The sequence below is a fragment of the Hemitrygon akajei genome, chromosome 21 (genome assembly GCF_048418815.1).
Source record: "Hemitrygon akajei chromosome 21, sHemAka1.3, whole genome shotgun sequence".
Lineage (NCBI taxonomy): Eukaryota > Metazoa > Chordata > Chondrichthyes > Myliobatiformes > Dasyatidae > Hemitrygon > Hemitrygon akajei.
The window spans coordinates 12,578,650-13,155,365 of NC_133144.1; the positions used below are offsets into that span (position 1 = coordinate 12,578,650).

The 576,716-nt window shown below is 42.7% G+C and overlaps 1 protein-coding gene across 1 annotated transcript; it reads left to right on the forward strand.

Moving 5' to 3' along the window:
• Positions 1 to 41,769: 41,769 nt before the first annotated feature.
• On the forward strand, positions 41,770 to 431,321 carry vps13c (vacuolar protein sorting 13 homolog C). Its single transcript, XM_073024838.1, is given in 87 exon segments — positions 41,770 to 41,939; positions 50,537 to 50,580; positions 70,310 to 70,352; positions 82,437 to 82,532; positions 83,450 to 83,551; positions 88,990 to 89,052; positions 94,271 to 94,330; positions 99,884 to 99,899; positions 107,293 to 107,351; positions 107,354 to 107,385; positions 107,566 to 107,625; positions 112,403 to 112,462; positions 114,794 to 114,874; positions 121,682 to 121,739; positions 127,801 to 127,928; positions 132,352 to 132,458; positions 132,769 to 132,940; positions 135,165 to 135,227; positions 135,843 to 135,972; positions 141,761 to 141,855; positions 143,491 to 143,633; positions 148,960 to 149,152; positions 155,143 to 155,257; positions 155,391 to 155,527; positions 156,692 to 156,821; positions 158,943 to 159,060; positions 159,735 to 159,870; positions 162,587 to 162,665; positions 166,711 to 166,880; positions 173,101 to 173,254; positions 178,698 to 178,777; positions 179,318 to 179,377; positions 188,254 to 188,419; positions 190,491 to 190,598; positions 193,033 to 193,136; positions 193,729 to 193,896; positions 198,480 to 198,784; positions 207,327 to 207,474; positions 207,897 to 208,008; positions 212,353 to 212,498; positions 214,000 to 214,156; positions 219,324 to 219,403; positions 220,587 to 220,646; positions 225,430 to 225,586; positions 226,815 to 226,928; positions 227,757 to 227,860; positions 232,795 to 232,962; positions 237,650 to 237,954; positions 240,517 to 240,664; positions 242,211 to 242,358; positions 244,337 to 244,470; positions 246,059 to 246,228; positions 247,470 to 247,702; positions 248,830 to 249,062; positions 260,942 to 261,034; positions 264,141 to 264,506; positions 272,107 to 272,196; positions 273,101 to 273,256; positions 275,705 to 275,969; positions 285,581 to 285,741; positions 286,281 to 286,402; positions 293,527 to 293,824; positions 294,272 to 294,655; positions 306,060 to 306,164; positions 312,114 to 312,278; positions 313,065 to 313,193; positions 315,822 to 315,955; positions 325,726 to 325,852; positions 331,102 to 331,337; positions 337,592 to 337,736; positions 338,527 to 338,661; positions 343,193 to 343,274; positions 343,357 to 343,426; positions 344,197 to 344,308; positions 347,292 to 347,405; positions 348,653 to 348,792; positions 358,245 to 358,326; positions 362,139 to 362,252; positions 362,346 to 362,421; positions 362,580 to 362,747; positions 368,391 to 368,432; positions 372,564 to 372,687; positions 381,813 to 381,927; positions 406,034 to 406,125; positions 422,393 to 422,513; positions 423,877 to 423,960; positions 430,914 to 431,321. Coding segments are annotated over 87 exon segments (11,289 nt in total). The 5' UTR covers positions 41,770 to 41,839; the 3' UTR covers positions 431,004 to 431,321.
• Positions 431,322 to 576,716: the final 145,395 nt, after the last annotated feature.

Genomic DNA, 576,716 nt, shown 5'->3' on the forward strand with positions numbered 1-576,716 from the left:
GACCGCTAGATATTCCAGGTCAGATGAAATGGATCGAGAAAGAACTGAGCACCATGTTAGCATACCACACCTCCTCTACCTTTAAAACGTGTAGTTGTCCAGCCCTTTTCAGCGGGTGATGAAGTCTTGGGCTGCATTTCTGCATCTGAGATGGCAGGCGGTGAGCCATGTTTCCATGAAGCTAAGTACACAGCAGTCCCTCTGGTACTGCAATCTTGTTCTGAGGTCTTCAATTTCATTTTCAAGAGACTGTACATTCCCCAGCAGGTTAGTCAAGAGTGGAAATCTAGTGGCTCTGCATTTCAAACATATGGGCCAACATTCCAGAGAAAGATTTACCAGCCCCTGCTTATAACTCAAATTCCAGTAATTTGAATCTTCCTGCACCATTTCCCTCTTAATGATACATTTCCTACAGATGGGTGACTATAACTGTGCACAATACTCTAGATCGTTCCTTGGAATTGGGAACTATCAAGATACACATTTTCTCATTGTACAACTACTTCATTTCCACCCCACCTGCAGATTTGACTGTTTTCTTGGTTCAGTCATCTCCTCTGGGTGCCTGGTTAGTCTCATACTGCACTGTTGGAGGTGAGTTCAGCTGAGTGAGATTTTACATCTTCCTGATGTAACGCTTATTGGACACAGCTCCTCATTTCAAATACAGTCGCAGTTCAAGCTGATACCTGAGAGAAGGTTATAGAACGTAGAACAAACCAGTCAATCGACAACGTACTGTCAAACTAAATAAGCAGTAATTACCAAACTAGTCCCTTATGACTATATGTCGGTATCCCTCCATTCTCTGCACATTCATATCCAAGAGCTTAAACTCCTCTGTCGTATTTAGCTACAATATCACTCCTGGAGCACAATCAGGCACCCGCTGCTCTCTGTATAAAATAAACCTGAAACTCCCACTCTCACCTTAAATACAGGCCCTCGAATATGAGACATTCCACCCGAGGAGAGAGAGATCTCCTATCAATTCTGCTTCAGCTTCCTATAATCTTGCAAACTTCTATCAGGTCTGCCCTCAGCCTCTGCTCCAGAGAGAGGTGTAAAACAAGCCAGTCCAACCTCTCTTTATAGCACGTGCCTTGAATCCAGGCAGTGTGCTGGAACAACTCTTCTGCGCGCTCTCGGAAGCCTCGGCGTCCTTTCAAAACCCAGACGACCAGGATGAAATGCAAACATTCAGATGTGGCTCACCAGTGTTTGATAAATCTGTAACAGGAGGTTGTACAGGTGTGGGGAGGGGGAGAGGACATATAGGGGTTACACAGATCCAAGGGAGGGAGAGGAGTTACATAGATCAGGAAGGGGTGGGGGGAATGACACAGATCGGGGAAGGGGAAGGGGGTGTTCAAAGATTTGGGCAGGGATTGTACACATTGGGGACAGTGTGAGGGAATTATATAGACTTGGGGAAGGAGGCTCTACAAATCATTGGAAGGAGGGATTATACAGATTGAGGGGGGAAGGACATAATTGGGTGGGGTTCTGGGAGTTACACAGATCAGTGGGCGAGGGGGAGGTTATGGACATTGGGTGGGGCTCAGGGGTTACACAGATCAGTGGGAGAGGGGGAGGTTATGGACATCGTCTGGGGGTCAGGGGTTACACAGATCAGTGAAGGTTATAGAGATGTTTGGGAGGGAAGGGATTGGTTACACAGACTGGATAGTGATGGTTGTTGGAAATATAGAGACTGGGTTCAGAGAGGATTGAAGGGTCTGTGGGGGAGGATGCTGAAGGTGAGGGGACCGGGGGGGGGGGGGGTTGAAGGTGTTCACATTGAGTTTAAGGACAGCACTTTCAGCAGCTGCTCATGAACGGAGGGACCCAGAAGGAGCCCTGACCTCACACTCGAGGAGTCACAACTCCAACAGGGCTGAGCAGATCAAGGGATTGTGAAAAATCCATTAAGGAAGAGTCAACTCCCTGATGGTTTCACTGAAGCTCTCCCTGCATTTGGACTCATAGCTCTTGGAATGGAATCAGAGGTTAATGCTTTTCACTGGAGCTCGTGCAGCTGAGGTGCCTTTTTCTGCATCCATCACAGCGTCTGGGGATTGCAAAAGGGACGGCTCTCGTTCTGTTTTCACCCCAACGGTGTTCAGCTACAAGCTTGCCGGGAAGTATTTCCAACTTTAAGGGGAGTGCTTGGAACGGAAAGCCACACACAGGGCAAACATACAGTTCTGGTCATCATTTGTACTTGTAAAATTATGAAAAAAATCTTTTTTGTGATCATTTATTTATTAATCCGAATAGAACAAATTGGGTGTTGTTCAAGTAGGGAAGAAGAACAGGGCCTGACATGTTTCCCCTTGGACTTTGTGGGAGGCAAATTCAGAAATTGCAGGGGTCCTGGCTGAGGCATTTAAAACATCCTCAGCTATGGGTGAGATGTTGGAGGACAGGAGGACAGCTAATGTTGTTCCACTGTTCAAGAAATCCTCGAAGAATAAGTTGGAAAATTATAAGCCGGCGAGTCTGACGTCAGTGATGTGTAAATTATCTGGAAGGCGCAGTTATGTGCATCCTAAGAAGTATTCTAAAGGGAAGATGACACAACTGTGGCTGACAAGGGAAGTCAAAGATGGTATAAAACGGAAAGCATATAATATAACAACTATTAGTGAGAAATTAGGGGATTGGGAACCTTTTAAAAATGAACAGAGGGCAACTAAAGGAGGGAAAAGATTAAGTACTGTATGAGTATAGAAGATATGTATATAAGATGTAAGCTAGCCAAAAATACAAATGGGAATAACAAAAAATTCAGATATATAAAGAGTAAAAGAGAGGTGAGAGTGGATATTGGACCGCTGGAAAATGAGGCTGGAAAGTAGTAATGGGGGACAAAGAACAGGCAAACAAACTTAATAAGTATTTTGCATCTGTTTTCACTGTGGAAGACACTAGCAGTGTGCCAGAAATTTGAGAGTGTCAGGGGCAGAAGAGACTGTAATTGCTATTACTGAGGACAAGGTGCTTGGGAAGCTGAACGGTCTGAAGGTAGATAAGTCACCTGGATCAGATGAAATACACCTCAGGGTTTGGAAAAAGGCAGCTGAAGAGATTGTGGAAACATTGGTAATGATCTTTCAAGAATCACTAGACTCTGAATCACTGGAATAGTTCTGGAGGATTGAAAAATTGCAAATGTTATTCCACTCTTTAAGAAAAGAGGGAGGCAGATGAAAGGAAATTACAGGCCTGTTAGCCTAACATCAGTGATTGGGAAGATGTTGAGTCCATTATTAAGGATGAGGTTTCAGGATACTTGGAGGCACGTGATAAAAAGGCTGTTCTTTGAGTAAATAACAAGCAGATAGACAAGGCGAATCAGTGGATGTTGTTTACTTCGATTTTCAGAAGTTCTTTGACAAGGTGCTGCAGATGCGGCTGCTAAACAAGATAAGGTTCTGTTGTATTACAGGAAAGATATGGGCATGAGTAGCAGATGGACTGACTGCCAGGAGGCAAAGAATGGGAATAAAGGGGAACTTTTCTTGGTGGTGTTCTGCAGGGATCAGTTATATGTCAATGATTTGGATGACAGAATTGATGGCTTTGTGGCCAAGTTTGCAGACGATATGAAGGTAGGTGGACGGGCAGGTAGTGTTGGGGAAGCAGGGAATCTGAAGAAGGAATTGGACAGATTGGGAGAAAGGGCAAAGAAATAGCAAATGGAACACAGTGTAGGGAATGTACTATGTAGAAGGAATAAAAGCATAGCCTATTTTCCAAACAGGGATAGATTTTTTTTTAAAACATAGAGGTGCAAAGGGACTTGGGAGCCCTTGTGCAGGAGTCCCTAAAGGTTAACTTGCAGGTTGAGTCATTGGTAAGGAAGGCATATGTAATGTTAGCATTCATTTCGAGAGCTTCACGCTGAAGCTTTATAAGGCTGCTCTTGGAGTATTGTGAGCAGTTTTGGGCCCTTTATGTGCTGGCATTGGGGAGGGTCCAGAGGAGGTCCAAAAGAATGATTCTTGGAATGAAAGAGTTAACATGTGAGGATTGTTTGATGGCTCTGGGCCTGTACTTGCTGTGGTTTAGAAAAATGAGGCAGGATCTCATTGAAACCCATGGAATATTGAGAGGCCTCGGTAGAGTGGATATGGGGAGGATGTTTCCTATAGTGGGTGAATCTAGGAATAGAGGGCACAGCCTCTGAATACAGCAATGTCCATTTAGAACAGAGATAAGGTAGAAGTTCATTAGCCAGAGGGTGGTGATTCTGTGGAATTCGTTGCCACAGACAGCTGTGGAAACCAAATCATCGGATATATTTAAAGGAAAGGTGGATAGATTCTTGATTAGTTAAGGCATCAAAGGTTATGGGGAGAAGAATGGGGTTGAAAGGGACAATAAATCAGCCATTCTGGAATGGCAGAACAGACCTCATGGGCCAAATGGCCTAATTCTGCTCATATGCCTTACAGTCTCGTAGAATGAATATATAAGTACTTGGATAGACAGGGCCTGATTAGCAATAGTGAATATGGTCTGTGCAAGATTGACAGTATCTAACCAATCTCTTTTAAAGAGTGTACCAGGAAAGTTGATGAAGGAAAAGCAGTGGATGTGGTCTACCTTGACTTTAGCAAGGCTTTTGACATGTCCCACATGGGACACTGGTCGAGAACGTTCAGTCACTTGGCATTCAGGATGAGATAGCAAACTGGATTCACAGGAGAAGACAGAAAGAGGTAGTAGATGGTTGTTTTTCTAACTGGAGTCTTGTGACTAGTGGAGTGTTGTATGGATGGGCACTGAGTCCGCTGTTGTAAGCTATATCAAAGATCAGTATGATAATGTGGTAAACTGGATCAGCAAATTTGTAGATAACACCAAGTTAAGGGTTAGTGGACAACAAGGAAGGCTATCAAGGCTCATAGGAAATCTGGACCATCTGGAAAGATGGGCTGAAAATGACATTGATTTTAATGCAAGCAGACAGTGTGAGATGTTGTGTTTTAGGAGGACAAATCAGGGTAGGGCTCTGAGAAATGTGGTAGAATAGTGGCGTCTGGGAACACAGATCCATAATTTCTGGAAAGTAGCATCAAAGAGAGCTTTTAGCACACTGGCCTTCATAAATCAAGGCACTGAGTGCAGGACTTGGGATGTTAGATTGAAAGCATACAGAAAAAGCATCCACACGAATGTGTCTGGGACTTGACCTGAGTTATGGGGAAAGGCTGAATACATTAGGACTTACTCCCTCGCATTAGGAGAATGAGGGGGAGGTTTGAAAGAGGTATACAAAATTATGAGGGGTATAGAGGCAGTTAATGCAAACCGGGTTTCTCCTCTTGAGGTTGGGTGAAACTGGAACTGCAGGTCAAAGGTTAAAGATGAAAGGTGAAATACTTAAGAGAACCTAAAGAGGATCTTCGTCACTCAGAGAGTGATGTGAGCATGAAACGAGCTGCCAGAGAAAATGGTGGGTGTGGGTTCAATTTCAGCATTTAAGTAGAAATGTGGATAAGTACATGGACGGGAGGGGTAGGCTGCGTATGGTTCAGGTGGGCAAAACAACAGTTCAGCGTGGACTAGATGGGCCGAAGAGCCTGATTCTGTGCTGTAGTGCTCCATGCCTTTGTGACTTTGTTCATATTTCGGAATCCAGCATCTGGAATTTTTGAAGTTAATGACATGGGAAGTCTTTACTCGATGAACAGTCCGGCAGTGGCCAGCAGAGTGGCTGGCTGCTTGTTTACATTTGGGTACAACTCTCTGTAATCGCCACCCACTCCCATCACATGACACCCGCTGTTTCCACTCAGCGCGACCTGTGCTTCCAGGAAAGATCTCGCAAGCATACGAGCACGCTTGTTGCACTGTCTAGGGAAGACATGCACTCCAGTAAGCACTGGTTTGTTAGTGATAAACTCCACTGCTACTTCCTTCTTGGACACTCTTTCTCCATCTTCTTCTCAGGCACTCCCTCAGGAGTGAGGGTCAGCATGGATACGGTGGGCTGAAGGGCCTGACTGTACAGTTCTGTGAATCATTTCATTTGCGGAGCTGAGAGAATACCACACACCAAGTGATGCTGAATTTTAGATAATACAAGAGACAGGACGTTTGGCCCTCACCTCTGCTCTGCCTTTCTAACCCTCGCCCTAACCTCATCATGGTTAACTCATCCTTTCCAAATCTTTTGCTTTCATTCTCCAGCCCAAATGGGGAGGGAAAGGCTCCTTTGGAATGGTAGAAAGAGAAGAAGAGAAGTGTCTGTCTCTGTCCAGCAGGATGTGGACCAACCACTTTCATTGATTTCAGATAGTCAGATTTTTCTAGAATTTCATTTCTTATTTCTAATTCCCTGCTCCCACCTCATTTTCCTTCGTGATTTCAGGCAGTGATCCTGCTGTTTAACCTCATCTATGTCTTTACCTGACCTAAAATACCACCTGTAGCCTTCAGTCTCGTCCTTTGCATCTTCAGTCCCTCCTGATTCCACTGAGCACACACACACACCTGTTGCATCCAGCTCTTCGTCAGCATCTCAATACTTCGCAGTTTCCGCATTAAAGCTGAGCCTCTCTGAGTGCTCGTCAGCGGCGTCGTGTGTCACCGCTCTCTCAGGCGGTAATTCTGAGGACAGACACAGGGTGGCGCTGCGCAGCAGGAGATGGGCTGTAACCCTCATGTCTTCACCATCTGGCTGCCCGCAGGTGGTGACTGCACTCACCAGGGACGGGCATTGCTGTTTTGTGCCAGAGCCCATCAACTTCAGTCCCCCCCCCCCCCCCACCACCCCATCCTGCTCCATAAAACCGTGCCTCCCGCATCACAAGATGTATCATTTCAACATTGATAGACACTGGCTCCTGATTATTATGTCCCGATGAAGGGTGCTGGCCCGAAACATCAACCGGATACTCTTTTCCATAGATGCTGCCTGATCTGCTGAGTTCCTCCAGCATCTTGAGTGTGTTGCTTGGGTTTCCAGCAACTGCAGACTTTCCCATGTTCATATGGTAAATTGTCCTGGGATTAGGCTGGTGTTAAATAGGAGGCTTGCTGGGTATTGTGGCTTGTTGGGTCGAAAGGGCCTGTTCCCTGAGCACTGTATCACTAAACAAGGAATTAAATAAATAAATAAAATCCAGGCTCCTGCATCTCCTCCTTGATGGAAGCAATGAGAAGAGGGCATGTTCTGGATGATGGTGGTCCTTAATGATAGATGCCGCCTTTTTGAAGCATTGCCAATTGAAGATGTCCTCGCGGCTGGGGAGGTTAGTGTCCATGATGAAGCTGGCTGAAACTGAACTTTCTGCAGCTTTTTCTGATCCTGTACGGTGGTCCCTCCATGACAGATGGTGGTGCAATCGGTTAGATTGCTCTCCACCATGCACCTGTTGAAATTTGTGAAAGCCTTTGGTGACATACCATCTCCTCAAACGCCTAATGATAGGTACTGTCGTGCCTTCTCTGTAATTGCATCAATATGTTGGACCCAGGATAGAGGCTCGAAGATGTTGATACTCAGGAAATTGAAACTGCTCACCCTGTAGGGGTGAACCTATCTAATGTTGAAAGGCCTCGACAGGGTTGATGTGGAGAGGATGTTTCCTGTGGCAGCGGAGCCTAAGATCAGAGGATTAGAATAGAGAGATGCTGTTTTAAACAGAGATAAGGAGGTATTTCTTGAGCCAGACAGTGGTGAATCAGTGGAATTTGTCGCCACAGGCGGCCGTGGAGGGCAAGTCGTTGTGTATATTTAAGGCAAAGGTTGATAGATTCTTGATTAGTCAGGGCATGAAGGGATTTGAGGAGAAGGCAGGAGATTGGGGCTGAGAGGAAAAATGGATCAGCCATGATGAAATGGCAGAGCTGACTCCAGGGCCAACTGGCCCAATTCTTCTCCTATATCGCATGGTTTTATAGTAATCGAAGGCAGTTCACCTTGCACTTTTAGAAACCTGTTGTGATTGCCACTCTTTCTGAATCACTAACTGTAGCAGTGAGAATCTGAAGGTGCCCTTGAACGCTCCCGCCGGTGGGTTGGCACAGGTTTTCAGTGCCTTAGCAAGTACATCATCGAACCTGACGCATTGCAAGGGTTCACCCTCTTGAAAGAAGTTTCGACTTCTTTCAAGCCTGTGAGGCAGTGATCGCAAGGTCACCGGATGCTGCAGGGGGTTCTTACAGCTGTAGTTTTACTTTCCATTTCAATGCATGCATTGAGCACATCTGGGAGTGAGGCATCACAGCCATTCGTGATGTCAGGTTTTGCCTTGTAGGAAGTAAATTTTTTTTATTAAACAAAATATACTTTATTCAAAAATAAAATTATATACAATAAACCATTCAATGACTTTCAATCCTTTACAACTGTTCCCATTACGGCCTTTGCACCCACGTGGCACTCTGTTATTCCATGTTTACATTCCCTTGTGGAGGGGTATACACCCCCTTGTAGGAATTACCTACAAACTCCACCAGAGCTGATGAGCACCCGATTCTGTTTCTAACTTCATATGGAATTGTATTTTTGCTCTTAAAATAGCCTTCCATTTGTCATACCTGGTCCTCTTGTATAGTTCTGGATCACCAGGCATGAAAGCCACAGATCTAGCCCTCAGCAGACTGTGAATCCCCTGGTTCGTCCATCGCTCTTGGTTCCAGTATTAGGTAAACCTGTACACCTCCTCATTAATGCAAATATTTAATTAGCTAATCATGCAACTCAGTGCATAAAAGCATGCAAACATGAGTTGTTCAAATCAAACAGCAGAATGGGGAAGAAATGCGAGCAAAGTGACCTTGACCGTGGAATAATTATTGGTACAGACGGTGGGGGGTGGGGTGGTTGAGTATCAAGGTTCAAAGTTGAAAGAAAAAGTTTATTATCAAAGTACATACACGTCATCATATACAACCCTGAGAATCTTTCTCGGCGGACGTACTGAGCAAATCTATAGGACAGTAACTGTGCAAATGCAAATATAACTAAATATCAATAAATAATGGGCATGAAATAACAAGATAAAGAGTCCTTAAAATGAGACCATCAGTTGTGGGAACACCAAAAGTAGCATGAGTGTAGTTATCCCCTTTTGTTCAAGAGTCTGATGGTTGAGGAGAAGTGGTAGAGCAAGATAATTGGGAGAAATGTGCATAATTCACAACCACCAACATTGAGTTGGGGTTTCGCTGTGAGAAGCTGGTCTGACGTGATGATGTTATTCCATAAAAGGTTTTTAGCGTGCTCTTGTAGGTTTTGGAGTTCAATAAAAGGTGTTATGGGTTTTGTTTAATATAAAACGCCTCACTTCATTTTATTTGCTCCTGGACGAATTTGGAGTTATTGAATATGTAAATGTTCTTGAACCTGGTGGTGTGAGTCCTGAGGTACTTGTACCTTCTACCTGAGAAAAGGGCAGGGCCTGGGTGGTGATGATCTTTGATGATGGATGCTGCTTTTCTACGGCGATGTTTCATGTAGTTGTGCTCAATGGTTGGGAGGGTTTTACCCGTGATGTACTGGGCCAAATCCACTACCTCTTGTAGGATTTTCCGCTCAAAGGCATTGGTGTTCCCATACCAGGCCGTGTTGCAGTATGTTGGAGTATCTCAGAGACTGCTGTTCTACTAGGATGTTCACCCCCAGAGTCTCTAGAGTTTACAGAGAACAGGCTGAGAAACAAAACACATCCAGTGAGTGACAACGCCTTGCTAATGAGGGGGTCAGAGGAGAATGGCCAGACTGGTTCAAGCTGACAGAGAGTAACTGAAATAACCACGCATAACAACAGTGCTGTGTAGAAGAGCATCTCTGAATGCACAACACATTGAACCATGAAGTGGAGGGGCGACAGCAGTGGAAAATCACAAACATACACTCAGTAGCTGCTTTATTAGATAGTTGGTGTACTTAATAAAGTGGCTGTTGAGTGTCTATTTTACATCATTCTCTACAGGGTTCATTATTCAAAGTTCATTTATCACTTTACTTTATTGTCACCAAACAATTGATACTAGAGCGTACAATCATCACAGTGATATTTGATACTACGCTTTGCGCTCCCTGAAGTACAAATCAAAATAAATATAATAAAAAATTTAAATTATAAATCATAATTAGAAAATAGAAAAGGGAAAGTAAGGTAGTGCAAGTCAGGTCCAGATATTTGGAAGGTACGGCCCAGATCCCGGTCAGGATCTGTTCAGCAGTCTTATCACAGCTGGAAAGAAGCTGTTCCCAAATCTGGCCGTATGAACCTTCAAGCTCCTGAACCTTCTCCCGGAGGGAAGAGGGACAAAAAGTGTGTTGGCTGGGTGGGTCGTGTCCTTGATTATCCTGGCAGCACTGCTCCAACAGCATGCGGTGTAAAGTGAGTCCAAGGATGGAAGATTGGTTTGTGTGATGTGCTGGGCTAGGTTCACGATCTTCTGCAGCTTCTTCCGGTCTTGGACAGGACAATTTCCATTCCAGGTTGTGATGCACCCTAGAAGAATGCTTTCTACGGTGCACCTATAAAAATTAGTGAGGGTTTTAGGGGACAGGCCAAATTTCTTCAGCTTTTTCAGGAAGTAAAGGTGCTGGTGGGCCTTCTTGGTAGTGGACTCTGCTTGGTTAGACCAAGTCAGGTCATTTGTGATATTCACCCCGAGGAACTTAAAGCTTTTGACCTGTTCCACCTGTGCACCACCGATGTAGATGGGGTCGTGCGGTCCGCTACTCCTTCTGAAGTCAACAACCAATTCCTTCGTCTTGCTGACGTTGAGGGATAGGTTATTGTCTTCACACCATGCCACCAGATTCTTAATTTCCTCTCTGTACTCAGACTCATCATTACCCAAGATGCGGCCTACAATTGTGGTGTCATCAGCAAACATATATATTGAGTTCGATGGAAACTTGGCTACACAATCATGGGTGTACAGTGAGTACAGCAGGGGGCTGAGTACACAGCCTTGTGGGGCACCGGTGTTCAGAGTGATTGTAGAGGAGAGCTTGTCCCCTATTTTTACAGCCTGGGTCCTGTCTGTGAGGAAGTTGAAGATCCAGCTGCAGATCTGAGTGCTGAGACCCAGGTTCCGGAGCTTAGGAATCAGTTTATTCGGAATGATGGTATTAAAGGCAGAGCTGTAGTCGATGAAATGGAGCCTTACATATGCGTCTTTATTCTCCAGGTGTTCTAAGGAGGAATGTAGTGCCAGAGAGATGGCATCTGCCGTTGACCTGTTGCTCTGGTAGGTGAATTGTAAAGCGTTGAGGTTGACCGATAGGTTATGGTCGTTCCATATTAGCGAAGTATGTATACATTATACAACCTTGAGACTCATCTCCTAAAGGGCAGCTGCAAAACACAGAAACCCATGTATATAAAAAAAAGACTGTCCCATAAGAAGGAGCCCATACGAGAAATGAAGACTGTCAAACATCCAATGTGCAGAGAAAGCAGAGAGCGTTCTGAACTGAAGCCTGCAGGAGAGTCCCAGTGTTCAGCGCAGAGCCGGGCAAACTTTATGGAGCAGCGATCTGTACCGGCCTGTCCCTCACCTCGGGTCCCGACACCCTGACCTTTTCAATCTGGCTTGGTCCCTAAATTGACGTCCAAACATCAGGCTCAATCTCCTCGATATGCCAGGACCCCGCCGCCTCGATTCGACCTGAAGCTGACTTTCTGATTCAATCTCCATCCAATCATCTAGTTCAGTCAAATTGGTGCACTCTGGGATCTGAACCCCACCGCCTCAATTCGGCTTGTAGCTGACCTTTCCAATCTGGCCCTGCGCTTGAACCTCCATCGAAACACCGAGTTCAGTCGAATCTGTATGCTCTGGTGCCTGAACCTTGCCACCTTGATTCAGCCTTCGGCACGGTGCTTAAAATGATCGAACCTCGGGTCTTCCTTCCTCTCGATGAGGGGCCCGAGGCTCACCTTACCTTAGTTCTGCCATGTCAAATTGCTTTCAAGTCCAAAGCAAAGTTACAGACTATTACTTGTGATGATTGTGTAACTCTGGGTTCGGCCAGCAGCTTAATATAGGGGAAGACAGCCCTCGGCCCAGCCAAACTTAAGAAATCTTGTTTGGGTGCGCAATGTTACAAATCAGTACCACGAAATAACAAACAGTACACAATATGTGATTAAATGATTGAGCTTTACAATTCTTAATTTGACTATATGGTTAGTAAAGAAAACAAAAAAAAGAAAAGGGCCCATTCTCATGAAACCGTCTAATGCAGTGGTCCCCAACCACTGGGCCGCAAAGCATGTGCTACTGGGCCATGAGGAAACGATATGAGTCAGCTGCGCTTTGCGGCCCGGTGGTTGGGGACCACTGGTCTAATGCGCAACACTGGAGCTCATGGTTCAGTCCACTGGTTCCCCGTCGACTTCTTCTGAGTGTAGCCAACCCTTGGACCCTCGCTCCAAGTCCACCCTGTCCAGCAGTCTACCAACTCTCTCCATTCACGTCTTCTTTCCTCATACCTCTCCAGCAAAAGACTGCAAAATCCCTGTTCCCAGACCCACAAGAAAGAACAACATCCCTGAATAACACACACAAAATGCTGGTGGAACACAGCAGGCCAGGCAGCATCTATAGGGAGAAGCACTGTGCTTGTCCTTATAGATGCTGCCTGGCCTGCTGTGTTCCACCAGCATTTTGTGTGTGTTGCTTGAATTTCCAGCATCTGCAGATTTCCTCGTGTTTACTTTTGAAACATCCCTGAATAGCCCACATTCCAAAGCCCAGTTATCTCTAGACATAATCCAACCATTGCTGCTACAGAGAAATCATTACATTAGCAGTGAAACCTTACAGCGCGTTACACTCTCCCTCCCACCAAATTTAGTCATGTCCTCATGACGTTGAGATAATTCACCAACCCTTCCTGCAAATCACAAAGTCCAATCCAGGTGTAAAAGTCAGCGACATAGCTCCCAAACACAGTGGGGGTCACACTCTGTTCCCCTGGTGCTATGTAGGTCAGCCTATCCGGTGGTCTCCTCATTCTCTGAGACCTCTGCACCCCCTTCAGGTTCAGACACCACTGGGGATACTTCCGGTCTACCTGGTGAGGCCTCCCCTGACCTATCACTCATGCCCGTTGGCAACTCGGACCCCTCGGTCCTGTGGCCAAGCCCCGCTTCATCCCTTGCAGGGTCCTGCTGCAACCCAGGCTGTCCACAGATACCCCCACCTCCCCACCGACTTCACCTGACTCAGCAGAAGGGGGCCAGGAGTCTCTTCCTCAATCAATGGGGAGTCAGCAAAAGGCAGCATATACCACATATCCAGCTCCTCATCCTCCGAATCAGTACCCCTCTCAGGGGTGGGGGCCGGCCTAACCTCTCCTGCCGTGGGCCCTGCAGTCGCCCTGCGTTTCCACAGAGTCCTCTTACTAGGTGTGGGCTCCAAGTTGTGCTCTGGGTCTACCTGCACCTCTTGTCGCAGGGGCAGCAGGTCATTCTGATGGGGAATCTTGACAGGCCCATTCCCATCCTCTGGTTTCACCCGGAAAACTGGTAGGTTTGGCATCTGACTCTCCATCACGTAGGGTGTGGCCGCCCAGTGGTCAGCCAATTCCTCATGAGGACCCGGTCTCCCGGCAGGAGTTGAGAGAACCTCACTTTTTGATCATACCTCCTCTTATTTCTTTGACTCTGCTTGGCAGCTGCGACCCCAACTAATTCATAAGCATTTTTTAGCTCTCTTCTCATGTCAGACCCATACTTCAGTTAAGACTTCGGTAGTAAGTCACCCTTGTCAGTCCCAAAACACAGGTTAACGGGCAACCTCGCCTTGCGCCCAAACATCAGATAGTATGGCGAGTACCCGGTAGCTTTGTTTCAGGTACAGTTGTAACAGTGAACCAGCTATGCAATACGTTGACTCCACCTGCTCTTCTTGCTGATCTCCAGGGTCCTGAGCATGTCTAGCAAGGTCCAATTAAACCTCTCAGGCTGGGGATCGCCCTGCGGGTGATAGGACGTGGTCCTTGGCTTCTCGACTCCAAGCTTGCCCAGTAACTCACTGATGAGTCTGCTCTCGAAGTCCCGTCCATGATCACTATGTATCTGCCTGGGAAGGCCATAATAAATGAAATACTTCTCCCATAACACTTCGGCCACCGTGGATGCCCTCTGGTCCTTGGTATGAAAGCCTGAGCATATCTGGTGTAGTGGTCTGTGATGACTAAGACGTTCATTGTATTGCTGGCATCGGGTTCTATTGACAGGAAATCCATACGCACCAGGTCCAGGGGCCCCGCACTCTACAGGTGGGACAAGGGAGCTGCCCGCGTAGGCAGTGTCTTCCACCATATGCAGCGAATGCACAACTTGCAGTATTCTTTGACCTCCGACTTCATTCGGGGCCAGTAAAACTGGTCTCTGAGCAATCCATTGGTCTTTTCAACCCCAAATGTCCAGAATCATCAGGAAGTGACTTCACCGCCATCCTGCGATACTTCTCCGGCAGAACCAGCTGGCAACGCCGAGGTCGGTCCGGGGTGACGTGACCCGGCATGGGATCTGGTTCTTCAACTCCAACTGGGGCCATTCTCTCAGTAATAGAGGCACAGCCACGTGTTTCGTCTTCTCTGTCTGAGCCATGTCTCCCTTTTCGACCGCTGACCAAATGATAACGATGCCCAGGTCGTCTCGCTGAACAGCTGCCACTTCCCCAGAACTCAATTCCAGCAGCTGATTTGTCTTCACAGCAGTCAGGTTACAGTAGACGTGGGAAATGGTATTATAAGAAGCTCCCAATTGATCCGCCGCTCGCTCCTGCCCCTCCTTTCCTTCTGCCTTCACGGTGATGGCAAACTGACACAGGGCCTTCACCCCTGGGGCAGGAACACTCTCCCACTCCTCATCCCTGTTCAGTCCCTCATGTACCCGTTGGGGCAAAGTATCAGCACCAATGTTCCGGCTTCCCGGCCAGTACTTCAGACTGAAATCATAGGCAGACAACACCGCCAATCACTGATGGTCTGTGGCATCCAGTTTCACCGAGGTCAGGATATAAGTCAGGGGGTTGTTGTCTGTTTTCACCTCACACTTGGCCCTGTAGAAGTAGTCACTCAGTTTATCCACCACCACCCATTTCAATGCCAGAAAGTCCAACTTGTGCATGGGATAGTTTTTCTCAGAGGGTGACAGACCCCGGTTGACAAACACAACGGGTCTCAACCCAGTGCCCTGATCCTGATACAGGACGCCCCCTAAGCCCTCTCGGCTGATCCGGCAATTGGGGATCCAGAAAAGCCAGCACTGGTGCCTGGGTCAGCAGCTCCTTCAGCGACTGAAAGGCCTCTTCACATTTTGCATCCCACCTCGGCCCAAAGGGCTCCGACAGATGAAGATACTCTCCACACTGCTGTCCTTCTCACCCTCCCGTTCTTCCTCAAGCACAGAGGCTGATTCACTTCCGCGTAGCCTTTCACAAACCTCCGACAGTAACCACAGAAGCCGAGGAACGAGCGCAGAGCCCTCACGGTCTGGGGTCTTGGCCAAGTGGTCACCGCCTCCATCTTAGCTGGATCGGTAGCTACTCCATTCCATGAGAGTATGTGTCCGACATAGCTAACAGACGTTTTGTAGAACTGGCACTTGTCCAGGGAAAGTTTTAACCCTTCAGCTGTCAGGTGACTGAGCACCTTCAGCAGCCTCGCTTCCTGTTCTTCCAAGGTGCATCCAAACACTACGAAGCCATCCAGATACACAAATACCTCAAGCAAGTTCATGTCCCCCATCGTCTTCTCCATGACCCGCTGGAAGGTTGCAGGGGCTCCCGATATGCCCTGGGGCATCACTTCAAACTGGAAAAAATCCCAGGGAACATATAAATGCCGTCTTCTCTTTGTCGGCCTCACTTATGGGGATCAGGTAATATCCACTCCTCAAATCCAGCACACTGAACTACTTCACACCACCCAGGCAGGCCAGTGCGTCTTCAACCCTCAGGACCCCATACTGGTCAGGGACGGTGCGCCTGTTCAGAGTCCTATAGTCCACACACATCCGTACCTTCCCATTCTTCTTTTGGGCATTGGGGATGCATAGGGGCTTCAGGACTCGGTGATGATCCCAGCTTCCTTTGACTTACACAAATGCTGCTGCACGCCTTCCACGTCTGCAGGGGCCAGTCGCCACAACCACTCTCTAAACGGGGTGTCCTCGGTCACCTGGATAGTGGGATGAGTGCTCTTGGAACAACGCACATCAAACTCGTCAGTGGAAAAGACACCTTCCAGCTTCAACATCTTCTCTACCGACCTTCCAACCCGCAGGAGTCCCTGAAGTTGAATGACTCAGTGGTCAACTTTCCCCCCTTTTTCCTATAGTTTCTCCCCGACTTGTCTCACAGGGATACTAGACATTGCCGTCACTGGGAACAGATGCGCCAGGGGCATTTCCCCCCTTGAAGGTGACCTCCCTCTTTGTAGTGTTCCTAACAATCACTGCCATCCTGCTCATCAGTACAACCGATGGCTTCTGCAATTCGGGCCTCACCAGTACCCCAGCAGGAAATCCCATCTCCCCCTCATGGTCTTCTGGAGCGTCCACTAAGAGGGCCTCACCCTCAGGCAGTCCGAGAAATATGGGGGTCCCCATCACTCTCACTACTTCCCCCGGGCCGTATCACCATTGGCTTCGACTGGGTGAACCACACAGTCCCTCGTCTAAATTCGTTATCCAGCCCAATGCAGCCACCCACTTCCTCAAAAGCAGCTTGAAACACCGGGTACACAGAGAGTGTTCCCAGAAAGCTCTTGCCAGCCTTCTCCTTGCAGGCCCCCATGAGCCTCCTCACAAGAGGGGTGTTGGTCCCCACCAGAACCGAAACATGGCCCTTCTCAGTAGGGTCCGGACAAACCAACACTAATGTACCAAGGACCTCAGACACTCCCACATCAGCCTCCAAGAACTCCAACTACTCCGACAGATAACTATCGTACGGATAATCGCTAGCACTAAGACCCCAGATCTCCACTGCGCTGAATGGGATCAAGGGTAAATGCTTCAGATACCAGTTGTAAATTGAACGGTACAACAATGTGACCTGCGACCTGGTGTCGCGTATGGCTTTAGCATAAATACCCTCTATCCTTAGCAACACACTGGAGCATGGACCCACTAAGCCTTCAGGAATTGGGCCTTTCGCTTTTGGAGGTTCCTTGGTACATTGCTGGGAACGTGTTCCCCCAGAGACACCAGGCTGTTCCCTCACTGGGTCTCCTCTAAGTTTTCCCAACGACTCTCCCTATTGAGGTACCTCGGGGTACATTTTCCTTCTGGCGTGACACCTGCTGCCAACAGCCCTCTGCGTTGTTCGTCCCTTTGGAGAATCTGCCCCCCCCATCAGCTCCATTATATGGGGGGGCACACCCTCTGGTAACAGCCGACATATCTCCATTCTCAACCCAGCCACAATCTCCTCTACCGCTCTCTGGGGCCGGCTATCTATGGTCACTTCACCGCAGGGGACCACTACCGAGGACTGTACCCTGCTGACTGAGTCCTCCCACGCATCCACCGCGTTCTCCTCTTCCCGTACCTCGCTGATCAGCTCAACAAAAGATGGAGGGGGGCACGTCTTACGAGACTGTCGGAGACCCCAAGCAATCAGGTCCTGGGACTGGGTGCCCCTGGCTATCTGGTCCATTCTTAACTGATCCACCTCAGCTTTTTGAATGACTCCTCTGCGCTGCGAGCAATTTAGCTGCTTCTCTAGCCAAAAAATAAAAGCAGGAAGCTTCTCCCTCTTCTCCCGACGCATGTTCTGAAACCTTCTGTTTCATTGTTCCTTCCATTGTTCATGTTCCATTCGGCTTCCTGTTGGGCCAAAAGCTTTGCCCAGTGCTTGCACGTACTCGACAGCTGCCACAGTCTGATGGCTCCCACAACGTCAGCAGCCCACCCAGTCAAACTCTCAACTAACCTCTGCTGCTTTACATCACCAGAGTACTGCCATGCATCTCTGCCCAAGCCTCAAACTCCTCCTCCCCTTTAGGGGTGGGCATTATTCCAGAGAATAGGTGAGACTACCATAGCTGGGACTTTGAACCTGGGCATTTTTCCATTCATTCGCCAGAGAAGTCAGGGCGGAAACTAACTCAGAATTCTCACTCTTCACCAGGGGACGTGGACTAATTGGACATTCCAGATCCGACCACTCCTTCCCCTCACCCCTCTGAAATGGTAGAACCCTGTCTCTGAAATCTCCGCCCCCAGCTACTGCTACGTCTGCGCTGGTCTGCGTTAAAACGAGAGCTGCCCCCGCCATTTTAGCAAACCCCCGCCCTGCAACCACAACTTTAACAGTACTTAACAGGTGAATTAACAATTCATCAGGAGTAGGAATATCTACCCTACTGGTTCATTGCTCAGGGTAATCAACAGCATCCAATGATTAGAAGTATGACTACCAATTTTGGTGTTGTCTGTCAACCACAAACTTAATAACCATTATGACAACATTGACTTCCAAATCATAATATGTATGACAATCAACAGAGAACCTAGAACTTACCGCTGGTCACTGGCTTCCAATCTGATAAATAACCCTCCACTACTAACCTTTGAATATCCACACTGAGGCAATTTTGTATCCATTTGGTCAGCTCACCCTGGATCCCATGTGATCTAATCTTCCAGACTAACCTATCATACTTGTCAATGACCTTTGCTAAAGTCTATTTTAGACATTATCCACTGACCTTTCTTTGTCAATCCTCTTGGTCACCTCTTCAAAAAACTCAATCAAACTAATGAGGTACACAAAGTCATGCTGACGATCCTGAATCTGTCCTTGCCTTTCCAGATACAAATGGACCCTGCCCTTTAGAATCCCCTCCAGTATCTGTCCCACCGCAGATGTTAGGCTCTCTGCTCTGTAATTCGCTGGCTTGTTCTTGCAACCATTTTTAACTAAAAACAAAACTTTAGCCACCCTTCAATCTTTGAATACCTTGCCCATGGCTAAAGGTGATGCAGATATCTCTGCCAGAACCCTGCAAATTTCAACCCAAGCTCTGGGACACTTGAATGAAATGTGGTTAAGCCACAGCTGGAATATAATATGCAGTGCTGGTCACAACACCATAGAAACACGCTGTAGATTGTCGTGTAGAAGGTGCAATTGGGATTTGCCAGGATGGACCATCTCCAGCTTTGAGTAGAGACTGGAGGGACTTGATTTCTTTTCCTGAGTGTGGAGAAGATTGAAATAGGATATAGAAGAAGAATTAAGCAGCTATTTAGCTCATTGATTCTGCTCAATCATTCCCTCTTGGCTGATTTATTATCCCTATCAACTCCATTCCCTGCCTTCTCCTTGCAAGCTTTGAAACTCTTATCAAGAACATATCAAACACTGCATTAATTATCCTCAATGACTCGGCCTCCACAGCCATCTGTTGTATTTCACATACCACATTCTGGCTGAATAAATTCCCTCATCACTGTTTTACAGCCTGAACCCACAACACCTCCTCACTACTCAGAAAGGCACAGCAGCATCTGCACTTTCTGAGGAGATTCAGGAATGCAAGGCTCCCCGTCCCCAATCTAACGACTTTCTACAGGAGCACAGTCGAGGATGCCCTGTCTGGCTGATTCAGCTGGTACGGAAGATGCAAGGCATCAGACCACGAGACCCTACAGAGGACAGTAGAAACCACTAGAAGGATCATCTGGGTCTTCCTCTCCCTTACTTGTGATACTTACTGTGAGTGTTGAAGGTGAGTAGCCCAAAGCATTGTTGTGGGCCCTACCACCCATCAGATAACAATAAACGTGAACTTGAACTTAGAGGATGTTCTTGTATTCTGAGGCTGTGCTCTTTGGTCTTAAATTCCCCTACCATAGGATGTATCCTCTCCACATCTCTTCAATATTCGATAGGTTTCAATGAGATCCCCCCCCACCCAACCCTCATTCTTCTAAACTCCAGCGAGTACAGGCACAGGGCCGTCAAACGCTCTTCATACGTTAAAACCTTCATTCCGCAGATGGCCTCGTTTCAGTACAGCAAGACCCCAACACTGTAAACATCTGCTAATGGTCAACCAAGTCCTGCAGTTTTTTTAAAGGGCTCAACTAATTCAAAGGACAACCCTATGTTCCTAAAGCTCAGAGATGCACAAGTGGATATGCATTGAACTGCAGTAGGGTGAGATCATGTCCTCCGCCACTGACACTCTTGCTAGGCTCGTCTTTTAACAAACTCTTTTAAAAACAAATGACTGATAATCTGAAGGTCAGTTTTTACCTCTGTATAGTCCATGAAGACTGTAAGATACTGCCTCCTGAGATGTTTTAGTGTAAATACTACTTTATTACTATTCTTCCAAGATCAATGCTGAATTAGTGATCAGTTTTTCTGTTGCATCTCAGCTACTTGATCATCTTCAGCACTCAACATGGTTGCATACACAATATCCCTGTCTGACACTAATACTGTAAAGCCCAAGTGTTCCAAAATTACTTTGTACATTTATCTTGTACAGTGGATAACTAGACTGGAATATTGAAGGAAGTTACATTAACAATTTTTCTATGCAATCATAAGCAACACGAGTGAATCAGCAGATGCTGGAAATAAATAAAAAACACAAAATGCTGGCAGAACTCAGCAGGCAGTAATAACGACGTGTTACTTCATGTTACTTCACTCCTGATGAAGGGTTTCGGCTCGAAACGTCGTTATTACCTCCTCCCATAGATGCTGTCTGGCCTGCTGAGTTCTGCCAGCATTTTGTGTTTTTTATTTTTTCTATGCAATCATGTTTTTTTGAAACTATTTTCTAATTTATTAAAATTTTTGCTACCTAAAAGAAACCCTTCATTCCCCAGATCAGTCTAATTAGCCTCCTCTGGACCCTCTCTAATACCAGCATATCCTTTCTAGATAAGAGAACCAAAACTGCTCACAATACTCCAAGAGCGGACGGACCAATGACTTATAAAGCCTCAGCATTAATTATATCCTTGCTTTTATATTCTAGTCCTCTCATAATAAATGCTAACATTGCATTTGCCTGCCTTACCACCAATTCAATCTGCAAGTTAACCTTAAGGGAATCCTGCACATGGAATCCTAAGTCCCTTTGCACTGCACCTCTGATTTTTGAGTTTGCTCCCATTTTTAAAAATTGTCTACACTTCCTACAGAAGTGCACAACCATGCACGTTCCTACGTGGTATTCCATCTGCCACTTCTTTGCACATTCTTCTAATCTGTCTAAGACTGTCTGCAGACTCCCTGCTTCAGCAACACTATCTGCCCACTCCACCTATCTTCGTATCGCCCACAAACTTAGCCACAAAGACATCAAATACATCATCCCAAACATTGACATATAATTATAAAAAGTAGCAAACCCATCACTAGTCACCAGCAGCAAATTGGAAAATGCTTCTGTTATTCCCACTATTTCCCTCCTGCCAGTCGAATAGCTTTCCTGTAATCGCTTATTTATTATTATTATAGTTTTATTTTTTCTCAGCTCAAAACCTGAGGTACGGGCATAGCCAAGCACACTCATTTCTCAATTGCTAGGAACTTTCGGACTAATCTAGTGGTGTTTAGTATTGTGGCTTTCTGAAGATTTTCATAAATACTGCTGTGTAGGCCTAATTGTTTAATGCTATTGTGTAGTACCTGTGGAATTATACTAGTTGTAGATATTACTGTTGGGACAATGATCAAATTCCATAGATTTTCAATTTTCTTTTTTAATTCAGCATATGTCTGGTGCTTTTCACTTATTGCTATATGTGTTTGGAATGGCTACATCTCATCTATGAAATAAGTCATTCTTGCTTGTTTACTCTGTACTATTATATCCGGATGGTTATTATGGATTGTCCTATATGTAATAACCGATCGGTCGTAATACGATTTGTGTAACTCTGACTCTAAAAGTGGATCAGGTGTGTATTTATAGTCAGCTACAGTTTCTTTTATCAGTTGATTTTTCAATCAAGATGTTGGTGAATGACGTTTGCCTCTTGATTGTGCCTGTGTAAGTAATCAGTTTGAGTTAAACTGCTACAGGATCCTGTAATGTGTTAGGTTGTTTCTGGTTTTCCATGGCATTTTTGCATTTATTGTCTTGAATTTGTTGGTCTTTTATTATGTATTTTATGAAAATTTAGTGTTAACCATCTGGTCCTGTATTGCCTCAAGGAACTCTTGTGTTTCTGGGAAATGATCTCCAACTATGAGCCAGGTGTTGCTTCCTTGATGACATCTCATCTACTCAGACCATGGGAATGTCTTCCATGGAGGGCCATGCTCTTCCACTGGTTAACTTTTCCTTCAATAATGATAATGTCTTCAGTGTTCTGGGTTGTGCGCTCATTTAAGTTTAGTGATGTATACTTCTTATCAGAATTGTATATGCTCACATGGATTGCTGAATCCTGCTTTCGCTGATGAAAATATATTGTTAAAAGCTTTATCTGACAGTTGTGCAAATTCTTTATGTCTCTTATTCCTCTTCCTCCTTCTGTCCCAGGTAGTGGTTATCTAAACACATTCCAGTATACATAGTGTTATCTAAAATTTGTCATTTCGAGTCTTACTTTTATTTGTAAATTTTCTAGATCTGTTTCAGACCAAGATATTATGCCAAAAGAATATATTAATATGGACATAACAAAAGTGTTTATTGCCTTTGTTATAATTTTACAATTGAGCTCTGTTTGGCAAATTTTCTTAAGCTTCGAAGTAAATTCTGTTGAGTTTCCCATTTATCAGAATATGCTCTATTTTCTTTCCTTGTTGATAACCCAACTTCATATTTATCCATCAGTTGTATTGTATCCTGCTGCTCTGTTTTGTATTCTACTAGATCTATTGCACCTTTCTTTACGCTTAATGTTCTGCACTTACCTGGACCAAAGTTCATGTTCATATCTTTTCAAAATAGTTCTCCTATTTGAGTTAATTGCTTCAGCTTTACTGATGAAGGAGTGTATAATTTCAAATCATCCATGTATAGAAGGTGTGTCAAGGTATCATTCGTTGCATTGTTTCTGATTTGTTACCAATCTTTGTACGATTCAGTAATCTAGAGAGCAGGTTTAAAGCTAGACAAAACCACAGTGGGCTCAGGAAAGTGCCTTGATTTATTTTGATAACAGTGCCTGTTCTTTTTTAGATTGCTAATAGATAGGGTGATTATAGTACACCAATGTTACATCATATGTAAAAGGAATTTCAACACAATAATAATATTATTATTATTTCTTCTTTCTTTTTATATTTGCGGTTTGTTGTCTTTTGCACAATGATTGTCTGCCCTGTTGGTGCAGTCTTTCATTGTTTCTATCATGGTTATTGGATTTATCCCTCCATGACTTGGATCAGCACGTTGGCATGGTGGGGAGGCTTGAGGCAAGGACTCCATCAGGAGATGCCAACTCAGGGCCACCCACGTTGGAACAGCTGCGGACGAGATGCCAGATGAAGATTGATCGATCGAACCCCGGCTCCCGAACGGACAGATCTGTGTCTTCCCCTCCTGGACCACACTTCAATTAGAAGTGTGAATGCCATACTAAACAACAACAACTTTGGATTTATTGAGTATACCAGCAAGAAAATTAATCTCAATATTGTATATGGTGACATATATGTACTTTGATAATAAATTTACTCTGAACTTTCCAAACCACGGGCTCTTATCTTGATTACTAGCCTCACATGTCACACCTTGTCAAAGGCCTTCTGAAAATCTAGCTAAACAACATCCACTGACTCTTTTTTTACTATTCTGCCTGTTATTTCTTAAAGAAATCTAATAGATTTGTCAGGCAAGATTTCTCCTGACCTTGGCTTATTTTATCATGTGCTTCCAAGTACACCGAACCATCATTCTTAATAATAAGATTCTAACCTCTGTACTGAAGTCAGGCTAACTGGCCTATAGTATCACACAAAATGCTGGTGGAACACAGCAGGCCAGGCAGCATCTACAAGAAACACTGTTGACGTTTCGGGCTAAGAACCTTCGTCAGGACCTTCTCCTTATAGATGCTGCCTGGCCTGCTGTGTTACACCAGCATTTTGTGTGTTGTTGTTTGAATTCCCAGCATCTGCAGATTTCCTTGTGTTGGCCTATAGTATCCTGTCTTTGCCTCCTGCCCTTCTTGAATAGTGGAGTAACATTTGCAATGTTCAAGTCCTCCGGAACCATTCCAGAATCTAGTGATTCTTGAACGATCATTACCAATGCCTCCTCAATCTCATTACCTACCTCTTTCAGAACTCTAGGGCTCAGTCCATCTGGTCCAGGTGACTTCTCTACCTTCAGACTTTCAGCTTCCCAAGTACCTTCTCCTTAGTAATAGCAACTACACTCACTTCTGCCCCCAGACACCCTCGAATTTCTGGCATACTGCTTGTGTCTTCCACAGTGAAGACTGACACAAAATACTTATATGCCATTTCTTTGTCCTCTATTAATACCACCAGCATCATTTCCCAATGGTCTGATACCCACTCTCTCCTCTCTTTTAACCTTTATACATTAAATATGGAAAAAGCTTTTGGAATCTTCCTTTTTATCATTGGATTGCTTACCTTCATATTACCATAGTTTCTCTTCTTAGTCCTTTTTTAGTTGCATTTTGTTGGTTTTTAAAAGCTTCCCAATACACCAGTTAAACACTAACTTTTGCTATATTATTCCCTCCTTTTGCTTTTATACTATCTTTGACTTCCCTTGTCAGCCACAGTTGCTTGTCCTTCCTTTATAATACTTCTTCTTGGGATGATTAATTCAGCACCATCCCAATTGTTCCCCAAAACTCTAGCCATTGCTGTTCTGCCATCATTCCTGCTAGTGTCCTCTTCCAGTCAAGTTCTCTATCATTGCTACACCTGTCCCTACACCTCCTCTCTTACCACTGTTCAGGGCCCCAAATAGTCCTTCCAGGTGAGGCAACACTTCACTTGTGAGTCTGTTGGGGTCATCTATTGCATCCGGTGCTCCCAGTGCAGCCTCCTCTACATTGGCGAGATCCGACGCAGATTGGGGGACCGCTTTGTCGAGCACCTCCACTCTGTCCACCACAACAGACGGATCTTCCAGTTGCCACCCACTTCAACTCTGCTTCACATTCCCATTCGGATATGTGCATACATGGTCTCCTCTACTACCATGATGAGGCCAAACTCTGGTTGAAGGACCAACACCTCATATACTGTCTGGGTAGTCTCTAGCCCCTTGGTATGAACATTGAATTCTCCAACTTCCGGTAATTCCCTCCCTCTCCCTTCCCCCATCCCAGTTTCACTCTGCCTCCTCCTCCAGCTGCCTATCACCTCTCTCACGATTCCGCCTTCTTCTACTACCCATAGTGCTTTCCCCTTACATTCCTTCTTCATCTTCCCTGCCCTTCCCCTCCCCCACCCCTTGATCTTTCCTCTGATTGGTTTTTCACCTGGCACCTTCCACCCTCCCCCCACCTTCTTTATAGGGCCCCTGCCCCCTCCCCCTTCAGTCCTGTCGAAGAGTCTCATCCCGAAATGTTGATTGCTCATTTCCACGGATCCTGCCCGACCTGCTGAGTTCCTCCAGCTTGTTGTACGTGTTGCTTTGACCACAGCATCTGCAGTGTACTTTGTGTTTAAAGTTCTCTATCATGCCTCTGTATTATATTTACTCCACTGTATTACTGATACATCTGATTTTAGCATCTCCTTTTCAAACTGCAGGGTGAATTTCACCATATTATGATAACTTACTCTTAATGGTTTCTTTACCTTAAGCTCCCTAATCAAATCTAATTGATTACACAACACCAAATCCAGCATTGCCTTTTCCCTAATGGGCTCAACCATGAACTGCTCTAAAAAGCCATCTTGTATGCATTCTACAAATTCCATCTTTTAGGATCCAGCACAAACTCATTTTCCCAATCAATCTGCATATTGAAATCACCCATGGCTATCATAATATTACCCTTTCTTGATGCCTTTTCTATCTCCCTTTGTAATTTGTAGCCCACATTCTGATAACTGTTCTGGAGGCCTGAATATCACTCCCATCAGGGTCTTTTTACCCTTGCAGTTTCTTAACTCTACCCACAAGGATTCTACATCTTCAAATCCTGTGTCACCTCTTTCTAAAGATTTGATTTCATTATTTTTATCAACAGAGCTACCCTGCCCCGTCTACCAACCTGCCTGATGTTTCAATACAATATGTATTTTGCATGTTAAGCTCCTAACTCTGATATTCTTTTGGCCATGACTCAGTGATGCCCACATACCTGTGAATTTCTAACTGTGCTGGAAGAGGGGGAGATCCTCCATTGGTTGGAGTTGACCATGGATGTTGCATCCTAGGTATCGACATTCAGTTGAAACACAAGCTTGGACAGTACAATATGGAGAGCAGGCTCCCCCTCAGCTGATGAATCCAAAGGAACGTCAGAGACTGATACACTTTGGCACCAACAGCATCGCAGGAGATGCCAGTCAGCATTGAACTGCCTTTGGGACTCCAGCTCTGGAGTTTTCCCCGGGGTTTACTCCCAAAGCCTTCCCCATGAGTGGATATAGCTCCAAGACAGCGATAGCTTTGAGATCCGAGTCTTCCTTCTCCCATTTTCTCTTTCAAAGTGTGCTGACTATTGGGAGGTCTATAAGATAATTCCATTAAGTGGTCATTCCCTTCTTATTCTTCAGTTCCACCCATTTAGCCTCAGTAGACAAGCGCTTCAGCCTGTCCTATCTGAACACTACCCTGACTAGTAATGCTACCCCTCCCCATTTACTACCTCCCCCACTACCACATCTAAAACAACAGAACCCCAGAATACTGATCTGTCAGTCCTGCCCCTCCTACAACCAAGTCTCACTAATGGCTACAATATCATAATTCCACGTGTTGATCCATGCCCTGAGCTCATCTGCCTTTCCTACTCCTTGCATCGAAGAATACGCAGCTCAGAACGTTATTCCCACCATGCTCAACCTTTGGATCCCTGTCTTTGTACGTAGGATTAACAACCGCTCCACTCTCAGCTCTGGTGCTCTGGTTTCCTTCCCCCTGCATCTCTAGTTTCAGCAGGGAATGCCATGCATGAGGATCACTGGACCCAGGTCACTGCCCTGAGGAAGTTCTACTGTTACATCTTGGGGCTGTGATGTTTGATCTCCAGAACCATTTGCTTTTCTGTGTGATATAAAGACAGCCGACCCTGATCTTCTTGGGCACTGGTGTGATTGATGAGTTAAGCACCATGATGAGTATACCACCATACTTGGGCTGATGTAGCATGTTGCCAGAAGATGCTTGGTCACCTCTTGTCCTCCCTCCTTCCCTCCTCACCACGCGGTCTGTGGTACTTCCTGCCACCAGCAGCAGAGGTGATGTAACAGTGAACTTACTGTATCGGAAAACTAGATAACTAAATTCATGTCCCACTACTGTGACTGTGGATTTAGATCCAGGGACTCATTTCCAAATCCATTAGTAATGAACCAGTGGATTGTGTAAGAACTCCTCTTGGCTTTGTGAAATCTCGTCGGAGATAGCCTAGCAAGCTGCTCAGCTCAAGGGAAATTAGACATGGGGATACAAATGGCGGCTTTGTTGCTGATGTCCATGTCCTGGGGAACGAATACAGAGAGAGGAAGCCTCCTCATTCAGAGGTTCCACCTCATCAGGATCCTCCTCTGCCCAGGTTACCCCTCCTCAATACATTCCTCCCCCTCACTATGCTCAACCCCCTTCCCAACTCACCTCAACAGGCTCTCCCTCCTTTACAGCAACACATACAACACACTGGAGGAACTCAGCAGGTCGGTCAGCATCCGTGGAAATGAGCAGTCAACGTTTCGGGCCGAGACCCTTCAGCAGGACTAAAGAGGGAGGGGGCAGGGGTCCTTTAAAGAAGGTGGGGGGAGGGTGGGAAGGAGAAGGCTGGTGGGTGTCAGGTTAAAAACCAATCAGAGGAAAGATCAAGGGTGGGGGAGGGGAAGGGCAGGAAAGGTGAAGAAGGAATGTAAGGTGAAAGCACTGTGTAGTAGAAGAAGGCAGAATCATGAGAGAGGTGATAGGCAGCTGGAGGAGGAGGCAGAGTGAAACTGGGATGGGGGAAGGGAGGGGGAGGGAATTAACTGAAAGTTGGAGAATTCACTGTTCATGCCAAGGGGCTGGAGACGACCCAGGCGGTATATGAGGTTATGCTCCTCCAACCTGAGTTTGGCCTCATCATGGCGGTAGAGTTGTGGAGGGAGGGAGAGAAGGGGGGGGGGGGGAAGAGAAGGAGGGGGGGAGAGAAAGAGAGGGGGGAGAGAAGGAGAGGGGGAGGGGAGAGATATGATTTGTTTTCCAAGTAAGCCAATGCCGTCAATCTTCCCACGTTGTCCTCCGAGGTGCTGTTAAAGTCACCGACTGTGACTACACTAAGGGTACCATCTTCACGCAGTAAAGCTATCAACCCAGGTAAGGGTTAAACACACCAATAGCTTTCCACCAGTCACCCCCTTTCCACACTGCGAGCAAAACCCGCCCTTTTCATGGGCACTCAAAGCTCATCCAGTGTCTGTTTCTTCTCTGTCTCTGTGTGTCTTCTGTGTCTGTCTGAAAAGCCAGCTGACCTTGTATATATCCCAAATATACTGAACATCAGCTGTCAATTATATAGCTCGGCCCTTCCATCACCATAGCGACTCACGAGCTGCTCAGCGCTCTCTCTCTCTGAATCAGTGGCACACACTCTCTCTCTTTTTAAAGGCACAGTCCATAATGAATAAACCCTAGGATCTCGTCACAGAATGAATGGAGTTAAATACTATCACAATGAAATAATTAGCCAACACTTGCATATTCACGAGTGTAATTGACGAATCTGATGCGCTGCCGAATCTGTGGTTCTGACAGGGCCCCCCTCTCTATGAGCAGCTCCTGAGGCGCCACAGACCTGTGTCCGCTGGAAGTCCTGAACGAGGGACTTGTCCAAGATGTCCTTCAGTGATGTGAGATTCAAAATTAAGATGTGCGTTTCTGAAAGAGGTCTGGGTTAAAGTCAAAGGACAAATGTGATTTAATTATGTCCGGGGACAAATGTGATTTAATTATGTCTGGGTTAAAGTCTGTAAACAAATGTGATTTAATTATGAACGCAGAAGCCCTGACAAGATTAACTGTTTGTGGAATCATTGAAGTCCTGAGATATGGACTATTGTTTTACAGAAATGTGTAAAAAAACAACTCCAAATATGGAATGGGAACACACTGTGTACCTCCCGAGTCAGGGAGGGGAGGGGTAAGGAAGAAGGATAAAACCTGCTGCCCTGTAAGGTTCAGGGTTCCCTTCTCTGAGGGGGCCCAGCTCTGCAGAACTGTTAATAAACTTTGTTTCCTTGAATTTGTCTTGAAGCTATTATTCGGGAGCGTGGCTCGTTTCTGACAAGTGATGCTGGTAGATAAGTACCATGATGTGCACTGCCAATAATTGGAGCCAAAGACTTTCATGTAGAGACAGAAACAAGAGCTTAGATAGAGGTAGCTGGACCAAGTGACACTGTGAGACAAATCATTCTCAAAATGAGGACCCTCGATTGGAGCTAATCCGGCATCTACTTCAAGAATAAAACTGACAGAGACACTGAATTTATCAAAGTAAACTTAAACAGAAAGCACCAGGAAACTGCATTACAAAGAGCGAGTCGCTCGAGAAAAACAGGAAACTCAAAAACCATTAAACAATTAACCAATTCAGATGCTCTAAAAAACCTCAGATCCAAAAGCTCTGATGTTGTGCACAGGCCTGAAGTACGACAGGACCCCCTCCATATAGCTGGCTCCTGATGGCCCAGGAGGACCTGAAAACTTGAGAGACCTGGGGATCTTGAAAGAGAAAGACTTAGGAACCTCTACAGCCTGAGAGACGGGGGGATCCTGAGGGGCCTGGGAACCCCAACAGACAGAGAGACCTGGGGAACCCTGTGGGGCCTGGAACCCCAACAGCCTGAGAGACAGGGGGATCCTGAGGGGCCTGGGAACCCCAACAGACAGAGAGACCTGGGGAACCCTGCGGGGCCTGGAACCCCAACAGACTGAGAGATGGGTGGATCCTGAGGGGCCTGGAACCCCAACAGACTGAGAGACCTGGGGAACCCTGCAGGGCCTGGGAACCCCAACAGACTGAGAGACGGGGGGATCCTGAGGGGCCTGGGAACCCCAACAGACAGAGAGACCTGGGGAACCCTGTGGGGCCTGGAACCCCAACAGCCTGAGAGACAGGGGGATCCTGAGGGGCCTGGGAACCCCAACAGACAGAGAGACCTGGGGAACCCTGCGGGGCCTGGAACCCCAACAGACTGAGAGATGGGTGGATCCTGAGGGGCCTGGAACCCCAACAGACTGAGAGACCTGGGGAACCCTGCAGGGCCTGGGAACCCCAACAGACTGAGAGACCTGGGGAACCCTGTGGAGCCTGGAACCTCAACAGACTGAGAGACGGGGGGATCCTGAGGGGCCTGGGAACCCCAACAGACTGAGTGACCAGGGGATCCTGAGACACCTGGAACCTCAACTGACTGAGAGACCTGGGGAACCCTGTGGGGCCTGGGAACCCCAACAGACTGAGAGACTGAGGATTTCTGAGGGGCTTGGGAACCCCAACAGACAGATCAAGAAAGCCCGGGCGGGGCCGAGAGGGAGGCTTGGGAGTGCGAGATAGGGGAGGACATTGAAAAACCCTAAACACATTAAGCCTTGGAAACGATCAGGAAAAGAAAACCCTGGGAACATCGAGAAAGGTCCTTGGGAAACCTAGAAACCATGAAACTTGAAAGCTAGAGAATGAATCTTTTCAATTCTTCTTCACAGCGTTTTATCTCTCACAATTTTTCCAGAGACAGTTAGGATATTGATGCACCATCAATAACTCTCCGAGACGTGGGGCGAGATATAGGCTTTTATTGGCTGGAAGAAAGAACAAGCAGCAATTGACCACCATGCTACATCCTGGAGACTGAGGGCAGGGCTCAGGCCTCAATCGCCTTTATACAGGGGTCTGTGGGCGGAGCCACAGGAGCAGTCAGCGGGGGGGGGGGGGTCAGTGGGAGGAGCCACAGGAGCAGTCAGCAGGGGTCTGTGGGAGGAGCCACAGGAGGAGTCAGCAGGGGTCTGTGGGAGGAGCCACAGGAGCAGTCAGCAGGGGGGGCGTGTCCAGACAGGTATATGTAGTTCACCACAGATATACTCTCAATTTTACAGAGCAAGACAGCATAGACAGGTTTCTTTCATCGCTAAGCTAGTTGGTTCTCTGTAGATCTGTTTAATTTGCTACATGAAAGTTCAATTTTCCCAGTCTGTACCATTATCTTTCATCAAGGGGTTAAAAATACTCTTGATTGGGTTACTTTACTTGTGTCTTTAAACACTCCGGTCAGGAATTAGCTTTTGAAGTAGGGCCCTTCCAGAATTTACACTATTGACTTGAAGATGATTTGTTGAGTTAATTGATAAGCTTGCTTGAGGCGCTCATTTGTTACAGTGACCTGAGTATTGGGACCACAAAGCTGGGAACCTGAGTACTTGTGACTTAAACAGCTTGGAATGGATACCAGAGAAACTCAATGTAGACTAGAGTAACTCGGAATTTAGACTTGGTACTCTTGGAATGTAGAGTCAGGATATGCACTCGGAATAAAGGCACTGTCTCCTCAAGCCACCAATGTCAAAATGTCACTGTTCAAACTTTGCTGGGTCTATTAGTTGGCAAGATCCTTGTGTCACACTGCAAACAGAAACAAGAGTTCATACATAGGAATTCCAATGGAACATCGTTGCGTCGACAAATCACTGACCAATGAATTTCATGCCCAAGGTCAGCTGCTCTCTCTCCTCTGGGTCCATTTCTGTGTGGTTGAGACTTGCTGACACATTCGGTTCAGATATAGCCCAAGTGTGGAATGAGCGACACTGAAGCAGGTCGATAGATCACAGAATTTAATGCAAAGAGTGTTAAAGGGAAAGAAAACAATAAACGCTAGGCCAAACAGGGCCGTTAACTAAAAGTCTCAAATGGAAAACGAAGCCTACACTGCGGCTGAAAAGCACAACTAAGAATTAAACGAATACCGCGGGTCTTCAGATTCAGTTGGCTCAACAGTCCAATTTTTCAGGCAAGGCGGAATGCAGGCAGCGAAGAGTTGCTGTGTCTGTGTCCAAGTCTCGACAAAGACTGTGATGGAATGAATGGAGTTAAATACTATCACAATGCGATAATAATTAGCTGACACGTGCATATTCACGAGCGCAATCGCCGAATCTGATGTGCTGCCGAATCCGTGGTTGTGACATAAATAGGTTTATTATTGTCATGTGTACTGAGGTACAGTGAAATACTTGGCTTGCAGACTGTTCAACCAGATCAATTCATTTCAATGGTGCATTGAGACAGCAGAAGGTAAATTGTAACAGAATGTAAAAGAACGCTACCTTAGAGACATAGAATTTAGATTTCAAAGAGTAGAACTATTATAATAGAAGTAATGAATAGATCTGGCGAGAGCCGCTTGCAACGAGCTGCCATGCTCCAGCACTATCATGCATGAATGGTTAGACCACACTTGAAGAACTGTGTACCACATCACAGGACGGATATGACAGTGCAGATGAGATTCAGCCAGGCATTGCCTGAAAGGGAGGGAAAAAGTTATAAGAAGGGATTGGATAGGATGGGTTTATCCTCATTGGAATGTATGGAGGCTGAGGCGTGACTGTGGAGAGATGTATAATATTATGAGGGTTATAGATAGGAGAGAGAATCAGAGTTTTTTTCCCGGGGTAGAAAAGTCTAGAGCTAGAGGAAATGGGTTTAAGGTGAGAAGGGAGAAATTTAATGGAGATCTGAGAGGAAAGTCTTTCACTCTGAGGGCGGAGGTTTTTGGGAAAGAGCTGCCAGAAGAGATGGGAGAGGCAGGTACAAATTATAATTTTTAAAAGACATTTGGATTGATCCTTGAATAGAAATAGCATTGAGGGACAGGAGGCAAAAGCTGGCAAATGGGATTAGCCTAGATAGGCATTACAGTTGGAATGGATGAGAAGGGCTAATTTTTGTGATGTAGGATTCTATATGTAACCCCCTGGGTCGCCTCAGGCTCGCTCAGCTCGTTCTCGTCTGGGGGAGCAGCCTTCGGCCCCGAGAAACTGGGTAATCAGCTGGTGTGGATGCTGTGTGATGTCCCCGCCTCGCCCAAAAACAGACAGTACACCATATGCGATTAAATGAGTACAATTTATAAATATTACTATAACTAAGTGATTAATAACGATACAGTATATATGAAGGAAAAGAAAATAAAGAAAAGGCGCCAAACTTATCAAAGTCCAAACCACTTCATGCACAACTGTTGGAGCTCAATTACCGAAGTCTTCTGGCCACCATTCGATCCCCTCCGAACTCCTCGACTCGCAGCTCAGGACCACCCGAAGTGGTCAACCAAACACATCTATCTTCGTCTCCTCTCCTCGGAGTACCTCCTGGCCTTGGACCCCCGCTTGGGGTCCGTTCCTCGCCCAGTTTACAGCATCGCGTCCTCTCTCTCTCACTCCCTCGTGCCAATCTCCCCAAAAGCCCACCAACAATAGCTTACAGACTCAGAAGAAAGAACAACATTAATCCCAATTGGTTAACAAGGGAGTACAATTCTCGTTATCAGTAAATTTTAACCCAAACAAGCTTCCAGCACTCTCTCGCAAGAAAGAAGCAGTCCTAGTTTTAACAAAACAAAGAAGCCCTTTTGATTAAAATATGCAGTAACAAAGAAAAAGAAGAAACCCCCTTTACATTCTCCCCCCACCAAATAAAAGTCATGTCTTCATGACTATTAAAAAACTCGCTGCCTTTCCTGCCAACACACCCTAACCCAAACACAAACAGACACATCTCCCCCCCACACAGTAAACCTCACACCCTGCATAGGCCAACTTATCTGGGAGTTCCCTAACCCTCTGAGACCTCCGTACACCCTCACCCAAACCCTTCAGGCTCGGACACAACTGGGGATACCTCGGGCCCGCTACCAACTCCTCTCTCAACCTCTCACTCATGCCCCCTACTGCACACAACTAACCCTCCCCACTGCACTTGACTCAGTGGGAGAAGGGCCAAAGGTCTCTTCCTCAATCGAGGGAAAGTCAGCAAAAGGCAGCATGTACCACACATCCAGATCACTCTCTCCAGTCCCTCCGTCTTCATTTCAAACTTGATTCCGTAGAGACAGTCACTCACGAGCTGCGACCTTTGCCAGCCCTGGCACGTGTCCAGAAAACACTTTAACTCTGACCAATAACCGTCATCTGAATAATCACCGGCACTGGTACCCCAAATCTCCAATGCCCTCAAGTGTAAATGCTTCCACTAACAGTTGTAAAACGAACTGTACAGCAACTTGACCTGCGCCCCGGTGTCGAGGATGGGCCTCCTCTAAGTTTCCCGACACCTCTCAAATCAACTGGACTATTAAAGTGCTGGATCTGAGGAGTGGATGTTACTTGCGGTGCCAGGGGGATCTGTTAAGGGGATCAGCTCAGTAATAACAGGTAACATGGATTGAAAAGTCTGTTCCTGTGCTGTACTGTTCTGCGTTCGAATCAACATGGAAAATAATACTGCTGTGATATAACTGGCTCTCCCTGACAGTAGCACTGTCATCTACTTCCTGTTTCATAATCACAAGAGTTAACAGAGTTTGAGTACTGCACCAAACCCATACTGCAGATTATCACAGTCTTTGTCTTTTGGCATTGGAGGCAAGAAGGGGAGTCCAGCCAAGGAGCTCATCAGAAAGACATCCTCAGGACAGCACCATTTTACAGGTTTAAGTCATGGAGTCTCAGCGTTAAATAGCATGAAACAGATCCTTAGGCCCACCTCGTCCTTGTTGCCCTTCAAGTACTCATGTTCCCCAATTCCAAATGCCAGCCCTTGGTGCACACCTTTCTCTACCTTAGTGATTCAGGTGATCATCCAGATACTTAAAGTAAGTTTCTACCTCCTTCTCACGCAGTAATCTTCTGGATGAAAAAATACTTCCTCAGATACCCTTTAAACCTTTTATTCCTTACTCTAAATCTATGGCCTAATCTCAAATAATAATGAGGCAGCCTACAGAGAGGAAGTCATCACCCTGACACAGTGGTGTCAAGAAAACAACCTCTCCCTCATCGTTGCAAAAACAAAGGAGCTGGTTGTGGACTACAGGAGGAATGGAGACAGGCTAACCCCTATTGACGTCGATGGATCTGGGGTTGAGAGGGTGAACAGCTTTAAATTCCTTGGCAGAAACATCATCGAGGATCTCACGTAGTCTGTACGTACTGGCTGTGTGCTGAAAAAAGCACAACTGCACCGCTTTCACCTCAGACGGCTGAAGAAGTTTGGTATAGCCCAAATCCTAAGAACTTTCTACAGGGGCACGATTGAGAGCATCCTGACTGGCTGCATCACTGACTAGTATGGGAACTGTACTTCCCTCAATCACAGGACTCTGCAGAGAGTGGTGCGGACAGCCCAGCTCATCTATAAATGTGAACTTCCCAATATTCAGGACATTTACAAAGACAGGTGTGTAAAAAGGCCCCAAATGATCATTGGAGACCCGAGTCACCCCCAACCACAATCTATTCCATGTATTACCATCCAGGAAACGGTACCGCAACATGAAAGGTGGGTCTAATAGGCTCTGGGACAGCTTCTTCCACCAAGCTTAATTCATGCTGACACAACTGTATTTCTATGTTACATTGGCTATCCTGTTGTACATAATATTTATTATAAGTTACTATAAATTGCACATTTAGACAGAGACGTAACATAGAGATTTTTACTCCTCATGAAAATGAAGGATGCAAGTAATAAAGCCAATTCAATTCAATTCCCTCCAGATACCTCCGAGATCGTGAGAAGCTTACCCCTCACCTGCCTCTCATAATTTCTCACAATTTATCAGTTTCCCCCTCGGTCTTTACCGCTCCAACGACAGCAAAACCCATCTGTCTTGTCTTCCCTCATTACCCTATCCTAGACAACATCCCAGTGAAACACACACAAAATGCTGGAGGAACTCAGCAGGTCAGGCAGCAGCTATGGAAATGAATTAACATTTGAGGTTTTGGGCTGAGTCTCTTCATCAGAACTGATTAAGAAGATGGGTGGGAGAAGAGGAAAGAGGCTAGAAGGTGAAAGGTGAAGCCAGGTGGTGGGGGGGGAGAAATGAAGTAAGAAGCTGGGAGGTGATAGGTGGAAAAGGCAAAGGACTGAAGAAGAAGGAATTTGATAGGAGGAGAGAGGGAAGGAGGAGGGGCACCACAGAAAGATGATAGGCAAGTGAGGAGAAGAGGTAAGAGGCCAGAGTGAGGAATAGAAGAGGAGGGAAGGGGAGGTGGAAAAAGACTACCAGAAGGAGAAATTGATGTTCATGGCATCAAGTTGGAGGCTACCTAGATGGAATATGAGGTGTTCTTCCTCCAACTTGAGATTGGCCTCATTGTGGCACAAGAGGAAGCCATTGACTGACATGTCAGAATGGGAAGAGGGATAGGAGTTAAAATTGTTGGCCACCAGGAAATTCTGTTTCATGTATAGGAAGTGGAGGTGCTCGACAAAGCAGTAGCCCTATCTACACTGAGCCTCACCAATGTAGAGGAGGCTCCATTGGGAGCACCAGATACAGTGACAACCCCAACAGATTCATAGGTGAAGTGTTGTCTCACCTGTAGGGATGTTTGGGGCCCTGAATGGAGGTGAAGAATGAGGTGAACGGGAGCTGTAGTACTTCTGTAGCTTGGAGGGATATGTGCCAAGAGGGGGATTAGAGGAGAGGGACAAATCGACATGGGAATCATGGAGGGAGTGATTCTTGCCGTAAACAGAGAGTGAAGCTCGTTGAAGATAATGGAAGTTGCAGAGAATGATGTGTTGGATGAGGAGGCTCATGGGTAGTAGGTGAGGACAAGAGGAACTATCACTACTAAGGTGGCACGAGGATAGGGTGAGCGTGGATGTACAGGAAATGGAGGCGGTGCGGGTGAGGGCAGCATCAATAGCAGAGGGAAGGAAGCCCTGTTCTTTGAAGAAGGAGGACATCTCTGATGTCCTGGAAAGGAAAGCCTCACCCTGCAAACAGATGTGGTGGAGATGAAGGAACTGAGAAAAGGGAATAGCATTTTTGCAGGGGACGGGGTGGGAAGTGATATAATTAAGATCGCCGTGGGATAATTCCCATACAGTAAAGACCAAAATTGCACATGATATTCTAGGTGAGGTCTTGACAAAGTTTAATAACTTCCCTGCTCATCGATTCTGTATTTTGGCTAATGAACACTGGTATTCTGTACATCTTCATTAATACCTGATCTACCTATGCTGAAACTTTAGGAACTGTTGGACTTGGACTTTGTTCCTTAATAGTCCCTCAGGCCCCACCATTCATTGAGTATATCCTACCCTTGTTAGACACCCTAAATGCACCTTTTCACATTCGCCAACCTCTAGAATGTACTTGTTAAGAGGGTCATGATGTGACAATGACATTTTCCAATTGTAGCTGACATTACAAAGCATGTATTTATAACTGGAGTTTCTTCTTGACAGTACCGTGATTAAACTTCAACTGTTCCTTCAACCATGATCTTCGCTTCACCATAGAGTCAGACATCATGGAAACAGGCCTTGACCACTCCAACCTATCTACATTCATCCCATCTTCCAGCACTTGTTCCAGAGCTGTCAATACCCGCATGATCTAAGAGCAAATTTCGACACTTCTTAAACGCTGTCAGTGAAGCAGCTTCCACCTCTCAGGGTAGTAGATGTGGTCTACAGTACTTGGACCTCAGTAAGGCCTTTGATAAGTTCCTCTTTCAATATTTTTATTAGCTTCTGCATAGAGGAATACAGAGTACAAGAAGATATATATGTCAAAAGAAAATAAAATAGCACCAAATACATTGTATTAAAACTACAGTTACAATCACAAAACTCTGTATTCATAAAAGTTAAATTAAATTGTAATATTGAAATATAATAATTTTGTTATACAGAAAAAAATCTAAACCCACTACCAAAGTCAGAGCTGTTAAGAAATGCTAGAAAAATGGTGACAAAACCCTTATCATATAATAAAATATATTATTAGCCACCATCTGTACTTTTACAATAAATCAAAGGTTTTGAAAATAACTCAGAAATGGTCCCCACAATGTATAGAAGTCTTGGCTAGATTCAAAAACGGAACAATGGACCTTCTCTAAATTTAAACATGACATAACATTCCGTAACCATTGAGCATGAGTAGGCAGAACGACATCCTTCCATTTAAGCAAGAGCACCCTCCTAGCTATAAGAGAAGTAAAAGCCAAAATAAAGTCTTTTCCTCCAATAATACCAAATAATGCGGTCAAAGGGTTAGGCTTAAAATTTACCTTGAAAAGTACCGAGAAAGTCTGGAATACTTCCTTCCAGTATCTTTCAAGGCTTGGACATGTCCAAAACATGTGAATTAATGAAACTTCTCCATTATTACATCCATCACAGAAAGGAGATATATCCGAATAAAAACGAGATAGCTTATCTTTAGACGTGTGAGCCCTATGAACCACTTAAAATTGTAAGAGGGAATGACGGGTACATAACAATGAAGTGTTAACCAATTTAAAAATTTCATTCCAAGTTTCCTCAGAAATTTAAGTCTGTAAATCTTGTTCCCAAAGAGTTTTAATTTTGTCTGTAGGAGCATTTCTCATTCCTAGCAACATCCCATAAGCAGAGGGTGATAGTGGAAATTTGTTTCTCAGACTGGAACCCCAAGACTAGTGCTGTGCCTTGTGGGCTGGTGCTGTGACTATTGTTGTTTGTCATCTATATCAATAATTTGTATAAGAATGTACAAGCAGACTTTGTAAGTTTGCTGATGATAGTGAAATACGTTGGTACTATCAAAGATAGTGAAAAGGTTATCAAGAATTATAGCCGATCTTGACCAGCTTTGCAAGTGGACTGAGGAATGGCAAATAAAGTTTCACCCAGTATTGCATTTTGGAGTCAGATCAAAGTATGTATTTCACAGTGAATGGTAGGGCTCTGGGCAGAGTTGTAAAACAGAAGGACCTTAGAGGTCAACTATATTACTTTTTGAAAGTGGAGTCACAATTAGACAGGGTGGCGAAGAAGGCGTTTGGTACCCAAGGCTGAGTAAGTCAGAGGAATCAATACCCAAATCAGAAGGTTACGTGGTTAGGTTGTGGTTGTACAAGACACTGGTGAGGCTGCACTTGGAATATTGCATTCAGTTTTAGTCACTCCTCCATAGGAAAGATATTATAAACTGAAATGAGGGCAGCAAATATTTACAAGGATGTTGCCAGGATTTGAAGGACTGAATTATTGGGAGAGGCGGGACAGGACAGGAGCATAGGAGACTGAAAGGTGAACCTGTAGAGGTATGTAGAATCATGGGGGGCTTAGATAATGTGATTGCACTCGGTCTTTTTCCTGGGATGGGTAATCAAGAACTAGAGGGCAGACATTCAAGGTGGGATGGAAAGATTTACTAGGACTCTGAGTGGCAACTTTTTCACTCAATGTGGTCTGTAAGTATGAAGAGCTGTCAGAGCAAGTGGTTAATGACTTTAAAGGACAGGTACTGTACATGGATAGGAGAGGTCTAGAGGATATGGGACTTGCTTGAATATATATTTTATTTGACATGGAGCAGTTTCCAAGATGTGTGACTTCATAACTTCCTTGGGAAGAGTAGGCAGGCTCTGTGCATTCTGTTCCTACCTTTGGAAGTGTAAGCAGGGTCTGTGCACTTTCTGGTGTGAATAGCAGCTGTGCACACTGGAGAGTTCACATTATGTCAGCTTCATAGAATGCAAATAGTGCCACCCTGAGAGAGTGAGAGAACACTATATACCTTTTGGTGCCAGCATTAAGATGTGTGAGTAAAGTCTGTATTACTAATGTTGCTCCTCATGGGGAAAAGTGAGCAAGACGTGTGCATTGAATGAGCAGCCAGGAGTATGAACAATTAATGTGCACAACACTCCACCAAGAAATACCAGCAGATTCTGTGAGTAACCCTGTCCATGCTTGCACAGTATTCACACAGGTTGCCATCACTGTGTTGGTGCTACATCATGTGAGCTTTACCTTCTGTTTGTTTGGGTTATGGAAATCCATCCTTACAGAATTCACACATCACTCCCCAAAGATTTAGACTCAGAGATTTGTGTGAAACAGAAACAAGCAACACAATTGTTTTTTCGACCGGTATTTCTCAATGTAGGTTTGTATTGCATGTAATTGTGATATGGGCAATTCCCGGGACTGCAACACCCCTCTCAAAATGCAGGGGCCTGTTAAATGGTGTTGTGAGCCGGGGTTGTGCACACCATGTCACTCCCAGATAGTTTGAACAGATTTTCAGTGCTGTGAGCAGGGGCTTCACACAATGTGCCACCCTTTGCATCCTGAAGGTTCTCAACATTAACATCAACCATTCCTTTCCCTCCACAGACACTGCCTGATGCAGAGTAATTCCAGCAGTTTATGTCTTTCTTCAGATTCCAGCATCTGCACTCCCTTGTGTCTCCAATGTGCACACTGGAGAGTGTGGCAGAGTGCAAACTGTTGTGAATAGTGGATATACACACTGGGCCAGGCAGAGTGCAAACTGTTGTGAATAGTGGCGATGCACACTGGGCCAGGCAGAGTGCAAACTGTTGTGAATAGTGGCGATGCACACTGGGCCAGGCAGAGTGCAAACTGTTGTGAATAGTGGCGATGCACACTGGGCCAGGCAGAGTGCAAACTGTTGTGAATAGTGGCGATGCACACTGGGCCAGGCCGGTAACGTGTGCAGAAACAGTGCGCTCTCTGTTGTGTGCTTACCTTGTCAGGTAGGTAAGTGATATGACAGCCCGGGAGCTTTGTGAGGCCGGCGGTGTCGGGCTCGCGGACAGGAGGACGAGCGCCTCCGTGACGGGCGCGCGGACAGCGAGGGCGGGCGACTCCGGGACGGGCGCGCGGACAGCGAGGGCGGGCGACCCTGGGACGGGCGCGCGGACAGGAGGACGAGCGACTCTGGGACGGGCGCGCGGACAGGAGGACGAGCGACTCCGGGACGGGCGCGCGGACAGCGAGGGCGGGCGACTCCGGGACAGGCGCGCGGACAGCGAGGGCGGGCGACTCCGGGACGGGCGCGCGGACAGCGAGGGCGGGCGACTCCGGGACGGGCGCGCGGACAGCGAGGGCGGGCGACCCTGGGACGGGCGCGCGGACAGGAGGACGAGCGACTCTGGGACGGGCGCGCGGACAGGAGGACGAGCGACTCCGGGACGGGCGCGCGGACAGCGAGGGCGGGCGACTCCGGGACAGGCGCGCGGACAGCGAGGGCGGGCGACTCCGGGACGGGCGCGCGGACAGGAGGACGAGCGCCTCCGTGACGGGCGCGCGGACGGCGAGGGCGGGCGACTCCGGGACGGGCGCGCGGACGGCGAGGGCGGGCGACTCCGGGACGGGCGCGCGGACGGCGAGGGCGGGCGACTCCGGGACGGGCGCGCGGACGGCGAGGGCGGGCGACTCCGGGACGGGCGCGCGGACACGGGTGTGAGCATCTCGCGGCGCGCGGACGGCGAGGGCGGGCGACTCCGGGACGGGCGCGCGGACACGGGTGTGAGCATCTCGCGGCGCGCGGACGGCGAGGGCGGGCGACTCCGGGACGGGCGCGCGGACACGGGTGTGAGCATCTCGCGGCGCGCGGACTCTTGCTGCGTCACGGTACGGCGGCAGCAGCGATGGTGTTTGAGTCGCTGGTGGCCGACTTGCTGAACCGCTTCTTGGGAGATTATGTGAAGAATCTGGACAAGTCCCAGCTGAAGCTCGGAATCTGGGGAGGTAAGGACCCCGTCCACACCACATCCTGGGTGGCGACGGCCCTGGATTCCCTCAGCAGGCCTTGTCACCCCATACCGGGGCTCAGTCTGGGAGACGGGGGCGGCGGAGGGGACAGGTTGCTGGGAGAGGGTAATGTGCGGGTCCAGGGCTGAAACTGGGGGTGGGGGGTGTGGTTGCAACAGTCTCATGGTGGTGGGAGTGACTAGAGGATTGTGAGGTTGACAGATCATAAGACTATAAGAAATGGCAACAGAATTGGGCCTTTTGACCCGTCAAGTTTGCTCAACTTTTCCATTATGGCTCATTTATTATCCCTCTCAACCCAATTCTCCCCCTTACCTGTGACTCACTGATTAATTAGGAACCTATGAACCTCCGTCTTAACCCAGTGACTTGGTCTCAACATCCACAAATTCACCACCCTCTGGCTAAAGAAATTCCTCCTCATCCCTGTTTTAAACAGACGTACCTCGATTCTGAGGCTGCGCCCTCTGGTCCTGGACTCTCCCACCATAGGAAACATTCTCTCCACATCCACTTTATCCAGACTTTTCAATATTGGATAGGTTTCAGTGAGATTCCTCCACCCCTCCCACTCGTCTAAGCTCTATCTAGTGCAGGCCCAGAGCCAACAAAAGCTTCTTATATTAACAAAAGTGCTATAAATTCAGAGTAAACATTGAACAGGATGGGAACAGGATCTTCAGCTCATTATATTATGCAAAACTAATTATAAATGCTTAATTAATCCCTTCTTTCTGACAATGTCCATATTCCTCCATTTATTTGTCCATCCAAGAACCTCTGGAAGCCTCATTTTGTCTGACACCACTACCACCTTTAGTAAGGTACTCTAGACATCCAAAGTTCAAAGTAAATGTATTAGTGAAGTATCTCTATGTTGCTGTATGCTATTTTGAGATTTGTTTTCTTGTGGGCATTCACAGGAAAATAAAAACTCAACAGAATGTTGAAAATGACACAAACATACATTGACAAACAACCAGGGTGCAAAAGAAGACATTGTGCAATCAATAAATAAATAAATAAATGAGAACATGAGTTGTAGGGTCCTTGTGCAATCAGTTCAGAGTTAATGTGAGTGAAGTTATCCAGGTTGGCTCAGGAGCCTAATGATCACACTTTTCCTGAACTTGGTGATGTGGGACCTAAGGCACCTGTATCTCCTGTCTGTTGCTAGTAGCAAGAAGAGTGCATGGCCTGGATGGTGGGATCCTCGATGATGGATGCTGCTTTTTTTGTGCCATCGATCTATGTAAATGTGCTCAGTATTAGAGAGGACTTTGCCTTTAGATAGATAGATAGATAGATACTTTATTCATCCCCATGGGGAAATTCAACTTTTTTTCCAATGTCCCATACACTTGTTGTAGCAAAACTAATTACATACAATACTTAACTCAGTAAAAAATATGATATGCATCTAAATCACTATCTCAAAAAGCATTAATAATAGCTTTTAAAAAGTTCTTAAGTCCTGGCGGTTGAATTGTAAAGCCTAATGGCATTGGGGAGTATTGACCTCTTCATCCTGTCTGAGGAGCATTGCATCGATAGTAACCTGTCGCTGAAACTGCTTCTCTGTCTCTGGATGGTGCTATGTAGAGGATGTTCAGAGTTTTCCATAATTGACCGTAGCCTACTCAGCGCCCTTCGCTCAGCTACCGATGTTAAACTCTCCAGTACTTTGCCCACGACAGAGCCCGCCTTCCTTACCAGCTTATTAAGACGTGAGGCGTCCCTCTTCTTAATGCTTCCTCCCCAACACGCCACCACAAAGAAGAGGACTTTCCCATTCTTGGGTGTTGGTATTTCCATACCAGGCCATGACGCAACCAGTTAGGATATACTTCACTGTGCATCGATAGAAGTCTACCAGAGATTTAGGTGACATGCTGAATCTATACAGACTTCTAAAAAAAGTAGAGGTGTTGTTGTGCTTTCTTTGTGATTATCTGATGGAACAGCAAGGAATTTAAAGTTACTGACTCACTCCATCTCTGATTCTTTAATGAGGACTAGTTCATGGACCTTCAGCTTTCTCCTCCTCTGGTTGATGATCAGCCATTTGGTTTTGCTGATGTTGAGTGAGAGGTTGTTGTCGTACCATTCAACCACATTTTCACCCTCTTATATGCTGATTTGTCACCATCTTGGCTTCGGCCGACAACGATAGGATAATCAGCAAACACTGGAGCTGTACTTAGCCATACAATCATTGATACATATAAAGCGAGTACAGTAAGGGCTACCTCCATTTTCTGTTTAAAAAAAAATCCTGCCGAGCACATCCCCTCTGAACTTATCCCTGTCACTTCAATTGCATGCTCTCTTGTGTTTGACATTTCAACTCTGGGGATAGCAATATATACTGTCTGTCCATCCCTTTCATAATCTTATAAGCCCTATCTCCTCAGCCTCTCTTGCTCCAGAGAAAACGACCAAAGTTTGTTCAATCTCTAATCCAGTCTTTTGCACTCTCCCTCATCTCCACATCTTTCGTTGGGATGGCGGTTAAGCTGTTACAGTTTATACCTTTATTCCTTCTACCAGAGAGCATGATCATAGAATTTCTTATGCTGTATTCCATCTGCCACTTCTTTGCCCATTCTCCCAATCTGTCTAAGTTCCTTTGCAGACTCCCTGTAACCTCAACACCACCTGCCTGTTCATATTGCTCATATTGTCTCCAAACTTGACCACAAAGCCATCAATTCCATCATCCAAATCATTGACCTATAACGTGAAATGAAGCGATCCCAACACCGACCCCTGCGGAACATCACTAGTCAGCCTGAAAAGGCCCCCTTTATTCCCACACTTTGCTTCTTGCCAGTCAGCCAGTCTTCAATCCATGCTAGTATCATTCCTGTAATACCATGGGCTCTTACTTTGTTAAGCAGCTTCATGTACCTTGTCTGAAAATCCAAGCATACAACATCCACTGACTCTCTTTTGTCTATTCTGTTATATCCTCAAAGCGTTCCAACAGATTTGTCAGGTAAGGCTTCCCCTTAGGGAAACCATACTGACTTTGGTGTATTTTATATGGGCCACTAAGTCACCTCATCTTGAATAATGGACTCCGATATCTTCCCTTGATACCTTGATATCTTCCGATATCAAGACAGGCTAATTTGTGTATAATTTCCTTTATTCACTTCCAGTCCTGAACCATTCCAGAATCTAGTGAACCTTGAAAGATCATTACTAACGCCTCCACAATCTCTTCACCTACCTTTTTCAGAACCCTGGGGTATAGTCCATCTGGTTCAAAACTTCCAGCTTCCCAGGCACCTTCTCGGTAATGGCAACTTCACTCATTACTACTCCCTGACACTCTTGAATTTCTGGCATACTATCATGTCTTCCACAGTGAAGCCTAACAAAAATACTTATCGTTTGTTTGCCTTTTTTCTGTTTCCCGTTACTAATTTGTTCTGCTGTTCAAGAGAGGCTCTGAAAGTAAACCAGGAAATTATAAGCTGGTGAGCCTGACATCAGTAGTGGATGTTGTCTTCATGGACTTTAACAAAGCATTTGACCCGGTCCTGCATGGGAGGTTGGTCTGGTCAGGAAGGGTCAGTCGTGTGGCGTGCATGATGAGGTAAATTGGATTAGGTATTAGTTTTATGGGAGAAGCCAGAAAGTGGTAGCAGATGGTTGCCTCTCTGACTGGAGGTCTGTGACTAGAGGTGTGTTGCAGGAATCAGTGCTAGGTCTGTTGTTGATTGTCGTCTGTATCAATGATCTGGATTACAATGAGGTTAACTGGATCAGCAAGTTTGATGACGCCAAGGTAGGGGTTGTGGTGAACAGCGAGAAAGACTGACAAAGCTTGCAGTGGGATCTGGAAAAATGGGCTGAAAAATAGCAGATGAAACTTGTTACTTAAAGCACCCCACAAGTGCGAGGTGCTATACTTTGGCAGGACCAAACGGGGTAGCCTTACACAGTGAAGAGTAGTGCACTGAGGAGTGCTGTAGAACAAAGGGATCTGGGAATAAAGGTCCATAATTCATTCAAAATGGTGACACAGGTACATAGGGTTGCAAGGAAGCTTTTGGCACATTGGCAAGACCCTTAACAGTGTTGATGAGCTGAGGGATCTTGGGGTCCAACTTCATAGCTCCCTGTAAGTGGCTACACTGGTTGATAGGGTGGTTAAGAAGGCATATTGCATGTTTGCTTTTATTAATTGAGGCAATGAGTTCAGAAGTGAGGAAGTTATGTTGCAGCTTTATTAAACTCTAGTTAGGCATGCAGTTCTAGTCACTTAATTAGAGGAAGGATGTTGAGGCTATGGAGAGGGTGCAGAAGGAGATTTACCAGGTTGTTGCCTGGTTTAGAGGGCATGTGTTATTATGAGAGTTTGGACAACCTTGGGTTGTTTTGTCTGGAGTGGCGGAAGCTGAGGGGAGATCTGATGGTGGTTTATAAGATTTTGAGAGGCACAGATAGAATAGATCAGGGTTTCTCACCTGGGGTTCTGCGAGAGATTGTGATAAAAAAAACATTGTTTTTTTGAACTTCATGCAACGCTCAACGCTAGAGCTTGCAGTGATAGACAATGACTGAGCAACCCTGTTAGCAATCTCGTTAGAGGTCTCTTAGGCTAGTATGGCAGTGCGCAGTTGGTCCATTCTCAGTTTTTGACGTAAGTTAGAGGAGGGTGTTGATAATTGATGAGCACTGTATTTCACAGAGGGCAGGACAGTGGGATGGTGAGTGTAAAGTGTGTATTTTGAGCATTGAATGGACTGGCTGAACTTGGGCTGTGACGTCAGTCTCTCCTCCCGAGTTGCCTCCCCCAACTTCCCTTCGCGCCGCTGACTGACTTAAGGGAGTGAACAAACTACTAGTGTAGAAAATTGGATGGAAATTTTCATTCTAAAGATGGTGCAGTTTGGCGATTTTTGAAGAGTAGACGTGGGATGGAAGAGGAGGATTGTAGGCCTAGGCCTACGGACAATTCTGATAAGGTTAACAATGAACAGTTACAATCTTTTGAGTCATTCAACTGTACTAGTGCAACAAGGGACACAAAAAGCCCATCTTTATAATGAAAGCTACTTATCAATGGGCTTTACATGGACTGGTGATCCAAGTTGTCCTATTCCGTTGTGCCTCATCTGTGGCAAACAATTTACAAATGTAGCAATGGCTCCAGCAAAATTGAAAAGATTCATAGCTGCAGATCACAGCCAAATTACATGTAAAAGTGCTGAGTATTTTAAATGACTATTGGAATCTTAAAGCAAACAGGTTAAAGCTTTTGAAAATAAAGTCACAGTCAGCAAAAGGGCTCAGGATGCAAGTTATTTAGTAGCTTTAAGACCAGTTAACTTGAGAATGTTTTAAAAATAACTGAAAACCTGGACAAAGAGCACACCAATCTCCTACTGCATACAGAAATCCAGCGGCTTAGCAGAGGGAAGAGTTCTCAACAGAGTGTTTGAGCCGAGAAGTGAATTGCAAGAGTACTTTCAAGAAACTAGTAGGCGAGATTTTGGTGAGTGATTTGAGGATGAAGATTGGCTGCAGAAGCTAGCCTACTTAACAGACATTTTCCATCATATGAACCAGATGAACAAGTCTCTGCAAGGCAATGGAGAAAATGTTTTGACTTCAAGTGACAAGATTCTTGGATTTAAAGGGAAACTGAATCTCCGGAAAAAAATAATTTTGCAAAAGGAACTCTTGAAATGTTTCTACTGGTACTTGGACTTGAGAGTGGGGAAGGATATTGGAAAGTCTCAAATCTTATTGAAAACTATTTGGAAGAGCTGTAGAGCAAAACGGAACAGTATTTTTCCTCCCTTTCAACACAAGTGTATGATTGGGTGAGGGACCCTTTCTCCGAATCTTCTGCTTAGCCTGAGAACTTGACTTTGAGAGAAGAAGAAGAACTTAGTTAGCTGCACTCTGATCATGCACTCAGGATGAGATTTACTGACCTGCTCATGGACAAGTTCTGGATTTCTGTGAAAGAAGAGTATCCTGCCACTCATAGGAAAGCAATGGTTATTTTGCTGCAGTTTTCAACATCTTACATGTGTGAGCAAACTTTTTCTTGAAGAATAGAAATAGTCTCATTTCAGCTGAAGGTGAAATCTGTGTGTGCTTTTCTCAATTTTGACGCAGAATTGAGAAATTTATTGTGTTTATCTTATGAGTTTTTAAAATTTTTGAAAGGTATGAAAGAGATTAATTTCAAGAAAGATAAACTAAGCTTAACTATCTGTTTTCAAGAAAGGTTGGCTAAAAATGTACTCAAAAGAACATTGACAATTATTCTAGATATAGTAAGTATTATGCAGGGGTTCAGTTGTATGTTATAAATCGTTGCCTGTTTCATGCTTTAAAACAAGCTCACACTTAAATAAACTTCAAAAGAACAACCTCAATCACTATTTCAAGTGACCACTTTATTAGGTACAGCTGCTTGTTAATGCAAATATCTAATTAGTCAGTATTGTGACAACAACTCAGTACATAAAAGCATGCAGACATGGTCAAAAGGTTCAGTTGTTGTTCAGATCAAACAGTAGAATGAGGAAAAATGTGACCTAAATGACTTTGTAGAATGATTGTTGGTGCCAGACAGGGTGGTTTGGGTATCTTAGAAACTGCTGATCTCCTGGGGTCTTTGAGCAGAACAGTCTATAGACTAGGGGTTCACAACCATTTTTTTAATCTCATGGGGCCAATACCACTCTCTGTATATTCTAGAGCAAGGGTTCCTAACCTGGGGTCCATGGGCCCCTTGCTTTATTGGAGCACTATTTATAGAATTTCGAGTTAGAAACAGATAACTAAATGTTATCCACTTCTTAAAACTTTACTGAAATTAATTAAGTCATAGTGAACATTCACCCCATATCCACTTACTTTGTTCCCTTAGTGCAGGGGTGTCAAACTCATTTTAGGTCACGGGCCGGATTGAGCAAAATGCAGCTTCATGCGGGCCGGATCAGTCGGACGCGTGCGAACGCAGCTTTCATTGCCTCTGTTTTTTCAGCCTGCTCTCATGTGTCTCAGTCTCTGCTATAACTACAAAGTGTTTCACTTTATAAATTCTGTTTCTTATGAGGAAGACTGCCGAGCAAGACTGCCGAATAAACACTAAAAACCCTGAAAACCTGGTACCTGAATAAACTCAGCATTAGCCATATCATACGCCATAGGTGCTTCGATTACTGGGGCCAGCTTTAATAGTAATTAGATATTATCTCACGGGCCAAAGATAATTCCACCGCGGGCCAGATTTGGCCCGCGGGCCTTGAGTTTGACATATATGCTTTAGTGTGTGCAAAGGTCTGTTGATCTAAACTTTGATCTGTAGGCAGTTGGGAAGTACAAAACTGCAATTCTCCAAGTAGCAAAATTTCCCTTTCCTTCAGCACTAAATGCTGGTCTTCTTATCTTGACACCGTGTCTCCGGGATCTTATGTTCTTCATCCTCTCCATATTTAATATTAAATCACTTGCAGTTGTCTTCATGTTAAAACAAAATCAAATATATTTTATCCATTCATGACTGCCATCTTCTGGCCCACATTTTAAACCTGCTATCAAAGCTTTGGAGATCTGTACTCTTACAGCTTTCTATTGTAAGTGAGCTGTATACATTGCTGAGTTTAAAAATATGATTCATGATATTGATTATAGTTGGCTGAGGTCCACTTGTGTTCCTTGTGGCACAAGTGTAATATCAGTTTGTCGATCTGTTTATTCCTATTGGGCTCCAAAGCTCTAGTCTTTTACTCATGCCAGCGCATTATCTTCACCCTTTTTATGTAAAAATTGCAGAGCATTGGATCAAATGATTTTAAGAGATACAGAAGGACTGTAGTTGGTATGGTTTATTCTCATTGGAACAGAGGAGACTGAGGGGTGACCATATAAAAATGTATCAACTTGTGTAATAGAAAAGATATTTCCCAGGGCAGGAGTTTAGAACTAGAGGGCACAGGTTTGATGTGAGGAGGTAAATTTAAGAGATGTTAAGGAGTATGTTTTTCCCGCATTGTTGTGGTTATCTGGAATGCGATGCTAAAGGACATGGTGGGTACAAGTTACAATGTTGAAGAAGCATTTGGACGAGTACTTGGATAAGAAAGGAGTTGAGGAATATGGGCCTAATGCAGACAAATGGAATTAGTGTAAATAGGCAACACAGTTGGTGAGAATGAGCTAAACTGCAAGGATCTGTTTCTCTGCTGTAAGATTCTATTAATTGAATAGTTACGCAGACGACTACTGAAGTCAATAACCACAACGATGAACACAGAAATGCAGAACAGAAAGTCTTTGAAAAGCTCAGCAGATGAGATCACATTATGGAAAGAGAATCAAATTTTAATACTTCAGATTGAAGTTCTTTCATTCGATTGTACTTTTGCTGCATATTCAAAATAGTAAAAGCCATTTTATTAATCTGTTGCTCCTGAACTTGTATTTGTATGTTTCTTTGAAATTAAATTAATTTGCAGTTATGGGAGAGAATTGCTAGATGTTTATTATGTAATTGCACAGTCCATGATACCTTGTTAATGACTGTTATTTTGTTTCAGGAAATGTGGTACTTGAGAAGCTGCAGATCAAAGAGAATGCACTGGTAAGTATTTAATTAGGTGGTACAGACTTTGACTTAACTTTTTTTGTTTGAGGAATGCTTTCTTTTCCAGAGCATGCAGCGAGATTCCCAGTACTTGTTCATTTCAGGTTTATGGTATTGAGTAGAAAGTCGGTGACTGTACACATTGCCTGGTGTTCTTAATTGTTCAGAAGGGCTGCTGAATGAGAGGTATTGACTGACTGAATGGCTAGCACCTTTTTCCCAGGCTGGCAGTGGCTAATTCAAGACGACATCATTTTAAGGTGATTGGAGAAAAATTTTGGGGGGACGTCAGAAGTAGGTTTTTTTATATATGTAACTGTGTGGAACACGCTACTATTGGAGTATAAAAGTTGCATTGTTTGCTGTGTAACCAAAACTATGTAGTCAGCTTTGAACTTGCTATTTGCTATGCATGTATCCAATTTAGTAAGAGAATGAAATCTTAAGAATGTAGAACATAATGGTGTGTTAATGAGAGGTAGCTAAGAGATGTAGATTAGAACATGATTAAGTCAATGGGTAGAAACAATAGTGGCGGATGTACTTGTGATACGCAACTGTAGACCGATTGGATATGCTAATGTAACTAAACCAGGAGATTGCTATAAAAAATGCTACGTGCAAGGATCGGTGGGCAATCAGCGACTAGCTCAATGACTGTCTCAGCTTTGATTTGCAAATTAAAGTTTAACCCTTCTTGAAGAATCTTCTGCGTCTCTTGGTCGTTTGTGGGACACGAGAAACCATGACACTACCAGGTGTAGTTGTAGAGGCAGGTTTCATAGGGACATTTAAGACATTTTTGGGTAGATGCATGGATGAAAGGAAAATGAAGGGCTACGTTAGAAGCAAAAGTTTAGATTGTACTTGGAGTAAGTTAAAAGATCAGCACAACATTGTGGACTGAAGGGCCTGTACTGTGCTGAACTATTATGTGTTCTGCGAATGTCTAAAATCAACATTGATATATGTATTTCTTGCATCATGAATTAATGCATATGTATCTGTGACAGTGAATATCAGAAAGACCAAAGCTGTTATATTCTTTGTTCCCCAGAAATTGATTCCATTTCTCTTTTAGATGGTTGGCCAGATTTGACCCCAAGCTCAGCATCAGGCAGTGTGTCTTGCCATTACTAACATCTTGTTTTTCGGTACTAAACATCAGCTGACTGCCTCTGTCACAGCTCATCTGCTCTGTAACACATACTTTTGTCATAAAACAAGCATGAGAAAATCCGCTGATGCTGGAAATCTAAGCAATACAGTCCTGATGAAGGGTCTCGGTCCAAAACATCGACCGTTTACTTTCATCCATAGATGCTGTCTGGCTTGCTGAGTTTCTCCAGCATTTTATGTGTGATACTTTTGTTATGTGCAGACTTAACCATAGCAATGCATTTCTGGCAGGCCTCTCTTGTTTTTCTCTCGATAAGCTTGAGGGCATCCAAGTTTTGTTCTCTTTGTCCTATGATTAAATCCCATTATCTGTATTCGCATTCTGTTGGCTCTGGGTTAAGCAATGCCATGATTTTAAAATCCTCTTCATTGTTTTCAAATCTCTCCCATTCACAAGGATCTTGCTCATCCTTTGAATTTTATAGCTGGGCTTTAGTTGGCATTCAATGTTCAGCTTAATACTTAATGACCTCTAAGTTTTAAATTATTTTAAAGTACTTCCTGAGCTCTGGCTCTTTGATTGAATTGTTGATGCTCAATCCTAATTTCTCTTGCAGTTTGGGGTGGATTTCAGGTGATATTACTCTTTTAAATTGCTTTGGGGCCTTTTATTTATTCAAGATGCTCTATAAATAGAAGTTATGAAGTCAGATATAACTGTGCTTACTCAAGATGAAAATAAAATTCATGATTGTTAAGTATATAAAGGCCAAGCATTCAGAGGACACACCACAATTAACAGTGCAGTGATGTTGCCTCCTTGCATGGTGATGAAACGCTTACAAGTAAATTGCCAAGATCGGGGAACAACTTAACCCTACCAAAATTCATAGTGTTGTTCCTTGCTTAGGTAAAATAGTGAAAGTCTAGTGTTTGTGTATGTGTGTGTACGTGTGTTTTTGGTTTGATATGTTTTGTCCTCAATTATTTTGATAGCTGACTGTGCAGCATACAAGGTAAATATATTGTTGAGGGATTTGATAATTTATTTTCCTTTGGTCAGTTGAGTTGTTCCTGTGTGGTCTAAGCAAAACATAATGGTGATCACCATATAGTCAAAGAAAATAAAAGTTTGGATAGGAAAGTGAATCTATAAAATTTGGCTATCATTTTATGTGCAGTAGAGAGCTGGGCATAGTTTGAAATTTGCAGCTATAGACAGTCACAGTGGTAATTAGCAACTTGTATTTGACGTGTTTCAATTCATACATAGTTAAGACAATGTGACTTACAGTGCAATAATAATTTCTGTTAGTATTCATATTTGATTGGTATGATCATAGCTGCAGGATATTCAATTGATGTCAAATTGGGTTTTACTTTTATCTTGCTCTGTGTCAGAAACGAGCCACGCTCCCGAATAATGGCTTCAAGACAAATTCAAGGAAACAAAGTTTATTAACAGTTCTGCAGAGCTGGGCCTCCTCAGAGAAGGGAACCCTGAACCTTACAGGGCAGCAGGTTTTATCCTTCTTCCTTACCACCCCCCTCCCTGACTCGGGAGGTACATAGTGTTTTCCCATTCCATATTTGGAGTTTTTTTTTACACGTTTCTGTAAAACAATAGTCCATATCTCAGGACTTCAATGATTCCACAAACAGTTAATCTTGTCAGGGCTTCTGCATTCATAATTAAATCACATTTGTTTACAGACTTTAACCCAGACATAATTAAATCACATTTGTCCCCGGACATAATTAAATCACCTTTGTCCTTTGACCTTAACCCAGACCTCTTTCAGAAACGCACATCTTAATTTTGAATCTTACAATACCACCCTTTTTCTTTTTAAGATGTGCGTTTCAGCTAGCATTTCTCTCACTCCCAGGGGGCCCACCACCCTTCCTCCCCGTGAGGGTCAACTTTCTTCTTTAATAGCATAATCTTTAGCTCGTTTGTCCCATGTTGGGGTATGGCTACTGCCTGGAGCTGGAATATACTGCGCCTGATCAGTGTTCGTATACAAGGAATCCCACACGGCAAAAGTAAGAGAATCATTAGACCCCCGCCTGCTACTAGGAGAGCGGTACGCCACCAGCTCCCTCCTAGTAGCCCATCTAGCCAACTCATGTTCCCCAGGGATCTCCAGGTTTGTACTGGCACGTGGGCCAGCTTCTGAAATTTGTCAGATATTTTTAACACGGCCTTTCCACTGTCGTCTATCTTAAGGCAACAGTTTGTAAGATTGAACTTCCCACATACCCCGCCTTCAGAGGCCAATAGGTAATCCACAGCCAGCCTGTTCTGGTATATTGCTGTTCGCATCTGGCTCTGCTGTTTTGCCAACAGCTCCAATGCCAGTGCCGCTTGATTGGTTATCACTTCCACCACCGCCTGCAGTCTAATAATTCGGTTTAACATGTAGACAGGAGTGTGATACCCCCACGACCCATCCTGGGCCCAGGTCGCTGGCCCATAGTATTCAATGATGCCAGCCGGTGGCCACTCATCACCCCACTCGCCCACCTTTATCTCCCGTGTTTCTCTCCTTAATGAATCAAACAGCTTAATTCCCAGCTTCTGGTCACCCTCCTGAGGCAGGAGGAAGAACTCCGGTCTTATGAGACCCAGGAAACAAACATGTCACGACTGCTCTCTTCTAGCGGGCAACTCCAGAAGGCGTCTTTTAGATCTATTACACTGAACCATTCATGGTCAGGGGAGATCTTACTCATCAGCGTGTAAGGGTTGGGCACTACCGGGTATCGGGTTTGGACTACTGCATTTAGACCCCGCAGGTCTTGTACCATCCGATAAGTCCCATCTGGCTTGCGCACCGGGAGTATTGGGGTATTATACGGTGACATACATTCCTCCAGTAGTCTGTCAGCGATTAGTCCTTCAATCACCGGCTGCAGCCCTTTTCTTCCCTCCATCGCGATGGGATACTGCTTCCTCCTCACTGGGCGACCGTCCGGTAGCAAGGTGATCTGTAAAGGGCTGATGTTCAATCCTCCCCTGTTTCCCTCTCTATACCATACCTTGGGCTCTATTTTCTGATCGTCCTCTTTTTTTAATGCGAATAATTTTACTATTATTTCTCCATTGCTTGGCACGGTTCCAATACCCAATTGAACTTGCAGATCCCTTCCTAATAGATTAAACCCCGCCGAGGGTAGCAGGAGAAGGTCTCGCCTCGTTGCCCTATCTTCATATCCGACTTCCACATTGTCCACAATGGGCACTTGTATTGTCTTTCCTCCGATACCGGATACCCCCATTACTTTTGTTCCTGTCCGGGCGCCGGGGGGTATCTGGATTACGCTAGATCTTTCGGCACCCGAATCTACCATAAAAGTTGTATCTGACCCTTGGGGACCTAATTTCAGATTTACCAGGGGTTCCTGTCGATAGTTTCTTTTCCCCAAGGGTAGGAACCCCCGACCCCCCTAGTCTTCGTCTTCCATCATGGCATACGAGCGCACTTCCCGTCGGTATTTGGGGCACTCGCGCCTGAAGTGTCCCTCCTCGTTGCAGTGAAAACATCTAGAGGTTCTCTTGGGTTCCCTACTTCGGTCTTGGCTACCGCTTCGTCCCGGCCAGGGTTCTCTTCTTTCTCTTTTGTCTGCGGTCACCTGTTGGACCGTCTGGACCATTATCCTGACTGCTTTCTTTTGTTTCTCCTCGTCTCTTCTAACAAAGACCATCTGTGCCTCACGGAGTAATTCACTCAAGGGCTTGCTATTCCAATCTTCTATTTTCTCCAACTTTTTCCTAATGTCTGGCCAGGCTTTAGACACAAACTCCACTCGTATTAACTGTTGTCCCACCTCTGTCTCTGGGTCTACCCCGTCATATTGTTGCATATTTTTCCGAATCCTATCCAGGAAATCGGTCGGGGTCTCATCGGGGTTCTGGTGGTTCCCGAAGGCTTTGGTGAAATTGTGTCCTTTGGGGACCGTCTGCCTTATCCCCTTTATTAGGAATTCTCGCATATCCCTCATATTTTTCCGGCCCCCCTCCGTTTGCTTATCCCAGCCTGGGTCCACAAGAGGGAATTTCTGTTGTGGCTCTGCTTCGTTTGGCCTTTCCTTTTCCCACGTTACTATGGCCGCCTGTCTTATCATTTGTCTTTCTTGGGTGGAAAACAAGGTTCCCATAATTGAGTACATTTCATCCCAGGTATAAATGTTGGGTCCTAGGAATTGATCCAACTGTTCGGCCAGGCCCATGGGGTCTTCTAATAGGCTTTTCATTTCCTTTTTAAATGTCAGGGGAACATTAACAAATGTCAGGGGAACATTAACATACCCCGTCCCTCCAATTGCTCCTCCCATAGGCACTTCTCTCAGAGGATATAGTCTGGCGGTCTGTTCGACTTCCTCTTTGTGATTTTTAGCTGTTTGTGACCTGGTTTGCACCCTCCTAGCTTCTACACCCCGCGGTTTTGCACGCTCCATTCCCTCTTCACCCTGGTCTGCATTTTCTCCAGCTGCAGCTGCCGATTCATTTTCACTTTCCCTTGCCTCAAGGTCATCGATTTGCGGAGCGGTAGGGGGCACCTATGGGGGCGGCAGGTGGTTGAGCACCTCCCATGTATTCTTTTTCTGTCCCCCTTCATTTATCATTTTCAATTTATAACTATTTGTCGTTGGTAACCAGCATAGGGCATAATCACTTTCTTCGGGTTTAACGTTAGGTTTTGAATTCACGTACAGATTAAGGGCTTGTTGTACCCAATCCTCGCTAGACCCGAATTTAGGCCACCACACAGCCGACCCTTGGATCGGCTGGCGGGACCAGAATTCACAGTACTGTATCATCCTTCTCTTTGACTTCCCTTTTCGCCTCCCGTAATCCCAATTTTCTAGCATCCGTCCCAACGGACTATCAGGGGGTACCCCGGGGTATTTTTCATCGTTGGCGCCTGGATTTCCTTTTTTCCTTTTCTCTCTTAGACCCCTTATTCCCCATCTCGAGGACTTGCTCGGTTCCAGTCCACCCGCAGGCACCCCGTAATTCCACAATTCTCGTGCACTACGTCTCTGCAGGAATTTAATTTGAATGTGACCCACCTAGCTCGGTCACTCCTGTCCAATTCCGGAACCTGTATTCCAGCGATCGCCCAGGAATTCACCTGCAGGCACCCCACAGTTCCACAATTCTCGTGTACTACGTCTCTACAGGAAGAATCACCTGCAGGAACCCCGCAGCTCCACGATTCTCGTGTACTACGTCTCTACAGGAGGATCCACCTGCAGGAACCCCGCAGCTCCACGATTCTTGTGTACTACGTCTCTACAGGAATTCAATTTCTTACCTGGGTCCTGTGCACAGAAATTACTCGATCGCTCACTGTCTCAACTGCCTCGACAACCCCTCTTTGTTTCCTTGAGTCCGCCGGATATCACTCGCTCAAGCCGCGCGGGGCGACGAGCAAGGAATCAGGGACTGCCGAACTCGGCAGGGTGCACCTTCTCCGATGTCCTTCCTTGCCCCCCTCACGGCTGGAGTGTGGATCCCGGACGAGCACCCCAAGTTGTCAGAAATGAGCCACGCTCCCGAATAATGGCTTCAAGACAAATTTAAAGAAACAAAGTTTATTAACAGTTCTGCAGAGCTGGGCCCCCTCAGAGAAGGGAACCCTGAACCTTACAGGGCAGCAGGTTTTATCCTTCTTCCTTACCACCCCCCTCCCTGACTCGGGAGGTACACAGTGTTTTCCCATTCCATATTTGGAGTTTTTTTACACGTTTCTATAAAACAATAGTCCATATCTCAGGACTTCAATGATTCCACAAACAGTTAATCTTGTCAGGGCTTCTGCATTCATAATTAAATCACATTTGTTTACAGACTTTAACCCAGACATAATTAAATCACATTTGTCCCTGGACATAATTAAATCACCTTTGTCCTTTGACCTTAACCCAGACCTCTTTCAGAAACGCACATCTTAATTTTGAATCTCTGTATCAAAAATCTTTGGAAAGATGTGACATTAAAAAGTGCAGAAGAGATTAACCTGGAATAGAGGGCTGTATTATGAGGGGAGATTAGATAGTCAGGGATTCTCACTGGAGTTTAGGAGGCTGAGGGATCAATTTATAAAAGGTAAAGAGATCCCTCCCCCCACCAACCATTGAGCACATCTACATGAATTGCTGTCGCAGGAAAGCAGCATTCATTAAGTGCCTCCGCTATCCAGTCCATGCTTGCTTCTCGCTGCTGCTATCAGGAAGAAGGTACACAAGCCTCATAATCAACACCACCAGGTTCAGCAACAGTTAATACTCCTCAACTATGAGAGTCCTGAACCAGAGGGGATAATTTCCCTCAACTTCACCTCCCCCATCACTGAACTGTTCCCACAACCTATGGACTTAATGTAAAGGACTCTTCATCTTATGTTCTTGATACTTATTGCTTATTTACTTATTTGTTATTTTTAGTTTACTTTTGTATTTGCAGTTTGATATCATTTGCACATTGGTTGTTTGTCCTGTTGAGTGCGGTCTTTCATTGATTCTATTTTGTATCTTGTATTTACTGTGGATTGCTCAGAAGAAGATGAACCTCAGTGTTGTATAGTATATGTACGTTAATAATTAATTTACTTTGAAATTTGAGGTTCACAAAATTATGAAGGACATATAGTTAGAATATGTTTACCCAGAGCAGGGAATCTAGAACCAGATGGCACAGGTTTAAGGTTAGAAGGAAGAAATGTAAAGGAGCTATAAGGAGCGAGTTTTTTTTTTACATGAAATTGTGGTGAAGCAGATGTAATTACACTATTTAAAAGGCATTCTTGAATAGGAAATGCATAGAAGATTCAGGCCTAATTTGGCAAATAGGGTTTGTGTTGATGATTATCAAGGTCATCATGGATGAATTGGCTGAAGAGTTTATTTCTGTGCTGTATCACTCTTTTTGTGACTTCAAAAAAATACGTAGATTGCTTTTCTTTAAATAAATTGTTGGATAATTGATAGGGGATGTTGATACAGTCATGGTCTCTTAATACCAACTGGAAAACTAGAGTCATAGAGTAGCAGCTCGGAAACATTCCCTTCAGCCCAACTTGTCCATGTTGGTCATGGTACCCACCAAGCTTTTCCCATTTTCCTGTTATGGACAATATCATAGAACATACTGTAGGACATCACCGCATAGCACAAGGCCTCTGGCCCATGATGTGGTGCTGACATTTTAACTTACTCTGAGAAATGTCCTACATGGTTCTCCATTTTTTCTATCATCCATATGCCTATCTCAGAATTTCTTAATTGCATCTAATGTATCTGCCTGTACCACCACCTCTGGCTGGTAGTCTCTGTGTGAAGAACCTAACCTCTTACATCCTCCCTATACTTTTCTCCAATCACCATAAAATTATGCCCCTTGTCTGACTGCCCTGGGAAAAATATTTGGTTAACCACTATGTTTGGCTCTTACCATCTTGTCTACCTCTCATCCTCATTCACTCCAAAGATAACAGGCTGAGCTCACTCAATCTCTCTTTATAAGATATACCCTTCAGTCCAGGCAACTTCCTGGTAAATCTCCACTCTACATCCTTCCTATAATGAGGTGATCAAGACTGAACAGATATTCCAAGTATGGTCTAATCAGGGTTTTACAGAGCTGCAATATTATTTCGTGGCTTTTGAACTCAAACCCCCTACTAATGAAGGTCAACAAACCATATGCCTTCTGAACAACTTTATCAACTTGGGTGGTAGCATTGAAGATCTATAGATGTGGACCCAAGATCCCTCTGTTTCTCTATACTGCCAAGAATCCTGCCATTTACCCTGTATTCTACCTTCAAATTCGCCCTTCCAGAATGAATCACTTTACCCTTTTCCAGATTGATCTCCATCTGCCACTTTTATGCTTAGCTCTGCATCCTTTCTATGTCCCATTGCAACCTACAACAACTTTCCACAACCTTCATGTTATCTCTCTAAAGCCTTCCTGTTTATTTACATGTTTAAAAATAATCTGCTTTTCTCATGGGTTTTACATAATCTACCAAAATTAAATTTCATATAAATTAACAGGTGTTCAGAAAATGTGCCTTGCAGAGTTGATAACACTTATTTGAGAGAATTGTAAGTTAATATGATAAACTTATGCTTGACAGAGCTAGATTCAGGTCACTAGGAACATTCATCTGCAGCCAGAAGTATTTTGTGTTAACACTGTTGATAACAAATGTATTCTGGCTAGCTCAGGACTTTATGTGGTGGAGTGTATAAATACTAGATTATTATTTTTGATATTAATGGGTGTCATCTGAAAAATTGCAAGTAGGATTTGGAGAATTTAGATATATCTCACAGAACAACTCAGCTTTTTACTCCTTCCTGAATGATGATAAAATGTTGGAGTTTCTCAGCAGATCAAAGGGGCAGTTGGATTGATGGATTTTTAAAAATGAATTTGTAAGATTGATTTTATTTCCCCTTTCGTTGATGCTGAATGACCCGCTGAGCAATTTTTTTTTAGGTAGAAACAGGAAGTGCGGGGTGTGGGAACTATGAGGGTCTCGGCCCGAAACGTCGACAGTGCTTCTCCTTATAGATGCTGCCTGGCCTGCTGTGTTCCACCAGCATTTAGTGTGTGTTGTTCACTGAGCAGTTTAACAGCTTTCGCTTTAGAGTCCTGTGGCAGGATGGCAGGAAAGCAGGCCATTTAGTCTACCACATCCATGCCAGCCAGTGGACAATGTATCAATCCCATCTTCCTGCACTTGACCCATGGCCTTCTAGTTTGGGCAATTCAGATGCTTGTATAGACACCCATTGAATGTTGTCAGCTGTTCTTCTTCCAGTACTTTCTCCAGCTGTTGATTTTAGGCCATCACCTTGCACTGGGTAAGGAAAGTCCCCCTGTAAATCTCTTGCTCCTTACCTTAAATCTATGTTCTTTGATGATATCTTCTCTAATTTGGGAGAAGCTTCCTGCAGTCCACCCAGGAAAATAGAACCAATTTAGGGAAACACTTGGACTGGCATGGGTGAATTAGGCTGGAGAGTATGCTTCTGCATTGTATTATGCAGATAATGCTCATGTTGAAAGTAAGGCCCCTTAGGGACAACAGAAGCACTTTATGTGTAGTAGGTGGTGAATTAATGGAACTGGGAGAGGGAGAGAGAAAGAAAATAGACAATGGGGTGAAGTGGTGTGCTGAGTGGGTGGTACAGGAAAGGAAACAAAGTTTGGAGGACCAGAGTTAGATCAGGAAGGTGGGGGGGGGGGTGTGTGGTGTGGTGTGAAAGCAGAAGAAAACATACCAGAAGTGAGGGTTAAATAAAACTGGAAAATTCTGCGTGAGTAACATTGGAGTTTAGACTATCCAGGTGGAATATAAAGTGTTCCCTGCTTTTCATTGGGCCTCACCCTGGCAGTGGAAGAGGCTGAGGATGGGTGGGTCTGTCTGGGGATTGGAAGGGGAATTGAATAGCAAGCAGTTGGGAAGTCAGGATGACCATTGTGGTGCTCTTGTCTGTGGTTCATCAACTGATGTAGAGGAGGCTATATCAGGAGCAGCAGATGATGCAGACAAGATTGGAGAAGGTGCATGTGATTCTTCTCCTCACCTGGAAAGGCCTTTCAGGTCCCTGGATGGCGGTGAGGGAAGAGGTATAATAGCAAGTGTTATACCTCTTATATTTGCAGGGGAAAGTTCCAGGGTTCAGGATATGTGGAGAAGGATGAGTGGACCAGTGAGTCATGGACAGAGTGGTCCCCGCGGAAGGTATAAATGGGTAGGTAGGAAATGATGTGGTCAGTGGTGAGATCTAATATTAGATGATGATAAATTGATAATATTTGCCTTCCCACTAACTCTAATCCTTATCTTGACGGCAACTTCCAATCCGTTGGTCTTTAGTTCTCTGAAGACAAAGGAGAGTCAGTGGATGTTGCTTATTTAGATTTTCAGAAGGCCTTAGTTAAAACGCCACAGGCTGTTAAAGGCTTCTAAACAAGGAAAGATGCTGGCATGGACAGAAGATTGGCTTAGCTGAGAGGAGCCAAAGAATGGGAATAAAGGGGCCTTTTCTGGTTGACTCAACCAGATGATGATCTAGGTGTTTGAATTGAGCACCTTGTGGATTATGGATGATATAAAGTTAGGTGGAAGGGCATGTATTGTTGAGGAATTAAGGCATCTGAGAAAGACTTGGGCAGTTGAGAATAGGTAAAGAAATGGCAGATAGAATACAGTGTAGGAAATCTAGGTCATGCATTTTGGTAGAAGAAATAAAGACATAGACTATTTTCTAAACAAGGAGGGAATTCAGAAGTTGGAGGTGCAAAGAAATTTGTGAATCCTAGTGCAGAATTGCCTGAAGTTTAACTTGCAGGTTGAATCAGTAGTAAGGAAGACATATGCAATGTTAGCATGCATTTTGAGAGGACTAGAATATAAAATACTAGAAAACGAGTGCCACAGTGGCGAAGTGATTAACGTTAGATCTCGGGGTGACAGAATTCAGAGTTCAATTCTGACGTCTTCTGTAAGAAGTTTGTACGTTCATCCAGTAAGCATGTGTGTTTCTTCCAGATGCTCCAGTTTCCTCCCATAGTCCAAAGGTTTTGAGGTTAATTGGCCATTGTAAATTATCCTGTGATTACACTAAGGATAAATAGTTGGGTTACTGGGTATCATGGCTCATAGAGCCAGAAGGGTCTGTTATGCACTGTATCTGTAAATAAAAATAAATAAATAAAAACAAGAATGCAATGCTGAGGCTTTAAAGGTATTGGTCAGACTATATTTGGAGCATTATGAGAGGTTTGGATTCCATATCGAAGAATGGATGTGCTGGCATTGGAGAGAATCTGGGGGGCTTTATGAGAATGATCTGTTAAATAAAAGGGTTAATGTTTGAGGAATGTTTCATGGTTCTGGGTTTGTACTTGTTGGAGTTCAGAAGAATGAGGGGTGATCTCATTGAAACCTATCGAATATTGGAAGATCTGAATAGAGAAGATGCTTCCAGTAGTAGGAGAAACTAGGACCAGAGGGCACAGCCTCAGAATAGGTGGATGTCCCTTTTGGACAGAAGTGAGGAGGAATTTCTTTAGCCAGAGTGTGGTGAATCTGGAATTCATTGGCATAGACAGCTGTGGAGATCAAGTCATTGGGTATTTTAAAGTGGAGGTTGATAGGTTCTTGATGAGTATACATGTCAAAGGTTAGAGGGAGGAGGCAGAAGAGTGGGGTTGAGAGGAAAAATAAATCAGCCACAATAGAATGCTGGAGCGGAGTCTATGGCCAGAATGGCCTAATTATGTTCTTATGGATTACATCTGGAAAGATCGAAGGGAGCAAACCCAGAGGAAGACCTCGGCTTATGTACATCAAAAGCCTAGCCAGGTGGCTACACATCGAGGAAATGGAAGTCATCCAAAGAACAATGGATAGATCTGTACAACATGCTGGAGGAACTCAGCAGATCAGGCAGCATCCGTGGAAATGAAGTCAATGTTTCGGGCCGAGACCCTTCGTTAGGACTGAAGAGGGAGGGGGCTGGGGCCCTATAAAGAAGGTGGGGGGAGGGTGGGAAGGAGAAGGTAGGTGCCATGTGAAAAACCAATAAGAGGAAAGATCAAGGGGTGGGGGAGGGGATAGGCAGGAAAGGTGAAGAAGGAATGTAAAGGGAAAGCACTATGTGTAGTAGAAGAAGGCAGAATCATGAGAGAGGTGATGGGCAGCTGGAGGAGGCGGCAGAGTGAAACTGGGATGGGGGAAGGGAGAGGGAGGGAATTACCAGAAGTTGGAGAATTCAGTTTTCATGCCAAGGGGCTGGAGACTACCCAGATGGTATATGAGGCTCTATAATCAGGTAGACAGACTGGATCAATGAATGGATGAGTTATCCCAATGCTTAGGAGTGATGAAACACATGAGAGTAAGGCTACGTCCACACTAGACGGGGTAAATCTGTAACCGAAGCTTTTTCTCTTCATTTTGACCCTCCGTCTGCACTGAAACGGCATTTTCCTCCCCCGAAAACGGAGCTTTTCTAAAACACCTTCCAGAGTGTGTAAATTTGAAAATGCCGCTTGGGCAGGAGTAGTGTGGACAGGGTAATCAGTGATTTCTAGAAACGCTGTCATGATGTGCCGGAACAGATGGTGGCATTTCATTACTTTCCTGAACACAACCCCCCACACAACCTAACAATTTCAGAACAGACGGCAACAAGACTGAAACCAGAAGAGTTAGAAATGTACTCACCAAATACTTTGACCCATAACTTACTGAATAAATAAGTATACTCACTTTGCCCTGTTTTCTGTCCTTGCTTGTATGAAGGTGGTTTACCTATTTATGCAAGTACTTCTCTGACGATAGATGTGTAACAGTCTACTGTAACATTGTATGGAAATACAAGATAACACTGATGCAGACATGTTTTATACATTTAACAAGGTGCTTTATTAATGCAACAGAGTTAGTCAGTTTTTCAATGTTCGTCGTCAGCCGGGTCATACTGTCCGTGAACTCCCTGTCAATTGCCTCCATACTCTCTGGCATTTGTTTTTTTTTAGTTTTAAGTCCTCCTGTGCGAGAGCCAACAGCTGTCTGTTGTTTGGCAATGCTCTTTTAAGTTTTTCTAGTCTGTAACTGCACAAACGCACACTTTTACTGCGAGATTCAACACCAACCATGTTGCTTGTTTTCTGAGGATGTGTCCTGTGCATACCCAGTAGGAAGAGATTAACCCAAATACCCGTTTTAATGTGGGCTGGAGGTATTTTCAAAAACGCTTGGTGTGGATGCCTATCGTTTTTACAAGAAATCAGCGTTTTCAAAATTATCTGCTCTAGTGTGGACGTAGCCTAAATCAGTGTCAAGGAAGGCAAATGCAATGCTAGCATTCATTTCAAGAGGACTAGAGTATAAAGTCAAGGATATAATCCAGAGGCTTTAATAAGGCACTGATGAGGCCTCACTTGCAGTGTTGTGAGCAGTCTTGGATCCCTTATCTAAGAAAAGATGTGCTGGCATTGAAGAAGGTCCAGAGGAGATTTTTGAGAATGAATTTGGGAATGAAAGGGTTAACATATGAGGAGCATTTGATGGCTCTCCGCCTGTACTCGCTGGAGTTTAGAGAATGAAAACTATCGAATATTGAAAGATCTGGATAGAGTGGATGTAGGGAGGATGTTTATAATAGCGGGTGAGTCTAGGACCAGAGAGCACAGCCTCAAAATAGAGGGATGTCCATTTGGAACAGAAATGAAGAGGATTTTCTTTAAAAGTAAGCCAAGATATTAGGCCTGTGAGCCTGACATCAGTTGTGGGAAAGTTATTGGAGGGTATTTATAAGGGACTAGATATATGAGTATTTTGTTAGACATGGACTGATTAGGGATAATCAGCATGGCTTTGTCTGTAGTAGATTGACTAACCAATCCTGTAGAGTTACTAAGAAAATTGATGAAGGCAAGGTAGTGGATGCTATCTACGTGGACTTCAACAAGGCATTTGACAAGGTCCCACATGGGAGGTTGGTCAGGAAAGTTCATTTGTTTGGCATTCAAGAAGATGCATTAAATTAGATTAGAGATTGACTTTGTGGGAGAAGCCAAAGAGTGATAATAGCTGGCTGCCTCTCTAATTGGAGGCCTGTGACTAATGGAGTGCTGCAGGGATGGGTGCTGGGTCCTTTGTTGTTTGTTGTCTGCTTCAGTGATCTGGATAATAATGTGGTCAATTGGACCAGCAAATTTGCGGATGAACCAAGATCGGTGGGGGGGGGGGGGGGGATGTGTGTGTAGTGGACACTGAGGAAGGCTATTATGGCTTGCAGAGGAAGCTGCATTAGATGGAAAAATGAGCTGAAAAATGGCAGATGGAATTTAAATCAGACTATTGTGAGGCGTTACACTTCAGTAGAACCGATCAGGGTAGGTCTTGTACAGTGAAAGGTAGGGCACTGAGGAATGTGGTAGAACAAAGGGATCTGGGAATTCAAAGAAAGTGGCAGCACATGTAGATAAAGTTGTAAAGAAAGCTTTTGGCACATTGGTCTTCATAAATCAGTGTATTGAGTGCAGGAGATGGGATATTATATTGAAGTTGTATAAGACATTGGTAAAGCCTAATTTGGAGTATTGTGTGCAGTTTTGGTCACCTACCTACAGGAAAGATGTAAATAAGGTTGAAAGTACACAAGAAAATTTACAAGGATGTTGCTGGATCTGGAGGACCTGAGTTATAAGGAAAGATTGAGTAGGTTAGGACATAAACCCTTGGAACATAGAAGATTGAGGGGAAATTTGATCGAGGTATACAAAATTATGAGGGGTATAGATACGGTAAATGCAAGCAGACTTTTTTCATTGAATTTGGTTGGGACTACAACTTGAGGTCATGGCTAAGGGTAAAAGGTAAAAAGTTTAAGTGGAATATAAGGAGAAACCTTCACTCAGAGGGTTATGAGTGTGGAACAAGCTGCAAGCACAAGTGATGCATGTAAGCTCGATTTCAACACTTAAGAGGCTTGGAGAGCTACATGGATGGTAGAAGTATGAAGGGCTATAGTCTCAGTGCTGGTTAATGGGAGTAGGCAGTTTAAATGGTTTAGCATGGTGTAGAAGGGCTGAAGGGCCTGTTTCTGCGCTGTATTTTTTCTGTGACTCTATGACTATAAATCAGCCATGATGGAATGGCAGAGCAGACTCAAGGGCTGAAGAACCTAATTCTACTCCCATATCTTATGGTCTTATCAGAAATAATATATTTGAAGATTGACAAATTGGTCAAAGAAGAGATCTGAGAAAGATGGCGGGACTTCGGGTATGAATTCCAGGGCTTAATTGGTGAAGAGCCAGTGAAGTAGATAAAAGAACAAAGACGCTGAAAGTGTAGGGTTACGATTAACCATGCAGATTCCTAATATAACCGTGATGAATATATGGAAGTACCGTAGATTCCGGACTACAGAGCGCACCTGATTATTAGCCGCTGGCTCTAATTTTAGAAATAAAATCAATTTTTTAATTGTAAAGGCCGCACCGGATTTTAGGCCACACCGCTACTTTTAAATATACATACGTATCGGTAACACAAATTACGTTGCATATACTTTTTTACTGAACAGCACGAACAACATTCCAATATCTCCTAGCGACTGGTAAAAATATATATATTGCAGCCTACCAGGAAAAGTTATTGATCGACTTTAACTTAAAAGCAGCGTTTTCGATCGGGTCTAATCGGGTCTGACGCTTGCGCAATGCGCTCGGGTCTAATCGGGGCTGACGCTTGCGCATTGCGATCGGGTCTAATCGGGTCTGACGCTTGCGCAATGCGCTCGGGTCTAATCGGGTCTGACACGCTTGCGCAATGCGATCGGGTCTAATCGGGTCTGACGCTTGCGCAATGCGCTCGGGTCTAATCGGGTCTGACGCTTGCGCAATGCGCTCGGGTCTAATCGGGTCTGACACGCTTGCGCAATGCGATCGGGTCTAATCGGGTCTGACGCTTGCGCAATGCGCTCGGGTCTAATCGGGTCTGACACGCTTGCGCAATGCGATCGGGTCTAATCGGGTCTGACGCTTGCGCAATGCGCTCGGGTCTAATCGGGTCTGACGCTTGCGCAATGCGCTCGGGTCTAATCGGGTCTGACGCTTGCGCATTGCGATCGGGTCTAATCGGGTCTGACGCTTGCGCAATGCGCTCGGGTCTAATCGGGTCTGACACGCTTGCGCAATGCGATCGGGTCTAATCGGGTCTGACGCTTGCGCAATGCGCTCGGGTCTAATCGGGTCTGACGCTTGCGCAATGCGCTCGGGTCTAATCGGGTCTGACGCTTGCGCATTGCGATCGGGTCTAATCGGGTCTGACGCTTGCGCAATGCGCTCGGGTCTAATCGGGTCTGACGCTTGCGCATTGCGATCGGGTCTAATCGGGTCTGACGCGCTCGGGTCTTGCTTCGAGTATTTTCCATGTTGATGAGGGTGAGTACAAATGACTGATTTACAATAATTTAATTGTGAAAGTGCGCTTGATTTATCGTACAATTTCATTGGACCTCTGTGAACTACTCATCAATTTTATTGGTCTACTGTTACGAGGCAAAATGTTTACGAGGCGGCATGAAAAAAAAAACCATGTATTAGCCGCTCTGGATTATTGGCCGCAGAGTTCAAAGCTGTTCAAAATGTGGGAAAAAAGTAGCGGCTTATAATCCGGAATCTACGGTAAATAAATTAATGAACAGTCTGGATAGAGAGAATAGAATGACACTGCCTTTGGTGGAGGGTTGAAGGGCTGGAGGTCATAGGTATAAAATGAAGGGGAAGAGAAGTAATAGTCATTGAGAATAAGTTTTTGAACATATTGAAATCTGGAATTCATATCCTACAGATATGGTAGAGGCTGGTTCTATTGTGGCTTTCAAGGGGGAACTGGTAATTGGTAATATAGTCACATGTACTGAGATAATAGTGAAAAACTTTTGTTTTACATGCCAGCCATACAGACTATTTCATCAATAGTTCAGTAGTTTGATTTATCAGAGAAATGTATGCAATTCTTTTTCTTCACAAATATCCACAAAAACAGAAGAGTGCCCCAAAGAATGAATAACTGTAAAAATGTTAGAACCTCGAAGTGCCCCCCACTCCCCTTTGCACGCACAAGCAGCAACAAAGCAGTGACCCTCCCCCACCCCCACCCACTTCAGCAAGAATGCATCAGCAACCTCCACCCACCAAGCATGCAATAGCAAAGCCCCCAGTAAAGGCCACGATCAGCAGTACAACACAAACTAATCGCTCACCGGACAATTTGACATGCCGCAGGTTCTCACTCACCCTAAAGGGAAAAAAAAGGTGACCCCCTTTCACAGTGAGATGGGAGACATAACAAAACAACTTGCTGATTTACAATTCTAAAAGTCATCTGCACTGCTATTTTTCTGAGTTCTGAGACTCAAAACTAGGCAACCCAGCTCTCATCTACCAAATGAGAGAAAGAGACCGTAGCAACAGCTGATCCAGTGTTTCTGATGTTCCGTTCTCTCCTGCGGCACTTCAGTCAGCAGTACCATCTTAGAATCAGTCCATCTACAGGACCACAGAACCTTGGAACCCTAAAGGTGCACTCATCTTCTAGGCCGTGTCCCGGGGTTATAGAAAAGCAGCTGGTCATGAACCCCTGAGAGTGGGCCCCACCACTGCAAAGAACTGAAGTCTGAGTGTAACTCCAGGTTAGAGTCTTCAATAGAACCCCATCCACCCTGAAAGGGAAAAGGAGAGATATCAAAGGTGGAATATCAGCTGTTTTCATGGATGAATGAAAAGAAGTTGCAACTTATTGCCATTATGATTCGGGCTCTGCCTGCGAGTCATATCAGTACATCGAGGTTGTACAAGGGAAAAGCAATTGTACAAAGTAGAAGATAGTGTTACAGTTACAAAGTACAATGAAGACTGGCAATAAGATGCAAGGTCATAACAAGGTGGATTGTGAGTTCAGGTATCTATCTAAATGTACTGGAGAACCATTCAATAGTCTTATAATAGATAATAGAAGTTGTCCTTAGTGGTACATGAATTTAAGCTTTTATATCTTCTGTGAAATGAGAGAGGAAGAACGTGTCCAGGGTGGGATGGTTTTAAACTTACGTTGGCCATTTTTCCCAAGGCATTGGGAACTCTCCATGGAAGGAGGCTGGTTTCTGCAATGTGCTGAACTGCGCCCGTAACTTTCTGTAGTTCTTACAGTCTTGGGTAAAGCAGTTGCCATACCAAGCCTTGATGCTTTTGGATAGAGTGTTTTCTAATGTGCATATATAAAAATTGATGAGGGTCAACAGGGACATGCTGAAATTTCCTTAGCCTCCAGAGGAAGTAGAAATATTAGTGTACTCCCTTGGCCATGGTAACAATGTGGCTGGACCAACTTGCGGGTGATATTTACGCCTTGGAACTTGAAGCTCTCAACCAGCTCCACTCTAGCTTCATTGACATTGAAGTTATTGACCAGCTGTTTTGTTGGTGTTGAGGGAAGGATAGCTGTTATGACACCATATCACTCATCTCTCTTGTCTTCTTTCTGTACTCTGACTCATCATTATTTGGGATTTGACCCAAGATATGTCGTCTGTAAACTTGTAAAGGGAATTATAACAGAATGTGGCCTCACAGTTGTGCGTATGTAGGGTGTTGAGGGCACAGCCTTGTTCAGCGCCATTGTTGAGGATAATCATGATATTACTGCCTATTCTTAAAGATTGCAGTCCATGGGTCAGAAAGACAAGGATCCTGTTGCAAAGCAAGGCACTGAGCCTCAGGTTTAGGATTGGGAGTAAAATTGGTGAAAATACAAGTTGAAACAACTGACTTGTTCTGGTTGGTTCTGGTTCAGTGACTCGTTGAGCGAGTTTATGATTAAGAATGTGAGTTGGTGTAATGACACGGCTGGGAGGGTGAGGGTTATGTACTTTATGAAATATTCTTTTCCTCTCTGTTAAGGCAGTTTCATGCATTTAATATTTCTGTTGATTTGTGAATTTGTATTGTGTACTTCACCAAAACTAATGTTTTATTTCCTCATTTTTAATTCCCAAACAGAATGATTTTGATGTACCTTTTAAAATCAAGGCTGGACAAATAGGTATGTAATGGTGCAGTTCAGTTGTACAAATTTACTTTCTTCCAACCATGACTTTTTGAGTTAGGAATATTAATCGCATAATAAAGTTGGAGTTCAAAAGGTAAGTGGCTAATCCCAGGGTTTGCCGTTCTGCTAGGTATTTGATCTAATGCCAATACAAAATATAATTTTTTATATTGTCAAGGAAATTAATTTCAAATTGCTTTACTGGACTTGAATGACATTGCATCTTGTGCTTTTAATTAACATTGCTTGATATGAGAGAAAAGGAGATAAAGATGCATGAGATTAACAGTGACCTTGTATCTTGGATTCAGAACAGGCATGCCCATAAAAGATAAAGAGTAGGGGTGGAAGGGTGTTATTCTGCTGGAAGTCTGCGACCAGTGGTGTTCTGAAAGTATCGGTGCTGGGACCTCTGTACTTTGTGATGCATTAAAATAACTCAGATGGAAATATAAATGGATGTGTTATAAATTTGCAAATGACACAAAGATTGGTAAAGTTGTTGACAGTGTAGAACAGGTGTTCTCAGCCTAGGTTCCACAGACCTCTTGGTTAATGGTAGGGGTCTATGGCATTACAAAGATTGGGAATCTCTGGTGTAGATGGCTGTCAAAGAATGCAACAGAATGTAGATCAGTTGAAGGTACTGGTGGAGAAATGGAACTGCAGAAGGATCTTGGGTTCAAGTAAGTGTTACCTCTGGATACATTGAATGAATTCTGCCCTTTCTAATCACTTCACAATATGGCTGTCTCAATCAATATTAAAGAAGTTGAAATCACCTTCTGTTACAACTCTATTATTCCAACACCTATCTTCAATAGAAATAGATACAGCGTAAAAGAGGTTCTTCAGCCCACTGCTTCATTGATGATCATTAACCACCTTTTACACTAATCCTGAACTAGTACCATTATATTCTGCCCAGATCTCCAAAACCTTTCCCAGATTAAAGCAGCGCTTACATGCTAGGGGCAGTCTACACCAGCTAATTAACCTACCAATCTGTATGTCTTTGGGAGATGGGTGGAAATTGGAGCACGTGAGTGAAACCATGGAGAACATGCAAACTCTACACTGACAGAGGACAGGATTAAACTTGGGTCTCTGGTGTTGTAAGGCAACTGCTTTACCAGCTGCTCCACCATCCCTTCCCTCATTATCTTCTTAAGCAGTCTTTCAGTAAAGAGGATAACTTGTTTCCACTCTACTTATGAGTTCTGAGCAACAAAAATCTGTTAGAGGAACTCAGCATGTCAAGCAACACCTGTAGGGAAGAAAGTGTTGTCAATGTTTCAGGTTGAAACCCTACATCATGTGGTTTCTGAGATTACTGTTGAAGCCAGTGTGGGATCCACAAACTCCACTTCCTTTTGGGGCAGGAGATTTTGGTGGTATAGATGGGTGGATAGTTTATGAGATGTTGGTGTGCTATCTCTCTTTGACCTTAGTTTTCAGGGGTTCCCAGAGATACTAGAGCTGCTCAGAAAGTTCCAAGACGCTCCTTTATTTTGAGTAGTCACAGATGTGGCAATATTCCAATTTTTTAATTTTTTAAAGGAGACTTTTTAAGCCTCTTCCTCTGAAAATATATTCCAATGGTGGTGCAACATTAAAGTACTAATATGTCTCTTTTCTTAATTCCATGTTGATGTTCTTGATCATTTGATTTTCTGTTCTCTCTGCTACTCTTTGGCAGGACTGAAGGGTTTTGGCCCGAAATGTCGACTGTACTTTTTTCCATAGGTGCTACCTGGCTTGCTGAGTTCCTTCAGCACTTTGTGTGTGTTGCTTGGATTTCCAGCATCTGCAGATTTTCTCTTGTTTGTGACCTCATCAACCACAACTGTTTTTCCTTTCTTTACATATAATTGTTTAAATCTTTGTTAGTGATGTAAGTGAGTTGAGAAATGGCATGTGGCATTCAACTTGGACAAATACAAGATGTTGCACCTTGGGAAGTCAAACTAGGGCAAGGCCCCACAGTAAATAGCAGGATACAGTGGAGTATTGCAGAACCTAGAGATCAGGGATCAGATGCGAATAGCTCCCCGAAATTGGCCTCATGGGCAGACAGGGTATCCCTACATATTTGTTCTTCTAATTCTCACTGGCTTTTGGAAAGCCTATACAGGTTTTCCCTGCTATCCGAAAGTAGAGCATTCCTATGAAACCTTTCGTAAGCCGAAATGGCGTAAAGCGAAGAAGCAGTTGCCGTTAATTTATATGGGGAAAAGTTTTTGAGCATTCCCAGACCCAAAAAATAACCTACCAAATCATATCAAATAACACATAAAACCTAAAATACCAGTAACATATAGTAAAAATAGGAATGATATGATAAGTACACAGCCTATATAAAGTAGAAGTTATGTATGTACAGTGTAGTTTCACTTACCAGAATTGGGAAGTGAATGGATGCTGACTGAAAGAGACCACTTTGCTAATAGCAGAACCAATAGTAACATTGGCAGCTTTTAAGATTCTTTCTCTCTGCGTGTAAATAGTACGAATGGTGGATGCAGGCAAGTTCAACGCATGCACAATGTCTTTATTTCATTCACTACGATCAAAACGCTTAATTACGTCCAACTTTACGCTAAGTGTAACACCCTTACAAGCTCTGTTAGCCTTTTCTGATACCTTAGGACACATCTTCCTAACGGATGTACAAAATAAATTGAGATAAAGCACAGACGCTCACCGACACAGTTCAAAGCTATGGTGGCTTGATGCTGAATGTAGTTCCCGGGGAAGGGGCTTGGTGGTGCCACTGTCGCTGCTCAGGGTGCGCGCTGCCTCTATAACGGCTTGCTGCAGAACAAATGCTCAATGCTATTTTTGCTTTTCGCTTTTTTTCGTAAAAGCAAAAATCCTCTTCGGATTTCTTCTGGTTAGCGAAAACAGGTACTAATGTAGGTCTTTCGTAAAAGTGAAGTGGCGTAAAGCGAACTTTCAAAAAGCGGGGGATACCTGTAGTATAATCTCATTGAACTGATTATCACCTTATTCTTAAACTCTACCCAAAAAGCTTCACTAGACCTTCCCCCAGGAATATCCTCTATAAGTATTGCATGTGTCTTCCTTAATTAATAGAGCAGTCTCCCCTCCTTTCTTACCTCTAACTCTATTATGCCCATTGCATATGTACCCTGCAACATTGAGCTGCCAGTCATGCTCATCCCTCAACGAGATGTCAGATGTATCTGTATTACAGTGGAATAAATGGAATTGTAGAGACACAACAGAGGAGCTGGCCAAAGTTGATTGAAAGGGAACACTAGCAGGGATGATGGCAGAACAGCAATGGCTGGAGTTCATGGGAGCAATTTGAAAGGTGCAAAATAGATACATTCCAAAGAAGCAGAAATGTTCTAAAGGGAGGATGATATAGCGGTGGCTGATGAGGAGGCAAAAAGACCGTAAAAGCAGAAGAGAGGGCATATGATAGAGCAAAGATTAGTGGGAAATTAGAGGGCAGCTTTTAGAAACCAACAGAAGGCACCTAAAAAGCCATAAGAAGGGAAAAGATGAAATATGAAGGTAAGCTAGCCAATTATATCAAAAAGGATACCAAAGATATTTCAGTTATACAAAGAATAAAATTGAGGCGAGAGTAGATAATTGGACCACTGGGAAATGATGTTGGACAGGTAGTAATAGAAATCACAAGAAAATAGCGGACAAACTGAACAAGTGTTTTGCTTCCATCTTCACTGTGGAAGACACTTAACGGTATGCTGGAAGCTTGGGACTGTCAGGGAGCAGAAGTGAGTGCAATTGCTATTATTAAAAGGTACTAGGGAAGCTGAAAGGTCTGAAGGTGGGTAAGTGACCAGGGTTCTGAAAGAGGTGGCTAGGGAGATTATGGAACCATTGGTAATGGTTTTTCAAGAATCACAAGATTCTGGCATGCTTCCAGAGCATTGGAAAATTGCAAATGTCACTCCACTCTTCAAGAAGGGAGGGAGGCAGAAGAAACAAAATCACAGGCTAGTCAGCCTGACCTCAGTGATTGGGAGGATTTTAGAGTCAATTATTTAGGATGAGGTCTCAGACTGCTTGGAGGCATATGATAAAATAGGCCGTAGTCAAGGGAAGATCTTGTCTGACAAATCTATTGGAATTCTTAAATTGAATTGACTTTATTTCTTACATCCTTTACATATGAGTAAAAATGCGCAATGTGCAAATTATTACAATTTATAATAGTTTGTACAGTACGATATACATGTTGGCATGAATTAATCAGTTTGATGGCCTGGTGGAAGAAACTGTCCCAGACCCTGTTGCTCCTGCCTTCAATGCTATGGTACCATTTCCTGGATGGTGGCAGCTGGAGCAGTTTGTGGTTAAGGTGACTTGGGTCCTCAATGACCTTTCAGGCCCATTTTATGCACCTTTCATTGTAAATGTTCTGAATAGGGGAAAGTTCATGTCCACAGATGCGCTGAGCTGTCCGCACCACTCTCTGCAGAGCCTGCAATTGAGGGAAGTACAGTTCCCATACCAGACAGTGATGCAGCCAGTCAGGATGCTCTCAATTGTGCCCTGTAGAAAGTTCTTGGGATTTGGGGACTCATGCCAAACTTCTTCATCCGTTTGAGATGAAAGTGGTGCCGTTGTGCTTTTTTCCAGCACACAGCTGGTATGTACAGACTAAGTGTGGTCCTCGGTGAAATGCATACCGAGGAACTTGAAGCTGTTCACCCTCTCAACTCCAGATCCATTGAAGGCAATAGGGGCTAGTCTGTCTCTGTTCCTCCTGTAGTGCACAACAGCTCCTTTGTTTTGGCAACATTGAGGGAGAGGTTATTTTCTTGACACCACTGTGTCAGGGTGATGACTTCTTCTCTGTAGGCTGCCTTGTTATTATTTGAGATAGACAATAGACAATAGGTGCAGAAGTAGACCACTCGGCCCTTCGAGCCTGCACTGCCATTTTGAGATCATGGCTGATCAATTACTATCAATACCCGGTTCCTGCCTTGTCCCCATATCCCTTGATTCCCCTATCCATAAGATATCTATCTAGCTCCTTCTTGAAAGCATCCAGAGAATTGGCCTCCACTACCTTCTGAGGAAGTGCATTCCAGACCCCCACAACTCTCTGGGAGAAGAAGTTTTTCCTTAACTCTGTCCTAAATGACCTACCCCTTATTCTCAAACCACACCCTCTGGTACTGGACTCTCCCAGCATCTGGAACATATTTCCTGCCTCTATCTTGTCCAATCCCTTAATAATCTTATATGTTTCAGTCAGATCCCCTCTCAATCTCCTTAATTCCAGCGTGTACAAGCCCAGTCTCTCTGACCTCTCTGCGTAAGACAGTCCAGACATCCCAGGAATTAACCTCGTGAATCTACGCTGCACTTCCTCTATAGCCAGGATGTCCTTCCTTAACCCTGGAGACCAAAACTGTACACAATACTCCAGGTGTGGTCTCACCAGGGCTCTGTACAAATGCAAGAGGATTTCCTTGCTCTTGTACTCAATTCCCTTTGTAATAAAGGCCAACATTCCATTAGCCTTCTTCACTGCCTGCTGCACTTGCTCATTCACCTTAAGTGACTGATGAACAAGGACTCCTAGATCTCTTTGTATTTCTCCCTTACCTAACTCTACACCGTTCAGATAATAATCTGCTTTCCTGTTCTTACTTCCAAAGCGGATAACCTCACACTTATTCACATTAAACGTCATCTGCCAAGTATGTGTCCACTCACCCAGCCTATCCAAGTCACCCTGAATTCTCCTAACATCCTCATCACATGTCACACTGCCACCCGACTTAGTATCATCAGCAAATTTGCTGATGTTATTCTCAATGCCTTCATCTAAATCGTTGACGTAAATTGTAAACAGCTGTGGTCCCAATACCGAGCCCTGTGGCACCCCACTAGTCACCACCTGCCATTCCGAGAAACATCCATTCACCGCTACCCTTTGCTTTCTATCTGCCAACCAGTTTTCTATCCATGTCAATGTCTTCCCCCCGATGCCATGAGCTTTGATTTTACCCACCAATCTCCTATGTGGGACTTTATCAAATGCCTTCTGAAAATCGAGGTACACTACATCCACTGGATCTCCCCCGTCTAACTTCCTGGTTACATCCTCAAAAAACTCCAACAGATTAGTCAAGCATGATTTACCCTTGGTAAATCCATGCTGGCTCGGCCCAATCCTATCACTGCTATCTAGATATGCCACTATTTCATCCTTAATAATGGACTCTAGCACCTTCCCCACCACCGATGTCAGGCTGACAGGTCGATAGTTCTCTGTTTTCTCCCTCCTTTCTTAAAAAGTGGGATAACATTAGCCATTCTCCAATCCTCAGGAACTGATCCTGAATCTAAGGAACATTGGAAAATGATTACCAATGCATCAGCAATTTCCAGGGCCACCTCCTTTAGTACCCTAGGATGCAGACCATCTGGACCTGGGGATTTGTCAGCCTTCAGTCCCATCAGTCTACTCATCACTGTTTCCTTCCTAATGTCAATCTGTTTCATTTCCTCTGTTACCCTATGTCCTTGGCCCATCCATACATCTGGGAGATTGCTTGTGTCTTCCTTAGTGAAAACAGATCTAAAGTACTCATTAAATCCTTCTGCCATTTCTCTGTTTCCCATAACAATTTCACCCAATTTATTCTTCAAGGGCCCAACATTGTTCTTAACTATCTTCTTTCTCTTCACATACCTAAAAAAGCTTTTGCTATCTTCCTTTATATTCCTGGCTAGCTTGCGTTTGTACCTAATTTTTTTCTCCCCGTATTGCCTTTTTAGTTAAGTTCTGTTGTTCCTTAAAAACTTCCCAATCATCTGTCCTCCCACTCACCTTAGCTCTGTCATACTTCCTTTTTTTTTAATGCTATGCAATCTCTGACTTCCTTTGTCAACCACTGTGGCCCCTTTCCCGCCTTTGAATCCTTCCTTCTCTGGGGGATGAACTGATTTTGCACCTTGTGCATTATTCCCAAGAATACCTGCCATTGCTGTTCCACTGTCTTTTCTGCTAGGATATCTGTCCAGTCAACTTTGGCCAGCTCCTCCCTCATGGCTCCATAGTTTCCCCTGTTCAACTGCAACACTGACACCCCTGAGCTGCCCTTATCCTTCTCAAATTGCAGATAAAAACTTATCATATTATGATCACTACCTCCTAATGGCTCCTTTACTGCAAGATTGCTTATCAAATCCTGTTCATTACATAACACTAAATCCAGAATAGTCTTGTCCCTGGTCGGCTCTCGTACAAGCTGTTCCAAGAATGTATCCCGTAGGCACTCTACAAACTCCCTATCCTGGGGTCCAGCACCAACCTGATTCTCCCAGTTCACCTGCATGTTGAAATCCCCCATAACTACTGCGACATTACCTTTGCCACATGCCAATGTTAACTCCCTATTCAACTTGCACCCAATATCCATGCTACTGTTTGGTGGCCTGTAGACAACACCCATTTGGGTCCTTTTGCCCTTACTGTTCCTCAGTTCTATCCACACAGACTCTACTTCTCCTGACCCCATGTCCCCCCTTGCAAAGGACTGAATCTCATTCCTCACCAACAGGGCCACCCCACCCCCTATGCCCACATTTCTGTCCCTACGATAGCACGTATACCCTTGTACATTAATTTCCCAGGTCTGATCTCCCTGCAGCCATGTCTCCGTTATCCCAACAACATCATAGTTACCCATTCGCACCTGAGCTTCATGCTCATCTGCCTTATTTCTGACACCGTGCATTCAGATATAGAATTTTTAGCCCATTTCTCCTCTCTCTGTTTGAATCGCTGCCTATTGTGCTTAACCCAGCTCCCCGAGCTCCCATCGGGCTATACGCCCCTAGAATTTTGTTGTCCTTCCTAAATTTACTTATTCTTTCAACACATTTAACTCCATGTTCCGTCAGACCATCCCTCTGTACATGTGTCCTCCTTATCACTTGTTCCGCCTCACCTTTCTCTACTACACACTTAATATTCTGGAACAGTGTAGTCCCCACCTGTCCTTTATTCTTCCTCTCGCTATCCTCTCTCACATTCTGGATCCCCGCCCCCTGCAAATTTAGTTTAAACCCCCCCCCTCCCCCCCCCCCAAGAAGCACTAGCAAACTTCCCTGCAAGAATGTTAGTACCGCTCCAGGCCAATCAGTGTAGTACTGTCAGCAAATTTAATTAGCAGGTTGGAGCTGTGGGTGGTGACACCATCATGGGTATACAGAGTGTAAAGGAGGGGGCTTGGGACACAGTCCTGATGAGCTCTTGTGTTAAGGGGCAGAGGTGAGGGAGCCCAGTCTTACCATCTGCCAGTGATCTGACAGCTCCATAAGGCAGGGTGAAGGTCGAGGTCTCTGAGTTTCTTGTCAAGCCTGGTGGGAATTGTGGTGTTGAATGCTGAACTGTAGTCCAAGAACAGCATTCTCACATAAGCATCCATCCTCTCCAAGTGTGTAGAGCTGTGGCTATTGCGTCATCTGTCAATCGGTTGTGTCGGTAGGTGAATTGTAGGGGGTTGATAGCATGCTGCAGAGGTAGTCCTTGACCAGCTTCTCAAAGCATTTGCTTATTATTGAAGTGAGTGTGACAGGATGGCAGTCATTGAGGAAATAAGAAGCAGGATAGAGAAAGGAAAATCAGTAAATGTTGTGTACTTGGATTTTCAGAAGACCTTTGGCAAGATGCCACACATGAAGCTGTGAACACGATGAGAGCCCATGGTATTACAGGAAAGATACAAGCATAGTAGAGCATTGGCTGATTGGCGGGAGGCAAAGAGTGGGAATAAAGGGAACTGGTGGTGACCAGTGATGTTCCGCAGGGGTCAGTGTTAGGACCACTTCTTTTCATGGTATACGTGAAAGATTTGGATGACTGAATTGATGGCTTTGTGGCCAAGTTTGCAGATGATACGGAGTTAGGTAGAGGGGCAGATAGTGTTGAGGAAGAAGAGAGGCTTCAGGAGGACTTAGACAGATTGGGAGAATGGGGAAATAGTGGCAGATTGAATACAGTGTCGGGAAGTGCATTGTTATGCACTTTGTTAGAAGAAACAAAAGCATTGACTATTTTCTAAATGGGCAGAAAAATCAAAACTCATAGGTGCAAAGGGACTTGAGAGTCCTTGTGCAGGATTCTCTAAAGGTTAACTTGTAGGTTGAGGCAGTGGTAAGGAAGCCTAATGTACTGTTAAGTATTAATTTCGAGAGGACTAGTATGCATAAGCAAGGATGTAATAGAATATAAAAATCTACAGCACATTACAGGCTCTTCGGCTCACAATGTTGTGCCAACCACATAACCTACTCTAGAAACTGCCTAGAATTTCCTCACTGCATAACCCCCTATTTTTCTAAGCTCCATGTACCTATCTAAGACCCTATTGCATCTGCCTCTTGTGCTGAGGCTTTTTCAGGCACTGATGAGGACTCAAGAGTGTTGTGAGCAGTTTTGGGCCCCTATCTTAGAAAGGATGTGCTGGCATTGAAGAGGGTTCAGATGGGGTTCACAAGAACGATCCCGGGAATGAAAGCATTAACATATGAGGAGCATCTGATAACTCTGGGCCTGGACTCTCTGGATTTCAAAGAATCTCATTGAAACCTTTTGAATGTTGAAAGGAAGAGTGGATGTGGTGAGGAATGTTTCCTTTCACTGGGAGAGTCTAGGACCAGAGGGCACAGCCTCAGAATAGAGGGACATCCATTTAGAATGGAGATGAGGTATTTCTTTGGCCAGCAGGTGTTGAACCTTTTCGAATTTGTTGTGACAGGCGGCTGCGAAGGCTAGGTCATTGGGTGTATTTAAGGCGGAGGCTGTTAGGTTCTTGATTAATCAGGGCTTGGAAATTTATGGGGAAAAAAGAATGGGATTGAGAGGGAAAGTGGACCAGCCATAATGAAATAGAGCAGGCTTGATTGGCCGAATGTCCTCATTCTGCTCCTATCTCTTGTGATCCACCTTGTTTCTGTAATAGTTAAATTATCCCAGTCCCATGTATTTATCTTTTGCCTAAGTTCATCTGTCTTAATTGTCAAGATTCTTGCAGTAAAATAAATGTAGCTTATGTTACGTATTCAGACAACAATAAATATATGTGAGTTAGGCAAGGGTTTTTATAACAAATAACACGTTTATTAAACACTGAAAACAAACCCCCCAAAAGTAAACAAACACTAACGTAACCGGAAATCAGCTGCTGTGCGGCAGCTTAACAGTTCTTAAAGCGATGCAGCTCAAACAGTTCTTAAAACGATGTTGCAAAAACAGTTCTTTAAAATGGTATTGCCAAAAGTTCAAAATGCTCACAGTCCATTTAAAAGGAGAGACTTTTTAAGGCGGTTTAAATTCTCTTCCATGTCGTTTTTCTTCAGTTTCCAAAGTCGAACTCTTCCCATGAAGAATTTTATGAAACGTAACGGCTTAAAGGCACTGAACTTTCCTTTATCACCATTCTCAAATCCTTTCTGGTCATCCCAGGGATTAACACGAGAATAGTCAACGAAATCCTTCCGAATAAGGATCAAACAAGGTCGAACCCGTTTCACCGTCGAAATTCGATTCTCCTCGATCTTTAACTCCTGAACTCCGATCTTCACTCTCCACCGATTCTTAACCAACAGTATTGTAAAGAAACTGCTGGCAATGACCTTTTAAACTTTAGGCATTAGATAAAACTTCATTTTTCAACTAAACTGCGTCATAACATTAAATCACGCAGTGGCATGAAGTCAACATGGCAAATCCAGCTACGAACTGCCCCTCCTCACAGGGAGGGGTCCTCCTCTTATACCCTGTAAAAAAAAAACCTGTCACATGATCTCTACTGGCGGGAAAATGACGTCACTCCACCATCACAAGACCATTACCTCACGTCCAGTATAACTTCAACCCCAGTCACTCTTGCTTCTGTCTGTCCTGCCTACTGGATTTGCTTATTTCAGCTTCAATATTTGACACACGACTACTTTGGTCTCATCCGCTACTAGACTAGTTTAAAAACTCCTGTGTAGCTTGAGCAAGCCTTCCCACCAGGATATGGTCCCTCCTCCAGTTCAGATTCAGCCCATCTGTATTGTCTTGGTCACCACTGCCCCAGTAGTTCAAGAACATGAAATGCTCTTGTACCAGTTGCATCGCCACATATTCATCTATCATATCTTTCTATCGCTACCCTCATTACAGTGTAACACAGGGAGATTTTCAGACATATAACCTTTGAGGAGGAATTTCTTTTGCTAGATGGTGGTGAATCTGTGGAATTAATGCCACAGACAAGGTGGAGGCCAAATCACTGTGTTTATTTAAAGTGTTGGTGAATAGATCCTTGATCAGTAAGGACGTCAGATGTTATGGGGAGAAGGGAGGAGAATGGGGTTGAGAGGAAAAATAAATCAACTGTGATGGAGCAGACTCGAAGGGCAGAACAGCCTGAATGCTCTTAGGTCTTTTGACCTTGAAGTCCTGCTTTTTAACTTTATGATTTTTTTCCCTGTATTCATTTCTTTTTCTACCAATGGTGTTATTCCAATATGTGCAACAACTTTTGGTTGCAAATTGTCATGTTAATTTTTTAGTGTGCTAATTGCAAGTGTTGATAGAGTTCTTGAAAAATAAAAATGTTGATTTGTTCTTAATGAACAACATGCTATCTTGTGCATGGCTTCAGAGTTTGGATCCTTCATTACTAGCCTACCCCCTAGCTTTGTTGGGTAAATACTTGAGCTCCTACTCCAGTGTTGGGCTGGTTTGAATGCCTCCTTACCACAAACCCCTGCAAGAATAGAGTCAGGGTTCAATACTCCATCTTATCCCTCTGTCTTGATGGCAGGTGCTGCCTTTGGTTATCTGCACTGACATGCAATCTCCTGGACTGACTTGTGTTACAATTTAATCAGGATGTCCACGGGTCTTGTATGAGGAAGCTAAAAGTCAAGCTTAACTTGTAAATTTTTTGAAGTGTTGAATTGCCATAATCACTTGAAGGCTTAATTTATATATAATCAGATCAAGTGTTATGCATATCTTGTGCTTTGTTTCTGGGTAACTCTTGCATTTTTCACTTCTAGACAAACTTACTTTGAAAATCCCATGGAAGAATCTGTACAGTGAGGCAGTGGTAGCTACATTGGATGGTTTGCATCTTCTGATTGTTCCAGAGGGAAGTAAGTCATATTGAATGTTCTTTTACTTCTCAAATTGAAATATTGTTAACCCTTTTTTGCAATATGGAATAATTGAAATGAGATCTGAAGAAAGTGCGTCACTGTCCCTTGTGAATAATGGAGTCAAAATATTTGGTGAGCTTGATTAAGGGTATATATTACATTGTGGTTGGTGTGGTTCATGCAGTTTTCTAGCAGTTGGCACAGGTCCACTGTGCCTCTTGATTGATGAAATCCACACTGATTCAGGGTAAGACCTGAACAGGTTGGCAACATTTAGCAGCTTAGACAGCATATATGGAAAGGGAAGCAGTTAATGTTTCATGTTTGATGGCCTTTATTGGAACATGCTGAGCATTTCTGTCATTTTATGTTTTTTATTTCTATTTTCCAGCAACTGTTGCTTATTATTTGATTTACATTTAATGTGATTTGGGGAGAGGTTTATCAGTCACTGGGCAGAGGTGTCTGAGACATTGACTTTCTTTGATACAGGTAGCAGAGATACTCCTTTACTGAACCAGAGGTTTGGTTTAGACGCTTTGCCTTGTGACTTGCATGCAAAGTTTAGTATCACATTATTTCTCTGCTCTTATAACTTATTGGTGGTCACATTTTTTTGAGAAAATACTTCTTGTGTTTTTTTTGCATGGATTGTATTTTGTCACGAAGGTCAGTATTCTTGTGCCTATGATGGAGCTGGCTGTCTATAACCCCCTGAAGCCTCTTGCATCTGCACACAATGTCTGGCCAGAACATTTTCAGCATTTGCTGTTTTTTTTTTCCAGACAAGGTTAAGGGTTGATGTATTTGTGCAGACTGCTGTGTTACTTGGTTTTACATGCTTAGGCCAAGATAAAGGTTTTGACAGAGGCAAACATATGTTTAGAAATTTAATTCTGTTACTGTTCTTCAAGGTATTCAATATGATGCAGAAAAGGAACAGAAACAATTGCAGGAAAATAAGCAAAAAGAACTTCTGCGAATTGAAGAAGCCTTGGAAAAAGCAGCAAAAAAAGGTATGTTTGGCAAAATCTTATAGTTTTCTGTTTTTCTAACTATATATAAATGTAATTTTCACTTTTGAATTCAAGATTTTGAGTTTCAGTCTAAAGAAAATTGTTCTTAAGTATATTGGGTTAGTGTTTGGTTAAACGTACAAAACCAACAAATAACCCAAACTGATACTGTTGTGTTCTTAGACTGGATGTAATTCGGAAAAGAAAATATTTCACCATGGTGTAACTAAGGGAATTGTGATGAGTACTTTGCAACAGTATGTTCAATTAACAGATTTGAAATTCCATATTTATATTTACCTTGGACATAGACAAGTACAGCACAAGAACAGACACCTTTATCCCACAATGTTGTGCCAAACCAATGAAATTAGTAATCAAGTGGCTAACTAAACTAATCTATTCTGCCTACAGAATATCCATCTCCTTATTTTTTCCTCACATTATATTTTAAATGTCTCTTAAAAGTCTGAAATGTTTCTGCCTCGACCACCAACCCAGGCAGCGCATTCCAGGCACCCACTACTCTCTGTATTTAAAACACAAACTTGCCCTTCTCATCTCCTTTGAAATTACTCCTCACCTTAAAAGCATGCCCTCTGGTATTAGACAGTTTTACCCTGGGGAAAAGATACTGTCTGTCTACTCTAACGATGCCTCTCATAATCTTTTAAACCTCTGTCAGACTCCCTTCAGCTTCCACTGCTCCAGAGAAAACAACTCAAGTTTGTCCATGTCTACATCTTCTGGTTTAACATGATGTTACCAAAGGCATGCGACAGCTTACTGCTAGTTTGAAAGCAAAAAAAAATTATTAAACACATTTCCAATAACACGTATTTTTGAAGTAAATTGTGGTAAACTATCACCACAAATAATGAAGAGGAGTGCGAAGGTGAAGCGAATTTGAGAGCTGTTCCGTGCTGGTGTGCTGTAAAATTGATGCACTTGGAATTGGAGCCATGCAGAGAGGAGAAGCTGAGACATAGGAGATCTGATGCCCATCCAACTAACCTGGGTGGTGGATCTCTCTAAGTGCTGACCTGATTTGGAGAGGTCAAGAATGGCTTCTTCGGTAGCAAAATCTAGGCCCAAAGCGAATCACAGGGTGACATGTTCTAGGCTAATGTGTGGCACGATCTGCTGCTCGGATAATTTAAATACCAGATAGACTGGAAAGGCAGGGTGTCAAGACTTGGACGAGATTGGATTGCTCTAAGTGCCAAGCTGATCTGGAGAGTTTGAGAATGGCTTCTTTGGCAGCGAAATCAAGGCCTAAAGCTGGGCGGTATATTCGAGGCCTGGAGCTATTTGCTGCAGTGGAGACCATGGTCCTAATGTGAGGTATGATCTGCCGTTTGGATGATTTAAATGCCAGATCAGATAGTCTGGGGGCTCCTTTCTCTGCAATGCTGAGGCTGTGAGACTGCCCTCGGTTGCTGTGCTTTGTGCTGCAAATTTTGCAATGATTTGCCACACAAATATGATGAAGTGAATACCAAGGCTTTTGGTCTACTCCGGGCTGATCCAGGGATTTGGATCTAAGGACTAAATTTGGTTTGGGATGCTGTTGTTGTTTCTCACTTCTATTGTTTGCAGGATTTGTGTTTTCCCCCCCTCGTCCTCTGTGCATTGGGGGGGGTTGGTCTTTTTTTATTGGGTTCTTGCTTTGTGGTTCCCCTGTAAGCAGACAAATCTCAAGCTTTTATAATTGATCCATTCTTTGATAATAATTTTACTTTGAATCTTGAATCTTTGAATTCATAACCCATTATATTCTTTGCTAGTTTTATGCTATCCACAACACCGCCAATCTTCATATCATCTGCAACTTACTAACCCACCCATTTACATTTTCATCCTGGTCATTTATATATGGCACAAACAGCAGAGGTCCCAGTGCAGATCACTGCGGAACACCATTACTGACAGACCTCCAGCTGGAATAAGGCACTTTGACACCTCTCGTATTTTCTATGGGCAAGCCAGTTCTAAATCCAAATGGCTAATTCATCAGGGATCCCATGCATCATAATGTTCTGGGTGAGCCTTCCATCAGGGACCTTGTCAAGTCTCTGTTGGTAAAAAATGAAAACATATCCTTAGTGACACAGGATTGGAAGATGTAGAATCCTTGTAGGTAGAGTTAAGAAACTGCAAGGGTAAAAAGACCCTGATGGGAGTTATGCACAGACCTCTGAATCCTAACCAGTTCTGAATCAATGCCCAATTTACCATGGGTCCCATGCATCTTAATTCATTATGTCCCATCTGAGTGCAGCTGTGATATTATCCCTGATTAGTAGAGCGACTCTTTCTCCCCACCCTCCTATTTTCTTAGTATTTTCTGTTCAAGTAGCCGATAGTCACAACAGATACGTTAGACTGACCCTTCTGAACATTGGAAAGATGGCATTTACCCACTACATGCCGCCTTTTCAACACTGGGATCCCCTGCTTGCACGATCCGTGGGAGACTCATCTCTTAGACTGCCACTACCTTGGAAGAAACGCTTGAGGCGAGGGAAAAGCACTAGCATCCTGGTGAGGCTGAGATAGCGTGCAAATTAACTGCCACTCCCTAGCATTCTCCTGACTTCTTTTCAGTCCCTGGATAACAAGCTTTGTGAACTGAGAGCCAGAATCTCATATAAGCAGGAAACAAAGGAATGGAACGTTTTGTGCTTCGTGGAGACTTGACTGACGAAGGAGATACTGGATCATGCCATCGAGCCCTCTGGGTTCTCCCTGTTCCGGGCGGACAGATCGATAAACCTCACTGGGAAGAGTAAAGGAGGAGGGGCATGCTTCTTGGTCAACTATGCTTGGTGCAATCCCCAGAAGGTGCATGCACTTCAATCCTTTTGTTCCCCAGACCTGGAATACCTGGTGCTGCTGTGCAGACCCTACTGCTGCCTAGGGAGTTCATGGCGGTTATCATCAAAGTGGTGAACATTTCGCCGCAGGCTGAATCTGGTTCTCAAAAGAATTGTACGAGACCATCAACACACTGGAGACTGCACACCCAGAGGCTGCCTTCATCGTTGCCGGTGACTTTAATCGAGGTCACTGACGGAATTCTCTCCGAAGTTTTGTCAGCACATCAGGTGAGCACTTGTGGAGATAATGCACTTGACCACTGCTACACTCACTTCTGCAATGCTTACAAAGCTTTCTTTCGACCAGCTTTTGGAAAAGCAGATCACTCTTTGATCCTGCTTCTGCCGACATACGGGCAGAAGCTGAAGCAAGAGGCGGCCATAGTTAAAACCATCCACTGTTGGTATGACCAGTCGGCCTCCGTGCTGCAGGACTGCTTCTTTGACGTCATCTGGAATGTCTTCCATGATGAGGATGTCTCCAAGTTTACTGATGGATTCACGTGCTTCATCCGGGAGTGCATCGATGATGTTGTCCCCCCAGAAGTCGGTCAGTGTCTTCCCAAACCAGAAACCCTGGATCATTAGTTCTGTACGAGCAGCACTTACTGCATGACATAGAGCTTACGTCGTTGGCGATCAACTAGGGCTCAAGAAAACCAGCTACGATCTATGCAAAGCTGTCAAGGCTGTGAAGCAACAATTTAGAGAGAAGATTGAGTCAAGATTCACAACGAATAGCACCCGTGACTTGTGGCGAGGGCTGCATACCATCACAGATTTCAAAGCCAAACGTTGTGGTGCCGCCAGCATCACAGCCTCTCTCCCAGATGAGCTCAAGCGCTTCTACGCTAGGTTCGATGTTGCTAACTCTGAGCCTCCGAGGAAAGCCACCGCTACAACCTGTAACCTGGTCATCTCTGAGGCTGAGGTATGGGCCCCCAAATCCTAAGAACTTTCTACAGGGGCACAATTGAGAGCATCCTGACTGGCTGCATCACTGCCTGGTATGGGAACTGTACCTCCCTTAATCACAGGACTCTGCAGAGAGTGGTGCTGACAGCCCAGCACATCTGTATTTGTGAACTTCCCATGATTCAGGACATTTACAAGGACAGGTGTGTAAAAAGGGCCCATAGGATCACTGGGGACCCAAGTCATCCTAATCACAATCTACTCCAGCCGCTGCCATCCGGGAAGCGGTACCGCAGCATAAAAGCTTTGGACAGCTTCTTCCACCAGGTCATCAGACTGATGAACTCATGCTGATTTGAGTGTACTTTATATTACACTGACTGTTCTATTTATTATAAATTATTACTATGATTGCACATTGCACATTTAGATGGAGAGGTAAAGATTTTTACTCCTCATGTATGTGAAGGATATAAGAAATAAAGTCAATTCAGTTCAATTCCCATTACCTCTTTTTATCTTTTCTACAATGTCTACACCCTGGGACATTAAGCACCCATTCCAGTCCCTTTCTCAGCTAAGTTTCTGTCTTGGCCACAGCATCATATTTCCATGTACTGATCCATCCTTAAAGTTAAATCTCCTTTACCCATAGTACTCTGAGCAAAGTGAATCATGACTCAGTGTTGGTCTTGATGCTTGAATGCTGTCTGCAATGGTGAAAGTAAAATAGATGCTCAGGACTTACTGATTTACGTAGTTGCAAATGTTAGTTTTATAATTCATAATTGCTGACTAACTTATTTAATGTAACAAACGTGTATACATTCCCCCAAGATGTTTATGTTGAAGCAGTTTCATTGTGTTGGTTTTGAAGGTGATTTTCAGAGCCCTACCAGGTGCACCATTGGGGTCTGTCGCCTTTTCACGCTCAAAGTCACCGATCACTTTTCTTCCCCATTCTGTTGTTTGATCTGAACAACCAAACCTCTTATGCTGCCACGTGATTGGTTGATTATATATTTGCATTAATGAATTGCTGTACAAGTGTACCTAATAAGGCGGTCACCAAGTGTACAATAACATGGAATTGCTATGCTTCATAATTTAATTTCTTAACTGTTCAGCATGATTTATTAGCCATGTTTTACATTATTTTTAGGAAATTTGCTTTAATATGTAAAGCACTATTCAATTCTGTTTTAAATCTTCTTTGTTTTATTCATCATGAACAGAGGGTTACTGTTTCTTGTATAGGAGGCACACGGAACAGTTAAGCACAAAGCCACCACGTATTTCTGCTATTTGTTTTGGTCCTTCTTTTACTTACAGATGGTAAGAATTCATGGTTATCTGTGAACCTGTTGGTCAGGTGATTGGTTGGTAATAGGAGCTAATGAACAATATTGGATATATTTTGAGCCAACTGTATTATCCTCCTCAGGCCAAGTACAGTTAATTCAATATCTGCAGGAAGTTAATTAAATCATAGTGGAAAATGTCTATCCTGCTGATTGAGTTTTTAAATATTGATGCTGCATGGTGCTTCAAAGTGTTGCAATATTCAACTGTTCAGACTTGAAAATCTGCTGCAAATGTCTTCACACATATTGTTCATTGTTAATGCTGCATCCTTGGATGAAGGTGCTTCTTCAGGAGAATTCTTGTTTTCCCTGGAAAGCTACGTTTACAAGGATATCAAACCTGGTAGGTTCTTTAATTCTTGACTTTGTTCTAATATAGTCAGAATAAAAAGATAAAAATTTCTGAGTCCATGTGCTTATAATTCTTAAAATGTAATTATCATGATCAACAAATAATATAAAATTTATTCTTGTTTTAACTCATGTTAAGGGGATAAGAAATTGAAGGTAAGCTAGTTTAGATAATTGTGTAAAATTCTGATTAAGCTACCTCTAGATTACTGTGCTGTTTTTGCAGGTGTGCAGGGTCTGCTGTGTTACAGTGAGTTGAACTTTGAGGAAAGGTTGCATGAACTGGACTTAGGAAAGCTGGAATAGAGATGGTTAAAGGTCATTTAAATTCACCTTTTTGGCACCTTAAAAGGAATTCTGAGTGTGTAAAGTTTGTTTGGTTTAAAATTGGATACAAAGAAATATAATGTTTAAACTCAGACCTAGGAGAGAGGTTGGGATACAGTGCTTCCTGTAAAGGGTGGAAGAAATTCGTAGTATTACGTGTTAGCCCAATTAGTACCTCTGTATCTTTTTGTGAACCAAGGTTATTAAGATACGAACATGCATCAAGGTAGCTGGATGGAGTGTTGAATCTGGCTGTGATCTCATTGAATAGTGGTACAGGCTTAAAGAGCTAACTATCTGTTCCAGTGTTCACAGGAAGGCATATAGCACTGTATTGAAAGGAAATTTGACGTGTGGATGATATATGGTTTGATGCAAGGATTGGTGTGATTTCTGGGTGTAGAAGAAAGGGAGATGAAAGTGTCTGGTGCATTAGTCAAGTCAAGTCACTTTTTATTGTCATTTCGACCATAATTGCTGGTACAGTACACAGTAAAAACGAGACAACATTTTTCAGGACCATGGTGTTACATGAAACAGTGCAAAATTAAACAGTGCAAAAACTAGACTGAACTACATAAAAAAAAACAACACAGAAAAAAAAAACTACTCTAGACTACAGACCAACCCAGGACTGCATAAAGTGCACAAACCAGTGCAGGCATTACAATAAATAATAAAAAGGACAATAGGGCAGTAAGTTGTGTCAGTCCAGGCTTTGGGTATTGAGGAGTCTGATAGCTTGGGGGAAGAAGCTGTTACATAGTGTGGTCGTGAGGGCCCGAATGCTTCGGTGCTTTTTCCCAGATGGCAGGAGGGAGAAGAGTTTGTATGCGGGGTGCGTGGGGTCTTCATAATGCTGTTTGCTTTTGGGATGCAGCGTGTAGTGTAAATGTCTGTAATGGTGGGAAGAGAGACCCCGAATATCTTCTCAGCTGACCTCACTATCTGCTGCAGGGTCTTGCAATCTGAGATGGTGCAATTTCCGAACCAGGCAGTGATGCAGCTGCTCAGGACGCTCTCAATACAACCCCTGTAGAATGTGATGAGGATGGGGGGTGGGAGATGGACTTTCCTCAGACTTTGCAGAAAGTAGAGATGCTGCTGGGCTTTCTTTGCTATGAAGCTGGTGTTGAGGGACCAGGGGAGATTCTCTGCCAGGTGAACACCAAGAAATTTGGTGCTCTTAACGATCTCTACCGAGGAGCCGTTGATGTTCAGCGGGGAGTGGTCGCTCCATTGAAGATGATACAGGGCACTTGGTAGTGAAACTAGTCTGAAAGTCAATGTATTTGACTGAACGGAAATGCAGGATGTGTGTGGAAAAGAAATAATGAATGTAATGAAGCAAATGTGAAACAAAGAAATACGTTGAACAGAGAATATAGATGCAAAATTCTGTGGACATAGGGAATTTTGAACATGATGTTGCATTTAAACACAAGGCAGGAACAAAGTTATTTTGAGACCACAATAGAATTTCTGGAAGTTTTTCAAAGGATTCATAGGATGTCTATCAAAACAACAATGGTCCCTATACTCATCCCTGTGTTTTCTATTTCCAAGCCAATTTTAAATCCCAGTCTCAATGGATCCCATGTGCCTTAATCTTCTGGATCGGACTACCTTGCTGAATACTTCACGAAAGTTCATGTGGGCAACATCCACCCCCCCCCCACCCTCAATCATCCATCTTTATTAGGTCCTCCCTAATCCCACAATCCAGCACGCCCTTCTCTTGATGAGCTTATCTACTCATTTGGTTTCTTCCCAATTTTCTTTATCCTACCTTTTTGTTTTTAAATTATGAATGAAATGACGAGGGATTCTTCTTAATTATTTGTTTTTCCAGAGTCCAGCATCTATCATTTGCTGCTCCGGATTCCAGAATCTGCAGTCTCTTATGTCTCTCTGTGTTCTTAATCCTACTCACCAAGAACACTTGATGGCCCCCATTAACTCTCCTGATTTTCCATTTAAGTATTTTCCTACTTCCTTTATCTTCCTCAATGTCCCTATTCAATTTTAGATTTCTTTTCCTTGTATATGCTTCCTTTTTCTTTTTGATTAACTTTGCAACATCTCATTACGCAATGTTCCAAATTCTACCTTTCCTTCCAATGAGAACATTTTGGTTGTTATTTCTGATCAGTTTGCCTTTAAATAACTCCCACGTGTCAGATTTGGACCTACACAATCAGTAGCTTTGCCCAATCTACTTTCCTCAGCTCCTGCCTGATATTGTAGTAATTAGCATGTTTCTCCAGAGGATCAGTCTTGCCCTTGCCATAACTATCTGAAAAAATGGAGTTATTATCACCGATCCCATTGAAATTCCAAATACATGGCCATCCTCATTTCCCAATGGCACTTCCCTGTTTGGTCTGTCTACACACTGTCAACAAACCTGAGATACATTTAACCAATTCTGCTCATTTGGCACTAAGGAAATCCCAGTCATTATTGGGGAAAATTAAGGTCACCACACTACAACTACTCCATTGCTTTCTTATCTTTCCATAACCTACCTAAATATCTGTTCTTGTTTCCCATGGACTATTGGAATGGAGGAGTTACCCCATGATAATGATTTCATCTTTCATATTCCTGAACTCTGAATATATTACCTCATAAGACAAGCCTTCTAGGAAAGTTCAGCTATGTCATTTTTCCTGTTCAGGTGTGTCCACCCAAGCATATACTTGGGTAAGAAAATCTCAATGGTAAATGCTGATGAGTGGTTTCATGGTGAATAGTACCACAGGGATACATTTTCTATCTAGTCCATCCCGATGATGGTGATCACCCAGCTAATGCCAATTTCCTGCATTTGGCCCATATCCTTCTAGGCTCTGCCTCTCCATGTACTTATCCAAGTGCTTCTTATGACACTATTGGATCCTTTTTTGGTTTGGTTATCTCTACTCTGGGGGAAAAAGACATATTATTCATGTTAACTATATCACGCATTATTTTAAACACTTCTTTCGGATTGACTTTTGTTCTTTAAAATTTCAAAGGATGTATGAAATGAGAGGGAAAGGAAAGAAGTGTAAACCTTTCTGGCGTAATAAAAGACATTGAAGGGACAAGTTTGTGCCTGAATGTTGAATGTAAGTGAGCTGCTCAAGGCAAAATTGAAGGGAGTTTTATGTATTGTAGATGCCCAATAAAGGCCAACATTAAAAGCAATGATCCTGGTTTGTGCTTGTATTAGAGTTTATCAAAGGAACTTTCAGTTGAAGGAATGTGTTGTGGCTACACTTGCTCAAGTAGTTAATGGCAACTGGTGAAAGTGGTATGGTGTGTGTATAGATCAATTGAAAAATGTGGAGGCAAGTTGTCGCTGTGTCTGATCCTGCTGCATTGTAATTGTTATAGATTCTAAAAATTAAGAAGTAATGAAAAGCTTGATGAAATGAAACTGCTGTAGATTCTGAATTATTTTAAAACGAGTCCCATTATTGTTTGACATGTAATGATAGCACAACAGACATTAAGGCTTGCTACTTTGCTGCTTTGGCCTTCATTGCCACCTGGCTCTGTGTGTGTCTCTGATTTTTACAACCCATTAAAATACAATTAACCGCCATTAGGTTTCTCTCTTGCTCTGCTTTCAAACCTCCTATATTCCAACTTAAGAAAACTTGCCATAAACTCTGACAATTAGATTTGTGCAGTAAATTTTACGTGTTCTTGTGGTCATTCTTTGTTTATTGAATTTATGATCCCTTGTTTGCACATTTTACCATATCCGCAGTACCTTTTGACCTTCATTTTCAAAAATATGCTGTATGTTCTCTGATGATGTGAATGCTGCTCTACGCATTGTTGTACGGTGCAAACAAAACACAATTTGAAGTTTGTTAATGAACTGAAGTGCTTTATATTTTAAGAGTTTCAAACTTCAGTTGGCCATTATCATGTAAAGCAGATTGGTGAATTTCAATCTCTATATGCCTGACTCGTCCAGAAATGAGTCCATGAATTGTATTCAAAGGATAGAAGTTAGGGTTACAGGCTTGACTAAATTGCGTTATAAGTGCAGTTGCATAATTGGGATATCAGAAGTAAGATGGAATAAGCAAGACTGCTTTATGAAATTGAAAAGAGAATACTCAAAGCAACAAACAATCTTCTGGAAGAACTCAGCGGGGCAAGCAACATCTATGGAAAGAAAAAAATTGTCAGTATTTTAGTTTAATATTCTGTATCACAACTGAGTTGATCTGCTGAGTTCTTCCATGACATGAGAATGATAGAGTTTGATTAATCTTTAGTGATGAGACTGAACATTACCTTAACTAAATATATTTTGAAGTAAAATTACAGGAAAAATTAGGATTTACCTTTCACGTTTTACCCATTCATTATATACTCATTCAACAATGCTAATACAAAACAATGCACTTCCTAGATTTTTTCTGTTTGTGTTTTGCAGTTGAAGTTTGTAACCTTATGGGTGTTTAACATGATTGGATATTGTACGCAGCGAGTTATTAAATTAAGCAAACTTACCTAAAGTGTTATGAGTATGAGCCAAATTGTAGGAAAAGGTTTGACAAGAAGCATACTGGAGAAACTGAAGCTGTTGTAGAGGAAATGCAGTTTTGCTTTAAAGTGAACAGGACTTCTCTAAGTACCTTATTTTATTTTGAATGCAAAATTGTACCAGCTTACCGAAAGGGTTTATTGATATTCGGTATGTTAAATAATTAATACTGTACTTGCTCCACTGTTTTCCTTGGCACTTTTTTGCTTTTTCTTCAGACATAAAATTCTGCTAACTAGTATTTCTAACATTCTTGAGTCACTGTAGTCAGGTCACTGTCCTTACTAACATCTCTATATCCTCTTTCCTGTTCATTTTGCTTGCTTGCAAGGACGCAAACATAAAAAATCCAAAAAGTATTTTAAGAAATCAGCAAAAGGACGTTCCAAAGGTATGTGAGAAGTTTTAATGTTGTACCTTCAAAATTATTCTTAATTAAATTTGCTGTTAGTAAGAATTGCTGGCATCCTGCATAATTTAAAAAAATAATGGTGGGTACAGAAAATATAATTTAGTTGACTTATTTAGAGTCAAGTCTTGTAAAATTATCCCTTGCCTTTAATGCATTTGATGCAGATCGTGTGAGAGACTGGCAACATGTTAAGTAATTACAATGTAGTACTGCTGATTTGCAGGTCCAGCGACCTGGGTTAAAAACTCATTTCTGGTGCTGTCTCTGTGGAGTGTGCACATTCTCTGTGTGATTGCATGGGTCTGCCCTGGATTCCCTAATTTCCTCTTGCAGCCCAAAGATACATTGGTTTGGAGGATGTTAGACTATGATAAAATAAACCTGGAACTGGGGAATGGTGGGGCATGTCAGAGAACAATAGGTTACATGGAAATAAGTGGGGAAATAGGATTACTCTGAAGCTCAGTGTAAACCTGATAGGTTTTGGGGAGAACTGGATAACTAATTTGTTGTCTTGAGAACATGATGCATCTTTTTTAAAAATACAAAAATAAACTAGATGATCACATAATTGTTGAGAATGAATTTGGAAAGAATTTAGTGGATTGTAAACCAGGGAACAATTGAGGGAGAGGCTCATATGACTTCAATGAATTTGTTAGGGACAGGCTTTGGTGACTGTAGTAAAGGAAGTTATATATCCTTCTCCAGTGAGTTTTGTGTGGAGGTGTAACTCTGTTAAAAGATGGGATTGGTGTAGATGTTGCAATTGTTTACTTGAAACTTGGATTGCAGAAGAGTAAACACAGTACTCAAAATTAATTCTCCTTGGAGTAAGTGATGTATATGACATGAAATAAATGACACAAAACAATTTCCATTTGTATTCAGTAACATTATCAGGATCAGTGTGGAATTGACAAATAATTTGAAACATTTCGGCACATGGATGGTTATTGGAATGCAGAAGCAGTGCATATTTTCATATCAGTGTCAGGATCAAGTTCAATATCGCTGGCTATGGCGTGAAATTTGTTGTTTTGTGGCAGCAGTACATTGCAATGCATTGTTTTAAAAGAACTATAAATTACAGTAAGAAAAATACCTATCATTCAATTAGTAGTGCAAAAAGTAGTACATGGTTTCATTGCCCATTCAGTAATCTGATTGCAGAGGGGAAGAAGCTGTTCCTAAAATGTAGAGTGTTGGTCTTCAGGCTCCTATACCACCTCCTTTATGGTAGCAATGAGAAGAGGGTATGTTACGTGAATATCCTAGAGTATTCACTCTTTTGACCTAATTGAGGAAAGATTTCAGAATTTTTAGGTTTTGAGAGGTTTTTTTGATATTCATCAAGAAATTCCATTAATTTATTTGCATGTATGCTCAATATTCGATCGTACCTGATTTATTATCCCTCTCAACACCAATCTCCAACCTTCTCCCTGTAACCTTTGATGCTTGCTGCTGATAATGTAAATTTCTGATCCCTCAGTGTTGATTCAAAGACTGATAACTCCACAAGAGCATATTCTCTGTTGTTTCTGCTTGTGATGAAATTCAAATTGAACAATGCAGTATTCTATAGCTTGTGTGCAATCCTCAGTTGACTGAGAAATTTTCAAACACTGACATGTCCATTCAAGTATTTATTGTTGTTTACTGAGTAAAGGAGTTTTATTTGAATTTTTTCCCATTTATCCAGTTTTCCTCTGACTGCTACTGTATTTTATTCAATTTAACTTGCAGACTGTAGTATTTGACTTGAGCAAAGACTTCAAAGCAAAGAATCATATAATAAACTTCAAATTGTCTGTTCCATAATATATTGCTCCTTGGAGGATAAGTGACTATTAATTTAAAACAGAGATGCGTAGAAATGTCTTCCCTCAAAGATTAATGAACATTAGACATGTTTAAATTGAAGATAGATAAATATTTGAAAGACCAAGGAATTGAGGGCCATGAGAAATTGGCACAGAAAGCCATGATATAGGAATAGAATTAGGCCATTTGGCCTTCGAATCTACTCTGCCATTCAATCATGGCTGATTTATTATTCTTCTCAACTCTAATCTCCTGCATTTTCCCCGTAACCTTTGATGTCCTTGCTAATCAAGAGTCTATCAACTTCTATTTTAAATAAGCCCAGCTGTCTGTGGCAATGAATTCCACCAGGTCATCACCCTCTGGCAAAAGAAATTCCTCCTGAACTCTCTTCAAAAGGACATATTCTGAAGCCGTGCCCTCTGGTCCTAGACTCCCCACTTTGGAAACATCTCTCAACATCCACTGTTATCTTGGCCCTCCAATATTCGATATTCCAAGATCCCTCCTCATTTCCAGTATCATTCTCTTGAGCTTCCTCTCCAATGCCAGCACATCCTTTCTTAAATAAGGGCCCCAAGACTGCTCATAATAATCCAAATGCAGCCTTGTGAAGTCTCAGCATTACATTCTAGCTTTTATATTCTAGCCTGCTTGAAATGAATGCTAACATTGCATTTGCTTTCCTAATTATCAACTTAACCTGTAAGTTAATGTTCAGGGAATTCTGCACTCAGACTTGCAAGTCCCCTTGCTTCTCTGATTTTTGAATTTTCTTAGTAAAATTACTTAGTAAATAAACACCTTTATTCCTTCTGCTAAAGTGCATACCTATACACTTCCCTACACTGTGTTGCATCTGCCATTTCTTTGCCCATTCTCCTAATTTGTCCACATCCTCCTGCAGACTCTCTGTTTATTCAACATGATCTACGCCGTCACCTATCTTTGTATCGTCTGCAAACCTGGACACAAAGAGATCACTTCTATCATCCGGAAAATTGGCCTATAACATGAAAAGAGTGGACCCAAAACCGACCCCCGTGGAACCACTCGTCACCGGCAGTCAGCCAGAAAAGGCCCCCTTTATTCCCTCTCTTTGTCTCCTGTCAGTCAGCCAATCTCCAGTCCCTGCTAGTATCTTTACTTTTCAGGCTTTCTGAAAATCCAAGTAAACATCCTTGGTTTATCTTGCTTGTTATTTCCTCAAAAATTGCCAACAGATTCGTCAGGCAAGATCTCCCCTTAAGGAAACCATGCTGACCTTGACCTATTTTATCATGTGCCTCCAAGTATCCTGAAGCCTCTTCCCTAATAATGGACTCTTAACATCTCGCTAACCACTGAAGTCAGGTTTACTGGCCTCTAATTTTCTGTATTTTGCCTCCCTCCCTTCTTAAAGAGTGGAGTGACATTTGCAGTTTGTAAGTCCTTCAGAACCCATTCCAGAATGTAATGATTCTTGAAAGATCACCACTAATGCCCCTATAATCTCTTCAACTACCTCTTTCAGGAACTTGGGGTCTAGTCCATCTGATCCTGGAATAGGAGTTGAGGTCAGCAATGATCAGCCATGATCATATTGAATGGTGGGGTAGGCTTAGGGAACCTGGTGGCCTATTCCTGCTGCAGTTTCTTCTGGTCCAAGAAATTTCCTTCTGTATAGAACACAGAACAATACAGCATAGGATCAGTTCCTTTAGCCCACAATGTTGTATGGAATTAATTAACCTAGTAATGAAATGTACAGCTAAACTAATCCTTCCTGTCTACACAGTGTCCATATCCCTTCATTCTCTACACATTCATGTGCTTATTAAAGAGCTTTTTAATTGCCCTTAACATATTTGCTTCTACTGCCACCCTGGCCGTATATTCCAGGCAGACACCATTCACTCTGTAAATTAAAAAACTTGCTCCACATATCTTTGGATTTATCCACTTTTTTCTTAAATGAAAGGCCAATAGTATTAGACACTTTGACCCTGGTAAAAGATAACATCTGTCTATCCATGCCTTTAATCTTATCAATTTCGATCTGGTTTCCACTTGACCTCCATCACTCCGGAGAAGATAACCCACTTTGATCCAGCCTCTCCTTATAGCACATGCCATTGAATCCTGAGTTCTATAAAGCTGCAACATAACTTCCCAACTCTTGAGCTCATTGCCTCGACTAATAAAGGCAAGCATTCCATATGCCTTCTCTATCACACTATCAACCTGTGTAGCTGTTTCCAGGGAGCTGTGGACTTATACCCTAGGTCATATATGTCAAACTCAAGGCCCGCGGGCCAAATCCGGCCCGCGGTGGAATTATTTTTGGCCAGCGAGATAATATCTAATTACTATTAAAGCTGGCCCCAGTAATCGAAGCACCTATGGCGTATGATATGACTAATGCTGAGTTTATTCAGGTACCAGGTTTTCAGGGTTTTTAGTGTTTATTCGGCAGTCTTGCTCGGCAGTCTTCTTCATAAGAAACGGAATTTGTAAAGTGAAACACTTTGTAGTTATAGCAGAGACTGAGACACATGAGAGCAGGCTGAAAAAACGGAGGCAACGAAAGCTGCGTTCGCACGCGTCCGACTGATCCGGCCCGCATGAAGCTCCATTTTGCTCAATCCGGCCCGTGACCTAAAATGAGTTTGACACCCCTGCCCTAGGTCATTCTGAACATCATTGTTGTTAATGGGTCTTGCCACTAACAGTGTATTATTGCTTCACATTTGATTTCCCAAGGTACAACATTCCATTTGCTATATTGGTCAGTACAGGTGTATACCACTGTACCCTTCGGCAATCTTCAGTACTAACCATAACATCACCAATCTTTATATTGTCTGCAAATTTACTAACCTATCCACTCAGTCCATTTATATATGTCACAAACAGCAGAGGTCCAAGTCATGACCTCCAGCTTGAAGAAGTCCCATTGACCACTGCCCCATCTTTGATGGGCAGTCCAGTTCTGAATCCAAACAGCTAAGACACCATGGATCCTATGCATCTTAACTTTCTGCGTGATCTGCCCTCATCCCCTCCCACTTGAGTTTCTCAGTAACCTGGAGTATATCCCATCTGGCACAGGGGACGTATCCACCTTTATACTCTTTAAGAGACTCAATACTACCTCCTTCTTTATTTTAAAATGCCTCAGCATATTAGCAAGCTCCACACTGATCTCACAATCCTCCAAATCTTCCATGATGCCAAGTACTCATTTAGGACCTCGCCACATCCTCCACCTCCAAGCGTGTGTTCCTCCTTTATCCTTGAATGATCCTACTCTCTCTAGTTATCCTCTTGCTCTTGTATGTGTAGAATGCCTTGGGATTCTCTTTAACCCTACTTGCCAGGGATGATTTAAGCTGACCCACAACACCTTATTAGTCAAGAAGCACAACAGTGTCAACACTTTCTTAGGAGATTGAGGCATGCAAGGCTCCCTACCCCCATTCTAACAACTTTTTACAGGATCATCATCGGAGAGTGTCCAGTCTGGCTGCATTATGGTGTAGTACGGGAAGCTGCAAGGCATCTGACTGCAACATCCCTACAGTGGATAGTAAAAGCAGCTGAGAGGATCACCAGAGTCACTCTCCCCATATTGAAACATTTACCAGAAGTGTTGTGTAGAAGGGGCTTGAAGCATTGTTGAGGATCTCTACCATCCATCCCACAAATTTGATCCACTACCATCAGGAAAGGAGATGCAGGAGCTTCAGGACTTGGACTGCCAGACTGGGTAACAGTTTCTTGCCCCAGGCTGTGAGACTAATGAATACCCTGCCACCACCAAGGTCTCATCTCTAGGACAGCAAGCTACTTACTGTTTGCTGTTTACTATTTACTGCTTACCTCTGTTATGCACTACATTTTGAATTACCGTAGATTCCGGATTATAAGCCGCTACTTTTTCCCACGCTTTGAACACTGCAGCCTTTACTACGGTGCGGCTAATGCATGTTTTTTTTTCATGCCGCCAAAAACATTTTGCCTCGTAACAGTAGACCAATAAAATTGATGAGTAGTTCACAGAGGTCCAATGAAATTGTACGATAAATCAAGCGCACTTTCACAATTAAATTATTGTAAATCAGTCATTTGTACTCACCCTCATCAACATGGAAAACACTCGAAGAAAAGCATTGTGCTGCCTTTATGGCAGTTATTTAGTTTATAATATTTTCGCTTAGTAATTCATTTGTTAGTATTTTCTAGTTAAAGTTAGAGGTGTTTTAAGTATATTTGTTTTCTGTACTACATCCCGGGATGCTATGACGTCACATCCGGTTTCGCAGCGTCTTGTGGGGAAAATACCGGTTTGTGATAAACGGAAAGGAGGGGGCGAGCGCATTAGACCCGCGCGAGAACGCTGCACGCATATGATGCAGCTTTTAAGTTAAAGGCGATCAATAACTTTCCTGGTAGGCTGCAGTATATATTTTTTTACCAGTCGTTAGGAGATATTGGAATGTTGTTCGTGCACTGTTCAGTAAAAAAGTATACGCAACGTAATTTGTGTGTTACTGATACGTATGTATATTTAAAGTAGCCGTGTTACAGGCATGGTTCGAGAAAAAGCATTTGCAATATGTATTTGTTTATGTTACCATACGGATTTAATTAAAAGTTAAAAAATCCTCACGTGTAATATCTTTCTGTGTAAATATCTCATATTACAACGTGGGACACCTGCGGCTTAAAATCCGGTGCGGCTTGTACAAGTACAAAATTGATTTTCTTTCTAAAATTAGAGCCTGCGGCTTTAATCAGGTGCGCTCTGTAGTCCGAATCTACGGTATATGACATTAAAGTTAATGTCATTTGTTGCAATACTTTATGTGGTGTGCGTGATACATATATATGTATGTCCAGAGAAACATTGTTTGGTTGTATATACAGTATGTACAGTCAGATGGCAAACTTGAACTTTTTAGTTGACTAAATTTGCCATGTCTCTCAATATTCTAGGTTTCCTTACCTTACCATCCTTGACCTTTCTCTTACCAGAACATACTTATCCCGCAGTATGTACCGTTGGTCTTTAATCACCCTCCATATGTCAATTGTGGACTCTCCCTAGTTCCTGCCTAACACTATGCCCTGCTCCAATTTAATACTCTCCAACACGATCCATACTTATCTAGAGCTATTTTCAGACATAAGGAGTTGTGGAAACTGTTCCGTAATAGTTCTCCAACTGGTCAGTCATCTGGCCAGGCTAATTTCCCAACTCCAGGTCCAGTATGACCCCTCTTCTTGTTGCACTATCTACATATGGATTGAAGAAACCTAACAAATTCTACATCTTACAAATTCTGTCCCATGTAAACCTCTTGCACGAAGGAGGTCTCATTATATATTGGGGAAGTTGAAGTCACCCAGGAAGACAACCTTGTTGTTATTTTTATGCGTTTCTCCTAATATGTCTGCATTTATTTTCCTCATTATCCTAGTGGCTACTGGAGGTTGGTGGTCTGCAGTATAATTCCATCAGAGTGACTTCATCTTTCTTGCTTTGATTTCTACCATGTAGATTTAGTGGATAGCACTTCATTATGTCTCGTCTGAATGCAGTTGTGATGTTGTCCCACACCCTCTCACTTTCCCTTTTATCCCCCTCTCTATCTTTTATAAAACATTGAAACCGTGGAACATTAAGCATCCAGTCCTTTCTTTTTTCAACAAAGTCTCTGCACTGGCCGTAACATCATAGTTCCATGTACTTATTCATGGAGTTTCATCACCCTAACCTCCAGTCGTCTGAGCAATAAAATGAACACTCTTCAACCATTCCCAATGTTTGAGTCTATTACATTGTTCTTACCTGTTCTTCCCTACAGACTGCTGGCCATGACATCTACCTTCATCTCAATCCCTCCAGTTTCTGACCTGGTGCTCCAGTTGCCATCTCCCTGCCAAATTAGTTTAAATCCATAGGTCATACTTATCCTCCAAATCATTTTTGCCAATTTGGTGAATGTCAAAGGCCTTTGTGATTATTGTGTTATTTTGCTGCAGTTCTTTGGGTTTCTTGATAAACACTTCAATACTAAAGTCAGTTTTTCTCACCTGCACTGCAGCATTGCTTTCAACTTTATCTACAGCTCTCAGGGCTCCTGATGTGGCCTCCTCTACCTCAGTGAGACCAAGTACAGACTGGGTGATTGTTTCGCAGAATGTCTACACTTAGTTTGCAATAGCCATTCCAAGCTCCCAGTTGGATACCATTTAAACTCCCTGTCCATCTTCAGTTTTCCCTACTGCTAGGATGAAGCCCAACACAATCTTGAGGAACAACACACACAAAATGCTGGTGGAACACAGCAGGCTAGGCAGCATCTATAAGGAGAAGCACCTCAGAGCCTAGAGGAACACCACCTCATATTCTGCCTGGGTGGGTTGCCTTCTCTTTCCCAGTCAGCCCCATCACTTCACTCCCCCTCCCCCCTTCCCCTTCTGAATCTGTCCTGGTCCTCCCATTTTCATTCTTGTTCCCTTATACACTCCCTTCAACTATCTTTGTCACTGCTCCCTCCTGGTTCCATCCTCCCACTACACACACACAGTTCACTCACAGGTTACCCCCCTCCCCATCTTGTTCTGGTAACAAATATTGTTCACCTCTGCTCTAATATTCCCATTCTCACCTCCTTTACTTATCATAATCTAGCCAGCACTGGTAGTCCTTGTCTCCAACCTCCACCTCCCCTCCCCCTACTTTGCTCCATCTGTATCTCTCTTTCCTCTCTCTCTTTGTCTGCTTTCTTCTGTCACTCATGTCACTTAAAGTCTTCCCTTCTCGACCTGACACAACCTGCCTGTTATGTTACACTCTGCCTTCGCCTTAGACCTCGAAACCCTTTCTCACCACTTAGCTTTTTCTTGTTATACTGGCCATCTTCCAGTTCTGTGCAGGGTGTTTTTAAAAAAAAATCTCTCTCTCCCTCTCTCCCTCCCTCCCTCTCTCCCTCCCTCCCTCTCTCCTCTCTCCCTCTCTCCCTCTCTCCCTCTCTCCCTCTCCCCCTCTCCCCCTCCCCTCTCCCCTCTCCCCTCTCCCCTCTCCCCCTCTCTCCCCCCTCCCCTCCCCTCTCCCCCTCCTCTCTCTCCCCCCCCTCTCTCCCCTCTCCCCCTCTCCCCCTCTCCCCCCTCTCCCCCCCTCTCCCCCCTCTCACCCCCTCTCTCCCCCTCTCTCCCCCTCTCTCCCCCTCTCTCCCCCTCTCTCCCCCCTCTCTCCCCCTCTCTCCCCCTCTCTCCCCCTCTCTCCCCTCTCTCTCCCCTCTCTCTCCCCCCTCTCTCCCCCCTCTCTCTCCCCCTCTCTCTCCCCCCTCTCTCCCCCACTCTCTCCCCCTCTCTCTTCACCCCTCTCTCTCCCCCCCTCTCTCTCCCCCTCTCTCTCCCCCTCTCCCCCCCCCTCCCCTCTCCCCTCTCCCCCTCTCTCCCCTCCTCCCCCTCTCTCCCCTCTCCCCCTCTCTCCCCCTCTCCCCTCCCTCTCCCCCTCTCTCTCTCCCCCCCTCTCTCTCTCCCCTCTCCCCCTCTCTCCCCCTCTCCCCCCTCTCCCCCCTCTCCTCTCCCCTCTCTCCCCCTCTCTCCCCCTCTCTCCCCCTCTCTCCCCCTCTCTCCCCCTCTCTCCCCCCTCTCTCTCCCCCTCTCTCTCCCCCTCTCTCCACCCCTCTCTCTCCCCCTCTCTTCCCCCCTCTCCCCTCTCCCCTCTCTCCCCCTCTCTCCCCCCTCTCTCCCCCTCTCTCCCCTTCCCTCTCCCCCCTCTCTCTCCCCCTCTCCACCACCCCTCTCTCTCCCCCTCTCTCTCCCCTCTCTCCCCCTCTCTCTCCCCCTCTCTCTCCCCCCCTCTCTCCCCCTCTCTCTCCCCCTCTCTCTCTCCCCCTCCCCCTCTCCTCTCCCCTCTCCCCTCTCTCTCCCCCTCTCCCCTCTCTCTCTCCCCCCCTCCCCCATCTCTCTCCCCCTCTCTCCCCCTCTCTCCCCCTCTCTCCCCCCTCTCTCCCCCTCCTCTCCCCCTCTCTCCCCCCTCTCTCCCCCCTCTCCCCTCTCTCCCCCCTCTCCCCCCTCTCTCCCCCCTCTCTCCCCCCCTCTCTCCCCCCCTCTCTCCCCCCTCTCTCCCCTCTCCCCCTCTCCCCCTCCCCCTCTCTCCCCCCTCTCTCTCCCCCCCTCTCTCCCCCTCTCTCTCCCCCCTCTCTCCCCCCCTCTCCTCTCCCCCTCTCCTCCCCTCTCCCCCTCTCCCCCTCCCCCTCTCTCCCCCCTCTCCCCCTCTCTCTCCCCCCTCTCTCCCCCTCTCTCTCCCCCCTCTCTCTCCCCCCTCTCTCTCCCCCCTCTCTCTCCCCCCCTCTCTCTCCCCCTCTCTCTCCCCCCTCTCTCTCCCCCTCTCTCTCCCCCCTCTCTCTCCCCCCTCTCTCTCCCCCCTCTCTCTCCCCCTCTCTCTCCCCCCCTCTCTCTCCCCCCTCTCCTCCCTCTCCTCCCTCTCTCCCCTCTCTCCCCTCTCTCCCCATCTCTCCCCATCTCTCCCCATCTCTCCCCATCTCTCCCCATCTCTCCCCCTCTCTCTCCCCCCTCTCTCTCCCCCCTCTCTCTCCCCCCTCTCTCTCCCCCTCTCTCTCCCCCCTCTCTCTCCCCCCTCTCTCTCCCCCTCTCTCTCCCCCTCTCTCTCCCCCTCTCTCTCCCCCTCTCTCTCCCCCTCTCTCTCCCCCCTCTCTCTCCCCCCTCTCTCTCCCCCCCTCTCTCTCCCCCCTCTCTCCTCCCCCCTCTCTCCTCCCCCTCTCTCCTCCCCCTCTCCCTCCCCCCTCTCTCCTCCCCCCTCTCTCCTCCCCCCTCTCTCCTCCCCCCTCTCTCCCTCCCCCCTCTCTCCTCCCCCCTCTCTCCTCCCCCCTCTCTCCTCCCCCCTCTCTCCTCCCCCCTCTCTCCTCCCCCCTCTCTCCTCCCCCTCTCTCCCCCTCCCTCTCTCCCCCTCCCTCTCCCTCCCTCCTCTGTGCACCCAAATGTTGTGATTGTAAATGTACATTTCAATTTGAATCCACTAGTCTGATTTGTTACTACCAAACTTGCTCACACTTTGCCAAAATACTCCTTTGTACAAAAAAAATTCAAATAATTTGCCATCTGACTATTCAGAAATCTCACTGGTTTGGCATCTAGCTCACCAGGTCAAGGGTTCCCAAACTTTTTAATGCCATTAAGCAAGGGATCTGTGGACCAAAGGTTGGAACCCCCCCTGCCCCAGATGATTTTGAACATTCCACTAACCAAAGCCCCATTTCCCACACTTGCTGCCAACTTGTCCCATTTCCTGTGGCCATGCTCTCTTTAGGCTTGCCAGATTCTCTGAACTGTTACTATGTAACATTAAAAAACATGAGATAAAGGTGCATTGGAGTATTATTAAAATAACAGCAGATTGGAAAGATATGGAGGAATGCAGGCCAAATACAGCCAAATGGGATTAGTATAGACAAGCATCACGATTGGCAGGGATGAAGTGTGCTGAAAATGCCCATTTCTCTACTGTATAATTCTGTAATTCTTATAGATTTTCCTGATAGTACCATAAATTTCTTCATAAACACTTTATGGTTGCTAATGATTGTAAACGTTGCACATCAAATTTTGATTCCAATGGTTTTCAGTGGTTCTATTTAATATCAGAGAATGTATACAATATACAATCTGAAATTCTCACTCTCCACAGACATCCTCTAAACAGAAAACTCCAAAGTATGAATGACAGATTATAATGTAAGAACCCCAAACCCGCTGCCCCTCCCATATGCAAGCAGCAGTAAACAGCATCAATCTTCCCCCTCCCCCACTTATTCCAGCATAAAACATCATTCCCACCACCCACCATGCAAACAACAGCAAAGCCCCCAAAGAGGACACCATGGTCTACAGTACATCAAAAGATGCATTTTAAGTGCCTTTTAAGCCTCTTTATTAATCTAATAGTTTTAAACACTCATCTGCTACCCTGTATTAAGATTTTTCAATTTTGAGCTTTTGTCAGACCTATAATCTTATATAGCAGGGCTGGAATCATGTACATTTGAGTTTTTAATCAGCACGGGTTTGACTGAGTTCATATTCATACAGATACATTCAATTTAGTAAATAGCATGGGTGAATTGTGATAAGACCGCAGTTGTATTGAGCAGCTACTTTTGCATGTAACTTGTTTTATTATTATGTTTATTTCTTTAAAAAAACTGACAAGCCTGCTGCTGATCATGGACAAAAATACTTCTCATTGTACTGGAATCTATTCTAATATCTGTGGTAAATGATAATAAATTACAAGCCAGTATGATAGATGGTGTAGCAGTTGTGATTAAAAGATGTGGCAGACTTTTACACATGTATTAGCAAGTATTTCACACTGGTAATGTTATGTTATTAATGTGTTTGGATAATGTTCAACAGAGAAAACACTTTCTTGTTACAAATATTGGAGGGGCATCTTAAAATATTGATAAATCTATTGTCAAAGTGCATTACTTTTCAATATGATGTCTAACCAGAGTTATTAAATTACACCTATATGTGGTAGTGAGTTTAAATCAATTACAACAATATCAACATCAAGTGTTAAGGAAAAAGTGTTTTCTTACCAAGCAGAAAATCTTCAGACTTTACACAGGTTGCAACTCAGATTCCATTACTGAGAAGCTTGTTGATGAAAACAGCATGAGTATTAACAACATTGGTTGGCTGCTTGTTAACATTGCTCTGCTTAGATGCTGCTGCATTGGCCATTGAAAAATGAGGCAGTGCCACTCAGCAACAGGGGCAGGTAATGAATGCTCAGAGCTGCAAGGTGTGAGAGTGCATTGTCACTTTTATCCTCATAGCTTGCACTCAGACTGCGGAAGGATGAGAGTTTGCAAGTTTCAGCATTGGGGTTAGAATTTGAGCTAGAAGAACAGTTGCTCTTCAGTCTGCTCTCAATGTGGTGGAATGGTTCAACAGAACACCTTGTGATTTGTCAGCTACTCCGTTCAAACAGAAATATCCAGTGCAACGCTCTCAGGATTCTCTATCTGTTCAATAATTTACTCTGAAAGTTACACTTTTTATTTTATTCTTTTAAGGTAAAGCAAAAGAAGAAAAAAGGATAGTTTTGGAGAAAAGCTGGCAACACAGATTATTAAAAATCTACAAATCAAATAACAAGCATTCATATCAGATATGAAGATGCTGTAAGTAGATTCGCACATTTGCATAGAAGGTTTATGTGTTTTTAAGAATTTTATCAGTTTGTGCTTTCAAGCACTGAGAATAGCTATTGTGGGCTGATGGGCTGTTTCACTGAAAGTCCGAGACAATTCTTGAAAAGGAAAAGTTGTTGAATTTTGTTGTAACAGTTCTTTATTTTGCAGATTACAGATTCCTCAAGGCCCATGTCCGTTGGTATTACCTTACGGGAGCTTAGTTTACAGGTACTGTAATTCCAAATAGTCAAAGCTCTCTATTTTTACAGCTTAGCATGGTTCATGAAGCTTTCTTAAGGCTATTATAGCCAGGGGAGATAGTGGGGCTAAGTTCTCATAACCTATTAAATGTTCCCAAAGGTGTGCCTCTCAAGTAGCCTCTGACAACCAAGTCCATAGTCCAAGTCCACTGACAGGAGAAGGGGCAGAGGCAGGTTACTGGTGTCTAAAAACCAGTTACTTCGGGCAGATGGGACTCATCAGCTGTGGTTGGCAGCTCATCGAGGAGAAGGAAAACTGATCTCGAACCTCTGCTGAATTGGGTCTATACCCACTCATGGGGGAAGGCTTCGAGAATAATTATGGAGAAAAAAATCTGGAGAAGGCAGTTCAGTGTTGAGTTCAACTCCAGTGAAGCCACTAGAGCAAAACTGTATTGGTCTCTGCTGTTCCTTTTGTTACGAACCCCATAACTGGGTCACTTACCAGCAAAGATAGAGAGGTCTGCTGAAGTCTGATGGTACTATTTTTAAACGTTTTTATTTATAAAGGGGCACAAAAGTAAGGTTAAGACAAACATTCAGATAATCTACGTCGTCAATACTCAATCTAAAGCGCGGGTATAGTAATAATCATCAATAAGAAGTGGCTCTATCGTTTTGTCTAGGGGTAAAAAATATTGTCTGATGGAAATATAAAAGTCTCACCAGTTCATGCAGGCTTTTAGCCATTTGGGGACCGCTGGGTTTCACTTGTTGGAGAGAGAGAGATTTTTGGTGAGAAAAACTTGCCAGTCTTTTGGGCGCAACCCGTTGAATCGGGAACGTGGGTTCCCCGTTGTCAGTTCGAAGTCCTTTTCGGTGTTATCAGCCACCCTTTCCCCAGGCAAGGGGAAACGAACCACACGTGGCTTCCGAATAGCTTCCCGTTATCACGGGAGCGATGAGCGATGGTGTCTCCTTCTGGTGCGTCGCTAGGGTACTGCCTCCTGCAGCCCCTTTTTATCTTGACTTGCGGAGTCGTAGATGTCAATCAAGGTGGGGTGATACAATCCCCACCCCACATTGCCCGAGGGTGTCCACGTAGCATGATAGCTGGCACGTAGCATAGAGTCGCAATCCACAAAGGTGTCTCCAAGAAACAATGGTCAAAATCCGTTGCGTGGTCTTTCTGAGGATTCTCTCTCATTTCCTGGGTCCAAGACCCGAATTAATAGCGATCTTGCGATTCTCAGGAAGGAGGGGGCTGGGATCATAACACTTTGGATTCTTAGCTGTGTGGATAGGGGAAGCCTACTGCATGGGCAACAACTTGCTCTTCATATAATACTGCCTCGCTTGCATATCGTGTAGACAGCTGGGATGTAACATCCATTTTCAACCCCGACCCCCAGAGTGTTCATGGAAATGTTGTGTAAAAAGCAGAATACACAAACAGTTTGAGGAACTCAGTAGGCCAGGCAGCATCTATGGAAAAGAGTAAACGGTTGTTGTTTCAGGCTGAGACCCTCACCTCCTCGTTTCCATTCTAAATGGATGTCCCTCAATTCTGAGGCAGTGTCTTCTGGTTCTAAAATCCCCACTATAGGAATCATCCTCTCCGAATACACTCTATCTAGCCCTTTCAACATTTGATAGGTTTCATTGAGATCCCCCTCATTCTTCTGAATTCCAGCAGGGTACAGGCTTAGAGCTATCACAAGCTCCTCGTATGATAACCCTTTCATTCCCAGAATCATTCTTGTGAACCTCCTCTGAACTCTCTTCAATGTTAGCACATCCTTTCTTAGATAATGGGCTCAAAACTACTCACGGTGCTCCAAGTGAGGCTTCACCAGTGTCTTTTAAAACCTCAGCATTACATCATTGCTTTATATTCAAGTCCTCTTGAAATGCTAACATTGCATTTGGTTTCCTCACCACCAACTCAACCTGCAAGTTAATCTTCAGGGAATATTGCATGAGGACTCCCAAGTCCCTTTGCAACTCTGATTTTTAAATTTCCTTCCCACTTAGAAAACAGTCTACACTTTTATTCCTTTTACCATGCACTTCTTGTCACTGTATTCCATCTTCCACTTCTTTCCCCATTCTCTTAATCTGTATTTTCTGTAACCTCCCTCCTCCTTCAACACTACTTGCTCCTCCACTGATCTTTGTATTCTCCATAAATTTGACCACAAAGCAATCACTTCTGTCGTCCAAATCGTTGATATACCACATAAAAAGAAGTGGTCCCAGCACTGACCTGAGTGGAACACCATCAGTCACCGGCAGCCAAATTAGGAAAGGCTGGATCCTTTTATTCCCACTCTTTGCCTCCTGCCAATCAGACAATGCTGTATCCATGCTAGTATCTTTCCTCTAATATCATGGGCTTTTACCTTGCTAAGAAAACTCATGTGTGGCACCTTGTCAAAGACCTTCTAAAAATCTAAGTTCACAACATCCATCGATTCTCCTTTGTTAATCCTGCTTGTTATTTAGAGTCATAGAAAAGTACAGCTCAGAAGCAGGCCCTTCAGCCTATCTAGTCTGTGCTAAACCATTTAAAATGTCTACAACCATCGACCTGCACTGGGACCATAGCTCTCCATAACCCTACTATCCATGTGCCTATCCAAACTTAAATGTTGAAAACAAGCTTGCATGCATCACTTGTGCTGGCAGCACATTCCACACTCTCAACACCCTCTGAATGAAGTTTCCCCTTATGTTCCCCTTAAACTTTTCACCTTTGACCCCTAACCCATGACCTTTAGTTGTAGTTCCACCCAATCTCAGTTGAAAAAGCCTGCTTGCATTTACCCTATCTATACCCCTCATAATTTTGTATAGCTCTATCAAATTTCCTTTCAATCTTCTACATTTCAGGGAATAAAGTCCTAATCTATTCAATTCTTCCATATAGCTTAGGTCCTCCAGACCCAACAATATCCTTATAAATTTTCTCTGTACTCTTTAACCTTGCTAACATCTTTCCTGTAGGTAGGTGACCAAAACTGCACACAATACTCTAAATTAGGCCTCACCAATGTCTTATACAACTTCAATATAATATCCCATCTCCTGTCCTCAATACTTTGATCTACAAAGGCCAATGTGCCAAAAGCTTTCTTTATGATCCTATCTGCCTGTGCTATCGCTTTCTCCAAACCAGGGTGTAAAACACAGTAGTACACAAACACGCATAACACACGATAACTTATAAAGGTTAAGGAAACCATGCTGACTTTGATATATTTTATCATGTGCCTCCAAGTACCCTGAAATTGCCTTATTAACAATTAACTCCAAAATCTTCCCAACCACTGAGGTTACGCTAACTGGCCTATAATTTCCTTTCTTTTGCTTTCTCCTTCTTGAAGAGTGGAGTGACATTTAATGTCTGAATAAAAATGAAAGTGCACTATTTAGATGAATTACAGTCGGCCCTCCTTATCCGCGGGTTCAGCATGCGCGGTTTCAATCAACCGCGGATTGGGAAAACCTGGAAGTTTTCTCTCCAGCACTTGTTGATTGAGCATGTACAGATGTTTTTTCCTCGTCATTATTCCCTAAACAATACAGTATAACAACTATTTACATAGCATTTACATTGTATTAGATATTGTAAGTAATCTAGAGATGATTTAAAGTATACAGAAGGATGTGCATGGGAATCGAGAAAAAAACCAGAAGTTCTCTAAGTCGGAACAGGTACATTCGGTATTATTTAGCGTCAGTTAGTCAAACGTTTGTCTTAGTATTTTGTATATATTTTACCTTTCTATGCATATAAAACACATAAGAAATGTGTGTATTTCAATAACATAATTAAACCACTGCGTTGCTTAGTAATAATTATAGCTTTCATCGGGGCAGGGCTTTCACATGCTGCATTATTCTCACTTTATCCTTTAAAATTGTTCCGATCATTGACCGACTGTAGCCCAATGCTTTTCCAATAACCAGTGGCATTTCACCTCTTTCTGATTGCTTTATTATTTCCACTTTATTTTCAATCGTGATCATTTTCCGTCAATGGAACAGTGTGGGCGGCGAGTCCCGAGCTCCGCGCACTGAGACAGGTTGAATAAGATCCGGAGCTCTGCTGGGTCCTAAAGTCCAACGCATTGAGACAGGTTAAATAAGGGACTTGAGCATCCGTATTTTTTGTTATCCGCGGGGGGTCCCGGAACCAATTCCCCCCCCCCCGGTTGAGGAGGGCTGACTGTAATTAATTTTGTCCAATAATATTTTACTTTCTTTCTCATCTGTTTTCGGGATCAAAATACTTAAATTGCCTTTATGTTGGATATTTTACTATAAATTACCAATTTTGTAACACTTCAAGAAGATTTCAGTTGATTCCACAATGGTCAACCATTTATGATCGACAAAATAGAATTGAAAATAGCTAGTTTCCTCATCACTTTTCCAATATTTAGTTGCTTTGATTTTAGCTAGAAATATATAACGGTAGATAGAATGCATTTTGGTGTCCATCAGTAACAGAATAAGCTATTTTTGTAAAACACTGAAAATCTGAAACATGGGTTATATGAAACAATCACAAAATTAATCTTCTCCCCTTAAAAATAGATACCTAACATTATTTTAAGCCAAGTATTACTTGCAGTGTAACCAGAGTGGAATTCTGAACACAGCATGTTACCTAATGCATGATATAGATTTGTATACAAAGTACTGTCAATCAGAATGCTAGAAACAAAAAAAACTATTAATAAAGATATAAATTTTGGTAAAATAATACATTCTCATTTATTAATTGGTTATATTTCTAGACTGCTGATGAAAATTGGGCACCATGTATACTAAGCGACGCCACAAAAATCATCTACAAGGTATTTGACTGTCATAAGTTGTAAGCCTGATGTACCTTGCTAACTTAATTATGGGACTTCAATAGATGTATACTTGAGACATACAATGTTATAAGACATGTTTTGAAAGTGAAGACATCATAATAATGGAGCAATACTGTTTGAATATGGAGATGACTACTGTACCAAATAGGATATAATTGGGGTTGTCTTTTTTTCTCTGGAAGAGATAGAACAGAAAATCTACAGCACATTACAGACCCTTTGGCCCACAATGTTGTGCTGACTAAGTAACCTACTCTAGAAGCTGCCTAGAATTTCCCTACTTGCATAGCCTTCTATTTTACTTAGCTCCGTGTACCTATCTCAGAGTCCCTTAAAAGACCCTATTGTATCCACCTCTACCACCTTGGCTGGCAGTGCATTCCACGCACCTACCACTGTCTGCATTTCAATATCAAGTTCAAAATTGTGTGAGAGCAATGTTGCAAATTGTTTCCACTGCTGGATGAATTACTGACAAGTATTGTCTCAGATCATCACTCTAAATGTTTTTCTGCAAATAGTCAACACTTCTATCAGGCTGCTTCCCAAAAGCCCCGAAACTGCAGTTATTAAGCCTCTTTAAAAAAAAGAACAGCCTAGATCTTTCAGTAATTAATAACTACAGGTCCATATCAAATTTACCATGTTTAAGTAAAATAATTGAAAAGGTTGTTTATCAGCAACTTAACAGCTTTTTGGCACTGAGCAACTGTGGATGTTTGATTTTGACCACACCGTAGCACTGAGACTGCTCTGGTCAAGGTTTTAAATGACATCCGCTTAAACCATGATGATGGTGAAGTGTCAGTTTTGGTTCTACTGGATCTTAGTGTTGCTTTTGACACAGTTGATCATTACATATTACTGGACAGATTTGAAAACTGGGTGGGACTTTCTGATACAGTCCTAAAGTGGTTTAAATAGTATTTACAGGGCAGGGACTATTTTGTATTGATTGGTAGCTGCATAGAACAAGAATGATATGCAGTGTGCCTCAAGGGTCCATACTAGAGCCTCTTCTGTTTAATGTATACTTGCTCCCTCTAGCTCAAATTATGGTAAATAACAAATTAGCTTGCCATACTTGTGCAGATAACACTCATTTCTATAGCAGGGTCATGAAGTGATTATGGACCCATAATTTGCAAAAATTTCCTCCAGTTAAACAAAGAGAAAACTGAAATAATTGTTTTTGGTGCCAACAAAGAATGAATAAAAGTTATGCCTCGCTTAGAATCCTACCGCATTAAGACAATAACAAAGTCAGCCTACTAGCATCTTAAAATGTAGTGACAGTTGAAGGGCTTGTGTCTCAGCAAGATCTATACAGGCTCGTCCAGGCATTTATTTTTAGTAGGCTTGACTACTGTAATGGCGTTTTCACAGGTCTTTGTAAAAAAAAAGCCTCGGACAGTTGCAGCTCATTCAGAATGCTGCTGCTAGAGTCCTCACTAAGACCAAGAAAGTAGAAAACATCACTCGAGTTCTCAGATCACTGATCTCAGATCATTACACTGGCTTCCTGTTCATCAGAGGATTGACTTTAAAATATTATTACTAGTTATTACTGGTTTATAAAGCACTGAGTGGTTTTGGGCCAAAATACATCTCTTGAGCTCCCAGGTCATCTGATGTGGGTCTGCTTACCATCCCCAGGGTTTAATAAACTAAACATGGTGAAGCAGCTTTTAGTTACTCTGCTCCACATTCTAGAATAACTTCCAGATGATCTGAAGTGTGCCCCAACTTTAAGTTCTTTTAATTGAAGCTTAAAACTTTTTGCTGTAGCTCTTAATTAGAATCTCCTGCACTGTAACTTTTATTTCTTAATTTTATGTGTAATTTTATTCTCTTTATATTGTTTGAAATTTGATGTTTGAATTTTAAATCTCGTTCTATATAAAGCACTTTGAACTGCCTTGTGTTTGAAAAGTGCTATACAAATGAAATTGCCTTTCCTTGCCTTGAAAAGCGAATGAAACGTTTGAGGGCATGCTCTGAAAGTGTGAGGAACTTGTGTAATTCTAAATATCTTAATGAAAAAAATAACAAAAAGTGAAAAAAAACTCGGAGGTCTGAATTAAAAATACAAACACTGAAAACATTTAGTAGATTAGGAACCATCCATCTAAAGAGTAAAAAAAAGTTAACAAAGATAAAAGCTCTTTTGTCAGAATATAGATTACTATGTCATCTGAGAATTTTTTTGTGTTTCAACGTTGAATACTTGAAATTGTAAATTTGAAGTTTGTTTCCTTTATGAAATATATTTTCCCTTTGTGAAATATTTTTTTTTCTCTTCTTCAGCTTGTCCGCTTAGATTGTCTTTGTGCCTACTGGAATGTAAACAGTGTGTTATTTTACCAAGTTGCAAGAGAAGAAATTTTGGTATGTTCTTTATACTTTTACACAGGAACTAGCTATAAAGTTGGGGAAAGTGGGAAATGATGGTGATAGTACTGTGGCTCTCCATATTATAGACAACTTACAGAAATCTGATGACTGAAATTCTCCCATACATTTTAAAAATAATTTTCAAGCATGTATTAAAAATAATAAATTGTTTCATGGTGCGTGAAGGTCAGCCTCTGAGATCAGTGGGAGAATTTAAAAAGCAAACAGATTAACAGAGCGGGCGATGGAGTAGTGGGAGACAGAGTAGGAAGGCTTTGGCTCGAGAGCAGAGGCTGAGGACGAGCTTGCTCCCAGTGAGGTACGGCCAGGTAAGCTCCTTTAATAACTCTAATTAACTTAAGAGTAGGTAATGGAGGTAGCAATTAGGGCAGTCGAGTGCTCGGTTTGCAGTATGTGGGAAGTCAGACCAAGCACAATTGTCCCTGATGACTACATCTGCAAAAGGTTCATCCAGCTGCAGCTCCTGACAAACCGAGTTAGGTAACTGAAGCTGGATGAACTTCGGATCATTCGGGAGGCAGAGGCAGAAATAAGCAGGAGTTACAGGGAGATGGTCACCCCTAAGAGTCAGGAAACAGTTAACTGGGTGACTGTCAGGAGAGGGAAGGGGAAAGGGAATAGACAGAATGAGCAGAGCACTCCTGTGGCCATTCCCATCAATAATAAGTATACAGTTTTGGATACTGTTGGTGGGGACGACCTACCAGGGACAAGTTGCGTCTGGCACTGAGACTGGACCCTCAGTTCAGAAGGGAAGGAAGGAAAAGAGGAGAGCAGTAGTGATAGGGGATTCAATAGTTTGGGGGACAGATAGGAGGTTCTGTGGAAGAGATCGAGAATTCCGGATGGTCTGTTGCCTCCTTGGTGCTAGGGTCCACGATATCTCGGATCAATTTCTCAGTATTCTCAAGAGAGAGAGGGTGAACAGCCAGATGTTGTGGTCCATGTCGGGACCAATGATGTGGATAGGAAGAAGGAGGAGGCCCTGAAAAGAAGAGAATTTAGGGAGTTAGGTGCATGGTTGAAGGGCAGGACCTCCAGGGTTGCAATCTTAGGATAGCTACCCGTGCCACGTGCTAGTGAGGCCAGAAATAGGAAGATAATGCAGCTAAATACGTGGCTAAGGAGTTGGTGCAGGAGGGAGGGCTTCATGTTTCTGGACAATTGGGCCTTGTTCCAGGGAAGGTGGGACCTGTTCCAACGGGATGGGTTGCACCTGAACTGGAGGGGGACTAACATCCTTACGGGAAGGTTTGCTAGTGCTGCTCCGGGGGGTTTAAACTAGATTTGCAGGGGGAGGGGAACCAGTGTGTTAGAGCAGATAGGTGGAGGACAATAAAGGTCATGCGAGAGGTGCAAGTATAGTGCATGGAGTAAAGCCAGATCTAGCATATAAAGAGGCATTGAGGAAAGAGAAACAGAATTAAGGGTGTAAAGGTAGTAAGGTAGAAGGGCTAAAGTGTGTGTACTTCAATGCAAGAAGCATCAGGAACAAAGGTGATGAACTGAGAGCTTGGATACATATTTGGAATTATGATGTAGTGGCCATTACAGAGACTTGGCTGGCACCAGGGCAGGAATGGATTCTCAATATTCCTGGATTTTAGTGCTTTAAAAGGGATAGAGAGGGGGTAAAAGGGGGAGGAGGGGTGGCATTACTGGTCAGGGATACTATTACAGCTACAGAAAGGGTGGGTAATGTAGCAGGATCCTCTTTTGAGTCAGTATGGGTAGAAGTCAGGAACAGGAAGGGAGCAGTTACTCTATTGGGAGTAACAGAGTCGACTGTACTTCCTAAGAAGGTTGGCGTCATTCAATGTCTGTAGTGAGATGCTGAAGATGTTCTATAGGTCAGTTGTGGAGAGTGCCCTCTTCTTTGTGGTGGCGTGTTGGGGAGGAAGCATTAAGAAGAGGGACGCCTCACGTCTTAATAAGCTGGTAAGGAAGGCGGGCTCTGTCGTGGGCAAAGTACTGGAGAGTTTAACATCGGTAGCTGAGCGAAGGGCACTGAGTAGGCTACGGTCAATTATGGATAACTCTGAACATCCTCTACATAGCACCATCCAGAGACAGAGAAGCAGTTTCAGTGACAGGTTACTATCGATGCAATGCTCCTCAGACAGGATGAAGAGGTCAATACTCCCCAATGCCATTAGGCTTTACAATTCTACCGCCAGGACTTAAGAACTTTTTAAAAGCTATTATTAATGCTTTTTGAGATAGTGATTTAGATGTATATCATATTTTTTACTGAGTTAAGTATTGTATGTAATTAGTTTTGCTACAACAAGTGTATGGGACATTGGAAAAAAGTTGAATTTCCCCATGGGGATGAATAAAGTATCTATCTATCTATCTATCTATTGGGCCCCTGGTAGCAGCAGGGATACCAAGGAGCAGATTAGGAGGCAGATTTTGGAAAGGTGCAAAAATAACAGGGTTGTTATCATGGGTGACTTTAACTTCCCTAATATTGATTGGCACCTGATTAGTTCCAATGGTTTAGATGGGGAAGAGTTTGTCAAGTGCGTCCAGGATGGATTCCTGTCACAGTATGTTGATAGGCTGACTAAGGGGAATGCCATACTAGATCTAGTATTAGGTAACGAACCGGGTCAGGTCACAGATCTCTCAGTGGGTCAGCATCTGGGGGACAGTGACCACTGCTCCCTGGCCTTTAACATTATCATGGAAAAGGATAGAATCAGAGAGGACAGGAAATTTTTTAATTGGGAAAGGGCAAATTATGAGGCTATAAGGCTAGAACTTGCGGGTGTGAATTGGGATGATGTTTTTGCAGGGAAATGTACAATGGACATGTGGTTGATGTTTAGGGATCTCTTGCAGGATGTTAGGGATAAATTTGTCCCGGTGAGGAAGATAAAGAATGGTAGGATGAAGGAACCATGGGTGACAAGTGGGATGGAGAAGCTAGTCAGATGGAAGAAGGCAGCATTCGTGAGGTTTAGGAAGCAAGGATGAGATGAGTCTATTGAGGAATATAGGGTAGCAAGAAAGGAGCTTAAGAAGGGGCTGAGGAGAGCAAGAAGGGGGCATGAGAAGGCCTTGGCGAGTAGGGTAAAGGAAAACCCCAAGGTATTCTTCAATTATGTGAAGAACAAAAGGATGACAGGAGTGAAGGTAGGACCGATTAGAGATAAAAGTGGGAAGATGTCCCTGGAGGCTGTGGAAGTGAGTGAGGTCCTCAATGAATACTTCTCTTAGGTATTCACCAATGAGAGGGAACTTAATGACGGTGAAGGCAATATGAGTGAGGTTGATGTTCTGGAGCATGTTGATATTAAGGTAGAAGAGGTGTTAGAGTTGTTAAAATACATTAGGATGGATAAGTCCCTGGGGCCTGATGGAATATTCCCCAGGCTGCTCCACGAGGCGAGGGAAGAGATTACTGAGCCTCTGGCTAGGATCTTTATGTCCTCATTGTCCATGGGAATGGTACCGGAGGATTGGAGGGAGGTGAATGTTGTCCCCTTGTTTAAAAAAAAACCATTAGGTGTTCAACCCCGAGCCATGCGTCATACAAAAAGCTTCTAAAGATAAACATCAAACTGCCTGCAAAAAAAATAACAAAATTTACAATTAGGTCGTGGAGGAAATCTATAAATTAACTCAAATGGTAGTAATGAGCAAATGAATCCCATCTCTTCTCAAAATCAAACATAGGTTCAAAGGTTCGACCTCTAATTTTCTCCAAACTAAGACATAACATCATTTGAGAGAACCATTGTGACAGAGTGGGAGCTGACGTATCCTTCCACTTCAACAGAATGGCCCTTCTAGCTATCAATGTAACAAACGCAACAACGTTGGTCAGACAAAGAAATACCACGGATATTTTGAGCACAGTTAATTTGTTAGGTTGTAAATTAATTTTAAGTGCTTTAGAAATTGTAGATACAACTGACTTCCAAAACTTCCAGTATAGAACAAGACCAAAATGTGTCAGTATAGCTGTCTCAGTTTTACATCTATCACAATAACTATCAACATTAGGAAAGATTTTAGACAATCTCTCCTTTGTCAAATAGTAACGATGTACAATTTTAAATTGAATCAATTAATGACTAGCACAAATCGAAGGAGAGTTAACCAACTTCAAGATCCGCATCCAGTCCTCCGTCGTAAAAGTCAAATTAAGTTCTTTTTCCCAATCTTGTTTAATCTTACAGAAAGGGTGCTTATCCCGTTGTAATAATAAATTATAAATCTTCCAATGGAACCCTTCATCAAAGGGTAGAGGAAGATGTTAAAGAGCACTGGTGCTAGCACACACCCCTGCCTCACCTCTGTGCATGTAAGGAAAGACTCGGACTCTTGTCCTCCTATGGTCACCCGAGCAGTCATCCCATCGTGGGAATGGCGGAGGATGTTAACAAATTTATTGGGACAACCAAACCTGAGGAGGACATCCCATAAGAGCTTTCTTTGCACAGTGTCGAATGCTTTGGAGCCGCATTAAACAGGCATCAGCTGCCTTTGGGAGACTTAAGCGTAGAGTCTTTCAGAACAGGAGCCTTCATCCCTCCACAAAGGTCACCGTATTCCAAGTGGTCTGTGTCACCACCCTCTTTTATTGCTGTGAAGCTTGGGTAACCAACAGCTGTCACATCAAGTTCTTGAAGTGCTTCCACATAAGCTGCCTTCAGTGCATCCTGGGAGTTAACCTGACATGAGCGGGTGCCTCACACAAATACTTTTATTCGTTATAGTATGTCCCCTAATCCAGGCTACGTCCTGGTAAACCTCTTCTGCACTCTGCAGAGCCTCGACATCCTTCCTAGAATGGGGCGACCAGAACTGTTTGCAGTACTCCAGATGTGGCCTAAATAAAGTTTTATAAATCTGCGACATAACTTCCTGATTGTTGAACTCAAGGCCTTGACTAATGAAGGGCAAGCATTCCATATGCATTCTTAATCATCCTATCAACCTGTGTAGCCACTTTCAGGAAGCTATGAACTTGGTCCTCAAAATTCCTTTGCTCATCAACGCTGTTAAGGGTCTTGCCCTTAATAGTGTACTCTGTCTTTACATTTGACCTATGAAGGTGCAACCTTCCCGTTTGGTCAGGTTAAACTTCATTTCTCATTTCTCTGCCCACATCTGCAACTGATGTACAGTATGACTGTATTCATTGCCAGTCATGCACACTATCTACACTACCAATCTGCATATCATCTGCAAAATTACTAACCCACCCATCTACAAATTCTGCCCCTTCTAAACTTCTTACGCTAATAAGGTGCAATTTATATTAGTGAAGTTGAAATCCTCCATGGCAATAGTCCTATTGTTTTTACACCTTTCCTTAAGCTGCCTGTATATCTGTTCCTCAGTACCCTGGAGGCTATTGGGAAGTTCTGTAGTCTCATCAAAATGATTGCACCTTCCTAGTTTTGAGTTTAAATCATGGGACATTAAGAACTCATTTTTGCCCTTCTCTTAACCGAGTCTCTGTAATGGCCACAAAATCATAATTCCATGTACTGATTCATGTTCTACTTTAATCACTTTTACCATAATGCTCTTAGCATTAAAATATAAACACTTCAAATTATCTATCTTACCATATCTGTTACTTTGCTCCTGCCTGTTTTTACTAGCATTGACATCTACCATCCTCTCAATCCTCCATTTTCTGACCTGGTGCTCTGGTGCTCCTTGGTAAGCTAGTGATAGGAATAAATTCTTCTCGGGCTTCCTGCCAGGTACAGGTATTGATAACAACTGACGTTTCGATGACAAGCTCTGCCATCTTCATTGGGGAGTTTGTTATCAAAATGTCAGTGATAATTGAAACCTAACCTGGCTGGAACCCTGAGAAGAGTTTATTCATCATATACACCAGGAAAGCTCTAGATCCTTTTTTAGTAATAGAGACTTAATTTAATAGGAACTTCGGAGGCAAATCTTTTCACCCAGAGGGTGGTCCAGATATGGAATGAGCTGGTATAGGAAGAGATTGAGGCAGATACATTAACAACATTTAAAATATCCTTGGACAGGGACATGGATAGGAAAGGGATATAGGCCATGTTGGCACTGGGGACTGACTGACGTGAACATCTTGGTCAGCATGGACCAGCTTGGCTGAGGGTCTGTTTCAATGCTGCGTGACTTTATAAGGTGGAACAGCTCATGTTCAGTGGAAGTTAAGTTGGAAAACTTGTTTCAGTTTTGTTTCAGGTTGCACTCTGGCTTTGTCCATTGCTTCCAACGTGGATCATGCACACCAATGATTATAACGTATTGCCTTTTCATACAGTAAGCATAGGGGTCATTAGAGTCACAAGAAACCAATAGTATGCCAGTGTAATTCATTTGGATGACAAAAGCAATCTGATAAAGATAGGGACTTCTGGTTGTTCTTCCAGATTAGAATGTATCTATCTCCTCATTCTTTGAGGTACCCATATACTGCTCATTATGTTTCAGTTAGTGCAGTAGGGTCAAATTGCTAAATTCACTGACTGCAGTAGCAATATGATGTTCAAGGTATTTACTGGCTGTCCCGATGAGCCAGTCTGTGAGCATTATTTTCAGCACAGGAAGATGAATTGGGATATAGGATGGGGAAACAGATAAGTTACGATGTGAACATGGCAGAAGGGGGTCAATGTTCAGTATCAAAGATAGTTGGCATTTACCAGAGTATATCACAATTTTATTTTAATTATTTGAACATTTTTAGGAAAATATATTGATCATAAGTAATGCATACTTGTGTTCTATTAGTGTTTGTACTCTTGATTTTGACAGGTGCATCTGAAAGAGGGAATAGCTTCAAGTTCTTATGAACCAAAAGACCATCACTATAGTAAGTATGATTGAAACTGTTATGCCAAATCATTTGTTATGTCTTTGTAATTAAAGATGCCAAGAGTGATTTTTTTTAAACTGTTTTCTTTGAGGCTGGACCTCCTGTTATTTAAAATGTTTTTTACATATGTGGAGAAAATTTCAGTCTTTAAAATTGTTCAGTGAATATGAGTCCCAGAATCGATCAAGTGGGCCTATTTGTTGCCCATCTCTATGTTCTATGAGAAGGTGGTGGTGAAATATTTTCTGAACTGCTGATGTTTCTTTCCAGAAAGTAGAAGTGTTATTTAAAATCAAGTGTCAGATGCTAACTCTAGGAGAAGAATGAGGCAATTTAATCAGTACCAACTTAACAGTTGAATGCCCAAATGGGTAGAATTGAGATCATGTTATTATTACCTTACACAAATATTCGGGAAAGACATGACAGTAGTAAAGATACTGTTACAAAGCTTGAAATATATTCAGACTGTCGAAATTGGGATAGTGTAATACAGAGCAGAGATCTATTGGAAATGTTTTGCAATCATGAATGGCTTTATTAAAGTAAGTGTTAAACTTCCTGGTTTCAAAATGCTTGGTTAGCAGGGGTACAGTTTTGGGTGACTGACAAAAGAGCCAGATATGAGAATATATCTTTTTTAGAACAAAAGACATAGAGCAGTACAGCACCATACAGGCCTTTCAACCCACAATGTTGTACTGGGCTTTTAACCTATTCTAAGATACCTTCAACCCTTTGTTCCTTCATAGCCTTCCATTTAAAAAAAATCCATGTGTCTATCTAAGAGTTTCTTAAATGCCCCTAACATATCGGTCTCTACCACCAGCTCTGGCAGAGCATTCCATGAACTCACCACTCTCTGCGTAAAAATCTGCTCATCAACCACCTTAAAATAGCCATTTCAACCTGAGGAAAAAAGTTTTTGGCTATCCACAAATTATGCCTCTTATTATTTTGTACTCTTCTATCAAGTCACCTCTCACCCTTTTCGCCAAAAGGGAAAAGCCTTTTCTCATGAGACAGAATCCCTAATCTAGGTAGCATCCTGGTAGGTCTCCTCTGCACCCTCTCTTAAGCTTCCACATCCTTCCTATAATGAGATGATCAGAATTGAACACAATCTCCCAAGTGTGGCTGCAACGTTATCTCTTGGCTTCTGCCATAACCCTGCATTCTGCCTTTAAATTTGACCTTCCAAAGTGAATAACTTTTCACTTTTCCAGTTTGAACTCCACCTGCCACTTCTCAGCTCAGCTCTGCATCCTGTACAGGTGTAACCTATGACAGCCTTTTACTCTATCTATAATCTCCTGCAACTTTCATATCCTCTGCAAATCACCCTTCTGCTCTCGTCAATGTTATTTGTAAATATCACAAGGAATAGGGGTCACACACAAATGCTGGTGGAATGCAGCAGGCCAGGCAGCATCTATAGGAAGAAACACAGTCGACATTTCGGGCCGAGACCCTTCGTCAGGACTAACTGAAAGAAAAATAGGAAGAGATTTGAAAGTAGGAGGGAGAGGGGGAAATCTGAAATGATAGGAGAAGACCGGAGTGAGTGGGCTGAAACTAAGAGCTGGAAAGGTGATTGGCAAAAGGGATACAGAGCTGGAGAAGGGAAAGGATCATGGGACAGGAGGCCTAGAGAGAAAGAAAGGGGGAGGGGAGCACGAGAGGAAGATGGAGAACGGGCAAAGAGTGATTGTGAGAGGGGCAGAGAGAGAATCAGAAGGAGGGGGGAATAGATAAATAAGGGATCGGATAAAAAGGGGGGGAAGGGGCATTAACAGAAGTTAGAGAAATCAATGTTCATACCATCAGGTTGGAGGCTACCCAGATGGAATATAAGGTGTTGTTACTCCAACCTGAGTGTGGCTTCATCTTGACAGTAGAGGAGGCCATGGATAGATATATCAGAATGGGAATAGGATGTTGAATTAAAATGTGTGGCCATTGGGAGATACTACTTTCTCTGGCGGACAGAGTGTAGGTGTTCAGCGAAACGGTCTCCCAGTCTGCGTCGGGTCTCACCAATATATAAAAGGCCGCATCGGGAGCTCCGGACGCAGTATACCACACCAGCTGACTCACAGGTGAAGTGTCGCCTCACCTGGAAGGACTATCTGGGGCCCTGAATGGCGGTGAGGGAGGAAGTGTAAGGGCAGGTGTAGCACTTGTTCCACTTACAAGGATAAGTGCCAGGAGGGAGATCGGTGGGAAGGGATGGGGGGGGGGGCGGGGTAACAAATGGACAAGGGAATCACATAGGGAGCGATCTCTGCGGAAAGCAGAAAGGTGGGGGAGGGAAAGATGTACTTGGTAGTGGGATCCCATTGGAGGTGGCGGAAGTTACGGAGAATTATATGTTGGACCCGGAGGCTGGTGGGGTGGTAGGTGAGGGCAAGAGGCACCCTATCCCGAGTGGGGTACTGAGGTAGGTTCTGGTACTCAGGGGTTCTGAGCAAATCCTTGCAGAACAGTTCTGATCACTGACCTCCAGGTAGAATGCATTCTATCTACAGCTATCCTCCACATAGCCATTTCTTTGGATGCCATGCCTCCTGACTTTCTTAATGAGCATACCATGGGGAACTGTAACACACAGCTTACAAAATTCATTTCCGCCACATCAGTAGTCTAGCTTCATCAGTGTGCTTTGTCATATCCATAAAGAACTCAATTAGACTTGTGCGGCATGATCTGCCCCTCACAAAACAATGCTGACTATCCCTAACTTCCTGACTATTCCTGACTTTCCCTCGGGATCAATAAAATATGTCTGTCTGTCTGTCTAATCAGACCATGCTTCTGTAAATGCTCGTAAATCTTGCCTGTAAGAATCTTCTCCAATGATTTGTCCACCAATGAAGTAAGACTCACTGGTCTATAATTCCCAGGGTTATCCCTACTCCTTTTCGTGTACAAAGGAATGACATTTGCTACTCCCCAATCACCAGTGGCCAGTGAGATTGCAAAGATTATTGCCAAAGATATAGCAGTCCCTTCCCTCAAGTCCTTTAGAAGCATGGAGTGGATCCTGTCTGAGCCCGCTGACTTCTTTATCCTAATGCTTTTCATAAGTTCCAGCACATCCTTTTTCTTAAACATTGACATTTTCTAGCATATCAGCCTGTTTTACACTCTCTTCACAAAAGTGAATTCTGCCCTCCCATACCTCTTCTGACTTCAGGCACGTTTCCTTATTTAACCCTGATTGGCCTTATCCTCACTTTAGTCATCCCCCTGTTCTCTACATACAGTATGTGTAGAACACCTTGGGGTTTTTCTTAATCCTACTTGCCAAGGTCTTCTCAAGCCCCCTCCAAGCTCTCCTAAGTCTATTCTTCAATTCTTTCCTGGCTACCTTGTAACTCTCTAGAACTCTATCTGATCTTTGCTTTCTAACCTTAAGTAAGCTCTTCCACATTTCTTCATCCTACCATCTTTTCAATGCCTCAATAGAATAAAGCTATTGAGAACACTTTGTAAGTGCTCCTTAAACAACCTCTACATATCTGTGTAACAGCTTTCCCAATTTATGCTCCCAAGTCCTGCCTAATAGCATCAGAATTCCCCCTCCCTCAATTAAATATTTTTCCAGAGCAGCATACACAATGCTGAAGGAACTCTGTAGGTAAGGCAGCATCTATGAAGAGGAATAAAGAGCCGACATTTTGGGCTACTACCCTTCAAATGCTTTCTTATACCATCTGCTCCAAGGTTATGGTAAAGTTCAGGGAGTTGTCACTGTCTCTGAAATGCTCGCCCACCCAGAGATCTGACACCTGACCTGGTTCATTTCCTAGTACCATATCCAGTCAACCTGTCCACATATTGCATCAGTAATCCTTCCTAGGCACACCTAACAAATTCCTCCTCATTTAAACTGTTAACAAGGGATAACCCCCAACAATAACGATCATTTAGATACAGAGTTTGCTGACAAGAACCTTTATGAGCATAGCTAACAAACACATGAATTTACACAGCTAAATGCCTGTGTGCACACTCACTCGGTTTCCCTGATTCTCCATGAATAATTAACGAAGAGAAAAAGTAATACTTGCGAAAAGTATCTGCTGGCTAGGCATTCTTCCTGATCCCGATGTGGGGGGGGGGGGGGGGGTCATCCAATCTGTAATGGTTTGTCTTCACAGAGTTGTCGCTGCTTTGCATTTGAAGTCCCTCGTTTTTATACTCTTTCCTGGTCAGTTCATATGTTGTTAGCTCTGGCCTATCTGGCTAACTGTCATTGGCTGTGGTCCAAGCCAGCATCATTTTATTGCCCTCCTCACAGACAACAACTTGTAATTAAGTTCTACTTGCTTTGAAGCAGAACAGACCAGCTAGTTACTATGCTCAGGTTACTCAGGTCAGACACAGACTCCCATGCTCATAAAACTGTTTGTTCTATTTTTACCAAAGAACGCGTCACAAATAACTTCTTATTTGGAAATAATCAGTAGTTTAGCAGATTATCTGGAGCATCATTGTGTTCACTCTGATATAGTTATTCCTGAGTGAAACCAGTTCATAGACATTTCACAAAATGGAGGTTACAAAACAGCTTCACAAAATGCTAGCTTCCATTACTTTAAGCACACGTTAAGAGCACTTCCATTGCCCCTGCGTCATTCCTGTTCACTGATTTGTGGATTGTAGTTCTTTCTGACCAACAAAACCTTTTGCAATAAGGAGGTGACTGTCATAGAAACATAGAAAGCTTACAGCATGATTCAGGCCCTTCAGCCCACATAGATGGAGTTTCAGGTTGCGATCCTTCAGGATTTACCCCCTCCAATGAATCCCACATCACTGCAGTTTGCCTCTTCTCCTCCCTTTCCCTTCTGAGCCATTGACCCAGACTCAGTATCCAGGTGTTGTTGTTGAGGAGAATGGCCTTAAGGGTACTCTGCACTGGCTGCCTATTCGCTTTGCATCTCCTACTGATCACCCAGTTACATGTGTCCTGTGCTTTGGGTGTAACTAACCTGTATGTCATGTCGATCAACCCCTCCCTCAGCCTCCCGAATGATCTGGAGTTCATCCAGTTCCAGCTCCCAATTCTTTAACGTGATCTGAAAGAAGCTGCAGCTGGATGAACTTCTTGCAGGTGTAGTCGTCATGGATGCTGGACGGCTCCCTGCTTTCGCACATCCTGTAAGAGGAGCATTCCCCAATCCTGGCTGGCATCCCCACTGCTTTAACTGTGCAATAAGAAAGAAAGAATGAAAATTTTAAATGAAAAAGATCTATCTGCAGCCTTCGCCTTTCCTTGCCAAAGTCTCTGCAAGCCAGTGCTTGAAATCTCACACTGGCCTTCTCTCTCAATGGGCGCTTCCCTCTCTTGTACCTCCCTTGATATCTTTTCTAAAACATCAGAACCCTGGAATGTTAAGCATCCAGACCTGTCCCTCTCACAATCATAGTTCCATGTACTAATCTATGCTCCAAGTTGATTGCCTTTACTCCTTACATTCCTAGCATTAAAATAAGTACACTTCCACCTGTCTGTTCCATAATGTCTATTAACATGTTCCTGTCTATCCGTCCATACAAATGTACAGGTAATGATATCTACATTCCTCTTAATCTTTTTACTTTCTAACTTGGTACTCTGGTTCACATCCAGAATGGAGTGAGTGACCAGAACTACACACAATACTCTAGCTGTGGCACAATCAGTGTTTTATAAAGTGTACCATAACCTCCCTCCTGTAATATTCTGAGCTCTAGTTAATGAAGGCAAGTATGTCCTTTGTTGTCTTAACCAGCATATGCTGCCCCCTTCATTGTTCCTCTATACTCTATAGGGCCCAACCATTCACGACATGTGTCCTATCCTTATTAGTTTGCTTAAGTGAATCACCTCATACTTAATGATTAAATTCCACCTCCCACTGTTCATCTCACTAACTGATCGATAACATCCCGTCTCAAAGTCTGTCCTCCTTACTATTGAATGAACTGGCAATTTTCATGAGAAGTGTGAATGTTGCTCTGGTGCTCTGCTTTCAGTAATGCTAAATTTTTAATAGAATTCACCATTCAGTTTTTAGACCAATATCAGCATCTGCCAAACTTTGCATCAATCCTTCTGCTGAAACTGAACTGAATTCACCCAAAATAAATTTGGACATGGAAGTTCAGAGCATTGACATAGAAATGACTAAGCCTCAGGTGAGATTGTATTCAATATCGTTTTTTGTATTTTGATTATTCGAAACTTTTGATTTTTATTTAAAATTTACTGCTTTATGGTTAAATTCCAAGAAAAATAAACTTACACTTGGTGGTCAAAATAGTATTTTCTCCAGGTACTTAACAAATGAATTTGTGCAAAATGAAGCAAGGTAAGGAACTGTGATAATACTACATTAATGTAACAATTGCTACTGAAGTTATTGAAACTGTAAATTTGGATCATTTGATTATGCTGGATGAGGAAAGGATCCACAGATGTTGAATCTTTTTTTAAATTCTTCTTTTGCTGCTAAAACCCGCTTCCAATTCTTTGGGAAGCATAGAGCCATGCAGCACAGAAATAGGCTTTGGCCAACCACGTCCATGACCTTTTTGCACACCTACATTCAAGTTCAATTTTATTGTCATTCAACCACACACATATATACCACCAAATGAAACAACATTCCTCCGGAGCAAGGTGTCCAACACAGTGCATATAACTCACACACAACACAAACAGTAACTTGTAAAAGTATTCAGCCCCCAACCCTTTGTTACAACCAAGGATTTTGATCAATTTAACTGAGAATTTTTATTTGTGAATTACATACTTCTTTCTCCCTCCACAGTAGACCCCAAAACAGGGAAAATAGTAAAGCGTGAAAAATTATAATTTGAAAACTGAAAAGTCAGCATTTCAAATGTGTTCATCACCCTTTGCTCAGTACTTAGTTGAACCACCTATCGTAGCTATAACAGCCAGTATTCTCTGTTAGCTTTGCACAATCTGATGGAGCAAGATTTGCCCATTCCTCCTTGCAAAATTGCTCAAGCTTTGTCAGGTTAGTTGGGTGTGGAGATGGACAGCAATCTTAAGGTCTTGCCAGACTGGGCCACTCAAGGACATTGATTGAAGCCACTCCATGGTTGCTCTGGCAGTGTGCTTTGTGTCGACGTCCTGCTAAAAGTCAAACTTCATCCCCAGTTTAAGCTTTCTGGCAGAGGTTAGCAGGTTTTTAACCAGGATCTCTCTGTATTTAGCAGCATTCATTTTCTCATCAATCCTTATCAGATAGCCAGTTGCTGCTGCTGAAAAGCATCCCCATATGCTGTCTCCACCATATTCCACCATACTTGGGGATGATGTTACCTGGCTGATGCACGGTATTAAATTTATGCCACACACACTGCTTAGTGTTGAGGCCAAAAAGTTTCACTTTAGTCTCATTTGACCATAAGACCTTCTTTCACGTCTTTACAGTATCTTCTAAGTGACACTTTGCAAAGTCTTTTGCAGGCAAGGAAGTTTTTTTTTAGGCAGGGTTTCTTCCTTGGCACTCTTCCATAAATACCCTTTTTTTTGTGCAAGACTTTAGGTGGAGCCATTAACTTCATCTCCTGTAGCAGCTTACTCAAAGTGACTGTTGATGTTACAGCAACCTCTCTTACCAGTCCCATTCTTCTCTAGTGACTAAGTTTAGAGGGGCAGTCTCCTCTTTTTCATGATGAACTTCACTGAGCTCCAAGGTGTATTCAGTGCCTTTGAGATGGTCTTTTACCCTTCCCCAGATTCATGCTTCTCTGTTATAATTTCCCTGACTTGAATGTTCATTTATCTTCGTTTTGGTTTAGTCTGTTGAACATCTACCATACTGTTAGATCTTATAAAGATAGGGGGGTATTTATTCTTATGAATTCATTGAAAATAAGTGATACTCCAATTTCCTATATCAACAAATTGGGTGAGTTGATAAGGTAATATACAGTATTGCACCTGAGGAATGTTGGTGTGGTAATTAGAGGGGATGAGTTCTTTTTCAGCCTCACAATTTTAGTTTTTAATTTTTAGTAAATTGTTGATAGGTTTTGGAATTTTTCTTTTGATTTGACAGGATGTACAATATTTTGTAGATTAGCTTAAAAATCTTACTGCAGTATATTTTAAATTTAGAAAATGAGATAGTAAAATGTGAAAATAGTTGTGGGGGCTGAATTGTTTTTCAAGGCACTGTAAAGTAATATTACCACAAATAAATTAACAAATAATAAGGTGCATTTACGACACATTTGCTCCCATTAGTATTGTATCAAAAGATAGATTATATCTAAATGGAGAGACTGCAAATAACTGAAGCTCAGTGAGATTTGAGTCCTTCAGTGCATGAATCACAAGTTATCAAAGAGGTCCAATAAGTAGTTGAAAAGACAAAGAGCTCTTATTGCAAAAGGGTTGGGGTTAATGAATAGGAAGGTTTGGTTACCGAGCTCCAGATTGTTAGAGAGGACAAACCTGAAATACTCGTACATTTTTTCATCCCCTGACCTCATATTATGGTATTGGAGGCGTATCAAAGATTCATTAGGCTAATTCCTGGAATGAGAGTTCTGTGCTATCAAGAGAATCTATGCATTTTGGGTCTGCATTCCTTAGAATTTAGGAAAAAAAAGAAGGGTTACTTTATTTAAACATTTAGGATTCTAAGAGAGTTTACAAGGCGGATGTTGAAATTTCATTATTGAGAAAGTCACAAACAAGGAAACAGATATAAAATAAGGGTCTTGCCATTTAAAACTGAGGAATGTAGAAATTTCATCTCTCAAGAGTGTAATGGGTCTCTGGAATTGCCTGAAGGTGCAGGAGTCCAGATATTTAGAAATATTTAAGACAGGGCTGGTTAACAATTGTTAAAGTTGACAAATTGAAGTTATGGCAAAGAATAGTTAAGATCAGTGTAGGTCAGGCATGAACATGGTCAGTAGGTGGGTGATCTCTTTTTTTTTAAAGTGTGGTATGTCTTCAAACAGTTCATAATTCTCAGTTTTGAGTGTTCAGTCAAATACAAGAAGTTAAATGTGACAAATAGTATGTCTCAATTTTCATTGCATGAAGTAGCATTTATCCAATTCTATTTTTAAGACTTTAGAGTTAGTCTTCAGTGCCTCATCTGTACAGCTGTTTCAGAAGTGCATAGCTTCTGCAATAACCTCATTTCCCATTTTCGTAATTTGGTTGTGTGTCCATGGGTTTTATCCAATATTATTGTCCTAATCACACCTTGAATATCATTCAAAGCTTTAAATATAGATTGACCCATTCCATGTTATTGAAAAACACAAAAAATTCTGCAGATGCTGGAAATCCCAAAGCAGCACACACAAAATACCGGAGAATCTCAGCAGGTCAGGCAGCATCTAGGGAAAATTAATACACACTCAACATTTCAGGCTGAGACCACTCCTCTGGACTCCATGTTAATGAAGTCCTGATAATTGATTCTTTTCATATAAAACAACATTTAAATATGTTTTTAATTTTCAGTTCTTTTGAACTTCTGACATCAATTGCTAGCTTTAGAGGGAGCATTGTGTTCAGTTTCTCTATTTATTTATTGATTGATTGAGGCAAAGAGCAGAATAGGCTCTATAGCCTTTTGAGCCACGCTGTCCAGCGACCTCTGATTTAATCCTAGCCTAATCACAGTCCAATTTACAATGATCAATTAACATAACTTTAGACTGTAGGAGGAAACCAGAGAACCTGGAGGAAACCCACACAGTCATGTGGAGAATGTATAAACTCCTTACAGGTAACGGTGGGAATTGAAATCGGGTTGCCTGTACTGTAAAGAGTTGTGCTAACGACTATGCTAACGTGCATCCCACTTTTCAAGTATTCTCACTTTCCTTTGGCTGCTCAAAATCCATTGATGAGCTGCTTTTGGTGCAGAATTGGCAACGATTTGTAAAGGTCTGAATAGCTGTAAAGTATTTGTGAAATCCAACATCGCACATTAGGCCCTGTGACCAGTTTGAGATGTAATGTTAAAAATAAATACTAGCAGATGCAGTGAATTACTTTCAATGAGAGCTTAGAATAAAGTAAAATTGATGTAAGCAGGCTAATTTTCAAAACATATGCTGATATAGTGCAATTGGCACAGTAGTATGTCCACTGCTTTGTGAACAAGCCCTCAGCACAAGCCAATGGTTATAAGATTCTGGGTCTGTAACTTCCTTCATTTTACCCATACCCTATAGTAAGACTTTTCTTTGAATGTTGTGTTTTAAATGGTTTAATTATTACTCTGAGCATTGATGGTAAATAAGCTTATAATTTAGTTATTCCTCACATAGAGGGAAATGGAGTAGGGGGTGGAGGCTGAAATGGCACATTAACACATAACTCAGTATGTTGAGTTAAATAGTCCACATTTTTATTGGAGATGTGTTTATTATTAAGACTGTAGTCAACATCTTTTAGACATCTAAACTGGAAAAGATTGTGCAGTTCAATTTGAATATTGATTTGTGGTGGTCATGCTTAAAATGTGGAAATTAAACCCTGTCCTGTAGCTCAGCAGTACATATAAAATTTTGATGTGATTAAATGTGAACTGACAACTGTGTTTATTTCCAGTATCTGAGCATTATTGATCTGTTGGAATCTGTGAACTATATGGTCAGAAATGTCCCGTATAGAAAATACAGGCCAAATGTACCACTTCATACAAATGCCAGTAAATGGTAAGTTATTTAAATTGCGTTGTTTCTCTGAAGCTTCTTGGTTTGTCCATTTGACTTTGCCTTTTGACATATACTACTATACAAAAGTCTTAGGCATATATATAGCTAAGTTGCCCAAGACATTTGCACAGTACTGCAGTAATTTTATGTATTGACCTGTACTGTGGCTTGTTCACCAATTTATACTCTGTTCCTCAATATTCCCTTAGTGTTTTAACATCGGTGTGTCAATTACTTTTTATTCAGGCATTTTAATTTTACTACGATGAACCTTAACTTACCTTGAAGTAAAGAACCTTCTCTACCTTAGGTGGAAATATGCAGTCACAGGTATTTTGGAAGTACATCTCCGGAGAAAATACCGTATATGGTCCTGGGACCACATCAAGCACCATAGGCAAAATTTGAAATCTTACAAAATGGCTTATAAAAGCAAACTGACGCAGTCTAAACCTTCTGAAGAATTATTGAAACAACTTCAGGTAATTTTTAAATGCAATTTGAGGTAATGAAATTCCAATTAAATAATTAATTGTGATTTATAACTTAAACATGAAAATCATAAATTATGTATTGGTGAGTTAATGTATTTTAGTGGCTGGTTTCTTCTGAACTGCACAGTATTATCACATGTTTAACAAGAGATGAGCACCAATGGTGCAGAAATAATTATATAAAAAAAGAAAATGTTGGAAATACTAAGCAAGATGGGCAGCATCTGTGGAGACATAAAATGAGCTAATGTTTCAGGTCAATGACCTTCCATCAGAACTGGGAAAAGGAAACTATTTTAAATTGTAGAGGAGGAGTAGATGTCAGGAGCAACTGAGTGGGATTCAAGGAGGTGGACCTGGTTCAGGGATTGAAGTGAAGAAGTCTTAATTAAAGAATCATCAAATCATACAGCAAAGAAAGGGACCCTTTGGCCACCTCATCCATGATGACTGTGATGTGTACATTAGTCCCATTTGTCACCACTAGGCCCACATATATCTGTTCGTTTCCTACTCTTTTAAACATTTAAACATCTGCTTTCTGGCAGCTCATTCCAGATAATCACCACTTACTGTTTAGAAAAAACTTATCCCATCAATCTGCTTTAACTTTCTCCCCTCTCTATTTAGATTAGTGCTCATTAATTTTAGGTTTCCTTGCTCTAGGAAAAAGTCTGTCTGCCTATCCTATTTATGATCCTCTTAATTTTATAAACTTCTAGTAGACACCTCATCAGTGTCCTAATTTCCAAAGAAAATAAGCCTTGCTTTTCCATTCTCATACAACTACAACCCTCTATTCCAGGCAATATCCTGCTGAACCCCTTCTGCAATCACTTTTGCTACCAGATCCTTCCTGTAGTGTGGCGACCAGAACTGTTCAGAATACTCCAAACTCTGGTTTCGTCAGTGTTTTGTGCAACTTCAAAATGATGTCCCAGCTCCTGCATTCAGCTTTGGTATGTGTAGGCAAGCATGCCACATGTCTTTTTATGGAGAGAGGTTGAGCAATTGAGACCTTTTTCCATTGAAGTGTAGGAGTATGAAAATCTTAGAGGTATATAAAATTATGAGCGATGTAGATAGGGTCAAGCGAGGAGCCTTTTTCCCAGGAGGGGAATTAGGATGCAGAGGTCATAGGTTTAAGGTGAAGGGGCAACTTTTTTACTTAGGGAATGATCAGATTGAGCTGGCAGAGGAAGTGGTTGAGGCAGGTATATTAATAGCATTTAAAAGGTATTTGGACAGGTACATGCATAGCAAAAGTTTAGAGGGATATGGGCTAAATGTGGACAAATGGAGCTAGCTTAGATGAGAAGCTATTTTTGGTAATCTTGGACCAGTTGGGCTGAAGCTCTGGTTTCCATGCTGTATGACTTTGTCCTCTTCACTACCCTATCCTTCTGTCTTGAGTGCTCTCAGTGACAGATCTTTCACAGCCAAATCAGGTGAACAATTCCAGACTTTCAACACTCTGGGTGAATTGCAGCAAATCTCTCTGAAAGTGGTGTAAGTAGAGGATGAGTGAGGATAAACATATAAGAAGGAAGACAAAATTGGGAGTCTGAAATACAAAACAGCAGTACTGGAAATGTGAAACAATAACGAATCAAGAACATGATGGCATTTATTCATCAGTAGTTTGTTCACAGTTTCCTGTTTGGATTTCACCTAACCTTTGCCACAGCCTTGGTTCACATGTGGACCAAAATACTGAATTCCAGAGTGAATGAGAGTGTCTGCCTTTGATAAAAAGGTGGCATTTGACCAAGCCTGACATCAAGGGGCCCTGCTAAAACAGATGTCAATGGGCATTGAGCAAAAAGTGCTCCAGTTTTTTTGAAAGATGATGGTTACTCTTCCATATCTTAGGAGTCACTGTAGGCTTTACTGCTGCTTTAAAAATGGTATTTTTTGGGATAAATGTTGTTCAGATTATTAAAGACACTTCCTTATTTTGTGGCTGAGTTCAGTGTACAATATTCAATTACAGCTACAAATATTGCACATCTTATGTTTCTTACATTTATTGTCCGGTATTTTTTATGCAAGATTAATAAAGGCAACTAAAACTAAAGACAAAGACTCAGGAATTTATCTGAGCCCCCAACTGCTGTAAAGGGGTTGAAAGTGCAGGATGGAGAAGATGAATAACTTAAAAGTGGAACTGCTTTCAATTTTCGGTATTCATCATTTTGTTGAATCGTTACAGGACCTGGAGAAGACTCTGGATACTTTCAACATAACATTAGCCAGACAACAGGCACATGTAGAGGTAATTCTGAACCTAGGTTTTTATGGAAGTATTCTATTCATTGGTATCCATCATAGCACTATCCTGTACTATACTGATTTGTTATACCACTTTTGGTTTTTGAGGTTGAATGTTGCACAGGTAGACCAATGCTTTATTAGCTGCTGTGCTAGAACCTGGTGCAATCCCTGCCTTCCAGTGGTGTACTCCATTCTGAATCACCCCTTCTGTGGAGAGCTGCCTGTGAAGGGTGATATTGGATGGATTGGGGTGAGCAGTATGGTTTCCCATTGCTGCAATATTGGATTCAAAGCTGCACCCTTGGTATACAGTGAGAATGGGTCATTGTTAGAGAGTGGTAGAACCTCCTCTATCTGTTGACAGACGGCCCAGGCAGACTTACTTATTGTTTGTCGGATGAGGTAGGATCTGCTGTCTTTGGTTGCATAACTTCCCAGTATGGGCAACAGGAAGAATGGAGTTGCCAGCTTCCAAGCCCAGTAATATTGTCAGTAACATACCTATGATAATTAATTTCAGCAGAGATTCCTCTGGTAGCCTAATTTCTGGAAATCATCCTGTGTGCTAAGCAAGGTACCAGTTGAACATAAACTATTAATGCTGTTTTATTCTCAGGTGATTCGATCAGGCCATAAGATGCTGGGCAAGAAGGCGAAAGAGAAGCAGAGCAGAGGCTGGTTTGGTGGTCTTTGGGGAAGAAAAGAATCCAAGAAGAGTGAAGATGAAGATAAATCTGTCCCAGAAAGTTAGTAAAACATTAATCATTTTTTAATAATCAACAGGAGGAGCAGCAACTGTGGAGCTATAGTTAACATTTTGAATTGTTTACCATAATTGGAATGAGGATAAGTTAGATAATGAAACCTTTCGATCTGGAGAGCAAATAAGATGCCTGTGAAAAATGGACACCTGGAGTTTTTGAATGATACAGCTCAGAGGCTGGTGAAGCCTTGATAATGACTGTTGAAGGAAAAGTAAAGAGAGGATGATAAATGAGGAGAGGATGGGCACAGTGCTGGAACTGAGAGATTTCAGCTGCTGGGAAACGGAATTGAAATTGGTTTATTGATTGTCACAAGTCCCAAGTTAAAGTGAAAAGCTTGTCTTGCATTCTGTTCATACAGATCAAAACATTACTAAGTATATTAAAACAGCACAGAATAAAACAGTACAGAATGCAGAATAAATTGCAACAGCTACAGAGAAGGTGCAGTGCAGTTGGATGCTAAGGCACAAGATCATTGTACTAAGCAATCATTCAGTAATTATGACAGATGAGATTGGAGGTACATGCTTTGAAGCTTTTGTATCTTCTGTCTCAGAAATTTTATCACTGACAGGAATGAACTTTCTGATGAGGCATTATATGTAGAGAAGAAAAACTGAACTGGCATGTCTTGGAAATACTAGCTAAAGAACACCAGAGTGATTTCGAGTTCCGTTTTAAGAGTTTGTTAATGTGATATCATGAAGAGTCTGCAGCAGTTTCCGCTGTTACCAGAGCTCTGGTTTTTTTGGTTATATAGTGCTCATATTTATAAAGCAAGACAAACAGCTTTTGCATAACTTAGTTTAGCATCCCACAGTCAGTATATGATCAGTTGTTGAAAAGATATGTCATTTGTCTCTCAGTGTGAGTCCAGCAGTCCTCTTTATTCCCTGTTATCAGAACTCACAATTTACTCCCAGACGCATTCTCCCTCCTGGTCCCAGAGGCTTAATATCCTGTTTATTTTAATTCCTGGTGCTGTGCTTATCATTAAAGGTTATTCTCGATTTGCATCAATTGTCTTAAGTCCATCTGCTCCAGAATGGTCAAGTATCTCATCGTACACTAGTTTTAACCATTATTACCACATGGCATAACATGTTGATGATCTTTTATCAGAATCGTCCAGTTGTGACATAGCTGTATCTGATAATGTTGTAGTCATTGTTGAGTTTGAGGGTTATAAAATTGTCTAGTGGGTATGAGGGGTTATATTCTTTAACATTAAACTGGGATTTGGAACAGTACAAGAAGTGAAGGTAAAAGATTAGAAATGGGATTAAAGTGGAGTCAACTGCAAGCTCAGTGTCACCCTTGTAGATTGAACAGAGGTAACCAGTAAGGCAGACCTGTGTTTAGTTCATCTGATGCAGAGGAGATGACATCATAAATTACTGAATGCAGGACATGAATAGAAGTAAGTAGAAATCAATTGCAGCTTCATCTGAAGACATGTTTACTGTGTGGTGTGAAGGGAAATGTCAAAGGCTGTGGTAGGTGTGCTGGAGAGACTTGGGTTCATCTCGGTATTCAAATGCCTCCTTTGTGGGTTTGTATGTTACACTGTGGCGACCCACTTCCTAGCGCACTCGAACCGGCTCACAAATAGCCAGCGCACCGGCATAAAGGCCAGTCCCAAAAGGACGCCAAATCTGCTTCACCAACAAAGGGAAAAGCCTGCGCGGGTCTGTGAATATGTGCCCCCTACAGCATCCGCGCGCGGGACAGGACTGTGAATACGTGCCCCCTACAGCATCCGCGCACGGGACAGGACTGTGAATACATGCCCCCTACAGCATCCGTGCCCGGGGAGGGCGGGATCAGGGAGGCTTTAAAGCGAGGTTGCGAAGTTCGAATAAAATCTTTTTTTAACTGCAGTTTACTGACTCAGTGTCGTTATTTCAGTGCTGCGTGTAGCACACTGCTACAACACCATATTAAAAATGGATTGGTGGGTTAATTGGGGACATAATTTCCCCTTAATACAGGTAAATGTAAATTTCATTCAAAGCAATAAAAGGGTAGTTTAAAATAGAGAGTGGAATGGGACTGTTGGGAGTCAATGTGTGGAATGATTTTAATGTGGAATGGTTGTAATAGCTAACTAAGACTTTTATCTCCAAGGTTGGCATGCATTAGTATAGTGGTAATTGGTGGAACAAGAAGTCATGGAAGGAAGAGTTCTTTTAAAATTTTGTGAAAGGGAAAGCCCCAAAAGTCATTGGAGCAGAATTAGGCCATTTGGCCCATAGAGTCTGCTGCACCATTCCATCAGTACTGATTTTTCACCCCTATCAACCCCACTCTCCTGTTGTCTTCCCATAAACCTTGGATGGTCTTACTCATCCAGAACCTGTCAACCTCCGCTTTAAATATACCGAATGACTTGGCCTCCACGGCTGTCTCTGGCAATAAATTCCACAGATTCACCACCCTCTGGCTAAAGATTTTCCTTTTCATCTCTATTCTAAAGGGACACGAAGGTGTAAAGGAGATTCGCTAGGTCGTTGCTTGAAATAGAGGATTTGAGGGACTGAGGTTTTGTTTTCTCTAGAGCAGTGGTGATTGGAGTGCACCCGATGGAGCTATACAAAATCTTAACTGAGTTTAGATAAGGGTCAGAGCAACATCTGTATAGAAAAAGGCCATTTGATCCACTGTACCCATGGTGACCAATGGGCATCCAACTTTATTAATCCCATCTACCAGCACTTGACTCATAGCCTTCTATGTCCAGGTTTTTCCAACTATGCATCTAGATTCTTCAGCGCTGATAGCAATTCTGTTTCCACCACTCTTGGGCTGTGTATTCCAAGTAGTTGGAACTCTGGGTAAAATGAGTCTCCAAAATGGGAGATAGTAAAACATCTCCTCATAATGGGCATGCCTAGACCCAGTGGACGTGGTTTAAGATGAGGAGATTTGAGGAAAAGTATCTTCAACTAGAGGGCGATTAGAATCTGGAATTTAAAGTGGTAGAGGAAGGTACTCTCACCATATTTAAAAACTTTTGAGCTGGGTAATTGAGTTGTCAAGGGATAGGAGGGTATGGGGCATGAGCTAGAATAAACGGGTGCTTGATATAGCATGGATGTGGTGTGCTGAAGGGCTCTTCTGTGGGCTGTATGGCTCCATTTGCCGAGGTTACTGCTGCAGGAATTGTGATGGAAACTTAGTAGATGCTGGAGGGGTGTAAGCGCATGTGGTAGAGAAGCACTGCTGTCCCATACAAAGCCTTAGATTCCTTTAATATCCAGCAATCTCTTTATAGAATTATACAACACAAGAAGTAAATCCTTTTTGTCCACCTCATTCATGCTAGTTTTGATGTCCATCAATGCTAAACACATTTGTCTGTATCAAGCCTCTGTTCCTCTTCTCCTTTCCTATCCAGATACTTGTCAGATGCTATTTAAATGTTGTAATTGTATCTGCTTTCACTGCCTCCTCTGACAGCTCATTCTACATAATCACCACCAGTCATGCCGAATAAAAAACTGTTCCACAGACCTCCTTTAAATTCCTCCCTTCTCACCAGAGACCTCTGCCCTGGGGGGAAAAAGCAAATGTGTCCACGCATCCTTTATCACCATCATAATTGTATAAACCTCAGTAAGGTTATTCATCTGTCTCCTAAATTCCATGGTAAACAAACCCAGGCTGTTCAATTCCCCTTATAATTACATTCCAGGCAATATCCTGATGAATCTCTTCTGTTGCTATTGTATGCTTTCATTACAGCACAGTACAGTACAGGGCTTTCGGCCCAGAATATTGTGCTGACCTTTTAATCAACTCTAAGATCAATGTAGATGTCATTGGTTAAGGGTGAAAGGTGAAATATTTAAGGGGGAATGAAGGTGAAATTTTTAATTCAGAGGGTGGTGCGAGTGTGAAACTAGCTGCTAGCGGCAGTGGTGGTTGCAGGTTTGATTTCAGCATTTAAGAGAAGTTTGGATAAGTACATGGATGAGTTGGATATGATCTAGGTACAGGTCGATAGGACTAGGCAAAATGGTTTGCTATGGACTAGATGAGCCAGAGGGCCTGTTGCTGTGCTGTAGTGCTCTATGACTCTTTGAAAAGCAATAGATGACTGTTGTACCTGCCATATTCAAAAAAGAATCTACTCCTGTTAGCCGCTTTAAAACATCTTCCTGTCATATTAAACAAACACCTTATTGTTTTTGATGCACATAGGAGAATGCTTTGGAGTATCCACCCTCTCTATACCTATCATAATTTTCTATGCTGCTCGCTCCTCAGTCTCCAAGGAAATCAAACCCTGTCCATTTTCTTTCCATAATGTATTTAAGAAACACTTGGATAAGTTTATGGAGTGTCAGAGCGTAGAGGGATATGGGTTGAACACAGGAAATTTGGACAATGGTCAATATGGACTGGTTGGACCTAAAAACCTATATTCATACTATATTGCTGTAAGACCACAGACCTCTAATGCAGGAAACATTCTGGTGAATCTCCTGTACACTCTCTATTGTAATCATATCCTTCCTGTAGGCAACCAGAACCGCACACAATACCACAAGCCCAGCACAACCCGTTTTTAGTAAAGTTGCAACCTGACATTCAATTCAGTGCCCTGTTATCAGAAGACAAGTATGTCATGTTGTCTTTACCACCCTATCGATCTGTGTTGCCACTTTCAGGGTACTGTGGATTTAGACCCCTTTTTCTCTCTATTCATCAATATTCCTTAGTGCCCTACATTTAAATATTGTCATACGTTATGGAAATTGACCCTTTGGCCCATGCTGACCAAGATTCACAGTTGCCACATGTGATCGGTTTCCCTCTAAACCTTTATTATCTAAGTATCTGTCCAAATACCTTTCTAAATGTTGTCAATGTACATACCTCAACTACTTCCTGTAGCAACTTATTTTCAAAACTGACAAACCTCTCTCTGGGTGAATAAGCTGCACATCATGTTTTATTAATGTCCTGTCCTCTCACCTTTGAGCTTTGAGTCGATCTGTGCACTGCTATAAAATTGCACCTCATTCTCCCTTGCTCCAATGAAAAGGGAAGTCCAGTGTGCTAATACTTTGTTCCCAAAAAATAAACCAAGTCCTACAATTAGATTTTCTGTACCTGCAGAATAGCTTGATTTATTCTGGTTTCTTGGCACTGCTTACAGGGATGGGAGACTTGTTTGAGGTGTGGTGAGGGAATGGGGAATTTAGTGAGTGGGCTGAGTCCTACTGCCCTAAAAAGAACACACTTCTTTCCAGCGTGCTGTAATGGCCTCCTCTATTATTGATTCTATTTCTCTGTTACTGAGGACATTTGGTGTACTAATCAAGATACTGGTGTGATTTGTGGTAAACCAGAGAAAATGTATGCAAACACAGTCAATTGTTAGACAGTGATCTGATGATAGTAGGATAGGAATAATATTTTTATAGATCTGGTTTTGTGTTTGTCTATTTCCTCAACCCCTCACCTATTCAACTTGCTCTCCTCAAAGGAATTTCAAAATCTACCTCCACACCATGTGTTGTTCTGTGTTCTGAGTGGTGTCAGATGGTGCACCTTGGATATTGAAGATGCTGTTCAACTGCAATTTGCTGTTTACTTCAAATATTAACTCATTGATTAATATTTATGTTCTGTACACTCTTGGGTTAAATAAAATTTTTGACTGTCTAGTTATAAGCAGGTTTTTAATTTTAGGATTTTTAGTTTTTGTTAAACCCAATGGGAATGGCTCAGAATTTGCTAACATATGCTTATTGACTAGGTATTAATGACCTCTTGACAACTGAAGAAAAGTCCAAGCTGTACACTGCCATTGGATACAGCGAGAGTTCCCACAACTTGATATTGCCCAAAGAGGTGTGTCTTTTGATTTCTAATAGTTGGTTAGACTTTTTATATTTATTATATTTGCAAATGCTACAAACATTGGTGAAATTGTGAATAATGAAGGAAGTTGTCAAAGGATTCAGCAGGATATAGATCAGTTGGAAATGTGGGCGGGGAAATGGCAGATGGAGTTAAATCCAGACAAGTGTGAGGTATTGCATTTGGGAGATCAAGTATGAAGTATTCATAAAATAGTGGTACACTCAGGAGCATTGATGTATGGAGGGATCTTGGATTGCAAGACCTTAGCTTGCTGAAAGTGGTAACACATATAGATAGGGTGTAAAAGAAGGCGTATAGCATGCTTGCATTCATTGAGGGAGATTGGAGGTGTGTTTACCCAAGTAAACTTAATGTGCAAGGATTTATTTTGTACTTTCTGTGAGCTGCTGAAATCCACTTTGTGCTCTCTATGAAATGTGTTGCAAATGGCTTGATTAACTATTTTAGATTCATAAAGCATGGAATTAGGCCCTTTGCCCCAGCTGGTCCATGCTGACTAATATTCTATTCAAGCTGTTCAATTCTGACAAGCTATTTAAGCTTGTCCTATTTGTTAGTATTTGGTCAATACCCTTCTAAACATTCCTTATCCATTTGCCTGTACAAATTTCTTTCAGATCTTCAACTACTTTCTCTGACAGCTGGTTCCATATACACAGCATCCTTTGTGTGAAAAGGTTCCTTTTAAATCTTTATCCTCTCACTTTAAACCTATGCCCTCTATTTTTTGATTCCTTTTCCCTGGTAAAAATATTGTGTGAATTCACCTTATCGATGCCCCTTATAATTTTGTACACCTTTGTAATGTCATCCCTCAGTTTCCTCTGCTCCAACGAAAAGAGTTCTAGAATCCACAAATTTTCCTTATAACACAGTCCCTCAAATCCAGGCAATATTTTAGTAAATCTTCTGTGCACTTTTAGAGCTCAATGATGCCCTACCTATAACACGTTGGTGAAAACAATACTTCAAGTAGTCTCACTAAAGACTTGCATTAATGCAAGATAACATCTCAGCTCTTGTACTCGGTGCTGTGAAGGATGAAGGCCAGAGTACCAAATGCCTTTTCCTCTATCTACCTGTGATACCACTTTCAGGGAAGTATGTATGTGTACTTCTCGGTCCTTCTGTTCTACAAGACTCCCCATTCACATTGAAAGACCTACCCTTGTTTAGTTCTTGTTTAGCTCTTCAATACACTGTTTGCCATTCCTTGGCTCATTTACCCAGGTGATCAAGATCTCCCTGGAATTTTTGAACCACCTCACTGTCTGAGACACCATCAATGTTAGTAATTCCTTGTTGAGAATTACAAACCTATAAAATCAAGCCATTGATTGGAACGGGTATAAAATAAATAAAAAGACAATTGTATTTTAAATGAGGCAGTGGGGTGAGGGAGAGGAGGATGTTTTACTTTTAAGTGAAACAATTTTAGTGTGTAGTTGTGCAGAGAGCCTTTTTCTAAAATTGGCTTATGTACTTAAATCAGTAATGAATTCTGGTGTCTTTGTTGAGAATTATTTTTGCTTTGCTCCAAGAAAGGAAATTTTTGAGTTAGAATTTTAAGTGTGCTCACTTTTTGTGGTAAATATCTTGCAGTATGTTGCACATGTTATAAGCTTCAAGTTGGTCACTACCTCCATCACCATCCGAGAGGAACCAAATGTACCTGAAATAATTAACGTGCAAGTTATTGATCTGAGTGCGAGTATATTTCAGCGTCCTGGAGCCAAAGGTCTCAAGTAAGAGTTTTCTTTTTTTTTTCCTGTTTTAGGTGGAATGCACAAAATGCTGAGGGTGGATGTGTTTGGTTAAAGTTTGGTTAAATTTCATTGAAGAGCTGGATCCTTATGTCCTGATTTGATGACTTTTGCTTCATCAATAGAGCATTAAGAGACATTCTAGCAATTTTAATGAAATATCAATATTCCCATTGGGATTATGTTACTCAGCTGCAATTTGATTATGACGACAGAGGGGTATGCAACAAAGCTTCAGAGGAATATGGCTAAGTACAGCGAATGGAAAGGAATGCAGCCAGTGGGAGGAATGTGAGGCAGTTTGATGCATCGAACAGAATAGCACAGTGTTTGTTCAGCAATTGGTAGCGTTCAAAGGGACCTAAGTGTGCATGTACACCTATCACTAAAGGTCAATAAGTAGGTACAGCTGATGATTAGTTTGGGAAATAATATGTCAGTGTTATAATGAGAGTGTTTGACTTACCGGAGTAAAGAAGTCTACTTACAATGCATAGGGCTTTGATGAGGTTGCATGTGGAATACTTTTGCCTTTTTACCCTATAAGTAATGTACTTGCTGTAAAGTGTACAGCCCAGCCTCAGTAGACTGGTTCTAAATGTGATGGATTTGCTGCATGAAGAAAGAGTAAGAAGATTAATAATGATTCTCTAGCATTTAGAATGAGTGAAGGTCATATCAAATCTTCGACAGTTATTCAAGGGTTAGATGTAGGGAGATTCCTTGCTTTGACTGAGGAATCAAGGCCTACAGCACAGCTTGAGAAAAGGGAATAAACCATTTAGGACTGAGAAAATGAAACGTTTCTTTATCTCTAAACTTTACTGTTCTATGAGCTCTATGATGGGCTGAAATGGCCTTCTATGCATAAGGGAACATATGGGTAATTAAGAGTATTTAGTGGTAGTGCTGGAAAATGTCTCTGAGGTAGCTGAATGCTAAATAAATGTCAACGAATGGCAACACTAAACTAATCCCCTCTGCCTATACAATGCCCATATCCTTCACTTTTGCTCAAATTCATGTGCTTATCTAAACATCTCTCGAAAGTCTAATGTATCTGCCTCCATCCCAGGCAGTGCATTCCAGGTACCTGCCACTGTCTGTGATTTTAAAAACACACTTGCCCCTCACATCTCCTTGGAAGTGACCCCTCTCACATTAAATGCATGCCCTCTGGTTTTAGACTTTTCAACCCTAGGGAAAGTATACAGTCAGTCTATGCTGTCTGTGTCTCGCATAAACCTCCATCAGATTTCCCCTCAGCCTCTGCCACTCTGGAGAATAGATCCAAGTATGTCCAAGCTCTCTTTATAGCACATGCTGTCTAATCCTGGCAGCTCCTGGTAAACCTCTTCTGCACCTTCTCCAAAGCCTCAACATCCTTCCTATAGTGGGGCAACCAGTACTGTATACAATACTCCAGATGCAGCCTAACTAGAGTTTTATAAATCTGCAGCGTAACTTCCTGACTGTTGAGCTCAGTGCCTTGAATAATAAAGGCAAGCATGCCATATGCCTTGTTAACCATCCTATCAACCTGTGTAGCCACTTTCACACAGCTATGAACTTGGACCCCAAGCTCCCCCTGCTCCTAAACACTTGTTTAGGGTCTTGCCCTGAACAATGTACTGTCTCTTTACATTTGACCTACCAAGGTGTAGCACTTCCCACTTCACTGGGTTGAACTCCCATCTGCTATTTCTGCAACTGATCTATATCCCATTGTATTCTTTGCCAGTCTTCTGTGCTATCTACAACACCACCATTCTTCATATCAGCTGCAGACTTACTAACTCCAGCCATCTGCATTTTCATGTAGGTCATTTATACACATTACAAACAGCAGAGATCCTACTACAAATCTCCGCAAAACACCACTAATGGCAGCATTCCAGCTAGAGTAAGTCCCTTCTACCACCATCCTCTGTCTTCTATGGGCAAGCCAACTCTGACTCCAAATGATCAATTCATCATTGATCCCATGCAGCTTAATCTTCTGGATGAGCCTCCCATGAATGACCATGGTTTTTAGCCTTACTGAAATCCATGTAGACAACATCTACAGCTCTACCTTCATCGTTCACTCTTGTCACTTCATCAAAAAAACTCAAATCAAGTTAGTAAGACATGACTTGTCCCACACAAAGACATGCTCTCTGTCCCTAATTAGGCCATGGTTTTCCAAATGCTCATGTCCTATCCCTAAGAATTCTCTCCAGTAACTATCCTACAACTGACATGAGATTCACCGGTCTATAGTTTCCAGGTTTATCCCTGGTTCCCATCTTGAAAATTAGAACAACATTAGCTACTAGCTAGTCTTCGGGGACCTTGCCTGTGGCTAGAGAGGACACAATGATATTAATCAAGGCCCCGAAAATCTCTTCAGTTGCATCTCCCGGTAGCCTAGGGTATAGCCCATTAGGTTTCTACCTTAATGGTCTTAAAAGAACCCATGCTACCTCCTCCTTTACTTCGAAATGCCCTAGCTTATTAATACTCTTGGCACCAATCTTCCTATCCCCCAGGTCCTTCTCCTCAGTAAATACCGATTTATATTCTTTTCTGGCTTCTTTTAGTCCTCAAAGGCTCTGTTTGATTTTAGCTTCCTAATCTTTACATACTTTTTCTTCTTGATGAAATTCATCACCTTCCTCATTATCCAAGGTTTTCTTACCTTGTCATCATTGTCCGTCCTTCTGTCTGGAACATACATGTCCTGTGCCCTCCACGTGTGGGATGTGGACTTGCCCAAAAACAACTGATCCCAATAATTCTTTTTGTATTTCTGCCAGTACGACGTGATACCAGTCCAAAACCATCTTAAGTTGGCCAAGAGCTTCAGCGGCAAAACAACATCAATCTGATGCATTCCTAAGAAACTCATCCTTCTGTAAGCTGTTGAGGTCATTGCAAAATCCTTAAAGCAAATTGAACAGGAGGAGCCTATTAGTATTTTGGTAACAGGGAATGGTGTTGGTGAAAATCTCCTGCAAAGCTATCTGTTAGTGCATGAATGTATACTGACAGAGACAGCTGTCATCACAACAATGCTTTCCTCAAAACTGTTATTTATGAGGGTCGGGTGCTGGATGAGTAAAGATGGGTAACTGATAATCCAAAGCTCTGTTCTCTCTGAGCTGCATAGGTGCATGGCCGTGCAGTAACTGAAATGCTCCCTGGCACATAGCCTCTGTTGTCACACAGCTGGAATTAGGTGCAGCTAGAAAAAGTTTATGATACGTGAAAGGTTTTCTTTGTTACACTGTGTTTCATTATATCCTTCAACTAATAAATAAAATAAAAAGTATTTGGTTTTTGAATTATCATTTTAAATATTCATAGTATGCATATTAGGTCAAAAAAATTTAAATGCCATGCAGTTTTCAAGTTATGTAAAAATTTTCTGCTCAGAGATGGTTGGTCTGCAAAGCTGTAAGAAAAAATTAGAGGGAACGTTAGTCTGTGCTTTATGCCATGAAGACTCCTTGAGTACATAAATATCAATTTTTTTGAGAAGCTTGTTAAATTCTAAACAATTGGTTGTATTTGGATGGTATTTATAAACAATATTGACTAACAATTAACATGCTGAAGAGCTGGAATTTTTGTAGTATTTTAGAATCCTAAGGGTTGTCAGTTGTTGGCTGGCCATTTAGAGTAATCGAATCATAGAAAACTACAGCACAGAAACAGACCCATCCAGTCCGTGCCGTAACATTTAAACTGCCTACTTCCATCGACCTGCACCCAGACCATAGCCCTCCGTATCCCTCCCATCTATGTACTGATCCAAACTTCTCAAACTTTGAAATCAAACTTAATTCCACCACATGCACTAGCAGTTTGTTTCACACTCTCACCACCCTCTGAGTGAAAAAGTTTGCCCTCACATTCTCCTTAAACATTTTGCCTTTGGCCCATGACCTCTAGTTGTAGTCTCACCCAACATCAGGTGGAATAAACCAGCTTGCCTTTATCCTATAAATTTTAATACCTCTATAAATTCTTCCCTCAGTCTTCTGCATTCTGGGGAATAAAGTTCTAACCTGTTCAATCCTTCCTTATAGCTCAGGTCCAAGTCCCAGCAGCATCTTTATAAATTTTCTCTGTACTCTTTCAATCTTATTTGCATCTATCCTGTAGGTTGATGACCAGAACTGCACACAATACTCTAAATTAGGCCTCACCAAAGTTTTATACAACTTAAACATAACATCCCAACTCCTGTACACAATACTTTGAACTAACAAGGCCAAGGAGCTAAAAACTTAATGACCCTCTCAAGCGGTGATGCCATTTTCAGTGAATTATGGACCTGTACTCCCAGATCCCTTTGTTCTACTGCACTCCTCAGTGCCTTACCACTCACTGTGTAAGACATGTCCTGGTTGGCCCTCCCAAAGTGCAATACCTCACACTTGCCTGCATTAAGTTTCATCTGCCATTTCTCAGCCTATTTTTCCAGCTCATCCAGATCCCGTTGCAAGCTTTGATCATCTTCCTCGCTCTCCACTGCACTCAATCTTGGTGTCATCTGCAAATTTGCTGATCAATTTAACCACATTATCATCCAGATCTTTGATATAGATGACAAACAACAAAGGACCCAGCACCAATCCCTGTGGCACTCCTCTTGTCACAGGCCACGAGTCAAAGAGGCAACCATCTACTACCACTGTCTGGCTTCTCCCACAAACCCAATGTCTAATCCAATGCTAAGTGAATGAATATTCTTGACCAACCTCCCATGCGGGACCTTGTTAAATTCCTTGCTGAAGTTCTTGTAGACAACATCCTCTGCCTTGCTTTCTTCAACTTTCTTGGTAACATCCTTGAAAAACTCTTAAGATTGGTTAGACATGACCTACCACAGACAAAACCATGCTGATGACTATTGCTAATCAGTCTCTGTCTATCCAAATACTCATATATCCAGTCTCTTAGAATGCCTTCCAATAGCTTTCCCAGTATTGATGTCATGCTCACTGGCCTGTAATTTCCTCGTTTATTCTTAGAGCCTTTCTTAAGCAGACAATTTTAGCTATCTTCAATCCTCTGGTACCTCACCTGTTTCCGAAAGAGTAGAAAAACTAGGAATTGTTAAGTAGTTGAAACTGTCATATTTCCTCGTTGGCCGTTTTCAGCTAAGCCTGTACTCTTCCCCTCCCTCGAATAGTTCTAATTAATAATTTATTTCTAACCTTGATCATTGTGTATTTATAACTTGTGCGTACAATTTTGTGTAGGATGTGATGTTGCAAGCTTCAAAAAAAGCAGTTTCATTGCCCTTTTTGTTTTGCAGAGTGGAGACCAGACTGCAGCACTGGTATGTTACAGGTTTGAAACAACAGGATACAGTTCCCTCTCTCTTGGCTTCTCTTGGAGGCACAGATTCCTCTTTGCTCAATGTCTGTTTTGAAATTAATCCGGAGGGAAGCAAGGCAGATCAGCGTTTAAGTGTTCAGTCTCAACCTGTGGAGCTTATTTATGATGCTGTAAGTCTAGATCTTTTTGCAGAATATTGGTAATATTTTTCTTGTGAAGTACTGTTATAGAATCATAGAACATGACAGCACCAAAAGGCCCTTCAACCCATCTAGTATGTGCCAAACTATTTTTCTGCCGAGTCTTGTCGACCTACACCTGAACCATAGCCCTCCATTCCCCTCCCATCCATGTACTTAACTAAATTTCTCTTAAATGCTGAAATTGATCCCACATCCATCACATCCACTGAAAACTTGTTCCACTCTCTCACCACCCTCTGTGTGAAAAAGTTCCTGCTCATGTTCCTCATAAACATTTCATCTTTCACTCTTAACCTATGACCTCTAGTCCTAGTCTCACCCATTCTCAGTGATAACAAGTCCTATTATTTATACCCCTCAATTTTGTATACCTCTATCAAATCTCCCCCTCATTCTCTAATGCTCCAGGGAATAAAGTCTTAACCTATTCAACTTTTCACAAAAGCCCAGATTCTCAAATCCTGGCAGAAATTGTGAATTTCTCTGTACTCTTTCGACCTTATTGATATCTTTCCACTAGGTAAGTGACCAGAATTGCACAAATAATCCAAATTAAGTCTCACCAGCATCTTGTACAACGTCAACAAAACATCCCAACTCATGTACTCAGTGCTTTGATTTGCAAAGGCCAGTGTGTAAGAAACTCTCTTTATGACCCTATCTATCTCTGATGCTGCTTTCAAGGAATTCTGGTTCTGTCTTCCCAATTCTGTCCTACCTTACTCCTCAGTGCCCTGTTGCTCACTGTGTAAGAATCTAGTTGGTTGGTCCTCCCAAAGTGCAACACCTTTCACAGCATGGGAGTACCAGTCAACATCTGGAAAGTTAAAATCATCCACTATCATAACCTTATTTTTATTACATCTGTCTGCTATCTACTTACACATTTGTTCCTTTCAATCCCACTGTCTATTGTGTGGTCTATAATATAACCCCTTTAACATGATCATCCCTTTTTATTACTCAGTTCCACCATGTATCCTCAGTAGATGAGCCCTTTAGTCGGTCCTGTCTGAGCACAACAGTTTTCCTGAATAGTAATCCCATCTGTCCCCCTTTAATCCCTCCCGCTCTATCATCTTTAAAGCAAGGAACCCTGGAACACTGATCTACCGTTCCTTCTCCTCCTGCAACCAAGTCTCATTAATGCCTACAGTATCATTATTCCCACATGCTGATCCATGCCTTAAGCTCATCCGCATTGCCTAAAATACTCATTACAATGAAATAGAGGCAACTCAAAACATTATTCACACTATCGTAAACATTTCAATTCCTGCCTCTGAATGTAGAATTAACAACATCTTTACCCACAACAACTTCATCATCTGTCCTGGCACTCTGTTTCCCATTCCCTGCAACTCAAGTTTAAATCCCCCAGAGCAGCTCCAGCCCAGGTATAGTGCAATCTGTCTTTATCTGTTCAGGTCACATCATCCCTGGAAGGGAGCACAGTGAAGGCCTCCTCCTGCACCATCTTCTTAGCTTCATATTCAATTGTATTATCTTCCTATCTCTGGCCTTCATAGTACATGGTACAGGTAGGAATTCTAAGATCACAATCCTGGAGGTCCTGTCTTGTAACTTATGACTCCATGAATTCACTTTGAAGGCCCCATCACCCTTTTTGTTAATGTTATTGATACTGGTGTGGACCACAACCTCTGGCTGCTCATCCTCCCCCTTAAGAATGCTATGGACTGGATCCAAAATGTCCCTGATCCTGCCACTTTGGAGGTGATATACCATCTGGGAATCTCATTTTGTCCACAACACCTCCTGTCTGATCTCCTAACTAATGAATCCCCTATCACAACTGTTCATCTCTTCTCCCCCACCTCCATTCTGAACCTCAGAGACCTGACCACTGTGACTTTCCTCTGCTAGGTCATCCCCTCACCCTCACAACTGTATCCAAAACAATATTCTTGCTATTGAGGGGAATGCCCACAGAGTACCCTGCAATGGCTGCATATCCCCTTTCCCTCTCATGATGGTCATCCAGTTAAATGTGTCCTGCGCTCGCACTCTGGGAGTTGCTATATAGCCTGTTAATCACTCCTTTAGCCTCTCAAATGATCTGGAGTTCGTTCATCCAGCTCCAGCTCTAGTTCCCTAATGCGATCTGTAAGAAGCTGCAGCTGGATGTACTTGCAGGTCTAGTTGTCAGGGACTCTGGGGTCTTCCTGTCTTCCCACATCCTGCAAGAGGAGAATATCCCAACTGGTCCTACTTGCTTTTTCAAAACTCATGCTCAAAATCCACAAGTCAACAGCTCTTTGTATCTCTAACCTGCCAAATCTCTTCTTGTATTCACTGACCTAAACTGCTCAGGAAATAAGATATGATTGAATTCTAAGGCTGATGTAAGCTCATAGGCATAATGATTTCCTTCTGTGATGTTACAGTTCAATTAAAACAACAAATGCCCTTTAACTAATTCAGTTACTGCAGATACTAACCTCACCTGGGTCTCTTCTTTAATGCATGTCCCAGTTCTGAGATACCAACATTGCATTCGCTTTATCACAAATCGCTCTTATCAGTGGTGTTCTTGTTGTTTTAGATGTGACAGAGCGGGAGGGATTAAAGGAGGAGGGATGGCACACAGGGACCAGGCTGACATCTAGTGACCACAGTGCCCTTATTTCAAAATAAATATGCAAAACAATAGGGCTGGTCTGCAGGTTCAGATTCTAAATTGGAGAAAGGCCAATTTTGATGGTATCAGAAATGACCAGGAAAGTGTGGATTGGGGGCAGGCTGTTTTCTGGCAAAGGTGTACAAGTGGGAGGCCTTCAAAATCGCAGTTTTACAAGAGTACAATGCTTGTATGTGCCTGTTAGAATGAAAGGTTAAAATAACAGATTTAGGGAAACTTGGTTTTCAAGAGATATTGAGGCCTGGTTAAGAACAAAAAGGATTTGTATTACAGGTAGAAACAAATGAGGTGCTTATGAAGTATGAGAAATGTAAGAGAACACTTCAGAAAGAAATCAGAAGGGCTAAAAAGAAGGCGTGAGGTTCCTGTAGTAGAAAACTGGAGGAGAATCCAAAGGGATTCTATAGATATGTAAAGTACAAAAGGATTGCAAGGGACAAAATTTGTCCTCTGGAAGATCAGAATCGTAATCTATGCCTGGAGCCAAAAGAGATGGGGGAGATCTTAAATGGATTTTTTGTATTTGTATTTACATGGGAGAGGGATACAGTCTATAGAAGCAAGGCAAAGCAGCACCAAGGTCATGGACCCAATGCAGATTACAGAGGAGGATGGTTTTGCTATCTTGAGGCAAATTAGGGGGGATAAATCCCAAGGGTCTGATAAGGTGTTCTCTTGGACCCTGTGGAGGGCAAGTTCAGAAATTGCAGTGGCCCTAGCACAGATATTTAGATCATCCTTAGCGACAGTTGAGGTACCGGAGGATTGGATGATAGCCCATGTTGTTTTACTGTTGAAGAAGGCTCTAAAAATAAGCCAGGAAATTAAAGGCCAGTGATCCTGACATCAGTAATGGGGAAGTTATTGGAAGGTTTTCTAAGAGACTGGATATGTGAGTACTTGGATTGACAGGGATTGTTTAGGGATAGTCAGCAAGGCTTTGTGCATGGTAGGTCATGTCTAACCAGTCTTATAAAGATTTTTGAGGAAGTTACTTGGGATCGGTGCTGGGTCCTTAGTTGATTGTCATCTGTTTCAGTGATCTGGATGACAGTGTGGTGAACTGGATCAGCAAATTTGCAGTTCACACCAAGATTGGAGGTGTAATGTATAGTGAGGATGGCCATCTTGGCTTGCAGTGGGATCTGGACCAGCTGGAAAATTGGGCCGAAAAGTGGCAGATTGAGTTTAATGCAGACAAGTAAGACTGACCAGGGTAGGTATTACAAGGTGAATGATAGGGCAGTGAGGAGCACTGTAAAACAAAAGGGTCTGGGAATACAGGTCCATAATTCATTGAAAGTGGCAGCACAGATAGATAAGGTCATGAAGAAAAACTTTTGACATATTTGCCTCATGGATCAAAGTATTGAGTACAGGAGATGGGATGTTCCGTTAAAATAGTGTGAGATGTTGGTGAGGCCCAATTTGGAGTACTGTGTGCAGTTTTGGTCACCTACCTACAGGAAAGATGTAGAGGTTTAAGGAGTATCGAGAAAATTTACAAGGGTGTTGCTGGGACTGGAGGACCTGAGTTTTAAGGAAAGATTGAAAAGGTTATGACTTTATTCCTTGGGACATGAAAGATTGAGGGAAGATTTGATGCAAGTATGATTATGAGGGGTATGATAGGACACATGCAAACTAAGTTTCTCCACTGAGGTTAGGTGGGACTACAACTGGAAGTTCACAGTGAAAGGTGAAAAGTTTAAGGGGAAAATGAGGGGAAACTCCTTCACTCAGAGGATCATGAGAGTGTGTAACAAGCTGCCAGCGGAAGTGGTGCGTGCCAGCTAGATTTCAACGTTAAAGTTTGGTATGTGGATGGTAAGGGATATGGAGAGCTATGGTCCTGTTGTAGGTTCATAGGACTTTGCTGATTAAATGGTTTGGCATGGACTAGATAGGCCAAAGGGCCTGTTTCTGTGCTGTACTTTTCTGTAATTCTGTGACAATGCAACGTGTCTGTTCGTGCCTTTTCACTTTGGACCTTTGCTGTTTAATTGTACTTCTGGTTTTATCCATCCTCCCCACAGGTTTATTCAGAAGTGCAGATTTAATTCCATTCATGTTTCATTCTATGAATTCATTATTTCTGCTCAGTGTGTCATTGTGTTATTTTAGATATATGATTGTGCAGAAATGTGATAAGCTAAGGTCTGTATCAAATGATACACAACATGCTGGATTTTTTTTCTTAATCATACTCAGAAAAAGTACCGTAATTGCTTTAATCATCACACATTGAAAGAAAGAATCTGCATTTGTTTGGAGAGATTATGAAGAATAGAACAGGAATAATCCCAATTTTAAAAGTTGACTTGAAAAAAGTGTTATGTTGTCTCTGAGCTATTGTTCCTTGAGCAGGGAGTAGGAGTAAACTTCACAAAGTTTAATAAAGTATTAAATGATAAAGGCAAAGTGACCCTGATAATTATTTCTGATAATTAGTCCTGATGAAGGGTCTCGGCCTGAAACGTCGACAGTGCTTCTCCTTATAGATGCTGCCTGGCTTGCTGTGTTCTACTAGCATTTTGTGTGTGTTGTTGTCTGATAATTATTTTGTTAGTTCAGGTGATGGGTGCAGTTTTAAACATGAAAAGTAAATCAAAATTAACTTTGATGCTGAGAGTTTTAGCCAGAGGATTGTATCTACTTTGGAGAGACTTGATAGTCTGGAATTGTTTTCCCTGGAGTGAAGGTGACCCAATAGAGACTAATGAAATCATGAGGGCCATAGGAAAGATAGATTGTCACAGTCTTTTTCTGGGGATAGGGGTATGTAAAACTAGAGGCATAGCTTAAGTTGACCGGGGAAAGATCTAACCGGTTTTTCACACAGAGGATGTGGATACCTGATACTAGTTGATGTGGAAGTGGTAGAGTTAGGTGCAATTACAAGGCATATAGGTCAAAGGCAGGCAAATGGGACTGGTTTAGGAAGACATCTGTTTATGCAGATTTTATTTGCCTGTGTTTGGCTGATATGCCCCTAAACTTCCACTATTCATGTATCTATCCAAGTAGCTTTTAAGGATTGTGATTGATGTACATGTGACAAATAAAGATAATCTATCTAATATAATATATTATAATCTGTACTTGCCTCTGTTACCTTTGGCAGTTAGTTTCATATATTCACTACATTCTGTGGGGAAGATTTGTCCTCAGATACCGTTAAAATTTTTCACATTAAACATTTTCTTTTATCTAATGTTGATCCCTTAAGTTCACTTTGAAACTGTGTTTTTCTAAACTGCTCAAATTATTACAATTCAGCTTTCTTCTTTTGCAGCAAACGATAAACAGTTTGGTAGAGTTTTTCCAGACCAGCAGAGGGGTTGATCTTGAACAGCTGACTTCAGCTACTTTGCTGAAACTGGAAGAATTCAAAGAAAAGACTGCAACAGGTAAATGTTTAAAATGTATTAAAATACAAACAAAATTAAATCACACACACATGTGCTTCTGACTTGTTTTGGAAGAAATGCCTTTGTTTTCTGTTTTAATAATTGCTGTTTGCTAAAAAAAATATTTTCCTAGGTCTGTCGTACATTATTGAAACTCACAAAACCTTTGATATCCAAATCAATTTGAAACCATCCTATCTTGTGGTTCCCCAGACGGGGTTCTACAGTATAAGTTCCAGCCTATTGATTGTGGACTTCGGAAATTTACAGGTACGTTCTTTGTAGAGAATTGTTCATCTTTTTTTGATATGCTGATTTGGTAGTTCAGCTGCATTGAACTATTTGTCTTTGAGACTGGAATTTTAATCCATAACTCCCTGAAAGTGGCCATGCAAGTAGATATAGTGATAAAGAAGATGCATGATATATTTATATAAGAGTAAGGAAGTCATGTCGCAGCTTTATAAAACTTCAGTTAGGCAGCACTTGGAGTATTGTGTGAGTTCTGGTTCCCACTTTCTACGAAGGATGTTGAAGTTTTGGAAAAGGCGAAGATGTTTACTAGCTTGCTACCTGGATTACACGGTATAGGCTGTAACTTGGTAAAATCGCTACAGGGTTGTTTTTTTCTCGCGTGTTAGAGACTGAAGGAAGACAGGATAAAAGAGGCATGAATAGGGTAGCAAATAAGAATAGTTTCCCTTTGTTAGAAATGCCAAATACTCAAAGACATCCATTTGAGGTGAAAGAGGCTGAGATTGAGAGAGATGTGACTGGCAAGTTTTTTTTTACACAGAGAGTGGTGGAAGCAGTGGTGGAGGTGTTTCTTAGATAGGCATATAGAAACGCAGAGAACAGAGGGATATTGGGCCATGTGCGGGCTGAAAGGATTGGTTTAACCAGGCGTCATTAATTAGTTCAGTATAGCATTGTCCAAATTACAGTGGGGAAGGAAGTTAAAATTGACAAATAAGTAATCGTGATTGTGCTAGAAGGCTGGGCTGTTCAATAGAGTACTCATCCATTCTGTGATTGGTGGCTGCAATACAGACAAGTTCTCATTGTGAACAATTGATTTGCTAAATTACCTAAATTTTAAAAAAAACCTTTTTTTCTGGAGAGGGAATGTGAAGAGCATTTGGTACATTTGCTGTCTTTCCATTAAGATCTTCTGCATGTCTAATCTCTTGGAGTTTGAATGAAGTTTATTGACTTGAAGTGTTCACTCTGCAAATCGTAGCTGTTTTTACCATTTTCTGATAATTTTTTTTAATTCATTTCCTAAATCTCATCAAAGACTGTTCAAATTGCTTCAGTTTGAGTTTGACCCTTCACTTCTGAGCCAGGAATAACAGCCAGCTATTTTGTGGTCTGCACTGAAAGCTTGAACCTAAATTTTGTTAATACATCATTTATATTTTTCTCTCTTCTCAGTTTAACAGTGCTGACCAAAATGATCAGAAAACAGCATCTCTCTCTTTATCCTTGGAGGAAATCTTGGAACGAGCCTATGAAAAGTTTATTGTGGAGCTTAGAAGTGTTCAACTTTTGTTCAGTAAACCAGGTATGGTTTTTTTAAAATTTTAAATGAACTGGGCACTTCCTTTCCTTTTCAGTGTCCAACTGGAGTTCTTGACACTACAGAGTAGTTTTATCACATCAGTGAATACTGTTGGATGCTTTCACCAGCTATGATATAGTGGTAGCATTCACTACTTTGTCGGTTCAGTTTCAGTTTATTGTCATTTAGAAACCACAAATGCACTGCAGTTAAAAAATGAGACAACGTTCTCCAGAATGGTATCACAAAAGCACACGACAAAACAGACTACACCAGAAAATCCACATAATGTTTGGTAATCCCTAAGTCCAGAGTCCAGAGAGGCTGCTGCGTATTAATATTGCGCTACCATCTTAGTGCGTTCCCCGGAAAGGAGCTCCAAACCCACCAGACAAAACAAGACTACCTAGACATACCGAGTCAAGAGACCAACACTACCACCCAACAAACCAAAAACTAAAGCTACAAGACCTACAAAACCACATAGTTACATATAGTTATAGTTAACATATAGTTGCAACAGTGCAGACAATACTATAATTGATAAAAAAAAACCATGGGCACAGTAAAAAATAGTCCAAAGGTGTTAAAAGACTAAGTTTGAAAGAAACCACCACACAGTTTCCACAAGTCCTCAGGGTCCCAATAGACTCGTCATCCCACGCAGGTGGCAGAAGGGAGTACCCTCGCTATGGACTTCCATGGTGCCGGACTCAGCCTCGCAGATGCAGCACACAATGAAAGCTCCGTTGGATCCAGCCTCGCAGACGCAGCACACAGTGAAAGCACCCTGACCGCAGTGCCCCGACCGAGTCTGTCGAACCTCCGAGCCTCTGACCATCCCCTCCGGCACAGCCTCTCTGAGCATCATCCTCTGCCAAGTGCACAAATTCATGTTCTGAAATCCCTTACTGGAGATTTATATACTAGATCCAGATTGGGAGTCTGTCTAGCTTGTGGCACTAAGGAGAGAACTGCAGTTTTTGGAGTGCTTCAGATATGATGTCAAGTCCCTTTTAAGTAAATGTAGTAAGTCCAAAACATTAGTTGGAAAAAAGAGCTTGTGAATTCTCCCCTGTATTGCTCAGCTAATATACTTAATGATTGTTAGGTCAATGATTGGAATTTAACTGCCACAGATCAGCTTTTGTTTCCAATATCACTGCACTTCTATGAAATATTTTATTGACCGGTAAGTATTTATGGGATTTCCTGAGACTGTAAAAGATGCTATATATACATGTCATACAGTGAACTATGCAGAGTGGTTTCTTCAGAGGTAGGAACTTTCCTGAAATTTGTAGACAAGAAGTGTTAGCATGCAAAGATTGAGGGATATTAATGCAGTATCAGTGAGCATCAAAAAGTAACATTCCAGTTCTTGTTGTCCATCTCTTGGAGTTGAGTTATTCAGAAATTGAGAAATTTTTGTTGAAAAGAAAAATAATTAGATGTAGAAGGATTGTATTGTATTACTTTTCTATTACTATGTATTGCATTGTACAGCTGTTGCAAAGACAATAATTTTCATGACATATGCTGGTGATATTAAACCTGATTCTGATTCTGGATAAAAAGACTATTATGTACATAGCACTTTTTAACAACCTTTAAGTTCCAAAGTTCTTTACAATCAATGAAGTACTTTGGAAATGTTTTAATGTAGAAGAAGTACATAATCAAGATTTCTTTATAGTGAAATTAGAGTGCATTATACCTAATTGTCAGCATTATAATTTTAAAAAAGCCAATTGGGGAAAAAAAGGATGATTATCACATGCACATCGACACATCAAAACATACATTGAGCTACGTCATTTGCATCAAGTCAGCAAAGATTGCGCTGGGCAGCCTGCAAGTGTCACCAGGCTTCTGATGGTAAAGAAGTATGCCCACGACTTACTTACCTTAAGTGCACGTGTTTTGAATGTGGGAGGAAGCCAGAGAAAACCCATGTGGTCACAGGGAGAACCTAAAAGCTCCTTTTCAACTGTGGTGGAAATTGAACTCCGATCAGTGATTTCTAGCATTATAAAGTGATGCGGTAAATTTTGTGCTATGCTCATTATCTAAATTACTATTTTAGGTATTAGTATTTATACGATTTTACTTCAACTTGTTCAGGTCAAGATTGGAAGTCTGCTCGCAAACAGTACTCCTCCTCTCAGCATATATTGCAACCTTTAGATGTCAAGATGCAGCTTTCGAGAGCTATCGTGGAGAAGGATAGTAGGATACCCAAGTATGTTCATTATACAATGCAATGTAATTTTATTTTGGTTAGTATGTGAAATTAAAGATATTAACAATCCAATGTATGTTTACATAATGGTTTTTCTGTAACTCTTGACATATTTTTAGCAGTAGCTCCATTGGGACCTAAATGCCAGTGCTGCTGAATGGTGATTGCACAGATCTAATGAGGCATATCTAGATTTGCATCTTTAGCCTTATTTAAAATTTGCAATAACATTGTATTTTGAGCATGGAAATATTTTAATAAAAGCACTCATTCATGCACTTACAATGAAATAGCATCTGTGATACTTAGCTGCTAAAATCATAATAAAATAACCCTCAGTGACTCTTGAATTTCATGATGCAATACCTCTATCATAAGTATTGGGCTTAACGTGGCTCAGTTGGTAGCACCTGTGTCAAAGGGTTGTGGGTTCAAGTCCCAACTTGGAGCATGAAAATATCAGTGAAACTCTGGTATAACACTGAGGCAGTGCTGGAGGTGTTGCTTGAGGGCAGAAGTGTGGATGGTTGTTCTGAAGGTGACTTCAAATTCCACTGGCAGCTGAGAAATTTGAATTCAAGTAACCAGATTATTTGGGAATATATAATAGGCCATAGAAGCAGTGACTTTGAACATCCTGGATTGTTGCACTGAAATGTTTTGTTTTGTTTTAGGTTTAAAATATCGGGTGAACTCCCTTTGCTGCACGTCAAAATAACTGATGAAAAGTTGAGAAATGTTTGTGAACTCGCTGATAGTATTCCCCTTCCTCCAAGTTTGTCAACCTCCAGCTCACCTGTCAGGCCAAAGGTCAGTGTAATGTTTGGTACTTTCCTGTGTACTGCATTAGTACTTGCCTCTGACTGCAGTGTTGTGTTGGCAGACCACTTACATTTCAAATGGCACGTCTCTTCTAATTAAATTCTTCAGTAAGCAGGACGCTTGCTTGTCTTCAGACTGTTGATTGCAGTTCTGTTCATTGCGAAATCTTAGTAGTTGCCAGTGACAAATGTTTCCCATGTATGATGAAAACTGAAAATGCTGCAGGTACTCACCATGTCGGGCGACATCTGTGGGAAGAAAAACAGAGCTACTGTTTGTATGCTACTCATTGTATATGGTTTTGTGGCTAGGCAAGCAGTCATTGTTCAGGTCATTGTCATTGTTAACAGTGCATTCAGTGGCTTTGGGCAAACCAGTGTAATTGTGATGCACAGGACAAAATTTCAAAGTGAGTCAGAATCAGGTTTAATATCACTGGCATATGTTGTGAAATTTGTAGCCATTTTGTTCCCATATGCACACATACATACATATTGGGAAGCATTAGAGAGACATTTTGTAAAGATCAATAAACCAATTGTTTAGAATCAAATGACCCACGCTAACCCTCACCCCTGGCACTCCTCCTCTGCCACAGTCCCACATCCCTCGTGTGGAGCTCCACCCTCGCCATCCCAGCATCCTTTGCTCCCACCAGAATTACAAGCACGCTTTCTGCTCCACATTGACAAATACAATTCTGTGCAAAGGTCTTAAGGCACCCTAGCTATATGTAAGTGCCTAAGACTTCTGTACGATATTGTATTAAAAAATTATATAAGTACTGAAAAAACACACATGAAAAATAGTGAAGTAGTGTACATGGGTTCACTGTCCATTCAGAAATCTGATGGCAAGTATGTTCCTAAAATGTTGAGTGTCTTCTGGCTCACGTACCTCCTTCTTGATGGTAGCAATGAGAGGAGGGCCTGTCCTGGGTGATGGGGGTCCTTCATAATGGATGGAGTCTTTTTGAGGCATCGTCTTTTGAAGATGTCCTTGATGCTGGGGAGGCTCGTGTTCGTGATGGAGCTGGCTGAGTTTACAACTTTATGCAGTTTTCCCCAATCCTGTGCAGTGGCCCCTCTGTACCAGACTTTGGTGCAACCAATTAAGGATGCTCTCCATGGTACAACTGTAGAAATTTGCTAGTGTCTTTGGTAACATATCATGTCTCCTCAAACTCCTAATGAAATGTAATGACTATTGTGTCTTCTGTGTAATTGCATCAATATGTTAGGCCCCGCATAGATCTTCAAGGATGTTGACACCCAGGAATTTGAAACTTTTCACCCTTTCCATTTCTGATCTCTCAATGAGGAATGGTGTGTGTTCCCTTGACTTTCCTTTCATGAAGTTTGCAATCAATTCTTTGGTCTTATTGATACTGGGTGCAAGCTTGTGGTTGTGACACCATTTAACCAGGTGATCTGTCTTACACCGTCTGGTCACCATTTGAAATTCTGCCAAAGATGGTTGTGTCTTGGCAGATTTATAGATGGTATTTGAGCTGTGCCTAGCCCCACTGTCATGGGTGTGGAGAGTAGAGCAGTGGGTTAAGCACGCATCCTTGAGGAGTGCCAGTGTTGAATGTCAGCAAGGGGGAGATGGTATTTCTGATCCTGTTGTAGAGGGAGGTACAGAGGCTCAGGTATTGGAGTACTGAGAGTATGATGGTGTTGAACTATTCTGAACTATAATCAACAAACAGCAGTCTGACAGAGGTTTTACTATTGCCCAGGTGATCCAGGGTCAAGAGGCAAGCTAGTGAGATTGCATCCACAGTAGACTTATTGTGGCCATAGGAAAATTGCAGTGTGTCCAGGTCCTTGCTTAGGCAGGAGTTGATTCTGTCCATGACCAACCTCTCAAAGTACACCATCATAGTAGATATGAGTGCAACTGGCCAATTGTCATTGTGACAGCTCACCCTACTCTTTTTGGGCACTGATATGATTGTTGCCCTTTTGTGAGCAATTAAACCAGTTTACAGTAAACCATTAACTTTTAGGATTTACCCCCCCTGACATTATTACTGATTTTAAGTCAAGACCAAGTAACACTGAATTTGTCACATTCTGTACATATTACCTTTGTTTATGCCCCACATATTGATCATGATGTAGCATGGCGTCTTTGGTCAATTAGCCTCCCCATGTACTCATGATAAATTGAAAATGCAGGTTATGATAAAGGAACTGTGGGCCAGTTTGGTTCTCGTTTGACAATTTAAATGTGGAATGTGTGTCATTTGGTAATCTGTGTTAATTGTGTTAATTCTTGTTTTCCTATTGTCTATCTTTTCAGAGCTATATCAAGCAATAGTTTATTTTACTCAATATTACTTTATATCCACAGGTGCTGCCTAACCTTCTACCTTCAACTCTTCCTGTGTTTGTAAATCAGATTTTCAGCCTCTATAGTTTATTGCTATTTGAATGCACATTAACAGTTGTTTAATGAGATACTTTATATTTAAAAAATGTCAGTATTTTTTAAAAATGTGTTCTAGTGTAAATGAGTACTGGTGATCTTTTCACTCTGCATCATAGAATCAGGAAATCTGGTCTAACAAGAATTGTGATGATCTGAATTTTGGAACTGTTGTTGCATTTGGTCAGTTATTAGTGCAGGTGTTTAAAAATACGGTTGTGCATCAATCGGAACTGCTTTTAACTAAATATATCTTTTTTATGTTTGGTAGATGTTACATGTCAGACCAATAAGAATGTTTGACCCTGGTCTAGTAGCAATTGGTTCATCAGCATCATTGGAAGATTCAAGTAAGTGTCTAGCATCTATTTTGAAATACGATGATCATATTAAAGCTGCGTAATAGATCTGTTGATCATTGTTTCGTAAAGTAATGCAGTAAGTGCCCTTGAAAACTAAATTTTAGCTTAAGTATTATTTTCTCTAAATGATGCAGATTGATTGCAACATTGTTAGTGTATGTTGGTACTAAGTTTTTTTCCAGTTCTGTGAAATAATTGGTGGTATGAAATGATGTCCATTTTGTTTTTAATGCCTTAAATTTGTTCAATAAATTTTGTTTTCTCCCACAAAAAACAAAATTTTCTAAAACAAATTTAAGACAGAAGAGCAGTAAAATTAGCTAACCTTTTACAGTATTTTGCATCAATAGGTGGGAAAACTGGGAGGATCACTAAATTTGGTCTTGTTACCAATATGACAGAATCATAGTTTCTTCAAAAGCATACAAATGCTACATTGGGGAAATAAGTCTTAACCATTCCAAAGCCAAACAGAGATCGTGACAACTTGTACAGTATTGGTCTCATTATTTAAGGAAGGAAGTGGTTCAGTGAAAGCTTTCTAGTCTTAATATCTAGATTGGGTTCCCTTATAAGGAAACATTGGGCAAACTAAGCCTTTATTTGCTGGAGTTTGAAAGAATGAGAATGAACATGATTCAGGCAACACACACAAAATGCTGGAGGAACTTAGCAGGCCAGGCTGCAGCTACGGAAAAGAGTATAGTCGGAGTTTTGGGCCGAGACCCTCCATCAGGACTGGAGAAAAAAAGATGAGGGATCAGAGTTAGAAGGTGGGTGGAAGAGAGGAAGAAACACAAGGTGACAGGTGAAACCTGAAGGGGGGTGTGAAGTAAAGAGATGGGAAGTTGATTGGTGAAAGAGGTACAGGGCTGGAAAGGGGGAATCTGATAGAAGGGGGAGAGGACAGAAGGTCATGGAAGAAAGAAAAGGTGGAGGAGCACCAGAGGGAGGCAAGTAAGGAGATAAGGTGAGAGAGGGAAAAGGGAATGGTGAAGGGGGAGAGTGGCATTACTGGAAGTTTGAGAAATCTATGTTAATGCCTTCAGGATGGGGGCTGCCCAGATGGAATATCAGGTGCTGCTCTTTCAGTCTGAGTGTGGCCTCATTGACAGTAGAGGAGGCCATGGACTGACATGTCAGAATGGGAAGTGGAATTAAAATGTGTGTTGTTACTGGGAGATCCTGCTTTTTCTGGCAGACTAACAATCTAAATCAGGTCTCGCCAATATACAGAAGACCACAATGGGAGCACCTGGTACACTGTGTGACCCCCAACAGACTCACAAGTGAAGTGCGGCCTCACCTCGAAGGACCGTTTGGGGCCTGAATGGTAGTGAGGTAGGAGGTGTAGGGGCAGGTGTAGCATTTGTTCTGCTTGCAAGGCTAAGTGCCAGGAGGGAGATCAGTGGGGAAGGACGAATGGACAAAGTAGTTGCATAGGGAGCAGGAAGCAGAAAGTGGAAGGGGGGGGGGTGGAATGGGGGGGAAGGGAAAGATGTGTTTGGTGATGGGATCCTGTTAGAGATGGTGGGAGTTAAGGAGAATTATGTGCTGGACGCAGAGGCTGGTGGGGTGGTAGGTGAGGACAAGATGAACCCTATCCCTGGTGCGGTGGCGGGAGGATGGGGTGAGAGCAGAGGTGTGTGAAATTGAAGGGATGTGGTTGAGGGCAGCATTTATGGTGGAGGAAGAGAGCCCCTTTCTTTGAAGAAGGAGGACGTATTCTTCATTCTGGAATGAAAGGTCTCGTCCTAAGAGCAGATGCAGTGGAGATGGAGGAATTGAGAAAGGGATGGCGTTTTTACTAGTAACAGGGTGGGATAGTCCAGATATCTGTGAGAGTCAGTGGGTTAATAATGGGCATCAGGTAAGCTGTCTCCAGAGATAGAGACAGAGGGATCAAGAATGGTGAGGGAGATGTTGGAAATGGACCAGGTAGATTGAGGGCAGGCTGGAGTTGGAGGTAAAGTTGATGAAGTTGACGAGTTCCATATGGGTACAGGAAGCAGCACCAATGTAGTCATCAATGTAGCGTTGGAAAAGTTGGGGAGTGACACCAATGTAGGCTTGGATGTGGGAAAAGTTAGGGGGTGTTGAACATGATTGCAATGTGTGAGGTCCTGAAGAGTCTTGACAGAGTGGATGTGGAGAGAAAGTTTATTCTTATTGGAGAATTTAGAGTTGTGAGTCACTATTTATAAACACAGGGCTACCCATTTAAGATAGAGACAAGGTGAAATCTTTTTCTTTGAGAGTCAAGACATTGGAAAACTTTCTTTAAGAACCATAAGTTTATTGGCTTCAAGATGGAAAAGGATCACAGGTTAGGGTCCCAAACTGGAACAAAGTTAATTTTGGGGGAATTAGGATCTAAAAGGGGTTGATTAGGTGAGCCAGTTTGAAGGAAAGGAACAAATGGCAAGTGGAAGGCTTTTAAGAAGTTTCTAAGAGCAGCATATCCGTGTTCAGGGGAAGAGTAAACCTGACAAGTTTGGAGAACTTTGGCTAATGGGAGAAACAAAAGGAGAGCATCCATTAGTCGTAGACAACCGGGATCGAGCAAATCCCATGAGGACTATAAAAATATGAGGAATACTCTTAAAAGGGAAATTAGAAGGATAAAGAAAGGGTATGAGCTGGATCTTGCAGGTAGAGTTAGCATGGCTTTGTGTGTGGGAAGTCATACTTGACGGACGTTTAGTTTTTTTGAAAAGATGACTGAAAAAGGATAGACGGTAGGGCAATGTATGTAATCTAATTGGACTTTAGCAAGGTCTTCTACATGTTCCCGCATGGTTGGCTGGACTGGAAGATAAGGTTCCATAGAATCAGAAAGAGCTGGTTAGGGGGATACAAAATTGTCTTGGAGTTAGGAAACAGAGAGTGGTGGTTGAAAGTTGTTTTTTGGAATGGAGACTAGTGACTAATGTTGTGCTGCTGGGGCTGGTGTTGGGGTCCTTATAATACATTATTTATGTAAATGATTTGGATATGAATGCACAAGGCTTGATTAGTAAGTTTGTGAGTGACACAGAATTACAAGGGGATCTTGATCATTTATGGAAATGAGCCAAGGAGTGGCAAATGGATTTCAATACAGATAAGTATGAAGTGATGCATTTTGGAAAGTTAAATCTGACTAGGATGTGTACTATGACCGGTAGGACACTGGAGAGTGTGGTGGAACAGAGGGATTTAGTTAATTGAAAACTTTCACAGAATGGTGAAAAAGACAATTAGAATGCTGGCCTTCATTAATCAGGACACTAAATATAGGAGATGGGACATTCTGTCGCACTTGTAGAAGTTGTTGCTGAGACCACATTTGGAGTTTTGTGAACAGTTTCGGTGAGTACGGTATGTAATGATATAGCCTCCATCACCCCCAATTGCTGAAAATTCCATAGATTCTTTAACCTCTCAGTAAAGAAGTATCTATGCATCTTGGTTTTAAATAACGTTTTGCAGCTATGCCTGCTTGTTCATGACTCTGCCATAAGTGAAAATATCTCAACATCCACTCTGTCAGATCCCCCATCGTCTGATCAGTAAGCCATTGCTGTTCGCTCAGTTCAACAGTGAGTTCAGCAGCAGAGGGAGCAAGCTGAGGCAAGAATGGTTGATAGCAGAAGTTTTCCTTGGAACCAGTGCCATCAGTCAACACAGTTTAGCCCAGAATAAAGCAAAACTTTTTTTTTTGTGTACTAAGTATCTCTGCAGAGAAAGTGATTGTAATATTTCTTAATTGTCTTGCACAATGGCTGTATGTCAAGTGAATAGAAGAAATAAATATTAATTGTTTTCTTGCCATGCTGGATTTTGAAGTAAGAACACATTCATATTGGTTGGAGTGAAGCAATAGGTCTGGTGGCTACTTTACTGATTCCATATTTAGAGCGTTCAATAATATGTATTTCTGTCAAGTCCTAGAAGCAGTATTACTGATGTATTTTGTTTGTTGTCAGTCAAGTCTCTTTGTTGCATTTGTAGTATTCTGTTGGCTTTTACTTATTATCTTGGTAATTCTTAGGTTCACTTGAATCTGGAGAAGAGTTCTGTGATGCAGTGGAAGAAGTTGACCTGCCAATGAACGTTGCTGTGGCAGCTGGTGATGCAGTGCTTTCAGAAAATCAGAAAGAAGATCATGAAACTCCAAATGAGGAGCTCACAGATCTCCAGCTGAAGTTTGAGGTTAAGGAGGTATAAGTCATTTTCTGAATGTTTCTTATTGACTTGAGTTCTCTATAACTCCCTTTGTTTTAAAATTAGATTTTTATGCTAAATTGATGGATTGATCTTGGTGAATGGTTTCTATTTCAGAAGTTTGGATTGTCTTGTTATAAGACTTGTCCACCAAAGGGTACTTTGGACTGCCATATTCATGCCAATCTTTGTGCCCATCTATACAATACTAAGACTCTCATGCTCTGTCTGTCTGTGACCTCCAATTAGCGCAAATGGTGCATTACAGCAGCACTACTTTTGGCTAAATCGACTTAAAATGCGCTAACTTACAGAATGCAGGCAAAATACAGGGTTATAAATTAGTATAAAATTGTTCATTTGCCAAAATCAACTGCCCTTCCTTGACCCGAGAGCCGATCTGCCATCATTGAAATCATGTGCATGGCCAGCCTCACCTTTGAGTGATCGGGCAATTTTTGCAGTGAATAGAGAAGACGAAATCACACAGTATTTGACAGGCAGATATATCGGGCCCTCTGAAGCTGCCGGATCAATACTTGGATTTCCAATTCACTAGAGGGAACCAGCCATTGTTCGCCTTCAAGTGCACCTTCCCCAACAGCATCAGGTATTCTTTTGAGATAATGCTGCTGTGCAACTGAATAATGATATGGCAAGAACCACTTCATGATCTTTGCACTCGCGATCCATTTGCAAGAACCATGTACTATGCAGGTATTCCCAGATTCTACACTTGGGATGGGAAAGAAGGAGAATGGGGAAAAGAGTGGAGGAGTACTCCGGGATTTTTGAAGCAAATGGTCTGGGTTGAGTGTATACAGTTTCTCCACGAAGTGGTGACCTCTACTGTTTGAGACTTCTTCATCACATGAAGGGACCAGTATCTTTTGAATCATTGAAAACACATGATGGAGATATCCTTCCATCATTCAAAGACGTCTGCAGAGAGAGAGGATTGTTGCAAGCTGACGATCATTGGCAGCAAACTATGGAAGAAGCAGATAGAGCAACATTGCCCAGAGCAATGAGAGATGTGTTTGTTGTCTTGCTAACAAACACTGAAATCAACAATCCACAGCAATTATGGAACCGGTTCAAGAATGCAATGTCTGAAGATTTCTTACAAATGGAGAGGAGAACTATCAATGATCCTAATATCATGATCAATGAGAGGCATCATGAACAAGCTCTTCTGTGTTTCCAAGAGAAACTTGAGAACTTGGACAAAACACTTGAAGAATATCACTTGCCAACACCAAAAAATGGTGCAGTTACTCAAAGTGCTGGCAATCTGGAATTATTGCGTGAACTGCAATACAACAGAGATGAACAGCATGAATTTGTTTCACAGAAGGAGCCCCTATTGAATAATGAGCAAAGAGAAGTATATGAATATCAATGCGACTGCTTGGAAAGGAATCTCTCTTCAGTGATTTTCATTGATGCACCAAGAGGAACGGGCAAGATATTTATCATCAACTTGATCTTTGCTAAAGTTAGGGGAGATGGAGGTATTGATATTGCTGTAGCATCATCAGGAATTGCAGCAACATTGATGCCTGGTGGTAGGACAGCGCATTCAAGATTCAAAATAGCCCTCAAAGTCAATGAAGATGCCCTTTGTAACATTGATTAAAAACACCAATACTGCCAAATTTACTCCAAAATGCGAAGCTTATTGTCTGGGATGAGTGCCCTATGATTAGGAGGGAGAGCTTCGAAGCCATGGACTGGAGTCTTCTTGATGTATGCAGCAAGAATGAGGCCTTTGGGGGTATTTTAACCATTTGCTGTGGCGATTTCTGTCAGCTTCTACCAATTGTGAAACGTGGAAATGATGCTGATGTGGAGAATTCATTCATAAAAAAGTCCTACTTATGGAGAAGCTTCATCAAGTTTCAATTGAAGAGAAACATGCGATTGAGGGAGAAGGACGATATTCTGAGTTCTTATTGGATGTTGGAGAAGACAAGATCGAGAAAAATGAAAACGATGAATTTGAATTACCTGAAGATATGATTCTGCCAGCAAAAACTATGGAAGAATGGATTGATTTCAACTACCCGATATTCGACAATCCTGTAGAACTGTTCTCGAGGAATTCTATCTTGGTTTCTCTCAGTGAAAAATAAACTTCACATGCATTAGATGCTTCCCTGGAATCATGAAAGAATGCTGTTCCTTCAATGCCGTAAGTGAAGGAGCTAACGCCAGTCTTTTTCCAACAGAATTCCTTGATTCGGTCGAATTCTCTGGTTTGCCGCCACATAAACTGGAATTGAAGAGGGAATCTCCCATCATTTCAATGAGGAATTTGGATCCACCAAGGCTTTGCAGTGGAAAGCGAATGATGGTTGAAGAACTGCATGACAATCTCATCGTAGCAATGATAAATTTTGGTGCGTTCAATAATGATATTGTCATTATCAGAAGGGGATGTCCCTCTTCAGTGGAGCCAGTTCCCGATACAGTCATGCTTTGCTATGACTGTACATGAGATGCAAGGCCAAACCAAGGAGAATGTGTTGATTTATCTGGAGAAACTGGTATTCCAGCATGGTCAGCTGTATGTGGCTTTAAACTGGGGAAAAAGAAATGAAAATGTTAGAGTATTCTTGAAGGGTGGCAGATCAACCAGAAATGTTGTTATCAAAAGTGTCCTTCGTTAAACGAGGAGGAGCTATACTTGTCTTGCTACGTGTGTTTATTCTTTAATAAACTGCGTTTTTCTTCTTTAATTTCCGAAGCACATCACATCAGACTGCACTACCTTTATCTCAAAGGGTGCCCCAATGGGTCACCCAGTTGTCTAGTTTACACTAAACCCATTTCACCTTATTTGCAGCTTCTTGATTTCTCTATGTTAATCTTCCTTCTTGTTCCCAGCTTATAGGTCAGAAATAAAGATTGTAGATATTGTAATGAAGTTGACCATGCTTGAGTATGTAATTTAGCAAATTGTAATGGTCTTTTGTCAAAAGCCTGTCAAGGTGGACAGCTGAAAGCATAGATTCAGTGTATGTGATGATTTCATGAATTTCATTTGTGGGTGTTAGTCTGCGTGAGGTGACAATAAAACATGTGGCTTAGGCTGACAGTTCACAAAACATAACACTAGATCACAGTAGCAGCTTTTTGGCCTACGATATCTGCGCTGAACACAATGCTGAATTGGACCAAATCTCTTCTGCCTGCACATGATCCATACCCACACCCCCCATGCCCTGCATATTCATGTGATGAGAAGGAATCTCTTTAGCAGAGGTTGGTGGATCTGGAGTTCATTGTAATTGATGATTGTGAAGGCCAAGTCTTTGAGTATATTTAGAGCAGACGTTTAGAAGTTCTTGATTAGTCAGGGCGTCAAAAGGTTACAGGGAGAAGCAGGGGAATGGGATTGAGAGGAAAAATAAATCACCCATGATCTAATGACGGAGCAGACTCGATGGGCCAAATGCTCCTTTGTCTTATGGTTATCAATGTCTATCTAACAGCCCCATTAAGTGCCACTATCATTTCTGTTTCCATCACTATTCCTGGCAATGCATTCTAGGGACCCAGCAGAATCTGTAAAAATAAACATGCCCCGAGCAGCTTCAAACCTACATGCATGTTCTCTAGTATCTGACATTTCTGTCCTGAAAGAAAGATTCTTGAATCCTTTCAGCTCTCATGTATGCCTCTCATAATCTTATAACTTCTGTTAGGTTTCCCCTCAGCCTCTGCTGCTTCTGAGAAATCAATCCAAGTTTGTCCAACTCTCCTTATATTTCATATTCTCTAACCCAGGCAACATCTTGGTAAGCATTTTCTGCATCCTTTTCTACATCCTTCATGTAATGAGGATAATAGCACACAATACTAAGTGTAGCTTCATGGAAGTTTTACTTAGCTGCAACATGTCTTCCTTCCTCTTTTACTCAGTGTCCCAACCCAGCTATCTATTTGCTTGACCACTGTCAGGAACAATGGACTAGACTCGAAGGTCCTTCTGTACATTAATTCTGTTGAGGGTCTTGCCATTTTCTTTCTCATTACAGTTGACCTCCCAGAGTGCAGCACCTCATATTTGCCTGGGTGTATCTCCATCTGCCAGTTCTCTGCTCATATCCATGGGTGCCAAGGTAGCATAACAGTTAGTGTAACACTATTATAGCTGGGCGCATTGGAGTTCAATTCCAGCATCCTCTGTAAATATTCACTCTATATCCTCTCTATGGAATGCATTGGTTTTCCCCAGGTGCTCAGGTTTCCTTCTACAGTCAAAAGATGTACCTGGTAGGTTAATTGGTCATTGTAAATTGTCCCTTGATTAAGTTAGAGTTAAGTTGGGGTTGTTGGGGTTGCTGGGTGGTATGGCTCGAAGGGCCAGAAGTGCCTACTCTGCACTCTCTCTGCATAAATAAATATCAGTAACTTCTGTATCCTTTGACAACCTATGTTCACAATTACACCCATCTCCACTGATACAGTGCATGAGTAATTAGTGTTGCATTCATGATTAGCAGTTAGACTTGAATTTCAAATGTGATGAATGAATCACATGGGAACTCCAAGTTAATTTTGCAAGTATTATGTCCCTCATAGTGTCGTTTCTTTTATTGCCTTCTATTAACACCATCCACTGTATAATTTTTTTACATGTTAACTTCACAAATTCAAATCATAAATGAGGAAAAGACTTTCAAGTCAATGATATTTGATATAGTCAATGATATTCAAGATTTTCAAGGAATCTTTTATGTCAATGCTATTTTGTCAGAACTTGAAAAATGAGAAAACAGAAACAGAATCAGGTTTATTATCACTGGCATGTGTTGTAAAATTTGTTAAGTTTGCAGCAGCAGTACAATGACCTGTACGATAACATAGAAAGAAAAAAGGTAAGTTTGTTACAGTAAGAATATATTAAATAGATTGATTAAAAATAATACAAAACAGAAATAATATATTTTTAAAAAAGTGAGATAGTGTTCATGGGTTCAATGACCAATTTGGAATCGGATGGCAGAGGGGAAGAGGCTGTTCCTTAATTGCTGTGTGTGTGCCTTCAGGCTTTTGTACCTCCTTCCTGATGGTAACAATGAGAAAAGGACATGTCCTGGGTAATGGGGGGAGGGGGTCCTTAATAACGGTTGCCGCCTTTCTGAGGCACCACTCCTTGAAGATGTCTTGGACATCTTGAGGCTAGTACCCAAGATGGAGCTGACTAATTTTACAACTTGCTCTAGGTTCTCTCCTGTGCACCCCCACCAGACAGTGATGCAACCTGTCAGAATGTTCTCCATAGCACATGTATAGAAGTTTTTGAGTGTTTTAGGTAACACTCTTAGTGAAATATAGCTGCTGTCTTGTCTTCTTTATAGCTAAATCAATATGTTGGGATTGGATTAGATCCTCAGAGGTCTTGACACCCAGGATCTTGAAATTGCTCACTTTCTCTACTTCTGATCCCTCTATGAGGATTGGTTTCCTGAAGTCCACAATCAGCTCTTTCATCTTACTGACACTGAGTATACTCAGTTGTTGCTGCAACACCTCTCAACTAGCTGGTATATCTCATTCCTGTATCTCCTCTCATCTCCATTTGAGATTCTACCAAAAATTGTTGTATCATCAGCAAATTTATAGATGGTATTTGTGCTGTACCTAGCTATACAGTCATGGGTATAGAGGGAGTAGAAGCACACACTCCTGAAGTGTGCCAGTGTTGTTTTTTCAGTGAGAAGGAGATAATATTACCAATCCACACAGATTGTGGTCTTCTGTTTAGATGTGATGCAGAGGGGAATAAAGCCTGTCTGTGCAGGGTGAAGACCAGGGTTGTTCAGATGACCCTCATGTTTTCAGTGCCATCTAGTTGGTCGGTTACCATGCACAATTGCAGAATTGCAGGACACAGCTTGCAGGCAAACACACTTATATTCTCTCTTTTCAAGTTCTGAAGGAAGATTATTGTCCTGAAAAGTTAGCTCCCTTTCTTTCATAAGACATTCATTACCAGGCCTGCTCAGTATCTACAATGCATTCTGTTTTTAATACAGATTTCCAGTATTTGCAATTCCTTGATTTTAAATTACTTTGCAATATCCATCTATTGCTGGAAAGGTTCTTTGAGCTATCAGGTAGATTTAAAGACTGCATCTAATGTACAATATGAGTAATTTGTATTCAGATAATCACTAACAAACAATCCTTTAACTTATGCTTGCAGGTTGTTGTCGAACTTGCAAGGCAGGAAAGCCTAAAGGATCCCTTGCTTGTTTTCAGTGTGTCTCAGTTGGGTACTGAGGTGAATGTTAGAACATTTGATGTAATATCCACATCATATCTGAAAAAAATCAATTTTGATTATTGTGAAGTTCCTTGTAAGTATTTGTCTCTTTAGATATTTGCAAATGGTCAATACAGGGTATTAATTATTCATACTGCTTTTTGTTTTCAGTCTTAATTGATTGCTAAGGATTGGTTCCAAATGAAGATTGAGGTCTGGTTTTATGTGGGAGATCAAGGGGAAGGAAAATCTGACTGTCATGTTGACAGACAGACAGACACACTTTATTGATCCCGAGGGAAATTGGGTTTCGTTACAGCTGCACCAACCAAGAATAGTGAGGAAATACAGCAACATAAAACCATAAATAATTAAATAATAGTAAATTAATCATGCCAAGTGGAAATAAGTCCAGGACCAGCCTATTGGCTCAGGGTGTCTGACACTCCGAGGGAGGAGTTGTAAAGTTTGATGGCCACAGGTAGGAATGACTTCCTATGACGCTCAGTGTTACATCTCGGTGGAATGAGTCTCTGGCTGAATATACTCCTGTGCCTAACCAGTACATTATGGAGTGGATGGGAGTCATTGTCCAAGATGGCATGCAACTTGGACAGCATCCTCTTTTCAGACACCACCGTCAGAGAGTCCATTTCCACCCCCACAACATCACTGGTCTTACGAATGAGTTTGTTGATTATGTTGGTGTCTGCTATCCTCAGCTTGCTGCCCCAGCACACAACAGCAAACATGATAGCACTGGCCACCACAGCCTTGTAGAACATCCTCAGTATCGTCCGGCAGATGTTAAAGGACCTCAGTCTCCTCAGGAAATAGAGTCGGCTCTGACCCTTCTTGTAGACAGCCTCAGTGTTCTTTGACCAGTCCAGTTTATTGTCAATTCGTATCCCCAGGTATTTGTAATCCTCCACTATGTCCACACTGACCCCTTGGATGGAAACAGGGGTCACCGGTGCCTTAGCCCTCCTCAGGTCCACCACCAGCTCCTTAGTCTTTTTCACATTAAGCTGCAGATGATTCTGCTCGCACCATGTGACAAAGTTTCCCACCGTAGCCCTGTACTCAGCCTTATCTCCCTTGCTGATGCATCCAACTATGGCAGAGTCATCAGAAAACTTCTGAAGATGGCAAGACTTTGTATGACTTTTGAGTGATGTGTCAGAACAGCATTGCCAGTGGACAAAATTTTGAGGAATAAAGAAGAATTTATACATTTCACAACCTGCTTTTCTGTAGACTTGAGTCATGTTTTCCTTGGATTCTTTCTTTTCTTTCTTTTTCCTTCATACTAGTGATTGGCATAATGGATATGGAACCCTACATAGCATATCTTGCTCTTGTGGCATGTGGGGGGATCAGGGGCACATCCAATATCTCCAGTGATGCCTGCAGTTGTTGTCTGAGCATGGAGTAATGGAGTTGCAGCTGGATTGTTATGGAGTATCCAGGATGTGGAAAATTTTGGAGCTAGTATGTTTTTGCAGATACATTAATGCATAGATAGTACAGTTTCATTAAGGGCAGTTCTTACTTGACAAATCTGTAAAAATTAGACAAAGGAGTCAGTGGCAATGTGCCACACGCGAGTCTGCTAAACAAGATAAGAGCTCTTGGTATTGATGACGAGGGGTACTGGCATGGCTACACTGACTGACAGTGGGGATAAAAGGATCCTTTTCAAGATGGCTGCCAGTGACCAGTCAAGTTCCACAGGCCTATAGATTTTCACTTTATACATTAATGAACAGGAACTGATGGCATTGTGGCCAAGTTTGTAAATGATACCAAGATAGGTGGAGGAACATGTGTTGTCATGGAGGCAGAGAATCTGCAGGACTTGGATGGCTTAGCAACATGGGCAAAGAAATAGTAGACAGAGGGTTATGCACTTTAGAGGGAAGAATAAAGGTATAGACTATATTCTCAATTAGTAGAGAAGTGGGTGAAAACTCATAAGGGGGCTTGGGAAACAGTGCAGAATTCCTGTAAGGTTAATTTGCTGGTTGAATTGGTAGTAAGGAACTCAAATGCAATGCTAGCATTCATTTCAAGAAGGCTATAAAACAATGATATAAAGCTGAGTCTTTAGGGGACATTGGTGAGATTGCGTTTGGAATATTGTGAGCAATTTTTGGCCCTGTATCCCTGGCTCTGGAGAAGTTCAGTGCAGATTTTCAAGAATGATCCTGGAAATGACTGGCTTAATGTATGAGGGTCATTTGGTGGTTTTGAGCCTGTATTTGATGTTCAGACGGATGAGCAAGGATATTTTGAAGCTTACTGAATATTGAAAGGGCTAGATAGAGTGGACATGGAGACTATGTTTCCATTAGTTTTGGAGAGTCTAGATCCAAGTGTACAGTCTCAAAATAAAGCTTTGTCCCTTTAGAAACAAAACCTACAGCACAATACAGGCTCTTCGGCCCACAATGCAGTGTCGAACATGTACTTAAGAAATTACCTAGGGTTACCCATAGCCCTCTATTTCTCTAAGATCCATGTACCTATCCAGGAGTCTCTTAAAAGACCCTATCACATCCGACTCTACCACCATCGCCGGCAACCCATTCCATGCACTTATCACTCTCTGCATAAAAAAAAACTTACCCCTGACATCTCCACTGTACCTACTTCCAAGCACCTTAAAACTGTGCCCTCTCATGTTAGCCATTTCAGCCCTGGGAAGAGGCCTCTGACTGTCCACATGATCAATGCTTCTCATCATCTTATACACTTTACGTCATCATCTTAGAACTGAGATGAGGTGGAATTTCTTCAGTCAGACAGTGGTGGATCTGTGTAATTCATTGCCACAGAAGGCTGTAAAGGCCAAGTCATTGGGTATACGTAACGCAGAGATTGAATGGTTCTTGATTGGTAAAGAGTTTAACAATCCTCTAGGGAGAAAACAGTGGAATGGGGTTGAAAGCATGATTGAATGGCGTAGCAGGCTTGATGGGCTGTTTCTGTGCTGTAGTGTTCTATGATTCTATGGCAGGTTGATGACATGAGGTAGTTTAGCATGGACTAGATGGGCTGAAGGGCCTGATTCTATGCCGTAGTGTTCTATAACTCTGTGATTCTAATGGCCTAATTCTGCTGTTATATCTGAAGGTCTTTATGATTTAGTGAGTTGGTCACATTTCAGGTACAGAATGTACTTGACCAGTAGCAAAGGCACTAAGGGCAGGCAGGTGTGTAGGAGTCTGTTGTAAACTTGAAGGGGGAGGGAAGACAGCAGTAACAGCTCTTTTTTGTGACACCTTTGATGGTTTTGTTGTACATAAGGGAAAGACCAGCACTGGGTAAGTGATTTTGGTTTCATGCATTCTTCCTTGAGTTTTTACGGCAGTTGGCATGCACACTGTTGTATTACTGCCAATTTCATGCTTTCTGTTGTGAGGGAGGTAGGGGTAGCTAAGTATTTATATGACCACAAATGAGACTCCTGAATTGCATGTTGCCTCCCTGTTGTTTGGGCCAAGGATGCAAGAGGGAAGGTGGTCGTGCCATGTGTTGGTATGAGTAACGTTGGTAGGGATGAGGTCCTATAGCATAAGTTTAGGGAGCTCAGCATTTAAGTAGCAGGTGCTCAAACCTATAATCTCTCGACATTATAGGTTTTAAGGTTTTTGGTGCCACAAGCTAGTGAGTTGAGGAATAGAAAGGGAGGTCAGATGGATGCATGGTTGAAGGCATTGTGCAGAGGGATAAGCTTTTGGTTCCTGGATCTTTGATGCTTTGGTGCTTCTATCTCTCTCTACAAAGGAGCCGTGTATGTGCAATGAGAAGTGGTCAGTCTGCACCTTTCAAAAGTCCACAGTCATCTTTTTTTGGTCTCGTCCACATTGAGACTCAAGTTGTTATGCTCACATCACTCTCCTCTCTTTACGCCATCTCGCAGTCATTGTTGATGAGGCCAACCACTGTTGTGTCATCAGCAAACTTTATGATTTGGTTTGAACTGGATCTAGTAATGCAGTCATGCATCAGCAGTGGGCTGAGCACACTGCCCTGGGAAGTGCCGGTGCTCAGCATGATGGAGCTAGAGATGCTTTTGCCAACTCGGACTGACTCGCCTTTCAGTCAAGAAGTCCAGGATCCAGTTACAGAGACAGGTGTTGAGACCCAACAAGGACAGTTTACCCACCAGCTTCTGAGGGATGATTGTATTAAAAATCTAGTTGCAGCTGATACACAGTATCCTGGCACCATTTTCCAGGTGGGATAGGAAGAATTGGAATGCTGAGGCTAACACATCATCAGTTGAATGATTACAGTGATAAGCTAACTGGAAGGGGTCCAATGTATCAGGAAGATGGGATTTAATATGATCCGTAACCAGCTGGTCAGTGCATTTCATTATTGTTGAGGTTAGTTCCACTAGACAGTAATCGTTGAGGCAGTTTACTGTTGCCCCCCCCCCCCCCCCCCCCCCCCCCCCCACTCTGGGCACTGGGATGATGACGGTCATCTTGAAGCCTGAGAGGTCAATGTTCTAGAGAGGTGTTGAAGATATCTGTTAGGAACTCAGTTAATTTGGCTGCATAGTCACTTAGCACATGATCAGGTTCGTTATCAGGCCCTACAGCTTTATGTGTGTTGACTCTGGCTCAATCAGCTGTGGCCACACAAAGTGTCTGCTCTTTGGGTAGGTGGGGTGGAGAGTAAGGGGGGGGGGGTCCTTCCTCACCTGCACATTTTTCTGTGCATCAAACCAAGTGCAAGAAACATTCATCTTAGGAAGAGAAATGGCACTGTCATTGACATGCAGGGTGGACTTGTGGTCCATGAGGGAATGATTGTCCTGCCACATGCACCTCATGTCTCTGGTATCATAGAAATGGCAGTATATTCTCTGTGAATTCAGTTTTGCCTTCCTGATGGTGTGGGAAAGTGCAGCTTTTGTGGACCTGAGAGCTGTCTTATCCCCCAATCTGAAGGCAGCATCCCGATCTCTCAGTCTTGCCCAGACCTCTGTTGTCAGGTCATTGCTTCTGATTATCCTTCACACAGATATGTAACATCCTCAATGCAATTCTCTGTTTAGCCAGTCACAGATCTCGCATATTCATCGTGTTAATTTGATCATCCCAGGTTGCCATGTTAACAACTTAATACCTTTCAATGCCACAGTTGGTTTCCCTTCTACTCTTTTTAAAAGTATCATCTAAATTTATCATGTCACTTTGATAATGGTGGATAGATCTGTTTGGTTTATTGTATAATATGGGTGGTCAAATGCTGTGGAATTATTAAGGGAAAGATTGCCATCAGCAATTTCCATGTTGATTCCATTGTGCATGATTATCAACAAAAGTGGAACTCCCTAAATCCATGTGTTGTGCTTAACTTGTAGATGCTGGAAATAATATGTTTTGTAGGCAGTTCTCAATTGTTCGGAGAAATAAATTGGTTTTAGAATTCTCCACTGGTTTTCCTTACTTTAATATTTTAAACTGATCTTTTAAATGAAAACCCATTAAAATTACACGTCATGTCTTTGTGTTCCTCAGATGACCAAAATCAGAAGCTTCATTTGATCTGTTGTGAAGATACAGCAGGTTCTGATCTCCTGAAAGTGGAATACATTAAGGTTAGATGTTAATCTTCCATCAAAGTATCTTCCTTAAGATAAAATAGTGCGGACAGCAGAACTGTATGTGGTCTTCCAGCTGTGGCCTAAATGTATGATATAGGGATACCAGCTCTTAAATTTGGTAATTATCTAGTATCACCATTATCTAGTATTACCATTGTATCTACCTGTATATTTACCTTCAGAGATCACTGAACTCTGAAACCAAACTCACTTTCTTCTCAATACTCTGCAGAAATCTGTTGTTCATTGTGTGTGTCCTACCTTATCACTTCTGCCAAAATGCTTGTACTTCATACTTCAATTCATATTTAATCTGTATCAAATTCCATTCTTAATTAACGAGTCCAGATGCAACTCCAGACTTCGAGTGAAATGGTAATTTTTTTCAAATAACGGAACTTTGTGGTAGTGGTTCACCAATAAATGCTTGTCTTGCCATTGAGACTCTCGTGTGGTGAATAAGCATCAAACAGTATTTGTTGATAACTTTTATCTTGAATTGAAGCTAAATTTAACAAATGTTTATTGTTGCAGATTGATAAACGTAGTCCACATTTTAAAATGAATCCTGACGCTACCGAACAGACACTTAAGGTAAGTCTTTATTATCTTTATACTCAATACCCTACAGATGTTTTTCAAGATAACTTCATATCTTGAAAAACACCTAGAAAGTATTTGAGAAGCCAAATGAAGAATGTCAAGTTAGTTGAAATGCTTAGAAATGCAGTTTTATTTAGGAAGAAGTAGAATATGTAAATCAATGATTAATTTATAGGGAAATAAAATTTAGATGCAATGAAACTATTGAAGAATAGTATGACATTAAGATTAAAAATAATACAATAAATTTGCATTTCCTTAAAATGCACACATTTATACAGTACACCTTTTTGTCAGAGTGATAGAGAGGTACAGTGCAGAAACTGGCTCTTTGGCCCATCTGGTCTGTGCCAAACCATTTAAACTGCCTACTTCCATTAAGTTGTACTGGGACCATATCCCTGCATACCTTTACCATCCATGTACCAATCCAAACCTGACAAATATTGAAATGGAGATTGTAAGCATCACTTGTGCTGGCACCTTATTCCATACTCACCAACCCTTGAATGAAGAAACTTCCCTTCACGTTTCCCTTAAACTTTTCACCTTTCACCCTTAACCCATGATCTCTGGGTTGTAGTCCCATCCAGCCTCAGTAGAAAGAGTCTTGCTGCATTTCCTTATCTATACCCCTCATAATTTGCATACCATTATCAAATCTCCTCTCAAACTTCTATGTTCTAAGGAATAAAGTCCTAACCTATTCAATCTTTCCTTATAACTCAGGTCCTCCAGACTTGGCAACATCCTTATACATTTTCTCTGTACTTTTTCAATCCTATTTACATCTTTCCTGTAGGTAGGTGATCAAAACTGCACACAGTACTCCAAATTAGGCCTCACCAATGTCTTATACAACTTCAACATAACATCCATCTCCTGTACTCAATGCTTTGAGTTGTGAAGGCCATGTTGCCAAAAGCTTTCTTTATGATACTATCTACTTAATTTCAATGAACTAGGGACCTGTATTCCCAGATCTTTTTGTTCTACCACACTCCTCAGTGCTCTACCTTTCACTATGTAAGACCTACCCTGGTTGGTCCTACTGAAGTGCAACACCTTGCATTGTTTTCAGTAAATTCCATCTGCCATTTTTCACTCCCATATTTCCAGCTGATGCAGCTCCCCTTGCAAGCCATGATAACCTTCCTTGCTGTCCACTCCACCCCCAGTCTTGGTGTCATCCAGAAATTTCCAGATCCAGTTTACCAGTTTTGGTTGATCGAGTTTTGTGCCCAATATTCTAAAGTCAACCAAATTAGAAAATTGGCTCGTTATTGTCATATGTACTGAGGTGTAGTGAAAAATTTCTCTTGTATATTGTTCATATAGATCAGTACATTGTAAAACAACAACTGAATGCAGAATAAAGGTTTACAGAACAGAGAAAATGCATTGCAGGTGCACAGTAAGGTGCAAAGTCACAACAAGGTAGACTGTGAGGTCAAGAGTCTACCTTAATGTACTAAAGGAACATTCAGTAGTTTTGTATATAGCAGGATAGAAGCCGTCCTTGAGCCTGATGATACGTGCTTTCAGGCTTTCTTAATGAAGGGGGGAGAAGAGAATATGTCTTTTGTGGGTGGAATTGTTGATTTTTGGAGGCAGTGGTGAGTGTCCATGGAGAGAAGGTTGGTTTCTATAAGAGCTGAGCTGTATCCATAGCTCTCTGCAGTTTCTTGTGGTCATGGGAAGACCGGTTGTCAAACCAAACTTTGGATAGGATGCTCTCTATAATGCATCAGTAAAAATCGGTGAGGCTCAAAGGGGACATGCCAAATTTGTTTAGTCTCCAGAGGAAGTAAAGGTGCTGGGCCAGTTCAGGTTTACTCTTAGGAACTTGAAGCTCTCAACCCTGTTGACCTCAGTAGCATTAATTGAACAGGTTAGAATTTTATTCCCTAGAACGTAAAAGATTGAGGGGAGATTTGATAGAAGTATACAAAATTATAAGGGATATTGATAGGGTAAATGTGAGCAGACTTTTTCCACTGAGGTTGGGTATGTCTATGGCTAGAGGTCATGGCTTAAGGGTGAAAGGTGAAATGTTTACGGGAACATGAGGGGAAACTTCACTCAGGGTGGTGAGAGTGTGGAATGAGCTGCCAGTGCAAGTGGTGGATGTGATTTCAATTTCAATGTTTAATAGAAGTTTGGATAGGTACATGAACATGAGGGGTATGGAAGGGCTATGGTTTGGGTGCAGGTGAATGTGTCTGGTCAGTTCAAATGGTTTGGCATAGCCTAGATAGTCTGAAGGATCTGTTTCTGTGATATAGTTTTCCACTTTGGGAACATCGGATTGTCCTCTTTCGTACTTGGTCCTCAACACAATTGCTGATAAAGTCTGTGACTCTGGTGACATTCTCATCTAAACTGAGTTGTAGGCCTTTGAACATGGACCAGTCTGCTGACTTAGTAAGTCATGTAGAATCTCATCTATTTCCTCAGACCATCACTGTATGACTTTCTGTACTGGATCCTCATGCTTTATCTTGTATGTAGGGAGAAGGAGCACAACCCAGTCATCTGATGTACCGAAGTGTGGGTGGGGTTGGGGGGGGGGGTGTCAGTGGTACGGTAGGTGTTTTTGATGGTTGTGTAGCAATGGTCAAGAGTGTTTGAGCATCTGTGGGACAGGACACATACTGGTAGTATTTCAACCACTGCCACTAAAGCTAATTCTGATTTTGAGATTAATTTGACCAATTTCAGATAATCTTTTATAATTGTGTGCTGTACAGTATAATGTAAAAGGGCAAATTTAACTAGTTTATATGTATAGCATATTTGGAGCAGGAGCTCACTTTGAAAGTCCCTAGTTTAAATTTGGAGATCAAACTTTGGTCTGGTGTTTGTCATTTTATTTTCTCTTCCTTACACATCACCACCTATTTCAAATTAATTGGGTCACTGAGATTGTATCAGATGTTGTAAAACTAGTTGTTCATGTAAAATTTTGTGACGTAGGCTGCAGAAACTGGTTTAGAAACATAGAAAACCTATTGCACAATACAGGCCCTTTGGCCCACTAAGTTGTGCCGAACATGTTCCCTACTTTAGAAATTACTAGGGTTACCCATAGCCCTCTATTTTTCTAAGCTCCATGTACCTATCCAAAAGTCTCTTAAAAGACCCTATTGTATCTGCCTCCACCACCATTGCCCATTCCATGCACTTACCATTCACTGCGTAAAAAAACTTAGCCCTGCACATCTCCTCTGTCAGTCAAGCAAGCTGTTGCATACCAGATTATGTTCTCTTTAGAGTTTGCTCAGCATTAATTAGCACCAGGTGAACATTGGAGCTCCCTTTTAATGCTATTTTCGTAATGCATTTATTATGATTAAAAGAATAAATTTTACCTAGATAAATTGGTGCAGACACGTATTGGTCTTTGAAGGAAAGCATTGTTATACTACTTGCATTGTTTAAATGCTATCTTTTAATCATACTCACAGAGCATGTTTGTACATCCAGTAGTTGAAGTAGAAACTTGTCCTTATTCTTTTGTTAAATACAGCCACTTAAATCTCAAAGAGTAAGGCAAAGGGACAACCAATTTCTATGATCCTGAATATTGCCAAAGTTGAAAAAGTTGTTTCATAAACTAATCATGCAGTAGTTTTTAGGGAATAATGTGTAGTGGTATTGCAGAATTAGGCCATTTAGCCCATTCCGTCTTCTCAGTCCCAGTCTCTTCCCTACTCCCCAAAACATTTTATGCCCTGACTGATCAAGAATCTATCAACCTCTGCCCAATGATTTGGCTTCCACAGGCACTTGTGGCATCAAATTCCACAGGTTCACCACCCTCTGTCTAAAGAAATTCCTCCTTGTCTCTGTTTCAAATGGATGGCCTTCTATTCTGAGGCTGTGCCCTCTGGTCCTAGACTCACCTACCAAATGAAACATCCTCTCCACTTCCTTTATTCCCTCTCTGCCTTCTGTCAATCAGCCAATGCTCTATCTATGCTGGTATCTTTCCTGCATACAATGGGCTCGTAACTTGTTAAGCAACCTCATGTGGTACCTTGTCAAGGGCCTTCTGAACATCCAAGTACACAGCATCTACTGATTCTACCTTGACTATTCTGCTTTTTATTTCTTAAAAGAATTCCAACAGATTTGTCAGGCAAGGTTTTCCCTGAAGGAAACTATGCTAACTTGGGCCTATTTTATCACATGCCTTCAAGTACCCTGAAACCACATCCTTAAGAATTGACTCCAACGTCTTCCCCACAATAGAGATCAGACTTAACGAGCCCATAATTTCTGTTCTTCTACCTCTTCTTGAAGAGTAGAGTGACATTTGCAATTTTCCAGTCTTCCGGGACCATTCCAGGATCTAGTGATTCTTGAAAGATCATTACTAATGCCTCCACAATCTCTTTAGCCATCTCTTTCAGAACCCCAGGGTGTAGACCATCTAGTCCAAGTGATTTATCTACCTTCAGACCATTCAGTTTCCAAGGCAAATTTTCCTTAGTAATGGCAGCTTCACTCAATTCTGTCCCTGACACTGGAACTTTTGGCATACTGCTAATGTCTTCCACAGTGAAGACTGATGTAAAATAATTATTCAGTTCAGCTGTTATCTCCTCTCCAGCGTCATTTTCCAGTGGCCCAATATCTACTCCTCCCTCTCTTTTACTTTTTATATATATCTGAAGAAACTATTGGTATCTTTTTTAATATTATTGGTAAGCTTACCTTCATATTCCATCTTTTCCCTCTTTATGACTTTTTTAGTTGCCTTCTGTTGGTTTTTAAAAGCTTCCTAATCCTCTAACTTCCCACTAATTTTTGTTCTATTTAATGCCCTCTCTTTGGCTTTTATGTTGACTTTGATGTCCATTGTCAGCCATAGTTGAGTCATTGTACCTTTGATCCTTTGGGATGTATCTATCCTGCACCTTTTGAATTGCTCCCAGAAATTCCAGCCATTGCTGCTCTGCCGTCATCCCTTCGAATGTCCCCTTGCAAACAACTTTGACCAGCTTCTCTCTCATGCCTCTGTAATTCCCTTTACTCTACTGATACATCTAATTTTAGCTTCTTTCTCTGAAATTGCAGGGTGAATTCTGTCATATAATGATTCCTGGCCTCTAAGAGTTTCTTTCTTTCTTTCTTTTTTTAAAATTTTTTTTATTAGTTTTTCAAAACATTTTACAAAATTAAAAACCCCAAATCCCAGTGGGGAGCATTAATACAGTGCAAGATTACGCATACAATAACAATATGCTACAAACGAAGAGAATTTAACAAAAAAGCACCTAAATTAAAGACAAGTGAGCTTAGTGTCCTCCCCAATCCCCACAACACAAGAAAAAAACAACAACTCCAGACCAACCACCACACAATATAGAGAGTATAAGTCAGGACAGTCAAACTCCCAGACTGTGAATACACTTAGTAACAGAGGATAATAATGCCTACTACCAGAAAAAAAAGGGAGCTGAAAGCAAGGGACCGAAAAGAAGAAAAAAAAAGAAAGAAAAAAAAACCCTAGTCAAGAGGAAGGTTATGAAAGTACTCGATAAAAGGTCAGAGTTTCTTTACCTCAAGCTCACTAATTGGTTATGGTTCATTGAGTAGAGAGTCCAGAATAGCTGATCCCCCGGTGGGCTCAACAGCAAACAGCTCTCTTGCAGTTTCTTAGCCCTACCTACAAGGATTCTACACTTTGCGACGCTTTATCACCTCATTTTCAGAATTTGATTCTAAGGATCCCCTGTTTTTATCTAACTCCTCTATTAGGGCTGGTTTACCAGAGGGGAATACAATGTGCTAGTGCATAATCTTCAAACTTCTCACTCTATATCAGAGACCCCATGAATTCTAACAACATCATGCCAAGCATGGATGAGCATACATCTGACTGTTGTAGTATGTTGGGGCTTGGTTTTGGGGATGTTTGGCTGAGTGAGGGAGCTGATGTTGGTTCATTTATCCTTGTGTATTTGGAAGATTTTGCAGATTCAGCTTTGGTGATAATTTCCAGTACCTTGTAGATTGTTCAGCTCTCAGAACTGCTAAACAGGGCTAAGGTCACTGCTACTTTGATTGAGTTTTGTGCCAGGTCCAAAATCTTTATATTAAAATGCCCTTCTCTGAAGTCAGCCTGAAGGTCTACTGGGGCTTTGAATGTGGTGGTGAACTTCATTATTGATGTTTATCTTTGTTGAGCTGTGGCTTCCGAGTTATTAGAAATGGTCCATGTTTTCCAGGAGCTTATCATGAGTCTTTACTGTGGAAGGGTAATATAGTGCAGCTGGAACAGGTTGTTGGAGGACCTTGATCTTGTGGATTTGGTGAACAAGTCAATGCTTGGAGCTCAATCTCGGTGCACACGCAAATCTGAATCACGTTTATTATCAGTGGACTATATTGTGAAATTAGTGGTTTTCTTACAGCAGTATAGTGCAAAATAAATTGTGTGAAAAAGAATTAGCGAGATACTTTTCACAGATTCATGGACCACTCAGAGATTTGTTGGCAGAGGAATAGTTGTTCCTAAAATTTTGAGTTTGGATCTTTGGACTTCTGTACCTCATCCCCGATGGTAGTAACAAAAAGAGGACATGTCCTTATGTTAATGGATGCCATCTTCTTGAGGGGCAGCCTTTTAAAGATGTCATTGATAGTGGGGAGGGTTGTGCCTGTGATGGAGTTGGCTGAGTCTGTAAACCTCTGCAGCCTCTTTTAATCCTACATATTGAAGCCTCCATACCAGGTGGTTATGCAGCCAATAAGAATGCTGTCATACATATTTTTGTAGAAATTTGCTAGACTGTTTGGTGATATGCCAAATCTTTTCAAACTCTTAATGAAGTACAGCCATTGCTGTGCCTTCTTTGTGATCGGCCCAGGATAGATCCTCTGAGATGCTGACACCCAGAAAATAAACGTTGTTCACTCTTTCCACTGCTGACCCCTTAATTAGATCTGGTGTGTGTTCCCCGACTTCCCCTTCCTGAAGTCTAGAATAAATGGCTTGGCCTTCCTGACGTTGAGTTATTGTTGTGTCACCACTCAACCAGCTGAACTACCTCACTCCTGTACGAGATTCTGCCAACAATATTGGTGTCAATGGTGAATTTATAGATGTCATTTATTCAGTGCCTAGCCAAACAGTCTTAGAATGAGTTGAGTAGTGAGCTAAGCATGCATTCTTGAGGTGCACCTTTGTTGGTTGTCAATAAGTAATTACTGATCTACACCAACTGTGGTCTCCCAATGTGGAAGTCAGGGACTCAGATGCAGAGGAAGGTACAGAAGTCCAGGTATTCTGTGTCTATCTCTATACTGTAGCTCAAATTCTAAAGTCCTTGCTTCTGGAGTGTAGTTGGCAAGGAGTTCTTTAGTTTTGAAGATTAGCTCCAGTCCCATGGGAAGTTTGTTGGTGGTGAAGTACAGAAAGTTTCAGCAAAGTAGTGAGGCAATGATGTTGTCATTTATGTGGGCAGCTTTATTTGAGAAGGGTCTTCCAAGGTTTTTATTGATTGATGGGGAAGAAGGTAATGTAGGAATAGCAGACTGTCCTGCTTAAGAAATTGCAGGCAACCCCACATTGCAGAGGGAGTCAAGTTTATGCAAAACTATGCTTAATTGTGATTTTCTGTTACGTGAAGCTGTGTTATCTGTTTGTGCTTCAAGAGAACGAGTTGAAGCAACACGTTTTGTATATTTACTTTTTGTTGAATAAATTTTGTAGGGGAGTATTTTTATTCTGCACCTTAGGGTGTTGGAGAAGAAAGAATTTCTGCTGCCTAAACTGCTGAAACACCATTTAAAAAAATTGTAGTCATTAGCAGAATAATGAGGAGTGAGACCAGTGGTTGTTCTCCACTGAGATGTTTTTAGTTTTGTTTGAATGAGTATAGGTAGTCCCTGAGTTACGAACCTCTGACTTATGGACAACTCGTACTTACGACCCATGGAAGGAAGCGTCCGCCATTTTAAGTTGTTGCCGTTGACACTGTGTAGAGCGCTTAACTTTGTATTTGGCTTAAATTTTTCTAGTAAGATTCACCCTGACCTGGCCCCCCCCCCCCCCATTCCGGTCGGCTGGTGGCGCAGTGAGATCAGCGCCGGGCTCGAGAACAGAGGTTCCCAAGTTCGATCCATTGACTCCCATACCATCCGTGCCGGGTTGATGTGGAGCTCGCAACTCGACCTTGTAAAAGAAAACACTGCCACCTCCAGTTTAAATTCCCACGCGGAATATTGTGGAGGATCAAATGCCCAAACCCAGCACAGCCCCCACTTGTCCCATTTAGCCTGTCTCAGTGCGGTGGTCCTTAGGACCCAGCGGACTTCGGGACCCGCTGCTGGCAGTGTTTCTGTTCCATTGACGGGAAGCGATCGCGATTGAAAATAAAGTGGAAATAGGTGAAACGCCAGCGGTCATTGGAAAAGTGTTAGGCTACAGTCAGTCAACTATCGGAACAATTTTAAAGGATAACGGATAAAGTGTGAATAATGGAGCGTGTGAAAGGCCCTGCCCTGATGGAAGCTACAATTATTACTAAGCAACGCAGTGTTTTATTTATTGGAATATATATGTTTCTTTAGTGTTTTAAATGCATAGAAAGGTAAAGTATATACTATATACTAAGACAAACGTTTGACTAACTGACGCTAAATAATACCGGATGTACTTGTTCCGACTTATGTACAAATCTGACTTAAAGATGGACTCCGGAACGGAACTCGTACGTAACCCGGAGACAGCCTGTATCAGGAAGATATTTGATGAACTACAAGAATTACAAAAGGAATTTGACAACAGAGGCAGCAGTAATTATCTGCTATAATTATTGAGAAAATAAAATAGATCTTTTTGTTTTAATTTCCAGGTCACAGTTTCTTCACTTAATTTTCTGTTGCATGCAAAAGCCTTGCTTTCAACCATCAATTTCCTGACAGCTGTTATCCCATCAAGAGACGTGGCTTCTACTGATAAAGACCATGAAACAAAGATGCAGAATCAGGGGCAGGATAGTGGAGATGCCGCCAAAACAGGTAAAGGATATTTTCAGTGCCTGATATTTTATTAGTAACTGCTATTTATCATTCCTGATCAGGATCAACGTTAGCATTTTTTGTGAGGGACAGATAAAACATCAACTGTCTATTCATTTCCATAGAAGCCGCCTGACCTGCTAAGTTCCTCCAGCATTTGGAGTGTGTTTCTTTGGATTTCCATCATCTGCAGTCTTTCACGTGTTTATGTTTGTGTTCATTTCTTTTTGTTTTGTTTACCCTTCAGCTGGTTGAGATGCCAGTGCTCAAAGTGTGGGAAGCTGAGCCGAGAAAGCAAATTTACAAGCCTATATACATATTATTAAGAGTTGCACTAATTTTGTATAAATATTCATATTCATTGAACAATAGCACATTACACATGCCCTTTGGCCCAACCAGTCCGATCCCACCATGTTGTCCATCCATCTAATCCCAATTTCCTGCGTTTAACTCATATCTCACTAAACTCTGCCACTCTGTGCACCTGTCCTGGTACTTCTAAAATGATACTACTGAATCTGCTTTAACTACTTCCACTGTCAGGTTGTTCCATATACTTACCACTCTTTGCATGAAATATTTGCCCCTTAAGTCCCTTTTAAATAATTCCCCTCTCACCATAAAATGATGCGCTACAGGTTTGGACTCCCCTACCCTGGGAAAAAGATTGCTACCATGTACATTATCTATGCTCTTCTTGATTTTATTAAACTTTAGAAGATCACCCTCATTCTCCTGTACTCTAAAGAATAAGGATCTAGCTTGGACAAGCTTTCTGTAATATCCATGCCCTCTTTCTGGCAACATACTTGTAAATCTTTTCCTCGTTCATTCCACTTTAACCATGTCATTCCTATAACAGGATAACTGCAACTGTACAGAGTACTAGAAGTGTGACCTTAGTGATGACTTGTATACAACATATTTTATCAGCTCCTGTACTCTGCCCTGACTGATGAATGCTAGGTGCCAAGTGCACTTGTACTCCTGGGTTCCCTTGTTCCATTACATGCCCTAGTGTTCGAGCATCTGCAGTGGAAGTCCTTCGCTGGTTTAACTTCCCAAAATGCATATTCATATTTATCTAGAATTTTGAATCTTGAAATCCATTTGCCACTCCAACCCAATTCCCTAAGTGAGCAATCTACATTAACCTTCTTCGTTATCAACAGTATCCTAATTTTGTGTTATCTGCAGACTAACTGAATGAAGCCTTCTGCAATTGTATCCATTTGTTTATGAAGGAACAAATGACAATTGGCTCGACTCCGACCCTTGAGATACACTGATTCTGAGAAAGAACTTCCAGTCACCTCTGCTTCCAATCTGTGAACCAATTTTAAATGAAATTCAGTTCTGTTAGCTAAGGGAGATAATCCCTGACTTTTATAGTTTATTTCATCCCTTTTTGTGTTTTCAAAATATATTGAGCAAAATGCTTGAGCAGCTTGACTGTTCATTTCCTCCCATAGATGGTGCCTGACCTGCTGAGTACCTCCTGCATTTTGTGTGTGTTGCTCAAGATTTCTTGCATCTGCAGAATCTCTTGTTTCTCAAAAGGTATTGTTTGTTAGCAGAGAACCTCCAGGAGTGCTGTTGCTTTCCAAGATGCTTTCTGCCTGGCTTAGTTTGGGATCTAATGTACCCTGTTAGACAACTATTGTGTTATTTTTGCCTCCTGAAGCGACCTTGATACAAATGGAAATAGTCATTAGAGTACTTTTCGTATTCCATATTTCTAAGGGGGCAAAAAGTATTGATCCTTCAGTGAATCCTGATTTTGGTGTATGGTGTCTTTATCTGTGAGTTTTTTTTATACTCCCCATATAACAGATTCTAGAATTGAGTAAAAAAAATGCATGTAAATAATAGACAAATCTATTGTGGTTAGTGTGAAAGATCTTAAAGTCATATTTTGATTAGGAGGGTATTCTCCCAGTGTTTTTAAACATTTTAAAATAAAGAATCTAAACAGTTCACCTGTTTCAGAGCAAAATATATTTATCATCTTGTATTATTTTGGATATAGCTATTTAAATCATCTGCATGTTTTGAATTCTTTTGGCAGTTTTGAAAAGCTCAAAGGAAATAGATTTCAAGATGTTTGCCAAGATGGATGCGTTTAATGTAGTTGTGTGTGATGAGATATGCAATATTGCAGACATTCGAGTACAAGGTAAGATGTAGCCCTTTTGTATTAGAGTCATAGATGAAATTAGTGCATAAGTAGACCCTTCAGCCCATCAAGCTGATTCTGACCATCAGCTACCAATTTATATCCATAGAAACATAGAAAACCTACAGCACAATACAGACCCTTCGCCCAATTACCATATCAGCCATTCTAAAGCGAAACAACAGCGAGAGAAACATTTAACAGACAAAGAAACATTCCTACTCGTAACAAACCAAAGAAGCCCTTTTTAGTAACATACACAGGACATTGTACACCTCTTAAAAGATCCTATCGTATTTGCTTCCACCACCATTGCCAGTAGCCCATTCCACGCACTCACCACTCTCTGAGTGAAAACTTACCCCTGACATCTCCTCTGTACCTACTCCCCAGCAACTTAAACCCGTGTCCTCTTGTGGCAACCATTTCAGCCTTGAGAAAAAGCATCTGACTATCCACACGATCAATGTCTCTCATCATCTTATACACTTCTATATACTCATCCACATTCTCATCAATTCCCACACAGTTTTGCACTAAGCTATACGCCAAGGACAACTTATGGTGACTAATTAACCTATCAACCTAGATGTGGTAGGAAACTGGAGCACCAGAGGAACTCCATTTGGTCATGAGGAGCATGCAGACTTTGCTTGTACAATACCTAAGGTTAGGATTGAGCTTGGGTCTCTGGTGCTACAAGGCAGCAGATTTTCACTGTGCCTCCCTTATCGAGATGGAAGATTATTTAGAACAAAATCTTCCACGTCATTGGTTGTATGATAGAATATACACTCTGCTCTGGCCCAATTTCATTCCTCTAAATTCAATGAATTTCAGATACAATGTTCACCTACATTGCTCTGTCACTGATACTGTGCTGTTGACTAGGATGAACTTTTAAAACAAGGAAAATTGCCACAACTCAACTGTATTTATAATTTTTCTGTTTTACAAGTTACCAACCAGAAATAGAACTAAGGTAGTTGGCATTTATAATCAAAAGTATAATATGTCAAATCATGTGAGGTTGATGAAAAAGTTTATTTGGATTAACTTGCATTTCTCCCTCACTAAAAGCTCTGGGAATTAAACTGAAAGTGAGTATAATGAGTTGCATACTGTTGAACCCACTGCTCTGGATCTTGTGAACAATAAAACTAAAAGTGAGGATTGGCTACTGTTGCAGTAATTAAGACATCTGTAAGTAATGGCGTGAAGAGGTTGATTAAAGAGTGACATAAGACTCCTATATATCTGTAGGTAATAGAATGGGCTGCACAAAGTCAACAGGCCATATGTTACTGGCGAAGTTCATAAAGCAGAATGAATGGCACAGTGAGGCATGGGCTTGGGCTGGTAGAGATTTACTGTCAATATTTAAATATAGCTGTATCCTCGGACTTCAGATACAACTCGGAGTCCTGCCACTTGCAGAAGTTTTCAGATGATTTGGCAGTTGTGGCTGTATCAGCCGGGGTGAAGAGTGGTGGAAAACTTGGTTGAGTGGTGTGGCTGAATTACCTGCACATCAACATCACTAAGACAAAGGAGTTGGTGGTGGACTTCAGGAAGGTGAAAACACTTTGCATTCCCATCTCCATCAAGGGAACAGATGTGGAAGTCATCCGGGACTACAAGTACCCATGAACTCACCTGGACGACAGACTGGACTGAAAATACAGGGACTCTGTACGAGAAGGATAGCCGATTATACTTCCTGTGAAGGCTCTGGTCATTTAACATCTGCAGATGTTCTACAACTCAGTGGTGGCCTGCTCGGGCAGCAGTATGAGAGCAGCTGATGCCAAGAAGATTGATAAGCCTGTCAGGAAGGGTGGTTCTGCTCTTGAGGTGGAATTGGAATTGGATTCCCTAGTACTTGTGTCTGAGAGGAGGATGCTGCAGAAGCTACGGAGCATTATGGACAATCCCTCTCATGCTCCCCCCCCCCCCCCCCATGACATACTGAACAAACAGAGGAGTATCTTTAGTAACAGACAGATTTCACTGAGGTGCACAACTGAACACCACAGGAGATCCTTTCTCCCTGTGGCTAGAAGACTCTATGACTCCTCCTCCTCTTCAAGTATACAAGTATCTGGTTTCATTCCACATCTGTATTTTGCACTATTACCTTTTAATGCACATTTTGTATTTTCTTCTGTACCTCAATGCTTACATTTTATATTTTAATGTCTATATTTCTGCTGAGCAACCTTGCAACAATAATTTTCTTTGGGATAAATAAAGTTTTATCTTATCTTTGACCAGGTTACAAACCAGTGATGTAATGACAGTCTGTACAGGTTATTCTCATGATGCTCAATGCTGTATTAACAATATGCCATTGAAAGCTTTGAAATGTGTTTAAGCAGTCTATGTACATCTTCACTTTTTGCCTCATTACTGAATGCTTTCCATAACTGTACAGGTTTGGATGCATCCATTTCAGTGAAGTCAAAGCAGACAGAATTCTTTGCCAGACTTAGAGATATTATTGCTATTGATGTTGATTCAAAGACACTACATAAAAAGGTATTTTTTTTTACATTTATTCATGGTGTTTCTTTTGGTTATTGGATTTTACATCACCTGAATATCATATGTATATCTGGAATTGTATTTGATTAAACACACTTGCTGTGGTGCAATGTTCATTTCCTTGCACTGCACTATAGAGGCACAAAAGAATAAAAGCTGTACTTGTTTTTTACAATAACAGTCTTTCAGAATGGATGACCCTCAAATTGCAGATTCCATAATTGATTGGGATGAAGGAATGTGGATTTGAGGCTAAATTCAGGGCAAATGAGAAGTTTAGGTATTGGGCAGTGTGAGCCTGGAATTTGTCATCAGTGCTTATGAATAAAGCAGAGACAATGTCTATATTTGAAGTTAGGTAACTAGGCAGGTAAATAAACTAGGAATAATGGATTTTGAATTTGTATTGATGTCATTGAAGCCATTTCTTTGGTTGTTGTGTGAGTAAACTGGCCCATTTTGTAATTCTGTTCCTTAAGTGTAGTGATGGGGCAAATTGCAATATCAGGAGAAATGAGTTAGTTATTTAGTACTTAATCTGAAATAACAATATCTCAAATCAACCATTGCTCCTTTTAATTCCTAGGCTGTTTCCATTGTTGGAAATGAAGTGTTCAGCTTAAATGTAACGCTGTATCCGAATGCTATTGATGATGAAAACTATGCTGATATGTCAAAAGTGGACGGAAAAATCACTTTAAGAGTTGGCTGTATTCAGATTATATATCTGCAAAAATTCCTCATGACACTGCTGGTAAGTCTAGTCTGTTCAAAGATGCACAAAGGGTGGTTATTTGGACACTTGTGTATGCTCCTCCACGTCTGACCTTCAGCATTTTCCTGCAGCATCCCTACATCTCTCTATAGCTTTGCTATCTTGAAATTTATAATTTATTCAAACTCAGTAACTGAGCCTTCATGGACATCTGAGGTGGAGAATTAAAAAAAAAATCCCTATGTTTAATTAAATTTTAATTGTAATTTAGTGTAAGTTATTAAAAATGATTTCTTTCTTCATCACAGCATAATTTACTGTTTCTAAAATTTCAGCAAAAAATCTTAATATTCAAAATGCCTTTTTAATACTTTAATTTGCAAACTTGTTAGCCATACCTTGTACATTCTCATTTAAATTATTTATATAAATGACAAGCAACAATGGGCCCTGCACTGATCCCTGCTGTGCACTGGTCAGTCTGAAAAACAACCTTCCACCATCACCCTCAGCTTCCTCCCATCCAGCCAATTAGCCATGCATTCATAGAAACATAGAAAACCTACAGCACAATACAGGCCCTTCGGCCTACAAAATTGTGCCGAACATGTCCCTATCTTAGAAATTACTAGGGTTACCTGTAGCCCTCTATTTTACTAAGCTCCATGTACCTATCTAAAAGTCTCTTAAAAGACCCTATCGTATCTACCTCCACCACCATTGCTGGTAGCCCATTGCACGTTCTCACCATTCTCTGAGTAAAAAACTTAATCTCCTCTGTACCTACTCCCCAACACCTTAAACCTGTGTCCTCTTGTGGCAACCTTTTCAGCCCTGGGAAAAAGCCTCTGACTATCCACACGATCAATGCCTCTCATCATCTTACACTCCTCTATCAGGTCACCTCTCACCCTCCGTCACTCCAAGGAGAAAAGGCCGAGTTCACTCAACCTATTCTCATAAGGCATGTTCCCCAATCCAGGCAACATCCTTGTAAATCTCCTCTGTACCCTTTCTATGGCTTCCACATCCTTCCTGTAGTGAGGCGACCAGAACTGAGCACAGTACTCCAAGTGGGGTCTGACCAGGGTCCTATATAGCTGCAACATTACCTCTTGGCTCCTAAATTCAATTGCACGATTGATGAAGGCCAATAGACCATACGCCTTCTTAACCACAGAGTCAACCTGCGCAGCTGCTTTGAGCGTCCTATGGACTCAGACCCCAAGATCCCCCTGATCTTCCACACTGCCAAGAGTCTTACCATTAATACTATATTCTGCCATCATATTTGACCTACCAAAATGAGCCACTTCACACTTATCTGGGTTGAACATCTGCCATTTCTCAGCCCAGTTTTGCATCCTGTCAATGTCCCTCTGTAACTTCTGACAGCCCTCCACACTTTTCACAACACCTCCAACCTTTGTATCATTAGCAAACTTACCATCCCTCCACTTCCTCATCCAGGTCATTTATAAAAATTATGAAGAGTAAGGGTCCCTGAGGCACCCCACTGGTGACTGACCTCCATGCAGAATATGACCCGTCTACAACCACTCTTTGCCTTCTGTGGGCAAGCCAGTTCTGGATCCACAAAGCAATATCCCCTTGGATCCCATGCCTCTACTTTCTCAATAAGCCTTGCATGGGGTACCTTATCAAATGGCTTGCTGAAATCTATATACACTACATCTACTGCTCTTCCTTCATCAATGTGTTTAGTCACATCCTCAAAAAATTCAAACAGGCTCCTAAGGCACGACCTGCCCTTGACAAAGCCATGCTGACTACTCCTAATCATATTATACCTCTCCAAATGTTCATAAATCCTGCCTCTCAGAATCTTCTCCATCAACTTAGCAACCACTGAGGTAAGACTCACTGGTCTATAATTCCCTGGACTATCTCTACTTGCTTTCTTGAATAAAGGAACAACATTCGCAACCCTCCAGTCCTCCAGAACCTCTCCCATCCCTATTGATGATGCAAAGATCACCGCCAGAAGCTCAGTAATCTCCTCCTCACCTCCCACAGTAGCCTGGGCTACATCTCATCCGGTCCCGGTGACTTATCCAACTTGATGCTTTCCTAAAGCTCCTGCATATCCTCTTTCTTAGTATCTACATGCTCAAGCTTTTCAGTCTGCTGCAAGTCATCACTGCAATCATCAAGATCCTTTTCCATAGTGAATACTGAAGTAAAGTATTCATTACCTTTGCTGTTTCCTCCAGTTCCATACACACTTTCTCACTGTCACACTTGATAGGTCCTATATTCCTTCACACCTGATCCTCTTGCTGTTCACATACTTGTAGAATGCCTTGGGGTTTTCCTTAATCCTGCCTACCAAGGCCTTCTCATGGCCCCTCCTGGCTCTCCTAATTTCCTTCTTAAGCTCCTTCCTATTAGCCTTATGATTTTTTAGATCTCTAAAATTACCTAGCTCTCTGAACCTTTTGTAAGCTTTTCTTTTCTTCTTGACTAGATTTATTACAGCCTTTGTATACTACAGTTCCTGTACCCTACCATAACTTCCCTGTCTCATTGGAACGTACCTATACAGAACTTCACACAAGTATCCCCTGAATATTTGCCATATATTTTCTGTACTTTTCCCTGAGAACATCTGCTTCCAATTTAAGCCTCCAGTTTCTTGACGATAGCCTCATAATTCCCCTTACTCCAATTAAACACTTCTAACTTGTCTTTTCCTATCTCTTTCTCCAATGCTATTGTAAAGGAGATAGAATTATGATCACTATCTCCAAAATGTTCTCCCATTGAGAGATTTGACACCTGACCAGGTTCATTTCCCAATACCAAATCAAGTACAGCCTCAACTCTTGTAGGCTCATCCTTCCTGAACACACCTAACAAACTCCACCCCATCTAAACCCCTTGCTCTAGGGAGATGCCAATCGATATTTGGGAAATTAATATCTCCCATCAGGACAACTCTGTTATTATTACACCTTTCCAGGATCTGGTTCCCTATCTGCTCCTTGATATCCCTGTTACTATCGGGTGGCCTATAAAAAAATCACCCAGTAAAGTTATCGACTCCTTCCTGTTCCTAACCTCCGCCCATAGAGACTCCGTAGACAATCCCTCCATGGCGCCACCTTTTCTGCAGCCATGAAACTATCTCTGATCAACAGTGCCACACCCGCAACTTTTTTGCCTCCCTCCCTGTCCTTTCTGAAACATCTAAAACCAGGCACTTGAAGTAACCATTCCTGTCCCTGAGACATCCAAGTGTCTGTAATGGCCACCACATCATAGCTCCACGTACTGATCCAAGCTCTAAGTTCATCTGCTTTGTTCACAACACTCCTTGTGTTAAAATATATTATTTATTCAAATGGATAAATGATTTGACCTTGTCTACTGTGCTGAATATTTGGTAGGAGAAAGTGTGAAAAGATAATTATTATGGATTCAAAGTACATTTATTATTATCGAAGTATGTATGCAGTATACAACCCTGAGATTCGTCTTCCCGCAGGCAGCCATGAAACAAAGAAACACCATGGAACCTCGTTCAAAGAAAACATCAAACACCCAATGCACTAAAAATAGCAAATTGTGCAAGCAGCAAAAAACGAGCTAATAACACTTAAAATATCAAACATCAAACCGCTGAGACCTTGAAACATTCTAGAAATATTTAGTTGAGTTCATTTCAATTTAGCGCTGTGTTTTTGTTGGCTGCAGAGGCAGTCTGTGTTGAAGCGCCCTGATCAAAATCGTGTAAAATAACTATTTAAAACGAGTAACCAGAAACACGTAAGATGAACTGCAGAGTCCTCTAAAAACATGTCCAATCCAAGAGTCATGCCAATCAAATCTTGCACAAGCCCCAAGAATCCTGCACCTTCATCTGACAGCAGTGAGCGTAAGGGAGTGGAGGACCGGTCAAACGCAGACAGACGGTGCTGAACACTCACTCACCTTCTGATCTTGTCCTCGTTGATTTCAGTCTTGCTTGATGCTTTTTTCAGTGAGATTGGCCAGTAATGGAGCTGATCATGAGTTCGCACTCCACCATTAGGCCACACACTCTGTTCTGAACCTTGCTTTCAACCACACCAAATTCCCCCTAATGGTAACTAATTCATTTCAAATTGGACAGTGTTGATCCCATTGAGCACATAATCAAGATTTGCTTGACTTACAGTGCTGCATTGTCTAATTTAGGATCCAATGGCAAAGAATACTCCTCTGCCTGTTGAGTTTATGTGAAAGAACATAAGATCATATTTTGAGTAGGAGTGAATTCTCCCATGTAAAACACAAAATGCCAGAGGGACTCAGCAGTTCAGGCAGCATCTACACAGGGGAAAAAAGCAATCAATGTTTCCAGCTGAGACTTCATCAGGACTTCCTCTTATCAACATCTTTGTTTTATAAAGTAATTTGAACAGGTTTTGTGCCAAATCTAAATTAAAGTAGAAAGATTCAGTTTATGGAGAGGTGCATAACATTAATAGCTGGTTGAAAATGTCAAAGCTCACTCAATTTAAATTTATTATGAGGAAAATATGTTTTTAATGTGCTCATCTGGAACTGAAAAGTGATTGTAATACAGACATATCATTTCTTGATGTATTTCCTTTTAGAACTACCTTGACAACTTCCAAGCAGCAAAGCAACCATTAAGTGCAGCCACAGCACAGGCAGCAGAAAAAGCCGCCTCCACTGTGAAGGATTTAGCCCAGAAGAGTTTTAGGCTGGCAATGGACATTAATTTGAAAGCCCCAGTTATCATCATTCCTGAATCTTCCATCTCTATGAATGCCTTGGTTGCAGATTTGGGGTTGATCACTGTTCAGAATAGATTCACTCTGATTCCAGGCAAAGAATTCTCTGTACCACCAGTCTTAGATGTCATGGATATCAACCTAACACAACTAAAACTTTCAAGGTTAGTTTTGACATTTTTATCTTGCTCCTTAAAATGTTTCGCAGATTCAAATAATTTGAGATCAAATTTTCTTAAAATATATTTCAGTCCATGTAGGAATATTTTGGTATTCCTTAGTGTTTTCATACAATTGTGTGCAGTATTTTGTGTATATTTGGCGTGACTTTATACATGAAATGCAATTGAATTGTTGTACAAATTTAATCTTTTGCTACTCTGTAGCTGCAGATCAGATTCAGTTTACTGTCATTTATAAACCACAAATACAATGCAGTTAAAAAATGAGACAACGTTCTCCGGAATGATATCACGAAAAAGCAAAAAACAGATCACACAAGAAAAACTACATAACGTTTGGTAATCCCCAATCCAGTGTCCGGAGAGGCTGCTGCATATTGATATTGTCTTAGCACGTTCCCCGGAAAGGAACTACAAACCCATCAGACAAAACTAAAGCTACAAGACCTACACAAAACCACATAGTTACATATAGATATAGTTAACATATAGTTTCAACAGTGCAGACAATACCATAATTGATAAAAGACTGACAAAGGCCACATAATTATAACACATAGTTTCAACAGTGCAAAGCAATACCGTAATCTGATAAAGAGCAGTTCATGGCACGGTTTAAAAGATTAATTATAACCTAAAAATAAAATGGCTGTAAAGACTGGATGGTAATAAATCCGAATCAGATTTATTAACACCGGCATGTGTCGCAAAATCTGTTAACTTAGCAGCAGCAGTTCAATATGATACATAATATAGAAGAAAATAATAATAATAAATAAATAAGTAGATCAGTTACAGTATATGTATATTGTATAGATTAAAAACATGCAAAACCAGAAAAAATGGATGTTAAAAAAGTGAGTTAGCATTCATGGGTTCAATGTCCATTTAGGAGTCAGATGGCAGAGGGAAAGAAGCTGTTCCTGAATCACTGAGTGTGTGCCTTCAGGCTTCCATACCTCGTACCTGATGGTGACAGTGAGAAAAGGGCATGCCCTGGGTGTTAGGGGTCTTTAATAATCGACGCTGCCTTTCTGAGACACCGCTCCTTGAAGATGTCCTGGGTACTTTATAGGCTAGTACCCAAGATGGAGCCGACTAAATTTACAACCCCCGCAGCTTCTTTCGGTCCTGTGTAGTAGCCCACTCCCCTTCCCCCCCCCCCGCCCCATACCAGACAGTGATGCAGCCTGTCAGAATGTTGTCCATGGTACATCTATAGAAGTTTTTGAGTTTTTTTTGTGAAGTACAATCACTGTCTTGCCTTCTTTATAGCTGCATTATAAAGCAGTCTTTATAATGCTAGTGTTTGTACACATAGTTTTGTGATCATTTTTCTTGTTAAAAGAGGATATAATTTGCAGTGGTGAATTGCTCCCAGAATGATCTATTTGTAAGTGTGATTGTAATAAGATCAAGTGTAGCTATAATGTGCGATGACAAACTTATCAATTCACTACTCAGTTGTCATTATCAAGACCGAACCACACAGGTCTGCAGCAGAAGGGTGTTGGAAATTCCAACCCTCACTGCTGTCAGCAGTGGGAAGGGACGGTCATTTGACTAATTGTTGCATTTGCCGATTGTGCCTTTTTTAAAAGGCATTCCTCAATCCTCACTCCCCCCCCACCCACTGCCACTCTAGCTCCCTTCATTATAGAATATGGTTATTAAAGTGTAACAAGTTTAAATGAGACCAAAATTTGTTTTCATGGATTAGGATCTGAAGAATTGAAGTGTAAAGCAATATGAAATAAGCACAAACAGCTGGCAAAGCTGACCAACCCATATTACTTGTTTTTAAATAGAACTTGACTCCAATATATCTTTTATATATCTCCTATTGTACATGTAATGTGTAATGTTACTCAAGCTATTATGAAATGTTGCAGAATAAAATGAAAATGCAGTGCCTGTCGTGACCAGAATAATGTGCTGACACTTTGAAACTAACCAGGCCTTGTATAAAACTTAAAATCCCATTTAACTTTTTTGTGTTGCTGTTAAACATGTGACCAAGCTAACTGAATTGTTTGATGCTTTTCTATCCACAGCACAGAAACTTTGCCCATATTTTTGTGATTCCGATTATGCTTGCAAAATGTGTTATGAAGATGGTGCCTGTGAACCACAGTGACATGCTGCTGCCTGCTTCCAAAACTTCTAAATATATCTTTTTTGAATTGCTCGCACTGCACTCTGCAGAGTGTAATTCTCCTTTAAGCAGCATACTTTTGAACAGTCTTAATGAACTAGAGATTTCATGATCTTCTTGAAGACTTGATGGACTTGACTCTCAAGCATGCAGTCTTCCCCAACTAGAAGCCCTGGATGAACCATGAGATCCACAATCTGCTGAGGACCGGATCAGTGGCATTCAAGACTGGCAACCAAGTAAGGTACAAGACATTCAGGTATGATCTCCGAAAGCCATCTCACAGGCGAAATGGCAGTTCTGGGCTAATCTTCAATCGCTGAAGAATGCTCGATAGCTGTGGTAGGGTTTGAATGTTATTACCTCTTACAAAGTGAAACCAAGTGACATACTGTAGGCGACAGCAAGGCTTCACTTCCAGATGAGCTCAATGCCTTCTATGTTTGCTTTGACTGTCAAAACATGGAGAAGCACTTCTTGAACTCCTGCAGCCCCCAATGACCCTGTGATTTCAGTCTCCGTGGCTGACATGAGAGCATCCCTCAGGGGGTGAACCCACAGAAACCATCCGGCCCAGATGGGCTACCTGGCCGAGCACTAAAGACCTGTGCTGATTGACTGGCTGGTGTGTTCATTGATATCTTTAATCTCTCACTTTAGCAAAGTACCCACCTGCTTCAAGTAGCTTTTAATTATACTGCTGTGTAAGAAAATTGTGGCAGCCTATCTCAGTGACTATCGTCCAGCAGCACTTACATATACTGTGATGAAATACTTTGAGAGGATGGTGATGAATCATATCAGCTCCTGCCTGAGAAGTGACTGGGATCCGCTCTAATTTGCCTATCGACACAATAGGTCCACAGCAGATTCCGTCCGATTGGCTCTTCACTCAACCTTGGAACATCTGGACAGCAAAGATGCATACATCAGGATGCTCTTTTTCGACTACAGTGTGATGTTCAATACTAACAATAAGCTTCAAGACTTTGGCTTCAATAGCTCCTGTGCAACTGGATCTTGATTTCCTCACTTGCAGATTCCATTCAGTTTGGAATGGCAGCAACATCTCCACAATCTCTATCAGCACAGGTGCACCACAAGGCTGTGTGCTTAGCCTCTTGATGTACTTGCGACTGTGTGGCTAAGAACAGCTCGAATGCCATATTTAAGTTTGCTGATGACACCACTGTCATTGGCCAGATCAAAGGTGGTGACTTATCAGCATATAGAAGGGACATTGAAAAACTGACTCGGTGCCATAACAACAACCCCTCTTTTGCTCATTGTCAACAGGACTAAGGAGCTGATTATTGACTTCAGCAGGAGAAAACGAGCGCCATGAGCTGGTCCTCATTGGGGGATCAGAGGTGGAGAGGGTCAGCAACTTTCAATTCCTCGGTGTTATCATTTCAGGGGACCTTTCCTGGACCTGGCATGTAAATGCAATTATGAAGTGCAAGTAGTGCCTCTAATTGGAAGTTTACTAAGATTTGGCATGTCATCTGAAAATTTGACTAACTTCTATAGGTGTGTGGTAGAGAGTATACTGATTGGATGCATCACAGCCAGGTATGGAAACATAAATGCTCTTGAATGGAAGGTCCTACCAAAAGGTGTGGATATGGCCCAGTCATTCACAGGTGAAGCTCTCTGCACCATTGAGCACGTCTACTGTACATGGAGCATTGTCGCAGGAAATCAGCATCCATCATCCGGGATCCCCACCAACCAGGTCATACTCTGTTCTTGCTGCTGCCATTAGAAAGAAGGTAAAGGAGCTTCAGGACTCATACCACCAGGTTTGGGAGCAATTGTTACCCATCAACCATCAAGCTCTGGAACCAGTGGGAATAACTTCACTCAACTTCATTCAAGTTCATTCGGCCTATCACTAAACTGTTCCCACTCCCTATGGACTCACTTTCAAGAATTCTTCATCTCATGTTCTTGATGTTTATTGATTAGTTACTTATTAATATTTCTTTTCTATTCTTTGGTATTTGCAGTTTGATGTTTGTCCAGCTTCTTGGGTGCAATCTTTCATTGATTCTATTATGTATGTTGAATTTACTGTGATTGCCTGCAAAAAAACAAATCTCAGGGTTTATATATGGTGACATGTATGTACTTTGATAATAACTTTATTTCAACTTTAAGATTGGAATTACCAAAGAGAGATTAGAAAGTGAAGGTGGCCAATGGAAATGAGAAAAGGCAGGTGCAGAAAATGAAATTAAGTAACGATTTTTGTTCAGTTTTATTAACTTACAGTGCAGCAAAAAATGTAATTTAGAAATAATAAGAAATAGTATGCATCTATATGTGTTCTGAGCCAAAACCTAGTAGATTATCAGACTAGAAGGTACATGGAGCATTGTAAAACAGAAGAGCTGATTGTGAGCTTCAGGTAAGTTGAAGGAACATATACAGTGGCATGCAAAAGTGTGGGCACCCTGGTCAAAATTGCTGATACTGTGAATAGTTAAGTGAGTAGAAGATGAACTGATCTCCAAAAGTCATGAAGTTAAAGATGAAACATTCTTTTCAACATTTTAAGCAAGATTAGTGTATTATTTTTGTTTTGAACAATTTTACAGTGGGGGAAAAAGGAAAAGAGCACCGTGCAAAAGTTTGGGCACCCCAAGAGATTTGAGCTCTCAGATAACTTTTACCAAGGTCTCAGACCTTAATTAGCTTGTTAGGGCTATGGCTTGTTCACAGTCATCATTAGGAAAGGCCAGGTGATGCAAATTTCAAAGCTTTATAAATACCCTGACTCCTCAAACCTTGTCCCAACCATCAGCAACCATGGGCTCCTCTAAGCAGCTGCCTAGCACTCTGAAAATTAAAATAAATGATGCCCACAAAGCAGGAGAAGGCTAAAAGAAGATAGCAAAGCGTTTTCAGGTAGCTGTTTCCTCAGTTCATAATGTAATTAAGAAATGGCAGTTAACAGGAATGGTGGATGTCAAGTTGAAGTCTGGAAGACCAAGAAAACTTTATGAGAGAACTGCTCGTAGGATTGCTAGAAAGGCAAATCAAAATCCCCGTTTGACTGCAAAAGACCTTCAGGAAGATTTAGCAGACTGGAGTGGTGTTGCACTGTTTCACTGTGCCACGACACCTGCACAAATATGACCTTCATGGAACAGTCATCAGAAGAAAACCTTTCCTGTGTCCTCACCACAAAATTCAGCCTCAGAAGTTTGCAAACAAGCCTGATGCATTTTGGAAATAAGTCCTATGGACTGATGAAGTTAAAATAGAACTTTATGGCCACAGTGAGCAAAGGTATGTTTGAAGAAAAAAGGGTGCAGAATTTCATGAAAAGAACACCTCTCCAACTGTTAAGCACGACAGTGAATCAATCATGCTTTGGGCTTGTGTTGCAGCCAGTGGCACGGGGAACATTTCACTGGTAGAGGGAAGAATTAATTCAATTAAATACCAGCAAATTTTGGAAGCAAGCATCACACCGTCTGTAAAAAAAAAGCTGAAGATGAAAAGAGGATGGCTTCTACAACAGGATAATGACCCTAAACACACCTCAAAATCCACAATGGACTACTCAAGTTGAAGGTTTTGCCATGGCCCTCACAGTCCGCTGACCTAAACATCATCGAAAATCTGTGGATAGACCTTAAGAGAGCAGTGCATACAAGACGGACCAAGAATCTCACAGAACTAGAAGCCTTTTGCAAGGAAGAATGGGCGAAAATCACCCAAACAAGAATTGAAAGACTCTTAGCTGGCTACAGAAAGTGTTTACAAGCTGTGATACTCGCCAAAGGGGGTGTTACTAAGTACTGACCCAGCAGGGTGCCCAAACCTTTGCTTCAGACCCCTTTCCTTTTTTGTTATTTTGAAACTGTAAAAGATGGAAATAAAAAAGTAATCTTGCTTAAAGTATTAAAGAAATGTGTCATTTTTAACTTTATGCCGTTTGGAAATCAGGTAATCTTTTACTATTCACAGTAACAGAAATTTTGACCAGGGGTGTCCAAACTTTTGCATGCCATGGTACCAATCCTCATAGAAGGATCTGTAGTGGAGAGAGTGAGCAGTTTCAAGTTCCTGGGTGTCAAGATTTCTGAGGACCTAAGCAGGTCTCAGTGTATCGAAAACACAAAGTACACTGCAGATACTGTGGTCAAAGCAACACGTACAACACGCTGGAGGAACTCAGCAGGTCGGGCAGCATCTATAGAAGCGAGCAGTCAACTTTTTGGGCCAAGACCTTTCATCAGGACTGAAGAGGGAGGGGTTAGGGGCCCTATAAGGAAGGTGGGGGAGGGTGGGAAGGAGAAGGCTAGTAGGTGCCAGGTGAAAAACCAATCAGAGGAAAGATCAAGGGGTGGGGGAGGGGAAGTAGAGAGGGGATAGGCAGGAAAGGTGAAGAAGGAATGTAAGGGGAAAGCACTTTGTGTAGTAGAAGAAGGCAGAATCATGAGAGAGGTGATAGGCAGCTGGAGGAGGAGGCAGAGTGAAACTGGGTTGGGGGAAGGGAGAGGGAGGGGATTACTCACAACACTTCACTTGTGAGTCTGTTGGAGTCATCTATTGCATCCGGTGCTCCCAGTGCAGCCTCCTCTACATTGGCGAGATCTGACGTAGATTTGGGGACCGCTTTGTCGAGCAGCTCCGCTCTGTCCACCACAACAGACGGATCTTCCAGTTGCCACCCACTTCAACTCTGCTTCACATTCCCATTCGGATATGTGCATACATGGCCTCTTCTATGTCATGATGAGGCCAAACTCAGGTTGGTGGAACAACACCTCATATACCATCTGGGTTGTCTCCAGCCCCTTGGCATGAGCACTGAATTCTCCAACTTCCGGTAATTCCCTCCCTCTCCCTTCCCCATCCCAGTTTCACTTAGCCTCCTGCTCCAGCTGCCTATCACCTCGCTCATGATTCTGCTTTCTTCTACTACACATAGTGCTTTCCCCTTACATTCCTTCTTCACCTTTCCTGCCTATCCCCTCCCTGCTTCCCCTCCCCTACCCCTTGATCTTTCCTCTTATTGATTTATTACCTGGCACCTACCAGCCTTCTCTTTCTCACCCTCCCCTCACCTTTTTAGGACCCCTGCCCCCTCCCTCTTCAGTCCTGAAGGAAAGTCTCTGCCAGAAACATTGACTGCTCGTTTGCACGGATGCTGCCCAACCTGCTGAGTTCCTCCAGCTTGTTGTATGTGTTGCTCAGTGTATCAATGCAGCTGTAAAGAAGGCAAGACAGTGACTGTTCGTCATTAGGAGTTTGAAGAAATTTGGTATGTCATCAAAAACGTGTACAGATGTACCATGGAGAGTGTTCTGACGGGCTGCATCACCGTCTAGTATTGGGGGGGGGGTGTGGTGAACTACTGCACAGGACTGAAAGAAGCTGCAGAGGGTCGTAAATTTAGTCTGCTCCATTTTGGGTACTAGCCTACAAAGTACCCAGGACATCTTCAAAGAGTGGTGTCTCAGAAAGGCAGCATTCATTATTAAGGACCCCCAGCACCCAGGGCATACCTTTTTCTCATTGTTGCCATCAGGTAGTGGGTAAAAAAGCCTAAAGGCACACACTGAGTGATTCAGGAATAATTTCTTCCGCTCTGCCATCGGACTCATAAATGGACATTGAACCCGTGAACACTACCTCACTTTTTAAATATATATTTCTGTTTTTGCCCTGTTTTAAATCTAAACAATATGTATATGTGTGCTGTTATTTATTTATTTACTTATTCTTCTATATTATGTATTGCATTGAATTGCTGCTTCTAAGTTAACAAGTTTCAAGACACATGTTGGTGATAATAAACCTGATTCTGATTATGCAGAAAGCTCTTCAATGTTTGCTACTAGATAAGAGAGCTAATGATATGCTGACTGAGGTATTCTGTAGCAATCTAGCCATTGTAAATGTGTTAGCGTTGACCACCCTGTCCCCAATATTCAAGCCCGAGACTGATTTTGTGACTACCTCTGTTATCTTCCCCTCTACCCTACCCAACCCAAACGCATCCTATTGACTGGAGATCTTCCCCGCTCCATCAGCAAACCACATCTGCCAAAGGATTTGCTGGAGATTGGATTATTACCAACAAGCTTAGCATTGACAAAGGTCAGGAAATTCCTCACTCACACCAGTCTGGTGTGATGAGGAGCCAGTTTTCTGGTTAATGGATAGTTTGGACAGTGGCTGACTCAGTGATTGATGGGTGCTGCAACTGTCCAGCAGTATCACCTATGTGCTGGTTGGTTAATAATATATTCTGAACATCAAACTAATTTCTCATGAATGATGTGAAAGGCAGCGGACTGTTTGAAAATGCCAGTGTTACACAAGAGTTTCTGATTGACATTTTTCCATCAGGACCGTGTTGCAGACCAGTCCATCTCAGGCTGACGTTGAAATATTGCAGCCCATCAACCTTCAGCTTGTAGTACAGAGGAATCTGGCAGCAGACTGGTATCACAATATCCCAAGTGTAGAAATCAAAGGAGACTTGAAAACTGTTAATGTGAGTAACATCGAGTTATATGGGTATTTTCATTATGTTTTCATTTAAAGGTCTTCATGTAAGTTAGGGCATAGACATAGTGCTTTGAATAAGGTTAGTGCCAAATGACAGTCTTCGTTGATTGTGTACTTGGATTACATATTACAAAATATGCAATGCAGAGAGGAAATGTTGTCAGGATATCCTCTCACAAATTACTAATCTTACCTGATGTTTATTGCTTTGAAAATATGACTCTGTTTGTGCTGTTCTCCCCATCACGTTTTTCCCTTCTATATGCTGTGCAAGCAGTGCTTAACTGGGAGAGCAAGATAAAAATCTGCCTACGAAACATCGCTAGTGTGCTTGTTCTTGTTAATGATTCTATTTCTGAAACTTTTTCCTCTGAAGTCCTGAAATTTTAACTTCTTGTTCTGTTTCAGGTTATCCTCGGTGAAGAAGACCTAACTGTTCTGATGAAAGTCATTGAGCAGAACCTCAGTGAAGGCAGCCAAAAACCAAGTTCACCCAAGGCACTGAAGGATGAAATAAAAAGTAATATTAGCATAATGTTGTTTGTACTAATTCACTTGTGAAACCCTGAACTTTTGCAATTGGGATAAAAAGCCAGTGAATTATGAAAAAACATCTGCGTTGTTTCAGGAAAGTCCGGTGACACTTTTGTTCCCCCCCCAGTATGTTCTTAGGTGTGTTGGTTGTTAATGCACGTGACTCATTTCACTGCATATTTCCTTTCAGCCCACAATGATGTTCTGAACCATCTAAAAAGTAAATCAAAACCCTCCAAAAAATGAATCTCTCCTACCTACATATCCCTCCATCTTCCTCACATTCATGTGTCTATCTAAATGCCTCTTAAAAATCTCTAACGTGTTTGCCTCTACCACAATACCAGGAAATGCATTTCGGGCATCCACAACTCTCTGAGTAAAAAATGTACCTCTCACATCCTCTTTGAACCTACCCCCTTTTACTGTCAATGCATGCTCTCTAATAGGAACTATTAGATATCTCTACCCTGGGTAAAAAATACTCGCTGTCTGCTCTATCTGTGCCCCTCAAATTTTATAAACCTCTATCAAGTCAAGTCACCTTTATTGTCATTTCGACCATAACTGCTAGTACAGTGCATAGTAAAAATGAGACAACGTTTTTCAGGGCCATGGTGTTACATGACACAGTATATAAAAAACTAGACTGAACTACGTAATAAAAAACCAACACAGAGAAAGCTACACTAGACTACAGACCTACACAGGACTGCATAAAGTGCACAAAAACAGTGCAGGCATTTACAATAAATAATAAACAGGACAGTAGGGCAAGTTGTCAGTTCAGGCTTCGGGTATTGAGGAGTCTGACAGCTTGGGGGAAGAAACTGTTACATAGTCTGGTCGTGAGAGCCCGAATGCTTCGGAGCCTTTTCCCAGACGGCAGGAGGGAGAAGAGATATGTATGAGGGGTGCAGATCTCCCCTCAGCTTTCGACGCTTCAGAGAAAACAACCCAAGTTTATCCAGCCTCCCGTGGAAGCACACGTCCTGGTAAACCTCTTCTGCACCCTCTCCAAAGCCTAAATATCCTTCCTATAGTGGGGTGACCAGAACTGTATGCAACACTCCAGATGTTGTCTAACATGTTTTATAAAATTGCGACATAACATCTTGACTTTTGAGCACAATGCCTCAACTAATGAAAGCAAGCATTCCATAAGCCTTCTTACCACCCTATCGACCTCTGTTGCCACTTTCAAGGAGCTATGAACTTGGACCTCAAGATCTCTCTGCTCAGAATACTGTTAAGAGTCTTGCCCTTATCAGTGTACTTTCTACTCGCATTTGCCCTACCAAGGTGCAATACTTCATATTTATATGGGTTTCTTTTCCCATATCTGCAATAGATATATATACCTCCACTGCCCTACCTTCATCAATCTCAAACATCACCTTGTTAGAAACAAGGTTTGCAGGTTCAGCAGGGTACCAAGAAGGCACATGGAATCTTGGCCTTCATTGCTAGAGGGATTGAACTTAACAGCACGGAGATTATGCTGCAACTGTACAGGGTACTGGTGGGGCCACACCTGGAGTACTGTGTGTAGTTTTGATCTCCTTACTTGAAGAAGGATATATTGGCTTTGGAGGCAGTGCAGAGGAGGTTCACCAGGTTGATTTCAGAGATGAGGGAGTTAGACTATGAAGGGAGCTTGAGTCGCCTGGGACTGTACTTACTGGAATTCAGAAGAATGAGAGGAGATCTTATAGAAACATAAAATTATGAAAGGGGTAGATAAGATAGAGGCAGGAAGAGTTGGGTGTGTAGATTTAAGATTGAGATGAGGAGGAACTGCTTTTCCCAAAGAGTGGTAAATCTGGAATTCTCTGCCCAATGAAGTAGTGGAGGCTACCTCAGTAAATATACTTGTGACAAGGTTGGATAGAGTTTTGCATAGTAGGGGAATTAAGGGTTATGAGGAAAAGGCAGGTAAGTGGAGATGAGTTCATGGCCAGATCAGCCTTAATCTTATTGAATGGCAGAGCAGGCTCAACAGGCCAGATGGCCTACTCCTGCACCTATTTCTTATGTTCTTATGAAAAACTCAATCAAGTTGGTAAGACAAACACAGGCAGTTGGGACTAAATCTCTGGGCAACAGAGTCAGCATGGATGATTCCATGCTGTATGACTTTACGATTCTATGTCTGTAATTGCCTACGGTAATTTGTTTGTTTGAGTCCACAACCATGTAAGTAAATGTGTAATGTGTTTAATTGAGCTTTTTAACACTGTATCTACCTGTGCATGAGATTCATTGCCACCTTTTTTTTCAGAAGTTTTGCTTTTTAGGGAATTCTTTGCCTTTTTTTTTACTTTTGGAGACTCAGATGCTCACAGGAACATGCCAAGCCTGATGTACTTTACGAAAGATATCAACTCAGGTTGTATACTGCTGTGCCAGGATACAGGTTCAGGTCTCTGCCTTCCTCACTGCTGTCCTGGGAATCCAGCATGAATCCCTGTCCATCAGTGCTTGCCCAGAAATGAATCGCTCCACAAATTGATGTGGAAAGGCTGCCTGTGAGGATTGATGTTATAATTGCCACTTTTTTCAGATGTTACGCTTTTAGGGAATTCTTAGTTTTTTTTTGAAAACTTTTTTTTATTGCATTTTTAAGTGATTACAAAGTATGGAAAAAAAATGTATATATCCCTTCCCCCCTCCCCTTAACCCCTCCCCCCTAACTTCCCTATAAAAAAAAGAGAAAGTAAGAAAGAAAAAAAAAGAAAGAGTGCCTGGTTGTTGGAAGATCTCCACATGCTCCATGGAGTTCTTAATAACTTTAGTATATATATTTATTTCTTTCCCCAAGTAACAAATTGTTTCATCTTCAGAGCACATATATATTTAGTCCTGTCTTTTGTAAATAAGGGCACCAAATTTTCAGAAATGTTTCATATTTATTTCTTAAATTATAAGTATTTTTTTCTAATGGAATACAGCCATAAATTTCTTTCTTCCAATAATCTATACTTAAATATGTATCCGATTTCCAAGTAACTGCAATAGCCTTTTTGGCTACTGCCAGTGCAATTTTTATGAATTCTTTCTGGTATTTATTTAGTTTGAGTTTCGGTTTTATCCCTTCAATATCACCTAGTAAGAGTAATATTGGATTATGAGGAAGTTGTATTCCTGTAATTTGTTCCAGTAAAAGTCTTAAATTTGTCCAAAAAGGTTGAATTTTAGAACAAGACCATGTAGAATGTAAAAAAGTACCAGTTTCTTGGTTACATCGGAAACACTGATCAGATAAACTTGAATTTAATTTATTTATTTTTTGTGGTGTAATATATAATTGATGTAGAAAATTATATTGCACTAATCTTAACGGAACATTTATTGTATTTGTCATACTATCAAGACATAGTCTTGACCAATTTGTTTCTTCAATTTTAATATTCAAATCACTTTCCCATTTTTGTCTTGACTTATGGACTCCTTGTTTAATTGCCTGTTTTTGAATCAAATTATACATACAAGATATAAATTTTTTAATATTTCCTTTTTGAATTAAAATTTCTATTTCATTAGATTTCGGCAATAACATTGTTTGACCTAATTTTTCTCTTATATAAGCCCTTAGTTGAAAGTAACAAAATAACTTTATATTTATTCTTTAATTGATCAAATGACATTAATATACCTCCTTCAAAACAATCTCCTATGTATCTAATCCCTTTTTGAATCCAATTATATAAAAGTTGATTGTCCATTGTAAAAGGAATAAGTCTATTTTGAATTAAAGATCTCTTTGCTAATAAAGATTTTTTTGTCTCATCATCAACATTTATCTTATTCCATAAGTCAATCAAATGTTTTAGTATAGGAGATTCTTTCTTTTCCCGTATCCATTTAGATTCCCATTTATATATAAAATCTTCTGATACGTTTTCTCCTATTTTATCTAGATCTATTCTAATCCATGCCGGTTTATCTTTCTCGAAAAAAGATGCAATAAATCTAAGTTGATTTGCTTTATAATAATTCTTAAAATTTGGAAGTTGTAACCCTCCTAGATCAAATTTCCATGTCAATTTTTCCAACGATATTCTTGACATCTTACCTTCCCAGAGAAAGTTTTTTTTTAAAGATGCATTTAGAGATGTTAGTAGTAATCCCTAGCAGGGGTTAAAATTTGCATTAGTGAAATTTGTGGTTTTGATTGTCCAGAAAGAGAAATTAAACACTTCAAAAACACAGTTTGCCTTTCTTGCAACAAATAAAACATTCTTGTATCTTTGCTGTATTGGTAAACTGGACTTCAATATTGTTGTTGAATTTAATTTTAATAATAGTTTGTGCATTGATGATTAAACAGGAATAAGTAAAGATCCCATTGAGACAGCTAAATTGGGCAAGATCGTGGGAAGTAGTAACTCAACAGCAGATCAACTCATGGAAATTATGAAAGGAAGCGTGCCAAATGATGTTATTAAAGTTCAGCTGAACTTTGAAATTAAAGAGGTGAGTTGTGGTTTCTGAGTTTGAAAACTAAAACCTTTAAGAGAAGCCTTACAGAATTGATTTTATTAATGTTGCCTAATAGTTTCAACTCCTACCTGAGCACGCTGCTAAACGTTTCTTGAAATGGGAAGTTCTCTTCGGAGCAAGCTGTGTAAAAGAGAGCATATAAAAAAACTAAATTAATTATTCACTGTTTATTTTGATCCTTTTGCTTTTGGAGAAAATAAGCAAGCAGAACTTTTACTGAACCAAATTGCAGAGGACCAACAACACAATTTGCAGTGCTGTTTTGTGAAATAAGTTGTGCAGAATGAATGATGGTACCCTTTGTTGTCAGAAGCTCCAAATTCTTAGTTCAATCTTGCGTAGACTGCAGTGAGCAAAGTTGAACAAAAATATCAAGAAATACCTCGACAACATTGACAATAAGGTGAAACTATGGCAGAATTCAGAGCAGGTGACTGCATGCCTGGAGAGTGGAGAATGTTGATCTAAGTTATTGTCAGTGTTGGCTTTGACCATATGTACAGTCGTTCTCCAGTTCAGAACTCTTAACTGTTTCTAACTCAACAATTCAATAGCCAGGACATGGAGCTGCCTTGTTTCACTGCGACTAAAGCTGAGGTTTGAAAACCATTTGGATTGATTGTGGCAGGTGAAGAGCAGAAGAGTTTTGTTGACATCCTTGCCATTATTTAATCTCAAATACCCATAATGCAGATAATCTCATTGCTGCTTTGGAACGTTGCATTTAAATTAGTTGCTTTTTTTTTCTACAAAAGTGATATATAACACTTCAAAATTAATTTTGTTCAGTATAAAAGACTTTGAGATATTCTGAAGGCAAATGCAACCATCACATTGCACACTACAAGCACACAGCAACATACCATAAGCAACATTGAGATGCTTGCCTGGTGTAACTATTTGACAGGGTGTAAGGAAAGTTGTTTCTTTGAAATTATACCCATACTTTAACCTGAACTCGAGGCAATTAACATGGTTTTGGGACAAAATGCTACCTCCAACAATATTGGATTCTGTTGCAACCACATAAAATGATCAGCCTTAATTCTGCTGTGGAATGGGTGCAAAGGGAAACCTGGCATCATGTGGTTTCACTTCAGGATCCTGTGCTTTCCAATGAAATATTAGTCATTATCAATTTTACAAAGTTATTCACATATAAGTTAATGCTTCATTTTTTAGTCATTTCCATCATCTGTCATTTCTGTTGTTACAACTATCATTTAGTTGTGCTTTCCTGCTGTCTGCCATCTTATCAGTAACATTTTCATTGATTGGGAGAGCCACAGTTCAATCCTGTGGTGGGAATGTAGGACAAAATCTACAAAGATTAATTTTTGAATTGTGATTAATCATTGATTTAATACCACAAATGAATTCTGTGCTACATCACAATAGAATGATAATAGAAGTAAAAACAAAACACTATTCATCTATTGTTTAGAAGAGTAATTGGTTTTTGTTATGATTTCAGGTCAAAGTAAAATTAACAAAAAAAATTAACAAGCATCAAAATCCATTTCTCGTGTTTCATGTGGCTCAATTGGGAACTGAAACCAAAATGAGAAACTATGATTTGAGTGCAACAGCGTACCTGAAGAAAATTGGTTTGAACTGCTGTGAATTTACAGGTAGGATGAATGCCTGAGAGAATCACAATAAAAGTAAAATGAAGTGTGTGAAAAGGTCTTCTCCTCGTCCAGGCATTTTGATGTGCTAACTTCACCATCTCACCACTCAGTTCTTCTGAGCACCCCTGTTGTGCTTCAAATACCCACTGAACTTCGTCAAAATGTGCATCAGTCTCAGTGCTTCTGATATTGATACTTATCCAGCCTGCACACTAGTTTTACCATCTGTGTCCATTGTATTACATAATCAAAAAGTATACAATGCTTTTTTCCTGTTAACATCAATTCTCCACATTCTCTACTATTTCCTGTAAACCTTTAAGTTTAATCTGAATACATTAGAATGAGAATTAGAAACACATCAAGGTTATGTCTGATCACCTACCTCAGTACCAGTTTCCAGCATTATCCATGTAACCTTAGATATTAGTTCTGAATTGACTCAAAACGAGAATCCTTTAAGTATCTAGAACAGTAAATCGATTAATTTAAGTTATCCATGTAGCCCTAGACCTAGATACCCATGGCCTTTAATATCCATAAGTATTTCCCTCTTAAATGCATGAGATATTCAGGTTAATCCTTTTTATTTTGTCAGTAAGAATTTTTTCCTTAATCTATTAAAATGCTCATGATGATTAAACCTTTAATTTTTGGCTGTGAATTTCAGCATTGAACTTCATTAGTCTTATAATTAAATTGGTTTTGTATTGAATATGGTAACATCTAATACTGCCACTAGTTACTGTTTACACCTACTTATTAGTTCAGGTGCATTAACACCAATTATCCTCATTTTGAATTGAACTTGCAGTCTTGCTGATGTCTGTTCATGTATTTCTCTTACTGTGGAGACAAACTGACTCCATTATAAGCTTTGCCTCATAGGTATTGTTACGTACCCCGTAACTGGGTCACTTACCAACAAAGATAGAGAGGTCCGTTGAAGTCTGATGGTACTATTTTTAACAGTATTTATTGATAAAAATACACAAAAATAATATCAATGCAAACATACAGATAATATGCATCGTCAATACTAAATCTAAAAGCGTGGGTATAATAATAATCAATAAGAAATAGCTCTATCGTTGTCTAGGGGATAATGTATTGTCCGATGGAAATATAAAAGTCACTTTAGTTCATTTAGGCTGCAGCCTTTGGTTGGAGTCAAGAGAGAGACGGATTTTTGTTTTAGAACTTGCCCGTTTTCCTTTTTATGATGTCGATCCTTCGAAATGTCGTCGGTGTCCTTTTCCTTTTAGCTAAGCCGTCTTCTGTGGTCAGTCCCACCAATTCCGAGGCAAATGGAAAAGGACGCACGTGGGCTTTCCACCGGCTTTCGCTATTACGCTGTCACGGGATTTCTAGCGTTTCTCCTGGTGCGTCTCCTGACCTGAATTAATAGCGATCTTGCGATTCTCAAAAAGGAGGGGGCTACTTTGTACCCTTCGGCCCCTCAGAGTTGGGGCACAGGCGTAACAGTATGCTTAACGTACAGTACATTATTGAACAATGTGTCACAGTATTTCTCATTATAAATATTTAACAAGTGTGTATTGAACTATATATTGTTTGAAGAGCCTTTGTGCTTCCATAAAATTCTCGAAGAAAAAGCGTATCTTTCTTGCAGCATTATTGTTGAATTGTTGCATGTTTCATTTTTAAAATTGAATCGTCTCCCCATGAGCAGCAATGGATGCAGGGGTGATGTTTCTTTTAGCTGGGAGTGTAGGGTCTGGGGTTTCAGAAAAAGGGGGATGCTGTTTGATTCAGAGAACACTGGAGGACTGTGGAGACAGTGTTGTAATCATTCCAAGCATAGTTGTTATGTAGAAGGATATGAGGAGAGTGCAGGAATTGGCATTGAGGCAAAAGATCAGCTATAATCGTAATGGGTCAAAGGGTTGTGTGGGCTATGCCTGCTCCTGTTTCTTATGCCATTACTTGTTTAGAAGGAATCAAATCCCTTCCTGCGGCAGTTCTGAAATTAATGCAAATATTGATGTGTTTTCCTCCACATGAACCAGAGTCATCCTTGCTTGGGTTTACTGCTGATGAATTCCTTCATGCCCTGAGTAGCTTGCCTGAAAATATCTGTTTTTGTTCAAACTAAAATCTGCCTTTGTGTAGAAAATAATCTTTGAGTGTTGAGCGTTCATTAAGTAGTCAAGGCTCATGGTTGAGGCCTTGGTGTCAGTGTGTCCAGAAATTGGAGGCCCAAGTTCAGGCCAGGGTTTGGAAATTGTAAGCACGGAAGTCCTGATGTTGGAGGCTTGTCTGTGTGTGTAATTGGGTGGGTGGGACGAAGCATCAGTGGACAGAGCTCTTGTTCTGTTTAGTTGATGTTGTATTGTTTTGCTGAAAATTGTGGGTGTGCAACGTTGACAATGGATTGTGTGGTGACTCTTGCAGACTACCTGCAGCACACCCTTAGGTGTGGTGTTCGTTAACCCAAATGATGCATTTCACTGTATTCTTCAATGTACAAGTGATAAATAACTTGATCTGTATCTGAAAAGAATTGATTTATTGTTCTGGATACTTAAAGGGTTCCCTTTTGTTTGGGTTAATTCAGAATGCAGAAAATGATCCATTCTAAATATTTTTCAGTGCAGAATAAACTTTTAAATTGTAACAGCAAAATTAACTAAATAATACTGAGAGTCAGAAACAATTCACTATGTTTTTTCCAGGACTTGGAATTTAACCGTTTTGTAGGATAAATAATTCTTGTTTAATTTAGATATACAGTGGCATGCAAAAGTTTGTTTATCCCTGGTCAAAATTTCTGTTACTGTGAATAATAAAAGATGACCTGATCTCCAAAAGGCATAAAGTTAAAGATGACACATTTCTTTAATATTTTAAGCAAGATTACTTTTTTATTTCCATCTTTTACAGTTTCAAAATAACAAAAAAGGAAAAGGGCCTGAAGCAAAAGTTTGGGCACCCTGCTTGGTCAGTACTTAGTAACACCCCCTTTGGCAAGTATCACAGCTTGTAAACACTTTCTGTAGCCAGCTAAGAGTTTTTCAATTCTTGTTTGGGTGATTTTTGCCCATTCTTCCTTGTAAAAGGCTTCTAGTTCTGTGAGATTCTTGGGCCGTCTTGCATGCACTGTTCTTTTAAGGTCTATCCACAGATTTTTGGTGATGTTTAGGTCGGGGGACTGTGAGGGCCATGGTAAAACCTTCAGCTTGCGCCTCTTGAGATAGTCCATTGTGGATCTTGAGGTGTGTCATTATCCTGTTGTAGAAGCCATCCCCTTTTCATCTTCAGCTTTTTTTTTACAGACGGTGTGATGTTTGCTTCCAAAATTTGCTGGTATTTAACTGAATTAATTCTTCCCTCTACCAGTGAAATGTTCCCCGTGCCACTGGCTGCAACACAAGCCCAAAGCATGATCGATTCACTGCTGTGCTTAACAGTTGGAGAGGTGTTCTTTTCATGAAATTCTGCACCCTTTTTTCTCCAAACATACCTTTGCTCACTGCGGCCAAAAAGTTCTTTTTTAACTTCATCAGGCTACAGGACTAGTTTCTAAAATGTATCAGGCTTGTTTAGATGTTTGTGCAGGTGTCGCTGCACAGTAGAGCAGTGCACCACCACTCCAGAGTCTGCTAAATCTTCCTGAAGGGTCTTTTGCAGTCAAACGAGGGGTTTTGATTCGCCTTTCTAGCAATCCTATGAGCAGTTCTCTCAGAAAGTTTTCTTGGTCTTCCAGACCTCAACTTGACCTCCACCGTTCCTGTTAACTGCCATTTCTTAATTACATTAGGAACTGAGGAAGCGGCTACCTGAAAATGCTTTGCTATCTTCTTTTAGCCTTCTACTGCTTTGTGGGCATCATTTATTTTAATTTTCAGAGTGCTAGGCAGCTGCTTAGAGGAGCCCATGGCTGCTGATGGTTGGGACAAGATTTGAGGAGTCAGGGTATTTATAAAGTTTTGAAATTTGCATCACCGGGCTTTTCCTAACGATGACTGTGAACAAGCCATAGCCCTAACAAGCTAATTAAGGTCTGAGACCTTGGTAAAAGTTATCTGAGAGCTCAAATCTCTTGGGGTGTCCAAACTTTTGTATGGTGCTCCTTTCCTTTTTTTCCCACTCTAAAATTGTACAAAACCAAAATAATACACTAATCTTGCTTAAAACGTTGAAAAGAATGTCTCATCTTTAACTTTATGACTTTTGGAAATCAGTTCATCTTCTACTCAACTATTCACAGTAACAGAAATTTTGACGAGGGGTGCCTAAACTTTTGCATGCCACTGTATGTATTCCACAAAGTTAAGGCTTTTAAAGTGAAGTTTAATCCTTTGTGCTTTCACCTCATTTGAGTTTTGTCTACCTCCAACATTTCTCTTCCTGGAAGCAGATGTTGGAAACACCACTGGTGTCCCATCAAGCACTATGCTTCAGAGTGCTGATTTTTTACTGTTTGTTTATTGCTGGAGACCCAGATGTTCACAGGAACATACTCAGCTTCATGTACTTTATAGAGGGCATCATACAGGAACCCGGCATGAATCCCTGACCACTGGCGTTTGCCCAGAAATGAATCACCCCACAAGTTGATGTGAAAAGCTGCCTGTGTTGTACTAATATAATTAATATATATATAAAAAATTATATATATTATATATATATAAATGATTTAGACGAGGGAATTAAATGCAGTTATCTCCAAGTTTGCGGATGACACGAAGCTGGGCGGCGGTGTTAGCTGTGAGGAGGATGCTAATAGGATGCAGGGTGACTTGGATAGGTTAGGTGAGTGGGCAAACTCATGGCAGATGAAATTTAATGTGGATAAATGTAAGGTTATCCACTTTGGTGGCAAGAACAGGAAAACAGATTATTATCGGAATGGTGGCCGATTGGTGTTATTGTACACCAGTCATTGAAAGTGGGCATGCAGGTACAGGAGGTATTGAAACCCTGGCAAAATTTCAGTGCTCCAGTGATGTTGGTTGAACTTGTTTAAAAGAAAGCTGTACTGTTTAAGAATCAGTGTTTTAATATTTTTGACTATTTTATGTTGATAAATTTTATTAGATTTCTATGCAATTGCCTAGCTTTATTCTCATTGTTTGAATTACTTCCACACATGAAATCTAGCCAGATGTTCTCAGAATAATGCCTGATGCTTATTTTGTTGCAGATTCAAATAACAAACCACTTAATTTGATCAGTTCTTCAGACAAAACTGGAGCGGATCTTCTAAAAGTGCAATATATCAAGGTAGTGGTTCATACACGATAGTGTTTTTATACATGGTAGCTAACTGCAGTAAGAAAATGCATTTTGGTTAAAAGCAGCCGGTAATATTGGTGACAATTAATTTTTACTCTTAACAATGTCTGAGTGAACCTAACTACTTCAAGTAATGCTTGAAAGCAGAAAATACTGGAGATACCGAGCAGGCTGGACATCAACTGTGAAAAGATTGTTGGCTTTACATCAGAGTTGGAAAATTGAAAAATAAAGCCTGTTTTAATTTTAAGAGAAAGGATCAGTGAAAGGAATGTTTGTGATTGGATGGAGGCCAAAATTGCCCTGGTGATGCCATCTTAGATATGGTGAAGAATGCTTGTTAATAACATTTGATATGTTGGAGGAAAATAAGGAAGGGATTAGAGAGTAAAGGGAGATGAAAAACAATACTGTAGCCATGTGGTGCTGAAACCAGTTTTGCTGGAGATCTGAAGTGAAAGAGAATGGTGGGAATACTCAGCAAATCAGGTTACGTCTTGAACAGAATAAAACTGGGCTTCTGAAACAGGGCTGTAATCTCCCACCAGACCTTGTCAGTTCTGACACAAACAGGAAAGGCTGATTATCTGAAATTGTTGTCCCCAGTGTTGCAGGATTCCTAGTTGAAGATTAAGAGTTGTTCTTTGAGATTAAATTAAACATTGCTGACAGACAAAAGCAGAGGTCGCATTGCGATGAAGAATTAATGTGTATCCGGGCACATCTGATTTGATGTCCATCCCATTACAGACATTCTCTTTATTCTGTCCATTCATCTCCCCCATGCAAATTATATGTGTTCATTAATTCTGTTGTAAATTTAAGAACGTGCTTCTCTTTCTTTAGAAGCTGTTTGACCTGCTGAGCAGCTTCACCATTTTCTCCTTATTACAGATCTCTGGCACTTACAGTTTAAAAAAAAAACTTACTGATGTATAATCCTTTCAAAAAATATCCCAAAAATATGTCAGCATCGATAGACATTTTTCAGTTAAGTTCTCCCAGGCTGTAAATTGTGGCAAAGGATACACATGAAGAAAAGTGTGTAAATTATAAGGTTTGAAGAATGGTGAGCAAATAAACAAGTGAATAGGACTAGTTACTAGAACTGTCTGTATATTTTTAAATTTTAACATTATAACTTTGTGATCAGTGATATTTTTAATTACAGGCAGATCGAAATGGACCACATTTCAAAACCACTTATGATAGTACTGAGCAAAAGATGACGGTAAGTACAGGATATTCAAAGTGGATTGAATGTGAAACTTTTTATTGCTTTTCCTCTCGAAGACTCTTCCCAAGTTTCCACAGATGCTGGCAGATTTGCTGGATTTTTCCAGCATTTTTTTCAGATTCCTAGCAACTTCTATAATAAACTACAAGGAGTTGTGCATTTTTTAGTTCCAATGTGTTTCAGTTCTCTCTCTAATCACTGGGATCATACATAATGTTACCTGCATGGTTTTGATTTCCTTCCTATTATAGACATCCTCAGTTTTCTCTACCCCTTCCCCTGTCTTCAACTTACAACATACTGCTTTTATGATATGTTTGCCTGCATTTCACTGCTTCTTCCACCAGATATTCATTATATAACATAATTTATTAACGAAGAGCCAATAAACAAATATGTCCGAATGAGGGTCTTAGCCCAAAACATCGACTGTATATATTCATTTTCATAGAATCTGCCTGCCCTGTTGAGTTCCTTCAGCATTTTTTGTCTGTTGCTCTGGATTTCCAGCATCTGCAGAATACCTTGTGTTTAAAATAATATAGATGCTGGTAAATGGAAGATTGGCAACCATATTGCCTTGTGTAAGGAGATTGTGAGTTCAAGTCCTACCCCATTTCTGTAGATCCAAGCAAGCACATTATTTCTGAAATGCAATAACTTAGTTCCATCAGTTTAAGGATGGATGTAAAAGTGTCAATGGAATTATTTAGAAGAATTGCAAGAGAACAGCAAATTTGAGTCATAAAGTTACCGCAATATTAATTAAAGAGTTCAGTATTGCAATAGGCTGTGGGGCATGCTCGGGAGATTTTCAAATGAAGCCATACGTGTGGAGCATGGAAAGAAAAAGGGGTGATCACTTTAGGGCGTTCTACAAGTCTCTGAACAGTCAGTGGGAAATTGAGTAAATAAATCACAGAGATTTGTGAAATTAGGCTGAAAGTAATAATGAATTTCAACATCTCAACATTATGTGGATTGCCATAGCAAGAAATATGTAGGCAAGGGGAAGCAGAACTTTTATACTGTGTTTCGGTGTGCTTTATATGAGCCAGTACATAGATAGTCCAAGAGAAGGGACAGTACTGGACCTAAAGTTTGAGAAAAGAGCTGGATAATTAGTGATAGGCTGCATTTGGATATTGTGTACAGTACTGGCCACTACACAGAGACTGCAGAGAAGACTCAGTAGGGTATTGCCTGGTTTAAGTTGAGGGGAAGGAGATTTAAATGGGAGAGTTTAAAACTGAGGGATATCAACATCGGTTTGTTAACTGAGATCCTCTAACTAATTAGATGGAATTTTTTTTTGTAAGAGGTAACTAAGTATATCAATGATACAATAATCCAAGGTTACTTTCTTTCACTATATGTTACAGAATTACTTAAAACATTCATGTAGAAGTGTTTGACAAGTCATTATTGTTATGGAATATTATCACTTTCTTAAGTTGGTTCATTAAAGCTCAGACAATTATATGTACTTTTCTTTGGGCAATTTGATTGTCATGAAGTGAGCTGGCAAAGTTGGCTTAAAAATGTTGAAAATTCTCAGCAAGCCATGTGAAGAGAGAGAAAATTAGTGGCTTTTCAACTGAAATGAAAAAAAGTTAGAATTCAAATATATTTAAATTTCAGTGAGTGCGAAGGGTTGAAGAGAACAAAATAATGTCTTAATAGTCAAAGGATATTGACCCACAGTGTGCTGAAGTTTGTTAATTGCAGTTAATCTGTCTGGAGGAAATGCGGATAGATGATTGAGGACAGAGGAGTTTTGAACTATAAGGTATAGAACTCTCTTGTTTCTGGAAATGTACAATGAAGGAGGATGCTGAGAATATTCATTGGGTGAGGCAGTTTCAGTACAAAACAAAAACATGTTAGGGTGGATGGAGAATGCCTGTGCATAGCTTTGTTTAATGTAGGGAAGCTGATGTACCACACAGTCCTTGACAGGTCTGGGTCAACATCCAGTGGCATGGAGTGCAAGATGACTGGGGACCTTTCACTGCTGCAGCCTTCCTCTACCTTCACTGCCATTATAATGTGTCATCACCTTCTGCCAGTTCCACCGTTGAGGATTTTGTTGGATTTCTCTTTGTTTGGAACCTCCCCCTTGATTTTACTGCCATGGCTAACCCTACCAGGAGCTAAGCACCAGTTAGCATTGCTCTTGGGATCTCAGGACCTCACAAGCATCTCCACCATGACAAGGTAACAATCCTTGGAGAAGGCATCAGATCTAATTAGTTGGAAATGAGATGCTGTTCCTTGATCTTACATTAGGCTACATGGAACAGAGTAAGAGGGCAAAGTGAGTCAGGTGAAAGTAGGCTGGAGAATTACATTGCCAGGTATCTAGAAACTAAAAAGTTAAACAGAGGAATCCTGCAAAGCAGCCACCCATTCTGCATTTGGCTTTTCTAGTGTAAAAGATCTTACTTGTGAGCACCGAATGCATACATTAAATTGGAAGCAGTGCAAATATACTAATGATTGATGTGAAAGGAATATTTGGGAGTGGTAAGAATTTCAAAGTACCTTTATGTCACCATTTTCTACCCTGAGATTCATTTTGCAAGCATTCACAACAGAACAAAGAAATACAGTAGAATCAATGAAAAACTACGCACAAAGACTGACAAACAACTAATGTGTGCAAGAAGACAATCTGCAATTACAAAATATACAATAATGAAAAATTCTAAATGTATATTACTGAGAACATGATGTGTAGGGTTCTTGAAAGTAAGTCCATAGTTCAAGTTTATTTGTCATTTGACCTCCCATGAATACCTGTGAATGCAGCCAAATGAAACAGTGTTACTCCAGGGCCAAGATGCAAAATATAGTACAAACAGTTATACACAGAGAACAGGATGCTGCCTTTAGATCAGGGGATAAGGTGGTGTCCTCTCGTGCTGGACAACCTATGTCTGCTTCAGCACCTCCATCGAGTGGTTTGGGAGCAGCTAGTGTAAGTGGAGGGATGAGCCAGAGAGTGATAGAGGGAGTGGTCCATTTGGAGCTATGAAAGTCTAGGAGGAGTTGTGTTGGGAGTTGGTCACAATTGGATTGGACCTGGAGACAAGGAAAACCCTATCTGTGTTCTGAGTGCAAGATCATAGGCAAGAGCAAAATGCAGGAAATGTAACTGATGCAGTTGAGAATACTGTTACCAGCTTTTACAAAGAACTGCCTTCTTTGTAGATGCTCTTTTTTTAAAAAGTCATACAACTTAAAATAGTGTGGCTTTGAATTTTTTTATTGTTCACTAATTTATTGTATCTTTCCCCAATATTTTTGTTATCGTTTGTTAGATTACAAAAGTTTATTAAACTTCTGGTGAGCACTAAGTTTTGCAACATAGGATTTTTTTTTCTTACCTTTTTGATGCATCCTTAAATTTTACTTTTCTTGAGCTTTACACTGAAATCATTAATTGGTCCCACCTCTCTGCATAATGTCAGATCTGAACTACCCTGTGCCCTGGTTTTAAGAAACCAATTCAAGTATACACTTTTGAACTGGTACTTCATAGATATCAAATCGAATGGTCTTACCTGTATGATAATTATAATGGACCATAATTATTGTACTACTTTTTTAAAAGTTTTAGTTGCTACTTGATTCATATTCTGTCCTACTGTTAGGCAGCCGAAGTACGACTACTATTAAGGATGCTAACGTGTTTCTTCTTTCCAACACACTGCTTCAATGTGTTGCCGATATCATTCTTCGTCACTGGAGTGAGCGTATCCATTTTCCTTTCTTCCACAATATTCAGACATATTACCACCATTAACTTTACAACCATTTGTCAGCCACAGCTATCAGATCGAACCATTTATTTCTGTTGAAGTTATTAAACTTATGTATCTTGTAAGAAATGCTGTGTGCCATCAAATATGGATCCTTAATTTTATTATTTTTCCTTACTCTTGACTCTACATGCTGGTGCCTTCCTGATGCCCTTGGATTGTGTTGTTACTTTCTTTTTATTTGCTAAATACCCCTTCACCTTAGCTTCTGCCTTCTGTTTCCTGCTTGGATTTTCTCCTTTCTTATTCTACCCTCAGGTTCTCTTTCCACCCCCCCCCCCCACCCCCCCACCCACCAAACTGGCTAATTGAAACCTTTGGCTTCCTTTGTGCTGTAAGGAAATACAATCAGTCTATGCTGGCTGTCAGAGGAATTCCACCGATCCAATCACTGCAATCTGTTTTCTCATAATTTCTCCATGATATTCCTTCCACTTATGCTACTAAGGGCAACTTATTGTTGCTAAATAACCTAACAATCAGCAGATATTTGGAATGTGGGAGGAAACTGGTGCACCTGGGAGTAATCCATACTACCTGTGTAGTGTTTGCATGGAAGTCAGAATTGAACCTGAGGTGCTGGAGCTGAGACGGAGTCACTGAGACAAGTATTTAATGCTAGAATTCTACAACAGGTCAGCAGTTTTAAATATCTGTTGCCATACTGTTGCTTCAGATGTGGAGCATTTAGTTCTATAATTTTTCCTTACTCTGACTCCATATGTTTTCAGGCTCAAGAAGCATTTCTAGGCCTCATGTCAATTCTAAACCCATGATTAAATGTGAAGAATTTTTAATGCGAACAGAAGCAATTTACTTTTCCCATGTTACCTTGACTCTGTTTTTAAAGCATCTGTTCACAAATGTTTACTCTTAATTTCTCATTTGCACTATAGTGAAGTTGTGCATTGAGTGGGATTGACTAAAATTTTTTTTTTGAATTTTGACATTAGATTGCTTTCTCTTCTCTTGACCTGATCCTGCACTCACAAGCTTTGCTTTCAACGATGAACTTCATGGCAGCTGTGTTCCCATCAAAAAATATTGCAAAAGGTCACGAAGCAAAGATGAGCACAGAAGCTCACACAAAGGAAACTTTGACAAAAACAGGTAGGTTATTAACAAGGAAAAGCTAATTTTGTTTGTATGGAATTTTCAGTTTACCTTTTGCTCTGGCCTTGAATTGTTTTGCCCTTTTACTGTGAACTATGAGGTCTTCCCTTTTGTGGGATTATGATATGTACAGTAACAGTTTTACTTGGCAGTACAGTGATTCATAAGCAGAATTGCATTTGCAGTCAGTTCCCATTCAGTTACTTCTTGTGCCCAACTTTATGATGTGCCATTTCAATTATTTTTAGAATAAAATATTAGTAAAATGTACTTCATTGGTGACCTATGTTATACATTGAGGCAAAATTTGTATGGCTATTCCCTTTCTCATCAAACAAATGGATGCCAAACAAATGTGCATGTGGTGAAATTGGGATGGGAGCTGCACTCAAGCTGCACAGCTTGAGTTATCTGATGTTCCATTTAATGTATATTCAAGGAAGTGTCTTAAAAAATATTTCTTCAGTCTATCATTGCCCACTACTATGGTACCTACAGGCAAGGGATTGCTGGTGTTTTTCTGAGTGTGTGAGAATGAGAAATGTGTCTTCCACTTCTGTACTTGGTAGAGTTCCTTTCACTACCAGCCATTCATCATCCAATGATGTTGATACCCACAATTCTGTGTGCTGAAAATGACTGTGAACTCAAACTTGACATTTTCATAGATTGATGTTCTGCACAGTTTACAGTATGTCTGGTGGTCATAATGTTACTGCAATCTCAATTTTGTAAAACATTTAGAAACAAATTTTTATCTTTGTTATCAATGTTATAGTTGTCACTGCAGAGGATGCAGCCATTCGGCCCAACAACTGCATGGCAGCTCTCTGCAGAGCAGCCTAGTCAGTCCTAAACCTGTTTCATCCTGGAAGCCTAGTAAGTTTATTTTTCAAATCGTTGAGTGTCTTTGCATTAATGAACCTCCTGGGCAATGAGTTTCCAGGTGATCATCATTTGCATTAAGAAAACAGCTTCACCTATTTAACCTTGAGGCCACAATGCCTTATTCAAACCATTCTTTTAAGTGTTCTCTTAAAACACTCAAGAACCTGCTGCACTTGCTAAACTTGGTGACCAGAGCTGAAAGCAAACCTGTAGTTGTGGCTAACCCAACTGTCAGTTACGTGCAGTATAAACAAAATTTGTAATTTGGATATCAGTATTTGATTTTCTTAGCTGTGTCTTTTCAGATTATTAACCAAAACAAAATTTTTCTATCCAGTACCTGTAGATGCAGCATTTGATATATTTGACTTGAAATTTTCTGCTGAGCTGGGGGCATTGAACATATTTGTCTGTGATGACAAGTCCAGCATTGCTGACATCAAAATACAAGGTAAACAAAGCCAAGTTAAGCTTTTGATCCCAAGACAAAGCACTATATAAAAAATGATTTCATTGATGCTCCCCTCAAGCATTCATTTGAAGAAATCTTTAAAGCAAGTATTTAAGTGCTCGATGCCTCACACATTTATAAGTTACTCCATTTTTGTCACTCAGAGGGGGAGACCTAGGGTTTTTGGAGATAGAAAATCCTGAGGACACCTGAAGAATTCTTGGTAAAGGTTGTTTGTTAGTTACTTCATCTCCTGCATTCTTTCTGTCTGTAGATCACAATTGTTTTGCTAAATCTTGGCCTATGGATGTTTTCAACCTTGAGTTTTAATGGAATTCCAGAGAAAATTGTCGGTTAACCAGTAAGGTTAATGGGAAGACTATGTTCTAAGTGTTCTCTCAAGAATGGACTGCGTTAAATTTCCCTCTTCCCAACTCCTGTCAGTTTTACATTTCTTAGAGGATCATGATGTTTTCATAGCTAGTGTTGGAAATTGCTGAGAAGAATCAGTTTGTCCCTGTTGCAGCTTGGATCAGAGTTTCAAGAAGGTTGAAGTAGAATAAAATCTCATTGCATTGATGAAAGGTGCTATGCCACAAATATGGCATGTATCAAATGCAAGTAGATGACTATTCTGGAGAAACTTATGTTTGCAAGAAAGCACAAGTACCAAATTGCACTGCACTGTCATGTTAACTCAGAGTTAGCTAAGTAATTGCTGGTTGTGGAGCCAGATTTGATTGCCAAAAGATTTCTTTCTATTACATAATTCTATAGTTTGTCCCAAAACAAATGATTGCCACAATTTGTTCTCAAAAAATGTTGCAGGTATGGATGCATCTGTAACCATGCAGTCAGAACGGACAGAAGTTTTTGCCAGACTGAAAGATGTTATTTTAACAGATGTTGGCCCAAGGACTCTTCATAAAAAGGTGAGATGTAATGATGTAGTTCCAGAATGCTGGCTAAAGGGGACTGAGTTAGTGGTTATAATGCATACAGATTAAATACATCTTTTTCTTTGATTATTTGCAGAAAGTTGCTCAGTTATTTTGCTTGCCAGCCAAAGTTTTCATGCAGGCCATCTTTAACCAATTAGTAGCATCACGATGAATGAAAATCAAACTCAGTTTTAGTATCACTTGCATATGTTGTGAAATCTGTTGTTTTGCAGCAGCAGTACAATGCAATACATAATAAAAGCTATTAATGACACTGAGAAGCATATATAAAAATAATTAAATTAAGTAAGTAGTGCAAAAAGAGGGGAAAATACTAAAGTGATGTTCATGGGTTCATTGTCCATTCAGAAATCTGATGACAGATGGGAAGAAGTTGTACCTGAAATGTTGAACATGTGGCTTCAGACTCCTGTACCACCTCCTTGATGGTAGCAATGAGAAGAGGACATTACCTAGGTGATAGTGGTCCTTAATGATTAATGCCACCTTTTTTAAGATATCGCTTTTTGAAGGTGTCCTGGATACTGGGGAATCTAGTACCCATGATAGAGCTGGCCGAGCTTACAACCTTTTGCAACTTTTTCCAATCTTGAGTAGTGAGCCCTCCTTAACAGCTGGTGATGCAAGCAGTTAGAATGCTCTCCATGATACATCTGTAGAAATTTGCAAGTGTCTTTGGTGATATACCAATTCTGTTCAAACTGCTAATGAAATATAGTCACTGGTGTGCTTTCTTTGTAATTGCATCAATATGATGAACTCAGGATAGATCTTCAGAGATGCTGACACCTAGGATCTTGATACTGTTCACCCTTTCCACTGCTGATCCCTTGATGAAGACCGGTGTGTGTTCCATTGACTTCCCCTTCCTAAAGACCACAATCACTTCCTTGGTCTTACTGATGTTGAGTGCAAGATACCATGCCACCCGCTGATCTATCTTATGCCTGCTGGTCATCATCTGAAATTCTGCGAACAATAGTTGCATTGTTGGCAAATTTATTGATGGTATTGAGCTCTGCCCAGCCACACAGACGTGGGTGTAGAGAAGGTAGAGTAGTGAGTTAAATATGTATCTTTGAGATGCGCCATTGTTGATTAACAGTGACGAGGAGATTATTATTTCCCATCTGCACAGACTGTGGTCTCTTGAACAGGAAGTGAAGGATGCAGTTACAAAGGGAGGTACAGAGTCCCAGGGTTTGGAGCTTGTTGATTTTTAGAACTGAGTGGATGATTGTGTTGAACGCTGACCTGTTATTAATAAACAGCAACCTGACGTAGGTAGTCCTGACGAAGGGTCTTGGCCCGAAACGTTGACAGTGCTTCTCCCTATAGATGCTGCCAGGCCTGCTGTGTTCCACCAGCATTTTGTGTGTGTTGCCTGATGTAGGTACTACTATCGTCCAAGAGATCCAAGGCTAAGCGAGGGCCAGTGAGATTGCAACCATTGTTGACTTACTGTGGCGATAGGCAATTTGCAGTGTGTCTAGGTCCTTGCTTGGGTAGGAGTTGATTCTAGCCTTGGCCAACTCTCAAAGAACTTCATCACGCAATAGATGTGAGTGCCTTTGGACGATATTATTGAGGCAGCTCACCTGGCTCTTCTTGGGCACTAGTAGGATTGCTGCCCTTTTGAAGCAGGTGGGAACCTCTGACTGCAGCACTGAGAGAGTGAAAATGTCACGTGAGCCACTTATCTTGGAAGGTTATGAGCCAAACTGTTGCGTCATTCGTGTTCTGCAGCTTCCATACTACAATTCTGAATCCACTACTTTATGGCCTGCTGAGGGGCATATGTCGCACTGGGGCCTGGAGTCTAATGTGAGGAAATGGCTTAAGTTCAGTCCCCATTCCTTCAGTAGGGAATACTGGCTGGGTGGTTAGGAGGTAAGAAGAAATCTTTCTTTTCCGTGGTATGTTTTGATAGGTGTCAACTAATTTAAATAATTTCTGTTTGAAGTATTAAATTTTCTGTAAGTTGTTCGAATTGTCTTTGAATTACAGTTCCTGCTTTGATGGGGGATGGAGTGGTTTGCATCCTATCCAAGGTTGACAGTATTGGGATGTTAGATTGAGGCTGTTTGAGAGCTCTTAGATCTTTTGGCCTCTGAGATTTTAAAGTTCAAAATAAATTTATTTTTGAAGTACGTATATACGTACGTATACTACCCTGAGATTCATTTTCTTGCAGGCGTTCACATTAGAACAAAGAAATACAATAGAATCAGTGAACAGCTACACACAAAGACTGACAAACAACCAATGTGTAAAAGAAGACAACCTGTGCAAATACAATAAAAATAATATTGAGAACATGAGTTGTAGAGTCCTTGAAAGTGAGTCTGTAGGTTGTGGAGTCAGTTTAGACTTGAGATGAATGAAGTTATCCACTCTGGTTCAGGAGCATGATGGTTGAAGGGTAATAACCAGTTTTGAAACCTGGTGGTGTTGGGACCTAAGACTACTACCCCTCCTTTCCAATGGCAGCAGCAAGCAGACAGCATTGCTGGATGGTGGGATTCTTTGATGATGGATGCTGCTTTCTTGTGGTAGCACCCCTTGTAGATGTTCTTAGTGGTAGGGAGGGCTTTTCCTGTGATGGACTGGGCTGTATCCACCTCTTTTTTTATATAGGCTTTTCTGTTCTTGGGCATGGGTGTTTCTATTCTAGGCTGTGATGCAACCAGTCAGGATACTCTCCACTGCATCTATATAAATAAAGTTTTAGATGACAAATTTGCCAAAACTTCTAAGAAAGTAGAGGCACTGTTGTGCCTTGTTTGTAACAGTACTTATATGCTGTTCCCAGGTTGGATCCTCTGATATGATAACGCTAAGAAATTTAAAGTTACAGACTCACTCCACCACCAATTCCCTAATGAGGGCTGGCTCATGGATCTCCAGTTTCTTTCTCCTGTTGCCAATAATCAGCACTTTGTTTTTGCTGACATTGAAAGAGAAGTTATCATTGTGGCACCATTCAAACACATTTTCAATGCATGTTTATTATATGTGTAATTAGTTCACTAAACATTGCCAGATGCCGTCCCCGTGTATCTTCTACATCAGGCCCAGGTAATTGTTGGATGTTGTTTGGCATCGCTAGATGGTAACCTAGATTCAGCCCAAACTGATCCAGCAGGTTGTCTTTTTGCATAGCTGTGCACTGTGGTAAAGATGAGCTTGTTAACTGTTGAAAAGGAAGCTGAGAGTTGATTACTTTGCGATGAGATAGTAGTTGCATGAATAAGCATAATAGATCTTCTTCGTCAATAGATATCTGTGCCCAAGTTGGCTTTTTATGATAATCTTGCAAATTCAAGATCACTTTTTCTGGTATCTGCCTTCTATATCTTTGCTATTATTTTTAATGTTCTTAGATTAATTAGATTTGAGCTGGTGTTCCTGAACAGTTAGTGCAGGACTCAGACAGGTGGTGAATAAAGCGTATGGCATGCTTACCTTTATCAGATTGAGTATTGAGTGCAGAAGTTAGGATGTCATGTCACAGCTGTATGTGCTGTTGGAATATTGTATGCATTTCAGGTCACCATACTGTAGGAAAGATGTGATTATGTTTGAGAGATTGCAGGAAAGATTCACAATGCTGGACTGGAGTTACAAGAAGAGATTCGATAGTCTGGCACTGTGTTCCCTGCAGTGAAGCAGGCTCAGGAGTGACCTAAGGTGGATGAGATGAATTATTCTTATTATGTATTCTCAAGGTAGAAAAGTAAACGTAGAGGGCATAGATTTAAGGTGAGAGGACAAAAATATAGAAGGGAAAAGAGGGATAATGTTTTCACACAAAGGGCGGTGGGTATGTGGAATAAACTGCCAGAGGAAGTGGTAGAGGCAGGTGTAATTACAACAACGAAGAGCTATTTGGACAAGTACATGGCAAGGAAAGGTTTTGAGGGATATGGGCCAAACACATACATGTGGAACTATTTTAGGTTGGCACCAATTGGAATGGGCAAGTTTGGCCAAAAGGCCTATTTCTGTGCTGTATAATTCTGTGACCCTTCTCCTGGTTGAACAATGTGATCAATATGGTAACAGAATCTGATGTCACTACATGTTGCCAAATGCCATTCTGTTATTATTCATCAGGGTCAATAATAATTCCATATGTTCGTTTGAGCTTTTTGAGGAATAATCTTAAATCGCTCTGTAATTTTTCTTATTATGTATGTGTAGTGGAGAAGTGCATTAATCATATGTGTGTAAGGATGCGGGTTTGAACCATGATTGTGTGTAAATCTGGTAAGGTTTGAGAGATTTTCCAGTGCATGGGCGACGGACAAGGGACCCAACCATTTGATGCCGTACAAATCATGGTTTTCTACAAATCACATTGTCATTGTTAGGTGAGAGCATTGCAAGACTGATAATGTCATTCTCTCTGAATTTGAATCACAGCACAGCATGCCTTTCTTGCACAGTTGCCAGACAGGCTTCAGTTTTGAGGGTAAAGAGCTCAACACTGGAAGATGAAAGCTAGCTGACCTAAGACATTAACTGTTTTTCTCTCTCCACAGATACTGCCTGGATCTGATTTATATTTCCATTATTTTGGATTTTATTTCAGGTTTCCAATATCTGCAGTCTTTTTTGCTTTTCAATACCCATAACTTGCCAATTGTACCGGGGTTGTGGGAAATAGATTGTAGTCTTAATTCTTTAACTGTGAAAGAATGTCTGTAAGAAGAGGACAGACTTTTCATCTTGTTAAGTCTATATAATTTTCTCAAGGTTTATAATTTGGACTGTATTGCATATAATTCCTGGTTTACTTGTTGCCCACCAATTTTAAATGTTTAATAAGTGAATTGAGTTTATGAAGTTGTTCAATATGAATTCACACAGATAAGAAGAATAAGCTTATACCATTATTTTAGGTTGTGTCCATCATTGGAGATGAAGTCTTCAGCTTCAGGATAGTTTTGTGCAGTAAAGCTACAGAAGGAGAGGCCTATCTTGATATGTCAAATGTAGATGGGGAAGTCACTTTGCAACTGGGTTGCATCCAGCTGGTGTACCTGCACAAATTCTTTAAGTCATTGATGGTAAGTACAGTGTTTGGACATGGTAAGTATAAACATTTTGTGTGAAATGCATCTGTGCTAATTTAGAGATGTGTTTTATAAAACTATTCGTTGACATAATTTCTTCTTTAAAATGTAAATGTTATTTGTGTTTTATATGCAACATGCCTTCAAAGCTGCTTTTTGCATTTGTCTGTTTTGCCACAATACACATAATCATATATCTATTCTTAGGACTATAGGAATTTCCCCAGTAAATTAGAGAATTGAGCAATAAATTTTCAGCATTATCCCTTTTCTTTGTTGATACGTACAAACAAATTTCTTTTCAAATTCAGATAACTGTGAAATAATTCTGTTCCATTTAACCAAGAACTTTAGCCCAATTTTTAATGACTTACTCTCTCTTTCTGCATGTGCTGCCAAATCTTCAGAAATAAAACTTCCTTGGAAGCCTTGGACACATACATCCTTCAGCATTGCTTTCTAAGTGTTTCTGAGTATCTTGTAAATAATTAAACAATCAAAGAAAAACAGATTTCTTGCTTGTATACCCCCAGTCAAATGAATGAGTGTGCGGATACGAAGTGTTAATCTAGCAGAGAGCAGCCAGGATCAATCTCTACGTTTTGAATGTATGTCTTTGAGTGGATGTGCAGAAAGTTATCAACCCCCACCGATGACCCATTCTCCCGTCTCCAACCCTCCTCCTTCTCATGGACTCCCCGCCCAGGACTTCTACCCGCCCTGGATCTGTTCATCTCTAATTGCCATCGGGACATTAACCGTCTCGACTTCACCACCCCTTGCTCCAATTCCAACCTTACCCTCTCTGAACGCTCTGCTCTCCATTCCCTCCGCAACAATTCCAACCTTACCATCAAACCCGCTGATAAGGGGGGTGCTGTTGTCGTCTGGCGCACTGACCTGTACATAGCGGAGGCACCACGATAACTCGCTGACACCTCCTCTTATCTACCCATGGACAATGACCCCACTAGGGAGCACCAGTCCATTGTCTCCCAAACCATTTCTGATCTCATCAGCTCGGGAGATCTCCCATGCATGGCCACCAAACTTATAGTTCCCACACCCCGCACTTCCCATTTCTACCTCCTACCTAAGATTCACAAACCTGCCTGTCCAGGCAGACCCATTGTCTCTGCTTGCTCCTGCCTCACTGAATTCATTTCTGCCTATCTCGACTCTGTTTTATCTCCCCTTGTTCAATCCCTTCCCACCTATGTCCGTGATACTTCCCATGCTTTACATCTTTTCAAAGATTTCAAGTTCCCTGGCCCCCACCGCCTTATTTTCACCATGGACGTCCAGTCCCTATATACCTCTATCCCCCACCAGGAAGGTCTCCAAGCTCTCCGTTTCTTCCTGGATTCCAGACCCAGCCGGTCACCTTCTACCACCACTCTTCTCCACCTTGCGGAATTAGTCCTCACCCTTAACAATTTCTCCTTTGGCTCCTCCCGCTTCCTCCAAACTAAAGGTGTAGCCATGGGCACCCACATGGGTCCTAGCTATGCTTGCCTTTTTGTCGGCTATGTGGAGCAATCTATGTTCCAAGCCTACACTGGTATCTGTCCTCTTCTTGCGTTATATCAACGACTGCATCGGCGCTGCTTCCTGCACACATATTTAGCTCGTCGACTTCATTAACTTTGCCTCCAACTTTCACCCCGCCCTCAAATTCACCTGGTCTATTTCTGACATCTCCCTCCCCTTTCTAGATCTCTCTGTTTCTATCTCTGGAGACAGCCTATCCACCGACGTCTACTACAAACCTACTAACTCCCACAGCTACCTAGACTATTCCTCCTCCCACCCTGTCTCCTGCAAAAATGCTATCCCTTTCTCACAATTCCTTCGCCGCATCAGCTCTCAGGATGAGGCCTTTCATTCTAGGACAAAGGAGATGTCTTCCTTTTTTAAAGAAAGGGGCTTCCCTTCGTCCACTATCAACTCTGCCCTCCATCACGTCTCCCGTATTTCACGCACCTCTGCCGTCACCCCCATCCCCCCCGCCAGCCCACCAGGGATAGAGTCCCCCTGGTCCTCACCTATCACCCTACCAGCCTACAGATCCAACGTATAATCCTCCGTAACTTCCGCCACCTCCTACGTGATCCCACCACCAGCCACATCTTCCCCTCCCCCCCCCACTCTCGGCTTTCCGCAGGGATCGCTCCCTACGCGACTCCCTTGTCCATTCATCCTCCCCGCCATCCCTCCCCACCGACCTCCCTCCGGGCACTCATCCCTGCAAACGGAAGAAGTGCTACACCTGCCCTCACACTTCTTCCCTCACCACCATCCCAGGCCCCAGACAGTCCTTTCAGGTGAGGCACCACTTCACCTGCGAGTCAACTGGGGTGATATACTGTATCCGGAGCTCCCAATGTGGCCATTTATACATTGGGGAGACCCACCGCAGACTGGGAGACCGTTTCACCGAACACCGGTGCTCAGTCCTCCAGCAGTGGCGGGATCTCCCTGTGGCCACACACTTCAATTCCACAGACCACTCCCACTCCAACATGTCTGTCCATGGCCTCCTCTACCATCAAGATGAGGCCACACGCAGGTCAATGGAGCAATACCTTATCTTCTGCCTAGGTATCCTCCTACCTGCCAGCATGAACATCCAACTCACAGATCTCCGTCGATACCCCTGTCCCCCCTTATCCCCATCCCTATCTATTATTTTAGTCTGGTTCTCTTTCTCTCTCTTCCCCCCCCTCACTATAATCTCCCCCCAGCCCTACCTTTTTTTCTCTTTTATTTTCCATAATTCTCCACCTTTCCCCAGCCCATTTCCCTCCAGCCTATCACTTCCCAGCTCTCTACTTCATCCCTCCCCCTCCCCCCTCCCCCCACTTCTTATCCCTTCTCCACCATCCCATGTTACTTCACTCCTGAAGAAGGGTTTCAGCCCGAAACGTCGTCACTACCTCCTCCCATAGATGCTGTCTGGCCTGCTGAGTTCTGCCAGCATTTTGTGTTTTTATTTATTTCCAGCATCTGCAGATTCACTCGTGTGCCTTTGATATTTTTAATGCTTTTTGACTGCCCCATGCTGCATCTTCTGTTTATCCCAGTAGGAACATATCCACATGTTGCTCCCTTCATCTTAACCTCCATTATGTTCACACCATTTCACTGGCCTCCATTGGCCTCTGGTTCAGGCACATTTTGAAACCACATGCATATTGGTCTTGTGTTCACAATGCTTCTAATTGTTTTAACCCTTATATCTGGGACCATCTTCAGGCTGGTATCTTTCAAAGAACTTTGTGTTTCTTACTAATTACCATCTCTACAGCTTCTTCTGGCAGCTTGTTCCATATGCCCACCACCCTCTGAGTGAAATGTTTCCCTTCATGTCCCCTTTCCCTTAAACCTATGCCCTCTAGTAGTCTACACTCCCCTACCCTTGGGAAAATAAACTGATCATTCACCCCAGTCTATGCCCCTCATGATTTGTATCACACTATAAGTCTGTACTTATATCTCAGGTTCTTCAGTCTTGGTAACATCCTGGTGAATCTTTTCTGTGCCCTTTCCAGCTAATGGACATCCTTCCTTCTGGATTCTCTGGACTGGTGGTCTGGAGGTGGTCTATTTACAGTAGAGGCCTGTCTTTGTGTGTGAGAGGGGATGCGTGGATGGAAGAATGGGAAAGGGGCTTGCTTTGTTGTTTTGTCTTGTTTGGTTCTGTTATTGTTGCTGTTTGTATTGTTCTGCTGATCATTGTGGGCCTGCTTTGTTGGTGCGTGAATGTGTGGTGCCACTTGCAGGCTGCCCCCAGTACCACCTTGGGTGTGTTGGTTGTTAACACTAATTCCACATTTCACTGTATTTTTCTGTATAATGTGATAAATAAATCTGAATCCTTTATAGTAACCAGAATCGCACACATTTCTAAGCTATGATCTCACTAACACCATGTACAGTGTAACATGAGGTCCCAACTCCCATACTCAGTGCTCTATCCAATGAAGGTAATCATTCTAGATGAATTCTTTACCACCTACCTTAATTGTGTCACTACTCCTGTTTTCAGCCGTATCCCCATGTAACATATAGGATCATACACTTAATGTTATGTAAATGTGTGCTTGTGTAGTACATAAAATTTAGAAAAAAATAACTAAAATACAATCATTTTAGTGTTTATAAAAAAAATTAGATATTACAGTACTGTATGTAACTTTGGAAACTCTGAAGCTATTGAAAGCCCAGATACATCCAGTATGAGATCAAGTAAAAGGAAAAGGCAAATAGATTTACCAGAACAAAATGCTTGGTGCAAGTATTGATTTGAATTTATTATCGAAATACCAATCAGCAGAATGGTCATGTCCCGTGCAGCAAAACTCTTAACGTTACATATTGGCCAACAATCAATTCTTAACCTGTATTCCAACTAGTTTGTCAAATTTCCTCGTTTCTTCTGTAGAAAGTTTTGTTTCTAGGTCTCCCTTTCAGAACCAAGCAAATGTAGACATGACCAAGATAATGAGGTTTTCAGCAGCAGTAAGTGCTGAATTTTGGTTATTCAATGTATGATTGCACAAGATTTTGAGAGTACATGTTAAAACCAGGCTTTTCTCTTATTCACAGTTTTAATTGTTTACAAACCAGTGAGGTATTTCTGTAGCTCTTGTATAATTTAAACATGTTTTATGTTCAACAGAACTTCTTTGACACCTTCCAAGCAGCAGAAGTTGCATTAGGTGCAGCTACAGTGCAAGCTGCAGAAAAAGCAGCCTCCAGCGTTAAGGATTTTGCTCAGAAGAGTTTCCGACTGGCAATGGACATTAATTTGAAAGCCCCGGTTATTATTATTCCTGAGTCCTCAGTTTCTCTCAATGCTTTGGTGGCAGATTTGGGTTTGATAACAGTACGGAATAAATTTACCTTGATTTCTGCAGCAGAGTGTACTCTGCCTCCTGTTGTGGACATCATGGAGGTTCAGCTAACACAGTTGAAGCTTTCAAGGTACAATAAGTTTTGAGTTGTGGTTGTAATCTAACTTCCAAGGGAAATCAGAATCAGGTTTATTATCACTGTCTTATGTGATTTTTTTTTATGGCAGCTGTGCAGCACAATGACATAAAATTACTCTAAATTACAAAATGAATAGTGTGAAAAATAATGAGGTAGTGTTCATGGCTTCATGGACTGTATAGAAATATAATGATGAAGTGGATAAAGCTGTTCCCGATTCATTGAGTGCAGGTCCTTAGGCTTTCTGAATTAATTACTTTCCCATTAATTTGTGGTTTCTGTCATTCTTGTGAAGTTCCTGTGAATTCTAACTTCCTAATCTGCTCCTTCCCTTTATTACTTTGCATTGTTCCTTATCATACTTCCTGGCTTATTTGGAAGAAATGTCTGAACACAAATAATAATCTAATGGTGGTTGTACTTCGTGGGTTAAATTGGCCTGTTTCAGTGTATTTATTTATGTATGTTATCCTATCTGTGCAACCCCACGTAGTCTGTTTATGCTTCTCCAAGAATCAACAGAGGTGAGGAGTTTCAATCATTAGTGTACTTGAAAATTAAAACCGCACTTTGTCTGCTTTTCCAATAATATTGAACAAGTGTAACACTATTAGGACAAGTGTTTTCCTTCAATGGCACCCCTTCCACAATCTGCACCAGTAAACTTTTTTTTACCATAATGTAAGGTGAGGATTTGAGCTGCATGGGAAAATCTTCAGTTTTCTCTAATTTGCACACTTCCCTAACCTGAAAATGTAACATGACTGGGTCTAAATCATTGAGTGATCTACCAGTCAGCATTGCAGAATTACCTTCAGCAAAAGGACTACGATAGTTCAAGAAACGTCACCCCAATATTTCCCCAAGAGCAATTAGGCCTTACCAGCAACACCTAGTGTCAGAAAGTTGAAGAAATAAAATAAAATTTAAAATGCTGGTATAAATTACTAGCATGAACAGAAAAATTGGCTGACTGGCAGAAGGCAAAGAGGGAGAATAAAGGAGGTTTTCTTTCTCTTTTTGCCTGCTGGTGACTAGGGCTGTTCCACAGGGGTCAGTGTTAGGTTTGTTACTTTTTACATTATATAATAATAATCTGCATGACAGAATTGATGGCCTTGTGGCCATGTTTGTGGATGATTTACAGATAGGTGAAGGAGCAGGTCATATGGAGAAGGCAGTGAGTCTGCAAAAGGGATTGGACAGATTAGGAGAATGGGCAAAGAAGTGGCAAATAGAGTATAGTGCAGGGAAGTATATGGTCATGCAATTTAGTAGAAGGTATAAAGACATAGACCATTTTCTAAACGGAGCAAATTCAAAAATGGGGGTACAAAGGGATTTGGGAGTCCACCTGCAGAATTCCCTACAGGTTAATTTGCAGTTTAAATTCATGATAAGTAACAGAAATGCAATGCTAGCATTCATTTCAATAGGACAAGAACATAAAAACAAGGATGTAATGCTGACCACATGTAAAGTATTGTGAGCCCTTTTGGACCCCATATCTAAGAAAGGATGTGTTATTCAAGAGTGTCCAGAGGAGGTTTATGAGAATGATCCCAGATGAAAGGATTAATGTATGAGGAGTTTGGTGGCTCTGGGCCTGTACTTATTGTAGTTTAGAAGAACGGGGATGGGGTGGAAATCTCATTGACACCTATCAAATACACTGGACAACAAAGATTTTGCTTTCTGAATACTTTTGGGTGTATCTTATGGATTTTGGGCTGGTGATCATGAAATCACCAAGAAATTTCTCTGTCATGCATCATTTATTTGAAGGTGCCTAAATTTTAAAAAAAACCTGGTATTTTGTCTTTAACTTGCTCTCTGTATTCTTGTCATTCTCCATTAAGGATGTTAAGGGTGAGTGGTGGAAAAGATTTTGATGTAAGATTTAAATCATTCAATAAAACATTCAGTAATGCTTTTGTGTACATGGGAGCAGAGCCTGGCATGAAGATGGGGTTTTTTAACTGTCAGATATGGCATGTAAGCCACAGTAATTTGAAGGGAAAGCTATGACTGTTTTTAATTCTTGAATTGCATTGTGTAGCATTGGGGTTGCATTAACATAGGAGATAAAAGCAGCAATGGAAACTTGGCTCTGACAGCCTTCTCCCATATTCACTTTAGTCACACCTAATCTCTTATCTCAGCATCATTCCCTTTCACTAACTCTCTCCATTTCCTGTTAGCCCTAAAATCAGCAATTGTTTTTTTCTCAAACTGATGCAGGTATATTGGAGGTACAAGAGCTTATGAATGCAGATGCAAGTAAATATTATTTATCCTTATGAAGAAATATAGCTGCAGATGTATAAGCATTCAGCTTTAAAAGCACAGATAATTCAAGGCACAATTTTTATATAAAAATGTTTAAAAGCACATTAAAATTTCTTGATTTTAATGCAATATACTGTATCTACATGTTTTTATTCATTTCCTGCAATGGTTTTTCCCCATTTTCTGTCACAGTTGATGAGTGAATTTTGTTTTCAATTCTGTTGTAGTTTCTTGATTTCTCTATATTTTATTTCTGAATGACAGAACTATTCTCCAGGAAGACTCGAAACAGCCTGATCTTCAGATCTTGAAGCCTGTGAACTTGCTCCTGACAATAAAACGAAACTTGGCTGTAGCATGGTATCAGCAAATCCCTGGCATAGAAATTAATGGAAATCTAAAAACTATGAGTGTGAGTATATTTTTCCAAGTCTCCAAATAAGCAAGTGCAGTACATTTTATATAGTGATATCCATAATAATTCTGCTATGAAAACCAACAAATTTGTATTGAGAATAGAAATACAGAATACCAAAAGGAGAACCATTACCTGATTATGATGCTGAAGCCTAAGTAGAGCTGTGTAACACTACCTTGTGGAGAAGGTTGGTTGATTCTAATCTTGAGATCAACACCAATGATTTGCATGTGAAGAACAGAAGAGACAGGAGCAGTAGTAGGCCCGCTATGCCTACTTCACCATTCAATAGTGTTCCATTATGGATTCAGCTCCACTTTACCACCTGATGTCAGAACCCTTGATTCTGCAGGAGGATAAAATTTAACGTTGATCTTGAAAATACCCTTGGCCATTTACACTGTTAAGCACTATCTGAATGTTTTGTTTCACTCTCTTGAACTTCACTGAGTAAAGGTACAGCCAGTTCTACCATTTGTCATGCAGGAACAATCCAATAAACAGTCTGTGAACTGCTGCTAGTGAAAGGGAAACTTTCTATTTACCTTCTAAGTACTTGCTGTACATAAATGCAAACTGTTCTGTGAATAAAAAGCACTTTCTTATTTTTGTGTCTAGCTTTATGGCTTCATTGGAAGAGCCTTAGAAGGAATCTTCCCAGTGTACTGCCCTGATCAATATTGTGATGCCTCTCCTTTTTTTTTACCTTTCCCTCTATCGCATTTGAAATTTCTGTATGGTGGAACATTAGTCCCCTCCTTTCAACCTCATTTCCGTAGTTTGTAAATAGCAGTAAGGCCCTGGTACTTATCACAGTTTTCCAATTGGGAGATAACCCACTTATCCAGTCTCTGATGCGCCAATACTCTAATGATGTTATGATGTGAGCTTTTATAGCAGCTTTCATCTCTCATCTTCTCAAAAAAAAAAAGATAATAGAAGTGTAGAATGAATATGGCATACAAGGAGGTCATTTTACTGATTCCATGCTAGCTTTCTATCAGAGTAACTCACTAGTTCCACTTCCTAGCCCATTTTCATATTCATGCTCATTTTTACTTCTCATATAATTATCCACTTTCCTTTTAGAAGCCACACTGGCACTTGCCAGCAGCAAGTCAACAGATAATGCATTCCAGTCTCTGTAAACATAAAAGTTTTTCTTCATCTATCTTCTAGAAGATAATACAGAAAAAGGTTACAGAAAGTTAATAGGCAAAGGCAGCAAGGAAGGCCTGTTTTCTAAAGTTCTCTCATTCTACCCTTACTTGGTTAAGTTATATTAGATGGATATCAATTCCTGTACTAAAGTAATTGTATTTAATTGTAAATAAAAGATGCCGAGGTGTAAATGAAGTTTGCAGAACATGTTAGGAATGAAAAATGCCACTTCTCCTCATTTGCCCTTTTGACTGTAGTTACTGATAACAAGTATAATTAAAAGCTTTCTGTTGATAGAAAGTTAATGATGATAAGCATCCTCCCAAAAAAGGATGTAAAACGAGATTAAAAAGTTGATTCTTATGTGCCCTGACCACAGGTTGCAGTTAGTCAGGATGATCTGACGCTCTTGATGAAAATTCTGCTAGAAAACCTTGGAGAGGTTTCAGACGATCACCCTGCTGCAAAGGAAAGCTTGAATAAAATACCAGAGAAAAAAATTGTCTCTCCAACCATTCTCTGTGAAGGTACTTAATCATTTGAATCTAATATATTTAATATTCATTTTATAACTTTTCTGTTTTGATTAACCTAAAGCAGGTTGACAAGTTGCTTTAGTTAATCCATGTTGATCTCTATTGTACCGAGTATATCGCATTGCATCTGTTCAAATTCACATCTCATGCAACTGAATTTTTAACATTGGCTGTTCACCATGGGAGTTCTGTCTTCATTTTGTTGTATCCGAAATGGCTACACAGGCTGGTGAGTGGTCATTTGAATAAGGTTGTGAAGAATGTATATGGCATGCTTGACTTCATAGGTATAGAATATAAAATTTGGAGCATTACATTATTACTTTACAGAACACTGGTTAGACTAATGGAGACACAGGAAACAGCAGGTGCTTATTAGACCACAAATGGCATAAAATATGTTCTAACAAATTCCACAGAATTACACAAATCCACAGAGGGTTATGCAGCTGGCTTCATCGTGGGCACAACCCTCCTGCCATCAGGGACACCTTCAGGAGACATTGCCTCAAAAAGGCAGCATCCATCACTAAGAACCCTCACTATCTAGGACACACCCTCTTCATATAGTGACCATTGGCGAGCTGAAGACCCACACACTGATATCCCTCTGATATCAGATTTCTGACAGTCCATGATCACTACCTAATTATTAATTATTTTTTGGATTTTGTTTATTTTTGTAATTATAGATTTTATGTCTTGCACTGTCCTGCTGCTGCAAAACAACAAATGTCATATGTTAGTGATGATACATCTGATCTGATTCAATTCTTTTCCACCACAGAAAAGGAAGGATATGGTTTGCTGGAGAGTGCAGAGGAGATTCATCAGGATGATCCCTGGTTTGGAGGGCTTTAGTTAAAGAGAGAGGTTAGGTCTTATTTTGCTTAGAGCAAAGGAGACAACAGTAGAATATAAGATTATGAGTGGTATAGGGGGTAGTCAAAAGGCTTTTTCAATAGTACAGGTATCACAAGAGTACAAAGGTTTAAGATGAGAAGGAGACATTTTAAAGGGATTTGGTGGAGTAACTTTTGCACAGAAAATGGATGATATCTGGAATGTGCTGTCCGAATTACCATATTTAAGAGAGATATAAATAGGCAAGACATAGTGAATGTGGATCTAATTCAGGCAAATGGGATTAGGGTGGATGAACAAAGAGATTGGCGTGGACTTGATAGGTCAAATGGTAAAACTCTCTGACTTTGTATCTCTTGGAAATACCAAATTATTCAGTGTGGAGAAATACTGTAAAGTATAATAGATCTAATTACAAAGTACCTTGTAAAACACACCTGGCCCTCTTGGCGATGCTACCTGGCTCCACTCCCAATTCCCTCAGTGTGCACCATGGTCATCTCTCTGGATTCAACTCCCGGTCTTCTCTTGATTCCTTAACTGTTCACCTATGCTAACAGCAGTTAACCTGGCACACATTTTGAATGTGAGGAGAAACCAGACCACTCGCCAGACACCCACAAAGTCATGATGGCTACATTCAAAGTTGGCAGGACGAACCTAATGTTAGGCTGGAACATTGGCAACAGCACTAACTGTTACACTATTGTGCCAGCTTAAGCATTACTTAATCTGAATTTTAATACAAGTTCCACAGTCTGCAGCCTACTTTGTTAAGCTGGATTATGGGTCCTATCCTTTCTTTAGTCTAACGATATTTGCTGCCTTTTCCTGGGTGTGATTCGTGACCAGTCTCCAGGTGGTTCTGGTTCAATTGTCTTAGGTTGTTGTATGAATAGAGTATTATGCTGTTAAAAAACACTTTCAAGAGTAGCATATGCTATAATTACACTATAATTAACTGAAGCGAAATGTTTTGGCCATAATAAGTGTAAAGTTAGATTAGTTTTGATACTTCTGATACAAAGCTCTCATGTGCATTGTGAATTGTTATAATAGCTTCATTTCATGTTGCCACTGAGAATGTTTTGTATTTTGTGTGCAGCCAGTCCACAAGGGAATATAGATGATGTGTGCTGTGCAGAATTAGAGGTTAAACCCAATCCATTTGAGACATTGAAGTTTGACTTCAAGTTTGAAGCCCTTTCGATTGTGTTATACACAGAAGATCTCAAACAGGTATGCTTATTTTTTGAGAGTTGAAACTTTTTTTTTATAGTTCCCAGATTTACCAAATTGCCCAAGCAAGACGTATTTCTACAGGACTAGTAATGGTGTTTTGAAATGAGATAAGGAAGATTGGAAGGGCATCTCATTAATTGCTTCACATTTTTCTGATCTAGTTTAGTCATTCTTGGCATTCAGCTGATCTGTGCAGTCGGCTTATCCCTACTCAATATGACTACTTATCTTGACCAAACTGTTTCATATTTACTGAAGAATCCTTGGCAGCAGAAACATTTACTGTGGATGGAATGTTCTTTTTAAACTACCTTCATGCCGTGAACCAGATAATGACAGTTAGACCTCAGAAGACCACATCAATGAACATATTTTGCAAGGATTCTTGGACCCACTGCAAACATAGTGACCTAACTTATTTAGCTCCTAAATGTTGTTGTTACTTTTGTCTCTAGTGCTCTGTAGATTTCTTTAATAACATCAGGAAACATTCAGAACTCTGTACTAGTTAGTTTATGTTGTTATGAGCATTCATATTTATTTATTTATTGAGATGCAGCACGGAACAGGCTCTTCCAGCCCAGTGAGCCATGCTGCCCCGCAACCTACCTATTTAACCCTAGTTTAATCACGGGGCAATTTACAATTAAACTACTAACTGGTATGTCTTTGGACTGTAGGAGGAAACCCACACATTTCACGTGGAATACAAATAAACTCCTGACAGACAGCAACACACACAAAATGCTGGTCGAACGCAGCAGGTCGGTAAGCATCTATAGGGAGGAGCGCTGTCGACGTTTCGGGACAAGACCCTTCATCAGGACTTTGTCAGGTCCTGATGAAGGGTCTCGGCCCGAAATGTCGACAGCGCTGCTCCCTATAGATGCTGCCTGACCTGCTGTGTTCCACCAGCGTTTTCTGTGTGTTGCTTGAATTTCCAGCATCTGCAGATTTCCTCGTGTTTGTCCTGACAGACAGCACCCGAATTGAACTCTGAACTCTGATGCCCTGAGCTGTAATAGCATTGTGCTAACTGCTATGTTACTGTGGTGACCCTGAGATTAATCACACTTTGTAAGAAGCAGTAATTTTCGTAGCCACAGCTTTGGTTCTCCCTCTAAATAATTCAATGAATGTTTATTTTCAAGAATTATATCTAAATGTACTTCTGACTGTGTTTTAATTGTCTATACCATACCATCTTGTGTAACAGTTTTGATAAGGCCTCTCCCCCCTCCAGAATCCTGGTGTTTTCTTAGCACCTTTCTATCATTCTTGCCCTTACCTATCCCACCCCTCCACCTTTGCTGTCCTCAATCTTTAATTTTCCTATCCCTTTCCAGCACACTTTTCATTTCCTCTTTATTCCTTTTTCAGTGATATGTTCTCTATGTCCCTTTGCTGTGTAACACATTTAGCACTTCAATATCTCTTCTTATGTCTATTAATTTCGTACAGCTCGCACCTTTGTGTAGATTGAGACTTGCAGTGTCACTGACGTGAATATTTTGTTATAACACCATTGTACTGAGCTGGGTATGCTGAATTCTCAATGAGTTTGTGAATATCTTGCATGATATAGGCCACTGGATTGGTGAAACGCCTGGAAAGTTCACAGCTGGGCGAGTTCAGGCTGCATCTCACTACTGCCTCAGGAAAGATGATCTCAGATGGGACAGTGCTGTTTGATGTAAAGTTTACAACATGTACACTGGATGATCTAAGACCGGGGATTGAGAAGGTTACACAGAGGTCAGAATTAATTTTCTTGTTTATTGTCTAATCATGCCCCAGCTTTGTTATTCTCTGACTACTTGCCCATATCAGTATTTTGCTCCACTTTCTGAGGTCCTCTAACCTGAGAAGTGAGGTTAATTAATGGCTAACCTGAACTCATTAGTTCTGTAAATGGTGGTTTATGTGTAATTACATGATGCAATAATGTTAATATACTTTAGTATGAAACGCAAGCGGATGTCTTTATGGCTGAAATGGTTAAACATAAAATAAGCAGTTTTTTAGTGCACATGTGCACAAAACTTTGAGCTTGCTGCCTTATTTTCAGATTGGACCAGAAGGCTTAGGAAATAACAAATAGGATAGACAAATGAGAATCAGTGGATGTTGTGTACTTAGATTTTCATAATGCCTTTGACAAGGTGCCACCCATGAGGCTGCTTAACAAGCTACAAACCCATGGTATTAAAAAAAATCTAGCATGGATAAAGCAGTGGCTGATTAGCAGGAGGCAAAGAGTGAGAATAAAGGGAGCCTTCACTGGTTGGCTGCTGGTGACTAGTGGTGTTCCACAGGGGGTCAGTGTTGGGACCGCTTTTTAAAGATGTGTCAATAATTTGAATGATGGAACTTAACATTGAGATTGATAGGATCTTGATTAGTTGTGGTGTGAATGGGGTTGAAAGGGAAAATGGGTCAGTTATGATCAAATGTGGAGGAGACACTATGGGCCAAATGACTTAATTCTGCTCCTGTGTCTTACGATCCAAGACTGAGTCAAAATTGTTGACAGAACTTGCAGATAATTTAATCATGACTGCAAGGTTCAGGCTTTGAAACCTAAAGGGGGTTTAATTCAAAGGGTTGAGGTCGACTTTAGCGTTTAGTAATCTTGGCCTCTGCCTGAGTCAAACAAATTCCTCCTCTACATAGGTATCCAGTTCCTCCAGCCTCCCTGAGGATTCTTTCATGAACTGACTTCCTCCATAATCTCTGTAATGGCAGAGAAACATGAAGGAAGGCGTCCTTGCTTTGCATGCTGTTCATTGACTTAATATATGCCAGACTTTCTGAAGGCCGTGTTTCTAGTCTACAAGTTGCATTAAGCCATGATTTGGTAATCATTGATTCTTATTGCCACCTACAATTATAAGTGCCTTTGGTCATAAATAGATTGTTATATATGTGTGTGAGGCATCTATTAATGTCTTACTGTGATTTGAAATGTTTACAAATTATTGGAATGTTCCTTGCAGAATGATTGAAAAAAAGCAAGGTTCTGAGGAAAAGGTTATGATCGAGTTGCAGTACAATCAGCAGAATGATGAGATCTCGATTGTCATTGTATTGGAATATCTGTATGTCTGTGCCAGTGTGGAATTCCTGTTGGATGTAGCGGATTTCTTCATCAAGGCTATTCCTGATAAGAAAACTGATAAATCTGTCCAACTATATCCAAAACAGAGTGGAAAGGCTCCTTCCAGCAGTGGTTAGTATAACTTTCTTCATGTATGAAGTACAAATAATTTTACCCAATCAGAATAAATTTCTGAAAATATAGCATATTGGAGAGCTGGCCTTCTGAGTTGTATGTTTTAAGGGAAAAGTATTAAAAATTATTGGTAGCCTATTTTTTAGCATTCAGCCTTTTTTGGGGAAATAATTTAATCATAGATAACATTCTTAGAGAAGTTGTGTTGAGTAATTAATAAAGGAACCTTTGTTTTTGAGGCAGAGAAGGAAGCCAGATGTATGTCCATCATTATTAGTAGCCATGAGCAACAGAATGTGTTTCTTTGAGTCCTAGAATTATCTGTACTTGTAGCACAGAATGAAGATAACTTGGCCTGTGATGTCCGCACTAATCCTAAATTAATCCCATATTTTAGTTCCAACCATGCCCTTACTAATCCCCTCCAGACTTTACCGGTCATCAACTCTGACAGCAATTTGCAGCATTAGTTAACTTGCCAACTCACACTCGAGCATCTGGAGGAAACACATACGGTCACAAGGAGAACATGCAAACTCCACACAGACAGAACTAGAGATCAGAATTGAATTTGGCTCTGTGGTACTGTAAGACTGTGGCTCAACCAGTTGCACTACACCGTAAAAATGTATCTTCTCTAAGGAATTGGGTGGAGGTAAGCTTTGAACAGTTGAGATATAATGTTGGGGCAGAGTGAAAATAAGCTCCTCCACTTGGGATTTAACTCAAGCATATTCTTTGTTGACATTATATCCAAATTAAACTTAAGGCATGAAACATCAATCTAAAATCTTATTTATCAAATAGTATAATATCTCATCATTTCAGGTTGTTTATCATTGTAATCTCTCATGGGAATGTTGTAAATTAGAGTGAATTGTGTGCAAGTGATTTGAAGCTTAATTTCCTTTGAAAGTCAGGTATCAAGTCTTTTTTTGTTTAAGAGATTTGTTTTTCCTTGTTTGCTCAGTGAGTGTGACACATGGAGCTAAATTTACAAAGGAAAATTACAGTCAACACAATGAACATCATTGATCTAAGGAAACATTGCAGATTGTTTTGTGCGCCCATTTGGGTTCTTTCATTGTTTGCAATGAGTCTTAACATTTATTATTTTGTTCCAGCAATGGACACTCCAGAACAAAGAATCAATGTGAAAGCAATGCTGATGAATCCTGAAGTTGTGTTTGTGGCAAATCTATCAAAAGCTGATGCCCCTGCACTTGTTGCTTCTTTCCTGTGTGACTTCTCGTTCATCCGTCAAAAACAGTCTCAAAGGATGATTGCATTGGTCAGTGACTTAAAGGTTCTGGCATGTCCATTCCTTCAGGAAAAGAGAGGAACAAACATAACTACGGTACGAACAAGGTCTTTTGGAAAAGACATATTCTGCTTGGAGTGCTGTGTGTATTTCTGGTCACAACACTGAAGGAAACATGTATTTGTTCTGCAGAGGGTTCAGAGATGTTGGCTGGATTGGAGGGCTTTAGTTATGGGGTGAGATTGGATAGTCTGAGGTTGTTTCTCCTGGAGCGATAGAGGCTGAGGGCTGACAGTAAGAATTCAAGTCAAGTCAAGTCAAGTCAAGTCACTTTTATTGTCATTTCGACCATAACTGCTGGTACAGTACATGGTAAAAATGAGACAACGTTTTATCAGGACCATGATGTTACATGACACAGTACAAAAACTAGACTGAACTACGTAAAAAACAACGCAGTAAAAAACTAGACTACAGACCTACCCAGGACTGCATAAAGTGTACAAAATAGTGCAGGCATTACAATAAATAATAAACAAGACAATAGGCCAGTAAGTTGTCAGTCCAGGCTCTGGGTATTGAGGAGTCTGATAGCTTGGGGGAAGAAACTGTTACATAGTCTGGTCGTGAGAAGGGATGTCTTTGCTTCGGTGCCTTTTCCCAGACAGCAGGAGGGAGAAGAGTTTGTATGAGGGGTGCATGGGGTCCTTCATAATGCTGTTTGCTTTGCAGATGCAGCGTGTAGTGTTAATGTGCATAATGGCGGGAAGAGAGACCCCGATGATCTTCTCAGCTGACCTCACTATCTGCTGCAGGGCCTTGCAATCTGAGATGGTATAATTTCCAAACCAGGCAGTGATGCAACTGCTCAGGATACTCTCAATACAACCCCTGTAGAATGTGATGAAGATGGGGGGTGGGAGATGGACTTTCCTCAGCCTTCGCAGAAAGTAGAGACGCTGCTGGGCTTTCTTTGCTATGGAGCTGGTGTTGAGGGACCAGGTGAGATTCTCCGCCAGGTGAACACCAAGAAATTTGGTGCTCTTAATGATCTCTACCGAGGAGCCGTTGATGTTCAGCGGGGAGTGGTCGCTCCGTGCCCTCCTGAAGTCACCAACAATCTCTTTTGTTTTGTTCATATTCAAAGACAGGTTGTCAGCTCTGCACCAGTCCATTTGCTGCTGCACCTCCTCTCTGTAAGCTGACTTGTCGTTCTTGCTGATGAGTTATACCACGGTCATGTCATCGGTGAACTTGATGATGTGGTTCGAGCTGTGTGTTGCAGAACAGTCATGGGTCAGCGGAGTGAACAGCAGTGGACTGAGCACACAGCCCTGGGGGGCCCCCGTGCTCAGTGTAATGGTGTTGGAGATGCTGCTCCCGATCCAGACTGACTGAGGTCTCCCAGTCAGGAAGTCTAGGATCCAGTTGCAGAGGGAGGTGTTCAGGCCCAGTAGGCTCCGCTTTCCAATCAGTTTCTGAGGGATGATTGTGTTGAATGCTGAGCTGAAGTCTATGAACAGCATCCGAACGTATGTGTCTTTTTTGTCCAGGTGGGTTAGGGCCAGGTGGAGGGTGGTGGCAATGGCGTCATCTGTTGAGCGGTTGGGATGGTACGCAAACTGCAGGGGGTCCAGTGAGGGGGGCAGCAGGGTCTTGATATGCCTCATTACAAGCCTCTTGAAATACTTCATGATGATGGATGTGAGTGCAACGGGACGGTAGTCATTTAGGCAGAACACTGAAGACTTCTTCGGCATGGGGACAATGGTGGCGGCCTTGAAGCACGTTGGAACGGTGGTGCTGCTCAGGTAGATGTTGAAGATGTCAGTGAGAACATCTGCTAGCTGGTCTGCACATCCTCTGAGCACTCTACCAGGAATGTTGCCTGGTCCAGCAGCCTTCTGTGGGTTGATCCTGCACGGGGTTCTTCTCACATCGACCACGGTGAGACACAGCATCTGGTCATTTGGAGGAGGGGTGGACTTTCTCGCCACCACGTCATTTTCTGCCTCAAAACGGGCATAGAAGTTATTCAGCGCATATGGGAGGGAGGCATCACCGGCACAGTCAGGTGGTGATGTCCTGTAATTGGTGATGTCCTGGATGCCCTTCCACGTGCGCTGCGTGTCGCCGCTGTCCTGGAAGTGGCTGTGGATTCGCTGGGCGTGTGCGCTTTTTGCCCCTCTGATGGCCCGGGACTGTTTGTCCCTTGTTGTTGATATTTAGAGATGTTGATGCTTAAAGTTTTTGCCTATCAGGGATGACAGGTAGAATGTGGGCAAACAGAATTAGTGTTGGTGGCCAAAGGGCCAGTCTGTGACACTTGGGGATCTGTAGTTATAATGGAATGGAGTATTTGCATATTGATTGCTACATTTGCTTTAGCATACATTGATAGTTGTGCTTGTGACTTGTCAGTTAGACCTTACAAGAAGAACTTACTGCATTTGTCTGTCTCTTGTTTCTTGTGACCATGAAACAAACTTTGTTACTTGAGTCTGTGCTCTGCAGGAAAGATGTACAAGACTACTTGCCAGAGCCATTTGGGATATTATCAAAAGACTTAGGAGCATCCTTTTAGTAATATATTTGTGTGAACTGGTACAGGATTTGACAGTGCAAACAGAAAAGTTTTTTTGGAGAGCCCAAAACAAGGGGCTACAATTATGAACATCTCCAACAAATCCATTAACACTTTCAGGAGAAACTCCTTTATGCAGAGTGTTCATCAAATACACATGGAGTGGTTCAGATGGCAAATGGCATACTTTTCAATTGAAAATTATGTAGAAGCTGTAATAGAGCATTCGCCTCCTTGTGTTTCCTCCACTGTTCATTAAAATGATGGTTGATCTTTTACCTCGTACTGTTTTCTTGTATTAACCCCATATCTCTAGATTCACTTCTGTCTTGAAAGCATTCAGTACTGAGCCTTCTTTGCATATTGGGATAGAGAATTCCAAAATCTAATTATCCTTTGGATGGAAAAAATATCACCTTGCGTTAGTGCTGAATGGCTTAGCCTTTTCACTTTTAGCTTGTAACTCTGTTCCAGACATCTTGGCCAGGATAAGCCTGCACCTGCCCTGTCAAACCCATTAAGAATTTTGTACATTTCAAAGTGATTGCTTCCCATTTTTCCAAGAGTGTAAGGATATTATCCCAGTGTGTTCTCTCTTCATGACAAACCTGCCATCTCAAAAACAAGATGAATGTAGTCTTCAGGATTGAGGATGTCTTGCTTTTCTTTTGGTTCTTTGTGGGATCTACTGATTCAGGCAAAGATTAGATAGCTACTTGTCACAGAAGGTAAATGGACGAGTAGAATGAGAACTAGTGCTTCTGGTTTTTTTTCTGGGATTGCAAATGCTTCTTAAGAGAACCAGAGTTCACCTTCCATAATGCTCTCCTCCATTTTGATTGTCCAAGGTTAGGGGTTCCCACAAGTTAGTGAGATGGTTAATTTTTTTTCAAGGAGGTTTAGATAACATCCTTGAAGACTTTTTTCCCAACTTCTTGGTAATCTTGCTGTAACAGTACTTCAGAATGTAGTGTCAGGCATGTGGACACTGTACTCCCTCTGGAGAGGGCTAAACATAATTCGAGCAACAAGCCAAAGACTGGCGTGCGAGTGGATGTTAACATTGGAGGACTTTGTGGAGACAGCATTCATCACAATTCTCTAATGCAGTGAGTTTTCAGTGTCTTCAAAGAACACAAGGAATAGGAGTAAGCCATTTGGCCCCTTTAGCATGGTGGGACTAATGTTCTGAGCTGTGTAAATTTCAATACAAGGAGTATTGTAGGAAAGGTGGATGAGCTTAGGGCATGGATCAGCATGTTGTCATTAGTAAGACTTTGTTGTAAGAGGGGCAGAACTGGCAACTCAATGTTTTAGGGTTCCATTGTGTTGTGTATGTGGCCTGGTTACACAACAATGCTATTAATAAAAACGCTGGAGACAGGAGCTAAGGTTCACGGTTCTTTACTGGCAAAATCTGAACTCGGTACACCCGTACATATCAATACGCTCCTAATAGCGCATGCTTAATACGCGCCTAATAGTGCATGCAACAACGTGTTACTGAAACATAGTCCCTTACTATAACGTAGGCTATACGGTACACTTCTCCCTTTTTAAAAGTGTATCAACTGTTTTTTTACTAGGACATTATGCTAAACAAATATGTTTACCCTTAAAATGCAAATGCCTACCATTTGTTTACTTAGCAACTTAATAATATCAAATTATAACAAGGTAACGTAATAATATGGAATCATATAAAGACTTTGTTTTCTTTTGGTGTAAGACCCATGTATAATTCAAGTCTCTGGGGGGGGGGGGGGGGGGAGCGTCTTCTCTAGATTGTCCGGGTCTGAAGCAAATAAATCTTCACTCTATTGTCTGGAATAAATTAAACAATCCACAAATTGGCAAGTTCCAGCCATTAAGAGTAGATACCTCCATTTTGCAAAGATAACGAAAGTGAAGTGAAATATGTGAAAAGGTGAATGTTATTCTTAAAAATATGTACAGTCATCAAAACTGAGATGGCATTGGAAAGTGTCTTCAAATAGTGTGTTCTTCAGTCTGTCAATAAACTTGTTTGTTTTAATACAGATTTCCATATAAAAGTCATGAAAAGTTGACCTTTAAGCATAGGGAGTTAAGAAGATGTGTGCCTCCAACTTGCTAGGAGTTCACCTCCGTATAATGAAGACTCCTCTGTGCAGCTGTCCTAGATATATACACATCTTTGTGCTATCACTTGTCTTCCTTACCCATATCTCATTTGTTCCAACTAAGCTAATTACATAGCCAATCTTCGTATTCTCCATAGATTCCAAATAAATAGCCTGACCTTTATGATACCATCTCTTATAGTAATATAATTTTCCATTTTCTATTTGTGCTTCGTATCTTTGTGCTGATGATTCAGCAGGAGTGCTGGGAAGATGCTCAGGAGAAGACGGAGATGCTGGTCTTTTCGGAGATTTAAGCTTATTGAGAGTTCACAGATCTTCCATTAGCTGTTCTTCTTTTAACATTTTAACTGCATGGGTGCAGGTTTTTGTCTTTTGTCTGTAATTGGAACAGGGTCATTAGGTCTCATCCTTAGTTTCCTAGTCATTATCATCTTTTTCTTTTCTTTTAACTCAATCTTTATATCTTCAAATTCCTTCACTGCTGATTTCTTCCCTTTAATATAATTCCTTTCCACTTGGTATATCTCCAGTTGCAGATAAAGCTCTGCATTTCATATTCTTTCCTTGTATTGTTGATCTAGTTTCTTCATCCTTTTCTGATACTCCTGCAAAGTGCCTTCCTGTAACTGCTGTAGCTGTCTTTTGAGAAATGTCAATTTCTCCTGGTACATCTGCTCTTTCACTTCTAGGTAGTCTTCTTCATTCTGCTTATTGGCAATATCTATCTCCCTTGCATCCTCTGTATCTTCATTCGAGTCACGGCCACGGATACTGTGTTCATCCTCATCGTTGACACTGTCTAGCTCCTCCTCCTCATTGTAATAGTCGACAGTGGGTGAGAAGAGAGCTGCAGACATCTACCCCACTGAGCACCTCTCCTTTGTTGACACATCTAGTGCCTTAATGGTGTGCCAATCCAACTGGATTTTCCTGAGCCATTCACGTCCCAGCAACGATGGTCCTCCATTTTTCAGTACATAGAGGTTCAGCTGCTGTGTTTTGTCTCTGTAGGTCACTGTCACTTTAATTTTACCTTTGGGATGCACTTTCTGTCCTGTGTAAGTCATCAGCAGTAGTTTAGTTCATTTCAGAGGTATGTGAGAAAACAGTCATTTGTAGTCATGTACAGAGATCGCTGTTAAAGCTGAGCCTGTGTCGAACTCCATTTCCAGTCTCATACCTGCCACTTGTGGAGTGATCGTTATTACTCTTCAATTATCTGTCTCTTTCACGCTGTGAAGTTGCAGACAAGACAATTTACTTTCGTCTGAGTCGTTTTAATCAGAACTGTTTTCTTCCATTTTGTGTACATTGTTGCATTTTCTTTTCTGGGGTTTCTTGTTTCTCTGTATTTTGTCCTTTTTCTGCTGTTTACTAGCTTTGGATACTCTGCCATTGTGGCCCTGTTTATCACAGTTTTGCATTCTTTGTCTTTAAGCCAACCGTCATCAGGGTCATGTGACATGTTCCCACAACGGTAACATTTCTTTCTTTCATTTCTGTTCAGTGACATTTTAGTCATAGCATATTCCAGAGATTTTTGTTGTATCTCTGAAGCACCCCGTGCTGCTGTTTCCATTGATATTGCAATGTTCAGCGCCTTCTCTAATGTAAGGTCTTTTTCACACAGGAGCTTCTGCTGTGTGGTTTCACAGGGCATGCCACACAGTAACCTATCCCTCAATGTGTCTGATAGACCAGCACCAAATTGATAATGTTCTGATAATTTGCACAATTCAACACAATATTCAGAAATGCTTTCATTTTTGCTCTGATTCCGATTGTGAAATTTAAATCTTTCAGCAATGACCAGTGGTTTGGAGTTTAAATGCTGTTAGAGAGTGTCTGCTATTTGCTTGAATGTTTTGTCAGCTGGTTTTTCAGGGGTTAACAAGCTCCGCAGCAGGCCATATGATTTTACTCCCATAATACTGAGTAAGACACTGGCTTTCTTTTCCTCCTTAACACCGGTCTAGCCTCACAATATAACTCCAGTCTTTCAATATAAGTTGCCCAGTCTTCAATGCCACTATCAAATGCTGTATTGTTTCCATTCATCGCCATCTTTGTTATGTTAATTAAGCACTGTTCTCCCCTTACTTTCCTTTTTGACTCATGTGTCCTTTTAGCTAGTGCCATGAGTGTACTCCATCTAGATGTGTGTGTCGCTCCTTTTTATCTCCCTTCTGGGGCAGGCAGACCCTCAGCCCCTGGGGGTCAGCGCCGGTTGTGGTCTCGGCTGGATGTGCTGCAGCTCCAACTGTGTCTCTTGGTCTCCCGACGTTCCCGACCCGGGCTGTGCTTCCGCTTCCTTTCAGACTCGTGACCTCGCTCTGCCTCCTCCTCCTGCTCCTTGGCTCGTTATTTGTGCTCTTCTTCCGAGTGTCATTATCAATTAAAACATGGTGTTCCAATGTGATGTAGGTTCATTAACCTCATCACCAATTTGTTGTGTATGTGGCCTGGTTACACAACAATGTTATTAATAAAAACGCTGGAGACAGGAGCTAAGGTTCACGGTTCTTTACTGGCAGAATCTGAACTCGGTACACCCGTACATATCAATACGCGCCTAATAGGGCATGCAATGACGTGTTACTAAAACATAAAGTAGTCCCTTATAATGTAGGCTATACGGTACACATTGTTTTAGACATGCTAGAGCAGGAGAGATTAAAGAGGGAGGGTGGCATTACTAGTCAGGGAAATGTAATAGCAGTGCTCAGTCAGGACAGACTGGAGGACTTGTCTAGTGTGGCTTTATGGGTAGAAATGATGAACAATAAAGGTATGACCATGATAATATTATAGACCACTGAACAGTCTGGAGGATATAGAGGAGCAGATTTGTAGAGTGATTGCCGATTGTTGTAAGACACATTAAGATTTTGATTGTTGGTCATTTTAATTTCCACATATTGACTGGGACTCCCATACTGTAAAAGGACTGGATGGGATAGAGTTTGTCAAATGTGTTCAGGAAAGTTTCCTTAATCAGTACATAGAAGTCCCAACTAGCGAGAGTGTAATACTACATCTATTAGGGAATGAGACAGGGCAAATGACAGAAGTTTGTGTAAGGGAACAATTTGCATCCAGTGATCATAATGCCATTAGTTTCAAGGTAATTATGGTAAAGGATAGATCTGGTCCTAAGATTCCAAATTGGAGAAAGACAAATTTTGATGGTTTCAAGAAGATTCTGGCAAGTGTGGATTGGACAGGTTATTTTCTAGCAAATGTGCGCTTGGTAAGTGGGAGGCCTTTAGAAGTGAAATTTTGTGAGTACGTAGTTTGTATATTCACATCAGAATAAAAGATAAGGATAATAAGTTTATGGAACCTTAGGTTTTGAGAGATATTGAGGACCTGGTGAACAAAAAGGAGGAGGGGCATAAGTAGGTATAGTCAGACAGGATCAAATGAGGTCCTTGAGGAGTATAGAAATACAAGAGAACGCTAAAGAAGGAAATCAGGAGGGCTAAAAGAAGACATGAGGTTGCTGCCTTTGACAAAGTGAAGGAGAATCCTATGGGTTTCTACCAATATATTAAGAGCAAAAGTAGCAAGGGTCAAAATCGGTCCTCTGGAACATCAACATGGTAATTGATGTGTAGACCCCAAAGAGAAGGGGGAGATCTCAAATGGATATTTTGTATACGTATTTACCTGGGAGACTGCCACAGAGTCTTATAGATGTGAGGCAATTCAGCAGCGAGGTCATGGACCCTGTACAGATTAAGAGAAGAGGAGGTGTTTGCTGCTTCAAGGCAAATTAAGGTGGATAAATCCCCAGGGCCTGACAAGGTGTTACTTCAGACTCTGTGGAAGGCTGGTGTATAAATTACAGGGGCCCTTGCAGAGATATTTAAAATATCCTTAGGTTTTGGAGGATTGGAGGATAGCTAATATTGTTCCATTGTTTAACAGAGGCTGTAAGAATAAGCCTGGAAATTACAAGCCAGTGAGCCTGACATGATTAGTGTGAATGTTATTGAGTTATTGGAAGGTATTCTAAAGGACTGGATATATAAGTATTTGGAGAGACAGAGACTGATTAGCTCTAGTCAACATGGCTATGTGCTTGATAAGTCGGGTCTAAACAATCTTATAGAGCTTTATGAGGAAGTTACCTGGAAAATTGATGAAGGCAAGGCAGTGGATGTTGTCTTCATGGACCTTAGCAAGATCCTTGAGGTTCTGCATGGGAGGTTGGCCAAGAAAGTTCAGTCGTTTGGCATTCAAGACTGAGTAGTAAATTGGATTAGACATTTGTTTCATGGAAGAAGTTAGAGAGTGGTTGTAGATGCCTCTTTAACTGGAGACCTGTGACTGGTGGTGTGCCACAGGGGTCAGTGCTGGGTCTTGTTGTTTGTAATCTACATCAATGATCTGGATTGTAATGCGGAACACTGGATCAGCAAATTTGCAGCTGACACCAGGATTGAGGGTGTGGTGGACAGCGAGGAAGACTATCAAATCTTGCAGCAGGATCTGGAATAGCGAGAAAAATGGGCAGAAAAGTGAAAGGTAGAATTTAATGCAAACATGTGTGAGCTGTTGTACCACATTGGAGGACCAATCTGGGTAGATCTTACACAGTGAGCAGTAGGGCACTGAGGAGTGCGGTAGAATGGAGGGTTCTGGGAATACTGAACGTGTTGTCACAGGTAGATAGGGTGATAAAGAAAGCTTTAGCACATTGTCCTGCATAAATCGATGTACTGTATTGAGTACAGGAATTGGGATGTTACGTTAAAATGTTATAAGATGTTGGTGAGTCCTAATTTAGAGTATTGTGTACAGTTTTGATCACTTACCTACAGGAAAGATGTAAATAAGATTGAAAGAATGTAGAGAAAGTTTATAAGGATGTTGCTGGGACTAGAGCACTGGAGTTAAAGGGAAAGGTTGAATAGATTAGGGCTTTATTCCCTAGAATGTAGAAGATTGAGAAGAGATTTAATAGTTGTATACAAAATTGAGGGGAATAGGTATATAGGGTCAGTGTAAGTAAGCTTTTTCCACTGAAGTTGGGTGAGACTATAACAAGAGGACATGAGTTAAAGGTAAAAGTGAAATGTTTAAGGGGAACATGAGAGGGAACTACTTTAATCAGATGGTGGTGAGTGGTGTCACAGCAACAACCTTCCCATCAACATCAGTAACACCAAAGAGCTGATTGTGGACTTCAGAAAGAGTAGGACAAGAGAACATGAACCAATCCTCACAGAGTGATCAGAAGTGGAGAGGGTGAGCAATTTCAAGTTCCTGGGTGTCAAGATCTCTGGATCTAACATGGTCTCAGCATATCAATGCAGCTGTAAAGAAGGCAATGTTTCATTTGGAGTTTGAGGAGATTTGATTTCTCACTTAAAATACTCGAAAACATCTAGAGATGTACTGTGGAGAGCATTCTGTCAGGCTGCACCACTGTCTGGTATAGTGGGGGATGGGGGAGGATCGAAAGAAGCTACAGAAAGTTGTCAAGCTAATCAGCTCCATTTTGGGTACTGGCCTCTGTAGTATCCAAGATGTCTTCAAGGAGTGGTGCCATTATTAAGGACCCCTTCACACAGGATCCGTCCTCTTCTCATTGTTACAGTCAGGAAGGAGGCACAAAAGCCTGAAGGCATACACTCAGCAATTCAGAAACAGCTTCTTATCCTCTGCCATACGATTCCTAAAGGGCCATTGAACCCATGAAAACTAACTTACATTTTAAAATTATTTGTTTTTGTACTATTTTTAATTTAACTAATCAATATAATCGTTTATTTATTTTCTGTAGTATCACGTATTGCATTGTACTGCTGCAATTAAATTAACGAATTTCATGACATGTGCCGGTGACATTAAACCTGATTTTGATTCTGGTTCTTAGAGTTCAGACTGAGCTGCCAATGCAAGTAGTGGATGTGGTGTCAATTTTAATATTTATGAGAAGTTTGGATAGGTAAATTAATGGGAAGGATATGGAGGGCTATGATTTGGTTGCATGTCCATGAGACAAGACAGATTAATGGCACAGACTAGGTGGTTCGAAGGACCTGTTTCTGTGCTGCATTGTTCTATGACTAAATTACTGAAAAATATATGGAATGAAGCTGAACTTCACATCAAGTATTGGATTCACCCTCAAAACGTAATCTGTCTCCAAATTACTTTCCTTATATCCACTATGTTCAAGAATGTAACTAAGTTGTTTTCTAAATGTGAGTTACTTGAAGGAAAATTGATCATATTTGGCATGGTGCAGTTGCAATACTGAGGAAATTTGTTTTGAAATTTTCCAGACTAAGATCCTGAGATTATTATCAGTAATGTGAAGGGAGTAGTGGCAGGTGAATTGACGTACAGATAAGCAACAGTGACATTTATTGAAGAGTTGCTATAGTTAATTTCCAGATGTTTCCTTGGGTGGTTAAGTAGGCTTGCTTTAATTGGGGAAATTGAGTTCAACAGGTGCAAAGTAATGTTTCAGCTCTATAAAACTGGTGATATTATGTATGCAGTACAGGTGTTCCCCCCCCACCTTTACAAAGGTAAAGCGTTCATGTGAAACGTTTCTTAAGCTGAAATGGCGTAAAACGAAGACCCATTAATTTATATGGGAAAAATTTTCATAAAAGCAAAAATCCTCTTTGTAATGCGAAAACAGTTTACTAATGTAGGTATTTTGTAAAAGCAATGCGGCGTAAAGTGAACATTCGTAAAGCGGGGGACACCTGTATTGTGTTCAGTTCATTTTAGCTAGGATATGGAAGTTTTAGAGAGGATGCAGTGCAGGTTTACCAGGATGCTGTCTGGAGTAGAGAACATATCTTTTGAGGAAAGATTAAATGAGCTCAAGCTTTTCACTTCAGACTGAAGAAGGGTGAGAGGCAATTTGATAGAAATTTATAAGATGAGGCATTGATAGAGTGGGCAGATGGTGCCTTTTTCCTGGGATGACAATGGCTAATACAGGAGACGTACTTGGGGTATATCAGGTTAGGTTTTTTTGCACAGAGTGGTAAGTGCATGGAATGCACTACCAGGGGTTGTATTAAAGGCAGATGCATTAGGGACATAAAAGAGACTTAGGCACATGGATGAAAGAAAAATGGAGGGCTATGTGGGAGGGACAGTTTAGATTGATTTTGTAGGAGGTTAAAAGATCACCACAATATTGTGGACTTCTGTATTGTTCGAAGTTCTATATCTTGAGACTACCCTTACAGAAATTCCATTCATTGTTTCTCTATTGAATTGTTTATTTCCAGGTGTTGCAGCCTTGTTGCTTTGTTTTGGACTTCTGTGAGCAGACTGCTAGGCCACAAAATATCACTCTTAAAATAGAAGAGATAAACTTGAAGGTAAGTTGAAGTACTTATGTTTTTCATGTTGCATTAACTCTATTGTATTCATGAACAATTCTGAAATAAATTAATGAATGTTTTGGATGTGCAAGTGCACAGAATTTCAGTCTTTATATTGTTGGATCCTGATTCTTTATATCATAGATTTCTTCTGAAGCCAAGAATGACGTATAAAATTTGTTGCTGAAGATAGCTCATTAAGCATTGCAAGAATGAAAAGAAACAAGAAGAGAAAAAAAGATTAAATTGAATTGACTTCATTTCTTACATTCTTCATGTATATGAGGAGTAAAAATCTTTACATCTCCATCTAAAATTGCATCGTGCAATCATAGTAATATATAATAATTTATAAAAAGTAGAACAGTCAATGTAATATAGAGTACACTCAAGTTTGATGGTGTAGTGGAAGAAGTTGTCCCGGAGCCTGTTGGTCCAGGCTTTTATGCTGTGGTACCGCTTCCCAGATGGTAGCAGCTGGAATCGATTGTGGTTGGGATGGTTTGGGTCCCCAGTGATCCTTTTTACATACTTGTCCTTGTAAGTGTCCTGAATCATGGGAAGTTCACAACTACAGATGTGCTGGACTGTCTGCACCACTCTCTGCAAAGTCCTGCAATTAAGGGAGCTACACTTCCCATACCAGGCAGTGATGTAGCCAGTCAGGATGCTCTCAATTGTGCCCCTGTAGAAAGTTCTTGGGATTTGGGAGCCCATACCAAGCTTCCTCAACCGTCTGAGGTGAAAGAGGCACTGTTGTGCCTTTTTCACCACACAGCTATTGTGTACAGTCTATCTGAGGTCCTTGGTGATGTTTCTGCTGAGAAACTTGAGGCTGTTTACTCTCTCAACCCCAGATTCATTGATGTCAATAGGGATTAGCCCATTTCCATTCCTCTTGTAATCCACAACCAGCTCCTTTGTTTTTGTGACATTGAGGGAGAGGTTGTTTTCTTCACACCACTGTGTCAGAGAGATGACTTCTTCCCTGTAGGCCACCTCATTATTGTTTGAGATAAGGCCAATCAATGTAGTGTTGTCAGCAAATTTAATTAGCAGATTGGAACTGTAGGTGGCAGTACAGTCATGGGTATACAGGGAGTAAAGGAGGGGACTCAGTACACAGCCCTGAGGGGCTCCTGTATTGAGAGACAGAGGGTTGGAGGTGAGGGAGCCCATTCTTTCAACCTGCTGGCGATCTGACAGGAAGTCCCGGATCCAGCTGCACAAGGCAGGATCCAGGCTGAGGTTTCTGAGCTTCTTGTCGAGCCTGGATGGAAGTAGGGTATTGAATGCTGAACTGTAGTCCAAGAACAGCATTCTCACATAAGCATCCTTTATCTCTAGATGTGTAAGGACGATATGTAGAGCAGTGACTATTGGCATCATCTGACGATTGGTTGTATTGATAGGCGAATTGTAGGTGTCCAGTTTGGATGGTAGCAAGCTGTAGATGTAATCCTTGATCAGCCTCTCAAAGCATTTGCTTATTATTGACGTGAGTGGAACAGGACACCAGTCGTTCAGGCACGTTACCTTGGTTTTTTTTTGGTACAGGGACAATGGTGGATAATTTGAAGCAGGAGGGCACTCTACATTGGAAGAGGGAGAGATTAAAAATGTCTGTAAACACACCTGTCAGTTGTGCTGTGCACATCCTAAGTACTTGCCCAGGGGTGCCGTCCGGTCCCGCAGCCTTGTGACTGTCCACTCATTGGAAACATCCTCGTACCTCAGCCTCAGAGATGATCAGGTTGCAGGTTGTAGCGGTGGCTTTCCTCGGAGGCTCAGAGTTAGCAACATCGAACCTAGCGTAGAAGCGCTTGAGCTCATCTGGGAGAGAGGCTGTGATGTTGGCGGTACCACAATGTTTGGCTTTGAAGTCTGCGATGGTATGCAGCCTTTGCCACAAGTTACGTGCTGTTTGTAGCAAATCTTGACTCAACCTTCTCCCTATATTATTGTTTCCCAGCCTTGATAGCTTTGTGTAGATCATAGCTGCTTTTCTTGAGTTGATCTCCAGAGATGTAAGCTTGATGTCGCACTGTAAGTGCAGCTCGCACGGAACTATTGATCCAGATAATAGAGAACATGAAGACAGGATGAAGAACAAAGAGAGAAGAATGGAGAGTAAGAGACCCAACCGGGATGGTTTAGTCCTCATGACAGATTATAACACCTTCAATCCAATTTCAGTTGTTTAAATTAACCAACAAGATAGTCCCTATTCAAGTAATTTGATACCTGCCAAAAAGAATTTGTTTGAGTACGATGGTAATTTTAGTGCAGATCTGACTTTCCCAGGACAGCAATGTCTAACAGAGTTGTCTCTCACTCTTAAACTTCCACTAGATAGTATATTGAAGCAAGAACTAGGTGATTGCTTGTACGATTTGTAAAATAAGGAGTAAGGTCTTGCCTCCTATTAAATGTGCACTAAAATCCTTAAATATTCGCAACCATCTCTGCCAACCACACCAAAAACGTTCGATTGTGATGTTTTTGATCTGAGGTTCTTCAGAAGGCAAGAATGAAGCATAAAGCTTGGCGCTTATTATTGTTTATTAAACTTTACAAGAACGAAAGAAAACGAGGAAAGGACAGGTAGCAAAGAACACAAAGACCCTAGGTGCAGGGAGAAGAACAATGGCGATAGAAGAATGGAGACAAAGAAACCATATCTGCTTGGTTTGATCCTCTTATACCAGATTACTTGATAACATATTTGATTCAACTTCTATTACATGAAGTAACCAATGAAACAGCCCTTATTCAAGCAATGTGATAACTGCCAAAAGATACAAAGGCAGCCACTCAACACAGTGAACAATTACATGTACACAAGTAATTGTATAAAAATACAATCATAAGAAAGTTAAACTACAAGGAAAGTAACAATTATGCAGTCCAATCTAACTATATGACAGATGTGAACTCTTTCAGTGTCAGTATCCTGAATTTCCTCTGATATTGGTGCTGTTTAAACTATACTAATTCTGATCTGTATATAAAGTTATCATACTTTTTCTCTTGGAAAGTAATATTTTGTGTTTAAATTAAACCAGTGAATTAATGTTTTACCACAGTTTTCTTTTATTTAAAGATATCTCCTATCATTCTGAACACGGTTATGACAATCATGTCTGTGATGGCACCTAAAGGGCAAGAGGTAGAAATGCTTCAACCAGTGAACACAGTAACTGACCTCTGGGCTGTGAAAGATGTAGCCAATTGCCATTATTGGTTCCTGGGGGTTGACAATGCTCAAGAAGTCACCGAGACTTATGTAGAAGAAAATCGCCAAAAGAATGGGGAGTCCTTCAAGATAGATGTTTCATCAATAATAGTAACACTTGAATGTGGGCTGGGCCATTGCACCATTCCTTTACTTCTGACCGAGTCAACATTTTCTGGAAGGGTGGAAAATTGGACGTCACTCATCAGTATTGATTCAAACATGAATCTTGAGGTAATTTGTTTCCTCTGATTAGAATGCACAATAAGTTTTTAAAAAAGTATGCTTCTTTGCTAGATACTTTATATAGTGATTAGCAATGTTTATTTTAATTCAAGTAAAGTGAACATGAATGTATGAATAATTTATTTTTGGCCAGTACAAACATAACAAAAAACATCATTTACAACAATGATTTCATAGGACAAAATTACAACAAAAAACATAGATATTCTTTAAAACAGACCGAAAGGGTGTAGGTTGAAGCTACAGCTTATTACACTTACCCCTCTTACTTATACAACAACATATTTGGCGTCAATCATCACATCAAAAACAAAAAATTTCATAATCTTAACACAAAATCCAATTCCAAATATCATTTATTTAAATAACTCCCATTCATTTTAAATCATGTATTTTATATTTGTTCTTTAAGTAATTTTTAAATGATTTTTAAAGCTTAAGTGTAGTGCATGTTTTTAAATTCTTACTACAACTGTTCCATAGATTCATCCCTCTGACTGAAATACAATGATTTTCTACATTTGTTCTTATGCTTTTTGTTTGAAATATACATGTTTCTCTCAGATCATGTTGACTTTCTCTCATTTTAAACAACCTTTGGATACTTCGTGGTAGCTGTCCGTTTTTTACTTTATACATAATTTGTATTATTTTAAAATCTACAAAATCTCTGAATTTTAAAGTGTTTAGTTGAATAAATAATGGATTGGTTGGCTCATAATAACTTGTCTTATTTACAATTCGTATAACTTTCTTTTGGAGTAGAAAAATTGAATTTGTATGTATTTCCCCATACCTCTATATAATAAGTCATGTATGGAACTATAAGTGAACAGTAAAATGTATACAAAGATTCCTGATTTAAGATAATTTAAGCTACATAACTCTGTGTAGCTTCTTTTGCAACCTCAGAAATGACAAACGTGGCAAACCTTATAGAGTAGGAATGAAGAGGCTGACCTTGACATGTTTTATTTCTGTGGTATTAGTTGAAGGATAAATCTTAGAAAGGATCATAAGGAATCCTGTTGTGCACTTTGCATCATCAGACAAGTCTTTATTCACACCTGACAAGATACTAATACCTATTATTGAATGGCTATTTATGATTGTAGTTCAGTGGTTGTCATCTAATGCTGTATGTTTCTGCAGGGTGTTACATGACAAAATAACATCTTACATCCTACTAATATAATCGCAGTTAGTCATGAATTCTCCAGTTAAATGCAAGGTGAAAATTGTTAGGGATACTTCATTGGCTGCCTGGCAGAAGGGGAAGAGTAGGAATAGAGGGGTCCTATATAGGATAGTTGCCAGTGACTAGTGAAAGGGTCAGTGTTCGGACTGCAATTTTCCCGGATGAAGCAGGAGGCCATGGACACAGTGGTGGGTCCGTGGAATGCACTGCCAGCGAAGGTGGTAGAGGCAGATACAATTGGGTCTTTTAAGAGCCAATTTAAAAGAGTACATAGAACTTAGAAAAATAGAGGGCAATGAGGTAGGGAGATTCTAACCAGCTTCTGGTGTAGGTTACATGGCCAGCACAACATTGTGGGTCAAATGGCCTATAATTTGCTGTAGATTTTCTATGTTCTATGACATGGGCACAGCAGCACTTGTTCTGTGGTCCTCTTGAACTTCCTTGCTACTGAATCAAGACTTATTCTGTCAAGACTTGTCTGTGGTGTGCTGTAACCATCCATCCCATGATCTGGGTGAAAGAACTAATGACCTTGTGGCCAAGTTTGCAGACAATGTAGTGTTGCAGAGGCAGAGAGTCTACACAAGGCTTGAAAAGGTTAGGAGAAATGACAACATAGTAGCAGGTGAAATATAGTGTGCAGAAGTGTGGTATTATTTTTGATTGGTCAGGGCATGAAGGGATATGGGGAGAAGGCAGGAGATTGGGGCTGAGTGGAAAATTGGATCGGTCATGATGAAATGGCAGAGCTGACTCGATGGTCAAAATGGCCTCATTCTGCTGCTGTATCTTATGGTCTTGTGCACTTTGGTAAGAAGAATAAAGGAGTAAATTATTTTCTGAATGAAGGAGAGAATTCAGATAAAGGAGGTGTAAAGGAACTTGGGGGTCCTAGTTCAGGATTCCTTTCAGGTTGATTCAGTAGTAAGGAAGGCAAATGTGATGTTAGCATTCATTTTGAGAGGACTAGAATATAAAAGACCTTCTATACTAGACAGGTATATGGAGGAATTTAAGGTGGGGGATATATGGGAGGCAGGTTAAGGGTTGGCACAACATAGTGGGCCGAAAGGCCTGTACTGTGCTGTACTATTCTATGTTACATGCTCTAAAAACGAGGATGTACTACCAAGGCTTTGTAAGACATTGGTCAGACCACATTTGGTGTATTGCGTGCAATTTTAGCTCTGTATAACGATAATACTGGCCCTGAAAAGGATCCAGAGGAGGCTCCCAAGAGTAATCCTGAGAATGAGAGGCTTAAAATATAAAGAGTATTTGATGTCTCTGGAACTGTAATTGATGGAGTTTGAAACCTATCAAATACCAAAAGTCCTGGATAGAGTGGGCCTTGAGAGGATATTTCCATTAGTCAGAGAGTCTAGGATCTGAGGGCAGCCTTAAAATAATAGGATGATCCTTTAAAACAGAAGAGGAGGAATTTAATTAGTCAGAGGGTAGTGACTCTGTGGAATTGCTTCATAAGGCTGTGGAGGCCAAGTCATTGGCTGCAGTTAAGGCAGAGATTGATAAGTGCTTGACTGGTAAGGGGTTAAGGATTTAAAAAAAACAATCATTATTGAATGGTGCAGCAGGCTGAGTGGCCTAATTTTGCTCCCTTTCTGGAGGGATCCAGTCATAAAATAAAGGATCAGCCATTCAAGACAGATGCAAAGACTTTTTTTCATCCTGATGATAGTGAATTGTGGAATTCTTTACCCAGCCATTGTTATAGACTCTGTTGCTGTTTAGGAACAAAATTTGTACTTGTCTAGGCAACAAGATTGTGCATGTAATGAATCTGAACAAGAGATGGGTGCTCATTCCATCGAGAACATACTGCCACGAGGAGGTGGTGGAATCAGATACAACTATTATACTTGAAGCATTGAGACAAACAATAAAAAAGGCAGGGCATAGATGTATATGATTTTAATGAAGGCAAATGTGTTTTGTGTAGATGGACAAAAAGGACAGTGTAGCCCATTTCTGTGTATACCTTTCTATAATACTAAAACTAGTTCCCTTGTGGAGGGTTTACTGGTGCTTTGGGTGAAGTGTATGATACTTTGGTAAGTTGATAAAAGGCTGACACAGGAAGGTAGTATCAAAAAGTTATGAAAAGAATTGGGAGTCACAGTGAGATAGAGTGAACAGAGAATATCTGTTTCCCAGGGTTGAAATGCCAAATACTAGAGGGTGGGTCAATGGGTCCATTTCTATGTTGCATCTCAAAGAACAGTACAGCACAGAAACAGGCCATCTGACCCACAATGTTGTCCCGACTCAGCTAAAAAAGCAAATCAAAACCAGGGGTTGAAGGTGAGAGGGGATGGGTTCAAGAGGGATGTGAGAGGTAAATTTTTTTTAGTCAGAGGGTTGTGGATTCCTGGAATGCACTGACTGGTATGATAGTAGAGGAAAATAGATTAGAGGCTTTTAAGAGATATTTGGATAGGCACATGGATATAAGGAAGATGGAGGGATATGGTAATGGTGTAGGTAGGAGGGATTTATGTTTAGGTGTTTTTGATTTGCATTTTAGCTGATTCGGCACAACTTTATGGGCTGAATGGCCTGTTTCTGTGCTGTACCGTTCTCTGAGATGCAACATGGAAATGGGCCTGTTGGTCCATCTGTGCCAATCATCAAGCACCCATTTAGACACTAATCCAGGTGTAACTCATTTTATTCTTCCTACATTCCCATCTCTCCAGCTCCTCCCAGAATGTCCCACTTCCCTACCCAGGAGCAAGTGACCGTGTGCAGCTAATCTATGGAAGGAATTGAATTTGTTGAAAGCTGCCTTTTAGGACAACCAATGTTGTCTCCTTACTCAGAAAGGGTAGTAGGGATATGCCTGGAAGCAACAGGTTGATGATGCTTGTATCAGTGGTAGGGAGGTTGTTGGAGAGGATTCTGAGCGACATGATTTCTTTTCACTCGGGGCAGATGAGGAGGATTCGATATGGTATTGTGCAGGAGAGAAAACGTCTGACAAATCTGACTGAGTTTTTGTTTAAGGAGGTGATTCGGGAAGATAACAGAGCAGATGATATTATTGTTTACAGTTGTAGATCAGAATCAGGTTTATTATCACCGGCATGTGTCATGAAATTTGTTAACTTAGTGATAATAGAGAAAGAAAATAACTAAATAAGTAAGTCAAAGTGTTTATGGATTCAATGCCCATTTAGGAATCGTATGGCGGAAGGGAATAAGCTGTTTCTGATTCGTTGAGTGTGTGCCTTCAGGCTTCTGTACCTCTATCCTGATGGTAACAATGAGAAGAGGGCATGCCCTATGTGATGGGGGTCCTTAATAATGGACGTTGCCTTTCTGAGGCACTGCTCCTTGAACTGTCTTGGGTACTATGGAGGCTAGTACCCAAGATGGAGCTGACTAATTTTACAACTTTCTTTAGCTTCTTTTGGTCCTGTGCAGTAGCCCCCTCCATAGTAGGCAGTGATGCAGTCTGTCAGAATGCTCTCCAGAGTACATCTGTAGAAGTTTTCTCATGTTTTAGTTGACAAAGCATATCTCTTCAAACTGCTAATGAAATTTAGTCGTCATCTTGCCTTTGTGAAAGCTGCATTTATATCTTAGGACCATGTGAGATCCTCAGAGATCTTGACATCCAGGAACTTGAAATTGCTCACACTTTCCACGTCTGATCCTTCTATGAGGATTGGTTCGTGTTCCCTCGTCCTACCCTTCCTGAAGTCCGCAATCTGCACTTTTGTCTTGCTGACATTGAGTGCCAGGTTGTTCTACAAACCACTCAAATAGCTGGTGTATCTCGCTCCTGAACTCCTTCTCATCTCCACCTGAGATTCTACCAACAATAGTTGTATCATCAGGGGATTTCAGCTATCTCTGCACTCACTTCCCATAGTAAGGTGGTGTGTGTTCTTCCTGGCCCCAGGGACTTAAATGATTTAATAAGTTTAAGCACGTCTTCTTTCTTAATGTCAATGTACCAACCTGTTTTACACATCCCCCTCACTAGTAAATACTGACTCCAAGCACATTTCCTCACCTACCCCTGTTCGGTCCTACCCTCATTCTGGACATCTTGGTGTACTTTACGTACATGGAGAAGGCCTTGATATTTTCCTTAATTCTACTTACCCAGGCCTTGCATGCCCCTTCTAACTCTCCTGTCCATTCTTAATCTCCTTCCTAGCGGCTATCTTGTTTCTCTCCAGAGCTCTACTTGTTCCTTGCTTCCTAAACTTTCTTCCTCTTGATTGAATATTCTACATTTTTTGTCAACCATGATTCCTTCACCCTGCCATCTTTTGTCCTCTTCCTTTGGACAAATCTAAACAGAACCCCATGCAAATTCTCCCTAAGTAACCTCCACATTGTTCATTTTCCTGTTTACATCTGTTCCCAAGTTCATACCCAATAGCATCATAATTTTCCCACCCTTAATTAAATAGTTTTGTGAGCCATCTCCTCCTATTTCTGTCCAAGGCTATGGTAAAGATCAGGGAGTTGTAGTCACTGTCTCCAAACTGCTCACCCATTGAGAAATCTGTCACCTGACCAAGTTCATTGTCTAGTACCAGACCAGAGTTGTCCCTTTTCTAGTTGGCTTGTCTACATATTGTGTTAGGAATCCTTTCTGGGCACATCCAACAAATTCTCCATCTAAACCGTTTGTCTTCCAAGAGGACCACAACCTTGTCTTAGAGTTTGGAGGCTTGTGTGCCTCAATGATGTGGAGAGCTATGTTGGCTGGGGTTCAGGTCCTTCTGCTTTTGGTAGGGTCACTTATGCCAAATAGGGCAAAGGGTAGAGACCAGACCAAGAGTGGTCCACTGGTCCTCCAGGTTCAGGGTTCAGCTCAGGGCTTATGACCCTGAATGGTCAAAAAAATTGTTATGGAAACAGCAATGAAGAACCTTATATCTGAGTGTGATGGTATTCCTGAGTCTCCACCTGAGGGTTGCAGTAGTGAAAACTGAGAAGAGGCTACTGGCACTATGAAGTAAACCCTGAACACTGCCAAGATCAGGACCAAAATTGGTTTTTGGAATGTATAAACCACGTACAACACCGACAAGCTAGCACAAATATCACAGAAATATGTTGTTATAACCTACATGTACTGGGCGTCAGTGACTGGTGAAACAATTTTATACTCAGAAAGGGAAGATGGTCAGCTTCATGATGATGTAGTTGTCATTTTGAAGCTAGGCATTGAGAAGTGTTGGCTGCAGCAGAAACCAATCGACAGTAGGCTGATGAGAGTCAGGCTGAAAGGGAAGTAAGTGAACATAACTGTGATCCTGTGTTATGCTCCAACTAACGATAGTGACATTAAAGGAAAGGACGTTTCTATGAACAGCTACAGTCAGAGGTAGAGTTAACACCATATCATGACATAATCATCATCGTGGAAGATCCAAACGCCAAAGTGGGAAATAACAACTCGCACTTCACTAGGGTCATGGGCATGCATTGATGTGGAACAATGAATAATAATGTTGAAAGACTTTCTGGGCACGCAGTCATAAATGGAAAGTGAGTAGAGCAGGGTAATAAGCACACTGCCTTGTTGTACACTAGACATCATAGGTTTAAGGTGAGGTGAAAAACAAGAGATTTGAGATGCAGCACAGAGGATGTCAGATAATTGGACAAGCTGCTAGATGAAGTGGTAGCAGTTACAATTACATGCATTTAAAAACATTTAGGCAGGTACATAGATAGGAAAGGTTTTGAAGGAAATAAGCCAAATGCAGTGTGGAATTGTATCAAGGCAACAGTTAAGATAATGTCTGGGTAAGGATTGTTTACGGGTAGTGTACAGTCAACCCAGGCAAGAAAGGTCTTTGAAGAGCATAGCATACTGTGACAAGAAAAGATTATATGTAATTGAAGGATGCAAGACATAACTCTGACTATGGGAGAACTACTTCAAAGTCATTAGCTTGTTTCCAGACTTTCAGTACCTGTATTATGAATGGTGATTGATCATGCAAATACCAAATTGTCAATATCCATAACTACCAGTAAATTCTGTGGGGGAAAAATGGCATTTCTCTGATCTAACTTAAGTACAATGTGGTAATAAGGGGCCATCCTGTTCTCCTTGTGCGCAAATAAATAAAGTATGGTGGAGGAACAAGTGTGAGTTTTCAGAGTCCAGTTAATTGGTGATAACAGCAGAAATGGGATTAATTCCAGCCTACAACTTTGTTAGCATGGATGAATTGGACCAAAGTGCTTGTTTTGTGCTGTATAACTCTGCGACTATTAATATAACCAAATGTTTGGTTTAAAGCTGTTTTAATCTTGTTTATAGAGTATTGTTTTGATAGACCAAAATGGTTATTTGATGATCAATTGAAATAAAATTCATCCACTTTATTTTAGGTCCTTTATTATAACGAACTGAATGCAGTGTGGGAACCCTTGCTGGAGCATGTTATTCCAGGAGAGAAAAAGTGGAGTCTTACACTTCAGGTAATGAGATTATATTGGTGCAATTCCATAGGAATACATTTTGCTGTTTGAAGTAACTAGTGGTCTACTTAGTATACATTTTGCGTTGTCAAGCCTTGCTTGTGATTTTTAAATGGTAGACCTGTTTAGCTCAAATTACATGCATGAAATAGAAATTTTAAAAACTATTATTATGAGCATAGCTTGTGGAAGAAGGTGTGTGGTTGTTCTCACAAATATGAAGCACATGTGAAGTTTAACTTCCTAAGTATCTGAATGACATTAATGCTGATGTTCCTTTATATACAATGCTTTGAAAAAGTATTCAGACCCCACAACTATTTTCACATTTTACTGCCTCATTTTCTAGGACATTTTTGAGCGAAACGTGGTGCATCATGTTAATTCAAAAAAAAATTCTAAAACCTGTCAACAGTTTAATAAAAATTAAAAACCAAAATTGTGAGGCTGAAAAAATACTCATCCCCTTTGTAATTACTAATCTAACTTACCTCAGGTACAATATTGTATATTACCTTACCAACTCACTCAATTTGTTGATGTAGAATATTAGAGATCACCTGTTTTCAATTAATTTATAAGAATAAATACCAGTACCCCAAAATGAAGACAAAGGAGCATTCAAGACAAGTCAGGGAAATTATAATAGAGAAGCTATTAATGGATGTATTATGCATTGAGTAAGTGACTGAGCCTTCTCTGGTTTGAGCTTTTATGCAGTTGATGGCCAGGAACTTTGATACTTTTAGATGGAAGTTTCATTGAGGGAGATAGCAGATGAAGTCTTGTAATGAATGGCTGTAGTGGGCATTGATTCTATTCCTAATTTTTTTCTTGATAAGTATACTTCCAAAAAACTTATGCCTTGTTAGATTAATTGTGTCTGATTTTGTTTTCTGGTTAGATGAAAACCAATGCAAGATTGGACAAAACTCTCATTCCGGGCGATGATTTCCTTCCAATTCCTGATCCACAGACTGCCATTACTATTTCTTCCAAGGACATAATGAATATCACAGTATCCAAATGCAGCCTGAATGTTATGAACATCTTAGCCAAGGTGAAGTAATACAATTAAAAACCTCAGAATGTTAGGCAACTTTTAATGTTGTAACAGTACTTCACTTGAAGTTTCAGCATCAGTGTAAGTTCTCAGTTCTGTATTTTTAAAAAATGTTCATCAACTTTTATATCATTTTTATGCAAAGTGCAAAAAAATTTCCTCTTGTACAGCAATCAAGTTCAAGTTTGTTATTCAAACAAACACATAAATACAAACAAAATAACATTTGTCTGAGGCCAAGGTGCAAAATGCAGCACCAGCAGTCACAGGTAGCACATAGAACATGTAGTTCTGATAGAAGAAAAACATACAGTCACAAAAAAGTAATATAAACCCAAGTCTATGAGTGGCATGGCCTACAGATTGATGGTGCATGGGGTGTTGTCCTGGAACCACGTTTTCTCTGTGTAGACATAAGGATTTTGAAGAGATTTTGAAATGGAATATTATGACATTATTTTTCTATTAGCCATGTGGAATAAAGCATACAGCAGTAGACTCTGTTTCTACTGCTTCAGGAACATCTTTCCCTCATCCTATTCCAATTTACAGCTTTCAGGATCACAGCAGCAAGATATGCTGGCTGTCTTGTTAAGTAGATGAAATCAGATTTTATGAGTCTGTTTTTATGCAAACCATCAATTTTTCATTTGTTTGTAAACTTGGAAATAATAGTGTTGAAGGCAGTAAAAAAGAAAATGCTAGAATGTTCAGCAGGTTGGACCAATTCATAGGGAAGAGTAACAATTAAGATTTCAGGTCAGAGATCTTTCTTCAGAGCTAAAAAGCATATTAAAGTTTGTAAAGCTGCAGGGAGGGTGAGGAAGAAGGATATCTCTGACCTGGGTAACAGTGGAGATAAGCTACTGGTCATTGAATGAAGGGAGCAGTTGGAGAGTAAGAGCTTGGATGAAAGAATGTGGGAGTTGTGAATTGCAGATCAGGAGGCCAAGCCTGGCAGTTCAGGCAAGACAGCCAGGACTCCACCTGCAGAGAGCAAAACAAAAAGATACTGCCAGTGCCAATGTCATAGATTGATGCCTGAAACAGACTGAGGGATCGTTATCTGAAGTTGCAGGCTTCATGTTGTTCACATTGCAGCCTTTTGGATTCAATACTGAATTCTTAACTTCCTCAGTCTGTATCAGTCATCTGTCTGTGATGATGAGCTCCTGCTGGGCTTGTCCTCATTTTCTGAATTTTGTTATTCCAAACATTCATTTGCTTATGTTCATTCACTCACTGACTAGATAAACTTGATAATTGTTTATCCCCAATGTCACTCCGGTTCTAGCCTACGGGAGACAACATCTTCCCCATCCTCCCTGCAGCTTAAAGAGTTACTTTTGTCATAGAAACATAGAAAACCCACAACACAATAGAGGTCCTTTGGCCCACAAAGTTGTGCCGAACATGTCCCTACCTTAGAAATTACTAGGCTTACTTATGGCCCTCTATTTTTCTAAGCTCCATGTACTTATCCAAAAGTCTCTTAAAAGACCCTATCGTATCCACCTCCACCACCGTTGCCAGCAGCCCATTCCACACACTCACCACTCTCTGCGTAAGAAACTTAACCCTTGACATCTCCTTTGTACCTACTCCCTAGCACCTTAAACCTGTGTCCTTTTGTGGCAACCACTTCAGCCTTGGGGGAAAAAGCATCTGACTATCCACACGATCAATACCTCTCATCATCTTACACTCCTCTATCAGGTCACCTCTCGTCCTCCGTCGCTCCAAGAAGAAAAGGCCGAGTTCACTCAACCTGTTTTCATAAGGCATGCTCCCCAATCCAGGTAACATCCTTGTAAATCTCCTCTGCACCCTTTCTATAGTTTCTACATCCTTCCTGTAGTGAGACACCCAGAATTGAGCACAGTACTCCAAGTGGGGTCTGACCAGGGTCCTATATAGCTGCAACATTACCTCTCGGCTCCTAAATTCAATTCCACAATTGATGAAAGCCAATACACTGTACGCCTTGTTAACCACAGAGTGAACCTGCGCAGCTTCTTTGAGCGTCCTATGGACTTGGACCCCAAGATCCCTCTGATCTTCTTCACTGCCGAGAGTCTTACCGTTAATACTATATTCTGCCATCATATTTGACCAACCAAAACGAACCACTTCGCACTTATCTGGGTTGAACTCCATCTGCCGGTTCTGACAAATGCCCCAGTGTGAAATGTTCAGTTTCTCTTCCCAGAGATGCAGTCTGATCTGCTGAATATTTCCAGCATTTTCTAATTTAATTTTAGATTTCTAGCACTTGCAGATTTTGTTTTTATTTTTTGTAGTGTTGAGGACATTATCTCAGAAATACTTTTGTTCTCAGAATGTGATTGCAGTCATTGACCATTACATAATTTGGGATCTAGAAATGCAAATACTTCTATTTTGATTTTGGTAAATGTTTCAATGAAATGTATAACTTTTCCACAGGCATTTTCAGCAGGGGCTACTTCAACATTTGATAATTTACTGAAGGACCAGGCGCCGTACACCTTAAGAAATGCCCTTGGTGTTGCTATGGATGTGAATCACTCCACAAATTTATGTGTTGTTGGTTCCTCCATGGATCAGAAGCTTCATCGGCTGGATGTAGGTCATGTACTGGAACTTGATTATTCATCTGTACGTCACAGAGATAAAAGAAAGCTTTCTGTGTTACAAAGGCAAGAAAGTAACCTCTATACTTTAACAGTAGGTAAGTTGGACATTGAGAATACCTTCTTGTAAACAAATTAGAAGCAGGAAGGAGTAGGTCACTTGGCCTGCTCTACCATTTAAGGGTCTTGTACTTCACTTCCATATCTATCCACTGTCCGTTAACTTTCACCAAGGTTAAACAAGAACCTATATGCCTCTCTAATTTTTCCTTGCATGATGTTCCACCCATTCTAGATGTTGGTCTAACAAGCCTTATGTGACTACTTCCAAAGCATTTACATTCTTCTTTAGTAAGATCAAATCTGGACTCATTGGTGCATTATATAACTGAATTCTCATGATGGAACAGAAACAAGTTGATTTATTTTAAGTAACATAGAGAGGGAAAATCACAAAAGTCAAACTGCTTATAATTATCAGGAAGGATGTCTTTGTTTTGGAACAATTCCTTTCAAATGTTCAATGATTTTGAAGTTTAAAATTGAGACTATTGAACCATCTACTGTAGAGGTAGTAGTGGGGGACAAAAAATGGTGATGATCACAAGTATTTTGTGTCAGTCTTCACTAGTATGCCAGAAATTCGAGAGTGTTGGGGAAGAAGTGAGTGTAGTTGCAATTATTAAGAAGAAGGTGCTTGGGAAGCTGAAAGATCTGAAGGTAGATAAGTCATCTGGACCAGATGGACTACACCTCAGGATTCTGAAAAAAGGTAGCTGAAGAGATTGTGGAGGTATCAGTAATGATCATTTATGAATCATTAGATTCTGAAATTGTTCTAGAGGACTGGAAAATTGAAAATGCCACTTCACTCTTTAAGAAGGGAGGGAGACAGAAGAAAGGAAATTATGTTCCAGTTAGCCTGACTTCAGTGGTTAGAAGATGTTGGAGTCCTTTATTAAGGGTGGGAGTTCAGTATACTTGGAGGTGTATAATAAAGTAGGCCAAAGCCAGTGTGGTTTCCTTCAGGGGAAATCTTGCCTGACAAATCTGTTGGAATATTTTAAAGAAATATCAGACAGAATTGACAAAAGAAAGTTGGTAGATTTTATATATTTGGATTTTCAGAAGGGATGTGACAAGGTGCTGCACACGAGGCTGCTTAAACAAGATGAAAGCTCCTGGCATTACAGTAAAGATACCAGCATGGATATAAGATTGGCTGATTAGCAGGAGGCAAACAGTGGGAATAAGGGGCCTATAATGGTTGGCTGCCGGTGACAAGTTGTTTCTACAGGGGTTGGTATTGGGACCACTTCTTTTCACATTAAATGTCAATGATTTGGATGACAGAATTGTTGGCTTTGTGGTCAAGTTTGCAGATGATACAGAGGTAGGTAGAGGGGCAGATAGTGTTAAGGAAGCAAGGAGTCTGCAAAATAGATTGGGAGAATTGGCAAAGAAGTGGCAGATAGAATATAGTGTATGGTCATACACTTTGATAGAAGGAATAAAGGCATAGACTGTGTTCTAAATGGAGAGAAAATTCAAAAATTGGAAGTGCAAAGGGACTTGAAGGTTAACTTGCAGGTTGAGTTGGTGTTAAAGAAGGCAAATGCAATGTGAGCATTCATTTTGAGAGGGCTAGAATATAAGAGCAATGCTGTGACTTTATCAGGCACTGGTCAGATCATACTTGGAATATTGTGAGCAGTTTTGGGCTTCTTATCTAAGAAAAGATGTGCTAGCATTGGAGAGGATCCAGAGGAGGGTCACAAAAATGATTCAGAGAATGAAAGAGTTAACTTATGAGGAGTGCTTAATGGCTCTGGGCCTGTGCTTGCTGGAGTTTAGTAGAAAGAGAGGGGTTCTCATTGAAACCAATAGATATTGAGAGGGCTAGAGGCCTAGACTGAGTTGATGTGAGTAAACGGCTGACTTTTCGGAGTGAAGGGAGTTTTTTACTACTCGGGGTAAAAGAGAGGCGAGACTGCGCAAGTGCGTAATTTCAGCCAGTAGTGCGTGAAAGGTTTAAAAAGGCAAGGAGTCTTCCACGGTTTTTGATTTGGAGCAAGAAGGATGCAAGTGAATGGCTGATTTTTTGGAGCAAAGGGAGTTCTTTACTACTTGGGGTAAAAAGGTGAGACTACGCAGGTGCGTGACGTCAGCCAGTGCGCAAAAGGTTTCAAAAGAAGACCGCCATATGCAGCGGACAGCGGAGTGAGAGGTAGCAGAGTGACAGGGCTTTGGCTCAACTGGCTTGGGCGATAACAGGACGAAGTGAAGTAGGTTTAAATGTGTTTATTGCGAAAGGAGGTAGTATGTGTGTGAGGTCAGTTTTCTGTGCTCGATGTCAGATGTGGGGAGTCCTGGAGTCTCCCAGCCTCCCAGATGGCCATATCTGCACCTGATGTGTCGAGCTGCAGCTCCTGAGGGACCGAGTTAGGGAACTGGAGATGCAGCTCGATGACCTTCACCTGGTCAGGGAGAGCGAGGAGGTGATAGAAAGGAGTTATAGGCAGGTGGTCACACCAGGGCCACGGGAGACAGACAGGTGGGTCACAGTCAGGAAGGGGAAGAGTCAGGTATTAGAAAGTACCCCTGTGACTGTACCCCTTGACAACAAGTACTCCTGCTTGAGTACAGTTGGGGGGTGGGGCAACAGCCTACTTGAAGGAAGCGGCAGTGGCCGTGCCTCTGGCACAGAGTATGGCCCTGTAGCTCAGAAGGGTAGGGAAGGGACGAGGAAGGCAGTAGTGAATGGGGACTCTATAGTTAGGGGGTCAGACAGGCGATTCTGTGGATGCAGGAAAGAAACTCGGATGGTAGTTTGCCTCCCAGGTGCCAGGGTGGAATGGGGCTGCTGGCAATGGTGGTGGAGACAGATACGATAGGGTCTTTTAAGAGACTTTTAGATAAGTACACGGAGCTTTGTAAAATAGAGGGCTATAGGTAAGCTGAGTAATTTCTAAGGTAGGGACATGTTCAGCAGAACTTTGTGGGTCGAAGGGCCTGTATTGTGCTGTAGGTTTTCTATGTTTCTATGATGTGGAGAGGATGTTTCCTATAGTGGGTGTATCTATCCAGATGTCACAGCCTCAGAATAGAGGATATCTATTTAGAACAGAGATGAGGAATTTCTTCAACCAGAGGGTGGTGAATCTGTTGAATTCATTGCCACAGACTTGACCCTAGCCTAAGCATGAGGCAATTTACAATAATCAATTAACCTACAAACTGGTGTGTCTTTGGACTGTGGGAGAAAACTGAAGCACCCGGAGGAAGCCCATGTGATCATGGGGAGATACTACAAAAACTCCTTACAGCAGTGGGAATTGAACCTAGGGTTGCTGATACTTTAAAGTGTTGTGCTTGCCACCACACTACCATGCTGGCCTTGGTTCTTGTTTACTCAGAGTGTCAAAGGTTAGTGGGAGAAAGCTGGAGATTGGACTTTAGAGGGATAATAAATCAACCACGATGGAATGGTAGAGCGTGCTTGATGGGCCGAATGACCTAATTCTGCTTCTATGTCCAATGGTCACAAGGTCTTACTAATTTAAGTATACTTATATTTAAAGAGAAAAGGCTTGATGAGTCAGTTTGTCAGTTCCAATTTCCAAAGATTCATACCCTTGGAGTTCAAAAGCATTTCATAATTTGTATCTTCCTTTAAGACTGCATTATCTAGTTCTAGACTTCCTAAGCTGGGGTAATGTCCCCTTTGTCAGACCTTTGGAATATTTTGAAGGAAGTTGCTTTAATTCTTTTAAAGTAGATCATAGAGGTCTAGGCTACTTATCCCAGGATCAAGGTTGGTGAATCTTCATCAGATTTTCTTTATGCCAGTAGATTCCCAGCTAGTGAGGCATCCAAAACTATACCCAATTCTTCAGGTGTAGTTTCACTGTGGTTATATATATCATTGTACTGAGGTATCTATTATTGTGCTCAAGTCCTCTTGCAATAAAAACCAAAGTTTGCCTGCTTTCAGTGTCTTATGGGCAAGTGAAGTTAGCCCCTTTGGTTCAGAAACCTAATGGTTGAGGGGTAATAACTGTTCCTGAGCCTACCATTTCCACATTTGTCCTCCACCTGCCATGACGTTGCCATTCATTAATATAATCAAAAATGTTGAAATGTTACTGCACTCTCACCCCTACTTGCATTCCTAATCAGTGTTACATTTAATCCTGGTTGTAAATAGATGGTGACCATGTTTACTTCAGTTAAGTTGCTGTCTTATTCCTGTTATCCTTCCTCCTCTCATATTTCTTAGGCTCCTTATCTCCATAAGTCTTTTGCCAGCTCCAGCTCAGTTTTGAAAACTGTAAACCTCACTTCTGGGGAAGGATTGCTGGGTGGAACCATTGACATATTTCTCTTTTCACAGATGCTGCTTGAGTGGTTAAGTTCTTCCAGCACTTTTGTTTCAGATTTCTGCACCTGCAGTTTCATGTTCTCCATTTGTGTAAGCATTTCTTGATAGCTGGAACACTGGCTGAAGAGCCTGTTTCCATTCTGTATTCTTCTGTTTTCCTTATTCACATAGCTTCCCCCTTTCTCAGGAAATGGGAGAAGATGGAATAAGAACATAAGAAATAGGAACAGGAGTAGGCCATTCGGCCCATCGAGCTTGCCCCGCCATTCAATAAGATCATGGCTGATCTGTCCGTAAACTGAGCTCCATCTACCTGCCTTTTCCCCATAACCCTTAATTTCCCTACTATGTAAAAATATATGGAACTATATCTTAACTATATTTAGTGAAGAAGCCTCAACTGCTTCCCTGGGCAGAAAATTCTACAGATTTACCACTCTCTGGGAAAAACAGTTTCTCCTCACCTCCTTTCTAAATCTTCTCCCCTGAATCTTGAATCAATGTCCCCTAGTTCTAGTCTCACCTACCAATGGAATCAACTTTCCTACCTCTATCTTATCTTTCCCTTTCAAAATTTTGTATGTTTCTATAAGATCCCCTCTCATTCTTCTGGATTCCAGAGAGTATAGTCCCAGGCAACTCAATCTCTCCTCATTGGTTAACCCCTTTATCTCTGGAATCAACCTGGTGAACCTCCTCTGTACTGCCTTCAAAGCTGGTATATTCTTCTTCAAGTATGGAGACCAGAACTGCACACAGTACTCCAGGTGCGGCCCCACCAGTACCCTGTATAGTTGCAGCATGACCTCCCTGCTCTTAAATTCAATCCCTCTAGCAATGAAGGCCAACATTCCGTTTGCCTTCTTAATAATCTGCAAGCCAATTTTTTGCGATTTATGCACAAGCACTCCCAGATCCCTCTGTACAACAGCATGCTGCAATCTTTCACCATTTAAATAATAATCTGCTCTTCTATTATTCCTTCCAAAGTGGATGGTCTCACATTTATCAACGTTGTATTCCCTGTCAGACCTTGGCCCACTCACTTAACCTATCTATATCCCTCTGCAGACTTTCCACATCCTCTGTACAATTTGCTTTTCCACTCAGTTTAGTGTCATCAGCAAATTTTGCTACCCCACACTCAGTCCCCTCTTCCAAATCATTGATGTAAATTGTAAACAGCTGTGGGCCCAATACCAACCCTGCAGCACCCTACTCACCACTGACTGCCAACTGGAGAAACACCCATTTATACCAATCTCTGCCTTCTATTGGTTAACCAATCTACTATCCATGCCAATACACTTCCTCTGACTCCATGCATCCGTATCTTACTTATAAGTCTCTTGTATGGCACCTTATTGAACGCTTTCTGGAAATCCAAGTGTACGACATCCACCTGTTCCCCTCTATCCACTGTACTCATTATGTCCTGAAAGAGCTCCAGTAAGTTTGTCAAACAGGACTTGTCCTTTCTGAATCCATGCTACATCTGTCTACTGGAACCACTCCTTTCTAAATGTTTTGCTATTTCTTCCGTAATGACAGCTTCAAGCATTTTCCCGACTACAGATGTTAAGCTAACTGGCCTATAATTACCCGTCTTTTGCCTACATACTTTAAAAAAGAAGTGGTGTGACATCTGCTGTCTTTCAATCCGCCGGGACCTGCCCAGAGTCTCGAGAATTTTATCCAGTTCTATAGATTGGAGGTTTAAAAGTTCAGGAATGTATTTGCACTGCATGTGCTGGGTGACCCTGTCCATGTGTGACTGTGTTGTCAAAGGCAGTAAAGGGGCAGCTCTTATGTTGTGGCCCAGCAGACTGTTATCCTCCAGCCCCTCATCCAGGTAACTGCCAGGTATGATGAGGTTGGATGTCTCCATTGGTCCAGGATATTTTGAGGCTGTTTTGCCTCTCTAATCCTTTTACCAATGAGCTGAACTCTCTGTCTCTATTTATTATATGTTCAATTGGCTTTCATTAGATTTTTGTTTCTGTTTACAGTTCAACAGCAGCTCTTCAATGCTCAAGCGTATGTATATTGAGACATTGAAGTGCTTATCAGAATATCAGCTTTGAGTGAAATTAAGTTCTCTTTGCTTGCCCTGTATTTCTTGCATTTTATCCCGAGATTACAATGCTTTAATATTGACATCCCAGCCAGGGGAAATATTCACCCCTATCCGGAATGTCAGAACTTTGAAAGTTTCAGTTAGATCTTTTCTTCTTTTTCTAAGCTTCAGTGAATAAAAGCCCAGTTGATTTAATGTTGTCTCATATGGTGCTTGCCCCATTCCAAGGATCAATCTTATGAATCCATGCTGTACTATCTCTACAGCAAGTATGTAGCTACCAAGTCCAAAACTGCCTGTGGCACTCCAAAACCCTGTATAATTCAAGTCAGGCACACTTGCTATAGTATTGAAATTTTATTGTTGTGTCTTGAATTTCATATTATTGTTAATTTGCCTCAAATTCCTCATTGAACCACTTTCCATGTTGTCATTGTGCAATTACTTTTGCTGTAGTCTCCAGGCACCAATAAGCCTTTCATAAACAGGTGTTTTGAATAAGCTGGGGTATGTTTATGATTCTGCCACAATTCTTTTGTTAATAAGTCAAGTCACTTTTATTGTCATTTTGACTATAACTGCTGGTACAGTACACAGTAAAAACAAGACATTTTTTCAGGACCATGGTGCTACATGAAACAATACAAAAACTACACTGAACTATGTAAAAACAACACAGAAAAAACTACACTAGACTACAGACCTACCCAGGAACTTAGTAAGTCAAAGCAGGAGTTGAAAATCATAAAAGAAGCCCCCTGTAAGGGCTCATTCATTCCTCTTTTTCACTTGTCCCATTTCTTTTGGATTTTGTACGTGCCTCTAAAGTGTTTCCATCGCTAATGGTGCCTTTCCACTCTTAACCACAGTGGACAAAACCCTTGACTGATTTGCTTAATTACTAACATTTTTGCTTACACCCCATTACCTCTTGGGCAGGGAAAGAACACTTTCTACCCCAGGTCTCCACATTCAACAGAGCATCTTTTGTGATTTCCTCCAGCTCCAGCATGATTCCATCACTAAAGATGCATTCCCATCCCTTCCCCTTCTCAGTATTTCAAAGGGATCACTCCCTTCACAACTCCTTGGCTTGCTCCTCCATCCCTGTTGAATGGCACTTCCCTATGTAATCATGGGAGTTGCAGACTTTTCACTGCTTCCCTTCACATCATCCATGGACTCAGTTTTTCCCCCTAAAGCAGTGATTTATTGGTACTTTTTCCAATCTCTAGTGCATTCTGTGTTCATAGTGTAATCTCCTATACATCGGAGAAGCCAAACACTCCTTGCTCACTCTGCAGTAGTGACCACGAACTTCCAATTTCCTGCTAATTTAATTCACTGTCCAACTCCCACTTAATCTACATTGCTGTAACAAGGCCCAACAAGCTCATTTAGGCAGAGGTGATCACTCACAAATCTGAGTTTTATAAACACAAGAGATTCCACAAATGCTAGAAATTTTGAGCAACACACACAAATTTCTGGAAGAACTTAGCAAGTCAGGCAGCATCTATGGAGGGGATTAAACAGTTGACATTTCAGGTCAAGGCCATTCACAGGACTGGAAAGGTGACGATCAGAAGCCCGAATAAGAAGCTCAAATTTGATTTGAGCTTTCTGAGGAGGTAACAAAGAAATCTGAAGGCAGCATTGCAAATACCATTTACCTGGACTGGTCTATATGGGATCTAGGACTTGTTGGCTATCTGGATCCAAAATTAGTTCAGTGATAAGAGGCAAAAGAATGGGTGTTTTTCTAACTAATAATGTGTAAGAAATAGTATACTGCAGAGATTGATGACAGAACTTTTTTTTTGTAATATATAAATGACTGGAATGAGAATGTAGGTGTTCTGATTAGTAAGTCTACCAATGACACAAAAATGGGTGGAGTCATAAATGCTGAGAAAAAAGTTGTCTAAAGATGTAGTGGGGCATAGATCACCTGGAACATTGCGCAGCATAGTGTTTGATGGAGTTTAATCCAGATAAGTGTAAGTTAATGCATTTTGGGTAGTCAAATTCTCATAACACATGTAGAATAAATGGCAGTGACTTAGTGCACAGTGAAATCTTGCAGTGCAAGTCCATACTTTGCTGAAAGTGATAACACAGGTGGTGGCTAGGGCAATGAAAGAGGTTTTTTCTATGCCTGCTTTCATAGGCTGAGGAATTGATAAATGAGTCAGAATGTCATGTTGCACTTGTACAAATCTTTGGTTGGAGCTATAATTGGAGTATCACTGGCTGCATCACAGCCTGGTATGGGAACACTGATGCTCTTTGGCAGAAATTCCTACAAAATGTAGTGGATACAGCCCAGTCCATTATGGGTGAAACCCTCCCCACCATTGAGCACTTCTACCTCGGAGCATTGCCTCTGGAAAGCAGCATCCATCATTAGGGATCCCCACCACACAGGTCATATTCTCTTTTTGTTGCCATCAGGAAGAAGATACAGGAGTCTCAGGACTCATACCACCATGTTCAGGAACAGTTATTACCCCTCAACCATCAAGCTCCTGAGCTAGTTAGAAAGCTCTCCATGGTACATTTGTAGAAATTTGTGAGGGTCTTTGGTGACACACCACTTCTCACTGTATCTCAGGGCAAGTGACAGTGAATAACTAATTCCAATTTCAGTCACATTCTGTTAGACTTTCTTGTTAAAATGGATAATTTCATATTTAATTATTTAATGCTCTGTTTGCCAGATTTTGTTTGTCACATACTATGTACAAACGTATATGTTTCTTAGCCTTTGTGACCACTTTACAACTTCTCTACTTTTCTGATTAGCAATGGTTTCTTTGGTGTTTTCATCCAAATCTTTTACATAGATTGAAAAAAACAGTTGAAGCCCCATGAGCAATTCTTGGGGCACTTTGGTTACATCTTGCCAACTAGAGCAGGACACATTTATCCCTTTTTTCTTTTTACTGTTAACCAGGCAATATGTTACTTCCATCCCTATGACCTTTTATTTCCTGCATTAAGATTCAATACAACACCTTATCAAATGTCATTGATCGAATTAATTTTGATAAACCAATTGATATGACTATTCTACCTGAGCTAACCATTTTCCTAAGAAAATAATCTTTATTATACACTGTACTTAAGGTACTTGTGATAAAATAAGTTTTGTATATTTTCATCAGCTCATGATAATTCTGTGCTAAACTGTTTTACTAAACCTACTGCTATTGTATTTTGTTTATTAAAAATCTCATTTGTTTTCCCAGTGCCAAGTAATTATACAGAAGTAGCAAATATCCCGATTGCAAAGCCAGGACGACGTCTGTACAATGTGCTTCACCCCAACAGTGAATACTCAGTATCACTTGTAGTTCAGATTGATGTTGTGGAAGGTGATAAAAGAATTATCATCCGATCCCCACTCCAGGTAATAAAACTTTTCTTCACTTTCTTCAATGTTGCTCATTTTGAGTCACCGAATCAATTACACTGTCACTGTGGATTGTCTTAAAAGCCCCACTAAAACATAGAATCTGCTTTTGATTCCTGACCATTTGGTGAGCTGGATTTGTTGTGAAAGGCGAACCAGTTGCATCACAGTAAGATGGAAATAGGAAGGGTCACTCATATTCATAGTGTTATACAGCACAGAAATGGGTCTTTCAGCCCATTACTTCTGTGGCAGCTATCAAACACTTTTCTCCATTAATTGTGCTCAAATTGCTGATAAGAAGTGTCATGACTGAATTGTATTTTTGAAACCTTGAGGGTAATATTAATATGTTAGAAGGTAATGCATTACTTACTGCTTGTATTGTTATAAAGCACATCTTCTATGTTAACATGAATTGTGATCTCTTCAAGAGATAAACAGATTACATTTATTGTAAATAAAACTTTAAATAAAGAAGCTATGTTCATACCAAGGGCTGTTAATAATGGTGAAACACTAATTTTCACTCACAGATCAAGAACCACTTTGCCATCTCCTTCGAGGTCTACAGATTTGTTCCAGATGGGCAGTTACTAGAGCCTATTGGTATGGCCAATCCTGAAGAGGAGTTCCACGTGCCTTTAGATTCTTACAGGTGGGAATGTCATTAAATATTTACACATGTTTGTCAATGTGTGGAATAGGGACTTAGCCAGCTGAATTAGGCAAGACCTTCAAATAGGGCTGTCACTGTCATCACAATATGGTTTGTCAGTTATTTATTTTTTCTACATATGCCTCAAAAATTACCTTTAATGTTAGTCTTTGAAAATTATTTTCAAATTCATTCTTCTGGTTGGATAAGTGGAAAGAGGAGAGAGTCTGTGTTACGAATCTGTTACTTCAAACATCAGACAGCACAGGTAGCTCAGAATATCTGTGGCGAACTTGATGCCTTCTGCCTACACGTGACCCATATTATTCCATTATCTATATATCCATGCCTATCTAAAAGACACCTAAGCACCACTATTGTATCTGCTTCTACCAGCACCCTTGGCAACGCATTCAGGCTTGCAACTTTCTCTTTGTCAAATGGAAAAAAACTTGCCCTGCATGTCTTATTAGACCGTCTCTCTCACCTTAACATATGCCTTCTATAATTCAACGTTTCTATCTTGGGATAAAGATTCTGACCGTAAACCCAGTCTGTGCCTCATATAATTTTATAAACTATGTAGTGTGCATCTTTCATTGCTTGGATTAAACATCATCTGCTGTTTCTCAGGTCATTACCTGACACTGACCTTTATTCTTAAGACCGTAATGCATTGGAGTAGAATTAGGCCATTCAGCCCATTGTGTTTACTCTGCACGGCTGATTTACCTCACAACCCCATTCTCCTACCATCTCCCTTTAACTTTTGACATTCACACTAATCAAGAACCCATAAATCTCTGCTTTAAATATACACAATGGTTTAGCCTCCATGGCTGTCTTCCAATGAATTCCATAGATTTACCACTTTCTGGGTGATTAAAAGTGTCATCACTTCTAAGATCTGTTCTAAATGGATGTTCTTCTATTCTGAGGCAGTACCAACTAGTCCTAGACTCTGCCACTATTGGAAATGTTCTCTGCACATACACTCTATCTTGGTCTTTCAATATTCGGTAGGTTTCAATGAAATCCCAACTCGTTCTTCTAATCTCCAGTAAGTATAGGCCAGAGTCATCAAATTCTCTTCAATGTTAACCCTTTGAATCTCAAAATCATTCTTATAAATGTACTCCGGACACTCTCCAATGCTAACACATCCGTTCTTAGATATGGGAACCAAAATTGCTCACAATGCCCCAAGTGTGAGCTGCCCTATCCCTTATAAAACCTCAGCATTACATCCTTACTTTTATATATTAGACCTCTGAAAATGAACACTTAACATTGAAGTTGCATTCCTTGCCACTGACTCAACCTGCAAGTTGATCTTTAGGGAGTCGCTTTGCACATGTGATTTCTGAATTTGCTCCCCATTTAGAAAACAGTCTATGGTTGGTACGACTGTAATGAAACCAAATTTCCCTGGGGATCAATAAAGTATGTCTGTCTGTCTTTATTCCTTCTACCTAAGTGCATGAACATACATTTCCCTACACTTACTCCACCTGCCACTTCTTTGGCCGTTCTCCTAATCTGTCCATGTCTTTCTGCAGTCCTCTGCTTCCACTACACAACGTGCCTCTCCACCTATCTTTGTATCGTCTGCAAACTGACTACAAAAACATCAATTCTGTCATTCAGATTATTAACATATAATGTGAAAATCATCAGCTACTGCGGAATACTACTATTCACCAGCACCAACTAGAAAAGACCCACTTTATTCTCACTCTTTAACTCCTTTCAATCAGCCAATCTTCTATCCGTGCTTGTATCTTTTCTGTAATACCATGGGCTCTTATCTTGTTTAGCTCAAGTGTGACACCTTGTCAAAGGCCTACTGAAAATCCAGGTAAACAACATCCACTCACTATCCTTTTTGAATCCTGCCTGTTATTTCTTAAAGAATTCCAACAGATTTATCACACAAGATTTCTCCTGACTTTGGTTTATTTCATCTTGTGTCTCCAAGCACCCTAAAACTTCATTCTTAATAATAGTCTAATTTTGCACTAAAGTCAGGCTAACTGGCCTATACTTTCCTTTCTTCTGCCTCCCTCCCTTAAAGAATGGAGTTACTTCTGTGATCTTCCAGTCCTCCAGAACCTTTCCAGAACTTAATGATTCTTGAAAGATCACTACTAATGCTTCCACAGTCACTTCCTCAACCCTTTTTTTTCCTTTGGAACCCTAGCAGTAGTCCATCTTGTTCAGGTGACCTATCCAACTCAAGACTTTAAGCTTCCCAAGCACCTTCATAGTAATAGCAACTAAATTCAATTCTGCCCCCAACATACTCGAATTTCTGGTATTCCACTGGTGTCTGCTTTAGTGAAGTCTGATGCAAAATACTTATTCAGTTTGTCTACCATTTCTTTAGCCCTCATTACTACCTCTCTTGCGTCATTTTCCAGTGGTCTAATATCCACTCTTTTACTCCTTGTATATCTGAATAAAACTTTTGTTATCGTCTTTTATATTATTGGCTAACTTATCTTCATATTTTATAATTTCTTTCCCTGTTGTTTTTTTTGTTGCCATCTATTGGTTTCCAAAAGCTTCCCATTGTTTTTTGTTATACTGAGTGCTTTCTCTTTGATATGCTTCTTTTTTGGGATATATCTATCCTACACCTTCTGAATCGCTCCCAGAAAATCTAGCCATTGCTGTTCTGTCATCATCTCTGCTAGTGTCCCCTTCCAGTCAACTTTTGCCAGTTCCTTCTTTATGCCTCTATAATTCTCTTTACTCCATTATAATACTAATTTTAGCTTCTCTCTCTCAAGCTGCTGGGTGAATTGTATCATATCATGATCACTGTCTCCAAAGGGTTTCTTTACCTTAAGCTCCCTAATCAAATCAGATTAATTGCACAACACAATCCAGAATTGTCTTTCCTTTAGTGAATTTGACCACAAGCTACTCTGAAATGCCATTTCATAGGCATCTTACGGATTATTTCTCTTGGAGCTCAGCACCAGCCTGATTTTCCCAATCTACCTGCATATTGAAATTCCTCATGACCATTGTGACATTGCTCTTTTTACATGCCGTTACTTTCTGTCAGTATAATTTGTACCACTCATCCTGGCTATTGTTCATAAGATTGTACAAAACTTCCATCAGGGTCGTTTTACCCTTGCAATTTCTCAACGCTACCCGCAAGGTTCTACATCTTCCATTCCTATGTTACTTCTTTCTAAGGATTTGATTTCATTTTTAACTGGCAAAGCCACCACAAGCCCTCTGGACACCTGTCTGCCCTATTCATACAGAGTGTATCCTTGGATGTTAATCTCCAGCTGTGATTTTCCTTCAAATGCAGTGTGCCCACAACGTCATACCTACCAATTTCTGACTGAGCTATAAGATCATCTACCTTATTCCATATATTGCTTGCATTCAAATATAACACCTTCAGTCCTTAACTCATTTTTAATTCTGTCTCCATGTTGCTTGAAGTTAAATTGTTATCCTTTTCTGAACTTTCGTCTTGTACTTTATTCTATAGACTTCCATAATCTCTCCTGCACTCTCCTTTCTTTTTACTTTATCCCTTATTTTCCGAGCTGTTGAACCCAGTCCCTACTATTTAATTTGAATCCTGGTGTATCCTTTGACAACCACTTTCACCGTCCACAACTCTACAAATATAGAACACATCTGCAAACTTAATAACCGACTCATCTGCGTTTTCATTATACATACAGTGCCTGTAAAAATTCCCCCCGAAGTGCTTTATTGTTTTACAACATTGAACTACAGTGGATTTTATTTGGCTTTTTTGATATTGATCAATAGAAAAAGACTCTTCTGTCAAAGTGAAAGATCTCTACAAAGTGATCTAAATTAATTACAAGTATAAAACACAAAATAATTGAGTGCTTAAATATTGATCCCCCTTTAATCTGACGCGCCAAATCTCCCTGGTGCTGCTAATTACTTTTAGAAATTACATAATTAGTTAAATGGAAATCACCATGTGCAGTTAAGGTGTTTCAATTGATTGTAGTAAAAATAAAACTGAATCTGGAAGATCCAACTGCTGGTGAGTCAGTATCCTGGCAAAAACTACACCATGAAGACAAACGCACACTCCAAGCAACTCCGCAAAAAGCACAGGTCAGGATGTAGATACAAGAAAATTTTCAAGTCACTGAATATCTTTTGGAGTACAGTTAAGTCAACCATCAAGAAATGGAAAGAATATGGCACAGCTGTAAATCTGTCTGGAGTAGGCTGTCCTCAAAAACTGAGTGACTGTGTAAGAAGGAGACTAGTGAGGCAGGCCACTAAGAGACCTAGGGCAACTCTGGAGGAGTTACAAGCTTCAGTGACTGAGGTGGGAGAGACTGCGCATACAACTGTTGCCTGGGTGCTACACCAGTTGCAGCTTTATGGGAGAGTGGCAAAGAGAAAGCCATTGTTGAAAAAATTTCACCTAAAATTTTGGCTAGGGTTTTCCAGAAGGTGTGTGGGAGATTCTGAACTCAGCTGGAAGGTTCAATGGTCTGATGAAATCAAAATTGAGCTTTTTAGCCATCAGACTAAAGGCTATGTTTGGCATAATCCAAACACTGCACTTCATCAAAAACACACCATCCCTACCGTGAAGCATGATGGTGACTGCATCATGCTGTGGGGTTGCTTCACTGCAGCAGGCTCTGCAAGGTTTGTAAAGGTAGAGGGTAAAGCGAATGCAGCAAAATACAGGGAAATCTTGGAGGAAAACCTGATGCAATCTGTAAGAGAACTGTGACTTGCGAGAATAATTGTTTTCCACCAAGACAATGACCCCAAGTATAAAGCCAAAGCTACACAGAAATGGCTTAAGAACAATAAAGTTAATGTCCTGGAGTGCCCAAGTCAGAGTCTAGACCTCAATCCAATTGGGAATTTGTGACTGGACTTGAAAAGGGCTGTTCATTTCAACCAATTTCAGCTCCCTGGCCCCGATCACCTGATTTTTGACTGGATGTCCAGACCCTATTTATTTCTATCACCAATCAGGAAGTCAGTAAAGCACTCTGCTTCTTTCTAGACAACAGACCTGACCTGTTCCCATTCACCTCCACCACCATCTCCACCAGGTAGAAGTGATCCTCGTACTCAACAATTCCTCTTTCGATGACTCCTCTTACTTTCTTCACACCCAAGGTATAGCCATGGGCACTTGCGTGGGCCCCAGCTAAGCCTGCTTTCTCGTCGGCTATGTGGAACAGTCCATGTTCAAAGCCTTTACTGATAATCTTCCCTAACTCTTTCTGCATTACATTGACAACTGCATTAGTGCTAATTCCTGAACCCATGCTGAGCTCATCAGTTTCATCAACTTTGCCTATAACTTCCACCTTGTCCTCAAATTTATTTAGTCCATCTTTAATACCTCTCTCCTCCATTTCCCAGACATCTGTGCTTACCCCATTGTCCCATCTCCATAACAGGGATAGAGTTCCTCTTGTCCTTACCACCCCACATTCTTTGCATCCTGGACATCATTCTTGTGTCATCTTGCACTAATGCAGTTGTCAGTGTAATGCAGAAAAAGTTGGGGAGAATTATCAGTAAAGGCTTTGAACAACTTGTGTCATCTTTAACTGGATCTCACCACTAAACTCATCTTATCCTCTCCCCCTCTTTCTGCTTTCAGTTGGGATCGCTCTCCCTTGATTCCCTTGTCCATTTTGTCTCTCCTCAATGATCTCCCTCCTGGCATTTAATCCTACATCTGCTCCTTCACCTCATCTTCACTATCATTCAGGGCATCAAATAGTCATTCCTGGTAAGACAACACTTCACCTGCAAGTCTGTCAGGGTCACCTGCTGTATACAATGCTCCCTTGTGGCTTCTTCTTCATTGGTAAGACTTAGCATAGTTTGGGAACCCCTTCATTGAGGTCCTTTGTTCTGCCTGCCACAACAGGTTTGATTTTCTGGTGGCTACCCATTTTCATTCTACTTCCCATTCCCTTCTTGATATGTTGGTCTATGGCCACCTCTGTTGCCACAATGAGGCCATTCTTAGGTTGGAGGAGGAACACCTGTTCAATCTGGGTATTCTCCAACTTGATGGCATGAACATTGACTGCTCTAACTTCCAGTAATTCCTCCTCCCCCCCCCCCCCTCCCATTCTGTCTTTTTGCATTTCCCATTCTGGCTCACCTCTTACTCCTTGTCTTCTCCTCACCTCCCTCTAGTGCCCCTTTTCCTTTTCTCCCTTGGTCCACGCTCCTCTCCTATCAGATTCCTCCTTCAGCTCTTTACCTTTTTTTTTAACCTATCTCCTCCCAAATTCTCACTTCATCCCCCCCTCCCCCAGCCACCAACCTTCCCCCTTATCTGGGTACACCTATCACCTTCCAGCTCGTACTCCTTCCCCTTCTCCTACCACTTTATTTCAGCTTTTTCCCCCTTCCCTTCCAGTTCTTATGAAGGGTCTTGGCCCGATCCATCGACTGTTTATTCCTCTCTATTGATGTTACCTGATTTGTTCCTCTGGCGTTTTGTGCACTTTGCTCTAAATTAACAACAAACAATATGCTGGGTGAACTCAGCAGTTTGAGGAGCAAATGCGGGGGTGGAGGAAGGAATTCTCAACTTTTCAGGTCAAAGCCCTGCATCAGGACTAATTGTGGAGAGGGAAAATGGACAATATAAAGAGAAGAGGGGGAGTGCTGAGGCAGGAGCCATTGGTGATTGCTGGACTGAGGAAGCTGGAGGCGATCTGGGATGATGTGCGAATCCCCAGGTCGGAAATGGGATGAATGTGTAGATCAGCATCATAGAGTAATCCAGCAGAGAACCAGGTTCTTCAGTTTAACTCATTCAGGTTGGCCATGGTGCCCAGTAAACTATTCCCATTTGCCCATGCTTTTCCCATATTCCTTTGAACCTTCAATTCAAATGTTTTTTTTTAAAACTACTGTTATTAATGTCCAGTATATGTTAGGTTGCATGTTATAACATGAAACATTAATACCTAGAGCCCTAAGAATGCTAAGAATACGCGGCTTGTTTATTTAGCAGAACTTTATTTTTCCTCTCAGGTTAGAGACAGTGTAAGGTGCATAATTTATGCTACATTTTATGAAGTATTAAGTCATGTGTTTTGTTTTAGAGACCACTTATTTTTAAAGCCATCGGGAGAAGTGGCGAATAAATTCCAAGCATCAACAACATATATTACATGGAAGGAAGAACTTCACAGGAGCTCAGAAATCCAATGTACACTGCAATGTCCTTCAACTGACATGGGCTGTTTACCACTCATAATAAACACCATTGCTATTGCTGATGAACTGAACTTCATCAGTAGCCATGGTGAAGAGGAATGGGATCCAGCCTACATCATTCATCTCCGCCCCACAGTTACCATCAGGAATCTTCTGCCATATCGTCTCACTTATATGTTAGAGGTGAATACATTTCATGAAAATAAAAACTTTCTTCCTTTTGTTGGCTTGTTAACATAGCTTTAGTCTGAATGTTTAAGATGGGTGGATATCAGGGAGTACAGGAGGATGATGAGAATGTGGTATTGCAGTGGTTGATCAGCCCTGATCTGATCCTGTTATATAGCAGAGCAGGCTAATAATGATGGCTTACTCCTATTTTCTGGGTTAGATTAACTGATTTGCTTTTGTATTCCTTGCCTCTTGTTTATAATTTCATGGAATCCACATTTTAATTTATTTATTTCTGTCACTTCTGAAAAAATGTACCTTTTGGCCCTGGTGCTCTCGCACTTTCTTCAAATTCTCACGAATTTTTCTTCCAAACTGTAGCAGCAACTGCCTTTAAGGTTATATTTTTCTCTGAAAGGGTTTGAACTTGCACTTATTCATGTTTTTTTTACATTACAGGCTACTGCAGAAACTCATGAACTAGCTGAAGGATGCTCAGCAGATATACTGTGCTGCAGAATCAGAGGAGAAATCTTGGAACTAGGGCTCGTTAAATATCAAGGCAGGAACTGGATTGGCCGTGTTAAAATTGAAAATGGGCTGCCTGAGTTTTTCCCAGTGTGCTTCACTGATGAAACTGACATGAGCATTGATTTGCTTATACATGTTGGGAAAGTTAGTGGCCTTCTGGTTTTGTCTGTTTACAGCCCATACTGGATCATTAATAAAACCTCAAGAGTTCTGCAATATCGGGCAGAGGATATACATGTGAAGCATCCTGCTGACTTCTCTGATGTCATCCTGTTTTCTTTCAAACGAAAAAATATTTTCAGCAAAAATAAGGTATGTACTATTTCTTTAGGATTCATCATTTCAAGGAAAGAACAAAATATTCCATTATTTAATTCTGTAAAGGGAAAGGTATAAGGGTACAAATGATAACTTAAATAGTATAACTTTATTGAAGATCTTCCTTCACTGTTTTAAATTTCTTGCAACAACCAAAAGGATGCTGGGTGATCTCATTGTCTGTGGAAGGATATGGAGTGTTGCTGTTTTGAGATGAGGCCTTCTCTCTGGACTGAGATGAATGACCAGATGAGAGGATCAATCCAAAATGTTGACTGTTGATTTCCCTCCACAGATACCTCCTGACCTGTTGAATTCCTCCAGCATCTTATTTGTTGCTCCAGATTTCAGTATCTGTAGTCTCTTGTAACTTTATTTTAAATCTCTTCTCATCAGTTTTTTATAAATGCAAAATAATGGAACTCAAGTTTAAAAGCACCAAGCTTGCGAAACCTGTATGAGGGAGACAAATATCCTCCCTGTTCATGTATGATATCCTGTGAAATAGCAAGACAAATGAAATGGTTCATTGGGGTTTTTGAAATTGTGCATTGCTGGTCTTGCATCAATGTTCACATCCCAGAAGTGATACACTAGGGCAGGGGTGTCAAACTCATTTTAGGTCACGGGCCGGATTGGGCAAAATGCAGCTTCATGCGGGCCGGATCAGTCGGGCGCGTGCAAACGCAGCTTTCATTGCCTCCGCTTTTTCAGCCTGTTCTCATGTGTCTCAGTCTCTGCTATAACTACAAAGTGTTTCACTTCACAAATTCCGTTTCTTATGAAGAAGACTGCTGAGCAAGCATTATTTTTATGATTGGTATTAACTTACAATCATAGGCTTCATATCACCGGGCCATTAATAATTAAAATAATAGATCTATCTAAAATGATCTCGCGGGCCGGATATAATTGTACGCCGGGCCGGATATGGCCCGCAGGCCTTGAGTTTGACACCTATGCACTAGGGCATGTTTGTTTGTAAGTCTGAGATAGCCATATGTCATTGTACCTAAAATGTACATCCACTCCAATTATCAAGCACCATTTACACTAGCCCTACACTAATTGCAACTCCAAGAGGACCATGAACTTGTCGTGGGGTTTGGAGAACATGCTAAACAGGTCAAAGGGTAGAGACCAGACTAAGAGTGGTCCACCAGTCCTCCAGATTTGGTGGTTCAGCTCAGGCTAACAACCCTGACTGGTAAAACAAAATTGTAGAGAAATGGCAATGGAGAATCCTTCTACATCTGAATGTGACAGTATTACTGAGAACTTGCATAATTGACAGTAGTGAAAACCAAGCTACAGACATATTGAATGATACCCTGAACACCGCCAGAGATGGAGGACCTTCATTGCTGCCCGAATCACCAGTGGTGTAACAGGCAGTAGAGATAGACACAAATCACAGTTTATACTCCATTTATTTTGTTCTGCCACCCTCAGATCTACCCCTTACATACAAAGACAGACTGGTTAGTAGGTTAATTGGTTATTGTAAATTGCCCTATGATTCACATAGGTCAGAGTCGACCATGGAGTTTGTGTACTGGTTGACTACGTGAATTCCCCTGTGGCCCCTGCAGCAGGCTCCACCTCTCCACACAGCTGATGAATCCAAAGAAACGGCAGAGACCAATGCATTTTGGCATCAGCACTGTTGCAGGAGATGCCAATTAGTGCTGAACTCAACATAGGACTGCGTTAAGGACTCCAGCTCCAGATTTTTCCCTGGGGTTTACTAATAAAGCCTTCTCCATGAGTGCATATAGCGCAAGGTAACAGAGGTTTGAGCTCCTTGATGAGCTGTTAACCATAGCTGATGAGCCCCATCTGCCCGAAGCAAGTGATTTTAAAGGCACCAGCAACCCACTTTTGCCCCTTCTCTGGTCAGTAGAAACAGTTCTGCCAGGCTTAATAGTTAAGCCACATGTCAAGGCCAAGAGCTGGACTTGATTTTTTCAGGCTATTTGAGACACATGCCTCTGTGATCATTTAATAGGTAGAGGGAGCTTGTCTCCACTACCTTCTCTAACCCCAAACCCCTGCCCCACGGGGCTACAACAGCTCTAAAGAACCAAATTCTGTGATTAGGAATTAGGCTAGGTTGCTAGGTGGTGCGGCTTGTTGGACCTATTCTGAACTGTATCTCCAAATAAGAATAAATACTGGGGCAGTTTATAGTGGCCGATTAACTTTCCCACAGTCTTCCCCTCCTCCCCCAAACATCTTTGGGATGTGGGAGGAAGCTGGTGCATCTGGAAGAAACCCACACGGTCATAGGGAGAATTTGCAAACTCAACACTGACAGTTACTAGGGTCAGGATTGAACTCGGGTCCATGAGCTGCCAACTGTGCCAGTGAAGGAGAGGGAACACAGAAACAGGCCCTTCAACTAACCATCAAGCCTGCGTTTACATGAGACCTACACTAATCTAATCCTATTATACTCTTCACATTTTCATCACCTCTCCCCAGATTCTACCAGTCACCATTTAAAAAAACTCTTGCGTTCTAATAGAAATTTTTTTTTGTGTGTGTCATACTCTGCCAGAGGCTCAGCGACCACTTATTTTTTCAAGTGGTTGTCTTGGAGGAAAGATTCTATGAGTGGTCCCCCATGTCCTTCTCACAGCGCAGTGTTGTTTTTTACGAGGCCGAGTTGCGAGCTCGACACTCAACCCAGCACGGATGGAAAGCGTGTCCAGGAGCAGCCCAGCTGGATTCGAACTCGGGAACCTTCGCTCCGGAGTCCGATGCTGATGGCAGCGCATCACCAGCCAGCGCAGAGAGTACATAACAAATAAACAAGTAGTGCAAAAAGGGAGAAAAAAAACAAGGTAATGTTCATGGATCATATAGAAATCTGATGGCGAAGAGGAAGAAGCTATTCCTAAAACGTTGAGTATCTGTCTTCAGGCTCCTGTACCTTCTCCCTGATGGGAATAATGAGAAGAGGATATGTCCTGAATACTAAGGGTCCTTAATGATGGAAGTTGCCTTCTTGAGCATCATGTTTTTGAAGATGGTGGAGGAGGCTAGTGCCCATGATGGAGTTGGCTGAATTTTTAACACTGTGCAGCATTTTTTCAATTCAGTGCATTGGCTTCTCCATCCCAGACAGTGAAGTCTGATGAGTTATTCCTCTTTGACTTTTGTAGTTTTTATGACTTCCTTCCCAAGTTCTACACTTTTCTTCTGTCATTCTGTCTCCACTTTTTCTGCATTTAGTGTTGCCTTGAGTTCTTTTTCATTAGGAAACTCTACCAGCTCATGAAGGATTGATGGGGGATATTCACACTCATTGGAATAAAATCACATAGCTCCTGGAAGAGGATACTGTGTCTCTTCTGATTCATCTCCCCCCCGCCCCCCCACCAAGGCCTTGCATAATATTCTCTTCCAAGTCCTGTCCTTTTCAGTTCCAATCACCCCAACAGAAATAACAAATGATACATGCATTCTACTTAATTTTTTTCTTCATAATTCCCTTGGATATTTTCCCCAACATTTTAAATCAATCACTCCTTGTGATTGAACCAGCTATTAATGGCAACAATACTCAGTAAATTATTCTGATTAAGTCACCACAGTTTATTGCTGTCAAATGTCCACTCATCCTGTTTTGCTCCACTAACAACTCTGCAGTACATTCTGATCCACTTGTCCTCCAACTTTACTGAAACCCGTTATCCATGATGGTCACCTAGTAACCATGATGGTAACCTAGTGGTTAGCATAGTGCTTTACAGTGTGCCTGCTGTAATATCGGAGGTTGCTGCTGTTTGTAAGAAGTTTGTACATTTTCCACGTGACCGCATGGACTTCCTCTGAGTGCTCCTGGTTCCTCCCATATGCCAAAGACATACAGGACTGTTTAAAAGTCTCAGACACATGTAAAAAAATTCTGTAAAGATTCTTTCAAAAATAATGAAATGAAAAGTTTTGAAATATCAAAAAAATTACTTTAAAGAGCAGTAAACGATAAAACACTACATCAAATCTATATGTGGTGTGACCATCCTTTGCCTTTAAAACTGCATCAGTTCTCTTGGGTACACTTTATAAGAAAATCGGCTGGTAGGTTGTTCCAAGCATCTTGGAGAACTTGCCACAGCTCTACTGCAGACTTTGGTTGTCTCATTTGCTTCTGTTGCTCCAGGTAATCCCAGACAGCCTTGAAACTCCTGCCTGCTGCAAAATTTTTGCTTAGGAGAGACCTTGCTGATGCAGGATGACCACTTTGTGTCTTGTTGCTATGCTCATTGTTGCTGTGGTGTATGTTGATGATGAGTTGTCACATCTGCTACACCTTCACCTTTTAGTTTGATTGTCCTTCATCCACTTTGATTCCTTCTATACCCGTTTCTGTTTCAGTTAATCAGTTTAGTTCATTAGCTCACTATGTCAATGATCATTAGCACCTGTTGTTATTTGTTGATTCATGCATTGGACTATTTATCTACTGAGTAATCAAGTTTTTATTTGAAAAGTGGTCTGTAAAAACAAGAAATTCTGCAGATGCTGGAAATCCAAAGCAACACACAGGGAATGCTGGAGGAACTCAGTAGTTCAGGCAGCATTCGTAGAAATGAACAGTTGCCATTTCAGCCAAGAAGCTTCTTCAGGACAAGAAGGAGAACTCGATGTTTGTGCCATCAAGTTGTAGGCTACTCAGGCAGATTATACGGTGTTGCACCACTTTGAGGGTAGCCTTATCGTGGCACATAGGAGGTCATGAGCATCATGGCGGAATGGGAATTAAAATGTCCTTCTCCTTTAAAGAATGGGCTTTCCCGTCCTCCATCATTGATGTTGCCCTCACCCGTATCTCCTCCACTTCCCAGATTTCTGCACTCACTCCATCTTTCCGCCACTTAACAGTGGTAGAGATCCTCTTATCCTTAACCTACCATCCCATGAGTATCTTCATCCAGCACATCCTCCTCCGCAACTTCCGACATCTCCAAGGGGATCCTATCACCAAACATATCTTTACCACTGCCCCCCCACACTTCCCAGTTTTCATAGAGATCACCCCTTCTGTGATTCCCTTGTCAATTCGTCCCTCCCAACACTTATCCCTGCAAGGATTCAAGGTGCTACAACTGCCCATTCACTTCATCCTTCACCGCCATTTAGGGCTCCAAACAGTCCTTCAAGGTGAGATAGTCCTGCACTTGCAAATCTGCTGGGGTTGTCTATTGTATCTGGTGCTCCAGATGTAGCCTGATACCTCCTTCCGGTTTAAAAAAAAATCCCTCCCCTCTTCTATTCCCTACATCTAAAACAGAAATTATATAAAAAATCTGGGGTGCCTCAGACTTCTGCACAGTACTATATGGATAGGGTTCATGAGTTTTGAGCATGCTGTGTTGATGCTGGAAGAGTGGTGACACTTGTGGGCTGCCTGCCACAATCCTTACCAATTTGAATTGACTCAAATAATGCATTTCACTGTTTATTTCAATGTCCATATAATCATAAAGCTAACCTCTATAAAACTGCATCCTTAAATAATATCATATGTATTCCCCTCAGCAAAGGCATCAGAGATTGTGAGCAGCCAGAATCTCTTGCCCCGCTATCCAGTGTGTTGCAGTTATAGAAAATAGAGGTTACGAGGTTGGTGAGGATTTGGATGAGCTTTCATTGTTATAGGTTCATGTGTTAGCTAAAGTGCTGTATTATCCTTCCATACTATCACAATATGTGTCATTTATTAATAGGGTCATAGAGAAGTACAGCACAGAATCAGGCCCTTTGGCCCATCTAGTCAAACTGTTAATTTATTGTCAAAGTATCCATGTACAATACAACTCTGGTATTTGTCTACTCCAGATTGCCATTAAATGCAGAAACACCATGGTTATTGATGAATGACCCCCACCCCTGCCGGCAAGGAAAAGAAAAGAAACAAAACTTGTAGACCTCAAAATCCCCCCTCCCCTGCAGCAAAAAAAAAAACCAGCCACAATAACAATCTCCAACACCTTATACATAACAGTCCAACCCCCTCACTTGTAGAAAAGAACAGCAACAGTAACACCAAACCCCCTAAACCCCCACAAAACAAAAATTAGCAGATTGCTCACCCACTGTCATCCACAAGAAAGAAAACACCAAAAAACTGAAGGAAAATACAGTCTGATAATCACACAAATCTCAGAATATGGGAAACATCATTTTGTCTGCATATGAGGAGAGCAGCTCCTTCTGTAGCTTCTGTAAAGAATGATCGTAGAAAGGGTTCGAGTGCCGCCAACTTGGGGTTGAACACTGCCAATCCGGCTGTTGTCAGTCTCTGTTGGGAGCCATCCTTGACCCCCTCCACATTCACCTTGATGGTTCAATCTTCCTTGAGATGGAGTTGTTCATGACCGTGCACCTTGTCTCTGGTTTTAATCTGGTTCTTTCCACGAGTCAGCTTGTGTTCTCAGACCTTTTCGTGACCCCTTCCCCACTTGCCCCCGGGTCTGTGATCTCCACAAAGCAGCTCTCCAGACACAGCATAGCACTGGATCCTTCATTCGAGTTTCAAACTGTTTTTCACAGGCTCCAACAGTTTCTGTAACACAAACAAGTAAAAAAAACAAGGAATAGAAAAAGTGAAATAATTGGATAGATTTGCTATCTGGAAGATGTTATCAGAGGAAATGTTGTTTGCTGGCTCCATCTTGACTGGAAGTCCATGCCAAAAACCATTTAAATTGCCTACTCCCTACAACCAGCACCGGGATCACGGCCCTCCATATCCCTACTATCCACGTACCTATCCAAATTTTTCTTAAACATTGAAATCAAACTCACATGGATCACTTGTGCTGACAGCTCATTCCACACTCTCAGGACCCTGTGAATGAAGAATTTTCCCCTTATGTTCCCCTTAAACTTTTCACCTTTCACTCATAACCAATGACCTCTGATTGTAGTCCCATCCAGCCTCAGTGAAAAAAGCCTGGTTGCATTTACCCTATCTTTATGAATATCAAATCTCCTGTCAATCTTCTACATTGTAAAGAATGCAGTCCTAACTTATTCAGGGACTGCAGTGGTTCAAGAAGGCAGCTCATGAACACCTTCTCAAGGGCAACTAGGGATGGGCAATAAATGCTGGCTTAGTTGGTGACAGCCACATCCCATAAAGACCTTCCCTATGAATATGGAGCAGCATATAGTGGCCAGATGGGGGACACAGTGGAAACCAGCATCAAGGAGAACAGAAGGTGTATCTGTTTGGGTTACCTGGACAGAGCACTGCAGTCACAATTGCGGAAGGATTGGCTTTGACAGCGCAAAACTACTGTGCCGTGCCATTGGCTTTTGGGACTGCCTGATAAAGGAAGCCATTGAAATGAAACTGGAGGAAAAGAATTTTAACAAAGCCAAAGGTCTCACTCTAAGTAAGAACTGGAATTTGATTGTAAACAAGTTGGGAAAGTGGACACCTGATTAGATGAGAACTGAGAACTAACCAATCAGGAGGGACACACTATGGGGGGGTGAGGTAATACATACCTCGGGTCTAGACACACCCAGGCATTATTCCTGAAGAAGATGGCAGATGTCGATTATAATCAATACCTATACCCAGCTGGAAGCCTCAGAAGAGTTTATTTGACATATATGTTAGGAAAACACTAAATCCTTTTTCATCCCATCTTCTGTACTCAGTTCTTTGATTTATGAATGCCAATGTACCAAAAGCATTTTTACGACCCTATCTACATGTGATGCCACTTTCAGTGAATTATGTACCTGTATTCCCAGATCCCTTTGTTCTGCCACACTCTGCCGTACCCTATCATTCACTGTGTAAGATCTACCTTGTTTGGTCCTACTGAAGTGCAAAACCTCAGACTTATCTGCATTAAATTCCATCTGCCATTTAGCCCATTTTTCCAGCTGATGTAGATCCCTCTCATCCCTCTGCAAGCCATGATAGCCTTTCTCACTGTCCACTACACCCCCAAACTTGGTGTCATCCACAAATTTGCTGATTTAGTTAACCACATTTTCATCCAAATCATTGATATGGATGACAAACAACAAAGAACTCAGTACCGATCCCTGTGGCGCACCACTAGTCACAGGCCTCCAGTCAGAGAGGCAACCTTATATGACCACTCTCTTGACTTCTCCCACAAAGCCAATGTCTTTTTCTTTTCTTTCTTTTTCAATCTTTTTATTAGTATTAAAAATATTATGAACAAAATACAGTTAATATATTAATAAAGGGATTACAAGCATACAAATTCCCATTACACATGAAGGAATACATAAGCAATGAATACAGTATAAATAAGTTTTCCCAAAACATGAACCATATAGTATATATATGAACAAGGTAAATCTAGATATTTCATAATATATAATATATAAAAAAAAGAAAAAGAAAAAAAAATATATGCAAAGTTACTAACCTACTAATCTAATATCTAAGGAAAAAAAAGAAAACAAAAAAAAAGAGAAAAAACTAAAGAAAAAGAGAGAAAAAAAGGGCTGTTTATAGTATCTCACAAGAATACATAAACATCAATGTCGTCAACTCTGATCCTCTCAACATACATACAATTAAAGCTGAAAAAACCAATAAGCTTGGCACAGGGCCATATTACATCATATGAAAATATTGAATAAATGGTCTCCATATCTTTTCAAATTTAATAGAAGTATCAAATACAGCACTTCTAATTTTTTCTAAATTTAGACATAACATAGTTTGAGAAAGCCAATGAAATACCGTGGGAGGATTAATTTCCTTCCAATTCAACAAAATAGATCTTCTAGCCATCAAAGTGAGAAAAGCAATCATTCGACAGGCGGAAGGAGATAAATGGAGTGAGTCCATCATCGGTAAACCAAAAATTGCGGTAATAGGATGGGGTTGTAAATCGATGTTCAGTACCGCAGAGATAATATCAAAAATATCTTTCCAATATTTTTTCAAAAGCGGACATGACCAAAACATATGAGTTAAAGACGCGATTTCTAATTGACATCTGTCACAAATAGGGTTTATATAAGAATAAAAATGAGCTAATTTGTCCTTGGACATATGGGCCCTATGTACAACCTTAAATTGTATTAATGAATGTTTGGCACATATAGATGATGTATTATCTAATTGAGGAATTTTATCCCAATTCTCAATAGGAATAATAAGATTGAGCTCTCTTTCCCAATCATTTTTGGTCTTATCAGCCAATGTCTAATCCAATTTATTACCTCATCTTTAATGCAGCTGAACCTTGACCAGTCTCACATGCAGAACCTTGTCAAATACCCTACTAAAGTCCATGTAGACAACATCCACTGCCTTGTCTTCATCCATTTTCCTGGTAACTTCCTCGGCAAACTTTATAAGATTGGTTGGACATGACCTACCATACACAAAGCCATGCTGACTATTTTTAATCAGTCTTTGTCTTTCCAAATACTCTTATATGTGGTCCTTTAGAATACCTTCCAGTAACTTTCAACAACTGATGCCAAACTCACCAGCCTTTAATTTCCTGTTTTCCTTGTTTAGAACTTTTTTATACAGTGGATCAACATTGACTATCCTCCAGTCCTCTGGTACCTATCTTGTCGCTGAAGATGGTTTAAATCCCTGCTTTGGCCCTGGCAGTTACTGCACTTGCCTCCCATAGGGCCCAAGGGAACACCTTGTCAGGCCCTGGGGATTTATCGATCCTGATTTGCCTCAAAACAGCAAACACCTCCTCCTCTGTAATCTTTACAGGGTCCATGAAGTTGATGCTGCTTTGCCTCACTTCTATAGACTCTGTATCCGTTTCCTGAATGAATGCAATGCAAAAAATGCATTTAAGATCTCCCCCATCTGCTTTGGCTCCACGCATGGATTACCATTCTGGTCTTCCAGAGGACCTATTTTGTCCTTGGCAATCCTTTTGCTCTTGACATGTGTGTAGAATCCCTTAGGATTCTCCTTCACCTTGTCTGTGAGAGCAATTTTATGCCTTCTTTTAGCCTTCCTGATTTCTTTCTTGTGTTCACTTTCACTTCTTGTATTCCATAAGCACCTCATTTGTTCTTACTTGCCTATACCTGCTATGTACCTCCTTTTTTCTCTTAACCAAGGCCTTAATATCTCTTGAAAACCAAGTTTCCCAACACTTGTTTTTTTTAACCTTTTATTCTGACAGGCACATACGGTATAAGTTTGTACTCTCAAAATTTCATTTTTGAAGGCCTCCCACTTTCCTATTATACCTTTGCCAGAAAACAGCTGTCCCAATGCACATTTGGCAGATTATTTCCAATACCATTGAAACTGGCCTTTCTCCAATTTAGAATCTCAATTTGCAGACTAGACCTATCTCTTTGCATATTTAACACAAAGTACACTGCAGATGCTGTGGTCAAATCAACACGCACAAACAAGCTGGAGGAACTCAGCAGGTCGGGCAGCATTGGTTGAAACAAACAGTCGATGTTTCGGGCCGAGACCCTTTGTCAGGATTGAAGAAGGAGGGGGCAGGGGCCCTATAAAGATGGTGGGGGGAGGGTGGGAAAGAGAAGGCTGGTAGGTGCCAGGTGAAAAACCAATCAGAGAAAAGATCAAGGGGTGGGGGAGGGGATAGGCAGGAAAGGTGAAGAAGGAATGTAAGGGGAAAGTACTATGGGTAGTAGAAGAGGACAGAATCATGAGAGAGGTGATGGGCAGCTGGAAGAGGAGGCAGAGTGAAAGTGGAATGGGGAAGGGAGAGGGAGGGAATTACCGGAAGTTGGAGAATTCGGTGTTCATACCAAGGGGCTGGAGACTACCCAAATGGTGTATGAGGTGTTGCTCCTCCAACCTGAGTTTGGCCTCATCATGGCAGTAGAGGAGGCCATGTATGGACATATCCGAATGGGAATGTGAAGCAGAGTTGAAGTGGGTGGCAACTGGGAGATCCTGTCTGTTGTGGCGGAGGTGCTCGACGAAGCGGTCCCCCAATCTGCGTCAGTCCTTGTATTTTAATGATTGCATTGTGGTCATTGGATACAAAGTGTTTCCCTACACAAACTTCTTTCACTTGCCCTCTCTCATTCCCTAATAGCAGATCCCGTATTGCATATTTTCTCATTTGGACTTCTATGTATTGATAATGGAAACTTCCCTGAAAGCAGTTGGCAAACTGTCCATCTAGTACTTTTACAGTATGGGATTCCCAATCAAGATGTAGAAAGTTAAAATCACCTACTGTAACAACCTTATGTTTCTTGCAACAATTTGCTGGTCAAAGCTCTATTATGTTGCTGTGATCTGCTGCTCCCTTTTCTAGTTGGGCAGCGGACACAAGTGAAATCTCCTCCTCTCAACATCCAATGTCCGGTTTGGCCGCTGGTCAAAATAAATGAAATACATTTTTCTTTTCACTAACAGATTCAACTCTGCATATCTACCAGCAGCTGGTCTAATGGTTTTTCCTTAGACACTGTGGGAAGTTATGGATGTGTCAAATGTCCTGCAACAAACAAGGAATATTTGGTGAGTGATCACAGTTGTACTGCAGTGTGAATACTTTTAGCCTAAAAGTATTGAACAGGTATGCAGTTATAATTATTTTTTGTTATCAATACTATGTCATCATTATGGTTTTATAATTTTACATTTTTGGTTTGATTAATGTGTTGTAAAGAATGCTTACCCTATGTAACTGCCTTATAGAGTTATACAGCATGGAAACAGGCCCTGTGATCCAACATCCATGTTTACCAATGTGCACAGTTGCATTTGCCTGAATTTAGTCAATATCCCTCTAAACCTTTCCAAATGATGTACCTGTTTAAACACAAGAGATTTTGTAGATGCTGGAAATCCAAAGCAACGTACACAAAATGCTGGCTAAAATCAGCAGGTCAGGCAGAACCTATGAAAATGAATAAACAGTCGATGTTTTGGGCCAAGACTCTTCAGGATGTTATAACTCTTAGAATCTTCTGTTCAACAACATTCCACAGGGCCATCATTCACTATGTATGTTCTGCTCTGGTTTAACTTAAAATGCATCACTTCGCACTTGCCTGAGATAAGTTCCATCTCCTATTACTTTGGTCATTTTTTTCAGTTGATCTAGATCTTGTTATAACCTTAGACAACCTTCCTATACCACCTGTCTTCTATAACACCAATGTTTGTGTCATCTGCAAGCCTATTAACCATGCTATGTTGATTCTCATTGAGCCATACAGCATGGAAGCAGGCCATTTGTCCCATTACGACCAAGGTTTCCATTTAGGCTAGTCTCATTTGACAGTATTTAACCCCTATCCCTCTTTCCTATCCGTGACCTGTCTAGTTTTCTTTTAAAATTTAATATTGTACCTGCTTCAACCACTTCTTCTGTTAGCTCATTCCGTATACTGACCACTCTCCAGGTGAAAATATTGCCCTTCAGGCTTTATATTTTAATATAAAAATTAAATATTTTCCCTCTCACCTTAAACCTGTGCCTTCTAGTTCTTGACTTTACAGCCTTGGGAAAAAGACTGAGTGCATTTGTCTGTGCCCTTCATGTTTTTAAACACCTCTTAGTCTTGTATGCTTCAAGAAATAAAATCTCAGCCTCTTCAACCTCTCACTTGTCAGTCAGGGACTTGGGCTCTATATATGCTATAAATGCTGTTTCGTTTGGCTGTATCCATGGGTATTCATGTATGGTCGAATGACAATTAAACTTGAACTCTCCGAATAACTCAGTACCTCAAATCCTGCTAATTTACTTCCAAGTCTTTCCTGCACTCTTTCCAGTTTAATAACATTTTTCTGATAGCAGCGTGACCAAAACTGAATACAATACTCCAAGTATGGCCTCCCTAATGTCCAGTGCAATTACACCATCACATCCCAACTTTTATACTTGGGGCCCTAACTTACAGCAGCCAGCATGCCAAAGGCCTTTTTCATCACCCTGTTTACCTGTGACTCTACTTTCAGTGAGTCATGTACTTGTACCCCAAGGTCTAAGGTCCCTGCTGTCCTCTGTGAAAGTCCTACTTGCATTTAACTTCCCAAAATGCAGCTGTTTTCATTTTTCCAAATTAAACTCCCATTTGTCATTCCTCAGCCCACATTCTCAGCTAATCAAGATCCCCCTTGTAATTTTTGCTAACTTTCTTCATTGTCTACTATACGACCTACTTTAATATCATCTGCGTGCCTTGTACCCTTATACTTTCTTGTCCAAACCATTGATATGGTTGACAAATAAGAATGGGTCATCTCCGCTCCCTGAGGCTCACAATTAGCCACAGGCTTCCAGCTCAAGAAACGACCTTCTACCATCACCCTTTGCTTTCTCGCATCAAACTAATAGTGTACTAAATTAGCTAGTTTTCTGTGGATTCCATGTGATCTATTCTTCCAGGACGGCATACTATATGGAACCTTATCAAAGGCCAAATAAACCATCTGTCCTGTTTTGCCCTGCCCTCATCAACCTTTTGGGTCACATCATCAAAAATTTCAGTTAAATTTCTAAGATATGATTCTCCCATACACAAAACCATGCGACTACTCCTAAGCAACCTTAGGAGTGTTGTGTTTGATATTGAGGGAGAGTGCAGAGGGCACACCAGCACAGCAGCAGGTAGGTTATTTAACTGCATTTTATTGACAATACTGCATGTACAATACATGAACTCTTCCCATGTGAGAGTGGCTAACTGAGTGACATAGGATTAATCCATTAACTACACAACTTGGGGAAAAAAGAAAATGAAACAGATATGTACTTCTCTAAAGAACGTCACTGAAGTTATAGTCACTGCAATTGAGCGATTCAGTTCATTTTGCCCAGAGCACGGAACTTCTGTTCCTTACATAAACGTAAAAAAGAATTGCCAATATTATAACAGTCTTTCTCTTTGTTTTTGATGTTCTTTCTCTTTCTCTCTCTCTCTGTTATCCTTTTTTACCAATTCATTTTTTTAAGAACAGTCTCATTTCGTGAAATGTTTTCAACATTAGAACTTTTTTTAAAAAAAAGAAGCAGCAAAATCTAATGCAGGTTAGACTACCTGAAAACTCTGGAAAAAGTGAGAGGATTATTTTGCCTCTTTAGTCAATTGCCCTAAGCTATTAGACTATGGAGTATATCTCTGTGGTGGAAAGAATAAATGACCATATCTAGTTTAGGTTTCTGGAAGTGTTGGAGTGGGTGGAGATCCTTGAACAGGTGCATCCACCTCAGGTATGTGGTGCTTGTCATAAGGATCAGGCCACTCTAGTTTCTTCCTTTACCTTTTGTGGACTTTGAAGGCATACTAGCGCACGTGTGTTCTACTTGATTTCACCTTGTGATGTTGTGATCACAAACAATTGTGTTGCATGCTGTTGGACTTTTGTTCCTTTGATGGATTGGTCTGAAACCCAAACAGCTTCACCACTCCTGAGCAGTGACAAAGATTTTGCTCTGCGTCTGAGATCATGCACGCTTTTCATTTTCTCATGCTATGTTGTTTCAAAATTTCTCGCTTTGTCTAAATTCAGTAAACGAGGTTGGAGAAGGGAACGAAGAACAGGCAGGCTCAGTCTCTAGTCCACCATCTGAAAGAGTTCAAGGGTTGATGAAATGCAAAAAGGGAGTCTTTTGAAGGCATAGCATCCATATGGTGTAATAAAGGTTGTGAACTTCTGTGATTCAGGAGCTAAACAGATCTGCTAGCCCCTGAGTTTGCATCTAGTTTGGAGAAGAACTTTGCTTCACCCAGCATACCCAGTGTGTGCTCAACAGAGGGCAGAATAAACTTCCATCTCACTGCTTTATTCAGGTTTGTTAGATCAACATGGATCCTCACTGTGTCATCTGACTTTGGAACAGAAACAATGCCCAGACATCAGTCAATAGATCCATTCACTCTAGTTATAATGTCAAAGCACCTCCATTCTCTCAAGTTCAACTTTGTCTTTATCATCAATGGGAATGGTAAATGCCTCGCTGTGGTCAGAGAGTAGGAAGTCAATCCTGGCCTCAGTTGGATAAGGTAATTTCCTTTCAGTACCCCCAGGCCTGTGAGCAACTCCGGGTACTCCTCCTGCCTCTGAACATTATTTAGTGAATCTAACCTTACAATGAGGTTCAGCTTCTCAATGGCATGTCAACACAGTAGTGATGAAAAGAGATTTGGAACAGCATGGACATCATCTTTGACTGTTTCTCATTTTTACAGATGGAAGTAGTAAACATTCCTTTCACACTCAGCTTGTGTTTCCCTAGGCTTATGAGCATATTCTTTGTAGGGTTCAGACTGTTTTCTTTGCCAATTTTGTGAACAGACATTTGGGAATGGCTGTGACATCTGCCCCAGTGTCCATTTTGAACATTACTGCCTCATTTTGCAACTGAACCATAGTACATTAGCCTTGTCTATTTGAATCTAGAATCTAGACACACGCTGTTCTGTATCATGGATGTCTTTGACCTGAAGTACTGTTCTTGCCTCTATTGCAATTCTGGTGCTTTGGAGGCATTGCACTTCTTTTACTGGACAGAGCTCTTCAATGTGGAATGGAGACTTGCTGAATCTACTGCAGATGGACATTTTACTTGCTCTTTGTTTTGCTTGTCTGTTTGTTTGAGCTGAGTTCCATTGGCATCTTTCTGTAGTATTTTAGAGTACACCTTGTTTGTAGCTTTCTTTTTGTAGTAACCCAACACCAGTCCTGTCTCTAATGAGTTCATCTCTCATATTTCCGTATGTACAGTTTTCTGACAGGATGTACGATGCTGAGATGAACTCACTTATTCTTTTATCTGGCTCCTGTTTTCTGGAGTGGAACTTTGCCCTCTTGAATGTCACATTTCACTTTCCTGTGAAATAGTCTTTGAATTTGTCTTGTACTGTTTTGTACTCCATTTTATGAGGATCTGTCAGTCCTAATCCACCCTTGATGTCATCTGCTTTGTCACCTATGCAATATATCAGTGTACTTACTTGATGTTCTTCTGAAGCCTGAGTGAGATTGCTTGCAATGTTAAATCTCTCAAAGTGTCTGAGCCATATCTCGCAGTCCCCTGGTTTAGTGAAATCAAATATCTCGGGGTAGAGAGCTTTATTAGGTAAGTAGATGTAGGTACTGCAGATATTTGCATACTTTTCCTTTTTCTTTGTTTAGTATTTTATTGTACTACAAAAATCTTTTTTACTCTCCCTGAGAGTTTGACTGACTTCTCTGCTGTGTCTGTGCACTTACCCAGGCCAGTGGCCCACAGATTATTATAGCCTGCAAGTTTGACTTCTCTGCTGTGTCTGTACACTTCCCAGTCCAGTGGCCCATGGATTATCATAATCTGCGAGTTTGACTGACTTCTCTGCTGTGTCCGTGCACTTCCCCAGGCCAGTGGCCCACAGATTATTACAACAAATCCACTTTTGGGGGTAGCTCAAAGGTGTTGCCTAGCAACTCTGGCCAGGTCTCAGCTCAACCTCGGTGTGTACAGTTTGCAACTAGCATAGACAGTCCAGGCCGACAAGTCCCTGGACACCTCCCACAGATATATGTGAACAAGAACAGACGCTGCAAATTCAGTCTGGTTGAGAGTCTCCTTCAGTCTGTAGCACCGATTCATCAACAATCAACCACTTCTGACACCATGTTGTGTTTGATATTGAAGGAGAGTGCAGAGGACACACCAGCACATCAGCAGGCAGGCTAATCAGCTGCACTTTATTGACAACACTGCATGTACGATATGTGAACTTCTCCCATATGGGCATGACTGACAGAGTGACGTAGAAATAACCTATTTACAACCACAACAAGGAGTAGATAAATAATAAATAAGATATAAATCAATCTACATTTGTCTTTCCAGATGTATGTACATCTTATCCCTCAGAATTCTCTTCAGTAACTTAACCTACCATAGAGTTACTATTCCTAGGTTTTCCTTTGCCACCCTTCTAAAATAAAAGTACCAAATTACTTTATACCTGTACCTTGTGTTTTGGGTACAACCATGTTGCTAAAGCTCCTATCTATGATACTTTCAGCATCTCAGATGACCCCAAATGTGTTGAGCTCCACCTCCAGTGCCCATATTTCTCATCCAAGTCACTGATATATCTGACGAATAATATGGGACCTAGCATCAATCCTAATGGCACAGCATTGGCCATGGCCTCTGATTTGGGGGAAAAAAAACAACCCTTCACTCCCCTCTAATTCCTTCCACCAAGCCACCTTTATATCCATTTAGCTAGCTGATGTGGCGTAGCCTTTCTTGTGAGGGCTTGTTAAGGGATTTGGTAGACAGAAATAAAGTTTTCATCTTCCCTTGTTAAGAAGTATAATGTTGATTTTTCTTTATTTTCAAGCTCAGTATATTGCTAGTCCTTGGTTGGAAACAATTTAAAAAAAATATTTATATGGCATTTTGTGCGTTAAGGTGTGTAAACTTGACAGCTAATATCAACTTTTTTTTCTGAACTACAGATTGGAGTAGCCATTAAAATGAGCAGTTTCAACATGACGAAGGTTGTCACCTTAACTCCATTCTACACATTGGTCAATAAGTCTTCGTATGAGCTGGAGGTTGGAGAAGAGCAGTTTTGTTCCTTGTCAAATGGTGGTAAATGGATTTACATTTCAGCAACAGAGGTAGAGTGTGGGATTTCAGTTTTTCAATTTGCTTGTGCCACCCATTTGAAAAATAAAATCTATTGTAACAGCATAAAATTCCAAACATTTTGCATGGCTAGTGATTTTCAGGATACCGTGGTGGTAGAGCATATTTAAGTCAAATTTTCTTCCCTTCTAGTCCATCAACATCTGCCCATTACCATCTCTGTTCAGAACCCTCATTATTTTATGGTTGCCAGATCTTCATTCAGTCTTCTTTAGCAAATACAGTCCCAGCCTCTCTTTGTAGTTCCTCCATTATAGAGACCATCCAGCCTACTTTCAGTTCTGATGAAGAATCTTTGCCCTGCAATGTTTACTGAGTCCTCTTCCACACATGCTGCTTTACTATTCTATCAGCATTACTGATTTTGTTTCACGTTTTAATATCTGCAATGTTAATTGTTTTCCATTGGTGAGGTTCAAGAGATTGGTCTGTTCCTGCAATACTTCTATTTATTAATCTTGGGAGTAACATCTTCCAGTGCTTCCTTTAACTAAACTGTCATGCGCTTTGACAGTCTAGTTTCTGTATCATCGGAAACTCAAATGTGGCATTTTCCAGATGACTGCATGTGAAATAATAATTCTTTGTTATTATTTTAGCTGTTTATGATGGAGAAGGTTGTTTTGGGTTATGTTTGACACAAATAACTTGCGTTACATGTGGCTCCTGTTTCACGTTGATATTTAAAAACCACAGATATGTTATTATATAGTTCCTTATGCTTAGTGGCGATGAACATTTCTGTAATTTTATTGCAGTGTCTTCCTTTCTGGCCTGAAACCTCATCAAACAAGCTTTGTGTCAGAGTAGTTGGGTCTGAACTGACATCAAAATCAATCTTCTATAACAAGCAAGACAATGGCACATTGCTGAAGCTTGGCTATGAGGTAGGTCTGTATATTCTCTGTTGTTTATATTCTCATTGATGACAGCAGTTGGATCTTGGTAATAATAGAATCAGGTGTGAAAAAAACCCAGGTATGGTGCTGGTTGATTGGTTGAAGTTACTGGACTGGTAATTGTCCAGAGGCTGTGGTCTCAGTTAATAATCTGGAATTAAAAATAAAATATATATACATTGATGCTGAATTGTTGCATGAAGTTATCCGGCACTGGTTTTCTTCAGAGGAGGAGATTTGCCATCTTTAACAGTCTAGATTATAAGAAGCTACTGGCTCAAAGTGAAAGGACTTGCAGTCCACTCAGGTGTACCGTGACTGCTACGTTAAAGCACAATAGAAACAAAACCTGACCAATCATCTGGCAGTAGCAAGGCATGGTCACTCTGCTTTGGAAAAAACATTTGAAAAGTGCAACAACTTTTAAAGGGCAGGGGTTCAGTAGCCAGCACTGAGTCCATCTCTGAGGCCACACCTCTGACTGAGTTAGGTAAACTGTGAAGGACAGAGTTGCTTATTGTAGTTAGTGAGTGAGGCAACACATGATAGATACATACAAACTTCATCCCTACCAATCTGCACTGCATCTGGCAGTGACATTTGTAGAAGAGACTATCATGCTGTCCTTGTGGAGACAAAGGCCTCTTCTTGTCCCATTTCTGAGGTTCTTGCTTATAACCCCTGAAAACCTCAAAGATTCAATTTCCCATACCTGATAACTGCTTTCTTGATTCATCCAATCAAATCTTTCATATCCTTTGTTAACTAGGGTTAGTTCAATTTACCTTCTTTGCACTTGATGATTGTCAGCTCTGAGCATTTTGCTTTTAAGTACCTCCTATTTATCAGATGTTATTTTCCCTGTTAGCAGCTGTCCCAGTCTACTAGTTGTTGAAATACACCTGCACCAGATTAGTGCTCTATCATGAAGGCCAACCTAATCTTTTTCCATGAGTGTCTTGTAGCCTACTGAGCAATGATTGCTGTTTCCAAAGAGTCCCTGCACAGATATCTCAATTCTTTATCCATTCTCATTCCATAAGATAAAGTCTTGTGCAACCCCTCGCTATAGAACTCTCTACCTACTGCTTCAATAAACCCTCTTGGGCAATCTTAAATAATTCCTATCAATAGTAGAGAATTAAAAGAGGGCATAGGTAATACATAGGACATAGGTAATACATAAGCATAGCTTAGATTGAAAGGTAATACATTTAGAGAAAACCTGAGAATAAATTTCTTTCATCCAGAGGGTAAATTTGGAGAATGCTGCCTGAAGGTGTGATAGCAGTATTACATTTAATCAGTAATCAGATAAGCACGAGAGAGTAGATTAAAAGCTTGGCACAACATCGTGGGTAAAGAGTTGTAATGTTTTATGTTGAATTGCCAAGTCCTAGTAAATGGGATTAGTATAGATGGGCAGGCAAAGAGACCTGTTTCTGTACATAGTCGCTGACCCTGTGGGAAGGGAATGACAGACTAGTCAGAAGGTTAGCAGTTGGCAACTATCACAGGAGGTTGTAGAAGGGAGAGAGGGAGAGAGAGATAATAACTTTTTGTCATCTCGCAGGATGATGAGAAAAAAACATGAGTTTGATAGCAACTGTAACACATAGTCATATAACACAGAAAAGGTCTCATCCATTTACACTGGCCCACTGTTATTGTCCCCTCATTCCCAGATTTTACATAAAAACAAAATGCTGCAAATACTCACAGGTCAGGTTGTAGTGAGATGCCACGTACTGCTGAGTATTTCAGGGTTTACTATTTTTTATTTCAGGTATCCAGCATCTGCAGTTTTTATGATTACCCGTTTCTACCACTCAATCTAAACATCAGGAGCAAGTTCTGGTAGCCAGTAGACCAACAAACCTCATATGTTCTGTGGGATGTAGGAGGACTATGGTGCACCCAGTGGTGCATAATCACAGGTAGAAGGTGCAAAGTCCATGCATCCAGCACCAGAGATCAGGATTGAACTTGAGTTACAAGAGCTGTTAGACAGCAGTTGTACTGGTTGTGCCACCTTGCTGCCCTGAGGTTGTAGTAAGAGCAAGAACAAAACGAAAAAATGAATGGAATAAAAGCAGCAAGATTTTAGAGGCACTTCTTGACACTTTATGCCTACTTGCAGCTATATGCATTGTGTTCTTTATACACTGATGTCATGATTGATGTTATTCATTATGTCCATCATATAATCCAAGAGTAACCATATTCTCTAAATATTTTTATAGTTTTCATAGATTGGTCAACATTTACAGACATGAACCTGCATTGTCAATTAATGTGTAATGTAATTGCACAGAAATGAGAACACAATTTCTGACCTTCTAAATAGCAGGATTAATTGACCAATTAAACTGAATAAGAATTGTGATTTTAATTGGCAAGTGAAAAGAGTAAAAATTGCAAAAACCATTAGTTGCAGGACAAAATTCTCTCTCTCTCTCTCTCTCTCCCCAGTGTATGATGCATCTTTCATCCTGTTAAATATTACCAAGTTTCTTGAAGTTTTTTTTCTATACAACTCATTTTGGATACAAAATATGTACAAATTTTGCAGTTATTTTAGAATGAAATAATCTGACACAGTTTTTGCTTTGGCAGTATGGTGGAGTTATAGTGGATGTGAATGTTGCAGAGCATGCCACAGTGATCACTTTCACAGACTACTATGAAGGCGCTGCACCTGCTCTCGTCATTAATCACACTGTAGCCCTGAAGTTCCGCTTCAAGCAAAGGTCTGTAAAATCTGCCCAGTGTCTCTTCAAAACTACAGTAAATATATGCAATTGACAATATGGTACATAATCAGTTATAGCCATTACTGTACTCAATTTACAGAATCAGAATCAGGTTTATTGGCTCTGATGTATGACATTTAATTCATTGTTTTCTGGCAACAGGGCAGTGCAAGGAATATAAAGATTACTGTAAGTTACAATAAATAAATAATAGCGCATAAGAGGAGTAGGAGGTTGTATTCAGAAATCTGATAGCAGAGGGGAAGAAGCTGTTCCTAAAGCAACTTCTTCCATTGAGAAAAACACACAAAGTGCTGGCGGAATGCAGCAAGTCAGGCAGAATCCATGAAAAGGAATAAACAGTCGATGTTTTGGGCTGAGATCTTTCATCAGGACTTTTTATTACCTTTCTTCCATTGAGTCTTGGTCTTCTGAATGTGTAACCCAGAAAACATGTGAAACTAAATTTGTAATTGAAAAGACTGAGTGAAATTATTGGAAAACTTAGTACAATGTTTCTGTCCGTGCCTAGTATTGAATGCCCTGATTGTTACAGTGGAAAAATAACTTCTGTAAGTAATGGAGTCACAGTTACGTGGCAAGAAATAGACTCTTTGGAGCATGACATCCATGCTGACCTTTTTGACCATCTGTATACTAATTCTATTTGCCTGCATTAGGATCACATCCTTCTATGCATGTGCCTGTTTAAGTGTAATTGTATCTGATTCCACCACCACCTCTGGCAGTGAGTTCCAGAAAATAACCAGTTAAAGAAAAGCTCCCCTCTAAGGTTTTTTTTTAAAACCCCCTACCTCTTATCTTAAAATTAAGCCCTCTTATTTTGATACCTCTACCAAGGGACAAGATATTGACTGTCTATCCATATCTATGCCTTGTAACTTTATATATTTCACTCTAGGGAATACAATGCTGACCTATCCAATCTCTCCGATCCAAGAAACATCTCTTCTGCACTCTCCAGTACAATCATATCCTTCAGTGGTGACCAGGTCAGCACTCAGTACTCCCAATTGCAACAAATCAATTGTAAAATTGCAACATAACATCTCAATTCTTAATTCTGCGCCCACTCTATTAACCTGTACTTCCACTTCAAGGACTGTGGCCTTGACACTTCCAAGTCCCTGTCCTCCTTTATTCTGGTAGATGTACAGTCACTTGACATTAGACTTTGGAATGTGTTGTTTGTAGTTTCTGGGTCTCGATATTAGCAGTTTACAGTTTGTTCCTTGGCCAGCACACTATTGTAGCTGGGTATCTGATGACTGGTAGGGTGAATGTGTTGATGGCTCTGATCTTGTTCTTCCTATCCAGCTGTTTTTTAGGACCTGTCTCACTCTTTGGAGGTACTGGGTGTTGCAGTCTTCCTTTTGTCCTCATTGTTGCTTCCATGCCTATTTGTAGCTGTCTTGTACATCTGGCATGTGGTCTTTAGGTAATTTGACTCCCTCAATCTTGATGAGCTTGCCTCTTTTCACTACCATCTGGCTGTACTTTTCCAGTGCAAATCATGTTCCGATGTCTCTGTTGTACACCCTTGTAAGGTGGATTAGTGAATCAATGTCTCTTTCATTTCTGGCGTACAGTTTGATATCATCCAAATACAGCAGGTCACTCCAATGTTGAACCTGTAACCATATCCACTATTTGAGATGATCTGGCTGAGGGGATTCAAGTTTAAGCAGAACAGCAGTGGGGAAAGTGCATCACCCTGGTATATTCCCCATCTGGTAGTCACTTGTACTATTGGCTTTCAGTTAACTTCCAACATTGTCCTGCAATGGACAATTGTTCTTGATGAAGGTCTTTATTGCCTTGTTGATCTTGTACAGAGACGGGCATTCCAGTATCCATGTGTAGGTCATTGAGTCATATGCTTTCTGGTAGTTGATTCAGGGTGTGCTTAGGTTGGTTTGCCTGGTTTTGGAGACTTGCATGACTCCTTTGTCTACCAATAGTTGGTGCTTAACAACCTCTGGTTCTTTTACCAATCCAGCTCTGAGCAGGGCCCAGGAATTTGCACACATGTTCATTCAGCTTGGTGGCTATGATGCCTGATAGGACCTTCCACGTTGTTGACAGGCAAGTTATAGGCCAGTAGTTTGATGTTGTTGCTCCCTTGTGAGGATCCTTCATTATGGATACTGTCCTTCCTTGAGTTAGCCAGTCAGGGTGGGAGCCTGTTTCAAGCAGCTGGTTCATTTGAGCTGCCAGCCGTGTATGTAATGCTGTTAGTTTCTTCAGCCAATAGGCATGGATCAATTCAGGCCCTGGTGATGTCCAGTTCTTCATACTTGCTGCCTGTTGTTGGACATCTACTGCTGTGATGGTGATCGGTTTTTCCTCTGGGAACTTTTCCAGTAAATGGATGAGAAGATATAACGTGATAGAAGGTGATCTCATTGAAACATAGTTTAAAATTCTTGTGGCCTTATCAGGGTACATACAGATTTAATGAACTGAATTGAATTGAATTTATTTCTTATATCCTTCACATACATGAGGAGTAAAAATCTTTCCGTTATGTCTGATGGCCTTGTGGAAGAAGCTGTCCCGGAGCCTGTTGGTCCTGGCTTTAATGCTGCGGTACAGTTTCTCAGATGATAGCAGACAAAGTAGCTGGAACAGTTTGTAGTTGGGGTGACTCGGGTCCCCAATGATCCTTCAGGCCCTTTTTAAGCACCTATCTCTGTAAATGTCCTGAATGGCAGGAAGTTCACATCTACAGATGTGCTGGGCTGTCTGCACCACTCTTTGCAGAGTCCTGTGATTAAGGGAGGTACAGTTCCCATACCAGTCAGTAATGCAGCTTGTCAGGGTGCTCTCAATTGTGCCACTGTAGAAACTCCTCAGCATTTGGGGACTCATGCCAAACTTCTTCAACCGTCTGAGGTGAAAGAGGCACTGTTGTGTTTTTTTTCACCACATAGCCAGTAGGTACAGACCACACGAGATCCTTGGTGATGTGTATGCCGAGGAACTTAAAGCTGTTCACCCTCTGAACCCCAGATCCATTGATGTCAATAGGGGTTAGCCCGTCTCCATTCCTCCTGTAGTCCATAACCAACTCCTTTGTTTTTGTGACATTGAGGGAGAGGTTGTTCTCTTGACGCCACTGTATCAGGGTGATGACTTCCTCTCTGTAGGCTACCTCATTATTTTTTGAGATTAGGCCAATCAATGTAGTATTGCCAGCAAATCTTATTAGCAGATTGGAGCTGTGGGTGGTGACACAGTCATGGGTATACAGAGAGTAAAAGAAGGGCTTAGGACACAGCCCTGAGGGGCTCCTGTAATGAGGTGCAGAGGTGAGGGAGCCCACTCTTACCACCTGCTGGCGATCTGACAGGAAGTCCAGGATCCAGCTGCACAAGGCAGGGTGAAGGCCGAGGTCACTGAGCTTCTTGTCTGGCCTAGAGGGAATTATGGTGTTGAATGCTGATCTATAGTCCAAGAACAGCATTCTCACATAAGCATCCTTCTTCTCCAGATATGTAAGGATGGTGTGTAGAGCTGTGGCTATTGCATCATCTGTCGATTGGTTGTGTCAGTAGGCAAATCGTAGGGGGTCCAGTGTGGTGGTAGCAAGCTGCAGATGAAGTCCAAGACCAGCCTCTCAAAGCATTTGCTTATTATTGAGGTGAGTGCAATAGGACACCAGTTGTTCAGACATGTTACCTTGGTCTTTTTAGGTACAGGAACAATGGTGGATGTTTTGAAGCAGGAGAGGGAGAGATTAAAAATGTCTGTAAACACACCTGTCAGTTGTGCTGCGCATATCCTGAGTACCTGCCTTGGGATGCTATCCGGTCCTGCAGCCTTGCGACTGTCGATTCATTGGAAATGCCTGTGTACTTCAGCCTCAGAGATGACCAAGGTTCAGGTCACTTCAGCAGCTCTCCTCGGGGGCTCAGTGTTGGTGACATTGAACCAAGCGTAAAAGAAGATTTAGCTCATCTGGGAGAGAGGCAGCGATGTTGGCAGTACCACTGTGTTTAGCTTTAAAGTTTGTGATGATGTGCAGACCTTGCCATAAGTTGCGTGTGTTGGTGGGAGAGAGTTGTGTCTGGATCTTCTCCCTGTATTGTCGTTTCCCTGCCTTGATGACTTTGCCTAGATCGTAGCTGCATTTCTTGAGTTCCAAACGTAAGCTCTGTCTGGTGCAGTTAGTGCAGTGCACATGGAACTGTTGATCCAGGGTTTCTGGTTTGGATAGACCCTGACCAATTTTCGTGGGACAACATCCTGTGCACTTCCAAATGAAGCTTGCGACCCCATCCATGAACTCGGAGACATCCTCATCACGAAAGACATTCCAGTTGATGTCGTCATTAAAGCAGTCTTGTAGCATGAAGACTGATCGGTTGGACCAACAGTGGACGGTTTTAACTATGGCCGCCTCTTGTTTCAGCTTCTGCCTGTACATCGACAGAACCAAGATGGAGAAATGATCCAACTTCCCAAATGCTGGATGGAGGAGCGGTTTGTAAGCATTGCGGAACAGAGAGGAGCAGTGGTTGATTATGCTATCTTCCCATGTGCCCATCCGGATGTGTTGACAAAACTTCAGAGAGACTTTAGGCAGCGATGCTTTATTAAAGTCTCCGGTGACGATAACAGCCACCAGTGGGTGTATAGTCTCCAGGATGCTGGAGGTCTCATACAGTTCCTTAAGAGCCATGTCAGTGTCAGTCTGTGGCAGAATATATACAGCTATGAACTCCCTAGGCAGCCAGAAAGTTCTACACAGCACCATAAGGTACCCTAGATCTGGGGAACAAAAGGATTTGAGAGAATGCACATTCTGGGGGTCACACCAAGTATTATTGACCATGAGGCACATCCCACCTCCTTTATTCTTCCCAGAGTGGTTTTTAGACCTGTCTGCGTGGTACAGGGAAAACACAGAGGGCTCGATGGCGTGATCTGGTATCTCTCCTGTCAGCCAGATCTCCACAAAGCACAAAACGTTACATTCCTTTCTTTCCTGTTGATAGGAGATCTGGCTCTCAGTTCGCACAGTTTGTTGTCCAGGTACTGATAGTTAGCCAATAGTGCGCTAGGGTGCGGCGGCCAGTTAGCACACCGTCTCAACCTCACCAAGACACAGGCCCTTCTTCTTCACCTCCGGCACTGCTTCTGAGGTAGTGATGGTGTAATAAATGAGCCTGCCATGGATTGTGTAAGCAGGGGTTCTCAGTGTAGAAAAGCCAGCACGTTATGGGTAAATGCCATCTTCCTGATGTTCAGAAGAGTCAGTTGATCATATCTGATGTGATTTTCAGCTTCTTGAACAGGAAATGCCAAGGAAATTGCAGAAATTAGCAGTACACTGTAAAGTTGGTACGAAGCTCACAACACGGCACCATCTTAGAGTGGAGTTTCCCTTGGGTGGGATGTTTAGATCTAAGGATTAGTCTTTAAATAAAAGGTTGGTCTTTCAGGACAGGGAAGAGAAGAAATTTCTCCTCCAAAAGTATGGAATTCTACCCAAAAGTGCTATGAAGGTTCAAGATATTCAAAAGAGGTTGATTTAGATATAAATGGAATAGAAGATGTGGGTTTGTTAATTGGTTATGACCAAAGGAGAAATGGCTGGAGTTGCTTAGCACTTCAGTATAAGGGTGTTTATTAGGTGCATCAAAAATCAAACTTTCAAGAATTAGTGAAAAGAAAATTGCTAATATTTGCAAAATGATACCTACCATACCAGAAAACACTGGAACAGCTCCGTACTTTGTCTAGTGTGAACTCCTGGCAGTCCCGATCTCTTTCCCCTACTGAGGCATAGGACATGCCACCTTTAATTACCCACAAAGGTAATTTAAGACTACGCATAAGAACATAAGAAATAGAAGTAGGAGTAGGCCATCTGGCCCTTCGAGCCTGTTCCACCATTCAATAAGATCGTGGCTGATCTGGCCGTGGACTCATCTCCACCTACTTACTTTTTCCACATAACACTTAATTCCCTTACTATGCAAAAATCTATCCACCTTTGTCTTAAATATATTTACTGAGGTAGCCTCCACTGTTTCATTGGGCAGAAATTCCATAGATTCACCACCCTCTGGGAAAAGCAGTTCCTCCTCATCTCTGTCCTAAATCTACTCCCCTCAATCTTGAATTAGTATATGATGCATCCCAGAATATAATTATAATCATGTTACAAAATAAACAGAAGTATCTCCCCTTAAATACAGTATACAAACAACATCTAGACATCCCCATTACTGAAGAAATGGAATATTCCACCAGGTGTGGCGGGAAAATCACCATAAAGCCAACCCAAGCATATCAGCTCGGTTTAGGACCCATTATCACAATACACGGGGGAGACATTTAGCACAGCGACAGCAGAATGGCAAGGCAATGTTTACCTGTGCAAATGCGCATGTTTAAGGAGTGCGTATTCTGAGTGCCCTCCATCACAGGGTTAATGTAGGGATTGGGATAAAAGATCAGAAATTATGGATATGAATAATGGAGGAAATGTGTAGGGCTGGATGGCCTACACATGCTCTGGTTTCTTAGTTTCTTCTGTTTATTCTGATACAAGAATTAAACTATCCTGCTGTACTAGCCCATATCACTCTTCATTCAAGTTCATCAAAGTACATTTGTGGTGCTTTGTCTGAGACACTTTGCACAGCTTTGTGCCAGTAAACAATTCATGAGCTACAAAGTGCTTTGGAACAGTGATAAAAACATTGAGAGATCCATATTTTTAATTCATAGAATTTGGAGAAACTTTACAGAGAATAATTTAGTATTACAAAAAAATCACTGGGCATTCTTCCCGTAGTACTTTCCCTTCAACATCCCTTCTCATGCACATCAGTCACTTACTTCCATAACCATGAATTTACTTTACGTAGCATTTTACAGTGATGCAGAATTGCCCTGCTGAAAGAAATAATCCACATTACTAAAGCTATATATTAACAAGTTGTAAAACCATAATAATTGACTGTTTATGTAAAGCTTTATATTGTCTTGGTATATAGAAACATAGAAAACCTACAGCACAATACAGGCCCTTTGGCCCACAAAGTTATGCCGAACATGTCCCTATCTTAGAAATTACTAGGCTTACCTATAGCCCTCTATTTTTCTAAGCTCTATATACCTATCCAAAAGTCTCTTAAAAGACCTTATTGTATCTGCCTCTACCACGGTTGCTGGCAGCCCATTCCACGCACTCACCACTCTCTGAGTAAAATTTTTTACCCCTAACATCTCCTCTGTACCTACTCCCCAGCACCTTAAACCTGTGTCCTCTTGTGGCAACCATTTCAGCCCTGGGAAAAAGCCTCTGAATATCCACATGATCAGTGCCTCTCATCATCTTACACTCCTCTATCAGGTCACCTCTCATCCTTCGTCGCTCCAAGGAGAAAAGGCCAAGTTCACTCAACCCATTCTCATAAGGCATGCTCCCCAATCCAGGCAACATCCTTGTAAGTCTCCTCTGCACCCTTTCTATGGCTTCCACATCCTTCCTTTAGTGAGGCGACCAGCACTGAGCACAGTACTCCAAGTGGGGTCTGACCAGGATTCTATATAGCTGCAACATTACCTCTCAGCTCCTAAATTCAGTTCCATGATTGATGAAGGCCAATACACCATATGCCTTCTTAATCACAGAGTCAACCTATAGACTCGAACCCCAAGATCCCGCTGATCCTCCACACTTCCAAGAGTCTTACCATTAATACTATATTCTGCCATCATATTTGACCTATCAAAATGAACCACTTCACACTTACCTGGGCTGAACTCCATCTGCCACTTCTCAGCTCGGTTTTTCATCCTATCAAGGTCCTGCTGTAACCTCTGACAGCCCTCCACACTATCCACAACACCTCCTACCTTTGTATCATCAGCAAACTTACTAACCCATCCCTCCACTTCCTCATCCAGGTCATTTATAAAAATCACGAAGAGTAAGGATCCCAGAACAGATGAGGCACACCACTGGTCACCGACCTCCATGCAGAACATGACCCATCTACAACCACTCTTTGCCTTCTGTGGGCAAGCCAGTTCTGGATCCACAAAATAATGTCCCCTTGGATCCCATGCCTCCTTAATTTCTCAATAAGCCTTGCATGAGGTACCTTATCAAATGCCTTGCTGAAATCTATATACTGCTCTTCCTACATCAATGTGTTTAGTCACATCCTCAAAAAATTCAATAAGGCTCTTAGGCACGACCTGCCCTTGACAAAGTCATGCTGACTATTCCTAATCATATTATACCTCTCGAAATGTTCATAAGTCTTGCCTGTCAGGATCTTCATCCTCCATGATGGAGTTGATTCTCCATCAACTTACCAACCACTGAGGTAAGACTCACTGGCTTATAATTCCTGGGCTATCTCTACTCCCTTTCTTGAATAAAGGAATAACATCCGCAACCCTCCAATCCTCCGGAACCTCTCCTGTCCGCATTGTTGATGCAAAGATCATCGCTAGACACTCAACGATCTCCTCCCTCGCCTCCCACAGTAGCCTGGGGTACATCTCATCCAGTCCCAGCGACTTATCCAAGTTGATGCTTTCCAAAAGCTCCAGCACATCCTTTTTCTTAATATCTACATGCTGAAGCTTTTCAGTCTGCTGCAAGTCATCACTGCAGTCACCAAGATCCTTTTCCATAGTGAATACTGAAGTAAAGTATTCATTAAGTATCTCTGCTATCTCCTCTGGTTCCATACTTACTTTCCCACTGTCACACTTGATAGATCCTCTTCTTTCATGTCTTATCCTCTTGCTCTTCACATACTTGTAGAATGCCTTGGGGTTTTCCTTAATCCTGTCTGCCAAGGGCTTCTCATGGCCCCTTCTGGCTCTCCTAATTTCCTTCTTAAGCTCCTTCTATTAGCCGTATAATCTTTTCAATCTCTAACATTTCCTAGCTCTCTGAATCTTTTGTAAGCTTTTCTTCTTGACTAGATTTATTACAGCCTTTGTACACCATGGTTCCTGTACCCTACCATAACTTCCCTGTCTCATTGGAACATACCTATGCAAAACTCCACACAAATATCCCCTGAACATTTGCTACATTTCTTCCGTACTTTTCTCTGAGAGCATGTTTCCAATTTAAGCTTCCAATTTCCTACCTGATAGCCTCATAATTTCCCTTACTCCAATTAAATGCTTTTCCAACTTGTCTGTTCCTATCTCTCTCCAATGCTATTGTAAAGGAGATAGAATTATGATCACTATCTCCAAAATGCTCTCCCACTGAGAGATCTGCCACCTGATCAGGTTCATTTCCAATACCAAATCAAGTACAGCCTCTCCTCTTGTATGCTTATATACTATCGTGTCAAGAAACCTTCCTGAACACACCTTGTGTATATTGCGTAGTTTTTTGAATATGACTTTGCTATTTTGAATCACTGTTTGTCATTTTGTGAAAGTAGATTTTAAATGTAGTGAGAAGGTGCTGAAAGCAAATAATCTCAAGACATCCAAGTATGTAGAGGAGAACTTGAATTGCCAAGGCATAGAAGCTATGGGCCAGGTTCATGGATTAGTAGAGATGGTAATTGATTCTTGGCATGGATAACAGACTTCTCCTTTGTGATTCTTTAATATTTGCCAAGTAATGCAAACTAATCTGGTTTCTAAAAACAGTACTTCAAGGAGAAGGATAATTTGATTGCTGAATAAATTTACGTTAAAATTATTTTGTTATTAAAATTATCCATTAATTGTTTTCTCCACTACAGTGAAGTCCAGGAAGAGATGATACTTGATCCAGGAGAAGCTCGATTTTTTGCATGGAGCGACCCTACAGGCATCAGGAAGCTTGACTGGGGCTGTGCTTGGAAAACGGGAGAACTTGACCTGTTAAAGGTCTGTGGATATTTTAAAAATGAATGCCTGAGGAAACTCTTCACAGTTCATTCTGTAACCATTTGGGCCTCAAGGCTACATTGATGTAATTTTTGCAGCAGTAATCTGCTGGAAGAACTCAGTGGGTTAAGCAGCATCTATAGGAGGAAAGGAATTGTTGACAGATAGACGACAGTAGATTCCTTTAGTACTTAGTAGATTCCTTTATCACTATTACATAGTTTATGAACTGCCTGGCTTTACAGCAGAGCCAATCATGGTGCAATTGATCTGGTTGCTGCCATCGTGTTCTCTTGAGAGGACACCATTCCCATCCTACAGTATTCAAATTGACAGGCTTGTTTGAAAGTGGAACAGTCACAGGAAAAGCACTACCTGTCTGCCCCTACTGATGGCCACCTATCTGTTGATATTCTGGTTTAAGATGGTTGTAGTGAATCTCAGTGTCTTCTGGCTGGTGGCCAATGAAATAATGAAAACAACTAAATACTTGGTTTATCAGAAAAAGTGCGATTAACAATAATTGTAAACAATATCCTGAAACTTTCCTTTGAACTTGGAGGCATTTTGATGTGACAGGTAGGGCATGGACTCATTGCTGAGAGCAAGGAAAACCCGAGGTTCAAATAATTCAAGTGCCGGGCTGAATTGGAAAGTATAGGCCAACTCAAGGCATTGAGGTACAGGCCCCAAAGCATATGGAAGTGATTGAACCCCATATTTCAAAGGTACGTTTAATGTCTGAGAAATGTATACAATATACATCCTGAAATACTTTTTCTGCGCAACCATCCATGAAAACAGAGGAGTGCCCCAAAGAATGAATGACAAGTAAATGTTAGAACCCCAAAGCCCCTCCCAGCTCCCCCCACCCCCCCCACCAGCAGAAAAAAAGCTTTGGCATCCACCACCGAACACTCAAGCCTGCAGCAAAGCATCAGCAAAGACACAGACTTGCAGTACCCCAAAGACTACTCATTCAACTGGTATTTAACATACCACAGGCTCTCTCTCTCCCTAATAAGAGAGAATGAGTTGTCTCTGTTTCACAGTGAGAGGGGAGACATAATAAGCAACTCGCTGATTTATGATGTTAAAAGTATGTTGAATTGCTTTTTCCAAGCTCTGTTCCTAAAGAACTTGGGTCTCTGGACACACAGCCAGGCGCCAGTTCGCTGCTTTCGATCTTCTGCCACATCCTTGACATACCGAATAACAGACGGTCATGAAGCCCCGAGAGCGGGTCCCATTCCCACAAAGATCCGAAGTCAGCGTCTTCAAAAGAACCCTGAAAGGGAAAAACAGAGATATTAAAGATGACAATAGAGTTGTTTCCGAAGATGCAAGCAAAGGAGTCACCATTAGGCACCATTGTCTCCTCGTAAGCTCCTCCTCTACTTAAGTGACAATTTAAGGACCAGGCCAGATTGGAAAGGTTGGATACAGGCTGAATCGAGGCAACGGGGTCCAGACTCCAGAGCGTATCAAACTGACTGACAATGATTTAGGTGCCGGGCCAACTGAAAAGATCAGAGTGTCAGGGCCTGAGGCAATGAACAGACTGGTTCAGCTGCTTGCTCTGTGACATTTACTCGGCTTTGCACTGATCTAAGGGTCTGTGGAAAGATTCTCTTTGTGGATTTCAGTTCAGAATGCTATTTGCTTGCGTTTACTGTTTGCATAATTAAACTAGGTAATTTCTAAAGTAACTACGTGTTCGACACAGCATTGTGGGCCAAAAGGCCCGTATAGTGCTGTAGCTTTTCTATGTAATTGTTCTGTGTAATTGTTTTTTTCTGTGCACATTGGGTGTTTGACGGTCTTTTTTTATTGGGTCTTTGGTGTTTCTTTGTTTTGTAAGGAGACGAATCTCAAGGTTGTATAAAGTATATATCCTTCGATAATAAATGTACTTTGAACTTGAAGCCCCATATCAGGATTCACAGTTGCTACATGAACCACTGAGCTCCTGCAGTTGATTATTTGTAGCTCCGGATTACAGCATCTGCAGTCTCTTTTGTCTCCTAATTTTAATGAAACCTGTCAGGATTACTAATCCAGTAACATTTTGACAGATAAAGTGCAGATTAACTGTCTGATGGTAGTTCAAAGCGCATTATCAGAAAAGTACAAAGCATTTGCGACAAACAATCTGTTGAAAGAGCTAAGTGGGTCGACCAGAATCTGTGGGAAGAAACCCTGCATAAAGACTGGAAGGTGGCTGGTGTTACACCTTCATATAAGTACAGATGCCCTGGGTGCCATAAGTAGTGGAGTGGTGTGACTTGATTTTAGCTTGGGGCATTGTAGTTCAATCCCAGCTTCCTCTGTATGGATCCTTTGTATATCCTCCCCATGGAATGTGTGGGTTTTCTCTGCGCGCTCCGGTTACATGCCACGGTCCAAAGATGTACTAGTTATGTTAATTGGTCATTAGAACTTGTCTTGGTATTAGGTTAGGGTTAAATAGGGGATGTTGGGGGCTGCTGGATGTTGCAGCCATATTTCTAAATAAATAAATATTTAAAACTTGGGAATTTTGACCAGTAAAACTAATTTCTGTGGTCGGTATGATACTGTAAGGGATTCTGTGGGATAAGATATACAAGCATTTGGAAAGTCGGGGGTTGATTAAGTCTGCATAGCTTTGTGCATGGGAGATCATATCTCATGAATTTGATTAAGCTTTATGAAGAAATAAACAAAAAGGATGATGAGGGCAGAGAGAGAGATACGGTCTGTATGGGCCTTTGGTAAGGTAGGGCAAGTTAGATCACATGGGAGAACTTTGTAACTGAGTACAGAATTTGGGTTGGTGGTAGGAAGTAGAGGGTGATGATGCAAGGTTGTTTTGCAGATTGCACCAAGAGTTTTTTAGAAAGGAAACCAGATGCCTATACCTGGCCAGTCTGCACAAATAAGTTTAACTTGTGACTTCTTTCTGTAATGAGCTACCAAGCCCTGCTCTTGTAACAGGCTATTAATTGGTGCACTGGAGTGGTTCAAGAGGCAATCTATCTCCCCCTTGGGAGAAACTCAAGTGCTCATCATCAGCTGCCTGGGTTCTGCTCACTTTCAAAGAGCATGGTTGAAATAATGGGAAGAAGCTGTTTCACATCTTAACAGTCCTTGTCTTAATGCTATTACTGACACCATCAACCTCTTGCTTATTGGTGGATGGTCAAAGAGATTGTGTGACAGATGGGAGGGATCCTTGACAGCACTCAGCGCCCTGCGTACACAGTGCTCCTTATAGGTGGGAGGCAGAACTCGATGATCCCTTTAGCAGTACTCACAATCCTTTTTAGGGATTTGTGGTCAGATGCCTTGCAATTCCTGTATCAGACGGTGATGCAGCTGGCCAGGAAACTCTGAATGGTCCTGATGAAGGATCTCAGCCCAAAATATCCTTTCCATAGATGCTACCTGACCTGCTGAGTTCCTCCAGCATTTTGTATGTGTTACTTGTGATGGGATTTACCACCAAACCATTAATTGGATCTCACAAGTCTCTGAATCTTTCACCTACTTTGCTCTGTTAATAAAGGTAAGTATAGATCTCAAGGGAAAGTGTTAAATTAGGGAGGAGGGAAATTATGACAGAGTTATGCAGGAGCTAGTGAGTATTAGTTGGGGACAGCTATATTTGGGCAAATCCATATCGGACATTGTGGGTGTTTAAAGACCAACTGCACAGAGTACAAAACCAATATGTTCTAATAAAAAGGACAAGCAAGGCAAGGTTAGAGATGATGATAGAAGTTATAAATGCAGTCAAGATGTAAAAGGATGTATATGTAAGGTTTAGGAAGTTGAAATTGAACAGGGTACCAAAAAAGGATATGAAATCAGAAAAGAACTCCAATGGGAATTGGGAGGATTAGGAGCAGCCATGAAATGTAGTTAGTAAGTTGAATTAAAGAGAATCTCAGGGCATTCTGTTGGAGAAGATGCTTAGGGATCAGATTAATGAGCATATAGAAAAACATGACCTAATTATGGGCAATCTGCTTGGATTTGTATGGAGCAGGTCATCTTATTGTCGACTGAGTTTTCAAAGAGGTGACAAAAGTAATCCATGTAGGTAGAGCAGTGGATGTTGTTCATATGTATTTTAGTAAGGCATTTGAAAAGGTCCCTCATGGTGGAGGGTCATTCATAAGATTAAGATGCGTGGAATCCAAGTCCATAGCTCTCTGAAAGTTAATAGCATGGTAAAGATGACATGTGGCATACTTGCCTTTATTAAGTTAATAACTTGGTTTGTTTACTATGGAGTGATGAATGCTGTGAGAAAGCCTGATAGAAGTTTATTAAATTATGAGAGTCATAGAGTAGAGGGGTGATAACTTTTTTCTCAGTGTCAAAATATCTAATATCAGAGAGCATACATTAAGATGAGGGTGTGAAAGTACAAAGGAGATGAGCAGAGGAAGTTTTTTCTTACACAGAGTGGTGGACACCTGGAATGCGCTGACTGGGGTGGTGCTGAAGACAAGTATGGTAGTTTTTAAGAGGCACTTAGATGGTAAATTAGCATAGTGGTTAGTGTAAAGCTTTATGGCACCAGTGATCACGAATTAGGGTTCAATTCCCTCACTGTTCATATGATCTCTCTGTGATTACTGGGTTTCCTCCAGGTGCTCCAGTTTTCTCCTACAATTCCTAAGATGTACTGTTAGGATTAGTGAGTTGTGGGCATTCTATATTGATGTTGAAAGCGTGACGACACTGGTAGGCATAATCCTCGGACTGTGTTGGTGCAAACGACAGATTTCACTGTATATTTTGATGTACATGTGACAAATAAAGCCAATCTTTAATTCTTCCCTAAGTATGCAGAGAATAGGGGGTGATATAGACCATGTGTGAGCAGAAGGGTTTAGTGTAATTAGATTTAATTAGGTTAGTTAGTTTGGCACAACATTACAACATTGTGGCAAAAAGGTCGTGTTCCTGTGGTGTACTACTCGATGTCATATGTCAAATGCAGTCTGACACAAAACAGGAAGAAAGCTACTTCCAGTAAATTTTCTAAATGAAGTCGTGAGACAATACTATAAAGATAGATAATGGAAATACTCAGCAGGTCAGGGCATCTGTGGGATGAGCTAACATTTCAAATCATTAGAACTTTAATTTTAGATTTCCAGAAAATACAGTTATTTATGATCAGCATAACATAGAAAATCTTTAAGTAATAGCTTTATTCAAGTTGTCTCATTGCTCGTATTGTTTTCATTTTACAGGATCAGTTTGGACAATTCCCTTGGAATACCAATAATCAGATTTATTGGATTTCCTTCCTTGATGGACGACAGCGTGTGTTGCTATTTACTGAAGATGTGGCCATTGTTTCTAAAGCACAGCAAGCTGAAGACTTAAAACAGTTTGAAAAAGGAATTACGGTTTCTCTTCATAGCCTTGGTTTATCACTTGTTAACAATGAAAGCAAACAAGAAATTGCTTACATTGGAATTACCAGGTTAGCTTTGCTTTTCTTCAACAAAATTGGTTTAAGCAAATGGTTCAAATGAATTTAATAGAAGATCCTGATTCTGCTCGTCTTATGGTCTAAGGTCAAAAATATGATGTTTTGTGGGTAATGTCTCTCAGTTGTTAGGGCTTGAAAACATTTGGCTCATTCAATAATTTGAATTGAACATTTTAAGTAAAAGGTGCTTTGTACCTTGAAAAGAATTAATGCATAATGAAACGTAATCAGTTATAAAGTAATGGGAATAAAACCAGAAAATTCTAGAAACATTTTTCTTCAGATGCAGTTCTATCCTGACCACTAGTGCTGTTTACGAGGAGTTTGCACGTTCTCATTGTGACTGCATGATTTGTCTCTGAAGTTCCAGTTTCCTTCTAAACGTTAAGGCCACATAGGTTGTCAGACTACTTGGCCATTACGGTATACGTGAATGGTTGAATCTGTGGGAGGTTGATGGAAATGTGAGGAGAATAAAATGGAATTGGTTAAGATTGGTGTAAATAGATGGTTGATGGTTGGCACAGACACAGTGGGTTAAATACTATAGAAAGAAAATCGTTAAATGTTTCAGGTCTGGTAGTAATGAAGACCCAGATAACAATTCTCTTCCCTCTGCTTTTCCATAGATGCTGAGTGGCCTAGTGAGTTTCTATCATTTTCACTTTTTATTTCAGATATCCAACATCTACAGCATATTTTGATTTGCAATTTAAAATTAATTGAACAAAAAAAATCATAGTTTGCATCATTAAACAAAAGTACAGAAAAAATGCAATGTAACAAATCCAGCTCTCACTCTGATTGTAAAAATTACAAATAAATTTCCTGAATCTCAGAATTTTCCTGAGACTCCCCATCTTTCTGCATGTTTACTTGTTAGCTTTAATGGTCTTGTTAATATCATTGCCATCTCAGAAGAATTATCCAATCCATTTTGATTCATCTAACAAAGGCTGTACGCTCGGTTACTTTCTCTACTTCCGCAGTTTTAGCAAAGAACTATCATCCCCGAACTCTGCAGACAAAAGCCTCTTTGAATTTGTACTGATTTGATGATAATGAAGGGTTCTGTTACAATGCTACACATAGAATAATCCTCACAGATTTGCTGTTTGCTATTGTTATAATCTGCAAACTTTTTTTTCAGATTCAACATGAACTATTGAAAGAGAGAAAAGATTTTTACTTTGTTTCATAATGACATATATAATTTTTAATTAAATACTTGGGAATTTTATTTTTAAGTGAACAATTACCAGAAGTCATAATTCTGACTTACAGTGAATCACAAACTTATCATCACAAGTTTTTGAAATGTATTTTAGATACTTTGTCTAAAGCCACTTCATCAAAAATGAAGTAAAAATATGGAGATCAATTCTCTTGTGACAAACCTGTGCACTGTCTGATGTGGCTAGTTCATTTAATCACCTTGTTATGACATTGAGATATAGGTAGAGCAAACAATCTGCTGGATGAACTCAGTGATTTCCTCCAGCAGTTTGTCTGTTGCTCCATATTCCAACACCTGCAATTCCTTATGTCTCCGTTGAGATTTAGAGCCTGTTGTATTGTGAATTTGTGGTATTGAGGATTTATAATATTATGTTCAAAATATTATTGCAGTTTGAATATTATTTCATTATTTAATGTATACATTTCTTGCTCTGTTAAGATTACATGTCTTTGATTTATAAACCTATTTTCCCAGTCCTCCTGATACACATTTTAATTATAAATTGATAGATTTTGATGGTATCAGAAAGGATCTGGCAAGTGTGGATTGGACCGCCTATTTTTTGTCATAAGTGTACTTGGTAAATGGAAAGCCTTCAAAAGTGAAATTTTGAGAGCAAAAGACTTGTCCGAATAAAAGGCAAGGATAACAGGTTTAGGGAACCTTGGTTTTTGAGAGATGTTGAGGCCTTGGTTAAGGTGGTGAAGGAGAATCCTAAGGGCTTCTATAGATGGGTTAAGAGCAATAGGATTCCAAGGGACAAAATTGTTTCCTCTGAAAGATCAGAATGGTAATCTATGCGTGAAGCCAAAAGAGATGGGGGAGATCCTAAATATTTTATTTTGCCTTTGTATTTACTCACAAAACAGGTAGTGTCTATAGAGGTGAGGCAAAGCAAGATCATGGCCCCATGCAGATTATAGATAAGGATGTGTTTGTTGTCTTGAGGCAAATTAGGGTGGACAAATCCCCAGGACCTTGCAAGGTATTTCCTTGGACCCTGTGGGAAGCAAATGCAAAAATTGCAGAGGCCCAACAGAGATATCTAAATCATCCTTAGTGACAGATGGGGTCCAGGAGGATTAGAGGATAGCTAATATTACATTGTATAAGAAAGGCTCCAAGAATAAGCCAGGAAATTATAGGCTGGTTAGCATGACATCAGTGGTGAGAAAGTTACTGGAAGTTATTCTAATTGACTGGATATATGAGCATTTGGATGGAAAGAGACTGATTAGGGATAGTCAGTATGGCTTTGTGTGTGGTAGATTGTGTCTATCCAATGTTTGAGAGATTTTGGGGAAGTAACCAGGAAAGTTGCTGAAAGCAAGGCAGTGGATGTTGGCTACATGGACTTTAGCAAGGTATTTGACAAGGTCCCACATGGGGGATTGATGAAGAAGGGTCATTTGCTTTGGCATTCATTCAAGCTGAGGCAGTAAATTGGGTTAGACGTTGGCTTTGCGACTGAAGCCAGCAAATGGTAGTAGATGGTTGCCTCTCACTAGTGATAGATGGAGGCCTGTCACTAGTGGAGTGCCACAGGGTTCAGTGCTGAATCTTCTATTGTTTGTCATCAATATCAATGATCTGGATGATAATGTGGTTAACTAGATTGGCAAATTAGTAGATGACACCAAGATTGGGGATGCAGTGAACAGCAAGGAAGACTTGCACAGCTTGCAGCAAGATCTGAACCAGCTGGAAAAATAGGCTGAAAAATGGCAGATGGAATTTAATGCAGGCAATTGTGAGATGTTACACACTGCAAAGTCCAACCAGGATGGATCTTACGTAGTGAACAGTAAGGCACTGAGAAGTGCTGTAGAACAAAGGGATCTGGGAATACTGGCCCACAATTCATTGAAAGTAGCATCACAGGTAGATAGGGTTGTGAAGAAAGCTTTTGCCACATTTGTCTTCATAGATCAAAGTATTGAATATAGGTGTTTGGATGCTATGTTGAAGTTGTATAAGACATAGGTAAGGCCTAATTTGGAGTATTGTGTGCAATTTTGGTCACCTAACTGCAGGGAAGATATAAATAAAATTGAAAGAGCACAGAGAAAATTTATAAGAATGTTGCTGGAACTGAGACCAGAAGACATAAGAGCAGAATTAGGCTGAACCAGTGGAAGGCCCTCTTGCCCTAGACTCCCTCACCATGGGAAACATCCTTACCACATCTACCTTGTGTTGGCATTTTAACATTTGAAAGGTTTTAATTCCAGTGAGTACAGACCCAGAGCCATCAAATGTTCCTCGTATGATGATTCTTTCATTCCTGGAATCATCCTGTGAATCTCCTCTGAACCCTGCCATTGCCATCACATCCTGAGTTATAAGGGAAAATCATAAGATACAGGAGCAGAATTAGGCCGTTTCACCCATTGACTATGCTCAGCCATTTCATCACAACTGATTCATTTTCCCTGTCAGCCCCAATGTCCTGCTTTCTCCTCGTATCTCTTCATACCCTGACTGATCAAGAATCTATCAACCTCTGTTGTAAATGTACATACAGACTTTGCCTCCACAGCTGCCTGTGGCAAAGAATTCCACAGATTCACCATTCTCTGGCTAACGAAATTCCACATCATCTCTATTCTAATAGGACACCTCTCTGTTCTCAGGATGTGTCCTCTGGTCTTAGACTCTCCCTCCACAGGAAACATCCTTTCCACATCCACTTGATCAAGGCCTTTTGCCATTCTATAGGTTTCAATGAGGTCACCCATCATTCTTTTGAATTCTAGTGAACACAGGCCCAGAGCCATCAAATGCTCTTCATATGACAAGCTGTTCAAACCTGGAATAATTTTCATGAACCTCCTTTGAACCCGCTCCAGTTTAAGCACATCCTTTCTAAGATAATGGGCCCAAAACTGCTCTCAGTACTCCAAGTGAGGCCTCACAGTGCTTTATGAAGTCTCAACATTACATCCTTGCTTTTATATTCTAGTCCACTTGAAATCAACGCTAACATCGTTGCATTTGACTTCCTCACCACAGACTCAATCTGCAAATTAAACTTTAGGGAATCCTGCACCAGTCCCTTTGTGCTTCACTTTTGTATTTTCTCTCCATTTCGACAATAATCTACCCTTCTATTTCTTCTACCAAAGTGCATGACCATACACTTCTGAACACTGTATTCCATCTGCCTCTCCTTTACCATTCTCCTAATCTGTCTAAGTCCTTATATAGCCTACTTCCTCAAAACTGTCTGCTCCTCCACCTATCTTTGTATCATCTGCATACTTTACAACTAAGCCATCAATTCCATCATCCAAATCATTGACATATAACGTAAAAAGAATCAGTCCCAACACAGACCCATGCGGAACACCACTAGTCACCGGCAGCCAATCAGAAAGGATCCGTTTATTCCCACTCTTTGCCTCTTGCCAATCAGTCACTGCTTTATCAAAGCAAGAATCTTTCCTGAAATATCATGGGATTGTAGCTTGTTAAGCACCGTCACGTGTGGCACCTTGTCAAAGGCCTTCTGAAAATCCAAGGACACAACATCAACTGATTCTCGTCTGTCTATCCTGCTTGTTATTTCTTCAAAGAATTTCAACAGATTTGTCAGGCAAGATTTTCCCTTGAGGAAACTATGCTGACTACGGCCTATTTTATCATGTCTCTCCAAGTTCCCTGAGACCTCATCCTTAATAATTGACTCCAACATCTTGCCAACCACTGAGATGACTAGCTGGTCTATAGTTTGCTTTCTTCTGCCTATCTCCCTTCTTGAAGAGTGGAGTGACATTTGCAATTTTCCTGTCTTCTGGAGCTGCACCAGAATCTAGTGATTTTTGAAAGATAATTACTAATGCCTCCATGATCTCTTCAGCCACCTCTTTCAGAACCCCGGGGTATACATCGTCTAGTCCAGGGGACTTATCTACCTTCAGACCTTTCTTGGGACCTTTCCCAAGAACTTCTCTGTAGTCATGGTAATCTCATACACCTCATGATTTCTGACTCCCAGAACTTCCACCAAACTTCTTCTGTCTTCTACAGTGAAGACTGATACAAAATACTTAACTCAGTTTGTCCGTCTTTTCTTTGTCCCCCCATTACTACTGCTCTAGCATTGTTTTTGAGTGGTCCAATATCCTCTCTTGCCTCTCTTTTACACTTCCATGCACATCTTCTTCCCCTTTGAATCTTTATGCCACTGACATACGTTTACAGTTGCCAATTAACCTTTTGGATCAGAGAGGAAACTGGAGCATCCATAGGAAATGCACCCAGTTAAGATATGTGCAGACAGTACCTGATTGGACCTGTTCCCTGGAACAGTGATGAGTAGTACTTCCCTAAATCCAGTTCTCAGTTAATTTTGGAAGGTTGCTGCAACTTTTGATAAATGTTGAGGTAACTATATATTGAAAATGTTCCTCATAGCAGTAAATGGTCAAATAACACAAAATACAAATGTAAAATTTTTGGAAACAAAATGTGGAAAAATTCAGCTGAATACGTTTGCTGAAGACTGCCATGTCAAAGTTATTATCTGAAGCCGTCTCTATAATTAGTTCTAAGATTTTGTTTTTGAAGTATTAAAACATTAAAAAATAGGTAAGTAAAGTTGGTGTGGAAAAAGAATTATTTCTGAAGGTTTTCTATCCCTTTATTTATTTTATTTAGAGACAGGGCAGAACAAGTCCTTCGGCCCAACGAGCTGCACCGTCCGGCAGCCCACTTATTTAACCTTAGCCTAATCACATGAGAATTTTACAATGACCAATTAACCTACTAACTTGTACTTCTTTGGACAGTGGGAGTAAACCAGAGCACCCAGAGGAAACTCATGCAGTCAAGGGGAGAATATACAGTTCCTTACATATGATGCTGGAATTGAACTCTGTACTCCACAATGCCGTGAACCGAAATAGCATTGCACTTAACCCTTACACTACCATGACACCACACGGCTCAGTAAAATGTTTGAGCATTTTTAAAATTTTTTAATCAGTTTTCATTCTGTTTTCAGCTCTGGTGTTGTCTGGGAAATGAAACGCAAGCAGCGGTGGAAGCCATTTAGTCAAAAGCACATCAATCTTTTGGAACGGGCCTATCAAAAACATCTGACGACAAGGACTGAAGAGCACTGGATTAAGTTGGATAATAACTTAGAGGTAACATAAAGAGTTCTTGTCTAACTGAGTGTGAGTTCCGGTGAATATGTTAGCTCACAAAAATAGTTCTTGACATTTTATTTGGAACTGATCAAACTCCAAAAGTCAATAAGTCACTTGACGATTTCCCTTTCTCTTACTGTGTGAGCCTTTATTTAATAAAATCCTTTGACTGACATTGTTCTCTTACATTCCACTGGTTCAGCTACCACCACCCTGCCCCCCACTTCGTGAGCGACATTCAACATTTGGAAGATTGTTTTCTGTATACTTCCTCTAAAAATACCACTACGAAAATTATTGATCCATCATTTGCACTTCCACCATATATTTGTGATATGTACAGAGAATAAATATATATAGTAATTGGGAAACAAATCAACCTATCTAAAGGAATCAATGCAAGCACATATCCTGTTTCTAATTAAGTTCTGTTGACTAATGGGAAAACTTTTTCTCCTTTTCTCTGCTTTCAACTTGTGGGAATTCTGAGATAAAAGTTAGCGCCAATTTGAAAACTGCATTTATAGATTACATATGGAACAGAAATCTTCAGTCCTTGGTGGTCATGCAGAATAATTCTTTAATGTAACTTTACCTTTCAAATACTTATCTTTTTGATAGCATTCATGAAGGGATGCGTACTCATTTATGTTTGTCTAACAGTAGTGAAACGCTTTGAGTGAAAGCCATGCAGTGATCTGGGTACAGGATCATGTACCCACAGTTGATTTGCTACTGTGGTGGCATTTCTGTTCGATGCAAGATTACCCTGCTTTTTTTATTTTAGGCTAATTTTCACCGGATGGAAACTCGATTGCCTCAGCAAATGAGCATCAAGCGAGACTTTATATCAGGAATTCATGTTGAATACAAACAGTCAGCTCATCATAGGAGCTTACGTGCACAATTATATTGGCTGCAGGTAAAGTTTCAATCCTCTTGCATTGTAATGGTATTGTTTCATTAAGGTTGGTTTGGTTTTGGGTTCCATCGAATTAAGAGAGAAGACTACACACAGGGCAAGGTGAGAGATTTTAAAACGAGCACTTGCAGGTTTTTAACTTTTCAGGCAGCCCAATCGAATCACAATTCTTTAGCAAGGGCAAATAAAGCCACGGTAGGGACAAGCAGAGCAGCCGTTGTGCGAGTGGACCAGTGTTAGAGTGGGGAAGTTTTGGTTCAGCAGGCTTGGGTGAGGTAATTTTCTGTTCATCTGTTAGTGCATAGTTAATGGCATGAAAATGGCTCCAGAGTCAGTGTTGTGTTCTTTGTGTGAGAAATGAGAATTCTGAAAGACCTTCAGCCTCCCAGATAACCACATCTGCATCAGGTGCACCGAGATGCAGTTCTTCAGAGAACATACTAAGGAATTAGAGCTGCAGCTCAAAGTTCCTCAGCTTGTACGAAAAACTTAGCAGTTGATAGGAGGTACAGGGAGATAGTCACCCCTAAGTTGCAGAAGGCAGGTACTGTCAGGAGAGGGAAAGGAAATGGGCAGCCAGTGCAGAGTACCCATGTCCATTCCCCTCAATAATAAGTATACCACTTTGGATCCTTTTGAGGAGGACAACCTACCAGAGTGAGCAGCAGTGACTGAGACTCTGACACTGAATGTGGCACGGTGGCTCAGAAGGGAAGGTGGTGGGGGGGAGGGGGGGAGAGGACTGCAGTACTGACAGGGGATTCCACAGTTAGAGGAGTATACATGAGACTCTGTGGGTATGAAAGAGATACCCAAATGATATTTTGCCTCCCAGGTGCTAGGGTCTGGGAAGTCTTGGATCAGGTGCATGGTATTTTAAAGTGCGAGGGTGAGCAGCCAGAAGACTTGGTACATATTGGCACCAATGACATAGGTAGGAAAAGGGAGGTGGTCTTGAAGAGAAAATTTAGGGAATTGCTTAGAAAGCTGAAAAACAGGAGCTCCAGGATAGTAATCTCTGGATTACTGCCTGTGCCGCATGCCAGTGAAGATAAAGGTAGGATGATTTGGCAGATGAATGCGTGGCTGAGGAACTGGTGCAGAGGGCAGGGGTTCAGATTTCCGGATCATTGAGTTCTCTTCTGAGGTAGGTATGATCTGTAAAAAAAAAAAATACCGAGAGAGACCAATATCCTTGCAGGCAGGTTTGCTAGAGCTGTTGGGGACTATTGTCAAGGACATGGGAACCATAGTGATAAAGCTGAAGATGGGGCAGTTTGTATACATCTAGATGCAGTGTGTAGTGACTCTGTGGTCTGTGAGGGAAGGACAGGCAGATGATGGAGCAAAATTGCAGTCAGTGGGATGAGCTCAAGTGTAACATGGGGGCAATGTTGAAAATAGTGATGAATACAGGATTGAAAGTGTTATATTTGAATGCACGCAGTATACCGAATAAGGTAGATGATCTTGTAGCACAATTAAAGATTGGCAGATGTGATGTGGGTATCTCAGAGTTGTTGTAAGAAAATCATATTTGGGAGTTTTAACATCCAAGGATACAGATTGTATCAAAAGGACAAGCAGGTTGGTAGATGGGGTGTGGTGTTTCTGTTGGTAAGAAAAATGAAATAGAATCCTTAGAAAGAGGTAACATAGGATTGGAGAATGTAGAATCTTTGTGGGTAGCATCAAGGAACTGTAATACAGTCCTTCGAACAGTTGCCAGGAAGTGGGCTACAAATTACTTAATATATATATTTTTTTGAGATACAGTGCAAAATACACCCTTCTAGCCTTTCAAGCCGCAGCAACCTCTAATTTAACTGCAGCCTAACTATGGGACAATATAATGACTCATTAACCTACCAACTGGTACGTCTCTGGACTTGGGAGGAAACTGGAGTACCCACATGGTCAGAGGGAGAACATACAGATTCCTTTTAGACTGCAATGGGAATTGAACACAGGTTGCTGGTATTGTAAAGCATTGTGCTAACTACTACACTACAGTGCTGCCCAATATACCAGCAGATAAAAAAAAGCGCATGTCAAAAGGGCAGTGTTAAATAGTCACAGAGGATTTCAATATGCAGGTAGATTAGGAAAATCAGGTTGGTGCTTGATCCCGAGAGAAACCATTTATGGAATGCCTGTGAGCTGGCTTTTCAGAGCAGCTTATGGTGGAATCCACTAGGGGAGAGGCTATTCTGGATTGGTTGTTGTGTATTGAACCAGATTTGACGAGGAAGCTTAAGAAAAAGGAACTCTTAGGAAGACTCTGTTGGACCGGATATATAAGTATTTGGATAGACATGGACTGATTAAGAAAGTCAGCATGGCTTAATGTGTGAAAAGTCACGTCTAACCAATTTTTTAGAGATTTTCGAGGAAGTTGCGAGAAAAGTGGATTAAGGCAAGGCAGTGGATGTTGTCAACATGGAATTTAGTAAGGTGTTTGACAAGGTCCCACATGGGAGGTTAGTCAAGAAGGTTCAGTCACTTGGCACTCAAGATGAGGTGGTAAATTGGATTTGACATTGGCTTTGTCAGAGAAGCTTGAGAGTGGTCAAGGAGGGTTGCCTCTCTGACTAGTGGTGTGCCACAGGGATCAGTGCTGGGACCTTTTGTTTGTCATCTATTTGTGGATGAAAATGTGGTTAACTGGATCAGCAAATTTGCAGATAACTCCAAGATTCAGGGTGTAGTGGACAGTGAGGAAGGCTATTATGGCTTGCAAAGGGATCTGCATCACATGGAAACATGGGCTGAAAAATGGCAGATGGAATTTGGAATAGAGGTGGAGAACATTTTTCCTGTAAGGGGAGTCTTAGACCAGAGGGTACAGTCTCACAATAAAGGGTTGTCTATTTAGAAAGGAGATGAGGAATTTCTTGAGCCAGAGGGTGTTCAATCTGTGGAATTTGGCGGAGCTTGATAGGTTCTTGATTAGTCTACGTGGAGAAGGCAGGATAATGGGGTTGAGAGAGCAAGTGGATCAGCCACGATGAAATGCTGGAGAAGACTTAATAGGCCAAATGGCCTAATTCTTCTCCTAAATCTTGTGGTCTTATGGGTTTAGATTGGCTCTTCCATCTGATATTCTGCAGTCAGACTGATCACTGGTTGGTCACCTTAAACTTAAGGAGGTCTGACAGTAAGTATATTGGTAATTAAGGTGGTGATATAATATTTCAATGCTGGAATGGCCCCTGTTTAAAGGCATATTGGTTAAAATTTTACCCGTATTGCCAAGTTTGTTACATTATATGATTTGATATTTTACACAAGATTTATGTAAGACCAGTGGATCTGTAGTTTTCTAAGGCTATTAGAGCTCACTATTCAGTAATATACTTATACGGTTTCCTATCTCCTGCTTGCTCACTGTCCAGTGACTCCATTAGGAAGATACACAACTTCGGCAAATTTCCTCACTGAGACAGAGGTTGTGGGTTCAGGTCACAATATAGGGTATCCTGTCCAATATTTACCCTACAATCTGCATCGCTAAACAAGATTCTGCATTCATTGATATGGTGCTGTTATATGGTGTTTACCTATATTAGAACAATAGGTACTATAAAATTACTTATTCAGTTTTAAAGTTCCTTTCTGGTTGACTCATTATAGGAATGATGTGAAAAATTTAGAGAGTGTGCAGAGGAGATTTACCAGATGCTTCCTGGATTGGAGAATATGTCTTATGAGGAAAGATTGAGCAAGCTAGAGTTTTTCTCTTTGGAGCGAAGAACAATTCAGTAGAGGTGTGTAAGATGATAAGAAGCATAGATGGAGTGGACAGCTCGCACATTTTTACAAGGTGGAAACAGCTAATGTTACTTTGAAGCTGATTGGAGGAAAGTATAGGGCAGATATTAGAGTTAGGTATTCTACACAGAGAGTGGTAAGTGCATGGAGCGCACTGCCAGGGTGGTGGTAGAGGTACATACATTAGAAACATTTAAGAATCTCTTCGATAGTCACGTGGATGAAAGAAAAATGGAGAACTGCGTGGAAGGTAAAGGTTAGACTGATCTTGGAATAGGTGAAAAGGTTGGCACAACATTGTGGCCTGAATTACCTGTACTGTACTGTTCTATGTTCTGAAGAGTTTTAAATTGTTTAAAGTTAATAGAGGCTTCCATGTGAATATCTTTTAAGAACTGAGACTGGAGATATTTGTGCTTTAGTTCTAGTTTGTCATTACATTTTTGGTCTTCAAGGCCTCAAAGGAAATATATTTATATATTGATATTATTATTTATATATCCATGAATAATAAACCTTAGACAGATAGTAAAAATCAAGATTTCTGTAGATGTTTGAAACCTCGACTCAAAAAACGATGGAAGCAATGAGCAGGTTAGACAGTAACATTTGAAAGAGAAATAGAGATAATGATTTACATTGTCCCTTTTTCAGGGCAATTGGGCATAAGTGGCCCAAACACCATGATACTTTTTTTCTGAAATGACCAAATAAATAGCTCTAATACTTTCAGACTACTTCATCTGTTTTTCTGTTGCAGGTTGACAATCAGCTTACTGGAGCAATATTTCCAACTGCATTCTATCCTGTACTCCCACCCAAGTCAATTGCATTGGATTCAGGTGAACTTACTTATATCCCCAAACAGTATATTACCTTCAGATATCTTTGCAAATGTTCATGTTTCATATATGCTCTTTTCAGAACCAAAGCCATTTATTGACATAAGTATCATCACAAGATTTAATGAACACAGTCAAGTGACACAGTTCAAGTGAGTAAAGTATCTTTCTCATTTGTAGTTGTTCAATTTGTTGATGCTAATGTGCAGTTTTAAAACATTAATTTAGCTGATCCTCAGTTATATTGTCTGGGGATTTGGATCTATACTCCGCTGTAAATCAGGTCTAATTAAGTTTATTGCAAATTTTGTAAGTATAGTAGTTCTCTTTTGATATTTATGCTGCATGCTAACCACTGCCTACCTATCTTCATTCCATCCTGTCACTATTCCATTTTTGTATACTTGTCAGCAGGATTTATCCTTAATCACAGACTATTTCTCATTGATGTCATCATCAAGCAGAATTATTTTTCGCCTATCCTGATCACACCCAGCTTTACCTCACAATCACAACTCTAAACTTCTTCATTGTGTTTTTAGTCAAACTTGTCCAACATCAGCAATTGAATGACTAGAAATTTCCTGTACATAATTAATGGAAAACCAAATACTATTTTTCCAACTTTTCAATTATTGTTAGTCCTGAGCCATGAATCTGTTCCTCTTCCTGGCATCTTTCTGAAATTGGACAAGACTTCAGAATAAAGCCAGAAAATGTTAGAAACGTTCAGCAGATTAGGAACAGTGTTAACCTTCATCAATTACTGCTTTGTGCCACATGGGGATCTCTTAAAACTAAAGCTAATACAATCAAAATAATAAGTACTTTTGTGATACGCTTTTATTTTGTTGCTGAAATAAAGATTTTATGGAAAAACATGCTCTTTAAACTAAGTATTTTTTCCCCCTCTAACTTTCAGATACTTCATGGTTTTGATTCAGGAAATGGCTGTGAAGATCGATCAGGGCTTTCTCAGCGCTGTTGTTGCATTGTTTACTCCAACCTCTGATCTTCTTGCAGGGACACAGAAGGTAATCTCAGCACAATGTATGTTAAATACTTATTTATAGGTGGTGCTGCAACAATTCCTCAGCCATGAGCTGTTGTTAGCAGCCTCGTTAGACGAAAGTTGTTCCTGGTAATTATGACATGACTTGTTTAGCTTTCTGAAGCTCACCAACTTTCGTCTGAATCTGTTTGTGTAATGGCTATTTTGCAAAATAAAAAATATTGCCGTGACCAGTTTTTGGCAAATATATGTTAACAAAGATGAGGTATATATATACTAGGATTTAATGGGTTTCTGTTATCTTCCTCAGCTTTTAAATGGTGGCCTAGGTTGGCCAGGAAGAGAGAAAGTTTTGTCTTATTGCCTTCTTTGACCAGCTGCTGCTCTGATGGAACCTACACAAGTTTAATTCATCATTATGAGTGCATGGTGGATGCAATAATTACTGTGTACAGTTTTATAGGAATTGCATGTTACTGTGAATTGTGTACCATCCTGATTTGGATGCGAAAGCACCGTTGCATCATTATTGTTTGGGCCAAGATCCTTGAATCTAGTGATGGAAGAATCATATCAGAATCCATTTAAACTTATTTCACTGCAGATTAAATAGGCCTTCACACTTTGTGACAAGCCATGGGAAATACTAAATGGTAGTGAAATTCAGATTAGTGCAAAGTATGCCATAAAAGTGAAGCTGGCAAATGTAAAGAGAATGAGCAATGAATTTGAAAGAGAGATTAGAAAACATTATCAATGAAAATAAGGCACGATATTTTGGAGCTCCACCTAAACAAAGGTAGATTATTCAACCATTTTAGTGCCATATTAAAGCCCTTACTTACTTGTGATCAACTTCAGAGGGCTAAGGTGGATTTTTATCTTAAATATATGCACTACTTAGTTTTTACCTAGGCTTTTATTTACAAAGAATACTGGCCATTGGTTGATGGAATTGAATGGCTTTGAATCTTTTCAGTCAAGTACCCAAACATCTTCACTGTTTAGATTTATTTAGACAAGTCAGTAAAGAATTTCCCTTATAGATGGCGAAGATCCCTCGTGGGACAAAACTATAAAATTAGGGCCATTGCTGATGTGGGCCAGTGTTAGAGTGGTCAGGCATTGGCTCAACAGCTTAGGTAAGAACAGGCTAAGCATGCTAGGTCACCTGGAATCAATTGGTTGATTGGTGAACTTAAACTTAAGACGTTAGAGCCAAAGATATAACAAGTGCAGGCAGGATGGTACTTTAGGCAGTAGTATGCTCCTCCTGTAAAATGTGGGATTGAAGGGGACATAACAGTCTCTGTGATGACTGCATCTGCAGAAAGTGCATGCAACCTCAACTCCTGACTGACGAGGTCAAGGAACTGGTACTGCATGTACTCAGCACCATCTAGGAGGCCAAAAACCTCATAGATGAGGCATTTACTGAGGTGGTTACACCCAGAGTGCAGGCCTCAGATAGTGGATAGGTGACTACTGGGAGAAGTAAGGAGAGTAAGCAGTTAGTGTAGGGTTCCCCTGTGTCATTTCCCTCAGCGATGAGTATACCCATTTTGGATTCTGTTGGGGAGCAGGGGTGGGGGGAATGACCTATCAGGGCACTGCAGCAGCAGCCAGGTCAGCTCTGAGGCTTAGCAGGGAAGAATACAGTCAGGTAGAGTGATAGTGATAGAAGACTCAAAAGTTATGGGACAGGCAGGAGATTCTGTGTCTATGAAAGAGAAATCAGGATGGTGTGTTGCTTGCCAGCTGCTAGGGTCAAGGATGTTTCAGAGTGGCTGCAGAATATTCACAAGAGGGAGCATGAACAGTCAGAGGTTGTGGTGCACATTGGCATCAATAGGTAGAAAGGAGGAAGTGGTCTTGCGCAGTGAGTGTAGGGAGTTGGGGAAGAGGCTAAAAAGTAGGACCTCCAATGTAGTAATCTCTGAATTACTCCGTGTCACGTGCTAGTCAGGGCAGGAATAGGATGGTGGTATAGATGAATGAGTGGCTGAGGAACTGGTGCAAGGGATAGTGTTTCAGTTTTCTAGATCATTGGGATCTCTTCTGGAAAGATGTGACTCGTACAAAAGGGATAGGATACACCTGAACTTGAGAGGGACCAATATCTTCGCAGGCAGGTTTGTTAGAGTTGTTGGGGGAGGTTTTAAACTAAATTGGCAAGGGGAAAGAAGCCAGAGTGATGGGCTGAGTTTGGGCAGTTGGTAGGGCAGGATTGCAGACAGTGGGATGTTGAAGTTTAACATGGTGGCAAAATTGAAAAGTGTGATGAATAGAGAATTGAATGTGTTATATTTGAATGCACCCAATATATGGAATAAGGTAGACATTCTTATAGCACAGTAAAAGATTGGCAGGAGTGATGTTGTTGTCCTCACTGAGTTGTGGCTGTAAGAAGATCACAGTTGGGAGCTTAACATCCATCGATGCACTTTATATCGTCAGGACACACAGGTAGGTAGGAGGGATCGGGTGGCTCTGTAGGTAAAAATAAATGAAATTAAATCCTAAGAAGAAGGTGACGTAGAATCGGAAGATATAGTCATGGGGGATTTCAATATGCAGGTAAATTGAGAAGATCAGGTTGGTGTTGGACCCCAAGAGATGGATTTTGTTGAATGCCCCTGAGATGGGTTTTTAGAGCAGCTTGTGTTGAGAAAGGCAATTCTGGATTGAGTGTTGTGTAATGAACCAGATCAGTTTAGAGAGCTTAAGGTAAAGGAACCCTTGGGAGACGATGATCATAATATGATAGAATTCATCCTGAAGTTTGAGAGGGAGAAGATAAAGTCAGACGTACCAGTATTACAGTGGAATAAAGGGAAGATTGATCAGCTCTAAAGATGAAAATTACCCTTGGATAAAAGCTTTGCGTCACAGAAATGAAAACATGGCTATGGTTAATCTTTTTATTGCTTCTTCGCACAATGATTTTTTTTTACACAGCTGGCATTGATATTGTTCAGTTGATGTTATTTTGTTTACTTCTGTAGACCAGTTTGATAGATCAAGATATGGAATCGATAAAGGCAGAACTGATAGAAACATCAATGACTGATGCCTCAAACCTGAGTTTCTTTGAGTATTTCCACATCTCGCCAATAAAGGTAGAATAATCAACTCCTTTTCAGTTTAATGAAGAATTTATATTTATAAAAAAGTTAACGATAACTATGGTAGTAACTTTATGCTAGGTTTGATACATTCACTTTTGCTCCTTTTTATTGTATATCCGTTTAATAATAACTTTTGTTGGCCATTATTTTTGTTTTCTCTCAAGAATCCAATCAGCTGAAATTGGGTTCTTTTCCCAAGTTTGCACTAGCTTGAGAGCTTTGCATATATAGTGGATTCTGATTAATTAGGACACATTGGGAACCTTAGATTTTGGCCCAATTAGGTGGCTGTCCTAATTAGCCGAATTTTCATGGAAATAGTTTAAAAAAGGCAAACTAGTCTTCAAGAAAGTACGTGACATACTCGAGCCAGGAGATTCTTAGTCTGCTAAGGGCTAGATAGGTGGCATTCAAGACTGGTGATCCAGAACTATACAAAGGGGACAGGTGCGACTAAATGCTGTATTTGGTGTAAGCCAAACACCATACATCATCAAAAACACACCGTCAGTACTGTGAAATATGGTGGTGGCTGCATCATGCTGTGGAGGTACTTCACTGCCGTAAGCTCTGGAAGGCTTGTGAAGGTAGAGGGTAAAATGAATGCAGAAAAATACAAGGAATTCCTGGAGGAAAACCTGATCCACTCTGCAAGAGAACTGCAACTTGGGAGAAGATTTATTTTCCAGCAAGACAATGACCCCAAGCATAAAGCCAAAGCTACAGAGGAATAGCTTAAAAACAACACAGTTAATGTCCTGGAGTGGCTAAGTCAGAGTCTAGATCTCAATCCAATTGAGAATTTATGACTAGACTTTGAAACAGGCTATTCGCCATGATCCCCATGCAGTCTGGCAGAGCTTGAGCAATTTTGTAAATGTGCAAAGCTGATAGAGACCTATCCACACAGACTCAAGGCTGTAATTGCTGCCAAAGGTGCACCTAATAAATGCTGACTTGAAAGGGGTGAGTAATTATGCAATTGACTATTTTGTGTCTTGTATTTGTAATTAATTTAAACCAATTTGTATAAATTTGTTTTCACTTTGACATGGAAGAGTCTTTTCTGTTGACAAATTAAATCCACTGCGATTCAATGTTGTAAAACAATAACACATTGAATACTTCCAAGGAGGGTGAATACTTCTTATAGGCACTGTGTTAAAAGCGTAATCCAAGCCAAGATACCAACTCGGAAGTTGTTGGTGAATTTAGCCATTCTGTTCTTTTCTAAACAGCTGCATCTAAGCTTGTCTTTGGACTCGGGGGGAGAGGAGTCTACTAAAGGAAAGCAAGAGGCAGCACGACTCCAGTCTATCCACGTTTTGCTCAAAAGTATTGGAGCTACATTAACAGATGTTGATGACCTTATCTTTAAGTGAGTGGAACATGCTGCTTTAAACAATTGGGGTAATATTTTCCCCAAACTGGGGAGATTGTTGTAACTTTGTACAAACCCCATTTCCAGAAAAGTTGGAATATTTTCCAAAATGCAATAAAAACAAAAATCTGTGTTATGTTAATTCACATGAACCTTTATTTAACTGACAAAAGTACAAATAAAAGATTTTCAATCGTTTTACTGACCAACTTAATTGTATTTTGTAAATATACACAAATTTAGAATTTGATGGCTGCAACACACTCAACAAAAGTTGGGACAGAGGCATGTTTACCATTGTGTTACATCACCTTTCCTTTTAATAACACATTTTAATCGTTTTGGAACTGAGGATACTAATTGTAGTAGATTTGCAATTGGAAATTTTGTCCATTCTTACTTGATATAAGACTTCAGCTGCTCAACAGTCCGTGGTCTTCATTGTCTGATTCGCCTCTTCATGATGCGCCATACATTTTCAATAGGAGATAGATCTGGACTGGCAGCAGGCCAGTCAAGCACACACACTCTGTGTCTACAAAGCCACACTGTTGTAGCCCGTGCAGAATGTGGTCTGGCATTGTCCTGCTGAAATAAACATGGATGTCCCGGGAAGAGACGTCGCCTTGATGGCAACATATGTCTCTCTAAAATCCTAATATACGCCTCAGAGTCCATGGTACCTTCACATACATGCAACTCACCCATGCCATGGGCACTAATGCACCCCCATACCATCACAGATGCTGGCTTTTGCACCTTTCACTGATAACAATCAGGATGGTCGTTTTCATCTTTGGCACGGAGAACTCAACGCCCATTTTTTCCCGAAAACTAGCTGAAATGTGGACTCATCTGACCACAGCACACGGTTCCACAGTCTTTTGGTCCATCTGAGATGAGCTCGGGCCCAGAGAACTCGCCAGCGTTTCTGCATAGAATTGATGTATGGCTTCCTCCTTGCGTAATACAGCTTCAAGTTGCATTTCTGGATGCAGCGACGGACTGTGTTAAGTGACAATGGTTTTCCGAAGTACTTCTGAGCCCAGGTGGCTATAATTGTCACAGTAGCATGACGGTTTCTTAGGCAGTGCTGCCTGAGGGCTCGAAGATCACGCGCATTCAACAGTGGTTTCCGACCTTGCCCTTTACGCACTGAGATGTCTCTGAATTCTCTGAATCTTTTCACAGTATTATGTACTGTAGATGTTGAAAGACCTAAATTCTCTGCAATCTTGTGTTGGGAAATGTTCCTTTTGAACTGACTAACAATTCTCTCACGAATTTTGGCACAAAGGGGTGAGCCACGACCCATTCTTGCTTGCAAAGACTGAGCCTTTGATGGACGCTACTTTTATACCCAGTCACAATACCTCACCTGCTCTCAATTAGCCTGCTTAATGTGGAGTCTTCCAAACCGGTGCTACTTGAATATTCTGTGCACTTTTCAATCTTATTTTAACTCTGTCCCAACTTTTGTTGAGTGTGTTGCAGTCATCAAATTCTAAATTTGTGTATATTTACAAAATTAAGTTGGTCAGTTAAACTATTGAAAATCTTTTCTTTGTACTTTTGTCAGTTAAATAAAGGTTCACGTGAATTAACATATCACAGATTTTTGTTTTTATTGCATTTTGGAAAATATCCCAACTTTTCTGGAAATGGGGTTTGTATTTATTTTAATACTTTTGTATAATTGTAGAAGTATATATATAAATAAGATTTAATTTCATTTCAGTTTATGATGAGCTTAAATTTATTGAGGATGGAGAAAGGGAATTGAAAATACTAAAAAAGCTGGTAACCCTAAAAAAAAGTGAAAAAAATGCAGACCTCAAATATCAACAGGTCAGGCCATATCAATGGAAATAGAAGCAAAGTTAATGTTTCAGGTCAAAGACCCTTCATCAGAATGAAAAACACAGAGTAAGGAGGCTTTGGACAAATGGGGCAGCACAGTGGGGCAGCTAGTGGAGCTGCTGTCTCATCGTCATACAACATAGAACCAACATCCCCCGTGCCAACCTAGATGACTTTATAAATTTGTCCAGTTTATCTCTGTTTATCTCGTATTCCTCTAAGGGTTCCCAACCTGTGGTCCATGGCATAAAAAAGGTGGGGAACCCCTGCTCTAAACCTTTCCTATCCATGTACCTGTCATAGAATCTTTTAAATACTGTTCTTGTCCTGGCTCACGCGGCTCATTCCATATGTGCATCACTCTCTACTTAAATAAGTTGCCTGTCATCTCTTTTAAACTTTTCCCCTATCATCTTAAACCTACACCACCTAGTTTTTTCATTCTCTTTCCCAGTACAAAAGACTGCCTCCATTCATCCTATCTATGCCCCTCATGATTTTGTATACCACTATAAAGTCACCATCTGAGTCTGATGTTCCAAGGAATGAAATTCTCTTTCTCTGTAACTCAGGTCTTCAATGCCTGGCAACAAAGAAACAGAAAACATACAGCACAATGCAGGCCTTTCGGCCCGCAAAGCTGTGCTGAACATGTACTTACCTTAGAAAAATCCTAGGTTTACCCATAGCCCTCTATTTTTCTAAGCTCCATGTAGCCATCCAGGAGTCTCTTAAAAGACACTATCGTTTCCGTATCCATGACTGCCGCTGGCAGCCATTCCACGCACTCATGACTCTATGCGTAAAAAAAAAACACTTACCCCTGACATCTCTGTACCTACTTCCAAGCACCTTAAAACTATGCCCTCTCGTGCTAGCCATTTCAGCCCTGGAAAAAGCCTCTGACTTTCCACACGATCAATGCCTCTCATTAACTTGTACACCTCTATCAGGTCACCTCTCATCCTCCGTCGCTCCAGGAGAAAAGGCCTAGTTCACTCAACCAATTCTCATAAGGCATGTTCCCTACTCCAGGCAACATCCTTGTAAATCTCCTCTGCACTCTTTCCATGGTTTCCACGTCCTTCCTGTAGTGAGAAGACCAGAATTGAGCACAGCACTTCAAGTGGGATCTGACCAGGGTCCTATATAGCTGCAACATTACCTCTTGGCTCTTAAACTCAATCCCACGATTGATGAAGAAAATGCACCTTATGCCCTATTAACCACAGAGTCAACCTGCATAGCAGCTTTGAGTGTCCTGTGGACTCGGACCCCAAGATCTCTCTGATCCTTCACACTGCCAAGAGTCTTAACATTAATGCTATATTCTGCCATCATATTTGACCTACCAAAATGAACCACCTCACACTTATCGGGGTTGAACTTCATCTGTCACTTCTCAGCCTAGTTTTGCATCTGATCAATTACCGTTGTAACCTCTGACAGCCCTCCATATTATCCACAACACCCCCAACCTCTGTGTCATCGGCAAATTTACTAACCCAATCCTCCACTTCCTTATCCAGGTCATTTATAAAAATCACAAAGAGTAGGGGTCCCAGGACAGATCCCTGAAGTCACTGGACACCAGCCTCCATGCAGAATATGACCCATCTACAACCACTCTTTCCCTTCTGCAGGCAAGCCAGTTCTGGATCCACAAAGCAATGTCCCCTTGAATCCCATGTGTCCTTACTTTCTCAATAAGCCTTGCATGAGGTACATTATCAAATGCCTTGCTGAAATTCATATACATTACATCTACGGCTCTACCTTCATCAATGCCACATCCTCAAAAAATTCAGTCTGGCTCATAAGGCATGACCTGCCTTTGACAAAGCTATGCTGACGATTCCTAATTACATTATGCCTCTCCAGATGTTCATAAATCCTGCCTGTCAGCAACTTCTTCATCAACTTACCCACCACAGATATAAGACTCACTGGCCTATAATTTCCTGGGCTATCTCTATTCCCTTTCTTGAATAAGGGAACAACATCTGCAACTCTCCAATCCTCTGGATCCTCTCCCACCCTCATTGATGATGCAGAGATCATTGCCAGAGGCTCAGCAATCTCCTCCCTCACTTCCCACAGTAGCCTGGGGTACATCTCATCCGGTCCCAGTGACCTATCCAACTTGATGCTTTCCAAAACCTCCAGCACATCCTTTTCCTTAATATCTACATGCTCAAGCTTTTCAGTCCACTGCAAGTCATCCCTACAATCACCATCATCCTTTTCTGTAGTGAATATTGAAGCAAAGTATTCAATAAGTACCTCTGCTATTTTCTCTGGTTTCATACACACTTTTCCACTGTCACACTTGATTGGTCCTATTCTCTCATGTCTTATCCTCTTGCACTTCACATACTTGTAGAATGCCGTGGGGTTTTCCATAATCCTGTCTGCCAAGGCCTTCTCATTGCCCTTTCTGGCTCTCCTAATTTCTTTCTTAAGCTCCTTCCTGTTAGCTTTATAATCTAATGGATTCCTACCATCACCTAGTTTTTTGAACCTTCTGTAACCTTTTCTTCTTGACTAGATTTACAATAGCCGTTGTACACCACGGATCTTCTACCCTACCATCCTTTCCATGTCTCATTGGACTGTAGCTACTCAAAACCACATGCAAATATCCCCTGAACATTTGCCACATTTCTTCCATACATTTCCCTGAGAACATCTGTTTTCAATTTATGCTTCCAAGTTCCTACACGAGAGCCTCATATTTCCCCTTACTCCAATTAAACATTTTTCTAACTTGTCTGTTCCTATCCCTCTCCAATGCTATGGTAAAGGAGATGGAATTGTGATCACTATCTCCAAAATACTCTCCCACTGAGAGACCTGACACCTGACTAGGTTCATTTCCCAATACCAGATCAAGTACAACCTCTCCTCTTGTAGGCTTATCTACATACTGTGTCAAGAAACCTTCCTGAACACACCTAACAAATTCTGTCCCATCTAAACTCCTCACTTTAGGGAGATGCCAATCAGTATTTGGGAAATTAAAATCTCCCACCACAACGACACTTATTATTACTCCTTTCCAGAATCTGTCTCCCTATCTGCTCCTTGATGTCTCTGTTACTATTGGGTGGTCAAAAAAAATACCCAGTAGAGTTATTGACCCCTTCCTATTCCTAACTTACACCCACAGTGACTCCATAGACAACCTATCCATGACTACCTCCTTTTCTACAGCCGTGACATTTTCTCTGATCAACAGTGCAATGCTCCCACCTCTTTTGCCTCCATCCCTATCCTTTCTGAAACATTTAAAGCCTGGCACTTGAAGTAGCCATTCCTGCCCCTGCACCATCCAAGTCTCTGTAATGGCCACAACATCATTGCTCCAAGTGCTGATCCACGTTCTAAGCGCGTCCACTTTATTCGTGATACTCCTCGCATTAAAGTAGACACATCTCAAACGTGTCCCTTCTCTATCACCTGCCTATCCTCCCTTTCACACTGACTCCAAGCATTCTCTATTTGTGAGCCAACCTCCCTTTCCTCTGTCACTTCACCTCTGTTCCCACACCCCAGCAATTCTAGTTTTAACTCTCCCCACTAGCCTTAGAAAACCTTCCCACCAGGATATTGGTCCCCCTCGAATTCAAGCGCAACCTGTCCTTTTTGTACAGGTCACACCTACCCCAGAGGAGGTCCCAATGATCCAGAAATCTGAATCCCTTCCCCCCCGCTCCAATCTCTCAGCCATGCATTCATCCTCCACCTCATTCACGTGGCACAGACAGTCATCCTGAGATTATTACCTTTGAGGTCCTGCTTCTCAACTTCTTTCCTAACTCCCTGTAGTCTGTTTTCAGGACCTCCTCCCTTTTCCTACCTATGTCATTGGTACCAATATGTACCACAACCTGTGGCTGTTCTCCTTCCCACTTCAAGCTATCATGGATGCGATCAGAAATATCCCAAACCCTGGCATCTGGGAGGTAAACTACCATTCACGCTTCTTTCCCGTATCCACAGAATCGCCTATCTGACACCCTAACTATAGAGTCCCCTTTCACTGCCACCATCCTTTTCCTTTCCGTACCCTTCTGAGCCACAGGGCCAGACTCTGTGCCAGAGGCGCAACCACTGTTGCTTCCCCCAGGTAGGCCGTCCCCCCCGCCCAACAGTGCTCAAGCAGGAATACTTATTGTTAAGGGGGACAGCCACTGGGGCACTCTCTAGTACCTGCTTCTTGCCCTTCCCTCTCCTGACTGTTACCCACTTCTCTGTCTCCTGTGCTCCCGGGGTGACCACCTGCCTATTGCTCCTCTCTGTCACCTCCTCACTCTCCCTGACCAGACAAAGTTCATCAAGCTGCAGCTCTAGTTCCCTAACGCGGTCCCTAAGGAGCTGCAGTTCGACACACCTGGTGCGGATGTGGTCGTCCGGGAGGCCGGGAGTCTCTAGGACCTCCCACATATAACACTGAGCACAGAAAACCGCCCTCACACATATAATCTCTGCCTTTATTTTAAACAAATAACCTACCTTGCCTCGACCCTTTATCGCCAATGCCTCTGTCTCCCACTACTCTGTTACCCACGCCTCTGGTGCCCGCTTTGTAAATCTGTCTTCGTTTTAAACTCTTCCCACTGTTCTCACTGGCCGACCTCCACGCAGTTGCGCAGTCGTGACCTCTTCAAACTGCTGAAGAAATAACCGTCACCTTTTCAACTCCATTCGCTTTTAAACTCTTTCCATTGTTCTCACTGGCCGACCTCCACGCACTTGCACAGTTCAAACTGCTGAAGAAATAACCGTCACCTTTTCAACTCCGTTCGCTTTTAAACTTTTTCCGTTGTTCTCACTGGCCGACCTCCACGCTGTTGCGCAGTCGTGACCCGTTCAAACTGCTGAAGAAATAACCGTCACCTTTTCAACTCTGCCTGCAACCTTCCAGTAAATCATTTTGCAATCTTTCCCCTAACTTATGTCCTTCAAATAATAGGGTGTCCAAGCGTGGCTTCACCAATGTTTTGTTCAACTGCAACATAATGTCCCAACACCTACAGTTATTGACTTGGTTGACAAAGACTAGAGTGCCGAACACTTCATTTTCCATCCTGTTTACTTGTAATGCCACTTTTGAGGAGCAGCATACCTGCACTCCTAGGTGCCACTGTTTAACAACCCTCCTCGGGGCCCTTCTGTTCACTGTGAAGGTTCTATCCTCATTTGTCTTCCTGAAATGCAACACGATGCATTTACCTAGACTGAATGCCATTTGCCATTTCTTGACTCACTTCCCCAGCTCATCAAGATCTCCTTGTAAACTCATCAACTGGGTGACCCTTGCAACTTAGCAACCCAGTCTCACCCTGTCATATATTTCCTCTGTTCTGTCTATCCATACCTCTCCCATTCTCTCTGCATTTTGAAATTAAGTTGTTTCCTGTCCTTCCCATTTCATTCAAAGGGGCTTTCAGTTTGAAGTGTTAACTGTTTCTCTTTCTGTTGATACCATTTCACCTGCTAGGTGTTTACAGTAAGTTTTACTTTAGTTTTTCTGAACACAGTTATTTGTTTTATTTTCATGAAAATAGGAAGCAAGACCAGTAAAGTTGACTGTTCATATTTGAAGGAACCAATTACATGGATAAGATTTTGGGGTTGTGTTCAGAAGGCAGTGTAGAATAGGTAACCAGTTTTGTATGGAATGGTGGGGCATTTAAGACCAGTATAACTCCATTGATCTGGAATATTTGAGACTTTAGAGCTGGATTTTCTTGACTATCAGATGTTATTTTATTAACATTCCTATACAAAGTTAATTCACTTTTTCAAGTCACAAGAGAGTGCAGGAATCAAAACCAGATAAGCTGGATAGAGTTATCAAATTATAACCGACGTTTCGATGACAAACTCACTGTCTTCATCAGGGATGACAAAACATCGGTAGTAATCGATACCTGTACCTGGCTGGTAGCCCGAGAAGATTTTACTTGTCCTGTACTCCAGGAAAGCACTAGATCCTTTTTCAAAACCAGATAAGTTTCAAGGGAGGGCTGAACAGAACCCAGTAAGCTCAAGGGAATGCAGGATTTGGGCCCCCACCAAGTGGTTGGGGAGAATGGGATCTGGAGACTTGGGTGAGTAGAAGAGAGTGTGGGAACCAAGGTCCAGGTGAACAGAAAGTGTGAAGATCAGAGAGTGAACCAGATGCCAGAGTATTAAAATTTACAAATAGTCAAGTAGCGTATTGTTGGAATTTTACTAGTACAATGGCTAGAGAGGCAAATTCCAAGTATTATATAAAGCTATGGTGATATAGCAAGGAAGCAATTCTTACAGCCCAGCTCATTCTTGCCAACCAAGATATCCATCTAAATTAGTCCCATTTGCCAGTATTTGGCCCATATCCCTCTAACCCTTTCCTATCATGTACCTGTATGAATGTCTCTTAAATGTTACTTATTGTACCTGCCTCGGTCACTTGTTCCATGTATACACCAAACTCTATGTGGAGAAACTGCCCCACAGGTCTGTCACTTGCACCTTAAACTTTTATTTGTTAAAAAGAAATCCGTCAGCTCCTAATATTTATTATTGGTGATTGAAGAAGATATGTTGGGAAGCAAAGATGGCAGTGTACAATGCTTGTTCACCAATGCTTTACAGCAGTGAGACCTGGACAACATATGCTAAGCAGGAGAGAAGGCTCAACACCTTCCATTTAAGGTGCCTTCATCACATCTGGGGCATTTTCTGGGGAGGTAGAGTACCCAGTGCTGAGGTTCTCTCTTATGTCAGTCTCCCAGTATGTACAGCTTGCTCAGGAAGTGTAGGCTGAGCTGACTGGGCCATGTCTGCCCCATGCAGGATGGCCAAATTCCAAAAGTCATCTTCTTTAGTGAGCTGGCTTCAGGCAAGGGAAGCACTATCCACATGCAACTGCACTGCAAGTCTGTCTGCAGGCGGGACATGAAGGTGCTGGACATCAACATGGAGTCCTGGGAAAATCTTGCAGTCAACTGCACCAATGGAGAAGCTCCCTGAAACAGCACCGTATCTCAGGCAATGAAAAATCCCTGAAAGCAGCAGAAGACAAGCAGGCCCATAGAAAGGAATGCTGCTTCTCCAGCAGAGCTGAGACCAGTTTTAGATGTGACCTTTAAGTTAGAGACTGCCACTCTCTCATTGATTTCATCAGCCACAAATGGTGTTGCACCAACAACGCAGATAGCTAAGATGCAATGTCCGTGGTCAGCCTCGACCAATGGAGGGCCGTGTGTTGGGAGGGAGAAAGAGAAGGTGGTGAGGGCTATCTCTGCCTTCAGGATGACCTTGGACTAGCATACAGATGGGAATGAGGCAGCTGGGCTTCAAGTCTTCCGGCTGATGTGGGAATTTTTCCTCCTCTTGCACTTCAGCAGGATTAGTTGCTAAAGATTTAATTTCTCTGATATTTTGTTGGTGTAACTCGGGTTAAACAATATGGAGAGCAATTGTGTTGGATAGTGTGTCTGTCGATTGAAAAAACCGGTTGTTTTATAAATATTTGTGATCAAGTATTTACATCTGTCATTTTTGAAGTAATACTTAATAAGTGTCTTGGATTACAGGCTTGCATTCTTTGAAATTAAATGCCAGTTCTACAAGAGAAATGAGTTGATGGTTGCTGCAGGTAGACATTATGGTGAACAAGTAAGTGCTTTCTCTTTCCAATTGCACCAGCAGTTTTCTGCTGTCAGAACGATCACTTTGCCTCGGTACAAATGTCCACAGATGCTGACATTCCTGATGGTTTCTTTGTTCATTGTTCTTGTTTAGTACAAGTGTGTGACAGGAAGTGGCTATTGTTCCTCTCCCACCTTTACAGTAACCAATGGACTCCCCTATTCCATCCACATGGTGGCAGGTAGCAACGTGACTTAATTAACTGGGGTTGTTAGCAGATAGCAAGCAATGCTGAGCAACTTGACCATAGAAACATGCAACAAATGTGATCTAAATCCTCATTTTGTACTTTGATTACCTTAATCAATTTCCTTAACTTCACCACAGTTAGCTTTCTGCACCATCAAAACTACTTTTGTGAAACTTATTTGTCTCTGCATACTTGAAAGTATGATTTGATGAATTTTCAGAACTCCCAAACTTTAAGCCCCTGCATAAGAGGATGGCAGAAGAATCATGAAGTTCAATGAAGCTACACAAGGAAGAAAATGGGATGAGTGTAGATGGGTGTTTGATAACCAGATAACATGGTGATCCTAAAGGCCTGTTTCCATTCCTTGCAACTCTAACATGATGATACATCGCAATTTAAAAATACGTTCAATTGGTTAATAAAGCTCACTAAACATCTCTGAAGACTTAACCTGGTCCCAACATATCGATGCAGCTAGAAAGAAGGCAGGATATTTGACTATATTTCATTAGGAATGTGAAGAGATTTAGTTCATCAACAAAAACACTCAAAAACTTATACACATGCACCATGGAGAGCATTCTGACACTGTCTGGTGTGGGGGGACAGGATTGAAAGAAGCTGCAGCAGATCGTAAATTTAGTTGGCTCCGTCTTGGGTACTAGCCTACAATGTACCCAGGACATCTTCAAGGAGCGGTGTCTCAGAAAGGTAGCATCCATTATTAAGGATCCCCAGACCCAGGGCATACCCTTTTCTCATTGTTACCATCAGGTAGGAGGTAGTGAAGCCAGAAGGCACACACTCAGTCATTCAGGAACAGCTTCTTCCTCTCTGGCATCCGATTCCTGAATGTACATTGAACCCGTAAACACTACCGCACTTTTTAAATATATATTATTTATGTTTTTGCATGATTTTGATCTGTTCAATATACATATACTGTAATTGGTTTACTTTATTTTTCTTCTGTGTTATGTATTGCATTGAACTGCTGCTGCTAAGTTAACAAATTTAACATCAGAAGCCGGTGATAATAAACCTGATTCTGATTCTTCTGATATACAGTAGTGCTAGAAACTTTGTGGACCTTTTAGAATTGTTTCTAGTTCTACATAAATATGGCCTAAAATGTGATCAGATCTTCATGTGTCCTAAAACTAGATGAGAAGTCAATTAAATAAATAACACAAATAAAACATACTTGTTCATTCATTTATTGAGAAAAATGATCCAATATTGCATGTATTTGTTGGGAAAAGTATGTGAACCGTTGTTTTCAGCAACTGATGTGACCAAACTTTTCCAGTAACTGTTGATCAGTCCTGCACATCAGCTTGGAGGAACTTTAGGCCATTTCCCTTTACAAAACTGTTTCAACTCTGGGATGTTGATGGGCTTCCTTGCATGAACTGCTCGCTTCAGGTCTTTCCACAACCACAACATTTCTATAGGATTAAGATCAGGACTTTGACTCAGCCATTTCAAAACGTGAAGTTTCTTCGCTGTAAACATGAATTGAATTGACTTTATTACTTATATCCTTCTTATACATGAGGAGTAAAAACCTTTATGTTACGTTTCCGTCTAGATGTGCAATTTATAGTAATTTATAATAAATAGTATGTACAACAGGACAGTTAGTATAACATAGAAGTACAGTGGTAGACTGACTTGTGCGCTTGGGGTTGTTGTCTGGCTGCATGACCCACTTTCTCTTGAGCTTCAGTTCAGGGATGGATACCTTCACATTTTCCTGTATAATTTGCTGGTACAATTCAGAATTCATAGTTCCATCAATGATGGCAAGCTGTCTTGGTCCCGAGGCAGCAAAGCAGCCCCAAACTATGACACTGCCACCAGCATGTTTCACAGATGGGATGAGGTTCTTATGCTGGAATGCAGAGTTTGCTTTTCACCAAACATGATACTTTTCACTTAAGCCAAGAAGTTCTATTTTGGACTCAATATCCACGAACATTCTTCCAAAAGCCTTCTGACGTATCCACGTGGTCTTTAGCAAACTTCAGACAGGCAGCAGTGTTCTTCTTGGAGAGTGGTGGCTTTCTCCTTGCAGTCCTGCCATGCACACCATTGTTCAGTGTTTGTCTGATGATAGACTCATGATCATTAGCCAATGCAAGAGAGACCCCTTAGATGTTACCCTGGGGTTCTTTGTGACCTCCTGGAATATTACACACCTTGCTCTTGGGGCGACTTGTTGGTCGACTGCTCCTGGGGAGAGTAGCAATGATGTTGAATTTCCTCCATTTGTATACTAACTGCCTGACTGTGGATTGGTGGAGCCCAAACTCTTTAGAAAGGGTTTTGTATTCTTTTCCAGTCTAGTGAGCATCAACAGCTCTTTCTCAGAGATCCTCAGAAATCTCCTTTGATCAAGGCATGGAACACTTCCAAAAACCTGTGTGGTGAAGATCAGACTTCGATAGTGAAGATCCAGTTTTATATTCTTAATAGGTTCTTAATAAGAATACTATATTGTTAATAATAGGGCAGGGCCTTACACACACACACACACACACACACACAAACACACACACGCACGCTCTCTCGCTCTCTCTCTCTCCCCCTCCCCCTCTCTCTCCCCCCCTCCCTCTCTCCCTCTCCCCCTCCCTCTCCTGATTGTCATCCCAGTGATTGAAACACCTGACTCTAATTGCCCCTTTTAATGAACATACAATCCTAAAGGTTCATGTACCTTTTCCAACAAATATATGTAATATTGCATCATTTTTCTCAATAAATAAACAAACAAGTATGATGGTTTTTTTCAGTTATTTAACTGGATTTTCTTATCTAGTTTTAGGACGTGAGAAGATCTGATTACATTTTAGGTCATATTTATGCAGAAACAGAGAAAATTCTAAAGGGTTCACAAACTTTCTAACACCATTCTAAGAACTTTAATATGTGCATTACAGTAAGATTTAAACTGAGCAAGAGAATACATTTCAGAATTGAAGAAAGACCAGTCAGTTTAAAAAAAGAAGCAAAAAGTTGTGCTAGATCTTAGCGGTTTTGTCTAAATGGCGACAGAGTCATCTCATGATCCCTGCCAGATCTCATGAACATAAAACATTCACACAGCCAAAGATGCTGTATTCAGATAGAATGGTAGAATGTAAAGGTCCTGCCTCTTGTTGGGTTGATGTAGAAGCTCCATTGAACGTTCATGTTCTGACCAGTGTTGGTGAATAATTTAACCAGTATCTTCCAGAAATGCTCAGCATTAATGCCTCTCCACAAGCAGTATCTGTCAAGAGAGCAAGTTAACATTTTAGGCTGGTGAACTTTCACCAGAACTACTTGTCTTTGAGAAGGCCACCAACTACTGTCTGACCAGCATTATGTTATGATACGGACACAGGCTCTTCAGCCCACTGAGTACCTCTTACCATGATCCGCTTATTTATATTCATCTACTTTTACTTTCCCCAGATCCTACCACATACTCTCACCTCCTGTTGCTGTTTTCTGAAATGTGCAAAACAGTCTTGCTATTAGAATGTACGTGATCCAGCCTGGTTAAAAATCACTAACAAAGCTTTCTCATGGTTTCTCCCAGTTTCTAAAACAAATGTACGTGCTTGTTTTGGGATTGGATGTTCTTGGAAACCCATTTGGCCTTATTAGAGGACTTTCAGAAGGTGTAGAAGCATTTTTTTATGAGCCCTTCCAGGTAAGACAGTGAGAAAAGAATTCAAAATGTTGTCTATGATTTTGAAAAGTTTGTCCATGTTTTAATGCTCATGATACATTGTAAATGTTGCAGGGTGCAGTTCAGGGACCAGAAGAATTTGCTGAGGGTCTTGTTATAGGAGTGAAGAGTTTGCTTGGGCATACACTGGGTAGGTGGCAGAATTCTGTTGAATATACCTTCAGCCGAGCTGATATTTGAAATCTGTGTCTCTCAGATAGTTTCATAATCACACTATCGTATACGAGATTTGAATCTAACTTCTGCCACGACACTGATGCAGAATACATGTTATTTTATTCTGTGCAGGCGGTGCAGCTGGTGTGGTATCGCGAATCACAGGCTCAGTTGGAAAAGGTTTGGCTGCTATCACAATGGATAAAGAGTATCAGCAGAAACGTAGGGAAGAAATGAACCGTCAACCCAAGGACTTTGGGGAAAGTTTGGCCAAAGGAGGAAAAGGCTTTTTACGGGCAAGTAGAATTCCTGTTTTTAAAAGAGTTCAGTTTTATGCAACACTAATTGTAAAAGTTAAGGGCAACGCAAAGATGATCTAGGTCTTTGGTCCAGTTGTGTCATTGGATGAAATCATGAATCCTTATGCCATCTTCTACCCGTGTCCCTAGTCCCTCTGGTTAATAGCTTCAAAGTCAACTCCAGTTTAAAGTCAACAATTGACACAGCATCAGTTGCTGTCTTGAAGTAAGATTTTAAATTTGTACCATTTTAAGACTGTGTCTTTCTCTCCATGACTGCCCCATCAGGCCCCAGTATATTAACAATATTAGTCATATCAAGACTATTCACTTTGTTTTCTTTTCTGATTTATCTACAAAACTGCACAGATATTGATGGTGTGGCCATAATTAACCTAGTTCAAGTTAAATTGTCATTCAGCCATGCACATGTATACAGCTAAACAAAACAGTGTTCCTCTAGCACCAAGGTGAAAACACAGTCCATACAACCACGCAATAGTGCATATAAAATAATATTAGCACATATAAAATACTGTTAGCAGTTCGTGAGATGCTATTACAGCTTAAGGCATCAGAGTTTGGAGTTCAATTCTTCCTGAGAGAGTGTGGGTTTCTTCCAGGTGCTCCAGTTTTCTCTCATTTTTCAAAGACATATTGGTTAGTAGGTTGATTGGTCATTGTAAATTGTCCTGTAATTAGACTAAAGTTAAAAACGTGTGTTGCTGGGTGGTACGGCTAGTTGGTCCAGAAGAGCCTGTTCTGCGCTGTATCTCTGTAAAAGCACCTGGTTTGATGGTGCATGGGATGTTGTCCTGTAGCAATGTTGGTGGGTAGCTATAACAGGCAAAGCTGTGGCATGAGGGCCTGGTCCTGGGACATGGCATCAGTGCACCTGTTCTCTCCCACACTGCCTACGGTGTCTTCTCCCCTGGGTGGCTGTAACAAGTGACGTCACAGCATGAGGGCCTGGTCCACATAACAACTGAGGCCATGCAGCTGCCCCGACATTGGTCTTGCCAATGAGCTAGATTTGCAGTACTTAGTGTTACCAATGTTCATCAGTGTCTCACGATCACAAGAACGCTTAAGACAAACATTTGCACCTTTTGTTGGATTCAGAGAGGCTACTGCTGCGACCTAACTCACCACTATTCTACTGCATGAACTAAGTCCTTCTTACTGAGTGGAAAATGCTTTTGTTGCTTGACCCAACTTTAAATCAGCATGTTGTCATGTGTGACATCTCAGCATCAGAAATCTGCGACTATTCTAAACTGGCAAGATTTTGTGATTGACACAAGCAACTAGCCAAATTGTACGAGGCTGTATTAATTTGGGTTTTTTTTTGTCTTGGACTTTGTTGCAGCTTTCATTGTAGGTTATAGCAGTCACTGGCAGCTGGATGAAATTTTCTAGTCGGCTTGGCTATCATTTCCATTAGACCAGCAATTTTACATCGGAGGTCAAATGTCAAGTTTTGCCTGCTTTGATCCCATTCACAAAGGCATAAGAAAATACCAGTAGACTATTAGACCCTTCAAACCTATTCTGTCATTCAGTATGATCATGACTGATCTCTCCCAGGTCCTGTCCTCTCTTTTGTACCAATTGCTAATACCCCTCAATTGCCTGATCAATTTATCTACATCCTTTTTAAATCCCTTCAGTGACCCAGCCTCCATAACTCTCCAGAAGAGGGAATTCCAGAGGTTCACTACCCTCTGTAAGATAAACTGGAGATTCTGCAGTTGCTGGAAATCCTGAGCAACACACACACAAAATGTTTGAGGAACCCAGTAAGTCAGACAGCATCTATGGAGGGGAATAAACAGTTAATGTTTTGGACCACGACCCTTCCTCTACAAGATAAATGTCCTATTTAATTTTAAATGACTGGTTCATACCTTTTAACTATGTCCCCTCATACAGTGACTCTGCTAGTAGTGGAAAAATTTTAACACTTACCCTGTATTACATCCTTATGACCTAGTACGTATCCACGCGATCACCCTCATTTTAGACCATAAGACATTGGTGCAAAATTAGGCTTTTCAGCCCATTGAGTCTGCTCCGCCATTTCATCATGGTTGATCCATTTTCCTCTCAACCCCATTCTCCTGCCTTTTCCCTGAAGCCTTTCACACCCTAATTTAATAAGAATCTATCAACCTCCGCCTTAAGTGCACTTAATGACCTGGCCTCCGCAACCGCTTGTGGCAATGAAATCCACGGATTCACAACCCTTTGGCTAAAGGAATTCTTCCTCATCTCCGTTCTAAATGAGCATTCCTCTATTCTGAGGTTGTGCACTCTGGTTATAGACTCCCCCACTCCCAGAAACATCCTCTCCACATCCATTCTATCTGGGCCATCCAACATTTGATAGGTTGCAATGAAATTCCCCCCCCCCCCCATTCTTCAAAACTCTAGTAAGTACAGGCTCAGAGCCATCTAATACTCCTCATATGATAATCCTTTCGATTCCAGAATGATTTTTGTGAACCTCTTTTTAAACCTTCTCCATTGTTAGCCCCTTAGATGGGGTGTCCAAAACTGCTCATAATGCTCACAGTATTGAACTCAAAAGAATACTCTGTCCATTTGTCACAGGACCAACCCTGTTATCCCCAGGAATTAGCCAGTGAAAGTCTTGTGGATTACTTACAATGTCAAGTATGTCCTTTTTAAATTAAGAATCTCACCAACTCCCTGTACTCTTCTTCCCCATTTGTAAACTCCAACCACACCCCTACAATAAAGATAATATTCATTTACTGTCTTAATTGATTGCTGAACATGCTTACTAACTTGCTTATGACTGATACCAGAACACCTCAATTCCTCTGTACTTGTAGTCATCGAATAATGCCACATAGAAACTGGCCCTTTAGCCCACCTCATCCATGCTGGCCAAGAGGCCTTTCCAGGCGTATTTGTCTGCATTTAGTCTATATATCTCTAAACCTTTCCTCTCCGTGTATCTGTCCAAATGAGTGTTTACCTCCTCTGGCAGCTTGTTCCATATCCCACCATCTTTTATGTGAAGAAGTTGCCCCTCGGGTATCTTTGCAATCTTTCCCCTCTCACTTTAAAATTGTTACATCTAGAACATAGAACAGTACTTCTCTCCATTTAGATGTCCTCACTTAAGTCCTCATTCTGAAGTTCATGATCTCACATTTTCCCACATTAAGCTCCATTTGTCCAGCTTTTACGTGCTCTACATCCTGCTATGGTGTGTCATGGACATAGACATTGAATACTAGAGCACAGGAACAGGCCCTTCAGCCTACAATATTGTGCCGAACCAGCTTAAAAAGTAAATTTAAAAAACTCCCAAAAACTAATACCTCCTACCTAAGTAATGTCCATATCCCTCCATCTTCCTCATATTCATGCGCTTATCTAAGTGTCTCTTAAAATTCTCTAATGTGTTCTGGGTGTAATCAAAAGTCTCATCTACAGTGTCTTCAGCTTCCCAGATGATCCTGAGTATATCCAGCTCCAGTTATAGTTCCTTGATTTGGTCAGTCAGGAGCTGAAGTTGGGTGCACTTCCCACATATGCATTCATCAGGGAAACCACCAGGTATCTTGAATTCCCAAATAGTGACAGGAGGAGCATTCCATCCTGACTACTCTGTACAAAAAAAAATACAGACCTTTACAGTCAACGGGAAAAAGAACTTGCATTTTCTCATCTTTTCTTGCCGAAGCCTGTTAAACCAAAGCCTTCCCACTCTAACATTGACACATTTCGACAATGGCTGCTCTGCTTGACCTTACCTTCCTTTTATTTGCTGCATCTGAAGCGACACTTACTGTGCCTACACAGCTGCAAAAGACTGGTCTATCTACAGCTAGCTATCCCGCGCCCCCCTCTCCCTCCTCTCCCCCCCCCCCCCCCCCCCCCCCCCAGATATACTACTTATGATCTCCAGCTTGTGGAGAGATGTAAATGAAGTTGGGAGATCACTGGTGCTTCAGACGACTTTGCATCAGTATCTTACTAAGGTAGAAATGAGCTGATATGGGAGATGACTTATTTTATTAGTTGACTGCATTTCTTTGTTCTTTATTGTTGTTCTGTGTTCCAAGATACTGAATCAGTGCCAACAGTATAATTTGGTCTGAAGTTACTAGTTTTGTGTTGCCTTAAGTGATCTTGCCTCCTTCTACAGGAATGGAAGACACCTTAGCACCCTTTTTCTTCATGGGAAAGCACTGACTTGCATGTCATTTGAAGTACAACGAATAGTCAAAATGTGTTTTGTATGCAACATGTCAAGGAGGAGGTTTTGTTTTTGTAACTCAGTAAAACAGCAGCCTGCATCTTTAACTTTGGCAGGGAGCTTCTTAGAGGACAGTTCTTTTATTTTTGGTATCTGAACTTAATTAGAATACATTGCAAAATATTCAGAACTATTTCAGATGTTTGGTATAACTTCATTGCTTCCCATTTCCACTTCCTTCAGTGGTATAGCTGATAATGTTTTACAGGACAAAGAACAGCTCATGAAGATCATTGGGCAGGACAACTGTACTAATCGATCTTCATTTTGAAGTTATTAAAGTTTTTTTTGTCATGGAGTCGTGGTCATAGAATCATTCGGCATAAAAACGGGTCACTCGGCCCAAGTTATCCATGTTGACTAGTAAGGGACTTTCCATCTCCTTGCACTTCATGCTAGGAGGTAGAAGGCCTATGTCTGAAACATTCATCTAAACATTTCTTAAATGCTGTGTCCCAACTTAAACCACTCTCTCAGGCAATGCATTCCAGGTATTCACCACTCTGGGTGAAGATGGTCCTCCTGAGATCCACTCCAAGTCTCTTCCCCCTTACCCGAAATATAAGTCCTCTATTTTAACTGCATTTTATGAAGTTGAAGCACAACCTCCCTACTTCTGTATCCCATTAATCCCATGCCAGTATCCCATATGCCTTCCAACCCATGTTGTCTATCTGCATTTTTACCTTCAATGATCTCTGGGCTTTGGCTTCAAGGTCCTACTGTTCCTCAAAGCTCTTCAAGACAGCCTAAGCCTTTTACTCTATCAACAGTTTTGCCAGTCTTTGTGTTGTCTGCAAACTTATTGATCATCCTCCCTATATTCACATTTACAAATATGAACAGCTTAGATCTCAACACTGGTCCCTATGGGACACCACTAATTACAGATACCCAATTACAAAACAGCCCTCTACCATCACATCTTTCTCTAATGCCAAGCTAATTTTGGATCCAGTTTGTTAACTTTCCCTGGATTTCATAGGCCCTAAGCTTTTAAACCAGTCTTCCATGCAGGACCTAATCAAAGTCTGTCACATCACATCGACTTACCTCATCAATACACTGTTATTGCTTCAAAGAATTTAGTCAACTTAGCTTGACAGGTTCTTCCCTTGACAAAGCAATGTTGATTGTCCCTGATTAGACCTTGCCTTTCCAACCCAACATTAATTCTGTCAATCAGAAAATTTTCATTATCTTCCCTTGTTTTGAGACCTTATTTTTTCATTACTCAATGAAACTTATCATATGTATATTTTGAGCCGCTTTCCATGATGGCTTATCATGTCATTTGATATATTGCATCATGTAAAAAAATTATTTCTAAATGTTTGTTTTTTCAGGGAGTAGTGGGAGGATTTACAGGAATAGTCACAAAGCCAGTGGAAGGTACGTGTCCAAATGTGAATTGTGGTAGATAATTGAAGAATATTGTTGATATAAATTCTGATGAAGGGTCTCAGCCCATAATGTTGACTGTTAGCTCTTTTCCAGCATTTTTACTCCTGCATGTTTTTGTGTGTTGTTTTGGATTTTCAAATGCAAATTTTTTTGTGTTTGTGATATTGATATAAATTGATCCTTTGTGTTAATGAATTCCTTAATTCTGCTACACAACTTGAGTTTATTGCCATATACATAAGTACATGTGTGCTTAGATGTAGTAGCATCATTGGCACATACAATCATATAAGACCATACCACATAGGAGCAAAATTATGCTTCGCCAATCTATCACGGCTGGTTTATTATCCCTCTCAACCTCTTTCTCCTGATTGCTCTCCTTAACCTTTGACACCCTTCCTAATCAAGAAATTATCAACCTCCACTTTAAATATATCCAATGACTTGGCATCCACAGTTGTCTGTGGCAGTGAATTTCACAGATTTACCACTCTGGCTAAAGTAATTTGTCTCATCTTTCTTCTAAAGGGGCATCACTATATCCTGAGGCTGTGCCCTCTAGTCCTAGACACTCTCACTATAGGAAACATCCTCTCCACATCCACTTAATATTCAATATTTGGTAGGTTTTAGTGAGGTACCCCCCTTTCTTATAAACTCAAAGCGAGTACAGGCTCAGAGTTATCAAAAGCTCCTCATGCATTAATTTTTTCATTCCTGTCATCATTCTCATGAACCTCCTCTGGACCCTGTCCCATACCAGCACATCCTCTCCAATGAGGGTTTCAAAACTGCTCACAATATTCTAAGTGTGGTCTGACCTACTTTTGTATCTGCAAACTTAGCCATAAAGTTAATGATTTTGTCATCCAAATCATTGATATGTAACGTGAAAAGAAGTGGTCCCAACATTGACCCCCCCCCCCCCCCCCCGCCCCGCGGAACTTAAGTAGTCACCAGCCAACCGGAAAAGGCTCCCTTCATTCCCACTCTTTGCCTCCTGTTAGTCACTCAGTCTTCTATCCATGCGAGTATCTTTCCTGTAGTATCATTGGCTCTTGTTAAGAAGCATTGACAAAATGTTACAGAGTTCTTCTGAAAATCCAAGTAAACAACATCCACTGATGACCCTTTGATGCTTTTGCCTGTTATTTCCTCAAAGAATTCCAAAAGATTTGTCAGGCAAGATTTTCCCTTTAGGAAATCATGCTGATTTTGGCCTATTTTATAATGTATGCTGAAGCCTCATCCTTATAATAATGGACTCCCAACATCTTCCCACCCACTGAAGTCAGGTTAACTGGCCTGTAACTGCAATGTAGTCCACCTGGCTCAGGTGACTTGTCTACCTTTAGACCTTTCAGCTGCCCAAGTACCTTCTCCTTAGCAATAGAGACCATCACTCGCTCCTGCCCCCTGACACTTTCAAATTTCTGGCATGCTGTTAGTGCCTTCCACAGTGAAGAATACACAAAATGCATACTATGTTTGTCCATCATTTCTTCATCCCACATTTTCCAGCGGTCCAATTTCCAATCTTTCCTCTCTTTCACTATTTATTTATCAGAAAAAAAGCTTTTGGTATCCTCTTTTATATCATTGGCTAGTTTACCTTGATATTTCATCTTTTCTCTCCTTATTTTGTTTTAGTTGCCTTCTGTTGGTTGTTAAAAACTTCCCAGTCCTCTGCCTTCCCACTAATCTTTGCTATATTATATGCCCTTTCTTTTGCTTTTATGCTGTCTTTGACTTCCCTTGACAGATCATATCCTCCCATTACAATACTACTACTTTCGGATTTACCCTCTGAATTGCTCGCAGAGACTCCAGTCGTCATCCCTGTTAGTATCCTCTGCCAATCAACTTTGGCCAACTGCTGTAATTCCCTTTACTCCACTATAAATTAATATGTCTGATATTAGCTTCTCCCTCTCAACTTACAGTGTGAATTCTATCATATTCACTGCATCCTCAGGGTTCATAGAAACATAGAAAACATACAGCACAGTACAGGCCCTTTGGCCCACGAAGCTGTGCCAAACATGTCCCTGCCTGAGAACTACCTAGACTTTACGCATAACCCTCTATTTTTCTAAGCTCCAAGTAGCCATCCAGGAGTCTCTTAAAAGACCCTGTCGTTTCCAGCTCCACCACTGCCACCGACAGCCCATTCATACTACATACTATATGTAGGCCAAATACAGGCAAATGAAACTACCTCGGGAAAACACCTTTTTTATGTTGTGTAACTCTGTGATACTCTATTATCATGGCCTTTCAAGTGAAAAAAAATGACTTGTCAGTCTTTCCATCTGATAATCAATCATCTAGCATATTGGCTCCAATTCTGCGTTCTTTCATAATATTTAATAACCTATTGTCTGCCATTTTATTTGTTTCCCCGATATTATTGCTAGTTACAACGTCAACAAAACAGACCAATTTGTTAGCTGGTTTTTCTTCCATGGAGGACCTGGCCTTTAGTCAAGTCAAGTCGCTTTTTATAGTCATTTCGATCATAAACTGCTGGTACAATACACAGTAAAAATAAAACAACATTCCTCCAGAACTATGGTGCTACATGAAACAACACAAAACTACACTAGACTACAGACCTACACAGGACTACATAAAGTGCACAAAACAGTGCAGGACAGCACAATAATTAATTAATAATTAATAAACAAGACAATAGGCACAGTAGAGGACAAATTTCAATACAATAATAAATGATGTAGATGTCAGTCTAGACTCTGGGTATTGAGGAGTCTGATGGCTTGGGGGAAGAAACTGTTGCACAGTCTGGTTGTGAAAGCCCGAATGCTTTGGTACCTTTTGCCAATTGGCAGGAGGGAGAAGAGTTTGTTAGCTTTGCGGGAGCAGCATGTGGTGTAAATGTCTGTAATGGCGGGAAGAAAGACCCCATGATCTTCTCAGCTGACCTCACTATCCGCTGCAGGATCCAAGATAGTGCAATTCCCGAACCAGGCAGTGATGCAGCTGCTCAGGGTGCTCTTAATACATCCTCTGTAGAATGTGGTGAGGATGGGGAGTGGGAGATGGATTTTTCTCAGCCTTCACAGAAAGTAGAGGCGCTGCTGGGCTTTCATGGCTATGGAGCTGGTGTTGAGGGACCAGGTGAGATTCTCCGCCAGGGGAACACCAAGGAATTTGGTGCTCTTTTTGATCTCAACGGAGGAGCCGTCGATGTTCAGCGGGGAGTGGTCACTCCATGCTCTCCTGAAGTTAACAACCATCTCTTTTGTTCACATTCAGAGACAGGTTGTTGGCTCTGCACCAGTCCGTTAGGTGCTGCACCGCCTCTCTGTATGCTGACTCGTCATTCTTGCTGATGAGACCCACTACAGTCGTGTCATCGGCGAACTTGATGTGATTTGAGCTGTGTATTGCTGCACAGTCGTGGGTCATCAGAGTGAACAACAGTGCACTGAGCACACAGCCCTGGGGGGGCCCCCGTGCTCAGTGTGATGGTGTTGGAGATGCTGGTTCTGATCCGGACTGACTGAGGTCTCCCAGTCAGGAAGTCTAGGATCCAGTTGCAGAGGGAGGTGTTCAGGCCCAGCAGTTTCAGCTTTCCAGTCAGGTGCTGAGGAATGATTGTGTTAAATGCTGAACTGAAATTTATTATCAGCATTCGAGTGTACGTGTCTTGTTTGTCCAGGTGGAGGGTGGTGGCGATGGCGTCGTCTGTTGAGCTGTTGGGACGATACGCGAACTGCAGGGGGTCCAGTGAGGGGGTAGCAAGGTCTTGATGTGCCTTATGACGAGCCTTTCGAAACACCTGTCCACCTATCTTATGGACTTTGCTTTCACACCACCAGAATTCGACCCTTAAGGGCATAAAACATCTTTCCTTGACCTGCTAAATGAATTACCCCTTTAAACTCATTGAGTATAGAAAATATGCAAATCTCTTTTCCTGAACTGTGTTTTCTGTCCAGGATTAGTCTGGGCTTCAATTTGTAGTGTTCGTATTAATAGTTTTGCATTTTATGCCATTACACTAATTTTTATTAACTACTAAGTATTACATTTGTGTGACAGCAGATGGGAGGAAGAACAATGCTGACCAGTTTGCAACAATTCCCTCAACAGGTGCCAAGAAAGAAGGTGCAGCTGGTTTCTTTAAAGGAGTTGGCAAAGGTCTAGTTGGAGTCGTTGCACGGCCAACTGGTGGAATCATTGACATGGCAAGCAGCACTTTCCAAGGAATCAAAAAGTAAGATGTACTGCACCAACAGAGTTCATTCAAATACTAGATTTAGAACAGGAGATGGTCACTTGGCCCCTGAAACCATTCCCTCAAGCATTGCTGATCTGATTATAAGCTTTAACAGCCCACAAAGCACTTCTGCCTCTTGCTGACTAAAGTAGATTTATTTTCAAAGTATGTATACAGAATAGAACTCTGAAATTCGTCCTCCTGTAAGCAGCTACAAAACAAAGAAACACAAGGAACCTGTTCAAAGAAAACATCAAACACCCTTAAAGAACAAATTGTACAAACAGCAAAAAATGAGCAAACGCCACATAGAATATCAAACATCAAACCAGGACACCAGTAGTAATCAGTTTAGTTTAGTTCAGTTCAGTGCCATGCCATTAGCTCACTGCAGGCCACAGGGCCACTCTTTGCCAAGGTGCCCCAGTCCACATCAAACCATTCAAAAACAGCAAAAAAAAGAATAATTGTAATCCAGAAACACATGCAATATGAACCCCAAAGTCTCTCAAAATGAGTCCACAGCCTCATCGATTAATCCTGGTACCGTGGATCCCAAGACATTTTTCCTCTAACAGCAACTAGCAAGAGGGAGAAGAAAACCGGTCAAACGTAGGCAGAGGGTGCTAAGCACCTGACCACCCTCCGCTCTCATCATCATCGACTTCAACTTTGCTCAGTGCCTCAGTTGGAGAGAAGTAATGAAGTCCCATCATGTCCCATGTCCAGGCTTCCAGGCCACCAGGCCCCCTCTACCTTAAAAGACTCTGCTTCTAGTGTCCACTGAGTTTGTGTTCCAAAAGCTCATATTTTTCAAGAGAATGTGTTTCCTCATGTGTCTTCAGCTGGTGACCCCTTATTTTTAAGCACTGACTATTACTCCTACAGTTTTCAGCAAGGCGAATGTCCTCTCCATACCCACCCTATCAAGACCCCTCAGGACTTTATGTTTCAATTCTTGTTCCGGACTTAAGTGGATACAAGCCTGGCTTGTACAACCTTTCCTTGTATGACCTCTATTCCAGCCATTCCAGGTATTATTCTATTAAATCTAATGCTTTTCAAGTTATAATTAAATAAGGACACTTTTATATGGTTCACAGTACTCAATATACCGTCCCTATTTTAATGCCAATCCCATAGAAATAAATAATCATGTTTTGTTAGTTTTTAATTACTTGTAAATTACTCTAAATTGGGAAATTGGTTTAATATACAATCGGCCCTCCTTATCTGCGAGTTCCGCATGCGCGGGCTCAACCAACCACGGATCGGGAAAACCCGGAAGTTCTCTCTCCAGCACTCGTTGGTTGAACATGTACAGACTATTTTTTCTTGTCATTATTCCCTAAACAATACAGTATAACAACTATTTACATAGCTTTTACGTTGTATTAGGTATTATAAGTAATATAGAGATGATTTAAAAGTATAGGCAGTCCCTGGGTTATGAACAAGTTCCGTTCCTGAGTCTGTCTTTAAGCCGGATTTGAAGTCGGAACAAGTACATCCGGTAATATTTAGCGTCAGTTAGTCAAGTGTTTTTCTTAGTATATAGTATATATTTTCCTTTCTATGCATATAAAACACTTAAGAAACATATGTATTTCAATAATTAAACCACTGCGTTGCTTAGTAATAATTGTAGCTTTCATCGGGGCAGTGCCTTTCACATGCTCCATTAAAATTGTTCTGATCTTTGACCAACTGTAGCCTAACGCTTTTCTAATGACCGATGGCATTTCACCTCTTTCTGATCGTTTTATTACTTCCACCTTATTTTCAATTGTGATGGTGTTTATTTTCGTGAAAAGAAACGCTGTGGATTCAGAGCTGTGCCGGTTCCTAAAGACTACCGCACTGAGACAGGTTAAATAAAGTCCGGTGTTCCGCTGGGTCCTAAAGACCAATGCACAGCAACAGGTTAAATAAGGAACTTGAGCATCCGCGTATTTTGGTATCTGCGGGGAGTCCCAGAACCAATCCCCCGCGGATAAGGAGGATCGACTGTAGTGTGTTATGAACCTCATAACTGGGTCACTTACCAGCAAAGATAGAGAGGTCCGCTGAAGTCTGATGGTACTATTTTTAAACGTTTTTATTTATAAAGGGGCACAAAAGTAAGGTTAATACAAACATTCAGATAATATACGTCGTCAATACTCAAACTAAAGCATGGGTATAGTAATAATCAACAATACGAAGTAGCTCTATCGTTTGTCTAGGGGTAAAACTATTGTCCGATGGAAATATCAAAGTCTCTGAAGTTCATGCAGGCTTTTAGCCTTTCGGAGACCGCTGGGGCTCACGTGTTGGAGAGAGAAAATAAACTTGCCAGCCTGTTGGACTCAAATCATTGAATCGGGAACGTGAGTTCCCCGTTGTCAGTTCGGAATCCTTTTCGGGGTTATCAGCCACTCGATTCCCTAGCTAGGGGAACTGAATCACACGTGGCTCCCGAACAGCTTCCCGTCCTTATGGGAGCGATGAGCGATGGTGTCTCCGTCTGGTGCGTCGCTGGCTTACTGCCTCCTGCTGTCCCCTTTTATCGTGACTGACAGATTTGTAGATGTCACTCAAGGTAGGGTGATACAATCCCCACCCCACATTGCCCGAGGGTGTCCATGTCCCTGATAGCTGGCACGTACTATAGAGTTGCAATTCACACAGGTGTCTCTAAGAACAATGGTCAGATACGTTGCATTGTCTCTCATTTCCTGGGTCCAAGACCCGAATTAATAGCGATCTTGCGATTCTCCGGAAGGAGGGGGCTGGTCCCGCACCCTTCGGCCCCTCAGAGCTGTGGTACATTCATAACACCTCCTTTCTTCAAAGCGTTTTCACCAGCGGTGAAACGAAGTAGTACAGAGTCTTACAGGATTTTAGAATCTAACACAATGCACAAGCTTTCCGTTTCACTACAGAGCTATACAGTTATACATTTAATTCAGCATCTAAACAGGTAACGAGTACAGTGGCACTTCCTTTAATATTGTTTTCTCTTGTACCTGACTAAAGGCTGGTAGCATCAGATTTCAACTTAACAGGCAGGTTCCAAGGGGGTTGTCTTTGTTATTCACATGCTTTGTCAAAATCCCGTACAGCCAGTTTTCCTATTTAAAATGGCGCCCCCATTAACCATCACCTTTTTTTCGGTGAGTTTCTACGGGAGGAACTCGAGTAGTTTGGCGGGGTAAACTCCCGTCCGCCTTATTCATAGGAGTTATCGTATCAACACCGGATCCCAGACCTAATTCATTCCTACCCAATTCTTTAGTTTTAAGCAAGTTGCTATTTTTCTCTTCAGGACCCGTCATGCTATTAGTTTCCAATTTAAGATCTGCAAGCGATCCCGCTTTTTCTAGACAGCCTGTCAAGTGCTGCCTGTTCACTCCACATCCTTGAATAACAATAGCGTGTGGGGCCCCGGCAGCTCTCGACTTACTCTGTAAGCGAGCTGCCGGGTTTAAAATTTTTTAATTCGATTTGGGAACTACAAACTTTCTGTTCCCTTCAATAATAATATTTATCCCCCCATGGTCGAGTTCCACTTTAAGGTTCACCACCCCTTCGTGTACAAACACCTGGGAACCCTCCCTTCCCCCAATTACCAGGGTTAACCCTGTCTTCACTGAACCCAGTCTATCTGACCCAAAAGGACGGCCATCTCGTTCAGCTGAATCAGATACCTCAGAACTTTTCTGAGCTCCGTGACTAGGTTCGGAACCACGTGCATCCCCATCCTGGACACTCTCAAACGGGACATTGACCTCTTCCAGGCTTTCAATACCTGTACCTTTTGCAAATTCCAAATTCCCTTGCTCCTCCCAGCTACTCTCTGGGCAACTCCCTTCCGGAGTAAACTCAACCCCGCGGGCTGAAACAACCTCATCTGCCAACCCAGCAGACCTCTCCAAGGCAGTGGCATCCTTTTCATCTAGGACTGCCTTCATCTCATTATCGGGAACACCTTGATAAGTCTCAACTTCTTCAAACTGGGCTGCCACCCCCGACAGATCATCCATGTCCAACTCTGGACCTTTTAACAGCTTTTTCCGTTTCTCATCTTTATTTCCTACCTCTAGGACCTTTCTCTTCGCTAAGGGGAGATCTATCTCCTCTCCCTTCCCCCTTTCACGTTACTATTCCTCGTTTTACCACCCTCTAAACCCTCGTGGCACAGGGTCGGTAAAGACGTCTTGGCCAAATCAAAACTGGCCAATTTTAAACTGCTCCCGTTCTCAGCTGCCGTTTTCGACAGGCTGCGAGTGACCGCGCATGCGGTATAGCTCGGGGACGCTATGGGCGGGGCCTCAACACGCACCGGTCGGTGGGTCATAGTCATGGCTGACCAAATCCTACCCCCGGCTAAATCGTTCCCAAGGAGGACGTCCACGTCAGTTCTCGGGAATTCTGATGGCACCCCTATTTCAACTGATCCATACACCAGCTCACAATCCAAAATGACCCTACGTAACGACACCATTTCTGTCCATTTTCCTATTCCTCTCAGGGCTACCTCGCCCGTCTGAGGTCCGAATTGTAATACGTTACGGCTAATTAATGATAGCTCCGCCCCCGTGTCTCCAAATCCGTACGGGAATTGGTGGGTCCCCCTCCCTCACAGACATGGTTCCGTGTGACAGATAAATCTCAGACCCCTCGCGCTCTCTGCTTACCCGGGACCCTCTTGCCGATTTTCTGATTACTACTGCACACCCGATAGGGACCGCTGCTTTCCCTTTTTCTGGCTCCTTTCTCGGAGCAAAGCACCTGGATGCAATATGTCCTCCCTTCCCACAATTAAAACAGGTCAAGCCCGGAAATCTCGGGCCGCCTGGCCTTTCCCCCTCAACCTTACCACTAGTTCCCGGCGGGACCTCTGCCTCAGCCGGCGGGCTTTCTCTACCGTTCCCACGGTCTCTCTGGTAACTTTTATTCGAGCAAAACTTTGTCTTGTGGGTTAGGGCATATTCATCTGCGAACCTAGCAATTTCTGAGATGGACTTATTCGGCTTCTCATTCAAATACATCAGGATCTCCTCCGGAACACACCCTTTTAATACTTCAATCAAAAATAACTCCCTGATACGCCCATAATCCCCGTCCACTGTTTCTGCGGTGCACCAACGGTCCAAGAGCACCCCCTTCTCATGGGCAAACTCGGTATACGTCTGATTCCACCCTTTTCGTAAATTTCTGAACCTTTGTCTATAAGCTTCAGGTACTAGCTCGTAACTCCGGAGAATGGCCTCCTTTACTTTGGCATAATTCTCCGCTTCCCCCTCCTCGACGGACAACGCCGCATATACTCGTTGTGCCTTCCCTTTTAACACACTTTGTAACAACGCCACCCACTGCTCTTTGGGCCACTTCTGATTTACTGCCACCTTTTCAAAAAGCAAGAAATAACTATCAACATCCGACTCTTTGAATGGAGGTACTACCCTTAACTCCCGACTAACATTAAACCTCTCCTCTCGGTCTAACCCTTGATCTCTTCGCTCTTTCCTTAACTTCTCCATCTCCAAGTCATGTTTCCTCTGTTTTTCTGCCTCCTCATACTCCCTCTCCTTCTCAGCTCTTTCCCTCTCCTTCTCAGCTCTTTCTTTCTCTTTTTCAGCTGCTTCTAGCTCCTTTAGCTGGAGCTCATGATCCCGTATCACCTTTAATTCCTTTAGTTGGAATGTCTGCTCCCTTTCTTTCTCTTTCTCAGTTGCTTCCAGCCCCTTTAGCTGGAGCTCATGATCCCGTTTCACCTCTAATTCCTTTAGTTGGAACGCCTGCTCCCTTTCTTTCTCTCTCCCAGCCCTTTCTTTCTCCTTCTCAGCTGCTTCCAGCTGCTTTACTTTAAATTCATGTTCCAACCTTAATTTCTCCAACTCTTAACTGATCCGTCCCACTCGCTGGTACCTTTTCAGGGATATTTTCCAAATCCTCAGCTGCAAACACCTTCTTCCCAATGTAATACTGAGTTATGACCCTTCGCACTTCCCGCTTTTTCATTGATGACCTCACCTCTGTGAGGCTTAACCCCTTCGCCAGATTTACCAAGTCTAATTTTGTAGCCGCCTCTAGCGCCCTCAGAGTCGGGTTTTCCATAAATTCATCCACGTTCATCTTTGCTGGTTTCCCGTCTGGCTACCTGCGTACCAGATCCAAATTTTTTGACTTGCAAACCCAATTCACTGACCACCCAATTTGGTATCAAATCCCAGACGAGCCCCCACATTGTTATGAACCCCATAACTGGGTCACTTACCAGCAAAGATAGAGAGGTCCGCTGAAGTCTGATGGTACTATTTTTAAATGTTTTTATTTATAAAGGGGCACAAAAGTAAGGTTAATACAAACATTCAGATAATATACGTCATCAATACTCAATCTAAAGCATGGGTATAGTAATAATCAACAATACGAAGTAGCTCTATCGTTTGTCTAGGGGTAAAACTATTGTCCGATGGAAATATCAAAGTCTCTGAAGTTCATGCAGGCTTTTAGCCTTTCGGAGACCGCTGGGGCTCACGTGTTGGAGAGAGAAAATAAACTTACCAGCCTGTTGGACTCAAATCATTGAATCGGGAACGTGAGTTCCCCGTTGTCAGTTCGGAATCCTTTTCGGGATTATCAGCCACTCGATTCCCTAGCTAGGGGAACCGAATCACACATGGCTCCCGAACAGCTTCCCGTCCTTACGGGAGCGATGAGCGATGGTGTCTCCGTCTGGTGCGTCGCTGGCTTACTGCCTCCTGCTGTCCCCTTTTATCGTGACTGACAGATTTGTTGATGTCACTCAAGGTAGGGTGATACAATCCCCACCCCACATTGCCCGAGGGTGTCCATGTCCCTGATAGCTGGCACGTACTATAGAGTTGCAATTCACACAGGTGTCTCTAAGAACAATGGTCAGATCCGTTGCATTGTCTCTCATTTCCTGGGTCCAAGACCCGAATTAATAGCGATCTTGCGATTCTCCAGAAGGAGGGGGCTGGTCCCGCACCCTTCGGCCCCTCAGAGCTGTGGTACATTCATAACAAGTGAAAATTTGTCTTGCATTCCATTCATACAGATCAATTCATTTTAACAGTGCACTGAGGTAGCACAACCTAAAACAATAGCAAACTGCACCATGACATGTTACAGTAGAAGTGCAATGCAGGTAGACAGTAAGGTGCAAGGTCAAAACAAAATAGGTCGCGAAGAGAAGAGTTTATTTAATCATACTATGAAACAGTTCAGTAGTATCATAACAGTGGGATAGTAGCTGTCCTTGAATCTGGTGGCACGTGCTTTCAGGCTTTTGTATTCTCTGCCCAGTGGGAGGGGAGAAGAGAGATGTCCAGGGTGGGTGGTTTCTTTGACTTATACTGGCTGTCTTCCAGAGATGGTGAGAAGTGTAGACAGAGTTCAGTTAGTGGAGGATGGTTTTTGTGATGTGCTAAACTGTGAGCTTATGGTCATGTATGGAGCAGTTGCCATTCCAAGCCATTGCGCTTCCAGATAGATTCTTCTCTATGATGCATCAGTAAAGATCTGAGGGTTGAAGGAGGACGTGTAAAATTTCTTTGGAATTAGAGATGGTGGTAAGCTTTTGATGACTGTGGCTTCAACATGGTTGTGGAGCAGATTAGATGAGCCAAATGTCTAATTCTGCTCCAGTCTCTTATGGCCTTATGAACCAAGGCAGGCTATGGTGCTGTTCACTCTTAGGAATTCGAAGGTCTCAATCTTCTCCACCTCAGCACAGTTAATATAAATGGGAATGGCTCAGTACCCCCTTCACTGAAGTCAATGATGGAGCTCTTTTGTTTTGCTGACATTGAGATCCATGAATAGGACACTGAGGTCCCTCTGTATCTCAGAGCTTTGCAGGCTCTCACCATTTTAAACTCATAATTTATTTTTCTTCCAAATTGGGTAGTTTCAACTCTTCCTACATTATATTAATTTCCTGGATCTTTTCCCATTGGCTTAACCTATCAATGTTGCTTCTGTAGCCTCCATGTGTCCTCTTCACAACTTAGTTTCCTTCATCCAACTCATTCAGCTAAATTATAAAAGGTGGCTGTGCTACACACTGGTTAATTTTGCCAACTACAGAAAAAAGACATTCGTGCGTATACTTCCCTATTAGCTCATTAATCTTGAACTCACGCACGTATGTAACTTCCTACACCATGAACTTTGACACCTTATCAATGTATAAATAGGCCAAAGACAATTCCCATTTGAATTTTTAAAAGTACCCTGTATCTTTAATAATGGCTTTTGTTCAAATCCTTACGGCAGACGTGAAGGCAGCTGGCCTTAGTCTCTTAGTTACTGTCTCCAGTGACTCTGCTTTTGAAGTATCCCTTTTGTGTAATTATTGTTGTAATTTTGTGTAATTATCTGATTTTTTTTTAAAAAAACACAGTTCTCTTTAAAGTTAGTTGTAATAAAATAGAGTTAAACAAAATCAGGTTTGTTATCACCATGTCATAAAACTTGTTAACTTAGGAGTTCAATGCAATACATAATATAGAAGAAAAAGAAAATAAATGAAGGTAAATAAGTAAATCATTTACAGTATATGTATATTGAATAGATTAAAAGTCCTGCAAAAACAAATAATATATTCAAAAAGTGAGGTAGTGTTCATGGGTTCAATGACCGTTTAGGAATTGGATGGCAGAGAGGAAGAAGCTGTTCCTGAATCGCTGAGTGTGTGCCTTCGGGCTTCTGTACCTCCTTCCTGGTGGTAACAATGGGAAAAGGGCATGCCCTGGGTGCTGAGGTTCCTTAATAATGGACACTGCCTTTCTGAGACACCGTTCCTTGATAAATGAAATATGATGATTTTGAGTACAAAAGGCCAGTAAATATTAGTTTATTGTACATTAAATCTTTATTGCTATCATCCAATGTACATCATGTGTATTCATGAGGAGCACAACATCAATTATGATGGAGAATATTTTAAATTTTAATGCACAATAGACCTTGAAAATACTCATGCTTGATTACTTCAAAATGTATTTGCTTCAGCAACTTTCATTTGACCCTTTTGGTAAATCTTGAGTTTAATGAAATAGTCAGGTACTAGATAAGGAATTATAGTTAACCATCATTTGTTTATACAGGGTGGCAGAATCGACTGAAGATGTGAGTAAACTCCGCCCTCCTCGATATATTCATGACGATGGGATTATTAGGCCCTACAATCGAAGAGAATCTGAGGGTTGTCACCTGTTTGAGGTAAGCTATGCTGCTAATCATTGAAAAGCAGAAAAATTAAATTACTGAATTGTAATAGGTATACAAAATCTTGAGTTTTCTGAAACATGAAGCTTCAACTCTCAAGTTGTTCTGCCATCAAATTCTGGCATTTAAGATGGCATAAGTGAAACATGATGGCATTGACTGTTTTGAACTTGCTGATCGGTCCTTCCTAGCTCTGTGCTCTTAACTGGGTGTATTTCCACTCCCCGCACTCTGGGTGTGTTTCCACTCCCAACTCTGAGCTGGTTCCATTCCCACTCTACTCTCATTTAGTTGGGTCCATCCCCGCTCCCGCCTTCTCTGAACTGTGTTTGCTCATACCATCAAAGGTTGAATAACCTTTTTCTGCATTTTCCCGGCTTTGACAGCTGCTGTGGAATGGGTGTGCTTGGTCGTGGCTGAGTGTAATATCACCATAGATTTGATGTCTCATTTTTCTCATGTGTAGCACCTGTACAGATGGTGATTTTCCATAGTACAACGGTATCATCTGTGCATGCACCAGGAAATGCAGGCTGCTAAAATAAATTTTGTGTTGATTTATTTACCTTTTCATCCATACAATTTTCTTGACTTTTGTTCTGTATCTCATTTTTGGGGAGAGATTTGTGACTCCATTGAGGGCATATTTCCACAACCCAAAAACTGTCATAAGCTTCATTTGCTGAAGTTCTGACATACTGCTTGAAGAGAATTTTATTTCTTTAATTGCCTTTTTTTTTGGATGTTTTGTTTGCTGATCCCAAGTGCTCCCATTTTAGTAATATCTATGAATCTGATCACTCTCATTATGTCCCAAGATAATGCTCAAAAGTCTGTCGTTGGGATTTCACCATTAGCTGTAAGTTGTTAGCTGATTTGCTGGGACAGTGGAAGATGTCAGTTACCAATTATCTTGTGCAATTTCCATTCATTGTTGTTGCATTTCATTCGTGCACTAATCCAGCAAGACAACTTTAATTTAAAAAAAATAGAAAACCTACAGCATAATACAGGCCCTTTGGCCCATGAAGTTGTGCCGAACATGTCCCTGCCTTAGAAATTGCCAGGTTTACCCATAGTCCTCTATTTTTCTAAGGTCTGTGTACCTATCCAAAAGTCTCTTAAAAAACCCTATCATATCCGCCTCCACCACTGTTGCCAGCAGCCCATTCCACTCACTCACCATTTCCTGCATAAAAAGACTTACCCCTGACATCTCCTCTGTACCAGTGGCATATCTAAGGTATGGCATGTGCCCTGGGCACCACTGAGCAGTTTCTATTAAAGTCATCCTCGGATAGTGAAAAAAGAATTTTCTTCAGATATATGATCTGTCTTTGATTATCGTGAATGAGAAGCACTAGGATGGCCTTATTTCAGAGCATTGTGTAAGAAGACCGTGAAACATTACTTCACAAAGAAGAAGTAAAGTGGAGCGGAAGGACGGAAGAAACAAAAGTTGGAGGCGGAGGAAGCCAAGAAGTCAAGCAAGTTCTTCGTGCCCTTCTTGGAAAAGCCCTGATCAAGTAGTTCGACACGTTCCATGGAGTCACCTGCACTTGCTACAAGTCTGTTAGAATCTGAAGGTGGATCAAGTACAAATGTGTCACAAGCCGAGGAGAAAGTCAAGTCAGATAAATCCAAGTATGACGAGATTAAGAGTGAGGCTGCCACAGAGAACGTGGACATGACAGGAGGGGAAGACGATGGTGGTGGTGGTGGTGATGTTCAGTCTATTGACGAGATTGAACCTGACGACACTGAACCTAGTGAACTGGATGGTGTCAAAGAGCCTTGAACTGTCATACCAGAAGTGATTGAACAGCATGACATTGGGCTTCAGAAGTTCGACAAGGACACTGGAAAAGCAATTCTGCCTGACGCGTTGAGAACAGAAATAATATAGCTGGGTTTGAAGTATTTCAAGAACAGTGAGGGGTCTTTCCTACCAACAAATAACCACTCAATGAACAAAACTTGGTTCAAGAGGAAATTGGGAAATGGTTGTGGTGAGGAAGTGACTCGCACCTGGCTGGTCGATTCCCCTTCTAAAAAGTCTGCATTTTGTATTTGTTGTCTTCTCTATTCCCGGTCAGACCATCAATCCTCATTGGAGCAGGAAAGTGGATTCAACCAGTGGAAAGCACCTGGAAGGATTAGTGTTCATGAAAATGCCAAGAATCATTGGGAATGCTTCACACAGTGGAAAGGAATTTAGCTGGGAACAGAGGAGTTATTGACACTGTATTTCAGTTACAGATTGAGAAGGAAATACCGAAGTGGTGTGATATCTTGACGAGAATCCTTCACTGCATAAAATTCCTTGCGACTCAGAACCTGGCTTTGCGAGGACACAGGGAGTCACTTCAGCTAGACGATGACTCCAATGTGGGAAATTTCCTTGGCTTACTGAAACTACTGGCCATCTTTGACCCTGTCATAAAAGAACACCTCACTCATTTGGAAAGTCATCCTGGATCCACGTCTTATCTTTCACCGGGTGTTCAGAACGAATTCATCCACATGATGGCATCCACTGTTCGCCAGAGTTTACTGAGAGGCATTCGTAAAGCCAAGTACTATGGTCTCATGTTCAACTCGACTCCTGATCAGGCACACTGTGAGCAAATATCAGAAGTAGTGAGGTATGTGGAAGTTGATTTTGAGAGGAAAACAGTCGTGTTAGAGAGTCCTTCCTTGGTTTTATCCAGATAAGCCAGAAGGATGCTGAGAGCTTAGTTGAAGACATCTTGAAACAGCTAGAGAAGGACGAAATGGAGCTACCAGATTGTCGGTCACAGTGCTATGACAACGCTGCTGTGATGGCGGACACAGAAATGGTGTTCATCAAAGAATAAGTGAGAAAAACAACCTGGCAGTGCTTGTGAATTGCGACAATCACTCACTCAACTTGGTGGGTGTAAATGCAGCGAAGCAGGATACAATGATGGTCAAGATTTTTGGAACCATAGAAGCTCTCTACGTGTTTTTCTTTCATTCAATACAGCGATGGGGAAAAACTCAAAAACGCCGTGCCTGTGGTTGTTAAGTCGGAGTCCGAAACCAGGTGGAGTGCAAGGACAGAAGCAGTGAAGCCCGTCAACAAGTATCTTGAGGAGATACTTCAAGTTCTCCAGGAGATGATAGACAGTGAAAACAAGACCAATGAAACAAGAAGTGATGCAAGACAGCTGTACAATCGCATGTTGAGTTATAATTTTCTGATTTTGCTAGGATTTTGGAACAAAGTACTTAATCGCATTGACCGTATTCAAAAGAGGCTGCAGGATCCTAGCATGAACTTCCATGATGCTGCCCTGGATTTAAAAGCCCTCCGAGATAATTTTTATGATGAAAGAGAAGCGTTGGTCAGTGAGTCACTTGAAGAAGGAGTCGGTCTCTGTCAGGAGTGGAATATTGAATTTGAAAGACGTCAGAGATGAAAGAAACGAATGGCTGATGGGAACTCGAGAGACGCTGGGTTAAAAGCTAAGGAGGAAATGGAAAGTCATGAAGGGAACACTCGACCGTCTTCACAGAGAAATGGACGAAAGGCTCGCTCGTTTGCACAACACTGACGCCAAGTTTGGGTTCCTTCTCGATGTCGAGGGACTGTGTTACGGTGACAGTAATGACCTAAAGAAGAAGTGTGAAAATTTGTGCAAATTGTTGATGGACAGCAGCTATATGAAGAAATTTTGGATTGCAGAATGTTGCTATCAAGGCGGGTCAACATAAAAATATCAAGACCTGAAGAGCTTCTTGAATTTATTGTTTGGTATGAAGATGAGAGCATCTTCCCTAATCATCGTATTGCTATTCAGATAATGCTAATCATAGCAGTTTCCATCACCAGCTGAGAGAGATCATTCAGCAAGTTAAAACTAATACTTTCGTATTTGAGAGCCTCCACGGGTCAAGGCAGAATCTGTGATCTTGCTCTGCTGAGCGTAGAAAAAGAAGAAACTGAAAAAACTGACTTTGATCACATCATAGACCAATTTGCATCAGTAAGAGCAAGGAAGGCAGTTATAATTTTCATGTAGTGCCATAATTTGTTAATTAAAAGATTAATGAGCTTGACTTGTATTTTTGAGCTGATATTATGGTAAAGTTATCTAAAAGATGGGTGTCAGATGTTTGGACAGGGGTGCAATTTCAGTGCTTGCCATAGGCACTATTTTCCATAGATACGCCCCTGTCTGTACCTACTCCCCAGCACCTTAAACCTGTGTCCTCTTGTGGCAACCATTTCAGTCCTGGGAAAAAGCCTCTAAATATCCACATGATCAATGCCTCTCATCATCTTACACGCTTCTATCAGGTCACCTCTCATCCTCCGTCGTTACAAGGAGAAAAGGCTGATGTCACTCAACCTATTCTCATAAGGCATGCTCCACAATCCAGGCAACTTCCTTGTAAATCTCCTCTGCACCCTTTCTTTGGCTTCCACATCCTTCCTGTAGTGAGGCGACCAGAACTGAGCACAGTACTCCAAGTGGGGTCTGACCAGGGTCCTATATAGCTGCAACATTACCTCTCGGCTCCTAAATTCAATTCCACGATTGGTGAAGTGCAATACACCGTACACCTTCTTAATCACAGAGTCAACCTGTGCAGCTGCTTTGAGTGTCCTATGGGCTTGGACCCCAAGATCCCTCTGATCCCCCACACTGCCAAGAGTCTTACCATTAATACTATATTGTGCCATCATATTTGACCCACCAAAATGAACGACTTCATAATTACATGGGTTGAACTCCATCTGCCACTTCTCAGCCCAGTTTTGCTTCCTATCAATGTCCCGCTCAGCCCTCCACAACACCACCAACCTTTGTCATCAGCAAACTTACTAACCCATCCCTCCACTTCCTCATCCAGGTCATTTATAAAAATCACAAAGAGTAGGGGTCCCAGAACAGATCCCTGAGGCACACCACTGGTCACCGACCTCCATACAGAATATGACCCGTCTACAACTACTCTGCCTTCTGTGGGCAAGCCAGTTCTGGATCCACAATGCAATGTCCCTTTGGATCCCATGCCTCCTTACTTTCTCAATAAGCCTTGCATGAGGTACCTTATCAAATGCCTTGCTGAAATCCATATACACTACATCTACTGTTCTTCCTTCATCAATGTGTTTAGTCCCATCCTCAAAAAATTCATTCAGGCTCGTAAGCCACAACCTGCCCTTGACAAAGCCATGCTGACTATTCCTAATCATATTATACCTCTCCAAATGTTCATAAGTCCTACCTGTCAGGATCTTCTCCATCAACTTATCAACCACTGAGGTAAGACTCACTGGCCTATAATTTCCTGGGCTATCTCTACTCCCTTTCTTGAATAAAGGAACAACATCCGGAACCTCTCCCATCCCCATTGTTGATGCAAAGATCATCGCCAGAGGCTCAACAATCTCCTCCCTCACCTCCCACAGTAGCCAGGGGTACATCTCATCCGGTCCTGGCGACTTATCCAATGTGATGCTTTCCAAAAGCTCCAGCACATCCTCTTTCTTTTAGTTTAATGTCAACCCTTCCCATGACATTAGCCCCCTTTAGAGCTACGAGTTCTGCCACCACAGTGGAGGATCCAGCCAGCAGCACTGCCCCTATGAGCTCCTTTCCTGTTGCTGACAGCACATCCATCTGGCCTGTGGCTCTCTATCTCTATGTAGCAAGCACTCGCCTGTTAAAACCTCTTCTACCTATCCTACTAAAAATGTTTCTTCGACCTAACTTTCTCTTCCCAGGTGTTTCCTTCTGCAGTATCTAACACATTTATGCAATGCACACAAAATGCTGGAGGAGATCAGCAGGCCATCAGAAGACAACAGTCCACTCTGCCTTCAAATTTACCTGGTCTATTTCTGACACTTCCCTCCCCTTTCCGGGTCTCTCTGTCTCTTCTCTGGAGACAACTTCTCTACTGATGTCTATTATAAACCCACTGACTTTCTATACCTCTTCCCACCCTGTAACTTGTAAAAAATGCCTTCCCCTTCTCTCAATTCCTCCGTTTCACCTGCATCTGCTCTCAAAATGAAGCCTTTCATTCCAGAATTAAGATGTCCTCCCCCCTCAAAGAAAGAGGCTTCCCTTCCTCCACCATCAACGCTGCCCTCAACAGCATCTCTTCCATTTCACGCATGTTTGCCCTCACTTCATCCACCCGCCAGCCCACCAGGGATAGGGTTCTTCTTGGCCTCACCTACCACCCCTCCAGCCTCCGCGTCCAGCACATAATTCTCCCCGTAACTTCCACCTTCTCAAGTAGGATCCCATCACCAAGCACATCTTTACCTCCAGCCTCCTCCCCCCACTTTCTGCTTTCCGCAGGGATTGCTCCCTATGCAACTCCCTTGTCCATTTGTCCCTCCCCATTGATCTCCCTCCTGGCTCTATCTTTGTAAGCAGAACAAGTAGTACACCTGCCCCTACACCTTCTTACTCACTACCATTTAGGGCCCCAAACATTCCTTCCAGGTAAGGCGACACTTCACCTGTGAGTCTGTTGGGGTCATCTACTATGTGTGATGCTCCTGGTATAGTGAGACCCAAAGTAGATTGGGAGACTGCTTCGCTGAGCACCTATCTCTGCCAGAAAAAACAGGATCTCCCAGTGGCCAACCATTTTAATTCTACTTTCCATTTCCATTCCAACATGTCAGTCTATGGCCTCCCCTACTGTCACGATGAGGCTGCACTCAGTTTGGAGGAGCAATACCTTATATTCCATCTGGGTAGCCTCCAACCTGATGGCATGAGCATCGATTTCTCAAACTTCCAGTAATGACTCCCCTCATTATTCCCCATTCCCATTTCCCCCTCTCATCTTATCTCCTTACCTGTCCATCACCTCCTGGTGCTCCTCCCCCTTTTCTTTCTTCCATGACATTCTGCCCTCTCCAATCAGTTTTCCCCTTCTCCAGCCATGTATCTCTTTCACCAATCAACTTCCCAGCTCTTTGCTCCCCTCCCCCAGTTTCACCTATCACCTTGTGTTTCTTCCTCCCTTCCCCCCCCATCTTCTTACTCTGACTCCTCATATTTTTCCCCCAGTCCTGATGAAGGGTCTCGCACCAAAACGTCGACTGTACTCTTTTCCAAGTTTCTCCAGCATTTTGTGTGTGTTGTTTGGTTTTCCAGCATCTGCAGATTTTCTCTTGTTTGTGATTAGTTTCTAACACTTTTATAATGGATTTAACTTTGGGCATATATTATATCTTCCAGTGCTGTTCTCTAATGGTTGCTGAGTGCTCTCCCCATGTTTGACAGTTCTGCAGTGGCACACAGAATGTGGAATATGAACTATTCCACATTAAACACAGGGTCATTAACTCATAACAGCCATGCCACACAGTCTACACCTGGGAAGTCCCAGTACCACAGCAGTATATTTTGTTGAGTAGTATCTATTGTCCTCTGTATCTTTCTCTCTAGACATTAGCTTCCTCTATTGTAATATTTCACTTGTTGCAATACACTTGTAGCTCACTTCAATTGTTTGCATGATTTGTGTTTTTTCACTTTCTTTTGTGCATTGGGTGTTGGACTATCTATTTTTTTTCTTTAATTTGGATTCTTTCAGGTTTCTTCCTTTGTGGCTACCTGTAAGCAAAATAAATCTCAAGGTTGTGTAATTTATACATTCTTTGATAATAAATGTGCTTTGAATCTTTGAATACATGTGCTAGGAATGCATTGTGTCTGGCAGGATCATAGTGAGTGGAGAAACCAGTGTGCATTTGTTCTCAGAGTTCTTTTCTCAGTCTTCTTTCCAAAAAAGGGGCTTTCTCTCGTTCAATCCAATATCACAGACCACAAAGTAAGTGGCACCACTCTGCTTTATTCTAAGTCACAGTTTTGTGGTGCCTTTCTGTGTAAAATAGAACATAATGTGTCTCTGCCATCACTTGAAATTCAACAAGCAATCTACTGAAGGAATTCAGTGGATCAAGCAGCATCTGTGGGAGGAAATGAATTTTCCTACAATTAGACAGTTCCTTCCCACCTCCACACCCCCCACAGCGTGCTTGACTCACACCTTCCTCCAGCAGACTGTTTGTTGCTCCATACCTACATCTGTAGTTTCTTGTGCCACTTAATGTTCTCCTTTCTGTGATGCAGGCTTTCAGCACCCAAATTTATAGCCTGCCATCTCGAGCATTTCCAATGATTCTTTCACCACTCTGTTTTCCTCACTTTATTTCATCATAAGCTCACTTCTCTCATAAAACAGTTCAAAATGCAATTTATTCCCATTTAAGAAAATTTAGCATCGGGGTGGCCCAGCAATCAGCTTTCACTGTTACTTTCCTCCAGCGCTCCAGTTTTCTTCAACATTTCAAAGAGTGCTGTTAGATTAACTGCAAATTGATCTTGTAACAGGTGGGTTCTCTTGTGTGAGAGAGAGAATATTTATAAGAAATGCAGAGAAAGTGACTGATGCAATCTTCCTGAGAGCCAACCAAGACATTGGGCCAAGGGCCTCCCTCTATTTCAAATGAGAAATTTGAGGGGCTGTGCTTAAATAAATGTTCCACATCGAGCCCCCTGAACCTACTGATGGATAGACCTCAATGACAAAAAACATTTTTTCTTAGATAAAAAGATCTTCATCTCAGCCATCAATTCCATTATCCAAATTATTGGCATATAATGTAAAAAGGAGCAGTCCTAATACTGACCCCTGCAGAACCAATCTCTAGTCACCAGCAGACCAGAAAAGGCTTCCTTTATTCCTACTCTTCAACTTCTGCCAGTCAGCCAATCCTCTATCTATGCTAGTTTTTCCTGTAATACCCTTGGCTTGTATCTTGTTAAGCAGCCTCATATGTGGAACCTTGTCAAAGGCCTTCTGAATATCCAAGTACACAATATCTACCAATTCTCCTTTGTTTATCCTGCTTGTTATTTCCTCAAAGATTTCCACAGATTTTTCCTTAAAGAAACAATGCTAACTTTGGTCTATTTTATCATGTGCCTACAAGTGCCCTGCGACCTCACCCTTAACGATCAACTCCAATATCTTTCCAGCCACTGTCAGGCTAACTGCCCTATACTTTCCTTTCCTCTGCCTCCCTTTTTAAAGAGTGAATTTGCAATTTTCTAGTCCTCCAGAGCCATGCCAGAAACCAGATTTTTATTAATGTTTCCACAACTTCTTCATCTACCTCTTTCAGAAGCTTGGAGTGTAGTCCATCTGGTCCATGTGGCTTATCAACATTCAGACCTTTCACCTTCACAAGCACCTTCTCTCTAGTAATAGCAATTGCACTCACTTCTGTCCCCTGACACTCTCAATCTTCTGGCATTCTGTTAGTGTCTTTCACAGTGAAAATAATACTTAGTTAGTTCATCTGCCATTTCCTTATCCTGTATTATTGTCTCTCTTGGCAACAAGCACCCACCTGATTTTCCCAATCTACCTGTACCTGCATATTGTAATCCTTTGTGACTACCAGAGATTTGTGGTACCAGAGTTATAAATGAGTCATTTTTCTGGCTGGTGAGATATAACATATGGTTTACTGCAAGGATTGTTGCTGGGACCTCTATTTATTCACGATATTCATGAAGGCGATAAAGGTATCATTGCTAATTATGTTGATTAAACAAAAGGTAGGTAGGAAAGTAAGTTGTAAAGAGGATATAAAAGCTACAAAAAAAGGAACACAGGTTACGAGTGAGGTTACAGTACAGAGGATTGATACCTCGAGCCCTGTCACAGTTTAATCTGATGGTTCTGTTGTATTTTATATTTATTAGATTTTTCACATTTGTAGTTTATATTTTTATTCAAAGTTTTAGGTGTGTGCATACATATACATATATCTAGGGTGCCTAAGACTTTTGCACAGTACTGTAGTAATTTTATGTATTGCTCTGTACTGCTGCAAAAAAAATCATGTGATGATAAACCTGATTCTGATATGGGTCTCTATTGTGGACTGAGAGTTCGAAGGGGCAGAGAGAAGGGAATCATGGTTGGGAAAAGTGGAAAGGAGAGGAAAGGTTGTGGGAAGCACCAGAGAGACATTCTGCAATGATCAGTAAACCAATTGTTTAGAATCAAATGACTTTGCCTGGTGTCTCGGGGCTTGGTGTGTCTGCACCCACGCCACCCCCTGCCACTGGCAGTCCTTCACCACCTGTCCCGTGCCCCTCCCGCGGTGCTTCACCCTAGCCATCCCCAATATCCTTTGCTCCTACCAGATTTATAAGCCTTTTTTCCACTTCACATGGACAAATGCAGTACTGTGCAAAAGTCTTAGGCACCCTAAGACTTTACTCAACAGTGTAATTGCCATTATTAGAAATTAAATGCGATTTACAATGATCATGAGAACAAATGGGAGGCTGCTTTGTTATGGTTAATGCCTTCTTGTGTCTCCCCTTCTAAATGATCTCTCTCTCTGCCCCACCTTAAACAGCTTTCTTTTCACTTTGAATCTTTGTTTATTTTACTTTTGACAAAAATTGCTGAATGAAAAACGTATGATCCTTTACCTTTTAATATGGCAAAATTCTAATGTCTTTCCCTTCTCTCTTTACTCATGCAGCACGATATGGATTGAGATTTCAAATGTCCTTCTGACTTTTTACCTTTCTGCTTTTCGTAATCTGTTTATTTTTGCATATTAGCACCAAATGTAAATACATTTAGATTTGTAATATATAAATTTATTGGATCTATCATCTATTACAGTGTTATATTCCATTTTAAGTGACTGCATTTTGGATAAACTTGGCAAAACAAATGAATCTATCATCTCAACAGTAAACATTCAAATTGTAAATTCCATGAAAGAAATTCCATGAAGGAAATACAGTGGATTTTAGTTAATTGGGGCAGCCATTTATTTAGGACAACTCTTAAAGAACAAAGCTCATTGAGAAAATAGCCGAGATTCCCTTTGTTTTATTTGGGACACTATGGTGCTAAATTGGAACATGAGATGGTTGTCGACCAGTTTTTTATCTAGTGTCAGTTGCATGCCCTTGTGTGGCTGTTAGACACTACACTGTGCTTAGAGTGAACAATTTTTAAATAGCATCAGTTGCATGAGTTTGCATTCAAAAAGCAGTGATTTTTATCACTGACAGTTGGAAAGAAATAAGCAGGAAGTCAATTCAGAACTTTTTTGCTCACTGTGGCTTCAAGTATTCAGGCTTGGAAATGCCAGAAATGGCCAGGACTGAAAATGAAACGATTTCACTACTTCAACAAGTAGGATCTACAAAGAATATAAAGGTATCAGCAATCATCTTGAAGATTAAGATTTGGATGATGCAATCATTGAAAGCATTGTATGAAAGTAGTCCAGTCTCTGCACTAGTTGTCTGCACTGATTTTGATAATTATAGTCAATCGAAAGAACATGACAGCATACGCTGAATGAATTCTTCCATGGATAACCATTAGGAGTCAATGCACAGTTTTATAATGTTGCAGTAGCATTGTAATGTTCTTATTTGTTCTGTATTTCATTTAAATACATAATTTGTTACTCAGTTAAATGTTAATACCCTTGTATCTCTTTCCATGAAACTTAATGGGGCCAAAATGTACTGGTCATGATGTGTCCTAATTAACTGGAATCCATTGTATATTCTGAAAGACTAATAGTTAATCTTATGACTCTTCCGTCTGGCTGGTTCTTTTTCTATTCTGATTATTAATTTCCACATATTGTATGAATAATAATCATCACCTATATTTAAAATAAATATGGATTGTATTTTAATTGTGATTCTACAGTTTGCTTTATTGTATTCAGTTACAGTTTGATTATTTTTGAGAATTATCTTTATTTTGTTGGTCTTGCTCTACAGTTGAATAATAGACCAATGTCTACATGATCTGAAATACTGTAAAATGACATTTAGATGATTAAGTCAGACAGTGCACAAACAAGCCATTTGGCTCATTCTGACCAGTGGGCACCATCCACATTAATCCGATCCTCTATCTAGCACTTGGGCCTGTTGCCTTCTATCAGGGGCAATGCAAATGTTTGTTTACACACTTCAGTGACTCTGCTTCTCAGCCAATGCAGTTCAGGTACTCATCACACTCTGAGTCCCCCTCAAATCTCCTCTAATTCTCTTACTCCAAAACTAAATCTATGTCCCCTCCTTTTACCTACTTATAATAAGGGATAAAGTTTCCTGCAATATGCCTTGTACGCTTCATAATTAAGTATACCTCAAACATATTTACTCTTAACCTCCGTCTTTCCAGAGAAAACAGACCCAGTCAGTCTTCATTTCCATCACAGGCAACATCCTGATGAACCTTCTCTGCATCCTCTCCAGCAGTGTCATATGTTTCCTGTAATGAGGTGAACAGAACTGTACATAGTATTCCATCTGAGGTTTGACAAAGATTTTATGAAACGGGAGCATAACCTTGTTGATCTTGTATTCAATGCCTCAATTGGTGAAGGCCAGTAATCCATATGCTGCCTTGATTTATCTCTGTGCTGACACATACAGGGATCTTTGGACTTGCACACCAAGGTCCATCTGTTCCTCAATACTCTGTAGGACTTTACTATTCGTGATGTATGTCCTAGCCTTATTAGTGCTCCCAGAATACACTAACTCATTAATCATGCTTCACTAACACATCAATATCACCCTGTAGCCTAAGACCACCATACATGGTGGTAGTCCTTCGGATTGGAAGAAGACACGCTGTTGTGCAGTTCATCTGTGAACATGGAGGTGGCTCTGCAGTCCCAGTCTGGAAGCATGGAGTCTAGCACAATGGGGACACTGGAAGTCCATTGTTATGGCTGCTGTTCTGTGATGCCGCTCACTGTTTTCCATCAGTTTTTGGCAGCACCTGTCTTCAAAACTGGTGTAGGCTTCATAACACAGGGCTCGCCAGCGGGTTCTGTCAGCAGCCACAGCTTCTAGTTCCCTTGACTGGATGCCACAGTAGCATAGGGTTTCCTTCACAGTATCTTTGTAGCACTTGCCTGGGCGACCTTGAGATCTCTTTCCGGCCTCTAGTTCACCATGGAGCAGCTGGTGAGGCATACAGTGGTCGTCCATTCTGATGACATGCCCCACCTACTGCATCTGGCCTCTGTTGATCAGGGACTTAATGCTGGTGGACTCCGTGTGATCCAAGACCTCCAGGTTGGAGAAACGGTCTTGCCAACGAATGCCAAGGATGGAATGGAGGGCATGCATGTGAAATTTCTCCAGTTGTTTGATGTGTCGTCGGTACAGAGGCCAGGTCTCACATCCATATAGGAAAGAAGGGATGACCACAGCTCTGTAGACTTTCTGCTTTGCGGAGATGCGGACGTTGTGTTGATTGTGCACTCTGGTACGCAGTCTCCCCAGAACCTGGCTGACCTTGCTGATCCTGGAGTCAATTTCTTTGTGATGTACACTCCCTCCTTCACAGCATGTGACAACATGCAAGTGAGGAACAGATTGAACAGGACTGGGGCTAGTACACAGCCCTGCTTCACCCCATTGGAAATGGCAAATGCAGCTGACATATCACCACTGCAAAGGGCCTGTCTTGTCATTCCGTCATGGAGCAGCTGAATCATCTTTACGAATTTCCTCGGGCATCTGTAATGTCTCAGGATGATCCAGAGAGCCTCCCTGTTTACAGTGTCAAATGCCTTTGTCAGGTCAATGAAGACAAAGTAAAGAGGCTTGTTCTGCTCAATGCACTTCTGTACTTGCCTCATGGCAAGTATCATGTCTACTGTACTCCGTTCTGACCGAAAGCCACACTGCGCCTCCGGGAGGTTCCTTTCCGAGACAGTGACAAGTCTGTTCAGGAGAATGTGGGCAAAAATCATGCCTGCGATGGACAGCAGTGAGATACCCCTGTAGTTTCCGCAGTCTGATTTGCTTCCCTTGTTTTTGTAGAGAGCCTTGATGAGGGCATCGCAGAAGTCATCAGGCATCTCCTCTGTGATCCAGATGTCTTCCAGGATGTCTTGGAACGCCTGTAAGGCATTTGGGCCTAATGCTTTGTAGATCTCAGCAGGAATGTCATCCTGACCTGTTGCTTCATTTGAGTTCATCTGTGAGATCGCTTTCTTGATCTCATCAGTAGAGGGTGGCAGGGCTAGGTCATCCAGGACTGGCTGCTGAGGGATCTGCTGTAAGACATCAGGATCAACTGTGCATGGCCTATTGAGTAGGTTGGAAAAGTGTTCAGCCCAGTGGTTTTTCAGTCCTTCTTGGTCTTTGATCAGGCTCGACCCGTCCAATGATGGCAAGGGGGAGCATCCTGATTTAGAAGGACCATAAACTGACTTCATGGCGCTGAAGAACTCTCTGGTGGCATGCATGTCTGCATAGCGTTCCACCTGCTCAGCCTTTCTCTGCCACCACTCGTCCTGCATTTCTTGCTGTTCTGCCCGTACATTGGACTACAGGTGTTTAAATTTGTCTGTCTTTGTGGCAGATGACGAGTCATTTTGCCAGTCTGCATAGGCCTTGTTCTTGGCCTGAATGGCTGCTGAAATGGTCTCGTGGTTTTCATCAAACCAGTCTTGATGCAGGCGGGTTTTCAGTCCAAGTACAGTTGTTGCAGTTTGTGTGGTAATATCTTTGAACTGTGTTCACTTTTCAGAATAGGTTCCCACAAGCGGTGAATTGCCGGAGAGTTTTTCATTCAGTACATCTTGAAAATATTGGACTTGACCTGGGTCTTGCAGTTTGCTGATGTTGAATGACTCTCTGACAGTCTTTTGGCTGCTTACGATGCAAAGGGGCTATGTGCAGGTTGAGGACCAACTGAACCAGCCTGTGATCTGTCCAACACTCAGCACCTCTCATGGCCCGGGTGATGGTGACGTCTTGAAGGTCACACTGGCATACTGTGACATAGTTGAGTAGGTGCCAGTGTTTGGACCTGGGATCCATCCAGGTTGTTTTGTACTTGTCACAGGGGGACATGAGGCTGGACCCAAGTGCAGGACACAGGCACTGAAGTACTAGGGGCAGGACAGGAATAACTAAAGGATAGAACCAGATGGGGAGACCAGGGCGTACGAAAGAGACGGGGCATGCTAGGTAATTCTGGGGTTCAGAGAGTTCGTGGCTGGGCTGGATCCCGGAGTCCGTGGCTGGGCTGGATCCCGGAGTCCGTGGCTGGGCTGGATCCCGGAGTCCGTGGCTGGGCTGGATCCCGGAGTCCGTGGCTGGGCTGGGTCTTGGAGTCCGTGGCTAGGCGTGGCTAGGCTGGATCCCGGAGTCCGTGGCTAGGCTGGATCCCGGAGTCCGTGGCTTGGCTGGGTCTTGGAGTCCATGGATAGGCAGGAGAGCTCCCTGGGCGGCCGCATAACTCCTGGGCAGGGCCACCTCCCAGGCAGGAACACAGAGGCCCGAGCAAGATGTGGAACACCTGGGCAGGTGTGGGCACAACCTGTAGGGAGCATGGGGTAGGAAGGGGCAGAGACCTCAGGGTGGGCCGCATACTCCTGGGTAGGGCCACCTCCCAGGCGGGAACACAGAGGCCTGGGCGAGGCGCAGGCCACCTGGGCAGGTAGCGTGCACAACCCATCAGAGGTGAGGAGTAGGAAGGGGACAGAGTCCCCCTGCCGGGCAACGGCATTCCAGCCTGCTACCCGACAGAGGCAAGGGATCGGGAGGGAACTTGATCCGGGGTGACTCCAAGGCTGACTCACAGAACTTGAGAATGAAGCTGTGGGCCCTCCAAGCTGGGACGACCGGAACGAACAGAGCCGATCAGATGAAACACCTCGGAACATGGCAAACCAGCGAACAGGACAAAACAGGTTCAGAGCAGGACAACCCCCCAACTAGGCACAGTCCCAGAGTCCCTTATATCCGCCTGCCAGCTGATAGGCAACAGGTGCACCTTCTTAAGCCAAGATGATCCTATTTGGCCTAAGGGTGACAGGAGGGATGGCTGCAAGACCCGGAGTCCGGAGTCCGTGGACCGGATCAGGACCCGGAATGCGGGCTCCGGACCGGACCATAATAGTACTTGTTTGCAAGTCTGAACATCATGTTAGTGACGTACAGGTTGTGCTCGGCACACTTGCTCAGAAGCAGCAGGCCATTGCTGTTTAGTTTTCCCACCCCATGTCTCCCAAGGACTCTGTCCCAGTCGCCCAAGATGATGAGTTTGTTGCTGGCGGGGGTTATCTGAATAACTTAACCCAGGTCCTCGTAGAAACTTTCCTTGTCTTCGTCTGGACTCACGAGGGTTGGTGCATAGACACTGACAATGGTGATATACCTGGACTTGCTGAGAGGAAAGTGGACTTCATGATACGTTCATATATTCCACTGGGTAGAGTAGGAATGTTTTTCAGCAGAGGAGTTTTGACTGCAAAACCTATTCCGTGGATCCTGTCATCAATCTGTGGTTTCCCTTTCCAAAAGTATATCCACTCACTGCTTCCTGTAATGAACCCTCGTCTGCAAACCTGGTCTCACTGAGAGCAGCGATAACGGCAAAGTTCAGCCGCTATGAGTGCTGTTTGTCTTTCAGGCCTTGCCACCTTGTCTCTATCCAGCAAGGTGCGGGCGTTCCAGGCTCCAAAGATGAGTTTTCTTTGATTTGTTTTTCTTGATGCATGTCGACCGCTAAGGAGATGATCCACTAGCCGCGACTAGTTAGCCAGATGATGTTGTGGGGCAGGCAATATTCAGGTTATCTTTTCTAACCCCCTCCCTTATGCAAGGGTGGGCAGTGCTGTCCTCAAAAGGGCTGCCCAGTCGCCCTGGATGCTGACAGACGTCTCTGCTGCCCTGGGTACAGAGACGAACGACCACTGGTCCAAAGGCCGCCTACGTGCAGGTTTGTGACTACAACTGCCAGTGGTCATCTCCACCTGCTGCTTCACCACTCCCCCATCACCACAGGACTTGACGAGGTGAGTTTGGACTGAGACGAATCGCACAACAGAAACCCGTGCGTGATGGAGTTTTAAGTGGAACGGCCATTGCACAGGGGCAATCCTACTCTCTCGGCAGAAGAGACCTTGATCCAGTGATACGGACAGCCATTATGGCTGGAGACCTCTCCTGCTTCAGTGGATGATCAGGATGTCTAAGTGCCTTGTCATGCTCTTAGCGCTGCACAATGCCTACCAGTCTGCCTTCTTGACCATTGGACCATTAATCAGTCTCCTCCGCTCAATCTGCCAGGGCCAGACTTCACACGCTGGGATAGATAGATCCTCTAACTCACCGAGAGTCAAAGACCCGTTGGCTACCCTCACCTGGTTTGGCCTGTCTGCTGAGATGGTTTACCGGGGTGTGACTGCTACATGTGTTACAGCTACTTGGAGCCACAGGTGAGAGCTGAGCACCAGGTGGGGACCAAAGGTGGACGAGCTGCCCTGAAAAGGGCACAGCAGGCCCCCCCACCAAGGGTGCTACCCCTCTCTAGACACTCCATACACCCCTTTCAACAATTCACCCGTCTTCATGTCATTTGTAAGGTTACTGATCCTGCTTCCCACATCCACATCCAAATCATTCATATATATTAGAAACAGTAAGGGTTCCAGCACTGATACCTGTGAGACATCAACAGTCACAGCCATCCAATCACAAAACAACCCTCTGCCATCACTCTCTGTCGCCTATCCCGAAGCCAATTTTTGGATTATATCTGCCAACTTATCCTGGATCCCATGGGCCTTGACCTTTTCAACTAGTCTCCTATGTTGAGCTTGTTGAACGTCTTACTGAAATTCACTAAGCTGCATCTACTGCACTGCCCTCTTCAATATACTTCTTTACCTTTTTATCAAAGTCAATCAGGTTGGTCAGACAAGATCAGCCCTTGGAAAAGGTCATGCTGTCTCTGATTATTCCCTGCCTTTCCAAATGATCATTAATCCCCTCCCTCAGAAATCTTTTCCAGAAACCCTTTCCACTGAATTATTTATTGAGATAGAGTGTGGTGTAAGCCCTTTGAGCCCAGCAATGTCCCAATTTAATGCTAGACTAATCACAGCGCAATTTACAATAAACAATTAACCTACAAACCAGTACGTTGTTGGACTGTGGGTGGGGGAACCAGAGGAAACCCAAGCGGTCACAAAGAGAGTGCACAAACTCCTTACAGACAGCAGGAGGAAATGAACCCGCGTCACTGGTACTGTAAAGTGTTGTGCTAACTACTACGCTTCTGTACCACTCCCACTGATGTCTGGTTGCTTTGAAAGTGGAGACCAGTCTTCCAGTCAAACTGATACCTTAGTTGTGCTTAACAAAGGTTTAAAAATCTCAGCAGCGTGCAAGATTTTGCCTCTCATTAGTCTGGGATAAATCTTATTGGGCCTAAGGGATTTATTTATCTAAGATATTGGATACCTCCTCTCTTCATGTAGACTTGCAGTTGAGTTTCACCTTCCCCTTTGCTGAATCCTCCAACTATAAAATCTGTGCCCCTTGTGAATAGTATTCACCCATACCTTCTAGTTCTAGCTCACATTGTTCCTAATGGACTCTACTGTTTGTCTGGTTAGTCTTTTTTTTTATAATTATAAAATACCTTTGAATTTACCTTAATCCTGCCTGCCAGTGATATTTCATGACCCCTCTAAGTCTTGCTAATTTCATTTCCAAGCATCTCCCTATAACCTTTACACTCCTGACCAGCCTCCCCCTCTATGCCTGCTATATGTTTTTGTTTGTTCGGTAACGAAGATTTCCAGTACTTGTTAGCCAAGGCTTTCACCCTTACAGGAAAACTTTTATCCGAATAGTTATTACTTCTCTTTTAAATGCTTACACTGCAGATGTAGACTTCCCTGCAAATAGGTGCTCCCAGTCTACCTTTGTGAGATCTTGCTTATTTTAATCAAATTGACTTTCCCTCATTTTATTCCTGATATATCACTATCTTAATCATGAGAAAATTGCAGGAAATATGAAGCAACACATACTGTGCATTTTGCATGTATCACTATCTTTTTTCCATAACTACTTTGAAATCTATGTGAGGTTTTTGAAACTGACCCTGAGGAGTATTTTATAAAAAGCTGGGAAAAACTTAAAAATTATCAGAGAATTTTACAGCTGTAATATGACATCTCAGCTATTGTACCAAATGCCCTTTCCAGTGAAGGCAAGCATGCAGTATACGCTCTTCACCACCCTGTTTACCTTTGTCTCTAGGCCCTTGTACCCTTTCTGTTCTGCAATATTCCCCAAGACCACTGTGAATGTTCTTGCCTTGTGTCGCTTTCCAAAATGCATCAATTGATAGTTGTTCAACTTAAACACTGTTATGTTTTGTAACTCCAAAACATAAAATTAATTAAAAGCAAAAATACTATTTCCCACCCACAAACCTATGAGGACTATCCTTGATCAGTGCTTGTCCTCCCAAATGCAGAAAGATCTTATCTCTGATTCCGCCCAGTAACTTCCCCACCACTGATATTAGTTCCTCTTGTTCTTGTACGCTGTCTTAAATGAAGGGCCAACCTTCAGGTCCCTCCACTCTTTCATTACTTCAATTGTGGCTAAGCAAGTTACAATGATCTCTGCCAGGGTCCCAACAGTTTTCCCTTGCTTCCTATAATGTCATAGTATATAGTCATTGTTATAGGTATCAAGATGCAGTGAAAACCTTGTCTTACATACTGTTTATACAGATCAAATCATTATACAATACATTGAGCCAGAATAAGGAAAAACAATACAATACAGAATAAAATGTAAAAGCTGCCAAAAAAGTGCAGTGCAGGTAAACAATAAAGTGCAAAATCATAATGAGGTAGATTGTAAGGTTAAGTGTCCTAGAGTTGGTTAAACTTCAGGGATTTATCCACTTTTATGTGCCTCAGCACTGCCAACACCTCCACTTTCATACCTATATATTAGGACATTACTGTCTGCTTCCTTGATCTTCTCCACAGTAAATACTGATAATATTATGTAATCTTTTAAGACCTTGACCATTAAAAACAATCAGTGATTCCTTTATAAATGTGAAAAAATGGGATAAATGTGAAATTAGATAGCATAGATGTATTTTCTGTTCATATATACAACTGCCAAAACAAAATAAAACCCTTTAATCTTATTTTTAAAGTGCATTATTTCTGTTCACATTTTAGTGTATTGGTTCTTCTTGAACCAGGAAGTCTACTGTCAAAAACTAAATTCTGTAATGTCATAGCGCTGTCATATGTTAGTGTAATGTTAGGCTGTTGGATGAACATCCTGAGGCTGGACTCCTGATGAAGAGGCGTGAATGGAACATGCAAAGGAAATTGTGTTGGACGAACTTCCTAGAGTTATTTGAGCATGTATCTGGTGAAATAGATGATGGAGAACCAGTGGGCATATTGCATTTGGGTTTTCAATTCAGTTCCATTTGATTCAAGTTTAATTGTCTTTCAACCATGTTACTCTGGGACCAAGGTGCAAAAGATTGTACCAACAGTAACATACAGCACAAAGCCTACATAGCACATACAAGATAGCAGACACATAAAGATATCAGTGAGATTCAGCCACACAGTAAAAAATAGTCCAGACGCTAGCCATAAATGCCACCAAAATCTGCAGTTGACCACAATGCAGTTTGTCATTTGCCGAGTGAACACCAGGTAGCAGCACCAACTCCAATCTGGACGCTGCACTACACTGCCCTTGGTGGAGTGCACTGGCTCTGATGCCTCTCTCCTGCCGGCTGTACCCAGGCGACACTGCAGCTCGAGGCCTAGTCCTTGTACATACAATATAACAAGCACATTAAGTTATCAGTAAAATACATTCATGCAAAAAAATATGGCCCCTGCACTTTGCCAATAAATCAGTGAATTGAACTTGTGGCATACCATGTTAACAATGTCCAAAAGGGTCTTGTAACCAAGATGGTCAAAATTGACCAAGACAACCAAAATCGCCATTAGACCTTATACTGCCTTTGACACAGCATGATGCACAGCTCCTTCATTGTCTCCACCAATGAGCAACTCGCTGATGGGGTAGACCTACAGTACTTTTAAGTTCTTAATGTCCAGCAGGTCTTGAGATCATAAAAAATAAGTTAAAAAAAGCCAATAACACCTTTTGTTGGCCCTGTAGAACCTGCTGCTATTGAATGTGCCGTCATCTAATCTTACTGGAACCATTAATAGTGAATGTGAGCACATGGGATTGGGGGTACTGTATTGCCATAGATTGTAAAATAATTAACTGACTTGAAATTGAGAACAGTAATAAATGGGGCTTTGTGCAGATGGCAAGTGGTGACTAGTGAAGTACTGCAGGGATCAGTGCTTGTGACCCCACTAATCACTATATATATTAAATGTATGAAGTTTTGCAATATCTTTGTCAACAACATGAGGCTATGGGGTGCAAATAGATCTGAATGTGATTCCACAAGCTAAATATGTGGGCAGGTACATGGCAGAGAGGGTACACTACGGATAAGGGTGAGCATATCTTCTGAAGCAGCATATTATTTAAATGGTGACTGATTGAGAAATGTGGAACAAAACACCCTGGGTGTCCTTGTGCAGCACACTTTGAAGTAAACATACAAGTGCCCCTAACAGTAAAGAAGACAATTGAAATGTTGGCCTTCAATGCAAAAGGCTTGAGCTTACGAGCAAGATGTTTTAGTACAGGTGTACAGAACCTTGTTATCCAGGAGTCTTATGTACAATATAAAAAAAATTATTTAGAGATTGCGAAGTCAGCTGAAAGAAGATTCTATGGTGTGATGAAACCAAAATTGAGCTTTTTATCCATCAGACGAAATGCTATCTTTGGTTAAGCCAAACACCACACATCATTAAAAACACACCATCCCAACCGTGAATCATGGTGGTGGCTGCATCATGCTGTGGGAATACTTCACTGCAGCTGGCCCCAGAAGGCTTGTGAAGGTAGAGGGTGAAATGATTGCAGCAAAATACAGGGAAATCCTGGAGGAAAACCTGATGCAGTCTGCAAGAGAACTGCAACTTGGGAGAAGATTTGTTTTCCTGGAAGACAATGATCCCAAGCATAAAGCCAAAGCTACACAGGAATGTCTTAAAAACAACAAAGTTAATGTCCTGGAGTGGCCAAGTCAGAGTCCAGACCTCAATCCAATTAAGAATTTGTGACTGGACTTGAAAAGGGCTGTTCACTCAAGATCCCCAGGCAATCTGGCAGAGCTTGAACCCTTTTGTAAAGAAGAATGGGGAAAAATTGCAGTGTCCAGATGTGCAAAGCTGATAAAGAACTATCCACACAGATTCAAGCTGTAATTGCTGCCAAAGATGCAGCTACTAAATACTGACTTGAAGGGGGTGAATACTTATACAATCCATTATTTTGTGTTTTATATTTAGATCACGTTGTAGGGATCTGTTTTCACTTTGACACAAAAGAGTCTTTCTGTTGATCAGTGTCAAAAAAAGCCAAATTAAATCCACTATGATTCAATATTGTAAAATAATAAAACATGAAAACTTCCAAGGGGGGTGAAAACTGTATAGACACTGTAAATAGTAATCTGATCTTCTGTTTTTCCTTCCAAAGTGGATGATCTCTCATTTACCCACATAATACTCCACCTGCCAAACCCTTGCCCACTTAGTTAACCTATCTATGTTTCTTGTAGACTCCCCACATCTCTGCACAATTTGCTTTTCCATACAGTTTAGTATCATCAGCAAACTTGGGTGCATTACACTTTGTCCCCTCTTCCTAATCTTAGTTAATATATAGCTATTGCTGGCCCAGTATCCAGCCCAATGGCACTCTGTTCACTACTGACTGTCAACAAGAGAAATGCCATCAATCATAATCTGTCTTCCACTGGTTAACCACATTACCAATAACTTGATGTATCTTTTATTCAAGACCTTATCGAATATCTTCTGGAAGTCCAAGTGTACAGCATCCACCTGTTCTCCTCTGTTCACTCTGCTTATATTCTCAAAGAACACTAAGTTTGTCAAGCAGAACCTGTCCTTCATAAATCCATGTTGTGTCTGCCTGATAGAACTTCTATGCTGATGTCTCACTGTGATGATAACTTCAAGTATTTTCTCAACTACAGACGTTAAGCTAACTAGCTATATTTGCTCACTTTTTCCCTACAACTTTTTTTTTTAAACAGTGCCATGACACTGTGTTTCATTCTGCTGGGACCTGCACAGAATGCAAAGAATTTTGGTAACTTATCACAAACGCCTCTAATTTACACCATTTCGTTCAGTACCTTGAAATGTGTTCCATTAGGACAAAAGTACTTGTCTACCTTTTTGCTCATCGCTACCTCTTTAATGTCAGTGATTGTATTAAGATCCTCACTTCCCAATGCATTCATAACATCTCCCTTTGGTATGTTAATACATGTCCTCACGATGAAGACTCACATAAAATCATTGCTCAAGGCTTCAACCATTTCTGCATTACCTAATATTAATTCCCTTCAGACCACTGTCTGTTGCTATAACAATTCAGTCTGTTAATATCAATACCCATTTTGATCTTGACCATTCGGCAAATGTGCCTAATTATAATAAATGTTTGATGATTCCGATTGTAGTGGAACACTGCTGCGTATGAGTTTGTTGCTACATTTCCCACAGTACAACAGTGCCTCTATTTCAAATCTAATTTTATGGCAGTTTTCATCAGCATGAGTCCTTCCTCTAAGTTTGCATCTTTTGTACAAAACCTACTTTGAATATAGCTACTTTTAAATAAGTATATTTTAATACTTGACTTGGACGTGAAGGATTTGATCAACAGGGAAGAAATATTTTAAAAGAAGTTAATTTGCATGCAGTCATTGGAATTATGTGATGCATTGCAAAATCAATTTTTCCTCAACTCTTGCCAATGCACACAATGCCTAATCAGACTGAATTTTGGTGAGAGCAAGAACTGGTAGGGATGGAGTCTGTGTCTCAGTTACTTGGCTTTGATGGTTTACATCAAATACTGCACCTTAACTTTCAACTTACACGTAGTTGAATCTAAGACTTAACTATTCTGACACAAGCTACTGACTGCACATGATGTCAGTGAGTTGTATGCACCATATTTAAATTCTCACCTTTGACTAAGTGTCACTGGAGAAAATAATTTGACTTTTCTTGCAGAGGTTGGAGATTCCAAAGCTTCAAGGAGAGAGTTATCGTTCGCATTGTCTTTTGTATGGGAAGAAAAGAACAAATCTGCTCATCACAAACAGGTACCGAGGATAAACAACTTGATCAAGGGGACAGAGTGACAAGACAAGGAAGCAAGTCATTAAATGTATTCATGAAGAATGCAGATAAATTTCTTAATGCCAAAGAGATCAAGGGATATGGGGGGTGGGTGGGTAGAACAGGATATTAGATTAGAGTGACTAGCCATGATCATTAAATGTCAGAGAAAATTCAAAGGGCTGAATGACTTCCTCCCATTCTTAACCTTTGTGTTCTTTGGTTCAAAGTGTGAGCTAGCTGAGTTTTGGAGAAAGGGATGGGCTTTCATATGCTTTTTCTTTTTTTTGTAATTTATTTGTTATTGAAGTTCATCATCAAACAAACATTTCCATAAGATGTATTTCAGATACTATACATATATATCATATTTGCCACAAATCTCCACTTAATATTTATCTGAGGTATACACTTACAGAAAAGAGAGGAAAGAAAGAACGAGAAAAAGGAGAAAACTATGTACAAGTAGGGAGTGATCTTTTTTTTGCAACATATTGATTGATTTGTGAGAATAAAATCAGGCCTATGAGGTATTATGTAATTAAACCATTTTTCCCAGTAGGAATCAAATTGTTACAACTTATGATTAACAATGCTGTTATTTTCTCTAATTGGTAAATGTCCACTGTAATTTCCATCCATGTGTTTAAAGTTGGGCTCTCCTGTGCTAGCTATTTCCTGGTAAGAGTCGTTTTACCAGCCACCAACAGTGTATTCATTAAATATTAATCTCTTTTCATCCATTCTTAAGGTATATACCCAAAATATATGGTCTTACTTTCTAAGGGTATTTGGCATTTAAAGATATCTTGTAGGGCATTATGTATTCCACTCCCATAGGCTTTGATAATGGGGCATTCCCAGAAAATATGATAATAGTTTGCATTTTGACTTCCACAATCTCTCCAGCAAACAGGGAAGTTACTATCATAATGGGATTTCTGAGAGGGTGTAATAAAATATCTTATTAAGTTTTTCCATCCAAACTCCCTCCATTTCTGTGAATTGGTACACTTCCACTGATGCCTCCATATTGTTGTCCATTCTTCCTCAGATATAGTTATCCTTCCTTCTCCCATTTTGTTTTAATGTATGAAGTTGAATGTATTTTAAGATTTGACAAACCCTTATACACACTTGAAATGATTCTACTACCGTTATCTGAATTATATGCTTTTCCAAATAGCTCTATCAAACATGTACAGTGCTTGCCTTGGTTGCATTTTTAACCCTCCTATTAACATACTGTCGCATCTGTAAATACCGATAGAAGTCTTGTTTTTCCAATAAGTGTTTCTCTTTAAGCATTTCAAAACTGAACAGTGTTCCTTCTGTCATCATATTACAAAGGACTGTCATTCCTTTAGCTGTCCAGTTTATTCAGTGTAAAATCCGAGTCTTATGCACACCATTTAAGAATTGCAATATCTCCCTCTAGTTTATATTCTTTTATAATAGTTTTCCATATTTTAAGAGTCCATTTCACCCATGGGTTATCAATAGTATTTATGTAACTTTGTAGGTTGTTTTCAGCCAAAATTGCCTGGATAGGAATGGGAAGTACCTGTTCCTCAATGTTTTTCCATTGAGCGTCATATGACAGGTTGCACCAGCATATCACAGCTCTCAACTGTGCTGCAGAATAATAATCTGTAAGAGAAGGTAGGCCCCATCCCCCCTTTTCCTTGGTTAATTGCAAAGTTTTGAGAAAAACTCTAGGCCTTTTACCTTGCCATATATATCTTGATAACATTTTGTTCCATTCATTGAATTGATTTTGGTTAATCTCTATTGGTAGGGTCTGAAAGAAATATAATAGTCTGGGTAGTATATTCATTTTAGTAGATATTATCCTTGAACTGAGACTTAAAAAAAAGGAATTAGGTTCCATCTTGTTATATCTTTCTTAATTTTTTATATAAGTGAATAATTCCATTATGATGATTATACCAAATCTTTTGGCATAACGATGCCCAAATATTTGAAAGACTCTGTTTGCCATGCCCAGGGATATCTACTTACAATTTCTCTTGATGGGCTATAGTTATATGAAAGTAATTGGGTTTTATCTATGTCGATCTTGTATCCTGATAATTGAGCATATTGCTCAAAGGATTGCATCAATTTAGGTAAAGAGTATGTTGGCTGCCCCTAGGTAGATCAAAATGTCATCCGCATAAAAAGCCAATTTATACTCTGTCCCTTTAATAGTAATTCCCCTCATATCTTCATTTTGTCTGACGTATTGAGCTAATGGTTCCAGATATAATGCGAAGAGTAGAGGTGACCATGCACAGCCCTGTTTCATGCCCCTTTCTAGGGTAAGACTATTTGATACATATCCATTGACTTTAATCCTAGCAGTAGGGTTGTCATATAGTGCCTGTATAGTTTTAATAATTGTGTCATGTAAACCAAATCTATGTAAAACTCTGTAAAGAAAATTCCTATTAACTGAATCAAATGCCTTTTCAGAGTCCACACTTATCATTATTGCTTCCATTTTATTTTTTTGTATATGATCTATAATGTGAAGTGTCCTTCATATATTGTCTTGTGTTTGGTGTCGTTGTATAAAACCTGTCTGATCATTATGTATCAATGTGGGTAGGAACTCTTCTAATCGTTTGGCCATGATGGGGGTAAATAATATATAATCTACAGTAAGAACAGATATTGGTCTAAATGACCCACATTCCATTTTATCCTTGCCTTCTTTCGGTATAGCTGAGTTTATCGCCTGCTTCCAGCTAGGTGGCATTTGCGCCTTTTTTAGAGCGCAGTTCCGTGTGGGGAGTAAAACAGGAATTAACTCATTTTTAAGTTCTTTATACCACTCTGCCATATATCCGTCTGATCCTGGTGACTTGCTTAATTTAAGTCTACTAATTGCAGCTTTTAGTTCAACTTCAGTTATGTTAGCAGTCATCGTGCTATTTTGTACTTTGCTTAAAGTGGGTAACTCTAGAGAATTCAGGAAGGTGTCAATTTGGGTTATTCTTCCCCCTGGAACTTTGGAATATAGAGTTTTGTAAAACACTTCAAAGGCTTCTTGAATTTCATTTAGCTTATTTTTTTTAATCACTTTTGTTCTTGGATCCCTAATTCTATGAGTTGTATTTTCTGCTATCTTTTTTTTCCAGTTTCCACACCAGTATTTTCATAGATTTAGATCCACTTTCAGAGTGTCTCTGTTTCAGAAACATTAAATTTTGCCTGATTTCTTGCGTAGCCGAACTATTAATTTCATTCCTAATTTTTAAAATTTCCTCTAATGTATCCTGTGCCAAACTCAATTTGTGTTTTTTCTAGTTCCTTTAGCTTATTTCGTAATGCCTCTAATGTTTTATTCCTTACTTTTTTCTTATATGAAGATATCGCTGTAATTTTCCCTCTTAAGACAGCCTTCAGAGTATCCCATAGAATGGGAGGTGAAACCTCTCCATTATCATTGAATTCTAAGTAAAGACCAATTTCTTTTTTAATTTGTTCCTTAAAATAGGGATCATTGAGTAAACTTGAATTTAGTTTCCAAATAGTATTCTTTGGTTGTAGGTCAAAATCAAGAGATAAATATATAGGTGCAAGGTCACTTACATCTATTGTCCCAATTCCACAGGTGTTTATTTTGTCTTTATCTTTCCAAATGTTATGAAATAGTCTATTATTGTATCTAATGGGGGGCAGAATAATGAGTGTAATCCCTTCTGTTGGGGAATAGGTCCCTCCATATATCAATTAAACCAACATCCTCAAAAAGTGTGTTAACTTTCTTATGTAAGGATTTTGTTTCATAGGTTTTTCTATTGGAAGAGTCTATGTTTGGTTGTAATTGTAAATTTAAGTCTCCCCCACATATCAAGAGACCTTCTGTTTCCATTACCATAATATTAGTAATTTTCTGGAAGAAACTAATATCACTTCCTGGGGGTGTGTATATATTCAATAGAATAACTGAATTTCCATCTATATTCCCCCTTACCAGAATATATCTGCCTTCTTTATCTCCCATTTTGAATACTTTTTCAAAATTTAGCTTGCTTTAGATGAGAATAGCAACTCCTCTCCTATGTCCTGATTTATACAAGGAGAAAAAAATTTAGTAAAGCCCATTCTCTTTAGTTTTCTATGCTCATTATCACTTAAGTGAGTTTCCTGTAAATATACTACATGGGTTTGTTCTTTCTTCATTTTTGATAGAATTTTACTGCGTTTGATTGGATTTAACAGCCTATTGACGTTAATGAAAATGAATTTTACTTTGTCCTTAGCCGTGTGTATTTATCTGGCAGTATCTCATTGAAATTAGCAGAATTAAACTTAATCGATTTACTCCCTGAACAAATAAGAACCAAGAAAAGTGACTAAACAGAAAGGTGATGAAGGTATGATTCCAAGGCTGAGGTCTCTTTCTTTTCTTTCTTTTTAAATCTTTTTATTAATTTTTTAAACAAACATAAATGAAACATGAATACAAAGTGTTTGAGAGTACATAATTAATAGTTTAAGTAGACATTCAAATATATAATAATCAATATATATAGCCTCCCAAACTCAGAGTATTTATGAACAAAAGAGACAAAAAGAAAAAAAAAACAACCCCAAAAAAAAGAGAAAGAAAAAAAAACTAACCAACATGGGCCATTGCGTAATGTTAAGTACATACAGTAGTGCCAATAACTCCGAACCTCCATCCAAATAATTAAGGATAATCAAAGTGAGGTTTAGGAAAAGACAATTTAACTCATATGAAAATGTTGCATAAATGGTCTCCAAGTTTCTTCAAATTTAACTGAAGGATCAAAAACAACACTTCTAATTTTTTCTGAACTCAAACGAGATAGTTTGAGAGAACCACTGAAATATAGTTGGAGGATTAATTTATTTCCAGTTCAATAAAATAGATCTTCTAGCCATTAATGTAACAAATGCAATCAATCGTCGAGATGAAGAGGATAAACGACTATTATCCACCATTGGTAAACCAAAAATTGCAGTAAAAGGATGTGGTTGGAAATTGATATTCAGAACTCTTGAAATAAAACTGAAAATATCTTTCCAGTAATTTTGTAAACAAGGGCAAGACCAAAACATATGGGTCAATGAAGCAACATCAGAATGACATCTGTCACAGGTTGGATTAACATAAGAATAAAATCTAGCAAGTTTATCCTTAGACATATGAGCTCTATGTACAACCTTAAATTGTATTAGGGCATGTTTAGCACAAATAGAGGACGAATTGACTAATAGTAAAATTTTCTCCCACTGTTCAGTGGATATAAGACAATTAAGTTCTTCTTCCCATTCCTTCTTAATTTTTTCTGATACTTCTGGCTGTATTTTCATGATCATATTATAAATGATAGCTACTAAACCCTTTTGACAAGGGTTCAGAGCTAAAATTCTTTCGGTAATGTCCAATGGACATAATTTTGGAAAAGACTAACTCATTATACAAAAAATTTCTAACTTGCAAATATCTAAAAAAATGGGTTTTAGGTAAATTATATTTATTCGGTAACTGTTCAAAGGACATAACACTATCATCTAAAAACAAATCACGAAAACATGTTATACCTTTTGTTTTCCATAAGAGAAAAGCTTGATCCATAAAAGAAGGCCGAAAAGAATAGTTAGATATTATAGGGCATGATAAAATAAACTTATTCAAACCAAAAAATTTACGAAATTGAAACCAAATTCGCAATGTATATTTGACTATAGGATTTGTTATTTGTTTATTCAATTTAGATAAATAAAAAGGAAGCGAAGATCCTAAGATTGAAAACAATGAAAAGTCTTGTACAGATTTACATTCCAAATTTACCCATTGTGGGCAGGCAGCTGCAGTCAATTCTTGTGTCCAAAATATTAAATATCGTATATTAACTGCCCAATAGTAAAATCTCAAGTTTGGCAAAGCCAAACCACCCTCCTTCTTAGGCTTCTGTAAATATTTTTTACCTAGTCTAGGATTTTTATTCTGCCATAGATAAGAAGATATTTTAGAGTCAATAATATCAAAAAAAGATTTAGGAATAAAAATTGGTAATGCTTGAAATAGATATAACAATTTGGGTAATACCATCATCTTGATAGCATTAATTCTACCAACCAATGACAAAGATAGCGGAGACCACCTGATAGCAAGTTGCTTAATTTGGTCAATTAAGGGTAAAAAGTTAACTTTAAATAAATCTTTATGTTTTTTAGTAATTTTAATGCCTAAATAAGTAAAATAATCTGTAACCACTTTAAATGGTAAATGTTTATAAATTGGAACTTGCATATTTAATGGAAATAATTCACTCTTATTAAAATTCAATTTATAACCAGACAAGTTACTAAACTGAGCAAGCAAGGACAAAATAGCAGGAATAGATCTTTCAGGGTCGGATATGTATAGTAACAAATCATCAGCATATAATGATAACTTATACATCCCCTCCCCACGAGTAATACCCAAAATATAAGGTGATTCACGAATGGCTATAGCCAAAGGTTCCAAAGTGATGTCAAATAGTAAAGGACTTGAGGACAGCCTTGCCTTGTACCACGAAATAACTGAAAAAAAGGAGATCGTTGATTATTGGTAAAAACCGAAGCCAAGGGTTTATAGTATATTAACTTAATCCATGATATAAATTTTGAACTAAAATTAAAATGCTGCATCGTATTAAATAAATATGGCCATTCAACTCTATCAAATGCTTTTTCAGCATCTAAAGGAATGACACATTCTGGTATTTTGGATGAAGGAGTATAAATAATGTTAATTAATTTCCTAATGTTAAAAGATGAATAGCGATTTTTAATAAATCCAGTCTGATCTTCAGAAATGATTCAAGGTAATATATTTTCTAATCTAGCAGCCAAAAATTTACTAAAAATCTTAAAATCAGTATTCAGCAAGGATATAGGCCGATAGGATGCACATTCAATAGGGTCTTTATCTTTTTTAAGGATTAAAGAAATAGAAGCTTCATAAAAAGATTGTGGCAATTTACCTATAATTAACGCATCTTTAAAAATTTTACAAAGCCAAGGAGAAAGTATAGAGGAAAAAGAATTTTAAAAATTCTGCAGAATAACCATCTGGACCAGAAGCTTTACCGGAATTCATTGAAAACATAGCCTTTTTTATTTCAGTTTCCGTGATAGGTGTATCTAAGAATACACTATCCTCTACTGTTAATTTTGGAATATTCAATTTCCTTAAAAATTCATCTATTATAGAAGAATCCTCAGCAAATTCTGATTGCTATAAGGAATTATAAAAATCTTGAAAGGCTTTATTTATCTCTTTATGGTCGATCGTCAGAGTGCCATCTTGTTTACGAATCCTAGTAATCTGTCGTTTAATCGAAGCAGTTTTCAATTGATTAGCCAATAATTTACCAGACTTATCTCCATATACATAAAACTGGGTTTTAGACTTAATCAACTGATTTTCAATCGAAGAGGATAATAACAAACTATGCTCCATTTGAAGTTCCACTCTTTCTTTATAAAGTTTTTTGCTAGGAGTCACTGAATAAATCTTATCAATTGCTTTGATTTTGTTAACCAATGTTAATATTTTAGAATTAGTTCGTTTCCTAACTCCAGCAGAGTATGAAATAATCTGTCCATGAATAAATGCTTTAAAAGTGTCCCATAAAATTCCACTAGAGATCTCTGCTGTAGAATTTGTTGAGAAAAACAAATCAATTTGTTGTTTAATAAAATTAACAAAGTCTAAATCCTGCAATAAAATAGAGTTGAACCTCCAAGATTTAGTATTAATAGATGAATCCATTATCTTAATAGATAACTTCAAAGGTGCATGATCAGAAATGGTAAAAGAGTCATATTTACAATCTATAACATCTGTAAGTAAATGGTGATCAATGAAAAAGTAATCAATTCTTGAATAATTATGATAAACATGAGAAAAGTAAGAAAACTCTTTGTCATTGGGGTGTAAAAAACGCCAAATTTTGCAAATTGCTGAATCAGTCATAAAGGAGTTGCTAAGAGAGGCCGATTTATTCGGAAGAACTTGTGTGGACTTGGATCTATCCATCGAAGGGTTTAAACAACAGTTAAAATCCCCACCCATTATCAGTCTATACTGATTCAAATTGGGAAAGGATGTAAATAGACACTTAAAAAATTCAGGACAATCAGTATTTGGAGCATAAACATTAACTAAAACTACTTTTTGATTAAAAAGTAGACCAGTAATAAGCAAAAATCTACCTTATGGGTCTGAAATTGTTTCATGATGTATAAAGGAGGTTGAAGAATCTATAAAAATGGAAACACCTCTTACTTTGGCTTGAGAATTCGAGTGATATTGTTGGTCTTTCCAAAACCTAAAAAAGCGTTGACTATCCACCTTCCTTACATGAGTCTCTTGTACAAAGATAACATTAGCATTCATTCTATGGAATACTTTGAATATTTTTTTCCGTTTGATCGGATGATTTAAACCATTAGTATTCCAAGAAACAAAATTAATAACCCTATCCATATTGACAATATTTATTACAATTAACACATAAGGTTAAAAAAAAAGATGAACTCATGAATCCGGAAGAGGAAAGTAAGTTCAAGGAGGAACCGGAAGTCACGACACTGCAACCATTTTTGTAGTTTCATATAAGCCCATGAAGTAAAACTAAGCACAAAGCAAGCAGAAAGAAAAGAAAAAAGAAAAGTCCCCCTCCCTCCACCCTCAAAACCCCAGGAAAAAAACCAAAAAGAGGCAAGCAAGCAATCTAACACTAAAATTACCCCCATGTCTCAAGATGGCAACTCAAACAAAAAAAAGTTGAATAAAAGATACAAACCACCCATATTATAAGAAAGGGTTGGTATAACAAAAATTAAAATATAAAGTTAGTATTATATATATAAAACAAAAGGATTAAAAAAAAAGAATTAAAATGATAAAACCCATAAATGAATAATACTGAATTAGTGTTTTAAAAGAAAGTTTAAAACTTATTCAAACACATCAAAACTGATATGACATTCCAAGCACTAAAGCCTTTCGGGAAGAAGAAACGACATTATATTTTAAAAAAAATCTTAATATTTAAACGTTAAAAAATATAAAAAAGTGTATACGAACTTAAAAGAAAACCCTAATAAATTACTTTCAAAACTAACAGATTAATAATATGAAAAAATAACAAATTCAAAATAAACCAAAAACGAACTTTTATCATGTATAAAAAATACATGTAAGCCATACATTAAAAAAAACATCATTTTATAGAAGATCCAAATCTATAGACTAATTATTACATTAATCAACCCGATAAAATGTTATTCTTCCAGAAATTTTTGAGCATCCGCTGGAGATTTGAACAGCCGATAAGTTCTCTCAAGATAAGATAAGAAACTCTCAAATGTGCTGGAAATAACAGCGCTTGTTTGTAGCCTTTCTGAGGAATTTCCGACATAACCGATTTAAAAGCCATTCTTGCCCTTAAAACTTCGGGACTGTAATCTTCCAGAATACGGAATTTAACATCTTGGAAGCTGATCATACCCTTTTTCCGTGCAGCCCGAATCAAACGCTCTTTGGTATGAGGGTAATGGATCCGGAGAATTAGTTTATCGTGGTTTCAAACTTGAATCTGAATGAAAACGAGAGATGCGATGTGCAAGGTCGATTATTGGAGGAGAATCCAGTACTTCTGAGCCAAAGACATCCATTAAAAATTTGGAAAGAAAAACAGTGAGATCGCCATTCTCAAATTTTTCCGGAATCCCAATTAACCGAAGATTTTGTCTTCGAGAGCGGTTTTCAAGATCAGTAATTTTAAATTTATAACGATCCATCTGTTGAGAAGTCGAAGTTTGCTGATTTTGCAAAGTTTCAATTATACGATCTCTCTGGCGAGCAGCTTCTTCAAGAACTAAAATACTTGCTTGTTGTTTTTGTGACTCCAGTGTAAGTGCTTGAAGTTTTGCATCAAATGACTTTAAAGTTTCATCGAACGTAGAAAGCTTTGCGGTTAATTTACTCTCCAGTTTTCCAAGTCTGTCGTCCATCAGATTCGCAATTGCTTCTAAAGTTACCGGTTCTTTAGTCTGTTTCGATTCCTTTGCTTTTGACATTTCAGCGAGTTGAAGATGTTTCAAACGGTTGAAAAAAATTTCATATGTTTAAACCCCTTTTTAATAGGTATAAAAAGATCAATTAGGGGGTGTTTGTAGGTTAAAAAAAGTAAAAGGTTTGGAGCAAAGCCTAAAACCGCTTCACTCCATAAGCGCCATCTTGAGACCTATCGGCTGAGGTCTCTAGTAGATGACCCTGGGTTGAACTGGAGGAAATGCCTAGCTGTGGGGGACAGCCTCTCCTACCTGTGAGTTGAGGGCCCCCCACTGCAATACCCATAAAGGTAAATGAAAAAATATATGTCCATTACACAGAAAAGATTTCCCTGTGCATTCCTCCCATGTATATATTCTCAATTAAGTGGGGAAAATGGAGTGAATGAATGAATAAAAAATAAAACAATTGAGTAATATAAAATCCATTTTCTTGAGATAAGTATAGCACCATTTATTTTTGCTTCTGTTTAGCTTATCAACACTTTTGAAATTAGTCAGACCTTACGGCTCTTCTGGTGGAAGTGAAGGCTGTCTTCTGAAAACTCACAGTCTCTTCCTGATATTCTCCTCTCGCCCTCCTCCCGTCCCCTGCTTTCTCGATTCTCTTACTATTTCCCCAAGCAGAGCGGGATAGCTGCTCAGCCAGGCTTTCCCTTGGTTTGATCGCGCTGATGGGCAACCCTCTGGCTTTCATGTCTGCATTCGCCTCTGCTGCTATCTGATACGGTTGCATCCTGTCTTCATAAAACACTCGCAGTTTAGCAGGGTATGGAGTTTGGAAGCTAATCTTTCTTTGGTTTAATACTCACATCACTTCAGAATATTCCTTACATTTCTGCAGGATCTCTGGGGGGCAATCTTGATAAAAATATATAAATTTCCCATTCAAAAGTACCTTCTTCTTTCCCCAGGCCTTGTGCAGAATCTCTGCTTTGGTTTTGTACCGAAGGAATCTAATCGCTATTGCCCATGGCTTATCTTCCCTGTCTCCAAAAGGCCTCGGGACGGGCGCGTGATGTGCTCTTTCAATGTTGAGTTCCGTAGTCAAAGGAATCTCCAGCGTGTCCCATAATAACTTTTCTACAAACTCCATAGACAACTCCACTCCTTCGGGAACATTCGTGATATTCTTCCGTCGTGACCTTCCTTCTTGGTTGAGTAGTTTATTTTCTTGTTGATTTAACACTTTTATCATCTTACTTAGCATCCGTTCCACATTTTGAACGCGATCTTTCACCTTTTCAGTTCGTGTCTCTATCACTGCTATTTTTTTATTAACGTTGGTAAGCTCTGACTTGATAGCATTTAGTTGCTGTTTTATGTCTTTTTGGAATTCCCGTATCTCTTCCAAAATTTTTATTAAATTTGCCGCTTCATCTGAACGAGGCCCAGCGTCAGCCTCGCCAGCACGCACACGTGTAGGAGAGCCACTCGTTGCACCCCTCTCGTCCACAGGCTGCACGGTGATGCTCCTTTTGTCTCCATTCCTTTTCCCCATTCTTGCCCCCTTACCAGTCCAGATATTTTTGAGAAATCTTGTATTTGGTGGATTAACGGGGCAAAATAAAACATTTTTCCGGAGGAGCTATTTTAGGCTGCCATTCTGGACGATGACGTCACCGGAACCTCTCATATGCTTTTTCAAGATGGACCAAAATGCAGAGTCTCAAGGACAGAAGGCCCTGCAAACTAGATTTGCAGGGGGATGGGAACCAGAATGCCAGAGTAGTTAGTGGAGTGGGGGTGAAAATAAATGATGTTAATGTTTCATGCAAAGTCACAAATAGAAGGGTTGTGTGTGGTGGTAATAATCTTCTGAGGTGTGTCTATTTCAATGCAAGGAGTATTGTGGGGAAGGCTGATGAGCTGAGGGCGTGGATTGACACGTAGAATTATGACATTGTAGCCATTAGTGAAATTTGGCTACAGGAGGGGCAGGACTGGTAGCTTAATGTTCCAGGGTTCCGATGTTTCAGACGTGATAGAGGCAGAGGGATGAAGGGTGGCGGGGTGGGGGGGGGGGGTGGGGTGGCATTGCTAGTCAGGGAAAATGTTACTGCAGTGCTTGGGCAGTACAGATTGGAGGGCTTGTCTACTGAGGCCATATGTGTGGAGCTGAGAAACAGGAAAGGTGTGACCACATTAATGGGGTTGTATTATAGACCATCCAATAGTCAGTGAGAATTGAAGGAGCAAATCTACAGAGAGATAGACAACTGCAGGAAACGTAAAGTTGTGATAGTAGGGAATTTTAATTTTGCACGTATTGATTGGGACTCCTATACTGTTAAAGGTCTAGAAGGGTTAGAGTTCGTAAAATGTGTTCAGGAAAATTTTCTAAATCAACATATAGAGGTACCAACTAGAGGGGATGCAATATTAGATCTTCTATTAGGAAACGAGTTAGGACAGATGACGGAAGTGTGTGTAGGGGAACACTTTGGTTCCAGTGATCATAACACCATTAATTTCAACTTGATTATGGATAAAGATAGATCTGGTCCTCGGGTTGAGGTTCTAAACTGGAAAAAGGCCGAATTTGAAGAAATGAGAAAGGATCTAAAAAGCGTGGATTGGGACAGGTTGTTCTCTGGCAAGGATGTCGTTGGTAAGTGGGAGGCCTTCAAAGGAGAAATTTTGAGAGTGCAAAGTTTGTATGTTCCTGTCAGGATTAAAGGCAAAGTGAATAAGAATAAGGAACCTTGGTTCTCTAGAGATATTGGAACTCTGATAAAGAAGAAGAGAGAGATGTATGACATGTATAGGAAACGGAGCAAATAAGGTACTTGAGTATAAAAAGTGCAAAAAAATACTTAAGAAAGAAATCAGGAGGGCTAAAAGAAGACATGAGGTAGCTTTGGCAGTCAAGGTGAAGGATAATCCAAAGAGCTTCTGCAGGTATATTAAGAGCAAAAGGATAGTAAGGGATAAAATTGGTCTTCCTGAAGATCAGAGTGGTCGGCTATGTATGGAACCAAAAGAAATGGGGGAGATCTTAAATGGGTTTTTTGCATTTGTGTTTACTAAGGAAACTGGCATGAAGTCGATGGAAATAAGGCAAACAAGTAGTGAGGTCATGGAACCTATACAGATTGAAGAGGAGGAGGTGCTTGCTATCTTGAGGCAAATCAGAGTAGATAAATCCCCAGGACCTGACAGGGTATTCCCTCGGACCTTGAAGGAGACTAGTGTTGAAATTGCAGGGGCTCTGGCAGATATATTTAAAATGTCAGTATCCGTGGGTGAGGTGCCGGAGGATTGGAGGATAGCTCATGTTGTTCTGTTGTTTAAAAAAGGCTCTAAAAGTAATCTGGGAAATTGTAGGCCGGTAAATTTGACGTTGGTAGTAGGTAAATTATTGGAACAAGTACTAAGATATAGGATCTACAAGTATTTAGATAGACAGGGACTTATTAGGGAGAGTCAACATGGCTTTGTGCGCGGTAGGTCATGTTTAACAAATCTGTTTAGAGTTTTTCGAGGAGGTTACAAGGAAAGTGGATGAAGGGAAGGCAGTGGATGTTGTCTACATGGACTTCAGTAAGGCCTTTGACAAGGTCCCACATGGGAGGTTAGTTAGGAAGATTCAGTCACTAGGTATACATGGAGTGGTAGCAAATTGGATTAAACATTGGCTCAATGGAAGAAGCCAGAGAGTGGTAGTGGAGGATTGCTTCTCTGAGTGGAGGCCTGTGACTAGTGGTGTGCCACAGGGATCAGTGCTGGTTCCATTGTTATTTGTCATCTATATCAATGATCTGGATGATAATGTGGTAAATTGGATCAGCAAATTTGCTGATGATACAAAGATTGGAGGTGTAGTAGACAGAGAGGAAGGTTTTCAAAGCTTGCAGAGGGATCTGGACCAGCTGGAAAAATGGGCTGAAAAATGGCAGATGGAGTTTAATACAGACAAGTGTGAGGTAATGCACTTTGGAAGGAAAAACCAAGATAGAACATATAAGGTAAATGGTAGGGCACTGAGGAGTGCAGTAGAACAGAGGGATCTAGGAATACAGATACAAAATTCTCTAAAAGTGGTGTCACAGGTAGACAGGGTAGTGAAGAGAGCTTTTGGTACTTTGGCCTTCAGAAATCAAAGTATTGAGTGTAACAGTTGGAATGTTACGATGAGGTTGTATAAGGCATTGGTGAGGCCGAATTTGGAGTATTGTGTGCAGTTTTGGTCACCGAATTACAGGAAGGACATGAATAAGATTGAAAGAGTGCAGAGAAGGTTTACAAGGATGTTGCCGGGTCTTGAGAAACTGAGTTACAGAGAAAGGTTGAATAGGTTAGGACTTTATTCCCTGGAGCGTAGAAGAATGAGGGGAGACTTGATAGAGGTATATAAAATTATGATGGGTATAGATAGAGTGAATGCAAGCAGGCTTTTTCCACTGAAGCTAGGGGTGAAAAAAAACAGAGGACATGGGTTAAGGGTGAAGGGGGAGAAATTTAAAGGGAGCATTAGGGGGGCTTCTTCACGCTGAGAGTGGTGGGAGTGTGGAATGAGCTGCCAGATGAAGTAGTAAACGTGGGCTCACTTTTGACATTTATGAAAAGCTTGGACAGGTACATGGATGAGAGGTGTATGGAGGGATATGGGCCGGTTGCAGGTCAGTGGGACTAGGCAGAAAAATGGTTCAGCAGAGCCAAGAAGGGCCAAAAGGCCTGTTTCTGTGCTGTAGTGTTCTGTGATTCTATGGTCAATTTCAGGAACTGGTCCATTATATTATCTTTCCCTTTCGCTCACTTAGTATCCTTTCATGTGATGTTCACAGCTACAGGAAACAGTCTCTGCTATTCCCAGGATTTTCTGATATAGAATATAGTTTCTTGTAGCTTCACCAACCTGTTCTTTCTTGTTTGATTACAGTCACAGAATTTCTCGTGTTTATAGTCAGGAAGGTTGTTCATGAATCAGTGTTGGTAGTGGCAGAGAGGATTTTGGAATAGGGTTGGACAAGGGAGCTGTGCGACTTTGTGGACTTTGTGGCTAATAACAGCTTTTTGAAACTTAGTTTTATTCCTTCCTGCTTTAATGTCCATCTTAAATCTTCTCAATGTTGTTCCTGGCCCTTCCCTCTGTGTTCCTGGTTCTGCTGCTGGAAGAACTTGGACTTATTTCTTACAAATTTACAGTTTGTGTTTGATGTGTTTGTCCTTTGAACTAATCATACAAAGTCAAAAGCACGTTTGGCAGCAGCTGCACCTCAAAACTTAGAGCTATTTTTCAACTCTCAGGGGTTTAACTGATCCAGAGGCTTTGAGAATGGGAATTCCATTTCAGCAGTAGTACAGCAGGACCAGTCTGCAGTCGAGATCAAAGTGTGGAAGGAAATGGCTCATGCCATTTTGCCATATGAAGAAAGAGGGGTTAGGTAGTGAATTGTGAATTGTAAGTACTTACTTAAAAGGAGTGTAAGTTGGTTCAGTGGTATCTTTCTGTAGGGAAGTGCAGGAGCATTTCAAGTTATGGGACTAAGTTAATAGCCTGTTAGAAAAGTTAGCACTTGTCTGAAGAGCTGATTCTACACTCATTAGAGACCATTCTGTACGTAGCTCCAAGGTTTATAGATCTATGTCAGAAGGCCAGAAATTATTAACTGTTTGGTGAAGAATAACCAAACCTTTTTGAAGGAAAAGTGTAAGAGCATTATTTACAAATTTGTCAGCACCAGTGAGGCACACACTACTGAAATTAAACCTTAAGAACACAGAAACTGGAAAAAGTGTCAAGTTGAGGGTATTTACTATTGTACGGTGCCTGCAACTTGAGTTAAAAAATTAGTAAAGCTTAATTTATTAAGTTCATATTGGATAAAATAAGTTTAAATTTTATTTTATGATTAAATGTACACTTGAGCTTTTAGAAAATTGGTAATAATTTGTTTTTTGTAAAAGTACTATAAGTGACAATTATTAGAATGAATGAAACCCCAAATATTTAACAACTGTGTTGTTTAAAATGTGTGAATGCCTTGAATCATAAAATAGCTGTATCTATCAAGTGACCTAGTGGTGGGCCCATTGAACTTTTCAGATCACTTCTTCACTATCATCCGGAGTTAGACCTTGATCCCACATATACAGTGACCTCTTCTCCTCTTGTTTTCAAATACTTTGTTCTTTTAGGAGAGTGATCTGCGCATCTGATGAGATTCTCTGCCATCTTGGTTGTGATTGGAATTACGTATTTGATGAATTTATTGGACCGCCAACTTTGGAAGGGAATGTACTGAGCTTGTATATCAAGGTACATGTGTGGGATACTGGATCTTTATGTGGAATCACTTAATGTTTGATGGAAGCATGAATTAACATCTTTTACATGATATTACATTGTTAATTTTGATGCTAAGTAAATTTTAGTAAGTGATAATTAAGGGGCCATTGTCTTTTTAAAGTAAACATAAGCCTCTTACTCCTCTCCAGTGTTCCTGGTCAGAACTTTTCAGTCTTGTGATTTAAGATTTAATTGAGAGCTTTCATCTAAATAGAGAAGTCTTTGAACTTTAAAAAAAATCTTTCCTGCAAGATTACATAAAGAATCAAAAAGTATATGCCACTCTGAATGGTTCATCAGAGTGAGAATTAGAACAATGTTCTGTCTAAGTTACAAGATGAGTATACATAGAATATAAAAGCAAGGGTGTACTGCTGAGGATTCCTAAGGTATTGGTCAGACCACATTTGGAATATTGTGTGCAACTTTAGGCCCCATATCTAGGAAGTGATGTGCTGGCCCTGGAGAGGTTCCAGAGAAAGTTCACAAGAATGATCCCAGGAATGAAACACTTAATATATGAGGAGAGTTTGATGTCTCTGGGTCAGTGCTTGACAGGGTTATAAAGGATGAAAAGGGAAAGGCCTGGATAGAGTAGATGTGGAGAGGATGTTATCGTCAATAGGAACATCAAGGATCCAAGGGCACAGCTTCAGAATAAAGAGATGTCCTTTCAAAACAGAAATGACAAGAATTTTTTTCAACCAGAGGGTGGTGAATCTATGATAGATTCTTGATTGGTGAAGGGGTTAAGGGTTATGGGAAGAAGTGGAGAAGAAGGTTAAAACAAAAGCCATGATTGAAGGGTAGAGCAGACTCAGTGGGACCAATAGCCTAATTCTGTTCCTATATCTTATGGTCAGATAAGCAAGTTAATTGCACAATCTTGACATTACAGGCACTATTACACCTCTTTTCACATTATGTTATTTAAATGGAGTCACCAACTTCCAAAATCAGCCAGTAAAATAAAGCACATTGGTATTAATCATTGTTCAGTAGGAATTGTAGAAAATCATAGTGACAAAATGTGGCCTTGTCAGTATGGAAAATCTGGAGTTTGTTTTATGAAGGAAGGAGTATCTTATCTGTTCCCTTTTGCTTCCTCTGACAAGGTTTAGAACTCTATGTACCCATAATCCATTTGCTGGTCCCAGAACTGGAGGTCCGGTTATCAGGGACTATCTTCTGCTGTGCATTATCTGCCCTTCCAATATCTCAGCTGTGGCATGTCAATCCTTTTAAAATACAGATCTGAAATATTTCCATGAGAAATGGATAAAAATTGAACCAGCATTAACAATGACAATGATGTATTTTGGTGGTTTTATAGGATCAAACATTAATCAGTTTTACAAACGCAAGAAGTGAAGGTTTTGTGAAGGAAGTGGCTCTCCAGGATGAGAATATGGCTAAGGTAAATATTTAAATCTCAACAGGGATTTGACATGCTAAGTTAGTGCAATTTGTTTTTGTAAGATATCTCTGTTAGTCACTGTATACACCCAGCCATGTTCCAATCTTAAATAAGTGTTCAGTTTTAAGTAAGATTGAGGACCTAAGGGCAAAATTGCTGTATTGGAAGGCAATGGAGAATTGCTGTGTTCGGTACTTTATGGAGATGTGGCTCACTCCGGATGTGTTGGTAAAATCTGAAGGCTTCTTGATCACTGGATAGACCAGACTGCTGATTCAGAAAAAAGGAAAGGGTGGGGGTCTGTGGTGCTTGGATTTGGTGGTCTTTTACCATTGTTCCCCTGACCTGGATCATCTAATGATTAAGTGCTGACCATGCTATTTACCAGGAGAGTACTCCTCCATGATTCTGACTGCAGTTTAAATACCGCCAAAAGCTGACGTTAATCAGGCACTCGAGGTATTGAATGCTGCCATCACCAGACAAGAAACAGCTTATCCCGACTCATTTCCTATCATAGTTCAGGGCTTCAATCAGACTTGTTTGAAGAAATCCCTGCCCAATTATCATCAGCATATAAGCTACAGCACCAGGAGTCCCAACACGCTTGGATCACTGCTACCGTTCCTTGCCTAGACTGCATTTGGGAAATCAGATTACTTGACTGTCCTCCTCCTCTCTGCATACAGACAGAGGCTAAAGCTAGGCTCCAGAGATAAGGACAACAAAGAGGTGTTCAAGGGAGACAGAGCAGTGGCTAAGGGATTGCTTCGAGTTGGTGGACTGGGCTGTGTTGAAGGACACATCAGAGGATATGAATGAGTACACCACGGTTGTTATGTGCTTTATAAAAGCAGTTGTAAATGAGTGTGTCCCCACAAAATTATTTAGAGTCTTCCCTGAACAGGATGAGCAATGAGAGGACCAGATCACTGGCGTTCAATAACAATGACCAAATAAGATACAAGATCTCCGGAAAGCCATCTCATGTGTGAAGTGGCAATTCTGGGCCAAACCTGAATCACTGAAGGATGCTTCAATGTTGTCACCTTTTACAAAGTGAAACCAGGCAACATAGGTGAAAGCAACACACACAAAATCTGGCAGATGCTGCCTGGCCTGCTGCGTTCCACCAGCATTTTGTGTGTGTTGCTTGAATTTCCAGCATCTGCAGATTTCCTGGTGTTTGTGTTTTTAACATAGGTGACAACTAGGCTTCTCTCCCAAATGAGCTCAATGATGAAGTGCTTTGAGAGGATGGTGATGAAACATACCAACTCCTGCCTGACAAAAACAACTTGGAGTAGCTTCAATTTGCCTACTGGCACAGCAAGTCCACAGTAGATGCTGTTTCATTGGCTCTTCACTCAACCCTGGAACATCTGGACATCAAAGATGTATACATCAGGATGCTTTTTGTCGACTATAGCTTGGCATTCAATACTATCATCCCCTTCAAAGCTAATCATTAATTGTCATGACCATGGCCTCAATGCCTCCTTGTGCAACTGGATTCTTGAATTCCTCATTTGCAGACCCCAGTCAGTTTGGATTGGCAACATCTCCACAATCTCCATCAGCACAGGTGCACTACAAGGCTGTGTACTTAGACTCCTGCTGTATCTGCAGTGTACTTATAACTAAGTGTGCAGTGCACAGCTTCAATGCCATATCTAAATGTGCTGACAACACCACCGTCATAGGCCGAATCAAAGTTGGTGATTAAACAGCATGTTGGAGAGAGTAGTGTCATAACAACAACCTCTTACTCAATGTCAGCAAGACCAAGGAGCTGATTATAGACTTCGGGAGAAGGAAACAGATAGTTGATGAGACAGTCCTCATTTGAGGCTCAGAAGAGAGGCTTAGCAACTTTAAATTCCTCAGTGTTATCATTTCAGAGGATATAGCCTGGGCCTAGCACATGTGCAATTATGAAGGAAGCTCAGCAGTGCCTCTGCTTCCTTAGAGATTTGTGAAGATTCGGCATGACATCTAAAACTTTGACAAACTCTCATAGATGTGTGGTGGAGAGTAGAATGACTGGTTGCATCACAGCCTGGTATGGAAACACCATTGCCCTTAAATGGAAAATCTACTAAAAGTAATGGATACGGCCCACTCCATCACAGGTAAAGCACATCTACCTGGAGCGCAATTGCAGGAAAGTAGCATCCATCATCAAAAACTCCCACCACCCAGGCCATACTCTCTTCTCGCTGCTGCTGTCAGGAAGAAAGTACATGAGCCTCAGGGCCCACGCCACTAGGATCAGGAGCAGTGGTGACCCCTCAACCTTTAGGCTTTTAAACCAGAGGAGTTAACTTCACTTGCCCCATCACTGAACTGTTGTCAGAACCTATGGACTCACTTTCAGGGTCTCTTCATCTCAAGTTCTCAATGTTTATTGTATTTGCACAGTTTGTTGTCTTTTGCACATTGTTTGTTTGTCCACCCTGTTGGGTGTGGTCTTTCATTGATTCTATTCTATTTCCTGGATTTACCTTGTATGCCCACAAGGAGAAGAACCTCAGAGTGGTACGTGCTGATACAGTACAGTGCCGAAGCCTTAGATATATATCTATATCTAGGGTGCCTAGGACTTTTGCGCTATACTGTATTTGTGAACATGAAGCTTGTTCGTAAATCTGACAGGAGCATAGGATGTTTGGAATGGCAAGGGTGCAGCTCTGCGGGAAGGCTGTGGGACAGGTGGCAGAGGAGTGCCGGGGGCAAGAGGTGGCACAGGTGGCACCAGCCCTGAGACACCAGACAAGGTTATCTGATTCCAAGCAATTGGTTTATTTTTCATTGCAGAATGTCGCTGTGGTGCTTCCCATTCCCTCCCCGTCCCCCCACTTTTCCCAACTATGATTCCCTTCTCCCTGCTTTTTCCCCACTCTCAGACCACAGTAGAGACCCCGATCAGATTCAGATTTACCATCACTCAGATATGCCATGAGTTTTTTTTGCGGCAGCGGTACAGTGCAATACAGAAAATTACAATGGTACTTTGCAAAAGTCTCAGGCACCCTAGCTATGTATGTGTGCCTAAGACTTTTGCACAGTATTGTACATATATATGTACTTCGATAATAAATTTACTTTGAACTGAGTTTTTCCACAGTTGACATGGTAATGAAGAAAGTACATGGCACGCTTGACTTATTGGGTGTGTTTTAGAATATAGGAGTTGGGACAGTCAGTTGCAAGTTTATAAAAAACTTATGAGGTCTCACTGGAATGTTCTGCTCAGTTTCCTGTTACTACGCTGTAGGAAGGATGTGGTTATATTGGAGAGAATGAAGAGGAGATTTACCAGGATGGTGCCTGGATTGGAGGACATTAGCTCCATGGAGAGATTGGATAGACTGTTTTCCCTGGAGTGATGGAGACTGGGGGGGAGGTGATCTGATGGAATTACGTGTCTAAGAGAGATATGGATAGGGTGAATGGTTAAAATCTTTTTCCCATCATAAGGGGTATCAAAAACTATAGAGGGCAGAGATTTAAGGTGAGAGGTAGGAGATTTTTAGGGAACCTGAGGGATGAATTTCTTTTCACACACAGAATGGTTGATGTCAAGAATGTGCTGCCAGAGGAGGTGGCGCACATGCTTACAATGACTACATTTAGGCAAACACTTAAACACGTAAGGTATTCAAGTATACTATTGTAATGTGCTGCATTGGGTTAGAGTAGATGGGCAAAAAGATCAGCATGGACACAGTGGGGTGAAGGGCTTGTTTCTGTTCTGTTCTGCCCCACTCTGCCTTCTTCCTGATTTCCCCATGCCACATTCAAGATCCGTATGTTTACTGTTTTACAGTGACACACTCCCTCTGCTGGTGGGACTGCCAAGCTTCAGTTGAGTTCTTCCACAAAATCCAACTAATGCTCTGCTTCACAGAGTGGTTACACAACGGGAGGCTGCTGTGAGATCTGTGTAGGAGTATTCCAGATAATCCCACATCCTGCCCTCTCCCATGGCCCTGCAAATTCTTTCCCCCCAGGAGTGATCCAGCTGCCTTCTGAACCAATAGAATTCAGGCAGCTTCCCTATCTACTCCAGCAATGTATCCCAGTCCCAAACACACTGTATAAAAACATCCGCATTTCACTTCTGGGTCTTTGGCCTTTAATAAAGGCGCACATGAGGCTAATGTGGAATTGGAGAAATATACCGATGTGGACTGTAATCTAGTTTACAGGCAGGAATTGGAGACTGGGAATTGACCATTCTTCCAAGATGTCTTGCAGTGACCAGAAGGGCACTACAGTGAGCAGTGCTTCAGTCTCATCTGCTCACAAAGTACACTGGTGACTTGCTGCCCGTATTTCCATTTCAATTCTAACCTGCGGTGTATTTTTTATATAATTCTTCATTCTTTATAATTGTTAAATGTTTTTTTTGTATGCCATCCCCTGACAATACACCACAGCAAATTCCTACATATAACTGCACCTATATGGAGGAATAAAGTTGATCCTTGATCCTTTAGCCAGGTTAAGAAAGGATAGGAGCAATTGTTGTCAGAGTGACCGTCAGGGAAATGCTGGTGTCGGTGCTTGAGCCACAGCTGTTTTAACATTTCTGTCACTGATTTGGCTGATCGATGAAAAGTTAAATTTCCAAGTTTGCTGATGATAGTAAAGTGGGTGAGTTGTGAGTGCAGAGGAGGAGGAAAAGGGGCTTTAGGGGGATACGGACAAGCTGAGAGAAGGAGCAAGAACGTGATGGGTGGAGTATAATGTGGAGAATTAGTCTGGTTATCCACTGTGCACTTAACAGGAAGGCAGAGTGTTTGTGCGTGTTTGGGCAGTGTTGAGCTTCAAAGTCACTGTAAGTTAACATGTAGGTGGAGCAGGCAGATCGTATTTTGGCCTTCACTTGAGTTCAGAGTTAACATAGAACAGTACAGCACAGGACAGGCCATCCAGCCCTTGATGTTTTCTGAAATTAATTAACCATTTAGTCTCCCGTTAATCTAATCCTTCATCCCTACACATTGGCTATAGCCCCCCCTTCTGTCCATATCATGTGCTTAACTAAGAGTCTCTTATGCTATCTACCTCTACCACCACCCCGGCAGTGCACTCCAGGCTCTCACCATGCTGTGTAAAAGAAAATACTTGCACTTGAGTGCAGGAGGTGTCTTACGACAGTTGTGTGGGGTTCTGGTGAGACCATACTGCCAGTAATATGTACTGTGTGAGTCTGTCCTTACCTGAAAGGGATACACTTGTAATGAAGGGAGAGCAGAGATGGTGCATCTGTCACGTGAGGAGATATTGAAAATGCCAGACCTGTGCTCTCCCTAGTTTAAAATAACATGGTACGAACGTTTGTACTTAATGAAACGGAGAAGGCTCAACAGGGAAGGTGTTTCTCTCACTGAAATCTTGAATCGTGGGCCACAATCTCAAAATGAAGAGTTGGCCTTTGAAATTGAAACCAGGGGTGGTGTCTTCATTCAAAAGTAGTGAATGTTAGGAATTTTCATCCTCAGAGGGCTCAGTTAGCAATTTCATTCCAACGGGGTTTCTAGAAATGGAAGGACTGAGTTGATGTGGGGATTAGGCAACAGAGTGGTGATGAGTTAAAACAGAAAATATGAGCAGAGCACTCCTTTCAGACCTGCTCCACCAGGCAGCAGTGGCATGGCTGATAACCACCTCCCCTGCCTACCCCACCATCACCTTATTCTGGAATCCCTTTGGCAGAAAAATGCTACAGGTTGAAGTAATTTCTCCTGATCTCTGTTTGCTGAGGTTGTGATTGGCATTTGGGGACTCACCTCCTGCCACTGAGAACATCCTCCTGTGTCATGTTTGTCTGGTTTGGTTTGAAGGTCATAATTTTCTCTGAGCTTGTTAAATGGAATGGGAGGCTCAATGGGCAACATGGTTCTATTTCTCTGTTACTTTCTTAATATTTGAATGGCTTCGTTGGTTCTAATTGGGAAACTGTCTCCTGGATCTGAGGCACTCTAGAGTTGGCTGGATAAAGTGAATGAGTGAAATTTCTTTTCATATTCCTTGCTTACCTTGATCATTTGCTGCAAGTTCTCTGCTGCATGCCTCCTGACACGAGCTCTGTACAGGTTTGGGGTTGGTCAGCAGCATTGCAATCTTACAGCACTGCACTGTGGATTTCTTTTCGATCGTTTATCTGTATTCATTTCAGAGAGAATGACGATAGCAACAGTGATGTGCTCAGATTTGGATCAATTTTCAAATAGAATTTTTTTAAATTGTAATTTTCAAAAAATCACAACTATTGTGGTTATTTAGGAAGGAATGTTTCGGGGTTATAAGTGATGCTGCCAGTTTTGATGTTTTCCTTTATCCCACCATCCCCATTACTGTCATACCTTTCCTCTACTTATCCTCTCCATCTGCCTATTGCCCATAGCTTCCTCCAACCATTAACCCTCCCCATCACTTTCCCTTTATTCCATGAACCACTGTCATCTTCTATCAGGTTCTTCAGCTGTTTTTCACTTCCATCCTTACATCCCAGCTTCTTACCTTGTTCTCTTTCTTCCCCTGCCCCACACCTGCTTATCATCTCCTCACCTGGATCCACCAATCACTTGCCAGCTCCTGCTCCACCCTTGCCCCGCCATTTTACACAGGCTATCTCCCATCTTTCTTTCAGTTCTGATGAAGGGTCTTAGCTGGAAATTTCCCTCCACAAATGCTGGCCGACCCACTGAGTTCCTCCAGCATTTTGTGTGTTGCTTTTAATTTATTTGTGTGCAATTCAAAACTTCAAAGTTCTTAAACGTTGTCAAATAACAGCTTGCGTCTAGAGCATTATTATTGAATGTATTTTAAAATGATTAACAATTGAACTTCTGACTTTGCAATGCATCTATGAATTATGTGTTGATGCTTGAATTTCTCTAGTTTAAAAGGACAACAAGATGATTGTGTTTGTGTTGTTTCAGAGGATATTTGATGCACTTGAAGAAGCTCGAAAAGCAAGAAAACAGCAATGTCTGGTGAAACAGAAATCTCTCAGGTTTTCTAAACCTTGACTTTTTTTGCACTGCCTCGGTGTTGCACTGGATTAATATCCACTTCTTTTCTATTACATTTTTATTTGCGCTGCAATTTTATTTTCTTACTCTAATGAAATACAAATTCTCAGAAATATGACTACTGTGTTAGGCAGTTCTACCTCTTCCATCCATAGAGAGATGGATTGGTATCAAAATCAGTATATATTGTGATTCTGTATTTTGTGGAATTCAGTCAAAAATTTTATGCTAATCTTTGCACTATCAAAATTGATCTATTTGCTAGAATTGAATTTAAATAATACATTGCAAATAAAATAAAACTGAGTACTTGAATTTTGTCTTTTTTATCTGATCTCAAATACACTACAACTAGTTACATTTACAGAACATTGAGTTATGAATGACCATTCTGATTATACAAATAAAATAAATAATATCTTTAACTTGTATAGCTTGACCACTGCTATTTTGGGTTGGCTTTGGAATATATATAATTTAAAATTTACATTTAAATTCACACTTCTGATGTGTATACATGATCTAGATGTAAATGTAGATGGGTAGGTTAGTAAGTTTGCCAATGATATGAAGAATGGTGGTGTTGTGGATAGTGTAGAAGACTGGCAAAGAATACAGTGGGAAATAGATCAATTGCAGATTTGGGCAGAGAAATAGGTGGAGCTTAACAAGGACAAATGTGAAGTTTTTGGCCCTTGGTAGGTCAAATGTGAAGAGACAGTACACTGTTAAAGGCAAGACCCTTAACAGTGTTGATAAGCAGGGGGATCTTGGGATTCCTAAATGTGGCTACATGGGGTGATTAAGAAGGCATATGGCATGCTTGCCTTTAGTAGTTGAGGCATCGAGGTCAAAAGTCAGGAAGTTATGTTGTAGCTTTAGATTGCATCTAGAGTATTGCGCTCAGTACTTTGGTCACTGTCGTTATGGAAAAAGAACTAACACTCGGACACGGAGGGAGATCGCTTCAGAACGCCTTTATTGTAGCATGGAGAGCACATCCTCCTGAAAGCAGAGTTTGTGAGACTCTGTCTGACAATGGGTCACGCTCTTATTTATATCCCAAGCATACGAGAGAAAAACACAGAATCAGAAGGAGGATCTTCAATGGCAGCTCTGCTGAGTAGCAGGATATGTCCCTGAGCAGTTACACATTCACTTCAGTGTTAATTTCTCAAAAGAGTATATCAGACATCTGATGATTCTTAGAACAACAAATACAAACATAGTTATTTTAATCAGCCTGACTGAACGGCACATTGTCAGCAGCACAAAGTACATTAGTCACAGTAGACTTTGATTTTACATTTAAAGATCATTAACCCTTCCTTGCTTAATTCAGCGTCAGCTCTGAGTATTTTCTTCCACAGTTCCCTCCTTGTTAATCTTCTAGATTAACTTTTCTTACCGGGGTATCTCCTCCTCCTCCTCCTCATATGGGGGATCGTAAACCTCGGGAAAGGGTCTTTCTCTCGCAGGATACACCTTTTCTCCCTACCAGTGCTCTTGGCTAGCGGTGGCCCTTAGGCATCATAGGGATACTTTCAGACCCTCCCAGAACCTTCTTTATTAACTGACTGCTGCACACCCTTAGAACACCCCACACCCTATAATATATATATGACTGCCACTACGATCATCCCATGCAGGACCCAGCCGGAAGACCATCCCCAGATTCCATCCCCCCAACTTGTTCCATTAGTAAAGTTTCTCATCTGGCTTCCTGTTTCCCTTCTTCACCTTTTCCCATACGTGCTGGTTCAAGTTAGTAACGTTCTCGGAGACATCAATGATGTACGTACAACGCTCCTTCCCAATGAGGGCACAAACGCTCCCTTTCTCGGCTATCAGGAAATCTAGGGCCATCTGATTCTGCAATACTGTCTGCCTGATGGCAATCATTTCAGTAGTAATTCCATATATCTGGGACTGAGTGTCTTCCAGAGCGTCAGCGGTATTGTTAGCCAACTCTTCTAGGGTGGCTGCTAATTTAATTATTTCGGTAGCCATCCATCCCACCCCATAAGTAGGAAGTAGTAACATCCTGAATCGTTCTGCTTTGGTTATGCCTCTCTTTGCTTTATCCCAATTGGGGTGTTCCTTGGGATGCTCTATAACCCTCAGATGGGGTACCAAGAAGGCTAGATAACAACATCAACTCCATCCCTTCTGGGAGGTGGGAGTACTCATGTTGCCTCTGTCCTTCCATTCCTTTTGGGGGGTAGGGCTGTTCTCCAGGCAGTCAGGGATAGGCTCGATTCCCACACACCCACTGGGTCCCATTCACGGGACACAGCCCACCATGCCTTTCAGCGGTAAAAGTGACTACGCAGTACAAGTGCTGTTCCCCAGTTGATATGGGTCACTGACGTTATGATTACAATAACAGGTAGCATCAACCGGTGGAGGAGCAGGTGAGACTGTTAGTCCAGGTCCCAGCAAAGTATAATTCCTCAGGGGAGGCCTAAGATGTCATCCCTCAAAACAGCAGGAATAGCAGGCATCCCGGCCTGAATGTTTAGGGGTGCCCGGCTGACATCCTTCCCTCTTCCGTGTTCCATTTCTTTCCATCCATTGGATGGACTGTGTTTCACTCTCAGTGAGGGGTATAACTGTTAGAGGCATCATAGTTTTCCCGTGCTGGGGCACGTCGGACATGCACTCCTTCCTGTCTGCCCTGCGAGAACATTGCACAGAGACGGGAAAGTATTGCGGTGACCCCCGCACACAACTGGAATCAACCCTACCAGACATCTCAGCCCTCCCACCAAAGTCATTATTTTCGTTAGAGGTTCGGTGAGATGGTTACAGATTTTGTTGGCTCCATTTCTGGTGGATGATGCTGTTTACACCTCGCTACATGGACCCAGTCTTCTTTTCCGTCTACCTTGAGGGCAGTTTGGGTGGTCAGTAACACAGTGTATGGTCGGAAGGGTTTAAACTAATTTGACAGGGGGATGGGAACTGGAGTGATGGTGCTGAGGATGAGGTAGTTGGTTTACAAACAGAGCAAGGTGTAGTAAGACTCATGGCAAGGAGAGGCTGATGATAGGTCAAAATTGCAGTCAACAGGATGAGTTGCAATGTAAAAGGCAGACAAAATCGAAAATGGTGAAGGTGTTGTATTTGAATGCTCGCAGTATACAGAATAAGGTAGATGAACTTGTAGCACAGTTACAGATTGGCAGGTATGATGTTGTAGGCATCACTGAATCATGGCTGAAAGAAGATTATAGAATCAGAATCAGGTTTATTATCACCGGTATGTGTCGTGAGATTTGTTAACTTAGCAGCAGCAGTTCAATGCAATACATAATCTAGCAGAGAGAAAAAATAATAATAAATAAGCAAGTAGATCAATTACAGTATACATATATTGAATAGATTAAAATCATGCAAAAAAACAGAAATAATATCTATTAAAGAAGTGAGGTAGTGTCCAAGGAGTCAATGTCCATTTAGGAATTGGATGGCAGAGGGAAAGAAGCTGTTCCTGAGTCAATGAGTGTGTGCCTTCAGGCTTCTGTACCTCCTACCTGATGATTAACAGTGAGAAAAGGACATACCCCAGATGCTGGAGGTCCTTAATAATGCACACTGCCTTTCTGAGTCACTGCTCCTTGAAGATGTCTTGGGTACTTTGTAGGCTGGTACCCAAGATGGAGCTGACTAAATTTACCACCCTCTACAACTCCTTTCAGTCCTTTGCAGCTGCCCCTCCCCCCCATACCAAATAGTGATGCAGCCTGTCAGAACACTATCCACAGTACATCTGTAGAAGTTTTTGAGTGTATTTGTTGACATACTAGATCTCTTCAAACTCCTAATGAAGTATAGCAGCTGTCTTGACTTCTTTATAACTATGTTGATATGTTGGGACCAGGTTAGATCCTCAGAGATCTTGACACCCAGAAACTTGAAACTGCTAACTCTCTCCACTTCTGATCCCTCCATGAAGATTGATATGTGTCCCTTCATCTTACCCTTCCTGAAGCCCACAATCAGCTCTTTCGTCTTACTGACATTGAGTGCCAGGTTGTTGCTATGTATATTGAATTCCATGATTCAGGACATTTACAAGGACAGGTGTGTAAAAAGGGCCCGTAGGATCACTGGGGACCCAAGTCATCCTAATCACAATCTATTCCAGCTGCTTCCATCTGGGAAGCGGTACCGCAGCATAAAAGCCTGGATCAACAGGCTCCGGGACAGCTTCTTTCACCAGGCCATCAGACTGATGAACTCACGCTGATTTGAGTGTACTCTGTATTACGTTGACTGTTCTATTTATTATAAATTACTATGATATGATTGCACATTTAGATGGAGATATAAAGATTTTTACTCCTCATGTATGTGAAGGATACTCAAATAAAATCAACTCAATTCAATTCCACTAGTTGGCATATCTTGCTACTGTACATCCTCTCGTCACCATCTGAAATTCTACCAACAAATCATCAGCAAATTTATAGATGGTACTTGAGCTATGCCTAGCCACCCAGCCATGGGTATAAAGAGAGTAGAGCAGTGGGCTGAGCACACACCCCTGAGGTGCACCAGTGTTGATCGTCAGCGAGGAGGAGATGTTATCAATCCGCACAGATTATGGTCTTTTGGTTAGGAAGTCAAGGAGCTTTATGTCTAAAGACGCACATTGTATCAAAAGGACAGGCAGGAAGGCAGAGAGGTAGCATGCTCTATTGGTAAAAAATGAAATCAAATCATTAGAAAGAGGTGACATAGGATTGTAAGGTGTTGAATCCTTGTGAATGCAGGTAAGGAACTGTAAGGGTAAAAAGACCCCGATGAGGGATGTGTGCAGACCCCCCAAACTGTAGTAAGGATGTGGTTTACAAATTACCATGGGAGATAGAAAATCCATGCCAGAAGGGCAATGTTACAAAGTCATGGGGGATTTCAATATGCAAATAGATTGGGAAAATCAAGTTGATGCTGGATTCCAAGTGGAGGAATTTCTAGAATGCCCACAAAATGGCTTTTTAGAGCAATTCGTGGTTGAGCCCACTAGGGGATCAGCTAATCTAGACAGGGTGTTATGCAATGAACCAGAATTGATTAGAGAGCTTAAGGTAAAAGAACCCTTGGGGTTAGTGATCATAATATGATTAAATACACCATAATATGATTAAAATATGATGAAATTTGAGAAGGAGAAGCTAAAGTCAGATGTATCAGTATTACAGTGAAGTAAAGTGAATTACAGAGGCATGAGAGAGGAGTTGGCCAGAATTGTTTGGAAAAGAACTCTGGCAGGGATGACGGCAGACCAGCAAAGGCTGGAATTTCTGAAAGCAATTCGGAAGGCACAGGATATATACATCCCAAAGAGGAAGAAATATACTAAAAGCAAGATGACACAACCATGGCTAACAAGAGAAGCCAAAACCAACAGAGAAGCCAAAGAGAGGGCCTACAATAGAGCAAAAATTAGTAGGGAGTTAAAGGGTTGGGAAGTTTTTAAAAACCAACTGAATACAACTAAAATAAAGTCATTAAGAAAGTAAAGATGGAATACAAATGTAAGCTAGCCAATAGTATTAAAGAGGATACCAAAAGCTTATTCAGATGCATCAGGTGTAAAAAACGAGGTGAGTGTATATCAGACCACTGGAAAACGTTGCTGGAGAGGTAGTAATGGGGGACAAGGAAATGGCGGACAAACTGAATAAGTATTTTGCATCAGTCTTGGCTGTGGAAGACACTAGCAGTATGATGGAAGTTCCAGAGAGCCAGGGGTCATGAAGTGTGTGAAGTTGCTATTACTAGGGAGAAGGTTATTGGGAAACTGAAAGGTCTGAAGGTAGGTAAGTCACCTGGACTAGATGGACTACACCCCAGGGTTCTGAAAGAGGTGGCTGAAGAGACTGTGGAGGCATTAGTAATGATCATTCAGGAATCACTAGATTCTGGAATGGTTTGGAAAGACTGGAAAATTGCCACAAGAAGGGAGAGGCAGAAGAAAGGAAATTATAGGTCAGTTAGTCTGTTAGTGGTTAGGAAGATGTTGGAGTGGATTGTTGGAACCAATTCTTTTTTCTTTATATGTCAATGCTTTGGATGATGGAAATGATGGCTTTGTTGCAAAGGTAGGAGATGATATGATGATAGGTGGAGGCACAGGTAGTTTTGAGGGTAGAGAAGCGACAGAAGTACTCAGATTAGGAGAACAGGCAAAGAAGAGGTAGATAGAATACAGTGTCGAGAAGTGTATGGTCATGCACTTTGGTAGAAGAACTGAAAGGGTTGACTATTTTGTAAATGGAGAGGAAATTTAAAAAAAACTGAGGCACAAAGAGACTTGGGAGTCCTTGTGCGGGATTCCCTAAAGGTTAATTTGCAGGTTGAGTCTGTGGTGAGGAAGGCAAATTTGATGTTAGCATTCATTTCAAGAGGACTAGAATATAAAAGCAAGGATGTAATGTGGAGACTTTATAAAGCACTGGTGAGGCCTCATTTTGAGTATTGTGAGTAGGTTTGGGCCCCTTAGAGAGGATGTGCTGAAACTGGAGAGGGTTCAAAGGAGGTTCACGAAAATGATTCCAGGATTGAATGGCTTGTCATGTGAAGAGTGTTTGATGCCTCTGGGGCTGTATTCATTGGAATTCAGAAGAATGAGAGGTGACCTCATTGAAACCTATCGATTGTAAGAGAGTGGTTGTGTTATAGAGTGGACATGGAGAGGATGTTTCCTTTAGTGGGAGAGTCTAAGACCAGAGATCAGAGCCTCAGAATGGAAGGGCATCCTTTTAGAACAGAGATGAGGAGAAATTTCTTTAGCCAGAGAGTGGTGAATCTGTGGAATTTGTTGCCATAGGCAGTGGAGGCCAAGTTTTTATGTATATTTAAGGAAGAGGTTGACAGATTCTTGAGAGGTTAGGGCATGAAGGAATACAGTTTGGGGCTGAGACGGAAAATGGATCAGCCATGATGATATGGTGGAGTAGGCTTGATCCGCTAAATGGCCAAAATTTGCTCCTATATCTTATGGTCTTATATATGGTGGATGGGGCAGCGAGTGTGCAGGAAGTGAGGTTACAGGGTCCAGGTGAGTATTAAAGATCGTGGTAACAGGGTCCAGGTGAGTGTGTAAAGATGGAGGAAACAGGCTTCCCATTTTAGCCAGCTTTTTCAGGAGCACCATCAAGAGTGTCCTAACCAGCTGCATCACTGTCTGTATGGGAATTGCAAAGCATCTGAGTGCAAGTCCCTACAAAGGGTTGTGAGGACTCTCTTTTCCACCCATTGAGGATATTTATCAGGAGCACTGTGTACACAGGGCCTTTAGCATCATCAGTGATCCCTCCCATAGTCCAACAATCTTTTTGACTCCCTACCATCAGGCAGGAGGTATCAGTGCATTAGGATAAGAGCTGTTAGGATGGATACAGATTCTTCAGTAAGTCTATTGAACTCCTTGCCATAACCCAGGTCTCATACGTATGAAGCACCAGTAGTGATATACTGTATACTTTTTAACTTGCATTGTATATCCACATTTTTATTCACTAATTTATTTGTGATAATATTACTTTATGTGTTATGTATGTGAGTTGTATATACTGTGTTGTGCACCTTGGTCCAGAGGAACGTTGTTTCATTTGGCAGAATCTATCGGTATGGTTGAATGACAATGAGCTTGAACCAATAGTCACAGGACTCCAGTTAGAGAAGCAGCCATCTACTGCCACTCTCTGGCTTCTGCTGTGAAGCCAGTGTCTAATCCAATTTACTACCTCATCCTGAATGTCAAGCAACTGAACCTCCGTGACTAACCTTGTCAAAGGCCTTGCTAAAGTCTATACAGGCAACATTCACTGCCTTGCCTTCATCAATGTTCCTGGTAACTTTCTCGAAAAGCTCTATATTAGTTAGGAATAACCTACTACACATGAAGTCATATTAACTATCCCTAATCAGTCCCTGTCTATGCAAATACTTAAATATCCAGTCTCTTAGAATGCCTTCCAATAACTTTCCCACTACTGATGTTAGGCTCACTGCTCGATAATTTCTTGGTTTATTCTAAGAGTCTTTCTTAACCAATGGAACAATATTAGCTATCCTCCAGCACCTCACCCATCGCTAAGGCTATTTTAAATATCTCTGCTAGGGCCTCTGCAATTTTTGGACTATCCTCCCACAGGATCCGAGGGAACACCTTGTTAGGCCGTGGGAATTTATTCACCCAAATTTGCCTCAAGACAGCAAACACCACCTCCTCTATATAGGGTCTATGACTTCGCTGCTGCTTTGCCTCACTTCTATAGACTCTATACCGGTCTCCCAAGTAAATATATTTGGAATCCCTTTAAGATCTCCCCCATCTCTTTTGGCTCTAAGCGTAGATGACCTCTTTGATCTTCCAGAAGAGCAATTTCATCCCTTGTTATCCTTTTGCTTATGATATATCTATGGAAGCCCTTGGGATTCTCCTTCACCTTGTCTGCTAGAGCAATCTCTTTCTTAGGTGTGCTCTTGCATTTCTTATATTCCTTAAGTACCTCATTTGCTCCTTCCTGCCTATATCTGCAGAACACCTCTTTTCCCTTAACCAGGCCCTCAATATCTCTTGAAAACCAAGCCTTCCTAAACCTGTTATCCTTGCCTTTTATTCTGACAGGAACATTCACTTTTGAAGGCCCCACACTTAACCAAATACACCTTTGCCAGAAAACAGCTTGTCCCATCCACACTTGCCAAATCCTTTCTGATACTATTAAAATTGGCCTTTCTCCAATTTAGAATCTCAACCCAAGGACTGGACCTATCCTTCTCCACAATTATCTTAAAACTAATGGCATTATGCAAAGTGTCCCCCTGCACAAACTTCCATCAGCTACCTTGTCTCATTCCCTACTAGGAGATCGAGTATTGCTAGCTGGGGCCTCTGTGTATTGATTAGGGAAAGTGTCCTGAACACATTTAACAAACTCTGTTCCATCCAGCCTCTTCACAGAATGGGAGTCCCAGTCAATATGTGGAAAACTAAAATGATCTACTGTCACTACCTTATTTTCTTGCAGCAGTCTGCAATCTCCCTACATATTTACTCCTCTAATTCCTGCAGTCTGTTGTGTGGTCTACAATATAATCCTATTAACATGGTCATCTCTTTCTTATTCCTCAGTTCCACCCATATAGCTTCAGTAGACGAGCTCTCCAGTCTGTCCTGTCTGAGTGTTGCCATGACATTTTCCCTAACTAGTAATATCACCCCTCCCTCTTTAATCCCTCCTGCTCTATCACGTCTAAAACAACAGATCCCTGGAACAATGAGCTGCCAGTCCTCTCCCCTCCTGCAGCCAAGTTTCACTGACAGCTTCAATATCATAATTCTACGTGCTGACACGAGGAAATCTGCAGATGCTGGAAATTCAAGTAACACACAAAATGTTGGTGGAACACAGCAGGCCAGGCAACATCTATAAGGAGAAGCACTGTCAACGTTTTGGGTCAAGACCCTTCATCAAGACTAACTGAAAGGAAAGATAGTAAGAGATTTGAAAGTAGGAGGGGGAGGAGGAAATCCGAAATGATAAGAGAAGACTGGAGGGGGAGGGATGAAGCTGAGAGCCGGAAAGGTGATTGGCAAAAGGGATACAGAGCTAGAGAAGGGAAAGGATCATGGGACAGGAGGCCTAGGGAGAAAGAAAGGGGGAGGGGAGCACCACAGGGAGATGGAGAACAGGCAGAGTGATGGGCAGAGAGAGAGAGAAAAAAAGGGGGGGAAATGCTAAATATATCAGGGATGGGGTAAGAAGGGGAGGAAGGGCATGAACGGAAGTTAGAGAAGTCAATGTTCATGCCATCAGGTTGGAGGCTACCCAGCTGGTATATAAGGTGTTGTTCCTCCAACCTGAGTGTGGCTTCATCTTGACAGTAGAGGAGGCCATGGATAGACATATCAGGATGGGAATGGGACATGGAATTAAAATGTGCTGATCTGCCTTTCATGTAATACTCATTGAATTGAACTATATACAACTCAGAACATTAGTCCCACCAAGTCCAGCCTTTCGATATCTGACTTTGTATATACAGTAGGCTTATCAACATTTTTTTGCCGCAAGCACTTCTCTGTCTGCTCTGGCACTTTGGTTTCCTTCTCCCTACTCCTCTAGTTTAACCCCCCCCCCCCACCCCGTGCAGCACTAGCAAACCTTCCCACAGGGCAAGTCTCACTCCATTTCAGGTGCAAACTGTCCCTTCTGTACAGGACCAGCCTTCCCTGTAAGACAGCCAAAAATCTGAAGCAGTCTCCCCTGAACCACCTCCTTAGCTACGTGTTTAACTGTATGATCTTCCTATTTCTGGCTTGTGGCACGGGTAGCAATCCTGAAATCACAACCCCGGAGGTCTTGTCTTTTAACTTAACACCTAACTCCCTGAGCTCGCTTTGCAGACCCTTGTCTCCCTTCCTACCCACGTCATTGGTACCGACATGGACCACGACCTCTGGCTGTTCACTCTCCCACTTTAGAATGCTATCTCCTTGATCTAAGATGTTCTTCACCCTGGCACCTGGGGGGAGTGGGACAACATACCATCCAGGAATTTCATTCTCGTCCACTGAACTTCCTGCCTGTTCTCCTAACCAATGAATCTCACCTTTTCTCCACCTTTACCCATCTGAGCAACAGAGCCAGGCACTGTGCCAGAGACCTGACCGCTGTGGCTTTCCTTTGCTTGGCCATCAGTATCCAAAGCAGTAGTATATCTGTTGAGAAGAGGAGCGGCCACAGGGATGCTATGCACTGACTGCCTACTCCTTCCCCCTTCCTGACCGCGCCCAGTTATTCCTATTCTGCACCTTTGGTGTAACTATCTCCTTGTATGTACTGTCGATCAACCCCTCAGCTTCCCAAATGATCCGGAATTCATCCCGTTCCAGCTACAATTTCCTTAAAACAGTCTGGAAGAAGCTGCAGCTGGATGCACTTCTTGCAGGTGCAGTCGTTGGGGATGGTGGAGGTCTCCCTTCCTTTCCACGTTCTGCAAGAGGAGCGTTCCAGTATCCCCACTGCTCCAACTGTGCAACAAGAAAGAAAAAAAATTCTTAACAGAAATGATCTACCTACAGCCTCTGCCTCTCCTTGCCAAAACCTCTATGAGTCGGATCAAAGCTCCCCACTCTTAACACTGGCCCATTCACACTATGGCTGCTCCGCTTTTCATTGTTCCTTGCCAAATGCCTAATTATGCACAATCCAATGTCCCCACAGGAACTGTAGCACACAGAATGTCCCAGCTGCCCCTGCTCACTCCTTTTGAATCTTCTCTCCCGCTATGCAATCCAACTTCTACTCGGGAACGGTGGTGTGCAGTACATTCTAACGTTCCCTGCTCACTCCTTTTGAACTTTCTCTCCTGCTATGCAATCCAACCTCTACTCGGGAACGGTGGCACACAGGATGTCCCAGCTGCCGCAGCTTGCATCGTTCAGCTCTCTCTTCCGCCGCATGTTCCAACGTCTCTTCGGAAGCTGTGACGCACAAAATTTCTGAATAATAAGATTATCAATTTTTTACTGTACCTAATACACTGAAAGCCCTTTAACAGTCCACACCTCCCTGCTTTTCTACACTTTGGGCCAGAGCTTGAGTGCAAGAATTGACTCTCCATGAGTGCATTGATATGCAAAGGAATGAGGCCGAGAGGAGGGCAGCAGTATTCATTTGAGATGGGTACAACTCATGAGAGAGATCAGTGTGCTCTGGTTGATTTGGAACTGACACAGAACTACGAGGTGAGGCTAAAGTATTGGGATCTGATGCGGAGGGTGTTTAAAGTCAAACTGCACAGAGCACAGGACAGGCATGTTCCAGTAAGAAGGAAGCACAAGTGTAAACCTCAGGCTCAACCAGCTCGGGTCCGTCGAGGGGAAGACGCCAAACTGAGAAATCACGTTTGTGTGGATGCTGTGTAATGTACCCCCAGTTACAAACCCACAATGCAAAATAACAGACAGTACACCATATGCATTCACATGAATGAACTTTATGAATCCTAATCTGAATATATGGTTATATGGTGAATATATGCACAGATGCCTTGTGCAGGAAGGCACAGAGTCGACTGTACTTCCTAAGAAGGTTGGCGTCATTCAATGTCTGTAGTGAGATGCTGAAGATGTTCTATAGGTCAGTTGTGGAGAGCGCCCTCTTCTTTGTGGTGGCGTGTTGGGGAGGAAGCATTAAGAAGAGGGACGCCTCACGTCTTAATAAGCTGGTAAGGAAGGCGGGCTCTGTCGTGGGCAAAGTACTGGAGAGTTTAACATTGGTAGCTGAGCGAAGGGCGCTGAGTAGGCTACGGTCAATTATGGATAACTCTGAACATCCTCTACATAGCACCATCCAGAGACAGAGAAGCAGTTTCAGCGACAGGTTACTATCGATACAATGCTCCTCAGACAGGATGAAGAGGTCAATACTCCCCAATGCCATTAGGCTTTACAATTCTACCGCCAGGACTTAAGAACTTTTTAAAAGCTATTATTAATGCTTTTTGAGATAGTGATTTAGATGCATATCATATTTTTTACTGAGTTAAGTATTGTATGTAATTAGTTTTGCTACAACAAGTGTATGGGACATTGGAAAAAAAGTTGAATTTCCCCATGGGGATGAATAAAGTATCTATCTATCTATCTATCTATCTAATGAAAATTTTAAAAGGGCCCATTTCAAGGAAAAGTCAAAAGTGCACGTTGGAGCCCATCCATTTTCCGTTCTTTCACCATCGATCTCCTCCTGTAGTCTTATTTTCTTACATATAGAATGCTTTAGAATTCTCTTTAACCCTACTTGCCAAGGACTTTTCATTAGCTCTCCTGCCCTCCCTAATTCCTTTCTTGATTTATTTTTTGGCTTCATTATAATCCTCAAAGTTTCAATTTGGATTTAGCTTCCTAAAGTTGACACCCGCTTCTTTTTCCTTCTGGACTAAATTTACCACCTCAATTTACCACAAGGCACAATCCCTTGTGCAATCTGCACAAGGCAGGGTCAAGGTCAAGGTCTCTGAGCTTCTTGTTGAGCCTGGGTGGAACTCTGGTGTTGAATGTTGAACTGTAGTCCAAGAACAGCATTCTCACATAAGCATCCTTCTCCAGATGTGTAAGGATGGTATCTAGAGCAGTGGCTATTGCATTGTCTGACAATCGGTTGTGTTGGTAGGCAAATTGAAGGGGTCCAGTTTGGGTGGTAGCAAGCTGTAGATGTAATCCTTGACCAACCTCTCAAAGCATTTGCTTATTACTGAGGTGAGTGTGACAGGACACCAGTCGTTCAGGCATGTTACCCTGGTCTTTTTTGGTACAGGGACAATGGTGGATCATTTGAAGCAGGAGGGCACTCTGCACTGGGAGAGGGGGAGATTAAAAATGTCTGTAAACACACCTGCCAGTTGGAGTGGAGGCCTGCAACTAGAGGTGTGCCACAGGAGTTGGTGTTGGGACACTTGTTATTTGTTATATGTATAAATAAATTGGATGCAAATGCACAGGGCTTGATCAGTAAGTTTGCAGTTAACTCAAAATGAGCAGATGTTGTTGCTAGTGAAGAAGGTTATTATAGATTACAGGTTTTGGTCAGTTAGGGAATTGGGCTCACAGTGGTTGCTGTGCCCTGCAGAAGCTGCACCGCCCCCCACTCCTTCCAAGCCACTGCCCCCCAACTCCCCAACCCCCCACTATGTTTCTCTACACCTGCCCACCGTAGCATCCTGGCCTGACGGCACAGGTAGTCAGTTCACCAGCAGGAGTGGCAGTGGGCTGGTGGACCACATCATGGGGAGTGCTCTGACTGGGCCGGGGGCTTGGGGCCAGCCAGGGCAGGTATCACCGAACAGGAGCCACCAATGGTGGCCCTTCTGATGCAGCCACAAGCCCAAGCAAACCAAGCCTGCCAGTTTGAAATGAGACAGTTTCTGCAGTGTGTCCAGAACCAGCACTCTGCAAAGCTTTTCACAAAGTGCAGAAGCAGTGTGGCTCTACACACAATGAATACGGAAGTGGAAACTCCCTGTTGAAAACCTAGAGCAGGTAGAGAGAAGGGATTATTCTGATTCCTGTTATACCCCATTTGATTTTAGTGATGAGGTCACCGAGACTGTATTGATTTCTTAGATGTGAATTAAGGTACGATAAAAAGAAAAGTGGGTGGAGGAGTAGCAACTGCATTTTTCTTGAGGTTAAGTGTTGAGATGATGCGCTTTGGGAAGTCATCTCAGCGTTGGACACACGATTCATGGTAAGACACCAGGGAGTGTAATGGAACAGAGGGACTGTTGTGTACAAGTGCATAATTCACTGAAATCAGTGTCACAGGTGGACAGGGTGGTGACAAGAGCATTTAGCATGCTGTCCTTCGGTCAGGGTACAGAGCATATTGTGTTCCACTTGTGTAGGTCATTGCTGAGGCTTCCCCGGAGTACCATGCACAGCTTTGGTCACCTATGATATGGTTAAACTGGAAAGAGGGCAGAGAAGATGAACAGGAACGTTGCCAGGACTAGCGGGCCTGAGGTAATGGGAAGGCTGGTCTTTATTCCTTGGAACGCTGGACAGTGAAGGGTGACCTTGTTCAAAATGATGGGGGCACAGATAAGAGGGATGGTAACTCAGGGTGGGGGAGTCCGAAGCTCGGGTGCGTAGATTTAAGGTAAGATTAAAAAGATTTAAAAGGGGCCTGAGAGATACCTTTTTCATACAGAGGGTGGAGAGTATGGGGAATGAGCTGCCAGAGGAAGTGGTTGTTGCTGTTCCTCTCCGCGCCTTACGGCTCTTCGGGCGGTAACCTTGCTGGTTCTTCAGCATTTGCCTGTTTTTTACGAGGCCGCGTTGGTAGCTCGGCGCTCAACCCAGCACAGATGGACAGCGTGCAAGGAGCCGGCCGGATTCAAACCCAGGACCGCTCACCTTGAAGTCCAGTGCAGACCGCACTGCACCACCAGCTGGCTAGCGGAAGTGATTGAGGCGAGTATAGTATCGTTTACGAAACACCTAGACAGGTACATGGAGGAGCAGAGCTTAGTGGGATCTGGGCTGAAAGCGGGAAACTGGGACTAGCTCAGTAGGCACACAGCTGGCAAAGACTTGTTGGGCTGAATGGCCTGAATCTGCTGTAGTGTGAGTGTGAGATCAGGGTAATGAAATACATTCTGGGTTGCTGCAGGACCACTGCGAGAAAGAAGGGCTGTTGAATTTTTTAAAGATGGATAGACAGAGAGAGCAGACTAGTTTAGGGTTGATGTGGGACGAGGGGCGAGTGGTAGTTGAAGATTTTTCAGGGAATTTGGGAGAGGCAGAGTTCACCGGCGACAAAGCAGTGCAATGGGATTGGTTTGTGATCTGATTGCAAGGCTTCGGAGAGAGACTGGGGAGGTGCAACTAGTTTGGTGTCGTGTTGGTACTGGACTTGTGAAAAGTGTTTGGGGAGAACGGAGCACCCAGATCAGTTTGTTTTTCTCATTTACTGATTTATGGTCCGGGGTCTCACCGGCATGCTCAGTGTTTGTTGCCCACTGCCAGCTACCTCTGAGAAGGTGGTGGTGAGCTGCCTTCGAGGGGCTGCTGGAGTCCTGTGAAATCTACTCCCAGTGCAAATTGGCAGGGAGTTCTGGACTTCAGGCTCCACAATGATGAAGTACCAGCCAAGTGGAGAGAAACCCGAGCTAGAGGTCCCCATGGATCTTCTGCCCAGTCCGTCCGGGTGGTGGCGATCTGAGAGTCGGAAAGAGCTGTCACGAGTGTGAATCCTCCAGCCTCTCGCTCTCGGCTGCTCACACGCTGCCATCACAGATGTTGGAGGCGTTGCTGATACCCCCATCAGAATCACCTGGGCCAGAGCAGGGATCAGCTTCGGACCCAGGACAGCTTCTAGTGTGTGATGTGACGTTGGCATTGCTAGAGACAGGTGAGTGAGCAGAGGCTGATATAATGGGATTAATTTAAGGTTGAGAGATTTGTTGGAAGAGAGAGAGAGTTGTGGGTTAGATGGCAGAAGTTATCGGACTTTGGGGAGAGGGTGGGGCACTGGTTGCCTGAATCCATCTGCACCTTTCCTATCCAATACCAGTCCAAATGTCTTTGAAACGTTGCAGTCGCACATATCCCTACCTCCTCCTCTGTTCCTTTCTCTCTCACCACTCACCTACCCCTCCCCATTGCCCAATTCTTTGCCCTCTCCCATCTGGATCCACTTGGCCTATACCTGCATACTCAACCGTCTCGGTCCCCCATCAGCTCCCCTGTCCCCACCATTCTTCCCTTACTTGCTTCCTCTCTTCACTTTCGTTGCTTGTCAGATTCCATCATCTGCACCCTCTCATTGTCCGCACTATTGCCTCCCAGCCCTTCACCATCTCCAGCCCTCCTTCCCCACCTGGGTCCCCTCGTTTCCTGGATCCACCCATCACCTGCTGCCCACCTCTCTTATTCCAGCTGTCTCCCTCTGCTCTCTCAGCCTTGAGGTAGAGTCCCTCTGCCTGACCCTCAGCTGCTTGTTTTCTTTGGGCCCTGGGGTCAGTTTGGAGTTAATGCTAGGGGAGTGTATTCCCTTACGAGGACTGTGTAGAAAGGTGGGTCACTCGTTATGGACCCAAGCTGCCAAAATATCACCCCCAAGCTGGATAAGCACAAAGAGTAACTAGAGATTGGGATTTCTTTATGCCTTTAAATAATTCCATTAGCTTTGTTTTTTCTGGAGTGAGCGGGCATGACTGAGCTTCACAGTTACGAAGGGTATAGATAGGACAGGCTGCAGGAAACGTTCCCCACCTCAGAGGTAAATACAACTAGAGGGCACAGATTTAGGGTAAGAGGCCGGCATGATTTGGAGGTATTCTAAAGGGGATCTTCTTCACCCAGAGAGGGGTGAGATACTGGAAGCAGAACTTTTGAGAGCAGTTAGGAAGTGCCCAGAATCACCCTGGCAGATCTGCAAGCATTGGGAGAGGGGCCGGGCAGCATCTATGGAGGGAAATAAACAGTCAGCCACCTGGACTGGAACAGAAGGGGCAGGAGCCAGAATAAGAAGCTGGGGGAGGGGGGAAGGAGTACAAATTGGCAGATGATAGGTGAACCCAAGTGAGGATTGAGGTGGGTGTGTGGGGGAGGATCTGGGTGAAGAAGGGCTGAAGAAGAAATCTAATAGAAGAAGAGAGAGTACTATGTGCGAAAGGGACGGAGGAAGGACACCAGAGGGGCATGAAGGGCAGGTAAGAGAAGAGAAAGAGTAGCCAGAATAAGGAATGGAAAAAGAGAAAAGGGGTAAGGGGTGGTAATTATTGGAAGTTAGATAAATCGATGTTCATTCTATCAAGTTGTAAATACCCAGACGGAATAAGAGGTTTTACTCATCCAGTCTGGGTTGGCCTCATCATGGCAGTAGAGGAGGCCATGGACAGACATGTTAGTGTGGGAATGGAAAGACAAATTGAAATTAGCAGTCTGCAGGAAATCCCGGCTGCAGCGCCAACAGAGCAAGGGTGCTTGACGGAGCTCCCAGTATCAGTTGTAGTAACTTGGCCTACCACACGGGGGCACCTCACCCCTACATGTTGCAGTAAACTTGAAGGCACAAGACATTAAACCCGTCAAGTTCCCTCTGAAGGGGAAAACTCCTTAGAAAAGAATGAATATTGAAGCTCTTACACGTTGTCTTCTCTGGTTTAGCTTGGATGTTAAAAGTAAAGGAATCAAAGTATTGTGGGCAGAGAGGTAACTAATCAGCCTTATTGACTGGTAAGTTCAGCAGCCAATTTCTTAACTCATATATCAAAAATGTATGTTGAATCAACTTTATGAGCAGATTTAGCTGTTAATATGCCAAGTGTATAAAATCATATGAGGACAGAAGACTGGGATCTGGAGCAACAATCCCATGGAGGCAATCAGTGCTTCAGGCAGCATCTGCAGGGGGCAAAGAATGCATCAGTCAGGCAGTTTCTAGTGCAGCAAGGGAATGTACTCAGGACCCAGGTGTCATGGAATGACCACTGAAAACCAACGACACGTCACCCTCACTGCCCTGTGGAGACACCTGATTGTTATCTCAGACAGGATGTGCTGGCATTGGAGAGGGTCCAGAGGTTCACAAGGATGATTCCAGGAATGAAGGGGTTAACATATGAGGCAGCTTTGGGCCTGAACTCACTGGAATTCAGAAGAATGCAGAGGGATCTCATTGAAACCTACTGAATGTTGAAAGGGCCAGATAGGGTGGATGCGGAGAGGATGTTTCTTATGCTGGGGGTATCCAGCACTAGAGGGCACAGTCTCAAAACTGAGGGGCGATCTGTTAGAGCAGAGATAAGGAGGAATTTGTTTAGCCAGGGAGTAGTGAATCAGTGGATGCTGTGACACAGAGTGCGGTGCAGGCCAAATCTGTGGGTATATTGAAGGATGTGGCAAGACAGCTGGTGCAGGGGGTTGAGTGGGATGCAGGATCAGGCATGATGGAATGGTGGAACAGACTTGATGGGCTGAATGGCCTAATTCTGCTCCTATGTCTTATAGTCTTTCTATGCCGTATCTCTGGACCTCACGCTTCACTGCCAGCCATGGACTCCTCCAACACTTCGTCTCATCTGAATCCTCGTTTCAGCCTCCGGTTTTTCTGTGTCCACTTCCAACTCCAGCTCCAACCTCCGCCTTGACCTTTGTATCTGCCACTGGGGCCTACTTTTCCCCTTCTTCCACCACCCCCACACACTCTCAGTCTCTCAAGCTTCCTTCTGAATCTTGCCCCTTCATTTTCTTGAGTCCCCATCTTCCTTCCACTCCACTTTCCATGAACTCCCCATCACTCCTCTCTCCTCTGAACCCTCCAGACCTCGACCCTTCCCTGAACCCTCCAGACCTCGACCCTTCTCTGAACCCTCCAGACCTCGATCCTTCCCTGAAACCTCCAGACCTCGACCCTACCCTGAACCCGCCAGACCTCGACCCTACCCTGAACCCTCCAGACCTCGACCCTACCCTGAACCCTCCAGAGCTCGACCCTTCCCTGAACCCTCCAGACCTCGACCCTTCCCTGAACCCTCCAGATCTCGACCCTTCTCTGAACCCTCCAGACCTCGATCCTTCCCTGAAACCTCCAGACCTCGACCCTTCCCTGAACCCTCCAGACCTCGACCCTTCCCTGAACCCTCCAGACCTCGACCCTACCCTGAACCCGCCAGACCTCGACCCTTCCCTGAACCCTCCAGACCTCGACCCTTCCCTGAACCCTCCAGACCTCGACCCTACCCTGAACCCGCCAGACCTCGACCCTTCCCTGAACCCTCCAGACCTCGACCCTTCCCTGAAACCTCCAGACCTCGACCCTTCCCTGAACCCTCCAGACCTCGACCCTTCCCTGAACCCTCCAGACCTCGACCTTTCCCTGAACCCTCCAGACCTCGACCCTACCCTGAACCCTCCAGACCTCGACCCTTCCCTGAACCCTCCAGACCTCGACCCTTCCCTGAACCCTCCAGACCTCGACCCTTCTCTGAACCCTCCAGACCTCGACCCTTCACTGTACCCTCCAGACCTCGACCCTTCCCTGAACCCGCCAGACCTCGACCCTTCCCTGAACCCGCCAGACCTCGACCCTTCCCTGAACCCTCCAGACCTCGACCCTTCCCTGAACCCTCCAGACCTCGACCTTTCCCTGAAACCTCCAGACCTCGACCCTTCCCTGAACCCTCCAGACCTCGACCCTTCCCTGAACCCTCCAGACCTCGACCTTTCCCTGAACCCTCCAGACCTCGACCCTTCCCTGAACCCTCCAATTCTCTACCCTTCTCTGAACCCTCCAGACCTCGACCCTTCCCTGAACACTCCAGACCTCGACCCTTCCCTGAACCCTCCAATTCTCTACCCTTCTCTGAACCCTCCAGACCTCGACCCTTCCCTGAACCCTCCAGACCTCGACCCTTCCCTGAACCCTCCAATTCTCTACCCTTCTCTGAACCCTCCAGACCTCGACCCTTCCCTGAACCCTCCAATTCTCTACCCTTCTCTGAACCCTCCAGACCTCGACCCTTCTTTGAACCCTCCAGACCTCGACCTTTCCCTGAACCCTCCAGACCTCGACCCTTCCCTGAACCCTCCAGACCACGACCCTTCCCTGAACCCTCCAGACCTCGACCTTTCCCTGAACCCTCCAGACCTCGACCCTTCCCTGAATGTTCTGTCCTAGTAGGGCCTTATTTTGACCTGATGCCCACACCTCACTGAGCCTCATGCCTGCCATGATGCGAGCTCTTCTGTCACCTCTGTCTCCGAGACTATTTCTTTGTCACGGATTCCCCAACCCTCACCAATAACCCCTTCTCCCATCTTCAACCCACCTCCTCTTCTTGGACGACCAACTTTGGCCTTCTGCCCCCTCTTGACTTCACCACACCTCTCTGAACACAGTGCCCTCCATTATCTCTGCAGCAATCTCCACCACACCAAGAGTGCTTCTGTTGTAGTCTGGTGGACTTTTCTAAGGCCAGACATCCACTTTCAGCTGCCTCCTCTCCCTTGCATAAGATCCCACCAGGCCATTATCTCCTCCACCACCACCTACCTCATCAACTCTAGCGATCTCCCTTCCACTGCCTCCAACCTCATGGTTCCTGTACCTTGCACTGTTTATTTCTACCTTCTCCTCAGGATCCACAAACCTGATTGTCCATGTGGACCCATTATTTCTGCCTGCTCCTGCCCCCCTGAGCTTGTGTCTGCATATCTCAACTCCGTTTTGTCTCCCTTCCTACCTACATCCATGACGCTTCATGCACTCTCCCTCACATCAATCACCTTCAGTCCCATGGCCTGGACATCCATTCCAATGCCCTATCCCCACCAGTCCTGATACTTGGCCTGAGATGTAGACCACTTATTTCTCTCCGTAGATGCTGCCTGACTGGCTGAGTTCATCCAGCATTTTGTGTTTGTGCATCGACCAGGTCTTTGGCCAAGTAGGCTTTAGTCACAAACAAGAGAAAATCAGCAGACTCTGGCAATCCGAACAAAACACACAAAATGCTGGAGGAACTCAGCAGGCCAGGCAGCATCTATGGAAAAGAGTACAGTCGACGTTTCGTGTCCTGCCGAAGGGTTTCGGTCCTGTACGTCGACTGTACTCTTTTCCATAGATGCTGCCTGGTCTGCTGAGTCCCTCCAGCATTTTGTGTGTGTTGCTGGGACTTCCAGCATCTGGATTTTGATTCTTAAAGTATTCTCAGTCCTACTTATTTTGCTATTTTTCCCTAAAGAGAACTCTGTGCTATGAGTTCTGGAGGATGAAGTTGCGGGGTGTTGGGTCTTGGACATTCCCTGCAAGCACCTGCTGTTCCTATGGTTACCGGAGACAGAAAGGGCATTGAACTGAAGGGCATCCCTGCCAATTGCCTACTTAGCCACGACCCCAACAGCGGTTGAAAACTACCTGCCCTCCTGACAGTACAACTGTCTCATACAACTCATACATGGTTAACACAGAGTCTGCCCTCCAATCAAATTATTTTCATCTCTGTACAACACTTGGGCAAGAGCACTGGATCTTGTAGCTTATGCCCATAAACTAGTTCCTGAGTTCCTGCCTCCTTTCACTGTCATAGGGAACAGAAAACAGGCCCCTCAACCCAACTTATCCATGCCAAACAAGTAGGCTAACTGAGCTGGACCCACTTGCCTGCATTTGACCTGTGTCCCTGAACCTTCAACTTGCAGAAACCACGGACAGGTAACGTTCAACACACACAAAATGCTGGTGGAGCACAGCAGGCCAGGCAGCATCTATAGGGAGAAGCACTGTCGACGTTTCAGGCCGAGACCCTTCGTCAGGACTAACTGAAAGGAAAGATACTAAGAGATTTGAAAGTAGAGGGGGGAGGTGGAAATGCAAAATGATAGGAGAAGACCGGAGGGGGTGGGTTGAAGCTAAGAGCTGGAAAGGTGATTGGCGAAAGTGATACAGAGCTGGAGAAGGGAAAGGATCATGGGATGGGAGGCCTAGGGAGAAAGAAAGGGGGAGGGGAGCACCAGAGGGAGATGGAGAACAGGCAGGGTGATGGGCAGAGAGAGAGAAAAAAAAACTAAATAAGTCAGGGATGGGGTAAGAAGGGGAGGAGGGGCATTAACGGAAGTTAGAGAAGTCAATGTTCATGCCATCAGGTTGGAGGCTACCCAGCCGGTATATAAGGTGTTGTTCCTCCAACCTGAGTGTGGCTTCATCTTGACAGTAGAGGAGGCCATGGATAGACATATCAGAATGGGAATGGGACGTGGAATTAAAATGTGTGGCCACTAGGAGATCCTGCTTTCTCTGGTAGACAGAGCATAGGTATTCAGTGAAATGGTCTCCCAGTCTGTGTCGGGTCTCACCAATATATAAAAGGCCACGCCAGGAGCACTGAACACAGTATACCACACCGGCCGACTCACAGGTGAAGTGTCGCCTCACCTGGAAGGACTGTCTGGGGCCCTGAATGGTGGTGAGGGAGGAAGTGTAAGGGCGGGTGTAGCACTTGTTCCGCTTACAAGGATAAGTGCCAGGAGGGAGATCGGTGGGAGGGGATGGGGGGGATGAATGGACAAGGGAGTCGCATAGGGAGCGATTGCTACGGAAAGCAGAAAAAGTGGGGGAGGGAAAGATGTGCTTGGTAGTGGGATCCCGTTGGAGGTGGTGGAAGTTACGGAGAATTATACGATGGACCCGGAGGCTGGTGGGGTGGAAGGTGAGGATAAGGGGAACCCTATCCCGAGTGGGGTGGGGGGTGGATGGGGTGAGAGCAGATGTGTGGGAAATGGGAGAGATGCATTTGAGAGCAGAGTTGATGGTGGATGAAGGGAAGCCCCTTTGTTTAAAAAAGGAAGACATCTCCTTCATCCTGGAATGAAAAGCTTCATCCTGAGAGCAGATGCGGCGGAGACGGAGGAATTGTGAGAAGGGAATAGCATTTTTGCAAGAGACAGGGTGGGAAGAGGAATAGTCCAGGTAGCTGTGAGAGTCTGTAGGCTTATAGTAGATATCAGTAGATAAGCCGTCTCCAGAGATGGAGACAGAAAGACAGATGGAGACAGGTAATGTTAGCTGTAACCTGAATGAACGCAGGGAACATAACATGTCTCCTGAGGATGTGTTTGTGCCGGAGAGAGTGCAGAGAACGTCGCCTGGAGTGCAGGACGGTGGACAGGCTGGGCTTGTTATCCCCAGATGCGAAAGCAGCTGACCAGGGTGTAGAACTACACTGGGTTAGGACAGGGTGTAGAACTACACTGGTTTAGGACAGGATGTAGAACTACACTGGGAAAGGACAGGGTGTAGAACTACACTGGGATAGGACAGGGTGTAGAACTACACTGGGTTAGGACAGGATGTAGAACTACACTGGGAAAGGACAGGGTGTAGAACTACACTGGGATAGGACAGGATGTAGAACTACACTGGGATAGGACAGGGTGTAGAACTACACTGGGATAGGACAGGATGTAGAACTACACGGGGATAGGACAGGATGTAGAACTACACTGGGAAAGGACAGGGTGTAGAACTACACTGGGATAGGACAGGATGTAGAACTACACGGGGATAGGACAGGGTGTAGAACTACACTGGGATAGGGCAGGGTGTAGAACTACATTGGGATAGGACAGGGTGTAGAACTACACTGGGTTAGGGCAGGATGTAGAACTACACTGGGATAGGACAGGGTGTAGAACTACACTGGGAAAGGACAGGGTGTAGAACTACACGGGGATAGGACAGGGTGTAGAACTACACTGGGAAAGGACAGGGTGTAGAACTACACGGGGATAGGACAGGGTGTAGAACTACACTGGGATAGTACAGGGTGTAGAACTACACGGGGATAGGACAGGGTGTAGAACTACACTGGGAAAGGACAGGGTGTAGAACTACACTGGGTTAGGACAGGGTGTAGAACTACACTGGGAAAGGACAGGGTGTAGAACTACACGGGGATAGGACAGGGTGTAGAACTACACTGGTTTAGGACAGGATGTAGAACTACACTGGGAAAGGACAGGGTGTAGAACTACACTGGGATAGGACAGGGTGTAGAACTACACTGGGTTAGGACAGGGTGTAGAACTACACTGGGATAGGGCAGGGTGTAGAACTACACTGGGATAGGACAGGATGTAGAACTACACTGGGATAGGGCAGGGTGTAGAACTACACTGGGATAGGACAGGGTGTAGAACTACACTGGGATAGGGCAGGTTGTAGAACTACACGGGGATAGGACAGGGTGTAGAACTACACGGGGATAGGACAGGGTGTAGAACTACACTGGGATAGGACAGGATGTAGAACTACACGGGGATAGGACAGGGTGTAGAACTACACGGGGATAGGACAGGGTGTAGAACTACACTGGGAAAGGACAGGGTGTAGAACTACACTGGGATAGGACAGGGTGTAGAACTACACTGGGAAAGGACAGGGTGTAGAACTACAGTGGGATAGGACAGGGTGTAGAACTACACGGGGATAGGACAGGATGTAGAACTACACTGGGAAAGGACAGGGTGTAGAACTACACTGGGATAGGACAGGGTGTAGAACTACACTGGGATAGGACAGGGTGTAGAACTACACTGGGTTAGGACAGGGTGTAGAACTACACTGGGATAGGGCAGGGTGTAGAACTACACTGGGATAGGACAGGGTGTAGAACTACACTGGGAAAGGACAGGGTGTAGAACTACACGGGGATAGGACAGGGTGTAGAACTACACTGGGAAAGGACAGGGTGTAGAACTACACGGGGATAGGACAGGGTGTAGAACTACACTGGGATAGTACAGGGTGTAGAACTACACGGGGATAGGACAGGGTGTAGAACTACACTGGGAAAGGACAGTGTGTAGAACTACACTGGGTTAGGACAGGGTGTAGAACTACACTGGGATAGGACAGGGTGTAGAACTACACTGGGATAGGGCAGGTTGTAGAACTACACGGGGATAGGACAGGGTGTAGAACTACACTGGGATAGGACAGGATGTAGAACTACACGGGGATAGGACAGGGTGTAGAACTACACGGGGATAGGACAGGGTGTAGAACTACACTGGGAAAGGACAGGGTGTAGAACTACACTGGGATAGGACAGGGTGTAGAACTACACTGGGAAAGGACAGGGTGTAGAACTACAGTGGGATAGGACAGGGTGTAGAACTACACGGGGATAGGACAGGATGTAGAACTACACTGGGAAAGGACAGGGTGTAGAACTACACTGGGATAGGACAGGGTGTAGAACTACACTGGGATAGGACAGGGTGTAGAACTACACTGGGTTAGGACAGGGTGTAGAACTACACTGGGCTAGGGCAGGGTGTAGAACTACACTGGGATAGGACAGGGTGTAGAACTACACTGGGAAAGGACAGGGTGTAGAACTACACGGGGATAGGACAGGGTGTAGAACTACACTGGGAAAGGACAGGGTGTAGAACTACACGGGGATAGGACAGGGTGTAGAACTACACTGGGATAGTACAGGGTGTAGAACTACACGGGGATAGGACAGGGTGTAGAACTACACTGGGAAAGGACAGGGTGTAGAACTACACTGGGATAGGGCAGGGTGTAGAACTACACTGGGATAGGACAGGGTGTAGAACTACACTGGGATAGGGCAGGTTGTAGAACTACACGGGGATAGGACAGGGTGTAGAACTACACGGGGATAGGACAGGGTGTAGAACTACACTGGGATAGGACAGGATGTAGAACTACACGGGGATAGGACAGGGTGTAGAACTACACGGGGATAGGACAGGGTGTAGAACTACACTGGGAAAGGACAGGGTGTAGAACTACACTGGGATAGGACAGGGTGTAGAACAACAGTGGGATAGGACAGGGTGTAGAACTACACGGGGATAGGACAGGATGTAGAACTACACTGGGAAAGGACAGGGTGTAGAACTACACTGGGATAGGACAGGGTGTAGAACTACACTGGGTTAGGACAGGGTGTAGAACTACACTGGGATAGGGCAGGGTGTAGAACTACACTGGGATAGGACAGGGTGTAGAACTACACTGGGATAGGACAGGATGTAGAACTACACTGGGATAGGACAGGGTGTAGAACTACACTGGGATAGGACAGGATGTAGAACTACACTGGGATAGGGCAGGGTGTAGAACTACACGGGGATAGGACAGGGTGTAGAACTACACGGGGATAGGACAGGATGTAGAACTACACGGGGATAGGACAGGGTGTAGTACTACACTGGGATAGGGCAGGGTGTAGAACTACATTGGGATAGGACAGGGTGTAGAACTACACTGGGTTAGGGCAGGATGTAGAACTACACTGGGATAGGACAGTGTGTAGAACTACACTGGGAAAGGACAGGGTGTAGAACTACACGGGGATAGGACAGGGTGTAGAACTACACTGGGAAAGGACAGGGTGTAGAACTACACTGGGATAGGACAGGGTGTAGAACTACACTGGGATAGGGCAGGGTGTAGAACTACACTGGGATAGGACAGGATGTAGAACTACACTGGGATAGGGCAGGGTGCAGAACTACACGGGGATAGGACAGGGTGTAGAACTACACTGGGATAGGACAGGATGTAGAACTACACTGGGATAGGACAGGGTGTAGAACTACACTGGGTTAGGACAGGGTGTAGAACTACACTGGGATAGGGCAGGGTGTAGAACTACACTGGGATAGGACAGGATGTAGAACTACACTGGGTTAGGACAGGGTGTAGAACTACACGGGAATAGGACAGGGTGTAGAACTACACTGGGAAAGGACAGGGTGTAGAACTACACTGGGATAGGGCAGAGTGTAGAACTACACGGGAATAGGACAGGGTGTAGAACTACACTGGGAAAGGACAGGGTGTAGAACTACACTGGGATAGGGCAGAGTGTAGAACTACACTGGGATAGGACAGGCTGTAGAACTACACTGGGATAGGACAGGGTGTAGAACTACAGTGGGATAGGGCAGAGTGTAGAACACACAGATCCTATGTGGGTAAATGGGATTGGTGTAGATTGCCAGAAAGGTCAGTATGAACGTAGTTGTTCGGCGGGCCTGTGCCTGAATTTTCCCCGTCTGACTGTTTGACACTGGGATGGTAGGAACTATGAAAGGAATGGGAGAGTAGGAAGTCAGGTACAGGAAGCAAAATACAAAACTGGAAAAGAAGAATGGATAAAGAGGAAGAGAGCAGAAGAAGGTGTTACTAACGACACATGAATGATCTGAACGCCGTTTGAATTATACCATTCGAGTGGAGATGCAGCAACAGGACTACTGATGCTAATAGGGCAGTTTCATTTCAAATAGCAGTGGTCGTGGACTGTGATGCACTTCTGTGTACTGTTGAAACTCAGGCAGGTTCACAGTGAGTTACTGTTATCCTCGTAGAGAGTATATTTATTCATAGCTCTTTAGGCAATTCTCTTCCCGACCCTCAGCACAACAGGACCTGCATGGTTTGCCATTAGTTCAGCAGCCAATTCAGAATATTTCTACCGAATCAGGGGTTGTCGCTGATGGTCTGGCATAACATTGTGACCAATTCCGATTTACAATTCACAGCCAAGGAGATCCACCAGGAGCAAATTCACTGAGAATGCAGGAGGATCGGGAGATAGGAGAGACTGAAGAGAGAGTGGGGATATGAAGTTGGGGGAAGTTTTGGAGAGATGGGAGGACGAGGGTGGACGAGGCCGGGCAGGTCAGAATCACTCCCTGACTCCTCATCGCCACCTGAAATTTTACTAATAGCTGTGGTTTCACTGGCTAATTTATAAATGGCACTTCGTCTGGTCAGGGAGAGTGAGGAGGTGATAGGAGTTACCGACAGCTGGTCACTCCAGGGCCACGGGGGACAGAGAAATGGGTTACAGTCAGGAGAGGGAAGGGGAAGAGTCAGGTACTAGAGAGTACCCTTGTGGCTGTACCCCTTGACAATAAGTACTCCTGTTTGAGCACTGTTGGGGAGGACAGCCTACCTGGGGGAAGCAACAATGGCCGTGCCTCTGGCACAGAGTCTGGCCCTGTGGATCAGAAGGGTAGGGAAAGGAAGAGAAAGGCAGTAGTGATAGGGGACTCTATAGTCAGGGGGTCAGACAGGCGATTCTGTGGACGCAGGAAAGAAACTCGGATGGTAGTTTGCCTCCCAGGTGCCAGGGTCCGGGATGTTTCAGATCGCGTCCACGATATCCTGCGGTGGGAGGGAGAACAGCCAGAGGTCGTGGTATATATTGGTACCAATGATACAGGCAGGAAAAGGGAAGAGGTCCTGAATGAAGACTACAGGGAGTTAGGAAGGAAGTTGAAAAGCAGGACCTCAAAGGTAGTAATCTCGGGATTACTGCCTGTGCCACGCAACAGTGAGAATAGGAATAGAGTGAGGTGGAGGATAAATGTGTGGCTGAGGGATTGGAGCAGGGGGCAGGGATTCAGATTTCTGGATCATTGGGACCTCTTTTGGAGCGGGTGTGACCTGTACAAAAAAGACTGGTTGCACTTGAATCCCAGGGGGACCAATATCCTGGCGGGCAGGTTTGATCGAGCTGTTGCGGAGGGTTTAAACTAGCTTGGCAGGGGGATGGGAATCAGAATGTGAGTGCAGGGATTAAGGTAGAAGGACAAGGGCATGATGCTAAGAGTTCTGAGTTGATGAGGAAGGACAGGCAGGTGACAGAACATAATTGTAGCCAGTTAAAGGGGTTGAAATGTGTCTATTTCAATGTTAGGAGTATTAGGAACAAGGAGCTTAGAGCATGGATTAGTACGTGGAACTACGATGTTGTGACCATTACTGAGAGGTTGGAGGAAGGGCAGGATTGGATGATGCAGGTCCCGGGGTTCAGGTGTTTTTAAAGGAATAGGATGGGAGGTAGAAATGGGGGGGAGTGGCATTGCTGGTCAGGGATAGTATCGCGGCTATAGAAAGGGAGGACGCTGCAGAAGGAGTGTCCACGGAGTCAGTCTGGGTGGAAGTCAGAAATAGGAAGGGATCAATCACTGTGCTGGGAGTAGTCTATAGGCCCCCAAATAGCCCTCGGGACACCCAGGAGCAGATAAGTAGGCAGATTTTAGAATGGTGCACAAAATAAAGGGTGATTTCAACTTCCCTCATATTGACTGGCACCTCCTGAGTGCAAGGGGGATAGATGGGGTTGAATTTGTCAGGTGTGTTTAAGAAGGATTCCTGACACAGTATGTGGACCGGCCGATGAGAGGAGAGGCCATACTGGATCTAGTTCTGGGTAATGAACCTGGTCAGGTGACAGACCTCTTGGTGGGGGAGCATTTTGGTGAGAGTGACCACAACTCCCTTAGCTTCAGCATAGCTATGGAAAGGGATAAAATCAGACGAAATGGTAAAGTGCTTAACTGGGGAAGGGCTAACTTTGAGGGGATGACGCAGGAACTAGCGAGAGTAAATTGGAAACAGATATTCAAAGGGGAAAGCACAGAAGTAATGTGGGAGAAGTTTAGGGACCACTTGTGCTGGGTTCAGGATAGGTTTGTCCCACTGAGGCAAGGAAAAAATGGTAGGAAAAGAGAACCGTGGCTGACGAAACACGTGAGGCAACTCGTCAAGAGGAAAAAGGAAGCATATGTTAGATATAAGAAGCAGGAAGTAGGAGGAGCTCCTGAGAAATATAGGGTAGCCAGGAAGAGCTAAAGAAAGGACTTAAAAGAGTTTGAAGGGGGCATGAGAAGGCCTTGGCATGTAGGATTAAGGAGAACCCCAAGGCATATGTGAAGAATAGGAGGATGATGAGAACGAAGGTGGGACCACTAAAGGATAAAGAGGGCAACATGTGCCTGGAGGCGGAGGAGGTTGGGGAGGTCCTAAATGAATACTTTGCTTCAGTATTCACAAGTGAAAAGGATCTTGATCAGGGTGAGGTCACAATAGAGCGGGCCTGTGTGCTGGATAATGTGGAGATTATGGAAGAAGAAGTGCTGGATCTTCTTAAAATCATCAAGATTGATAAATCCCCAGGGCCGGATATGATACACCCCAGGTTGTTGTGGGAATTGAGAGAAGAGATCGCTGGAGCATTAGAGACCTACAAGTATCTGGGAGTACAGTTGGATGAGAAGCTAGACTGGACTGCCAACACAGATGCCTTGTGCAGGAAGGCACAGAGTCGACTGTACTTCCTTAGAAGGTTGGCGTCATTCAATGTCTGCAGTGAGATGCTGAAGATGTTCTATAGATCAGTTGTTGAGAGCGCCCTCTTCTTTGTGGTGGCGTGTTGGGGAGGAAGCATTAAGAAGAAGGACGCCTCACGTCTTAATAAGCTGATAAGGAAGGCGGGCTCTGTCGTGGGCAAAGTACTGGAGAGTTTAACATCGGTAGCTGAGCGAAGGGCGCTGAGTAGGCTACGGTCAATTATGGAAAACCCTGAACATCCTCTACATAGCACCATCCAGAGACAGAGAAGCAGTTTCAGCGACAGGTTACTGTCGATGCAATGCTCCTCAGACAGGATGAAGAGGTCAATACTCCCCAATGCCATTAGGCTTTACAATTCAACTGCCAGGACTTAAGAACTTTTTTTTTAAAGCTATTATTAATGCTTTTTGAGTTAGTGATTTAGATGCATATCATATTATTACTGAGTTAAGTATTGTATGTAATGAGTTTTTGCTACAACAGGTGTATGGGACATTGGAAAAAATGTTGAATTTCCCCATGGGGATGAATAAAGTATCTATCTATCTATCTATCTATCTAGCTATGATCTTCGAATCCTCTTTGGCTACAGGGGAAGTGCCGGAGGACTGGAGAATGGCAAATTTAGTTCCCTTGTTTAAAAAAGGTAATAGGGAGAAACCTGGGAACTATAGACCGGTGAGTCTTACATCGGTGGTCTGCAAACTACTGGAAAGGATTCTTAAGGACAGGATCTACGAGCATTTGGAGAAGTACAGTCTACTCATGGATAGTCAACATGGTTTTGTGAAGGGGAGATCGTGCCTCACGAGCCTGATTGAGCTTTTTGAAGAGGTAACAAAAGAAATTGATGAGGGTAGGGCAGTGGATATGATCTACGTGGACTTTAGCAAAGCATTTGACAAGGTCCCTCATGAGAAACTCATCCAGAAAGTCATAAGGCATGGGATAAGTGGAACCTTGGCTGTTTGGATAAAAAATTGGCTTAAAGGAAGAAAGCAGAGGGTAGTTGTGGAAGGAAAGTATTCTGCCTGGAGGTTAGTGACTAGTGGAGTGCCACAGGGATCTGTCCTGGGACCCCTGCTATTTGTGATTTTTATAAATGACCTGGATGTAGAGGCGGAAGGATGGGTGAGTAAGTTTGTGGATGACTCGAAGACTGGAGGAGCTGTGGATGGAGCTGTAGGTTGTCGAAGGTTACAGGAGGATATAAACAGGCTGCAGAGTTGGGCAAAAAATGGCAGATGGAGTTCAATCCGGACAAGTGTGAGGTGATGCATTGTGGAAGGACAAACCAGAAGACTGAGTACAGGATTAATGGTTAGTTACTTAAGCATGCGGATGAACAAAGGGACCTTGGGGTTCAAATCCATACATCCCTCAAGGTCGCTGTGCAGGTTGATAGGGTAGTTAAGAAGGCCTATGGGATGCTAGGCTTCATTAACAGGGGGATTGAGTTGAAGAATAGAGAGGTCATGTTGCAACTCTACAAATCTCTGATTAGACCGCACTTAGTGTATTGTGTTCAATTCTGGTCACCTCATTATAGGAAGGATGTGGAAGCTATGGGGAGGGTGCAGAGGAGATTTACCAGGATGTTGCCTGGTTTGGAGAACAAGTCATATGAAGCAAGGTTAGCAGAGCTGGGACTTTTCTCTTTGGAGCGTAGAAGAATGAGAGGGGACTTGATAGAGGTCTACAAGATTATGAGAGGCAAAGATAGGGTGGATAGTCAGTACCTGTTTCCCAAGGCACCAATAGCAAACACCAGAGGGCATATGTACAAAATTAAAGGAGGGAAGTTTAGGGGAGACATCAGGGGTAAGTTTTCTACACAGAGGGTTTTGAGTGCCTGGAATGACTTGCCAGGGATGGTGGTGGAGGCAAAAACATTAGGGGTATTTAAGAGCCTCTCAGACAGAAAAATGGATGAAAGAAAAATAGAGAGTTATGGGGTAATGTGGGTTTAGTACTTTTTTTAAGGATTATATGGGTTGGTACAACATGGAGGGCTGAAGGGCCTGTACTGTGCTGTAGTGTTGTATGGTTCTATGGCTGAGCACGTGCACGATGAGGAGAGACCTGCATGGCTCTGGGCTAATGATGACTGGTTTTACATAGGGGAGGAACTCCTGTCTGCAGAGAGCAGTCAGAGTGTAAGGTTCACTGGGTGCTTGCAGTAAATTGCAAAGATCGTTCGATGGGAGCTGATGAGGCAGGAAATCCGCATGGTACACTGTGGAGTGTTATGTGTGGCTGCAGAGGTCAGAGTGCTAACCACAGACGACTCACGCCATCGAGCATAGCTGTGCCTTCACCGGCCGAGGCTCCATCAGCTCAGCCAGGAGAACCTGGAGCTGTTGAGATGCTGTCTCCCACCCTGACCCTGGCCCAATGAACACTACCTGACTCTCATCAGTGACACAGTGATGACACAGCAGCCCACAGTTAGCTCCAGCCCAGAATCCAACAATCCTACTTCTGAACCCATCCACCATTCCCCAGTGCAAATCGCAACCCTGTCTCACTCCCCATCTCTCCATCTGCCATCCCTCCCTGTCCCACCCTTCGACTGTCCACCATTTGCCAAGAAATCCCACCTCCCCACTCTCCCGTACACGTCCGAATCCCCACCTCCCCGTACACGTCCAACTCCCCACCTCCCCGTACACGTCCGACTCCCCACTCTCCCGTACACGTCCGAATCCCTACCTCCCCCGTACACATCCGATTCCCCACCTCTCCCGTACACGTCCGACTCCCCACTCTCCCATACACATCAGACTCCCCACTCTCCTGTACACATCAGACTCCCCAACTCTCCCCATACACGTCCGAATCCCCACTCTCCCCGTACACGTCCGACTCCCCACCTCTCCCGTACACATCAGACTCCCCACTCTCCCGTACACATCAGACTCCCCACCTCCCCCGTACACGTCCGACTCCCCACTCTCCCGTACACATCAGACTCCCCACCTCTCCCGTACACGTCCGACTCCCCACTCTCCCGTACACATCAGACTCCCCACCTCCCCCGTACACGTCAGACTCCCCAACTCCCCCCATACACGTCCGAATCACCACTCTCCCCGTACACGTCCGACTCCCCACCTCCCCGTACACGTCAGACTCCCCACCTTCCCGTAAACGTCCGACTCCCCACTCCCCCGTACACGTCCGACTCCCCACCTCTCCCGTACACATCAGACTCCCCACCTCCCCGTACACGTCAGACTCCCCAACTCCCCCCATACATGTCTGAATCCCCACTCTCCCCGTACACGTCCGACTCCCCACCTCCCCGTACACGTCAGACTCCCCACCTTCCCGTAAACGTCCGACTCCCCACTCCCCCGTACACGTCCAACTCCCCACCTTCCCATACACGTCAGACTCCCCAACTCCCCCCATACACGTCTGAATCCCCACTCTCCCCGTACACGTCCGACTCCCCACCTTCCCGTACACGTCTGAATCCCCACTCTCCCCATACACGTCCGAATCCCCACCTCTCCCGTACACATCAGACTCCCCACCTCCCCGTACACGTCCGACTCCCCACCTTCCTGTACACGTCCGACTCCCCACCTTCCCGTACACGTCCGACTCCCCACTCCCCCGTACACGTCCGACTCCCCACCTTCCCGTACACGTCAGACTCCCCAACTCCCCCGTACACGTCCGACTCCCCACCTCCCCATACACGTCCAACTCCCCACCTTCCCATACACGTCAGACTCCCCAACTCCCCCCATACACGTCTGAATCCCCATTCTCCCCATACACATCCGAATCCCCACTCTCCCCGTACACATCGGACTCCCCACTCTCCCTGTACACGTCAGACTCCCCAACTCCCCCCATACACGTCTGAATCCCCACTCTCCCCATACACGTCCGAATCCCCACTCTCCCCGTGCACGTCGGACTCCCCAGCTTCCCGTACACGTCCGACTCCCCAGCTCCCCGTACACGTCCGACTCCCCACCTTCCCGTACACATCCGACTCCCCACCTCTCCATACACGTCCAACTCCCCACCTTCCCATACACGTCAGACTCCCCAACTCCCCCCATACACGTCTGAATCCCCACTTTCCCCATACACATCCGAATCCCCACTCTCCCCGTACACGTCGGACTCCCCACTCTCCCTGTACACGTCAGACTCCCCAACTCCCCCCATACACGTCTGAATCCCCACTCTCCCCGTACACGTCTGAATCCCCACTCTCCCCGTGCACGTCGGACTCCCCAGCTTCCCGTACACGTCCGACTCCCCAGCTCCCCGTACACGTCCGACTCCCCACCTTCCTGTACACGTCCGACTCCTCACCTTCCTGTACACGTCCGACTCCCCACCTTCCCGTACACGTCCGACTCCCCACTCCCCCGTACACGTCCGACTCCCCACCTTCCCGTACACATCCGACTCCCCACCTCCCCATACATGTCCAACTCCCCACCTTCCCGTACACGTCAGACTCCCCAACTCCCCCCATACACGTCTGAATCCCCACTCTCCCCATACACATCTGAATCCCCACTCTCCCCGTACACGTCGGACTCCCCAACTTCCCCCATACACGTCTGAATCCCCACTCTCCCCATACACATCCGAATCCCCACTCTCCCTGTACACGTCAGACTCCCCAACTCCCCCCATACACGTCTGAATCCCCACTCTCCCCGTACACGTCCGACTCCCCACCTTCCCGTACACGTCTGAATCCCCACTCTCCCCATACACGTCCGAATCCCCACTCTCCCCGTACACGTCAGTCTCCCCAACTCCCTCATACACGTCCAACTCCCCACTCTCCCCGTACACATCCGACTCCCCACCTCCCCGTACACGTCGGACTCCCCACTCCCCCCATACACGTCTGACTCCCCATCTTTTCCAGCATGTTGCTTTGTTGCAGCATCTCCACACACATTCTCACACCATGTCCACTGCCCTGTCCTTCTCACTCCTGGCCCCCACCTCCCTCCTCATGCCCCTTATAGTTAGTTCCCTTCAGTTCCAGAACCCTGCTGCCCCAGGCTCCAATAACGCATCTCCCCTGCTCCTGCTCTCAAATACCCTGACTTATCTCCCACTCCTGCCCCTGAGGCCTGAGTGGTGCCTCAAACTCCAGCCACAGCCCATCAATGGCGTTTGTATTTATTGCGACACGGTGTGGAACAGGACTTTACACCCCTTCAAGCCGCACTGCCCAGCAATTCCCACGTGTATTCCAAACCTAATCACCGGACAACTTACAGTGACCAAGTAACCCACCAGCCGCTACGTCTTTGGATTGTGGGAGGAAACCAGAGCACCCGGAGGAAACCTTTGCGGTCAGGGGGAGAACGTTAAAACTTCTTACAGGCAGCCGTGAGAATGGAACCCAGGTTACTGGTAGAACTGTGTTGTTCTAGCCATTACAGTACCGTGATTCCCCATCCACCGATTTGTAACAGAGGCCAAGCTCTTCAGAAAGGAGGCAGGATTACAGTTCAGGCAAAGTGCGAAAAGGGGAGCGGAAGTTTCTACCTTTTCTGACGGTGCCTGTAGTGACGGTGGCTGTTGTGACGGTGTCTGGAGTGACAGTAGTTGTTGTGACTGTGGTTGTTGTGACGGTGCCTGTAGTGATAGTGGTTGTTGCGACGGTGGTTATTGTGATGGTTCCTGTAGTGACAGTAGTTGTTGTGACTGTGGTTGTTGTGACGGTGCCTGTAGTGATAGTGGTTGTTGCGACGGTGGTTATTGTGATGGTTCCTGTAGTGACAGTAGTTGTTGTGACTGTGGTTGTTGTGACGGTGCCTGTAGTGACAATGGTTGTTGTGACGGTGGTTGTTGTGATGGTGTCTGTAGTGACGGTGTCTGTAGTGACAGTGGTTGTTGTGACAGTGCCTGTAGTGACAGTGGTTGTTGCGACGTTGGTTATTGTGATGGTTCCTGTAGTGACAGTAGTTGTTGTGACTGTGGTTGTTGTGACGGTGCCTGTAGTGACAATGGTTGTTGTGACGGTGGTTGTTGTGATGGTGTCTGTAGTGACGGTGTCTGTAGTGACAGTGGTTGTTGTGACAGTGCCTGTAGTGACAGTGGTTGTTGCGACGTTGGTTATTGTGATGGTTCCTGTAGTGACAGTAGTTGTTGTGACTGTGGTTGTTGTGACGGTGCCTGTAGTGACAATGGTTGTTGTGACGGTGGTTGTTGTGATGGTGTCTGTAGTGACGGTGTCTGTAGTGACAGTGCCTGTTGTGATGGTGCCTGTCGTGACCGTGCCTGTTGTATCTCTGTTGTAGAGCCGGTGTTCTGCCAGTGTACTGCTGGTGTTCGTGTTACTCTGTTGCAGATATAACACATGGTGAAGTGGCAGCAAATCCCATGTTGTGAGTTGGGGAGCGGGTGTTCTCTCTGCATTAATAACCCATTGACAGGAACCGCTGTGTTTACCGACATGGAATGAGCAGTGAGCGACCGTGAGGACTCGACAGTGCCGTGAAGCTTCCTCACAACATATCCATCACAGTGTTTGCCCTTTCCTTTGGCGGGACGATGATGAAAGACTTGGGGAGCACCCGCAGGAACTGATCAGTGGGAGTTGGCTCTGCCGGAGTCAGTCAGGAACAGTGGAGCCGTAAGGACACAGCACAGCGAGCTGCTGAAGCACCCTTCACTCTGTCATCACCGAACAACCTGCTCATAGAACAAAGCTAGCACAGAGACTGGGCAGAGGGGGGAGACAGGAAGGGAATGGAGAGCAGGGTGAGAGCGACGGAGGGGGAGGAAGCTGGGAGGGAGTGTAAAGAGAGAGGGAAGGAGGAGAGAGGAAAGGGTGACTGGAGGATAGCGGAAGGAAAGAGGGAGATTAGAAGTGAGAAAGTATGGAGGGTGATTGGTGTGAGGAGGAGAAAAGAAAGCAGGATAATAAATCAGCCATGACGGATGCGGAGCAGACCTGAACCTCTGTATGTTACAGTCTTGTAGGAGGAACAATGGGGAGAAATAGGGAAGGCATAAGGCGGGGATAGGGGGAAGCATGGAGGGAGAGAGAGGGAGAGGATAGGGGACAAGAAGGAAAGGAGGGGAGGATGGAGGGGAAGGAGAGAGGGGAAAGAGGGAATGTGTGTAGGGAGGGATAGAGAGAGGAAGGAGAGAGAGAGAAAGGAGGAAGTGGGGAAGTGAAAAAGGAAAGAGGGGAGGTAGGGAGGAAGGAGAAGGAGATGAGAGGGAGTGAAAGAGAGGAGGGGGAAGGGAGAGGGAGAAGTTTCTAGATTCCTCTATCCTTGGAATAAGTTTCTAGCTATCCCATGTCTGGTTCTCAGCCTCCTACTTTTCACCTCTTGAACCTCCGTTTCGTTCTCCTTGCTGAAGAACTGTTGAAGTATAAGTCTGATCCTCGCTCCCATCTCCAGCGCTGGACACAGATTACCCTGGGGTTCCCCGCTGAACCTCCACTCTCCTCAGCCACCCCCGGCTTCCAATTCATTTACACAAACTTTCGGGATTCTCCTTTGTAGACCTGCCAAAGGGTATTTCACGGGCTCTCTCTGCCATTTCCATTTCGCTCTTAATTTTTCTCGGTGTCCCCTGTAAACCCCGTGCCTCATTCAATACCAGGTTCCTGCAGCTGAAATCCTCCTTTGGGAAGGCAGATTTTGACAGTGTAAGACAGGGCCTTTAACAGTGTACTGGGAAACAACTTCCGATAGGCAAAGATGCTATGATAAGAAACCTGGGTTATCAAAGAATATTTAAGATTTGATCAGGAAAAAGAAAGAAGCATCCTGGATACTGGTATCAAATGAATCCTCCAGTGTGCTGAGGGGATGCAGGGAAGAACTTATGGAAGAAATGAGGAGGGCACAAATGGGCCACAAAATGAATTTGTCAAGTAGAATTAAAAGACAAGGTTCCACTCGTCATTGTGGTTTGTGGCCAGTGAAGGAGTGGAGATTTGAGGCTTTGACTCGAGAGGCTTCGACGAGAAGAGGCGGAGGACGAGTTTGTTCCCAGTTAGTCTTTACAATGCCTCCTGAGATGGTGATGTGCCTCTCCTGTGAGATGTGGTAGTCTGGGGGGAACTCCCCTCTCCCACAGAGTCACATCTGCCAGAAGTGCTTGCGGCTGGGTGATCTGGAAGACCGTGTGAGGAATCTGGAGCAGCAGCTGGATGACCTTTGACTCATAAGGGAGAATGAGGCAGTCATAGATGAGAGCTACAGGGAGGTAGTCACACCTAGGCTGCTGGAAGCAGGTCATTGGGTGACAGTCCGAGGGGGGAAAGCGATGGAGAGTAGACAGGTAGTGCAGAGCACCCCTGTAGCCATTCCCCTGAATAGTAAGTTTACCGTCCTGGATGCTGTTGGCGAGGACGACCGACCAGGTGTGAGCCATGGTGGCAGGGCCTCTGGCACTGAGTCTGACCCTGTGGTGCAGAAGGATGGGACAGAGAAGAGGAGAGCTGTCGTCATTGGAGACTCTATAGTCAGGGGAGCAGACAGGAGATTTTGTGGACGTGAGAAGGACACCCGCGTGGTTTATTACCTCCCGGGTGCCAGGATCCGGGATGTCTCTGACCGGGTGCATGACATCCTGGTACGAGAGGGAAAGCAACCAGAAGTCGTGATACATATTGGGACCAACGACATAGGCAGGAAGAGGGATGAGGTCCTGAAGTGTGAGTTTTGGGAACTAGGCAGAAGGCTGAAGAACAGGACCTCAAGGGTGGCGTTCTCAGGATTGCTGCCAGTACCACGTGATAGTGATGGTAAGAATTGGATGAGATGGTAGTTGAATGCGTGGCTGAGGAGTTGGTGCAGGGGGCAGGGTTTTAGATTTTTAGATCATCGGGATCTCTTCTGGGGAAAGTGAGACCTGTAGAGATTGGATGGGTTGCACCTGAACTCGAGGGGGAGCAATATCCTTGCAGGTAGGTTTGCTAGCATGGTTCGGGAGGGTTTAAACAATTTGCAAGGGGGATGGGACCCGGAGCGATAGAGCAGTGAAAGATGTGCATGGAGATCTAACATATAGAGAGGCTTTGAGGAAAGAGCAGCAGAATAAAGGGTGTAGAGGTAGTAAGGTAGAAGGGCTAAAGTGTGTGTACTTCAATGCAAGAAGCATCAGGAACAAAGGTGATGAACAGAGAGCTTGGATGCATACATGGAATTATGATGTAGTGGCCATTATGGAGACTTGGCTGGCACCAGGGCAGGAATGGGTTCTCAATATTCCTGGATTTCAGTGTTTCAAAAGGGATAGAGAGGGGGGAAAAAGGGGAGGAAGGGTGGCATTACTGGTCAGGGATACTATTACAGCTACAGAAAGGGTGGGTAATGTAGCAGGATCCTCTTTTAAGTCAGTATGGGTGGAAGTCAGGAACAGGAAGGGAGCAGTTACTCTACTGGGGGTAGTCAGTACTCTACTGGGGGTATAGCAGCAGATTGGTAGGCAGATCTCGGAAAGGTGCAAAAATAACAGGTTTGTTATCATGGGTGACTTTAAATTCCCTAATATTGATTGACACTTGATTAGTTCCAAGGGTTTAGATGGGGCAGAGTTTGTTAAGTGTGTCCAGGATGGATTCCTGTTACAGTATGTTGACAGACCGACTACGGGGAATGCCATACTAGATCCAGTATTAGGTAACGAACTGGGTCATGTCACAGATCTGTCAGTGGGTGAGCATCTGGGGGACAGTGATCACTGCTCCCTGACCTTTAGCATTATCATGGAAAAGGATAGAATCAGAGAGGACGGGAAAATTTTTAATTGGGGAAGGGCAAATTATGAGGCTATAAGGCTAGAACTTGCGGGTGTGAATTGGGATGACGTTTTTGCAGGGAAATGTACTGTGGACATGTGGTCGATGTTTAGGGATCTCTTGCAGGATGTTAGGGATAAATTTGTCCCGGTGAGGAAGATAAAGAATGGTAGTGTGAAGGAACCATGGGTGACAAGTGAGGTGGAAAACCTAGTCAGGTGGAAGAAGGCAGCATACATGAGGTTTAGGAAGCAAGGATCAGATGGGTCTATTGAGGAATATAGGATAGCAAGAAAGGAGCTTAAGAAGGGGCTGAGAAGGCCTTGGTGAGTAGGGTAAAGGAAAACCCCAAGGCATTCTTCAATTATGTGAAGAACAAAAGGATGACAGGAGTGAAGGTAGGACCGATTAGAGATAAAAGTAGGAAGATGTGCCTGGAGGCTGTGGAAGTGAGCGAGGTCCTCAATGAATACTTCTCTTCAGTATACACCACTGAGAAGGAACTTGATGACGGTGAGGACAATATGAGTGAGGTTGATGTTCTGGAGCATGTTGATATTAAGAGAGAGGAGGTGTTGGAGTTGTTAAAATACATTAGGACGAATAAGTCCCCGGGGCCTGACGGAATATTCCCCAGGCTGCTCCACGAGGCAAGGGAAGAGATTGCTGAACCTCCGGCTAGGATCTTTATGTCCTCGTTGTCCACGGGATTGGAGGGAGGCGAATGTTGTCCCCTTGTTCAAAAAAGGTAGTAGGGATAGTCCAGTGAGCCTTACGTCTCTGGTGGGAAAGCTGTTGAAAAAAATTCTTAGAGACAGGATCTATGGGCGTTTAGAGAATCATGGTCTGATCAGGGACATTCAGCATGGTTTTGTAAAGGGCAGATCATGCCTAACAAGCCTGATAGAGTTCTTTGAGGAGGTGACCAGGCATATAGATGAGGGTAGTGCAGTGGATGTGATCTACATGGATTTTAGTAAGGCATTTGACAAGGTTCCACACGGTAGGCTTATTCAGAAAGTCAGAAGACATGGGATCCAGGGAAGTTGCCTGCAGAAAGCAGAGGGTTGTGGTGGAGGGAGTACACTCAGATTGTGACTAATGGTGTCCCACAAGGATCTGTTCTGGGACCTCTACTTTTCGTGATTTTTATTAACGACCTGGATGTGGGGGTAGAAGGGTGGGTTGGCAAGTTTGCAGATGACACAAAGGTTGGTGGTGTTGTAGATAGTGTTGAGGATTGTTGAAGATTGCAGAGAGACATTGATAGGATGCAGAAGTGGGCTGAGAAGTGGTAGATGGAGTTCAACCCGGAGAAGTGCGAGGTGGTACACTTTGGAAGGACAAACTCCAAGTCAGATTACAAAGTAAATGGTAGGATACTTGGCAGTGTGGAGGAGCAGAGGGGTCTGGGGGTACATGTCCACAGATCCCTGAAAGTTGCCTCACAGGTAGATAGGGTAGTAAGAAAGCTTATGGGGTGTTAGCTTTCATAAGTTGAGGGATAGAGTTTAAGAGACGCGATGTAATGATGCAGCTCCATAAAACTCTGGTTAGGCCACACTTGGAGTACTGTGTCCAGTTCTGGTCGTCTTACTATAGGAAGGATGTGGAAGCATTGGAAAGGGTACAGAGGAGATTTACCAGGATGCTGCCTGGTTTAGAGAGTATGGATTATGATCAGAGATTAAGGGAGCTAGGGCTTTACTCCTTGGAGAGGAGGAGGATGAGAGGAGACATGATAGAGGTATACAAGATATTAAGAGGAATGGACAGAGTGGACAGCCAGCGCCTCTTCCCCAGGGCACCACTGCTCAGTACAAGGGGACATGGCTTTAAGGTAAGGGGAGGGAAGTTCAAGAGGGGATATTAGAGGAAGGTTTTTCACTCAGAGAGTGGTTGGTGCGTGGAATGGACTGCCTGAGTCAGTGGTGGAGGCAGACACACTAGTGAAGTTTAAGAGACTATTAGACAGGTATATGGAGGAATTTAAGGTGGGGGGGTCGGTGTGGGATGGAGTGGGTCAGTGTGGGACGGAGTGGGTCAGTGTGGGACAGAGAGGGTCTGTGTGGGACAGTGTGGGTCGGTGTGGGATGGAGTGGGAGGGTTGGTGTGGGACGGAGTGGGTCAGTGTGGGACGGAGTGGGTCAGTGTGGGATGGAGTGGGTCAGTGTGGGACGGAATGGGTTGGTGTGGGACGGATGGGGCAGTGTGGGACAGAGAGGGTCGGTGTGGGACAGAGAGGGTCGGTGTGCGACGGAGTGGGTCGGTGTGGGACAGAGAGGGTCGGTGTGGGACGGAGTGGGTCGGTGTGGGACGGATGGGGCAGTGTGGGACAGAGAGGGTCAGTGTGGGACGGAGTGGGACAGTGTGGGACGGAGTGGGTCAGTGTGGGACGGAGTGGGACGGAGAGGGTCGGTGTGGTACGGAGTGGGTCAGTGTGGGACAGAGTGGGTCATTGTGGGACGAAGTGGGTCAGTGTGGGACAGAGAGGGTCGGTGTGGGACGGAGTGGGTCGGTGTGGGACAGAGAGGGTCGGTGTGGGACGGAGTGGGTCAGTGTGGGACAGAGAGGTTCGGTGTGGAACGGAGTGGGTCGGTGTGGGACGGAGTGGGTTGGTGTGGGACGGAGTGGATCAGTGTGGGACGGAGTGGGTCGGTGTGGGACAGAGAGGTTCGGTGTGGGACAGAGTGGGTCAGTGAGGGACGGAGTGGGTCGGTGTGGGACAGAGAGTGTCGGTGTGGGACAGAGAGGGTCAGTGTGGGATGGAGAGGGTCGGTGTGGGACGGAGCGGGTCGGTGTGGGACGAAGTGGGTCAGTGTGGGACAGAGAGGTTCGGTGTGGGACGGTGTGGGACAGAGTGGGTCATTGTGGGACAGGGAGGGTCAGTGTGGGACAGAGTGGGTCGGTGTGGGACAGAGTGGTTCGGTGTGGGACGGAGTGGGTCGGTGTGGGACAGAGTGGGTTGGTGTGGGACGGAGTGGATCAGTGTGGGACGGAGAGGGTCGGTGTGGGATGGAGTGGGTCAGTGTGGGACGGAGTGGGTCAGTGTGGGACAGAGTGGTTCGGTGTGGAACAGAGTGGGTTGGTGTGGGACGGAGTGGGTCATTGTGGGACGGAGTGGGTCGGTGTGGGACAGAGAGGTTCAGTGTGGGACGGAGTGGGTCAGTGTGGGACAGAGAGGGTCGGTGTGGGATGGAGTGGGTCATTGTGGGATGGAGTAGGTCGGTGTGGGGCAGAGAGGGTCATTGTGGGACGGAGTGGGTCGGTGTGGGACAGAGAGGGTCAGTGTGGGACGGAGTGGGTCGGTGTGGGACAGAGAGGGTCGGTGTGGGACGGAGTGGGACAGTGTGGGACAGAGAGGGTCAGTGTGGGATGGAGTGGGACAGTGTGGGACGGAGTGGGTCAGTGTGGGACGGAGTGGGATGGAGAGGGTCGGTGTGGTACGGAGTGGGTCAGTGTGGGACAGAGTGGGTCAGTGTGGGACAGAGAGGGTCGGTGTGGGACAGAGTGGGTCAGTGTGAGACGGAGTGGGTCATTGTGGGACGGAGTGGGTCAGTGTGGGACAGAGAGGGTCGGTGTGGGATGGAGTGGGTCGGTGTGGGACGGAGAGGGTCGGTGTGGGACGGAGTGGATCGGTGTGGGACGGAGTGGGTCAGTGTGGGACAGAGTGGGTCAGTGTGGGACAGAGAGGGTTGGTGTGGGACGGAGTGGGTCAGTGTGGGACAGAGAGGTTCAGTGTGGGACAGAGAGGTTCGGTGTGGGACGGAGTGGGTCAGTGTGGGACGGAGTGGGTTGGTGTGGGACGGAGTGGGTCAGTGTGGGACAGAGTGGGTCAGTGTGGGACAGAGAGGGTTGGTGTGGGACGGAGTGGGTCAGTGTGGGACAGAGTGGGTCAGTGTGGGACAGAGAGGGTTGGTGTGGGACGGAGTGGGTCAGTGTGGGACGGAGTGGGTCAGTGTGGGACAGAGTGGGTCAGTGTGGGACAGAGAGGGTCGGTGTGGGACGGAGTGGGTCAGTGTGGGACGGAGTGGGTTGGTGTGGGACGGAGTGGGTCAGTGTGGGACAGAGTGGGTCAGTGTGGGACAGAGAGGGTCAGTGTGGGACGGAGTGGGTCAGTGTGGGACGGAGTGGGTCGGTGTGGGACGGAGTGGGTCAGTGTGGGACAGAGTGGGTCAGTGTGGGACAGAGAGGGTTGGTGTGGGACGGAGTGGGTCAGTGTGGGACAGAGTGGGTCAGTGTGGGACAGAGAGGGTTGGTGTGGGACGGAGTGGGTCAGTGTGGGACAGAGAGGTTCAGTGTGGGACGGAGAGGGTCGGTGTGGGATGGAGTGGGTCAGTGTGGGACGGAGTGGGTCAGTGTGGGACAGAGAGGTTCGGTGTGGGACGGAGTGGGTCGGTGTGGGACGGAGTGGGTCAGTGTGGGACAGAGTGGGTCGGTGTGGGACAGAGAGTCTCGGTGTGGGATGGAGTGGGTCAGTGTGGGACGGAGTGGGTCAGTGTGGGACAGAGAGGTTCGGTGTGGGACGGAGTGAGTCAGTGTGGGACGGAGTGGGTTGGTGTGGGACGGAGTGGATCAGTGTGGGACGGAGTGGGTCAGTGTGGGACAGAGAGGTTCGGTGTGGGACGGAGTGGGTCAGTGTGGGACAGAGAGGTTCGGTGTGGAACAGAGTGGGTTGGTGTGGGACGGAGTGGGTCATTGTGGGACGGAGTGGGTCAGTGTGGGACAGAGAGGTTCGGTGTGGGACGGAGTGGGTCAGTGTGGGACAGAGAGGGTCGGTGTGGGACGGAGTGGGTCATTGTGGGATGGAGTGGGTCAGTGTGGGACAGAGAGAGGTTGGTGTGGGACGGAGTGGGTCAGTGTGGGACAGAGAGGTTCGGTGTGGGACAGAGAGGGTTGGTGTGGGACGGAGTGGGTCAGTGTGGGACAGAGAGGTTCGGTGTGGGATGGAGTGGGTCATTGTGGGACGGAGTGGGTCAGTGTGGGACAGAGAGGTTCGGTGTGGGACAGAGTGGGTCATTGTGGGACGGGGAGGGTCAGTGTGGGACGGAGTGGGTCGGTGTGGGACGGAGTGGGTTGGTGTGAGACAGAGAGGGTCGGTGTGGGACGGAGTGGGAGGGTCATTGTGTCACTGTAACTTTTGAACATTAAATTCACCATTGTAATCAGTTGAAATTATTTAATTTGAAGTTTTAGCGATTGGAATGTTCTGAGAGGTATTTAGTTATTCTCACGGCTTCTGGAAACAATAAATTATAACCCCTGTAATCTGAACAAAGAGCTTAATTCAGTGATATATTCTTGATTGTTCCCTAGAAGCAGTGCAATAACAATTTACTGGGTCTAACAATGAAGTAACTGCAAAGACACAAACTGGCTGCGGGTTCCTGTTCACTGAACTCTGGCTGTTTTTGAAGTTATAACTACTGTGGTGGACTGCAGAGTGTTGCTAACGTGGACTTTGAAAGGGTGTTTGACAAGTTCCTTCTGGAGATTAATGGCTGTGGTTAGAGATCACCGAGTGTATGGCCTTACAGTTCCCGGGCTGGGAACCTGCAAATGATCTTTTGAAAGAAGTCGTGGATGACGAATGACTGAGCCGGGAAATATCGAGCCAGAGTCCGAAGATCACGCCCTTCTTTCTGGATGCAGATGAGCTCCCTTCCTCTAACTCTTCAGGATTTTAGAAGGTAGAAATGGAACTGTTAATTAACATTGAGAATCGGAGACTTTCAGTTGTTGGATGGGATAATCCTGCAGCCACAGTAAATGTAGGTCCTTCGACTTGCCTCGGGATTTCTGATCCGTGATCCTGACCGGAGTTTACATACTGTCAGCGGCGATTATAAGCAAGCACTCGCGAAACTGCACCATGTTGCCTGTAAACAAGAAACGGCCCATCCCGGTGCATTTTAAATTATTGTCGGCAATTTTAACCAGGCCTGTCTGAAGAAAACCCTGCCCAATTATCACCAACACGTAACCTGTTGCACCAGATGTCCCAGCACACCAGACCACTGCTACACTACAATAAGGAGACCGCATTTTGGCAAGTCAGCTCATTTGGCTGTCCTCCTACGACCTGCGTACAGACTAAAGAACAAGGTTGCCGAGATCAAGACCACCAAGAGATGGCCGTGGGATGCTTACAGGATCGCCTTGAGTCAGTGAACTCATGCCAGGTCCTGAATGACTACACCAGGGTTGTGACAGACATTAAGACAGCTGTTGATGAGCATGTCCCCCATGAAATGGTTCAGGGGTTTCCCCAAACAGAAGCCCTGGATGAAGAATGAAATCTGGAAGATGCTGGGAGCCAGATCAGGGGCATTCAAGCCTGGAGGTGAAGAATGCCACAAGAGGTGCCATTATCCCTGGAAAGCCTCCTCTCGGGGCAAGCGGAGATTCTGAACTAGACTGGAATGAATGAGGGGCGCTTGACAGCTGTGGCAGGGTTTGAATTCCATAACCTCCTACAAAGTTAAATCTTGTGATATAGGGGACAGCAGATGAGCTCAATCCCTTCTACGCTTGCTTTGATCACCAGAACAGGGAGGAAACTCACCACACACCTCCATGTCTCCTGATGGTCTCAGAATCATCAAGGGAGTGACTCCAAGGAAAGCAGTCAGTCTGGACAGAGTACCCGGCTGGGTATTTAAGACCTGTGCTGCCCAACTGGCCGAGGTGTTTGTGGATATCTTCAACCTCCCACTTCGGCAGTGTGTGGTACCCACCTGCTTCAAGCAGGCTTCAGTCGTACCGGTGCCCAGGAAGAGTGTGGTACCCTGTCTAAATGACTTGCCCAGTGGCACTCACATCCACAGTGATGAAGTGGTTTGAGAGGCTGGTGTTGAAGCTTATCAGCTCCTGTCTGAGTGGTGACTGGGATCAGCTCCAATTTGCCTACTGAATCAACAGGTCCCCAGCAGATGCCATCTCACTGGCTCTTCACATAACTTTGGAACATCTGGACAGCAAAGATGCAAACATCTCGATGTTCTCTATCGACTACAGCTCAGCATTTAATACCATCATCCCCTCAAAGCTAATCAGTAGACTCAGAGACCTGGGTTTCTTGTGCAATTGGATCCTGGATTTCCTCAGTTGTGGACCCCAGTCAGTTCAGATTGGCAAAAACATCTTCTCCACAATCTCTGTCAGCACAGGAGCATCGTAGAGATGTATACTAGCCCCCTGCTCTACTCGCTTTACACCTGTGACCGTGTGGCTAAGTACAGCTGCAACACCTTATACAGGTTTGCTGATGACACCACAGTTGTGTCCTGTATCAAAGGTGGTGATGAATCTGCGTACAGGGGCGAGATTGAAAATTTGGTTGAGTGGTGTAATAACAACATCTCAATCAATGTCAGTAAGACCAAGGAAAAGATTGTAGACGTCAGGAGGGAAGCGAGAGGTCCATGATCCAGTAATCACTGGAGGATCAGAGGTGTAGAGAGTCAGTAAGTTTAACTTCCTGTGTGTCACTATCTCAGAGGACCTGTCCTGGACCCATCATATAAATATAAATATAAAACATGACAGCACGTCCACTTCCTCAGGAGTCTGCGGGGTTCAGCGCGTTAACGAAAACCTTGGCGATCTTCTATCGATGTGTGGTGGAAAGTGTGCTGACTGGCTGGGTATGGGAACACCAATGCCTTTGAGTGAAAAATCCTACAAAATATAATGGATTTGGCCCAGTACAGGGGTAAAGCCCTCCCAACCGTTGAGCACATCTACATGAAACGTTGCTCTAGAAAGGCAGCATCCATCATCAAAGACCCTCACCACCCAGGCCGAGCTCTTTTCCCGCTGCTTCCATCACACAGAAAGCTCACGCCACCAGGTTCAAGAACAGTTACTACCCCTCAACCATCAGGCTCTTGAACAAAAGGGGATAGCTACACACATTTAATTGGTGAACAATGGAAGCTTTCATCGGCAAAATGGAGTTGAACGTTGGATGGAGCCTGCCCACCGTGAGGTTTGCTTCCCGGAATCCTCTTGGAGACTGCAGAGCGCTGGAACACCCAAACAATCTCCAAACAGCAAATCACAGGCTGCTACAGTCCAGCGTCACATCCAAGATGAAAAACAAATGCAAAAGACATAAAAGAAGTGAAATTTATGGTTTCATGATCTATCCAGAGATGTTGACGAAAGGAGAGTCATACATCTTGACCAGGTGCAGGACTGAGTTTCTTCGGTATTTCATGTGTGTTGCCAGAAACAGTAGATGAGGCAAGTGCTCTGGCAGTATTTGAAAGTGACTTACATGAGTACACCTAGACAGGAGAGGTTTAATGAACCATATGTTTATAGGGCCTGTTCCATGTTGTAAGGCTGTAATTTTCTGCGACCACAGAGGTTGTATTACACCGGTCCGTGGAGTACTCACTTGAATCCTTGTACTGGGTTCGACTTTCGTAAATTCACCTCCACCCTGCCCACCTACCGAATATTCTCCCTGGCCTCTTGACAGGCAATAGGAATATGCCACGATATTTTACAAGTGATGATTGGTGCTTTTTGGCGAGAGCTCGTTGAGCTAAAATATTCACACAGTTTCTGTCTCCACGGATGCTGGCTGGCCTGCTGAACAGTCTCAGCATTCCTCTTTGTCCGGCTTGATTCCGGAGGCGAATTGTGGCAAAAAGTTAGAGTGCCGGGTGGTGTGAGACACAGGGGGACTAAAATTAGTATATGTAGTTGGAGACAATGTGGGGAATGCAGGAAGAGGGAGAACGGATTGGGGTGGGGGAGGGCGGGAAGCAGCATCGGAAGAGTGATCATTAGCTGACTCGGAGAACCCAGAGACCGAACTGGAGAATCCAAAGTTATCCGCTTTAATTTTTATATCCTTGCTCCGGTTGCAGAGTTTCATTGTGGGAACTGGATGAAACCTTTTAAATTAAACACAGTGTAGAGCGTAGGGTGTAAAATGGGAAAGGTAAGAAGTTTTGAAGGTCAGAGTCAGCTTGCAGCCCCAGGGCAAGGCAGATGGTGGACTGATTGTTCTAGTAGTTTGTTGTGTGTCACAGCCCATGGTGACTAGAGTATCATTCAAGCAACAGCTGTCTCATTGGCTGAAGAACTGCACTTCCTAGGAAGCCAGACTGTGGAGATGTAAACCCTCCCCGTAACCCTGCCCCTTATTGTCTTCTCTGCTTTCGAGCCGTTTCTGCTTTCTGTCATGTTGCCTTGTGGTTTACAGATCTCAGATTTAAAGGGAAAGGCTTCTGCTGTTTGTTCAGATAGAGAAGTCCCAGTGGACCAGAAGTGAAGACAGAACCTCCCTGCAGGTACCTGTCGGCTGGCTAAGGTGTCGTTGCTGACTCTCAGTCCCTGCTAGTGTACCATCCAAAGACCTGGGGCGTTTAAAAGTTTGATCAGCAGCTGCTTTGCTTACACTGCACGTGACAGAGGCAGCTTGCTTGGAAAGTCCTTCCTTTACCTGGGCACTGATAGAGTCATACAGTACAAAAACAGGCCCTTTGGCCTAACTCACCCAGTTTAGTCTAATCTAGTTAAGCATTTCCTATCCGTGTACCTGAACTCAAACAGCGTAACCCTACATTCCTCAATCTTTTCCCTCGGCAGGTCATTCCACGCACTCTTCACCCTCTGTGTGAAGTTGCCCCTCAGGTCTCTTTTAAATCTTTCTCCTCCCACCCTAAAACAATGCCATTCAGTTGATTTTCTTTCCCAGCGAAAAAGACTGTCAGATGTGAGAGTTCAGGGAGACCTCTCGTCTCTCCGGGAAGTACACCTGTGTGAGGTGCGTCCAGCTGCACTCCCTTATGGACTGGGTTCTCGGACTTTTAGCTCATATGGCAGTCATCCCTAACTTGCAAGGGGGCAGGTAGCCGGGTGACTGTGAGGAGGGAAAGGGAATCGGCAACAAGTGCAGAGTAGCCCTGTTGCCATTCCCTGAATAAAAGGCACACCCTTAGCATACCGTCGGGCGGCTACCGGGGAGAACTGCGGCGACCAGTTCTCTGGACACAGTCTGGCTTTGCGGATCTGAAGGGAAGGGGAGGAGGAATGCAGTGGTGACAGGTGATTCAATAGTCAGGAAAGCGGACTGGAGATTCTGTGGATGTGCAGGAGAACCCGGTTGCCAGAGTCAGTGACGTCTTGGGTCGGGTTTACAGCATTCCAAAGTGGGCAGCCAGGTTTTGTGGTACATATTGGTACCGACATAGGTAGGTAAAGGGATGAGGTCTTGAGCAGAGAATATAGGGGGCTAATTAGGAAGCTGAAAAGCAGGACCTCAGGGGTGGTGTCTCTGGATTGCTACCCGTGTCACATGCCAGCGAAGTAAGAATAGGATCATTTGGCAGATGAATGTGTGGCTGAGAAAGTGCGGGAGGCAGGGTTTCAGATTGTGGATCTCTCCTGGGGATGGTATAACCTAAACTTGAGGGAGACCGATATCCTTGCGAGCAGATTTGTTAGGGCTGTTGGGGAGGTTTTAAACCAGTTTGTCAGGGGGATGGGAACTGGAGTGATAGGTCAGTGGATGGGGTAGTTGATGAATTGGTAGACACAGCGTGAACAGAGACTGTGAGGGGTGGATAGAGCATAATTGTCATCAGGTGGACGAACTGGTGTATCTATTTGAATGCAACAAGTGTCAAGAACAAGATGAAGAAATTAAACAATTCACACAGAGTACTGGAGGAACTCAGCAGGCCAGGCAGCATCTGTGGGGAAAAAAGTATAGTGGATGTTTTGGGTGAAAGGTCTCAGCCTGAAACATTGGCTAGACTTTTTTCCATAGATGCTGCCTGGCCTGCTGAGTTCCTCCAGCATTCTGAGTGCGTTGCTTGGAAAATCTGCAGATTTTCTCTCATTTGTGAAGAAATTAAGATTGAGTCAGTACACAATGACATTGTAACTTTGAGACTTGGCTGTCATAAGGGCTGGAATGACTGCTGGATGTTCTGGGGTTTAGATATTTCAAAAAGGACAGGGGAGAGGTGACAGAGGTGGGGGGGGGGGTGGCATTATTAATCAGGGGTAGTGCCACAGATGCAGAAAGGGTGGATGTTATTGGGGGATTGCCTACTAAGTCAGTGTAGCTGGAAGTCAGAAACAAGAAGAGAGCAATCTCTGTATTTGGGGTATTCTACAGACCTCCCAACAGCAACAGAAACACCGAGGAACGGATCGGGAGACAGATTTTGGAAAGGTGCAAAAATAAGAGGGTCATTGTCATGGGTGATTTCAATTTCGCTAATATTGACTGAATGCAAAAGGTTCAGTTAGGTGTGTCTAGGAAGGATCCCTGACACAATACGTAGACATGCCAACTAGAGGAGAAGACAAATTGGATTTGGTGTTAATCAATAAAACCAAGTCGGGTGTCAGATTTCTTCGTGAGTGAGCCTTTCAGAGATAGTGACCACAACTCCCTGACCTTTACCATAACCTTGAAGAGGTGTAAGAGAAGACAGTATGGGAAAGTATTTAATTGGGGGAGAAGGAATTATGATGCTATTAGGCAGGAACTTTGGAGCATAAATTGGGGATGGATGTGCTTAGGGAAATGCACAACAGAAATGTGGAGGTTGTTTAGGGAGAATTTGCATGGGGTTCCGATTAGGTTTACCCCATTGAGGCAGGGAAAGGATGGTAGGGTGAAGGAGCCACAGGGTGGAACATCTAGTCAAGGGGAAGAAAGGAGCTTACTTAAGATTTAGGAAGCAAAGATCAGACAGGGCTCTATAGAGAGATAAGATAGCCAGGAGGAGCTGAAGAATGGGCTTCAAAGAGCTAGATGGCCTTGGCAAGTAAGATTAAGGAAAATCCCAGGCCGTTCTCCATGTAGGTGAAGAGCAGGATGACCAGAATGAGGGTAGGACTGATCGAGGATAGAAGAAGAAACATGCATGGGGTTGGAGGAGGTAAGGGAGGTCCTTAATGAATATTTTGTTTCAGTATTCACCAGTGAGGGACCTTGACAGTTGGGAAGTCAATGTAAGACATTGCTGATATGCTAGAATATCGACGATGAGAAAGGGGTGTGCTGGAACCTTTGAGAAGTATTAAGATAGTTAAGTCCTCACGGCCAGTCGAGATATACTGCAGATTACAATGGGAAGTGAGGTAAGGGATTGCTCCATCTTTGGCAATGATCTTTATATCCTCACTGTCCACTGGAGTAGTACCAGGTGATTGGAGAGTGGCAAATGTCATTCCCTTGTTCAAGAAAAGGAGTAGGGATAACCAGTGAAGCTTAACTTCGGTTACAGGCAAATTATTGGAGAAGAATCTTAGAGCCAGGATTTACAAACATTTGAAGAAGCATGATCTGATTAGGATTAGTCAGCATGGGTTTGTGAGGGGCAGGTCATGTCTCACAGCCTAACTGAATTCTTTAATCTGTGACAAGGTACATTGACGAAAATAAAGCAATCGATGTAGTGTATATGGATTTTAGCAAGGCATTCAATAAGGTTCCCCATGACAGGCTCATTCAGAAAGTCAGGAGGCAGGTGATCCAGGGTAATTTGGCTTGCTCATAGAGGGCAGAGGGTAGTTGTAGATGGAGTGTATTCTGCCTGGAAGTCGGTGACCAGTGGTGTTCTGAAGCGATCTGTTCTGGGAACCCCGTTCTTTGTGATTTTTATAAATGACTTAGACGAGGAAGTTGAAGAGTGGGTTATAAGTTTGCAAGTGGCGTGAAGGTTAGCAAAGTTGTGGTTAGTGTAGAAGATTGTCATAGGTTACAATGGGACATTGACTGGATGCACAGTGGGCAGAGAAGTGGCAGGTGGAGTTCAGGGTAGATTATAAGGTTGAAAGATCGGTACAACCTCCTGGGGTAAAGGGCCTGTAATGTTTCATGCCTCTCTAGGTTTTGTATACACCTTTAAGGCCTTCTCTCAATCTCTTACATTCCAAGGAATTTTGTCCTCGTTGGCCTAGCCTGTCCAATGTCTCCCTATAACTTAGGCTCTCAAGTCCTGGCAATGTTCTCATGAAGAAAATAAATTTCTGTTTAGAGTTGTGTGTTTTGTACTTTGTTGCGTTGTTTTACACGACCAGTAATCTGGAGCTCTGAACTACTCCAGATTAAAGTCTCAGGGTGTATGCAACATTATCTGGGTGGCTGAGGTTGGAGTGTCCTCCACGAAGACGGCAGGAAAATCAGCTGGAGCCTAAAGGTATCTTCTGTTATTTTTTAAGAGTCATTGACATTACAGCACAGAAACAGGCCCTTCAGAACATCCTGGTCCATGCAAACCAAGATTCCCATCTAAGCTAGTCCTATTTGTCCATATCCCTCTGAAACTTTCCTATCCATGTACCCGTCCAAATAACTTTTAACTATTGTTAACGTGGCTGCCTCAACCACTTCCTCTGGCAGCTCTTTCCGTATACTGACCAAATGTGGAAAACGTTGCTCCTCAGTTTCCAGTAAATCACTCTCCTCTTAAACACAACCGATTCTGGAAATCCAGATCAACATGCAGAAAATGTGATTGTTTACTCTTTTCCATGGATGCTGCCTGGCCTGCTGAGGTGTGTGTGTGTGTGTGTGTGTGTGTGTGTGTGTGTGTGTGTGTGTGTGTGTGTGTGTGTGTGTGTGTGTGTGTGTGTGTGTGTGTGTGTGTGTGTGTGTGTGTGTGTGTGTGTGTGTGTGTGTGTGTGTGTGTGTGTGTGTTGCTATTGTACAACTTCCGTCGGAGCATCAGAGGCCAAAAGTGACCTGATAGAGGTTGATGACATCACAAGAGGTACAAATAGGATAATTAGTCAGAATCTTACCCCCAGGGAAGCAATGCCATATACTTGAGGACAGGTATTTAAGGTGAGAGGGTGAAAGTTTAAAGGGCATATACTATGCTAGTATTTTATACAGAGAATGGTGGCTTCCAGGGGTGCTGGTGGATTCAGATACTATAGTGGCATTTAAGAGACTCTTAGATACCCATAGGATGGTATGGGCAATGGAGGGGTATGGACCATGTGCTGGCAAAGGTTTAATTCAATATTATTTTCAACACAGATATTGTACTTGTGTTGTAATGCCTTGTTCTCTGCATTCTCTTAGTTTAGTTAGGGTGATTTTTTAAGTTAAGTAAAAGAATTATAAAAAGTAAACAGAGAGTTGGATGTTTCTGACTTAACAGCAAAATTGCCTTTTGGCATTTCACAGAATCGGTATATTCTTCCTTGTGGAAGCTGGGGACTGCCTGAACAAGGTTAAAGAAAATGAATTAGTGTAAAAGCATTGAAAAGGTATACAAGTGAAAGGAAGGGCAGTCCGTGAATACAGGAGCTCTCGGAGTGGTAACCTGGAGCTGTTCTTGCAGTCTAGCACCATGACAGCAGTGGCTCCATTTCCTTGGCGTTATGCCGATACCTGGAAGCAGTGTGAGGATTGAAAGCTGGGGCCGTGTTAGTGTCAGCTATTTGAAAGCTGGGCACGTCACGGCTGGGTGGAAAGTAGCTCTCTCTCTCTCTGGCTTCCAGACAGGGCTCCACAAGGACAGGGTTAATTATTACCAGCGACTCACGCAGGTTTTCCGCTTCTGGTGACCCTGCAGCCAGTGTGAAGACTCACACCCTCCCCTTTACTGCTGATGTAAGCCAACTCCCAACCCATAACAGCAACATTTGCAATCCAGGTTTCATTTCAAAACCCCAGTGTCCATCTGCACACCTCCATCACACTAAATGTGTCCCACTTAAAGTGGAGTTGAATAATGCACCTGGTGTGGACACATGACTTTACTATGCATTAGCTTCAACAACTTTCTAACTAAACATGATATTGAATAAAACTTGTCTTATAACAGAAGTGTGCCAGTTTAAAAAAAAGGCTGACATCTACCTTATAGGGTTTCTTATTCAATGAACATCCCAGTTAAATGCGCAACGATCTAACATGTGGGCAGGGAGGAAACTTTAAATTAAATCAACTAGACCGTGTCAAGGTGAGTTACAGGCCATATCTTCAACAGTGGTGATGTCTGGATTAAGTACAGGAACAGGAGGGAAGAGCAGATAAACGTGTGATTGCAGATGGTGCAGGAGGGAGTGATTTAGATTTCTGAGGCATTGGAACCATTTCCAAGACAGATGGGGCCAGTACAATGCTGCCCAAAATTGTAGTCAGTAGTGCCAGGAGCAATACATGTTCTGGTGTATTGATCCCAGGGAACTGGAGCAGGGGTTAGCTACCAGGCCCTTGTGGCCTGCCCCAACATCCAATATCATCATGGCTGATCAATATGGCCTTCAACTCTTTCTCTATGCCAGTTCTCCATAATCCTCAGTTCCTCACTCTTTTAAATATTTATTTATCTCCACTTTAAAAATAGTTCATTGATCTGGCCTCCACCACACAGTAATTTCTAGAGATGCACCACTCTCAGAGAGAAGCTTCTTCACTCCCCCGTACTAGATGACAGGGCCCTTTATTTTTCAATGAAGCCTCCTTGTTTGTGACTGTCCCACTAATGAAAACATCTGTGAAGCCCCTTTAGGATCTTACATGTTTGAATGTCACCCTTCATTCTTTTCAACTCCAGAGCTTGTAGACACAGTTTGTTGAGCATCTCTTGATTGGAAATTCTTCCCATTCCAGGATCTGGCCTGGGTTTTAGGCTGCCTCCAACGCTGTTAGATTTTTATTTAAGTATGGTGATCAAAACTGCATTGTGGCCTCAACAATACCATTTACCACCGCAACAAAAACTCCAAGCCCTTTGTAATAAAAGCCAACCTGCTGTTTGCGTTCCTAATTCCTTAAAACATAGAACATTAAAGCTCAGTACAGGCCCTATGCTCACCATGACATGCTGACCATTTAACCTACTCTAAGATTAGTCTAACTATTCCCTCCTACATAGCTCTCTATTTTTCTATTGTCTGTGTGTCTATCAACAGTAAGAGTTTCTTAAATGCCCTTACCTCTGGCAGGGTGTTCCACGCACCCACCACTGTGTAAAGAATTTATCTCTGACATTCCCCTATACTTTCCTCCAGTCACATTAAAATTTCCCCCCCTTGTGTTACCTACTTCCACCCTGGGAAAAAAGTCTCTGGCTATCCACTCTATCTATGCCTCTTATCATCTTATACACCTCTATCAAGTCACCTCTCATCGTCCTTCGCTCCAAAGAGAAAAGCCCCAGCTTGCTCAACTTATCTCCACAAGACCTGCTCTCTAATCCAGGCAGCATCCTGGTAAATCTTCACTGCCCCTACTCTACATTCCTTGTATAATGAGGATTGTCCTTGTTGAACCTGCTTGCTGACATTTTGTGATTCATGCACAACAACACTGGGATCCCTCAGGACTACAGTCATTTGCAGTCTCCCTCCATCTACCTTTTGATTCCACATACCTCATACTTCTCCTACTAAATATCCATGTGGGGACCTTACTGGTACTGTTGGGGGATATAATCCAGCATGGAAAGGGTGTGGGAACCTCAAGGGGAATTCAGAGAGGCGAGAGAGAAAGCTCTCCCTCTCCCAGTGTAGAGTGCCCTCCTGCTTCAAATGATCCACCATTGTCCCTGTACCAAAAAAGACCAGGGTAACATGCCTGAACGACTGGCGTCCTGTCACACTCACCTCAGTAATAAGCAAATGCTTTGAGAGGTTGGTCAAGGATTACATCTACAGCTTGCTACCACCCAAACTGGACCTTCTACAATTCGCCTACTGACACAACCGATTGTCAGACAATGCAATAGCCACTGCTCCAGATACTGTCCTTACACATCTGGAGAAGGATGCTTATGTGAGAATGCTGTTCTTGGACTACAGTTCAGCATTCAACACCATAGTTCCACCCAGGCTCAACAAGAAGCTCAAAGACCTTTGACCTTACCCTGCCTTGTGCAGCTGGATCCTGGACTTCCTGTCAGATCGCCAGCAGGTTGAAAGAATGGGCTCCCTCACCTCCAACCCTCTGACTCTCATTACAGGAGCCCCTCAGTGCTGCGTACTGAGTCCCCTCCTTTACTCCCTGTATACCCATGACTGTATCGCCACCCACAGCTCCAATCTACTAATTAATTTGCCGACAACACTACATCCATTGGCCTTATCTCAAACAATAACGAGGTGGCCTACAGGGAAGAAGTCATCTCTCTGACCCTGTGGTGTCAAGAAAACAGCCTCTCTCTCGATGTTGCAAAAACAAAGGAGCTAGTTGTGGATTACAGGAGGAATGGAGACGGGCTAACCCCTATGACATCTATGGATCTGGGGTTGAGAGGGTAAACAGCTTCAAGTTTCTTGGCATCCACGTCACCGAGGACCTCACGTGGTCTGTACACACCAGCTGTGTGGTGAAAAAGGCACAACAGCACCTCTTTCACCTCAGATGTTTAAGAAAGTTTGGGATTGGCCCCCAAATTCTAAGAACTTTCTACAGGGGCACAATTGAGAGCATGCTGACTGACTGCATCACTGCCTGGTATGGGAACTGTACCTCCCTTAATCACAGGACTCTGCAGAGAGTGGTGCGGACAGCCCAGCACATCTGTAGTTGTGAACTTCCCATGATTCAGGACATTTAAAAGGACAGGTGTGTAAAAAGGGCCTGGAGACCCAAGTCATCCCAATCACAATCTATTCCAGCTGCTACACGGGACAGCTTCTTCCACCAGGCCATCAGACTGATGAACTCTTGCTGACTTGAGTGTACTCTATATTACATTGACTGTTCTATTTATTATAAATTACTATGATATGATTGTACATTTAGATGGAAATGTAATGTAAAGAGTTTTACTCCTCATGTATGTGAAGGATGTAAGAAATAAAGTCGATGTAATTCAATGAATGGGAAGTATGGAAAGTGTTTAGTGAAGTACAACGTTAAGACGAAGCCAGGCAGCAAGGGGGTTAAACTACAGAAAGCTGCTGTAATGACAAAAGTGCTGTATCCGAGCACTCTGAATATTCACACCAGGTAGATGAATTAATAGGGCAAAAGGATGTGAATGGTGTGATCTAATTGCTTTTACAGAAAGATGTCTGGAAAGTTGTGAACCAAATCCTTCAAGTTATTCAACATTTAGGAAGCAAGCAAAAAGGGAAAAGAGGTTATGTCACTTTAGAAGCAAGAGAGGAGATCAAAGCAGTGTTGAGAAATGATCGATGAAATGGTCCTAGACTCATGGAGCTGCACAGCATAGAAGTAGGGTCTTCAACAGACTGTATTGACTATCACACCTCTCTACTCTAAACTCATTGTCCTCAATTCCATATCCCCCATAGTCCTGCTCATTCAAGTACCTGTCAGATGCCTCTTAAATGTTGCAAATTTATAAAACTCTGGTTAAGCCACATCCAAAGTATTGCATACAGTTCTGATTGCCCCACTATCAGGAGGACATTGAGGCTTTGGAGAGGGTGTAGGAGAGGTTTACCTGGATGCTGCCTGGTTTAGAGGGCAGTGCTATCACGAAAGGCTGGGCAAACTTAGGTCACTTTCTTTGGAGCAGCAGAGGGGAGACCTTACAGAAGTTTGTAAAATTATGAGAGGCACAGATGGAGTAGACAGGGAGTATCTTTTTTTTCCCCAGGGTGGAGATGTCTAATAGTTGAGTTCATGCATTGAAGGTGAGAGCGGGTAGTCTCAAAGGGATTGTGAGGCGCAAGTTTCCTTTGCTCAGAGAGCCATGGAGGCCTGGAATGCGCTGCCTGGTACGGTGGTAGAGGGAAATACATTAGAGGCTTTTAAGAGATGTTTAGGTAGACACATGAATGTGAGGAAGATGGAGGGATATGGACATTGTGGAGATAGAAGGGATTGGTTTTGGGGGGGGGGGTGGTGTTGATCACTTTTGAGCTGGTTCCTGTGCTGTACTGTTAGATGTTCTATGTTAAATGTTCCCATCTCCACCACCTCCTCTGAGAGCTCATTTCAGAAACCAACTACCCTGAGTGAATATTTCACCCCTCCGATTCCCTTTAAAAGTCCCTTCTCTCATCTGAAGTCTTGGCCCTCTCATTTTAGACACTCCTGTCATGGGAAACAGACTTAGGCTATCTACCCTATCTAAGCCTCCCTTAACTGTATATATCTCTATCCTGTCAGCTCTCAGCATCCTTTGCTCCAGGGAACAGTCCCAGCCTAACTTCTCTCCCGATAACTCCAAATCCAGGCAACATCCTTGTGAGTCTTTCTTGTACTGTATTTTTCCTGCAGAGCAGTGGCTGGAACTACATACACTCCAAATGCAGTCTAACCATAAGACACGGGAGAAGAATTAGGCCGTTCAGCCCATCAAGTCTGCTTTGCCATTCCATCATGGCTGATCCTGGATCCCATTCAACCCCATACACCTGCCTTCTTGCTATATCCTTTGATGCCCTGACCAATCAGGAAACTATCAAATTCCGCCTTAAATATACCCACAGATTGGGCCTCCACCGCAGTCACTGGCAGAGCATTCCACAGACTCACTACTCTCTGGCTAAAGAAATTCCTTCTTACCTCTGTTCTAAAAGGTTGCCACTCAATTTTGAGGCTGTGCCCTCTAGTTCTGGATACCCCCACCATAGGGGACATCCTATCCACATCCACCCTGTCTAGTCCTTTCAACATTTGATAGGTTTCAATGAAATCCCCCTTCATTCTTCTAAATTCTGGTGAGTACAGGCCCAAAGCTGTCGAACACTCATTTTCCCCTCCCCCTCCTACTTTCAAATCCCTTACTATCTTTCCTTTCAGTTAGTCCTGACGAAGGGTCTCGGCCCGAAAAGTCGACAGTGTTTCTCCCTATAGATGCTGCCTGGCCTGCTGAGTTCCACCAGCATTTTGTGTGTGTTGCTCATATGTTAACCCCTTCATTTCCAGAACCATCCTCGTGAATTATCTCTCAATGTTAACACAGCCTTTCTGAGACACGGGGCCTGAACTGTTGACAATACTCCAAGTGTGGCCTGACTAGTGTCTTAAAAAGCTTCAGCAAGATCTCCTTGCTTTTATATTCTATTCCCCTTGAAATAAATGATAACATTGCATTTGCCTTCTTTATTTCAGACTCTACCTTTAAATTAACCTTCTGGGAGTCTTGCACGAGGACTGCTAGGTCCCTCTGCACCTCTGATGTTTGAACCTTCTCCCCGTTTAATAACAGTCTGCACTAAAATGCACTAAAATACATTTTCATATGTTTCCCCAACACTGTATAGATACAACACAATAGAGTATTGTGTGCAGTTTTGGTCTCCAAATTTGAGGAAAGACATTCTTGCTATTGAGGGAGTGCAGCGTAGGTTCACAAGGTTAATTCCCGGAATGGCGGGACTGTCATATGTTGAAAGATTGGAGCGACTGGGCTTGTATACACTGGAATTTAGAAGGATGAGAGGGGATCTGATTGAAACATATAAGATTATTAAGGGATTGGACACACTGGAGGCAGGGAGCATGTTTCCGCTGATGGGGGAGTTCAGAACTAGAAGCCACAGTTTAAGAATAAGGGGTAGGCCATTTAGAACAGAGATGTGGAAAAACTTTTTCACCCAGAGAGTGGTGGATATGTGGAATGCTCTGCTCCAGAAGGCAGTGGAGGCCAAGTGCCTGGTTGCATTCACGAGAGAGTTAGATAGAGCTTTTATAGATAACGGGGTCAAGGGATATGGGGAGAGGGCAGGAACGGGGTACTGATTGTGTATGATCAGCCATGATCACAGTGAATGGCAGTGCTGGCTAGAAGGGCCAAATGGTCTACTCCTGCACCTACTGTCTATTGTCTATTGTATTCCATCTACCAGTGTCTTAACCATTATTCCAATTTATCTAACTCCTGCTGCAATCGCATCGCTTCCTCAGCACTACCTATTCCTCCACCTATGTTCGTATTATCTGCAGACTTTGCTACAAAGCCATCAATTCCATTATTCAAATCATTGCCAAACAATGTGAAAAGTAGTGTTCCCTATACTGACCCCTGAGGAACATCACTAGAAAGGGCCCCGTTTATTCCCAATTGCTGCCTCCTGCCTGTCAGCCATTCCTCTATTTCTGTAATCCCATAGGATTTTATCTTGTTAAGCAGCCTCATGTGTGGCAACTTACTTAATTGCCTTCTTAAAATCCAAGTAAATGACATTCACAGCCTCTCCTTTGTCCACCCTGCTTGTTACTTCCTTGAAGAACTCTAACAGATATGTCGGGCAAGATTTCCCTTGACGGAAACCATGTTGACTTTGACTTATTTTATCATTAGTTTCCAAGTACCCTAAAACCCTCATCCTTAATAATAGACTCCAACACTTTCCCAACCACTGAGGTTAGGCTAACTGGTCTATAATTTCCTTTCTTTTGCCTTCCTCCCTTCTTAAAGAGTGGAGTGATATTTGCAATCTTCCAGTCCCCATGCCAGAACCAAGTGATTCTTGAAGGATCATGACCAATGCATCTGTTACCTCTTCAGAGCCTCTCTCAGGACTCTGGGATGTAGTCCATCTGGTCCAGGGACTTATGCACATTAAGACCTTTGAGTTTGCCTAGCACTTTTTCCTTTGTAATAGCAACGGCACTCACTCCTGCTCCCTGACACTCACAGACCTCTGGCACACTGCTAGTCTTCCACAGTGAAGACAGATGGAAAGTACTTATTACATTCATCTGCCATTTCTTTGTCCCCCATCACTACCTCACCAGCATCATTTTCCAGTGATTCAAAATCAACTCTCACATCCCTTTTATTCTTTATATAACTGAAACAACCTTCAGTATCCTGCTTTATATTATCACCTAGTTTGCCCTAATATTTCATCTTTTCCCTTCTTGTAGATTTTTTAGTTGCCTTTTGTTGGATTTTAAAAGCTTCCCAATCATCCAACACACACAAAATGCTGGAGGAACTCAGCAGGCCAGGTCAGCATCTATGGAAAAAAGTACAGTTGACATTTCAGACTGAGACCCTTTGGCAGGACTGGAGAAAAAAAGATGAGGTGTAGATTTAAAGGTTGAGGGAGAGATACACAAGATGATGGGTGAAAACTGAGAGGGGTAAGGATGAAGCAAATAGCTGGGAAATTGATTGGTGACAGAGATACAGGGCTGGAGAAGGTATAGTTCGGGTAGCAGTGAGAGTCTGTGGGCTTATTACAGACATCAGTAGGTAAGCTGTCCCTGGAGATAGAGACAGTGAGACTGAGAAAGGGGATGGAGGTGTCAGAAATGGACCAGGTAAATTTGAGGGCAGGGTGGAAGGTGGAGGCAAAGTTGATGAAGTCAACGAGCTCAGCATGGGTGCAGGAAGCAGCACCGATATAGCGTATGAAAAGTGGGGGACGGATGCCAGTGTAGGCTTGGAACATGGACCATTCCACATAGCCGACAAAAAGGCAGGCATAGCTGGGACCCATGTGAGTGCCCATGGCTACACTTTTTTATTTGAAGGAAGTGGGAGGAGCAAAAGGAGAAGTTATTGAGAGTGAGGACAAGTTCTGCTAGATGGAGGAGAGTGGTGGTGCAGGGGAATTGGTTGGGTCTGGTCTCCAGAAAGAAATTGAGAGTTTTGAGGCCTTCCTGTGGGGGATGGAGGTGTATAGGGACCGGACATCCATAGTGAAAATAAGATGATGGGGGCCAGGGAACTTGAAATCCTTGAAAAGATCCAGAGTGTGTGAGGTGTCACTGACGTAGGTAGGAAGGAACTGAACTGGGGATATGAGTTCAGTGGGGCAAGAACAAACTGAAACAATGGGTCTACCTGGATGAGCAGGTTTGTGGATTTTGGGTAGGAGGTAAAAATGGGAGGTGCAGGATCTATGAGGTTGAGGCCATGGATGGGAGATCCCCAGAGTCAATAAGGTTAGTGATGGTGCGGGATACAATGGCCTAGTGCTCTTTAGGAGGGGCAAGTAAGAGGAGGAGTCTGAGAATTGGCGATGGGCCTCAGCAAGGTAGAGGTCAGTATGTCAGACTACTACAGCACCTCCCCTATCTGCAAGTTTGATGGTGAGGTTAGGATTGGTAAGGAGAGAGTGGAGAGCAGAACGTTCAGAAAGAGTGAGGTTGGAATTGGAGAGAGGAGTGTAGAAGTCGAGACCATTGATGTCCCATCGGCATTTGGCAATGAAAAGGCAGAAGACCGGGATGGGGTGTCCAGGAAGAGGAGAAAGTTTGAAAACGGGAGAAGGGGTCATCGGTGCGGGTGGGGGGGGGGGGTCCTTGCCAAAGAAATAGGCTCGGAAACGGAGGCGTGGCGCCGTGGTGGGCGCGGAACTTGCTGAAGTGTGGGAGCTGTGGGGGGGGGGGGGTGGGGGTAAAGGTGAGGCCCTTCCTGAGGACAGAACATTTTGCCTCAGAGAGGGGTAGGTCAGAGGGAATGGTGAAAACCTGGGCTGGGACCAGAGGGTTGGGAGTGTCTGAGGGGAAGGGAGGTTTGGAGTGTTCAGGGATGGTGGAGTGAGAGGAAGATGGAGTCTCTGAGGACCCAAGAGCTGGCAGTGGGACTTGAGAGATGGTGGAGTGGTGGCTGGGGAAGAGGACGCTGGTGTTCCAGCGGCAGCAAGTGAAGACCCGGTCTGGCGGTCAAGGCCGGAGTCGGAGTTGGGGTTTGCACAATTGGCGCTCTGGAGATGTCTGAGGTCATTGGAACCCGCATTGATAGCGATGGAGTCCAGGTTATGAGTCTGCTCTGGATTGCTAGAGCCGTTGAGTCAGCAGTAGGGATCTGGGCCTGCCGGCGTTGGAGACGGCAGCTTCTGTGGTCTGTAGACGGGCGACCTCCCGATCCTTACAGGACATGAGGAAGTCAAAGGATCTGGTGATGGATAAAGTAGTGTTTAAATCCATTACAAGTCACGGAGAGAGAATCTCGGAGGTGTGGAAGTGACTGGGATAGGGACACCACGTACCTTCTCATGGCAGAAAGGGTGGCGTGAAAAACGCGGTGGGAAAAACAATTAACTGAATGTGAGAAACACACATAAAATGCTGGAGTAACTCAGCAGGCCAGGCACATCTATGGAAAAGAATACAGTCCACGTTTCAGGCTGAAACCCTTCGGCAGGACTGGAGGGGAAAAATACTAGGCAGTAGATTTAAAAAGGTGGGGGGAGGAGAGAGAAACACCAGGTGACAGGTGAAACCTGGGGGGAGGGGGAAGAATGAGGCAAAGAGCCAGGAAGTTGATTGGTGAAAGAGACAGAGGCTCTGGAAGAAAGAAAAAGGGGGAGGAATGCCAAAGGGAGGTGATGAGTGGGCATGGAGATGAGGTGAGAGAAGGAAAAGTGGATAGGAAATGGTGAAGGAGGGGGGCATTACTAGAAGTTTGAGAAATCGATGTTCATGCCATCAGGTTGGAGGCTACCCAGATGGAATATAAGGTGTTGTTCCTCCAACCTGAGCGTGACCTCGTCGTGACAGCAGAAGAGGCCATGGATTCACATATCAGAATGGGAATGGGAAGTGGAGTTAAAATGGATGGCCACTGGGAGATCCCACTGCTCCTGACGGACAAAGCATAGATGCTCAGTGAAACGGTCTCCCAATATACGTTTGGTCTCACTGATCATTGAACTTCCCACTTACTTTTGCTACCTTAATGTGCCCTTTCCTTAGCCTTTATTCAGTCCTTACCTTCCCTTGTCAGCCGCAGCTGCCTACCATGCCAGACTGATCTTGCTTTAAGTGCCTTTGCTGTTGAAGGCAAGTGGATCATACACCTTCTTCATGATTTCCCATGCACACAGCCATGCTGAATATCCCTAATCAATCCTTGTCTTTCCAAATGCTAACAAATCCCGTCCTTCCAGTAACTTCCCCACCATTGACATTAGGCTCACCAGCCTCTAGTTCCCTGTTTATTCCTTGTTGCCCTTCTTCAATAAAGGTACAACATCAGCCATCCTCAAGCCTTCTGATACCTCACCCTTGGCTAACAAAGGTATAACAATCTCCCCCCCCCTCCCCACTCCACTTCCCATAACAGCATGGGATTCACCTGGTCAGGTCTTGGGGATCTATCCACTTCCATGTGTTCCAAGACTTATAACACCTCTTCCTTCCTAATGTTGATATGCTCCAGGATATCACTCTTCTCTCCCCTGAACTCACCGGCTGGCATGTCCCTTTTCATGGTAAATCCATGAGAGAAGGCCTCACCCATTTCTCTTGGCTTCACATATAGATGACCACATTGATCCTTAAAGGGACCTACTCTCTCCTTAGCTACTATTTTGGCAGACACCCCTTTACCTGCTATCAGCCTTTCTCAATTAAGCTTTGTATGTTCCTGTCTGATGGCATCAAAATTAGCTTTGACCCTATTTTGGAATTTAACTCGGGACTACTCCTACCCCTTTCCATGATGGCCTGGCAAAGACCCTGGTGAGAAATAATTTTGGTGTGGCAAAACCTGAGGCAGAATCAAAGCTAAGAAACAGCTCAGGCTGCAAACGTCGGAAAGAATTATTGATGAAAAGTAACGTTGGGTGAGAAAATTTGAGGCATATGAAACTGGGCTTATACTTCAATTATAAATTAATTACACAAGATTAGACGATTCAGCTCCTCAAGCCTGTCATGCTAGTCAATAGATTCATGGCAAATCTGACAATTCTGACATAATCAAAGACCCCACCCACCCCGACAGTCTCTCGTCTGCCCTTTCCCGTCACACAGAAGATACAACATGTTGAAAGCATGGACAGCTTCCATCCCACTGTTATTAAACTCTTGAAAGGAACTCTTGTGCAATAAAATGGACTCTTAGCCTTTCAGACAAGCGTGTGATCTTGCACTTTATCGTTTCTCAGTAGCTTTTACCCTTTATTCTGAGTTGTTGGTTTTTACTTTGTCTTAGCTCAGTGCACTGTGCAGTGATTTGATCTGTATATGTAAGACAAGCTTTTTGCTGTATTCTGGTACATGTGCCAATAATAAACCGATACCAACAGCATCTCTAATGTCCACTATTCCCTTACTGACTGGAGATCCATCAATCTCAGCCTTAAATATACTAAAGGACTCCGTGGCAGGGAGTTCCAAAGACTCACAACTCTGAGAGATGAAATGTTCCCTCATCATGGTCTTGCATGAACATTGTCTGCCTATGTTTCTCATTGGTCTAAACTCTACGTGGACCCACAGGATAACCCCTCCATACCCAGGATCATCCTAGTGAATGTTCTCAGAACTATCTCCAATACAGTTCTAACTTCCTTTAGATAGGGGGAGTCAAATTTATTTAGAGTACTCAACATGTGGTAGCTCTAGTTTTTATTGATTTATTTGTTTATTGAGATGCAGTGCAGAATAGACCCTCTGGCCCTTCCAGTCGCACTGCGCAGAAATCCCCGATTTAATCCTCGCCTAATCATGGGACAATTTGCAATAACCAATTAACTTATCATCTAGTATGGCTTTGGACTGTAGGAGGAAACTGGAGCCAGACTTCTCTACTTTTATATATACTAACCTCCTTAAAATATAGGGTAAGGTACCAATAGCCTTCCCTAGCATCTGCTGCACTTGTGTTTCAGGTACAAGGACATCAAGTCCCTCTTGCAGTCTATTACTAGTTTTTTCTTCTAAAGTTAAATTCACATTTTCTCACATTATAGTCCAATTAACTCTTTGCCCATTTAACTTATCAATATCTCTGTATAAACTCTATCTTCTTCCTTGCCTTCCCACCTATTTTTGTCATCCGCAAATACCGTGCTTTCGCTTTCTTCCTCCGGGTCATTAATGTATATTGTAAACAGCTGCATTTCCCACACTTGAGCCCTGTGGTACCTCACTGGTCAGAGGTTGTTGTCTCAGAAATGACTCCTTACCCTATTCGCCACCTCCTGCCTGTTAGGCAGTCCTCTCTCCAAGCCGATCTTTTACCTCCAAAACCTTTGATGTAACACCTTGTTAAAAACCTTTAGCAAGTCCTCCTGTAGTACATCTACCAGTTGCCCTCTATCCACTCTGGCTGAAGAACCTTAATGAAATTGCTTGACATGGTTTCTCCTTCATGAGGCCGTGTTGGCTCTGCTTGATTACACTAGTCAACACAAAAGTAGTTGGGAAGGCAGGCAGTTCACACAGAGAGACTAATCTGTTCAGTCTGTGGGAAAAGAGTTGGTAAATAATGTAAGAATATGTGAAGTTGTTCATTTTGGAAGGAAAAACCAAAGTTAACAGAGAAACACTGCAAAAAAACTGCATAGCATTGGGCGTCCTTGTGTATTTTCCAGATAAACTGCTACTATTTCCTTAATAATTAATACTAACATTTTTTCCAACAAAATGTCTGGCTAATCAGCCTGTGGTTTTTGTCTGTTACCTCCCTGTCCTTCTAAATAGGGGTGTCACATTGGCGGTTTTCCAAACCTCTGGCACTTGAAAAATGACAGGAGACTTTAACCTACATATAGAGTGGACAAATGTAAGAAGGTGGAAGATGAATTGAGGGAATGTGTTCAAGATGTTTTTCTAGATCAATATGTTGACAGACTATCGAGGGAAAAGGCTATTTTAGAGCTAGTTTTGTGCAATGAGTAGAGGTTGATTGATAATCTCTTTGTCAAGGAGCCTTTAGGGGAAAGTGATCATAATATCATAAATTTTTGCACTGAGATTTGAAAGTGATGTGGCTCAGTGCAAAGCTAGGGTCTTAGAGCGAAACAAAGAAAGCTGTGAGGTTTGAGATGAGAGATGGCTGCAGATGATTGGGAAAAAGGTAGGACATTTAACGGTTAGCAGTTAAAGAAATAATGTACAAGTTGCAAAAATATATTCCTTTACAGCACAAAAAAGCAAAAAGACATTCATCTGTAGCTGATGAGAGAAATTAAGGACAGTGTTAACTCAAGAGAAGAGGCTCGTAACATTGGCTATGAGCCTCCTTTCTTGAGTTAATAATGCATTTAATTTCAGTGAAATACTGAAATAGTGGTAGACTTGAGAAGTGGAAGCATCTTAGAACTCAGCAAAGGAAGGTCAGAAATTAGTTACAGGAAGGCAAAATGAGGCAGGTACAGGGAAAGGAATGTGTATGTAAGAAGAAGTGAGAGCAGATATAAACCTCCTGCCAGAAACAAGAAATAAGGAAAGACTGAGAATTACAATTCACTTGTCTCAATGGAAAAAGTCACACAAAACCGAGAGTTGAACATCAAGGTGTAGTGAGATCGAAGAACTCAAGAGCTAAGTGTTCGTTGAAAAATAGTGCTTGAGTTTGAGAGTTAATAAATCCCAGAGATCTGATGATTCATATATCGGGGTTTAAGATGTCAAAGTAAAGTTTAACACTATATACAGTACAGTGTATGTATGCACAGATGCAATGAAAATCTTGCAGAAACATTATAGCATCAGAAAAGCAGCATTCTCAAGAAAGATGTAACTTAAACAAAAGTCAAACCCCCCCCCACCCTGGCTGTTCTCTTTTCTCTCCCCTCCCATCAGGTAAACAATACAAAGGTATGAGGACACATACCACCAGCCTCGAGGATAGCTTGTATGCCGCCGTTATAAGCCTCTTGACTGGGCTCTTATATGATAAAGATGAACTCTTGATCTCTCAGTCGTGGCCCTTACACTTTATTTAGCTATCTGTACCATTCCACCAGATTTTCAATCTCCCTCTGATTCATCACCATCTTTGATTTGGCCAACAACAGTAGCATCGTCAGCAAACTTGCCCTGCACATCCCCTTTAAACTTGCCCCCTCACCTGAAAGCTACGCCCTCTAATGTTTGACATTTCTACCCTGGGGAAAGGATTCTGACCATGTTTCTCATAACTTTATGCAGTGGAAGTCTTGGGCACATATACAGCATACAGCTAGGGTGCCGTATGACTTCTGCACAGTTCTGAATTTGTCAATGTGGAGTAGAGAGCAGGTCTGTAAATCTGGCAGGAGAAAAGGTTATTGGAAATGGTGGGGGTGGAGCAGCACGTGGGGGTGTGGGACAGGTGGCAGTGAAGGAGTGTCAGAGGCAGGGGGTGGTGCAGGTGCAGACACACCCAGCCCTGAGACACCAGGCCGGTCACTTGATTCCAAACAATAAGTTTATTGATCATTACTGGATGCCCCTCTGGTGCTTCCTGCTCCCTCATATTTTCCTTCCCTTTTTCCCAACCACAATTCCCCTCTCTCTGCCCCCTTCCCACTCTCAGTCCATAATAGAGGCCCGTATAAGAATCAGATATGCCATAAAATTAGTTTTTATTTTGTGGCAGCAGTACAGTGTACAGTATTGTGCAAAAGTCTTAGGCACCCTAGGTATATAATGTATATGTGCCTAAGATTTTGCTCAGTTCTGTTCATGTATTGTACTTCTATCATGTTGCCTACTCAATCTCTAATGCTCCAGAGAAACCAACCCAAGTTCATCAAACCTCGCGTTATCGCACATACCCTCTTATCCAGGCAGCATCCACGGTAGCGTAATGGTTGGTGTGACGTTATTACAGCTCGGGGTGTTCCAGAGTTTGGAGTTCATTTCCGGCACTGTTTTAAAGGGTTTCTATGTCCTCCCTGTGGAATGCATAGGATTTCTCCCCACAGTCCAATGATGTACCGGCTTGGTTAGTTGGTCATTGTAAATTGTCCTGTGATTAGTTGAGGGTTAATCGGGTTTGTCAACGATTGCTGGGACGATGGTGGCTCAGAGGGCCGGAAGGACCGACTCCCAAGCGGTGTCACTAAATAAATAAATAAAACTTTATCTGCAAAGCTTCCACATCCTTTCTGTATTTGGGCGACCAGAAGTGCACACCAAACTCTAAATGTAGCCTAACCAGTTACATACAGCGCACCGACTCTTGTATTCAATGTCCCTAGTGTTGATGGCAAGAATGTCATATGCCCTCTTTACCACTCTCTTTATTTGTATTGCCACTTCCATAGAACTATGGACTTTGACCCCAAGATCCTTCTGTGCGTCAACACCGTTAATGGTCCTGCCATCTACTGTACAATTTCCTCTTACCTTTGACCTCCAAAGTGCAACACCTCACATTCGCCCGTAAAAAACACTACCTGCCATTTCTCCAGCTATGACTGTGACCTATCTCCTTCTCTATAATTGCCCACAGGATGGTGTGATTGCAGGCAAGGCAGGTAGAGGGAATGCACCATTAAGCTGGGTGCCAACCGCTGTAAAACAAGAAGAAGAAGAAGAAGAAGAAGAAGAAGAAGGAGAAGAAGAGATCTAGTGGATTGTTCCAGAGGCCCCTCAGCCCTTCCCTGTGTCCAATAGGTATGATGTTCTTTCTCCCCGTCTGGGCATGAGTGGTGACTGCAGAGGGGATGAGCAAACTGTTGGTAGCACCAATGCACAGGGAGCCATTCAAGTAAGAAATATAGAGGTTAGAACAGTTAGGGGAACATGCAGTATTCTCTGCAGCCAACATAATGAATCCTGACAGTTTTATTGCTTGCCTGGTGCCAGAGTTAAGGATATTTCATCTGGACTGGTAAAAGTATTTTTTTCTGGAAAGGAAAAGAAGTGTGGGGTGAGGATCCAGTTATCATGGTTTATGTGGACTCTAATGACATAGGCAGGACCAGGAGAAAGGCTCTGCTGAAGAATTATGAGAAGTTTGGGCAAAATTGAAAAGTAAAAGAAGTGTGACAACCTCTGGATTATTTCATGAGTCATGTGCAGATTGGCAAATGGTGGCTAGGATTAGGGATGTAAATGCCCAGCTCAGAATATGGTGTGAGGAAAATGGGTTGGGGTACCCCTGACACTGGCACCAGTATGTGGGGAGAGCAGAACTGTTCCATGGGATGGGCTCCATTGAATTGTGCTGGGGCCAGTGACAGGGTCAAAAGAGACAGGTGGCTTTGTAAGTCAAGAAGGTATCAAGGCAGTGTAGTGACGTGATTTGGAGGCAATGGGTAGTGATGTAGAAACTGTTTCTGTTGTAATCGTGAACTTCAGGGGAAAGATATGGGTGGGAGTTGTCAATAAACCCACAAAGGATGACCTCTCCGTAGGTCAGAGCATAAATGGTTGAGTGAACTCGGCCTTTTCTCCTTGGAGCGATGGAGGATGAGAGGTGACCTGATAGAGGTGTACAAGATGATGAGAGGCATCAATCGTGTGGATAGTCAGAGGCTTTTTCCCAGGGCTGGAATGGCTAGCACGAGAAGCACAGTTTTAAGGTGCTTGGAAGCAGGTACAGAGGAGATGTCAGGGGTAAGTTTTTAAAGCAGAGCCTGGTGAGTGCATGGAATGGGCTGCTGGTGGAGGCGGAATGATAGGGTCTTTAAAGAGACTCCTGGACAGGTACATGGAGCTCAGAAAAATAGAGGGCCTTGGGTAACCCTAGGTAGTTTCTCAGGTAAGGACATGTTCGGCACAGCCTGTATTGTGCTGTAGGTTTTCTATGTTTCTATATCTTTGGCCCACAACGTCTGTGCTGAGGATGATGCCAGTTTAGAGTAATCTTGTCTGCCTACATGTGGTCCATACATCTTTGTTCATGGTGAAGCCAGATCATTAGAAAGATTTAGGGTGGAGAGAGATAAATAATGAAGGATTGAGGGTTATGGGGGAGCTGTACAGTTGAGGTGTTAGGGTCAGCATAGATCAATCAGAATATAGTAAACCACAGGACCTGGTCTCAGGGTTAGTAAATAATATGAGACTGAATGGTGTTGGTGTTCAAGAGCAAATAAGGGTACTTGCACATGTGTTACTGAAGGCAAGCGTGTAGGTGCAGCTAGAGGAGGGGAGGGGAGAGTGGTGTGTTAATCGTTATTATTAGAGGATTCAGAGCAGTAAAGGAGTTTTAGTACAATTCTTAGGGTTTTGCTAAGACTGTGGCTCGGATGTTGTGCACAGTGTTGGGCTCCTTGCAGAAGAAAGGGTGCGCTTACCATGGAGACTAGCTCTAGGTAAGGCAGGTAAACCAAATGAGGAGAGACTGAACGGACTGGGAATGTACTCTGCAGTGTTTACGAGAATGAGAAGAGATTTTATTGAACTTCACAAAATTCTTCAAAGGTCTGATAGGTTGGAAATAGGGAGAACATTTCCCCGACTGAGACATCTAGGGCCCAGGAGCACAGTTTGGGGATAAGGACTAGGGCTGATTAGGGCCCAGATGATGATAAATTCTTTCTTTCAGAAAGTGGTTAATCTTTGGTCTTGTCTATTCAGAGCAGAGATTGATAAGTTCCGAGATATTGAGGGAATAAGAGGATTTGAAGATAGCGCTGGAAATTAGTGTTTAGACCAGCTGTTATCTTGATGAATGGTAGAGCATTCTTGAAGAGGCCAACAGATTACTGTTCCTGCTCCTGTTTCTTAAATTATTCGTTGTAATCTCCTTACACACGCTCAGCCTCTACCATTCAAACAGTTGTGATAGGTCTATACCCAGCTCTGTTTCCCTGACAAAGATCCAATTATTTTCTTAGGCTTAGAATTTTAACCCGTTCCAAATGTGTCAAAGAACTATTCTGTCTCACTTGAAATAAGGACCCTCAGAAGATTTAGGACGGAGATGAGGAGGAACTGTTTTTCCCAGAGAGTGGTGAATCTGTGGAATTCTCTGCCCAGGGAAGCAGTTGAAGCTTCTTCACTAAATATACTTAAGATACAGTTAGATAGGTTTTTACATAGTGAGGGAATTAAGGGTTATGGGGAAAAGGCAGGTAGATGGAGCTGAGTTTACAGACAGATCAGCCATGATCTTATTGAATGGTAGGGCAGGCTCGATGGGCCGGATGGCCTACTCCTGCTTCTATTTCTTATGTTTTTATATTAATCATGGAGACAGAATCTTACAGCATAGAAATGTGCCCCTCAGCCTACTGACTGACATGGGCTCCCATTTACATTCACCCTACATTAACCCCATCTTATTTTCCCCACACTCCCACCAACTCCCCAACATGCTCCCTCCACATGAGGGGAAAATTACAGTGGTTAGTTAACCCATGAACCCTCACATCTTTGGGATATGGGAGGATTCTGGAGCTTCTGGAGGAAACACACGCAGTCATGGGAGAACGTGCAGACTCCACACAGACAGCACTGGAGGTTAGGATTGAGCCTAGGCTGCTGGAGCTGTCAGATATCAGCTCTACCAACTGCACCAGCTGAAATTAAAACATCTTATTGCCACAAACAATCCATTTACAACCAGCTACTGAGCATTTCCATTTAATAGAAAAATTATCCAGTATAACAGGTTTGTGCTTGACCTGAAATCCACATTGGTCAAGTAGCAGTGAATTCTGTAAGTAAAGCTCTCTGGAATGACACCCTGTGAATGAGGTGACAACCTGCTTTATTACATCATGCTGTATGGTCCAGGCAGCACAGGCTTTCATTCTGTTTCCATAGGAGGTTTTAGAGATTTGGCATGGCCCCACCAATCCATGCCAGTTTTTATCGACGGACCATAGAAATCATTTTGGATGCATAACAGCTTGGTATGGTAACTGCTCCGCACATGACCACAAGAAACTGCAGATTTATGGACACAGGTCAGCCCACCACAGGAACTACCCTCCCCTCTGTCTACAGCTGAGCAGCCTGCATTAGCAAAGACCTCAGCCCATCCTGAACATTCTCTCTTTCCCCCTCGTTCAGAAGAGACAAAATCCTGAAAGCACGGTCACCAGCTTCTGTCCTGCGGTTGCCAGGCTTTTGAACGGACCTCTTGTGCAATAAGATAGACTCTTGACCTCACAATCTTCCTCATTATGATTCTGCACTTCCTCATTTACCTACGCCGCACTTTCCTGGTAGCCTTTACATTTCATTCTGCATTGTTATTATTCCAGCCCGTTGCTCAGTGTAATGATTCAATCTGAATGAACGGTATACAGGGCAAGTTTCCGCTGTGTCTTGATGTATGCGACAATAATAAACCATTGCCAGTAATGCGTCATCGAATGCAGCATCTCATCCCACTGTTAATGTTAGCTCCACACTGATTTGCTGTGTATTATTCTGTTGCTAAAGTTACATGTTATGAGGCACACTGAATACTCTTATGCCATATTCATAATGTATTCTGTATATTCTATGGCTAAGACATGGCTACGTTTTTCCTACTTGCTTCCGTCAATCAAAGGCTGGGCAAGCTGGAGATATCAAATGAAAACAGAAAATGCTCTCACATTGAGTACATTAGAAGAATGATGAAACACAAACAGAAACAGATGTTTGAAACAGACTGGATCAGGCAGCATAGGTGATTGAAGACCAGTCGTGGACCTTGCATTTGTTCTCCTGAACTCCCGCTCCACCTGGCACCTTCGCTGCTCGAGATCCCACGCACTCCGCAAATTAAAGCAAGCTAGTTGCTGGCATGAGTTAGAAAGCACCAGCAGAAACAAATATATTTGATATTTTCTACCGCTTATAGTTCTATTTCTTATTTCAGCACTTTGTCAGATATTGATATTGATTGACAAAAGTTAAGTGCTGACTTGAGATGATGCGGACTTTCTGGAAAGGACAGGATACTTAAACAGGACGGGAAAGGTGTAGCAGGGCACGATTTTAATGCTGGTAAATAGGATTAGTGTAGATGGGCAAAGAGATCAGCATGGATATGCTGGGCTGAAGGGCTGTACAGCCCCACGATTTATGGACAGTAGACAGAGGCAAAATGTGAGCATATGCGTGAAACTCAATAATTATTCATCCATCAGGAAAGTAAATTCTGAACAAAAACTCTGTATGACTTACCAAAGTTCATGTTGCACCCAGGAAGGCGGTATGTAAGCTTGGCAGAAAAAGTACAGATCTGAGCATTGGGAGAATTGTAGAGTTTCATAAAAGAGGACAAAAAGATTGATGGGAGAGGGGCAACAAAATAAACTAGCAGGGAACATAAAAATTGTAAAAATCTTCTCTAAATATGTTATGAGAAAAAGATTAGTGACCAATATCTTTGTGTACTTTCTAGCCATGCGTGAGGTCCTGGAGGATTTGTAAGTAATTAATGTTCTATTATTCAAGATAGGAAACAGGAACAATCCTGCAATCTGTAGATTGGTGTGTCTCATGTTAGTAGTAGGGAAGTTACTGTAGTTGATTCTTAAGGAAAGGATTTATGAGCAATTGGAAAACCATGGCCTAATTAGGGACAGTCTGAGTAACTTTATATAGGGCAGGTTGTGTCGTACTAGCTTGATCAAATTTTTCAAGGAGGTGATGATGTTGATTGATGAAGGTAGAGCTGTGGGTAGCGGAGACGACTAGCAAAGGATTCTGCAGGATATAGATCAGTTGCTGATATGGGTGGAGAAATGGCAGATGGAGTTTAACCCAGCCAAATGTGAAATTTTGCATATTGGGAGATCAAATGCAAGGAGACATTATGCTGTTGCTGGAAAGACCTTTTGCTGTGTGAAGTGCAGAGGGATCTTGGGATTCAGGTTCAAGTTGGTAGCTCCCATTTAAAGTGAAAGAAGGAAAGATGAAAGGAGATTTGTGGGGCAAGTTTTCTACATAGGAAGTGTAGGGAACCTAGGATGGTGAAGGACAAAGATATGACACAGGCAGTCAAGAGGCTCTTAGATATGCAAGAAATAGGGAGATACGGACATCGTGTAGACAGAAGGGATTAGGTCATTTGGGTTGTTCATTTAATTAGTTTTGCACAACGTTGTAGGACAAAGGGCCTGTTGTACTGTTCTACGTTCACAGAGCAATATTGATCCCCTACAGCTTGAAACAAAAGAAATTAAAACTGGGAAGTAAGAAATGGCAGAACAATAAACATGTACGGTAATTCCATCCTCACAAAGGAGGGTGCACGTAGGAACCAAGGGGGTCCAGAGAGATGGAGGAACAGAAGGAAACCAAAGAAATACTGTTTGGGAAATGAATGTTTTCAGTCCCCAGGACCTGATCATTCACGTCACAGAGCGGTAAAGAAAATAGAGGAGAGGGAAGGTCAGAAAGGGAAGGATCAGACCAGAAGGTAGATATCAGGAAAAATATTGAAAGGCAACATTGAATACAGGTATGATGGTATGATGGGCCGGATAGTTTGAATTGTGCCTATTTTAATGCTGGGAGTATTATTGGTGAGGGTAATGAACTTAGAGCATGGGTCAGTTCATGTGACTACGATGCTGTGGTCATTACTGAAACTTGTTTGAGAGAGAGGCAGGAATGGGTGATTAATGTACCAGGTTTTTGATGTTTTGGATGAGATAGAAGAGGAGGTAAACAAGGGGGTGGATTTGCGCTACTGATCAGGGACAATATCACAGCTGCACTCAGAGGAAACATAATGGAGGGGTCAGACGCGGAGTCCATTTGGGTGGAACTCAGGAAAAGAAAGGGTGTCATCACACTGATGGGATTGTACTGCACCGGGACATAGAGGATAGATATGTAATCAGATTAAGGAAACGTAAAAATAATAGGGTTGTTGTCACGGGGGATTTCAACTTCCCTAATGCAAACTGGGGCCTCCTTAGCATAAAGGGTTTAGATGGGCAGAATTTGTCAAGTATCCTGGAAGGTTTTTTAAATCAGTATGTATCAGTATCAATGAGAAGAGGGATTGTACTGGACATGGTGTTGGGTAATGAACCTGGCCAGGTGACTGACCTTTCAGTGGGTGAGCAGTTAGGGAACAGTGATCACAACTCCTTAACTTTCAGGATAGCTATAGATGAGGATAGGTATGGTCCTTGTGGGAGAGTTTTAAATCGGAGTTGGGCAAAGTACAAGGGCATTAGACAGGAACTAAGAGGATGTTAATAAAAGTCCACATCAGACATGTGGAGGGTGTTTAAAGATCAATTGCACAGAGTATGGCGATGGTATGTTCCTGTTAAAAGGAAGGACAGGGATGGAAAGATAAGAGAACCTTGGATGTCCAGAGATGTGATGAATTTAGTCAAGAAGAAAAAGGAAAAGTACGTGAAGCTTCAGAAGTTAGGATCAAACGGAGCACATGAGGATTGTAAAGAAGCCAGAACTAAAGAAGGGAATTAGGAAAGCCAGGAGGGGCCATGAAAAGTCTTTGGCAAGTAGGATTAAGATGAATCCCAAGGCATTCTATACCTACATCAAGAGCAAGAGGATAACTAGAAAGAGGATGGGACCACTCAAGGATAAAGGGGAACATTTGCTTGGATACAGAGAATGTGAGTGAGGTACTTAATGAGTACTTTGCTTCAGTATTTACCAAGGAAAAGGATATGGCGGATCAGGAGATCGGTACTGAGTGTATAAATATAATAGGATGTTTAGAGGTCAGGGAGGAGGAAGTGCTGGGTCTCCTAATGAGTATTAAGATGGATAAGCCCCCAGGGCTTGATGGCATTTACCCCAGATTAATGAAGGAGGAAAGAGATGTGATTGCTGGGCCCTTGACTAGAATCTTTGTGTCCTCTCTAACCACAAGTGAGGTCCTGGAAGATTGGCGAGTGGCTAATGTTGTACTTCTTTTTAAGAAGGGAATACGGGAAAATCCTAGGAAATGTAGACCAGCGAGTCTCATGTCAGTTGTAGGAAATTGCTGGAGAAATTCTTAGGGATAGGATATACTGTATGAGCATTTGGAAACCCATAGCCTAATTAGGGAGAGCCAACATAGCTTTGTGCATGGCAGGTTGTGCCCCAGCAACTTGATTGAGTTTTTTGACAAGTTGACGAGGGAGATTGATGAGGGCAGAGCAGTGGATATTGCCTACGTGGATTTTAGTAAGGCATTTGACCAAGTCCCTCATGGGAGGCTAATCGAGAAGATTAAAATGCACGGGGTCCACGGCAACTTGGCTGTTTGGATTCAGAACTGGCTTGTGCATAGAAAACAGAGGGTAGTAGTTGAAGGAACTTATTTGAGCTGGAGGTCTGTAATTAGTGGCGTTCCAGAGGGATCTGTGTTGGGACCTCTGCTGTTTCTGATCCATATAAATAACCTGAATGAAAATGTAGGTGGCTGGGTTAGTAAATTAATGGATGATACCAAGATTGCTGGAGTTGTGGATCGTGTAGATGACAGGCAAAGATTACAGCACAATATAGATCAGTTGCAGATATGGGCTGAGAAATGGAAGATGGAGTTTAACCCAGGTAAATGTGAGGAATTTCACCTTGAGAGGGTAAATGCAAGGAGACAGTACACTGTTACAGGCAAGATCCTTAACAGTGTCGCTGAGCAGAGAGATCCTAGGACCCAAGTTCATAGCTCCTTGAAGTGGTTACACAGGTTGATAGGATGGTTAAGAATGTTTATGAAATACTTGCTTTTATTAGTCAAGGCATTGAGTTCAAAAGTCAAGAGGTTACATTGCAATTTTATAAAATTCTGTGTAGGCCATGTCTGGAGTATTGCAGACTATTCTGGTCACCCCACTCTAGGAAGGATGTTGAGGCTTTGGAGAGGGTGCAGAAGAGGTTTACCAGGATGCTGCCTGGTTTAGAGGGCATGTGCCATCATGAGAGGCTGGATAAACTTGGGTTGTTTTCTCTGAAGTGTCAGAGGCCGAGGGGAGATCTGATAGAGGTTTACAAGATTATGAGAGGCTTAGATAGAGAGGATGGAGAGTTTCAGTTTTCTAGAGTTGAAATATCTAATACCAGAGTGCATTCATTGAAGATGAAAGGGTTAATTTTTATTACTTGGAGAGTGGGGGATGCTTGGAATGTGCTGCTTGATATGGTGGTAGAGACAAATACATTAGAGGCTTTTAAGAGACATTGGGCTAGGCACATGGATGTAAGGAAGGTGGAGGGATATGGACAAGGTGTAGGTTAGAGTGATTCGAGTTTGGGTGTTTTTGATTTGCTTTTTAGCTGGTTCGGTACAACATTGTGGACCGAAACGCACGTTCCTGTGCTGTTCTCTTCTATGTTGGTGGGCTTTTGCTGAAACTATTATGAATTGGATGGGGGCAAATGTAACTCTGCTAAACAAAGAAAGAAAGAAACGGAAACCCTGGGATGGTGCCAGTGGGGAAATTGCAAAAATCTCTTACAAATGATTCAGTAGTAGAATAGTTAGACAACATTAATGGAATTAGGTAACATCAGTAGGTGTTTGTAATGAGAAATAGTTCTTTTCAAACCTATTGTAATAGCTTAAAGATGTAACCAGTAGAATGATAGGATGTGTTTGATAAAGTGCCACAAAGTTAAAGCAGGTGGAACTGGAGGTAACGCTCAAGCATGGACAGAAAATTAGTGAACAGATTGAAAACTGAGTAGGAAATACTGGGTCCTTTTCCCAGTTAACGGACTGTGACTGGTGAGGTACCACATGGATCATCTTTTGGCCCTCAGCTGTTCACAAAACACATCAATGATTTGGAGAAGGGAACTAAATGTAACGTCTCTAAGTTTGGATGACAACACGGTGGAAAGTGTGGAAGGTATGCAGATGTTGCAAAGAAACTCCAAAGCAACTTAACCACGTGGGCGAGTGGTTGCATATACGGCAGATGCAGCTTAACATAGATAAACGTGAGGTTTTTCACTTAGATGGAAAGAGAGATTATTTCCCGAGGGGTAATAGATGGGAAAATGGCGGTTCAGAAGAGTCACTGAAAGTGAGCAGTTAGGAAGGCAAGTGGTACTTTGGAGTTTATTAACATTGGTTGTAGGTGCAGTAGTGGGGATAGCTTGCTGCACCTGTACAGGACCTTGGTGAGCCCACTTCCAGAATTTTCCATGCAATTTTAATCTCCCTATCTAAAGGATATATTTGCCACAGAATGGGTGAATCAAAAGTTTATTAGACTGAAGCTTGACGTAAGTGGAAAGATCGGGTCCTGATGCAGGCTTGCGACCTGAAACATTGACCCTTTTGCCTTCATGGAAGCTGATTGACCCCTGATCCGTTCTAGCAACACACACAAAGTGCTAGAGAAACTCAGCAAGTCGGGCTGTATCCGTGGAGGAAAATAAACACTGGGGGCTTTGGGGCCAAGACCCTTCATCAGGACAGTTCCACCAGTTTACTTCCAGTGAGAGATTGTGCTAATAAGACCTATACTCACTGGAGTTTACAAGACTGAGAGAGGATCTCTATCAGGAATTTACAGTCTAAAGACACGGAGGATATTCCTGATTGCTGGAGAATCCAGAACAAGGGTCAGCCTCACGGATACACAGTGTGCTATTTAGAACCAAGAGCAGGAAAAATGATCTTGCCCATGGGGTGATGACCTGTGGATTTCTCTACCACATAAATCAGGGGAAGTCAAGTCATTGTGTTTAATTGAGATGGCCCAAGGGATAAGAATATTAAGGACAGAGATCTGCTAAGATGGTGCTGAGTGTTGGAACAGGTTTTCAGGAACCAGTCAGGTGTCATGAGAATTAATAAAGGGATGACCATGTTACTGGGGCTATATTACAGACGGTCCACAGGATTTAGAGGAACAAATTGCAGAGATCACAGACTGTTGCAAGAAATGTCAGGTTGTTATGGTATGGATTAAGGGTGAAAGGTGAGAAGTTTAAGGGGAACATGAGGGGAAATTTCCTCACTCAGCAGGTTGTGTGAGTGTGGAATGAGCTGCCGAACAAGTGGTCCATGCGAGCTCGATTTCAATGTTTAAGAGAAGTTAGGATAGGTACGTGATAGTAGGGGTGTGGAGACTCTGGTCCCGGAGAAGGTTGATGGGAGAAGGCAGTTTAAATGTTCTAGATGGACTAATGCTCCTGTTTCCATGGTGTACTTCTCTGTGATTCTATGACAGTGGTCTGCTCCTGCTTCTGTTGTCTGTGTCTCTCTATATTCTCCCTCTCAGAGTTTGACACAGTGCACGCAAAGGAAAGCAGCTCCCCAAGTGTGTCCACGCCACTCAACCAATACCCTAAACCAATGCTCACAGCACTCCACTTTGGATCTTGCTGTGTACTTATTGTTTCGTACATAATGACAAAAATTCTGGAGTCCCTCGTCAGGTCAGACAGCATGTCTGGAGAGGGAAACAGTTAATGTTTCAGCTCAATGACCTTCGATGTTGACTGTTCCTCTCCGCACAGATGCTGCCCGACCTGCTGAGTGTTTCCCGTGTTTTCTGGTTGGATTTCAGAGTGTGGGTGTCCATGACAGTTTTCCTCTGGGTATCCTGCTTTGTAGTAAGTGTTGTACATGCACCAGTCTCCTTTGTTAAGGGGAAATGGCACTGTGATGAGCATGTACAACTTTTGCAGTGTCCAGTGGCTGAGGAGGAAGAATTTAACTCAAAATGAAGAGATGTTAGTGGGTCCCAGATAAAAATCTGCAACGTGACAGGAGCATCTGACAAACCCGCTGTTGACCAGTGAAGCTGAGGGCTAATATCTCCCCACCATCTGCTCCCCACCCCTCCCACCATCTGCTCCCCACCCCTCCCCACCTCTCCCCTCCACCCCGGAGCCTGGAGCAGCAATGGCCAGCAGGAGGTGGCAATGGATTTAATGTGCACCTGGCCATCGCGGAGGCTGTGCCAGCCTTGTTCTGCCCGGAGCTCACACCCCACTGACTGCAGCAGGCAGCTGGGAGGATCAGTGTCACCAACGCAGTGGGTCTGCCTGGACCTGCTCCGCTCCCATTAATCACTCTTGGAATGCCTGACCACAAAGCAGAACAGCACCTTGTTGAAGCAAAAGCTGTTTCATTAAACACGGTGTATCAGGGAAGAGCCTTAATACTTGAGACACCTAATGCAGGAACTGTATTGCAAAATAACTTTGTTCAATGTGAAAAGAATTTGCGCAGCAAAGGTTATTGTCCTCTCCTCCTACTTGGTGATATCCCCACCCTGAGGTTCACGAGGGAGGCAGCTTTCACGTATCATTCAAAGACCTGAGAGGTGCCTGTGTCACCCAGCAACAACAAAACTGATGAGTTGACTGCAGACTTCAAGAATGAGAAGGAGCGGGGGAAATGGTGGTGTGGACAGTCGGCAGCTTCACTTTCCTGTGTCAATGTATTGGATGACTTGTCATGGGGCCAGCACGTAGATGGAAGGTGTGCCAACATTTTTACTTTCTTAGGAGGTAAAGGAAGTTCAGATTGTCACTGAACACCCTTAACAGATTTCTACAGATGTACTGTTTCCTGACCCATTGCATCGTGGTTTGAATCAGCAATTCAAATGCACAGAAACATGAGAAATACTGGAGAGTAATGGACTCAGCCCAATACATCACAGGAACATTCCTCTCAGAAGTATCTACATGAGGCACTGCCTCAAGAAGACAACATTTCTCATCAAAATCCCCCCACCCTCTGGGCCATGCCATCTTCTCACGGCTACCATTGGGCAGGAGGTATAACATCACCAGGTTCAGGAACAGTTACTTCCCTTTAACCGTTCATTCTTGTGGCAACCTGCACAACGGTAATCATTACTTCAGTGTAGCAACAGATGAAGCTTTGTATTTGTTTTGTTCTAAAAGTGTTCTTTTGCTGAAGGGTGGAGCCGTTTGAAAAGAACAAGTCTCGTTAAGAATCATTGTTTGAATTAGCGAGTGAGAGAGCAGCATCTCTGAAGGGCATGGGCTGTTTGAACAGAGCATGTCCCATTGGGATTTGGGTTCTATTTGAGCCAATAAAAAGTGGGAGCGGTCATTGTGTGAGTGGGCCAGTGTCAGAGTGGTCAACCTTTGGTTCAACAGGCTTTGGTGAGAACAGGTAAGCAAAGGGTGCTGAGTCATTTGTAATAATTTGTTTTTGATTGCGGAACTTGTGCTTGAGAAGTTGGAGCCAAATGTATAAAAAGGTATAACAAGGTTTCAGGGAGAAGGCACAGGTAAGAACTGGTAAGCATTTTTTAAATGTCTGTAAATTGTTAGTCTTTAGTTCACAGTAGGCAGGATGGTTAAGGCTCCTCCTGTGAGATGTGGGATTTCAGCAAGTCTACCCCTCTGGATACTACTGGGAGAGGGATGACAGCAGCGGCAGCCAGGCCAGTGGCATTGTGGCTCGCTCTGAGGCTCAGCAGGGAAGGGTAAAGACAGGCAGAATGATACTGATAGGAGACTCGATAGTTAGGGGGATGGACAGTAGATTCTGTGGCTGAGGAAGAGACACCAGGATGGTGTGTTTCTTCCCATGTGCTAGGGTTCAGGATGTCTTGGAGACTGCACAATATTCTGAAGGGGGACAGTGTGCAGACAGAGGTTGCGTTGCAAATTGGTGCTAATGGCAGATGTACAATGGGGGAGGTGGCCCTACACAGAGAGTATAAGGAGTCAGGAAAGAGGCCACAGGACCCTATATACAAGAGATCATGGAGATGCTGGAAATCCAGATAATGTTGGGGGAACTCGGCAGGTCAGGCAGCATTGATGGAAATGAATAAACTTCCTTAGGGCTGGCACACCTCAGAGACCTTGAGGCAATTGAGGTAATGCTCCTCAATTCTTTCTGCACCACATTGATGACTGCATTGGTGCTGCTTCAAACACTCACGCTGAGCTTGTTAATTCCACCAATTCTGCCTCCAGCTTCCATCCTGCCTTTAATTTCACTTTGTCCACTCTCTCCATCTTCTGATTTTTTTGCCTCCATCAGTGGAGACATCATTTATAAACCCACCAATTCCCATGGCTGTCTTGACTATTCCTCTTCCCACCCTGTCTCCAGCCATTCCCTTTTCTCAGTCCCTTCGTCTCTGTAGTATCTGTTCCCAGGATGAGTCTGCCCTTCCTGAGGTGTCCCCCACCTTCATACAACAGGGGTTCCCTTCCTCCACCATTGATGCAGCCCTCACCTGCATCTCCTCTATTTCCTGGACATTCCTGCTTACCCCATCTTCCCACCTTCCCACCACCTTAGCAGGGATAGAGTTCCTCTTGTCTTAACCTACCTGCCCATGAGCCTCCATATCGAACACATCATTCTCCGCAACTTCTGCCACCTTCAATGGGCCAAAAACATCTTTACCTACCCCCCACCCTCCGCTTTCCACAGGGATCACTTCCTCCATGATTGTCTTGTCCGTTCGCCTGTCCCCACTAACCTCCCTCCCGGCACTAATCCCTACAATCAGCTGAAGTGCTACACTTGCCCATTCACCTCCTCCCTCACCTCCATTCAGGGTCCTAAACAGCCCTTTCAGGTGAGGCAACACTTCACCTGTGAATCTGTTGGGGTCATCTACTGTATCCAGCGCTCCTGAAGGAGCCTCCTCTATGTTGGTGAGACCTGACGTAGATTGGGGACCACTTTGTCGAGTACCTCAGCTCCATCATGAAAAGTGGAATTGAAATGGCCAACTATTTCAATTTCCATCCCCATTCCAGTTCTGATATTTCTATCCATGGCTGCCTCTTCTGCCACAATGAGGTCCCTCTCAGTTTGGAGGAGCAACACCTCATATTCCGACTGGGTAGCCTCCAACCTGATAGCACGAACATAAATTTCTCCAACTTTTATTAATTTTCCCCTCCCCATTCATCCTTCTTCTGGCCTCTTACCTCTTTGCCTCACCTCCCAATCACCTTCCCCTGGTGCCCTCTCTCCTTCCTTTTCTCCCATTATCCACTCTCCTCTCCTATCAGATTCTTTCTTCTTCAGGCCTTTGTCTTTTCCACTTAACACCTCCTATCTTGTCACTTCACCCCCTCCCCAATATGTTCTTCTCCTCTTATCCCCACATTTTTATTCTGGCTTTGACTCCCTTCCTTTCCAATCTTGATGAAGGGTCCTGGCCTGAAACATCGACTGTTTATTCATTTCCATAGACATGCTCAGTTCCTCCAGCGTTTTGTCTGTGTTGCTCTTAAGAACAGGACTTCCAAGTATGTAATCCCAGATCCATGTACTAGTCAGGGCAGGGATAGGGTTATAGCGCAGATGAATGAGAGGCTGAGGAGTTAGTGCAGAGGGCATGGCTTCAAGTTCTTCGATCACTGGACCCGTACAAGAGGGATGGGTGGCACCTAAACTGGACCCAATAACCTGGCCTGGTGAGTAGCTAATGTTCAAGAGGAGAACCAGGGATAACCTGGAAACTATAGATTGGTGAGTCTCACGTCAATCGTAGGGAAGTGAGGGATAGAATTTATGAGCATTTGGAAAACTATCACCTTATTAGGAAGAGCCAGCAAGGTGTTATACAGGGCAAGTCATGAGTTTTTTGACAAGGTGACAAGGGTGAATGATGAAACTGTGGATGTTGTCTATGTGAATTTTAGTAAGGTGTTTGACATGATCCCTTATGGAAGGCTCATCCAGAAGAATAAGATGCATGGGATCAACAGTGAATTCAAAACAGTCTTGCCCATGGAAGACAGAGGGTGGTGGTTGAAGGGTCTTATTCTAGCTGGAGGTCTGTAATCAGTGGTGTTCCACAAGGATCTGTGCTGCGACCTCTGGTGTTTGCGATGTATATAAATGAAAATGTAGATGGGTGGGTTAATACGTTTGCAAATGCTACGAAGATCGGTAGATGGTGTAGATCACTGGCAAAGGATTTAGAACAGTTGCAGATAGGGGTGGCAAAACAGTAGAAGGCGTTTAACCCAGCCAAATATGAAGTTTTGCATCTTGGTAGGTCAGATGTAAAGGAGACAGTACAACACTGTTAAGGGTACAGGGCCTGAGTTTTTAGCTCCTTGAAAGCTGCTACACAGGCTGATAGGGTGGTTAAGAAGGCACATGGCATGATTGTCTTTATTGGTTGAGGCATTGAGTTCAAGAGTCAGGAAGTTACATTGCAGCTTTATAAAATTCTGGTTAGGGGGCACACAGCAAGTGATGGGCACCTGAAGTGCACTGCTGGGGTAGTGAAGAGGCAGATACATTAGGGTCTTTTAGATCGGCACATGAATGTGAAGAAATGGAAGGGTATGGATGTTGTGAGGGCAGAGGGGATTAGTTTAGTTGGCCATTTGATTATTAATTGATTTGGTTAGGCACAACATTGTGGGCTGAAGGGCCTGTTCCTGTGCTGTACTGTTCTATGTTCTATGTTATATGTTGTATGCAGCAGTAAGATAATAAGCAAATAATCCATCTGCTGATGTATGTCTGATTTTAAAAAAAGGATTTGTCAGGACATTAAAGCATCTGCACTACAGACAAAGGCTCTGACCTTCGTTGGAGAGGACAGTTGCAGCCTCATTAAAGAGTGCACCTTGACCATTTGCAGCATTCCTTCAGTAAACCACAGAACATCCTGGGTAATAGCCGACCCTTAAGCTTCAGAAATGTCAGTTCTCTCTTACATAAAAGATTTGTGAGTTGAAGAAATCAGAATGTTGTAGGCAGCTCTTCTTGAAGAGACAGGGCAAAGGGGACTTGCAAGAAATGTTACATTAGCTGGCAGAATAAATGCGTTTTCAAAATTGGATGGATGGCATCTTGGCTTCCAATAGATGGACTGTAATAATAGCCACACGTTATACAGGCAAAGGTGCTAATGATTATAAGACCAAAGTAGGTAGTAGGAGTGAGGTACAACTCAGCCGTGAACTTATTGTCCATTGGAACAGGTCAATTCCATTTATTCTTGCTACATTACTACAGTTGCAGATCAGAGACCGTGGACCTGTCTTTAGCGGACTGTTCCCTTCACATCTTTTCACACATCCTAGGGTAGTCCTCTTCTCAATTTTATATTCAATACTTATTGAAAATGATCTTGGAACCTGCCATCTTCTCAGGAAGTTCAACTGCTGCATTGTATTTATGAAGGAGACAGGCACAAGTCAGGGAATTATAAGCGAATTAGCCTGATGTTGGTGGTAGGTAAGATTTTAGAATCTATTATTAACGTGAAATGTTGAAGTACTAGGAAACACATGATAAAATAGGGTGTAGTACAGTACAGATCCGCCAAAGGAAGATACTGCCTGACAAACCTCAGATTCAGATTCAGTTTATTGTCATTTAGAAACCACAAATACAATGCAGTTAAAAAATGAGACAACGTTCCTCCAGAATGATATCACAAAAGCACATGACAAAACAGACTACACCAGAAAATCCACATAACGTTTGGCAATCCCCAATCCAGAGTCCGGAGAGGCTGCTGCGTATTAATATCACGTTATCATCTTAGCGCGTTCCCCGGAAAGGAGCTCCAATCCCACCAGACAAAAACAAGACCAAAAACTAAAGCTACAAGACCTGCACAAAACCACATAGTTACAACAGTGCAAACAATAGCATAATTGATTTAAAAAAAACAGACCATGGGCACAGTAAAAATAGTCCAAAAATGTTAAAAGACTATAAGTTCAAAAGAAATCACCACACAGTTTCCACAAGTCCCCAGGGTCCCGACAGACTCGCCATCCCACGCCGGCGGCAGAAGGGAATACCCCCGCTATGGACTTCCACGGCGCCGCCCGACTCAGCCTTGCAGACGCAGCACAAAATGAAAGCTCCGTCGAACCCAGCCTCGCAGACACAGCACACAGTGAAAGCGCTCCAACTGCAGCGGACTCCGAGTCCATCGAACCTCCGAGCCTCTGACCATCTCCTCCGGTACAGCTTCTCCGAGCACCATCCTCTGCCGATTGTATTAAGACGGCCCCGCCAACGGACATCGGCAACGCGACCCCGAGGACTGGGGGCCTGTTCTTCCCAGCAGATCTATTTGAAATATGGAGGCAACAAGCAGTTTAAACAAAGGAGAGTCAATGCATGTTGTTTACTTGGATTTTCAGAAGGCCTTTGACCAGGTGTTGCACACCAAGCTGTTAAACAAAATAAGAGCCTATGGTGTTACATACAAGGTAAGAGGATGGATAGAAGAACCCATGGTGTTACATACAAGGTACTAGGATGGATAGAAGAACCCATGGTGTTACATGCCAGGTACTAGGATGGATAGAAGATTGGCTGACTGACAGAGACTGGGGGCAAAGGAATCATTTTTGGGATGGGTGTGGGTGGCTAGTGGAGTTGTATAGTATTGGGACCACAACTCTTCACATTATATGTTGATGATCTGGATAAAGTGGATGTTGGCATTGTGACAATCTTTCAGATTATACTAAGACAGGTGGAGGAACAGGTAACATCACAGTGGCAAAGAGTCTGCAGAAGGACTTGGATTGGTTGGGAGAGTGGGCAAAGAAGTGGCAGATGCAAGGAAGTGAGGGTTTCTGCACTTAGTTAGGAAGTCAAAGGTATAGACTCTTTGTAAATGGGGAGGGAATTCAGAAAATGAAGGTGCAGAGGGGCTCGGGAGTCCTAGTGCAGGATTCTGTTAAGTTTAAATTGCAGGTTGAGTTGGTAGCAGGGAAGGTAAAGGCAATGTTGGCATTCATTTTGCTCGCTCTCCACGATGTTCACTCCTCTCTCCAGGGTGCCAGCTCCTTTTGCTGTTCCATTGTTTGGTCAATTTAAATGCCAGCCTCGCCAGACTGAAAAGACAGGGTGTTAGGATCTGAGGCGAGAGCAGATTTCACTCGCTCTCCAGGATGGTCAGTCCTTTCTCCGTGGCGCTGAGGCTATGAAGACTGCCCTAGCTGCTGTGCTCCGTGCCTGCTGATATGATGAGCTGATAAGTGAAGCTTTGGGTTACTCCGGGTTTGGATCTGTAGACTAAATTTGGATCAGAATATTGTTGCTTGCTTCAATAGGCTGCAAGATTTGTGTTTTTCTCCCCTTTTCCCTTCTGCATCAGGTGCTGATCATTTTTTTTCTTTAATTAGGTTCTTTCGGGCTTCTTGCTTTGTGGCTACCTGTAAGCAAACAAATCTCAAGATTGTAGAATTTATACGTTCTTTGAAAATAAATGCACTTGGAATCTTTGAAATTGCAGATTGAGTTGGTAGTAAGGAAGACAAATTAATTTTGAGAGGACTAGAATATAAAAGGAAGAATGTAATGCTGAGGCTTTATTGGTCAGACCTCATTTGGAGCATTGTGAGCAATCTTAGGCATCGTACCTAAGGAAGGGGGTGCTGGCCCTGGAGAGGCTCCAAATGCAGCTCATTAAAAATTATCCCAGGAATGAAAAGACTTCAACATAAGAGGAGTGTTTTACATCTCAGGGCCTGTACTTAATGGAGCTCAGAAGGATGAAACCTAACCAATACTGAAATGCTTGTATAGAGTAGACATGGAGGGGATACTTCCATTGGTAGGATCTGAGGGTACAGCCTCAGAGAAAAAGGACATCATTTTAGAACTGAGAACATTTTAGAACAAATTTACCGACACATGCCGGTGATAATAAACCTGATTCTGATCCTGAACTGAGATGAGGAGGAATTTCTTCAGCCTTTGGGTAGTGAATCTATGGAATTTGTTACTACAGAAGGTTGCGGAGACCAAGTCACTATGTTTATTTAAGTCAGGAACTGAAGTCCTTGACTGCTAAGGAAGTTCAGGGTTACGGGATAATGGGGTTGAAAAAAAGCAAAAAAAAACATCAGTTATGTTTGAATGGCAGAACAGACACAATGCTTCTTTATCTTGTTAATTTAACATAAATGTCTTCCCATCTTGTCATGTACACTTGTCTATTTATCTTCTATCTTCTGATAAATGATTCCTGTTTGTTTCTCCCCAGGCACACAACTGAGGCGAAGAGAGCACTGGGAACCTGAAACACTCCCCTCTGCAAAGTGCTGAAATCCAGGTCAAATCAGAAAGTGAAAACTGCAATTTGCATGTTTTACGAAGCAATAGTTTGCACTTTAGTGAAATCAAGCTAGTAAATATAAAGGGGCATGCACAGTTAAGAACAGCACCTTTCAGCACGGTGTACTGAGGGATCCTCGGGCCCAAGCCCATAGCTGCCTGAAAGCAGGTGGTAAAGAAGGCATTAAGTTCAAGAGCCATGGCATTAAGTTCAAGAGTCAGGAAGTTAACTCTAGTTAGGCCACATTGGGAGTACGGCATTCAGTTCTATTTGTCCCACTATAGGAAGGATGTGGGGGCTTTGGAGAGGGTGCAGAAGAGGTTTAGCAGAATGCTACCTGGATTTCAGAGCGTCTGCCATAAGGAGAGGTTGGACAAGTGTGCGTGGTTTTCTTCTGGAACAGACCTTACAGAAACTTGTAAAATTCTGAGAGGCAGAGAAGGGGTAAACAGCTGTGTTGTTTCTCATGGGTGAAATGTTTAATAATTGAGAACATTTAAGGTGAGAGTGTGAGTGTTCAGAGAAGAGAAACACAGCTTTTTTTTTTACACAGAATGGTGGGTGCCTGGAACAGGCTGACAGGGGTATTGGTGGAGACAGATATGGGGGAGGCATTTATAAAGTTCTGAGGTGGGCACATGAGTGTGCAGGGAATGGAGGGATAGAGATCATGTGCAGGTAGAAGGGGTTCGTTAATTAGCTGTCATTAGCTTAATTAGTTCAGCACACCATTGTGGACCAGAGGACCTAGTCCTGTGCAGTAGTGTTCTGTTCTGTTTTAAACTGTATACCCAACTCAAGGGGCTCGATAACCTGTGTATTGAATGCCTCTTCTGTCTGTCTTTTTTATTTTTTTTTAACTTCTCTAATTTCCTTTCCATCTCCCTGATTTCTCCAACCAATCTTTTTCACCATTATGACCAAGTGCTTGGTGATGAGCCAGTATTCTCAGCTTAATACAGGAACCTCTTGCTTGAGTCATCCCTGAGCTTAGAAACTTCAATTCCTGCAACATGGAGTGGGACTGACCCTGTTAGTTTCAATAATTGCTTTTAAATAATAATTTATATTATTAAGTAATAACTATTATTACTGCTATAAGTAATAATTACTATTTTTCCTGCCAAATAGTAATACATTAGAAGCTCATCTATTGTGCATTCCCAAAGCTGCTAGATTCCAGCAAAATTATTTCCATATTATTTTCTCTCTCACAAATATAGGCAAAATATACATTGCATGATGTAGATTATCTCTGCATAAATCATCTGTGTTCTATGAATAAGTTAAAGGTTTGGTTCTAAACTTTGTTGTTTTCCTTCTATCTTTCTAGCAAAGTTTGACAATTATTTACAAAGACAACAGATAATAGAAAGCAAGTGTGTTCTTTGTAGTGAATGAGCATTAATGTACCAACCACCCATGGTAAAGCTTCCCAGCGATGGAGTAGGCGTGACAGAATCGAGATCAACAACCACCCGGCTACAACACTGGAGACCAGCTCTCTGGTCAAAGGAAAGTTTGGCCAACTCTGTACAACTTCAGGCTAACACAGATTCTGTGAAATCCCATCAGTAGTTCTCTGTGGTGAGTGGGCTTGGACCCACACCACAAGCACATTACCTTCTTCTCCCACCTGAAGCCAGCAGAGTTAATCCCAACATTTAACCTACATGGATTATCAGTGAAAATGAGAAATTTATCATGAACTGGGCAATGCACAGTCATGTAATCATAGAACTGGACATTGATAGATAGATAGATAGATAGATAGATAGATAGATAGATAGATAGATAGATAGATAGATAGATAGATAGATACTTTATTCATCCCCATGGGGAAATTCAACTTTTTTCCAATGTCCCATACACTTGTTGTAGCAAAACTAATTACATACAGTACTTAACTCAGTAAAAAATATGATATGCATCTAAATCACTATCTCAAAAAGCATTAATAATAGCTTTTAAAAAGTTCTTAAGTCCTGGCGGTAGAATTGTAAAGCCTAATGGCATTGGGGAGTATTGACCTCTTCATCCTGTCTGAGGAGCATTGCATCGATAGTAACCTGTCACTGAAACTGCTTCTCTGTCTCTGGATGGTGCTATGTAGAGGATGTTCAGAGTTATCCATAATTGACCGTAGCCTACTCAGCGCCCTTCGCTCAGCTACCGATGTTAAACTCTCCAGTACTTTGCCCACGACAGAGCCCGCCTTCCTTACCAGCTTATTAAGACGTGAGGCGTCCCTCTTCTTAATGCTTCCTCCCCAACACGCCACCACAAAGAAGAGGGCGCTCTCCACAACTGACCTATAGAACATCTTCAGCATCTCACTACAGACATTGAATGACGCCAACCTTCTAAGGAAGTACAGTCAACTCTGTGCCTTCCTGCACAAGGCATCTGTGTTGGCAGTCATTGCAGAATCGTCCATCTCAATTATGTATTTTGTCACTTATTGCTAGTGATGAATCCAACCTCTGAAACAAACTAGAAACAAAAATGCACAAATTAAGCAGAATCAACACCTTCACCTGATGTGTTTCATTGAAGGCAACGTCTTCATGGTAAAAAAACCTTACCCAGGCCTACGCCCTGGAAACCCCAAAGCACAAATCCATGTCTATCGAGACTAACAGAGGCCTACCTACATGGTTTCCCACATACAGTACATGAATTGATGGAAGATATTTGGGATCTGGTCACAACATTAATGCTTACTGCTGTAGAAGGCGTAGACTCAGCCCCATCATTAATTATGGAACTTAATGACTGATTGGCAATGTTTGTCTCAGAAGATTTGGTAACATGAGGGGGAATTTCTTTACTCAGAGAGTGGTAGCTGTGTGGAACGAGCTTCCAGTAGAAGTGGTAGAGGCAGGTTTGGTATTGTCATTTAAAGTAAAATTGGATAGGTGTATGGACAGGATAGGAATGGAGGGTTATGGGCTGAGTGTGGGTCAGTGGGACTAGGTGAAAGTAAGCATTCAGCATGGACTAGAAGGGCTGAGATGGCCTGTTTCCGTGCTGTAATTGTTATATGGTTATATGGTTATAAGATGCTGGAAATCATGTCCAACCAAATAAGGACAATGAGAGATTGAAAGAAGGCAGAATTTTGAGAAACATAAAGTACAAAATTGAATCACCTTTATTAGGAATACTCCTGTCCTGAAGTAAGATAAGAGCATCAGACTTTAATAAGCAGACTCATGGGGCCATCACTACCTATACATTTCCCTTCAGAATTCAGACCATCCTGATTTGAAAATATTTCACTGGCTCAGCAGCGTTGTATCGAAGTTCAGGAACTCCTGCCCCAACGTTGCTGTGGGAGCACACTCACTAGAAGGAATACTGCAGTTCAGGGTGATGGCCCACCCACTCCTACTCACCAACAACTGGGCGAGAAATGCTTTCCTTTTTAAGGAAGCCTGCATCTTGAGAAATGAAAAAAAAATCTTCTGCTAAGCCTGAAAAATTGCCCCCTGTCAGAATGCAGATCTCGCACTTTGTCCATCCTAGCTTCCAGCTTCCTTGGTCCATTGATCTTCGGAGTTTCTGTTAACTCATCTAACTCAGTACCTCCAGCTCTTCTTTGCATCGCTGTCCATTCCTCAGATGTCTTTATGAAGTGCCTTTGAGCATTTTATTGGGTAAAATGCATCCTGTCATTTGGAGATCCTGTACAATTTCCTTAAATTTTAATACTCATAGAGGGATAGAATTTTGATCCATTTTCTACCAAGGAGTTATAATATAGTATATACCAGTATCTCAGAGTAATATAGACAGGATTTCTTAAGTGCCAACATAAAGTATTGCAAGAGTCACTGAGCCATAGAGAACTACCTCACAGAAACAGGCATTCAGCCCATCTAGTCAATGCTGAACTGTTATTCTGCCTAGTCCCATTGACCTGCACCTGGACCATAGCCCTCCACACCGTCCCCCCGCCCCCTCCCATCCATGTATTTATCCAAACTTCTGTTAAATGTTGAAATCAAACTCACATTCACTATTTCCACTGGCAGCTTGTTGCACTCTCTCACTGCCCTCTGAGTGATGAAGTTGCCCCTCAACTTTAACCCATGACCTCTAGTTGTATTCTCACCCAACCTCAGTGAAAAAAGCCTACTTTCATTTTCATTATCTGTGCTCCTTATAATTGTGTATACCTCTGTCATACCTCCCGTTATTCTTTATGTTCCAGTGAACAATGTCCTAACCTAATCAACCTTTCCCTATGACTCAGGTTCTCAAGACCCAGCAACACTATGTAAATTTTCTCTGTACTCTTTCAATCATATTAATCGACTTCCTGTAGTTAGGTGACTAGAACTGCGCAGAATACTCCAGATTAGGCCTCACCTACCCCTTATAGTGAACAACTTCAACATAACAACCCAACTCTTGTACTCAATACTTTGATTTTATGAAAGCCTTCCTCGCTGCCTGCTACACCCCTAATCTTGGTGTTATCCGCAAATTTGCTGATTCGGTTTACCACATTATCCAGATCATTGATATAGATGACAAACAACAATGCTAGCACCAATCCCTGCAACACACCACTGTTTACAGTCGGGTGAGAAAAGACATCCAGTTTGAAGTCTGACTGATTATTTTGGGTTATTGAAGTTGCTCTCTCTCAATTCTATACAACCTCTATGGCTTCTTTTATTCCCAGACTTTGGGCAAACCTTTCACATTTTTTTTGGATTTCTTCCTCAACTTCTGCGTTGTAACTTTGTGAGCTGCAAAATGGGCCTACACATTTGATAAACAGAATCTCATTCCTCTCACTGTTTGGAAATGAACTGGCCATAGGAGCAGCTTCCCCAAGGCGGTGAATCTCAGTTCAGTTAGATAGATCTAACACTTTAGCCCCAGCTGGTTTTGAATCCTCAAGGAGCTAAGGAATCTGCAGGGAGACTTTGCCTCATTTCGTTGAAGAACACCGGCAATTGAGAATTGCAGTGATCTGCAGTGATGAGCTTGCTGGGTACACTCTGGTAGACCAAGTTGCAGTCTCCTGCCTCAGGTTTATCAGGCACCAAGTATTAATCATTTAAAAACCTGTAGGTCTCCTTTGAGAATAATAATGGTGTCATGAAACTCAGAATCGCTATTTCTAGGTTATTTAGGAATGTCATTGAGTTATCAGTATACTTTTCAAAAACTTCAGATGGAAGTGATGAAATTATTGCCCACCTTTCACGTGTAAACTACTTTTATGATAAATTACTGATGTATTTTAATAAAATTTAAATCACTTGATAATTTAAACTTGGTCAATGTTTTTTTTAATCTAACCACAAATTCTTCATTCTGCATGTGGTGACACTCAGGGTGCAGCAACAGTTGGAGTTCTCATTCAGCAGTGGTGGTTCCACGTTACCGGGCACTGATCCTACCTGTTTCTCCATCCCACTCTCCTGCTTTTCATATGGTTGGCAGATGGTCAGTAGTATGGGAGAAGGCAGCCAGAATTTAGGGAGAACATTGCAGCTGCCTTCCAACTGCAAGATCGAGATGAGACCAAGGTTGGGGCTGTAGCGGGCAGAGAGGAAGACTAGCAGGGTTTGCAGCAGGATCTGGACGAGCTGGAAAAATGGGCTGTGAAAAATGGCAAATGGAATTTAATGTAGACAAGTATGAGGTGTGGCACTTTGGTAAGACCAACTAGGTTAGGTTTTACACAGTGAACAGTAGGGCGTTGGGGAATGCGGTAACGGGATATGGAATGCAGGTCCATAATTCATTGAAAGTGGTGTCACAGCTAGACAGGGTCGTAAAGAAAGCTTTTGGCACATTGGCCTTCATAAATCAATGTATTGAGTACAGGAAGTGAAATATTATGTTGAATTTGTATAAGACACTGGTGAGGCCTAATTTGGAGTATTGTGTGCAGTTTCAGTCACCTAGCTACAGGAAAGGTTGAAAGAGTACGAGAAAATTTACAAGGATGTTGCTGGGTCTGGAGGACCTGAATTATAAGGAAAGATTGAATAGTTGAGGACTTTATTCCTTGGAATGTAGAGGATTGAGAGGAGATTTGATAGAGGTGTGGGTTAACTGTAGGTCATGCATTAAGGGTGAAAGGTAAAATGTTTAAGGGGAAAGATCTTCACTCTGAGGGTCGCGAGAGTGTGGACTGCGCTCCCAGCACAAGTAATGCACGTGAGCTTGATTTCAACATTGAAGAGAAGTTTGGATAGGTTCTTGGGTGGGAGTATAGGGGGGCTACGGACTGGGTGCAGGTCAATGGGACAAGGCAGTTTAAATGTTTCGACACAAACTAGATGGGCAAGATGGTGTGTTTCTGTGCTGTACTTTTCTATGAGTCTCTGACTCCAAATCCAATCCCACCGAATCCTGGTGATCATTTCTCAGTCCTTCTCCCCAGCATCCTGAAACAGCTCTCATTCTCAATACTGCTCACTCCTCCTATACTTGTTATCTACATACTGGTCTTGCTCAATGCACTCTGTCTAAACTTCTCACTTACACTTTTACACGTTATTCTTCACTGTTTTTTTTTACCATATTCTAGCTGAGTGCACTGTGTAATAATTGATCTGCATAAACAGTATACAAGACAAGCTTGGTCCATGGGTCAATAATAAACCAATATCAATGCCTTCTGTTGCTCTGGACACCTGGGTTTTAATGCTCCATCCACTGATGTATGCAACCCATTGAATCCTTCCTGCCTCCCACCCTTCGCTCCACACTCTTCACCCCCTCCCTGACCCTCCAGTCAGCCTTACTCCCGGGGTATTCTTTCTTCCTACTACTTCTCCTCACCCACTCTTCCTTCTACCCTACAGCATTTTATGATGGAGATATTGGTGATATGGGTACAAAGTCCAGCACAGAAATGGGTGCTTCTGTCACAGCTGCAGACTCTGCTGTGGCGTCGGTGCGTCCTCACGCTCATGAGCAGGCACGTTTCAGCCGGTACTAGGGTATTTCCGTTCAGCCAATTAGTGTTTCATTGTGCTGGTATATAACTCCCTCCCTCTCATTCCAGTCTACTGACCCTGGTCCCTGTTCCAGGAAAGAAGACCACCGTTTCAACTGACGCAAGCAGAACTAATGTAGTATAAGTTACTGCTTCCTTGTTGGTGTTAGCTTTCAGTTTGAGAGTTTTATCTCACAGCCCCGTTTGCCTGGCGCTTATTGTTTTTACTGTATTTCTACACAGTTCTTATTAAAAGTCAATGAGCTGTTGAGTTGCTTCAGTGTCTCTCTCTCTGCACTTGGGCCATAACCACACGTCCTGTCAACTTCAGTCCGTCAAGTTCATGCCATCGTCACTAATCCCTACATCTGGATCGCTTCCTTCTGGGCTTTGCCGACTTAAGTGTCTGTTCAAATGCCTCTTTAAACATAGTAAATGTGCTTGATATCATCACCCACTTTGACTGCAAATTCCAGATATCAACCACTCTCTTTGAAACAGTATGATCCCTTAGATCTCCTTTCCCTTGTGTTTCCTATGCCTTATCTTAAGCTTATGTCGTCCTGTTTTTGATTCCCCTACCATGGGAAAAAGATTATGACCATCTATATACATGAGCAAGATGGTGTGTTGTGTACAACGCTCCTTAGGCTGACATTTTCTGGATCGATCATGAAACCACATATTTCACTCTTTCGTGTCTTTTACATTTGTTTCTTTTTGTCTTGGATTTCCTTCCGGAACTGTTAGAGCCTGTGATTTGCTGTTTGGAGACTCCAGCGCTCTGCAGTCTCCGAGAGGATTCTGGGAGGCAGAGGCAGCGTGCAGGAACTTCATGGCGAGAAGGCTGCGGGGTGTGAGCCGATGTTCAACTCCATTTCGCTAATTAAAGCTTCCATTACGCGTCGAATAAAGCACCGAGGGACGGTGAAGCATTGAGGTAAGTGTAGAGGGTGAGCGCCTTTTGATTGATCTGCTACTGAGAGGGAAATGTCTGCCACTGGACCCAGGGTGTGTTGCCCAGGTTTTCTGTGTTTTGGACGTGGACTTGGACTGATGACTTTTCTTCAATCTTGTAGTTTTTTAATATTCTGTGTTTTTCACTAGTTCTTTCTTGCTTTCTTGAGGGTCGATGTGTCCCATTTTTTTTTTTTGTATGGGGAGGGTTGATTTGGGGGTTGATGTGCCTGTTCCATTTTTGTTTGTTTTTTTTGAGCCAGGAAGGGATGTGTTCTGTTTTTGTTTTTTTTTGTGGGGAAGGGGGTTTTTTGAGGGTTGATGATCATGCTGCCTTTCTTTTTTTTCTTTCTTGGTTTCATGGCTCCTGGAGAACAAGAATTTCAAGTTGTATACTTTGATAATAAATGAACCTTTGAACCTTTGATGGTTCTCATAATACTATGTTCTTCAATCACCCTTCAGACTTCTTCCCCACCCATTCTACCAGGGTTTCCACTTTTAGGGAACTACGTATTTGGACCACCACATATCTTTTTAAGTTTTTATTTATTTACGGATTCAGCCCAACGGGCTGCACCCAAAACCCATCTATTTAATCCTAGCCTAGTCTGAGGACAATTTGCAATGACCAGTGAACCTGCTAACCAATAAGTCATTGACTGTGGGAGGAAACTCCTGGAGGACACCCACATGTTTATGGGGAGAACGAACAAGCTCCTTATAGACAGCAGCGGGTATTGATCCTGGGTCACTGGCTCTGTAATAGTTTTATGCCAATCATTGCACTACCCCACTTTTTACAACATTGTTAAGTGCCCTACTATTTACTGTGTATGTCCTACACCTAACTGACTTGTCTAAATGCATAAACGCCCAATTGTTAGGATTAAATTCCACCCATCTTTCCATCTGATCTGTACCCTGCTGTAGCCTTAGACGACTTTTCTCACTATCCTCAACACCAGTTTTCATGCCACTCCAGACCTATCAATCACATCTCCTAAACTTACATGGAAGTTGAATGTACCGTCCTTCCTTCATCAGTCTCCTTTGTAACCTCCTCAAAAAAGCTCACGTTATTTCCTGCACAAAACCATGGTAACTACTCCGATCAATCCCTGCCTTTCCAAATGTACATAAATCGTGTCCCTTCAGATTGTCTTCAATAATTTCACTTCCACTGATGTAGTTATCTGGGTTATCTCTACTTCCCTTCTTAAATAAAGGAACATTACTTATCCTCCAATTTGTAGTACCTTACCTGTAGCTAATGAAGATATAAAAATCTCCATCAGTGACTCAGCTAACTCCTTTCTGGAGGGATAAATTCCTTCTGGCCCTGGTGATTTATTAACCTTATGTATTCCAAGGCATATAACACCTCCATCTTCCTAAAACTGACAACCTCTAGACTATTAATGTACAGGTGGCCCCTGTTTTTCGAACGTTCGCTTTACGACAGCTCGCTGTTACGAAAGACCTACATTAGTATCTGTTTTTGCTAACCAAAGAGGATTTTCTCTTTTACGAAAAAAAGATGCCCGCTTTATATGTGTGTTTACCCCGAGAAAGACTACCATGACCGTGAAGCCTTGTGTGGGCAGTTGTATGCGTGTATGTGGGTACGTATGCACATACGTATGCGTGTATGTATGTGTGTGTACATGCCGATTTTTTTCCAGATCGATTTTGGCTCGCTGTCTTCCCGATTTTGATAAGTGAAACTACACCGTACATACAATATTTCTACTTTATATAGGCTCTATATTTATCATATATGTTAGTGTTATTTTAGGTTTTAAGTGTTATTTGGTATGATTTGGTTATTTTTTGGGCCTGGGAATGCTCAAAAATTTTTCCCATATAAACTAATGGTAATGGCTTCTCCGCTTGACAACATTTCGGCTTACGAACGGTTTCATAAGAACGCTCTACCTTCGGATAGTGGGGGAAACCTGTACCCCTCCCTGATGAGACAAGCAGTGTTCAGTTAGGACTTCACACACAATGGGACTTAGTCTTTCTCTAGCTGCCTTGCTGAATATAAAACACAAAATAACTGATTGTATTAGTATCCACCCCCTTCAAGTCAGTATTTAGTAGATTCACCTTTGGCAGCAGTCACAGCCTTGAGTCTGTGTGGATAGGTCTCTAACTGCTTTGTACATCTGGACACTGCAATTTTTCCCCATTCTTCTTTACAAAACTATTCAAGCTCTGTCAGATTGCTTAAGGATCATGAGTAAACAGCCCTTTTGAAGTCCAGTCACAAATTCTCAATTGGATTGAGATCTGGACTCTGACTTGGCCACTCCAGGACATTAATTTTGTTGTTTTTAAGCCATTCCTGTGTAGCTTTGGCTTTATGCTTGGGGTCATTGTCTTCCAGGAAAACAAATCTTCTCCCATGTCGCAGTTCTCTTGCAGACTGCATCAGGTTTTCCCCCAGGCTTTCCCTGTATTTTGCTGCATTCATTTTAGCCTCCATCTTCACAAACCTTCCAGGACCTGCTGCAATGAAGCATCCCCACAGCATGATGCAGCCACCACCATACTTCACGGTAGGGGTAGTGAGTTTTTGATGATGTGCTGCTGCCAAACACATTGTTTAGTCTGATGGCCAAAAAGCTCAATTTTGGTTTCATCAGACCATAGAACCTTCTTCCAGCTGACTTCAGAGTCTCCCACATGCCTTCTGGCAAACTCCAGCTGAGATTTCGTGTGAGTTTTTTTCAACAGTGGCTTTCTCTTTGCCACTCTCCCATAAAGCTGTGACTGGTGAAGCACCCGGGTAACAGCTGTATGCACAGTCTCTCCCATCTCAGCCACTGAAGTTTGTAACTCCTTCAGAGTTGTCAGTAGTGGCCTCTCTCACTCGTCCCCTTCTTGCACGGTCACTCAGTTTTTGAGGACAGCCGGCTCTAGGCAGCTGTGACATATTCTTCCCATTTCTTGATGATTGACTTAACTGTATTCCGAAGGATATTCAGTGACTTGGAAATTTTCTTGTATCCATCTCCTGACTTGCACTTTTCAATAAACTTTTTGTGGAGTTGCTTGGAGTGTTCTTTTGTCTTCATGGTGTAGTTTTTGCCAGGGTACTGACTCACCAGCAGTTGCTGACCTCCAGGTACAGGTGTATCTTTACTACAGTCAGTTGAAACACCTTGACTGCACACAGGTCTCCAAAAACAGATCTCCATTTAACCAATTATGTGAGTTCTAAAACCAATTGGCTGCACCAGTGATAATTTGGTGTGTCATACTAAAAGGGGGGTGAATACTTACGCAATCAATTATTTTGTGTCTTATATCTGTAATTAATTTAGATCACTTTGTAGAGATCTGTTTTCACTTTGACACAAAAGAGTCTTTTTCTGATGATCAGTGTCAAAAAAGCCAAATTAAATCCACTGTGATTTAATGTTGTAAAACAATAAAACATGAAAACTTCCAAGGGGGGTGAATACTTTCTATAGGCACTGTACACGTAGAATGATTTAGGATTCTCCTTAATCTTACCTGCCGTTGATTTTATTTTCTAGCTTCCTTTTCCCCTCCTAATTCCTTTCTTACGTACTCTCCTACACTTTATATGTTCTCTAGGAACCATTTGTAATTTCTTGTATCTGCCATATGCTTCCTTTTTCCTGATCAAAGCTTAAATAACATTTGGTGTCGAAGGCTCTGTACTCGTGCATCTTTTTCTTTCACCTTTACCGGAAGAAGTTGACCCTGAATTCATAAAGAATACGGTGCTGCACAGGAACTGGTTCTTCAAACCACTTTGTCTGCATTGATCACAGACATGATGGCATGCACATCGGTTTCTTGAACTTCCAGTAATTGTCCCCCTCCATCACCATTCCCCATTGCTGTTTCCCTCTCTCAGTTTATCTCCTTACCCACCCATCACCTCCCTCTGGTGCTCCTCCCCCTTCCCTTTCTTTCATGGGCTTCTATCCTCCCCTATTTGATTCCCTTTCTCCAGCCTTGTACCTCTTTCACTAATCAACTTCCCAGCTATTTACTTCAGCCCTTCCTGTCTCCCGGTTTCACCTATCACCTGGCACCTTGTAAGTTTTCCTCCCCTCCCCCCACCTTCTTACTCTGACCTCCCCTTCCTTTCTCATCCTGACGAAGGGTCTTAGCGCAAAACTGCTTACTCTTTTCCACAGATGCAGCCCGGCCTGCTGAGTTCCTCCAGAGCTTTGTGTGCGTTGCATTGATGACGATGTTGATCAAACCAATTTCACTTGCCTGCACATACAGTAGTACATATTACTCCATTCCATGCCTGTTCACAAATCTGTCGAAATGCCTCTTAAATGTTGATATTGTTTCCGTTTCTGCTACCTCTCCAGCACACTGTTGTAGGTACCTATCATTCCCTGTGCAAAGCCTTTAAATTTTCCCACTCTCACTTTAAACCATCTCTCCTGTTTGACATTTCGACCCTAGGAATAAAAGACTCTGAGCATCTACCCCATCTATACATCTCGTAACACTTGCTGACTCTTAGAAGGTTGGTGAATATCAGGGAGAATGCACATGGTCTTTTTTTCCCAGGGAAGGAGAACTAAAACTAAAGGATAGAAACGTGGAAAACCTATAGCACAATACAGGCCCTTCGGCCACAAAGCTGCGCTGAACATGTCCTTACCTTAGAACTACCTAGGCTTACCCATAGCCCTCTATTTTTCTAAGCTCCATGTACCCATCCAGGAGTCTCTTAAAAGACCCTATCATTTCCGCCTCCACCACCGGTCACCGGCAGCCCATTCCACGCTCTCACCACTCTCTGCGTAAAACACTTACCCCTGATATCTCCTCTGTACCTACTTCCAAGCACCTTAAAACTATGCCCTCTCATGCTAGCCATTTCAGCCCTGGGGAAAAGCCTCTGACTATCCACGCGATCAATGCCTCTCATCATTTTATACACCTCTATCAGGTCACCTCTCATCCTCCGTCGCTCCAAGGAGAAAAGGCAGAGTTCACTCAATCTATTCTCATAAGGCATGCTCCCCAATCCAGGCAACCTCCTTGTAAATCTCCTCTGCACCCTTTCTATGGTTTCCACATCCTTCCTGTAGTGAGGCGACCAGAACTGAGCACAGTACTCCAAGTGGGGTCTGACCAGGGTCCTATATAGCTGTAACATTACCTCTCGGCTCCTAAACTCAATCCCACAGTTGATGAAGGCCAATGCATCATATGCCTTCTTAACCACAGAGTCAACCTGTGTAGCAGCTTTGAGTGTCCTGTGGACTCGGACCCCAAGATCTCTCTGGTCCTCCACACTGCCAAGAGTCTTAACCTTAATACTATATTCTGCCACCATATTTGAGCTACCAAAATGAACCACCTCACACTTATCTGGGTTGAACTCCATCTGCCACTTCTCAGCCCAGTTTTGCATTCTATCGATGTCCCGCTGTAACCTCTGACAGCCCTCCACTCTATCCACAACACCTCCAACCTTTATATCATCAGCAAACTTACTAACCCATCCCTCCACTTCCTCATCCAGGTCATTTATAAAAATCACGAAGAGTAGGCGTCCCAGAACAGATCCCTGAGGCACACCACAGGTCACCGGCCTCCCTGCAGAATATGACCCATCTACGACCACTCTTTGCCTTCATGGAACATGGAACAATGCAGAAAGGTACACTCCATTTGCTGTTGTTTAATCTTTGATACTACTCCATGTATCAAACCCTTCCCTCCCACAAAGTCCTCCATTTTTCTGTCATCCATGTACGTTTGTACCTACCTAAAGGTGTGTTAACTGCATAGAATTCACTGTCTCTGTATCCCCGCCAGCAGTGCATCCCATTCACTTACCACTCCCTGTGTAAAAAAAAAACTACCTCTGACATCCTCCCTATTCTTTCCTCTAATCATTTTAAAATTATGCCCTCTCATATTGGCTATTGCCGCTCTGGGGAAAAGATGCTGGCTGAATACACTTACCATCTTCTTACACCTCTAACAATTCTCCTCTCATCCTCCTTCGCACCAGAAGCTCTAGTTTGCTCAACCTTTCCTCATAAGACATGCACTCTAATCCAGGCAGTGTCCTGGTAAATCTCCACTGCACTCTCTCTAAGCTTCCACATCCTTCCTATAATGAAATGACCAGAACTGAACACATAATCCAAGTGTGGTTTAACCAGAGTTTTAAGAAGCTGCAACATTACCCTGTGGCTCTAGGACTTATTCTGCTGACTAATGAAAGCCAACACACTAGGGTGGTTAAATGATTAGGCATGGACAAGATGGGCTGAAGGGCCTGTTTTGCACTGTACTTCTCTATGACTCTATGTGTCTGGGTATCAAGGGCACTACTGACTATGCAAGAAGAAGTGTTGACTCGTCCCTTCCTGACACTATAAGCAACTTTTACACATATGCAACACAATGCTGGTCACGAAAGCTACCCGTCCCCTCTCCAGGTGAGCAGCCACTGTCTGTAACAGCAGTAGCTGTGAGCAGGACTCTGCAGAGAGTTGACCCCTGTAAGGTGGCTGGGTCAGACAACATCCCAGGCTGAGAACTCAGGGAGCGTGCACACCAGCTCACTGACATCCTCAACATCTTCACCCAGGCTGCTGTCCCCACGTTGCCAATCAACCACCATCATCCCAAAGAACTCCACACCTTCAGAACCAAATGACTACCACCCGTGGCACTGACGCCAATCATTATGAAGTGCTTTGAACGGCAGGTGATGGCACGTGTCAAAATCTCTGTTCCTGCCACACTGGACACTCACCAATATGCTTACCGACGGAACAGCTCTATAGCATCTGTCACGCACCTGGCTTGAACACACCTAGAAGACAAGGACACATGTCAGAATGCTCTTTCTGGGGTTCAGTTCGGCATTCAACACTATTTTTCCACAGACTTTGGTGAAGAAGCTCCTACTCCTCGGTCTGAATACACCACTGTGCAACTGGATGAAGCACATCTTAATGAATAGACCTCGCACAGTCAGGTTGCAAAAGTACTCAGCCCCCCCCCATTGTGAGTTGAGCCCACTGTTATACACTCTGCTCACACGTGACCGCACGGCCAAACACCCGAGTGATCAGATTGTCACGTTCGCCAGTGGGGATCATCCCCAACCACGATGGAGCGCTTACAGAGAAGAGGTGCAAGAGTTTAAGACCTGGTGGCAGGCAATAACATCATCCTCAATGTTTAGACAAAAGAGATAGTTATCAGCTTCAGGAGAACTCAAACCAGCTCACATCGGCGGCACAGCAGCGGAAACTGCGAGTACTTTCAAACTCCTGGTCTCACACAATCGCTCATGGTCCCAGGACACACCCTACACATTCAGGAAAGCTCACCAATGTCTCTACTTTCTGAGGAGGCTGAAGGGAGATGTTCTATGCACGTCTATACTCGTGTCATTCTACAGACAGCGTCCTGACCACGGCACGATACGGTAACTGCATTGTGGCAGACAGGAAGGCTCTTCAATGGGTAGTCAAAACAGCCCAATACATCACTGGCACCAGCCTACCACCATCAAGGACATATATAGAGAAAGGTGCCAAGATAAGGCCATTAGCACCATGAAGGAGCCCACCACCCCCCAGCTCATGGAATGTTTGCCCACTCCCATCAGGGAGGAGGCTATGTAGCATCCACACCAGGACCACCAGACTCAAAAACAGATGCTTTCTCCAAGCAGTCAGGCCGATCATCATGTCCACTGACTAACCCAACCCTCCACACCCCTAACCACCACTACTTTATCATTTTCTGTCAGTCACCTTATGTACAGACACTCTTGTGCCTGGTGTCACTTTATGGACAGACAATCAATCTGTATAACTGATCTGTCTCATGTATTTGTATTTATTGTTTTTTTATTATTGTTGTGTTTTTATTGTGGTGCATCAGAGATGGAGTGACAATTATTTTGCTCTCATTTACATTTGCGCATTGGAGATGACATTAAACGATCTTGAATCTTGAATCTTTAGAAGCAATTTCTTCCTACAAATGGTGGTGGGCGCCAAGGGGAGGTAGCTGAAGCAGGTACAATAACAACATTCAAGAGCCATTTGGATAAGGACATGGAAAGGAGGGATACGGAACAGAAGCAGCAAATGGGACCAGCTTGGTGGACACCATGGTTGGCAAGGATGAATTGGGCCAACCCGTGCTTTATTACACCATGAGCCTCGTTTGCCAGATTTTATTCCGCTTGCAAGCACCTGCTCCCAATGACCTCTGCCAGGTCCTCTCACGTGCTGTCCAAATCAGCTCGAGATTCATTTCTTTCACAATAAGTGATGAGAGGCATATATCGTGTGGATAGTCAGAGGCTTTTTCCCAGGGCTGAAGTGGCTATCATGAGAGGGCACAGTTTTAAGGTGCTTGGAAATAGGTACAGAGGAGATGTACACAGGGTACGCAGAGAGTGGTGAGTGTGTGGAATGGGCTGCCAGCGACAGTGGTGGAGGCGGATACGATAGGGTCTTTTAAGAGACTCCTGGACAGGTACAAGGAGCTTAGAAAAATAGAGGTCTATGGCTAATCCTAGGTAATTTCTAAAGTAAGTACACGTTCGGCACAGCATGGTATTTAGCTGTCAGCTTTCTATGTTTCTATGTTTTTAATAAACACAAAGAAACACAATAGAACCAATGAAAATGCACAACAAATATGGACAAACAACCAGTGTGCAACAGACAACAAACTGTGTAAATACATAAAAGAGAGAAAAATATAAATAAAGAGTAATAAATATTGAGAATATGAGTTGTAGAGTCCTTAAAAGTGAGTCCATAGGTTGTGGAATCGGTTCAGTGTTGGGGTGAGTGATGTTATCCACTCTGGTTCAAGAGCCTGATGGTTGAGGGGTAATAACTGTCCCTGAACCTAGTGGTGCGAGACTTGAGTCTCCTGTATATCCTTCCTGACGGCAGCAGTGAGAAGAGAGCATGATGCAGATAGTGGGGGGTCCTTGATGTTGTCTGCTGCTTTCCAGTAACAGTGTGCCTTGTAAATGTGTTCCAGCATGTGGGGGGGGGGGGGGTGGGTAGGTGGCTTTACCTGTGATGGACTGGGCCGTATCCATTACTTTTTGTAGGCTTTTCCGTTCAAGAGCATTGTTGTTCCCATACAAGGCCGAACTCTCAACTTAGGTCCCTCTGTCTATTACCTCTCCCCTTCAGTGTGCCGATGACACTGCATTGATTGGCCTAATCTCAAACTACAATGAGGTGACCTACAGGGAAGAAGTCATCTCTCTGACCCTGTGGTGTCAAGAAAACAACCTCTCCCTCAATGTCGCTAAAACAAGGGAGCTGCTCGTGGATTACAGGAGGAATGGAGACGGGCTAACCACTATTGACATCAATGCATCTGGGGTTGAGAGGGCAAACAGCTTTAAGTTTCTTAGCATCCACGTCACCAAGGACCTTATGTGGTCTGTGCACACCAGCTGTGTGGTGAAAAATGCACAACAGCGCCTCTTTCACCTCAGACGGTTGAGGAAGCTTGGTATGGGCCCCCAAGTCCTAAGAACTTTCTACAGGGGCACAATTGAGAGCATCCTGACTGGCTGCATCACTGCCTGGTTTTGGAACTGTACTTCTCTCAATCACAGGACTCTGCAGAGAGTGGTGCGGACAGCCCAGCACACCTGTGGATGTGAACTTCCCATGATTCAGGACATTTACAAAGACAGGTGTGAAAAAAGATGCAAACACTAAAATGTGTGTATTTGCATAGCTTTGATGTGCATAATGGCTGATTGTTTCAACAGGAGTAAAGGTGTTGTGATGATTACCTCACTAGACCAATATGGTGGATTCTGGTTAACTGGGACACATCAGAACCAATGCACTTTGTCCCGATTAAGCAGCTGCCCCAATTAGCTATTTAAAAACGGATCGCTCTAAGCATGATGTTGTGTCTAACGGCTACACAAATGCATGCGAATGACACTGGTTATAAACTGCTCAGCAACCGTCTCCTGCCCCGATTAACTGGCATAGTGTCCAAGCTAACAAAGGGAATCCCGGCAATTTTTTTGATTATTTTTTGTATTTTAAGGATTGTCCCAAATAAGCAGCTGCCCAGATTAACCAACAGCCCAATGAACCAGAATTTATTGTATATCTAATGCCATTTGCCCTTCCTCGTATTTGGCAATTTGAGGTCAGACTTACATAAGTTTTGGCTTTGAAGTCTAAGGGATTATTAACTTTGAAATGTGTTGGACTGATCTAGAGCTCAACTGACTCACCTGGGACTGTGTCTGATCCAGTTCCACCCTGTGTGAGTGACTGTCGGAGCAATAGGGTGCTACCAAGTACAATGGTGCCCCAAAAGTGACACTAAAGTTCTGAGCTGGTGTTATATTGTAAATAGTTTTTTTTAAAGAAGTGCCAGAGGAGCTCAGGCAGCACCTATGGAGGGTAATAAACAACTGGCGTTTTGGGCTGAGATCCTTCGTCAGGACTCAGCCTGAAAAGATGAATGTTAATCCCCCTCCATAAATTTTGTCTGACTTGCTGAGTTCCTCCAGCATTTTGTGTGTGTGTGTTGCTCCAGATTTCCAGCATCTGCAGAATCTCTCGTGACTTTGAAAAATTGTCGTTCGATTTGTTTATCGTCAGCCAGGGAAGAATTTCCTTGGTATTATCTACCTACGTGTCGTCGAAGAGAGAAAACGAAGCAGAAGGAGATGTGGAGAACCCCAACAGCAGGAAATTGGAACAAAGGAGAGCGGTGGGAAGGCCCAGTCAGTGAGGCAGCATCTGTAGATGGAGACAGGGCCAGGTCAACAAACCCGCCATGAAAGCTCAGCGATCCACATCCTCAGAACTGAACAATGTATTCAACAATTCCAGGCTATCCGCTTTCCAACACTTATCCAAATTCACACATCCTCCTTCAGAACTTAGATTTTTGGGAATCCATAGGGATAATTAGTTCATAATCAGCTCATCGTGTGACTGAACAAAACCTCTCGTGCCTGCTGCTGTGGCTAAGCTGCCTTGTAATCCCTGCAATATACATTTTAGCACAGATACAAATAAATGGTGATTTCTTTGAAGAAATAGATTATCATGGCAAATATTTCACTCGTTTCTTCTAAGTTAATATTTCTTAGCATTGCGACTGGATTCCATGGATTACATTTCAGGCACCACTTTCTCAGTCACCAATTCTTTCACCAAACTTTTGACAAATATTGCAGTTACCTTCACTGCTGTCCCCTACCTGAGACATGATGACTCTGAGTTGTAGGCACAGTTTCTTTTACATACTTGCAAGATTTTATTCTGCTAGAGGATCTTTTTGCTGATATGAATAAAGCTTTTCTGTGCTGGTACAATTAGAGCCTTTTACAAGAGAGGAATATATTGGGAGGGAAGAGAGAAAGGAGTTATTTTTCTGACAATGTTGTACTTAACCTTTACATATAAAGATGATTCAGCCTTGTTAATTCAGTCCCAGAAATCATTGCCAATATAAAAATATTTACAGTGTTTTAGCTAATAAATGGCTTTTAGAGCAGAGCTCATATTACACCAGGTTGGGAAGCCGTTTTCTTGATTTTAATAATCCCCTGACAAGGGCACTTCAACCTCACTGTCACAGGGAAGAGCGTTCAGAGAAAAGCAGAATTCGTCACATTAGACTTACAAAGCTACTGCTTCATGTTGTTCAGGGCCGTGCAATCTGACACAACATTACTTTTGCAGCTTTTTGAGGCTCTAACTGGGGAAACAGAACGGAACACTAATTTCTTTCACGCCCCAGGCGCTGAAATGCCAAGTTACAACAGCATACACTTGTAACCACACGATACATGGGAATAAGCACAATGCAGTTTCTAAGTGGCAGCAATACAAAGCTACACAAAATGCTGTAAATTGATCCATTGAAGTACATATTTTAGATCATCTTGAGGGTCCTTGTGCCTCTCCTTACCCCAAGTCCACATGTATCACATTATATGACTCTAGATACATTGATGCATGCAGGTGAGTTATAACCTTCAATAAAAGATGTTCTGTTACTGCCATACCTCGGGTTATTTGATTCCAGGGGTGGGGGTTCGTTAATCTTGTGAGAAATCTGACTGTGCGACCTATGACATTGTTACTGGCTTTGACGGGATAGAATCAGGGCTTATGTTTTCTCTCAGACTCAGATTCAGAATCAAGTTTATTATTACTGACATAGCACGAGCCAGTAATCATTGGAGGATCAGAGGTGGAGAGGGTCAGTAACTTTAAATTCCTGGGTGTCACTATCTCAGAAGACCTTTCCTGGACCCATCATATAAATATTATTGTGAAGGAAGCATGACAGAACCTATACTTCCCCAGGAGTCTGCAAAGATTCGGCATGTCGTTGAAAACCTTGGTAAACTTCTATAAATATGTGTCACAGCCTGGTATGGAAACACCAATGCCCTTGAGTGGAAAATCCTACAAGAGGTAGTGGATTTGGCCCAGTACATCACGGGTAAATCTATCCCAACCATTCAGCACATCACCATGAAATATTGCCACAGAAAAGCAGCGTCCATCATCAGAGATCCTCACCACCCAGGGCGTGCTCTTTTCTCACTGCTGCCATCAGGGGGAAGGTACAGGTGCCTCAGGACTCACACCACCAGGTTCAAGAATAGTTGCTACCCCTCAGCCATCAGGCTCTTGAACAAATGGAGATAGCTACTGTGGTGAACTACATATACCTGTCTGGACACGCCCCTGCTGACTGCTCCTGTGGCTCCTCCCACAGACCCCCCGCTGACTGCTCCTGTGGCTCCTCCCACAGACCCCCTGCTGACTGCTCCTGTGGCTCCTCCCACAGACCCCCTGCTGACTGCTCCTGTGGCTCCTCCCACTGACCCCTGCTGACAGCTCCTGTGGCTCCTCCCACAGACCCCCCGCTGACCTCCTGTGGCTCCTCCCACAGACCCCCTGCTCCTGTGGCTCCTCCCACAGACCCCTGTATAAAGGTGATGGAGGTCTGAGCCCGGCCTCTCAGTCTCCAGGATGTAGTATGGTGGTCACTCACTGCTTGTTCCTTCTTCCAGTCAATAAAAGCCGATACCTCGCTTTTACGTCTCAGAGTGAGTTATTGATGGTGCATCAGCTACACTCATTTAAGGACTCTGTTATCTTGTTATTTCATGCTCATCATTTATTGCTTTTTATTAATATTTGCATTTGCACAGTTTACAGTTCCTGATGTTTGCAGCATACACTTACTGTTTTTTAGATTTGCTAGGTACGCCCACAGAAAAAGAATCTCAGGGTTGTATGTGGTGACATGTATGGACTCTGATAATAAATTTACTTTGAACTTTGGAATATAGGTAAATAAACTTAAATAATATAGTTCAAACATTAATTTTATTGTCAACATATACAACTCTGATATTCGTCTTCTTTAGATAGCCGTCAAGTATAGAAAAACCAGGGCAGTCATTGAAAGAAAATACATCAACACCCCCCTCATGTGAAATGGAAAAAGAAACAAACCTCGCAAATCCCCCACCCCCTCCCTTCCCCTCTCACAAAAACTCACAGAAAAGCCGGCTGTCGGAACATCAAATCCCCAACCCCCTCCCTTCCCCTCTCACAAAAACTCACACAAAAACTGGCTGTCGGAACATCAAATCCCCAAACCCCTCCCTTGATGAAACAAACAGTGATAACATCAAACCCCAACCCCCCTCTCTCACAAAAAAAAACTACGACAATAGAACCAAGCCCTCAACCCCTTCTCCCACTCACAAAAAAAACAACAGATCACCCACACAGGAAAACCAACAAGAACATCAGACGCCATTTTCCCAACCCCTCCCTCGTACAAAACCCAACACGTCACCCACCCAGAACCCCAACCGCCAATCGGCAACAAGAAAGAAAACACAGGAAACTGAAGGAGCGCAATAAGAATTTCAAAAACATCCTCCCACCAGCAGTGAGGAGAGTGGCCATTCTAACTCAGTCCTTCCACGATGAGTGACTGTCACACCGCCGATCTCCGGACTTCCGACGTTGCCAACCTGGCTACCAACTGCCATTGACCAATGGCCTCCAGTCCTCTCTGGGGACAGCAGAGCACCGGATCATTCGATCAAACTCAAAACCGCACGTCACAGTCTCCGAAACACAATCACGACAGAAAGAGCAAGCAGAAGGCATAGAAAAAGTGAATGAATTGAAGAGGCTGGCTATCTGGAAGATGTCACCTGAGAAGCTGTTGTTTGCTGGTGCCATCTTGACTGGGTTGGTTCAGAAATGTGATTGCAGAGGGGACCTCCTTTCCATTCCCCTAACCAACAAATCCCCTTCCATTACAGCTTGCCTCTTCTCCCAGCTTTCCTTCTGAGCCACAGAGCCAGACTCACTTCTAGAGACATGACAGTTCTGCTAAGTCATCACCCCCAACAGTATCCAGAGTTGTTTTCTGTACCTGTTGTTAAGGGAACGGCCACAGGGGTACTCCGTTTAACCCCTTTCCTTCTCCTGACGGTGACCTGCATCTTGAGTGTAACTACCTCTATGAATGTTCGATCAACCCTCAGCCTCCCGAATGATCCAGAATTCATCCAGTTCCAGCATCTGCTCCTTAACAGGGTCTGTTAGAAGCTGCAGCTGGACGCTATTCGTACAAGGTGTAGACATCGGGGACTCTGGAGGTCTCCCTGCCTGTTCACATCTGGCAAGAGGAGAATTTCACTATTACTATGTGATGTACTGAAATGAAGAGACTGAGGGTCAAGTGAAAGAGAGGGGATCACAAAGTCAGTATTAAGCTGCTATGACTATTCCCCTTAACTTTTGGTGAGCTGACTTTAATCGATTCGGGTTCCAGTTTAAGATGACGCTGGTGAATCTCAGTGACTTCTGGCTGGTGGCTAACAAAACAACTAAATAGTTTGTTAATCACACTTTTCGGGCAAACAATCATCACAAGTAATAGTCTGTAACTTCTCTTTGGACACAGAGACAATAAAATGTGGCGGAACTGAGGCGAGGTGGAGGGCCTATTGCCAAGAGCGAGATAGACCCGAGTTCGATCGACTTAAGTGCCGTGCTGAATCCGAAAGACCAGGTACAGGCTGAATTGAGGCGACAGGTTCCAGGTACCAGAGTGTATCGAAGCGATTGATCTCAAAGTTTAGACGTCGATTTAGGCCCCGGGCCAGATTGAAAAGGTCAGGGCGTCGGGTCCTAAGGTGAGGGACCGTCCAGTTCGCCCTGCTGCTCTGTGATTTTTACTCGGCTCAGTGCTGAGCTGTGGGTCTCGGACTCGCTTTGTCGACTTCAGTTCAGAACTCTATTCGCTTGCGGTTATTGTTTGCATGATTTGTTTCTTTTCTGTCTGCACGCTGGGTGTTCAATGTTTTTTTTTAATGGGTTCTGTTGGGTTTCTTTGTTTTGTAACTGCCTGCAAGAAGGCGAACCTCAAGGTTGTGAAATGTATACATACTGTGATAATAAATGCACTTTGAACTCTTGAGTGATTGATCCATCACTATTATGCAAAATTAATCAAACTTGTCTCACACAGTAATATTCTTGGTGACATGCATAACCTAAACTTGTATATGTCCCCGACAAACAGCTTACAGGAAAGATATCAACAAAATTGAGATAGCACTGGGAAAATTTACAAGGATGTTGCTGGGACTTGAAAGGTTTTAACTCAAGTCCTCAGGTCCCAGAGGACTTTATTACCTGATGCGTAGAAGACGGAGTGGAAATTTGACAGAACGTGGAATGATTAACTTTATTAGTCATATCCATTTACGAGTATTTGGAATTTGCTGTGGTGTGTTGGTCGGGTACAACGTACAGCAAAAATCAACATTTAATAATGATAAAAAATATAGGCAAGGCAAGATAAATCTATTTGTGTAGCACTTTTCAAACACAAGGCCGTTCCAGTGCTTTATATAAAACACAATATAAAAATCAAACACCAAATATAGAATTATATTAAAAAGTTAGAGGCTAAAGGATGGATGGGGAATAAAGTGTGCATAAATATATATGAATGCCAATATGTATTTCCAATGTAAAGAGCATTATAAACAGTGGTTTGAAGTGTTTACAGTGATGGGCTTAATAGAAGAGGGGTGGGGTGCTAACTAGAATAGTTGAGTGGATTAATTACCTGGGGAAAGAAACTTTAAGTTGGTATGAAGTTCTTTTTGTTTTAATCGACCAATAGTGCTTTTCAGAGGGGAGTTTTTGGAAAAGGCAGTGGAACAAAGAAATACAATGGAATCAGTGAAAAATTACGGAGGTGGTGTAGTATGAAGTCAAGACCAATGTTAGCTGCATCATCTACAGATCTTTTGGCTCCTGTAGGCAAACTGCAGTGGATCTAAAATTTTTTTGAGTTTTGAAACACAGACCATAGAACATTACAGAACAGTACAGGTCCCCTGGCACATGCTGAGGTTTCAACCTACCCTAAAGTCAATCTAACCTTGTCTCTCACACAGCCCTTCATTTTCCTATCATCCATGTGCCTCAGAGTTTCTTAAATGTCCCTCAGTGGTATCTGCCTCTACCAACACCCCAGCAGCGTGATCCATGCACCCACCACTCTGTGTAAAAAATTTACCTCTGACATCCCCTGTGATACTTTAAAGTTATACCCCTTTGTATTATTCATAGAAATATTCAAAATTATGAGGGGTGTACATAAAATTAGAGTTAGAATTTTATTTCTTACATCCATCTCACAGCCTGAGGGAGTAAAGACCTTTATGTTGTGTCTCTGTCAGGATGTACAAGCAATAGGGAAGGGAAATGTGGGAGGATCTTGCCCAAACACTAAGATTGTATACTTCAGCTTCTTGTATGAGAAGTGCAGACTAAAGAAGAGAGAATTACAATGCCGATTCGGAGCATGCAAGACGTACCCGGCGCCATCTTGCAAACTACAAGCAGGCTTTTTTTTCTGCTGAGGTTGGGTGAGACTAGAACTAGACGTGATATTTACGTATGAAAGGGGAACCTGACTCAGAAGGTGGTGTGAATGTGGAAAGAGAAGCCAGAGGAAGGGTTGGACAGGAATTTGACGGTAACATTTTAGGTAAATATGGATGGGAGGGGTATGGAGGGTTATGGTTCAGGTGCAGGTCGATGGAACTAGGGAGATTAACAGTTTGGCACAGACTAGATGGGCAGAAGGGCCTGTTTCTACACTGTACTCTGTTGCTCCATATCTTGTTCGAACTGCCCTTGTCCTTGTTTCGAGGGGAGTGCATTTAGCACTTGTTCTGTAATGCTGCATGCTGGCTGCACATTATCTTAACCCTTACCATGCCGCAGCTTCCACACAGGGATGGGAAGTTTTATAGGGATACGGGTGAAATGTGGCCAAATGTGCCTAGCTTAGGTTGGCATCTTGGTCGGCACAGAGCAGCTTGGTGGCATGCAGCTGTCCCTCATGTTTAACCAACCAGACTGGGGGTGCCATCGGAATGCTAATGAGATGCCGATGTCATGAGAGATCCTGCTGTCAATGTAGGTGTCGACGGCACCGATCTCCCTGTCCTGTGTTGTGGAAAGTGCATTGGTTATGTTCTGTGTGAAGGTACAATGGGTGAACAACTGCAGTTGTAGATTTCATAATCTGTTTAAAAATTGGTACAAAGTTTACAGTCCTGCACTTCTGTAGTCAGGGAGGGTTGAAAAATTATGGTCAGGAACTCCCCAATTTCTTCCATTGCAACTTTTCATCTGGGTCAGGTCCTGATTTACTTCTAAAGATTATAAATCCTTGGTACTTCATCTTTGCTATGATTAACCCATCCAAAATTGCACAACGAATCTCTTAACATCAGCATTAACATCACCACTATATCTGCTATGTTCCCAGTCTTGGGGTCAAATGCAAATTTGCTGATCCAGTTTACCATATAATCATCCAAATTATTATTATAGATGACAAACAGCAATGGAACTGGTTCTGATCCCTATGTTACGCCACTAGTCACAGGCCTCTAATCAGAGGAAGCAATCTACTCCCTCACTACCAGTGTTTACTACCTCACCCTGAACCTTCTGGACCAGCCACCCATGCAGGACTTTTAAAAAGTTCTTGCTAAAGTCCATGTAGACAATGTCCAATGCCTTCCTTTCATCATCAGCTTTCCTGGTTAGACGCAACTTAGCCACCCAGAAAGCCATGTTGACTCTCCCTGATCTGGGATCCTGAGTAAATCCAAATACTGTCCTTTGGTGGAACACAGCAGGCCAGGCAGCATCTATAGGGAGAAACACTATCGATGTCTCGGCCCGAAACGTCGACAGTGCTTCTCCCTATAGACGCTGCCTGGCCTGCTGTGTTCCACCAGCATTTTGTGTGTGTTGTTTTAATTTCCAGCATCTGCAGATTCCCTCGTGACTGTCCTTTGGCATACCTTCCACTACCATTGTCAGACTCACTGGCCTTCCTTGAACAAGGGAACAAAATTAGCTATCGTCCAATCCACCCGCCCTCACTCCCAGCTAAGGATATTTTTATACCTCTGTCAGGATCCTGCATTTGCTACAGTAACATCTCACAGGGTTTAGAGGGTCAACTTGCCAGACACTGGAGATTCATCCACCCTAGTTTACCTCAGAAAGCAAGCACCTTCCCTTCTGTAATCTGCATACTCGTGACCTCACGGCTGTTTTGCCTCAGTTCTTTAGACTCTGTTCGCAGAATGAAGTTTTGGTATAGAACATACTGGATCCCATAATTCCAGTGCGGGCCTGTATCCCACAGGCAAATTCCCGAGACCAGGCAGAGGTGGGGTCCATGTTTATTGATCATGGTTTTATTCGGAATCACGTTCCAAAGTGGAGTCGACTCCTAATCCCAAGGAGAATGTAGAAAGTTGCATAAGAAGGAAAATCTCTGTCAAACCCTTAATTTTGATGATATACACTCAATGCCTATTTTATTCAGTATTTCCTGTATTTAATAAAGTGGCTACTGAGTTTGCATTCACGGTCTGCTGCTGCTGTAGCCCGTCCACTTCAAGGTTCGATACGTCGTGCGTTCAGAGATGCTTTTCTGCACACCACTGTTGTAACAGGTGGTTATTTGAGTTACTGTCACCTTCCTGTCAACTTGACCAGTCTGGCCATCCTCCTGTAACCTTTCTTATTAACAAGGTGTTTGCACCCACAGAGTTGCTACTCACTTGGTTTTTTTTTCTTTTCACACCATTTTTCTGTAAACCCCAGAGACTATTGTGTGTGAAAATTCCAGGAGATCAACAGTTTATGAAATACTGAAACCACCACTACTGGTAACAGCAAGCATTCCATGGTCAAAATCACTTGGATCACATCTCTTCCCCTTTCCCCATTGGTCTGAACATCAACTGAACCTCTCGACCACGTCTACATGCTTTTATGCATTGAGTTGCTGCGATATGATTGGCTGATAAGATATTTGCATTATTGAGCAGGTGTACCGGTGTACCTGGTAAAGTGGCCACTGAGTGTATGCGTAGTAATGGATGTCTGCTTGGCCGGAACTGGATAGAAACAAGTTAGGGAGAAAGCTAAAAGGACGGGCAATGAGAGAAAGGGTCTCGGTTTGAAAGGACAACTGTTTATTCCTCTCCATAGATGCCAAGTTCCTCCAGCAGTTTGTGTGTGTGACTGGGTGCATTTTGGACTAACCCAGCAGATGCTTCAAGGGAGTGTTTCCTCAGTGTTCCTACAGGCTGGCACAAGACAGACAGTACCGTGCAAAAGGAAGGTGAGGGTGTTGTGGTGAACTACATATACCTGTCTGGACACGCCCCCCCGCTGACTGCTCCTGTGACTCCTCCCACAGACCCCCCGCTGACTGCTCCTGTGGCTCCTCCCACAGACCCCTGCTGACTGCTCCTGTGGCTCCTCCCACAGACCCCCGCTGACTGCTCCTGTGGCTCCTCCCACAGACCCCTGCTGACTGCTCCTGTGGCTCCTCCCACAGACCCCTGCTGACTGCTCCTGTGACTCCTCCCACAGACCCCCCGCTGACTGCTCCTGTGGCTCCTCCCACAGACCCCCTGCTGACTGCTCCTGTGGCTCCTCCCACAGACCCCTGCTGACTGCTCCTGTGGCTCCTCCCACAGACCCCTGCTGACTGCTCCTGTGGCTCCTCCCACAGACCCCTGCTGACTGCTCCTGTGGCTCCTCCCACAGACCCCCTGCTGACTGCTCCTGTGGCTCCTCCCACAAACCCCTGCTGACTGCTCCTGTGGCTCCTCCCACAAACCCCCGCTGACTGCTCCTGTGACTCCTCCCACAGACCCCCCGCTGACTGCTCCTGTGGCTCCTCCCACAGACCCCCGCTGACTGCTCCTGTGGCTCCTCCCACAGACCCCTGCTGACAGCTCCTGTGGCTCCTCCCACAGCCCCCTGCTGACAGCTCCTGTGGCTCCTCCCACAGACCCCCGCTGACAGCTCCTGTGGCTCCTCCCACAGACCCCCTGCTCCTGTGGCTCCTCCCACAGACCCCCGCTGACTGCTCCTGTGGCTCCTCCCACAGACCCCTGCTGACTCCTCCCACAGACCCCTGCTGACTGCTCCTGTGGCTCCTCCCACAGAACCCCGCTGACTGCTCCTGTGGCTCCTCCCACAGACCCCCTGCTGACTGCTCCTGTGGCTCCTCCCACAGACCCCCTGCTGACAGCTCCTGTGGCTCCTCCCACAGACCCCCTGCTGACTGCTCCTGTGGCTCCTCCCACAGACCCCCGCTGACTGCTCCTGTGGCCCCTCCCACAGACCCCCTGCTGACTGCTCCTGTGGCTCCTCCCACAGACCCCCTGCTGACTGCTCCTGTGGCTCCTCCCACTGACCCCCCGCTGACTGCTCCTGTGACTCCTCCCACTGACCCCTGCTGACTGCTCCTGTGGCTCCTCCCACAGACCCCCTGCTGACTGCTCCTGTGACTCCTCCCACAGACCCCCTGCTGACTGCTCCTGTGGCTCCTCCCACAGACCCCCGCTGACTGCTCCTGTGGCTCCTCCCACTGACCCCACCCTGCTGACTGCTCCTGTGGCTCCTCCCACAGACCCCCTGCTGACTGCTCCTGTGGCTCCTCCCACAGACCCCTGCTGACTGCTCCTGTGGCTCCTCCCACAGACCCCCCGCTGACTGCTCCTGTGGCTCGTCCCACAGACCCCCCGCTGACTGCTCCTGTGGCTCCTCCCACAGACCCCCCGCTGACTGCTCCTGTGGCTCCTCCCACAGACCCCCCCGCTGACTGCTCCTGTGGCTCCTCCCACAGACCCCCTGCTGACTGTTCCTGTGGCTCCTCCCACAGACCCCCTGCTGACTGCTCCTGTGGCTCCTCCCACAGACCCCTGCTGACTGCTCCTGTGGCTCCTCCCACAGACCCCTGCTGACTCCTCCCACAGACCCCCTGCTGACTGCTCCTGTGGCTCCTCCCACAGACCCCCCCGCTGACTGTTCCTGTGGCTCCTCCCACAGACCCCCTGCTGACTGCTCCTGTGGCTCCTCCCACAGACCCCTGCTGACTGCTCCTGTGGCTCCTCCCACAGACCCCTGCTGACTCCTCCCACAGACCCCCCGCTGACTGCTCCTGTGGCTCCTCCCACAGACCCCCCCGCTGACTGCTCCTGTGGCTCCTCCCACAGACCCCCTGCTGACTGTTCCTGTGGCTCCTCCCACAGACCCCCTGCTGACTGCTCCTGTGACTCCTCCCACTGACCCTGCTGACTGCTCCTGTGGCTCCTCCCACAGACCCTGCTGACTGCTCCTGTGGCTCCTCCCACAGACCCCCTGCTGACTGCTCCTGTGGCTCCTCCCACAGACCCCCTGCTGACTGCTCCTGTGGCTCCTCCCACAGACCCCCTGCTGACTGCTCCTGTGGCTCCTCCCACAGACCCCCTGCTGACTGCTCCTGTGGCTCCTCCCACTGACCCCTGCTGACTCCTCCCACAGACCCCCTGCTGACTGCTCCTGTGGCTCCTCCCACAGACCCCCCTGCTGACAGCTCCTGTGACTCCTCCCACAGACCCCTGCTGACTCCTCCCACAGACCCCTGCTGACTGCTCCTGTGGCTCCTCCCACAGACCCCCGCTGACTGCTCCTGTGGCTCCTCCCACAGACCCCCGCTGACTGCTCCTGTGGCTCCTCCCACAGACCCTGCAGACTGCTCCTGTGGCTCCTCCCACAGACCCCCCCCCCCGCTGACTCCTCCTGTGGCTCCTCCCACAGACCCCTGCTGACTGCTCCTGTGGCTCCTCCCACAGACCCCTGCTGACTGCTCCTGTGGCTCCTCCCACAGACCCCCCCCCGCTGACTCCTCCTGTGGCTCCTCCCACAGACCCCCGCTGACTGCTCCTGTGGCTCCTCCCACAGACCCTGCAGACTGCTCCTGTGGCTCCTCCCACAGACCCCCCCCCCCGCTGACTCCTCCTGTGGCTCCTCCCACAGACCCCTGCTGACTGCTCCTGTGGCTCCTCCCACAGACCCCCCCTGCTGACAGCTCCTGTGACTCCTCCCACAGACCCCTGCTGACTGCTCCTGTGGCTCCTCCCACAGACCCCCCCTGCTGACAGCTCCTGTGACTCCTCCCACAGACCCCCTGCTGACTGCTCCTGTGGCTCCTCCCACAGACCCCCCCTGCTGACAGCTCCTGTGACTCCTCCCACAGACCCCCGCTGACTGCTCCTGTGGCTCCTCCCACAGACCCCTGCTGACTGCTCCTGTGGCTCCTCCCACAGACCCCTGCTGACTGCTCCTGTGGCTCCTCCCACAGACCCCCTGCTGACTGCTCCTGTGGCTCCTCCCACAGACCCCTGCTGACTGCTCCTGTGGCTCCTCCCACAGACCCCTGCTGACTGCTCCTGTGGCTCCTCCCACAGACCCCCTGCTGACTGCTCCTGTGGCTCCTCCCACAGACCCCTGCTGACTGCTCCTGTGGCTCCTCCCACAGACCCCTGCTGACTGCTCCTGTGGCTCCTCCCACAGACCCCTGCTGACTGCTCCTGTGGCCCCTCCCACAGACCCCTGCTGACTGCTCCTGTGGCTCCTCCCACAGACCCCCCGCTGACTGCTCCTGTGGCTCCTCCCACAGACCCCTGTATAAAGGCGATTGGAGGTACTGCTCCTCCCTCAGTCTCCAGGATGTTGTATGATGGTCTCTTGCTGCTGACGGTGCTTTCTTCCAGCCAATAAAAGCCTATCTCTCGCCTCACGTCTCCGAGAGTTATTGATGGTGCATCAGGTGTTAGCAAATATGCATGTAAAAGCCTGTGTATTGTTTTTCAAAGACATTCCCGGAAAATCCCAGAGGCTGGAATGGGCATTATTAAGTGTTATTGCAAATGGTTTGCAGCCCAGGATGACAAAGAGGTTTACTGTTACATATGTGGGAAGGCAAGGTGAATATTTGACTAAGATCGTTAGTGTTTTTGTGACAGTGTCAAAGGCAGTTGCAGTTCTGGAGAACTAAAGCCATGAGAGGTAGTGGTGTCAGCACTGGGGGTTGCCCTGCCTGGATTAAAGAGTGGATACAGCAGGGCAGAGGGATGGTAGGTTCTGTGAGAGGTCAGGTTTATTTGTGGGTTATCTGACCACTGGGGAGTCTAAAGTGCCCTCAGCACCAAGGCAGCTTTGAACGTTATCAGCTTCCACTTCTGCTGCCCCCAGGAAACGCTGTCCACTTTAAATAACCCATTTGGTCATTGTTCCCAGCCACCATAGCTGGCTGTCATGTCCACAATCTTCCTGTGGTGAAGATTTCTGAGCCAGTCATTCCTTCCACTGTGAATGGACAATAGCTTATTTCTCAATTGATTCCATGGTATTGGCCTGCTCACCCAGTACTGGAGATGCTAGGAGCAAAATGAGGCAATGATGTGACATAAGTAACATCAGATGAACCCTTTAAGGTGTAATCAGACTTTGCTAAATGGAAACCTCGTTATTAGCCCCTGCATTCTGAGGCTGATGAAATATTTAAGCCCATACTAGAAGCCTTCGTACTCCAGGGGATTATCATGCCAACAGTTAGTCCCTGTAAAACCCCTGTATTACCAGTGAGAAAGCCAGGAATCTGTACCCAGCACTTCATTCAAAACTTACAGTAGAAGTTGTTAATCAGTCGGTGATACCAATGGATCCGATTGTTCCCGATCTGGCTATGATCCTCAGTTGTATTCCAGCTGATACAGAAATACATATAAGTGGGGAGTATTTCTCCAAGCCAATCCAGCCAGACTCCCGATATTTGTTTGCATTCACTGAGCAGGGCAAACAATGGACCTGGATCTGTCTCAGCAGTAACATGGAACCAGACAGGACAGTCACATCTGTCACATCCCTCTGCAGAGCTCCGGGGAACAAGACAAGACTCTCAGAGGCCGGCCCAGGTACGTTGTTTCCCCGCATCTTTGGTTACCCCGGTGACCCTCACCTCACCTGGTCATCCGATGCACTGCAGAGTTGAGAATCTACCTGTCGGACCACTTGCCTGCAGCCTCAGTTGACTCTACCCCATAAATCCATGGAGGTGAACCTCGCCAAACCCCACAGGAATGTCACAGCTTAGCCATCGCCCTCAATAAAAGTGAAACCATCACCCTGCTGCCTCACAGACCACATGACTGTGCGATTGACCTTCTCCTGGGTACCACACCTCCCCAAGATCATTTGCTCTCCCTCTCTCCGCCTGAGAGCTAAGCCATGAATGATTATTTCGCCAAAACTCCACAGCATGGCTTCATTTGACCATGCCAATCCCTAACTGTTGGAGGATGCTTCTTTGTCAAAACGAAAAATGGGATTTTTGTCCCTACGTTGACTACTGTGGACTCAACAAAATCACTATTAAGAACTGCTACCCTCTCCTCTTGATGGATAGCACATTCAAAACATTCTGTGGGGCCCAGATCTTCACCAAACTGGATCTACGGAGTGCGTACAACCTGATCCATATTCACCAGGGGGATAAATGGAAGACGGTGTTCATGACATCCACTGGTCACTACGAATACTTGGTGACACACACAAAACGCTGGAGGAACTCAGCAGGCCAGGCAGCATCTGTGGAAAAGAGTACAGTCGACATTTCGAGCCGCGACCCTTCAGCAGCTGCAGATTTTCTCATTTGTGACAAATACTTGGTGATGCCTTTTGGACTTGCTAACAGTCCAGCTGTTTCCCAAGCCTTCATTAACGAGATTCTCTGGGACATGCTACACAGGTATGCATTCATCTACCTCGACGATAATACTCACTCTCTCCAAGGACTCCAGGACCATATCTGTCATGTACGTCCAGCACCGTTATATAACAGGAATAGGGAGCTACTTGCTGTTAAATGGGCCTTGGAGGAATAGAGGTATTGGCTGATGGGGAACACTGAGCCCTTCCTGGAGTCACTACGGCTTTCATGTCTCTGTGCTATCGGACCTTATCAAAGGCTCATGTTGTCCTCTTCGGGGCACAGAGGAGGAAGTGAGGAAGGGGCAGCATGGCAAAGGCTTAGACAGTGGGCAGCTAGAGTTCAGCAGTACAGAGCAAGGTCTGTGAAAGAACAAACAGCGTGAAATACCAAAGAGCTGAGTAGGCCCGACAAGACAAGGCTGCTAATGAAGGATTAGAAAGCACAGGAAAACCGCAGCAGTTAGTGTAACTCTGTTACAGCACAGTTCCATTGCTGTCTGTGAGGAGTTTGCATGTTCTCCTCATTACGGCATGGGTTTCTTCTAGGTGCTGCAATCCCCTTCCCATTCCAATGGTGTATGGGTAGGAAGTGAATTGGTTATATGGGTATAATTGGATTGTGCACTCATTGGCCCTTTACCATTCTGTATCTCTAGATGCATTAATGATAAATAAATCTATAATATAACTGGCCACTTTTGGTCATATTAAATGTGTATAAGCAATTGACTAGCATATAGTTTTTTATTGGTTATTGATGTCTTTAAGAATATATCGTGATTAGTAAATTTTATCCCTTGTATGCTAATAAGAGATTAGAAAGTGCACATGATTTCTATCACCTGTCAGCTTGTATTCCTCCCCACATGTTTATTCTGGATTCTGCCCTCTTCCTTTCCAGTCCTGCTGAAGAGTCTCGGCCCCAATTGTCGACTGGTCATTTTCCTCCACAGATGCTGCTTGACATGCTGAGTTCCCCTAGCATTTTGTGTGTGTTGCTCCAGATTTCCAGCATCTGCAGAATCTCTTGCGCCTTCAGTTGGTCAATGTCTGTATTAAGCTGACAAACCTGAGCAGAGGTTTAGAGTAGTTTGGTGACTGAGGCTGAACTGCTCTTACCGCACACAAGTAAATAAAGCACGCCTTGAGGACAGAGTCCAATTGATCAGTGATGACATATCTGGAATTTAGAAGGATGAGGAGGGATCTCATTGAAACCTTTCGAAAGTTGGAAGGCCTGGACAAAGTTAGTGTTGCTCTGTTGGTTAAAAAAATCAAATCAGATCATTAGAAGGAGGTGGCAAAGGATTGGATGGTGTTGAATCCATGTGAATAGAGCTAAGGAACTGCAAGGGCAAGATGACACAACTGTGACTAACAAGAGAAGTCAAAGCCAACATAAAAGCCAAAACGAGGGCGTATAATGGAGCAAAAAATAGTGGGAAGTTAGAGGATTGGGAAGCTTTTAAAAATCAACAGAATGCAACTAAAAAGTCATTAAGAAGGTAAAGATTGAATATGAAAGTAAGCTAGCCAACAATGTTAAAGAGGATACCAAAAGTTTGTTCAGATACGAAATGTGTCAAAGAGAGGCGAGAGTGAATATCAGACCCTGGAAAATGATGCTGGAGAGGTAGTAATGGGGGACAAAGAAATGGTGGATGAACTGAGTAAGTATTTTGCATCAGTCTTCACTGTGGAAGATGCTGGCAGTATGGTGGAAGATCCAGGTATCAGGGATCATGGTGTGTGAAGTTACCATTACTAGACAGAAGGTTCTTGGAAAACTGAAAGGTCTGAAGGTAGATAAGTCACCTGGACCAGGTGGTGTACACAGAGATGCAAAGGGACTTGGGAGTCCTTGTACAGGATTCCCTAAAGATTAATTTGCAGTTTGAGTCTGTGGTGAGAAAGACAAATGAGATGATAGCATTCATTTCAAGAGAACGTGAATGTAAAAGCAAGGATGAGACTTTATAAAGCACTGGTGAGGCCTCACTTGGAGTTTTGTGAGCTGTTTTGGGCCCCTTAGTTTAGAAAGGACATTCTGAAACTGGAGAGGGTTCAAAGAAGGTTCATGAAAATGATTCCAGGATTGAACGGCTTGTCATCTGAAGAGTGTTTGATGGCTCTGGGCCTGTATTCATTAGAATTCAGAAGAATGAGGGTGACCAAATTAAAACTTATCAAATGGTGAAAGGCACTGGATAGAAATGGATAGAGTGGATGCGGAGAGAATGTTTCCTATGGTGGGAGAGTCTAAGACCAGATGACACAGCCTCAGAATAGAGGGGCATCTTTTTAGAATGGTGATAAGGAGGCATTTCTTTAGCCAGAGAGTGATGAATCTGTGGCTTTCATTGCCACAGGCAGCTGTGAAGGCCAAGTCTTTATGAAATTTCAGGCAGAGGTTGATAGATTCTTGATTGGTCAGGGCATGAAGGGATTCTGGGAGGCAAATGCAGGAGATGGAGGCTGAAAAGAAAAATGAATCAGCCACGATGAAATGGCGGAGCAGACTCAATGTGTCAAATGGCCAAATTCTCCTCCTATGTCTTATAGTCTTACAGGTCAGGTGCTCTGAAAATTGGTTACCTAGTCCACACTCTTTCCACCATGGCCATCCTGAGCTTCTGATGACGTGCATGGACAGAGCACGGATTTACTGAGGAACAATTGAATGCTCTGAAGAGGTTTGATAAGCCCAACCCTAATGCATTTGATGCATCCTTCATGGAAATTAGTGTAGTAAGGCTTTGACAAAGTCTCACAAGTGCTGGTGAGAAACGAAAAGGCTTATAGAATCTAAAGAAGAGTGCAAATTGAATGCAAGGTTGACCTGGGGTATCAGGGTCAGTGAGTGACTTAGTGACTGGAAGGCTGTTACCAATGGGGCAAGTGGAACTTATTCCCAGAAAGATGAGTTTGTGCTTTTTGGGGGGTGGGGGGTAGAACAGCCAGAAAAAATCCAATCGATCGGAGTATTGGAGTATACTGAGATGTGGGGAACAGCAGGGGATCCTTAACAACAAACACAAAATGCTGGAGGTCAGCAACGTGGTGATTTGGGCTGAGACTTTTCATCAGGATTGGAAAGGGATGGGGAGGAAGACAGACTAGGAAGGTGGGGGGGGTTGTTTGGGAAGGGGGGGTTGTTTGGGAAGGTGGGGGGGGTGTTTGGGAAGGTGGGGGGTTGTTTGGGAAGGTGGGGGGGTTGTTTGGGAAGGGGGGGGGGTTGTTTGGGAAGGAGTACCAGCTGGCAGGTGAAACCAGGTGAGGTGAGCTGGGTGTTGAAGCAGGGGAGTTGAAGTGAGAAGCTGCGAGGTGAGAGTTGGAAGAGATAAAAGGTTGAAGTAGGAATCTGATAGGAGAGCAGAGTGGACAACAGAAGAAGGGAAGGAGGAGGGGATCAGAGGGAGGTAGGAGAAGAGAAGAGGTGAGAGGTGAGCTAGATTGGCAATGGGAAAGAGATCTACAAAGACTCCACGCTATGTACGTCCATATATCCTTAGAGGTGGTATGATGCAGAGGCAAAATTTCATTAGAGGAAACATAGGACACTAGAGCTGGGAAGTGATTATAGAACTGCATATGAAGAAACATAGAAACATGGAACATCAGAGCAGCAGAAAGGCCTTGAGCCCTTTAAGCCTTCTCCAACATTTAATACAACCAGCGCATTAAGGAATCGATCTTGAATGTAGTAACTTGATTCTACTGCCTTCTGTGGTAGGTTCACCAACCTCTGGATGACAAATTGGTGCCTTGTGGCATCTCCCTGATCATGAACTCTGATTCTGAACTCTCTATCCAGCCTTCTCTGTCTAATATTATCGAAAATTGCAAATGTCGCTCCACTGTTCAAGAAGGGAGAGGGGCAGAAGAAAGGAAAGTATAGACCAGTTAGTCTGACTTCAGTAGTTGGGAAGATGTTGGAGTCGATTATTAAGAATCGACTCAGGGTTCTTAATCGACTTTAAGAACTCAGGGTACTTAAAGACACATGATAACATAGGCCATAGTCAGCATGGTTTCAAGGGAAAATCTTGTTTGTCAAATCTGTTGGAATTATTTGAAGAAATAACAAGCAGGATAGACAAAGGAGAATTGGTTGATGTGTACTTGGATTTTCCGACGGCCTTTGACAAGGTGCCACACATGAAGCTGCTTAACAAGTGCCCACGGTATTACAGGAAAGATACTAGAATGGATAAAGCAGTAGCTGATTGGCAGGAGGCAAAGAGTGGGAATAAAGGGAGCCTTTTCTGGTTGGCTGCTGGTGACAAGTGGTGTTCCACAGGGGTCTGTGTTGAGACCAATTCTTTTTACATAATGTGTCAATCATTTGGATGATGGAATTGATGGCTTTGTTGCAAAGTTTGCAGACAATATGAAGGCAGGTGGAGGGAAAGGTAGCTTTGAGGATGTTGAGAGGCTACAGAAAGACGGATTAGAAGAATGGGCAAAGAAGCCGCAGATGGAATACAGTGTCAGGAAATGTGTGGTCATGTACTTTGGTAGAAGAAATGAAAGAAGAAAATACAAAAAACTGAGGTACATAGGGATTTGGGAGTCCTTGTGCAGGATTCCTTAAAGGTTAATTTGCAGGTTGAGTCTGTGGTGAGGAAGGCAAATGTGATGTTAGCATTCATTTCAAGAGGACTAGAGTATAAAAACAAGGATGTAATGTTGAGGCTTTACAGAGCACTGGTGAGGCCTCACTTGGAATATTGTGACCAGCTTTGGGCCCCTTAGAAAGGGCATTCTGATACTGGAGAGGGTTCAAAGGAGATTCACGAAAATGATTCCAGGATTGGACAGGTTGTCATATGAAGAGTGTTTGATGGCTCTAGCCCTGTATTCACTAGAATTCAGAAGAATGAGGGGTGACCTAATTGAAACCTATCGAATAGTGAAATATCTTGATAGAGCGGATGTGAGGAGGATGTTTCCTATGGTGGAAGAGTCTAGGTCCAGAGGACACTGCCTCAGGTGAGGAGAAAAGAAGAGGCAAGAGGGGAGCCAGATTGGAAATTGGAAGAAGAGGGAAGGGCGAGGGGAAAAGTAGCTGGAAGTTAGAGCAATTGATGCTCATGCCATCAGGTTGACAGAACATGAGGTGTTCTTCCTCTAACCTGAGAGTGGCCTTACTCTAGGAGGTCATAGTCAGATGTTGGAATGGGAGTAGGGGATAGAATTAAAATGGTTGGTCTCTGGGAGGCCTTGTTTGTTGAGGGCTCAGTAAGGTGCTTGACAAAGTGGTTCCCTAGTTTACGTCGCGTCTCACCAATGCATTGGGAGCACTGGATGCAGCAGAAGACCCCCTAACTGACTTGCAGGTGAAGTGTTGCCTTACCTGGGAGGACTGTTTGGGGTCCTGAATGGTGAGGGAGAAGGTGAGTGGGCAGGTATAGCACACTTGCAGAGATAAGTGGCAGGAGGGAGATTAGTGAGGAGGGATGTATGGTAAACGTGTGTTTGGTGATAGGATCCTGTTGAAGATGATGGAAGTTGAGGAGAATGATATGCTGGATGTGGAGGCTTATAGGGTGGTAGGTAAGGACAAGAGGACTCCGTTCCTGTTGTTGGCAGGAAAATAGGGTGAGGGCAAATGTCCAGGAAATGGAGGAAATGTGGGAGAGGGCAGCATCAATGGTGGAGGAAGAGAAACCTTGTTATTTGAAGAAGGAGAACATCTGTGATGTTCTGGAAAGGAAAACCTCATTCTGGAAGCAGGTGGAATAGAGGACCTGAGAAAAGGGAATGGATTTTTTATAGCTGACAGGGCGTGAAGTATAGTTAAGATTGCTGTGAGAGTCAGTAGGTTTATAAAGGACGTCAGTAGACAGTTTGTTCACAGAGATGGAGACAGAGGATGAGAAAGGGGATGGAGGTGTCCTGTGATCTGGCTAGGGTTAAATGGGAGGTTAGCCGGCTGGTGGTGTAGTGGTATCAACACCAGAGCACGGTCCCAGATTTGAATCCCGCTGGCCTCTTCCACACTTCCCATCTGTGCCGGGTTGAGCGTCAAGCTAGCAACTCGGCCTCGTAAAAAACAGTCAGAAGTGGTAAAAATGCATTCCGATGCACCACTGGGTGTGAAAAGGAACAACAACAAATTGGGCGGTCGGCTGGAAGGCCCTATTTCACCCTGTATCTTTAAAAACTAAACAAATAAATAAATAAATCATGGACTCCCTTCATTGCTCCCGCACTATGACTGAGCCGACCGTACAATATCCAGCAATGGTCTCCTCCTTGGTATTGCTGCTGACAGAACAGTAAAGAGAATCGCAGTGAAACTGCACCATTACTGAGTGTGGATTATTGACTACATAGATGTTATCTCTGTACTGGCCACTGGCAGCTTATCGTGAGGTACTAATCTGTCAGTGAAGTCAGTCCCGGGTCACTGTCTTCAGCCACTTGGACACATTGACCTTAGAAATGAACGAGCAGATACAGGTCCACTGACCAGCCAATCCTTTAAGTTATGCCAAGCCTCCCTTTGCTTTGTCACCAGGTGTACAATGGAATTTTCCAAACTTGGACCCGCTCATTATGCAAATAACAAAAAATACATCACCTGAAGTATGAATATCATTTGTGTCCAGTACCCTGGAGACAAGGGTTAGTTCCAGTCATTGTGGTTACTATAGCAACAGAGAGATCCTTAAAAATTGAAAGCCAAAGCAATTCATTTCCAGTTCGCCTCCTCCCACTGGGCAGCACAGTGATGCAGCCACTCGAGCTGCTGCCTCAATCTCTCTCGACTCCGGTTCAGTCCTCACCTCGGCTGCTGTCTGTGCAGTTTCCCTGTTCTCCCTGAGGCCCTGTGGTTTCCTACAGGTGCACGGCTCCCCTCTCACAAACTAAGGGTAATAGGGTTAGTATGTTATTGGTGGCTGTAATGTTGCTCCTAATGGTGGTGTGGGGAGGGGAGGGGGTTGTTACAGGTGGTAGTTTATAGAAATGTGGTGAGGGTAATGGGAATGGTTTTTGTGTCAGTATAGGCTCAATGGACAGAATGGCCTTCCATATCATAAGGAGGTATCCTTGACTTCACTTGAAAGTGTTGCTGTTCCTGGACACACCAGATAATGACAGCTCTCTTTCATCCACCAGGTGCACTCTCCACCCTCTTCAATTCCTCGGCGTAAACTGGAGAGTGCTCCAGGGAAATCAGGAAGCCCTCCCATGCTGGAAATTCTCCTTGGTCTGGAAGTACACCCTTGAGCATTGTGTCATCCTAGCCGATAGCTGGGCTAGGATAACACAATACTCTTCAGTCCTTCAACCTGTGTGCAACAGGGAGGACATTGAGTAGCAGGTGGGATGCCGAGGCAGAATAATCTGCTGCTCATGACACTTTGACACAAGAGCCTCAGCTTTGTTCATCCGAGAGCCATCCCTACCAGCCAGGCTCCCTGAATCAAGCTCGGCCACTCAAGGAATAGGAATCTACCACGTCATGGTGACTTCTTGACGGTAGATGGACGTCTCCCCAAGTGGGCTCATTGACAGCTGGTACTAGGATCTTGCTGAGCAACCTCCATAGGTGCCTCTAATCTAGAGTGACCTGTGTCTTCACATCTCCTCCAGTGCACTCTGGCCTGAAATAGCAGAACCATCCAAGATTAGCATCAGCATTAATAGTTGATAAAAGAACTAGTGGCTAAGCAGGGTGGTGTGCTGTTTACATTTGGAAGTTAAAATCTCCAGTCCTGATGAAGGGTCTTGAGCTGAAACACTGGTGATTCATTTCCCTTCATAATTGCTGCCTGACCCGCCGAGTTCCTCCAGCATTTTAAGTTTCAATATAACTGAGTTTGCTGTACATGGCCTCTGTGTAACTTTGTTTCAGCTACCATTGGGCAGTAGATACTATTGGCTTGTAGTCCCACATCACAGGTTCAGGGTCCTGATGAAGGGTCTTGACCTGAAACGTTGACTACACTCATTTCCATAGATGCTGCCTGGCCTGCCGAGTTCCTCCAGCATTTTGTGTGTGTTGCTGGGATTGCCAGCATCTGCAGAGTTTCTCCTGTTTGTGTCCGGAACAGTTACTTCCCTTCAACCAATTGTCAAAACCCTGAACGTTACCTCAGGAACGCAGAGCCACTGCCTCTGTGCACCACAATGCACTCTGCTTTTATTTGTTCTACTTATGTTCTTTTTTGTAAAAGTTGCAAATAATTTACGTTTAGGTTGTGTTTTTCTTGAGAAGGCTCTGCCTGTGCCCGAGATGCTGCTATACTGGAACTAATTTTCTCATTGTGCCTGTGCGTACGTGTACTTGTGCAGATGACAATAAACTCCACTTTGACCTTGAGTTTATTAGAATTAATTGTAAGGTGATCTGGCACCAATGTGGGCTTGCGGTTTGATACTTCACAGTGGATGTGGTAAGCTGGTAAACACTAGTGAACTTTGGTCAATAGCAGGTCCCTGGGGAGTCACTGCCACAGCTCCACAAAGAGGAAACAACGGGGCTGTGAAATAAAGACAAAAATGTTTGGAATTAATCAACAACTCACTCATAGAGTCATAGAAAATTAAAGAATGGAAACAGGCCCTTTGGCCCATCAAGTCCGTACTGAGCCATTTAAGCTGCCTATTCCCATAGACCTGGACTGCGACCATAGTTCTCCATACCCTTACCATCCATGTATCTATCTGAGAAAAGAGAAACACAGATACTGATTCCAACACTTACAGCTTCTCTCCTTTTCCATTACTATAGGTCATATGATGTGTTTAAATCAACTTAGAGGACATTGGTATGAAAAATATATCCAGGTTTTTCATGTATTCCCTTGCAAGTAGGGAAAATATGGCTCCAAATGTTGACTGAGATTTTAGACCCTATGTGTGTAACTGTATAAACAATCTTTACTCACCACAACACCCTTATCTGAACACAAAAAGCAGAAACAGGAAAGGCCAGTAAGCACTTTGAGATGTGCCACACCTGCTCTACCACATGGGGGGGAATGCAGAATACAGCACTGGAACAGGCCCTTCAGCCCACAATGTCTGTGCTGATCTAATGAATTCTACCTTCCTTCACAAGACCTATGCCAGTCCATTCCCTGCCTGTTCACGTGTCTGTCTACATGGCCGGTAAGTGATGCTGTTGCATCTCCTTCGATCACCTCCGGTGGCAGTGCGTTCCAGACACATACCAAATTCTGTGGAAAAAACTTACCTCACATATCCTCCTGTCATCTTATATCTTCCAGTATTTGGCATTTCTATTCCAGGAAAAAGAATCTGATTTTCTGCCTCACTTTATTTTATGTTTCTCCCTCTGGCTCCGGGGAAAAACAATTCAAGTTTGTCCAGCAGAGCTAATACTCTCAAATCCAGGCGACACTGTGGTGAACTTCTGCACCCTCTTCAAAGCCTTCACGTCTTACCTATGGTGTGCTGACCAGAACTATATATACTATAATACTCAAAATGTGGCCCAGCTGAAGTTTTATACTACTGTAACATAACTTCTAAACTTTTATAATACTCCAGTTGATGAAGGTAAGAGTGCTGTAGGCCTTCTTTACCACCTGACCCACTTGGGTTGCCATTTTTCCCTGAAGCCTTGATAAAGAGCCCAAAAAGATTTCCCTCCACAGATGCTGCCTGACCTGTAGGGTTCCTGCAGCATTTTGTGTGTGTTGCTCAAGATTTACAGCATCTGCAGAATCTCCTTTATCTCTGTACCAGCCTGATGTGTCCCTGTTACCCCTCTCAAATGAAGGAACAGCACTGGCCATTGTTTGGTATTTAGGGGTCATGCCTGTGACTTGTGATGCTGGGGCACTGGTGAGGCCTCACCTTGAGTATTGTGAACAGTTTTGGCCCCTCATCTTAGAAAAGATGTGCTGGCATTGGAGAGGGTCCAGAGGAGGTTCACAAGGATGATTCCAGGAATGAAAGGGCTATCATATGAGGAATGTTTGATGGCTCTGTGTCTGTACTTGCTGGATGAGGGGGGATCTCATTGAAACCTTTTGAATGTTGAAAGGCCTAGACAGAGTAGATGTGGAAAGCATGTTTCCCATGGTGGGAGAGTCTAGGATAAGAGAGCACAGCCTCAGAATGCTTTGAAGACAGAGCTGCGGAGAAATTTCTTTAGCCAAAGGGTGGTGAATTTGTTGACACGTGCAGCTGTGGAGACCAGGACGATGGGTGTATTTAAGGCAGAGATTGATAGGTTCTTGTTGGACATGGCATCAAATATTACGGGAGAAGGCCAGGAACTGGGTTTGAGGAGGAGGTAGATAAAAAAGGATCAGCCATGATTGAATGGCGGAACAGACTCAATGGGCTGGATGGCCTAATCCTGCTCCTCTGCCTTATGGTCTTATGCCATTTTGGATCGGTGCTTATACAAGTGGCCCAGTGTACAAGTATGATGGAATGGAATGCAAGACAACTGAGGACTCTTCATTGCTTTGTGGGGGGCAGAGGGGGAGAGGTAGAGAGAGAAAGGATGCTTGTTTTGTCTTCTTGGTGCTTTTGGTTTGCGTTTTGTTATTTGTGTTCCATAGAACTGGTTTTAGGGAGAGACCCAGATCCTACACTGGCCATGTGGAATTCAGGTCAAGGTGATGGAAATCTGAGCATTTCTACTCTGGATACGAGGTGCCCATATTTCAGAGGGAAATTGGTCAATGATGGACAGTTAAATTGGGAATTTGGAATGTGTATTTTGCATAATTGGAATATTTGTGGGGCAATCCTAAAAGTTGATTTTACTAACAAGACTGCTCTCTTTTTATAGAACTTAAAAGGTGGTGCTCGAGATTTTTGACATATTAATTTTGAGTTTGAGTTTCTAAGGAAAATGGTTTAGATGCAATCATAGTGTTTGACATGTAAATTACAAATGAAAGGTCAATTTAAATATTGGGCTGGTCCAAACGGCAGTTCAGCATTAATTCCCTCACCATCATAAAGCACAAAGCAGCTGCTGGATGGTCAACTGGATGGTCGGGATGTAGTTATAAAGGGTATTAACGTTTCTACCTTCCTTGCAGATAACCTCCATTGTACTGGAGAGCTGCACAAGTGTTTGGTTATGATAGCAAATGATCCCAGGCAAACATTTGTATCAAAACTAAAAGGGGGATTTGGACGGAGATCAGATAAAGCAATACCTGAGAACAAAGACACAAAGTAAAAACTGTGATTTTTTTTGGTAGATGGTTCTTCATCTGTAGAGGATAGTGAGAATGACTGGGGCCATGGTCATTCTTGCTCTAGAGCCAAATATGTCAACAATGATGCCAATGCTTGAAGAACACTCAGTGATCAAAAACAACTTCTGTCAATGGATTTGAGTAATGCAGGGCTAACAAAGGAAGAGAACCAACTGTGAGTGGAAAGGTGAAAACAGTCATAAAGGTGAAAGCTCACTCAAAATGATCCCAAGGGAGAATAAGAAGGCTAACAAGCTTGTTTTGCAAGGTGTTGCAAATGGACAAGGCATTTGCAGATTGGGCAAATTGGAAGACAGAAAGCGCAACAGGTTAAGGTTATGGATTTAACAGGAGAAAAATAAAAACAGAATCACAATAGCTGCTAGAAGAAGCAGGGTCAGAAGTATACAAAGAGCACAAGGGAATGCTTACTAAGCGGTCTTATGTGAAATCCGTGGTTCCGTAGAGGGAATGAAACCACTGGTGCCTGGGAGCTGGAAAGGATAAAAGAAAGTGTTAACCTTTAAACCCATGATAATGACTACAGGAAAATGAATCTCAGCTCTCTATGTGGCGACATATATGTACTTTGAAAATAAATTTACTTTGAACCAAATTTGAATGTTGAAGATTTCAGTTAACCCAAGATGAAGGGAATAATGTATTTTGTTGCAATGAAATCAAGCATGACTGGGACCATGGTCAGTCTTGCTCCAGAGCTACTACAGTGGATAAATATGTCAACAGTGATGTCAATACTTGAAGAACACTTGGTGATCAGAAACAACTTTTTTCAATGAACTTGGGTAATGCGGGGCTAACAAAGGAGGAGTAGAGTTTCATGTTGATATTATGCATTGTTGTCCTTGGTGGACCTATGCTTTCCCTGGCTAATATCTTGCTGTTAATAAATGTGTCAAAAGCCTTGGGATTCTCCTTAATCGTTTTTGCCAATGACCTTTCAAGGCCTCTATCCATCCCTGATTCAATTTTTATGTTCTTTCTTGCTTCTTTCTTATTCCTCAAAGGTCTTGTCCGTTTTCAGCTTCCTAAAATGTACACACGCCTCCTTTGTCTTTTTGACTTATAATATTTCTTGTCATCCAAGGTCCCACAGCTTTGCTATCCTTATCCTCTCAGGAACATGCTAGTCCTGAACTCTGACTAACTTGCCTCATAATTTAACCCTGATTTCACCTTTCATATTCCTGAGTTTGACCCACGTGGCTTCATTGGATGAGGCTCTATTCTGTTCTCTCTGAGCGCAGCCGTAACTGTAGTGTGACCCAGCACACTGGTAAGAGACTCAGCTCTGACAAAGGGGCTAAGGTCCACTCAAGAGACTTGAGCCTGGATCCAGGCTGACATTCAGTGCAAGAGCAGTGCTCTGCCAGGTCCTATTGATTACATTGCAACAAGAAGATTTAGAAGTGTGGCAATTGTGAGCAGTCTGTAATTATATGTTCTGCATCATTGAAGCAGATGAGTGTGGTGTCACATGGTGTAGACAGCTGATTGCTCAATCATTACATTTATTTGACGTGCTTTTAAATTTCCCAATTCATTTTCATAACAGCAAACGCAAAATCTACATGAACCAATTCAGATGTTAAGAAAATAATTGTTTTAATATTCTGTATTAAGACATTACTTGATAGATTTGGGAGTGATTACTGATTTACTTTGTCAAAAACAGTGCACCTAGACACCAAGTGAGAATAAACAAAAGTTAAATTTTGAAAACAACACTAAGGGTTCGCCAAAGTTTGAGGGGCGGGGGTGCACCACAAAGGGAAGGACCTCAGTCAAAATCTTGGTGCCACTGGATCCTGGGGTACTGGGTTCCGTGTAACACCCTCTCGTGCACTTCATTAATTAAGGAGGAAACAGCAGTGGCATTGATGCTTTGTAATATATATCCTTCCCCATCGTCAGGATAGTAGGAGGCACTGCCTCATTAAGGCAACACCAAAGATCCCCACCACACGGACCACGCTGTCTTCTTGCAGCTACCATTAAGTACAGAAGCCTGATGTCTCACCCTACCACGTCAAGAACAGCTATTTCCCTTCAACCATTTGGTTCCAGTTGTGTCTATCCCGTGATGATGGTCTTCGTTCCGATTCCACAGAGCGAAGACGCCTGTGCGTGTATTTGTTTAACGTGTACTTGATGTTGCACTCCAAGAAGCACACGATACTTCACAAATCAACCAACTGATCCCAATGGCGTGGAAACCATGATGATGGGAGCTGATGGATTTGTTGCAGCCTTCACAGCCGTTGAGTTTGAAGTAACTTTGTCCGCCTGTTCCACCGTTGAGGTCTTGGTTGCATTGTTCTTTGTCAGGGACCTCACCCTCGACCTTACCGCACTGGGTGACCCTACCAGGACCATAGCTCCAGACGGCTTTGCTCTCAGGATCTCAGGACCACACAAGCTTCTCCACCACGACAAGGTGACAATCCACGGAGAAGTTGTTTCCAGTAACAACTGGCACAACCCTAACTACTAGAGTTTAGCAGAACCACAGCATCTTGAAACCTTGAACAAAAACGGACCCTCCATTTCTGTTCTTTCTTGTAAAAGTTGTGTAAAATTTCCGTTCACCTCACGTTTTTCTTGTGAATTCTGCTTAGAGGATGTTTGTGCCTCTGACGCTGCTGTAAGTTTTTCATCACACCTGTGCGTACATGTACTTGTGCATATGACAATGAACTTTGACTTTTGTACCTAAGTGAAATCCTCCAAGTAAGTCCAATTAGCACAAAATCAACAGGTGGCGATTCACAGATCTAGAGCTGTGGCCAGGACCAGGGCAGGGACATCTTCAACAGGTAAGAGTTAAAACCTCTTCACTGCAGGAAAGCCAGGCAAAAAATACTTCATTTTACAGGTTGCCTTTGTTAATTTCAGAAGAACTGAGCAGAAATTCTAGGCTTGGTTCTGATCCTGCATCAGATGGCTGGACTTGCCTGTTCGTGCAGCGCGTCCTATATTAAAACCAGGACTTCATTTTAAAAGTACCTGGTTGGCTATAAATTGTATTGGGTGTCCTGAGGTTGTGAAAGGCACTTCAAACATGCAGGACTTTTCTGTACCACTTAAATGATAAGCTGTCACTCAGCGTTAGAGGGAATGAATACCAGACACACGTTAAATAGCAACACCACACACTAGGAAGGTGATTTGTTTCATTCAAGTACGAGGGCCACTACTGCTGCTTACAACAGGGGCCTGGGTAGTGAGCCTCCATCTCCATTAACCTGACAGCTCAGCCCAGTGGAGTTCTCTCTTTCATTGAGCGAGGCCCTCTGAGTTTCACATGATCATTATCAGCCTGCTGTGGCGTTTGACAAATTACCGCCTCTCCTCCCACACTGTGCTTGATGCTGCAGTTGTGGGAAGCTGCCATAAAGTCTGCGTGATTTACCGTGTTTTCATTGCCCAGTAGCCCTCCACAGCAAAAATTATGCAGCCACTGCATTGGGCATTTTCAGCCGCTCCAGACTGAGGCTTCTCTTACAGCTTGTTGTGTTTTGCCACCAATTAGGCAAGAAACATCTGAAAAAGGGGAGAGTTGTAGCTCACTATGGGTCACCATAGTGTTGATTCTAATGCTTGCATTACTTGTGAGTAGTTTATTGATAGATCACTATTTTTAAATTATTAATTAATAAATTGCCAGATCACTGGTGTCAATATCACATTGTTATGCACACAGATTAGTAATACATCCCGAATCAAATTACTAATAAATAGATTACTGGACATCCTAATACCTACAGGTGATAGAACAGGGAATCATTCCATTCAGAGAGCAACAGCCAATTGCTTTCAGCCCCTCCTCTTTCTGCTGAAGGTACAAAGTGAGCACTCTCCCTTCCCTTGGAAGAGGAGGGGGATAAGACGGATAGTCTGTAGAGCTCATGTCTTCTCAGACTGCTCACATTTCCAAAGATTGTGACAACCGACCTGTTATGGTGCCCCTACCCACCCAGCTTTGGATCCTCCAGTCCACTCTCCAGGGCTGTGATAAATACACAAAGTCAGCTCCACACACACCCAGCTTCTGAAAGTGTAGAGGATACAACTCTGGCTGCACATCACCCCAGGCCTGATCAAAATCCCTGAACCCCCGCCCTGGCCCCAACCCTAGCTCCCTGACCCTAACCTCAGTATTTTGAATCTGACCCAAACACTTGGACAGGTAGAGTCATAGAGCCATGGAAACTGGCCCTTTGATGCAACTGGGTCAACGTTGGCCAACACTTCCACCTAAGCTAATTCCATTTGACCAATATCCCTCTAAATCTTTCCTATCCAAGTAACTGTCCAAGTATTTTTTAAATGCTTTAATGTACCTACCTTCACCACTTCCTCTAGCAACTCATTCCAGTTACGGTCTGTCATCTGGCTGAAAAAGCTGCCCCTCAGATTCCTAATCACCCCTCTCACTTTAAAACCTATGCTCTCTCGTTCCTGATTCACTCCCATGTCTGTCATTTTTACAGAACTCCAAGGTTCTGCCATTCATTGTGAATGTCATACCTTGATTTGTCATCCCAAAATGCAATACCTCACACTTAAATGAATTTATCTCCATTTGCCCTTCTTCAGCCCACTTACCCGTCTAGTCTGGTGTCACCTTGCCCTTAAGATGCCATTTGTAAGTGTACCATCTATGCTGCCATCCAAATCAATGAGATAGAGTAGATGCAGTGCAGATAGACATGGACCAACATGGACAAGTTGTCACGAATTGTAGAGGAGACTTGGCCCCAAAGCAGAGCTGCAGAGACAATTTAGCAGTAACTGGCATTTTACTAATTGTTTATTTGTTATCTGACATGTCATATATTGTGGGTGATCATGGTCTTTCCATGACTATGATTGTTCTTGGCAAATTCTTCTACAGAAGTGATTTTCCATTGCCTTCTCCTGGGCAGTGTCTTTACAATAAGGGTGACACCAGCCATTATCAATACTATTCAGAGATTGCCTGCCTGGCATCATAACCAGGGCTTGTGATCTGCACCAGCTGCTCATAATGACCATCCACCACCTACTCCCATGGCTTCGCATGATTGGGGGTATAACAGGTGCTCCGCTTAACCAACAGTGACCTGCAGGCTAGTGGAGGGAAGGAACGTTTTACACTTTTTTTGGTAGAGACATATCTCCACTCCACCACCCAATTTTACTAATAAACTGCAAAATAACAAGCCCAGAATAGAACAGATACTTGACATAACAAGGCAGGAAGGTAACTGAAGGCTAAGAGCAACTAGATGAGGCAGGCTGGTTTGATGATTGAACAAGGATTGTGGATGTGAGCTGGGTTTAAATAGGCTGCAGGTGCTGAGTTGTAAATGACTGTAAGTCACTGTAGGCTACTGCTGTTAGATGGGTGGAGGCTGGGAGGTGCCTGCCTGTGTAAGCCTGATAGGGATCCCTTCCTATAGCCAGCACAGTAGCCCAGGATGATCTGGATGGGTCCTGTGAAACTCCTTGATGAGTGATGGATGCAAGATGAAACTGGACGGCACCCAAGACCTCTCCTCCCTTCCCAGTCGACCAGGTGCTGCACAGCCCATCCACGATGATATGAATTCATCAAATGGCGAAACATGTACTCTGAACCAGCTTCCACCATCCTTGGTTCCAGAGGCACAGGCACAGGTAGTCTGAGTGGTGCATGGACAATGGGCTTGAGGCAGGACGCATCGAAGATAGGGACAGTGGCAGCGAAGATTACTGGGGAGACTTTAAACTAGAATGGTTTGGGGGGTGAGAAGCAAATTGAAGAGACTAGGAGAGAGGAGGTTAGTTCACAAATTGAGAAAGCTAGTAGATAGTGTGTGAGGGAGGATACGCAGGTGACAGAGAAGGGGAGCGCTCAGACCGAAGATGTAGGGGAGCAGGAAGAAAAAGATAATAAATTTGTTTGCACCATTAGGGATAAACAGAGAGTCAGAGGTGGAGAGTTTTTTAAATGCATCTATTTTAATGCTAGGAGCATTGTAAGAAAGGTGGATGAGCTTAGAGCATGGATTGATACCTGGAAATATGATGTTGTAGCTATTAGTGAAACATGCTTGCAGGTGGGGTGTGATTGGCAACTAAATATTCCTGGATTTTGTTGCTTCAGGTGTGATAGAATCGGAGGGGCAAGATGGGGAGGTGTTGCATTGCTTGTCAGAGAAAATATTACAGTGGTGCTTTGGCAGGATAGATCAGAGGGCTCGTCTAGGGAGACTACTTGGGTGGAATTGCGGAATGGGAAAGGTGTAGTAACACTTATAGGAGTGCATTATAGACCACCTAATGGGGAGCAAGAATTGGAGGAGCGAATTTGTAAGGAGATAGCAGATATTTGTAGTAAGTGTGATTGTGGGAGATTTTAATTTTCCACATATAGACTGGGAAGCCCATTCTGTAAAAGAGCTGGATGGTTTGGAGTTTGTAAAATGTGTGCAGGATTGTTTTTTGCAGCAATACATAGAAGTACCAACTAGAGAAGGGGCAGTTGTGGATCTCCTGTTAGGGAATGAGATAGGTCAGGTGACGGAGGTATGTGTTGGGGAGCACTTTGAGACCAGTGATAAAAAGGCCATTAGTTCCAATATAATTATGGAGAAGGATAGGACTGGACGCAGGGTTGAGATTTTTGATTGGAGAAAGGTTAACTTTGAGGAGATGTGAAAGGATTTAGAAGGAGTGGATTGGGACAGTTTGTTTTATGGGAAGGATGTAATAGAGAAATGGAGGTCATTTAAAGGTGAAATTTTGAGGGTACAGAATCTTTATGTTCCTGTTAGGTTGAAAGGAAAGGTTAAAAGTTTGAGAGAGCCATGGTTTTCAAGGGATATTGGAAACTTGGTTCAGAAAAAGAGAGATATCTACAATAAATATAGGCAGCATGGAGTAAATGAGGTGCTCGAGGAATATAAAGAATGTAAAAAGAATCTTAAGAAAGAAATTAGAAAAGCTAAAAGAAGATATGAGGTTGCTTTGGCAGGTAAGGTGAAAATAAATCCAAAGGGTTTCTACAGTTATATTAATAGCAAAAAGATAGCGAGGGATAAAATTGGTCCCTTAGAGAATCAGAGTGGACAGCTATGTGTGGAGCCAAAAGAGATGGGGGAGATTTTGAACAATTTCTTTTCTTTGGTATTCACTAAGGAGAAGGATATTGAATTGTGTAAGGTAAGGGAAACAAGTAGGGTAGTTATGGAAACTATAATGATTAAAGAAGAGGAAGTACTGGTGCTTTTAAGGAATATAAAAGTGGATAAGTCTCTGGGTCCTGACAGGATATTTTTTCTAGGACCTTGAGGGAAGTTTTAGTGTGGAAATAGCAGGGGCTCTGACAGAAATATTTCAAATGTCATTAGAAATGGGGATGGTGCCAGAGGACTGGCGTATTGCTCATGTGGTTCCGTTGTTTAAAAAGGGCTCTAAGTGTAAACCTAGCAACTATCCTGTAAGTTTGACATTAGTGGTGGATAAATTAATGGAAAGTATTCTTAGAGATGGTATATATAATTATCTGGATAGACAGGGTCTGATTAGGAACAATCAACATGGATTTATGTGTGGAAGGTCATGTTTGACAAACCTTATTGAATTTTTTTGAAGAGGTTACTAGGAAAGTTGATGAGGATAAAGCAATGGATGTTGTCTATATGGACTTCAGTAAGGCCTTTGACAAGGTTCCACACAGAAGGTTAGTTAGGAAAGTTCAATCTTTAGGTTTTAATATTGAAGTAGTAAAATGGATTCAACAGTGGCTGGATGGGAGATGCCAGAGAGTAGTGGTGGATAACTGTCAGTTTGGAGGCTGGTGACTAGTGGTGTGCCTCAGGGATCTGTACTGGGTCCAATGTTGTTTGCCATGTACATTAATGATCTGGATGATGGGGTGGTAAATTGGATTAGTAAGTATGCAGATGATACTAAGGTAGGTGGCGTTGTGGATAATGAAGTAGGTTTTCAAAGCTTGCAGAGAAATTTAGGCCAGTTAGAAGAGTGGGCTGAAATATGGCAGATGGAGTTTAATGCTGATAAGTGTGAGGTGCTACATTTTGGTAGGACTAATCAAAATAGGACATACATGGTAAATGGTAAGGCATTGAGGAATGCAGTAGATCAGAGTGATCTAGGAATAATGGTGCATAGTTCCCTGAGGTTGGAATTTCATGTGGATAGGGTGGTGAAGAAAGCTTTTGGTATGTTGGCCTTTATAAATCAGAGCATTGAGTATAGGAATTGGGATGTAATGTTAAAATTGTACAAGGCATTGGTGAAGCCAAATTTGGAGCATTATGTACAGTTCTGGTCACCAAATTATAGGAAAGATGTCAACAAAATAGAGAGAGTACAGAGGAGATTTACTAGAATGTTACCTGGGTTTCAGCACCTAAGATACAGAGAAAGTTTGAACAAGTTAGGTCTTTATTCTTTGGAACATAGAAGGTTGAGGGTGGACTTGATAGAGGTATTTAAAATTATGAGGGGGATAGATAGAGTTGACGTGGATGGGCTTTTTCCATTGAAAGTAGGGGAGATTCAACCAAGAGGACATGAGTTGAGAGTTAAGGGGCAAAAGTTTAGGGGTAACACCAGGGGGAGCTTCTTTACTCAGAGAGTGGTAGCTGTGTGGCATGGGCTTCCAGTAGAAGTGGTAGAGGCAGGTTTGATATTGTCATTTAAAAAGAAATTGGATAGGTATATGGACAGGAAAGGAATGGAAGGTTATGGGCTGAGTGCAGGTCGGTGGGACTAGGTGAGAGTAAGCGTTCAGCACGGGCTAGAAGGGCCAAGATGGCCTGTTTCCATGCTGTAATTGTTATATGGTTATAAGAGATGAGGAGAAATGTATGCCATCCAATCAGGATGATTGGATTAAGGGGACGTTCCTCTGGTGAGGGACACTAAGGTTGGGCTTGGGGCTCTGTTTTGAGAGGAGGTGAGGAGGGAAGATGCAGGAGAGGAGCAGGACCATGATTTGACGAAGCCTGGGGGAGATCGATTGAGGATTGGTGACTACAGAGAAACCGTGAGCTCCAATGTGCACATTAAACTATTTCATTAAAATGGGCCCTTTTTTTTGTTCTGTTCTTTACTAACCCTTTAGTCAAACAAAGACCCAAAGATATTCTCTTAATCATATGCGGTGTACTGTCTGTTATGTCGTGGCACTAATTTGTAACAGTAGCAAATTACACAGCATCCACATAAACCGGGGTTTGGGGTGGGAGAGGGCCTCAATCTCACGAGTTTGGCAGGGCCAGAGGGTGTCTTCCCCAGGGAACCGGGGCTTCCAGAGGTCAGTAGGCATCTCCTGGGTAGACAGCTAATCTCTCAAGTGCTCCAAGAGGCCATGATGATAATGAGCCAGCAGCACTTCTTCATTCAAGCCCACTCCACCCTGAAGGTCCTGAACTTCATGGTGGAATCCAAGTGTGAACCTTGATGCAAGCGAAATATCCGTTCCACTGTCCTACCTCCCCTTCCACTTCCCGGATGGTGGAAAACTCAGTGAAGTATCCGATCCGCTCTCCCCCCTCCATTTCACGGATGGTCAAAAACCCAGCGCATTTCAGCATTGATTTCTTCAGACTTATTGCAAATGGTGGTTTTATTGTCCCCCTTTGCAAGTGGCTCAGCTCAGAGCTTGCCCAGTCAGGAGAGAGATGATGAAGGCTCAGTCCTAGAACATGGAGATGGCTGGAGCTCGAAGCGTACGACGGACTGGGACAGGAAGTTGCAGCTTCGAGTTGGGGATCCATCAAAGTGTTTGGGTATTGGAATCCAAGGATTCAGGGGAGGAGATTGACTGGTGCAGGGCTGCTGTATCAAGCCGGAGAGAGAGTTGGTTGAGAGTGGTGAGCAGATAGTCAATGGTTTCCTGCTGCTTTGGAGTTCTGTGTTCCTGTCGACAGATGACTTCCTGTTGGTGAGCATACAGACAATTGTTGGTTCACTCATCCTGTCAAGGAAATGTAGAGGAGGCTTGACTCAAATAGAGAACAATGGAGGTGTTTTAGCAGTGAGTAATAACTTTAATAATAAACTGTATTAACAAGCCACAAGGGACTACAAAACAAGAACAGATACTAAACACAACAAGGTAACTGAAGGTTAGGAGCAACTGACTGGTTCAATGAGTTAACAAGAATCATGGATGAGAGCTGGGTTTAAATAGGCTGCAGGTGATGAGTTGAAAATGAGTGGCAGGTGATTCCCGTTAGCTGGGTGGAGACTGGGAGGTTCCTGACTACGTGGGCCTGACACGTCAGGTTGAAGGGCTCATTTCTGTGCCTTGCAACTCTGGCCATCTTCTCTTAAGGCACCAGCCATGCCTGAGTTTGATTCCACCCACTGTGACCAATAGTAGGTACCGTGGCCTTTCACTCGACTTGCACAGTCTCATCATCACATTATCAACCACATCTCTGCAGTACCCACACTGAGCACCCCTTCGTTCACTGTTTTCAATGGTATAGTCACCAGCTTAACACTGTTGAGTATAGAAGGACAAGAAGGGACTTGACCAAAACATTCTTTAACTTCCTATGACTAGGGGAGGCAATTTGGACCATTGGGTCAATGCCAGCTATTGCAGCAATCCCATCAATGCCACTCCTATTTATTTCCTGTTCCCAGTTACCCGCTCTGATTCGCTTACATGCTGGAGGTAATTTATAGTGGCCAATTAATCTATTGACCTGCATGTCTTTGGTAGGAAACGGGAGCACTTAGATGACAACCGCACGGTCACAGGGAGAATATGGAAACTTCATGCAGACAGTGCAGGAAGTCAGGATCAAGTCTGGGTCCCTGGATCTCTAAGTCCTACACAGTGGACACTAGGATACTGTGGGGTCTTGACAGGACAGGTATGGAGAGGGTGTTACAAAAACACGAGAAAATGGAGAGGATGTTTCCTCTCGTGGGAGAATCTGCATCTAGGGTAATAGTGTTTAAAAATGAAGGTCACAGATTTCAGAGAGAGGAGGTGAAATCATTTTCCAGAAATAGATATGAGACTCCCCTCTAAAGACAGGGGAAGCTGAGTGATGGAATATTTTTAAAGCTGCAGCAGATAGGTTTCTGATAAGCGAGAGCTTTGAAAATAGTAGCTATGGCTGGGAATGCAGAGCTGAGGTTACAATCTGATTTTATTCAAAGACAGAACAGGCCTGATGGGCCTGCTTCTAATATGCCTGTACCTATAACTTGCTGTCTCACATGCTCCAAATAAATTAGTGACTGCTTGTTGCAGAGGTCTAGCTGTGCTCAGGTAATGCTAAATCACCGACACACTGAGAGGTGAGGATACTCAAAGTGGACTCATTCGTCCTTGAGTGGACTGACCCTCGTCCAAGTTATTCTTCCACTCCTAATATTTTTATACAATACCTTAAGGTTTTTCTTAATATTGCCCAGGATTTTTATGGCCTCCTTAATCCTTCCTGATACCCTGTTTACATTGTTTACTGATTCCTTTATATTCCTCACAGGCCTTGTCTGATTTCAGTGTGCTGCTATCTTACCTTTCATCTTCACAGCAACAATTCTTGAACAGATTAGATATGGCAAAGTTATTTCCCATAGTAGGGGAGTCCAGGACGAGAGGGCATGACTTCAGGATTGAAGGACGTCCATTTAGAACAGTGATGTGGAGAAATTACTTTAGTCAGAGGGTGGTAAATCTGTGGAATTTGTTGCCGCGAGCGGCTGTGGAGGCCAAGTCATTGGGTGCATTTAAGGCAGGGATAGATAGGTTCTTGATTAGCCAGGGCATCAAAGGGTATGGGGAGAAGGCAGGGAAGTGGGGGGTGACTGGAAGAATTGGATCAGCCCATGATTGAATGGCGGAGTAGACTCGATTGGC